A 576716-nucleotide genomic window follows, 5' to 3' on the forward strand; every position below is an offset into this window, starting at 1 on the left:
CTTTCAAAGATACTTCAAGTCATGTCGGCGTTTGGTATCATTACAAAATTGGTACGGCGTTGCTGCGGTATGAATCATGAGCTCAATGACGTTGCCTAAGACAAACATATCAAAATAAAATGATTACGAATGCGAATTAAGAATGGCGCTTCTTCTAGGAGTTTCAATTAATGGCAAACTCTGTATGGGAATAGTACAATTTCGGTGAAGTTGAAGAGCACAATAATGAGGTGCTTGGAAATCTATTTGGACAAGGTTAGTGGAAAAACATTCTGTTATGGTCAACTAAGTAAGGATGTCCCCTTCCACCGTCCACCTCGTAGCTGTGGAAACGAAGGTCAGAAGTAGACTGTTGAGTTCCTTCTTTGTTTCTGTTCTGCTCTAACGGAACCCAAGTTCTTTCGATCCTTCATGTCCTCCTTGAGATAATGGAGTTACATCTGGCTGATCTGTTAAAATCTTAACTCTCTTAAACTGGATATTCCCGCAATTGCTGTACAGCGAAATGGCAGCCATTACACGATTAGTGTAGTTTTCAAAACGAACTTTTAATATACTAATTGAAGCTTTATAAGATTTATAGGCACTAGGTGAACCAACCAAACACGCAAAAGGTGGCCCAACTAAAGGTTTGTTTAGTTTTGGCCCAGAGTCGTATCATAGCGAGAAATATGTGTAGGTGAGAGGGTAAAGAATATGCATAAGTCACCAGATAAGGCCTAGAGACGAGATAGAGAGATTTATGAAGACACCTCCTAGAGACAAAAATGCAAAATTTGCCCCTGAACATTCCATTAAGGAACAGGGGCAAACTTCTCACATATCATTGAGTGCAGTCCGATTCAAGTTTAAGCTCAATGATAAGGGGCCTCCTTTTTATAGCCGAGTCCGATCGACGTGCCACAGTGCGACATCTCTTTGAAGAGAAGTTTTACATTAGGAGGGGAAAATCAACGCTGAAAATTTTTTCTGATGGTCTCGCCAAGATTCGAACCCAGGCGTTCAGCGTCATAGGCGGACATGCTAACCTCTGCGCTACGTTGGCCTCCCTCCTAGAGAGACGTTGGCAATATTACCCAGATCGGAGAAGAAGTTGGAAAGCCTATGCCCCTCTTGACCCGGAAATGAACAAATTATGATGATAGATGTTGGCATATTAATTTTTAGTATCTATTTTTGATGGCCAAATAGGGTCTTTAAAACGTATATGGCACTCAAAATCGATCGTGTAGGTTACATAGACACACATTGAAATAAAATAGACACGGACAGAGATCTCTATGACTTAAAGGGTGATTTCAGATTTCCTAACCTATTCTCGTTCTGACTTACATAACAGGCATATATCGTAATCAGCCATTCTTTTCTATCTGGTGATACCAAACATATCGAGAAGCCGCCTTGTACAATACCAATAAAAGTTAGGCAATTCCAGCTATTCCCATAACCCTGTTAGCTGCAAAGATGGGAATATGCATATGTATTTATGCTATGCCCATACACATATTGCTGTATTTGAGATTTTTATACAGCAACAAATGCGTTCGTTTGTTGGTTATGTAGTTTGTCCTTTTTATTGCATTTAAGCAAGTGTCCTTTAAAACGTTTGCTCATATATAGCAGAAAGGTGTATGCACAGTGTATGTGCCGCCTTATGGCTACAACTTCCGTTTGTTTTAGTCGCCCTCTTTATTCTCCTGACACTGGCACTCGGGCACGTCGTCGGTTTCATTCTCGTGTTGATATGCATTAAGAACAACTTCGTCGTTATGCTCTCCTTGCCATCGCATCGCTAAAGTCACAGCCTTTTGAGGTTCCCAGTTCTATTGTTATTATTTTATTATGTTGCCGTTTTATTATTATTTACGTTGCGTTTTTCTTTTTTGTGCCTTTACATTTTTCACTAAAAGTATATTTTTTTTTTGTTTTTCTTTCTGGTTCGCAGCCTTGAGCATTCAAGTGTCGTTGTGCGACTTATACATTTATATTTGTGAACCACTATCGCATACTTGCGCGCTTAAGGTTTCATTGTATGCAGATTTTCTTATATCATTTAAACTCCTTTTTTCTGCTCTCCGCATTTCAATTGCATTGAGGTGGTGTATGCAAAAGGCTTTGTGCAGTGCATGCGTGTATGCGAATCTTATGCTAACATAAAAAAAAATTTGAATTAAACCAAATAAACATCAAAGCCAAAAAAAAGAACAAATTGCTCGTACTTCGGTCGGTTGGTTGCATTCAATTTTTCTTTGGTTCCGTTTCCAGTTCATCGTCGCATTGCAGCAAAAATTATTTGTTATGGCTGCCAACTAAGAACACAGCCATGTTCGCCAAAGGAACATCAACCGAGCCAACACTAGTTCCACAGTCTTACCACCAGTACTCACTAACAACACCACAAACACTGCCATCAACTCTTAGGATCCTTAAAGACGTACTCATGATTAGGTTGCCTATTTTGATATTCACATCAGTGTTCGTGTTCGTGTTCGAATTTCTCGTTATCACTTGAATAGTGCTTTTCATTTTTCACTGACGATAACTGAACGATTGCAACAAAATATTAGCAGCGTTTACGATTTCAATGTTATCCTAGATATGGGAAGTAGAAGATAGGGCGCTAAGGTGCACCTCATGCATTTGTCAACTATTTGTAAATCTGAACCGATTCTGATGAAATTTAGCAGATCCTTTCAGATGACTTAATATAGGAACCATAACAAATTTCGTTTAAATCGTTTGAAAGTTTTGGTAACTACGTTCTTTCAGTTAAAATCAGGCTTTATATATGGATGGGAGTTGTAAGTAAATCAGAACGGATTTTTCGTACCGTACATAAAGGTTTTGAAAACATGGTACTTTTGTTTTTAACGCCCTGGGAGACAGAGAAGAGATTAACTCATACTCATAATCTCTTCTCTGCTTGGTTCTGTTGAATATCCAGATCCAGGGACTCTGCGACTAAGGTGGGGTGCATACAGAGGGATCTGGGTCCGGCTGGGCTATTAAATAGGTAACGTGTGTCGTGGTCACAAACGGGACACACATTGGCATCAATGTCTGCTTTTTAGTAGTTGAGGCAGTAGCATTTGCCGCATCGTAATTGAGCTGGCTTACCGTGGGCGGTCAATTTTTTCGGGTAAAGTTCATGTCGGTCGTTCTCCAAGCACCACATTTACCCGGTAGCTGTTCACAGCATCTGCTACTGTGTCTACATGAATATATCTAGTCCCGGTTGATAAGCCGCTTGATTGAGAGTTTATTTCATATAGTGCTGAACCTCTCTTTCTAAAGGCTTCTGGGTAGTGAATACCTACCCACAAGATGGTGATTTGGGAGCTAACTGTGATTATAGCCCAGAATAATAGTTATGTCTTGTAATAGTTATGATATCGCATGGTAGGATCTCATGATGGAGGTGGTCCACGTGAGAACTGAGTAGACAGCCCGTCACAGTTCGAAGAGCGGCATTCTGAAAGATCTGAATATTATTTCACTGCGTATCACATGGTTGACGAGACCACACCGGTCAACTTTATCAGCACGCCAAGTGCTGCCGGCAAGTGACTTGAGGTCCTTGTTTGTACAGTTGACCTTATCGCCAATTGTTGTGGCATATGGGAACAATGTGCAAAAGCTGTCAAATATAACAATAAATATTTTGGGACACTTGATGGTCGGAATCGGTCCTCCATCGACTTTCATATTCAGTTCATGATTCACCTCATGCGTATTTGTAGTGAACAATGTGACTGAAGATTTGATGGCAGATATCTTCAATTCTCTTACACCGAAATAAGCGGCAAGATCGTTGAGATAGACGTTTAACCTGTCGCAGATGCCAACAATGTGTGGGGGCCTGATGCCATGATCATACAGTCGTCCGCATATGATACGACCTCAATGCCGTTAAACAGTGTCATAGATATCACCCCGCCTTGGGGAACTCCTTGTTTCACTCTTGGGCGTTTCGACTTTTTATCTCTAATATCCACAAATGACTGGCGACCAAACAGATAATTCGTGACCCAGCACTTTAGACTTAACTGTGGGAATGTCCTCAAATAGTTCAGCATGACTGACCCCGTAAAGGATGATTTTTTGAGAGCTATTGATAAGTTTTTGAAAACAAACCACATAAAATTCAGAAAAATGCATAAAATCTTTTTTTGAATCGATAGTACGGTCCATATAATTTAATCTTTAAAGATTATTTCATGCAAATGTTGACGGTGAATGCGCCTCAAATGGTCCATCCGCTTAGTCCAATTTTGGCAACATTTCGGCCGGTATCTTATGAATAAATGCTTCAATGTACTCTTCCAATGCGTCAATAGAAGCGGACTGTATAGACATGAGCTTTAATATAGCCCCACAAAATATAATCTTAAGACGTTAAATTGCATAGACCGGTCCCGAACGTGAAACAAAATGTTCACCGAACTCGCCTCTCAATAAGTCCATTGTTACGCGTGCTGTGTTGCCACTTGCCGTCTTGTAGAAAACACATGTCATGCAAGTCAAGCTTTCGGATTTAGGTTAAAACAAAGTTGGATATCATCTCACGATAGCGCTTACCATTCACAGTTACGTTACGATTTACATAATCTTTGAAAAAGTACGGTCCAATGATGCCACCAGCCCATAAACCGCACCAAACTGTGACTATTCTGGATGCATTGGTAGTTCTCGCAATGCTTCTGGCTGACCTCCACTCCAAAATTGACAATTTCGTTGATTTACGTATCCATGCAAGTCAAGCTCTTGGATTTAGGGTAAAACAAAGTTGGATATCATCTCACGATAGCGCTCACCATTCACAGTTACGTTACGATTCACATCATATTTGAAAAAGTACGGTCCAATGATGCCACCAGCCCATAAATCGCACAAACTGTGACTTTTTCTCGATCCGTTGGTAACTCTTGCAATGCTTCTGGCTGATCTTCACTCCAAAATCGACAATTTCGCTTATTTACGTACCAATTGGCCAAAGATGGAAATAGCCATAAAATGGAAGAAGCGCGCAATGAACTTTCTTAACAGAGCACGCATTTTGAAAATAAAATTGAATAATTTGCAAACGTCTTACCATCGATTCATGGTTATCGTTTGAAGATGTTTGATAATGAAACAAAAACGAAACGTGAGTGATCAGTTTAAACCAGTGTTGCCATTGGTTTAAAAAATCGCCCTTAGAATGCTTTCGATAAGTACAGTGCCACAAGTACGATCCTTTTATTTGACATGGGCTGCTTGAAGCCACGGCCAATGTGTGCTGTGATGGCATGCAAAGCAGTTGTTGCGCTAAGTAGTCTTCGCAATCCATGCTGATGCTCGGCGAATGGAAATTCTCCAACAAGTGGGAACAGTAGTTCCTCAAGCGTTTTAACTACTGCTAAGTGAAGGGAGAACGGTCTGTACGACCCCCTACTCGGGTAATTTTCAGATTTGAGATGGGTCACTCTGCCCAACTTCCGAAGGAAGTACTTGGAGTGTTTGAGAAACAGATGCTTCTCAAACTTTATGCAGACTTCTGCATTGTCGGAGAATATCTGCACCGTATGAACCACGAGCCATATGACAACTCGCAGTGGCGGGATTTGAGTTTTTGGTCATTGCAAAAATCATATCTTTCAACCGAATGTAAAATCGAATAACTAAAACGTCATATGATAGAAATGTGCTCAGCCTATGAAATGAAATTTGCTAAAGAGTGATATAAAAATGTGTTTGATATATAGACTGATCTCCCGATTTAGGGTTTGGACACATGAAAGAACCATTTTTCGTTCGATTACGTTTTAATTTGAAAGAGTAAGTTGTATAAGGGCATCAACAATCAATATTTGATATGTTCGAGGTGACCAAGTTTCACGCTCCATGCTAGAGAAGTGTCGGACTGCAGTACATCGTTCGGACTCGGCTATCAAACATTAAACCTGAACCGGACAGCTCTCATTAGAATGTGAGAAGGTTGCTCCTGTTCCTTAATGAAATGTTCATGCGCAATTTGCATTATTAAGCAATCAATAAAAAAATGTCAACTTCGTATCTAGCTTTCAAAGTATTAAACTTGAAAAAGAACCAAATTAACTAACAATGAACTCCTGAACACTCACATCTTCCGAACGAAAAATCAGATATTTGTATGGGTAGTATTTTTGAAATCGTTAGAAAGTTTTACATAGGTTAGGCCACATAGTTTTACGCCGTGGCGCACAGGTTAGCATGTCCGTCTATTATTCCGAACGCCCGGGTTCACTTCTCAGGGTGAACATCAGAAAAATGTTTAGTTGTTGTCATCCTCTTACTAATGCTGGCTACATTTGTGCGGCATCTTGCCATATTAAAACTACTCTAACAACTGGTGTCGCTATGCGGCCATTCGGCCTCGGCATATCATTGAGCTTTAAACTTTAACCTGACTGTACACATTGATATGAGAGAAGTATCCCCTGTTTCTTATGAAATGTTCATGTGAAATTTAGTAGTTAGTAGTTTTTTCTAAAATATTGTAGGCGCACTTGAAAAAGTAGAGCTAGACGCAAGAAATTTTCCATAAATACTTCTTATTAATAGAAGTCGGTTGGTATTGTAAACGGCCAAATCGCTTCATATTCAGATATAGCTCCCACATACCAAACTCCAGGTTGTAATTATTGATAATTTAGAGAATGCAATTCTTATCCGATTTGGCTGAAATTTTGCGCAATGACATTTTCTATGACCACCATCAGATGTACCAAGACCGTATCAGTGCATTATCTGATATTACTTTACTTTAATTGGCTATGACAGAATATTTGTTCCACTAGCCGAAAGTAGAATAGCGTTCCAAGCGCCTCGATCTTCTGCGCTCATTCTAAAATCTCTGACACCAAGTTTCGAGGTGTCTCCCACAACTTGATCTTTCCATCGGGCTTTTGGTCTTCCCGGTTTGTGTGTACCACCGTGTTTGCCTTCAAAAGACTTCTTTGCTGGAGCTTCTTCATCCATTTTGACAACATGACCTAGCCAACGCAGCCGTTGCATTTTGATGCGTGTAACTATGCTTCGTCGTCATACAGCTCGTGGTTCATACGTCGTCTATATTCTCCGTTAACGCAAACTGGTCCATATATTTTACGAAGAATCTTTCTCTCAAATACTCCAAGCACTGCCTCATCTGCTTTCACAAGTACCCATGCTTCAGAACCATATAACAGCACGAGTAGTATCAGTGTCTTGTAAAATGTAGTCTTCGTCTGTTGAGAGGTGGCCTCGTTTCTAAACTGCTTACTTAGTCCAAAGTAGCATCTGTTTGCCAGTATTATTCTTCGCTTTATCTCCATCCATTTCGTCTCTCATCTCCATTTACTGCCAGACCCATTTTCACTGACTCTCTTTCGATTCAAAGGCTGCAGTTACTACTTCCGGTGGCCGTCCTATGATATCGATGTCGTCGGCATAGGCGAGAAGCATGTGTTCTCTTGTGATTAGTGTGCCATATCTATTCACATCTGCATCTCGCATAATTTTCTCCCACAGGATATTAAAGAGATCACACGATAGGCTGTCTCCTTATTTGAAACCTCGTTTGGTATTAAATGGTTCGGAGAGATTCTTTCCTATTCTTATTGAGCAGCGCGTATCAGCAAGTGTCATCCTGCAGAGTCTTGTTAATTTTGCAGGGATACCAAACTCAGACAGGGATACCAAACTCGAAGGCGGCTTTGTAGTCAACAACGAGATGGTAGGTGTTAATTTGTCCTTCTTGAGTCTTTTCCAGGATTTGGCGCAGTGTGAATATCTGGTCTAAGGTGGATTTACCTGGTCTAAAGCTGCATTGATAGGTCCCAATTATCTCATTGACTTTAGGTTTTAATCTTCCACACAGTACGCTCGAGAGTAGTACGCTCTGTAGTTAGCACATTCCGTCTTGTCTCCTTTCTTTCTTTCTTGGACATAGTATGCTGAGGTTCCAATCATCGGGTATGCGTTAGCCAGATTGCGCAGATAAGCTGATGCATACGCCTTATCAGCGTGTCGCCTCCGGTCTTAAATAGTTCAGCGGGTAACCAGCGGCTCCTGCTGCCTTGTTGTTCTTTAGTCGAGTTACTGCTACTTGGACCTCATTCTGACTAGGAGGTAAACATTCTATACCATCATCAGGGATTGGTTCTGCGGTATCCTCTTCGCCGCCAACATCGGACACTAGCAGTTGGGTAAAATGTTCTTTCCATATCCTCAGCATGTTATCTGTGTCAGTTATCAGATTTCCTTCTTTGTCTCTGCAAGAGGATGTGCCTGCACCAAAGCCATGGGTTTGATGTTTAATTCTTTGGTAGAATTTCCGGACTTCATTAGTTGGCTCATTGAAATTTGTCTATAACAACATATACTTGCTGTGTAAGGTCAAAGTCGACACTCTGTCGACCTAAACATCATAAGTGGAACACTGCGATCAGAAATGGAAATCTGCATTAAAGTTGACTTAGAAAAGACAAATTAAACTATGTGCTTCTGGACCTGCTGAGCAAATAATGTTTGCTTACGTACGCTAAGTAGGACTAAGGAGACATTTTAAAAGCATAGCTATCCACCGACATCTATGTTTTCATTCATATTTTACAAAATTAAATTTGTACCTATTTGAATATTTATAATCAAAGTTGTCTATATCATAAAACAATAGTACCAGTACTATAGCTAATAGCCGGAGGCATGTCAGCAAGTTCCGTGGAATATTGGCTTGTTGCCTAAATAAAAAAATACACAAATGTGAAATAAAAAACCGAATTAGAAAGCAATACATTATCAAAATATCATAGTTTTTGTGTCTCGTACATGGCCATTCACAATGGATATGCATTTTTTTTTTTGTTAATATTTCACTGAAGATTTATATCCCATATCCGCATGCCATTAAAACAAAGTTACTTAAAACGCTGTCATATAGGAACAGAGCACATAGCGGGGATGGAGGAAAAAAACAGGACATTTGTATGGATCCCTTTTGGCTGGAGCAAACACATGCTATGTATGTGTGTAATTATTTAAAAAGCATACAGAGGCAATAAATGCATTTGAATTAGAATAGCATAAAAAGTATGGAATATTTTATAGCATTTTTGCGCCCTAGCTTCCTTTCATACGCTTTGAGTTGTTGAGCATTTCCATTTTGAGAAACTGGCGCGCATGTACGACTAAAGATGTGAAACTCTAATGCGAGTTGATGGGGCGGAGAACAAGCACTGAATTTAGCATTAAAGTCTCATTTTCTGCATATTGATTGGCCATTATTTACGTATTTCTCTTGTTTGTCGTTTGGTTTCTTTGCTCGATGTTATGTTTGACTTCAAGAGGGTTATTAGAATATCGATAATGATTTCGGATTCTGAACATATCAAGCAGAATTTCTTGAAATTTTGAAGTTTTTGAAAAAATCATATGATTTAAAAGAGCACAGCAGCCAATATAAAAGTGGGTAAATTCCAAGTCAGAGTGATGGGTTGAAAGTTCTTAGGCAAAATTTATTTATGCAAATTTTCAAATTTGCCCATGAACATTCCATTAACGATCAGGGACTAACTTCCCACATATCAATCAGTGCTGTCCGATTCAAGTATAAGCTCAATCATAAGGGACCTCCTTTTCATAGCCCAGTCCGAACGGCGTGCCCCAGTGCGAAGTTTTTTCATGGCTTTCAAGCATGTCATAGTACCTCACAATTGTCGCCGGCGTTACATGCAACAACAAAATTCATTACCAATAAACGAGATTTTCGACAAGTAAACTCCATTTGTATAAAACGTTGTGACTGTGTTTATAAAAAAATTCAAAATCTTTATTCCATGCCAGAATTTGTGTCGAATACATTTTTTTTAGGAGTTTTTATAACGGGCAAACTTATAAACAGCCATTAGGGAATGCTAAGTCTCAAATTTCGTGAGCATCGCTTCAATATTGCTCAAAATTGGACGAACACATGTATACAAATTATCTAAATCTAAAACTAAACCCATTTCGACTTCGTATCTAGGCAAAACAAAAGTGCCTGCGCCAAATTTGAAGGCGATTGGATAAAAATTGCGATCTGTACTTGGTACAGACAAAATGGCTCCTAGACAGACGGGCATAGCTAAATCTTATCAGGAAGAGTCGACAGTCATAGGTATCAATAAGTTTAGAAACCTATACCACAGTAGTGGTACCAAAACCGATTACTGGCTGGACCGACGTTTCAACGTACAGAGACACAAAATATCATCTAAACAAATCATTCCTATTTAGGAGTAACAGGCTATTTTGGCAGCAAAAAAACACATTTTGACTTGAAAGAATTTTTGATATTTCGCTTAATAGAGCCATCCCTCACCACAAAGTGTCGAGAGTTTTTACCATAAACAAAATAACTTTAACATCAACAATTGGCAAATTCGCGACTTACGTTCAACTATTGAGGGAAATTTCACACACATCTCCTGATGTGGACAACTATGGGGAAGATAAAGTTGGTTTGTGGATTTTAATCCGCCCCCTGCCACTATGGACATACACCTAAACCAGTAATCGGCTTGTTGTGCGCTCTAAATACTAAAAAGTAAACTCTAAGTCAGGAATACCGTGCTACTTACAAAATCTCTAATTGTTTTCCATACCACGCCCCTATGTTGGTTCATGGCTGGTATTGTATTCCCATCTAAGTGACGGTGTCTGTTACCCCCGAAAGCCAGACAATGACATAGGAAACTTATTTTAATGCAAATACAGCAGCCGAGTTCCCGTTTTTCCATTGATGAATTGGTTCATTCCAGAAACTTTGTTTTGGATCGTCCATGGCTCCTGAAATAAGGAAATATAAATCTTGCCCTTGGTTATTTTCTTCATTATTTCATGCCATCGTGCCCTTCACCAAATGGGCTTCTTGGGAGTCGGTGATGATTTCATTGTCGATTCCCTGTACGTCAGGCTGTATTGAGTCTCCTGTCACTCCACTGCCTGACGTTCCAATATTAGAATCTCTGCCTATTCTACTCTCTCCAATTTTGTTAATGTCGGTGATGGTCTAATTTTCGGCTCACTGTTCGTCAGACTGTATTGAGCCTTCTGTCATTCCGCTGCCTGATATCCCAAAATTAGGATCTTTTCCTATCCCAGTCTACCCAATCTTGAACGCGAAAAATGCAATGCCTTTAGTACTAGCTAAATTTATTTCGATGACTTGGTCCAGGCTAAAGGACAGTTTCTTCCACCTTCTTCTCCCAGTGGAAGACATCCCATTTCTCCGCGACCAAAGCTTGGTTTTGCTTGCTTACAACTTTCATTATGCGAATTTGCCCACCCCATCCCTTCATGACCACCGTCATCTTTGTCAGCTGAGGAATGTCCATATTTGTCACCGGGTCTGGCTTTGCGCCATCCCAGGGAGTGTGGATACTTCCATCGAGTTATTTGACGATATCGATACATTATGCTAACCCAAAGCACAGCAACAAGAAGTCCCCTCTATCCCCCAAAATCCACTTGTGTACATGTGCTCCACTTGGGACCCATGACTTGGTGGAATCCATCCAGATGCACTTCTGATATCAAGTGCATCGTCTCTGTTGTGCTTCCTGGCCACATGGGCATAAGAAGTATGCTTCTTACCCCTTGTAGCGACCACATTCCCCTTGCGAGATAGCTGTAGCCTTTTGGTAGTCACAGTCCCCCATGAAGACTCAGTGGCCGTGAGCGCTTTCTTAGTACTTGCTTCGACTTTGTATCTCTCCATAGGATACTGTCTGGAGTTTCCATTGCGGGAACCACTTTTACTTTTTCACAATTTTGGCAGTGTTATGCTCTATGAGGGATTTGAATCTCTTTCCAGCTTCCATAGAAGTACTTGAAATGGCAGTTACAACCCTGCCAGCCTTATACACTTTCGCCCGATTGCGCTGCCGGTTCATATTCCTCAGTCTCCTTCGTCGTGCACCGGATTGCTTTCTCGGTCTTCTTAAGAGCTTAGCAAAGCCCTCGCTCACTACTTCCGTCGTACCGCTGTTCACATCTCTCTATTCGGCTGCGATGACTGTTTCATTGGCACTGTCGCTGTCTGAGTTTAAATCGGAAACACCACCTTAATTTAAATGCTGGGGACGCAATGCGCTAATCTGACGACTGGTTGTGCGCTCACACCAAGGCACTCATACCGTGTGAAGGGGCGGATAAAATGCTATGCTCTGATACCACCATCGCAGCTGTTGGGTCTTTGAAGTCCATTCTGAGCCTACTCCTGGGGGTAGGCTCCCAAGGTACAGATGTTGTTTTAGAAGCGAAATATGTGAGTGCACTTCGATTCAAGTTTAAGCTCATTGATAATGGGCCCCTCCTTTTATAGCCGAGTCCGAATGGCGTGCCGCAGTGCGACACCTCTTTGGAGGGAAATTTTAGATGGCATAGTACCTCACAAATGTTGCCAGCATTAGGAGGGGAAACCACCGCTGAAAGTTTTTTCTGATGGTCTCGCCAGGATTCGAACCCAGGCGTTCGGCGTCATAGGCGGACATGCTAACCTCTGCGCTATGGTGGCCTCAACGGTTTCTGGATGCTAAACTGAAAGTTTTTATATTCCATATCAAATTTTATCATTCAGATTTTAGAACCCTGTTTATACGGACAATATGTTTTTTCATTGTTGACAAATTATTTAAAACTTAACATTTTATGGATTCAATTTTTCAGATCATAAATTATCAACTATAGCTGGTATTGGCAGCCGGAGCAACATCGGCTAGGACAACGACGAATGTGGCCATGGATGTTGTAGCAGCAGTGATGGTATCTGATCTATCCTTCATCTCAACCTCGATTTCTCATTCTGTCGCTTTAGCTATGTCCTCTGTTTCTGTTGCGAATATGCTTGTCAACACAAATGTTGCAACTCATTGACACTGGCTCTTTCGCCCTTCAGATTTCTTTTTTTTTTTTTTTTGGTTTCTTTGTTTCGAATCACTTTTTTTTTGTTATTTTTCGTTTTAGTTTGCCACTGCAGTCCTTTTGTTTTCTTCACCGCCTTATTGCCCGCCCAGTGCCCCACAACATCCATCTAAGTTCTTATGTTTCACAATGTCATCATTATTGGATCGCCAATTTCAATGGCACTGCTGATGGCGGCAACGATTCCAATCAAATTCTACCCACTGTCGGCTATGCATTGTGGAGCTTGGCTCATCTATCGTACATCATCATAACCATATTCTAATGGTTTTTTGATTTTCCCCCACCCATTCCCACTCGACCTAGAGCACCTTGTCATCTAGCTCTGCTAGATGGCATGGTTTTGAATCAATTCGTCAGACGGACTTGTAACAAATGTTGCAACTGGAAAATAAATTATCTTAGAGCTGACATACGCCCAATTTTATTGATGAATCTCTCGGAGGACACTGCATCATCGCATGAACGACCACCAGCAGCAGCAGCAGCTTTTATGCAGGCATGTACCTTCGCCTATCCGGACCACTGTGAAAAACTTGTAATGAACATAACAAAATGTAAAGGACAGTGCTACTATCAGTGTAAGTATCCATCCGCCCTGCTGTTATAGTGATTTGTTTTTATTGGTTCGGTGCGACCGGGTGATGGTCCTCAACGACCGTTTTCAATTTCCACTGGTCGGTGGGACTTTCGTCCGTTTGTAACGCCATGTCTCAACGATAAGAAATCTTAAGTATTCTGTTTTCCTCAGCATTCTTGGGTGTTTTTGTTTTTCTTTCGGTGTAAAAAAAAGAGAATTTTCAAGATGACAATGAAAGTGTTCAGTGAAAAGTTTTATAATTGTTCATTCGCAACTTTTTATTGATTTTTAAATATTGTTTCGAATTGGAGTTAATCCAAGTGTGTGTTATAAGTGTGAAATTCAAATTAAAAATAATAGCCCCGTTTTATTGTAAGACTGAATACGGAAGCGTTGAAAAGCAAATCTTAAATATATTCTAAACAAGTAAGCAAAATCATGTCGAGGCTTTTGATTAAAACGTGCATACAGCAAGACATACTTCAAACCGTTTAAGTTGCCAGCACCTGCTGGAGTATTTATGGCATTACAGCAGTAGAAGGCCAACTCCCTGATAAAACACAAATTATGCGGCACCACTGACGTACGAGGTATGTATGTACAAAAATTATGCCGAATTTTGTATATCTGAAGAAAATTTTTATGTATTTCAGTGGTACAAAACATATATTTGTGATATGTTTTGTACCACTGAAATGTTGCATTTGCCCAAGTTGAATTGCAGCTATATTTTTATACCCACCACCGTAGGATAGGGAGTATATTCATTTAGTCATTTCGTTTGCAACACGTCGAAATATCAATTTCCGACCCTACAAAGTATATATATTTCGGATCGTCGTAAAATTCTAAGACTATTTAACGATATCCGTGTGTCTGTTCGTCCGTCTGTTGTAATCACTCTATAGATATTGAGCTGAAATTTGGCACAGTTATGTATTTTTGATGCACGCTGGTTAAGTTCTTGTGTGGGCCAAATCGAACCATATTTGGATATAACTGCTATATAGACCTATTTTCCGATAGAGGGTCTAATGCCCATCCGATTTTGCTGAAGTTTTAAACAGTGAGTAGTTTAAGGCTTCCCGAGAACTGACCCAAATATAGTTCAGATTGGACTTTATTTAGATATAACTACCATATAAACTGATCTCCCCATAAAGGGTCTGAAAACCATAAACACTTTATTTATTACCCGATTTCGCTGAAATTTGCAACAGTGAGTTATTTTAAGCCTCCCGACATCTGACCTAAGTATGGAGTAAATCGGTCTATACTTAGATATAGCTGCCGTATAGACTGATCTTCCGACATAGGCCTGAAGCCCATAAAAGCTTTATTTATTACCCGATTTCGCTGAAATTTAAAACAGTGGGTTATTTTAAGCCTCCAAATATGGTTCAAATCGGACTATATTTAAATATAGTTGCCATATAAATCGATCTCCAGATAAAGGGTCTGAAGCCAATAAAAGCTTTATTTTTTAACCGATTTGGCTGCAATTTAAAACAGTGGGTAGTTTTACGCCTCCCAACATAGGACCCAAATATGGTTCAGATCGGACTATATTCAGATATAGCTGCGATATTGACCGACCTGCCGATAAAGGGTCTGAAGCCCTTTAAAGCTCTATTTATTACCCGATTTTGTTTAAATTTGAAACAGTGGGTAGTTTCAGGTCTCCCGACGTTCGTCCCAAATATGGTTTGTATCGGACAATATTTAGATATAGCTTCCATACCGAGCGATCTGCCGATAAAGGGTTTGAAGCCCATATAAACTTTATTTTTTATCCAATTTCGCTGAAATTTGAAATACAAAATTCAACAGTTTCTTATATTTATAAGACCACTCAATGTCCGTACTTGTTATAATATCTTAGGTTTTTGACAACGCATCGCGAAATGTGAATTTCTTAAGAAAGTGTCTCTTTATTTATGAATATCCTTTATGTACCACCGATAAACGGTGCTTATGTCGAAAGTAGTTTCACCAAAACCCCACAGTTTTAAACAATATCTGAGCATTTAATTTTCATGTTTTGCAATATAAAAAAAAAAAATTAAAACAATCAAAAATTTGTCCACGAATAATTGTTGTCAAAAATTATCTTAAAACCAGTAAGGAAAGGCAAAAGTCCGGCGGTGCCGACTTTATAATACCCTACACCTACCCTATAGATACAAAGTGGGAGCCATATCTAATTCTGAACCAATTTTCCTGGACCTCGGTGGATGTTTTCAGATGGGTTATCAAACAATCCCTATCAAATTTAGGACAAATATGTTAAAAATGTAATAAATACAGTTGACAAATGACAACATAATTGCAAATTACCAAAATCTGCCGAGCATATGTATGGCCGCTATATCTAAATCTGAACTGATTTCTATGAATATTACCAGTATTATCGAAAGTCATAAAAAATCCCTCCTACCATATTAGAAGAGAATCGGTTAACAAATGAGCACTTTATTGCAATATTTCTCAAAATCGAAAGACATATATATGGGATCTTTACCTAAATCTGAACCGATTTGGTGCAAACTTCTCAAATATTGTGGTAGTTGTCGAGGAAAGCGTTGTACAAAATTTTGGCAAGATTGGTCTATAAATGCGTTTGCAGTGTCTCTAGAAGTGAAAATCGGGCGATATACATATATGGCAGCTATATCTAATTCTGAACCGATTTCTATTAATATTAACAGTTTTAAGAAAATCCTTCCTGCCAAATTTCGAGAGAATTTGTTACCAAATTAGCACTTTAGTGCAATATTTCTCAAAATCGGACGAACATTTATATATGGAAGCTATATCTAAATCTTCTCCAAAGAGAAGCAAGAGCCTCTGGTCATTTGTAAAAGAGTTAAGGGAGATTTGTAGGCTATTCCTACTCTTGTTAACCTCCTGGCTGAAATGTTCGCGGGGAATTCTTCTCTGCCAGTTAGTTCTCAACCACACCCTGCAATCGTAAATGTATCGAGTTCGATTCCTCAGATATATAGTCAAAAGCGAGGAGTCAAAAGGGCACCGCGAATAAATCCCCGGGCCCAGAGGATATACCGACACTTGCTCTATGTAAGTGTTCTTCGACGCCTACTCGTCAATTAGGCAATCTTCTCAACCTTGCTTACCGTGCGGGAGTCTTCTCAGCGTGTTGGAAGTTTGTGAACGTTCAGCGAATACCCAAAATGGGGCAGACGAACAACTCTGCGAACTACCAACCAATTATTGTTTTCTCCGCGCTTCCCAAGGTTATGGAAAGCATGATTAACCACCATCTTGTGAATCTTGAATCTTGAGTCCAATGACATTCTATGGATCTATTGTATGAGACTCCGGAAATCGCTTTATTGTTTTTCAAAATATTCCCCATTAAGATCTATACACTTTTGCATGCGTTTGAAACAATTGCCGAAGCACTTTTACCACAGTGATTGAGGTACCTCCAAATCATGCATTCTGAACGCATCAACCGCTTCCTCATGTATCGAAAAACGTTGACTATACTGTACGTCAGAACTATAGGGCGAATGACTCATCAAATCGATGCTTTGAATGCTCGCAAATACAGTTGTTCAGTATTTTTGGATCATTTCTTTCGACCAATCGACACGAGCCTCTTTTTGAGCGATTGACAAGTTGTGTGGAATCCTACGCGAACAAATATTTTTGCCAGTCAAATGTTTATTTAATATTGAATGTATGCTGGTCCCACTAATAATCTCACGATAGGTCACGTGACGATCTTGCAATATCAGTTGGCACACAGCATCAATGGTTTTTGAAACAACAACTGATTTTGGTCGACCTTCACCATACCACCGATAAACACTGGTCCTTGATGGAGCTTCATCACCAAAAATTAAATGTTGAGTTAATTATTGAGTTAATCCACGTCGAAAGTTGTAAAAAATAATCGCACGAAAATGTTTAAGATTTAATTCTTTTTGGGCGAGATGAATCTTTTAAGCTACGGTAAACAACAAAAATAACGCTCGTATGTCAAAACGTTCTGCGTTCGTATAACCTCAAAAATGTCAAGCTTTACGATAGAGCTGTCAGTTGGCAGATTGCAACACAAGTGTTGTCCAATCCCGACATCTAAGAGGCAACCCTCGTACCTACCAAAATCATACTTGGAACTTTCGCTGGTGTTGATTGACGACGGTAGGGTATCTAACTTTATTGGTTCTCTTGAGCATCATCGTAATGTGGGTTGGGTGGCAATATTCTATCGATTATTCCATGACGATATTAGGCTCTGCGGGTTGGTAAATAAAAAGCAGATTATTTAAAAATGAGGAATCTACCAAAAGCTTGGTCATCTCAACCTAAAAAAAAAAAATTCTTCTCGCTGCAAATGGAGTATTCGTATCCTATTTCCAAACTTTTTCTCTTGTTCGAGAAAAACATGATTTTCTAGTGCGAAATTTTTTAAACCTTTCCAATATATTTGACTACAATTTTTTTTTGATTGGAGGCTGGTCTCGTGTTTCATCTTTGGCGAAAGCATTTGTGGATCGATCTAGAATTTTTAATAAATAGAAAAGCTGATAAAATCTCCTATACTTTTATAAATTTTAAGTTTGGGCCAAAGATCATCTAATGTTTCAATATTTGGTTTGTTTCTCTTTCGAGACAAGCTCAATTTTAGGAGATTTCCTTTGCATATGGAAACGGAAAGCCAGAGATAGCAACGCACCTAGAATTACTCATCGCCTATATTAGGTGTGACTGTTTTAAGGGCCGCACATGGTATGTTGTACTTATACCGAATAGTAAATACAGAGCTTGATTGCTTTTGTGAAACCAAAATCATGAAGTCATACAGAAGTAAGTGGTTCCCTAAAGAATTAAACCCACAATTAAAGCACACAAGAAACGGAACCTCTTATGTGATAGAAACCAACCCCATTGATTTAATTTTTATAATAAGGAAGACAAACAAATTTTTTTACCCACTACCACAGTATAGGGAGGTATATTCATTTGGTCTTTCCGTTTGCAACTCATCGAAATATTCAATTCCGACCCCATAAAGTATATATGTATATTTCGGATGGTCGTAAAATTCTTGGGCCCAACCCATATTATTTCAAAATCTAAAAATAGCCAAAATTCTTGTTACTGTGAAATTGGTAAAGACACCTGAAATACTTTATTCAAAATCGGTAGTGAAATTTGGCCATAAAGTCAGAACTTAATTCTGTACTGCTTGCCAAAACACTATTTATAGGCCGATCCTAATCTTTGACCTTCAAAATGTGCTTGTCTTCGCTAATGTCTTAGTTTTATAGTGGTCAGCGAATAAATGTCAGTATTTTGATAAAAATTTTCTTTTGCACTTGTTTTAATTTGCTCTCAAGCCTTATGAATTCAACACCATCATGTCTTTATAAGTCTTCAAGTTTGACAAATTATTGGAAAAGTTGATAGAACTAACAAGGGATAAAAGAACAAGTAAAAGCGTGCTAAATTCGGCCGGGGCGAATCTTACATACCCTCCACCATGGATCGCATTTGCCAAGTTCTTCTCCCGGCATCTCTTCTTAGGCAAAAAAGGATATAAGAAAAGATTTGCTCTGCTATTATTATATTACTACATGTTGGAGACCTGTGTAAAATGTCAGCCAATTCGAATAAGAATTGCGCCCGTTGGGGGCTCAAGAAGTAAAATAGAGAGATCGATTTATATGGGAGCTGTATCGGGCTATAGACCGATTCAGATCATAATAAACACGTAAGTTGGTGGTCATGAGAGGATCCGTAGTACATAATTTCAGGCAAATCGGATAATAATTACGACCTCTAGAGGCTCAAGAAGTCAAGATCCCAGATCGGTTTATATGTCAGCTATATCAGGTTATGGACCGATTTGAACCATACTTGGCACATTTATTGGATATCATAACAAAACACGTCGTGCAAAATTTCATTCCAATCGGATAAGAATTGCGCACTCTAGAGGCTCAAGAAGTCAAGACCCAAGATCGGTTGATATGGCAGCTATATCAGGTTATAGACCGATTTGAACTATACTTGGCACAGTTGTTGGATATCATAACAAAACACGTCGTGCAAAATTTCATTCCAATCGGATAAGAATTGCGCACTCTAGAGGCTCAAGAAGTCAAGACCCAAGATCGGTTTATATGGCAGCTATATCAAAACATGGACCGATATGGCCCATTTACAATACCAACCGACCTACACTAATAAGAAGCATTTGTCGAGTTTTTTCCCGGCATCTCTTCTTAGGCAAAAAAAAGGATAAAAGAAAAGATTTGCTCTGCTATTAGAGCAATATCAAGATATGGTCCGGTTCAGACCACAATTAAATTATATGTTGGAGATCTGTGTAAAATGTCAGCCAATTCGAATAAGAATTGCGCCCTTTGGGGACTAGAGAAGTAAAATAGCGAGATCGATTTATATGGGAGCTGTATCAGGCTATAGACCGATTCAGACCATAATAAACACGTATATTGATGGTCATGAGAGAATCCGTCGTACAAAATTTCAGGCAAATCGGATAATAATTACGAACTCTAGAAGCTCAAGAAGTCAAAACCCAAGATAGATTTATATGGCAGCTATATCAGGTTATGAACCGATTTGAACCATACATCGCACAGTTGTTGGATATCATAACAAAACACGTTGTGCAAAATTTTACTCCAATCGGATAAGAATTGCGCACTCCAGAGGCTCAAGAAGTCAAGATCCCAGATCGGTTTATATGGCAGCTATATCAGGTTATGAACCGATTTGAACCAGACTTGGCACAGTTGTTGGATATCATAACAAAACACGTCGTGCAAAATTTCATTCCAATCGGATAAGAATTGCGGCCTCTAGAGGCTCAATAAATCCAGACCCAAGATTGGTTTACATGGCAGCTTTATCAATACATGAACCGATTTGGCCCATTTACAATGCCAACCGACTTAACCTAAGAAGTATTTGTGCAAAATTTCAAGCGACTAGCTTTAGTCCTTCGAAAGTAAGCATGCTTTCGACAGACAGACGGACGGACGGACATGACTAGATCGACATAAAATGTCACTACGATCAAGATTATACATACTTTATGGCTTCTCAGACGAAAATTTCGAGAAGTTACAAACAGAATGGCGAAATTAGTATACCCCCATCCTATGGTGGATGGTATAAAAATAAGAAATACTAAGAAATTTCTACTCTATTTCAATTGTAAACTTGTTTCTTTCTTTGTAAATTTTATTTGCATTGTATATTTTATTTAATCTATTTTTATATCCCACACCACCACTGTGGTACAGGGTATTATAGATTTGTGCATTTGATTGCAACGCTAAGAAGGAGAAGAGCTAGACCCATCGATAAGCATACGGATCGGCTTAGAATCACTTCCTGATTCGATTTAGCTATGTCCGTCTCTCTGTCTGTCCATGTATTCTTGTAATCAAGGTACAGGTCGCATTTGTTGCCCGATTTTCACAAAATTTTGCACAAGTTTCTTTTTTGGTCCAAGGACGAACGTTATTGATTTTGAAAGAAATCGGTCCAGATTTAGATATAGCTCCCATATATATCTTTCATCCGATGTGCCCTTTTAAAGCTGTAGGAGCCACATTTTTTGTCCGATTCATACAAAATTTGGCACGATGTGTTTCTTTTAACGACCCAAAATGCTTGCAAAATTTTTGAAATCGGTTCAGATTTAAATATAGCTCCCATATATAACTTTCGTCCGATTTGAACTATTGAGGCTGTAGAAGGCGCAATTTTGGTCCGATCTTTACAAGATTTGGCACTAAGTGCTTTTTGTAACGTCCCAATATGTGTGCAAAATTTCATCATAATCGGATCAGATTTATATATAGCTGTCATGTATATCTTTCATCCGATATGCCCTTTTAAGGCTGTAGAAACCACAATTTTGGTCCCATCCATACAAAATTTGGCATGGAGCGTTTTATTCAACGTCCTCATATTTTTCATGGTTTTATCATAATCGGATCAGATTTTTATATAGCTCCCATGTATATCTTTCATCCGATATGCCCTTTTAAAGCTGTAGTAGCCACAATTTTGGTCCCATCCTTGCAAAATTTGGCGTGGAGCATTTTTTTCAACGTCCTCATATGTGTGAAAAGTTTCATAAAAATCGGTCCAGATTTAGATGTACCTACCATACATATTTTTCATCCGATATGGCCTTTTAAGGCTGTACAAGCCACAATTTTGGTCCGATCTCTACAAAATTTTGCAGGAAATGGTTTAATTGACATCCCAATACATGTGCAAAATTTCATCAAAATCGATTTAGATAAAACTCATATATATATCTTTTACACACAATTTTCGTACCACTGTAAGAAAATCGTATAAGATTCTATTCGATATTTCAATAGGTATGCAAAATTAAAGTCTGATTAAATTGGATATAAGTGTTATCTATTAAAAGTGTTACGTATACTCGGTGGTGTAGGGTATTATATAGTCGTCTCCGCCCGACTTTTGCCTTTCTTTACAGGTTATTTTAATATTTTTGTTGACTAATAAAAAATTTACGTCCTCCTCAAAATTTAAATTTTCAAAAAGAAAATAATTTCCTATCTTCTCAAAAATCAATTTCTCTAGAAAGCGTTTTCATTCAACTAGCCAAAGATGCCCACTAAATGATTTTAAATGTTCTAGCGGCAAACCTAAGCGTAATAAATTTTTTCTACAGATAAAATTTCAACTAAAATAATAAAACAAGAATTACGAGAAAATTTTATAGAATTATGTTTTGTGTACATTTCGATTTAATGTATGTCTTTCGTAACAATGGTTATTCAAATACTTAAAAAAAATACATTTTTATACCCTCCACCGTAGGATGGGGGTATTCTAATTTCGTCATTCTGTTTGTGACTCCTCGAAATAATCGTCTAAGACCCCATAAAGTATATATATTCTAGATCGTCATGATATTTCAAGTCGAACTAGCCATGTCCGTCCGTCTGTCTGTCGAAAGCAAGCTAACTTTCGAAGGAGTAAAGCTAGCCGCTTGAAATTTGCACAAATACTTCTTATTAGTGTAGGTCAGTTGGAATTGTAAATGGGCTATATCGGTCCATGTTTTGATATAGCTGCCATATAAACCGATCTGGAATCTTGACATCTTGAGCCGATAGGGGCCACAATTTTTATCCTATTTGGCAAACATTTTGCATGAGGTGTTTTATTATGACTTCCAACAACTGTGCTGAGTGTGGTTGAAATCGGTTCATAACCTGATATAGCTGTCATATAAACCTATCTGAGGTCTTGACTTCTTGAACGTCTAGAGAGCACAATTCTTATCCGATTTGGCTGAAATTTACATAGAAAAATTTTAAATTAGGTCAATGTGTTTGGTTTTTGTTTCTAATTAGAATAGATAAGAAAAAAAGCCCCAAAAAAAAGTTTGGGCTAAATGTATTGTAGCAAAATGCATTGGCAAGCACCAAAAATTTTATTGATATCTTGGCTTTATGGGTAAAGTTTGCGTTTGGAGAATTTTTCACAGAAGAATTTAGAGAATTTTTCACACCATTAAAGCAGGCTTGTCTGTGTAGACATAAGCTTTAACATAGCCCCCTAAATGCCTTAAATCGCACGATTTAGGAGACTGGTCCCGAACGCGAAATAAAATGTTCACTGAACTCGTTTCTCAATAAGTCCATTGTTGCGCGTGCTGTGTGGCATGTGGCACCGTCTTATTGAAACTATATGTCATGCAAGTCAAGATCTTGCCTTTTGGGTAAAAAAAGTTGGATTCGCACCATCTTTGAAGAAGTACGGTCTAATGATGCCACCAGCCTATAAACCTCACCAAACTGCGACTTGCAATGCTTCTGGCTGATCTTCGCTCCAAAATCGACAAACCTGCTTATTGACGTACCCATGGAGCCAAAAATGAGCTTCGTCGATGGAATGGAAAAAGCGCTCGATGAACTTTCTTAACAGAGCACGCATTTTGATAACAAAATTCAATAATTTGCAAGCGTTGTTCGTCTGCATTGTATTGTTTGTGAAGTTACCGTAAGATATTTGTATACTCAGTTAGTCATTCCGTTCTCAACATATCAAAATATCCTTGTCCAACCCTTTAAAGAATGTGTAATATACATACTTTAAAGGAAAATGGAATGGAATGGAAAATGCCTTGCCGTTATTCAGGTTTGTCTGAACTTGTTGAATGACACAAATCGACCTCTGTCCCCTGAAATCACGCTACTGTCATAAAAAGTAGAGATATTGAGGCTAAGTTTGAAGATGGGTTATATCGGACAATATATTGATATAGCCCCCGATCTGCCGATTTAAGTTCTTAAACCCATTTATTTAGACTCATTTATTCTGAAATTTGGGAAAATGAGTTATGTTAGGCCCTTCGACATCCCTATTGTATATGGTCCTGTATTGGACATAGCTGTCATACACACCGATCTCTCAATTTAAGGTCTTGGTCCCATAATTACCGTATGTACTTGTCTGATTTCGATGAAATTTGGGAAAGTGAGTTAAGTACATATTTGGATATAGCTGTTATATAAACCGATCTTCCAAATTAAGCTTGTAGGTCCATAAAAGGTGAATTTATTAACCGATTTCGTTAAATTTAAGCACAAAAAGTTTTGTTAGATCTTGACATTCTAAGTCGATATAATCATGTCCGTCCGTCCGTCTGTCTGCTACAGTCTTAAAAAGTAGAGAGCTTAAGCTTTGCACAGATTTTTTTTTTTCTTTTTTGTTTATTATGAAATTTGTCGAAAGGAGTTGAATACGGTCCAGATTTAAATATAGCTGCCTACATACCGATCTCTCAATTTAAGGTCTTGGACCCATAGTATTTATTGTCCGATTTCGCTGAATTTTAGGACAGTGAGTTAAGTTAGACCCCTCGACATCCCAATTTAATATGATTTAGGTAGGTGCATATTTGGATATAACTGACATATAAACCGATCTCCCAAATTAAGGGTTAAAGTCCATAAAAGATGAATTTATGAAGCGATTCCGATGCATTTCAGTACAAAGAGCTTTGTTAGGCCCCTGACATTCGCGCGGAGTATGCTCAAGATCGGGCTATATTTGGATATAGCTACCATATGAATACACCGATCTCCCGATTAAAGTTATTGGGCCCATAAAATCAGCGTGTATTACCCGATTTGGACGGCGAGTTCGCGGGCGGTCATGGAATGTAAAAATGGATATTAACGCCTTTTCTGATACGCATCGTTTTGGTACTGGACCAACTGGACCGGATAAGGGGAAATTAAAAGTAAGACGAGTTGGCCGTGAAGGCCAGAGGAATGCCATGAGAAAACTGAATCCAGAGTTTTTTCCATTGAAGCTGACTGAAACTTCATCATTTCTATATAGCTACCTAATTAGCGCCACGATATTGTGCGTGCTCTAAAAAGAGCTTCACGAAGCTGTGTCAAAAGCACGCTCGGAGTCGATAAATAAAAGGTAAAGGTGTTTTTATAATTCAATAGTAAAAAGCAACGAGTTAGGTTAAGCTAGGATTAAGAGTCAGTCTACAATCAGACTCACTTAGACGTTTTCGTCCATTGTTACACCACACGAACAGGAGAAGAAAGCTCAACAACTTGCGAATATTCACATCCGCTAAATCAGATAGATTCTCAAAGAAATGAGAACCTAAAGTGGAACTCCTTTTGACTGCCAGTGCAGGACACATACAAAGCAGATGTTCTATAGTCTCCCATTCCTCGACGCCTAAGACGTTTGTTCTAGGCAGTGAGAACGAAGTTGTAGACTTCTTCAATTCTAGATTTGGCCACATAGTTTTGGAATGTTCACAACCCCCCCTTGGTGACTATCTATCATTCGTTGCCCTTCGGGCCTGGTCCTGAAAATTTAGTTTACATATCGCTAGAGGCATACCCACAGATTCCAGTATCCCTGGAATGTATAAGGGAGTTCCTAGTCTCGCAAGCTCGTCCGCTTTACAATTCCCTGGGATATCTATGTGACCCGGCACCCAAAAAAAGGTCAGATATGTCATATGTTATTTCAAAAATAACAACTCCGAAAGTTTTTAAATGGTGTGATACGTACGAAAAATGTAATATTAGTAAATGTAAAAATGTAATATTGGAATAAATATGCAACTTTTCGATTGAATTGAGCTTTTATTTCATCGATTATATATTAAGACATATGTGTATAAAAAAAGTACAATACATATGAGAATACATAGCGATTATAGAGCGCTTTATTCTTATAAGACGTAAATAAGTCTTGTGAATACTGAAATTGACAGATCATATGACGTGTTTGATCGAGTAATGGCAGCTTAACTTTCTCGATATGACCAGTCTAAGTTCTTATCGTCAGATTTGACTGAAACGTGAAGTTTTGGTATCACTTCCAACAACTGTGTTAAGTATTCAAATCGGTTCATAATCTGGTATAGCTGTCATATAAACCGATCTTGAATCTTGACTTCTTGAGACAATAGATCGCGCAATTCTTATCCGATTTGAAATTTTGCATGAGGTTTTTTGTTACAACTTCCAATAACTGTGCAAAGTATGGCGCAAATCGGTACATAACCTGATATAGCCGCCATATAAACCGTTCTGGAATCTTGACTTCTTGAGCCTCAAGAGGGCGCAATTCTCATCCGATTTGGAAGAAATTTTGTACAACGGCTTCTCTTATGACATTCAACATATGTGTCTAATAAGGTTTAAATCGATCTATAGCTCGATACAGCTCCTATATAAACCTATCTCCCGATTTTGCTTCTTGAACCCCTACAAGGCGCAATTCTTGTCCGAATGAACTGATATATTACACAATGACTTCTACAATGTTCAGCATTCATTTATGATCCGAATCGGACTATTACTTAATATAGCTCCACTACCACAACAGTTCTTATTCAATATTCTTTGTTTGCCTGTGTCATTCGTTTCGGTATTAGCGGTGCAGAGATTGGCAAAGAGATCACACGATATGCTGCCTGAAACCTCGTTTGATATTGAATGGTTCCGAGAGTTTCTTTCCTATTCTTAATGAGGAACGTTTATCAGCAAGTATCATCTTTCAGAGTTTTATTAATTTGGATACCAAACTCAGACATGGCTTTAAATAACTTTGAACATATAGGGGTACCGAAAGCTGTTTTGTAGTCAACAAAGAGATGGTAGATGTTGATTTGTCTTTCTCGGGTCTTTTCCAGGATTTGGCGCAGTGTGAATGTCTGGCCTAGGGTGGATTTACCAGGTCTAAAGCCGCATTGATAGGGGCCAACTATTTCATTGACTTAAGGTTTCAATTTTTCACACAGTACACTCGAGAGTATCTTGTATGCGATGAGGAGGAGACTCATTCCTCTGTAGTTGGCAGATTCCGTCTTGTCTCTTTTCTTGTGTACGGGACATAGTATGCATAGGTTCCAATCATCGGGTATACGTTCTTCTATTCAGATTGCACAAACAAGCTAACGCATACGCCATATCATCGTGTCTCCTTCGGTCTTAGATAGTTCAGCGGGTAACCCTTCAGCTCCTGCTGCCTTGTTGTTCTTCAGTCGGGTCATTGCAACTGAGACCTCATTCTGCTTAGGGGGTTAACATTATATACCTTCATCAGGGGTTGATTCTGCGGTATCCTCTTCGCCGCCATCGTCGGACACTATCAGTTGGGTGAAAAGTTCTTTCCATATTCCCAGCACTCTATCTTTGTCAGTTACAAGATATCCTCCTATATCTCTGCCGGAGCATGTGCCTGCACCAAAGCCATCAGTTTGATGTTTAATTCTTTGGCAGCATTTCCGGACTTCAATACATCTCAATTCGCTCACACTCACGTCTTTTCATTTCCTTCCCTATCTTCGCATTAAAATCTCCCAGAACGATTTCATATCATGGGTTGGGCAGCGGTCATATTCTCTCTCTTGGCGCTCGTAAAAAAAATCCTTGGCCGCTGTCTCCGACTAACCGTAAATCCACAGCCAACTTTATGTTTAATGTTATGGCAGCTATAGTATAGTTCTTCACCATTTGGTTGTGACGCCATTCCCGTTTCATCTCACTTACTGTAAGGCGTTAATATATGCCTTGTACTTCTCCAATATATCCGCCAACGTGTATACTGCACCTTCCCTATAGAGAGTGCGGACATTCCAGGTGCAGATCCGCAAATCATGGTCCTTTTTTCGTTTGCTTGGGTCGTCAACGTTAGGGGGGTCCGTTGTTTCTATTCCTTTGTTGCTCATAGTAATTCTTAAAAACAGTTTTCCGGGGGCGGGCTACTGGCCCAGCGCCCCAACCAAATGGGTTTTGTGGCATCGCACATGTGGGATCTCTCGATGACGCGAGCCGCTTGCTCTAAGATTCGACGCTCTCCTCCAGCTGCCCCTAACCTGGGAACAGACACTGATGTTGGCTATTTGAAGGCGCCAATAACTCGCCTTGTCATTTCGACTCAGTATTTAATTAAGAGCCAGTGCTACCTGACCCTTCACTGAGACTGTTCTCACGAAATCACTGACTACCCGCGGCTACGGTAAGCTTTCCACTTTCCGCAACCTGTGGACGCGCCCGATAGCTTTCAGCTAAGCTTCTCGTGATAACGATGGACAACACACATGTTGAAGCTCAAAGTTCCAGCCTATGTGGTTCGCATAGTTATCCCGTGCGGGCAATAAATGCTACCATTGTATATTTATTGACAGCGAGAGAGCCCTTTATGTAGGCGACTAGGTTGTGAAGGGCTGTTTTAGTGGACTTGCCCATACTGTATGAATGTTGACGCCGATCTTCAGGGATCTTTGCCCCAACCTCGCTAGAGTCTAGATGACAGATTAATAGGACGAAAATCGCTCGTCTTCGTGTGAAAAGGTTTTCCTGCTTTTGGAATGAAAATGACCTTTGTATCTTTCCATCCCACAGGTATATGGCACATGATTGATACAAGCAGAGTGTATGTCCCTAAGCCAAGGAGCTAGTCTATCGGGCTCCTGGATTAAGTTAATATGAATCTTGCCCTTGTTGATTTCCTCGATCAAAGCGTATGTCTGTCTGGCTCCGATGGATATTTATCCTGATGACCTCAATCATTAGTCCTTCAGTAATTGGGCTTCTTGGTAATGGGTGATGATGGTCTAATCGTCTGCTCCCTGTTCTTTAGGCTTTATTGAGCTTCCTGTCCTCGCATTGACTAGTGTTTCAACATTAGAATCTTCGCCAGTACTAGTCTTCCCAATCTTGAACAAGACAGTCTTAGAGCAGTAGTACGCTATGCCTTTAGTCTTACCCAAACTTGTCACAGATATTTGATCAATGCCCGCCACAAACAGAGTTCCTTCCTCCACTTACTCCCTGTGGGAGACCTCCCATTTCTCCATGACATAGGCGGACAGGCAAACTCTGCGCAACGGTGACCCCAAATAGCTAAAAATCATTTACCACTACTACGGTTGATAAAAAAAATATATATGTTTCTTAAACCCTACACCACTACTGTGGGTATTATAACTTAGTGCATTTTGATAAGTATACCGATCGACTCAGAATCACTTTCTGGTTCGATTTAGCTATGTCTGTCGGTCTGTCCGTCCGTCTGTCCATGTTGATTTGTATACAAAGCACAGGTCGCAGTTTTCATCCGATCGTCTTCAAATTTGATATAGGCATGTTTTTCGCTCTAGAGATGAAGCCTAGTGAAATTGGAAAAAATCGGTTCCGATTTGGATATAGCTCCCATATATATGTTAGTCCGATTTTCAGTAATATGCAATAAAATTGTCTTTTGTCAACCGATTCTCTCGAAACTTGGTAGGAAGGATTTTCTAACGACTCTCGACATTACTGGTGAATTTCATGGAAATCGGTTCAGATTTAGACATAGCTCTCGTAAATATATCGCCCGATGTTCACTTCTAGAGCCACTGCAAACGCATTTATTGACCAATCTTCGCAAAACTTCGTACAATGATTTCTTCGACGACTTTCACAATTTCTATAAACTATGCTCGAAATCGGTTTTGATTTACATATAGCTCTCATATATTGGGTTGCCCAAAAAGTAATTGCGGATTTTTCATATAGTCGGCATTGACAAATTATTTCACAGCTTGTGACTCTGTAATTGCAGTCTTTCTTCTGTCAGTTATCAGCTGTTACTTTTAGCTTGCTTTAGAAAATAAGTGTAAAAAAAGTATATTTGATTAAAGTTCATTCTAATTCTCTCGAAATTTGGCAGGAAGTATTTTCTAATGACTCTCAACATTACTGGTGGATTTCATGGAAATCGGCTCTGATTTATTGAGTTGCCCAAAAAGTAATTGCGGATTTTTCATATAGTCGGCGTTGACAAATTTTTTCAACGGCTTGTGGCTCTGTAATTGCATTCTTTCTTCTGCCAGTTATCAGCTGTTACTTTTTGCTTGCTTTAGAAAAAAAGTGTAAAAAAAGTATATTTGATTAAAGTTCATTCTAAGTTTTATTAAAAATGCTCATTTTTAACCGATTTTCTTGAAATTTTGCAGAAATGATTTCTTATGACTTTCGATATTACTGGCGAATTTCATAGAAATCGGTTCTGATTTAGATGTAGCTATCATATATCTATATCGCCAGATATTCACCCCAAGAGCCACTGCAAGCGCATTGGAGAAGAAAGCTCAACAACTTGCGAATATTCACATCCGCTAAATCAGATAGATTCTCAAAGAAATGAGAACCTAAAGTGGAACTCCTTTTGACTGCCAGTGCAGGACACATACAAAGCAGATGTTCTATAGTCTCCCATTCCTCGACGCCTAAGACGTTTGTTCTAGGCAGTGAGAACGAAGTTGTAGACTTCTTCAATTCTAGATTTGGCCACATAGTTTTGGAATGTTCACAACCCCCCCTTGGTGACTATCTATCATTCGTTGCCCTTCGGGCCTGGTCCTGAAAATTTAGTTTACATATCGCTAGAGGCATACCCACAGATTCCAGTATCCCTGGAATGTATAAGGGAGTTCCTAGTCTCGCAAGCTCGTCCGCTTTACAATTCCCTGGGATATCTATGTGACCCGGCACCCAAAAAAAGGTCAGATATGTCATATGTTATTTCAAAAATAACAACTCCGAAAGTTTTTAAATGGTGTGATACGTACGAAAAATGTAATATTAGTAAATGTAAAAATGTAATATTGGAATAAATATGCAACTTTTCGATTGAATTGAGCTTTTATTTCATCGATTATATATTAAGACATATGTGTATAAAAAAAGTACAATACATATGAGAATACATAGCGATTATAGAGCGCTTTATTCTTATAAGACGTAAATAAGTCTTGTGAATACTGAAATTGACAGATCATATGACGTGTTTGATCGAGTAATGGCAGCTTAACTTTCTCGATATGACCAGTCTAAGTTCTTATCGTCAGATTTGACTGAAACGTGAAGTTTTGGTATCACTTCCAACAACTGTGTTAAGTATTCAAATCGGTTCATAATCTGGTATAGCTGTCATATAAACCGATCTTGAATCTTGACTTCTTGAGACAATAGATCGCGCAATTCTTATCCGATTTGAAATTTTGCATGAGGTTTTTTGTTACAACTTCCAATAACTGTGCAAAGTATGGCGCAAATCGGTACATAACCTGATATAGCCGCCATATAAACCGTTCTGGAATCTTGACTTCTTGAGCCTCAAGAGGGCGCAATTCTCATCCGATTTGGAAGAAATTTTGTACAACGGCTTCTCTTATGACATTCAACATATGTGTCTAATAAGGTTTAAATCGATCTATAGCTCGATACAGCTCCTATATAAACCTATCTCCCGATTTTGCTTCTTGAACCCCTACAAGGCGCAATTCTTGTCCGAATGAACTGATATATTACACAATGACTTCTACAATGTTCAGCATTCATTTATGATCCGAATCGGACTATTACTTAATATAGCTCCACTACCGTTCTTATTCAATATTCTTTGTTTGCCTGTGTCATTCGTTTCGGTATTAGCGGTGCAGAGATTGGCAAAGAGATCACACGATATGCTGCCTGAAACCTCGTTTGATATTGAATGGTTCCGAGAGTTTCTTTCCTATTCTTAATGAGGAACGTTTATCAGCAAGTATCATCTTTCAGAGTTTTATTAATTTGGATACCAAACTCAGACATGGCTTTAAATAACTTTGAACATATAGGGGTACCGAAAGCTGTTTTGTAGTCAACAAAGAGATGGTAGATGTTGATTTGTCTTTCTCGGGTCTTTTCCAGGATTTGGCGCAGTGTGAATGTCTGGCCTAGGGTGGATTTACCAGGTCTAAAGCCGCATTGATAGGGGCCAACTATTTCATTGACTTAAGGTTTCAATTTTTCACACAGTACACTCGAGAGTATCTTGTATGCGATGAGGAGGAGACTCATTCCTCTGTAGTTGGCAGATTCCGTCTTGTCTCTTTTCTTGTGTACGGGACATAGTATGCATAGGTTCCAATCATCGGGTATACGTTCTTCTATTCAGATTGCACAAACAAGCTAACGCATACGCCATATCATCGTGTCTCCTTCGGTCTTAGATAGTTCAGCGGGTAACCCTTCAGCTCCTGCTGCCTTGTTGTTCTTCAGTCGGGTCATTGCAACTGAGACCTCATTCTGCTTAGGGGGTTAACATTATATACCTTCATCAGGGGTTGATTCTGCGGTATCCTCTTCGCCGCCATCGTCGGACACTATCAGTTGGGTGAAAAGTTCTTTCCATATTCCCAGCACTCTATCTTTGTCAGTTACAAGATATCCTCCTATATCTCTGCCGGAGCATGTGCCTGCACCAAAGCCATCAGTTTGATGTTTAATTCTTTGGCAGCATTTCCGGACTTCAATACATCTCAATTCGCTCACACTCACGTCTTTTCATTTCCTTCCCTATCTTCGCATTAAAATCTCCCAGAACGATTTCATATCATGGGTTGGGCAGCGGTCATATTCTCTCTCTTGGCGCTCGTAAAAAAAATCCTTGGCCGCTGTCTCCGACTAACCGTAAATCCACAGCCAAATTTATGTTTAATGTTATGGCAGCTATAGTATAGTTCTTCACCATTTGGTTGTGACGCCATTCCCGTTTCATCTCACTTACTGTAAGGCGTTAATATATGCCTTGTACTTCTCCAATATATCCGCCAACGTGTATACTGCACCTTCCCTATAGAGAGTGCGGACATTCCAGGTGCAGATCCGCAAATCATGGTCCTTTTTTCGTTTGCTTGGGTCGTCAACGTTAGGGGGGTCCGTTGTTTCTATTCCTTTGTTGCTCATAGTAATTCTTAAAAACAGTTTTCCGGGGGCGGGCTACTGGCCCAGCGCCCCAACCAAATGGGTTTTGTGGCATCGCACATGTGGGATCTCTCGATGACGCGAGCCGCTTGCTCTAAGATTCGACGCTCTCCTCCAGCTGCCCCTAACCTGGGAACAGACACTGATGTTGGCTATTTGAAGGCGCCAATAACTCGCCTTGTCATTTCGACTCAGTATTTAATTAAGAGCCAGTGCTACCTGACCCTTCACTGAGACTGTTCTCACGAAATCACTGACTACCCGCGGCTACGGTAAGCTTTCCACTTTCCGCAACCTGTGGACGCGCCCGATAGCTTTCAGCTAAGCTTCTCGTGATAACGATGGACAACACACATGTTGAAGCTCAAAGTTCCAGCCTATGTGGTTCGCATAGTTATCCCGTGCGGGCAATAAATGCTACCATTGTATATTTATTGACAGCGAGAGAGCCCTTTATGTAGGCGACTAGGTTGTGAAGGGCTGTTTTAGTGGACTTGCCCATACTGTATGAATGTTGACGCCGATCTTCAGGGATCTTTGCCCCAACCTCGCTAGAGTCTAGATGACAGATTAATAGGACGAAAATCGCTCGTCTTCGTGTGAAAAGGTTTTCCTGCTTTTGGAATGAAAATGACCTTTGTATCTTTCCATCCCACAGGTATATGGCACATGATTGATACAAGCAGAGTGTATGTCCCTAAGCCAAGGAGCTAGTCTATCGGGCTCCTGGATTAAGTTAATATGAATCTTGCCCTTGTTGATTTCCTCGATCAAAGCGTATGTCTGTCTGGCTCCGATGGATATTTATCCTGATGACCTCAATCATTAGTCCTTCAGTAATTGGGCTTCTTGGTAATGGGTGATGATGGTCTAATCGTCTGCTCCCTGTTCTTTAGGCTTTATTGAGCTTCCTGTCCTCGCATTGACTAGTGTTTCAACATTAGAATCTTCGCCAGTACTAGTCTTCCCAATCTTGAACAAGACAGTCTTAGAGCAGTAGTACGCTATGCCTTTAGTCTTACCCAAACTTGTCACAGATATTTGATCAATGCCCGCCACAAACAGAGTTCCTTCCTCCACTTACTCCCTGTGGGAGACCTCCCATTTCTCCATGACATAGGCGGACAGGCAAACTCTGCGCAACGGTGACCCCAAATAGCTAAAAATCATTTACCACTACTACGGTTGATAAAAAAAATATATATGTTTCTTAAACCCTACACCACTACTGTGGGTATTATAACTTAGTGCATTTTGATAAGTATACCGATCGACTCAGAATCACTTTCTGGTTCGATTTAGCTATGTCTGTCGGTCTGTCCGTCCGTCTGTCCATGTTGATTTGTATACAAAGCACAGGTCGCAGTTTTCATCCGATCGTCTTCAAATTTGATATAGGCATGTTTTTCGCTCTAGAGATGAAGCCTAGTGAAATTGGAAAAAATCGGTTCCGATTTGGATATAGCTCCCATATATATGTTAGTCCGATTTTCAGTAATATGCAATAAAATTGTCTTTTGTCAACCGATTCTCTCGAAACTTGGTAGGAAGGATTTTCTAACGACTCTCGACATTACTGGTGAATTTCATGGAAATCGGTTCAGATTTAGACATAGCTCTCGTAAATATATCGCCCGATGTTCACTTCTAGAGCCACTGCAAACGCATTTATTGACCAATCTTCGCAAAACTTCGTACAATGATTTCTTCGACGACTTTCACAATTTCTATAAACTATGCTCGAAATCGGTTTTGATTTACATATAGCTCTCATATATTGGGTTGCCCAAAAAGTAATTGCGGATTTTTCATATAGTCGGCATTGACAAATTATTTCACAGCTTGTGACTCTGTAATTGCAGTCTTTCTTCTGTCAGTTATCAGCTGTTACTTTTAGCTTGCTTTAGAAAATAAGTGTAAAAAAAGTATATTTGATTAAAGTTCATTCTAATTCTCTCGAAATTTGGCAGGAAGTATTTTCTAATGACTCTCAACATTACTGGTGGATTTCATGGAAATCGGCTCTGATTTATTGAGTTGCCCAAAAAGTAATTGCGGATTTTTCATATAGTCGGCGTTGACAAATTTTTTCAACGGCTTGTGGCTCTGTAATTGCATTCTTTCTTCTGCCAGTTATCAGCTGTTACTTTTTGCTTGCTTTAGAAAAAAAGTGTAAAAAAAGTATATTTGATTAAAGTTCATTCTAAGTTTTATTAAAAATGCTCATTTTTAACCGATTTTCTTGAAATTTTGCAGAAATGATTTCTTATGACTTTCGATATTACTGGCGAATTTCATAGAAATCGGTTCTGATTTAGATGTAGCTATCATATATCTATATCGCCAGATATTCACCCCAAGAGCCACTGCAAGCGCATTGATTGACCAATCTTGCACAACGCTTTCCTCGACGACTACTACATTATCTGAGAAGTTTGATCGAAATCGGCTCAAAATAAGCTCCCATATATATAGCTCGTCAGATTTGGACTTATTTGCAACAATGTTGGCATTTGTCAACCGTAGTTCTTACAGTTTGAACATACTGGCTCACCGAGATCCATCAAAATTGGTTCAGAATAGAATATAGCGCCCACATTGTACTTACAGGATAGGTATGGGGTACTATACAGTCCGCACCGCCCGACTTTTGCCCTTCCTTACTGATTTTAAATCGTTTTCAAAGTAATTTTTTATTAATTTACAGATTTCTTAATTGAACCCATACACTAGTCAAAATCACCATTCATTTAACAAGGAAGGATATAAGCTCATACATATATACATTAGTATATTGGTACTAAAATAGCACAATAGATTCAGTTTTGTTTTCAATTCATGGTTTTCTGCCAAAGAAACTGTGACTACATGGTAAAGGCCTATCGACTTATCGAAATACCTCGAACAAATGGGTTGTGTCAAGAGACCCCACCACTACATTCCTCAAGTAGCCACTGAGACAAGTCATCCGAGTATGCACTCTACCATTGTCATACGCTTCTTTTAGGTGTGCACATACACACATGTGTCTCTTGTACGTGCGTTTAGCTGATTTTAAGCCTATCATCTGGTAATTGTCGTTAACATTTAACCAGCTAGTCGTCTTCATCTTAACCCACTTTGTTGAATGTCTTAGCACTTTCAAATGATTCCGCCATGCAATTTACACTTGTCGTTCTTAAGTGTTATCGATGAAATGTTGCAGCGTAATGTAAAATTCCGTTGAAATTTATGGTGATTTCGATTGTGAAAAAAAGTGCAGCATTTTTTCGACATGTTGCACTGAGATCGAAATTTTGTGTTCGATTCTCCAAAAAAGTGTAACCCCACCACCGGGTAAATGTTCGTTTGTAATGGTGTTGCCCACTGAAAGTGAAAAAATGCTGCATTTTCTACACCGTGGCTAGGCTAGGATGGAGAATGCCGCACTTTAAATCAGCTGCTATCATCTCATGTGCATGCCACCGTTCAAGCAAATTTTGGTTGAAAAGAAGAAGAAGAAAACAATTTGTAGAATGTTTGGCAAAATATTAAAAAGAAATACATAAAAAGGGAAAAAGTAATCACGTTTTATTTAGCTAACGGCATATTAGATGCATTGCTACATTTTACAGCATTATTTGGTTGAAATTACAATATACGGGCATATTAACATGTTCGATTGAAAATGTAAAAAGTGTAAAACTATGAGAGGGATAAGGCAGCATTCCCAAAATGTTGTCCCGTATAAGTGCAACATTAGTGTAACATTTTTTTTCAGAATCGAAATCACCATTAAATATCAATTGTTTAGAAATGTTGTTGAATCAAAGTCCAAAAATAAGTTGACTCAAACTTGAAGACTTTGTCCTTGATGCCAGAGTTTCGTTAATGAATGCGAGTCAAAAAAGCGAGTTTTAAAAATAAAGATGCTATCTTTAAATTTATGTCGCTATCGGACAGAAACTTCAGATTTGAATTTCGAACGCTGATGACTGTTTCTAATTTTACTTCACAGGGAACTCTAAATTTCTTATTTTTTGTTACATCCAAATAATGAAAAAGGATCTTGGCTTTTTAATTTCAACATTTAAAGACACTCCTATTTGTAAATCATTTCTGTGTCTGTAACTAAGGTACACCGTTATCCTTTTCCCAAAGTCAATTTCTCAAATTCCAAGGATATTTAGACCTTCATTATAAGAGTGTTGCCTTTTATATTAAACTACCATTGAAGATAAAATTTGTATACCCTCCACCATAGGATGGGGGGTATACCAATTTCGTCATTCTGTTTGTAACTACTCGAAATATTCGTCTGAGACCCTATAAAGTATATATATTCTTGATCGTCGCGACATTTTATGTCGATCTAGCCATGTCCGTCCGTCCGTCTGTCTGTCGAAAACACGCTAACTTTCGAAGGAGTAAAGCTAGCCGCTTGAAATTTTGCACAAATACTTATTATAAGTGTAGGTCAGTTGGTTTTGTAAATGGGCCATATCGGTCCATGTTTTGATATAGCTGCCATAGAAACCGATCTTGGGTCTTGATTTATTGAGCCTCAAGAGGCCGCAATTCTTATCCGATTGGAATGAAATTTTGCCCGACGTGTTTTGTTATGATATCCAACAACTGTACCAAGTATGGTTCAAATAGGTTCATAACCTGATATAGCTGCCATATAAACCGATCTTGGGTCTTGATTTCTTGAGCCTCTAGAGGGCGCAATTCTTATCCGATTGAAATGAAATTTTGCACGACGTGTTTTGTTATGATATCCAACAACTGTGCCAAGTATGGTTCAAATCGGTCCATGACCTGATATAGCTGTCATATAAACGGATCTTGGGTCTTGACTTCTTGAGCCTCTAGAGGGCGCAATTCTTATCCGATTTGAATGAATTTTTGCACGAAGTATATTGTTATGATATCCAACAACTGTACCAAGTATGGTTCAAATCGGTTCATAACCTGATATAGCTGTCATATAATCAGATCTGGGGACTTGACTTCTTGAGCTCCTAGAGGGGGCAATTATTATCCGATTTGCCTGAAATTTTGTACGACGAATCCTCTCATGACCATCAACATATGTGTTTATTATGGTCTGAATCGGTATATTGCCCGATACAGCTCCCATATAAATCGATCTCTCTAGTTTACTTCTTGAGCCCCCAAAGGGCGCTCAATTATTATTCGAATTGGCTGACATTTTACACAGGTCTCCGATATATAATTTAATTGTGATCCAAACCGGACCATATCTTGATATCGCTTTAATAGCAGAGCAAATCTTTTCTTATATCCTTTTTTGCGTAAGAAGAGATGCCGGGAAAAGAACTCGACAAATGCGATCCATGGTGGAGGGTATATAAGATTCGGCCCGGCCGAACTTATCACACTTTTACTTGTTTTTAATATCAAATGAAAGATATTTCGCCAAAGAAATTTTATTCTAAAAAATTGGAAAAACAGGAGTCTTTAAAATAAACTTGTCATCTTTGACCCGAATCCTTACAGTTAGGGCAAACATTCATGAAGCAAGTGAAAAAAAACCGATCTGAACCATGCAACATGGATGTCACTGTATCAAATTTCAGTTAAATCGGCGCATTTAGCGCCTTTTTTGGTGCCAAGACTTTAAATCGAGATATCGGTCTATATGGCAGCTATATGCAAATCTTGATCGATCTAGACCAAATTGCAGAAATATGAGGAGGGGCTCAACTTAACTCTCTGTCCCAAATTTCGGCTACATCGATCAATAAGTGCGGCTATTATGGGCCTAAAATATTAAATTTAGAGATCAGTCTATATGACAGCTACATACAAATCTGGACCGATCTGTGCCATATTGCAGAAGTATGTCAAGGGGCTTAACTTAACACACTGTCCCAAAATTCGGCGACATCGGACAATAAATGCGCCTTTAAATTGAGGGATCAATATATATGGCAGCGATATAAAATCAGATCCCATCAGGGCCAAATTGAAGAAAGATGTTGAAGGGCCTAACACAACTCACTGTCCCAAATTTTGGCAAATTCGGACAATAAATGCTCCTTTTATGGGCGCAAGACCTCAAATCGAGAGATCGGTCTAAATGGCAGCTATTTATATACAAATTTGGACCAATCTGGGCCAAATTGAAGGAGGAAGTCGAGTGGCCTAACACAGTTCACTGTGCAAAATTTCAGCAAAATCGGATAATAAATGTGGCTTTTATGCGCCTAAGACCCTCTGTGGCAGCTATATTCAAATCTGGACCGATCTGGGCCAAATTGAAGAAGGATGTTTAAGGGCGTAACACAACTCACTGTCCCAAATATTAGCAAAATCGGATGATAAATGTGGTTTTTATGGGCCTAAGACGCTAAATCGGCGGATCGGTCTATATGGGGGCTATATCAAGATATAGTCCGATATAGCCCATTCTCGAACTTAACTTAACGAACTTAATGGCACAAATATTGGAAGTCGTAACAGAACACCGCATTCAAAATTTCAGCCAAATCGGAAAAAAATTGCGGTTTGTAAGGACTCGAAAGTCAAATCGGAAGATCGCTTTATATGGAAGCTATATCAGGTTAAAAACCGATTTGGACCGTACTTAACGCAGTTGTTCGAAGTCATTACAAAACAACACGTGCAAAATTTCAGCGAAATCGGAAAAATTTGCGGCTTGTAAGAGCTCAAGAAGTCAAATGTGGACCATTTTCCCAATTTCCACAGACGTACACGGGAACACGAGAACGGGCGGACAGAAGGAAATGGCTAGATCAACTTAAATGCCAAGACGATCAGAAATATATATACTTTATAGGGTCTTAGACGAATATTTGAGGTGTTACAAACGGAATGACTAGATAAGTATGATGGGGGTATACTTATCTTGGTGGTGAGTCTAAAAAAATTTAAAAGTTAGGCATCTTTAAATTATGCTTGACCCGAATCCTTACAGTTAGGACTAACATTTTTTTTTCAGCAAAGAAAGAAATTTAATGAAAACAAGTAAAAGCATTAAGTAAGACCGGGCCGAACTTTGGATACCCACCACCTCGGGTATATATGAAAATCCCCTTTCGTCACAATCCGATGAAAATTGGATAACTTATGCACCCAAATTCGACACGGACATTGAGTGGTCTAATATATATGTCACTATTCAATTTTGTAGAAGAAAATATTGCTCTTTTTGGCAGATATATCCAATTATAAACCGATCTGATCCATATTAAGGTCGGATACCGTGAAGCTCAGGAAAACTCACTGTTTAAAATTTCAGCGAAATCGGGTAATAAATAAAGCTTTTATGGGCTTCAGTCCCCTTATCGGCAGATCGGTTTATATGGTAGTTATATCCAAATATAGTCCGATCCACCATATTTGGGTCAGTTGTCGGGAAGCCTCAAACTACTCACTGTTTGAAATTTCAGCAAAATCGGATGAAAAATAAAGATTTTATGGGCATTAGACTCTTTATCGGAAAATCTGTCTATATAGCAGCTATATCCAAATATGGTCCGATTTGGCCCGTTCAAGAACTTAACCAGCGTGCATCAAAAAAACGTATATGTGCCAAATTGAAGCTCAATATCTCAATTTTTGAAGGCTCTAGAGTGATTACAACAGACGGACGGACAGACGGACAGACACATGGTCATTGTTAAATCGTCTTAGAATTTTACGACGATCAAGAATATATATACTTTATAGGTCGAAAATGGATGAACATTCCACTAAGGAACAGGGGCAAACTTCTCACATATCAATGAGTGCAGTCCGATTCAAGTTTAAGATCAATGATAAGGGGCCTCCTTTTTATAGCCGAGTCCGAACGGCGTTCCGCAGTGCGACACCTCTTTGGAGAGAAGTATTACATGGCATAGTACCTCGCAAATGTTGCCAGCATTAGGAGGGGAAAACCACCGCTGAAAATTTTTTTCTGATGGTCACGCCAGGATTCGAACCAGGCTTTCAGCGTCATAGGCGGACATGCTAACCTCTGCGCTACGGTTGCCTCCGACTTCACTTCACTAGAGGTGTGAATTCCCTGTTGTAAAGTTTAACCTTCGTGCCATTCTAGCTCCTCAAGAGTTTATTCCGATGTTTGAACCCCGGAACAGGTTTCGTAAAATCTGTTCATTAATTTCTTACTCATGGTACTGATCATTGGTTGAGTAGTCAATTGAAAAAGATGAATCTCTAATCAACATTGCCCGAATCGAACAGAGCTGTGGGCTGTGTGATCAAAGTTATGAAAGACTTATACAGCTTCTGCCGCAACAAGAACAACCTCCCACTAAAATGCATACTCTCCAATGTCAACATGGATATTTAACCTCCTTGATTGTTTGATGATTTTACATATATGTGGCTCTGACTTGACTGTGAGGAGACGAGGAAGGAAGTAAGAAGGAGGTCAGTATAGCTATTGGTACCATAACGGGACACATAGGACTACGAGCTCACTTATGTAAAATCGGTGTGGCAAGTGATAGCATGTGTGGGGCATGCTGGGAAGATAATGAGACGTTTGTCATTGCCCGGCTTTCGCGTCTAACAAATACCGGCACTTAGGTGGGGACACAAAACCAGACATGAACCAACTTAGGGGGGTGGTATTGAAAACAATTAAGGATTTTGTAAGTACCACCCCCAGAGAAGACGTTAATCTCTTTCTTGCACTCCAAGACTCTTCGTGACCGTAAAGATGCTCACACTCGACATCCTCGTGCGAACACCACACCTCCTCACGCATTCTGTGATCACCCGGATCTCTGCCTGCTGAATGGTATTATGGTCAGGCAGTCGAATACAGATCTGAGTCCCTGGGTTCTCAATGTTGACCCCTAGGTCCACACTATCCTCTAGCTTTGATCCACCTGTATTGAATGATCTCTTATATGACAATACCAGAGTTCCGTCAATCCACTCGATCTAAAGCAACATAGATATTATATAACAATACAATGAAAGGAATACAGTTATCTCTACAACAAACCACAAAAGAAAGATAGAATGCTTTACTACACTCATAGGATCAGTGAAAGATATACTATTCTACAATATTGTAATTGTATGTAATTATACTATTCTACAATATTGAATGTTCCAGACATTCACCACATGCAGAGCCTTCTAAATTGCATTTATCCTTAGGCAAAACAAAGATATGTTCAATATTAAGTGGCAATTCGACAACAAATGCTATTTGTTCCTTGATACGGCCATAACTAAATCAATTGACAAACGAGCAGATAGATTTTGACAGTAATACTTAATATCTCCTATCCTTCATGGCATGATAAACAATTGCACAAAATAACAAGTAAAAGCGTGCTAAGTTCGGCCGGGCCGAATCTTATATACCCTCCACCATGGATCGCATTTGTCAAGTTCTTTTCCCGGCATCTCTTCTTAGGCAAAAAAAGGATAAAAGGAAAGACTTGCTCTGCTATTAGAGCGATATCAAGTTACAGTCTGGTTTGAACTACAATTAAATTATATGTTGGAGATCTGTGTAAAATGTCAGCCAATTCGAATAAGAATTGCGCCCTTTGGGGACTCAAGGAGTAAAATAGAGAGATCGATTTATGGGATCTGAGAGCAATATCAGGCTATAGACCGATTCAGACCATAATAAACAAGTATGTTGATAGTCATGAGAGGATCCGTCATACGAAATTTAAGGCAAATTGGATAATAATTGCGACCTCTAGGGGCTCAAGAAGTCAAGATCCCAGATCGGTTTATATGGCAGCTATATCAGGTTATGAACCGATTTGAACCTTATTACAGCCAAATCGGATAAGAATTGCGCCCCCTAGCAGCTCAAGATGTCAAGTCCCCAGACCAGTTTATATTACAGCTATATCAGGTTATGGACCGATTTGAACCATACTAAGCGCAGTTGTTGGATATCATAAAAATCCTTCGTTCAAAATTTCATTCAAATCAGATAAGAATTGCGCTCAAGAATTCAAGATCGGTTTATATGGCAGCTTATCAGGTTATTGACAGATTTACACCTAATTTAGCACAGTTGTTCGAAGTCATAGCGAAACACGTCGTGTACAATTTCATTCCAATCGGATAAGAATTGCGCCCTCTATAGGCTCAAAAAATTCAGACCCAAGATCGGTTTATATAGCAGCTATATCAGGTTATGGACCGATTTCAACCATACTTGGCACAGTTGTTGGATAGTATAACAAAACACGTCGTGCAAAATTGCATTCCAATCGGATAAGAATTGCGCCCTCTAGAGGGTCAAGAAGTCAAGACCCAAGATCGGTTAATATGGCAACTATATCCAAAGATGGACCGATATGGCCCATTTACAATCCCAACCGACCTACACAAATAAAAAGTATTTCAGCAAAATTTCAAGCGGCTAGCGTTACTCCTTCGAAAGTTAGCGTGCTTTCGACAGACAGACGGACGGATAGACGGACGGACAGACGGACGGATAGACGGACGGACATGGTATATGTACTTTATGGGGTCTCAGACGACGAATAGTAGTCACAAACAGAACGACGAAATTAGTATACCTCCATCCTACGGTGTAGTGTATAAAAATTCCCTATGCCACTGTTATGGTGTAGGATTTATTTAAAATATTGCAATAAACAATCACCCCACAAAATCCGACTCTTTATTGCGAATGTCACAATGGGAAACTTTTGCCTCAGGCCTTTGCATACTTTAAGAAGTTTACAATCGCAGAATCTTAGATCAAATTATGCAACCGCACCTATTTACCACTGCTGGCAATATAAAGTCATTAAATTAAAGTATTTGCAATTAATGTTCCATAAATACTGCGAGTTCTTTTAGGAATGAAACACGCAGGATGGTGCAAGGACTTGACTTTAAAATATCAAATTGCGAATTTGTGAATTTCATGCATTGTTTTAATGTAAAATGGCATTTAATAATGCTATAGGAAAACTTTATAACTTTTGTTTAAGCCATTGAGACGAGCGGAAATCTTTTATATCCTTTGTGCCTGCAAACTCGTATTAAGTACTAATATTACACGGAAAACGGTTGGTGGTCGGCTTCTGTTTGCAATGGAGCGGCAAATCTTAAGCCCGGAAATAGGCTTCTGTTAAAATGGACTTTAAAGACTAAAGATAGCACATTGTCTGATAGTGAAACATTGACCAGTGGAGTGCTTCTGGCAAAGACACCTGGTTCGAGCCTTGGCCTTCTGTCTTCTCTGGCAAAAACATAGCAGGCGCCTCGAAGAGGAGGAAAAATTAAACAGTCTCTTGCTCTCAAATTTATTGAGAAGCTTGGTACGACGGATTCTAAAACTCTCACTTATAAGGAGAGAGACTCTCTTAATTTGGCTGGGGGAATAACAGAAAGGGGAAGCAGGCTGCCTTTGACTGCGGATACCTGGTGAACATCTCATCCCCAAAAGAATTAAGGCAAACAATAGCATTGCAGAGCTAAGAACCTTTACTAATGTCGCTGATTACAGCTTGGTAATGGTCTCTATCAACATGTGGAGACTGACAATTGATAGACCGTCACGGCATACTCCGACGTTCTGACGGAATTGCTAGGACCTCCTCCAGATTGTGACGATGCAGACTGGTAAAGAAAACAGTAAACGCCGAATTTCAGATTGACGAATCTCTTATATGTGTGCGTGTTAGAACTTGAAGTTCAGCTGAGAGCTACAGGGCGCGTCCACAGGTGGCGGATGGTGGAATGCTTCATACAAAGTAGCTGCGTAGCTACTTTGTTTGGAGATAGCACTCGATAGCGGCGGACAATCAGCGGAATAGATAACTTAAATACTGAGTGTCTATGATGCTCGACATGACCAAAGAGCATAAGATCTAATACAAGAGAGGATTTCTGCTTTTTCTTCCCCGTACCGTCAAATAACTCGCGTTAAAGACACAACATTTTTATTGTATTCCAATTGGATTCACATTGAGGTTGCAACATTTTCGGGTTATTCTGTTTTGATTCGGGCATTCGAACATTTTTTCGTATTTTGCTTTGTTTCTTTGCAACCGAAAGTTGCAATAAAGGAAAAACGAAATATCGTAAGCAATTCAAATATGTTGTGTCCTTAAATTTTGTCACTCGTCATCCCGTATTGTCCTCTAACTCCAGCTCTTATTCTTTCTTACGCTTTTGGACATGACAAGGCGAGTGAGTTATTGTTGGCACCTTTAAATAATGAACGGCCATAACGTTCCCGCGATTGTGTTAGGCATTTTACTACTGTAGTGACGTATTTAGATATAGTTCTGATATTTATTTTAGCTGTCCCCAAGAATTCTGCGGTTGAACATATTGCTTTCATAACATAAATATCTTCTTTTGTTCTACCTCTGAACTGTTTCGATATTGATGTTCCTCTATTTGATTATGCTATTGCTGAGTCCATGTTAAGATTCGCTCCACTACGTTGAACTATACTTCTGTTGATGCCTACAAACTGCCCAATCCGATCCACTGTTAACTACATTTTTGATGCTGTAGAATCGTCAAACCCTGAGACTCGCAAACGCCAAACGCGCCAAGTACGGTCCAAATCGGTATATAACCAGATATAGCTCCAGATTTAGCAGAATCCATGGTGGTGGGTTTCCAAGATTCGGCCTGGCCAAACTTATCACGCTTTTTATTCCAAAAAAGAACTGCTTTCCCTTTAAATTTCAATATTTAAAGACGCTCCGTTTTGCAAGACATGCTTGTGACTTTATCTAAGGTACAGCGTTGTCCTTGTCTTAAAGTAAATTTCCTGATTTTCAACGATATTTTGGCCTTCATTAAAAGATTGTTGCCTTTAATGATGAGATGCAAAATTAAGGATATATTATACTACCATTTAAGATACAAATTCTTTAATATCAGAAAAGAAAGGTTTCACAAAAAATTGGAAGTTGGGAAGTTCAATGTAGTATAACAAATTCAAATTTGAATTTTTCAGAATATGTCGCAAAATATTGTATACTTTTGTCTTTGGTGAAGGTTATATAAAAGGCGCCATAGAAAAGTTTAACCTCAGAACTCAAAACGCTTTTGGGATTATATTTTGTTTGATGTTTTACTGAGTTTATACCTTCATGCCCATTTGGAATTTCCCATCATGAAGCCTAGTACTGACTTCTTTCATAGCGAAAATGCCTATTAAACTATTGCGAACTCGGACAGACTCTATTTTTTGCCAGAATACAAAAAAGCAAACAATCACATACAACAAAAACAACAAAATTGTACAAAATTGATAATGGCCCATTTAGTGAGCAAACTAATATTGACGTAGCGACATGTCTCTACTACTCAGTACTGCTTCTACGAAATGTGTTCGCATTTTCTTCGGCATAATTTGTTCCATAGTGTAGTTTGAAATATTGTGCCAAATCTTAGTACTAAATTTTCGGTTTTTAATGTATATTTAAGATATTGTATGAATCACCCATTTGTCTATTTAGCCAGTTCACGAACCTTCTCACATTACACTCCGATAACACAACAATAGTATTAAATTTTCCAACAGAGGGAAAGCTTGAGGCCGGAAATTATGATTTATCTACAATCGCATGATGTTTCACTCATATCGCAGATAATCTACTCTAAAGCTCTTTCGACTTAAATTTCCCAAAACATAAATTCCAACTTAATATCAAAGAGCGCTCTTTGATATTAAATTGGACTACTTGTATTGGGACATTTAACCAATCCAAAAGAGTTTTTGAGTAGACTATCATGGGATTTGAGTGGAACATCATGCGATTGTAGATAAATCAAGTAATCCGACCTCAAGCTACCCTCTGTTCGAAATTTTTATCACTACAGTTGTGTTATCATTATATAATTTATCTATGTTACCCTGTTCTTGACAAAACAACAATTGTGAATTGACCTATTGTGATTAATGGTGAACAATTTAGGTTAATTGTGACATAAGCAACATATTTGTAGTATGCATTTAGGCGCATCGTTACTAAAATGGTACTTTACCAGATTTGGCCATTTTTTTCAATGCAAATCAAAAATAGCCACATTACGGTCTACAATCCGCAAATATTACAATATATTAATCCAATAACGTAATGAAAACCGCACAAAAAACTAAGATTTTTTAAATGTAGCTTCAATTCAAAATGAAACTTGGGATTTTCTTGAGGCACTCAAATGATATCATGGCAGTTTTCAAATTTGTCATAAGTCTTTTTAAAACCGTGTAGAAATGAATGGAAGGAAACTAATTCAAATTCAGTATCATACGTCTGACCCAAAAATATTTCGTAAACTATATATTTCTGTAGGCTAAGCCATTCAGCTCATTTACCCTATATAAGCCGAATGCATCTACAGGGTTTTTTCAGGGACGCTACAAAAGTATACAGATAGGGACACCCAACAATGTCATATTTTTTGCCGCTCTTTTAACATTTCTCTTCAGTAAGGTTTGACATGACGCTGAAGAAGAAAATGAGCTCACCGCTTTCAAGTACTCTGGGAAGATCAAGGCAACCCAGCCAGAACGACTCAACACAGCCTAACGAACAGGGACCCGACGACGGAACCATTAACAACATTCTCGAAATTAGGAAGACTAGGATGCCGCCTAACGCACAGGGAGCAGACAATGAGACCATAACCTACTCCCAAGAAGCCCGCTTACTCATGATTTGAAAAACTAGTATACTCAAAGATCCTAATATTGGAACATCAGGCAGTGTAGGGACGATAGACTGAATAAAGAACCCGATGATAAAAACATTACCGACTCTCTCAAGATTTGGAAGACTAGGATAGGCAAAGATCCTAATATGAAAACATCACGCAATGTAGAGATGGGAAACTCAATGCAGCCTAAAGAACACAGGGACTATGAGACAATCACCCACTCCTAAGAAGCCTTTCTAATGGAGACCAATGATTGAGGTCATCCAGATAAACCTCTACCGGAGCAAGACAGCTACTCACGCTCTGATGGAGAATACCAGCAAGGGCAAGATTCATATTGCCTTAATTCAGGAGCCATGACGACCCGGAACAAAGCTTCTGGACTTAACCACATCAACTACCAATTATTCTATGCTAACACTGGTACTCTCGGGCGAGGACCTGAGGTTTTAGTCATAAAAATTTTAATTATATATTTTCCCCAGGGTTGTCAACGTCGGATGCAACAGTGGTGAGACAGGGAGACGGTTAGCGTACCTGGCATCACTTTGTCTGCCTTTCGACTTTCCGACGCCGCCACCAACGTCGGAGCTGCAACGACTGGTGAGGAAAGCAAAACAGGCAAGAAAGAAGGTGTTAATAGGGTGTGATGCGAACTCTCACCACATTTCGTGGGGTAGCACCAACGCTAATAAGCGGGGCCAAACCTTGGCAGAATTCTTGAATACTAACGACCTATTAAAACTTAATATTGGTAGCACCGCTACCTTTGTTAATAGGATTCGGAAAATCTTATCGATGAGGTTCAGGATTGGAGAGTCTCCATTAAACACTCTTTCTCTGACCATCGCTACATTGGGTTTAGAATAGCACGGCCAGCGCCGAATCCGATAAGCTTCCGGAATAAGTTGAAACCCAACTGGACCAAACACCGGAAGACTACTCAGAAGAAGACTTGGGCAAGATAATTTAGATTCTCCAAGCATAGAAGACATTGACGAAAATGTCAACAGGATTACGACTGCATTGGTGGGGTCTTTTGAAGATAGTTGTCCTCTTCGATCGGGGAGATTCGCAATATTGGGAAAGAGGTCCTCAGACTATTTAACAGAGCACGACGTAAAACGACGGAAGTTTATGGGATGTGTATTACACACGGCTCAAGAATGCAATAAGATAACTAGAGCGGAAAACGGGCCTCCTGGAAGCTTTTCTGCTAACAGGTCGTTTGCGTTAATGACGCCGCCAAGATAAACAAGTAAGGAAAGGCAAAAGTCAGGCGGAGCCGACTATATAATACCCTACACCGCCTGGTGTACGTAGTACTTTTTATACCCTCCACCATAGGAGGGGGGTATACAAATTTCGTCATTCTGTTTGTAATACCTGGAAATATGCGTCTAAGACCCCATAAAGTATATACATTTCTTGATCGTCGTAAAATTTTAAGTCGAACTAGTCTAGTCCGTCTGTCTGTTGAAAGCGCGCTAACTTTCGAAGGAGTAAAGCTAGCCGCATGAAATTTTGCACAAATACTTCTTATTAGTGTAGGTCGGTTGATAATGTAAATGGGCCAAATCGGTAACGTTTTGATATGCTGCCATATAAACCGATCTTGGTTCTGACTTCTTGAGCGTTTTAAAAAGCGCAATTCCTATCCGATTGGGCTGTAATTTGCACGTGGTGTTTTGGTATCACTTCCAACATTTATGCGAAGTATGGTCCAAATCGGTCCATAACCTGATGCAGCTGCCATATAAACCGATCTGGGAGCTAGAGTTCTTGAGCCTCTAGAGAGCGCAATTCTCATCCGGCCTTCAACATTCGTGTGCAATATGGTCTGAATCCGATCTATAGCTTGATACAGCTCCCATATAAACCGATCTCCAACAGATACCGGTACTTAGATGGAGACACAATACCAGACATGAACCAATTTAGTGGAGTGGTAATGAAAACAATTAAGGATTTTGTCAGTAGCACGGAATTCCTAACTAACAATTTTCTTTTTGTTTGTTTCTCTTTCGAGACGAGCTATATGATCGGAGATGCAAATGGATAAGGAAGGCCAAGTATAGCAACACACACCAACCACAATAGGATGCGTTTCGTCTTTGGTTAGAAGACTTTTCAACCATATTAGTTTATTGTGTTCTATCTTTCGTCTGCTTGATTCTGTTGAGTGTCGAGACCCAGGAACTCAGCGACTAAGATGGGGTGCGTCCACAGGGATCTGAGTCTGAGTCGAGTGGGTCTGGCCGGGCAGTTAAACAGGTGACGTGTATCGTACGGTCCCTGGTTACAATCGGAACATACATCTTACACGTCGGCATCAATCCTAGCTCTGTGGGAATTGAGGCGGCTGCATCTGCCGGAACGTAATTGAGCCAGAACTACTCTAGTTTGCCGGGGGAGGTCGATTTCTTCGGGTGCAATGGGTGGCGGACGTTCTCCAAGGACTGCATTCACCCGGTAGCCAATTACCGCATCTGCTTCAGTGTCTGCATGAGTGTTGTTTAGACCCGCTTGATATGCCGCTTGATCTACAGGTTCTCTCTTGTAGCGCTGAACCTCACGATCTAGAGCGTGAGGTTCAGGTCATGTAGACCTACCTTAAGGGTTCTGGGCGGTGGATATCTATCCACAAGATGATGATTTGGATGGTTTCTGCGAAGGTATTGCTTGGAGAGCATATAGTTTTGTCTTCGCACTGGTAGGATCTTTGTCTTCTGATGGAGGTGGTCCACATGAGAACGGAGAAAACAGCCCGTCGCAGCTCGGAGTTGACGAGACCACACTGGCGCTGCATAACTTACCATAGACCGGCCAATTGCTTTGTACGTGGTCAACAAGGTTTCTTTGTCTGCATCCCAAGTGCTGCCAACAAGTGACTTGAGGACCTTGTTTCTACTTTTGGCTTTATCGCAGATTGCTGTGGCATATGGGGAGAATGTGGAAGAGTTGTCAAATGTGACGCCAAGTATTTTGGGCACTTGATGGTCGGAATCATTTCTCCATCGACCATCACAGTCAGCTCTGTATTCACCGCACGCGTATTTGTAGTGAACAATGTGGCTGAAGATTTGGTGGCGGATATCTTCAGATTTCTTGCAGCGAAATATGAGGCAAGCTCGTTGAGGTAGACGTTCAACCTATCGCAGATGTCATCAATGGGTGGGGGCCTGATGCCATGATCGTACAATCGTCCGCAATTGATACGATCTCTATGCCGTCTGGAGGGGGTGGAATGGAGGATAGGTAGAGGTTAAACAGTGCCGGAGATAACACCCCACCTTGGGGAACTCCCTGTTTCACTCTACGGTGTTTCGACTTCTTCTTCCGATATCCCTAAATTCCAAAAATGACTGGCGACCACACAGATAATTCGCCACCCATCGTTTCAAGCCTGGCTGGAGGGACGTGTTGGCGATGTCCTCAAATAATTTGGCATATCTGACCGTGTCGAATGCCTTCGATAGGTCCAGTGCCACGAGGACCGTACTATCACATGGCCTGGGCAGATTGAAGCCACGGCAAATGTGTACGGTGATGGCATGCAAAGCTGTTGTTGTGCTGTGCAGTCTCCGAAATCCATGTGGATGCTCGGCGAGGAGTAATGCCTCAAGCGTCTTTGCCACTGATGAGAGAAGGGAGATCGGTCTGTACGACTCCCCTAAACTCGGGTCTTTTCCAGGCTTCAGTAGCGGGATCACTCTGCCTATTTTCCAGACATCGGGAACTATGTGGTGGTAAGGTACTCAACTCCAGGTGAATCCAGATTCTTCAACATCAATGTAGAGATTTCGTCGGGGCCCAACGACTTAGAAAATTTGGCGCCACAGATGACATTCGTAACTTCGCCCACGGTAAATTGTGCTGGCTGTTCATCGGCTCGGAGACCACGAATACGGCAAATGGCTCTTCTCCTTGGCCAGTCTCTCTCAGGATGCAGAATAAATTGACGGTTGAACAACCTGGCGCATCTCTTCGGATCAGTCACGGTTATCTCGCCAAAAGTGACTGAGGTCCTGTCATCCCGTCTACCGGGGTTCGAGAGTGCCTTAACAGTGGCCCACAGTTTGCCTACACCGGTGCATAAGAAGATGGTATAAAGCGAGTGGCTGCTGCGTTAATGATGGTATAAAGCGAGTGGCTGCTGCGGCCACAAGCACATCTGAGGGGGGTGGCAGTTCACTGAAGCGGCGATTGGTATACTCTCTGAAGCCAGTCCAATCGGCCTTCTTATAATTGATAAACGTACGGCGTTCAGAGGTTATGAAGTCGGGTGGTCGGTCGATGGTGAGAATTATGGGGAGGTGGTCTGACCCCAAAGAGATGATGGCTTGCCAGGATACGTCACTCAGGAGATCAGGGGATGCAATGGAGATGTCTGGCGAGCTGCTGCACCTCCTCGTAATCCTAGTGAGGGCATCCTCATTCACCGTGCAAAACGTGGAGCTTTCAATCTGCTCTGCCAAAGCTATGCCACGCTGGTCGTTACCTACGGGAGAATGTCATGACGTGTGATGCGCATTAAAGTCCCCTAGAACCAGACGATTATGGCCAGATAGCAACCCACTTATGTCGGGGTTGTAAGCCTGGCCATTAATCGGTACACAGCTACCAACCGGCGGTATGTACACGTTGTATAGCTCTATCTCGGCAGTACCAGACCTGACTGCTACCCCCATGCATTCCATGTAGGGGTCACTAGCGTCTTGCGCAGGCGAGATAGGTCTATACTGCACTGAATGATGTATTACGAAGGCCAATCCCCCAACTCCATTCCTTGAGCGATCCTTACGTAGCACATTGTTACCGTGACAAATGTGCAAGCTGCAGGTGTTGGTCAACTTTGTCTCCTGGATCGCTGCGACCAATATGCTCTTCCGACTCATAAAGTCCACAATCTCATCGATCTAGCCACGAAGTCCGTTGCAGTTTAACTGCAAGAACGATACACTTACTGGCCTGGCAATATGTGGGCTAGGATGCTGCCGTTGCGTAAATTGCCGTAGGGGAGAGGTCAGGGGGGTCACATAGTCCGACGATGACGACGCTTGTGACCCACTGCTGGCTATGTTCGCACAGCACCTTGCGACATATCCAGTATGACTACACTCCCGTAGTGAAGTGAGGCCAGAGCAAGATCGGAAATGTATCGGTCTGAAAAGAGGGTGCAGATATTATTCCGCCCCATGCCACTATGGACATACACCTAAGCCAGTAATCGGCTTGTTGTGTGCTCTAAAAACAATAAAGTAACCTGTAAAAAGAAAATTGATGCGTTTTCGCTATTAATATGACTCAAATACAACATACCAACATCGCAATCCCATGGCAGCCGGTTGTATGCACCGGATTGACCCGATGGAATCCTCATCGGCAAGGGCTGCCGCCTCAGTGTAAGTGTTCGTCTTTTTTCGTCATGGGAGAGGCACATCCCGGAGTGCCTTCTCCGCACGGTTCTGGTCCGTGCCGGGATTGAAAAGAACCCCGGGCCCTGGTTCTGTTCGGTTTGCCAGAACCGCCTTCATCATCGGTCGGTGTCGGCGAGGTGTAACCGGTGCATGGAGCCGTATTAATAGCGAAAACGCATCAATTTTCTTTTTACAGGTTACTTTATTGTTTTTAGAGCACACAACAAGCCGATTACTGGCTTAGGTGTATGTCCATAGTGGCATGGGGCGGAATAATATCTGCACCCTCTTTTCAACCTAACCTAACCTACAGATTTTGGGAACCACTGTGGGCGACAGTAAAACCGTAGGTAAGACGACAAGAATGTTATGAGGAGATCCGGAGATCTATTACTTACTTAGGGGCGTGGAATGAAGAACAATTTATTTTAATAGCACGGAATTCCTGACTAAGATTTTTCGAAGTTAGTATTTAGCATTTACAGTGCGCAATGATCATAAGCTTAGGTGTATGTTCATTTCTCTCCTCTTTTCAACCTAACCTACCTTATTATAAGAAGTCAATTTGCTCTTCGTAATTCTTCAATAAATAAAACACACATTGAATATATTTTTTATTATTAATTTATTAAAAAAATTAAAAACAATAGACTTGACAATAAAAACAATTTAATAAAAAATATATATATTTACTTTAATTAACTTTAAACAAAATATTTTTGTTCTCTCGAGACAAACAATGAATGCAAAAAAAAGGAGGCTAAATAGTAAAGTTTGCGTGTAATTGCAATCCGTTTTTCATCTCTGGTTTAAAACCTCAATGTGGTTCGTTCTCCATTATATGATGGAATCTTAATTATTATATATATATATATATATATATATATATATATATATATATATATATGGTAAAAAACACATTAAAAGTAAATTTCTTCTAAACTTGTTCGATGATTAAAAAATATTTCTCTTTGATTTGTTTCGCTTTGCTTTCTTTGTGTGATAACATTTAACGTGGTACGCGTGTATCCCTCCGATGAGTGAGAAGGTCCCAAGGGACCTTTTTGCCTTTTCAAACTGAAATTACTCCTACTTCGGCCACTACAACCCACCCCCAAAGTTACTTTGTATTCCAAGAGTATTTTGTTGCGCATCTTTTGGAAAAAAATCAAGCCAATCGGATTATGAAGTTGAGGATGATGAAGATCGCACATACCAACATGCTGAAGAGTCAGATGCCGAAACTGAAGGCTACGTCGAGCTAAATGAAGATACTGATGATGAAGAGGAAGAAAATGATGGACAGGAAAAGAATGAAAGTTACTATATTGGTAAAGATGGCACCCAATGGAGTAAAAAAGCACCACCAACATCACGCACTCGTTATCATAACGTGGTCGACTTCAGAAGAAAGAAATCCGGACCAACAGGTAATAAACACGACCCCTATACAATAATGCGTTCAATCATGACAGAGGAAATAATACACTTAGTGCTACGTAAAAGAAATCGTAAAGGCAGGGAGGTTACAGCTGCATGGAATTTGGCGAATCCCACGAAGAAAAAGGAGTGGAAGCCAGTGACGGTGAAAGAGTTTGACGCCTTTGTAGCTATTCTTTTGTATGCTGGACTCACAAGATCAAACCATGAACCAGCTATGGAATTATAGGAAGCAATTTTTTCGATTCGACAATGGAAACACTCGACAATAGCGACTCATCAACAGCAAAACTGCGGCTATTGACGATATTTGGGAAATGTTGCAACATAACTTGGGAGCAGCTTACACTCCTCATGAAGCACTAACAGTTGATGAGCAGTTGTTCCCTTACAGAGGCCGCACCCGCTTCACACAATATATTCCGTCAAAGCCAGCTAAGTATGGTGGTTATGCGACTCACAGAGTTATTATCCTGTGAAGGGAATGCTATATTCTGGAAAAATGCCAAACCAACAACGGGAGATAAACCAAGGGCAGAACGTAGTGCTGGATCTTGTGGAAAAATATTTAGATGCTGGCCGTACTATATACGCGGATAATTTCTTTACCACTCTTGACTTGGCGCGTATCTTGTTGAGGAGAAGACCGCATATGTTGATACAGTGCGCTACAACAAAACATTCATTCCACAGGAGTTCAAGAAGAACGCGAAGCGCACCATCAATAGTACATTATTTGGGTTCAACGAGGGGGATATATCGTTATGCTCATACGTGCCGAAAAAAAATAAAGTGGTCAACGTGCTCTCCACAATGCACTACATCTGCCTCGTTAACGAGCAAACCGAGAAGCGGAAGCCCTATGCCTTATTAGATTACAACGCCAACAAATGCGGCGTTGATACCATGGATCAAATGCTAGGCACTTACAGCTGCAAAAGAGCAACACAACGATTGCCGTTGGCCATGTTTTATAATGGCCAACGGCGTCGCTGCTGGCTGCTTTTACGATTTACAACGAAATGAAGCCTATAAAAAGGAGTGACAGACGGCGGTCGTTCTTGTTACTGCTAACGAAACAATTGGCCATACCAAATATCGAAGAACGTGCCCTGAACCACCATATAATCTCCTATCCAAGGATACGCAATGTGATGGAAGCATTCAATGTCAGGGTAAGAAAACATCTTCAAATTCAAGAATAGAATATATATCATTTCAGGTATTACCAAGACCGATGGAAGGCAATTTACCGTCGTTTGCAGCTGTAACCTCCCTGCGGCCATACTGCTTCGGCTGCGGCAACGCTGTTTGCGGAGAACATAGCACACTTTTACATCGCTGCAACACTTGCACACAGGGCAGGGGACAAGAAGTACACAACAACAATAATTTTTAAATTTTTTATAATAGTCTTAAGAAAATTCAAGCAAAAAAAAATTAAAAAAATTAATTTTTTTTTTTGTGTAGAATTTAGTTATAAACAATAAAAATAAAACAAAAAATCAAAAAAAAAAAATTTATATGAAAAAAAAAATTTGATTTACAAAAAAGGTCCGTAGGGACCTTTTCACACGGCCGTGAAGTTCAGAACTGTCACTCATCGGAGGGGTATTTTGAATAGTGCATACAAAGAAATTAAAAACACAGATAGACACATACGTACATACATACATATATAAATAATTTTACTATTGACTAGGGTATTTTGTTTAGAGCTTGATTTGAATGGTATTACCATAGTATTGTAAATGTCTTCCCTTTTTCTTATATTTGATTGGAATTCTCGGAATGTTTTTTCTAACTAGATTTGTGAATGCGTCAGCAATGCTTGCTTTGAGGTAGGAGCGGGGGCATTTTCTAAAAACCCCCCATTCCCCAAATAGCTGTTTTAAGCTCCGACTTCGTACGTCCCAAGCGAACGAAAACTGCTTGTTTGACAAGATGGTTTCCTATATAATTGCACTGTTTTTCCCGGGGGAGGGGGCTTTAAGCGCGCAGTATAACAATGATCGGGATAGGGTTCTCTAAATGACTGATTAACTATTTGAGTAATTATACTAAAATGCTTTTATATTTTTAGTTGTTGCTTTGCTTTGTGATTAACGATAATATCAACAATTTGTCAGAGTTTGAAAGCAAGTTCTTTGATTTGATAGGTTTTTTTTTTGCAACCTCTGATAGGGCGATGTACTGTATTCTGTGGTACATATTGTGTTCATTCGAGATTCATGGAATGCATTTGAATGCGGTACTGGCAGCTCGAAAGGCTTCATCGACTCCCAGTTTGATGTGGCAAGATTGGGAATGGTTTAGTGAGTACTCAAATCTCTGCATGTCTACTTTAAAAAATATCAAATAAATAATTGATGTGAAATGTTTATGGGGTTTGTTCTCTTATGCTTCCGCCTCTGGCCTTGTGAATCTTGATAGCATGGCACCGGCTCCAACTACATTCAGGCAGTATACAGTTCCACACATCGATTGGTGGTCACCACGAGAGGTGGTGCAACGCCATTTGTGGTGGGACCTGAGGTCACTGATGCATTCTTCACTGGCATTTTGGCTATTTTCACACCGGCTTTCAGAGTGTTGCGTTCCACCCCCTGTGAGGTGGTATCGATGGCAAGCAATGGCTGCTGGATTGGCGTTCCCCCTCCTCCTCCTCCTGCTGTGCTTGCTACTACTCCGACAGCATTCATCGTTGGAGCATTTATCATAACAGGAGATTTAGGCATCGTCATTGGAGGCGGTGGCGATCCATAGTGTTGGAAGACATTACCTGTAGTTGGAGTGCGCGGTGTAGGAACTGCTACTGTTGTTGTCGGAGGAGCTGGTGGTGGGTGCAATGCCTTACTATTATGATGATAGTTGGCATTCATATTGGCCACTGCCGTTGGCCCCTGTACTACAGAAGGGTATTGCTTTGGTGGCACTAGAGTCATTGTGGGCGTCTTATTTGGCGATAATATTAGACCAGTAGTATTTGGAGGAATTGCTATGTTTGGTGGACTGAGTGGTGATGGTTGATTAGCGTAATTTGTTGCTGGCACTGCGGGTATATAATCGAGAGAATACTGGAAATACATAAAGTTAAAAAATGCATTAAAAAAGTAAAAAACACGAAAAAGCGTGCCAAGTTCGGCCAGGCCGAATCTTATATACCCTCCACCATGGATCGCATTTGTCGAGTTCTATGCGCGGTATTACTTTTTAGGCAAACAAAGCATAATGAATAATAACTGTTAGTTGTAGTCCGAATCGAACCATAAATGAATTGAATGCTGAACATTGTAGAAGTCATTGTGTAATATTTCACTCCATTCGGAAAAGAATTCCGCTTTGTAGGGGCTCAAGAAGCAAAATCGGAAGATGGGTTTATATGGGAGCTGTATAAAGCTATAGATCGTTTCAGACCATATTTGACACGTATATGGAAGGTCATGGCAGCTCACTTATGTCAAATCGGTGCGGCAAGTGATAGCATGTGTAGGGCATGCGGAGAAGATGATGAGACGTTGGAGCATTTCCTTTGTCATTGCCCGGCTTTCGCGTCTAACAGACACCGGCACTTAGGTGGAGACACAATACCAGACATGAACCAACAATTAAGGATTTTGTAAGTAGCACGGAATTTCTAACTTAAAATTTTTTTTTAGAGGTTACTTTATAGTTTTTAAAGCGCACAACAAGCCGATTACTGGCTTAGCTGTATGTCCATAGTGGCATGGGGCGGATTAATATCTGCACCCTCTTTTCAACCTAACCTAACTTAGCACAGTTGGTGGGAGTCATAACAAAACACCTCGTGCAAAATTTCAGCCAAATCTGATAAGAATTGCGCCCTCTGGCGGCTCAAGAAGTCAAGACCCAATATCGGTTTATATGACAGCTTTATCAGGTTAAGAACCGATTTGAACTATAGTTAACACAGTTGTTGAAAGTAATACTTAAACACCACTTGCAAAATTTCAGTCAAATCGGACGATGATTGCGCCCTCTAGAGGCTCAAGAAGACAAGACAAGACTATTGTTGGCGAACTAAAACACCTCAAAGTGAACAAAACATTTGTTTTTCGCACCATAAATCGTTATAATATTACTGATAGCATTGTTAAACATGAATCGGTTCGACGAGTGAAGGGTCGAATTCAACGAAATCCACGCCGTAGTGACAATCAAATGCCAACATACATATATTGAAAAACGAGCTTAAGGTAAAACCTCAGAAATCCCAAAAGGCAACGGTCTTACACCAAAGCAAAAGAATGTTAGATTCAAAATATCAAAGGAGTTAGTGCGCTCGCACTAACGTGCTAAATTTCCGAACATGTTGTTGTCTGACGAGTAACTTGGGAAACCACCACCATGGATTCTGCTAAAAATTTATACAACGTAGGGATCACAAGACGTGAAATAGGGAGTTCTGTTTCTATGTCAATAGGACGATTTGAACCTCGATTGTTAGAAGTCCTGACAGAACACTACAAAATTTTAGCCAAATCCGACAATAATTATGGCTTTTAGAGACTCAGGATGTCAAAACGGGAGATCGGGTTATATGGGAACTACATCAGGTTATAGACCCTTTTGAACCGTACTTGGCACGGTTGCTGCAAGTAGTAACAGGTTACTCCGTGCAAAATTGCAGAGTAACAATTGCGGTCTTTAGGAACTCAAGAAGTCAAGTCGAAGCACCACTTTAAATGGAAGCTATATCCAAATCTGAGCCGATATGACAGATTTGCAATCTTCGACGGCCCGCATCAATAAGAAGTATCTACCTTTACGCGTTCGACCGCTATGGTGATTTCGACGGACGGTCGGATATGGCTAGATCGAGTCAGAATGTCGAGACGATCAAGAATATATATACTGTATGTCGATCGAGAGCATATATACTGTATGTAGACGATGGATGGGGGTGGTTATCCCTTCCTAATGCTGGCGACATTTGTGAGGTACTTTGCCATGTAAAAACTTCTCCCCAAAGAGGTATCGCTCAGCGGCACGCCGTTCGGACTCGGCTACAAAAGGAGGTCCCTTATCATTGAGGTTAAAAATTGAATCGGACAGCACACATTGATTTGTGAGAAGTTTGTTCCAGTTCCTCAATGGAATGTTCAAGGTCAAGTTTTGTTTTGTTGTTATGTAGACGATCAAGAATATGTATCATCGAGGGGTTAAAAAACGGAATGACTGGATTAGTTTACCCCCCATTCTATGGTGGTGGGTATCAAAAATATGCCAGTATGGATGAGCTGCAGAAATTCATTGGACGGGAAAGGGCCAAAATACCGGCAGATTATACTCGTGCTGTCTGCAACTCGTTCTTTTTATAGACCCAGAGAAATAGCCAAGGCAAAATGTGATGATATAGTGCATTGGATTCTGAAATGTAGATTGCTTCCAGACATTTTAATCGTTTAAATCAATGAAAAACAAGTAAAAAGGCGTTCAGTTCGGACGGGCCGAACTTTGGATACCCACCACCCAGGATATGTATGCAAACCACCTTTCATCAAAATCTGGTGAAAATTGCATATCGTATGTCCCATAGCAGTTATATCGAAATATGTTCCGATTTGGACCAAATACTAATAAGTACAAGTCATTGTTCAATTGTGTATAACAAAATATTGGTATTTTTAGTAGCTATGTATATCTAAAAATAAACCGATCTGAACCATATACGACACGGATGTCGAAATGCGTAATATAAGTCACTTTAAATCGAGATATCGGTGTACATGGCAGCCATATACAAATCTGGACCGATTTGGGACAAGTTGCAGAAAAATTTCGAAGAGCCTAACACAATGCACTGTCCCAAATTTGGGCGACATCGGACAATTAATGCTCCTTTTATGGGCCCAAAACCATAAATCGAGAGATCGGTCTTAAGGGAGCTATATTCAAATCTGGACCGATGTGGATTGAACAAGGACGTCGAAGAGCCTAACACAACATACTATCTCAAATTTCGGCGAAATCGGCGCATTTATTATGCGCTTTTATGGCTCAAAAACCTTAAATCGAGATATCGGTCTATATGGCAGCAGGTCCAAATCTGGACCGATTTTAGGACCAAGATGTCGAAGGGTCTAACGCAACTCACTGTCCCAAATTTCAACAAAATCGGATAATAAATGTGGCTTTTATGGGCCTAAGACCCTAAATTGGAGGATCGGTCTATATGGCAGCTATATCCAAATCTGAACCGATTTGGGCCAAATTGATGAATGATTTCGAAGGGCCTGACGCAATTCACTGACGTCAAAATCGGATAATAAACGTGGTTTAATGGGCCTATGACTCTAAATCAGCGGATCCGTCCATATGGGGGCTATATCAAGATATAGTCCGATATAGCCCATCTTCGAACTTAACCTGCTTATGGACAAACAAAAGAATCTGTGCAAAGTTTCAGCTCAATATCTCTATTTTTAAAGACTGTAGCGTGATTTCAACAGACAAACGGACAGACGGACGGACCTGGTCCGCTGATCAAGAATATATATATACTTTATAGTGTCGGAAATGGATATTTCGATGTTTTGAAAACGGAATGGCAAAATGAATATACCCCATCCTTCGGTGGTGGGTATAATATTTGCCCACACAAAATGTGGTCGTTTGAATTGGTAGCAATCCGTGTCACCTAACCTGTAGAACAGAAGTCCTCCTCATCGTGTCCGTCATGATAGATAGATAGATAGATAGCGACTAACATACAATAAGTGTACACAGTATGGACCATACCCCCATCATCGAAACCGATCTTCCAATTGGTATTCATCATGTGACATTCTACATTCCAACTAAGTAGGTCTCCATGAATTTATATTGAAAAAAAAATCGTTCGGAGAACTTGCCAGAGAGTCTCGGTCTATTTTATAAGTTTCTTGTTCAACATTTAAGAAAACTACTAAAATATCAATATTTACCTACCATTGGTGGCCCGTGATTACCAGGAACATGAGTGGGCGAATGTGTCGGCGGATTAAAGTACGTTGTGGGCGACACCGGTGGACTGGGATATGGCCAATAGACCACAGGATGAGGATAAAATGCGGCAGCATGTGGTGAAGGTGGTGCAGGATGTGTTGGGCCGTGAGGATGAGGACCACGATGAGGTGCGGCCAAAATTGGACCGGGCGCTGCAAACGGACCAAAGTGACTAAAAGGCGGACCAATAACGGAAGCTCCTGAGACAAACAAAAACATCAGAAATAAATATCACAATCAAGTTCATTGTCAGATACAAGATAATACTATTTTATATATATATATAACAAGAATTATGTCATAAATAAAATTAAAAAAAAAAAATTAATTTAAACAAAAAAAAACCAAAAAACAAAACTAAAATATTTCCAAATGTTAATTAAAGAAAATCTAAACAGAAGATGTCAGTAACAATGGAACAGTATTGCCTTCTTTCTCATATCGTCATTGTCTTCTTCAAAATAAGTCGATTAGGAAGATGTTAAGTTAAAATAGAGTGACAAGTAATTAGATAGACTGACAAATCGAATAGTTGAGTAAGAGATGTGTAAGTAAATTTGTATATATAGATATTTGAAATATTATTATGTTTGTATGTAGTATATAAAAAGCACTCACCGTAGCAGATTTTTAGAAAACATTTATTTCAAAAAATAAATTAAATATTTACCAGTGACCACCGACCCACCGACCATGAATAAGAGACTGATTTGATTGCAAATTTGCATTTGATTGCATTTGAGTTTAATTTTTATGCCACCAGCACCATCATAAGAGTAGAGAATACAACTGACACACTCGGGACCAGAATAGTACGAACGATGATGAATTAAATTGAATTATTATTGTTGTTGTATAGTTTAATTGGTGTAATAGTAGCAGTAGTAGTAGTAGTAGTAGTAGTTGTTGTTGTTGTTTTTGGTAATGGTTGGTAGTAGTATTTATGGTAGTAGTAGCTGTCAAAACTATTAAAAATTTAAACTAAAAAGAGATTTGAACAAAACACACCACGTACATGAACGCACACACACGCGCAAGGACACAACGTTATTGTAGTAGTAGTAGTAATAACAGTAGTAGTATCCAATCAACAAACACTTTAATATTTTCATATTTTTCAAATGCATATCTCATACTAAAATCCTCACAATTAAAAGTTCTTCATAATCCAATAAAATCCCTTGCGGAAAATCAATATGCATTTTATAGCAAGAGAATTTAGATAACCAAAGTCCTCGTACTGTAGTTGAAAATAAACAAAAAAAATCTTAAGTTCATCCTAGTCGAAACATGTCAACATTCCACAATCGATTGAAGTTTTTTTTTAAGTTTTTTGAGCGATTTTTTATATGCAAGAACGTTATGAGTTTTAAAATCACAGAAAAAAGAAGTCAGTCACGGTTAATCAAAAACAAGTAAAAGCGTGATAAATTTGGCCGGGCCGAATCTTATGTACCCTCTACCATGGGTCGCATTTGTCGAGTTCTGTTCCCGATTTCTCATTTTGGGCGAACAAAGGATAGAAGAAAAGAATTGCTATGGAATTGGATCAATATCAAGTTGTGGTCCGATTCGGAGCATAATTGAATTGAATGTTGGAGACCACTGTAAAAGTCATTGTGTAAAATTTCAGCGGAAATTCAGATAAGCGGATAAGAATTGCGCCCTTTAGGGACTCAAGAAGTAAAAAAGGAATATTGGTTTATATATGAACTGTATCAGGCTATAGACCGATTCAAACCATATTTGACACGTATGTTAAAGGTCATGGGAGAAGCCGCTGTTCAAAATTTCAGCCAAATCGAATATGTTTGCGCCCTCTAGTGGCTCAAGAAGTCAAGCTTAAAGATCGGTTTATATGGCAGCTATATCGGGTTATGGACCAATTTGTACCATACTTTGCACTGTTGTTGGAACTCATAATCAATAACGTCATGCCGAATTTCAGCCAAATCGGATAGTAATAGCGCCCTCTAGAGGCTCAAGAAGTCAACACCCCAGATTGGTTCATATGGCAGCTATATAGGGTTATGGACCGATTTCAACCATACTTAGCACAGTTGTTGAAAGTCATAACATAACACCTCATGTACAATTTCAGCCAAAACGGATAAGTATTGCTCCCTCTAGTGGCTCAAGAAGTCATGATTTAAGATCGGTTTATATGGCAGCTATATCAGGTCATGGACCGAATTCAACCATACCCAGCACAGTTCTTAGAAGTCAAAACAAACCACGTCGAGCCGAATTTCAGCCAAATCGGATAGGTTTTGTGCCCTGTAGAGGCTCAAGAAGTCAAGACCCCAGATCGGTTTATATGGCAGCTATACCAAGTTATAAACCGATCTGAACCATACATAGCACAGTCGTTGAAAGTCATAACAAAACAAGTCATGCAAAATTTCAGCCAAATCGTATAAGAATTGCGCCCTCTAGTGGCTCAAGAAGTCAAGACCCCATATGGGTTTATATGGCAGCAATATCAAAACGTGAACCGATATGGCCCATTTACAATCCCAACCGACCTACACTAATAACAAGTATTTGTGCAAAATTTCAAGCGTCTAGCTTTACTCTTTCGAAAGTTAGCGTGCTTTCGACAGACAGACGGACGGACGCATGGCTAAATCGAATTAAAAAGTCATGACGATCAATAATATATATTCTTAGACGCATATTTCGAGGTGTTACATACTGAATGACGAAATTAGTATACCCCCATCCTATGGTGAGGGTATAAAAATAACACAGAAACAGAAATTATTGAAGTCAAACATCCTTAAAACCAAAGATGGTATTAGGCATAATTTCATAAAAATGTCTCTAACCGTTCAATAAAAGCAAACTTATTATACCCTCCACCATAGGATAGGGGTATACTAATTTTGTCATTCTGTTTGTAACACATTCAAATATCAATTTCCGACCCTACAAAGTATATATATTTCGGATCGTCGTAAAATTCTAAGACGACTTAACGATGTCCGTGGGTCTGTCCTTCTATCCGTCTGTCTGTCCTTCTGTTCTTGTAATCACTCAAGAGCCTTCAAAAATTGAAATATTGAGCTGACATTTGAAATAGATACGTCTTTTTGATGCACGCTGGTTAAGTTCTTGAACAGTCCAGATCGGACCAAATTTGGATATAGCTGCTATATGGACCGATTTTCCGACAAAAGGGTCTAATGCCCATAAAATCTTTATTTTTCATCCGATTTCGTTGAAATTTGAAACAGTGAGTAGTTTAAGGCTTCACGACAACTGACCCAAATATGGTTCAGATCGGACTATATTTAGATATAGCTGTCATATAGACCGATCTCCCGATAAGGGGTCTGAAGCCAATAAAAGTTTTACTTATTACCCGATTTCGTTGAAATTTGAAACAGTAAGTTCTTCTGAGCCTCACGATATCCGACCTTAATATGGTTCAGATCGGTTTATAATTGGATATATCTGCCAAAGAGACGAATACATTAGACCACCCAATGTCCGTGTCGAATTTGGGTGCTTAAGTTATGCAATTTTCATCGGATTGTGACGAAATGGGGTGGGTATCCAAAGTTCGGCCCGGCCGAACTTAATGCCTTTTTGCTTGTTTTTATTTATTTTAACTCATCCTAGTACGTATTCTGTCAATAAAATTAAAATGGCCCAGGTATTCAAATTAAGGTGGGTTTATTTGTGTTGCCCACAAAAAAAAACACACAATTAGTGTTTTTCGTAATCACAATCTTAGACGATTTCTAAGAAATTTTTTGGTCAAGAAACCAAGCGTTAAAACATTGGCGTAGCTAGACGTTTTCCATTGGGGGCCTCCGACCCAACCAAACCAAACCAAAAAAAATTAATATTTTATAAGAATGAAATAATTTGTATACTTATGTTCTAAAAATTTAATCAATAGGGTCGGTTTTTATCGCATAAACGGTCCCGTTTACCTTGCTCTTTAATTGTGGTCTTAATGCCATGGGCACCAAATACTTCTTTATGACTTCTTTTCAAAAACCGCCAAGTCGATCGCAAAATCACACAAAGTCGATCACATAAGTCGGTTCTAAACGATCATCTAACCGGTGTAGGAATACAAATTAAGATACCTGTTTTAATTTGTATACTCGGCCTGGACTCTTCGCGTCAAAAATCGTTGATAGATTTGCAGATCGTTACGACGGATGGCGTATTTAATACAATTTCCCTGCAGCAAAATTGATTTTTATTTGAACAAAATATACCAAAATCTCATTTTGTATTAGAACAAATATTTCATTGCTGTAAAATCGGATGATTAGCAACGCCAAATCCTATGTACATACCTCCCACTAAGGATAACATTGGTTACTATTAATATATTTTTAAGCTGAAATTAAATGCGCATTCAATCTCATTGCACTTTCACAACAAGCCAAATCTATAGATTAGGTCTTATGGATTGAAAGCCATAACAAAAGTTTTTGCGATTTCAACAGATATACGGACACTTAAATTGTCATGGTGAATGAGAATTCATTAGTCTTCCACCAATATTCGGAGGTGTAACAAATCCACCTCATGCTGGAGCTTTTAAAATTCCTCCTTTCAAGGAAAAATTTAACAAGTGTTGTTATTAAGGCAAATACAACAACCTTGAATTCCAAACTTCCATTCCAAAAAATCGCCAAGAAATGAAAATTTGTTCATGAATATTCCTTTGTATTTCAAAAATGACGCCAGCATTAGAACCGGATAACCACCACTGGAAATTGTTTCTCATGTTCCCGCCAGGACTCGAACGTGGGCGTTCAGCGTCATAGGTGAACATGTTAACCCCTGCGCTATGGTGGCTGCCAAGTACAAGTCTTATATTTACTCCCAATTTTCGAGAAAAATGTCCCTATTTAAAACTTTGCAGCTTCTTAGCTGTCGAAATCTTAAAATTTTACTTGATTTTTGTGATTAAAATGCAATAATTTTTATGGGCCGCATATTCTTAAAAATTTTTGTTCATTCCTGATCACTTTTAGAATGAAAATTTCACATTGGAATATAAATTATTTTTTGTATTGTAGTTAAGCTAAACGAACCTCCATAGATACGCCAATGGTCTAAATACAAAATCAACTGTTTTTCCCAATAAAGTTTTCTAAACACCTTAAATAACTCAATCAACAAACAAAAATACCCTAATGCACATTGACTAGCATAAAGTTAAATATTTTATATATGATGGGCATGCTTTTGAAAAGTTCAGGGCGCGTACTATTGCCTAAGCCAAGTCTGAAATGTTGTCAAATTTAAGCAGATTCTAAAAACCAATAGCGAAATCATTCTAACTTTCTCAACGGTTTGTATGTTGCCTATATTTGCCGGCGAAAATCCCCAAAATCCCAAAACCGCAAAAGATAAACGCGCCCAAGACTTTAGGTCACGAGATAGATTTAATGGCAGCTATATCCAAATACATACCGATCAAGGCCATGGTAAATACGGATTTCAACAAGCTTAACACAGCTAGCTCATTGTGCTTTTATGAGCCCTGGGACTTAAATCGGTAGATTGGTATATATGACAGTTTTATCTAAATATAGCCCTACATTGATCCTAATGCAACATATTTTGCCAAATTTCAGAGAATCGGATTATAAATGCCGTCTTATGGGCCCATCATGTTAAATCGGGAGATCCGTCTATATGGAGACTACACCAAGATTTTATCGCCTCTCCTATAGTTGACCACTGTAAATAGTGAACTACGTTACGTTATAATAGTTCTTAGAGGTACGAGTCCAAATCAGTCATGCAGAAAGGATGAAGGATTCGTGGAAATGGCATATATCAAAGGTCTGAATGTAGATCCAGAGAATACTGATATCTAAGGATGACGAAGATGTGCTTATTTGTGGCACAACTTTTCCTCAACAAAACGATTTTGATATGTGGCAAATATTTGGTAATGATCTTGAATAGTAAATTGAACTGGAAGTGCCATAACCAAGAGCATGCAATAGGCTCATTGATGTTGTGAACTATATAGAAATGTAGCCTTAGTCCAAGGATAGAACATTAGCTATTCAGGACCGTAATTAGACCAATACTTGCTTACGGCTCAGTAGTTTGGTGGAGTACGATGAAGAAAAAGTGCAACGTGAGGACATTACAACAGATTCAGAGAACATGTTATCTTGGCATAGGCGGGCGATAAGAACGTCACCTACCAGTGCACTGGAAACTATTCTGGATATCCGATAAAGTATGACTTAGCCCCTGCGGCTATAAGTCTTAAGGCAATGAGAGAATGGTCAGAGAACAAGAGCAGATCACACCATCCCAGTATAATTGAGGCGTTGATAGGAAACCTGGATGTAATGGAAGAGGTTTCGAGTGATATACCTGAGACGACCTTTGAGGCACTGCTGCCAGCGACACGTTATTTGATTGACGAAACTCAGGTATTTCCATCTAGAAGTCCATGATACACGGATGGATCAAAGTTGGACGACAGAGTGGAAATGAGTTCACATTGATGATCTAGGGACTGAGATCTGTTTTCGACTGTCTGTCCATAATACGTTCCCGCAGGCGGAGATCCGGGAGATCAGGGAATGCATGAAGTGGTATGGTTACAACGCGAGGAGGTTGAGTATGAGCATCTTTACAAATAGTAACTGGCCCATCTGGGCTGTAACAACCAAGACGGTAAGGTCAGGAACAGTCAAGAAATGTAAGAGGGAGATTTCAACCTTCTCTGAGAGCGACACGATCCATATTATTTGGGTCTAGTGACATAGCGGAGTAAGGGGGAACGAAAGCAGGAGGCCCGTATGGCTTTCTATATCATTAAGGACCACATTTATTCAGAATAGGCGCGGCAACTGACAGAATGTGTTAAGCAAGTGGGCAAGATGATGAGACGTTGCAACATTTCCAATGTCAATGATCGGCTTTCGCGGCTAACAGACTTCGTGATAGCGCAGAGGTTAGCATGACCACCTATGACGCTGAACTGAAATACACACTCATGTAATTGACATTTGTTTTCTATGAGTTGGGATATTCATATAGGCCAAAATACATTTGGCTAGCCCACTAGCATAACTCATAGCTCTAAATGTCATCATTCTATTAAGAAAAAATAAAGCCCATTAACCAACAGCAAGTGTAACGATTTTAATGTTTCAACCAATTTACATGAATCCTTCACAAAGCTGAGATTTTGTTAACACCATCAAAGACATTTAAATATCTATATCTATTTTTGTTCTTTTTGTTCTATGCTAAATGGATATCGTAAGCACCACGCCGAGCATTTGAGTGTGGCTGTACAGCACCTGTTCCTTACCGACTGACCGAGATATTTTACAGAGTTAGGCAGCAAGTGTGGGAGGACGCTACAAGACACATAATACACATAAGACCAATTAAATAGCACTATTCATAAAGTACGAGCGTATCAATGTGTTTAGAATACGAGTGTAGACATTTTAAGCGATCATCTACCAATGATTCCTCCGGCAACCACCAGTTTTGTTGTTTTCTTTCTCCTTTGTGTTAATGTTACAAATGTTTTTATTACTGGTTTCCCCATTAAAAGGTAGCACAAAAAGGCATAAAAAGTCTTTTGCATAGCCGCAGCAAAGTGGCAACAGTAGAAGGACACACACACACATATTGTTTAAAATAAAAATGCTAAAATAAAAACCATGATAATGAGGATAATGACACCTTCCCTCCCAACGTTACCAAAACTATGCGAAAAAGTTATAGACAAACAAGACTAAATTTTGAAGACACATTCGATTTTGTTTGTTTTTGAATAATAATGTATGTATATTGTATATATTGGTATAAATGTAAATATTAAAAAAAGAAGAAAAAACACTACGATAAATTAAATATTTAAGAAATATATATGCGTATTAAATTAAAAAAAAATCAAAATTAATATCAAAGTAAAACTTAAATTGTCTAAATGGATTACTTAGGGTCAGCAATAGCATTTCAAATATTTCCCCCTTCCAAATTCCAATACACAATGGAGCTGCGAACCATGGGATATGTTGTAATTGGTTGGTTGCGCTTACATATATTTTAAATTAAACTACCACCCAAGGCAGAATATACACTCAAGCTAAAAATGTGTGCATTTCCATGGTGACATAGTTCAAAAAATAACTTCATAATCACAAACTTGGTTGCAGTAAGAAACACACTCTTGAGAAATGATTCATTCATGGATAGAATTAAAAATACATTGCAGCCAAGATGTGTATGTGCGTTTGAGTTTGTCTTTACCATAAAACTTTAATACCCCAATTCCAGATGTGGTTTCCAACACAAGAAATGTGTACTCAAATTTAAAGGGAGAAATAATTTAAACTATTGCTTGCTTAACTTAAAGGCTATAGAGATAACCAAATTAGCTTTAAACTAAGTTCTAGTGTTAATCACTCTATTGAAAGCATTTCCATAATTATATTTTGTTTAAAACTTTCCTTTGTTTCAGAATCATTAACTAAGACCCACATTAAATTTTCAATGCCTAACATGCAAATTTGTCTAAATTAAGTAGGTAAGACCTTAGATTATTGTGTGCAAATCCACTTTTGGGTGTCAGTCATAAAATCGCCCTCGAACGCATTTAGTTTAGTGATATTTCGAAAACAATTTATCTTAAAACTATGTTTTGTCATTTCCATTCCATAGTTGAATTATTTGCAAACATGTTTTGAAAAACTCCGATATTCTAGGGAATTTGTATATATGTCCGCTACAGCGTCAAACAGTCTAACAATAATAATGAATGTTTGGGTTTATTTATATCAAACGATGTGTGCTGTTCAAAAAACGGTTTGAATTGGTTTCGGATGAAGTTTGACAACATCACTTTGTTTCACAAAGTCTCCTTTTTTTTAGCACGAATGTCAGGCGGAGTCGCATATACAAATCTTCAACCTAATCCACAGAGAGCATTCAGATATAAGAACTCAGCATGTAAGAACTCTTCTCTATACAATTATCCTCCTCCTAGCATTTGTGAACTAAAGGCATGCTAAGTTCGGCCGGGCCTAATCTTGTACACCCTCCACCATGGATCGCATTTGTCTAGTTCTTTTCCCGATATCTCTTTTTAAGCAAACATATGATAAAAGGAAAGAACTGCTTTGATATTGGAGCTAAAATATCAAGTTGTGTCCGATTCGGACCATAATTTAACTGAATGTTGGAGATCATAGTAGAATTCGTGGTGTATTTCAGCCAATTCGAACAAAAATTGCGTCCTCAAGGGGCTCAAGAAGAAAAATTGGGAGATCGGTGTATATGGGAGCTGTATCATGCCATAGACCGATTCAGACCATAATTGATACGTATGTTGAAGTTCATGAGAGAAGTCGGTGTACAAAATTTCGGCCAAATCGGATAATAGTTGCGACCTCTAGATGCTCAAGAAGTTAAGATCCAAGATCGGTTTATATGGCAGCTATATCAGGTAATGAACCAATTAAAACCATATTTGGCACAGTTGTTGGAAGTCCTAACAACACACTCTTTGCAAAATTTCAGCCAAATCGAATAAGAATTGCACTCTCTAGTGGCTCAAGAAGTCAAGATTCAAGATCTGTTTATATAGGGTGATTTTTTTGAGGTTAGGATTTTCATGCATTAGTATTTGACAGATCACGTGGGATTTCAGACATGGTGTCAAAGAGAAAGATGCTCAGTATGCTTTGACATTTCATCATGAATAGACTTACTAACGAGCAACGCTTGCAAATCATTGAATTTTATTACCAAAATCAGTGTTCGGTTCGAAATGTGTTCAAATTTTGACAAATTTTGTTCAGCGATGAGGCTCATTTCTGGTTGAATGGCTACGTAAATAAGCAAAATTGCCGCATTTGGAGTGAAGAGCAACCAGAAGCCGTTCAAGAACTGCCCATGCATCCCGAAAAATGCACTGTTTGGTGTGGTTTGTACGCTGGTGGAATCATTGGACCGTATTTTTTCAAAGATGCTGTTGGACGCAACGTTACGGTGAATGAACACATTTCGAACCGAACACTGATTTTGGTAATAAAATTCAATGATTTGCAAGCGTTGCTCGTTAGTAAGTCTATTCATGATGAAATGTCAAAGCATACTGAGCATCTTTCTCTTTGACACCATGTCTGAAATCCCACGTGATCTGTCAAATACTAATGCATGAAAATCCTAACCTCAAAAAAATCACCCTTTATGACAGCTATATCAGGTTATAGACCGATTTGAACCATACTAAGCATAGTTATTGAAAGTCATAACAAAGCACCTCATATAAAATTTCAGCCAAATCGGATAAGAATTGAGTCCTACAAAGGCTGAAGAAGTGAATACTCCAGATCGGATTATATGACAGCTATATCAAAACAAGGACCGATTTGAACCACACTTAGCACAGTTGTTGGAAATAATGACAAAACACTTCGTGTAAAATGTCAGCCAAATCAGATGAGAATTGCGCTCTCTAATGACTCAAGACACAGACGGATGGACATGGTTAGATCGACTTAAAATGACATGACGATCAAGAATGTATATACTTTATGGGGTCTCAGAGGAATATTTCGAGGAATTACAAACAGAATGACGAAATTAGTACACCCCATCCTATGGTGAAGGGTATCAAAATACTGGCATAAAGCCTTCGATTACTGCGCTTGCGAAAAAAAACCATGCGCGGCTTATTTATACACAAATCTTTGCTAGATTTGAATACTAGCAACAAAAGCGCGTTAAGATCGGCAGGGCCGAATTTTATATACCCTCTACCATGGATCGCATTTAACAAGTTCTTTGAATAACTTTTTCAATTAAATAGGAGCTCAGCAAGTAATGGACCGACATTAAAATCATGGTATAAGACGTCTTAAAAAAATTTCAGCCAAATCGACAAGAACTGCGCCCTCTATAGGCGCAATGACACAATTCGGGCGATCGGTTTATATGAAAGGTGCATTAAGTTAGGAGCCGATGTAGATTATACTTTGTGTGGATCTTGGAAATAGAAACAAAATTTCATTCAAATCGGGAAGCAATTCCTCCCTATGGAGGTTAAAGAAGTCAGATCGAGAGAATGGGTTATATGCGAACTATATCAAGCAATGGATTAATTTGAACCATATTTCGCACGGTTGCTGGAAGTCGTAGCAAAACATTTCAGGCAAATTTTAGTCTAATCGGGTAATAATTACGCCTTCTAGAGGCTCAAGAAGTCAAATCTGAATTATGAACCGATTTGAACCATACTTGAAGTCATAACACAACATGAACCTTCTATAGGCAGAGAAGTCAAACCTGAATATTGGTTTACAAGGGATCTATTTCATGTCTGGACAACATGTCAAAGGATTTTTGTTTTCGTTTGTTTTTACTTTTTGCGCAGTCTATAGTATTGGGTTGCCCAAAAAGTAATTGCGGATTTATCTTATAGTCGGCGTTGACAAATTTTTTCACATCTTGTGACTCTGTAATTGCATTCTTTCTTCTGTCAATTATCAGCTGTTACTTTTAGCTTGATTTAGAAAAAAAGTGTAAACAAAGTATATTTGATTAAAGTTCATTCTAAGTTTTATTAAAAATGCATTTACTTTCTTTTAAAAAATCCGCAATTACTTTTTGGGCAACCCAATATTTGTTTTACCGTTAGTAGTTCACACGAAAGAATGATAATTTTGATTTTTTCTCTTAATTTGTGTTTGGCTGATGATTTTTCAATTGTTAGTAATCGATTGTGTTTTTCTTAAAAAAAATAGATTCTATCATGTTTTTGAAAATGCAGCAACATGTCTTTCTTCAGTCATGAGATCAGGATTTTATAAAAATGATCAGAATTTCATACGAATATTATAAGATTTTATTCAAGAATTCGGACAGAATTCGATACGACACGTCAGAAAATACATCCGATTTCAATAAGAGTTCATTTTAGAATTCAGTTTGAATTTCCCTTCGGAATTTTGCATGATTTATGCCCAGAATTTTGTCAGAATTCGGTTGGAAGTTTAGGCAAAAACAATAGATTTCTATCCAACACTTTCTTCCGAACTCGTATCAACCACTCCATATGTTTTTCGTTAAGAATGGAAAGACTTCGGATCCGAATTCGAATGATTTTACCGACAGGCGATCGAATTCTGAATGTTTGGTTCGCTGGGAATAATGCATATTTTTTCTCGCTAAGCTCTTTCTTTAGAGTCTAAAATCATGCAAATCAACTCAGTAGATCAAAAGTTGGAGCCCCTAGAAGGTGGAAGTGGAAAGTGTTCAATTTTGACGCACAGTAGCTCAAGCTTTGTTAAAAATTACGCCATTTTCCTGAAAGCCAAGTCCTACATCTAGAACATTTTGTACCACTCAGATCAACAGATACAAAATTGTGGAATCATTTCCACTTTTTTCGCTATTTGGACCACTATGCCACGGTTGGCATTAATATCTTCAGACAAATATCCAAAATTATGTGGTCTGGTGTAGACTTGAAGAGGTCTACCACTTTACTGTCACAGGCTAGAGGTCACTGTCTGATCGGAAAACATGCTGACAGACTGAAGGTTGCAAGTAACGAGTTTTGTCGAAGCTGTGAGGACGTCGAGGAAGAAGAGACTATAGTCTCGGATTGGCAAGCAGAGGTTCACATTTCTTTATGAACTTGATTGAATTGGCGAATGTGAGCATTCGCAAATTTTTAAGTTTTTTTTTTAAAGCGATCTGAATGGTTCAACGGTAAAAACTAGAAGATATCTTCTTTTTTCTGCTCGTGTGCGTCTAAGTGAGTCTGAAGCAGACTGTCACTTGACCTTAACCTAGCCCCAGAAAATTCTAAACGTTACTTTTTGTACTGACCTGATTGACTGTACGTGACCTCAGTGTGAAAATTGTCTATTTTCAAATCAATCTGTCCTTTTTAGCAGAAAATATACCCTAAACATGGTGGTACCTGCTTCCTTGGGAGGAAAGACTATTCCATTTACTGAAAGTGTAACATACCTTGATGTTTTACAGGAAAATTAACTTAAATCCTAAAATTTTGGAAAGGGCAGGAAAGTGGAGCTGGCAAAATATCGATGGCACTATCGATATGAATATCGATTTGATATTTTGCCTGTCGACACTATCGGCAAAGTATTTGCAAAATTTAACAAAAATAAGCGATCCGACCCCGAATGTATTCCATAAGACACATTGCGCCTATAGAGAGCGCTATTTTCATCCGATGGGATTACATTTTATAAATTGATTTCTCTCATGACTTCCAACTGACTTTATTAAATTTGGGTTTATTCAGTCTGTGCATTGATATTGCTTCTATAAAAATCGTTCTCTCGATTTTTACTTCTCATTTTCGTTTGAAATATAGGTGATGGGTAATTAACGATAGTGAATTTCCCATCATATTTATTATTAAAAATATCGAATGTTGAGAATATTAATAGTTTGCCAGCTCTACAGGAAAGACAACTCTTGCCCCATACACCTGCAAGAGAGCCATTGGCAAAAGTTGAAGGTTCGAGGTGCTTGTCATGCAGTGGCTGTAAACTGTAGTTGTCAGACCTGACTTATAATTCTATATGATGTTGCTGTCTGGTGGACTGCGCTTCAAAAGTCCACTTTCTGTTCAATACTTAGCCGGATACAACAGCTATGCTATGCGAATGATACTATCTGATTCACCAAATTTAATGCTATAGGGGCTATACAAATTACTGCCACAACTGCTGTGAGGTTAAGGCAGCATCCTCTTTGATCGAGCAGTGACTACCGATAATGTTTTATTGTAGATAGAATACCAGATAACCCAGGCAGTGTATATTAAACATTGCCTGGGCCCGTTTTTGATAACCAGTAGTATACCACAATATCCCTCGTAGTAAAAGATTACAAACGCAAGAACAAAATGCTTATAAACATTTAAATTTGTATAAATTGGATAAGGTCAGTAGAAATCGGGTTCAATTCTTAGATGGTCACAGAAAATAATGACACAACTGAATAAGTTTAATATATTGATCCGAATTTTGTTTTTTGAAATCGAATGATAGTAAGAACTTAACTAATATGATTCATACACCTAACTAAACTCTGTTAAAATATTGAGCACATATAACTGCTGAACCGACAAACCTGTGGGATATGCTGGAATGGCAATCGAATTACTCTGCTTCCAGAGTATAAATTGTTTACAGTTTCGAGTTAAATAATTTAGACCTTAAATGTTTTACAATTACAACTAACAGCCAGTAAAATAAGTTTGCTGATATCAGCAAACTCTGTCGCCTGATTTTATATTGAATTTTACAACCTTTGAAGGAAACCATACCAATTTTTGTTTACTTTTAAACAACAATCGAACCATTTTCCACACGTTAATATTAATTTTTTTGATAAAAAAAATTGGAAGTACTACGCCTATATCCATATTATTAAAATGTGAGATGCAATATCAAGGTTGTGTGGTATTTTTGAAATTTCTTAGCGAATTTCACCTTTTAACCATCATGAAACAGCAGAAAATGTTTGATGTTTTGCTAAAAAATTACTGTTATTCCATTTTCACTAAAATTTCTGTTGTTACAACAAACACTTTTGCTGTTGTTACTAACAAATTTCTCTGAGTGTACGCATAATATGCAATTCGATACACTACGCTGCTTTCAAAACTCCTTTTTAATATCTGAAAATGTGTAAATCTTTTCACTTAAAGCGCTTAATTAATTTAAAAAATCAGAGTGAAAATCATTGCGCGACCATATATCCGATTTATTCAAGTAATGAACCGCTTAGCACTTTGATCCCAGCAATAGAGAGAGAGAGAGAGCACATAAAAAATAGACCAGAAACTGGACACAAGCTATATTACGGCTATAAACTAAAGTGTACATGGATTAGTGATGACGAAACAAACATTTAAAAAATACACAATACCATAAATATTTATAACCAAATTATGTTCCCTCTATAGATAAATTCGTATTAAATTAAGGACGCTTTTGCAACTAACACCACAGTAGATTTGTATAAACGCACAATATTTATTTAAATTAAAAATAAATGCAATCATATACCAAAAATGTATGTATTCTAGTATGTATGCAAGGTATTAATGATACATTGTAAAAGGTTAAGTATTACGAAAAACGATTTAAGTACAATCTGACTGGATGTTTAAGTAACTTGCATTTGCCCAATGTTGCAAAGAAAACTTGCGACGAGATTAAGCTAAGAATGAAGAATGAGTGAAGGATCAACTACTAAACCCATATAATGAAAAAATCAACACACCTATCGATACGAACACCTCCTCTATGTTGGAAAGTTTTGGCTTTGAATCCATCAGCTTCATAATCCAAAATTTCTAACGACATTTCGACTAATGTAGCCAGACACGATGATCACTATCTAAAAAAAACTAAAGGATCCAAACGAACAAAAGACATGTTCTGAGGCACTAAATAGAAATTCGCGAATAATAACTCTAGGCATCATTGGTACAACATATGCTGCGATTAATGTCTTGAGACTAACGGCAAAGATAACGGAAACTATATTATCTTAGATATGGTGCATGATTTTCTAGGGATTAGGTAGTACTGAAACCGTAGAGTTAGGCACTCTACTATCTTAATCCCTACCCTTTTCACACGGTATAGTATCTCGAATGATACTTTTTTCGGCATAATGTAATTAGCTCATTAAAAAAGAAGCAAGAAACCATTAAGCAGCCTGAGAAGGCCGAAACACTTAAATGCTTCTTTTGACACTTCAAGGGAATGATTTGAACAACGGACATCAAATTATAATGGTGTTTTGGCACACCAAGAGCATCTGACTGTTCAATATCGGGACGGTCGATAGATATTGACGATTGCATTCCATGACAGGGGCCTTTATGCAGGAAATACGATCCTGCGGAGGGAGATTCGGGAAATCGCGGAATGTGAGAACGTTGAGTTTACACTTAATTACGAACAGTAAACTGGACATTAGAACAATAACAGCCAGGACGGCAAGGCATAATCCGTATCATTTGGGTGCCGGGTAACAGCGAAGTATGGGGGAACGAAGAAGCAGACGAATTTGCCATATAGACCAGACAACTGCCATCAGTGAACTTGGTGAATGCGAAGCCTTTCGATGCGACGCAGTCCGAGTTAATACCCTGGGGAACAGAGAAACGGTAGGTAGAACGACGAAAATCCAATGCAAAATCCAGATCATGAGAAGACGAGACTGTTCCTAAATGGAAGTAAGAAAGAGATCAGTATAGCTCTCGGTATCTTAACGGTGATAGCATGCATTGGGCAGGTGGGAAAGGTGGTAAGAAGTTACACGGAATTCCTGATTTAGAGGTTCGAGGTTACTTTTTAGTATTTGCGGCCGATCACTGGCTTAGGTTGCTGTTGTTGTAGCAGTTGGTTGTGTTCTATCTTTCGTCTGCTTGATTCTGTTAAGTGTCAAGACCCAGGAACTCTGCGACTAAGATGGGGTCCGTCCACAGGGATCTAGGTCTGAGTCGTGTGGGTCTGACTGGCTCAGGTACATGTCTATAGTGTCATGGGGTGGATTAATATCCGCATCCTCTTTTTAACCTAACCTTACGCAGTATTTTTTTCTGGATTAGTTTGAAGAACTCAATCTGAGATAATGATAGATGACGGCTTTAACATAGTGGCAAAAGCAGAAGAATATGCTCTACGTAGCAGATTTCAAATAATTCGGAAAATTTTTAAGTTTCTACATTCTCAAGGAATTTGACGCCATCTAGAGGCTTAAGAAGTCAAGATCCCAGATCGGTTTATATGACAGCTATTGGAAGTTATTGGATGTCATAACAAAACACCTCATGCAAATTTTCAGTCAAATCGGATGAGAATAGCGCCCTCTAGAGGCTCAAGAAATCAAGATCCCAGATCGGTTTATATGACAGCTATACCAAATTATGAACCGATTTAAATCATATTTAACACAGTTATTGGAAGTGATACCAAACCATCATATCCAAAATTTGAGTCAAATCGGACGAGAATTGCGACCTCTAGAGGCTCAACAAGTCAAGACCCAAGATCGGTTTTTATGGCAACTATATCAAACCATGGGCCGATTTGGCCCATTTAAAATCAAAATCGACCTTCACTATTAAAAAGTATTTGTGCGAAATTTCAACCAGCTAGATTTACTCCCACGAAAGTTAGCGTGCTTTCGACAGACAGACGGGCGGACGGATGGACAGACGGACGGACGGACAGACCGACGGACATACCTAGATCGACTTAAAATGACATGACGATCAAGAATATATATAATTTATGGGGTCTCAGACGCATATTTCGAGGTGTTACAAACAGAATGACGAAGCTAGTATACCCCCATCCTATGGTTGAGGGTATAAAAACTTAGCCTAAGAATTGAATTAAGTAAAGCTTAATATAGCCAGAATCTAAAGGAATTTTCATAACAGTGTTCCACTTCCGAGGCGGGGCATTTTCTAAACCTCAAAACAAGTTCTTCAAGGCAACATTGGGCAGCTATATGAATTTTGAATAAAGTTTTTCTTTTAGAAAAAAAATTAAGAATTGTTAAGTAGATGTCATTTGTAGACGTGCTAGAATCAAAAATAAATTAGAAAATTATGAGGAAAGAAGAGCATAGAATAGACACACACAGGAAAGGTTTTCAATAAAGATTAACCTCAACAAACGATAGATATAAAGCAACAACACACATATGAAGAAATGCTTTGTTTGTTGTTGTTTGCGTAAAGCTAAGGCAAATTGAATTAAACAATTAAAATGATTAAAACTAGTTTTTTGTTTTGTTTTTTAAATAAATGTATAGAAAAAAAAAAATAAAACAAACAATCATGATAAATAAAAAGGAAACCAAACTAAGGTGACATTTTGTGGTTTTGTTTCTTATGAAATTTTTACAATTATTCTTCCCTTTTCTATGGTAAAATTTCAACATAATCTTTTTTGTTTTTAATTTATGAAAGTTTTGCATGATGTAAGGCCAAGAATGTGTTTTTTTTTGTTTTGCTAAATGACCAAAACATTTTCAAATCCAATTTATTTTTTCTATGCACAACCAAATGTTTTGTTTTTGTTTTAAATTTAAGCCAACACCAGACGTTAATCGAACACGGTTTAATTTTCGAAATAAAGATTAAAATCTTTTGTTTAAAGGCAAAGTATTTTTAAAAAACACTTTTGAAATTGCACTTGGAGGTTGGTTTTTTTTTGTATTTTTATAGGTATGTTTAATGGAGGGAAATAGTTGCCAATTTGTTATAAGGTCTTGCCTAAGCAGACCATTTTATTATCATCTTTTTTTGTTATTTGCTTAAGTCATTAAACAGTGTTCGATTAACGTTAGCCTCTTTCGATATATATTTTGAAAACCATTCGAATAACCCCAAAATCACATGTTTCTCTATTTTTCTAAGCTGCCACACAAGTTCGGTTTAGAAACACTCGCATTTAGGGTTAGCTTTCATTCTCACAACATTGCCGGACTTTTTGAAAACAACAAAAAATGATTAATAATAGATTAATTTGTGCAAAATGCATTATGTTTCCATTTGTTTGTTTTCTATTGTAAATTTTTCTTCTCTGAAGAAAATTTCTAATGATTTTGTGTTTTACTTAACTCTAGGGAAAATTCTAAGCTAAATTAATTCAAATGGAAAAAATTTCAAACTTAAATCTAAGCTAAAAATAGTTTTTGTTTCTCAGTAAAAAAACAACAAAAGTTAACCCATGGATTAAATGGTAAAAATGGGTCAAGGGAGCATAATGAATGTTTTTTTTTTTTTTTTTGTTTTTTTGAGGATTCATGATCAAATATAAAAATTGTTTTATAAATAATTTCGAAATATTGCAATCGTAACCGCCCTCTTTGCTGGCTAAGGCAAATGTTTTTGTTTTTTTTTTTCTTAATTGTGTTTTGTTTAGCGTTTTTCTTTCATCCTCAGGCTGAAGACTTAGAAAAACATTCATGGAAGCACTTACGTTATAGGTTGTTAAGATCTAAAGGAATGTCTTGAGCAAAGTTATGGAGTTGAATTGAAATTCTCAAAAAGAAAATTTACTTAAAAAATTACATTTAGATAAACTGCTTGGCAGTTCAAGGTTTAGGGTACATACACTCGAAGTAGTGCAGGGAATATATTCGATAAGGTTGCTAGAAGGTGGGCCTAACCAATGGGTCTTATGAAGAAGTAGATGACATGGCCCATATCTTTTCAACTAGTAGTTGATGCCAAGTTGATCCCAACTTGCATTGGCCCTACTCTTCGACCTGCACTTCTTGCCTCTATACTCCTGAGTTATAGAAGTGATAAATGTTACCCGGTGGTGGTCTGGTCAAAGCTCGTTTTGCAGCACTTGCTGCCGCATTGGCATCATGCTGGAAGGCATTATCGTACGAACGCTTCATGGAATGTGGCAATGTGGCGGCTGCCGCAGCATTGGCTGCCGCTGCTGCTGCTGCAGCTGCATGCATGCCACTGGTGGCTGTGGCTGATGCTGCTTGAGGTGACATCATGCCAGCAAACTGATAGCCTTGTTGGGCTGGCATATAGCCTAGGGGAAAGGTCTGAAAGTAGGGACGTGGCATAAACACAAATTGGGGCTGGCCAGCAGCAACCGCTGCCGCAGCGGCAGCATTGTGAGCGCTAGAGCCTGGGCCACCCATTGCCGCTGCAGCTGCCGCAGCCCCCGGATGCTGCATAAATAGGGGATTCACATTCGTGTACAACTGCTGTTGATGATGGTGTTCGGCCGCTGCTGCTGTAGCGGCAGCAGCCTGCTGACGGGCCATAAGATTGTGTTGAGCAATAAATTGAGCTTGTTGCTGAGCTATCAAGGCGGAATTGTGGGCAGCGGTGGCTGCCGATTGGGGTGGGGGCAAGGACAAGTTAAAGGGAAATGTCATGGCGGCCTGGGGACTAACGGCCGAAGCAGTGGCCGTATGCACGGCCAATTGATTAGAGGGTGAAGGTAAAGGTCCCACTGCGGCTGCTGCATTTTGGGCGGCTGCCGCCGCTGCAGCCGCTGAATGGGCGGCCAAAGATGAGTGATGAACACTTGAGTGGGTAGCTGGACTAGCTGTCGTCATATAGGGCGATATACCACCTCCGGCAGCGGCTACTGCCACCGGCTGAGCGGCCGCCTGCACAGAGACATGAGTGGGTGGTGGTGGTGCTAATGCAGCCACCGCAGCAGCTACTGAGGGCGGTGATTGCAAGGCATGAGCATGGGCATGGGCGTGGGCGTGGGAGTGAGCATGTACATGAGAGTGAGCATGCGTATGGGGACTAATAGCTTGTGCGTTGGCCGGCGGTTGTTGTGCTAACATACCCGGTGAAAGTAGTGATGCTTGTTTGCTTCCCGCCATATGGGGATGTGGATGAGCTGCAGGCACCGGCGATTGTAGGCCACCATTCAGGACCATATTCATGTCATCGCCTGAACACTGGAAGACTTCAATGTAGCGATATTTCTTGCCAAACACCATAAATTGGTGGTGCTTGCGTTGAGCACAAAGGCGAGCTGAGTCTTCAGAGTCCATCTGAATAAAAGCCTCACCGCTGGGCTGGCCCTGTCAAATAAGGAAACAACTTTAAAGTCCAAGCAAATTCATTTGAAATGCAACGCCTATACCTGGGCATTTATCACCATGTGGACGCCTTGGAAGATGATGTGTTTGGCAAAGTCATCAAGGAAATGCAGAATGTGCTCCACCAAAGCTTCGTAAGGTAAACCACGTAAGCGTATGCAATTCTTGGTGGTTCCCGATGTAATGAGATGCTAAAATCATATCAATTTAATATAACTCAATGAAAGGTCCAGTTCCTTTGCCTACCTGTGGCAACAATGACAGTTGCATGGGTGGTAATTGCGCTATCAATGGTGGCTGATGATTTGGCTCATAGGTTTTGGGATCCAAAGAGCGGTTCAGTACCTGCTGCACCTCCGCCGTTGTCGAGCGGAACAATTCGATATAGCGTTGTCCAATTGATTCTCGATGGCGTGACAATGCCTTGGGCGCATCACTCTCATTGGCAAATAAAACAAAGGCATCACCAGTCGCACGGCCATCGGGTTTTTTGACAAACAAAACACCCTCGTTATTGTCCAAGACATTGCAGGGGCTATCGCCAGTGGTAAAAAAGTCCAACTGCAATTGGATACCAACAGTTCAAAAGAAATCCAGAATTAACAACAAGCTGACTCGGTACTTACCACCTGTTTGGCTGTGCAATCATAAGGCAGTCCACGCATGCGTATTATGACCTGCGCTCCTTTGGATAGAAAAGCTTGAGCTTCGTTTGAAGCTCCTCCAGCTACTGATAGAAAATCTTCGCCGGTGGCTCGATACACCTCAATGTAACGATTGCCTATGTGGTGTTTGTGACGTTTCAAAGCCATGTCGCGATGTTCCTGCGAAACGAAGCGTATCAAAGCCTCGCCGTTGCGACGGCCTAGTGGAGATAGGCACAAAGCTACGCCGCCTCTGCAAGAAAAAAAAAGGATTTTAGATACGAGTATATAATGTGAAAAAATTGGATGGGTCGCCCACCAAAGGTGAGTTCACTCGGAGGCCAGTTTGGCCCATTGTGGTACCCTAGAGAGAGAAAGGGAAGAAAAAGGAAAATGTAAGACCTCGTACTTGAGGTTATACACGAATAAAAAGAAAAAGACAAAAGGAGTGGAGAAAACCCAAGCGGGAGGTGAAGAACCGCCCTTCGCTACGCAAGCATGGACCTACCTACACCGGAGCTTGTGTCACACCCTTCGGGGCCATTCTATTCCCTCAACAAATCTCAAGATATATACCCAGAGGTACGTTCGAAAGTTCACCCAGATCACAGAAGAAATGGCTACCCAGAGAAGGAGAGCCTACGTCTCTGCAGACCCGGACAGGAACAAAGCAAGTGCTCAATAGTCTCCTCCTCATCATCATCGCGGCAACTCCTACAGAAGTCATTGTGCAGCCTATGGCACAGTGTCCGGTTATGACCCCTGTCAAAGTACTCTTCGACCTCTTATCTAACGCCAGCAATTCCCTCGTCCTCCTCCGGTCGATGACCGGCCATACCGCCTTCGCAGTCCGGCAACCATCCACCGTGTCCCACCTCGCCACCGACGCCGCACTGGCCATCCCATCTTCTGGGTTCAGTAGCTCGACAAATGGCACGTAGGCAAAACGAACCCCTCCTGGAGCACTCGTCTGCCCTTTCATTCCCCTCATATCATACCCTCATGCCCATGGAGCCATGTAAGCGTCACATCGTGGGTCCAGAGAGTGTATCCAGGGATTCCAAACAGTCCGTCACGTATCTCGACCCCAAGGCCTTGAGCGCCGCCATACTGTCCACATAATTTCTGAGTTTCGAGGGCGGTAGGCTCCTTGCCAGAATTTCTCTTGCGGCTACTGCAATAGCACAGACCTCTGCCTGAAAGACCGTACACTCGTCCGGCAGTCTCAGAGACATACTGATATTGAGTGTATCAGAGTAGACCCCCAATCCAGTCCCTGACACCATCTTGGAACCATCTGTGTAGATCGAGGTCTAATCCTCCTCAAGTACACCATCCGCCCTCCATTCGTCCCTCTTAGGAAAACGAATCGCGAACGCCCTCACACCAGTTGGCACTGGTGCCAGGTAGTCGGAGATCCTCCTCAGTCTACCCTCCGTATCCATAGCACCCAGAATCGAACTGTGGCCGCAACCATACTCCTTCGGCATGCCGAGCGCTCTCAGCCTAAGCGCGAACCTGGCGGCGCAGTTCCAAATATAGGCTCCAATGGGCTACATATCCAGCATTACCTCCAGGCCTGCCTGTCTGCGGTGCGGATTTCAGCGCCCCTGTGATCTCTCTCACGTGGATCTTTTCGAACTCCTTCGCACGCGTCCTCATCCCTACGACGTCCCACCCTACCAGTGCTCCATAGGCCAGTGCTGGTCTTACGATAGCCGTATACATCCAATAAATCATATTGGGAGTGACCACCCACTTCCTACCGAACATCCTCCTGCAGGAGTAAAAAGCGCACAGTACCTTACAGCTTCTTTCCTCGGTGTTCCTCTTCCAGGACAGTTTTGAATCGAGGATTATGCCTGGGTACTTCATCTCCTTCGACAGCCGCAGGGTGACCCTATTTTACTTCTTGAGCCCCTAAAGGGCGCAATTTTTATTCGACTTGGCGGAAATTTTACACAATAATTTCTACTATGGTCTCCAACATTCAATTTAATTATGGTCCGAATCGGATGAAACATCCCCAATAGCATAGCAATTCTTTTCTTTTATCCTTTGTTAGCCTAAAAAGAGATACCGGAAAAAGAACTCGAAAAATGCGTTTACATGGGAGCTATATCATGTTATAGACTGATTTGGACCGTATTTGGCATAGTTGTTGGAAGTCGTAACAGAACACTGCATGCCAAATTGGACAAAAATTGCGGCTTGTAAGGGCTCAAGAAGTCAAATCGGGAGATCAGTTTATATGGGGCTATTATAGACCGATTTGGACCGTAAAAGGCAGGTTTTTGGAAGCCAAAACAGAACACTGTGTGCAAAATTTCAGCCAAATAGGAAAAAAATTGCGGCTTCCAGAAGCTCAAGAAGTCAATATATGGTTCTGAAGCATGGGAAAGTATATGAGGCAGTGCTTGTAGTATTTGAGAGAAAGATTCTTTGTAAAATATATGGACCAGTTTAAGTTAATGGAGAATATAGGCGACGAATGAACCACGAGCTGTATGAGGTGTATGATGACGATAGCATAGTTACACGCATCAAAATACAACGGCTGCGTTAGCTAGGTCATCTTGTCAGAATGGATGAAGAAGCTCGAGCAAAGAAGTCTTTTGAAGCCAAACACGGTGGTTCTCGCAAACCGGGAAGACCAAAAGCCCGATGGAAAGAACAAGTGGTGGGAGACACCTCGAAACTTGGTGTCAGAGATTTTAGAATAAGGGCAGAAGATCGAGGCGCTTGGAACAAATGTTCTGTCAATTTAAGTAAAGTAAAGTATGGGGTCTTAGTCGAATATTTCGAGGTGTTACAAACGGAATAACTACAATAGATTAGATGTATGTCTTTAATAACAGGGCGCAAAATTAAGGATTGATAAACCTATCTTTAAAATAAAAAATCCTTAATATGAAGGAAAATACTTTTCACCAAAAAGAATGTTTCCTTAACAAGGTGGAAAATATATCATATTTAAATTAAGTTTGCTAATCTTTGGCTGCAATCTTAAAAATTGGGACAACACATTTTTCAGTGTCTTTATAAGATCTATATCCAAATATGAAACGATAACGACCATTTTTCCCAAATTTCAAGCAAATAGCTTAATTTCTTCGAACGCTATCGTGATTTCGACACACGGACGTGCTGGCTAGATCGACTTAGGATTTCAGGGACGATTAAAAATATTTACTTTATAAGCTTACATGTGGGTCGAGGTGTTATAAACGAAGTAACTTGACTTGTGTACCGCTGCATGCCATGGCGATGGCTATGCAAAGTGGACTAACAACTAAAAGTTGATTTATACTGTAAAGTTGCATCTTTTGATTTTTTGGCCATAAATGTTTATGATTACGAAAAGAAAACCCTAGAAATATTCTAATCAGTAACAATCAGTGCAGCTGATCACCGTTACGACAACCTTCACAACAATCATCCAGAGACACAGATGATGATGCTGATACTAGCACCAGGCTGAGCGCTGATGCTGATAACGAAACAATATATGGACCAAATACTAAGAGCAAATGCAAACACTTATCGCTTTTGGTACTTCTGTGAGCATGTCCGTCTGCCCGTTTGTTTACAACAAGTACTCTAGCAGATCAATACTAGAATGTAAAATTGATCTGATTTTTGTTATCAGTGCGTACAACAAAACTCACTTCTCAATAGTCACTCAATGGACGATTGAGAGAGAGAGCAGGCCAAGCGCCTGAACGTTAGTCGTCTGGCAGTAGATGTGAGTGAATCACTCAACACTGGCGCAACACATATTATCATGTAGGAAACGTCAAATACACAAGCATTCGAATACCTAGGAGTCAAATAGAAACACAATCAGAAGATACATATCAAAGGCCACTAGGGTGAGTTTATCAGTGGATTGTTGTTTTAATCTCGGGCATTTCCATATCATAGGTGATAGACATTAATTTACGTATACAATGCGGCCTTTATAGTTAATTTGTCGTTATAGTTCAGTTCCATCATCCGAGAAATACTTACTTGGCGACGTTGAGACCACGGAAGAATTTCGCTATGTCCTGGTCACTACTTTGCCAGGGTAAACCTCGGGCTCTCACAATGCAATTGCCGTCGATTTCATCGTCAATAGAGCTGCAAATTATAAAAGAAAACATGCAAAACTTTAATAAAATAAGCAATCAAATTTCATAAAAAAAGAATATTTTCGCTCATTTATATAATAAATAAATCAGTTATTGGTGTTTTTGTTATGCTCATCTGTATGTGGCGATTACACCTGTGTATTATATACATTGAGTTACTATTTCAATCGTTCTCATAGTGCCCTAAAATCACGTTTCCCCTTAACAAAAAATTAATAAAAACTACACCACAATAAAGACGACAACGACAACAAAGAAAAAATGCTTAGCTAAGCTAAATTTTATCATAACTCTTTAATTCCAGAACCTACACTTTGCAGCTAGAGCATTTTGAGGTTGAAATATTCGTGTGCCCTATCCCATATGCCAAAGCATGCAACATGCAAGCAGACGATTGTGACACCGGCATTGTGACATAAATAAAGATGATATAGACATATAGACCGATTTTCTGATTTAAGGTTTTGGGTCCATAAACGCCGCCATTATTACCCAATTTCTTTGTGTGTGGCCACTCGACAGTCATGGCAAGTATGGTATATATCGAACTATATCTGGATATAACTGTCATATAGACCAATCTTCCGATTTAAGGTCTTGGGCCTTAAAATGCGAATTTATTACCCCAAACACTAAGGTGTTAGGCCCTTCGTTGTCGGTGTTGTTTTGATCGGACCATATTTTGATATTGCTCCATATAGACCGTTCTCCCGATTGAAGGTCTTGCGCCCATAACTGTTGATTTTGGGGTAGTGTCCCGATTTTGGTACGATGTCCGGATCTTTAGCCCATATAAGGCCCACCTATTGATTTCGCTAAGACTTCGAACAATGAATGGGATCATAAATGAGTGAAGAAATTTGGTAAATAATTATATACGAAATGGTGAGCATCCAAAGTTTGTCTCAACGGAACTTAATGGGTTTTTTACATGTTGGATCAGGGACTTTGGGGAACTCAGTAAGAATGCGAGAAGGGCTCTCAATACGGCAAGTGGCAGTGGTGACAGGGAAGCTTTTTGGGAAGCTTATAAAGATAAGCTTAGAATTTATAAAAAGACCCTGAGAAATACCAATAGTGAGGACTTTGTCAGGTTGATCGGGGAACTCTCAATATAAAGGATACTTCAAGATTACGAACGCAAATGGCCAAAGATTCTCCATTTACGGAAAACCTGCAGAAGCCGGATCGCGATTGAACCGAATCCTCTCGTGTGACTCCATTGCATTTGCTTGGGACACATTTTTCAGGTGAGCTCCGACAAGAGGCGGAAATCGATTTGATAATCAGGAAGAACCATGATGCGGCTGATATGTTACTTATCATAGTGGCCGACTTTACACTCTTTCAGACCATACAAGTCACCCAGACCGGACGGCATTTGCCCCAAAATGCTACAGGAGGGCTACGAGTGCCTTTCGGGAAGATTTATTGTGCTGTTAAGGGATTGTATAAAATTCGCCTATATACCTCAATCTTGGAGGAGAGTTAAGACGATTTTGATTAGACATTAGAGAAGAACAAGTAAAAGCGTTCTTGGGAATCCACCACCATGGATTCTGCTAAAAATTTAGACAAAATAAATTTAGTTTAGGGACATAGTTTTATTCTACATATCAAACTTCTGTCAAGCCAGCAAAAATTAAAGCTTCTAGGAACCGAACATGAATAATCGAGAGTTCGGTTTATATGGGAGCTATAACAGGTTATACACTGATGTGAACCGTACTTGACACAGTTGTTGGGAGTCGTAACAGAACACTACATGGATGCAATATTGCGGCTTGTAAGGACTCAAGAAGTCAACTCGGCAGATCGGTTCATATGGAAGCTATACCAGGTTATAGACCGATTTGGACTTCACTGAGTACAGTTGTTGAAAATCATAACCGAACACTACATGCAAAATCGGAAAAAATGCGATTTCCAGGGGCTAAAGTTATCAAATTGGGAGATCGGTTTATATGGGAGCTATATCAGGTTATAGACCGATTTGGACCGCACTTGACACAGTTGTTGGAAGTCATACCAGAACACTATGGCTAATAGTAAATTGGACTGGAACTTGAATAGGGCCTCCCGGCTCTATTGCCTTAGCGGCTCTTAACTCTTGTCAGAAGCTTGTAGGAAGTAAGTGGGGTCTACGAACTAGGTTAATGCACAGGCTAAACTCACCGGTGGTAAAGACAGTTCTGACGTATGGCTATCATGTTTTGTGGCGGTTGACGGATAACGAGACACTTATGCGCGAACTAGACAGGGTTAACTCATGACTGGGCTATGAGCACCACTGAGACAAGGTCCCTAGAGGTTATGACCTGCAGACGGATATACAAGTTGGAACAGAAATAGTAAATCGTGAACTATATATATGGATGCCGACTTTGACGGAATAGCTGAATAGGTGTACAGATGTAAATATATTTACAAATGCATCGAAGATGAAGAACGGGGCCAGTTGTAGCATATACTGGGTGATGGACCGACATGGGCCGTACACGATTGTTGGAAGTCATACCAATACAATACGTGCAAATCTTCGGGCAAATCTAAAGTCTCAAGAAATATAATCTGAAGACCGGTTTGCATGGGAGCTACATCTAAACACGGAACGATTTGGTCCATTTACATTTCCATCTGATCTGCACTAGTAGTTGTGCAAAATTTCGAGCTACTTGTTTTTCTAGTGCGAATGTTAGCATGCTTGCGTAAGACGGACGGACAGAACTAGATCGATTTTAAATGTCATGACGATCGAGAATTTGTACTTACTGAGGCCTTAGACCAATATTTGAGGTATTACAAACGGAATGACGAAGTTAGTATACCCCAAACCAAAGTGGAGGTATAAAAAATTAGTCTTAAACAAGTAAAAAGGCATTAAGTTCGGCCTGGCCGAACTTTGGATACCCACCACCTCGGGTATATATGTAAACTAATATGAAAATTTAATAACTTATGCACCCAAATACGGCACGGACATTGAGTGATCTAATAAATATAAGTCACTGTTCAATTTTATAGAACAAAATATGAGTCTTTTTGGCTGCTGTATTGAAATATAAACCGATATCAACCACATAGGACACAGATGTCGAAAAGCCTAACATAAGTCACTGCATCAAATTTCAACGAAATCAGATAATAGATGCGCTTTATTTAGGACCAAGATTTTAAGTCGAGAGATCGTTCCATATGACACCTTTAACCAAATCTGGACTGATCAGGACCAAATTAAACAAGGATATAATAATCATCCTAATTTATTATAACTCAACTACTATATCCATAGTTATATCTTAATAGGCACAGGTCTCGATCATATTTTATTCAGGTTCCGAGAACTTAGATACAAGTAAAATTTTCAGACAATAAATCTGCTTTTTATGGGATAATGACCCTAAATTGGAAGGTCGGTCTATATGAAAGCTATATCTATATATTCCGATCTGACTCATATGTGGGTCGGATGTCGGGAGGCTTAAACCAACTCACTATTTCAAATTTCCACGAAATCGGATATTAAATAAAGCTTTTATGAGCTTCAGACCCTTAATCGGCATATCGAACTATATGACAGCAATATCTAAATATAGGAGGCTCAAAATAACTTACTGTTTCAAATTTCAGCGAAATACGCTAATAAATAAAGCTATTATGGGCTTCAGACCCCTTATCGGCGAATCGGTCTAAAGACAGCTATATCTAAATATAGTCCGATCTGAACCATATTTAGGTCAGATGTCGGTAGACCTAAAGCTACTCAATGTTTCAAATTTCAGAGAAATCGGTTAAAAATAAAGCTTTTAAAGGCTTCAGACCCTTTATCGGGAGATCGGTCTATATGGCAGTTATATCTATATATATTCCGATCTGAACCATATTTAGATCGGATATTGGAAAGCCTAAAACAATTCACTGTTTCAAATTTCAGCGAAATCGGATAAAAAATAAAGCTTCTATGGGCTTCAGACCCTTTATCGAGAGATCCGTCTATATGGCAGCTTATCCAAATATAGTCCTATCTGAACCATATTTAGGTGAGATGTCAGGAGGCTTTAAGTTAACCACTGTTTCAAATTTCGAAGAAATCGGGTATTAAATAAAGCTTTTATGGGCCTCACACCCTTTATCGGCAGATCTGTCTATATAGCAGCTATACCTAAATATAGTCCGATCTTAACGATACTTTGATCGGATGTTGGGATGCTAACAACAACAACAACACTGATTTAAATTTCAGCGAAATCTTAAAAAAAATAAAGCATTTACGGGTATTAGACCCTTTATCGGTAGATCGATCTATAGGGCAGCTATATTCAAATATGTCCCGATTTGCCCCGTTCAAGAACTTAACCAGCGTGCATCAAAAAGAAGTATCTGTGCCAAATTTTAATTAAATATCAAGAACTTAACCAGCGTGCATCAAAAAGAAGTATCTGTGCCAAATTTCAATTAAATATCTCATTTTTTGAAAGTGTAGAGTGATTACAACAGACGGACGGACAGACTGATGTGTTGCTCTATTAGCAAAAGAAATTTTTCTCCTATGGAAAAAATATTCCTCTAAACCAACTCCTAATACCAATTTTTATACTATTTGGATTTGCCCTTACACTCACATCAAGTGTGCCACAGTGGGATAGAATCAAAAAAAAATCCAGCAGTTTGAAGTTTCGACCAGAGGTTAGAATGAAAATCGGACAACAAATGAAGATTTGGCAGGCAGTACAAATTTTCAAAATTCCGAGGCGACCAACATTAGGAGCTTGCTAAGAGACGCCCAGACCACCTAGTGCCTTCAAATCTCGCATATGATATCGCTAACGCCGCAGCTCTGGGGGATATATTAAGTTTATCTTCATATATCCACCACATGAACTTCTTGAAACTCTAAATGTAATAATCACTACTAGAATGACCAACCGGGTCAAAATGACTAGTTAGACCTATTTTGAATTAAAAATGTTTTTAATATTATAAATTATTTTTTTATGGATTTTGTAGGTTTTGAAACAAGAAATTTAAATTTTATAAGTATTCCACCAAAACGTCAAATCAGTCATTTTAAAGGAATTCAAAAACTGAGCTTATTTGTGTAAATTCTGTGCACAATTCATGTAGCTGGATACTCAAGATTCAGACCTTGTGTGTTTTTGGTTTTGAATTAATTGAAATAAATACGTTGACCAGCGTATAAAAAGTTTGGCAAGGCCTACCAGATTATGAAACATTCTACATCAATTCGAGGAAATCACAACTTAACAAATTTCCTTCATATACCTTGCTCTGTTGACAACTGAGTTTGAATTTGAATTTATGGTTTTTATAAACGAAAAACACTTCTTAGAAGAAAAGGGAGACTTGTATTCAAAATAATTTCTTGTAGAGTGTTAATTAATAGACTCCATCAGTTTCTGAATTTTTGATTTGTTTTATTTGTTTTCTAATTCACTCACATTTTGTACTATTTGTGGGTTACTGCATAATCAAAAGTACACATTACTTTGGATTTTTGCTTTATTAGCAATAATTTAGTTACAAATATGTATGTTATCCGCTAGTGCATTTTTCACTTTTAACGCAAACCAAGCAACACAACAATTTTTCTGCTTTAACTTATTGGCACTTTGTCTCAGAAATCCGATAAGAACCAATGCATTTTTGTTATTGTTATTGTTTTTTTTTCGTTTCACTTTATTTATGGTGTGTTTATTGTTATTCGAAGTCGACGCAAAATGACTGATCTTAAGGAAGAATCTTTCTACCAAAAGCCGTCGTCTAGGTTGACTTAAAGGGAGACTGCTACTGGCGTAGGCAATGCTTAAGCGGCGAACACGTTTCAAATCGATAAAGTATCTTAGTCGGCACTCGAACTACGGCAAAGTATCTGCGATGAATTTAAAGAAAACGAGAGAGCTAAAAGAGAGAAAATACTTGACACCAAGGTGTCCACTCAAATACTGTGTCTTCGATTTTCTCACACTCCTCACTCTCCCTCTATCTCTGTGAATGTGAAAGAAACTAAATGAGAAACACAAGAAGACCACTCAAAGTGTTTGGTTCTTGAGTGATCTAAAAAGTGTCAAATTATTGAAAATTTTTGTTTGTAGTATTGTTTACATTCAGAGCTGATAATAATCGGATCACATCGAAGTGACAGTTTAGTGGTTGCTTAGCTTAGTGTGTGCCGGTCTGCGTTGAACAATGTTCGCATAGAGCACACGTGCTCTGTGTAGACTCTTAACATTAAGAAAGTGAATGCACTTTGGATAGTAAAACGATCTCATAATCTTCGAATATAATAGTTTGAACTAAAAAAGCTTATCAGGTGTCACAAGCCTAAGCTAAATGCTCCATATGATGGAAATGATTGGTTGCAGTCTGAGACGATGGGATGATGAAACTATGTTACCCCAAATATAAATGGCAGCCAAACAATTTGAGTAATTCCGCGTCGACAATGTTCTGAATTTCTAATTTTCTTTTTTTCTAGATTCTGAACAATAAGATTGATGAACTTTGATTTATTTTTGAGAATTCGGGTTTGGATGCTATTTGTGTATCGGAGACGTGGCTGAAAGAGACAACTCCTGACTATTTCATTAATCTTGAAGGGTATACGGTTTTCTGGGCTGATAGACTACGCAGCAATATAACGACTCGCATGTGTGCCAGATCGGATGATATCATTGAATATGTGTTCATCGAAATATCTGCTGTGGAAAGGAAGCTGTTACTTGGCCAAAACAACAACTATAGGCCAAATAACAATATTGACATGGGACCATTCATGGAAATAGTGGAACACCTCACTATTACCTACTCGGATGTAAATACAGCAGGTGATTTTAATTCTAACATCCTTTTGGACACAAGTCTCACCGTGGAGATATCTTCGTTGCGCTTATTACCGACCAATACATCCATGCCGACTCATTTTTCGTCCAGTTCCAGCACCCTTCTAGATTTGTTCTTTGCCAGTGAGATTTCAAGTGTTCCTTGTATGCCCAACTATCCGCATCGTGCTTCTCTAACCATGATTTAATTTTTCTGTCCTACAGCTTTGACATTCTTAGAAGGGAGGAGTCTTATTCATATAGAGATTACGGTAGTCGGGACCACGAAGCCCTGCTTTCTTTAATTTCTGATATCGATTGGAGTTAATTGCACCATATGGAATCGGTAGACGATCAGGTGAACATTTTGTCTGGAAATGTGTGTGCTATCCAGGATCTTATGCTCTCGGTCAGAATGAGACGAATTTGGCCAAGGACTAAATCTTGGTTTTCGGCAGATACTCGTGTTGCAATTGAAATCCGAAACACTGCATACTGTAGATGGAAGCGTTTTAGGACGTCGCACCTACGAGAGGAATATCGCTCCTACAGAGCATGAGTCAATAAATTGATAAAATCTGCCAGTCAACTACTACCTCAAACGTTTCACCTCGGCGATCGGTTCGAAGAAGATTTGGAAGGTCATTGGCATCGGTTGCAGATCCCCTGATAACTTCACTCCATCAGTTTCTGAACTTTTAATTTTTTTTATTTGTTTTTTTTTTTTTTAATTCACTCACATTTTGTACTATTTGGGGGTTACTCCGTCATCAAACGTACACATTACTTTGGATTTTTGCTTTATTAGCAATAATTAAGTTGCAAATATGTATTTTTTTGCTAGTGCATTTTTCGCTTTTAACGCAAACAAAGCAACACAACAATGCAGATGATGTACAGGTCTATATAAGTAGTCCTAAGGAATATCTAGAAGACCATGTCACGATGCGGAACCATGACCTGTCTCGGTCATAAGAATAAAATGAATTTGGTATAAAATGTTTTAATACTCATCTGTAGGCCTCTATTAAATATCATCAAAATGGGTTCAGATTTACACATAGCTTCAATAATCGGTTGAGTATGGGAACCGATTTTATCCAAAATTCATAGCGTTTGTAACCACGTAACTGTGACTAACTCGAAAAGATTTTCCAGGTTGTTCAACCATCAATTTTAGAACATCGCGAGAGTGACAAGCCTAAGGGGAAAACCGTTCGTCGAATCCGTGGTGTTCGAGCCGATGGACAACCATCACAGTTTACTGTGGACGAAATTACGAATATCATCCGTAGCGCCAAATCATCCAAGCCTTTAAGACCCGACGGAGTCTTTATACTGATTCTGAATAATCTGAATCTACCTGGTCACTTGCCGGCAGCACTCAAAGAAACCATGTCGCTCACTTACAAACCAATTGGCCGGTCTGTGGTTATGCAGTTATGCAGCGCCAGTGTGGTCTCGTCAGCTATGTGACACACAGTGAAATAATATTCAGATTTGTCTCCTTAGTTCTCCATCAGGAGACAAAGATCCTACCCGTGTGAAGACATAACTACATGCGGTCTAAGCAATACCTTATGGACATCGCAGGGACTATCCAAATCAACATCTTGTGGATAGGTTTCCACCACTCAGAAGCCTTAAAGGGGGATTTACATGATCCAGAGCGAGAGGTTCAGCGCTACAAGAGAGAATCTCTAAATCAAGCGGCATAACATACGGGCATAGACAACATTCATGCAAATACGGTAGCAGATGTGGTAAAAAGCTACCGGGTGAATTTGGTCTTTGGAGAACGACCACTACACACAGCACTTTAATATATTTATCTCCTCCGGCAGTTAACCAGTGGTTCTGGCTAAATTGCGATCCGGCAGATGCAGGTGCCACAACTCCTACAGAACAAGGATTGATACCAACGTGCAGTATTTATTTATTTATTTGTATTTCTAGTACAACCAGATGATATCTTATAAAATATAGTACTAGATAAAGTTAAATATTGCAATGGCAAAACAAACAAGTAAAAAATCGTTAAGTTCGGCCGGACCAAACTTTGGATACCAACCACCTCGGTTATATATGTAAACCACCTTTCGTCAAAATTTGGTAAATAATGCATACCTTATGTCCCATAGCAGCTATATCGAAATATGTTCCGATTTTGATCAAATACTAAAAAATACAAGTCATTGTTCAATTATGTATAACAAAATATTGGTCCATTTAGTAGCTAAATCTAAAAATAAACCGATCTGAACCATATACGACACGGATGTCGAAAAGCCTAACATAAGTCACTGTGTCAAATTTCAATGAACTCGGATTATGAATGCGCCTTTTATGGTGTCAAGACTTTGAATCGAGATATCGCTCCATATGGCAACTATATCCAAATCTAGACCGATTTAGGCCAAGTTTCAGAAAAATTTCGAAGAGCCCAACACAACTCACTGTCCCAAATTTCGTCGACATCGGATAATAAATGCGTCTTTTATGGGCCCAAAACTTTAAATCGAGAGATCGGTCTATATGGCAGCTGAATCCAAATCTGGACCGATCTGAGCCAAATTGACGAAGGATGTCGAGGGGCTTAACTTAACTCACTGTCGGCGACATCGGACAATAAATGCGCCTTTTATGGGCCTAAGACCTTGAATCGAGAGATCGGTCTATATGGCAGCTATATGCAAATCTTGATAGATCTAGGCCAAATTGCAGAAATATGACCTGCTTATGGACAAAAAAAAGAATCTGTGCAAAGTTTCAGCTCAATATCTCTATTTTTGAAGACTGTAGTGTGACTTCAACAGACAGACGGACGGACATGGCTAGATCGTCTTAGATTTTTAAGCTGATCAAGAATATATATACTTTATAGGTTTGGAAATAAATATTTCGATGTGTTGCAGACGAAATTACAAAATGAATATACCGCCATCCTTCGGTGGTGGGTATAAAAAATGTGTGTTCCAATTGTGTTCTTGCACTACACATCAGATGTTTAACTGCCCAGCCGGACCCATTCAACTCTGAAATTTTGCTAGAAACACTTCTTTGTTTTGACTTCCAACAACTTTAACAAGTATGGTTTAAATCGGTTCATTACTAGATATAGTTCCCATATAAACCGATCTCCCGATTTGACTTCTTGACCCTCTACCGGGCGCAATTATTATCTGATTTGGTCAAAATTTTGCGCAAAGACTTCTCCAATATCCAATCCAAGTATGGTCCAAATCGGTCAATAACTTATATAGCCCCAATAGCATAGTAAGTTGTATCCATTATACTAAGTTTGCCTATAAAGAGATACCGAGCAAAGAACTTGACGAATGCGATCCATTGTGGAGGGTATAAAAGATTCGGCCCGGTCGAACTTAGCACGCTTTTAATTAAAATATGCGCCTAAGAATATATAATGTATATATATTCTTTATCGTCATGATATTTTTAGTCGATCTAGCCATGTCTGCCGATCCGTCTGACCGTCGAAATCACGCTAACTTTCGAAGGTGTAGGAAAGACGGGATTATAATTTGGCCAAATCCGTCCATGTATTGATATATTGGGTTGCCCAAAAAGTAATTGCGGATTTTTTAAAAGAAAGTAAATGCATTTTCAATAAAACTTAGAATGAACTTTAATCAAATATACTTTTTTTACACTTTTTTTCTAAAGCAAGCTAAAAGTAACAGCTGATAACTGACAGAAGAAAGAATTACAGAGTCACAAGCTGTGAAAAAATTTGACAACGCCTACTGTATGAAAAATCCGCAATTACTTTTTGGGCAAATAGCTGCCATATAAACCGATATTGGGTCTTGACTTCTTGACCTTCTAGAGGGCGTAATTATAATCAGATTTGGTTGATACTTCGCACATATCATTTTGGTATGACTTTCAACAACTGTGCCAAGTATGGTCTAAATCAGTTCATAACCTGACATAACCACCATATAAACCGATCTCCCGATTTGACTTCTTGACCCTCTACAGGGCGCAATTCTTATCTGATTTGGTTAAAATTTTGCGCAAAGACTTCTCCAATATCCAATCCAAGTATGGTCCAAATCGGTCAATAACCTGATATAGTCCCAATAGCATAGTAAGTTGTACCCATTATACTAAGTTTGCCTATAAAGAGATACCGAGCCAAGAACTTGACGAATGCGATCCATTGTGGAGGGTATAAAAGATTCGGCCCGGCCGAACTTAGCACGCTTTTAATTGAAATACACTTCTAAGACCCCATAATGTATATTTATTATTTATCGTCATGATATTTTTAGTCGATCTAGCCATGTCCGCTTATCCGTCTGTCCGTCGAAAGTACGCTAACTTTCGAAGGAGTAAAGCTAGGCGCTTGAAATTTTGTACAAATACTCCTTAGTGGTGTAGGAAAGACGGGATCATAATTTGTCCAAATCGGTCCATGTTTTGATATAGCTGCCATATAAACCGATAATGGGTCTTGACTTCTTGAGCCTCTAGAGGCGTAATTATAATCAGATTTGGTTGAAATTTCGCACATATCGTTTTGGTATGACTTTCAACAACTGTGCCAAGTATCGTCTAAATCAGTTCATAACCTGACATAACCACCATATAAACCGATCTCCCGATTAAACTTCTTGGTCTTCTGGAAGGCGCAATTCTTATTCAATCCTGTTGAAATTTTGCATATGTCGTTTGGTATGACTTCCAACAACTGTTTTAAGCCGCCATATACCACGATCTCCCAATTTGTCTTTCTTTGAAAAAGTCATTCAAAGATGTTGACAAATTCGATCCAAATGAAGAAAGACTCGAGATGCGGAAAGTTCGTCGTAAGAGACATAAAACCTTGAGAAATCTGCGAAACGAGGAATGCATAAAATGGCCAATGAAAGCAAACATGCCCCACAGAGAATTCCAATTGGAATTTCTAAGGGTTCGGGTAGAAAAAATACTTTTTTACAAAATCATTTCAATCAATCAGTTTGCCGGTATTAATGTCTTTTATTATTCAATAGTTATTGGCTATTTGGTAGATGTTGTATGATAATCAATCAATGACTTACCAAATTCCTGGTTCTAACACTAAACTAACAGTTTCATTTGCATTAAATTTATGACCTGAAATGAAATAAAAACAAGTAATTTTTATTATACTTGAATTCTTGATACCAGTTGAAGTTAATTCCACCTTAGAAAGCGGATAATTAACGACAAATTTACCTGCTTTAAGCAAATGTTGGATTGCTGAGACCATATCACGAGATTCACGGATATAAAAATCCGTATCATCAATGGTAGTGATGTTGAGTTCTGAAAATTCACAAAAATTTAGTTGCCATTAAATGGATCTAGAAATGAGAAGGAGATTTCTTAACTCACCATTGATAATTTCTGTAATGCTTTGAGCGGGTGGTACCATCGGCATTTGTAGCATTTTCTTGACATCTTTGACCGGCACCAGGGCCCGGGACAAGTCTCCCGACTTGAAGATCGAGTACTCTTTCCGAAGATCACTGAATTTATTATAGTAGGGGGGCAGTTCAATATCTTTGACGCAGGCCTCACGATGCAAACACTGACGCAGGGGCATTTGGCCATCGGTGATGATTTTGAAGTCCGTATCGAGTAATGACAAAGATCGTAGGTATTCATCAAACTGTAGGAAAGAAAATAAAACTTCGTTAATATGGTATGTAGGAAAAGTACATAGATTAAGTTGAAATGCAGAATTATGTCAGTTAAATAAGTTCTGCAACTGAAATAGTTATAACTTTCTAATACTGAAATGATTCAACTACGAATTTAACAAAAATGTGATTTTTTACCCTCCACCATAGGATGGGGGTTATTTTGTCATTCCGTTTGTATTACATCGAAATAGTGTTCTGAAACCCAACAAAGTATTTTTATTCCTGATCGTCTTGACATTCAAGTCCGTCCGTCTGTCTATCTTTCTGTCGAAAGCACGCTAACTTTCGCAGGCGTAAAGCTAGACTCTTGAAATTTTGCATAAATAATTCCTATTAACGTAGGTTGGTTGGGATTGTAAATTAGCCCATGTAAACCGATCTCGGATATTGACTTCTTAAATTTCTATAAGTCGCAGTTACTATCCAATTTTGCTGAAATTATAAGCGTGATATTTTTGTTTAACTTCTAACAGCCATGACAAGGAAGATCCATATATATCGATAACTTGAAATAGCTCCTATGCACTTGAAAAAGTCATTCAAAGAACTAGTCACATGAAGCCATGGGTATGGGTATCAAACGAATTTAATTTGAGAATAGAAGATATAACAATTATAATTACTATCCAAATTTATTCTAATACTACTATATCCATATCAATATCCAAATATAGGCCTGCCTTAATCATATTTGGTTCAGGTGCCGAGAAGCTCTATACAAGTAACAATTCGAAATCTCAGCGAAATCTGGTAATAAATACGCCGTTTATGTGATTAAGCCCTAAATCGAATGATCGATCTATATGACAGCTATAAATATTGTCCGATCTAGACCATATTTGGATTGGATTTTGGGAGTCTTAAAGCAGCGCACTGTTTCAAATTTTACCAAAATAAGAGAATAAATGCGCCTTTGTGGTCTTTAGACCCTAAAGCTGAAGATCGTTCTCTATGGCAGATATATCTAGATATAGCCCTATCTGGAGTCTTGATACAATTCACTGTTCCAAATTTCAGCGAAGTCGTGCATAAGACCCAAAATCGGCAGATCAGTCTACATGGCAGCTATATCCAAATATGTTCCGATCTGGGCCATTTTGGGTTCGGATAAAACTCATTATGACAAATTTCAGCGAAATCGAGTAATAAATGCGCTTGTTATAGTCTTAAGACCCTAAATCGTCAGATCGGTCTATATGGCAGCTGTATCCAAATATAGTCCGATGTGGCCCATTCAAGAATTTAACCTGCGTATAAATGAAATACGAGTCTGTGCTAAATTTCAACTCAATATCTCAATTTTTAAAGACTGTAGCGTAATTACAACTGACGGTCACACGGACGGACAGACGCACGGTCATCGTTAAATCGTCTTAGAATTTTACACCGATCCCAAATATATATACTTTGTAGGGTTGGAAACGGGTATTTAGATGTGTTACAAACGGAAAGTGTTAATGAATATACCCGCTATCCTATGATGGTGGGTATACATATTTGACCTAAACGCCAAATGGACATTAAGGCCGATCTAAACGGAGACCATCATGAAATGTAAGCAAATGTTGTTAAATGAGACCCATGATAAGTGAACACATCGACTTCAAGGCAAAATATAGATTTGGAGAGGCAGGAATCATGGGGACAAGAACAGTTACCTGCCCTACAAGATGTAATCCGCCAAAAACTACAGGCTGCTCTAGAGAAACTTACATATTTGAAAGGTCAATAAAAACAAAAGAACTTCAGTACATCAATATCCCATACAGATATCCGCTCGAAATTTTGCACACATACTTTTTATTGATGTACTCGTAGGTCGTTGGAGAACTAAACTGCGCCATATCGGTTCAGATTTGAATATAGCTCTAATATATATTGGTCCTTCGACTTGACTTCTTGAGTCCCTAAAAGTTGCAATTATTATCTGATTGGGGTGAAATTTTGCATTTAGTTTTCCGTTACTTCTCCCAACGCCAAGTATGGTCCAAATCGATGTATAACCTGCTATTGCTCCCATATTACCCGATCTCCCGATTTGACGTCATGAGTTCCTAGATACCGCAGTTGATATCTAATTTGGCTGCACTTTCGCACGTGGTGTTCTGTTATGACTTCCAACAATCGTAACAAGTACGGCCAGAATCGGTGTTTAACCTGATGTAGCCCTAAATAAACCGGTCTCCCGATTTGACAGACTTTAGCAGCCGTAATTTTCATCCGATTTGACTGAAATTCTGCCCGTGATGATCTATTTCGACTTTAAATGGTCGTGCCAACTATGGTTCAAATTGGCGTATAACCTGATACAACTCCCATATAAACCAAATCCTCAATTTGACTTCTTGATCTCCTAAAAGCCGCAGTTGTTGGCCAACAACTCACTGAAACTTGAATCCATATTCAAAGTATGAACTTTACTTTGAATATGGATTCAACTTTCAGAGCATGAATTGACACCCCCTTTCGGGACCAATTTTCTGGGGGTCTACCCCTTTTCCAAATTACCCCACAAACAGCAATTATTTACTGACCATTGCAATATGGAGCTCAAAATAAAGGTATTTGGGAGTAGAATACGAATTTGATATTCAAATGTAGGACCATGTTTTTAGGCCATCATCCCATCCCCAAAACTCCCCCCAAAGTGTAAAAATTTTTCGACCACGTCAATATGTGGTTCAAATGAAATGTATTTGAGATTAGAAAACGAATTTGATAACCAATCTTGGGGCCATGTGTTTGGGGGACGCCTCATATTTTTTCAGGGCTAAGTGTCTGGGGGACCACTTCACCCCCAAAAACACCCCTAAATCAGACATCATTAGAATATCGGGCTGAAATAAAGTATTTTAAGAATGGAATACACCTTACATCCAAACTTAAATTCATTGACCAACAAAGATCATATGGGATTCAAATAAAGACACTTATATTGTTAAACTGTTAGTCAAGCGATATACTATTTTCGTAACATGGTATTTCACTAAAAGCCCTTTGATTGTCGAAAATAAATATTCATAGAAAAAAATTTGCTGCATATAAAGTAAAGGAAGGCGCAGCGGAGCAGGCCCGGTTCAGTTAATTTACTTATATATATATGAACTTATAGGTCCCATAAGTGTATCTTGACTTCAAATATACTCCACATTGTTGGCATACAAAGCCTTCTAATGTCTTTCGGTTGAATGCAGTGCATACTTCAAAAAGTTAAGATTGTGCAGCCGCACTTAGCCCAAAATGTTTTTTACATGTGTACGAAAAAATATTTACCCTACTGCCATATACCCTTCATTTGAATATAAAATTGCCATTATTGTGCTGCATGTCAAGGCGGACTCTCAGATACTTGTTTAATGTTACGATCGTACTCTACTCCTAAAACCCTCTCAGACACTTGTTAAATGTTTAAATGTTACGATCGTACTCTACTACTAAAACCCTTTCATTTGGACCCTTTTTTTTAAACGCTAACATGTCTTTTTGGCCATCTTTGAAGACCCTTGAGATTGTTTGCCCAAAATGTTTATGTCAAATTCCTACAAATTCCTGCATCATATTTTCATAGTAAGGCTTCATGGCCGTTTGTGCCTTTTTGGGGTCCAACTCTCAGAAAGTTGAATCCATATTCAAAGTAAGGTTCATACTTTTGAGTAGGAATTTGACATAAAAATTTGTAAAACCCACGTTGTCATTATAAGTGGTTTAAGGAAAAATTAAGACCCCCAAACACTGGAGTCCTATTAATATGCCAGATTCGTTATGCCTTCCATTCGAGACCCCATATTGCCAGATCGCGCTACATGCCATTTTGGATTGTTCAGTGGCGGGGTAATCCCTCACACAACCCCCTTCTGATATTGAAATATAAAGAGCACTTTTTTCATCACTTGATAATTTGAAACTACCAGAATATGGCAAGTAAGGTCTAAGTCTATACGAACATAGAAATATACAAAAAGATATTGATTTTTTTACTTCAAACATATAGACCCATCGCATGTTGTAAGAAAAAATACTGTTGCCAACATATTAAACCGCAAACGCCAATGCCCATAGCCGCAGCTTAAGCTACTGACTGACCTTCATGCCAAATAACACCAAGTAGGGCCACACGCATTACACTACCCCAACATCCTCACCTACCTAAATAGTGATGCTCTTTCTCTCGCACGATTTGTTTCTCTTACTCTCACCGCTAATACTAATGCTTTAGAAAGAAAACCAACAACAATTTGCTGTGTGTATGCTTCTTCTTCTTTTATTGAAAATAAATTCCTCATTTTCATGGCTTTCCTTTAAGGAAAATTAATTTTCATATTCATTTTTCGTTTCTCTGGAAAAATATCTTTCGATTGATGCCAATTTGATTGAAATCCATTCGTGCGTAATATGTACCGCAAAATCGTCTTGGCCGTTTAATATTAAATATATGATGTCCTTTAACTATGTTCAGTTTCTGTCAATTAAATTTTCGAACTTGAACTTGATTGATCGGGATTCACTGCCACTCATACAAACACAATTTATTATTTTCAACAGTGTTAGCGTGCCCATCACTGGTAGTATGAATACTGTGGAATCACAAACAAATTGTTACCCGGAAACTACTCATCAAACAAATTTTGTAGCGTATAATATTTGAAAGGCAACATCTTCTCTCCCTCTTCTAGAAACGTTAGGAACCGTAGTTGGGAAAATACACTTCCTCTCGTTTTACAGTGAAGATTTTTTTTGCGTGTTTGAAATATAGAAATGCGAGCCAACTTTATAATTATGACATGAGAAGTCAATAGGTGCTTGAGTGCTGGCTCATACTTGATTTCATACTTTAATGACAGTCGAGAGAATTACTTTGCAACCTTGACATCATAATTACATAACATACGATCGGCACAAAGTATAAGTTTTGCAAACAGCAAATGAAGTTATTAAATGCCTTTACAAATTCGTTTGGAAATGCATCCAATGGCGTCAAGAGATTCTATTAATCCTACAACTAGAAATATTATAACAAATTGAAAATCCCCCTGCCAAGTAAATGAGCAAATCGCAAACAGATTAAGAGAAAATATTTATAATTTGCATTGTGGTTACTTTGCTGTTTGTCTGTCTCTGTTTACAATTGGTGTCATAAATTAAAGTGAAGATAGTTACCAACACTCGAAAATAAGCCTAGCACTTGAAACAAATTGAAAATTTGTTTACCATTCACATACAGCTATCTAAGTGCATTAGGCAGCGCAAGCGCATATTTGTGCACTTATTTATCTGGCAGTGTGTATGCTCGTCAGAGAATAGCACACTTTTGCTAAAAAAAAACTAATGTGGCATTAGCTGAATTGTGTCAAAAGGTATGGGACACAAACTGTATATGCCTTTTGGTAAATATTTATATTTTGTTTTCTAATTGCGGTTATCTTCAATCTTTTGGTACCCTAGGGTGCAAAAAGGGTACCAAAAATCTCAACTAAGTGATATGAGGTCACCGAACTACAAAGTTGCTGGCACACTTCGGGAGTTTTTTTTCGATTTTCCTATGCCTATGGGTATATGTGAGTTGGTGCACATATGCAATTGGTGCCCATACAGCTATAATGATGGTCCTATCTTGATCATATTGCTCAGTTTTTTTTTCGGCGGTCTTAAAACAAGTATAAACATGCTAAGTTCGGCCGTGTCGAATCTTATAGACCCTCCACCATGGATCGCATTTGTTAAGTTTTTTGTAAGATTTCTCTCTATAGACAGAAACTAAAAACGGTAATAAGAGCTAAAGCAATAAAAATTTCTTTCTGTAGGTGCTCAAGAAGCCAAATCGGGATATCGATTTATATGGGAGCTATATTAGGTTATGCACAGATTCTTACTATACTTGGTTTGGATGGATATCATAGTAGATGTCTTTGTGCAAAACTTCATTCAAATTGCATAATAATTACGCCCACTAGAGGTTCAAGGAGTCGTATCGTTGGATAGGTTAATAAGAGAGCTATATCCAAATCTGAACCGGTTTGATCCATTTGCAATCGCCAACTACTTACATCAAAATATTGGGTTGCCCAAAAAGTAATTGCGGATTCTTTCAAAGAAAGTAAATGCATTTTTAATAAAACTTAGAATGAACTTTAATCAAATATACTTTTTCTACACTTTTTTCTAAAGCAAGCTAAAAGTAACAGCTGATCACTAACAGAAGAAAGAATGCAATTACAGAGTCACAAGCTGTGAAAAAATTTGTCAACGCCGACTATAAGAAAAATCCGCAATTACTTTTTGGGCAACCCAATATCTGTGCAAAATTTCAAGTGGCTAGCTTCATTTGCCTATATGGTATCTTATCCAAACGTAGTCCGATCTGGATAATACTCCGCAATCATGTCGTCGGATCTACTACGATGTACTATTGAAATTTTAGAGAATTCGGATCGAAAATTCGCATTTTATAGCATAAGAAGTCTAAACGGAAAATCGGTTTGTAAGTGGCTTTATTTAGATATAGTCTGATATAATCTACCTTCGAACTATGCATAAACCAGAGAAAATATTTTGTGTCAAATTTCAATTCAATATTTTAATCTATTTTTAGGGGCATACTGCCGGACGAACTTGGCTGAATGGTCGAAAAATTATACATCGATCAAGAACATATAGGTTAGGTTTTATTGAAACGAGAGTGCAGATATTAATCCGCCCCATGCCATAGTGGCGGATTAATATATATGCCTATAAAGTAGGCTTATTATGGTTGTTATTGCCATAATGGCCATTTGACTGTCCGTAAAGATGTTCACGCTCGACGTCCTAGCGTTCGTACCACACCACCTCACGCATTCCGTTATCGCCCGGAAGTCTGCCTGCAGGACCGTATTATGGTCAGGCAGTCTAATACATATCTCAGTCTCTGGGTTCTCAATGTAGACCCCAGGCCTACTCTGTCCCCTAGCATTGATTCATTATTTTAACATGATATTCCAGACGGCTATACAAGGGTCAGTCAGTCCAAAGCTGTGCCGCTGGTAGCAGTGCCTCGCACTCGTGCCGGCAGTGCCACACTCAAGTGTAGCCTCAGGTATCCGATCGAAATCCCCTTCCCTTCCTTCCAGGTTTCCTATCGTGGCCTCGATTATTCTCATAGCTGCAGTGGCTGCCTCGCATTTAATCTGTATGTCAATGGGTCGGATATGTACTATAGTCTCTACTGCTGTAGTGGGCGTGGTCCCCATCGGTCCGCCTATGTCAAGACAAAATATTCTCTGAACCTGTTGTATGGTCCTTATGTTGCACATTTTCTCCATAGAAGTTCACCAAACTACTGAGCCGTTTGTAAGTATTGGTCTACTTACGCTCCTGTAGAGCCAGTGGACTATTCTCGGATTCAGGCTCCATTTCGAGTCTACGGCCCGTCTACATAGGCCCAACATCTGTGAGCCTTCTCAATACGCTTCTGAATGTGACACTTCCAAATCAGTTTCCTGTCCAAGATCACACCTAAGTATTTGACCTTGTCAGATATCGAAATCGTTTATTGAGGAATCGTGGTGCGTTAAATTGGCCGCGTTAAATTGGTGCGTTAAATTGGCCCACCTTCGTCTTCCGTAAAAAAAAGTGCCAGTATTGTACTCCATATGTCTCCTACGTGGGTTAACAAAAAGGGTCCGAAAGGGTCTTGCATATGGCACATGATTGGGCTAGACCATGCCTGTTCACGCATATTTCAGTCTTCTCTGGGTTAAAATTGAGGCCTCTGGGTCTAGCCCAATCATGTGCCATATGCAAGACCCTTTCGGACCCTTTTTGTTAACCCACGTAGGAGACATATGGAGTACAATACTGGCACTTTTTTTACGAAAAAACTGGAAACCCCCTTCGAGTTCTCACAACGCAAAGCTCAAACCATCAACTTGATAGCATATTTTTGCTTTGCATGTATTTTAGTGGTACCTAAATACATGAAAAAATTTGTTTGCGCCATCTAAGAATTGAGCTCTCTTCGGCAATTTTGCTGAAAAATGCCGATTTTGCAAACATATTTCCCCAGTATGGGCATTTCGGGCAAGAAGTGTGGCCATAATATATACTTATTTTTTTGATGAGATACTCGTCTACAAAATACAGAAAAAATACAGAAATACAGAAAAAATAGAATGATACCTTCATTGGTTTTGGTTTTATGATAATCTCGATTTGAATTTTAGTTTTCAAAGATGGATACGTTAAGCTAATTTTGAATTTTACCTAAATAATCCGGCAACAATTTAATATTTTGATTTAAGCTTGTACACTTTCTTCTTATATATAAAATTCAATTTGTGTTTGTTTGTTTGTATGTTTGTTTGTTTGTATGTTTGTATGTTTGTTTGTTTGTATGTTTGTATGTTTGTGTGTTTGTTTGTTTGTCGGTTTGTTTGTTTGTTCCGTATAGATTAAAAAGGCTTAACCGATTTCCTTGAAATTCTCACAGATTGTGTAGGAAGTATAGGCTGTATAAGTAAGCTCAGGCTATATAATATTTTGATATCGGGAGGGGGCGGACCCTCCCCCTTACGCTAAAAGTACTACCCATAAATAAAATAGGATCGATCGGGATAAAGTGGAATTCAAATGAAAGGTATTCAAGAGTAGAGTATGAATTTCATAATAAAAGTTGGGTCCAAGTACCCGGGGGGCCGCTCCATCACCAAAACCCCTTAAAATAGGTTTATTTAACAATCATGGCAATATGAGTCTAATATGAAAGGTATTCTGGAGTAGATTACGAATATGGTCGGGAAATAGGAATAGGCTTTATAATTTATTGATAATGGATAACCTTCCACCGTTGTCCCAAAAACACCACCCAAAATCAAAAGTGGACCGATAAGGACAATATGGGTGTCAAATGAAAAGTATGCGGGAGTAGATAGCGAATGTGGCATACAAATTCATGTCGAAGTATAGAGGAACGCCCAACCTAAACAAAAACGCCCAAAATTGACACGTTACCCAATCACGGATATATGGGGCTACGTTTGTTTCTTCCATACAGACTGTAAAACGGTAAAACCCATTTTCTCGAAATTTTCGCATATTGTGTAGGTTGGTCTGGAAGTAAACATAGGATATATAATTTTTCGGTATCGGAAGGGGGACGGACCCTCCCCCTTGTGCCAAAAACACAACTCAAAATCAAAAGTGGACCGATCGGGACAATATAGGTATCAAATGAAAGGAGAGTAGAATACGAATATAGTATTAAAATTTGAGTCTAAGTACCCTTCGGGCCTCCTCAATCCCAAAACTCCCCCAAACAGACATATTGGACGTTCATTTCAATATGGGGTTAAATGAAAGGTATTCGGGAGTAGATTTCGAATCTGGCATACAAAATCAGATCGAAGTATAGGGGGTCACACCAACCCTCAAAAACGCCATTAGATCCATTATGACTATATGATTGTACGTTTGTCGGGTGGAGGCGGACCCCTCCCCTTACGCCAAAAACGGCACCCATGTCCGAAAGTGTTCCGATGGGCACAATAAGGGTTTCAAATTAAAGGTATTGGAGACCAGAAAACGAATATGGTATTAAAATTTGGGTCCAAGAATTTGATATCCATATTTGAGTCGAAATCCCATAATGAGAACATTACCCTAAGGAAGAACATTACCACCAGCAACCGAGAAGGGGCAAATTCTCACACATCAATGAGTGCTTTGTGAGAGAGATTCAAGTTTAAACTCAATGTTAAGTGACCTTTTTTTATAGGCGAGCAGTGCGACACCTCTTTGGGTAAACTTTTTTAAATGAATGGCATTGTACCTTGCAAATGTTGCCAACGTTAAGAGGGGATAAACACCGCTGTGTTCGATGTTCTCGCCAGGATTCTAACATGTTCAGCGTCATAGGCTACAATGGCACGAATTCAGTATCCGTACTCAGGCGAAGTGTCCCCACTCTAAAAAGATATTCGAGAGTTTAATAAGGCACAGCGGCCCGGTTCGGCTAGTATTTTATATAAGAAATATTTGAAAATATGGTCAAAATTGTCTATCCAATGTGGAGACCTCGGCACCAATATGGAGACCTCGGCAATGAAATTCAGTCTGGAATGAATTGAGATATCAATTAAAAAATTGAAAATCTGTTAAAAAATGCCTTCACGAACTACAAATTAAGAGACCAGCCTCTGCGAAAATGTAAAAAAATGTTTTTGTAGAAATTCTTTTACTCAAGTTTTTTGAAGATTTGTTGAGCACATTCCAACAAATACCACCTCGGCTATAACCGCATAAAATTTCGTGCATATGTCTTTATCCGTTTAGAAACGACAGACTTATTTCCACAACTATTTTATTTTTTTTTTTTTTCATCCCACTGTGTATCGGTTGTACTCAAACACCATCAAATACTGCCTTTTCAAAACACAGCCACAACTATGGTCAAGATCTAAACTAACAATGTGTTGGAAATAGATAAATGTACACATTTTCGAATGCCAGCCACCTTGCCACAAAGTGCATGTTTGCATTCTTTTCAAAACGTCATTACCTATTCCCGATTCGAATTGAAATTGCATTCGAATTAAAAATCAAAATGACTCCGTGAAGAACGCGTATTACAAACACGCAAACCACACTCTTAGTTAGGCAAGCAGTTTTGCGTGACTACCATGTGGGAGGTAGCAGTGAATGTCAGCGACTTTCGTCGTCAATTTGTCGTCTCTCAAGTCAAATATCAAACCACAGAGAGTTATCAACACAATCGCCATTATGATCATTTACAACCTCATCGATTTCGATTTTAGCACTGTCATCATTATGTCTATATTTGCACTCTGGAAAACGGCGGGCGTAACCCATTCCCTCACACCAGACTATCCATTACAACCCCATGCCGAGACACGACGGACGGAGAACCGGATGGCATTATGTAGTACCAAGGAACAACGACAACAACATCAGCGTGTCAACATTTACACTGCGAAAAAAAACGACACGTTTATTTATCGCCACCTTGCGAAATTGTTTGGCATCCGATTTTCATCAGATTCTGGGGGTTTATTTTCTTTTTTGTTCATTTGAATCTCTTTACGTAAATATTTGTTTAGACCCAAAGGAATTATTTGAAAACCGCCTCGAATGGTCAATACTGTAATTTTAGCAGAATATGAGTGTGTGTGTGTATGTGTGTTTCAAATATATTTGCCATATCAATTAGAAATAAATTTCAATAGAAGATTTTTTGCATCTTAAAATATACACTTGGCTGTATTCATGTTGCGGCATGACAAAACTAAAATGAAAACTCATTCACACTTGAGCTCTTCGGCGATAAGATATTCTTCATAAACTGTACAAGCAGAGAGGAATACGGAATGGAACAACGCCGACTGTTGAAAAACCTTCATCAAGTATTTCGTCATCGTCGTCGTTACCATACATTGATCTTCAATTTGTTTTAAGGCATGAAAACTCGTAGATTTTGTGAAGGCTGACATGTACCGTGAGACTTACATGTACCGTGAGACTTACATGTACCGTGAGACTTACATGTACCGTGAGAAACATTCCCACTGTCAAAATCCCTTAAGAACTTAAAATAAAGCTAAATATTTGAGTTCTATAAAATTGGATTTCCCTTATAAAGGATGTGTTACACGGCATGTAGATGTCTTATGACATGTCAATTTAGCACATGTAGAGTTTTAAGGTGGGGCAGTTCGCGAAACACATGGCTTTTCAATTGGATATCAAATTAGATCTTTTCTCTCAAGCACCTTTCGTTTGAGCTCTATATTGTCGTAATTGGTCTATATACCCATTTGACGGGTTTTGGACGGCCCCGAGGCACCCGACCCCAAGAATAGAAACCATGTTTTGTTTTGACTGTGAGAGTGCAAAAAAACATTTCGAACGAATCGCTTTACCAATCTCCGAGATCTAGTGGTTTTGAAAATTAGGGTAATGAGAAGTACTTTTTAGAGGAGGGATGGCACTCAGACATTTCGACTTAAATATGGATATCAAATCCGTGCTCCACTCCCACTCCATTTAATGTGAGCCCCATATTGTCATGGTCAGTAAATATGAATTGTTTGGAGGGTGATTCGGGGCTGGGGCGGCCACCGGCACTTATTCCTGAAAATAGATATCAAATCTGTTCGTTTCTCCCAAATATCGTTGATTTGAGCTCCATATTGCAATACTCGTAAATGAAGTTCAGTTTAGGGTGCGCTTTAGGGCGTACCCCCAAACACTCGGCTCCAAAATTGGATATCAAATTCGTTTTCTACTCTCAAATATCTTTCATTTGAGTCCCATATTGTCGTAATGGCACAACAAATAACACAAATTTTAATGTCATATTTGTAATCTACTCCAAAATGCTTTTCATTTGAATCCCATATGGTAGGCTAATATGCTAATTTGTGGGTACTTGGGGTGGGGCGACTTCCCTATTGGATTTTGTATGCCAGATTCGTAATCTACACCCGTATACCTTTCATTTGAGGCCCATATTGACATGAACGCCCAATATGTGTGTTTGAGGAATTTTAGGGTTGGGGCGTCCCGATGGGTACTTACACCCAAATTTTTATGCCGTATTCATATTCTATTTTCCAATACCTTTCATTTCATACCCATATTGTCCCGATCGGTTCACTTTTGATTTTGGGTGTTTTGGGTAAAGGGGGAGGTTCCGCCCCCTTCCGAAATCAACAAATTATAAAACCTATATCTCTTTACTGACCATATTCGCAATCTACTCACGAATATCATTCATTTGAGTCCCATATTGTCATCCAAAAAACCTAACTTAAATGGATTTGGACCCAATATTTAATATGAAATTCGTACTCTACTCCTGAATACCTTTCATTTGAGTCCCATATTGTCCCGGTCCACTTTTATTTTTGGGTGGTTCTTTTGGAACAAGGGAGAGGTTCCGCCCCCCCTCCCACATCAAAAAATTAGCCTATGTTTTCTTCCAGACCAACCTACACAATCTGTGAAAATTTTGAAGGTAATCGGAGTAGCCGTTTTTGACAAACAAACCAACAAACACAAAATTCAATTTTATATGTAAAATATGACTTAGTTTAGAGAAAATTTCCATACCTTTATAAGGATGTATAAAACATTTTCCAACTCGGATTCTATCTATTCTAAATTTCATCAAGACTTGACTACACTCAGTGAAAAAATCTTTTTATTTATGAAATGTACCCTTATATTGGAGCTTCATCAACATACATATTAATCGATCCGTCCGTTGGAATAAACTTTTGCCATGCCGAGAAAATATAGCTCGTCAAATCTTAGAAAAATTGGAGTCAAAATGTGGGTTCCAGAGCAAAAATACCAAAAACTTGGCCATATGTTGATAGCTCTAATAAAACTCCCCGTTCCAAATTTAAGTCTAAGATGTTTAATTTTGAGATTGGTCTCATGGGAGATATATCAAAACATGGGCGGATTTGGATCATATATGGCGTGGAAGTTGATGAGTAGACAAGGGATGATTTTTTTAGCTTTTATCTTTTTGGCAAACGAACAACGCTTGCAAATTATTGAATTTTTTTTACCAAAATCCGTGCTCTGTTAAGAAAGTTCATCGCACGTTTCTTCCATTGAGCGACGGAGATCATTTTTGGCTCAATGGGTACGTAAATAAGCAGAATTGTCGATTTTTGAGTGATGACCAGCCAGAAGCATTGCAAGAGCTACCAATACATACAGAAAAAGTCACAGTTTGATGCGGTGTATGGGCTGGTGGCATCATTGGACCGTACTTCTTAAAAGATGATGCGAATTGTAACGTAACTGGGAATAGTGAGCGCTATCGTGACATAATATCCAGTTTTTTTTTTTTGCCCAAAATGCAAGAGCTTGACTTGCATGACATGTGGTTTCAACAAGACGGTGCCACATGCCACACAACACTCGTAACAATGGACTTATTGAGATGCGATTTCGGTGAACATTTCACGTTCGAAACCGATCAATTGGCCGACTAGACGGTGCGATTTAACACCTTTAGAAGTATTTATTCGTAAGATACTGGCCGAAATGTTGGAAAGAGTATGCCAAAATTGGACTAAGCGATTGGACGTTTAAGGCACAGTCAATGTGAACATTTGCATGAAATAATTCTCAAACATTAAAATATATGGGCCGTACTACCAATTCAAATAAGGATTTCATGAGTTGTTCTGAATTTTATGCGTGTTTTTGTTTGAAAAATTTTCCTTTGGCTCTTAATCCAAATTTCAGCAAAATCGGACATTGTCTAAAATTGAAGAAGTTATTGAGAAATAACTGAAATAAACAAGGAAAAATTTTAGTATTTATGAGTGTTTATAGGTATGTTTTCTTTAGATCTCGTCAAGCTCTTTCTCCAGAGCCCCAAATCACACAATCGGTCCGGTAGATCAATAGTTATAGCCTCTTTAATGTAAGACAAGTGGAAAGTGTTCAATTTTGCCACCCTTTAGTAAAGATAAAGACCAACAACGCTATTTTCCTGAAAGCATATGTCGTCCTCTACAAATACCTAAAACATTTTTTAGCGCTCAGAAAAAGTTTTGGACTTATTTCCAATTTTTTACCGTTTGGCCCACAGGGCGTCACTTATGTTTTAGGGCTCCCCAAACAAAGTATCCAATGTATTTTCCGCCCACTTATTAAACAATCTATCATCATCTCATGTCCCTCACACACACGTCAATCACGCAGTGTCTCTGCCACGTCGTTAAAGTATCAGATATTCGATATCGCCTGTACAGTTAAACGGCCCGACCACATCAATACCACTGTCCCGTAATGTTAAAAGTCACGTCCTGCGTATGATATTAGCAAGCGTATAACACAGTGTACTACAGTTCGCTGTCCTAGTCAACCCTAGTCCGTAGGCCATCGTGGCGCATGCTAACCTCTGCTCTATGATGCTGAACGCCTGAGTTCGAATCTTGGCAGGAACATCGGAAAAATGTTCAGCGGTGGTTATCGTTTCTTAATGCTGGCGACATTTGTAAGGTACTTTGTTATGTAAAAACTCTGATCTTTTCACTGATTTTGATCCCACCCAGAGAAATCCATAAACAGATGTCCCCATATTTACAGTTCCCCGGATTTGACTTCTTGAATTCCTAGAATCGACTATTTTTGTATGGTGGGGTTGAAAAATGCTGTGTACAGTATGTTTGTATCCCTCAACAAATGCAAATTTGCCCATGAAAATTCCTTTAGGGGAAAGGGGCAAACTTGTCACATATCAATGAGTGCTGTGCTCAATGATAAGAGGCCTCCTTTTTACAGACGAGTCATATGCCGTGCCGTAGTGCGACACTTCTATGGGGAGAAGTTTTTACATTGCAAAGTACCTCACCACTGTCGCTAATTAGGAGGGGATAACCACCGCTGACATTTTTTCTAATGTTCCTGCCAGGATTCGAACCCAGGGGTTCAGCGTCAAACGCGGACACGCTAACCACTGCGCTGCGGCGGTCTCTACCCCCAACTCATACACTTAATTCCAACCAGTTAGATTCATAAATAGATATTGCCCCCATATATACCGATCCAACGATTCGATTTTTATACCCAGACAATTTTTACCCGTTTAGCTGAAATTTGGTATGAAAACAGCTCCGATTTTATTAAAAAGAAGAAGTCATAAAACGAAACTCTAGAACCCATATTCGTTGAGCTTTGATGTAACTCACTTAACCCAATGAAGGTTGAAAAATCATGTGAGTAGCACTGTTAGTTCTAATTGTAAGATCTCAAGTACTATCTATGTTTAGAAGCTAAGATTGGTATGCAAATATTGTAGAACAATGCCAGCAATAGATATCGCACACGTTTGTAATATTACCTCCAATAAATATCAGTTCATAACACAGTTCCATAGAAAATCCATTTTTAAAGATGTGATTTAGGGCAATAATAATTAATGGACTATCGTAGTACACCTTCTGTAATTTAAACTCCCCTGTTAAGATTTCCTCGGAGGTACTTTTATTGCATTTAACCACATAACAAAGTCCAAGTTTGTATCACAAAACGAATATTAAGTGGTTCGGAGAAGAAACTTCAAACAAATGCTTTATTGGAAAGTCAATAATCGTCGACTAATCTAATCTAATGGTGATAAGACTTTAATTCTCTACTCACTCTGGTGTTGCTGATGAACAGTTGTTGTACAGTAAATTGTTGCTTTTAATTTTAAATATTGCCTCGTTTGGGGGAGGTTAGACTACACCGCTAAACAGTTATCGTTGCCATTGCATTTAGGTACAAAACCCACTATGAAGTGGATGGGTGTTAAGAATTATCTTGAAATAATCCAGATACGAATGTCGTCTGAGTCAATAGGAAATGTTGAAAGTACTACTACCTATGTTACAATCAAAAGCAAGAGCTTATTGCTCACGTAGGCTACATTAAGACCTATTGGTTTTCTAAGGGAGAACTTTGGCAGCAATGTATATTTAGAGAAGTAATGAGGAACTCCTATTTACCTTTTTTTTGCCTTTTCACATTGGCCCGGCGATCTTCTGGAATGGGTATCCCCTCTTTTGGTGAATTGGGTTGATAGGATGCTGAAAGGTCAGAAGTTCTTTCATACAAACTCCTCTTTCATCCTCTGAAGCACGGGTGATAATTCTGATACATTGGTAATGTTTTGATCATTTCATCACATTAAAAGTACCAACTCTTCCACGCGAACTTTAGAACTTTTTCAACAGTTAACATTTTATATGATACAGCTGCGAAGACCCACTGCGGCACGCCGTATGGATTCGGCTATAAAAAGGAGTTCCATTTCGAAATATTAATATACGGCCCTTAAAAAATACTAATTTTTGAACGTCTTCAAATTCTAAGTCGATCGAGGGACGGACATGGGTCCCTCGCAGGAAATCACGATGGCGGTCGAACGCGTAAAGCACAACTATTTTCTATTGACGAAGGTCTTTGTGGATTGCATATGAGTCATATCGGTTCAGAATTGGATATAGCTCCTATATAAAACGGCACTTTGGCTAGATTTCTTGAGCCTCCAAAGCTACAATTATTATCCGATTGTTATACCCTCCACCATAGGATGGGGATATACTAATCTCGTCGTTCTGTATGTAACACCTCGAAATATGCGTCTAAGACCCCATAAAGTATATATATTCTAGATCGTTATGTCATTTTAAGTCCATCTAGCCATGTCCGTCCGTCTGTCTGTCGGAAGAACGCTAACTTTCGAAGGAGTAAAGCTAGCAGCTTAAAATCGTTTTCCCAAAGGAATCTCAGGGCTGGGGGTACATCAGATTTTCCACGATCTTTCGTGTCGGTTTGAGTTGGATTGGGCACAGGGACAGGACTCTTCGTTGAGTTCGCTGGAATAAGGGAAACCTATAGGTTTGGAAGCCACCGTAGCGCAAAGGTTAGTATGTCTGACTATGACGCTGAACGCGTGGGTTGAAATCCTAGAAGGGTGTAGCGTCGTTCAGGCGAAGGTCTTAGCGATTTTAAGGTACTAGATACAATTTCGGATTAGGTGAGATCAGAACTGGAAAGCGTTTCTTTAAACCCTGGGGAAGGCTATTGGGCTATGCTATATCCCATGGTATCAAGCAATGGCCTGGAACAACGCCACCGATGATCTTGCCAGGAATTTACCACTAATGAGCGCAGATTTTGATATATAATCAGTGAACCCTCCCCTGTGTATGTTTAAGGGTAAGGTGGACGCTATTTACGGTGAATGCCAAATGAGGCGTAGGCTCACGCCGAGAGATGCATTGCGCTATGGTCGAGTGTTTCGCGGAACAGGACGTAACTCTCCCTGGTGCTGAGGAAGCATGATCTCGGGTTGGTGAGAGGAGATCTGATGGGTCACTGCACCGTCAGGTTTCTGACGGAGGCGGAGGAGTGTTTTTGGTAACCAGAGAGAGTTGAAGACTGTCGAAAACCTTTTATGTCACTGCCCCGCAATTGCTAGCAGAAGACACAGTATAATTGTCGAACACTTACATGAATTCTCTCCAGTAAACCACTGATTAACGTAGGTCAGCTGATCGATTTCGTTAACAACATATTTGTCCTGTGCGGTTGAAAATAACGATAGTAGAGCAAACGATGGGATTGGACGAAGCAGAGAGTATCCTATCATTTCTGACAAATAACATGAACATTCCTCTAAGGATCAGGGGCAAATTTCTCGTATATCAAAAAACCAAAAGCATTTCTGTCCAAAATTAACTAAATTATTTACAACTTTCCTAATCTTATACCACCATTTTATTAAAATTTTATTAAACCACATCATTGCCAATTTCCATTGAAATTTACTTTAGAAATGACATATATAAGCCGATTTTTAGAAATTCGTAGGCACCAAAAGGCGCATGGTATGTAACTCAACCAAAAGAACGCTTGTGGGCGCATTAGATTGCTCAAGTACGCATGTGTGCAGCGCGTGGTACGTTACTCCAGCTTTTGTGGTGAATGGTATCACAGTTTGGACGATTTTTGTAAATGGACCATAATTAGCTTGTGCTAGGTAAATGATCATAGAAACGCAATTTAATAATAATCTCGAATCCATCTAAAACTCACCTCATCTATAGCTTCTTGAAGTGGCTTGCCAGCAGCCTGTGCAACGGCTATGGGTAATTGTTCGATGAAATCATTTGTCACAGAGTTCGGACCATTTGTGATATTGTTGTTATTGATAATTGTATTGTTGTTGTTGTTGTTTGTGATTGTGGCCGCATTATTGGAATTGTTGTTAGTGGAAGTGTTGATGTTGTTATTGCTACTTGATATGGTACAATTGCTAATGGATGTATTTGGCGATGTTGGCGTTGAGCTGTTATTTGTGATGTTTAGCGAACTGTTGATACTGTTGCTAGTCGAGTTCAGGAGATTGCTGCTGCTACAACTGCTGTTGTTGCCGGAATCCTGAAATGATGTGATGGCCAATGGTGGCGAAGATGCTGTGTGTGATGCATCCGATGATGTTGAGGTGGTGCGATCTTTGACAAAAGTGCCATCGGGACGCACTAATATCTGTTTGGTTCCAATTATCTGTACAAAAATAATGAAGAAAACAAAAGTACAAGTTTCAGTTTAGGTTATGTATGAAAGTAAAATAATTCTTAGGACAACAAAATCTATGATTAAAGCAAACAACCTAAGTTCTAGAGAATCTATCAAAAATGAATTTAATAGCAAAAGTCGTAAAACGTCTCATTTTATTTTGAAGAAATAGTCATCAAATAGGTAAATACTCAAATAATTTACAGCGAAATACAAGTTGTTACGTAATAATTCACTTTGACCATGGGTGCACTAAGAAACAATTTGCCATTTCTCTATAATAAGAAGCAGAATACAAATCCAGCATTTCTTCACATTGGTTTCAGATGTACAATGCTATAAAAAATAAATAACTTTCAGAAGATTTGAAAATTGACTAACGATATGAATGTTAATTGAAAAAAAAAAACAAATTGTTCCTTTAAATTGCAATTCCAGTAAGCGAAGAAATGATAATAAGTTTGGTGAGATAAATTGATGTGGAGTTTTAATGCCAACAAAAAATTTTAGTTTTGCCGCAAATTCTGTTCTCCACTTATGTTACAGTAAGGCTTTCGGGTTTCAATACTTTGATTAAAATATAATCGGACAATCAATTCGCCTTTTATGGACACAAAACCTTAAATCGAGAGATCGGTCTATATGGCAGCTGTATCCAAATCTGATTCGATATGGGCCAAAATAGAGGAAGGATATCGAAGGGCCTAACATAACTCACTGTCCCAAAATTTCAGCAAAATCGGATAATAGATATGGCTTTTATGGCGAATTGGTCTATATGGGGGCTATATGAACGTATAGTCCGATATAGCCCATCTTCAAACTTAACCTGCTTGTGGACAAAAAAACAGAATCTGTGCAAAGTTTCAGCTCAATTTCTCTATTTTAAAAGACTGTAGCGTGATTTCAACAGACAGACGGACGGACATGTCTAGATCGTCTAATATTTTTACGCTGATCAAGAATATATATACTTTATAGGGTAAGAAATGGATATTTCGATGTGTTGCAAACGGAATGACAAAGGTATTATAACCCCATCCTTCGGTGGTGGGTATAATACTACTTGAATAATCATCTATGAAGTTAAATAAGAATCAATCAGCGATAAAAATTTGATAAGGATGGTCATGTCCGTTTGTAAATTGAAAATAAATTTAAAAATAGCTTCTTTTTCTAAGTTTTGGTTCTTTGGCTCATTTTCATTGCTTAATTTCTACAAATAAGGAAAAATCTAAAATTTTGGGCCAACTTTTTTTCCAGTGTATATTATAATCACAATAGGTGGTGAAGTTTTACAGTACATTCAGATCTTCGAGAGGTAAATTTTTTCAACATCTTTGGAAGTACAAATTTGGCTAGGGAATATACTCCCATTCTATGGTGGTGAGTATAAAAAATATGTTGAAACAAAAAATGTGGTCGTTTAAATTTCTCTTCCGCTTGCAGTTTAGTATTACTCTAGATCTAATCTAGTAAGCGCTTCTGCTGAACTTTTATAAATCCTTCAGCATTAATAAACTAGACAAATATGTAACTCCAATTTGTTCCATATTTTAGTGTTAATTGTTGTTATTATAAGCTTAGATTCAAGCATTGACCTGATTTTGTAAATATATGATTTTATCACCTAATTTACGTAATAAATTAGATCGATTATTAACACGTCTTTGACGTCTATTTAAAATTTTAAATTCTATCTAATAAACTGCTATCCTATACGCAAATTCGAATTTTTACGGGATTATTCCCCTCTCTCAAGTAGTCGATAAATTCTTTGACTTTGCGTCACTGCAAGACCCTTTGATGAATAAAAGAGATTCTTGTTCTAAAAAGTTTTTAATGTTCTTTGGCAAAGAATACCCAGCAAAATTAGTTGGACGTTATTCTAAAAGAACATCATTTTATGTACTTCTAATGTGACAAAGTTTGTTCTTTTCTTACATCTTGAGATGTAATGGTGTAAATCATTGATTATGCCAAGTTTAAATGCTTCTGTGAAATAAAAATTGGAAGTTATGAATGAGTTGCACGTTTAGTAGTTTCAAATTGGCATATTCTTGGTTAAGCACTGTACGCCAATCTTGACTATTTGAGCTAGGTGCTTTAAAATGGGGCTCGTCATACCCTTGCAGAATTTTTGGTCGATTTTCGATTGGTCGATGAATATTCTATGGTCATTTTCTTCTATGTCGACTTTACGTTGCGCGTTTTGAATGATTTTTTCAAATCCCATTTTGTAAATTAATTTAAACAAGTAAAAACGTATTAAGTTTAACCGCTCCGAACAGTGGACTCACCACCATGGATATATTAACCATCCTATTTTATTACAACTACACTACAATATCTATAGTTTTATATAAACAGGGGCTTGTCTGGATGATATTATATTCAGGTCCCGCGAACTCTTATAAATGCAAGTCACAGTTTCAGCGAAATCAGGTAGTAAATCCGCTTTTTATGGGATTATGGAATCGGTTTATATGGCAGATTTGGATCCTATTTGAGTCGAATGTTGGGAGGCTTAGAACAATTCACTATTTCAACTTTCAACGAAACCGGGTAATAGATAAAGCAGTTATGGGTTTCAGACCTTAAATCGGCAGATCGATCTATATGGCAGCTATATCCAAATATCGTCCGATCTGAACCATATTTGAGTCAGATATCGGAAGGCTTACAAGAACTGTTTTTAATTTCAGCGAAATCGGAAAAAATCCGGCTTTAACGGGCTTAAGACCCTAAATCGCCAGATCGGTCTATATGGCAGCTATACCCAAATATAGTCCTTTTTTACCCATTCAAGAACTAAATTGCACATAGAAGAAATAAGAGTCTGTGCACAAATTTCAGCTCAATACTTCAATTTTAGAAAGCTGTAGAGTTATTACAACAGACGGAGAGACACACGGACATCGTTAAATCGCCTTAGAAGCTAACGAAGATCCACAATTTATAAACTTTGCAGGACCGAAAATGGATATTTCGATGTGTTGCAAACGCAATGACTAAATGAATACACCCCCTATCCTATGGCGGTGGGTATAAAAACAACATTGAAAATATTGAACCTGCACAGCAGTAAAAGAAGGGAATAATTCGCTGAAAAGGATGTAGACAAATTTTACATTTTTCGGCGACAGCTCCGTATTAAAATCACAACATTTGGTGCAGGTTTCGAGTATATCCAGATCCCCTAAAAATAATTTTTTTCAACATCTTTGGAAGCAAAAATTTTGCTGGGTAAGAAAGACAATCACCACAAAATCGCCATGAATAATGAAATATTTATAAGTTGTTGAGACTCAAAAACAAAACATGATGGTTATAGACCGCTGCTCCTACTACTTCTGTCGAAGTGCCTCTACGGCATATCCGTTTTTTATATTTTATTTGTATATATTTCTTTTTAAATTTTTTTTTTTGCTTTGAGTTCGGGGTTAAAACCTGTACGTGAATTAATTACAGAATAAAACGCAATTCGCCTGATCGACGGTTCATTCAAGTCCACATTTCAGTCTATCGGCAAAGGAGAAGAAACAAAATTGTGGAAAAAGCCCAAATCTAGTCATTACAATACAGAAGGAAATCGCCAATGGAAAATTCGCAACTTAAGTGAATGCACAGGTGAAATTAACATCAGAGCGTATAGAAGCACAACACAGACGCAAGATTTTTGTCAATGTGTTTTAAAAATTCAAGAAATCTTACATCATCACGAGTTGTCGAGTTTGATATATGAGAAGATTACCGAATCGTAGGTTGTCAGAGGACTCAAGCCAACTTAGACAACAAGTAGCCAAAACAACATTCGCAACTTAATCAGATTTCAGTCTTCAGCTTGAATTTGCTTAAGATTAAATACTAAAATTTCACAATCTGCAGAGTGAGAGTTCTATATTTCATTCGTACATTTAACGAAACTTCTGGCAACACGAATGTCGAGTTTTACGCAGATACCTGCCATTACGGCCCAAACCTGCGAGGCCCAAGGCCCAAGGGTGAATACAATGCGTCTACCAACGCCCCCACATGTGGTAATCCACACATGAGTACCAATTTGATCCCACGTATTTGGACGTGTTCACCTCCTTGGTTAGGAGCGGAGCACTACCTAAAACTCCTTCCGATCTATGGGTCACGGCACCCGGTTGAAAACGCAACTCCACGCCGAGCTTATACTCTACCTCACCATTGTCAGGCTGGAACCAAAGTTCCAAGGGCTCCTGACACCCGTGGTACCAGATTAAAGTCTCCGGTCAGACTTCGTAGCCTTAAAAGACTACTACCAGTTGAACCCCAAACAGTTGCGGACTGGTCACCTGAATGGGAGGAAATCACCCTACGCCGACCTCAGCCAGCATACAAAAAGTATGCATCAAACATACAGCCAGACAATATACACAAAAACACAAACAGGACACGGCAGCCCTCACGGGCTACGCCACATAAATCAGCAACAACATGGGACTTTACAATCAACGCGGCCACCCTCACGGGTGACCGATCACAACCACAACAGCTAAGGGAATCAACAATGGGCAAACACCGCTGCATCAACATGGGCAAGGCAGGTGCCAGGCCACGTCAAGCACAGCAACACCTCGTTATGGATAACTAGCGTGCATTCATACCTCCACTAAGTCTAGTCCGCATCCTAAGAAATACTTCCCGGGAAAAAGTGGCCAGCCTTGCAACAGTCGTCTCGTCCTCAAGGGCCCTAGTGAAATCCCACACCGCATCGCTAATCCCCGTCGCGCCTAAATCTCTAATGTCTGCATAGTACGGGCATTCTGTCAGTACATGCCTCCAGTCCTCAGGTCTCCCACAGTCGCACAAATCAGTCGCGGACAGGTTCCTCTGAAGCAAAAATGCATTAAAGGAACCATGTCCCGTCAGTATGAAGCCAGACTTAGGCCGAAGCCAAAGTCCGGGCGGTCTCGTACGAACGTCGCGTCACGAATAAATTCGTAAGTCACCCGACCATTGTCACTGTTCGTCCATCTAGTCCTCCACCTATCATCAAGACGCTCCAAAAGGAGTGTCTTGAGCCGCCTTATATCCCCATCTCCAAGCTTCGAAGCGCACTAATGGAATTCCCTTTTTCACACTATACAGAACGGCCATGTAACTCACGAGTAAGTCAAGCGGTGGCGCGCCAAGCAATACCTGTAGTGCATCTGTCGAAACAGTCCTGCACACAGGCAAGCAAGCCAGCATTGTCATATGATACATTTTTATACCCTACACCACCACTGTGGTATAGGATATTATAACTTTGTGCATTTGTTTGCAACGCCAAGAAGGAGAAGAGCTACACCCATTGATAAGTATGACGATCGACTCAGAATCACTTATTGATTCGATTTATTGTAGCTATGTTCGTCTGTCCGTCTGTCTGTCTGTCCATGTATTCTTGTAATCAAGATACAGATCGCATTTGTTGTGCACAAGTCACTTTTTTCGTCCCAGGACGAACGCTATTAATTTTGAAAAAAATCGGTCCATATTTAAATATAGCTCCCATATATATCTTTCATTCGATAAGCTCTCTTAAAGCTGTAGAAGTCACAATTTTGGTCTGATCTTTATCAAATTTGGCATGACGTCTTTTTTTTTGAAAATTTCATCGGTTCAGATTTGGATATAGCTCCCATATATATCTTTCATCCTATGCGGCGATCGTTAAGTTAGTACGTGTGCAAAATTTCATCCAAATCGGATTAGACTTAGATATATATCTTTCATCCGATATGGCCTTTTAAGGCTGTAGAAGCCACAATTTTGGTCCGATTTTTACAAAATTTTCTACGAGATGTTTTTTCTAACGTTCCAATACGATTGCAAAATTTCTTTAAAATCGGTTAAGATTTAGGTACAGCTTCCATATATATTTTTTATCCCATATGTCCATTTAAGGCCATAGCCGCTACCGGGTAGTCGCCACAATTTTGGTTCTATCTTTATACATTTTAGGGTGAGGTGTTTTAAACTCATTAAAGTCGGTCCAGATTAAGATATATCTCTGATATATTTATCCGATATGACCCTTAACGTCTGTTGTAGCGACCGTTTAAGTCCTATCGAAAAAAATCTTACAAGGTTCCATTCAGTTTTTCAATAGATATGCAAAATTAGTCTGACTAAATTTCAATATAGATTTCATGTATTGAAAGTCATACGTATGTTGACTCTGTGGTGTGGGGGTATTATATAGTCGGCTCTGCCCGACTTTTACCTTTCCTTACTGGTTATACACGAGTTGGAGTTGTCTCATCATTAAGCTTAAACTTGAATTGGACAGCACTCAGTGATATGTGAGAAGTTTGCTCCTGTTCCTTAAAAAATTTGTATTACCATAGATGGGGCTACTAGCCTCATAATTTTTTTAAAAACCGATTTCGAGTATATTCAGTTGACATGGCGGTGGCCACAGAAAAAGAAAATATTGTGTAAGATTTTGTAAAGATTGGTTGATATAGGTATTTGCTTTACTATATAAGACAAAGTCGGGGGATATATAACTAAGGAACGATAACAAAATCTGGACCTATTTTTTTTAAATTTCAATAGGATTCATCTGTAGGTGGATAAATATCTGTGATTCCAGTAATACGAACTACTTTGCGCTCTTACCTACCTGAGTAAAAGATCGCAGCCTGATTGAACAACGATTTAAGATAGCTAAGACAGACTACAAATAGGCTTTTCTGTAGTGCGAATAGACAGAAGGACTGAACGAGTTTTCCAAATTCCTAAGGATGCTCTCAAATGCATCTACCTAAGAACATTCCATTAAGGAACACAGCGAAAACTTCTTACACATCCATGAGTACTGTTTTCTTCATAGCCGAGTTCGAACGCCGTGCCGCAGAGTTCATCTCTTTTCAGAGAAGTTTTTATATGGCTTAATACCTTTTGCCAGGGTTGAAACCCAGGCGTTCAGCATCATATGTCCGTCTAATGTGCTGAACACATGGGTTTAAACCCTGAGAAGAACATCAGCAATAATGTTTAACGTTCATTATTTGTGGGGCATTAAGTCGTATAAAAACCTCTCTGGGAAGAGATGCAACTAACCTTTGCACCATGGAGATCCAGCAACCCTTGGGAGCATTCTGAGACATAACGGAACATGAATAGAATTTAGTTTAGAAACTTTCGATGTAGTGGATGCGACGCACTTTGGAAGCCTTCTCTCCTAACGAAATGCCGACAAATTTGATAGTCAATAGGATGCTCAGCTCCTTTAAGGGAAAGGATAAAGGTTGTTGCCTTAAATCGTTCAGAAGGCATTCGCAAACCTGGCCGGTTAGGCGAAGGCTAACGAAGAAGAGGATACCGCAGAACCAATCCCTAATCATGATATATAATGTTTACTTCCTTACTAGAATGAGGTTCAAGCAGCAGCGACCCGGCTGAATAACAACAATACAGAAGGAGCCGATGGGTTGCCCGCTGATCTATTTAGGACCGGAGGCGACACACTTATAGGGCGTATGCATCAGTTCGTCTACGTGATCTGGCTAGAAGAACGCATACCCGCTTATTGAACCTCAGCACACTATGTCCCGTACATAAAAAAGGAGATTAGATGGAATGTTCCAAATATAAAGAAATAAGTCTCCTCCCCATCGCATACAAGACACTCTCGAGCGTACTCTGTGAAAGATTGAAACCTAAAGTCAATGAGGTAATTGGGCCCTATCAATCCAGCTTTAGACCGGGTAAATCTACCGTAGACCAAATATTCTTGCTGGTTCAAATCCTGAAAAAGATCAGAAACCATTCCTTCGTTAACTACGAAGCCGCTTAAATCGGAGGATCGGTCTATATGACAGTTATATCCAAATCTTGACCGATATAGCCAATTAATCAAAGGATGTCAAAGGGCTTAACACAACTCACTTTCCCAAATTTCAGCAAAATCAGATAATAAATGTGGCTTTTATGGGCCTAAGACCCTAAATCGGAGGATCGGTCTATATGGCAGCTATATCCAAATCTGGACCGATCTGAACCATATACGACACGGATGTCAAAGGGCCTAACACAACTCACTGTCCCAAATTTCAGCAAAATCGGATAATAAATGTGGCTTTTATGGGCCTAAGACCCAAATCGGCTGATCGGTCTATATGGGGGCTATATCAAGATATAGTACGATATAGCCCATCTTCTAACATAACCTGTTTGTGCCAAGTTTCAGCTCAATATCTCTGTTTTTAAAGACTGTAGCGTGATTTCAACAGACAGACGGACGGACATGTCCAGATCATCTTAGATTTTTACGCTGATCAAGAATATATATACTTTATAGGGTCGGAAATGGATATTTCGATGTGTTGCAAACGGAATGATAAAATGAATATACTCCCATCCTTCGGTGGTGGGTATAATAATTATTTCGCGGAAAATAAGTACACAAAGGACACAACAATTTAAACAAATTGCAAAAACCAGATTTAGCTAAAAGCCAGCCAAAGCCAGGGTAACAACAACTCGAAAAGTGTTTTGAAACGTTTCCTTAAGGGGATTTTCCGCCACTTACACTGGTTTACTTTGGCACACCAACATCGATGGGTTGACTTTGTAGTTGTAACCATTCTATTGAGATTTTTTTTTATGTTTGACTTTTATTTTCGTTACTTTTATTTTTGCATTGTAAAATAAGTTTACAACGAGATAATGCAAATAAAAATAATCATGCAAATACATATGAAACGATGAGGCTGCTGTTAGCATTCTTCTGTCATGACAAACAATTTACAATGGCATCTTGATGAAATAACAAAATGACGTTAATCTCTTCTTATGACAACGGACGGACAAACTACTGCGTTAGTAATTTGGGGAAGCGGGCAAGGCTTTGAATGATTGAAGTGCACTTAAAACTTATTTATAGTAAGGTGCGCGATTTGTGAACTGTAAACACGTGACTGACTCACTGACCGCAATACTAAAGATAGGCAAAATAACGAAAACGCCGTGCGTGACGGACAATAAAAAAATTCTCCCATCCTCACTCATCCACGCGGTACGATTCAACCCTTTGAGACAACATCTCCTAACAGCAGTAATGGTCAAACAGGGTTTGGAAGGTTTCTAATTTTAACTGATGCTCTCCATTTCAAATTTAACAAGCAAAAACGTGCCGAATCGTATATACCCTCCAACATAGATCGCATATGACAAGTTCTTTGCCCAATATCTCTTTATAGACAAACAAAGGATAATAAATACAAATTGCTATCCTATAGGAGCTATATCAGATGATGGACCCATTCGAACTATACTCAGTTTGCATGTTGCATCCCATAGCAGAATTCATTAGGTCCCCGATACATCAAATCGGATAAGAACTGCGCCCTAAGGGGCTCAAGAACTAAAATCGAGAGATCGGTTTAGATGAAACCTATATCAGATAATGGATCGATTCAAACCATATTTGGAACCTATGCTGAAGGAGAATAAAAAGTCACTGTGCAAAATTTCGGCCAAATCTGATAAGAATTGCGTCCTCTAGAGGCTCAAGAAGACAAGATCCGAGATCGGTTTATATGGCAGCTATAACAGGTATGGACCAATTTGGACCACACTTAGCACAATTCTTGAAAGTCATAACAAAACATCCTATACAAAAATTTCAGCCAAATCGGATAGGAATTGTGTCCACTAGAGGCTCAAGAAGCCAAGATACGAGATCGGTTTATATGGCAGCTATGCCAAAACATGGACTGATTTGGCCTATTTACAACACCAACCGACCTGCACTAATAAGAAATACCTGAATACAGAAAGACAGATGGACGGAGAGACGGACGATCGAGAATGTATATACTTAATGGGGTCTCAGATCAATATTTCGATATGTTACAAACGAATGACGAAATAAGTATACCCCCATCTTAAAGTGGAGGGCAAAACAGGGTGATTTATTATGGGTAATATTTTTTTGAACCATATCAACAAAAAAACCGTATGAGGCAGTGCTTGGAGTATTTGAGAGAAATATTCTTCGTGAAATATATGGACCTGTTTGCGTTAATGGAGAATATAGGCGATGTATGAACCAGGAGCTGTAGGACGACTTTGGTATGGTTACACGTATCCAAATACAACGGTTGCGTTGGCTAGATAATGTTCTCAGAATGGACGAAGAATCTCCAGCAACGAGGTCTCTCGAAGTCAAACACGGTGGTACACGCAAACCGGGAAGGCCAAAAGCCCGATGGAAAGATCAAGTGGTGGGTGAGACACCTCGAAACTTGGTGTCAAAGATTTTAGAAAGAGCGCAGAAAATCGAGGCGCTTGGAACGCTATTCTACGTTCGGCTAGTGGAACAAATGTTCTTTCATAGCCAATTAAAGAAAAGTAATTAGAGTAAGTATTTTTTTGCAAAATCTAATGAAACACTCAAATTTGAATTATATATTTAAAATTTTTATAGGAATCGATTAATTGGTCTTTTCCAGAAACTTTCTAAAAAAACTTCATATAAATGTTGCTCGGGGAAGTTTCCCAGAACTTCAGGAAGCTCTACGTGCAACAGCGAAGTTAGCTACCAAAAGTGGTCTAGGTATAAATCCGTGCAAGACTGAAGTAGTTCTTTTCAGCAGGAGATAATAGTTGCCTACAGTGGCATCTGGCTCCTTGGGAGAAGAGAATGTTCCATTTAAAGAAAGCGCAAAATACCTGCGTGTTTTGCTGGACAGGAAATTGAACTTCAAATCTAACATGTTAGAAAGGGCAAGAAAGGCAACTGTTGCCGTATACACCTGCAAGAGAGCTATTGGCAAAATTGGGTGGTTTAGACCGTGAGTCATGCATTGGGTATATACAGCACTTCTCAAACCTACAATGCTACATGGTGTTGTGTTCTGGTGGACGGCGCTTCAAAAGTCCACCTACTGCTCAATACTTAACCGGATCCAAAGAATGGCTTGTTTGTGCATCACAGCCGCACTGAGGACGACACCATCTGATTCACTGAATTTAATGCACAAAAACCGTCTTCGACTGTCGCAGATCTGTCAACAAGATGGCTGAACAGTTTAAAATTCACCTGTCTTGGGTGCAGGGAATTGTAAGACGGACGAGCTTGCGAGACTACGAACTACCTTACACGTTCCAGAGAAACTGGATTATGTGGGTATGCCTCTAGCAACATGTAAGCTAATTTTTTCGAATCAGGTCCGAAAGGCAACGAATAATAGATGGTCATAAAAGGGGGCTGTGATCATTCCAAAATTATGTGGAGAAATTTAGACTTGAAGAACAGACGTCTCAGTCATTGTGTCCGTCATGACAGGTAACTGACTAATCGGAAAACATGCTGACAGACTGAAGGTTGCCAGCAACGACTTTTGCAGAAGCTGTGAGGATATCGAAGAAGAAGAGACTATAGAAAACCTTCTGTGTATGTATCCCGCACTAGCAGTAAGAAAGAGTTCCACTTTAGATTCTCATTTCTTTGAGAACCTGTCTGATTTAGGGGATGTGAACATTCGCAAGTTTTTGGGCTTTTTAAACCGATCTGGATGGTTTCTTCTTCTGTTCGTGTGATATCACAATGAACGAAAACGTCTAAGTTAGTCTGATGGCAGACTGTCACTTAAACTTAACCTTACCTCGGGGCCTAGTGCAAATCGGATATCGTTCCCGTTAGGTTAGATTGAAAAGAGGGTGAGGATAATAATCCGCTTATGCAACTATGGACATACACCTAAGCCACCATTCGGCTTTCTGTGTGCTCTAAATGCTAAAAAGTTGCCTTGAAAAAGAAAATCTGTGTCAGGAATTCCACGCTACATACAAAATCCTTAATTGTTTTCCATGCCACGCCCCTAAGTTGGTTCAGGTGTGCTATTATGTCCCCACCTAAGTGCCGGTGTCTGTTACCCGCAAAAGCTGGGCAATGAAACAGGAAATGCTCCAACGACAACTCATCTTCCACACATGCTATCACTTGCCGCACCAATTTTGCACAAGTGAGACTGTAGACCAAGGTATCCTTTATGATACCGAAATCTATACTGACGTCCTTCTTACTTTATTTCAGTAATAGCCTCGTCTTTCCACATTCGTTGCCCACATCCTTAACTAGAACAGCGTCTCCCCGAAAGGCGTGTTAACCAAGTTTGTTGACGGCAGTTCTATGGTCTTCACTGCCAAATCATCTGCTCTTTCATTCTTCCCTTCCCGTTGGCGGTAACGTTTCTTCAATGGACCTATTTAAAAAAAATGGATCGATAATGCCATCGGCCCAATACCAGCCCATCAACAACACCAAGATGTTGTTTTCTCGAGATATATTGTTAACCCTTGTACGGAATTTATCTGTTCTTCACCCTAAATGCAACAGTTTTGCAATTTATGTAACCATTTAGCCAGAAATGAGCCTCATCGATTATGAATACCATAATAAGATCGTTACAAACGATGAACAACGTCGTTGATCTTTTGGGAGTATCTCCACGATGAAATGCCAGAATATACAGAACACTTTTCACTTTCACAGATGACTTTATGGCAACACTACTACTTAAACTACTTAAATTTCCCCTGAACATTCCGTTAACGAAAAAGGGTACTTCTCTCATATCCATGAGTGCAGTCCGATTAAAGTTTAAGCTCAATGATAAGGGGCCTCCTTTTGTATGCCAAGTCCGAACGGCGTGCCGCATAGCTACACGACTTGGTAGAGAAGTTTTAACATGGCAGAGAAGTTTTAACATGGGGGTAACCACCGCCGGTATTTAAACTCAAACGTTCAGCGTCATAGTCGGAAATGCTAACCTCTGCGCCACGGTGGCCTCCATTATTACCTGCAGTTGAACCATCCAGATCGCTTTAAAAATCGCAAACATATGCCTTACGTTTATAGCCCTAATTCTTCTCACCATTGAAAAGTCCAATAAAAATAAAATGAGTTCATTTTAAAACAGACTATTAATCATATATTACATTTTTTTTTTTTCAAAAACAAGGTACTGTACTTATTTTAATCGCTTTTTGGAGTTTACTTAGAGCTCAATGTTGATTTATTGCAATAAAATAACTTTTATTTACATAATAATTTATTTAAACTGCACTTTTCGCTGTTTTATAGATTTTAACAAAATCTGTTCAAATCATTCCAAAATTACTTTTAAAGTCATATAACTTGTCCTAAAAGCCTATTAACAGATTTCGTATTCTACGTAGTTTACACGAACAAGCAACGATGTTGACTTACTTTTAAGTTCTCTGAGCTATAATAAAGATCAATTTAAATCATCATAAATGTCATGAGCACTGAACATGCTAAAAAGTGATGAATACTTGGTCATTTATATTTTATTTTCGACCAAAGTACAAGTATGTATGTATGTATCCTCCAACAAATCTAAAACACGAAGAAGAAGGGTTATTTGCTCTTTGTGTCAAAAATAAATATTGATTTAAATTGAAACTACGAAGCATTTACTCTTTGCATCATTAGAAAGTGTTGTGTGATTCTGCAGATCCTGTATGTACATAGAGAAAAAGAGAGATCCAAGAATCAGACTCCTTTGAGCAACAGTGCAGTGGAAACCCTTTGATTGCAGTAAATAGGCTCGGAGATTCAGGTATAAATGATGAGTCGAACGGAAGTCTCAGCAAAGTGAAGCAGTATCCTCAGTTTGAAAATAGCATAGCATGATTTATGCAATCAAATGCCTTCGAGTGATCCAATAGGACTTGAAATGTAATGTTTCTGGAGTCGATGTTTTCCTGATATTTTCTGATACATCCATTGTTGCTGCGATTAGCTTCGAATCCAGACTGACAGTAAAAACAATAAATGTTGAGCATGAATATGTTAGGTTATCGGCTTGTGAATAATATCAATGAGTACTGTCAGATTCAAGTTTGACCTCTAATTTATAACCGAGTCCGAACGAGAAATTTTAACATAACATAGTACCTCAGAAATACAGCTAGCGTTTGGAGGGGATAAACACCGCTGGGCACATTAGCCAATCACGGATGAATGGGACTCGGTTTCTTTGTTCCGTATATACTAAAAAACGGCAGAACCGATTTTCTCGAAATGTTCACATATTGTGTAGGTTGGTCTGACATATTGGAAGTTCATTTCAATAAAGGGCTCAAATGAAAAGTATTCGGGAGTAGATTTCGATCTGGCATACAAAATCAGATCGAAGTATAGGGGGCTACGCCACCCCTCAAAAGTGTCATTATACCCATTATAACTACAATATAAGATACTTGGCTGAACCGATTTTCTTAAAATTTTCATAGAATGGCTATATAAATTTTAAATCATAGGCTATAAATTTTTTAGATATCGGATGGAGGCAGACCCTTCCATATGCGAAAGCGGTCAGATGGACACAATAAGGGTATCAAATAAAAGGTATTGAAGACCAGAAAACGAATATGGTATTAAAATTTGGGTCCAAGTACCCAGCAATTCTTGTTTTCTCCATAAGCAGGTTAAGTTCGAAGATGGGCTATATCGGACTATATCTTAATATAGCCTCTATATAGACCGATCTGCCGATTTAGGGTCTTAGGCTCATAAAAGCCACATTTACTATCCGATTTTGCTGAAATTTTGGATAGTGAGTTGTGTTAGGCCACCCAACATCATTCTTCAATTTGTCTCAGATCGGTTCAGAATTGGATATAGCTGCCATATAGACCGATCTCTCGATTAAGAGTCTTGGGCCCATAAAAGGCGCATTTATTGTCCGATTTCGCCAAAATTTGGGACGGTGAGTTGTGTTAGGGCCTTCGGAAACCACCTTCAATTTAGCTCAGACCGGTTCAGATTTGGATATAGCTACCATATAGACCGATCGCTCGCTTTAAATTCTTGGCCCCATAAAACACATATTTATATCCGTGTCGAATTTGGTCCGAATAGGACCATATTTCGATATAGCTGCTATGGGGGCATAAATTATGCATTTTTCACCGGATTATGACGAAAGGTGGCTTCCAAAGTTCGGTCCGGTCGAACTTAAAGCCGTTTTACTTGTTTCAAGTAAATTACAAATTTTTCCACTAACATATCAATATAAACTGTAAGTGGTGATACATATTTAAAGCAAGGAATATTTTTCATTTTCTTAACAGAGGGATTTGAACCAAGGCGTCTAGTGCCAACCTTTTCAAAGCGATGTCCCATAATACCAGAATATTTTATTTAATATAACCTAAATATTTAATATAACCAATCACTGCACAGCTTTCAATGCAAATTTAACGTATTTTACAACAGATATTATTTTGTGGATGTCTGCAAGTACGTTAGGGAACAACATTGAATGGGTCTTGTTTTGTACCAACTTTTTTTTTTGCCTGAACTTTGCCAAAAAAATCGTTATCAAGAGATTAGATTGTGTGAGAATTTCAACTTGCGCTTTAGAAACAATTCGTTACAGAGAAGTACTCGTTATAGAGAAGGTTCTTATAGAGAAGTTAAAATAGGTGAAAATTACTGAACTCTAAATGTGGTATGCTTCTAATTGTTTTTGAAAAGAAACTCCTCCTCGAACTTGAGATCTTTTATAACAAAACAATTGAAATCCTAACATTGAATTTTTATTTATTAATGGAAATATTCGAATAAGGTTAAGACTAGTTCTCGCTTAAATTGAATGTGAGTTTATTGTCAGTTTTATGTTTTAAACATTTAACTAAGGCTTTCTGTTATTATACGGAAAATGACCGATAAATTATTCAAAGTTCAATTTGTCAAAGCGTGGTAACTTTCATCTTTCTTAAAAAATAGCCCTAATGAATAAACATTCCTTCTGGTTGCTGTTATGCTTACCTCGTTTGAATTGAAGCATTTGTAGGAAAAAAACTAAGATTCAGACATGTCTATACCATTACTGACTCATATGGGACAGACAATTTTTCTCTCTGATAATTATGTTAACGAAATCAATGTCTCAAAACATAAAAATAAAATTTAATTTACATAATACATAGATATATGTCTGTATACATTGATTTTAAAGAAACATAAGATGTGGCCACAAAAGGTTTTTTTTCCGAAAAAGAAAATATGGTAATGCAGTTCGTTCGTACTTAACTTAAGAAACATACATCCCTAGTTTAATTACCAGGAAACAAAAAAAAAGGAACAGATAAAAAAATGCAACGTATGTTACTTACCTGGATTAGTTTCCAGGAAATGACAATTAAAATAAAAACCAGAACAGTATCCACTAATAAAATAAAGGAAACAAAATCAAATTTCTGATTCGGTAACAACTAGTCACCACAGAAAAGGAATTAATTAAATCTTAAACTCAGAGAAACACGTCTGATGATAATAGCTGTCACTGTCTGCTGACTGTAAGCAATTAGTTTTGCTGCTATTGCAGCAGTAGTTCTGCCGTCATAGCATAACGTTTGCAATTTCAGACCAGCAGGCTGCCTGCTAAAAAGTCTGTTGTTTGCTGAAAATGCCTGCTGTTCCCCATTTATGAAGGAGTTGTTAGGGGGAGAGTAAAATATAAATGAACAAAAATAAACAAGTATGACCGAGCTAATTTCGGCCGGGCCGAATCTTATATACCCTTCACCATGGATCGCCTTTGTCGAGTTGTATGCGCGGTATCTCTTTTTAGATAAACATGGAGTATTGAATAAGAATTGTTATGCTATTGGAGCTATATCCGATTCGGACCATAAATGAATGCAGAACATTGTAGAAGTCATTGTGTAATATTTCAGTTCATTCGGATAAGAATTGCGCCTTGTAGGCGCTCAAGAAGCAAAATCGGGAGATAGGTTTATATGGGAGCTGTATCCAGCTATTGATCGATTCAGACCATATTAGACACGTATGTTGAAAGACACGAGAGAAGCCGTTGTGCAAAATTTCTGCAAATCGGATGAGAATTGCACCCTCTAGGCGCTCAAGAAGTCAAGATCTCAGATCGGTTTATATGGCAGCTATATCAGGTTATGTACATATTTGCGCCATACTTAGCACAGATTCTGGAAGTCGTAACAAAACACCTCATGCTAAATTTCAGCCAAATTGGATGAGAATTGAAATGCTTAGCGTAGTAGTTGGAAGTGATACCAAAACACCGTGCAAAATTTCAGCCAAATAGAGGCTCAAGAAGTCAAGACCCAAGATCGGTTTATATGGCAGCTATATCAGGTTTTATACCGATAGCACAGTTACTGGAAGTCATAACAAAACACCTCGTGCAAAATTTCAGCCAAATCGGACGAGAATTGCGCCCTCTAGAAGCTCAAGAAGTCAAGACCCAAAATCGGCTATATCAAAACATGGACCAATTTGACCCACTTACAATCCCAACCGACCTACACTAACAAAAAGTATTTGTGCAAAATTTCAAGCTTTACTCCTTCTAAAGTTAGCGTGCTTTCGACAGACGGACATGACCAGATCGACTTAAAATGACATGACGATCAAGAATATATATACTATATGGGGTCTTAGATGCATATTTCGAGGTGTTACAAACAGAATGACGAAATTAGTATGCCCCCATCCTATGGTGGAGGGTATAAAAAGTGAAATAAATAATATAATAAAAAAAATTAATAAAGTGCAAAAATAAAATAATATTAAAAAACTAAATTAAATAAAAAGGAGAGTAAAATACTATATGCGAAATTCCATGCAAATAAATACTGTTAATCAAAGCAATGCAATTTATTTCCTATCGAAGCAAAACTTTTTTTCCTGTTCAGTAATACGTGTTCAATATTTTAGCAGAATTGAAAGTAAAAACAGCAAATTTTGTTAGTTGAAATAGAAGACCGAAATTTTAGCTAAAACAGAATACCTGTGTTTGCTACAACAGCAGTCATGTCTGCTTTCCCAATTTCAACAGACAAAAACTGTTGTTTAAGCAAACGTTTTTGTTATATTGAATAACAAATTTCGTTGAGTGTTATTTCCATTTTACTAAGATTGTAAAATGGCATTAATTAGGTTAGAGCAAAGCAATATTCCAATATTACCTTTTTTGGCTTCAATCCTCTCAATATACAAATATTTCTCTTCAGAAGAAGATATAAATTAAACACAGGTACCATTTGTACCCTCTGTTGGACAATATTGATAAGATAAGAAGGAGCTTGGACCGTCGCAAAACTGATGAGAGGACCCAAGTTAAGTGGTTATAAGGAGAATTGAAACGCAGCCTGTTTGGAGGAACGGAACTTGAGGAGAGTTATACAGACTGCAAGGAGGCTCTATAGTAAGGCGAATAAAACCAAGCTGCATACGGACTGGGAACTGTACAGGATGTCCCTAAACAAGTAAAAGAGGGAGTAGAACACGTTCAAGAATACCTCATGGATTTGTTTTTGCCAGTCGATAAAGGAATTGAATGAGTCCTTCAGTTTTCCCACATTGCTATCTAAGGATCCGAAAACAATTGGTAACATTCTAAGAGACGACAGAACCTGGACGAAGTCTAGCTGAGACGTAGGCGGTGGGTCGATAAACCCGGATGCTGTCGATATCCATGTGATACCTCACAGAGCCCAGTCACTTTCGGAGGTTAATGGCATAATAAAGTCTGGACGGTGCATAGGTTTGACCCTACAAGTCAATGGGGCCGGATGGCCTACTGCCTGCTATGTTGCAAAAGGCCAAGAACACATCTCATAGGACTAATTGACAGCATAGTGACATGTATTAGCGACCTTCATGACATTGTTGGTTAAACGGAAGTGAATTTGGATGTGCCGGTAGGTCGATATACCCGAATGCTATCGATGTCAATGTGATACCTCACAGAGCCCAGTCACTTTTGGAGGTTGATGGCATAATAAAGTCTGGACGGTGCATAGGTTTGACCCTACAAGTCAATGGGGCCGGATGGCCTACTGCCTGCTATGTTGCAAAAGGCCAAGAACGCATCTCATAGGACTAATTGACAGCACAGTGACATGTATTAGCGACTTTCATGACATTGTTGGTTAAACGGAAGTGAATTTGGATGTGCCGGTAGGTCGATATACCCGAATGCTATCGATGTCAATGTGATACCTCACAGAGCCCAGTCACTTTTGGAGGTTGATGGCATAATAAAGTCTGGACGGTGCATAGGTTTGACCCTACAAGTCAATGGGGCCGGATGGCCTACTGCCTATGTTGCAAAAGGCCAAGAACGCATCTCATAGGACTAATTTACAGCACAGTGACATGTATTAGCGACCTACATGACATTGTTGGTTAAACGGAAGTGAATTTGGATGTGGGCTAATTCATTTGGACGGCCTTATTGGTCCGAATTGGGTTTTAATAAAGTGATGTTGGAGCTCATACATGACGTTCTGGTGGAAACAAAAGGCCCCGATACAATGCCGAAAGGCTGGATTATCAACGGATCCTTGGCGGAGGAAGATTAGGAAGACGGTGACCAGAGGAACATCGCAAGAACCAGAGATATTCTGCATGACAATTTTTTAGATTATCGACCGTCGAAAAAGCTCTCCGACTCGTTTAGTTTCCACATCATATCATTGTTTTATTTGTTTGTTCGAACCCAGGCGCTGAACGCCTGGGTTCGAATCCAGTCGAGAACATCAGAAAAAGCATTTTTCAGCGGTGGTTATCTCCTCCTAATGCTGGCGGCGTTTGTGAGGTAAAAACTTCTCCCCAAAGAGGTGTTGCATTGCGGCACGCAATTCGGAGTCGGCTATAAAAAGGAGATCCCTTATCATTGAGCTTAAACTTGAATCGGACAGCACTCTTTGTCATATGAGAAGTTTGCCCATGTTCCTAAATGGAATGTTGATGGGCAAAATTTGCATTGAAATAATGCACGGTCCCATATAAACCGATCTCGGTCTTGACTTCTTGAGCCGCTAAAGGGCGCAATTATTATCAGATTTTCCAGATTTGACGATCAACAACTGTGGCTAGTATGAACACAAATCGGTTCGGCCTTTAAAAAGTCTTAGGCCCATTAAAGCTACATTTATTATCCGATTTTGTTGAAATTAGGGGCAGTTAGTTGTGTTAGGCCTCTCAACATCTTCGTTTAATACGTCCCAGTTGGGTTCAATTTCAGATATTGCTGATATATAGACCGATCACTCGATGTAGGGTCATGGGCCCATAAAAGGCACATTTATTGTCCGATTTCGCAGAAATTTGGTATGGCAAGTTGTGTTAGGCTCCTCGACATCCCTGTTCATTACGGTCCAGATTTGGATATAGCTGCCATGTATACCGATCTCCCGATTTAAGCTTTTGAGACCCATAAATGGTTAAATTATTGACCGATTTTGCTGAAATTAAATACAATAAGTTGCGTTTGGACCCTCGACATTCGTACCGAGTATGGTCAAGATCGGGCTATATTTGGATATAGCCGCCATATGAACCGATCTCCCGATTTAGGTTCTTGGTAAAATAAATGTTTATAACTCGATTTTGATGAAATTTGACACAGTGCGCTGTGTTAAGCTCCTAGACATTCGTGTTCTGTATAGTAAAGATCGGTCTATATTCTGATATAGCTGTTATATACATATACCGATCTCCCAATTTAAGTTCCAAGGTCCATAAAATATGCATTTTTAACCGACGAATGTGATACAATGCTTTGTGTTAGACCCTAACATACCCTTCTTGAAAATGGTGGAGATCGGATTATATTTATATATAGCCGCTATGGGATCATAAGTGATTCATTTTTTACTGTATTATGACGAAAGGTTTTTAATATATATATTGGCCCGGCCGAACTTAATGCCTTTTTACTTTTTTACTTATATTTTTCTTTCATTTCTGCTGTCTTTCACAGCGCTTTGGTGTGTGTATCTTTATCTGTGTTTCTCCGTCTTCTTCCTCCTTCCAAGAGGCACAGAAGGGACTTAAGATTTCCGCGTAAAGTGGCTTGTAATGATTGATTGACAAAGTCAAATCGGTGTAAGTCCAAATCGAACGAACATACATCAAACCCGTAAATTGCTTTATGTTGTTAAGTAAAGTTGAAAAGAGAATCCGGATATTAATCCGTCTCATGCCATTATGTGTAGGAGGCCACCGTAGCCCAGAGGTTAGCATGTCCGCCTATGACGCTGAACGCCTGGGTTCGAATTGTAGCGGGACCATCAGAAAAATTTTCAGCGGTGGTTTTCCCCTCCTAATGCTGGAAACATTTGTGAGGTACTATGCCATGTAAAACTTCTTTCCAAAGAGGTGTCGCACTGCGGCACGCCGTTCGGACTCGCCCATAAAAAGGAGGCCCCTTACATTGAGCTTAAACTTGAATCGGACTGCACTCATTGATATGTGAGAAGTTTGCCCCTGTTCCTTAGTGGAATGTGCATGGGCAAAATTTGCATTTGCCATTATGTGCATACACCTAAGCCAGTAATCGGTTAACCGGCTCTTGCTTAAATGCTGAGTGCCTTGAAATAACCTATTGGCCATAACGTTCCCGCGGCGATCGGTCCGATGGACTACGAGGATCGCCACCTCCAAATACAAATGTGGTTACAACAACAACAAATAAATGCTGAAAGAGTCTATCTACGTTATCCTAACCTGTACCACAGTAGTAGTGATTTGCGTACGATGTATAAAAGCGGAAAATTATGGACCTAAGATGAAAAAAACATTCTTGTTACACAACTAACACAGGAATTTATGCGGCTTCCTCTTCAAACGTAATAGCCAGACATTCTGGTCATTAGCAACATTTATGCGATTTTATTAATTGGCAAAATAACTAGAAATAACACATTACAGAAGATTGATGGACATTCAGGCATTCCAAAGTAAACGCTGTTTGCACTGGTATAGCCCCCAAATTCAATTTAGACCTTAGTAACTTCTACCAAATGCGAAGGCGATTAGCAAGCGACAAATTACTTTGAATTTTTACTTTGAATAATCATTTAAAACAAACCAAGAGCAACAGGGCTCTTTCTTCAGTCAAATATTTTCCTCTGCACGTATGGGTATTCTATGCGAAGGCAATCATTAACTTTGATCACCCATCGCCGTGTAGTCTAAAATGATCTTGAAGAATCATTAGGCATGAGACTAATTGCAGGCGCATAGATTAGCCAAGATTGCAATAGCGGCGGCCAGTTAGCTTACTGCGTGCAATTTGGCGTTAACAGCAACAACAACCGTGCAGGTCATATCGTATTTCTGGTTTGTGTGCCATTTTTCGAATTGATATGAAAATGGCCAATAATTGGCAGCTAATTAATATATAGTTATGACTTCAATGGTGGCAATTAAAAGTAATTATCATAAGTGATATTTGTTATAGTTTTATGAAGAAAAACAATAATGATAAAACAAATACTAAGCGACAGACAGACGGACGGGCGGAGGGACGAACGAATTGACATACTGAGAAGTAGACAAATATTAATTTGCACTTTTGAAAAAAACAAATGTGCAATGTGCAAATGTTCGCCATGCTGACCAAAAAAGAAACCCAAATTGGGGGAAACCCACTTAAGGCCAAATCAATAAACCATAGTACGTGGTCTAGTTAGTGGATAATTTGTTAATTTGATTTTGATTTGCCTTTTTTTGTACTGTTCTTCTACTGATGTGCGTTTAGCAGTAAGCTTCAGCAATTTGTATCTCTTCCTTTGTCTGATGCTTTGCTAGAGACACCGATAGGTTTAATTACTTATCATATCTTGCATTGTAGTGTTAGACAAATTGCAATTAGAAGCGTAGCTGATAAAAAAAAAATAAACATACCCAGCTATCATTGAACTATCATAGTTGCATATCGATAAGTTTCTTATTTGAAATCACATAGATTGTGCACTTAAGTTATATTATCGTGATAAATTCCCATGTGGCAAGGTCAGCGGAGACACAACAATATATGATTGTGACAAATTGTGTCAGGTATCACTGCTTCAGCGATTGTTGTCATTTCCAATTGGAATTCGGCCATTTCTATTCATATTAAAAACGAACATAACATTCTTAATTACGATATTACAAAAGGTTAAGCTAACCAGATGGAGCCTACTTTATAATACCCCACACCACAGGATTTACCTACTACCACTTTAAAGAAAATAGAGCAGAGGAAATCACAAATCAGATGGTGAGACTAAATAATACCCTACGCCATTCGAACGTAGTTACAATAGCCTTTGGGTTAGGATAACCAAACTTACTTTCGCCTTACCCATGTACTTCGGGCTATACATTATAGGAGCTTTAGGCAAATCTGAACCGAGAATATATATTGAAATCGGTTGTAAAATAATTCACATCCAATTATAGGGCAGATCGGTAAACCACTAATGGTGATTTCGATTGTGAAAAAAAGTGCAGCATTTTTTCGACATGTTGCACTGAGATCGAAATTTTGTGTTCGATTCTCCAAAAAAGTGTAACCCCACCACCGGGTAAATGTTCGTTTGTAATGGTGTTGCCCACTGAAAGTGAAAAAATGCTGCATTTTCTACACCGTGGCTAGGCTAGGATGGAGAATGCCGCACTTTAAATCAGCTGCTATCATCTCATGTGCATGCCACCGTTCAAGCAAATTTTGGTTGAAAAGAAGAAGAAGAAAACAATTTGTAGAATGTTTGGCAAAATATTAAAAAGAAATACATAAAAAAAGGAAAAAGTAATCGCGTTTTATTTAGCTAACGGCATATTAGATGCATTGCTACATTTTACAGCATTATTTGGTTGAAATTACAATATACGGGCATATTAACATGTTCGATTGAAAATGTAAAAAGTGTAAAACTATGAGAGGGATAAGGCAGCATTCCCAAAATGTTGTCCCGTATAAGTGCAACATTAGTGTAACATTTTTTTTTCAGAATCGAAATCACCATAAGACCAGTAAGTGAATGTCGGACGGCATATATATACACCGATTGAAAATGTATACCATATGGTAACAATGGTAGTGATAGTGAAGTAATACCGTGAATTAATACCAAAACAATACAGCATGGTATTTGTTGTGCTTTACATCATCCATACCTAAGGTATTATTCTGGTATTACTTTACTATCAATACCGTTTGTATCAATTTTTCGTTCGGTGCATTGACGCTATATCAAAACCTAATAATTTTGATGAAATTTTTCATAGCTGTTCTGAAACTGTAGATAACAAAACTAATAAACACATCTTAAAGTCAGACTGGTCCAACTTTCAATCCCCCCAAATGGTTTACAGTCGAAACCACATAACTATCGAACAAGTCCAATTTTGGATCCCCCCAAATGATGTACAGTCGAAAGCACATAACTGTCGACCGCGTCCATCTAGGATACGCCCAAAGTCGACAAATAGCCAAATAGGGTAAATAAGTAAAAGCGTGCTTAGTTTGGCCGGACATAATATTTTTCAGGGTCTCTAGAAAAGTTGACCGATAGGGACAGCAAACGACGCGATATTATTGTATTTCCCACGTTTTTGACATTACTCTTCAGTAAGATTTGCCATTTCATGACGGAAAGTCGACGAGTAGAAATGATCAAAATTTAATACCGAAATTCGGAATCAGTTGCCTCATCGTTTTTCTGGCTGAATGGCTTTGTCAATAAGCAAAATATGCGTTATTGGTCAAACAACAATCCACACGTACTCCATGAGTTATCATTGCATCCCGAAAAAATTACGGTTTGGTACCGTTTGTGGGCCGGCGGCGTCATTGGGTCGTACTTCTTCCGTGATGATCAAGACCGGCACGTTACTATGAACGGAAATCGCTTCTGTTCTATGATAAAATTTTGTGCCCCAATTGGAAGACATGTGGTTCCATCAGGACGACGCCACAAGCTATACAGCGAAAGTCACAATCAATTTATTGGAAAACAAGTTTGGAGAACGTGTTAACTCACGAAATAGTCTAGTCGATTGGCCACCTCGGTCTTGCGGTTTGACGCCGTTAAACTATTTTCTGTTGGATTACGTCAAGTCTATGGTCTAAGCAAACAAGCCAGTGGTGATTGATGAACTTCGTATGAATATCTAACGCGAAATATCAGCATTATCGACCGATTAATGTTTGAAAACCGTCGAAAATTGAGTTCAGCGTTTGGACTTCTTTAAGTTCCATACATAATGGCATCGAACGTACTTTCACAGAAATAAAGAATTTCACCGATATCAACAACCGTTTTTGATTTATTGGGTTGCACAAAAAGTAATTGCGGATTTTTCATATAGTCGGCGTTGACAAATTTTATCACAGCTTGTGACTCTGTAATTGCATTCTTTCTTCCGTCAGTTATCAGCTGTTACTTTTAGCTTGCTTTAGAAAAAAGTGTAAAAAAAGTATATTTGATTAAAGTTCATTCTATGTTTTATTAAAAATGCATTTACTTTCTTATAAAAAATCCGCAATTACTTTTTGGGCAACCCATATAAAAAAAAAAAACTTTTGAAGCGCTCTTACTGAAAAACCCGAGATTTTCTCCACCATAGATGGCATTTATCAAAATGCTTGCACCGTTTATATTTACAGGCTGATAGGCAGTAAAAAGATAAGAATTGCTTCTCGTAGGTTCTCAAGAAGTTATATTAAGAAATTCGGTATATGGAAGCTTTGTCATTCCGACTATATTGGCACGAAAGTTTGAGTTTATAGTTAAAGCCAATGTGCAAAATTCCAAACAAATCCGATAAGAATACGAATATTTAGAGGCTCAGGTTATGAACCGATTTGGGCCATACTTAGCACAGTTGTTGGAAGTAAAAATTAAAAGCTCAAATCGAATAAGAATTGCGCCCTCTAGACGCTCAAATCTGGAGATCGATTTGTATGGCAGCTATATCAAACCATAGACGGCACATTTTCTCAACCTACCTGCACTAATAAAAAGTATTGGTGTGAAATTTCAAGCGCCTAGCTTTATTCCTTCGAAAGTTAGGGTGCTTTTGGTAGACGGACATGGCTAGATAGACTTAAAATGTCATGACGATCAAGAAAACATATATATACCATGTTGGGGCACAGATCAATATTTCGATGTGTTACATGACGAAGTTAGTGTGCTACCATCCAATGGTGGAGGGTATTGCAATCTCGCTAAAGTGAAACTTGATGTACAGAACTATTACTTTCTGATGTTGCTCAATGCAATTGAATTAAATTTTTGAAATTTCTCTTAAGCGAAATATTTCTTAAGTTAAAGTTCCGCTTTACTCAAAACGTTTTTACACGCCACCTACTCGTACATCGATGGACAAGCAAAACAACCTCTGTAGCTCAACCATGACATCTGTCTCTTTTCGACGTTGGAGTACCCACAGTCAGCCTGTTCTTTTTACAAGAGTCTGCAACAAAGTAATTCTTGCAAGAGAAGTAGATGTTCTTTCGTAGCAGAGGTCTCCATAGCCTTAATAGTGGCAGATTCCGCACCATTTCAGGACTTTCTTACCACATTCCCGGCTGATTTTCTTAGAGGTTGCCTCTGCTTTAGGAATTTAAGCCATAGCAAAATATGTTCTACCTCTCCTCCGCTCTTGTTGAAGAATTTCTTATCAGATACTAAATAAGGCGCCACATATCTCAATCCCACCGCTGACTAAGGAGCTGCGACTTCATTGACCCCATTTTTCGACACTGCCAAAAGCGGAGAAATGTCGGCCCTAAATTATCCACAGAAGTGAACCAAGGAGCTTTGATTTTCACTCTCTACTTCAGGGTTAGTACTCTTCTGTCGAACAATCTCGGCTCTCTTGAGTCTGATTGGTCCACTTTACCTCTGTGTGGGGACGGTCTAGATTTTACGTGCAAACCTTCGCAGCACAAGACCTTTTTTAGAGTTTCTTCGCTTTCTTGGCCTTTGCAAATTTACCGATGAACATTCCATTAAGGAACAGGGGCAAACTTCTCACTTATCAATGAGTGCAGTGCGATTCAAGTTTTAAGTTCAATGATAAGAGGCCTCCTTTTTATAGCCGATATGATACCGAAAACTATACTGACCGCCTTCTTACTTCCATTCAGTAATAGCCTCTTTTCACGATCCGAAACTCCCCATAGGATTTTCGTCATACTACCCACCGTTACGCTGTTCCACACTGCAACATAAGCTTTGTTCGCTCAACTCAGATTAACCCAGTTTATTGACGACAGTCCCCTGGCCTTTGCTGCCAAATCGTCTGCTCTCTTATTCCTCCTTACTCCGCTGTGGCCCGGCACCAAAACAATGCGGATCGTGCACTCCTCCAGTTAACCTCTTTCTTACACTCCAGGGCTGTTCGTGACCTTACGGTACAAGATGACAATATCAAAGTCTCGCCAATCCAAGACTGCGCCTCTGGCAGCAATGTCTCGCAGTCGACCTCAACTGTTGTCTAAGGTATACGATCGGAAACCTCTTTTATTCCTTCCAGGATTCCTATCGTTGCCTCCGTTACACCACGATGATATGACCCCTGCTCCGATCCTTTATTCGTTCTCCCATCGACTTAAGTCTAACATCGCAGTGGCTGCCTCCACTTAATCTGTTTGTATATGGGTCGGATATCTAGAATAGTCTCCAGTGCGCCCTAGTGGACGTGGTCCTCATCGCTCCGCCTAGACAGCATGTTCTCTGAAACTGTTCTATTATCCTTTCGTTGCCCTTTTTCATCGCAGTCCACCAAACTGCTGAGGCATAAGTAAGTATTTGTCTAATCATGCTCCTGTGGCTCTACAGGACAGTGGATACTCCTCAGATTCTGGCCCCATCTCGAACCTACGGCCCGTCTATGAAGAGCCCAACATCAGAATGTGACATTTCCAATTCAGTTTCCTGTCCAGGATCAGTCCTAGGTATTTGTATCTTGTAAGATATTGAAATAGTTCTATTGAGGAAACGAGGTGCGTAAAATTGGCCCAACTTCGTCTTCTTCTTGAACAGGCAGATTTCAGTCTTCTCTTGGTTAACATTGAGAACACTAGGTCTAGCCTAGTCGTATGCTATCTGCAAGACCCTTTCAGCCCTTTTGCATAACTGATTCGGTTCTTTGACGAGTTCAAATGCTTCCTCAGTCAGCATCCGTAATAGGTTATTTATGGTGGTCACCCATAAGAGTAGCGATTAAATGCCCCTGTGTTGAGTGGCTAGTGCCACTTTCTCCCTTATATTTATGTCATGGCACACACAGTTTACCCACCTGTTCATTACCATATGGTTTATCCAGTCTCTAAGGACCCGGTCCACCCAGTACTGGTCTAAGGATTGGATCAATGTGTCGACCGGACATTATTAAACGCCCCCTCGATGCCAATGTGTACGTCTTGGCATCGAAGGATTTTTCTATTTTATGCACAACCACGTGCAGGGTAGTCTCCACCATCCTACCCTTGATATAGACATGCTGAATTTCAGCAGTTCGTTGGATGTCTCACTCCTTATCATGGTATCCACGATATTTTCAATGGTTTTGAGTAGAAAGGATGTAAGGCTTGTAGGTTGGCAGGATCTCCATCATGCTGAGAAAGACGTACCTTAGCCTAGGAAAGGGCAGGACTGTTTCCGTGCCGCATACTCAGGAGTTCCAGCCAAAGCAATCATCTTTTCTCCCTCTCCTCCGTTCTTGGGGGGCAATTTCCTGCCAGATACTAAATCAGGTGCCGATTTCACCGCTGATGGAGGAGCTTTAACTTAATGTACGCCTGTCTTTGGCACTACCAAATCACAGAAACATGCATCTTCACAGATGCAAAGGTTACTTCCTTCGCATGATCTGTAGGTCCCGATCCTTCAAAGCAGTGAGCTGGAATCATAGAGATCTGAAAAGTTGTTAGACCACTCTCCTGACTAAGTCCCTAGTATGTCTTATAGTCCTTCATCTTCATTAGACGCTTTTCAAGCTCCCTATACTACGTTACATTCTTCCTGTTCAGCATCTCGAAGTTCTCCAGGATAAATGACTTCGCCCTTAGTGACTCGATTATTGCGAGTTCAAGAGCAGTCGGACTTGTTCTATCATACAGGCGGACCACGGATTGGCTTGTATTGGATAGACTTGACAAATGCTATCCATAATGAAGGGTATATGAGATTCGTTCCAACCAAACGATTTTACTTGTTGATAATAATTACATTAGCACGTAATTCAGTGTTAAGATGTTAGCTGTCATTAGCGCATGTAGCCATCAATGGATATTGACAGCTTAATAAGATAGCACTAATCACCCAATAGATGATTTTGTTGGATTTTTTCCATACCAATTAATCAACATTTTTGTTTCGCTGGGTTCTGTAACCAACACCTTAAAATGGAGGTATATTAATTTTGTCATTACCCTTACAAAATATCGAAATTTCCATATCCGCCCAGATGAAATTCTTGATCGTTGTACTATTTTAACAAGATCTTCATGCCACAGTCTGGAGGTTGACCTAAGCTCAAAGACTTATCTTCCGATTTAGCTTTTAAAGAAACCTAACTAAACTAAATTTGCAAAGAACATTCCATTGAGGAACAGGGGATACTTCTCTCATATCAAAGAGTGCAGTCTGATTAATGTTTAAACTCAAAGATAAGAGACCTCCTTTTTACTGCCAAGTCCGAACGCGTGCCACATAGTGACACCACTTGGTAGAGAAGTTTTAACATGGCAGCATACCTCACAAATATAGCCAGCATTAGTAAGGGGAAAACCAGCGCTGAAAAATTTTCTAATGTTCACGCCGGAATTTGAACCCAGGCTTTCGGCATCATAGGCGGACATGCTAACCTCTGCGCCACAGTGGCCATTAAAGAAACCATCAACAAATAATCTATCTAAATATGTTACTATGACATTGCATGCACCCGTTAAAGCACGTGCATTTTAATGGGAAATTTTTAAAATGTGTGGAACTTGGAATATTTCTCTTAAAATAAAGTCAATGAATTCCTTACGTATCTGCGTAAGCATGAATTAATTCAATCTGTTCTTAAAATATTATGAGACCAAATGTAGAACTGGTTTTCCATAAACTAGCACACAATTTTGTTCTACTGAGAAGTTTGTTTTTTATGGCCTATTCAACAGTTACTAAGACTCAAGCAGTCAAGATAAACCACTACAGAGCTAAATTTCCATTATCATGTGGTAAAATTCAACAACAGTTTTAGTTCATGCAGTTTACTAATTGACCACTATGTTTGAGGCCTAGTCCTATGAACTCCTGTTAAGACATCTTCAAATTGCCATAAGAGCTTTGTATGTCTATGTTGTGGACAAAGAAGATGTGTCCTCATTGGTAAATATAATTTCGAGTAATTACAAACTGATGCATTACACTGTGCTACAAAGTGTAATGTATTAATTAATGAACTCTACAATAATCGTCAAGGGCTATGGCGAAGCTATGTTCGTCAAAAAAAAGTCATGCCTTTTTTCATCGCTTAATCTGGACTAGGTGAAGTGATATATCAGATTTTGAATAAGTATCATGCAGGATTGTTATTTTCATTAATAGCATATCAATGAGCAGTGTCTTATTTAATTTTTGAATCATTTGTAAGGCCCCATGTTTTTGCTAGACAGATCGAATGACGTCACGCCGTTCGATCAGACACAAAGCTGAAATAGTCACAAAAGGGGCCAAAATTAGTGAGAGAATACCGAGATTGAAAATGTTGAACAAAATAGATGGGCAAGCGAACATGCGGAACCCAATGCGCTGTGGGATAGAATCGAAAAAAAAACTAGTAAAAAATCTGCTGCTTGAGAACGGGTACAGATATCTCTTTGAAATGGTTAGACAAGGTGTTAGCGAGATCATCTGCAAAATTTTAAGGTCCTAGGTAGACAGGGAGCCTTTAAGCAGATCCCTTAAATTGGTTGCCTCGGCACTTCAAAAAATGTATCAGGCTGCCAAATCTTCATTTGTTAACCGATTTCCACAATTCCTAAAAAGTCCGTTTGAGGTATACAATATCTATACTGGAAATATTTGACTTTTAATTTTTATTTTTCTAAATTTTGGGCGAAATTGGCATCGTATTTTGCGATTTACAAAAACATTTGTGGTTCGATTTTCATGTTGATGCATGATTTAGATTGGTAAAAAAAATTTAAGAAAAAAAAACGAATAGAGATACCTTAACAATTCTTTTTGAATTTTGCAGATAAGAGTATTAAAAAACGATAAATAAATTCTGCCCAAATTTTTTAACGAAAATCGCAAAAATCGGGCAAAGCAATGTCTAAATCGGCATTTTCAAAAAATTTGCTCTGGAGGCTACAAATATTGTTTAATGCAAAAAATTTAAGGAATCTTGACTTTACATTTTGAGAACTCGAGAGGTTTCCAACTAAAAAAAATCCTATTTGAAGTACCTATTGCACCCATTTGTGTTGACATTTGTTGCTCAAACTTCACTTCAAACGCATTTACAATATGTCTTCCTTACAAAAAAGAAGGAACAAATTAAGTTATTGAAGCAAATTATTTCCAGGGCCGCGGAGTCGAGCAATTTAAACCCGACTCCGGGAAGATTCCTCGACTCTGACTCCAAGCACTTAAATTTTTATTGTTTTTTTTTTTAATTTAAAAAAAAATATTTTTATTGTTTAAGTCACTTTGCTTTTATAACAAAAAAAATCTTAATATTTTATGACCAATTAGGGAAGAAAAGTGGATATTAAAGACATAAAACCACACCTGCTATCAAAAGTAGAAGACCTATCGCAATTAATTTATTTTATTTTTTTAATAGAAGCCATCAAATGCAACATGACTCTTAAACGGTTACCAAAAATCTCACTCCTAAGAATTTTGAGAAAAATTTTTGTTTGATCTTTTGGGCTATAAGAAATTTCCGATTATCGACCAGACCTTATATGACGGAAATTTTTCTTTTATAAATTTCATTCGCCCTCTTTACGCCTATTCAAATTTCATAAGAATACCACTTTTCTTACTTGAGGTAGAATTTTCCAAGTGGATCGTTGGGTTAAGCCCGCCTTCCCATATTCGTCCGTCCGTACAAGAGATAGCCGAAATCCCGATAGCTTTCGAACGAATGAGGCTATCCGCATGAAATTTTTCATAGATACTTCTTGTTGATGTAGGTCGTTGGCTGTTGCAAATGGGTCATTTGGTCAAGACGATTTTAGTTCATAATACTAAAAACAGAATTTAAAATATAACAAGAAGTCAAAATCCCAGATCGGTCTATATGGCAGCTATATCAAGTTATGAACCGATTTAAACCTTATTTGACACAGTTGAAAGTAAAATAAAATACGAGTTGCAAAATTTCAGCCAAATCGGATAGGAATTGCGCCCTCTAGAAGCTCAAGAAGTCAAGTCCCCAGGTCTGTTTATATGACAACTATATCAGGTTATGAACTGATTTGAACCATCCTTGGCACAGGTGTTGGACATTATAACGAAATACTTCGTGCAAAAATTCATTCAAATCGGATAAGAATTGCGCCCTCTAGAGACTGAAGAAGTCAAGACCCAAGATCTGTTTATATGACAGCTACATATATCAGGTTATGAACCGATTTGAACTATACTTGGCACACTTGTTGGACATCATAACAAAACACGTCGTGCGAAATTTCATTCCAATCGGATAAGAATTGCGACCTCTAGAGGCTCAAGAAGTCAAGACCCAAGATCGGTTTATATGGCAGCTATATCAGGTTATGGACCGATTTGTACCATACTTGGCACAGTTGTTGGATATCATAACAAAACACGTCCTGCAAAATTTCATTCCAATCGGATAAGAATTGCGACCTCTAGAGGCTCAAGAAGTCAAGACCTCAAGTTTATATGGCATCTACATCAGGTTATGAAACGATTTAAACCATACTTGGCACTGTTGTTGGATATCATAACAAAACACGTCGTGCAAAATTTCATTCCAATCGGATGAGAACTCCGCACTCTAGAGGCTCAAGAAGTCAAGACCCAATGGCAGGTTATGGACTGATATGGCCCATTTACAATACCAACCGACCTACACTAATAAAAAGTATTTGTGCAAAATTTCAAGCGGCTAGCTTTACTCCTTCGGAAGTTAGCGTGCTTTCGACAGACACACGGACGGACGAACATGGCTAGATCGACATAAAATGTCGCGACGATCAAGAATATATATACTTTATGGGATCTCAGACGAATATTTCGAGTAGTTACAAACAGAATGACGAAATTAGTATACCCCCCATCCTATGGTGGAGGGTATAAAAAATTGTTTCGTACTAAGTTTCTGAGTATGGACTTTCATGTTGTTCGAAAAATTACCTTATTCAAAAAACAAGGGCAAATTTTTAATATTTGTATACCCTACACCACTATTGTGGTACAAGGAAGAGAGATGTACCCAACAAACATCCGATCGATCGACTCACAATAATTTTCTGATTGAATTTAGCTATGTCCATCTGTCTGTCCGTCCGTTTGTTTTTTTTTTTTTTTGTTATGAAATTGGAAGTAATCGGTTCGGATTTGGATAAAGATCCCATTTATGTATACGTTCGTCCAATTTGGACTAATACTGCTATTTCATTGAAATCGGTTTGCAAGAGCATTAATCAACAGATCTTCTCAAAATTTTGCACAACTATTTCTTCTACGACTCCTAAAATATGCACGGATTCTGGTCGAAATTCTACAAAGAGACACGATTTTAATAACATTGTTCCAAAACAAAACTTCAAAGCAATTTTTTTAGACAAAATTTTTAATGATATATGTCTAAAGCATAATATTTTAATGAAATTATTTCAAACCACAAAATTAAAATTTTTTCTATACACAAAATTTCAATGAAGTTTTTTTAAACAAAATTTTAATACAATTTTTTCTAAATAATTTTCCAATGAAATCATTTTTAAAGGCATATTCAAAATAAAAAAAAATGTAAACACAAAGAAATTTTTAAAGACAAAATTTTAGTTTCATTGTTTTTTAAGTCGAGCTTAATGACCAAGCGAATACAACACCCAAAGGAGAGATTGTTAAATGAGTCTTGAAGAAAAGAAATTGCCAGTACCTCAGACAAAGCAGGACACATATCACCCCACTGGTGGACGCGTTTCGATAATTGGGTTACTTTATCTCATCGGCACCATCATGAACTATGTCCGCCCGTCTGACCGGCCTACAGTTCACAGCCTGTTGTTCATAGTACTTATAGTTGATATCATAAGCACAAATCCTATGTGAAATCTCAACTACTATTTACTACCAGACGGTTCGCAGTAAGCTTTTTCACAGGGCAATATCTCTTCAAACAAACTCCAACTCCCCTCTATGGCCTTGCATTCATTTTATTCCTTTGCCAACGTGGCAAGCTCCGCCTGCCGACGTCATTTTTAAATTTTCAAATTTTATTGATATTTTCTTAAAATTTCCAAAAGACAAAATTTCAATGCAATTTTCTCTGAAGACAAAATTATGCACAAATACTTCTTATAGGTGTAAGTCGGTTCATGTTTTGATATAGCTACCCTATAAACCGATCTTGATTTCTTGATCCACTACAGGGCGCAATTTTTATCCGATTTGGCTGAAATTTTGCATGAGGTGTTTTTTATGATTTTCAACAACTGTGCTAAGTATGGTTGAAATTGGTACATAACCTGATATAACTGTCATATAAACTGATCTGATGTCTTGACTTCTTGAGCTTCTAGAGGACGCAATTCTTATCCGATTTGGCTGAAATTTTACATGAGGTGTTTTGTTATGATTTCCAACAACTGTGTCAAGTACGGTTGAAATCGATGCATAACCTGATATAGCGGCCTTATAAACCGATCTGGGGTCTTGTCTTCTTGAGCATTTGATTTGGGTGAAATTTTGTACAACGGCTACGCCATGACCTACCTCCATAGATCGGCCCGGCCGAACTAAACACGCTTTTACTTCTTTTACCAAAAAAACATGCAAAAAAACACTTGATACACATACACAACAAATGATATCGATAATACCTCAGCTCTAACCACTTCAAATTTAAAAGAGTTATCTTTATCCGTTCTCAAATGACATATATTTTAACTAGTTTTTTTTTCGATTCTTTCCCACTGTACAACGTGGAAATAGGTTAGAATGTCCGCATTTGATGCTGAACTTCACTACTGGCGAGAACAATGATATAGCTTCCATATATGTATACATATCTTTAATGAGTATTATAATGTATAGAGTTCAGAATATTTGAAAAATCACACCTTTATAAGCTCGGTCTACATTTGCTGCTATATTCACATACGGTCCGATGTGGATGTTAATTGGATGTCTTGGAAATCAACATTTCGATATGTTAAACTCAAGAGCCAGTCTCATGGAATATCCAACTGCAACACCATGTCAATGTAATTGACGAAATTGACATCAACCATTTAGTATTGCTGTAAATCAGTGTACGCAGATTTCTATCATTTACGCTTGTCAAAATCCACCTGCAATCTCAGCTGATATCCACACTGCTTTCATGGCGTAATGCAGCGCAATCCGAATGATAAATATCTCAATTGGATTTCGTTGTAGCGGCATAAAATTGAAGGAAAATTAAATACAAAAACACAACACAAAACCAAAAGGTAAAATAAATAAAACTAGTTTACCGACGTCGATTTCGTGTATTTTTCAGACTGCTTGGCTAATACATAAATCGTTTTTAATTGCAGTGGCAATTATGTTTTCATAAAAAAATAATAAGCTCGCATCGGATGACAATGATCTCCAATCTCCACTAGTTGTACTCGTAGTAGTAGTAGTTGTAGTACATACTCTCCAGACATTCAGGCCACCGAGGCAATTGAATTGCCCCGGCCCCAGCCGCAGTACCATCCTCCATCGCTTTCAAAATCACACTATCCAACCCTCATTGGCCATTAAAACGTAAAGAGAAACCTTTTGTTTTCCTGTCCAAAATGGTTATCATTATTATTATAATAAAATAATATGTTTATTCGTCTGCCTGCGAGTGGAGTTTTTTTTTTTTTGCTTTTGATGTTGCTGCTGGGTAAAACCGCAAAATAAAATACCAACAGAATTTTGACACAAACGCCTACCTTGGGGGGGTCAGAGAGCTGAGGACTGAGCAAACACACGTATAGGGACACGGGGATAGGGCTTTTCCGTACATGTCAAAACAAAATATCTGTGAATATTTTTAAGCAAAGCCATTATTAACTCATTTAATGAAGCGATTTAAGATAAACATTTTTAATTTGGCGATAGACGTAATTACACACACACACACATGCACACACAGGTAATTACACGCACACCAAGTCATTTGAAAAATATCGCATTCAGCCGATAAATAGGTAAACTACTTGTAACAAATTGACTGAGAAGATTATAATTATTAGGCTCGCACATCGAGCTGTGGCCATCATTGAATGCAATGCAAGGCCCAACTAAAGTTCTCAATGTAGGAAATTTATAAATGTATTCGGCTTCCATGACCATTTCTGACCAAGAAAATGCTCGCTTCTTTAAGTGAGTAGGAGGTGAGTGGGTGGCTCCAATACGAAACGCTCGACTTGGAAGCCATTGTAATAGAAGACTAAAACAGGAAGAAAAAGCAAAGTAACCAAAATGAAATTCATGAAACAATTGAAAAAGTTGAAGGCTGGAAGGCGTCGACAGTATTTCAACTTAAACCTGTCGTGAGCAGCAATGCCACTGTGGAATACATACAAATATTTACCAACAATTAAAAAACATTCTATACAACATAATCAATAAATACATATGTATGTACAATTGCTATTTCGGATTTTTTTTATATTTTAGCGGGGCGAATCCTCCCCCTTATCCTTATTTTCAAGAACGCTAGATCTCGGAGTTTGGTGGACCGGTAGCTTAGAAATAAAAAGTTGATATCCAAATTTGGGGTCAAGTGTGTGGAGGCCGATCCTCGCCGGGGCGAAATGTCTGAAGGGTCGTCCCAGTCCCCAAAACAAACCCAACAAGACTTGCGGTCCGACCATCCCAATAAAGGGCTCAAAGTATTAGGGAGTGAAAAAATGCACAGCGGCTCTGGTCTGGTATAGCTAGTTATACCCTCCGAAGGATAGGGTATGTATATGGGGGAATATACCCCCATCCTTCGGTTATACCACCGAAGGATGCGGGTATACTCATTTTGTCATTCCATTTGCAACACATCGAAATATCACATTCCGACCCTATAAAGTATATATATTCTTGATCAACGTAAAAATCTAAGACGATCTAGCCATGTCCGTCCGTCTGTCTGTTGAAATCACGCTACAGTCTTTAAAAATAGAGATATTGAGTTGAAACTTTGCACAGATTCTTTTTTTGACCATAAGCAGGTTAAGTTCGAAGATGGGCTATATCTTGATATAGCCCCCACATAGACCGATTCGCCGATTTAGGGTCTTAGACCCATAAAAGCCACATTTATTATCCGATTTTGCTGAAATTTGGAACACTAAGTTGTGTCAGACCCTTTGACATCCTTCTTTAATTTGGCCCAGATCGGTCAAGATTTTGATATAGCTGCCATATAGACCGATCCGCCGATTTAGGGTCCTAGGCCCATAAAAGCCACATTTATTATCCGATTTTGCTGAAATTTGGGAGAGTGAGTTGTGTTAGGCCACTCGACATCTTTCTTCAATTTGGCCCAGATTTGGATATAGCTGCCATATAGACAAATCTATCGATTTAAGATCTTGCGCCCATAAAAGGCGCATTTATTGTCCAATTTTGCCAAAATTTGGGACAGTGAGTTGTGTTAAGCCCTTCGACATCCTTTTTCAATTTGGTTCAGATCGGTCCACATTTGGATATAGCTGCCATATAGACCGATCTCTCGATTTAAATCTTTGGGCCCATAAAAGGCGCATTTATTGTCCAATGTGTCCGAAACTTGGGGCAGTGAGTTGAGTTAGGCCCCTCGACATACTTCCTAAATTTGGCCCAGATCGGTTCAGATTTGGATATAGCTGCCATATAAACCGATCTCTCGATTGAAATTTTGGGCCCATAAAAAGCGCATTTATTGCCTGATTTAGCTGATATTTGGTACAGTGAGTTGTGTTAGGCTCTTCGACATTTTTTTGCAACATGGCCCAAATCGGTCCAGATTTGGATATAGCTGCCATATAGACCGATCTCTCGATTTAAGTTCTTGCGCTCCATAAAAAACGTATTTATAATCCGATTTCACTGAAATTTGACACAGTGACTTATGTTAAGCTTATCGTCATCCGTGCCGTATATGCTACAGATCGGTTTATTTTTAAATAAAGCTGTTGTTATACACAATTGAACAATGACTTGTACTTATTAGTATTTGGTCCAAATCGGAACATATTCCGATATAGCTGCTATGGGGCATAAGGTATGCATTTTTCACCGAATTTTGACGAAAGATCGTTTACATATATACCCGAGGTGGTGGGTATCCAAAGTTCGGCCCGGCCGAACTTAAAGCCTTTTTACTTGTTTAAAATAACTTTAATGAGATTTTAGATACAAATATCAGCTCAAAAACAACAAAACGGCTATCCGAAAATCGGTTCGGATTAAAAAATGTTCAAAAAACGATCATTCATATTGAAAAATTTGTGACACACAGGATATATCTTTGATTGTTTTTCTAAATTTTGCAGATAAAAGACATCGCACGATGTTGGGTTGATGATCGCATATCGTAGCAATTCATTTGTTTTCGACAGATGGCATAACAAGAGCATTATGTGACATTTTCAGGCCTTTAATATACATACGACCTGCCACAGTACTGACCTTGAAGCCTCCAAACATAATGTGATTCATAAGTCCCCACACAGAACGAATCGCGTAATTGGCATTCCTCTTCCATTGCACAAAATTTTTGATTACTAAGCTCTTCTTGAAGGAGAAATAAATTAAAAAAACAAGTAAAAAGGCATTAACTACCCTTCGACCGTTAACCACATCTGGACCGATGTGAATCAAATTAAACTATTTTGTTATAACTCCACTGCTATAAACGTAGTTATATCTTAACAGAGGCGGGTCTCGATCATATTTTATTCAGGTCCCGAGAACTCATATACAAGTAACATTTTTAGACCCTAAATCTGCTTTTTAGGGATTAAGATCCTAAATTGGTAAATCGGTCTATAAGACAGCTATATCTATATAGTCTGATCTGACCCATATTTAGGGCGGATGTCGGGAGGCTAAAAACAACTCACTATTTAAAATTTCATCGAAATCGGATAAAAAAATAAAGCTTTTATGGGCTTCAGACCCTTTATCGGCAGATCGGTCTATATCAGCTATATCTAAATATAATCCGATCTGAACCATGTTTGGATCAGATGTCGGAAAGCCTTAAACTACTCACTGTTTCAAATTTCAACAAAATCGGATAAAAAATAAACGACAGATCGGTCAATAAAGCACCTATACCCAAATATGGTCCGATTTGGTCCGTTCAAGAATTTAATATCTCAATTTTTAAAGCTTAAGAGTGATTACAACGGACGGACGGACAGACACACGGACATCGTTAAATCGTCTTAGAATTTTACGACGATCCGAAATATATACACTTTGTAGGGTCGGAAATTGATATTTCGATGTGTTGCAAACGGAATGACTAAATGAATATAACTCCTATCCTACGGTGGTGGGTATAAATATGAAATAAATGATCTTCTCCCTAACAAACTGAAAACTTAAAAATAAATTGTTCATTAAATATTATAAAACCAGTATCAGGGTCATGACTCCTTCTACATTATCAGCATTATACCCAATTTGAATTGCATTGGCAATCCATTGCACACTCCAAGGAAAATGCAACGAAATCCGTACTTAGGTACCAGAAGCCTCTCCCAAGAAACCCATGGAACGACCAATTGTCAAAATGCTACTGAAGTCAAGAATGCGGCATACAGAGCAACCCTGCAATTAATAGCAGTAAGCCGCCATAAAAGAAGGTATCGGGAAAAAAAAGAAAGAGGTGAAACGTCTATTTCGCAGAAAGAAAAAGGAAATGTAAAGATGTGAGTGTGAGTAAATGGAGTAAGAATGAAGTCCAGAAATGTTACCAAAGACTCAAACATCAAACCGAACATTTTGGTGCAAGCACATCCTCCTGCCGAGACAAAGAAGGAAATCTGGTAACTGATACAGATAGTGTGCTTGGGATTTGGAAAGAGGATACGGCCGAACAACCAATCCCTGATGATAAAGCATGTTTACCTCATTGTCAGCTCATCTGCGCGATGTGGCTAGAAGGACGCATGCCCGATGAATGGAACTTCAGCATATTGTATCCCGTACACTGGAAAGAAGACAATATTGAATATGCCTACTACAGAGGAATAAGACTCCTTCCCACAAGAAATTCTCGAGCGTTCGGTGTGCCCAATCAATGCGGCTTTGGACCTGGTAAATCCACCATAAACCAGATATTCACATTATGCCAAATCCTGGAAATGACATGAGAAGGACAGGTCAACCCTTACTTATTCGTTGACTACAAAGTCGCTTTCGACACCCCTATCCTTTCAAAGGTATTTCAAGCCATGTCCGAGTTTGGTATCCCTGCAACATTATTAAGACTCTGCAGAATGACACTTGCTGATACAAGTTCCTCATTAAAAATAGGAGAGAATTTCTCCGAACCATTCAATACCCAACGAGGTTTCAGACAAGGAGAGAGCTTGTCGTGTAATCTCTTAAATATCCTGCTGGAAAAGATTATACCAGATGCAGAAGTGAATGAATGTGGCACATTTCTCACAACATATTCAGCAACTTTATCTACATCGGCTCCGACGTAACAGAAACGAGTGACACCAGTTTTGAAATAAAGCGAAGAATAATACCGCCTGTATGCTACAAGCAAGCAGTTTAGAAACAAGTCCACATCTCGACAGACAAGGATTAAATTATAATACAAGACACTGATACTATCCATGTTGTTATATGGTTTCAAGGCTTGGGTACTTGTGAAAGAAGACGAGACAGAGAGAAATCTACTTCCAAAAATTTATGGACCAGCTTGCATTGACAGAGAGTATCGGCGTTGTATGAACCACGATCTACATGAGCTGTATGGCGACGTTAGCATAGTTAAACGTATTAAAATACAACGGTTGCGTTGGCTAGGTTATGTTGCCAGAATGAATGAAGAAGTCTTTTGAAAGCGATCACCGTGGTACACGCAAACCGGGATGACCAAAAGTCCCAAAGAATGTTAAGTGGTGAAAGACATCTCGAAGCTGATGGGGGAGCTTGGAACGCTATACTAAGTTCAGCTAATAAGACAAATATTCTATCATAGACAATTACAGTAAAAAGATTCATACTCTTCTCTCATAACTCCTGCATTAGAGAGGTTTTGTAGCGGGCACCCAGATTCGTTGTTTTATTTCAGCTCAATATATTTATTTCACCAGACAGACAAAAGGTCATGCTAGATCGTCTGAGATTTTTACGACGCCACAAGAAGATATTGTATATACTTTATAGGGTCGGAAATGGATATATCGATGCTTTGCGAACCGAATGCCAAAATGAGTATACCCCATCCTTCAGTGATGGGTATGAAAACCAATAACTACCACATGCGAGGGAAAGCTGTGGGATATTTTCTGGCCATAAATAATAAACTAACAATAGATTTTGTCATATATGCATATTAATGAACTTCCAGCATTGATGTTTCCATTCTTGTTTTATTTTTAACAACTAATTTAAAGTAATTGTGTTGGAGGCATTAAAGTGTTTTGTTAACCTGTTCAGTGGATTTCTTGGTGTCATAAAATCAAAATAATTTAAATATTTGCTATCAAGTTGAGAAGGCCAAAAAGAGATAAAATATTTAACGACTTTTGTAAACTGACTCATAAAGCACTAATAATTCCAAAAAATAATGTCCAAGATTTGTGAAACTAAAAGCAAGAGCTTGATTGATAAACTGACTAGACTTCAACAGTTTTTATTGTGGGAGACGATTGCGTATATACATAAATACACATGTATGTATCTTAGGGTGATGACTTTTTTACAGCATCAAATCCCTGTATCATATTTGGATGAGCTTTTATTTAAGATAAGATAAAATCTTGCATATAGGGTGATTCAATAAAAATCCTCACGCAAAAAATGATTTTTAAATTTTTATTTCAGCATTTTGGGCAATTTTAGAAGCCACTATAAGCAGTTATATAATTGAATACAAGCTTAAGAGCCACATAAATGTAACATCACATAGGATCCTCAAACACACTAGGAAGTTATATATTCACGTTGCCATTGTAGACCATGAATCTTTGTGGGAGGATGTCCTTGTTGCGGCAGAAGTTGTATAAGTCCTGCATAACTTTGGTCGCACGCTCACAGCACTGGTTGTTTCGAGGAATATTGATTGCAGATTCCTTTTTTTCCAGTGGGTCTTCAAGCATTTGAGAGCTTTTGGTAGCTACAGATAGTTCTTCAATATCCTTAGTGCGAAACAATTGACTACGCAGCCAATGATCAGCTCCTGTATGAGAAATGAATGAACAGATTTTACGCAACTTGATTCGGGCTACAGGAGTCAGAATAAACGCAGGAAGAGTTGGAATGGTACGAGAGTTCCAGCATGTAATGCGGATATTTTGGATGTGCCTCAACTTTACATAAGGGATTTTTGTCCTCTGAGTGATGTGACGGAATAGAAAAACTTCGTGTCATCTCTCCAAACCCCTTTTTCCTTAATCTGAGTTTTCCCATTGCTGAAGGATGCTTTCAATTCATTATAATTGCTCTTCAAATCCTCTCCAAAGAAGAAATCATTTGACACATTCTGGAGTCCTTCTGCGATTTTGCTCCGAGGAGTTTTTTCTTCGTGCCTACCAAGTAATCCTTCACCCTAGTAGCTTGCTTTTAGATAGCCTTTTTTTTGACATGCATGAAAAAAATACATTCGACATTTTCCAAACAAAAAACATGATCCTCAGTAATTTTAAAGGCTATAAATCCTGATGGAGGTAACTTAATGGTTGTAGGGTGCTTTTTCATGGTATTTTGTGGTTCCTAAACGTGAGAATACTCAAAGAATGGATCGCCATTTCCATATCTCTATAGAGAAAGCAATGAAAGCATTTGTGGTTCACAACATGGCAACTTCATTTGCTTTACACAAACACAAACATAAGTTCCCCGAATTTACTGTCCAAGTAAAAATTGGATTAAATATTTCCTTGCCTTTTAATATAACGCAGCAACTTTTTGCCAATATTTTCTTATGTACACATTTTCCTGATCATGTCTTATGGGATTACTAATGAAAAATTATGTTTTTTCATTTAATTTCAATAAAACGATAAAATTTTTCAATATTAAAAACGGTGTTCTTGTTTATATGACCACCACTGTACATTCAAGATACCTTCACTTATTTGTATTACATAAAAACGAGAGATGTGCATCGATTTCTATGATAAATGTCTCATTTTATTCTTTGGTTACGTGACTTTTCGCGAAGGTTATAGCCCATACAGTTTTTAATATATCCAAAAAAAGGAAAAAATTTTAATGTTTTAACAACATATAAGTTTTAAGTCGTTTGTGCGTGACCTTTTTCAATACTTAAAATGGAAGAAACGCCATTTTAGTCATAAATAGGCACGATACAGAAAATTATTTTGAGAAAAGAACTCAAAAAGTCATCACCCTAATGTATATACTTCTATTTATTTCGTGTCATTGTTTGGGGTCATTTGTGGGAGACACTCTTGCCAGAGGCAGAGACTTGGATTGACGGAACTCTAGTATTGCCATCTGGGAGATAATGCTTTACAGATGGGTCAAAGGACAGAGTGGGCCTGAAAACCTAAGCACAGATCTGTTTTCGACTGACTGACCATAATACGATCCAGCAGTCAAAGATCCGGGCAATCACATCGAGTGTGAACATCTTTACTGACAGTAAACTGGCCCTCAGGGCTATAACAACCAGGGTGGTAAGTAAGGTCACTAACAGTCTAGAAATGTAAGAATTGCGGACTAAGGACCAGTAAACTAGTCATAAGGGCAATAACAACTTACGCTCCGTAAGGTCACGAACAGTCTAGGTGTGTAAGAAGGAGATTAACGCCTTCCGCATCGTTTGGGTGATGAAAGATGGAATGAAAGAGCAGGCGATTTGGCAGTGGAGGCCAGAGAACTGCCGTCAAAAAACTTGGGTAACCCGAAGCCTTTCGGGTAGACGCAGTCCGAGTTAAGGATGTGTTCAACGAACGCCCATGCAACACTGTGGAACAGCGAAACAGTCGGTAGGATGGCAAAAATCCTATGGGGTCATTCGAATCGCGTTCGAGGCTATTACTGAAAGGAAGTAAGAAGGAGGTCAGTATAGCTTTCGCTATCATAACGGAACACATAGGACTACGAGCTCACTTATGCAAAATCGGTGCGGCAAGTAATGGCATGTGTAAGGCATGCGGGGAATATGATGAGACGTCGGAGCATTTCCTACGTCATTGCCCGGCTATAGCGGCTAACAGACACCGACACTATTGTGGGGTCACAATACCAGGCATAAACCAAATTAGGGGCATGGTATGGAATAGATTTTATTTTCCGAAGTTCCTTTGCAGTATTTAGAGCGCACAACTAGCCGATTACTGGCTTAGGTGTATGTCCATAGTTGCATAGCATAAACCAACTTACACTCAGAGAAATTTGTTAGTAAAAACAGCAAAAGTGTTTGCTGTAACAGCAGAAAGTCTGCAAAAATTGAACAGCAGTAATTATTTGCTAAAACAGCTACCCTTTTCTGCTGTTTTTAAATAATAAAAAGGTAAAAGAAGCTCTAATATTTCATAAATATTGCAAAAAAAGTTATATTCCATCTTAGCTTTCATTTTTACTAGAATATAACGTATTATTCCACAATTGACAATTTTTTCATTTTGTATGGATTGATTCAAAAGTTAAAAATTTTTAACTTAATATGAGCAGATTGTGTTTGCTGATATCAGCAGACTAATTTCTTTGGCTGTCGGGGCATGATATGGAAAACAAGTAGAGATTTTGTAGGTTACGTTAGGTTAGGTAAGAGTGCCAGTTCTTTACAGACTCACTTAGACAATTTTAAGTCCATAGTGATATCACTGTAGCGACAGACCAAGGCTGCTGGCGGAACCCACGATCACTGGTAATCCAAGCACGCTACCCACTCGGCTACCGGGGCGCCCTTAAGATTTTGTAAGTAGCACGAAATTCTTCACTTATATTTATTTTTTAAGTAACTTTTTAGTGGATAGAGCATACAACTAGCCGATTACTGGCCTAGGTGTGTGTCCATAGTGGCATGGGGAGGATTAACATTAGCATCCTCATTTCAACCTAACTTAACCTAGGCTCATTTTTAAAATATATGGTTAACATGGTCGTACTGTTTTATATAGACTTCCCTATAACTAAATAATCGATGAGTGTTGCTTTGCGTAGCCATTTATAACCTATGAAAAACAACACCCAATTTATTTAAAACTTTTCTTGGTATTTATATTGCGAAACCCCATTTGGGGTCAACCTCCTATTCTACCAAGAGAACAAAACCCTACCATATTTGATAGGTTCTAGCAAACCGCAAAACTAATCCCAACTATGTTTATTGTCATCTTTCTAAGCGCACCTTTCTTAATGTTCAGTTATGTTTTTTTGGAGGAAAAGAAACCCGTAAAACAATAAGACAAATCTTAACCATACATTTTCCTAATGATACGATTAAAGAAAAGGGGACGAGCGTTAACCACCCCATGGCCTTCATTCTCTTACAACCCATCACGATCTGTGACCTAACCGTCGTTGTTATTATCGCCTTAATAGTCGTTTGACAATCTTTGAGTATTTTCACAAATGCAGGTGTTGTGTTAGCACTAAACCAGCATTTGTGATTGTTCGGATATCTACCTGAGGACCGTATTATAATCAGGTAGACAATAGATCTCGATTTCTGGAGATTTCTTTGAAGTAGAGGCCATAACTCTATCTCCCTCTCAGCGTCGAGCCATTCGTGTAGCAACAAGAACCAAGGGGCATTTAGTCACCTTGATTTCCAGCGATAATGCGAAATACTCCTAATCCTTCCATTACATCAATGTTTAACCCGTGACCGTGTGTCATTGGGGACCAGACATCCAAAATTGTCGTAGTTCTTGCAACCCCACTTCTGCCAAGACAACAAGTCTATTGGACCTGTGGAGAAATCCTGAAACTCTGTAACACTTCCTCTACATTGCGATCTACCATAATATCGAAAAGGATCTGAAATATCCTGTTAATATGCTATCCCCTCCGGCTTACATGGATACCCCACCCACTCTAACCTCAATATTCCATTCCCATTAGTGAAATTTGTTTGAGTACACCGCGAAAATGATTAAATTAAGTCAAGACAATTAAGTGTATGCACTGTAACAAATATGACTATAAGTTGGGGATGAGTAAGTCTATTCAAAAATCTTCGTAGGTTTTTCAAAAAACCCCAACATAGTGTAAACTCATACAATACCATTCAAGTCATTTGGATTTTAGTTTTTTGCGACTTTTATTTTATTTTATTTTTTTCTTCTTTTCAGTTGATATTTTTTTCGGCAAACATCATTACACGTTTTGTTACTTTCTTGCCTTAGAGGGGGTCATGCGATGTGTGTACGTTTGTTGGCAGGCAAATGATATTCAAAATTGGTTGGATTTCGCCTTTTTGTAACTGAAAAATAAGGGTCATCTTTAGTTAAATTTGTTTGGTTAATTAATCTTCTTTCACAGACAGAGTTGGCCATTCGTTGTCGAATATTGCCCTGAGTCTGCTATAATTAAGTTTTAAACAAATTAAGTTTCTTTGAAGCGGGAGATGAGTGAATGTAGCTGGGCTCTTTGACTGGTTAGTTGGATGACTATCTAGCTTGTATGTGTTCACACTTATAATAGATATTTAATAAGAAATCATCTTTGCAAAAATTATACATTTGTAAAAACATAAATAAAAAAAAATAAAAACTTTCGAAAGGTAACAACAAAATGGCAAATAGTGGAATAGCACACACACACACACAAACACACTCACTGATATACCATATATCAATAACAATCTTTTAGCAGATTATGTTAATTTGAAATGATCAATGGAACCATTTGTTGTAGGGGAATCACACGGCCAATTCGGGCCAATAGGGGTCACTGCACGCTAGCTGCATGCCAAAGTAGCCTATGGAAAATATCAATAGCGTCCATCGCATAGGGGAAATGAGTCGGTGGTTATCAATCTCAGCATCCCATGGATTTTTGACTTAATGATAGCTCTAACAAAAGTCACATGATTATTTAACAGTGCCCTCGTTTACTTTGGCTTGGATGGGAAAAACATAAATCATTAGTTCGCAAAGGGAAAATTCCCTTTTGACCCCAATGATAATAAAAGTGATAGTAATGTGTAGCTACCGATCAATATGTGATTTATCAACGATTATAGATTCTACTCACATTTAGAAATAGGAAGAAACCATTGAGGCATTTAGTGCAAATCAGATGACCTTACCTAGAATGATAAAGAAAAAGTTAAAGTTAGTTTGTGAAGTGAAACAAAGTAAAAGTGCGTTAAGTTCGGCAGAATCTTATATACCTTCTAACAGGGACATAGCCAGGGGGGCCCTCGAGCCCAAGCCCCCCCTCGAAGTTATATTTTTAAGATAAAATTTTTTCCAAAGACAAAATCTTTAAAAAAAAAATTAATAAAATTTTTTAAAAAAAAATTAATAAAATTTTTAAAAAAAAAATTAATAAAATTTTTTAAAAAAAAAATTAATAAAATTTTTTAAGGACTAAATTTCAGCGAAATACTTTCTAAAGACAACCTAACCACGAGAATATTTTTTAAAACCAAAATTATAATTTTGCATAATCATTTTAAAGTCTTTTTACTGTGCTTTTCTGTCACAAACAATATTTTCCAAACATTTTTTCTATAGGCAAATTTCAATAAATATATTCACAATAAGACACAATTTTAACTCATTACGGCTGACCCTCAATTCCGTTGTCCGATTTTTATGAAATTTTATCTCTATATATAAAAGAGACGCGTGATTGACTGCCTGATATACGCCCAGCCCAAATGGCTAAAGCTAGAGTCATGGAATTTGACACGAAAGTGGGTCTTGGGTCGTAGGCAGCGATAAGATGGGGTTTTGTGATATTCGAAAGTACGAAATTGTGACATTTTACTTAGCAAGAACGGATGGGGCTGGAATTATGATTTGGGGCTCAAATTAAAGAGCGTCTCAAAAAAAAAGAGTTTTGGTGACAAAAATTTCCCAAAATGTTCCTTTAATACCACAGTTGGTACTTTTTGGTACCTTGTTTGTTAGTTGAGCTAGAGATTTGAATTTTGGAATTTAGGTACACTATGGCAACCTAAAAAAGTACCAAAAAAGGTACAAAATAGGTGAACTTTGCATAGGGCGAACGAGTGGAACTAGAACTTCCAAATTTGGCTTAAATGATTGCTGTAGCGAAATAAAGGGAGTAGATAGAAAAATATGAAAAATATTAATGGAAACAGAAGAAACGTACGTTTAGTACCGCATTTGGTACCATTTCATACATTCTTTACGAATTGAACCAGGGCCCTGAAATTAAACATGAAGGTTATACTCAGAAAAGTATATTGGCTGACTAAGTAATTTTTAAAAAGTCATACATTTTGGTACCAAAAAGTACGAAAAAAAATCTTATTTACTTTTATGGTGAACGGCGAAGGGTAAAATTAAAAAATTTGCTAAAAATGATCGATGTCTTGACAAATATACGATAAGTTGTACCAAATATGAAATCGTACCAGGAGTGGAATAAAATGTACTTGAGTGCTGTAATTGGTACTATTTAGTACTTTCTTTATAGATTAAGTTACAGATCTGAAATTTGGGATACAGGCAGTATGTATCGGACGACTAAAAATTTTGTTGATATTCGCACATTTTGGTACTAAAACATAGAATATGACACCTTCTTTACTGATTGAGCTACAGCTTTGAAATTTGGAACACGGTTACATCTAGGCGATCGACTAGAAGATTTATTTGATATTTGTTAATTTTGGTACTATAACGTACAAAGTGGTACTTTATTTACAGACTGAGCTACATCTGTGTAATAAGTGATACAGGTACATTTTGGCAATATGTATCGGATGACTAGAAGATTGTTTTGAAATTTGTACATTTAGGTACTAAAACGTACAAAATGGTACTTTATTTACGGATTGAGCTAAAAATCTTAAAATTGCGATAGAGTTACACCTTGACAGTAATTATCGGCCGACTAGAGTTATTTTCTAATCCGTATATTTAGGCACTAAAACTTTCGAAATGTTCTTTCTTTACGGATGAGGCTAAAGTTGTTAAAATTGCGGTACAGTAACACCTAGATATTGGGTGTACCATCGGGGGCAGCGAAGCTACCGCGCGTATGCTAGTATACTCATAGCATATACTCATAATTTAGAAGTTTATATTGACGTATCAATTTTTTCAAATATTTTGAATTTAAAAAAAAAAATTATTTCCACCAAACGACAAAAAATTATTTTCTTAATATCCTATGACCATTCAGCGAAGGAAGCTGAATTTAATGATTTTGGCATAGTATAGAATCTGCTCTGAAAAAAGAAGGATTATTGCCATAAATTTATTTTTTTATAGCAATTATCAAATGCAACAAGATATTAAAACGGATTCCAGAAATCTCAATTCTAAGAATTTTGAGAAATTATATAAAAAATATAAAAAATTGCGACTTTTGACAAGCCCATTTTCTCCCAAAACATGACGGGAACATTTTTTGTAACTGGTTTAGGTTAGGTTGAAAAGAGGGTGCAGATATTTATCCGCCCCATGTCACTATGCTTATACACTTAAGCCAGTAATCGGCTTTTTGTGCGCTGTAAAAACTATAAAGTAACCCCTAAAAAGAAAATTTTAAGTTAGGAATTCCGTACAACCTTCAAAGTCCTTAATTGTTTTCAATACCACTCCTCTAAGCCGATTCATGTCTGATATTGTGTCTCCACCTAAGTACCGGTAACTGTTGAACGCGAAAGCCGGGCAATGACAAAGGAAATGCTCCAGCGTCTATCACTTGCCGCACCGATTTTACATAAGTGAGCTCGTAGTCCTATCTGTCCCGTTATGATACCAATAGCTATACTCACCTCCATCTTGCTTCTTTTCAGTAATAGCCTCGTCTTTTCACGATCTGGATCCCCCCATAGGATTTTCGCCGGACTACCGACCGTTTCGCTGTTCCACAATGTTGTATGCGCATTCGTCGCCCACTCCCTTAACTCGGACTCCGTCGACCCGAAAGGCTTCGGGTTAATCAAGTTTATTGACGGCAGTCCTCTGGCCTTCACGGACAAATCAGACGATTTGTCCCTTCATGCCCCTTCATTTCCCCTTACTCCGTTATGGCTCGGCAACCAAACGATGCGGATTTTCCCATCCTCAGAGAAGGCGTTAATCTCCTTATTACACTGCAAGACATTTGTGTGGTACTATGCCATGTAAAACTTCTTTCCAAAGAGGTGTCGCACTGCGGCACGCCGTTCAGACTCGGCTATAAAAAGGAGACCTCTTATCATTGAGCTTAAACTTGAATCAGACTGCACTCATTGATATGTGAGAAGTTTGCCCCTGTTCCTTGTGGAATGTTCATGGGTAAAATTTGCAATTTGCATTTGCATGCTTTTTGAAAGATGTTTCAAAGTGTTGTGCAAATTTTTATTGAAAAATTTCAGATTTTGTGAGACCTTTTTGTGTCGATAAAACTAAGCGTTGCCATATGGCAACCCCATTACCGCAATTCTGCAACTTATAACGAACATCGTTTAAAGTCGAATCCCCTTAATTGAATACATTTTAAGTGAAAAAATCGGTTAATTGAAACAAATCACTTAAACTAATCGATTTTAAACTTTTTTACACATTCTACTCCGCTTAATTGCAATACAAATTTATGCCAAAAAGTCACAATGGAAAGATATCAACTCCGCTTAAATGAAAACATTAATTGGAAAGTTTTTGCTTTTGGTCAATGTTACGATTTAATTAATTACACTAGTTTTTAGCTAGCTTCTTTTAATTGCATAGTGCTGGTAATGGAAAGCATTCTTAATTTTACAAACTTCTGTTAATTGAAACGTTTTTCAATCATCCGGACCTCGCATAATTTAAAGCATCGAATAATTGAAACAAATTTATATTGAAGGGGACAAAATAACCTTTGAATGAATTAAGTTAAGCAATATATTTGAAAAATTTTTAAGATTCGACTAAAAAATGATTGAATCAATTAATATTTTAATTGAAAAAAAGTTTAGATTATTGAATCATTAATTTTTTAATTGAAATGACAAAAATTTTAATCACGATCGTAATTGAAAAAAGTTCAGTTGCAATTGAAAAATGATTGAATCAATTAATTTTTTAATTAAAGATTTCCTAAACGTCAATCGCGATCGTAATTGAAAAAAAAATCCGGATTCAATCAAAAAATGATTGATTCAAATAATTTTTTAATTTTTAAAATGTATGAAGTTCCAAAATATATTTATTTGACAATTCCATAAAGGAAATCTGTCAAATAAAACTATTTCAAATCTACATTAAGTTTTGTGAATGCCTCTAACATTGTCTTAAGCAAAATATTCATTTGGATATATTTGAAAATTTGTTGATTGGTAAAGTGTTTCTGGGATCTTCCCATATGTAAATGGACAGCAGCACGTTTATCGCAGAGAATTTTAATTTAATGTAAATTCTTGAAAAACTTTCAATATAAGAGCCTCGTGTAATATGAAATGCCAACTTACATAACAAACACTTTGCATAGCAATTTTCTTACATGGAGCACCTTAGTGCTCTGTGCAAATATATGGGCCTTGGTATACTTTTGTAGAATGCGCCGATTGTTCTTCGTGCTAAAACCTTAGAAATGCGGAGCATTTTAAAAATCACTCAACGCAAGTGGTTGTGGTCTCTTCCATTGGCCCCGGTGGATCGGAATAGAAATTTTTGAATTTCGCAAAATGTATTTCTGTATGTCATTAACCTCACAGGTCAAATATCGCATATATTGAGCGTGCATTGAAACCACGACAACGGGGTTGGCAATTTCAAATTTTATGCAAATTTTCGGTACTGACGACCGATACGCAGACAATCGACCAGTCAACAGCACCCAAGAAGGCAGGCATCTGGCAAATAAATGCTACACAAACATAAACGAGCTGACTTCTATGCATATGCAAAGTTTGAAACGTTGAACATTCTGCAGAGTTTCATAATTTAAGGTAAAAAGCTTTTAGCTCGACAGTCAGACTGACTTTCATTTTAGCATAATTTTTGCACAACATTCGAAAAGGTTTCCTCCTTCTTGACTTCCCATCTCCCTTAGCCAACATGAGAGTGCGACGTTAAACACTTCAGCTAGTTTCGGTGGACAATATCACTGGGATGGCCGACGTTGGTGATGGCGATCTTTATCAAACATCTATCTACAGCGATTATGTATTGGAAATTAATTGTTCGTCTCTGTTTCTTTTGTTTCTCTCTAGCAGAAGTAACATAAATGAGTAGTAGAGACATAATTATTATTATTATTTATTTGTCTGTTTTACTTTTTCCTTAAATAATTTGCATAATTCATATCAAAAAATGTCGAGCAACAAGAAAAGACACCACCAACTTGCAAAAATACCATCAAATCACATAAAATATACAAATTATAATCGCATTTTGTGTGTTGCGCCAAAATGCGGTCACTGAAGACTTTAGTTAGTTGTCTTTTCACCACATTACGGCTTGCGGTTAGGCAGATGATGCATCACAGCCATTTGTCGACTATTCGAATTCGAAATGCAAAAATATTTCACGGCTACATACATATAAAGCGTTGAGCGCAGAAGTAAGCTAAGTCACAAATAATATAAAAGGTTTTTTCTTTTGAAATCTCATTGACAAGGTTTAATTGAACAAAAAAAAAAAAAAACAAATTTGCATATCCCTTCTACATGGATGAAAATGCAAAACTTTAAATGCAACACTTCAATCAAATAACAGTAACAAGTGAATGTTTTAGGGTCACAAGAAGTCGAACAATAGATAACCTCATGCCGAAATTTCCATCTATACTATAAAGGTCACATCAACTGCGGACAAGATGTGATTTATAATACAACTATTGTCATGTATCATTGTGCTTTGAAAGACTGGCAACAAATAAAGAAGCGAATGTTAAAACGAATGTTTTAGTACAGTATAATAGACAACTAGGGGAAGGGAAATTCGTAGTTAGACTGAAGGTATTGGTCAATGGAGCAAACACCTAAAGGAGTCTCGCGTTCTCAGGCCAGCTTTGTATGGACCTTTATATAAAATCCACCGAAACAAAGGATCTGCAATATCTTACACTAGACTTCACAATAGTTACGATGAAATCTTGTAGTTTGACCCTTGGATGAAATTTGGGGCAAAAGTCTTGATTCGTTGGAGCTTTTTGTGTTGCAATATAAGACATTATGGATATCTTACAACTATAGTGCAAGTAATGTTACATTATACAGAATGGAATATGCTTCTGAAATTGGTACTCTAACAAGATAATGACCGGAAACATACTAGTAAATTGGCAAGGGGTGGTTTCAGGTCAATAGGGTTCAGGTTAAGCTGTGACCTGCTCAGTCTCCTGTCGTCAATCCCATTCAACGTTCATGGGAAGACATTGAAATTATCTTACCGAGAACCCAATGCCAAATCCAGAAGAGCTATGGAACTCAGTGTGTAATGCCAAGCACAAAATCCTTTAAAAGCCATCCCAGGATCACACAGTAAGGTGTTGCCAGGATCTTATTGAAACAGGTTATTAATCTAGGCAGAGAAACAATTTAAGTTTTTATAAATAAATTTTCAACTTGTGTATCATTGGCTTTGAAAGTATTGGGTTATGTATCAATACTCCCATTATTTTGAATACATAATTTTGGGGAAATAAATTTTCAATGATATATTTTAAATTATTGTAGCTTTCATTAAATTATTTATAGTTATGTAATTTGGAGAATTGGTTAATAATCATCTTGCCCAAAAAAATTCGAATAAAAAACTTTTTTTATAAAAAAATAAAATTTAGTTTTTTAGAGGAGCACACTCCTATTATTTTGAGCACAACTGTAAGTACCATGCTAGGTCCAGGCAAATAAAGTCTAAACAAGTAAAGGGTGATTTTTTGAGGTTAGGATTTTCATGCATTAGTATTTGACAGATCACGTGGGATTTCAGACATGGTGTCAAAGAGAAAGATGCTCAGTATGCTTTGACATTTCATCATGAATAGACTTACTAACAAGCAACGCTTGCAAATCATTTTCAGTGAATCATTTTCAGTGAAATCATTTTCAGTGAATCGACAAATTTTGTTCAGCGATGAGGCTCATTTCTGGTTGAATGGCTACGTAAATAAGCAAAATTGCCGCATTTGGAGTGAAGAGCAACCAGAAGCCGTTCAAGAACTGCCCATGCATCCCGAAAAATGCACTGTTTGGTGTGGTTTGTACGCTGGTGGAATCATTTCGAACCGAACACTGATTTTGGTAATAAAATTCAATGATTTGCAAGCGTTGCTCGTTAGTAAGTCTATTCATGATGAAATGTCAAAGCATACTGAGCATCTTTCTCTTTGACACCATGTCTGAAATCCCACGTGATCTGTCAAATACTAATGCATGAAAATCCTAACCTCAAAAAAATCACCCTTTAAAAGCGTGCTAAGTTTAGCCGGGCCGCATTTTATATACCCTCCCGGTATATATTCTCCTCCCGGGTGGAGGAGAATAATAATTCATCTTGCCTAAAAAATTAGAATAAAAAATTTTTTTTTAATAAAAAAATAAAATTTTGTTTTATAGCACACTTTTATTATTTTGAGTACAACTGTACACACCATGCTAGGTCCAGGCAAATAAAGTCTAAAAAAGTAAAAGCGTGCTAAGTTCAGCCGGGCCGAATCTTTTTACCCTCCACCATGGATCTCTTTATAGGCAAACATGATAATGGATAAACATTGTCATGCTATTGGAGCTATATCAGGTTATGGACAGAATCGGACCATGGTTAAGTTAGGTTGAAGTGGCAGCCATCAGACTCACTTAAGACAGAAGAAGAAAGATGCCTTCTAGTTCCTACCGAAGAACCATCCAGATCGCTTTAAATAGCCCAATAACTTGCGAATGTTCACATCCGCTAAATCAGACTCGTTCTCAAAGAAATGAGAATCGAATGTGGAACTCCTTCTGACTGCTAGTGCGGGACACACATACAGAAGGTGTTCTATAGCCTCTTCTTCTTCGATGTCCTCAAAGTTTCTACAAAAGTCGTTGCTGGCAACCTTCAGTCTGTCAGCATGTTTTCCGATTAGACAGTGACCTGTCATGACGGACACAATGACTGAGACGTCTGTTCTAACCAATGACAGCAAAGCAGTAGACCTCTTCAAGTCTAGATTAGGTCACATTGTTTTGGAATGCTCTCAGCCCCCTCTTTGTGACCATCTATCATTCGTTGTCCTTCGGGCCTGGTCCTGAAAACTTAGCTTACATGTTGCTAGAGGCATACCCACAGATTCCAGTATCCCTAGAATGTGTAGGGTAGTTCCTAGTCGTACGCTACGTTCGTACGCTTTACAGTTCCCTGGGATATCTTTGTGGCCCGCACCCATAATTGGTTTGGATGTTGGCCACCATAGAAAAGTCATTGCGCAAAATTTCAGCCAAATCGGATAAAAATTGCGCCATATAGGAGCTCAAGAACTAAATTCGGGAGATCGATTTATATGGAAGCTATATCAGGATATAGACCGATTGAAACCATATTTTGCACGTATGTTAAAGGTCATAGAAGATGTCGTTGTACAAAATGTCAGCCAAATCAGGTAAGAATTGCGCTAGAGGCTCAAGAAGTATAATCGGGAAATCGTATATGGGAGCTATATCATGTTATGAACCGATTTAAACCATATTTAGCTACTCGTTGCATATCAGAACGAAACACCTCGCGCAAAATTTTAAGCTCAAGAAGTCCAGATCCTAGATCGGTTTGTATGACAGTTATATCAAGTTATGAACTGATTTGAACCATACTTAACACAGTTGTTGAAAGTCAAAATAAAACAACTCATACAAAATTTCAGCCAAATCAGATAATATGGATAAGATCGGTTTATATGGCAGCTATATGAACCATTTGCAATCAAAACCGACCTACACTAACATCAAATATTTGAGCAAAATGTCAAGCACCTAGCTGTATTCCTTCGAAAGTTAGCGTGCTTTCGCTTGACGGTCTGACGGATAAGGCTATCTTTTTGGGGGAGTTTTGGGGTAGGGGACGACCCTGTGAACTTGGTATCAATCTTTTACATATATTCGTACTCTACTCTCCACTACCTTTCATTTATTACCCATATTGCATATTGGTCCACTTGTGAATTAAGGTGGTGTTGTAGTATTGCATATTGTTAAGGTTTTTTAAGATTTGTTATCTTCTTCAAACCAATATCATATAGATACCACTAGGACACAAAGACCAACAAGTCCTTTCCGAGAGTCCTGCACTGAAAATTTTTCGTTGAATTCCTATTTGGTTATCAACGGCCTACATGTCAGTTTGCTGTTTTTTGTGGTGAGCGGCCCCAATATCGATAGGAATGGCATTTATGATAAATTTGGCTATAAGATTTGAACTCTACTCCAACAGACGTTTGTAATATACTGTTTGAGCACCATATTGTTGTTAAAGGTCTACATATGCAGTTAAAGGGTGTTCCGAATGTGGGCGGCCACCCAAATACTTGGTTGCTAAGGTCAATATTAGAATCGTACTCTACTATCAAAGACCATTCGAGTCCCTACGTATAATGTTGGGGTTTCTTAGGATGGGGTGGACCTTGAGACACTTAGTCCCAAATATTTACAACAAAATTCTGAATCTTCTCCCTAAGATCTTAAATTTAAGACCAAATTTGGTTCGTTGGTCAAAATCTCCGTTTTAGCGTTTTTTGGGGTGAGAGGCCCGCTCTATACATAAACTAAAATTTTTATATTATGGTGTTTTCGATTCTGAAAAAAATGTTACACTTATAAGGGACAACATTTTGCAAATGCATATTGCCCTGATCGAGTTATGTGTCAATATGGAAGGTTTTGTGCGTGGGCCGTTCCCCTAGGTGATTCGATCCCAAATTTTTATAACTTTTCGCATTTTTGGATAACTGTATGGGTGCAAACAAAATTTCACTTGAATTGGCACCCATTTCCAGATATGGCGCTTTTAATTCCGTTTGTTACGCCTAGAAGTATTGATCTCCGACCCTATAAAGAACATACACTATTGATCGTCTTGACATTCAGAGTCAACCTTGCAATGTCCGACCGTCCACCTGTCGTAATCACGATAGCGTTCGAACAAATGAAGCAAGTGGATATCTTCATTTGTTCACACGCTAATTAAAAAATTTTCCTTAAATCGTAAGATCGGTTTATATGGGAGCTATATCACAATCTAAACCGTTATGGCCCATTTGAAATCCCCAGCCACCTACATCAATAAAAAGTATGTGTGCAAAATTTCAAGCGGATATCTCTATACATTCGAACGCTTTGTAATCTCGACATATGGACAGACGAACATGGCTAGATAGACTTTGACTGTCAAGGATATATGTTGCAAATGGCATGACTAGATTAATATATGGTGTTTGAGGTGTTACAGAAAGTCATGAAGTTTGTACGCCCCATCCCATAGTGGAAGGAAAAAGAATGGTATGGTAAAGAATGGTAACCGTTATTCCACCATTATTCTATTTTTAATTATCTACACTAAATCAAAAATTAATACCAACGATACTGAGTAAAGTAATACCAAAACTATACCGTATGGTATGGATGATGTAAAGCATTATATATACCACACAGTATGTTATTATCCCGCAATGGTGCTTTAGGTTAGGTTAGGTTGAAAAGAGGGTGCAGATATTAATCCGCCCCATGCCACAATGGACATACACCTAAGCCAGTATTCGCTCTAAATGCAAAAAAAAAAGTAACCTCGAAAAAGGAAATCTAAGTTAGGAAATCCATGCTACTTTCAAAATCCCTAATTGATCATTCTTCCTTACTCCATTATGGCCCGCACCCAAACGATGCGGATTTTTCCATCCTCATAGAATGCGTTAATCTCCAAGATGCAAGACTGTTCGTGACTTTACCGTCCTGGTAGTTTTTGCCCTTATGGCAATTTTACTGTCGGTAAAGATGTTCACACTCGACGTCCTCGCGTTACCACCACACCGTAAAGGCATTCCGTGTTCGCCCGGATCTCCACCTGCAGGAAGGTATTATGGTCAGGCAGCCTAAAACAGATCTCAGTCCCTGGGTTCTCAATGTAAACCCCCAGGCCCACTCTGTCCTCTAGCTATGATCCATCCGTGTAACATGATCTTCCAGATGGCAATACTAGGATTCCGTCAATCCAAGACTGTGCCGCTGGTAGCAATGCCTCGCACTCGACCTCAAGGTTCATATAAGGTATCCGATCGGAAACCTCTTCCCTTCCTTGCAGGTTTCCTATCATCGCTTCGATTATACCGCGATGGTATGGCCTTCTCCCATTCTCCCATTGCCTTAAGTTTCATGGCCACAGTGGCTGCCTCACATTCTGTACATCTGTATGTCAATGCGACGGATATCCCATCGCTCCGCCTATATCAAGACAACATGTTCTCTGAACCTATTGTATAATCTTAACTTTGCACTTTTTCTGCATCGCAGTCCACCAAATTACTGAGGCGTAAGTAAGTATTGGTCTAATCACGCTTCTGCAGAGCCAGTGGACTTTCCTCGAATTCAGGCCCCATTTCGAGCCTACAGCCCGTCTACATAGTGCCCAACATCTGTGAGCCTTCTCAGTACGCTACTGAATGTAACACTTCCAATTCAGTTTCCTGACCAAGATCACACCTAAGTATTTGACCTTGTCAGATATCGAAATCGTCTTATTAAGGAAACGTGGTGCGTTAAATTGATCCATCTTCGTCTTTCTCGTGAACAGGCATATTTCAGGTTAACATTGAGACCTCTAGGTCTAGCCCAGTCATGTGTCATACGCAAGACATACGCTTACCCCTTAGAAGTATTATAACAACGTCTGCGTAGCAGACGGGTTCAAATCCGTCCTCAGTCTGCATGCGTAATAGGTCATTTATGGTGGTCACCCATAGGAGTGGCGATAAAATGCACCCCCTTTGCGTGCCACTTCTCTAAGGACCGGGACAACCCGGTACTGATCTAAGGATTGGATTAGTGTGTCGGTCCGCACATTGTTAAAAACCCCCTCGATGTCAATGCATATCGCCAGTGTGTCCGTTTTGGCATCGAAGGATTCTTCTATTTTATGCACAACCTCGTGTAGGGCAGTCTCCACTGACCTTCCCTTGACATATGCATGCTGTTTGTATTTAAGCAGTTCACTGTGTGCCCTACTCTATATCATGGTGTCCACAATACGTTCAATGGTTTTGAGTAAAAAAGACGTAAGACTTATAGGTTTATGAGATAGTAGACGGTATCAATTTTTCTTCCGGTGTAGTAAAGAACTCATTGTAGAAAAACTAAGTTAATGGTACCACTCAACCAACAAATATTTTCGAATTGCGACGCAATATTTAGTTACCAAAATATAATTATAAAAAAGTCAGCTGTCGCTGATTTCAAACGAATACATCAATTAGTATACGTTTTAATTATGCGACCGAGAAACGAACGTTCACACTACTTCCAGTCTTAATATAAAATAAAATAAATAAAATAATTTTTCAGGTATAGAGTAAATGTTTTCTTCCACTTCCAATCTACACATTCACAATAAATAATAAATTAGTTGAACTCTTGTTTAAATTAATTTCAAACAAGTCCAATACAAAAAAGATCCTAATATTGAAATGTCTGTGATGAGAAGAGAACAAATGTTAGTAGACTTTTAAAATTGAGCGGTAAACCATACATTTTTAACCGGAATAAAGAATATATGTAACCGTTAAATGACTTCTAGTTCTACGGGAGAAAAATAAATTAGGATTTTTGCATTTGGAATATAATAACGAAAAATACTAATTGACATTAAACCAACCAATTAAAACTGGTCTTTTAAAACTAGTCTCTCATTAGCATATTTCATTCTATTCAGATAATGCAACTTGAAGTGGTCAATTTAAATAAATTGCAATGAACTACTCCGATATATAATACTTTGCTTTACTTTGGACTTGGAGCAAATGTGCCTTCTTAGAGAATAGTTTTGCTCAGTGCATTTTTTTATATCCACGACCATAGGATGGGTGTGTACTAGCCTAGTCATTCCGTTTGTAACACTTCGAAATATTGATCTGCGACCCTATAAAGTGTTTATATTCTGGATCGTCTCTACATTCTGATTCGATCCAGCCATGTCCGTTCGTCCGTCTGTCGAAATCACGATAGAGTTCGAACGCGTAAAGCTAGCAGCTTGAAATTTCGATCAGATATTTCTTGTTGATGTAGGTCATTGGGGATTGCAAATGGCTCATATCGGTACAGATTTAGATATAGCTCCCATACAAAGCGATCTCCCGATTTGACTTTTTTAGCCCCTGGAAGCCGCAATTCTTGTCTGATTTGGCTGAAAATTTGCACATGGTGTTATGACTTCCCAATAACGTGCCAAATACGGTCCAAATCGGTCTATAACCTGATATTGCTCCCATATAAGCAAAATCAGGTCAGAGCCCCTGCAAGCCGCAATTTTTTGTCCAATTACGCTAAAATTTTACATGCGACGTTCTGTTACGACTTCCAACAACTGTGCAAAATACGGTCAAAATCAGTCTTTATCCTGATATACCTCCCATGTAAACCAATCTCTCAATCATCCTTGTTCGGTTCCTAGAAGCTTTCATTTTTGCTGGTTTAAATATCCATAATGGTGGGATATTTAAGCCATAGGGAAATCCAGAAAAAACACTTCATTAACTTTTCATGTCCTCACAATAGTTCCAATAGTAAAATTTGGATCGTCTGCACCTACATATCCGCCTCTGACGCTGGTTCCCTCTCCTTGTGTCGGATACACTTGTGAGGTATTTACCTTCGGTAATCAGCCGTGTAAACTTCTCTATTAAGTGGTGTCACCGTCATGCCGTTCGGACTCGGCAATCACAAGGAGGTCTCTTATGATAGAGCTTAAAATTTATTCGGACAGCACTCATTCATATGAGGGAAGTATCTCCGCTCAGCTTAGACTTTGGGGCATCTAGAATGTGAGAACAGTTAATATCTCCCGGTGCTCAGGGTTTTCAAATCGAAAAGTCTTGGAAAATTCTGGATTTTTGGACGTATATATTGTATATAAACGAAACTTCAAAAAGTCAATGTTGAACTGTTTTTCCATAACTAAGCCAAGTTTAGGGACCATTTTTGGAACTGGAGTATGTAGTATGCTTCTAGCGACATGTAAGTTAAGTCTTCAGGATCAGGCCCGAAAGGGAAAATGATAGATGGTCACAAAGTGGGGCTTGTTAATTTTGAGCCCTAACCTAGACTTGAAGAGGTTTATAGCTTTGCTGTCGCTGGCTAGAACAGACGTATCATGTAATAGTGTCCATCATGACAGGTCACTGTCCCCTTGCGTATGTTAATTTATAAATTGCTTGTCCCAAATAAGCATTAATGTTTTGCCTAATTGTGAAAGCGGAGTAGCAGTATTTTAAGAAGTTTAAAATATGTAATACATTTACTTCATTGCATTATACCAATTATTCAAAAACGAGGGCTCAGTACAACACTGAGAACATGAGATGATCATCTTGCCAGTATGAGAAATTGTCTTTACACTAATCCCAGTAGCTTCAGGAGTATCAATGTTGCATGAAGCTTGATTGTTGGGAATCGCCTGTCTATTCAAAGGTATGAGATTTGTTCCTAGACTTTTTTTTTCTGTCAGACAACACGCAGGGTATGTCCCCTATGAATGCAGTGCATTGCGTTGGCGAGAGGAAATTAGGAATTGGAGGGGGGGAAAAGGATGTAGTGGGTGGGAAAAACATTAGCCGGAAGTCGATTCCACATACGAATAGTTCGGGTAAAATAAGAATTCTCTCTATAATGCATTGTGCGGTCCGCTGGCCAATCAATTACAAACGGGTGTGAGTTCCTGGAATGTCTAGTAACCCTGACATACATCCTTACATCAGGGATAAGAAGACAAATACCAGACGCACACGCCAACCCACATTACGACGATGATGAAGGGAGGCAATAAAGTTGGATACCCCACTGTCCCCAATCAACGCCATCGCTCTACTCTGTACACGGTCCAGTAGCTCCAGGGATGATTTTGAAGGTCCAGCCCATACATGTGAGTTATACTCCATTTTCGGTCTTATGATAGATATAAAGAAGATCAGACGTAGTGAAGTAATTCTTACACCGTTTGAGGAAGCCTAAACATTTGAGTGCTTCTTTCGACACTTCAAATACATGTTTAGCCCAACGGACATCACCTTGTATTCTCATGCCAAGAACATCATGAGCTTCTGATTGCTCAACATCAACAAAGATGATCGTAATGTGTCAGCGAATCGTTTATGTGACAACAAGCAGCACTGATTCATCCGTGCATTAAAATCTGCTCGATTCATTCGACCCCACTCAGAAATGGTCAGCAAATCTTGGCAGAGTGTATCGTCCATAACCCGCCTCTTATCCTCAATCTCTCGAAGACTCGGCCTATGGTCGAATGAGTACGAATGACAGAGATTACTGTCATCCGCAAATGAGTAGATCGGATTCGATGACAACAGATCGTTGATGAAAATTAGAAAAAGAGAAGGAGAAAGAACAGTGCCTTGGGGTACACCTGCGGTCAATTTGTGCTCATTGGAAGAAAACCCACCTATAACGACTCGAATAGTACGATCTCTGAGAAAGCTCAAAATAAATCGAACGGAGCCATTTGTGCCTATGAGTTATGTAGCCCACTTACAGCCATATTCAACGATTTATTATCTTCAGGCTAATTTCCTCATTCATGGATGTGAGATATTTTACTCAGAATTATGGGGGTGTTACGAAATTAAATGCAATCCCAAAGCTGTTTGAAGTGCTGGTTTCTCAAAATATATCCCATCTTATCACACCAACTATTTTACCCTGCACATCTTTGTTAGGGGTGGTCAACTTTGACCAATCTACTGTAACTGACATGCCTACATGCCAAGATGATTTTCCAAATATGTAATTTACATTGATTCTACTAAGACTTTTGATATATTACTGTTTAAACATGACATGATGGCTTTCTCATGAACGTGCACAGAGAGTTTAATTTAATGATATTACTTCCAAGCATATAGCTACTTATTCTGGTGTTCCACAGGCAACCATTTAGGTCCATCGCTGTTCATTATTTACTTGAATGAACTTCCATCAGCTATTCAGTCTTCAAGGACCTTAATGTTTGCATATGATGTGCAATTTGGATAGACTGTTGTAGTGTTAATGTCATGGTGCTTAATCTGAAGAAGTGCAAGAAGTTCTCTCTTTTCAAGGCTAGGCTGGTGTAGTGTTAATGTCATGGCGCTTAATCTGAAGAAGTGCAAGAAGTTATATCTTTTCAGGGCTAGACCTGTTCCAAGTCAATATTATATAGGTTCTTATAAATTGGATAATATGGATGTATTCAATGATCTTGGTTTTATTATGGAGGGTAGATAACGTTTTAATTTCCACATTGAAATTAAAACGTTAAATTTCAATGTGGAAACGTTCAACGTTCGTTTTTTGAAATGGTGGTCCAAGGAATTTGAAGGTCTTTATGTGGCCAAGCGTTTCAGATTAATTCCCAATTCTTAACAAGCCAATTAAATATTATTATATCTCCGAAATACTTGGCATTACATACCTCTTAGACTATCTTTATGTGATGTATATAACAAATTGTGTAATAGTATATCCTTCACCGATCCTATTAATGTGCATGGGCAAATTTGCTTTCCTATGGTAATGCAAATTGTTGCAAATGTTGCTTTGCAATGATGGGGAGTATAAAATCAAGTGACAACGAAATCAAAATCATTTAATTTTATTTAAGCATTGTGATGTTCTTTTCCGTGAAAAAAAGAATAAATATATGCATATAAGAATTCCTTATAATTTTCTGTTGTAAAAATCTAAAACGATCTAGCCATGTCCGTCCGTCTGTTTGTTGAAATCACGCTACAGTCTTTAAAAATAGAGATAATGTGCTGAAACTTTTTACAGATTATTTTTTTGTTCATAGACAGGTTAAGTTCAAAGATGGGCTATATCGAACTATATCTCGATACAGCCCCCATATGGACCGATCTGCGATTTAAGGTCTTAGGCTCATAAAAACCACATTTAATATCCGATTTTACTGAAATTTGGGACAGCGAGTTGTGATAGGCCATTCGCCGTACTTCTTTAATTTGGCTCAGATTGATCTAGATTTGGATAAAGCGGCTATATAGACCGATCCCCGGATTTAATGTCTTGGACCCGTAAAAGGCGTATTAAGTGTCCGATTTCACAGAAAGTTTGATACATTGGGTTGTGTTAGGCCCTTAGACATACTTCTTCAATTTGACACAGATCGGTTCAGATTTGGATATAGCTGCCATATAGACCGATCTCTTGATTTAAGGTTTTGGGCCCCTCGATTTAAGGTTTTGGGCCGATTTTGCCGAAATTTGGGACAGTGAGTTGTGTTAGTCCCTTCGACGTCTTCTTTCAATTTGGTTGAAAAAGGTCCAGATTTTGATATAGCTGCGATCTATACTGATCTGCAGACTTAAGATCTTGGGCCCATGAATGGCGCATTTGACCCAGATCGGTCCAGATTTCGATATAGCTGCCATATAGACCAATCTCTTTATCTAAGGTCTTGGACGTATTTATTGTACGATGTCGCCGAAATTTGGGACAGCGAGTTGTATTAGGCTCTTCGACTTATTTTTTCAATTTGGACCCGATTAATTCAGATTTTGATATGACTGCCATATACACGGATCTCTCGATTTAATGTCTTGGCCCCATAAAAGGCGCATTTATAATCTTATCCAAAAGTACAAAAAAATGCCGATGGTATTCTATTATAATTACCAATTATGGCCTTTTGCTTTCTGCCTATATGAAAAAAAACTTTTAATTCACAACCATGGATACAATGAACGGAAAAGTTTCGATACATATCAACATTTCCTTACGATTTGTGTATGTGCGCAACGACTGTTAGCAAATGACTTACTGATTGAACCTCGCAAATTAATACACATAGTGATTGTTTTGTTGATCATCATTATCCACTAAATATGCAGTCTCCTTTCTATTTCTAAAATAACTTAAAAAAATGAGGTGGTTACAATGATTATCCACGGGTTTTAGGGTCATCATTGAAAAACTCAATTATTGTTACACAGTTATTCTTCCTGCATATGTATTGTCTAAATACACAACCAACTAATTTATAAAGCATCGCACAATGGGACGAAAACCACAAATAGCTAATTTTCAACAAAGGTTTAGCGCTATACACCCATCTGGGGAAAACACACCAAATTTCTATGAAATACAGCTTGTTGAATAAAAGTAATTATTATATATCGACATAAAAGAATGAAATCGTTTCTTTCTTTAAATTCTAATACGATTCATCTGAAATTTTGCCAGAGTAGCCGAGTTAGTACGTTTCACACCAGTGGCCTAATCTGTTTCTTCTTTGATATCACAATCAGTTTAGCCACTCAAGAAAATTATTTCCTACTAAACTTTAAGAAAAATCCTACCAAACCCCACTAAAACCCACCAAACGTTCTACAAGCCAAAAATGCGGTATATGATTCTATACACATCACCGAAGAGTTGGCTTTTTTTTCAATTCGATTTGTAACACATGAAATTATACATTTTCAAACATGCAATGTATAAATACTAGATCGTCGATTGATAAAATCACTCTATTGCCTAAAGTTCCAAGATGGCCTATAGCTTGATTAAGCACCATCTATACCGATCTCCCGATAAGAAATCTTCAGTTCATAAGAGTCGTATATACTTTTTTCGATTCCAATGAACAATTGTACTGAGTTTGGATAAATCAATCTCCCTATTTAAGGGCTTGTTCCCAGAAATACGCTTTTACTATCCATTTCCGCCGTTACACATCTCAATATGCACCAGATCTGAATTTGTATGCAGCTGCCAGATGAGCCTACTTTCCGATTCAAGGTATTTAACAGGTGAATTTTGAACGCACAAAAGCCGCATTTCCAGAATTTACGAAATTTGAAAGAGATCCTTTAACACTTGTTCCAGTTACTGTTAATATCAGAACTTATGCCCTTTTTCTAAAATTTAAGACAGTGGGACGCCTTGTATCAGTATTTAGCCCTTCATAATGCCTGGTTTTATTCTGCACTCTTAACGAATACACACAAAGATAAAAATGATTTTGAAAGACAACAACTTTTGTCGAAAAAACTACGACGAAATTTGTTAATTTTCCTGCAACAATTTATTTTCAATTTCAATGACCCAAAGTACAAGTTTGTAGTTGAAAGGAAAAAAGAAAACAACATTTAACCGACCACCACATGTGCTTTGCTGCACATCTTCGGTGTGATAGTATTGTTATTTTCTTTATTCGGCTCGCGCTGCTTGTCTTGTTTGTTTACTACTTTGCTCGCAGGTTTTTTCTCTGTCACTCTCTCTCTCTCCCTCTCTCTCTCTCTCTCTCTCTCTCTCTTGTACGCATCTTCTATCCTACCGACATCACTTTTTTCAAAAAAATTTAAAAATTGTTTTAGTTTATCCTACTTTATTCAACACCCTCCTAACAACCTCTTCATATATTTGGCGGCAAACATTTTCAGCAAATAAGAGACATTTAAGCAGGGAGCATGCTGGCATCACATTGCAAACATTTTGCTGTGAAAACAGAACTACTGCTGTGTTAGCTGTAAAATAAACTACAAATAGACAGCAGTGTCTGCTTTCATCAGCAGACTTTTTTCTATGAGTGTAAGATTTGGTCCCGCCTAACTAAGCACACTTCTACTAATTTTGAATGATTTTTTGCTTAGTACGTATACAAAATATATACCAAGCTATTCTAAGACAAAAATCTCAATCGTCATCCCTAATCAAAAGGCACAAAGCGCACATTCAATGGCAGTGTAGAAAATAAATTCTTCTCTTATACAAGCTCACATGTGTGTTTGCTTAATTAAAGCTTACGATGCGGGAAAAATGGCGTTTCCTATCACAACGAAAGTAGGCGGTACCTAATGCACACAAGAAGTCTATATACAAAACCGCCATACCCCCCGCCAACGAGCAATAGAAATGCGAAATGTGCAATGCAACACAAAGGCCAGCGATAGACAAATGATATAATTTCAAAACCCACGTGAATTGATTGCAAACCAATAAAGTGTAATTATTTATTGGAAATAAGCGTTGTTTTGTGTTCTGTTGTTGTCTTACCTGTCCTGTTGCCGCTTCCAAAATCACATAGACCAGCAATATGATTTCTTTTTCATCGGAACCCAAACCGGGTCCATTTTGTCCGCAGGTTGCCACATAGAATGACACAACATGTTCGGGAACCTGCATTTTTCCTTAGATTCTCTTCTGTTCGGTTTTCTTCGATTCTTATGCAAATTTCAAAATTTTGAAAAATTGCAATACCAAAACAGGCCAAACCAAGTGTCTAAACTTTAGATACAGCTAAAATTCAATTCAGTTTAAAGTGATGATGATGGCGTCTTGAACGCTGCAGTTATGAGGCTGTTGCTGATGTTGATGTTGTGGTGTAAAGAGACAATGATTGCAAATCATTTGGAGTTTTTTTTTGTTGAGTAGTTGGTCTCAATTGGAATTTAACTTAATTTGTACTAATAATTTGTACCAACTTAGGAATTTGGTACGTTGAGTAATATTGACATTATCTGAAAAAGAAAAACAAAAAAACAAATTAAAAATAAATCATAAGTAATTTTAATAAATGAAACAAGGAAAAGCATGCTAAATTCGGCTTATATGTTTCGGTCGAATCATATAATCTACCAATCTACCATTAATTGCATTAGCAAGTTCTTCAAACTTTAAGATATCGCGTTGAAACTTTTGTACAGACCGGTATTTTAAGTTCCAATATGGGCTAGATCGATCTCCCGATTATCTCTTTAAGGTAATGAAAAATGTTGCTCTAGCCTTAACCAATCAAAGCTGGTTTTAGAAAACCCACAGACCCTTCTAGCCAATTAGCACGTAGACAGACATAGGCATTATTCAGAAACCCTACGTTTATGAAAACGAGGTATAGGATCTAAACAGCAGCGGTTGATTAACAATAAAAGTCAAGGATAAGGGTGAGATCGAAAAGAAAATCACAAAGGCTTTTTGTGTCCCAAATTACTACAGCAGACTTCACAAAAGTAAGCGCGGATTTCATGAAAGGAAAACAATTCTTTATATCTTCTTGCTATATTATTATTATTTAATAATAGATTGAATTCTTTGGACATCAGTTTTTTGCTATTATTTTATACTAAGAATGAATCTAAATCTATATTGGCGTAGCAAGATTTCTGTATGCCATATTGGCAAATTTTAAATTCTAATATTTATTATTATACATTGTTGTTATTCAATAGCAATTATAATTAGTTTTCTGTATTTAGTGCATGATTCTAAATATCTATAAAGGGAATTAAAATTCGTACCATGTAATATAGTGAAAACCTAATTCTCACTAAGTATAGTTTGGCCGAAATATTGTATTCTAAAAAGACGATATATTGGACATACACCGATAAAACATACATAAGGTAAGGTTACATAAGGTACAAATTCCATCAGTATTGTTTTTGAAGCATCTTGCATTAATGTTCAACAGACCACATCTTGCAGTAGCTCGACAAGAAAAAATTGTGGAAAGTGTTGGTGAGAATAAAGATCATGAAATTGAGCACGGGAGGAATCGACACAGAAGTTTTCGTAGTCATTAGACTTCAATGATGTAATTATATCCCTCCCAGTACACACATGTTGGAACTGTAGGATTCAGAACTCCATATCCAACTGACTGACAAATATTCGACCACTCTCTCGCCCCATAAATATTCTATTCAATAACTCTTTTGACCAGAATACGTGGTAGGCGATGTGAGCCAAGCTTCAGTACTCTAACGATATATCTAAAATGAGATTTTAATGTCGATGAATACATGGTATCATACCCCATTTCTAGATATAAAACGTAGTTCGGAGTATTTGGAGGAAGGTATAGCATTCTCATAATAAAAAACCGTAATAACCTTTTTGCATCGTCATATCTCTCATATCCCCAGATCTGGTTAGAATAGCACATAATTGATCGAGAACAAGCGTTAAATATACTCATCTTTTTTTCCTTCGAAATTCCAGGATGATTAAGGTACTTCCTCAAAGATGGCTATAAAATCTTTGAGGCAGAAAGCTTCTTGTGAATATGTTTCATAAAGGAGAGATTGTATGATAGTTCAACCCCAAGTTAGACATAATATTTAACAATTTCTATGACCTCACCACCAAATGTCCATTCTAAATCAGCAGAGAATCTCGAACTCTTGCGCAAGATCACAATCTTAGACTTTGTTAATTTCAGACAGCAAATCAATAACATCTGCATAAAGCGGAACTTTAATATTGGTATCAGCTACTTTCACTCCACATGGAAGGGCACTTGAAAGATCATTAACATACAGAGAGAACAACATAGGACACAGTACACATCCCTGTTTCACTGTAGTTTGCTCAGGGAACGTGTCAGAGAATAAACATCCATCCCATAGTTTGCTCTCACTGTCATCATAGAGATGCATAAAAAGTGGTATTATCTTTGCTGACAGACCAATACAGCAAAGTTTGTAAAAGAGACTGTTCCTTGGTATTAAGTCGAAAGAACAAAGAAAATCTAAAAAAAAGTTTTTCCGTTTATGATCAAATTTCCTAATACTTGTTTTATTGAATATATTATCAATCGTCGAATAATCCTTGCAAAAACTGAAACCCATTCATTATACAATTCTCCGAAATCCATTCAACCATACTGTTCAGCAATAAACTGTTAAAAATCTTACAAACTGAATCTATAAGGGAAAGCCCTCTATAACCACCACCATTTGGATCACCTTTCTTGAAAAGGGATATTAAAATCGACTGCTTGAATGAGTTTGGAACAGAAAAAAAATATTGTTGAAAGCACTTAGAAGCAGTTTTATGAAGCTTGGAGGAGCGTATTTGTAAAATTCGTAGGATATCCCATCCTGCTCAGGAGATTTGTTGGATTTTAGGCTATTAATAACCGCGCTCAATTCGTAATACTCAAATAGAGAATCTAGAAATTCATCTACAAAGCTGGGCATGCACCAACTCATACTCACTGTTTCGTCTCTCTGAAGTAAAATTGTGCCAAAGTGCGGTAAGATATCATCATTGCTTAAGTTGCAATTGATTTTGAAAGAGGTAGATTTAAAAGAATTTGCTAAATCCCTTACTAATGCTGGCAGCATACCTCACAAATGTTGCCAGCATTAGAAAGGGAAAAATTTTTTCTGTTGTTCACGCCGGAATTTGAATCCAGGCGTTCGTCGTCATAGGCGGACATTCTAACATCTGCGTCACGGTGGCCTCCATATACACTGAAGCATATACATCGAAATCTTTAGGAATTAACGTCGAAAATCATGCGGATCTCCTGGCATTGAGATCGAAGATCAACACGTTAAGAATTATGATAGAGGGTAAAATAGAACTTTCTAAGTTTAATCGTCTGGCTATACTTGGATCCCCGAATTATCTAGAGCTTAATCCTCTTCTAACGAACTTCAGAAGGTGTCAGTTGCAACGCCGCTACTAGTCATTTAAACAGACATCTTCCAGTACTATCTCAGACAAGGTGAGACTAGATGGTATAAGACTGAGCGTATTATGTATAAATGAAACACCTGGCCGCATTACAACCTTATGCGCACAACGCTTCTGATCAGCCTGGATTGACGGAACTTTTCAAGACTTATCGCAGTGCTGACTACCATACAGCGACCAATGCCGCAGCTGTAAAGATGTAGAGGAGGGGGAGACTGTTGAGCTCATTCTAAGTTCCTGCCTTGACCCTACGTCGTCCTTCCTGCATGGCCTTATCGAAATAATGGAGTTAAATTTGGGTGATATGGAGAAATGTCTCGACTGTTCGGGCTAGATATGACCGCAATTCTAGTACAACGAGGTTGAAGCCATCACACAGGTATGTTTTTCTTCTCATAAAATTCTAACTCCAATTTGACTTCTTCAGATAATACAAGCCTCAGTAATTAGTGATTGGGGTTTTTTAAATTCATGTAAATGATTTTGTTTGCATACATTTTGATCAGAATCTATTGAAGTGGGTTCCCAAGATTCGGTTCGGCCGAATTCAATTTTGCTCTGTACTCCACCATAGCAAATGACCTCGAATTTCAAGTTGTATGAAAATTAATATCTGTATTTAATTAATCTTATTGATTGATCTTTCCACTCGATACCAGCCATCCAACTTTTCTAATACAGCATACAGCAATGTAATGTTTCAAATAACATTCCATTGAGCGGTGTTTGCAAAAAGGTCAAATGCTGCAAAAATTATAATTATTGTGTAAAATTCTTTACATTGTTGTACATCTATTGTTTGCCGAACGTAATGGCTGGGTGATAAGCAAGGATTTATACGAGCCATTCGCCGTATGCAATGTTTACAAAAAACCCTGTGCCTTATGAACATTTGACAAGGTTATGAAGAACCTAGGTAGGTATTAAGAGTCCCATGAGCTTCTTAGCGATCATGTGTAAGGTTTATTCAGAAATCGCTTTAAAGAATACATAGTGACGCATTGGCTGGGGCATTAGAGCTAGTTGAATGAAGCATGCCCTGCAAGCCTAAAAAAAAAGATTCCATAATCTTTCCTTTATTAATTGCTCACGACATTTTTATATGTAATTTATTGTCAAAAAACTGCGCTAGAAAGGGGTATCACTCTATGAATCAGATGCAGTTAGTTTAATTAAGTTAGTTGCCATGTAAAAATTTCCCCCAAAGAGGTGTCGCAGTTCGGACTCGGCTTTAAAAAAAAAGATTCCTTATCATTGAGCTTAAAATTAAATCGGACAGCTCTCATTGATTTCTGAGAAATTTGCCCAGTTCCTTAATGTAATGTTCATGGGCAAATTTGCATTTGCATTTGCATTTGCAGTTTAAAATATTATGAAATTTGGAGATTGTATTGCCGATCCACCCAAACGAAAAAAAGGACCATGATTTGAGGATCTGCACCTGGAATGTCCGCACCTCTATAGAGAATGTGCAGTATACGCACTGGCGGATGTATTGGAGAAGAACAAGGCAGATACAACCGCCTTATAGGAAGTGCGATGGACCGAGAATAGCGTCACAACAAAACCAATAACACGAGACATGAATTTGCCATAACACGAGGCATGAATTTGGCAGTGGATTTGTGGTTGGTCGGAAACTGAAACACCTTATCTCAAGCTTTACCCCGGTGGATGAGAGGCTAGCCCCCATTCGCATAAAAGTCAAATTCTTCAACATCCTAGAGAGGGAATATGACCGCTGCCCCGCCCAAATATTAAAATCGTTCTGGGAGATTTTAATGCGAAGATAGGGAAGGAAGACATTTTTGTTCCAACAGTCGGAAAGATTAGCTTAAACGTGATAACGTCCGATGATGTGTTGATGCTAATAGATTTCGCCGCTGCAAAAACCATGATAGTTAACAGCACCAGATTTCAACAAAAAAGTATTCACAAATTGATCACTTTGTGATAGATGGAAGGCATTCATCCAGCGTGTTAGATGTACGATAGATTCGGAACATTATCCTGCTGCAGCCAAGTATCGCTGGAGCATGGCGAGAAAAGTACGATCTGACACTGCACGGAAGCTTGACAAACACAACAGATGGCAGCGGCATACTCCACTCGACTGACCCAACTGTTCGATAAAAGCACTCCTGGTTCCGATGATATAATGGTGCAATGATAAACCATTGCCCACTCCATGGAAATGCCGTGAAATCCGTACTTGGGTACCGGAATTCGTACTTGGGTACCGAGAATGCGGCATACAAGACCAACCTTGCAATCAGTAACAACGCGCCAGATGAAGGAGAGGTATCGGGAGAAAAAGAGAGAGGAGAAACGTTTATCCGCAGAAAGAAAAAGGAAATGGATCTTTCCACTGAGATGTAGAGGAGTCAGAATGAAGTCCGGAAACTCTACCAAAGAATTAAACATCAAACCGATGGCTTTGGTGCAGGCACATCCTCCTGCAGAGACAAAGAAGGAAACCTGGTAACTGACACAGATAACATGCTTTTTTTTTTTTTTTTTTTTTTTTTTTTTTTTTTTTTTTAAGCAAATTTATTGAATAGGTATCATGCTTAAAGTAATACTACAACTAGTCTCTAATTACAAAGTGACTAACTAGTAGTTTTGATGCAGACGTACTAAAAAATAATTGGGTAATTAGATTAACCTAATACAAAATATTTGAATTAAGATAATTTATTTCTATTACGTAATATGCTATCTATCTTCTATCCTGTGAAGCGTGTTAACAAATCATGGGGTTTGAATCGTTGCAGTCTTCTGGATTGATTCGAATAATCGAGCAGCTTTAGGGCCTCAGGGTTAGTATGTTGCTGGAGCCGCATTGCGTGTTTCTGAGCATGGTTAGAGATTTCCTCTTTTACAGTTTTCATTTTAAGATCTCGATGTAAGTCACTAATTCGGACAAACCATGGTGCATTGACAGCTGATCTCATTGCTTTATTTTGGAACCTTTGTATTTTTTCTATATTACTGTTTGAAGCACATCCCCAAAGTTGTATGCCATATTGCCACAGAGGTTTTAGCGTCTGTTTGTAGATCAGAAGTTTGTTGTCCGTTGATAAGACTGAGTTTCTTCCAATTAGCCAGCTTAAGTTACGGTATTTTATATCTAGCTCATCCCTCTTTTTATTAATATGATCTTTCCATGTTAACTTTGAATCTAGGGTAAATCCTAAGTACTTTGCGGAGTTTGCTACTGGTATTTGCTCAGAGTTTAAGTATAATGGTGTATTTCTAGTGTGTACCTTGGAAAAATCCACGTGAACTGATTTATTACTATTTAGTTTTAGTCCCCACTCTTTGGTCCAATTAGATATATTGTTTAAGGCAGATTGCAAGCAAGTTATTGATTCTTTTGAGCTTGAACCTGAAGACATCAAGACCGTATCATCAGCAAAAGTTCCTATGAAACAGTTTTCGTTTAGAGGCATATCATAAGTATAGATAAGATATAAAATAGGGCCTAGGATACTGCCCTGTGGGACTCCTGAGAGTATGGGGTGCAGTTCGGAATATTCATTTTCGTACCGTACCCTGTAGTATCGATCTCTCAGATACGATGTGAGGATATCGCTATAATTTTCAGGAAGCAGCATTCTGAGTTTGTTTATAAGTCCATTATGCCAGACGCCGTCAAACGCTTGAGAGATATCTAAAAATACAGCTGAACAAACCTTCTTATTTTCGAATGCCTTTTCAATGGTATCGGTAACTCTGTGAACCTGTTCAATAGTAGAGTGCTTCTTTCGGAATCCAAATTGGTGATTGGGTATTATATGCCTTGTCGAGACAATTGACTCCAGCCTTTTGCAGAAAAGCTTTTCGAAAAGATAACATTTTCGAAAAGATAACATGCTGAGGATATGGAAAGAACATTTAACCCAACTGCTTGTTTCAGTCGATGGCGGCAAAGAGGATACCGCAGAACCAATCCCTGATGATGGTATAGAATGTTGACCTACTAGTCAGACCGAGGTCCAAGCAGCAGTGACCCGACTGAAGAACAACAAGGCAGCAGGAGCCGACTATTTAAGACAAGAGAAGACACGCTGATAAGCCGCATGCATCAGCATGTCTGCGCGATCTGGCTAGAAAGACGCATATCCGATGATTGTAACCTCAGCATTCTACGTTCCGTACACAAGAAAGGAGACAAGTCGGAATGTGCCAACTACAGAGTATACAAGATACTCTCGAGCGTAGTGTTTGATAGATTAAAACCTTAAGTCAATGAGATAATTGGGCCCTATCAATGCGGCTTTAGACCTGGTAAATCCACCCTGAACCAGATATTCACACTGCGCCAAATCCTGGAAAAAACCCGAGAAGGACAAATCAATACCTACCATATCTTTGTTGACTACGAAGCCACCTTCGTTACTCCTTTACGCTCAAAGCTATTTCAAGCCAAGTCTGAGTTTGGTATCCCTGCAAAATTAGTAAGACTCTGCAGTAAGAATAGGAACGAATCTCTCGGAACCATTCAATACCAAATAAGATTTCAGACAAGGAGACAGCCTAACGTTTGATCTCTTCAATATACAGCTGGAGATTATACGAGATGCAGATGTAAATAGATATGGCACACTACTCACAAGAGAACACATGCTACTCGCCTATGCTGACGATATCGATATCATAGGTCGGTCACCGGGAGTAGTAACTGCAGCCTTTAAAAGAATCGAAAGAGAGTCAGTGAAAATGAGTCTGGCAGTAAATGAAGATAAGACGAGATGGATGGTTTCAACTCCCAAAACGCCTTGTACAACCAAGCAGATAAAGAAAATGGAGAAAGTTGGGAACCACAACTTTGAGTTAGTCAGTAACTTTATCTACCTCGGCACCTCCGTAACCGAAACGAATGAATCATTTTTAAAATAAACCGAAGAATAATACTGACAAACAGATGATACTTTGGATTAAGTGGACAGTTTATAAAGAAGGCCACCTCTCGACAGACGATACTACCCATATTATTACATATACTTGTGTAAGCAGACGAGGCATTGCTTGGAGTGTTTGAGAGACAGATTCTTCGTAAAATTGATGGACCAATTAACATTGATGGAGTGTATCGGCGTCGTATTAAACACGCACTCTATAAGCTGTTAAGCATACTTAAACGTATCAAAATACAACGGTTGCGTTGGCTTAGTCATGTTGTCAGAATGGATGAAGATTCTCCAGCAAAGAAGCTTCTTGATGGCAATCACGGTGGCAAACGCTAACCGGGACGACCTAAAACCCTGTGGATAAATCAAGTGGTCGAAAACACCTCGAAACTTGGTGTCAGAAATTTTAGAATGAGCGCAGAAGATCGAGGCGCTTGGAACGCTATTCTACATTCGGCTAATGGGACAAATGTTCTGTCATAGCTAATGAAAGTAAGGTATGTAAGTAAGTAAATCTTATCTGTATTGTGCAATAGAAAAATAAATGTATCTCCGTTCAATTTAAATAACATCGCAAGTGAATTACTCATTGATTAAGATAAGGGTTGAGGAAAAAACTAAATAAGAATGCAAGTCATCGTTACAAAAAAAAATGCAAAATTGTTTGGCATGGAATGAATTGCAAACATCTCTACACGTGAACACCCAATCAGCAAACAAGATGCAACCAATTTCCTCATTTCATTAATAAGAAAGATTCCTGGAAAAAATAGAATATGTGAAACTACGTTGCCTTAGGCATTTTAACATTAAAGAGGTCCCCAACTGAATTCTAGTACACCTTGTATCGTGTTTAACCATTTCGACAATATTTCTGAATTCCTTCGATTGTATAATCACGTCCAGCATTCAACGGGCTTCTATTAAGCTTAAACATATCAATGGCGTAATTATTATTTTTATATTATAGTCTTAGAACTTTCATTAGGCGCCGTCGAATGTATTATAATTAGTGGGAGATTCTAAATAAACTTTGCAATTTATGGTACAAAATCCTATAACCTGAAATACACCTATTTGCAATTTTTCTTATTCGTAGTAGTTTGTCAATCTTATTGATAAGTTCCATTCGAATATGTTTTTGGAACACACAAGGGAACAGAAAGATGGATTGAGTCTTCGGCCATGGGGCGTGCGTTTTTTTTTTATTTGTTTGTTTTATACAAAGAAAAATAGATTGGAAGTTTCAAATTGTATAACGGTTACAAACAGAATTCTTTTATCCAAAGGATGGGCGAACATTTTTTCTACTTTGTTGAGAGCATGTGGTCTCGCCAGGTCACAACTTTAAAAGAGCTATAAAATATTTTCCGTGCACGATGTCAGCCCAAAAGCGGCGCCTTCTAGAGGCTCAAGAAGTCAAATCATGAGATCGGTTTATTTGGGGCTATATCCATATCTTAAACGGTTAGGCCCAAATCTGAACCGAAAAGACAATTCCCAATGACCTACATCAACAAGAAGTGCCTGTGCAAAATTTCAAGCGGATGTCTTTATTCGTTCGACCGCTATCGTGATTTCCACCATCCAATGGTGGTGGGTATAAAAAACATAAATAAATAAAATATTTACTTCAATGAATAAATTTTATATTTTCGCATTAGGTCAACTTTGTTTTTAGCTAAAAATGTTAAATAAATGTTTTAAATTTGTTGACAGTACCACAATTTGCGAAATGTATGCTGTAGTCCAGCCGGACCATGTCCGCTCAAATCCGTAGGTATTAATTTCAAATATATTCAAAATTTTCTTTTTTATTTTCTTTATTTTATTATACTTTAAATTCCCTTTTCATAAAAATGCTTAAATTCATTAAGAATCCGTAAAAGTCAAAATTTGTCTGGCCAGACCAATCTGCGCTTCCTAAGGTTACAAATATTTGTTATAATAAGGAACCTCTGAAAGCGGATCACTGCAAACTGTGGGTAGGATTGTCAGGCACTGGGGATTCATCGGGATCGTTCTGTAATCCTCCGTGACCCGTGCAGGGCCCGAAAGCTGTACTGATCTCCTTCCTACTTTCCGCCTCGTATTGCCCCAGTCTGAAATCCCCCGTAGACTTTTTGCTGTCCTTTAAATAGCAAATTCGTTCTAACGTTTCACATGCCCATATCCCTAGCTCAGATCGCCTATCAAAGAATGGGTTGGTATTTTCTAAGTTTTCTAGTACCAGGAAACCTCGAAACCCTATTTCCAGGTCGTCTGCTCTGGAATTTCTCCTTACCTCATTGTAGCCTGGAACAAACATAATAAGGAATTTGTAGCGTTAGCGTTAATGGATCCTTTGCAATCCAGAACGGTCTTTGACTTTACCGCCATGGTTGTTATTGCCCTAATAGCCATTTGACTATTGTGTGCCACATCGGACCCGCTCTTGCATTACTTCGAGCTGGATTTCTGTATCAATGATGTCCCGCCAAGGTCTCTTTTCTTTGATGTAAGTATTGCTTCGGCAAAACTTGCCACGGCTCTCCAACTATTTTCGCTGCTGCAAATTTTCATTGATATATCTTCTGCACTTATTTCTGGCTGACGCGCCAGCAGTGACAGCAGAAGACAGTGTGCTCTGCGTTATTTACCACCTCTTCTTCATCGTAGCTGCAGAATGCTGATCTGCATTTTCCCATTCTGTGGAGGTATTTGCAGAAGTATCCGTTTCCAGGTATTGCCTAGGTCACATAGAAGTTTAAGTCGACTTTCTTTCTGTCGATCTATTGTTGTATGGCCGGGTTGAGCCTTAAGGTTCTTTTGCTTAGCGTGCCGTTATTTCATCTTGACTGCTTAGGGTGGCGCCGTACCGGCAATGACGAGAAATGCGGGTCCATAAACTGTTCGGTAAGTCATTCATACTTATATCAGTTTCAGTACAAGTGATGAACGTTCAGACACACCAATGTAAAGGCAAACGGTCGGAAATGGAAATTGACATTTTTGCTTGTTGACACCGATGCCCACACTAATTGTCGTTATTCGACGTCCATTTTAACAAGACAAGTGGGATATAATTCTCATTTGGTTGATGTAGCAATTGCTACTTAATGTCACCTTTTTCTAGGGCAGACCATAAGTCGTTGAGCTGACAGAATAGTAAGACCTGTGCATAGCCCGCAGTGAAAAAGCCTCGAACCGCTGGGATTTCATCACCGAATAACGCGATTCGTTCACATCCTCACTGACGCATCCGTTGGTACCATAAATAATGCGACTAGGAAATAAGTTCGCATCCTAAACCAACTAGTTCGCATCCTAACGCAACTAGGAAACTAGTTCGGATCCCAACGCTAATTCGTTCGCATCATAACGTGATTGGTTCGCATCCCGACGCTAACTCGTTTGCATCCTAACGCGACTCGTTCTCATCCATGCTGTATTGCACACCCTTTTACTCTGCAATTATGTTTACAGACTGCAACCAAAGCAACGGTGATACCCGTGGTGCGCGCATAAGCCAACACTTAGCCCTCGAGTAATCCGAATACTATCCGAATCCTAACCACCAGATAACCCAACCGGCTCGAATCGTCCGAATACCGCAGAAGCCGACTGAATACCGAATCTACCCAAACAAGTGTCACAATCTCCTACATTAAGCGCCGCACTGACAGTCACCAACCCACACAAAACAATTTGACCATTCTCTCCCACATCCGTATAACTACGGCTACCAGATGGCATTTTTGATAGGGATCGTCCATCCATTCGTGTAACCTTGGTATTCATATTACACACACGATCTCCATTATAGTCTGAGGTATTCGCTCTGTCAAATATGGTCACATAAATATACCCACCACCGAAGGATGGGGGTATATTCATTTTGTCATTCCGTTTGCAACACATCGAAATATTTATTTCCGACCCTATAAAGTATATATATTCTTGATCAGCGTAAAAATCTAAGACGATCTAGACATGTCCGTCCGTCTGTTGAAATCACGCTTCTTTAAAAATAGAGACATTGAGCTGAAACTTTCAGATTCTTTTTTTGTCCATAAGCAGATTAAGTTCGAAGATGGGCTATATCGGACTATATCTTGATATAGCCCCAATATAGACCGACCCGCCGATTTAGGGTATTAGACGCTATAAAAGCTACATTTATTATCAGATTTTGCTGAAATTTGGGACAGTGGCTGAAATTTGGTTGTGTTAGGCCCTTCGACATCCTTCGTCAATTTGGCCCAGATCGGTCCAGATTCGAATATAGCTGCCATATAGACCGATCTCTCGATTTAGGGTTTTGGCCCCATAAAAGGCGCATTTATTGTCCGATTTCGCCGAGATTTGGGACAGTTCGTTGTGTAGGCTTTTCGACATCCGTGTCGCATATGGATCGATTAATTTTTAGTTATAGCTTCTAAAAAGACCAATATTTTGTTTTACACAATTGAACAATGACTTGTACCGATTAGTATTTGGTCCAAATCGGAACATATTTCGATATAACTGCTATGGGACATAAGGTATGCAATTTACACCGGATTTTGATGAAAGGTGGTTTACATATATACCCGAGGTGGTGGGTATCCAAAGTTCGGCCCGGCCGAACTTAACGCCTTTTTACTTGTTAGATTCTGTTCCCTTTTTAGGCTTATATGTATGTATGTAGCTATTTTGAGGTGCATCTGAATAGAATACTTCCAGTACCGCTTCCTGACCAAGATCGCCAAGATTTCCAACTATTTTCGATGTTTTTGTCAGGGTCTAACCTTTTTTAGCGTGAAAAGTTTCAATGCCTGTGGTGGTTCGAGGGCCTCTTAGCAGGCCCATAAAGTTTTTTGCGCCAAATAATATTTGTAGCCTCCATAGCCAATTTACAAAAAATAGAAACCATCGTTGCCGAAATGGGTTTTTGAGTGTTTTTGTGAAAAAATACGGGCTGTAATCATTTTTTATTTTTAAGGACACTTGTATCTGCAAATTTTAAAATATTAAAATATCTCTATTAGTTTGTCATTTTTTTCTTTTTCAATTTTAGTTTCAGAAAAGTATACAAAAATGTTGGAAATCTGAGCACAAACGAATGTCAAAAAGTTATCTCTAGCCGTTCTCAAACGGCAGATTTTTCTGCTAGATGTTGGTTTTTCAATTTGATGAAACTTGCTTGCTTGTATCTTGCTCAGTAACTTCTATTTTAAACATTCCATCAATATTTAGCAGTTTAGGATGCACACACATTTTTGACATAATTAAATTTCAAAATCTATTGAGAGAATGTTATACATAGAGATTAGAATTCTCTTTTAACTGTAATATCTACGAATCAATTGTTGAAGAGCATTAGACAAGACTTAAGTAAGCATTAATACTAAATCCGACACTGTGCATGCGTATGAATACAATTGAGAGCACAAAAGCGAAACAGAGGTGTGTGACGTACAATTTCCATTAAAGTCTTATACCGGTTGCCATTAAATTTTAATAACATCTTTAAGTGGCCGCTTTAGCAAAATATATGCTTAATTTTTTATTTTTATTATTATCTCACTATAGGACGATTTTCTTGTTTTTGCTTACTTAACTCCGTCTGTTTAATTGACGGCTCTATGGCGCGATCAATGGCCAAGGGTCAAGCTCAGTGGCACTGAGGTTAATCGACCAACCGGGGTTTTATGGAAATTTTAGTACTGATCCGGGCTTTAGAAAAATACATGGGTCTGTAATTACCAAGCCACTCTAGGTGATTGTGTTGACCAGTCAGCAGCCACGACAGCAGCCATAACTCCATCAGTATCGACAGACCAATAAGAAATTTGAAAATTATACTCGTATGGTTACGAATCACAGTAGCAAATGACACAAATACTAACATGGATATGCCATAGCTTGGCTATAATTAAAGCACCTTGCTAACTTTGTTTGAAAATGATTACCGACTTGCTTTGTTGCCACCACTGAACGAGAGTCGATTGAAAAGTATCGCTGAGTACTAACTGCTCCAATTGAATTCGAGTTTTTGACAACTAATTGAATGCATTTTGGTTAGAAAAGAACTCAAGGAACACAGAAAGTCAGTTGGAGTTTTACTATGTCATAAAACACCTTCACACCTGACTTCTTGAGTGAAAGGAAGGCGGAACTTTCTTTCATAAAAAAATTCGTACATTACGACAATTTTTCGCCTACTCAATTCGAAGAATTAAGAATTAGGAAATATTCCCCATGAAAGGAACTTTAAACATTAGATAAAACATCATTTCACTTAGAAAGTAATTCTATTTTGACACTTTAAAATATACGTATTAGCTTACAAACATTTATATACACATCAATTAACACTAATAATTATTTGTTGTTATCTTCTGTATAATTTATTTCGTGGTCAATCATTAATTGCTTGTTTTTTACTTAAACTAGCTGAACCGGGCCCGCTTCGCTGCGTCTTCTTTTACTTTACATGGAACAAATTTATCCTTTAAAAATTTATTTTCGACAATTAAAGGGCTTTTAATGAAATACCATGCTACGAAAATAGTATTTGTATGTATAACGCTTGGCTAACTGTTAAAGGATTTAAATGTCTTTATATGAACCCCATATAATCTTCACTAATTTATGAATTTGCTCAACGGGTTTAGGGTCATTTGAGTTTGGATGTTAGATGTACTCCATTTATTATTTGAGACCGATATTCTCATAAAGTTATGGGAGTAAGAAGGCTCCCAGGGTTGATGGGTTTAGGGGGTGGTGTGGACACCCAGAAATGTGGTCCCAAAAGTGGGTATGAATTTCGCGATCTACTCCCAAATACCTTTCATTTGAGTCCCATATTACCTTGACCCGTAAATATGTATGTCCGATTAATGGATGTTTTCGGGGTGAGTTGGTCTCCAGACACTTGGTTCCAAACTAGACGACCAGGTGTACTCTAAAGATCTAGAACTGGTCATATCGAAAAGTTTACCCGACCTCCGCAGTACGTATCAAGCGGAGATCCTTGCAATTAAGGAAATGGTGGAATGGCTTAGATATAATGTCATAATGACGATTGGCATAACCATCTTCGCAGACAGCCAAGCAGCCATTAAATCCCTGGAGAACGTATTTCTGAACGCAAAAACCGCCCTCGACTGTCGCAGATCTCTCAACGAGATGGCTGAACAGTTCAAAATTCACCTGTTCTGGGTGCTGGGCCACAGAGATATCCCAGGAAATTGTGAGGCGGATGAACTTGCGAGACTATGAACTACCTTACACATTCCAGGAAAACTGGAATCTGTGGGTATACCTCTAGCGACAAGTAAGTTAAGTTTTCAGAACCAGGCCCGAAAGACAACGAATGAAGGGCTGTGAGTATTCCAAAATTAGGTGGCCTAATCTAGACTTGAAGAGGTCTACCGCTTTGCTGTCATTGGTTCGAACAGATGTCTCAGTCATTGTGTCCGTCATGACAGGTCACTGTCTAATCGGGAAACATGCTGACAGACTAAAGGTTGCCAGCAACGAGTTTTGCAGAAGCTGTGGGACTATAGCTTCTGCAAAACTATAGAACACCTTCTGTGTGTGTGTCCCGTACTAACAGTCAGAAGGAGTTTCACTTTAGGTTTCTTTGAGAACCTGTCTGATTTAACGTATGGGAACATTTGCAAATCGTTGAGTATTTATAGCGATCTGGATGGTTCAGTGGTTCTGTTCCTGTGGTATCACAATGGATGAAAACGCCTAACTGAGTCTGATGACAAACTGCCACTTAAACCTAACCTTATTTATTATACCCTCCACCATAGAATGGGGGTATATTAATTTCGTATATATATTCTTGATCGTCAGGACATTCTTAGTCGTTTTAGCCATGTCCGTCCGTCTGTCTGTCGAAAGCATACTAACTTTCGAAGAAATAAGACTAGGCGCTTGAAATTTTGCACAAATACTTTTTATTAGTGTATTTCGGTTGGGATTGTAAATGGGCCAAATCGGTCCACGTTTTGATATAGCTGCCATATACACCGATATTGGGTCCTGACTTCTTGAGACTCTAGAGGGGCGCAATTCTCGTACGATTTGACTGAAATTTTGCATGAGGTCTTTTGTTATGATTTCCAACAACTGCGCTTTGTATGGCGCAAAAAGGTAAATAACATGGTATAGCTCCCATATAAACCGATCTGGGATCTTGATTTCTTGAACCTCAAGAGGGCGCAATTCTCATCCGATTTGAATCAAATTTTGTACAACGACTTTTCTCATGACCTTTAACATACGTGTCTTATATGGTCTGAATCGATCCATAGCTTGATACAGCTCCCATATAAACCGATCTCCCGCTTTTGCTTCTTGATCCCCTACAAAGCGCAATTTTATCCGAATGGACTGAAACATTACACAATGACTTCTGCAATGTTCAGCATTCAATTCATTTATGGTACGAATCAGACTATAACTTGATATAGCTCCACTAACATAACAGTTCTTATTCATTTTTCTTTGTTTGCCTTGAAAGAGATACCGCGCAAAAAACTCGACAAATGCGATCCATGGTGGAGAGTATATAAGATTCGGCCCGGCCGAACTTAGCACGCTTTTACTTGTTTTTATTAAAACAGAAAAAGGGTTGCTTAAAAGAAAAGGCAACTTTGAAATAATTGGTTTAAGGAGTTAATAGCCACTTTAATTTGATTTTTGAGCTTATCATAAATCCAAATTGCAAAAATTGTTAAACAACAATACAAATTCCTTTATAGGACCGATTTCGGCAAATTTTTTGATTGAATGTAGAATTTTCCTATTTGTACCTAGTTTTTAATTATTTCAGTGTGGCTGAAACTTTCCACTGAATTTAAAAGTCGCAACCATTTCTGATTACCAAGTCATCCATCATAAATCAGAAGATCAAGGGCGATTTAGGGAAGCTTTACTATTGGAAGATTATACAACCACAAACTAAAAACAAACAACATCAATTGGAAGTTGTTCTATATCTACGTAGAAAAAGGAAATGCCTTAAACTCTTTGAATTTTACGAGGAACACAATAAACAGAATTGAATTTAAAATTATCTACTTCACCTAAATGTCACAAATGGTTAACCAATTAAATAATATTGAACAAAATACTGTTGCTGCAATATTCACTTAAAAAAATCAATTAAAGAGGCAATGTTGTAAATTATTCATATAAGACTGTGGTGTTACTAGTGGTGGATCACTACTTTGGCCCACGAACATATCTTGGCCCCAAAAAATTACAGTTTTAAAACTTTCTAGATGAGCCATTATATAATTTTGAAATTTTAATGAAGGTATTAACAATTTAAGAAGCTCAATAAAGTCTAAAATTCCAATCAAGTAAAGTTTAATACAAGTGGATTCCAATGAAATAGTCCATAAAACTTGCACCAAATGTTTAATGAACACTTTATGATAAAGAGGAAGTTAATGATTTTTCGTGTTCCTTTATAACTAGCCTGCAATGTACTATGTCGGCTTTCCAACATACATCTATGTTTTATTATTTTAAATTCATGCAATGCAATTAAAGTGAACAGAGTCTATGGTTTTCTTCGAAGCCAAGGTTTAATGGTTCACAAGTTCAAAAAATATGTAAGAAAGTATAAACCTCAAAAAAAAATAAAAATCAACTGTTTGCATGGTTGAATTTAAAAACAAATGGACAAAGACTTTTATGTAGGGGCATATTAACTGTCTTCCTCATACCAGACCCCTGACCATTGAACTGTGATGATACCCGGAAACAGAGCACTGAATGTTGCAACCTTGTGTAACAACTCTGTGACACAGCAATAAGATTGTACTCGAATAAAAATAAAAATCTTTACTCGTACATTAAACATGAGAAAAATAATTTTGATCCATTATACTTCACACTGTTTAGTTACTACAATTTTTTATTATAATATGAAGTTAGCCCAAAACAGATCACAGCAACATACAGCGGTCAAAAAAAGTATTCATCATTAGCAAAATTGATAATAAATTCACTTATTTTGGGTAATTGAAGAAAATTTAAAGTAAACAAATAATGCAGTTTTATGCAATAGTTTATTTTTCGTAATATGTTTTAAAATAAATTGAAAAAATAAATTTAATTAGCGCAAAAAATGCAATTTTATATAATAACACCAAAAACAGAACAAAAAGAGTATTCATCATTGATGTGCTATCATCAAAGTCAAATTCAAATATTATTTGGGAATCCCCCTTTTCTGTTTTATTTAGTAAAGGAGGCTTTGCCCTTGACAGCAAATATTTAATTTCATTGAAAATATAGTTTTTGTCAAAATGGGTCGTAAGCAAAACGAGGTTTCTGATGAGGTAAAAGTTTTGATAATAAAACACCACAGGAATGGTTTAACTCAAAAAACTATCAGTGAAATATTAAATAGACCACGATCTACTATACAATCCATCATCAGAAAGTGGACAGAAACGAAAACTGTTGACAATAAACCAAGATCTGGTCGACCAAAAGCACTTTCAGTTGGAGATGTGCGTTGGCTAGTGCGGCAAGTTCAGAAAACTCCGAAGACAAATGCGACCATTCTTCGTAAAAACACTATGGAATATTTAGGGAAGGAAGTTACTACACAAACAATTCGAAATACACTCAAAAGGCATAGTTACAGAGGAAGAACTGCACGTAAGAAGCCCTCTATAAATAAAATAAACCGAGTGAAAAGGCTAAACTTCGCAAAAATGTATGTAAAACAGCCCGAATCATTTTGGAAAACAGTCATTTTTGCAGACGAGAGCAAGTTTAATCTTTTTGGGTGCGATGGAAAGGTCATAGTGTACAGAAAACCAAATACAGAGCTTGAAGAACGAAACACAGTTGCTACTGTAAAACATGGTGGAGGTGGTTTAATGGTTTGGGGGTGTATGGCGGCTTCAGGAGCGGGAAATCTTGAAATTATTAATGGAGTAATGGATCATAAGTATTACATTGACATTTTAAAGAGGAATTTAAAAGATAGTGCTGTAAAACTTGGGCTTGGTAATAACTTTCAATATTATCAAGATAATGACCCCAAACATTCTGCTTTAAATACCAAGATGTGGATGCTGTATAACTGCCCCAAAGTCATTAAAACTCCTCCTCAAAGTCCCGACTTGAACCCAATTGAACATCTTTGGGAACAACTCGAACGCAAATTGAGAACGCGCAATTTTTCGAGCAAGAGTCAAATGCAACAGGTGATAATGGAGGAATGGACTAATATAGACCAAAATATAACCGCTAAATTAGTCCAATCGATGTCAAACCGTTTAAAAGAAGTTATAAGACGCGGTGGTCGAATAACAAAGTATTAATTTTTTTAAATTATGTTATTTATTTTTTTGTTTTTTTGCAATGATGAATACTTTTTTTGTTTAATTTTTTGTGTTCAGCTGTAAAATGGCCCTTTTTGTTCCAATAAATACTATTTTTATACCCTCCACCATAAGATGGGGGGTATACTAATTTCGTCATTCTGATTGTAACTACTCGAAATATTCGTCTGAGACCCTATAAAGTATATATATTCTTGATCGTCGTGAAATTTTATGTCGATCTAGCCATGTCCGTCCGTCTGTCCGTCCGTCCGTCCGTCTGTCTGTCGAAAGCACGCTTACTTCCGAAGGAGTAAAGCTAGCCGCTTGAAATTTTGCACAAATACTTCTTATTAGTGTAGGTCGGTTGGTATTGTAAATGGGCCATATCGGTCCATGTTTTGATATAGCTGCCATATAAACCGATCTTGGGTCTTGACTTCTTGAGCCTCTAGAGTGCGCAATTCTTATCCGATTGGGATGAAATTTTGCACGACGTGTTTTGTTATGATATCCAACAACTGTGCCAAGTATGGTTTAAATCGGTCCATAACCTGATATAGCTGCCATATAAACCGATCTTGGGTCTTGACTTCTTGAGCCTCTAGAGTGCGCAATTCTTACCCAATTGGGATGAAATTTTGCACGAAGTGTTTTGTTATAATATCCAACAACTGTGCCAAGTATTGTTCACATCGGGCTATAACCTGATATACCTGCCATATAAACCGATCTTGGGTCTTGACTTCTTGAGCCTCTAGAGAGCGCAATTCTTATCCGATTGGAATGAAATTTTGCACGACGTGTTTTGCTACGATATCCAATAACTGTGCCAAGTATGGTTCACATCGGTCCATAACCTGATATAGCTGCAATATAAACCGATCTTGGGTCATGACTTCTTGAGCCTCTAGAGTGCGCAATTCTTATCCGATTGGAATGAAATTTTGCACTTCGTGTTTTGTTATGATATCCAACAACTGCGCCAAGTATTGTTCACATCGGGGTATAACCTGATATACCTGCCATATAAACCGATCTTGGGTCTTGACTTCTTGAGCCTCTAGAGTGCGCAATTCTTATCCGATTTGAATGAAATTTTGCACGAAGGATCCTCTCATGACCATCAACATACGTGTTTATTATGGTCTGAATCGGTCTATAGCCCGATACAGCTCCCATATAAATCGATCTCTCTATTTTACTTTTTGAGCCCCCAAAGAGCGCAATTCTTATTCGAATTGGCTGACATTTTACACAGGTCTCCAACATATAATTTAATTGTGGTGCAAACCGGATCATATCATATCATATCTTGATCTTGATATCGCTCTAATAGCTGATTTTTCTTTCTTTCTTTTCTTATATCATTTTTTGCCTAAGAAGAGATGCCGGGAAAAGAACTGACAAATGCGCTCCATGGTGGAGGGTATATAAGATTCGGCCCGGCCGAACTTAGCACGCTTTTACTTGTTTTCTTTAAAAACAATGAAATTGTGTACATATATATCACACAAGCACTACTGCATCATTAGTTTAATATGTTTTTATTCCAATTGTCTTTTGTAGACTTATTAAAAAAAAAAACATTGAATGATGAATACTTTTTTTGACCGCTGTACTATGCATTATTTTTCAGTTAAAAACGATTTATGTTTACTAAGCCTAAGATGCCAGAGAGAAAGAGCAAATAATTGCATAAAATGTTACTCGTTACATCTTAATGTACTACATAATGCAAACAAGAGATGGAGCTTATGATAGAGAACAAAACTTTTTTGTGTTTAACCATAGTCCCTTGTAACTTTATAGTCCCATTTTGAGTCATGTAATGTGTATATCATGCGATTAGACAATGTGCCTAATATACACGGGAACGGTCAAAATTATATTTTCTCGCTATGCTTCCATCACATGTTACATAATGAATTCCGTTTTTTAATGTATCGTATATATTGGTCATTACATGGATTATAACCTTCCGGCATTTATAAAATTATAAAAACCATGTTGTAATATTCTGTACTACTACTGTGATATAGTATATTGTAACATGGTGTTATTTGTTTGAAATGCCTTCGAGGCAGAATAACTTTAGCAACGCCTCGAAATATCGATCTACAAGCCTTTAGGCCCCATCGATCCCCCGATTTATTTTCTAGAGGACCTTAATTCTTGACATTTCACCCAAACTAACTTACTAAAAGACGCACTTCGACTGACTTGGGATATTTTAAAGGACACGTCAGGTAGTTAGTACAATTGATTAAAATCTCCTGGAAAAATCGTCTAAACGTGGTCTGGTTTGGCCTAAGTTTCACTGCATTATTACAGATATACTTCAAGAAACGAACTACCGAAAGTGATCTAGAAATTGTTCTTTTCAGGATTAGATTCAAAGTACTCATGATGGCACCTGACTCTTTGGGGAAGTGAATGTTTCGTTATTTGAAAGCGCAAATTACCTGGGCATATTGGTCATACGAATCCAAAGGATGGATTTCTTGTGCATTACCACAGCATTGGGGAGAATACCAACCGGTTGCATTGAATTTAATGCTACACCCAATGCCTCTGAACATTGAAGCTAAACAGCTGCTGTGAGGATAATGAGCTTTCTCTTTGGTCAACTAATGGCTGTTTGGTCAACTAATGGCACGTTTCAACCTCGATGCCATTACCGATATCCCAGACAGTGTGGAATACACATTGTTTGAGTCGCTATTTGATAAAAGGTACGGTATCACTATACCTGACAGAAAATGGATAGATGATAGTAGTAAGTCACGACATCGTGGTATAGTTGAGGTGACGACAGGAAACCTGTAAGGAATGGAAGAGGTTTCCCAGTGGATACTTGAGACGACACTTGAAGTCGAGTGCGAAGCACTGCTGCCAGTGAGGCACTGCCGCCAGTCTTAGATTAACAGAACTCTGGTATTGCAATCATGTTCATGCTTCATGAATGTATCAAGGCCACAGGACAGAGTGGGCCTGGGTATCTACATTGAGAACCCAAAAAATGAGATCTGTTTCCGACAGCTTGACCCTAATACGGTCATGCAGGCAGAGATCCCGGCGATCACGCAATCCGTGGAGCGATGTGGTGTTAACGCGAAGACATCGAGTGTGAACATCTTTACGGACATTAAACCGGGCGTAAGGGCAATAACAACCAGGACGGTAAGGCCACGAAAAGTCTTGGAGTGTAAGAAGAAGTAGTGAGAAGGAATGAGAGAGAAGAGGATTTGTCAGTGAAGGCCAGAGGACTGCCGTCAATAAACATGGTTAAACCGAAGCCTTTCAGGTCGACAAGGTCCGAATAAAGAACGTGGACGATGAACGGTAGAACGAGGAAATTCCTATGGACTACGAGCTCACTTATGCAGGTGCAGAAAGTAGTAGCATGTGGAGGACATGTGTGGAAGACGATGAGACGTGGGAGCATTTCCTATGACATTGCCCGACTTCGCGGCTAACAAACACCGGCACTAAGGTGGGGACACAATGCTTGAAAAAAAATTAGGGATTTTGTCAGAATTCCTGTCTTAGATTAGTTTTCGAGATTACTTTTTAGTATTTAGAACGCATAACAAGCCGAAGACAGGCTTAGGTGTATATCCAAAGAGACATGGCATAATATCCGCACCATATTTTCAACCTAAACTTACAATACCTACTAGAGCCGCTTGGATCCACAATATATAAAAGAAGGTAGAAAGGTACTGCTGGATAGAATCGGGTATGCCAACGACAAACTCAAGAGGAAACCGAGTACTAAACATGGCCAAAAGAACTGTTTTACTCGTTATAAACAGTGGTTACGTTACAACCTTTAGGCGACCCGGGAGTAATGGCACTATACCGGATATCAAACTTGCGTCCGAAGAAATCATCGGGAAAATAACAGGGTAGAGAAACTTACACAGCAAGTGACCACCAGTATATTCTGTTCCCTTTAATACTGGAAGTGACCGTGAAACATGAATAAGTTCTAGAAACTCCTCGTGGAAATTGACCGACAAGCCCAGCAGTCAGAGGATGCACTAGCCGTTCTGTCGACAATGGGACGAGTGATATGCATGCCAAGACTAAAACGGCCGAGGGGAAATAGAACCGCAGTACACTGGTGGATTGTTGCAATAGCTGAGATACAAGACAGGTACATGACATCTTGGAGTACGGTTGAGACAGAACAGGTTTTATAAAAGGAGGCAAAACAAGTTACTCGCTGCCGTTATAGAAAGGAGCAAGAAACAACTGTGAAAGAGTGCTAAGTTCGGCGGGGCCGAATCTTATATACCCTCCACCATGCATCGCATTTGTCAAGTTCTTTAGCCGATGTCTCTTTAGAGACAAACAAAGAACAATGGATAAGAATTACTATGATATTTCAGCTATACCAAGTTATGAGTCGATTGCGGCCATACTTGGTTTGGCTAAGGGAGACCAAAGTGGAATTCATAGTGGAATAGCGGCTCAAGATGTCAAGATCCAAAATCGGTTTATATGGGAACTATATCAGGTTATAATGCGATTTAGACTATACTGAAGTCAGTTGTTGATGGTCAAACCAAAACACCTCATGCAAACTTACAGCAAAATCAGAAAATAATTGCGCCCTCTATCGGCTCACAAAGTCAACATCCCATACCGGTTTATATGGGAGCTATATCTGGTTATGAACCGATTTACACCGTACTTGTTAGAAGTCAAAATAAAACACTTGTTGCGAAATTTCAAAATTCGAATAAGAATTGCGCCCCTAGAGGCTCAAGAAGCCAAGATCCCATACCGGTTTATATGGCAGCTACACCAAAACATGGACCGATTTGGCCCATTTACAATTCCAACCGACCTACACTAATAAGAAGTATTTGTTCAAAATTTCAAGCACCTAGCTTTACTCCTTCGAAATTTAGCGTCCTTTCGACAGACAGACGGGCGGATGGACATGACTAAATCGACTAAGAATGTTAAGACGATCAAGAATTTATATACTTGGTTGGGTTTCAGATCAATATTTTGATGTGTTTCGAACGGAATGACGAAATTAGTATACCCCAATCCTATGTTGGAGGGTATAAGTGTGAGGAATTAAGGGATAAGTGTGAGGAATTACGGGAAGACATAAACCGAAACCCTTGAGGCCTTGGATACAAAATTGTGATGGAAAAACTCGACACACGGAACCCAACAGCGGTAATGGACGGAACAATAATGGAGTATATAGACCACACACTCTTCCCCTAAACGATCATAGAGAAGAGCTTACTGGCAACATAAGCCATTTTACAAATGCGGCATGCAGCTTCCAGAGTGAAAAGCACCCGATCTCGACAGAAGAGAGACCGAGATCATCAGGCTGATAGCAGAAAACAGAAATTTCTTCTCAGAATGTTTAACCGGTGCCCATTAGAAAATGTTTTTTCCGGAGGCATGTAAGGGACAAAAGATGGAACTTATAAGAAAGGGTCAAGGTGATCCTACATCCCCATCGTCATACAGGTCACTCTGTGATGCGGCTCATCAAGCTACGGCTCTATAAAGCCATCATTGAAGGAGGTGTTTTCTCAATGAGACAACATGGCTTCCAGAGAGAAATATCCTCGAAAGCAGCTCTTAGAGATGTAGTGGAGATAGTAGAGGAGGCTAGGCGAAGAAACCCCTACATCAGGTCAATTGTCCTCTTGGTCACACTAAATGTGAAGAACGTATTCAATAACCTCATATAATCTGAGGTCCTCTGATTTGACGTCCTCTCAGAATGAGAGAGTCATTTTGGAGATATCACCCCCATCATCACGGCAAGAGACACGAGAGAGCGCAAACTGCGACAGGTGATTCTTAGAGCAAATGACTGCCTGGTCTACCGTCGTGGTAGTCTTGCAACTCTCGATACAGAAGACGGAGTTAATACTCCTTACGAGTAAAAAATATCCCAGTAGAAGTGGATGTGCGAGGACATACTGGTGAAGACAAAGAGATCGGTTAAATCCTTAGGGATCGGATTGTATGCAAAGCAGACCTATACTGACCAAATTCGGCACGCGACCATAAATGGACCTCTCCCAAGCAAGCGCAGACTCTTGATGGTGACATACAATAGCATCTCTCAATTGGACCGAAAAATATGGGGCAGATACTACAGACAGTATGTTGAGCGAAATCCCTGCTCTCGATACAAAGGACGGCGGCTATTAGGGTCATATCATCCTTCTAAATAGCGCAGACACATAATGGTGACATACAATAGCATCCTCCTCTATGGGACCGAAAAATATGGGGCAGATACTACAGACAGCATGTCGGGCGAAATCTCTGGTCTCGATACAAAGGACGGCGGCTATTAGGTTCATATCATCTTTCTAAATAGCAGGGGAACCCGAAGCTCTTGTAGTAGTTGGAACGGTTCCAATTGACCTACAGGCCATGGAACAGCCCAAGCTCTACACAGTCAGGTGCTACGGTTTAAATCCCGGCATGAATATCAGACCAATTTTCAGTGGAGGTTATCCGCTTACTTATGTTTGCGACTTTTTTGTGGGTTAAAACTTCTCTTCCAAGTGTTATCGGTATGCGACATACCGTTCGAAGTTGCGCTAAAACTTTAATCGGGCTGCAATCATTAATATATGAGAAGTAACCGGTTCTTTAATGAAATGTTTGTTGGATATTTAGTAGTATACGAGAGGGGACTATCGAGAGATGGCAACAAAGGTGGATGAATGAGAGTCATGGCAAGTGGACGCGACGACATATCCTCGATGTACAAATGTAGAGTGATACGAATCACAGAAGACGTTGCAGACAAATTCTGCGCAGAAAGAAGATGGAGCTGAACACAGAGGCGCAGACCAAAAAGATGATATGCATCATCACCAAAAATGTGTGTCACAGAGTGATACCAACGGAGCCCGGCTTACTGTAAAAGTACACGACGTACAAATGCGTAAATAAATTTCCTATCCTGAGCTTAAAAAAGACTGATGACTATGTGGGCTTCGAGGTACATTTGAAAATAATGGGTATAACAAGAAGGTTACCCGATTCTTGTAATATTCATCAAGTGGAGATCTTTGCCATAAAATAAGTGTAAATGGCTATGATGTAATGTATTCAAGAGTTGCTAAAAAAATCAACTCAGTCAGCAGCAAGCAAAATATTAAGAGCTTTGCTGTCGGTAGCTACAACCTTAGTCTCACTCGTTGTATCCATCATGACAGGTCACTGTCTGATCCGAAAACATCCTCATAGATTCAAGGTTGTAAGCAACGATTTCTGCAAAAACTGTAAGGACATCAAAGCTTAACCAATTAAACGAGGATGTGGATAGGAAAAAATGTATTCGTGGGAAACTTTAACAAAGCATTGATAACATTGATATCGTACATTCAAAAGATCTATGATCTATAATCGATTACGCTTTCCATTTATATTTTAAATATGACCCTTAGTTGAGTTTTTGTTCTATATTGACTAAAAGCTGCTCATTCTGGTATTTGGAAACTGGTTTAAAAAACAAGTAAGAATCAAGTAATAAGTATTATTTGTATGAAAAGAATACAAACACATACAAAAAAAAGAGAATAGCTTTTTCTAATGAATGCAATAATCAGAGTATTGTTAATACAAAAATACTGTTTCTATTGTCACTAAATTTTATGAAGTTTTTTTTGCAAAAATGGACCGTGTCGAATCTTGAGAACCCACCACCATGGATTCTACTAAAAATGTATACAAATAAACTTAGTTGAAGGACACATGTATACTTAACGTAGAAAATTTCTGCCAAATCAGCCAAAAATTGCAGCTTCTTGGGGCCGTGGAAGACAAATCGGAGGATCGGTTTATACTGGAGTATTCGTTCCACATAAAGGAAATTTTCTCCAAGTAAACTACTTTTGTGAGAAAAATTAGACTTTGTTTACGAGGGATTTTTTCTAGAAATTTTTACAAGAATTTGTGGCAAGTCTAAAGACTACTTAACCTAGCAATACCCTTCATTCTTCATATATAGAACACGTTATTCGGCGATAATGCATATTGAAGGGATGTCAAGTTCAATTAAATGTTGTAACATAATCCAAACTCAATTTTTTACCATTTATAAATAGATCTCAGTTGATAATTCAAACCAGGGATTTGGAGCGGAGCGGAGGAGGCTTATTTTTGCCGGAGCGGGAGTGGATCAGGGCGAAATTTTTTGAACCCAGAGCGTAGTGGTTTCCATTCTCAAAATCGATTCCGCTCCGACAAAATAAAAATCTTTAAACCACCAAAAATTTTTTGCATTACGAACTTGTTATTTTGGTGAATTAAAACAGGAATGACTGAACATGAACATGAATAAACTTTAGAGTTAACTTTCGTTTTATCATTATCGAAAACATATTGGAGATCACATCTGTACCAATTGTAAAAAAGTTTCGTCTTAAAGTCAAAATAAGTGAAAACGAGCTGAGTGTGGTAGGATCGAATATTGTATACCATCCACCATTGATCGCATTTGTCAAGTTCTTTTTATATGCATAAAAAGGATCAAGCAAGATACTCTATGAATATGAAGAAAAGGAGGTATATTCATTTAGTCCTTCCGTTTGCAACACATCGAAATACCCATTTCCGACTCTACAAAGTTAATATAATCGATATAACGATGTCTGTGTGTCTGTCCGTCCGTTGTAATCATGCTACAGCCTTCAGAAATTGAGATATTGTGCCTAAGAATGGCACAAATCCGTATTTTGTCTATACGCAGGTTAAGATCTTAAACGAGATAAATCAGATCATATTTAGATATAGCTGCCATATAAACGGATGTCCCGGTTTAGGGTCTTAAGCCCATAAAAGCCGCATTTATTATCCGATTTCATTGAAGTACTAAACCGTGAGTTGTACTAAGGCCCCCGATATCGGGACCGAAAATGGTCCATATCGGGCTATAATTATATTTAAGATAGCTACCGATTTAAGGGTGCGTTTATCACCCGATTTCATTTAAATTTAGAATAGTGATATCGGCAACCAGTTTGGCCCAGACCTTACTATATTAAAATATAGCTGTCATTGGATCGATACCCCTTTTGTTAACCGATTTCGCTTAAATTTGGTCACTAGGCCTCTCATTATCCGACCTGAACATAGTTCATATTTAGATACATATGTATTATAGACCGATCTGCCGAATTAGCATTGTATTCCCATAAAAGCCCCATTTGTTACCCGATTTCGTTGAAAGTTGATACAGTTAGTTGCACTGGGTCCCTCATTGTCCGAACTGAACATAGTCCAGATCGGAACAGATTTTTAAAATAGCTGCTATATAGACAGACCTACCGATTTAGAGTCTTAAGACCATAAAATGCCGTATTTTCCTATTTCGCTGAAATGCAGTGAGTTGGACTAGAATTCCCGTTATCCGAACCAAATTTAGTCCAAATCGGACCACTGCCACCCGAAATCTGAACCGCGTATGGTCCACATCAGAACGTGTTTGTATATAGCTGCCATATAGACCGATCTGCAGATCTGGGATCTTAAACCATAAAGCCCCTATTTACAGCCTAATTTTCTTTAAGTTTTAACCTGTGTATTATATACACTGCTCGGCACTTGAACCGAATAAGATCCAAGTCGGCCCTTACTTGGATATTGATATAGATATAGTAGATTTTTAATAAAATAGAATAATAAAGGGTGATATTTAAGCTATTATATTTTTCGCAACATTGGTTTAAACAACTCACGCACGCTTCGTGTTTTGTTACACTGTCAACCATCTTCGGTTTGGTCTGTAATTTAACCATGAATCGACTTACAAACGAACAACGCTTGGAAATTATTGAATTTTATTATCAAAATGCGTGCTCTGTTAAGAAAGTTCATCGCGTGCTTCTTCCATTGAGCAACGAAGCTTATTTTTGGCTCAATGGGTACGTAAATAAGCAGAATTTTCGATTTTGGAGTGAAGATCAGCCAGAAGCATTGCAAGGGCTAATGCATCCAGAAGAAGTCACAGTTCAATGCGTTTTATGGGCTGGAGGCATCATTGGACCGTGCTTCTTCAAAGGTGATGCGAATCGTAACGTAACTGTGAATAGTGAGCGCTACTGTGAGATTATATCCAACTTTTTTTTGTAAAAAATGCAAGGGCTTGACTTGCATGACATGTGGTTTCAACAATACGGTGCCATATGCAGCACAGCACGCGTAACAATGGACTTATTGAGAGGCGAGTTCGGTGAACATTTTATTTCATGTAAGACCTATTTGGCATGAGTTTCAAGGATCTTATACCACCTTGTGCACTAAATTTTTGCAGAATCGGCTCAACAAACATATCAAATATGCTCAAATCACTCAGAAATATAATAAGGATATCCAACGAGATACATGGGAGCTATAAATTGTATTTATATCCATTTTAACCTATTGCTTCCGACTGGGATTGTAATTGTACGTTTGTCAAGGGTTTTACAAATTTCAAGTGAATCGGGCATAAATTAGTCCTAAGTGAGCTTAATAAGTTTAATCAGGAGAGCGATCTCTATCACAACTAAACAAGACCCGATTTTGACCGTATTTGACATGGGTGTTGAGGGATCTTGCTGCTAACCAATTAAAATGGCTGCTAACCAAGATATAGCCCAAATGTGGCAACCCTGTTCACTATCAAGATTTGGAATCGTTCCTCTTCTCACTGACGATATCTGTTTTAAATAACTTAATTCTTGTAACCGAACCTGCCACCCTAGCCCGAAAATCATTATACCCTTCATTTGTACAACGTTTATCGATAAGTTTAAATTCCACAAAGTTTAATAAGGTGAGAGAATAAAACAAATGGCCTAGGCTTTGTTTTGGTTTATAATATCAAACGATTTATATTAACTAACATGTTTTTGAAGCAATTAAATATGAATTAGTCAAAATCACTGGCAAAGAGGGCAGACAAAGCAATTATCTAAACCTGAAAGCAATGATAAATTCCGATATAACCAGAATTGAACTAAAATGAAAACAAATCAAATACAATAATTTCAATTTAGAATATATTGTTTGAAATAATTGAAATATTTTCTAAAGAGCGCACTCAACTCCAATCAATTCAATAGATTATTTTAAGAACCAGTATTGGATTTTATTCAACAGATAAAATTCTTTGTGCAGACTGAAATCTTATAACATACTTCTCTTCAAAAAAAAAATACATCATTGCATAAACGAATGAGTGAGTGTCGAACTAAGTTACAGGACAAATGACTATAGCTGGAATTTTTAAATATGGTAGAAATGTTGGTGTTGGGTGGATTAATGCATTTACCATTGTTATTTAGTTGTAACAATCATTTTTCATTGAATTTCAATTACCATGATCGAATTAGGCTATTTTTAAGATACAACCTTGAATTTCTAAACTGAAATGTATTATAAAACCAGTATTATCATCGGCCAGCTGGCAACTCCATTCCCCTTTTTTCTTTCTTTATGCTTTGGACCGAGATGGCTTGTATACTATGGCAGCGACCCTCGATCTCTTTTGCTACAGCCCATCACGCACATCACATCTCGTTATCATCAATAAAACTAATGTAAGTCTGAATTTGAACTCATTTGTTGCCTCTGTTCTTTCGGCATTGCCATAAGTAAGTACTGTCTGGCTGGGTGTGTCCCCTGTGGTGAAGAAAAGGAACCTGAATTCCACTCGGTCATCTCTGAACCTTAGCTCCAGAATTAAAACTTATCCATGAGCTAAGTGTCTGAACAGTTGGTCTAAGTTCATATGTTTGGAACTTCAATTACTGTTGGAGCTAATTATAGTCACACTGAAGTTATTTGCAAACCATTCTAAATGCAGAATATTACAAGGGGGATGGCAGAACTATCAAACTGGGGCGGAGAAACTTGTACGCACTCAAAAAAAAATTTGACCAAAACATAAACATTTTATGCTTGATCTTTGAATTCTGGGAATGATTGCGAGTTAAAGAAGCGAATCTTCAAAATAATGATGCTATATTTGTATCAGTAGCTATATACTAACAGACTGCCCCTAATTATACCCTACACCACTACTGTGGTACAGAATATTATAACTTAGTGCATTTGTTTGTAACACACAGAAGGAAGAGACATCGACATATTGATAAGTATACCGATCGACTTAGTCATTGTTCAATTTTGAAGAAAAAATATTGGTATTTTTGGTAGCCATATCCAAATTTAGACTGATCTGAACCATACATAACACGGATGTCGAAAAGTCTAACATAAGTCACTGTCCCAAATTTCAGCGAAATCTGATTATGAATGTCCTTTTAATGGAGCCCAAGACTTTAAATCGAGAGATCAGTCTATATGGGAGCTATATCCAACTCTGAACCGATATGGGCCAAATTGAAGAGGGCTGTCGAGGGGACTAGCTTAACCCACTGTTCCGGTATCTGCTGCTAAAAAGAACAACTTGTGTCTAAGATGGATTAACGCGCAGACTTTTTCGGCCGCCCACTTCGCCGTCGAACATGAAACTTCCCGAAGTATATTTCTAAGAGTGCTGGACAACTTTCCCCTAACCGCGATAGCCACATCATCTGCATACGGGATCACATTTACAACAGTTTTGCCAGAGAATTAAAGACACCAAAGCTCATTGAGGAGACGACAGACCATCTGCTATCGGTAGACCCCAAGCCTGCCATAATACTTCCCTTAGTAAATTGTAGTAATACCTTTCTTGCAGTTGTAGTAAATTATTGAAGGTACACTCTTTCCAAAGAATACCATCTTTGTATTTTCCTTGACAGCGGGGATATAGGCAACTAGCTCATGAAGTGCTGTTTCTGTAGACTTGCCTTTGCTATAGACGTGAGACGGTGCGAGATGGGCGATCTTTATGAATTTTCGCTCTAAAACATGTATATATAACTAGAGTATGAAGCATTAAGGATGATAGACTAATAGGTTGGCAACCTTTTACTCTCGTGTTTCCGTTTTGGAATGAAAAATACCTTTATGCCCCACCACCCCTTTGGAATGAACGACATACCGGTAAAAGCAGATTTTACCCGCCTTAACTATGGAGATATGTTCTGCTTATATCGTCTGGTGATACATTATCAGTTCGGTAGTCAAGGCCAGACTATTTACAGGAGTTGAAACTTTTGATCGTCCAAAGAATTCTTGACTCAAATACAATTTCTTAAACAAAACCTGACAAACTCATGCCAGTTACAGCATCTACCGGCCCCAAGTTGTGCGTTGGAGTTTCTGCCAGGAAATGTGTATCGACGAGTAATTCTTCTGAATGTATCCTACCGTAATAGTTAAGGAGTATAGAATCTTCTGTAGCCTAGGGGCCTCTGATGTGTCTTCCACGGAACTGCAGAATTGCTGAGCCTTTTTAGCTCGCTTTTGTATCTTGTTAATTCAGACTTATAAATGTCCCAGTCCTGTGAAGCCCATGTGACCTTTGCCTTATTGAAGAGTCTTCTGCAACCCTCGTTTAGATCAACCTGTTTTGTCAACAACCATGGCAGTTCGTTGTTTGCCCTTTGATTCGGTTCTAATACATGCAGATTCAAGCGTGTCGTTCGTTCGTTCGCCTGACCATCATATCAATGCCCTCCACAGTTTTCACTTTCTTCTCAGGTCTACAAGTGAACGTTTTCTAGAATGAGTGCTGCGACTTATCTCAATCCACCATTCTGTTTAGCGGTGGACCGCTTCTGCACTATTTTTTGGCAAGCCTGGAACTTATGTAACGATGATCGGAGAATTTTTTGTCATGCAAAACTTGTCAGTCACATACACTTTCGATACATCCTCCTGCCTGTTTAGTTGTTCAGTCTATTTCCTTTATTACTAATCTAATATGAGTGAATCTGACTGAAGACTGTAAGCTTTAACATAACCTGACTTAATTCTCTCTCAGCCAAATGAAGAATATATCCTTAAAAGAACTTATATCGTCCGGCTTGGCGTCCTCCACTTCATCCCTTTTTGATTAATGTGGGCTACCAAGTTTTCAGTACAAACCCCGCAGGTTTCATAAAATTGTTAGGAAATCGGCATTTGGGGAAAAAGGAAACGAGCAATAAACTGCATATTTGTAGACACTCCATGACACAACGACGGATGCAACAATTATAAGTTTTGTAACAAATGTGACGTTTACATGTTTGCTACCGCTTGTCAGTCAGTCATTTTGTCAGACTCGAGGTTTTGGCGCACGATACCAAGCACTTGGGTCCCATGTGTCTGTCGATCTTAGCAGTTGGCTTTGAATCAGTCTCCCCACCAAGTTGTTGCATGCAACAGTTGTTTGCCGTAACTATTAGGCGGTTGGGAGTAGAGATATTTATCGACTCCACCTGTGTCGCTAAGTCAGTTGTCAGCCATCCATCCATGGATGGCTGTTTCATTCTATCATTCGAAATTATACCGTAAACTAAGCCTCAAATCAAAGTAAACGACAGTAGCAGCGGCAGCAACAACAACAACAAATGAGTTGATAATGTTGCCATACATTCATGATTGGCTTCATGTCTATGTGCGTACATTTGTACTGCAATATTTGGAATGTTTGTATTGCTATTTTTGTTTTGTGTTTTAGTTACTATTGCGATTTGTTGCCATCATTGTAAGCTGCTGGGGAGGTAGTCTCCTACCAATTGTTGACCACCAACAGAAAAATGTGCGCTCAATTTGGCAGCAAACAGCGGTTTAACAAGTTTTGTCTCCTATTGCCTACTTCTGCTCCGCCATCATCATTACTGCTGTTATTGTCGTCGTTTTTCATTTGTTTCTTGCTTTTTAGCAAAACAAGCAAAAAGCCAACAAAAAAAAACGGTCATAACAAAAGAGATTTGAAAATAAACAACAGGCGGTGAAGATGGCTAAGCTAAGAAAAGAAAAAGAAACCAAAGAATAGGAAGACCCCAAAAGTGGTGAAAACCACAAACGCACATGCCAACATATGTTTCGCCATACTTACTACGTACGCACACACTCAGCTCAGTTAGTAAGCTTTGTAATGCTGCTCTGGCGATCTACAACAAAAGAGAAGCTCTCAATAATTCTGGACAGAGAGAGAGAGAGGGAGAGTACGTGAGCGACTTTGTAGAGTAAAAATGACTAAATGAAGAATCATACATTATTAAACCTTCTACCAACATAGGATGAGGGTATACTAACTTCGTCATTCCGTTTGTAAATCATTAAGATATTGATCTTAGACCTAACAAACAAAAAATTATATTTAAATAATTTGTTACTGCCTTTATAAACAGAAATGCAGGATTATTTCTGCAGAAAAAGTATTCGAACATTAAAAGTATCACGTCAAATTTTTTTTTATATTAAAAACGGTTTTTTTTTTAACTTGTGGGTTATTCTTCGCGTGGAGGATCCAGCGAGGTTAGTTTTGGCATTGATTTGAGTAGTATGGAAAGGAATGTGCACGTGGCTCATGAGTTGTCATGTCACGCGTGAGTAACGTGATTCGTGAGTAAGATCCAAATCTGATCACGTGATCGTGATTGAGCGTGAATCACGACCCGCAACGCGAATCACGACTCACGAGGAAATCACGAACCATGAGATATCACGACTCATAAGAAAATCAAGTCTTAGGTTTGTTATTCTATTCTGCTTACGAAAAAGATGCTAAAATTTTTAATTGTTCCGAGAGCGAAATTTGACAGCCATCAAATGTTTTTATTTCCATACCAAAACACTTTTTTATCTGCACTTAATGTTTGCTATATTTATTTTATTTTTTACAGAAATAAATATAAAAACCTAACCTTCGCAAGTGTTTCGTGAGTCGTGCGTGAGTAAAATTTTTGTCTAGTGAGCGTGCGTGGACGTAAGTGGACATAAAAAAGTCGTGCATGAATAATTTGTTTGTCTCGTGAGCGTGAGTGAAAAAGCACATCTCTTATATGGAAGATACGGTACCTACGTTTTAACAGTTTTTAAAATATCCTTCGATGATATTGTATGTGTGCGAACTTTACGCTCCAATAAATCCACATAAATATTCTATGGGGTTCATGTCCAGTTATCGAGGAGGAGATTTTAGTTGATATTTGGTGGTATATAATTACCATAATGGAATAATGAGGTTATTAGAATTTATGGTAAAGTAAGCCTTGAGGAGGAGGCTACTGTAGTGCAGAGGTAAGCATGTCCGCCTATGACGCTGAACGCCTGGGTTCGAATCCTGGCGAGACTAAAGGTAAGCATCCGAATCAGCTACGCGGAATAGCCGAAAGGGTTTTGCAGATGGCATACTGCTTGGGTAGACCCAGGGGTCTCAATGTTAACCCAGAAAAAACTGAATTCTACCTGTTCACGAGGAAGACGAAGGTGGGCCAATTAGATGCACCACGTTTCCTCAAAATAACAATTATTTTTAATTGACAAGGGTTAATACTAAGATCCTCGACAGGAAACTTAATTGAAAGTGACACTTTCGGGAGCGTACTGTGAAGGCTCACAGATGTTGGGCACTATGTAGACGGGCCGTAGGCTCGAAATGGGGCTTGAATCCGACGATAGCCCACTGGCTCTACAGGAGCGTAATAAGACCAATACTTACTTACGCCTCTGTAGTTTGATGGACTGCGGTGGGGAAAAAGCGCAACGTATGGATAACAAGTTCAGATAACATGTTGTCTTGGCATAGGCGGAGCGATGAGGACCACATCCACTGGAGGCTACCCTAGATATCCGACCCATTGACATACAGATTAAGTGTAAGGCAACCACTGCGTCTATAAAACTTAAGGCGATAGGAGCAGCTCATACCAAGCCATATTAATACATTTTTTCTCACGATGAGTTTTGGTTTTTTGTGTGCATTATAGTTAAGAACCATACCACACACAACCAACGATAATTTTTTGTTGTTGGGCAACTGCTCCAAACTGTTAAATTAATCAATGGTCATACCATCGCTGTATAATCGAGGCAACGATAGGAAACCCGGGTAGATTAGAAGAGGTTTCCGATCGGATACCTGAGATGATACCTGAAATCGTGTGCGAGACACTGCGGCCAGAGGCACAGTCTTGGATTAGCGTAACTCTGATATTGCAATCTGGAAGTTCATGCTACATGATGGATGGATGGATCACAGCTAGAGGAAAGTGTGGCCCTACTGATCTACATTAAGAACCCAGGGACTGAAATCTGTTTTCGACTACCCATCCTGCAGGCAGGCATCTGGGCGATTACGGAATGCGTGTTGTGGTGGAGGACGTCGAGTGTGAACATCTTTGCGGACAGTAAACTGGCCATTAGGGCAATAACAATCAGGAGGGTAAGGTCACGAACAGTCCGCATCATTTGGGGCCCGGGTCATAGCAGAGTAAAGGGGAATGTCTTTCATGAAGACGATTTGGCAGTGAAGGCTAGAGGACTGTCGTCAATAAACGACGAGGCTATTACTGAAAGGAAGTAAGAAGGAGGTCAGTATAGCTTCCGGTGTCATAACGGCACACATAGGACAACGAGCTCACTTATGCAAAATCGGTGCGGCAAGTGATAGAATGTATAGGGCATGTGGTGTAGATAATGAGACGTTGGGAAATTTCCTTTGTCATTGCCCGGCTTTCGCGGTTAACAGACACCGATGCTTAGGTGTGGACACAATATCAGTTATAAACCAACTTAGGGGCATGGTATGGGAAACAATTAAGGATTTTGTAAGTTGTACGGAATTCCTAACTTAAATTTTCTTTTTCGAAGTTACTTTTTAGTATTTAGAGCGCACAACAAGCCAATTCCTGGCTTAGGTGTATGTCCATTGGGCATGGGGCGGATTAATATCCGTAACCTCTTTTCAACCTTACCTTACCTATATGAAATGATGATTCTGTTGGTTTATCTTATGTCTCTGCACTCTTGTCAGCCTAACCTAGTAACCACATCTCTCCTTCCTGCTGGAACCAAAAGTCTTCTCCTAGGTTTAGTTGTTGTGCGATTTGATCTACATTTGGATTTAGAATGTTCAGATAGGGATCCATTGTGGATGCTATAAAGAACAATTTCCCAAACCCTTGTGCCGCTAAGCACCCCCATACCATAATAGATCCTCCCCGTGTTTAATCGTATAAACGAGGTTATCTACATTAAGTGGAGTTCCGTTATTTAACAAGACGAGTTTTTTTTATACCAAATTTGCAAAACATGCTTTCGTCAGTACAATGGATCCTCTCCCAAAATTCTGGAGTCATTTTCACGTACTCATTAGCAAATTCCATTTGTTTCTTTCTTGCTCGATGTCTGATATAAACGGCTTCTTATATTGGACTGAAGAGTTGCTGCCTCCGATACTCTTAGCAATTTCATACAATGATTTTCCTTCATTGCGCATTTTTCCTCAATCATAAGTCCCAACTTCTTTGGATTTGAGACTCATCTTGATTTTGTAAAGTGGAAGGACCTATTATTGACCCAAATTAAATCTAATTCAACTAAATTTGTAATTGCTTTAGTAATATTTGGAGAGTTATATGGTTTGATGTTGTAATTGGACTCATGGCATGATTTATGACCAGCACCATTTTTTTCACGTAACCAACACGCAGGGGATGTCCCCTTATACGCAGTGCATTGTGTTGGCAATTAGGAAAGTTAGTAGGAAAGAGGGAGTAGTGTTTATTGATATCCTTAGCAGTCTTAATCTTCTAAACGTCAATGCCGGTGGGAAAGACATTAGCCGGAAGTCTATTCCACATACGAATGGTTCGGTCGACTGGCCAATCAATTACAAACGGGTGTGAGTTCCTGGCATGTCTTGCATTCCTGGTGAACATCCTAACGTCAGGGATAAGAAGACGAATATCCCTGGAACACACGCCATAAAAATAACGATAGAGCAATACAACGCTACCCACATTCCGACGATGTTCAAGAGAAGCAATAGAGTTGTCCGGTCAAGTAGCTCCAAGAATGATTTTGGATCTCCTGCCCATATATGAGAGTTATATTCCATCCTCGGCCTGATGTAGATAGTATAGATATTTAGAAGATCAGAGGAGGTGAAATATTTCTTGCACCGCTTAAGAAAGCCCTAACACTGGAATGCTTCTTTCGACACTTCGAATACGTGTTTTGACCAACGGACATCACATTGTATCTTCAGACCCAGAACATCAAGACCATCTGACTGCTCAATATCTATACCGTCGATAGATATCGACTATTGTAGTGGGTCAGTGAATCGCTTGTGAGACAAGAAACAGCACTGCGTCTTCTGTGCGTTAAAGTCTACTCTGTACCCCACCCGGAAATGGCCAACATATCCTGGGAAAGCGTCTTATCCATAATGCGCTTCCTGTCCACAATTTCTTGAGGACTGGGCCTATGGTCGAATGAATATAAATGACACAGACTACTCTCATCGGCAAATGAGTAGACCGTGGATAAATTTAGTGTTTTTCTGGACTCCACTACCATATCCACAGTCATATCGCAATATTGGCCTATTTGGAACATATTTGCTTTAGATGCTGAGAAAGTTTCATCGGTCAGTATGGCAGCTATATCTGGATATAGTCCACTAGAGCCCATATTTGGCTTGGATGCCAAGGGATCTAATAAAACTCACTGTTCCAAGTTTCAACTTAGATCGGCATATCGGTCTATATGGCAGCTGGATCCATTTTCGATTCGGATTTTGGGAGGACTTGTACAATTCACTGTTCCAAATTTCAACGTAATCAGGTTATAAATGCGTCTGTTTTTACCTTAAAACTCTATACCGGCAAAATGGTCTATATGGCAGCTATACCCAAATATATTCTCATCGGAACCATATTTGGCAAGGCGGTTGAGGGGATTAAAAAAATCACATCACAAAATCAGGCTAGAAGCTTCGATTTTTGAAGCTATTAGCGTGATTACAAATAACAGCCGGACGGACGGACATATCGGTCTATTAAAAAACTTAACCTCTGTATGAAGAAAGACGTGCCTGTGCGAAATTTTAGCTCAATACTTCCATTTTTGAAGCTTCTAGCGTGATTACAAATAACAGACGGACGGAGTTAGATCGTCTTAGAATTTCAAGACAATCAAGAATATATATACTTTTTAGATTCGGAAAAGGATATTTCGATGTGTGGCATCGCACCTATGATGCTGGGTATAAAAAAGTCCATGAAATCCAAATGGGGCATAATATGAAAGTATTTATTGACCCAAAATTTTTGTAATAATGTCAACCTTTTGTAACGAAATGTGGCATATATATTTCTCTAATAACTGTTGATATTTCCGTTACATTTTATAAAAATCGGTTCACGTTGATTTTTAACTTCCATATACGTATATACATGGCCCTATATGCACGTTAGAGCCGTAATTATTACACATTGAACATATTAGCTCGAAAATTAATGCGAATACTATAACCCATCTTAAAACCTCCCCCGAAGTCCATCAAAATAGGTTCAGAATTAGATTTAGCTCCCAATTGGTACTTAAAAGGTAGGTGAAGGATGTTATACAGCGGCACCGCCCGACTATGGTCTTTCCTTACTGGTTTAAGCTTAATTACATGATATTTCACTAACTCAATCTTAAACCCTGTTTACACTGCTCTTTAAATGCGGATTTAATGGCTCGATCATCTGTTTTCCCTTTATAAAATCAGCTGACGAGAGCTTTAAATCCGAATTTAATGAGCAGTATAAACGGGGTTTCACATTCATATTACGCTAGGATTAATTGGCGAAAAAAAGCATTTATTTATTTCACATGTTTTTAGATTATACGTTTTGTTTTTATATAGAGTTTGACAGTTGTTCACGTGAAATGCCGAATAGAGTACCACCCCTAAGTCTCATAGTTGCCACACCAAGCTGAAATAATTTTAAAATTTCAATCAATGTTGGTGTTTGGTGTCCAACTCAATTAACTAGTCGAATAAGGACATCAATCGGAAATTCATTTTATCCCATTTTCACGGAATTTTGAGATTACAAATCATAGGCAATTCGTGGGATGCATAGGTCGATTCTCTGGTATCCATGCGATTTTTATTTTATTTGCATAAAATTTCGTTACATTTCGAGTCAAATTCTTTGCCTTAATACATACGCTGTGCGTAAATTTGTGTCAATTACTTTTTATCCGCTTTAAAAGAAACGTTTAAAATTACAAAATAATTATGCTACATCATCAATATTTGTTCTTATTTGGTTTTGGAATCGTAATATGATGATAAAATGCAAAGCAAAAAACCTATTTTGCCACACCACCGTTTCTTTTTCTGGCAGACACAATTCGGTGCACGCGCATTTTTGGTAGCTGTAAATAATGGCAAGAACACAGTAACAGAACAAAATTTGCTAAATTCAATAGAAAACGCTTTGCAAAGGCCCAAAAGCATTTGTGTGAATAGAAAACAAGCAAAAGCGTGCTAAGTTGGGACGGGCCGAATCTTATATACCCTCCACCATGGACGCATTTGTCGAGTTCCTTCCACGGTATCTTATTAGGCAAACAAAGGATAAAAGAAACGAATTGCTGTGTTATTGGAACAATACCAAGTTATGGTTCATTTCGGGCCATAACTGAATTGAATACTGGAGACATAGTAAAAGTCATTGCGTAAAATTTCAGCCAAATCTAGTAAGAATTGCGCACTTTAGAGGCTGAAGAAGAAAAATAGGGAGATCGGTTTATAGGGGAGCTGTATAGCTCCCATATTCGACATGTATGTTAAAAATCATGGGAGAAGCCCTCAAGTGGCTCAAGAAGTCAAGATCCCATATCGGTTTATATCGCAGCTATATCAGATTATGGACCGATTTGAACTATTCTTAGCACAGTTGATGGGAGTCATAACAAAACACCTTATGCAAAATTTCGGCTAAATCGGATAGGAATTGCTCCCTGTAGAGGCCCAAGAAGTCAAGGCCCCAGATCGGTTTATATCGCAGCTATATCAGATTATGGACCGATTTGAACTATTCTTAGCACAGTTGTTGGAAGTCATAACAAAACACCTCATGCAAAATTTCGGCTATATCGGATAGGAATTGCTCCCTGTAGAGGCCCAAGAAGTCAAGGCCACAGATCGGTTTATATAGCAGCTATACCAGGATAAGAACCGATTTGAACCATACTTAGCACATCTGTTGAAAGTCATAACAAAACACCACATGCAAAATTTCACCAAGATCGGATAATAATTGAGCCCTCTAGCGGCTCAAAAGTCAAATCCCCAGATAGGTTTATATCGCAGCTATATCAGGTTATGGACCGATTTGAACTATTCCCAGCACAGTTGTTGAAAGTCATAACAAAACACCACATGCAATATTTCAGCCAAATCGGATAAGAATTGTGCCCTCTAGAGGCTCAAGAACTCAAGATCCCAGATCGGTTTATATGGCAGCTATATCAAAACATGGAGCGATATAACCCATTTACAATCCCAACCTACCTACTCTAATAAAAAGTATTTGTGCAAAATTTCAAGCGGCTAGCTTTACTCCTTCGAAAGCTAGGGTGCTTTCGACAGACAGACGGACGGTCGAACGGATAGACGGACGGACATGGCTAGATCGACTTAAAATGTCACGACGATCAAGAATATATATACTTTATGGGGTCTTAAACGAATATTTCCAGGTGTCACAAACAGAATGACGAAATTAGTATCCCCCCATCCTATGGTGGAGGGTATAAAAAAGTTAAAATATTTTCTTAATCTATAAGAATCGTTTTAATTTTAACATTTACTGACGTATTTCGCAGGAACATGTTATCAGCTGTTTATCTTCCTGTGTGCTTGCAATGAATTCGCAAAATATACCAGCAGCGGTAAATTTGGAGTGTTGTTATATAAAACAAAATTCTATGTAAAAAATGCATAACCATGGACTATTAAGATGTGATTTAACTCTATAGCAATATGCAGCAATGCACTACATACAAGAATTTGAAAAAATATTTCATATTTATAATGAAAACAGTGCATCTATTGTGAATGCGCAAAGGCAAGTCTGACCGACTTGAAACCGGAACATTTTTGCGATTTTCGATAATCGGAACATAAATTAAAGTTGAATTCGCAAAATGCTTGCGATTGCGTTAATCGGAGCAGGCCTGATGGCCATTCAATTGCTACAAAGCTTCCTATAAAACTTTCAACAGACTTTTGAAGCGCAGTGTGACTACGATTGTTGTGCTGCTGTTGTTGTTCCTCTTCTTCTTCTTTGGGCTTGCTGTTTGTATACGAAGCACAAGACTGGTGTGTTAACAACATTGCCCCAGTCATCGTTACTTTTTTTTAACTGTAAATTTCTTTTCACTTCACAGATCATCAACGACCATAGGAAAAGATAAAAATACAGGGAGAAGAAAAAACTGTAGAAAGCGTTGTTTATTCATGAGAAATGGAGGAATGGGATCTTGGAATTTATTTTCGGGTGTTCAATGTGGTTGACCGCTGTTCTGATGAAATGTTTGGTTAGCGAAAATTTTGCCTTGGCCAGATTTGCAATCGGGTTTCAATAGGTACTTTGGGGTCAAAGCCAGAATAATCGGCTAGTGGTCCGCATGCGCTCATGTGTGTGTCAAGATTGTTCTTTTCCCGCTTGAATAGGGGAGAAAATATTTGTGGCATTTGGTAGGTAGGCGCAAGCACTTAGTAGTTGTAGTTGGACAATACTTACTTACATTTGCACTGCTCACTTGTTGCACGCACTACAGAAGTAGAATGGATGGGTTTGACTGGTCTGCTGATTGAAGCCAAGTAAACAGTCAGTTCAACAGGTGGCTGCTTGAGTGCAGGTAATGTCACGACGATGGTGCAGGAGAAATGTTTTAATTTATGTTTAATGGTTCAGGTCTGGTTATCTTGAGATTGTGTCTTCCATCAATGGGGGGAGGGGGATACACAGGTATCTGTTGTTTTTATTTGGGATTCATTAGTCAGTCCGTCTGTCTAATCAGGTTTAGCTGTGGCACTGTTACTGTTCGTTATTTCGTTGTTTTATTGGTTTATCCAAAGTTTTTCCAGCTTTTTCACAACAAACCATTCAAGATTTCCGTCTTCCCAACAGGTTGGAGATAATTATGGTACGGTTGGCCGATTGAGCTTCGTTACAAACGAAACTAGCGAATGGGAATGGAAACTTTCGATGCAAGTGTCGTTCGTTATCTATTGTCTCACACTATTTGCTCAATGGTCTCCAAGTGTTCCCCTCAATATGAAAAAATTATATACACATCGTATCATTCATATCTAATTGTTGTTATTCTTTGTTTTTGTTTTTTTTTTCTTTTGGTTAATTTTGAGCCTTGTTTATTGCACTTTTTGATCTTTGTTTTCTTTGCGCAGAGAGATCACCTTTTTTTCATCTCAAAGCCAAACCCTGGCTTGTTTTTGAAATATTGTTTTAAAGTTGTTTTTTAATCCATTCGCATGTCCACTGTTGTTCGTTACGGTGCGATTTTTAAGTTTTGTTTTTTTTTTAATTTCTATCACTTTGGGAGGAATTTGTGCATAAATTGGTTTCCAAGCTTTAGTTTTTCGCCCGAGTCCGAGTTTATCCGATTGGTCGCGCTCTCCGTTTGATGGCAAGACAGCAACTGGTGATTTGTGGTTTCCCGTGTGTGTACAAAAACCTGAACAATCAACCAAATATTGACTGTATGAGTTTTGCTTCAATTCTGTTTTACACCTATTTTTCGTGAGTGTTATTGCTTGTTTGCAACCGACTACGCTTTGTTAGCTCCCAATTTCCCATTTTTTGTTAGCTCAGAAATTGTGCTTCTTCTGTTGATTCTGTCATTCATTCAGAAACACGTAACTCTTACCACAACTCAGTTAACCAGGTGGTTGTTCTGTATTGTTGTTGTTACCTGTAACGGTGTGTGTTTTCTAGATCTCTTGCTCTCTCACATTCGCTCTCTCTCTCTTCTATTGCTCTCTTGATGGTCACAATTTTTGAGTTTTATCTCTATATAACTAGAAACTTTCCAACAACAATTTGTTGCTGTGTTGCCAGTAATGGGGAGGCTTCTCCCCAAACTGGGGATTTATTTTCGAAAATGAGATCGACATTTTTGGGGATTCGGAGAATAAATTTGGGGAAGAGTTTTCGGTTCAATGTTTTATATTTTATCTTTACTATTTTTTTCTTTTACAAGCAAATTCATTAACAAGTAGATAGCACAAATAGGTACAATTTATTCCAATTTATACTCGTATTTTATTTTAGTACTATAAGCGCAAATCATGATTAGTCGGTTATTAGTATCTGTTATCGCATGATATCGATAACTATCTAGGAGAACTTTACACTGACATTCTATCAAGAACATCTATCTTGCCCTGGATAGAACTTAAATGAAACACAGCAACTGAACCGATGAGTAATTATATCCCTGTTTATTGAACAGTACAGTGCAAGGCACGTATTATCGGGCTACTTAGAACGTATAATTCTAAAAAGCTGACCCTACATCGCTTTACATTAGTAAGTTCAAAATTTGTATATCCATGCCGTCAAGTGACACACTTGACAAATCCTTAGTGGATTTGACAGTCAATAAAAAATAGTGGTAATATGCATATTTTAGTCTAAGAAATGAGTTTTAATATACCAATAAAAACAAAATTTTGTTGTACTGTTATAAAAAGCCATACAAAATTGATTAGGGATTTTTTGGGGACAAAAGATTCGACATTTGGGGACAAGGGACAGAAAAATACTGGCAACACTGACTGGTTGATATTGTTTTCGGTTATGAGCAATTTACAGTGTTGCGGCTTTGGTCCTCGTATATGAGGACCAAAATTTTGAATAGAGGATTTGAAGCGGAAATTGGGAATTTTTTTAAATGTACATGACATAAAACGGCACCATTTACATTAAAAACCGGACCTAACAGCGTCCCAATGATTATGTTCGTAGTTTTTTGTACATAAAAAGTGCAAAATACGTTTTATCGACTGTTATAGGTCTGTTCGCGAACTTTTCCCGGAAAAATTTGCCAGTAAAAATTTGCAGGAGAATAATAGCCTTACTCTCTTTTGCTATTATATGAATTACACAGCTGGTTTTCATAAAACAGCTGTTCGTTGCCGCAAATTTCTGCTGATAAAAAACCTCCAGTAGAAATTTGCAAGCTCTCAATTAACAAACTCTTTAAATTTAGCTTGCTCTCACGCTGGCAATGACTTCCAGTAAAAAATTGTGCAAATTTGCAAACATTTTTGAGTACACGAACACACTTATTATACCCATTACACTTTGGCACTATAAAATATCTTTAGTGCACCTGACTTAAGTGGATAGACCTATAACAGAGTAAACTCCTTTTGCTCCTTTAGATTGTGCACTTATTCCAATGCAGGCGATATGGTACGAGAGATGTGTAAGAATGATTACGTATTATAATGGAAAATCCTTGCCTACGCCACAAGGTATAAATTTCGAACTTTCTCTCCGTGATAATAACAATAACAAGTGAGGGCATGCTGAGTTCGGCCGGGCCGAATCTTATATATCCTCCACCATGGATAGCATTTGTCGAGTTCTTTGCGCAGTATCACTTTTTAGGCAAACAAAAAATAATAAATAAGAACTGTTATGCTATTGGAGCTATATCAAGTTATAGTCCGATTCGGACCACAAACGAATTGAATGCTGAACATTGTAGAAGTCATTGTGTGATATTTCAGACCATTCGGATAAAAATTGCTCCTTGTAAGGGCACAAGAAGCAAAATCGGGGGATCGGTTTATATGGGAGCTGTATCAAGCTTTTGATCGATTCAAATCGAATGTAAATTGCGCCCTCTAGAGGCTCTAGAAGTCATAATCCCAGATCGGTTTATATGGCAGCTTTATTCGGTTATGTTCCGATTTTCGCCATACTAAGCACAGTTGTTTGGAAATCATAACAAAACACCTCATGCAAAATTTCAGACAAATCGGATGAGATTTGCGCCCTCAAGCTGCTCAAGAAGTCAAGTCCCAAGATCGGTTTATATGCATCTACAATATATTAAGTTATGAAACGATTTGAACCGTACTTAGTACAGTTGTTGGAAGTGATAAAAAACCTCATGCAAAATTTCAGACAAATCGGATGAGAATTGCGCCCTCTAAAAGCTAAAGAAGTCAAGACCAAGACCAGTTTTTATGGCAACTATATCAAAACATAGACCGATTTGGCCCATTCCCAACCGACCTACACTTTACTCCTTCGAAAGTTAGCGTCTTTTCGACAGACAGACGGACGGACATGGCTAGATCGACTTAAGATGTCATGACGATCAAGAACATATATTCTTTAAGGGTCTTAGACTCATATTTCGAGGCGTTACAAACAAAATGACGAAATTAGTATAAACGCATCCTATGGAGGAGGGTATAAAAATGGGGGATACTTATCTCATATCAGTGAGTGCATTCCGATTAAAGTTTTTTATATATATATATATATATATTTTATATTCTGAATTTTGTAATTTTTAAGCCCTATAAGAGCCCATTCAATAAAATTACAGTAAGTACTACTCTCAGGAACAAAATTGTTGATGCTAAGTCCAAATAGAGTGCGCATGGCGACACCACTTGATAGAGAAGTTTTAACATATTAGGATACCTCACAAATGTACCTCTGAACATTTTCTGATGTTCACGCAGGGGTTTGGCGTCTTATGGCCACCGTAGCGCATAGGTTGGCATGTCCGCCCCAGACGCTGAATGCCTGGGTTCGAATCCTGGCGAGAACATCAGAAAAAAAATTTAAGCGGTGATTATCTCCTCCTAATACTGGCAAAACTTGTGAGGAACTATGTCATGTAAAAACTTCTTCCCAGAAAAGTATCGCAATGCGACACGCTGTTCGCAATGCGACACGCTGTTCGCAATCGGATATAAAAAGTAGGCCGCTTATCATTGAGCTTAAACTTGAATCGGACAGCACTCATTAATATGTGAGAAGTTTGCCCTTATTCCTTAATGTTAATGGCCTAATTTGCAATTTTGGTTCGACGTCATAGACGGACATGCTAAGCTCTGCGCCTTCCCTACCGCACATATGGTGTTCTAAAACTATAAATAATGGACTCCATGATCAATACACATACCAATAACAATACAGTGTGGCAAAGAAATAGTAAATACTTGAAGACGAATTTAACCCATTTGTGCATAGTCTTCTTTATATCTGGCGTTTTTATGTCTTGCGGTACGCGTTCATTTATATGGATATTTTGGAAAACGATACAGAAAAGAAATTAGTTTATACCTTCCACTATTAGGGGTTAAATTAACCTATCATTATCATTAGGTTTGTAAAACCTGAAATATTGACCTGAGACCCTTTTAAGTATCTTTTTTCTTGATCGTCTTGAGATTATAAAGTCGAGCAAGCCATATCCGTCTGTCTCGCAAAATAACGATAGCGTTCGAACTAATAAAGATATGCGCTTGAAATTTTGAATAGATATTTCTTACCGATATATGTATATCGTAGGGGATTGCAAATGGGTAATATCGTTTCAGAGTTGGATATAGCCCCCAAATAAACCGACCCTCGGATTTGACTTCTTGAGCCCCTAGGAACCTCAGTTTTAATCCAATTTGGATTAAATATGGCACATGGACTTCTGTTCTGACTTACAACACCAGTCCCGAATTTGACTTCCTGAGCCCCTAGAATCCTCAATTTTCATCTTATTTAGCTGAGATTTGGCACAAAAACTTCTGCCACAACTTCCCACATCCGTGCCAAGTATGATCCGATACGATATATATACTTATATAGGCCCCTAAAATAGGGCTCCCCGATGTAACAACTTGAAACCATAGCAGCTGCCACCAATTCCCGATTTGATTGTACCAACTTAGCTACCAGGGCGACCTTAAATCATAGTGGTATCTGGCTTACAAAAATCTCTTGCAGATCTGGGAAGTTGCATTTTTAACTCAAAATGGTGTATGAACCAAAATAGCATAACAATGACGGTTTATCTGCAGTAGCAAATGCAAATTTGACCATGAACATTTCATTAAGAAACAGGGGGAAACTTCTCACATATCAACGAGTACAGTCCGATTCAATGATAAGATGCCTCCTTTTTATAGCCGAGTCCGAACGGTGTGCCGCAGTGCAACAACTCGTTTCCGTTTTTGTTATGTTTTGCGTTTTCGAAAGCCGGGACAGGCCTGAATATGTTTGATTTGGTTAACGTCAATTAATGATTTTTTTCCTTAAACTCATCTGGCATCTACGTACATATGTATGTCATGAACACAATTCGTTCTCATGAGTGAGCGTACATCAATACTGGCTTAATTTGTTTTGTTTTGCTTGACGGATAACTTTATCTTACCTGAGTGTTGACTCTCTTAATACTCAGCCAGTTGTTTCAACTCTCACATCCGCCAGCACTCTCTTCATTTATAACAGCGATTAACCTCCTATATGAAATTGTTTGCGTGGTAGGTTTAACAACATTCAAAATGCCATCACGCACATTGAAGCCATCGGCATTCCATGAAACTGTTATACTTTGTTCTATCTCAAAAGTCGAAAACTGGATTTGAATTGGGAGATAAACAAACAAAAAAATTGCGGGAGTATTAATCCTCGGTTTCCATTACAGCTTATGTGAGATTATTAGTGCCTTTTTGACTATAGAGCTACATTGTAAGGTTGGAGGCTTATCCCTCAAATTGTGTACACTGATCCACGTGTTAAGCAGTTATTGAAAATAGTGTAGTTAACTTATTTCAAACTCATCGTATTATGGGCCCAAGGATAACCTTGATCTCACAAATTCTCTGACTTAAAGTGACATCATTTTATGCGAAATTTGCAATAAAAAAGGGAAAACGTGCTTAATTAGACCGGGCCAAATCTTGCGTACCCACCATCATGGATTGTACACATATTAACTTGTTTATATCAGGATTCATTTGAAGAAATGAAATCGACTAATAATCGACTTGGGGCCATATGATTGATTTTTATGAAGCCTACATTATTGATAGACCTATAAACCAGCTGTGGAAACCAAATTTACGCCCAGTAGTGTAAAAATTGAGGCGTCTAAGGGCTCAAGAAATCAAACCGGTGTGTCGGTTTATATGGGGACCACAACTATTTATGGACCTTTTTGTGCGAGAGTCAGATATTATGAATATACTTCGCATACCAAGTTTCAGCCAATCAAGTAAACATTGAAAATAAGTCAAATCGAAGCCTTACTTTATATGGGATCATTAGCCACATCTTAACCGATATGGTAGATAGGTAGGTTTAAGTGGCATTCTGCCATCAGACTCACTTAGACGTTTTTGTCCATTGTGATACCACAGGAACAGAGCAAGGAAGATGCCTTCTAGTTCCAACCGTTGAAACATCCAGATCGCTTTAAAAAGCCCTATAACTTGCGAATGTTCACATCCGCTAAATCAGACTGGTTCTCAAAGATGTCCTCACATCTTATGCAAAAGTCGTTGCTGGTGATCTTCAGTCTGTCAGGATGTTTTCCGGTTAGACAGTGACCTGTCATGACGGACACAATGACTAAGACATCTGTTCTAGCCAATGACAGCAAAGCAGTAGACCTCTTCAAGTCTAGAATAGGCTAAATAGTTTCTTGCAGGTATATAGAACAAGGCTCTCTTGCAGGTGTATAGGACAAGAGTTGCCTTTCTTGCCCTTTCGAGACTGGTCAATTTGAACTTCAAGCCAAACACCCAGGAATTTTGCGCTTTCTGTAAATGGAACCTTCTCTCCAACCAAGGAGACAGGTTCCGTCTTGCACGGATTTACGCCTAGAATACTTTCGGTAGCCCACTTCGCTGTTGCACGTAGAGCTTCCTGAAGTATATCTCTTAGAGTGCTGGGAAACTTTCCACTAACCGCAATTGCCACGTCATCAGCATACGCGACCACTTTTACACCTTTTTCTTCCAAAGACAATAATATATATTGTTAATGGCTATATTCCAAAGTAGAGGAGACAATATACCTCCTTGAGGTGTTCCTCTACTTATGCATCTTTTCAGATCCCAAGCCTGACGTAATGCATCTTGTAGAGTTCCAAATCGAATAAGAATTGCGTTCTCTGGTGGCTCAGGAAGTCAAGATTCAAGATCGGTTTATATGGCAGCTATATATACCAGGTTATGAACCGATTGGAACCATACAGCCAAATCGGATAGGAATTGCACCCTGTAGAGGCTTAAGAAGTCAAGACCCCAGATAGGATTTGCATCCTCTAAAGGCTCAAGAAGTCAAAACTCCAGATCGGTTTATATGACAGCTATATCAGGTTATGCATCAGATTATGCCCGTACTTGGCACACTTGTTGGAAATCATAACAAAACACCTCATGCAAAATTTCAGCCAAATCAGATAAGAATTGCGTCCTCTTGTGGCTCAAGAAGTCAAGATCGGTTTATATGGCAGCTATATCAGGTAATGCAATTATGCCGATTGCAAGCATACTTAGCACAGTTGTTGAAAATCATAAAACACAACTCATGCAAAATTTTAGCCAAATCGGATAAAAATTGCGCCCTGTAGTGGCTCAAGAAATCAAGATCCAAGATCGGTTTATATGGCAGCTATATCAAAACATGGCCCGATATGGTCCATTTACAATCCCAAAGGACCTTCACCTATAAGAAGTATTTGTGCAAAATTTCAAGCGGCTAGCTTTACTTCTTCGAAAGTTAGCATGCTTTCGACAGACAGACGGAAGTACGGACGGACATCGCTAGATCGACTGTCATGACGATCAAGAATACATATACTTTATGGGGTCTGAGACGAATATTTCGAGGACTTACAAACAGAATGACGAAATTAGTATACCTCCATCCTATGGTGGATATTAAAAGGGACTTTGTTGGGTTAATCGAGGAACTCTCTAATAAAAGTGGTATTTCAAGATAACGGAAGCTAATAACAATAGATTCTCCATTTACGGGAAAGCTGCAGAAGCCGGATGGAGAATGGACCGAGTCCACTCGTGAGACTCAATTGCACATTTTCCGGGCTGTGAGCTCAGGGAAGAGGATTCGACTCATACTCAACCTGAGAGGAGAGTTATGGTATTTTTTATACCGAAGCAGAGAAGCTGCAATATAGCGTTGCCAAGGATTTTAGGCTGATCAGCCTTTCCTCCTTCCTTTTTATGAAATTGAAGAGAATTTTAAATTTCCACATTAGGAGTGGACTTGGGCGTTCATAGTTCTCCAGATACCCGCATATATTAAGGTCAGATCAGTGGACTCTGCTCTGCTCAGTGTGGATTTTGATCGCGCCTTTAACAATGTGCATGTGTCTGATATTAAGACGGGGTTACGGGGTGCAGATGTGGATGATGGCGTGATAGTTTGGGTAATAAGAATGCTTTAGCATGGAGAAATCATGCCCAGTATTGGCCAAACGACGGCAAGGGCTTATGCCACCAAAGGTACATCGGCGTCGTCATTTTACCTCTGCTATAGGTATTTGTTGTTGATGTGTTTCTGTTCAGATTGATGGCGTAAGGGGTAAGGGTGTGATGCAGACGAATTTCTTATTCTCGGTACGGGTAAATTTCTAAATACTTAATCGGACATTCTTGGTGGTGCTATTGGGTGCACGGCGATTTGAGCTGCCGATTACGAGCTGTACTCGGCGATGGTAAGGCCAGTTCTGAAGTATGGCCGTCATGTTTTGTGGCGGTTGACGGATAAAGAGACACTAGAGCGCGATTTAGACAGGGTTAACTTATGACTGAGGCTATGAGCACCACTGCGACTAGGTCCCTAGAGGTTATGATGTAAATCCAGCCGTTCGATTTTTTTATAAAGGCGTCGGCAAGGAGGATTCTTTTTAGTCTATAACAGCTTGACTTTCTTAGGAGAACTCCAGTTAGACATACCTGTATACTGGACAGCACACTGAAAGACCTGCAGACAGAAATAGTAGACGGCGGTCTATATATTAGAATACCGAACCTGACAGAATGGCTGACGGTTCGGAATAGGTGTACGGATATTAACATATTTACAGATGCATTGAAGATGGAGAACGGGCGGATTGTGCCATATGTTCCGATGAACTTGAAATCAACGCCTCATTGCGTATGCGTAATGGCTGTACCATTTTCAGGCAGAGGTCTTTGGGATAAGTAGGGCAGCAGCGATTGATCTATCGAATGGAATACATAGATCTTACAACTGTATATGCAGCGATAGTCAAGGATCATTGAAGGGCTTAATTGGCACGAATATAAGATCTAAAGTTTTGGGGTCATAATCTGGCTTAATGCTGGGTTGTTGGATATAAGCATATTATAAGAAACGAAAAGGCAGACATTCTTCGATATCGGGTGTTAGTTCTGCTCTTGTGTCAATATTGGACGTCTACCCACCACTATCAAAATTTCCCATGGAGTTAAGATGAGTTATAGGGATACATGGTTAAATATGTCGGCTTCAACAGCCGAATGTGAACAAATAAAGCTTCTGTAGAACGAACGCTCGAAATCGAACATAGATAATCTGTTGTCCATGTAAAAGGCATATCTAAGTATGGTTATCAGAATTATAATAGGACAGAATAAGTTATTTAAACATATGTCACGTATTGGCATTAGAAATGATGACATCTATCGGTGGTATCATGCGATCGACGCCTCGGAGCTTTCACCTTCTTTGTCAATGCCCGTTTGCCTTTTCATCCGGATGAAGTGAATTCATCGGAAGGAGAAATGGGAAGATGAGGAATCACAATGGGCTTCTAGACGACTAAGGTCTAAGTATTATCCGCCGCCAACCTAACCTTTAGATATTGCTCCCATATAAACCGATCTCCCCATTATACTTCGTGAGCCCCTATTGGACGCAATTGTTATCGGATTGGACTGAAATTTACCACTACGACTTCTACTTTGCTCAAATGGTTAGGTACATACAGTTGTGTTCAAAATAATAGGAGTGCGCTCCTCTTAAAAACAAAATTTTGTTTTTTTTTATAAAAATATATTTCTAATTATTAGTCGATGCTCTAAATTGTATAGCAACAAATATTATAATTAAAGCTACAATAATTTAAAATATTTCATTGAATATTTTGCTGTTCGAAATAATAGGAGTATTGAAACATGATCCCATAGTTTTAAAGCAAATGGCACAACGATTGAAAATAAATTAATAAAAACTTAAATTTTTTCTTTCCCAAATGTAACGTCTTTTTTGATTACTTCGGAACATTTACCATGCATGGAGTATCAATCAGATCCCGGCATCTCTTAACAGTGTGATCCTGGGATAGTTTTTAACGGATTTTGTGCCAGGCATTACGCACTGCTTTCTATAGCTCATCCGCATTTGGCAGTCGGTTCTCTGTAACATAATTTCAATGTCTCTCCTTAAATGTTCTATGGTATTGGGGACAAGAGATTGAAGAGGTCACGGCTTAAACTGAACTCCCTCTTGCCAATTTAATAGCTTGTTTTCGGTCATTATCTTGTTAGAATACCAATTTTAGAAGGATATCACAATCAGTATAATCAAGCATTACTTGCTAAAAAGTTGTAATATACCCACGATGTCTCTTACTTCATTATTGACCATATACCGTTGTACAAAAAGCTCCAACGTATCAACACCTTTGCCCCACCATATTTGACTATCTTTTTTATAAATTATGATTTATATTATGATTGGGCAGGCCGGCGGAAATCTTTCTAGTCCCTGTTCCACCAAATAATACATTTATACATTCCTCGGTCCCCAATATGTTCCTCCAGTTTTCAATCGACAAATCGATATGTCCTTTAGCGCAGTTAAAGCGTGCAACTGTATACTTCTTGGTCAGCAGTGGTAATATTCATGTACTTTTTGTGAATAAGTTATTTTCCAACAAACGTTTACAAATAGTGGATCTTTTCTGAAGACGCAGTAGGATTCCCTTTAATATAACAAATCATTCATACTTCTATTTTTTTGGACAAGGACATTCAAAGACCAAACGAGAAAACAATCAATGGCATCAAAATATAATATTTATTATGAGCTTATATTTGTAATTTTACTTCATACATATCCTTAGAATATCACTTAATTTGGATGTTACCAACAAATTTGACTTATGAAAATATAAAGTGTTAGCACTCCTATTATTTTGAACACAGCTGTATGTAGGCTCAGTTCTAATGGAAATTTTATTTATATTCCGTTGGACCAGTAAATCATCCCTCTGTTGATACACAATGTCTTAAATATCTGAAATATTACAATCATCAACACACTATTTAAAAACAAATAATGATTTAATAGCTTCTTCTCTGGTTGTTTTGGATGTTATTTCAGCAATAATTTCATGGTCCCTTTCGGAGAGATACGCTTGCGCTTCGTTTATTATTTCATTTTCGTTCAGGCACAGTAAAATTGATATTCTGGTTCAATTAATTCATTGGAGGCCACCGTAGCGCAGAGGTTAGCACGTCCGCTTGACGCTGAACGTCTGGGTTCCAAACCTGGCGAGACATCAGAAAAAAATTTCAGTGGTGGTTTTCCCCTCCTTATGCTGGCAACATTTGTGAGGTACTATGCCATGTAAAACTTCTTTCCAAAGAGGTGTCGCACTGCGGCATGCCGTTCGAACTCGGCTATAAAAAGGAGGCCCTTATCATTGAGCTTAAACTTGAATCGGACTGCACTCATTGATATGTGAGAAGTTTGCCCCAGTTCCTTAGTGAAATGTTCATGGGCAAAATTTAAAATTTTTGGTTCATTAAACTATTTTAAAAAGAGGTTGTACTCTTCGTCCAATACGTTTTCATGAATATTTGAATTTCTCATAATCAAAATGTTCTTTTAGGAAATTTTCAATTACAAATAATTTTTAATGGTAAAGGACAATCAAAAGAATATTTTAGTCATAAAAATTATACAAAAAAACAAATTTGTTTGGACTACGTTGGAGGCCTCCATGGCACAGAAATTACTTGCCCGCCTATGAATCTCAATCGTTGGGTTCGAATCCTAGCGAAGTAATCGGAAAATTTTTTACTTAACGCTCCAGCCTGTTAAAATTATAAGCTGAAAATTGCTACAGAATATTTTTAGCCATTGTAGGGTCCAGTTCGATTATAGAAGCCTTTTTCGAACATCTTTATACAACCCATTTTACCGTCTTCAGCAGACAAAAGAAATATTTTTTACACTATATAGAATACTTGTTCCACTAGCCGAACGTAGAATAGCGTTCCAAGTGCCTCGATCTTCTGCGCTCATTGTAAAATCTCTGACACCAAGTATCGAGGTGTCTCCCACCACTTGATCTTTCCATCGGGCTTTTGGTCTTCCCGGTTTGCGTGTACCACCGTGTTTGCCTTCAAAAGACTTCTTTGTTGCAGTGTCTTGTATTGTGTAAATGTTTTATATTTGATATCCTTTTATTCGAAAATGGTCTATATTGTATCATAGTTTGATAAAGCTGTCACGTAGATCTATTTCGCCATTTAAGGCTTTGAGCATTTAAAGGCGAATTTTTTTGCCGATTTCGCAAAATTTTGTATGAATGCGTTGTAAAGATAGAGGGGTATGATACGCTTTATATAACATTCTAAATAGATATACGTCTCGATTGAGCTTCATGGCATCATAAATGGCTTAACCGACTTCCCTGAAATTCAAATAGTAATATTGGCCTTTCTACATCCTTTCCTAATACGTTCCATACCAAATCTTAGTTGAATATAGCTTTTATATATATCGATCTCCAGATGAGAAACATGCCTATAGTTGTGGGTATCTAATGTTTGGCTCGAGCGAGCTGGTGATTTTTTTCGGGTTAAGTATGTGAGTTTATAAAATAAATGCATCAGTAGCTTTCTTTAATAATATTTTCTTTACCAAAATACTATATGCCGACTTTAGCAATATGTAATGCCGAACATTGGGAAATGGTGGCGACTACTGGTGAAAAATACTTTTTTTTAATTTAAAACTTCAGAAAGATTAATAAAAGAAATTGTCTGGTTAATACATCTAAAACAAGACAAAATTTCGAATTGCAAAAATCAAATTTAAATTGAATTGAACATTTGTACCCGGAAGGAGGATGGATTGAAAAAGGCAAAATCCTTAAACTGCCGACTTCTGTTACACTTATCCAATGTGAAGTTAATACTATGTGTGACATCCTATGTTATTCATTACTGCTTTGAGCCTGTTTACAGAATTGTTGTAGTTTTTACTTTGATTTCCACTGAGAAAATCGGATTTAGTACTGACATTTAAGTTAAAATAAGTGCATTTATCCATCACCTCAAGAAATATTACTTTAATAGCGCCTATATTTCAATAAGAAAACTTTGCTTTTTATAATCCATTTCGAATGAATGCAAGCTACAATAAAAAGAGACTATTAACTATTCCAGAATTTCACCAGCCTCCCCAAGCAGCCCCTTTAACAATCCAAAATGAGCAGCATACAAGAATAACAACAATTCCATTTAACCAGTGTATTTCAGATATTTGTAACTGCTTGAGAGAGAGTGTATATGGGCTCAAAGCAGAGAACTCAGAGATTGTATCTTTTTTAGTCAAACGTCAAATACCTACAAAACTCGGCAACTCGTGAGAAAATAGTAACGACCTCAAAGACACACACACACACACAACAGTGACTAACTTTGAATTGGTTGTGTTCACTTTTGTTTTTCAGAGAGGGGTTACGCACTCTTTGGCTATCCCAGCAAGAACAAAAAACACTAAAATGTATTTTTACCTGTACAAAAACGCACACAAACACAATCGCACACAGGTGAGTAACTCTCAATACACGTATGCCCACTATCGTAAAGAGCGTACGAATAGATGACATGTAAAAAAAGATCAGAGCTCAACAAAAGAGAGGTAGATGGGATAATAAAACACATATTGTTACGATGAAATGGATAAACATACTTGGTGTACAAATAAACATTTAAGGCTTTTGTGGCTTGAGAACCTGGCAGTAAACCCTCGTGGTGCGCAACACTTGCAGCGAGAATGTTGTCGTTGTACCTTCGCTACGTATCATAGTCATTAACACGCAACCTGATGCATTATTCCCCATATTCTCACTCGGCCGTATTACTGGTGAGCGACCGATGGCTGGCTGACTTGGCTTTCGGCTAGCTCTGCTGGCCACATAAGACAGGTATAGTAGCAACAACAATAAAACAGTTGCCTACGTACATACCTGTTCATTTACACTCCTCCCCTGTCCGGTTCGTTGATGATAATGACGATCAAAAGCTGGGGTTTTTGTTGTTTTGAACACTTGTAGATCCTCTTAATTATGGGTTTCTTTGAAACAACGTTTCTTGTTCTTCTACTAAACACACACGTACATAGCTACGGTTTTCTATAAAAATATTTTCTTCACAATTTCGTTTCTTCTTTATTTATTTTTTATTCCATTAATTTAATACACCCTCTTTCTTCTGTGTTGCTCTTTTTTTTCTTTTTGCACTAACTACACTTGATTTTCACTTTTTGGCCGAAAGACGTACGAATTTACAACGACAACTTTTCACAATTTATTGACCAATTGGTAAATGCGTTTTCGTTTGCTAAAGTTAACTTTTTCCACGCCAAACTTCTCGATTGTAGATAGTATTCTATATATCTAATTGTAGGTAGCTATTAACTCTTGGTTCTACTCTATTGTCGACATGAATTTAACCGTTTTTGTGATTTTGTTTGCGATATTCACAAAAAAGAACGACAACACCTAACCAACCAAATAGCGATTATACTCAACGAACTCTCCAAGAGAACTAAATGACTTCGATGAGACGTAGCAGTCTCTGAACCACATTTAATGCTGAAATTATCTCTACCTGCCTATTCAACTACACATTCATTATATTCAACCAGATACTACTACTATAGACGGACGTTGCCACATGTTTAATAAAAACTAACTTTTTCCGAAACTCTTCATATTAAAAGCAAGTGTCTACCAATTGGAGAATCAAACTCAAGGAATTAACTCTTGACCATAGCGTTAAAATGTTAAATTCCAGTTATTCGTTTTTCTAGGTTAAATGCTGATACTTTATTCGATTTTCACGATTACTTTTTGAAACACTACAAAAATGTCAATGATAATATAATACTTTTATGAAGAAATGTTCACAAGTTATGAGGGAATGCCCTACCGAATGAAATCAGCAAGTTCTTATACCCCCCACCATAGGATGGGACTACACTAATTTCGTCGTTCGTCATTTCGTCATCCTCGAAATATTCGTCTAAGACCCCATATATTCTTCATCGTCATGACATTTTAATTCGATCTAGCCGTGTTCGCCCATCCGTCTGTCTGTCGAAAGCAAGCTAACTTTCGAAGGAATAAGCCTTACCGCTTGAAATTTTGCACAAATACTTCTTATCAGTGTAGGTCGGTAGGGATTGTAACCGGGCCATATCGGTCCAAGTGTTGATATAGGTTAGGTTAGGTTAGGTTGAAAAGAGGGTGCAGATATTAATCCGCCGCATACCACTATGGATATACACCTAAGCCAGTAATCGGATTGTTTTAATATAGCTGTCCTATAAACCGATCTGGGGTCTCGACTTCTTGAGCCTTTAGAGGGCACGATTCCTATCCGATTTACCTGAAATTTTGCATAAAGTGTTTCGTAACGACGTCCAACATTTGTGCTTAGTATGGTTCAAATCTGTTCATAACCTGTTATAGCTGTCATATAAACCGATCTTGAATCTCGACTTTTTGAGCCACTACAGAGCGCAATTCTCATCCGATTTGGTTAAAATTTTGCATAACTTTCAACAACTGCGCAAAATATGGGTCAAATCGGTCCATAACATAATATAGCTGCCATACAACCTGATCTGAGATCTGGACTTCTTGAGCGTCTAGAGGGCCCAATTATTATCCGATTTGGCTGAAATTTTGTACAACGGCTTCTCCCATGAAAAGTTTCAAATATGGTATGAAGCGGTATGTAGCCTGATACAGCTCCCATATAAACCGATCTCCCTATTTCACTTCTTGAGCCCCTAAAGGCGCAATTCTTATTCAAATTGGCCAAAATTTTACACAATGACTTATACTATGGTCTCCAACATTCAATTCAATTATGGTCCGCATCGGACAATAACTTGAAATATCTGCAGTAGCATAGCAATTCTTTTCTTTTATCCTCGACATGGAGGAGGGTATATAAGATACGGCACGGCCGAACTATGTACGTTTTTATACGTTTTATATGATAGCTATACCAGATTATGAACCGATTTGTATCATACTTAACAGAGTTGTTAGAAGTGACACCAAAACACTACGTGCAAAATTTCAGCCAAATCGGATGAGAATTTAGCCCTCCGGATGTCAAATCGGATAAGAAAATCGCCCTCTAGAGGCTCAAGAAGTCAAGACCCAAGATCGGTTTATATGGCAGCTATATCAAACCATGGACCGTTTTGAACCATACTAAGCGCAGTTGTTGGAAGTGATACCAAAACACCACGTGCAAAATTTCAGCCAAATCGGATGAGAATTGAGCCCTCTGGATGATCAAGAAATCAATACCCAAGATCGGTTTATATTGCAGCTATACCAAAACATGGACCGATTTGGCCAATTTACAATCCCAATCGATCTACACTAATAAAAAGTATTTGTGCAAAATTTCAAGCGGCTAGCTTTACTCCTTCGAAAGTTAGCGTACTTTCGACAGCCAAACGGACGGACGGACATGGCTAGATCGACTTAAAATGACATTACGATCAAGAGTATATATACTTTATGGGGTCTGAGATGCATATTTCGATGTGTTACAAACAGAATGATGAAATTAGTATACCGCCATCCTATGGTGGAGGGTATAAAAACTACAATTAACAAGTAAAAAGGCATTAAGTTCGGGTATATATGTAAATCCCATTTTGTCACAATCCGGTGAAAACTGGATAACTTAAGCATCAAAATTCGGCACGGGCATTAGGTGGTCTAATATATATGACACCATGACAAAATATTGTTTTTTTTTTTGCAGATATATCCAATTAGAAACCGATCTGAACCATATTAAGGTCTGATATGGGGAGGCTCAGAAAAACTCACTATTTTAAATATCAGCGAAATCGGGTAACAAATAAAGCTTTTATGGGCTTCAGACCCTTTATCGGGAGATCAGTCTATATGACAGCTATATCTAAACATAGTCCGATCTGAACCGTATTTAGGTCAAATATCGGTTTTCTTCAGTTCTCTGTATCGATCTATATACAGCTAATTCGACTTAAGACTGGTACCATATTCGCTTTTCGCCTTTTTTTTTTTAGATAATAGATATGAAAGCAATTAACCTTGCTGATTTGATTCAGTAGGACATTCCCTCAATACTTATGGTTAAATGTTAATAAAATTGTTATTTTATCATTATTGTTTTCGTAATGTTTCAAAAAAGTTGTCGCATCGCGAAAAAAAAGAGTTTCCAACGGTGAAAAACGAACATTGTACCAGCTATTAGACTAAATCGATTAAAGATTCCGTGGGGGCCAAAAATTGGTTCTAATTACTACTAATCTAACTCTTTGTTGCAGATTTCACTTGTAATGGCCTTAATACCCTAAACCGGTAGATTGGTCTATATGACAGCTATATCTATAACGATACAACATTTCAGCGAAATTGGGTGAAACACGCGAATTTTATGGGCTCAAGACCCGATCGATTTTGATCATACTTACAGCGGATGCTGGAAGTTGTATACATTACGTGCAAATTCAAATCAGCTAATTCGAATAACAATTGCCGCTTCCAGGGGTTCAAGTTGCCAAATCAGGAGATCGGCTTATATGAGAGCTATTTTAGGTTATATACCGATTTTGACCTTACATAGCACGGATATTGGAATTAATGAAAAACATTGCTTGCTAAATATTAAATCGAATAGTAGTTGCGGCTTCAAGGGGCCCGCGAAGTTAACTCAAGCATGCCCTGTTAACCGGCATGCTGTGCTTTTCTCCCTCTATTAACAGTGGTTTACCTCTATTATCCGTGCTTCAAAAATGCTACCACTATTGACAGTGCTTTCCTCTATTATCCGTTCACCACTCACCACTGGGATTCCCCTTTTTATTTTGAGCTAAAGTAGAGTATCAAATTACATTCAGTCTGTAATTGAAAGTTAATCGGTCAAGGTGTTTGTTCGAAAAAGGCTCCAACCACAAAAGAAAGAACGTAACGTTCTTTCAATACAGGAACAATTAGAACTGAATAAAGATCACAGTAAATTCACATCTCCGATGTTTTGCTATCAGAAAAACGTGATGTAGGCAAACAAACTTGACGGGACTGAATACAAGAGACATCGATGTCATAGGTCGGTCACCGGAAGTAGTAATGCAGCCTTTGAAAGAATCGAAAAAGAGTCAGCAAAAATTGATCTGGCAGTAAGTGGAGATAAGACGAAGTGGATGGTTTCAACTCCCAAAAATCCTTGCACAACCGAGCAGATAAAGAAAATGGAGAAAGTTGGGAACCACAACTTTGAGATAGTCAGTAATTTTATCTACCTCGGCACCGCCGTAACCGAAACGAATGACACCAGTTTGAGATTAAGCGAAGAATAATACTGGCAAACAGATGCTACTTTGGACTAAGTAAGCCGTGTATAAACAAGTAAAAGCGTGCTAAGTTCGGCCGGGCCCAATCCTCTATACCTTCCACCATGGATCGCATTTGTCGAGTTCTTTTTCCGGCATCTCTTCTTAGGCAAAACAGGATATAAGAAAAGATTTGCTCTGCTATTAGAGCGATATCAAGATATGGTCCGGTTTGGACCACAATTAAATTATATGTTGGAGACCTGTGTAAAATGTCAGCCAATTCGAATAAGAATTACGCCCTTTGGGGGCTCAAGAAGTAAAATACAGAGATCGATTTATATGGGAGCTGTATCGGGCTATAGACCTATTCAGACCATATTAAACACGTATGTTGATGGTCATGAGAGAATCCGTCGTACACAATTTCAGGCAAATCGGATAATAATTGCGACCTCTAGAGGTTCAAGAAGTCAAGATCCCAGATCGGTTTATATGACAGCTATATCAGGTTATGAACCGATTTGAAACTTATTTGACACAGTTGTTGAAAGTAAGAATAAAATACGTCATGTAAAATTTCAGCCAAATCGGAATGGCGCCCTCTAGAAATTCAAGAAGTCAAGACCCCAAATCTGTTTATATGACTGCCATATCAGGTTATGAACCGATTTGCGCCAACAGTTGTTGGATATCATAACAAAACACGTCGTGCAAAATTTCATTCCAATCGGATAAGAATTGCGCACTCTAGAGGCTCAAGAAGTCAAGACCCAATGGCAGGTTATGGACCGATATGGCCCATTTACAATACCGTATATAATACCCTACACCGATCTACACTAATAAGAAGTATTTGTGCAAAATTTCAAGCGGCTAGCTTTACTCCTTTGGAAGTTAGCGTGCTTTTGGCAGACAGACGGAAGGACGGACATGGCTAGATCGACATAAAATGTCATGACGACCAAGAATATATATACTTTATGGGGTCTCAGACGAATATTTCGAGTAGTTACAAACAGAATGGCGAAATTAGTTTACCCCCCATCCTATGGTGGAGGGTATAACAAGGCCACCTCTCGACAGACGAAGATTACACTATGCAAGACATTGATACTACCCGTGCTGTTCTAAAGCATAGGTACTTGTGAAAGCAGATGAGGCAGTGCTTGGAGTATTTGAGAGAAAGATATGGACCAGTTTGCGTTAATGGAGAATATAGGCGACGTATAAACCACGAGCTGTATGAACTGTATGACGACGATAGCATAGTTACACGCCTCAAAATACAACAACAGCGTTGGCTAGGTCATGTTGTCAGAATGGATGAAGAAGCTCCAGCAAAGAAATCTTTTGAAGACAAACACGGTGGTACACGCTAACTGGGAAGACCAAAAGCCCGATGAAAAGATCAAGTGGTGGGAGACACCACGAAGCTTGGTGTCAGAGATTTTAGAATGAGCGCAAAAGATCGAAGCGCTTGGAACGCTATTCTACCTTCGCCTAGTGGAACAAATGTTCTGTCATAGCCAATTAAAGTTAGTATGAAAAGTATTCAAGCAGACAAATTAAACGTTCGTATGAATATAGGGCTCAAATGAAAACCTCAAATAGGTCATTTGACCCATCATTACAATATGGAACTCGAATGAAAGTTATTTGAGAGTAGAAATGCAATCCCTTTTTGGGGCAAAGTGTTTGTTCGTAAGCCCCAAAGCACATTGCACAAAATTTATATAAACTACAAGGGCTAAGTGTCTGGTTGGCCACCTCACTCCCAAAATACACCCTTAACCGGACATATTTACTCGCTACAATATAAGGGAGTAGAGCAAAAATTTGCCCATGAACATTTCATTGAAGGACAAGGACAAACTTCGCAAATATCAATGAATGATGTCCGATTCAAATTTAAGCTAAATGATAAAGAACATATTTTTTATAGCATGTAAAAACTTTTACAGTTCTTACATGACTTCTATGCATGACATAGGACCTCACAAATGTCGTCATTATTAGGAGGGGATAACAATCACTTAAAATTTTTCCAATGTTCTTGCCAGGGTTGAACCCTCGAGTTTAGCATCATTGGCGGACTTGGTTACCTCTGCTCTTCAATCACGCGAATTCAATATCCACATTCGGAGCAAAGTCTCCCCATCTTAAAACTCTACCAAAACAGGAATTATATATTGACCATTGCAATATGGGGCTCAAATAAGAGCGTTAAAGAAGGCGCTAAGGAGCGGGCCCAGTTCGGCTAGTTATATTATAAAAAAATATAAATCGGAACTACATATATAATTTTTTGTCCGATTTTCGTCTACGTGGCAACAAAAAACACAATTTGCTTCGATTTAAAAGGAATTTTGCATATACTATGCTGTCATTATCTTATTCAAATAAGCTTGATTCAGAACAAATCGGTTCAGATTTAGATGTAGCTCCCATATATACTTTTGTACGATACATATGAGCACAGAATCTACAATTTTATTCCCATTTTAAAAGAAAATTTGCTCAGAATACACTGTTGCCATCTTTTTTAATCGGACATATTTACCGATCATGGCAATATTGGATTTACGAGTAAAATACGAATCTAATATCCAAAAGTGGGACCACTTTCTGGGGGTCCACCCCTTCTAAAAAACACCCCCCAAACGGGACTTATTTACTGACCATGGGAATATGGGGCTTAAATAAAAGGTATTTGAGTGTAAAATTCGAATGTGATATCCAAATATGGGACCAAGTGTTTGGGAGGCCGCCTCTCCCCAAAAACATCCCCAAAGGGGACAAATTTACGACCATAGCAATATGGAGCTCAAATGAAATGTCTGTGGGAGTAAAGCACGAATCTTATATCAATATTCGGGAAAAGTGTCAATGGGGTCACCCCACTCCTACAACACCACCCAAATAGGAAGTATTTGCTGACTATTGCAATATGAAGTTAAAAAAAGAGGGTTTAAAGGAAGTGGAACTAAATATTCATAGTTTTTAGGGCCAATACCCCAAACCGGACATATTTGCTGACTTCTGCAATAAGGAGTTTAAATGAGATTAGAAAACGAATTTGATATCCAATTTTGAGGCCAATGGCAATATGGGGTTCAAATAAATGATATATAGATATATGAGAATAGCGCACGTTGCTGATATATTTTCCGGGCTTAGTGTTTGGGGGACCATCCCAATCCCCAAAACACCCCTAAATCGGGCATATTAACAGACCATGTCAATGTGGAGCTTAAATGAAAGGTATTGGGGGGTAGAGCAAAAGTTGATACCCACTTTCGGGACCAATTTCTGGGGGTCCACCCCTTTCCCAAAATACCCCAAACAGCAATTTTTTACTGACCATCGCAATATGGGGCTCAAATAAAGTAGAATACGAATTTGATATCCGATACCCTTCTCTAAAACAAGCTCTTTAATTGTCGAATATAAATATTCCAACGAAATTTTTGTTCCATATAAAGTAAAAGAAGGCACAGCGGAGCGGGCCCGGGTCAGCTAGTAACCTGATATAACTGCCATATAAACCGAACTTCTATGTTGATTTCTTGAGCCTTGATTTCTTGAGGGGGCGCAATTATTATCCGTTCTGGCTAAAATTTTGCATAAAGTGTGTTGTTTTAACTTGCAAGAACTATTCCAAGTACGGCCTAAATTGGTTTACAACCTGATAAAGAAATCATATAAACCCTCCCGATTATACTGCTTAAACCTGTAGAGGTTATGATTCTTATCCAATTTGGCTGAAATTTTGTACAACAGTTTCCCCCATGACCTTCAACATACGCATCAAATACAGCTCCCACATAAAACAATCTCCCGACTTTAGTTCTTGAGCCCCTAAAGGGCGCAATTTTTATCCGAATTAGCTGAAATTTTACACAATGACTTCTACTATGGTCTTCAACATTCAATTCATTTGGGTCCGATTCGTATAGAAAATCTTATCCATTATCCTTTGTTTGCCAAAAAGAGATACCGGACAAAGAACTCGACAAATACGATCCATGGTGGAGGGTATATGTATAAGATTCGGCCCGGTCGAACTTAGCACGCTTTAACATGTTAGTAGTAATCTTTACATCCCAAGCGAAATTTTAATGTATAGTTGGTCGGAAACTCGCGTATACAATGTATTGAATTTCTACATGCATATCGAGAAATTCAAAATTTGTGTCGACCACATACTCGTGGCATCATTTACACTAAGTCGACAAACTTCTACGGTTTACATTTATTTAGGTGCTTCATTGAGACCTTTACCGATATGTTGATGGAACTCGGGTATATAAGGAAATTTAACCTAAAGAACTTTAACTTTTTGTGTAGCCCATAAAACTACTCAAAATAGTAAACATGGAGGTTGACTAAGTGTAAATAATGCCACCCATTCATCTGCAAGTTTCTGCAGCTGAAATGTTTTTAGCCGAAATTTTGGAGTATAGTTTGTCACTAGACTCGCGTAAACAAAATACTAAAACTCTACATCAATATTGAAAATTCTACATTTATATCAGAAAATTATCGAATCTTAAACGCTAATTTAATGTGGTATTCACACCCGATGCCTGAGTTTTTTTATACCCTCTGCCATAGGATGGGGGTATACTAATTTCGTCATATACCCCATAAAGTACATATATTCTTGATCGTCATGACAGTTAAAGTCGATCTAGCCATGTCCGTCCGTACGTCTGCCTGTCGAAAGCACGCTAACTTTCGAATGAGTACAGCTGGGCGCTAGAAATTTTGCACATTTTTGATATAGTGACATTCTTATCCGATTTGGCTGATCCGATTTTGCGTAAAGTTTTTTGTTTTGGTTTCCATCAACTTTGCTAAGTATGGTTGAAATCGATCCATAACCTGATATAGTTATAATATAAACCGACTTGGGGTCTTGACTGCTTGACGCAATTCCGATCCGATTTGTCCGAAATTTTATACAACGTGTTTCGTTATGATTTCCAACAACTATGCCAAATATGGTTCAAATCGGCCCATAACCTCATATAGCTGCCATATAAACCGATCTGGGATCTTATCTTCTTGAGCCTTTAAAAAGCGCAATTGTTATCCGATTTGACTGAAATTTTGTACAACCTCTTTCTCCTTCAACATACGTGCCAAATATGGTCTGAATCGATCTTTAAAGCGATATCCCTATGTTACATCTTGATCCCCTAAAGGGCTCAATTCTTATTCGATTTGGTTGAAATTTTACACAATGACTTCTACTACGGTCTCCAACATTCAATTTAATCAGTATAGCTATTATTTTACTAATTAAGCTTCAAATAGCTTAAAAGCCATTAAAATCTCATTTACGATATTTTACAAAGGTTCATTCTTCGTCTTCTAATGAAGCTATTATAATATCCCTTTTTATACCAATCAACATTGGGGGTATACTATTTTAGTCATTCTGTTTGCAACACATCGAAATATCCATTTCCGACCCTACAAAGTATATATATATTGTATCGCCGTAAAATTATAAATAGATTGAAAGATGTCCGTGTATCTCTCCGTTCGTCAGTTGTAATCACTCAACAGCCTTTAAAAATTGGGATATTGAGCTGAAATTGGCACAGATAGGTATTCGTGCTGCACGCAGGTTAAATTCAAATAGGACCATATTTGGATATAGCTGCCATGTGGCACGATCTGCCGATTTAGGGTCTGAAAACTATAAAAGCTGCATTAATCACCCGATTTCGCAGAAGTTTGAAACAGTGAGTTGTTGTCTGCATCCCAACATCCGATCCAAATGGGACTATATTTAGATATAGCTGCCGTATAGACCGATCTCTCGATTAAGGGTCTGAAGCCCACAACAACTGCATTTATTATTCGACTTCGTTAAAGTATAATACAGTGAGTTACTTTTAGCCCACCGATATCCGATATAGCTGCCATATAGACCGATATAGCTGCCATATAGACCGATCTGCCGATAAAGGGTCTTAAGCTCATAAAAACTTTATTTATTATCCGATTTCGCTGAAATTTTAAACAGTGAGTTATTTCAAGCCTCCCGACATCCGACCCAAACATGGTTCTGATCGGACTATATTTTTATATAGCTGCGATAAAGACTGACCGGTTAAGGGTCTGAAGCCCATAAAAGCTGCATTTATTATTCGATTTTGCTGAAGTTTGAAATAGTGAGTAGCTTTTAGCCTTCCGATATCCGGCTTAAATTTGGATAAATCGTATCATATTTACATATAGCTGCCATATAGACCGATCTTCCGATTATGGGCCTGAAGCCCATAAAAGCAGCATTTATTATCCAATTTCGCTGAAATTTAAAACAGTGAATTGTTCTAATTCTTCCTACATCCGACCCATATATAATCCAGATCAAACTATTTAGATATAGATGCCATATAGACCGATCTTCCAATTTAGGGCCTTAATCTTGATTTATTGCCAGACTTCGTTGAAACTGTGACTTGTATAAGAGTTCTCGTGACCTGAATAAAATATGATCCAGACTAGCCCCAATTTAGATATAACTATGGATATGGAAAAAGGCGTTAAGTTCGGCCGCCCGAACTTTGGATACCCACCACCTCGGGTATATATGTAAACCAACTTTCGTCAAAATCTGCTGAAAAATGCATACCTTATGCCCCATAGCAACTATAACGAAATATGTTCCGATTTGGACCAAATTCCAATAAGTACAAGTCATTGTTCAAATGTGTATAACAAAATATTGTTCTTTTTAGTAGCTATATCCAAAAATAAACCGATCCGAACCATATACGACACGGATGTCTAAAAGCCTAACATCAGTGAAATCGGATGTTAAATGCGCCTTTTATGAGGCCAAGACTTTAAATCGAGATATCGGTCTATATGGCGGCTATATCCAAAACTAAACCGATTTGTTCCAAATTGCAGAACAATTTCGAAAAGCCTAACACAACTCACTGTCCCAAATTTCGGCGAAATCGGACAATAAATGCGCCTTTTATGGGCCCAAAACCTTAAATCGAGAGAATGGTCTATATGGCAGATATATCCAAATCTAGACCGATTTGAGCCAAATTGACGAAGAATGTCGAAGGGTCCAACACAACTCACTGTCCCAAATTTCGGCGACATCGAGCTATAAATGCGCCTTTCATGGGCCCAAACCCTTAAATCGAGAGATCGGTCTATATGGCAGCTATATGCAAATCTTGATCGATCTATGCCAAATTGAAGAAGGATGTCGAAGAGCCTAACACAACTCATTGTCCCAAAATTTTGGCGACATCGGACAATAAATGCGTCTTTAATGGGCCTAAGACCCTATCGGTCTATATGGCAGGGACAAAAATGCGCCTTTTATATGCCCAAAACCTTAAATCGAGAGATCGGTCTATATGGCAGCTATATCCAAATCTGGACCGATCTGGCCTACATTGAAGAAGGATATCGAAGACCTAACAAAACTCACTGTCCCAATTTTGGCAAAATCGGATGTTAAATGGGCCTAAGACCCTAAATCGGCGGATTCAAATCTGGACCGATCTGAGCCAAATTGAAGAAGGATGTCGGGTGGCTTAACACAACTCACTGTCCCAAATTTCAGCAAATCTGATAATAAATGTAGCTTTTATGGGCCCCAGACCCTAAATCTTGGATCGGTCTATATGGGGGCTATACCAAGATATAGTCCGATATAGCTCATCTTCGAACTTAATCTGCTTATGGACAAAAAAGAATCTGTGCAAAGTTTCAGTTCAATATCTCTATGGAAACACCTTCTTCGGAGGTTGTTTGGGAGTGAAAAATCCTTCGGGCGATAAAAAAAATCATCAGACCCTGACGTTGTATCACCGGTATAATTACAAGCTGTATCCGATAGACTAGCTCCTAGGCAATGGAGATATACACCGGTTGTATCGTCATATCGTATATACGTTTGGTGTATGTGCAGTACCACACGAAAGCGAAAGATTTTCGCTTTTGCCTTTCCAGTAAGGAAAGGCAAAAGTCGGGCGCGGCCGACTATATAATACCCTACAACACCTAGTATACGTGTTACTTTTAATGTATAAAACTTATCTCCAAATCTAGTCAGAATTTAATTTTGCATACCTATTGACTTATTGAATATCGGATAAAAAATATATATGGGAGTAGTAAATTTAAATCGAAACCGAATTTTATAAAAATGCACACGTATTGGGACGTCAAATTAAACACCCCATGCTAAATTTTGTAAAGATCGCACTAAAATTGTGGCTTCTACAGCCTGAAAATTCCATATCGGATGAAAGATATATATTGGAGCTATATCTAAATCTGGACTGATTTTGACGAAATTTTGCACACATATGATAACGTCAAACACAACAGCTCGTACTGAATTTTTTATTATGATCGGACTAAAATTATAGCTTCCACAGGTTTAAAACTCCATATCGGAGGAAAGATATATATGGGGGCTATATCTAAATCTGGATTGATTTTTATGAAATTTTGCGCACGTGTTGGGACGCTAAATAAAACATCTCATGCTAAATTTTGTAAAGATCGGATCAAAATTGTGGCTGCTACAGCCTAAAAATTCCATATTGGATGAAAGATATATATGGGAGCTACATCTAAATCTGTTGCTGTTGTTGTAGCAGTTTATTGTGTTCTATCTTTCGTCTGCTTGAATCTGTTGAGTGTCGAGACCCAAGAACTCTGCGACTAAGATGGGGTGCGTCCACAGGAATCTGGGTCTAAGTCGAGTGGGTCTGGCCGGGCAGTTAAACAGGTGACGTGTATCGTGCGGTCCCTGGTTACAATCGGGACATACATCTTGCACGTCGGCATCAATCCTAGCTCTGTGGGGATTGAGGCGGCTGCATCTGCCGGAACGTAATTGAGCCAGAACCACTCTGGTTTGCCGGGGGAGGTCGATTTCTTCGGGTGCAATAGGTGGCGGTCGTTCTCCAAGGACTACATTCACCCGGTAGCCAATTACCGCATCTGCTACCGTGTCTGCATGAATGTTGTTTAGACCCGCTTGATATGCCCCTTGATCTAGAGGTTCTCTCTTGTAGCGCTGAACCTCACGCTCTAGATCGTGTAGATCTACCTTAAGGCTTCTGGGCGGTGGATATCTATCCACATGATGATGGTTTGGATGGTTTCTGCGATAACAGCCCAAAAGGTATTGCTTCGACAGCATGTAGTTATGTCTTCGCACTTGTAGGATCTTTGTCTCCTGATGGAGGTGGTCCACATGAGAACTGAGGAGACAGCCCGTCGCAGTTCGGAGGGCGGCATTCTGACAGATCTGAACATTATTCCACTGCGTGTCACCAAGTTGACGAGACCACACTGGCGCTGCATAACTTACCACAGACCGGCCAATTGCATTGTACGTGGTCAACAAGGTTTCTTTGTCTGCACCCCAAGTGCTGCCCGCAAGTGACTTGAGGACCTTGTTTCTACTTTTGACATTATCGCAGATTGCTGTGGCATGTGAGGAGAATGTGTAAGAGCTGTCAAATGTGATGCCAAGTATTTTGGGACACTTGATGGTCGGAATCATTTCTCCATCGACCATGACAGTCAGCCCAGTATTCACCTCACGCGTATATGTAGTTTACAGTGTGGCTGAAGATTTGGTGGCGGATATCATCAGATTTCTTGCAGCGAAATATGAGGCAAGCTCGTTGAGGTAGACGTTCAACCTATCGCAGATGTCATCGATGGGTGGGGGGCCTGATGCCATGATCGCACAATTGTCCGCATATGATACGATCTCTATGCCATCTGGAGGGGGTGGAATGGAGAATAGGTAGAGGTTAAACAGTGCCGTAGATATCACCCCACCTTGGGGAACTCCCTGTTTCACTCTACGGTGTTTCGACTTCTTATCCCTGAATTCCACAATTGACTGGCGACCACACAGATAATTCGCGACCCATCGTTTCAGGCCTGGCTGGAGGGAAGTGTTGGCGATATTCTCAAATAATTTGGCATTCGACAGGTCCAGTGCCACGAGGACCGTCCTATCACATGACCTGGGGTGATTGAAGCCACGGCAAATGTGTGCGGTGATGGCATGCAAAGCTGTTGTTGTGCTGTGCAGTCTTCGAAATCCATGTTGATGCTCGGCGAATGGAAATTCTCCTACGAGGCTCGGGAGGAGTAATGCCTCAAGCGTCTTTGACACTGGTGAAAGAAGGGAGATCGGTCTGTACGATTCCCCCAAACTCGGGCCTTTTCCAGGCTTCAGTAGCGGGATCACTCTGCCCATCGGGAACTAAGTTACATTCCTCCAAGTGTTCCAGCCATAAATTCCGCTTATGTTCGTTGACTACCCTGTTTATTTCCAGATTCAGCTCGCTGATTCTGGAATTAGAGGGGTCTATAGCACGAATCCCATCACGCTCGTCTGAGAGTACCACTGCTTGCGCCGGGAAATTCGGCCGCACTTGGGATATTCGACCGGCTGGTAAAAAGCGAGTAGCTGCTGCGTTAATGATGATCTCGGGACACAGTTACCAACCGGCGGTATATACACGTTGTATAGCTCTATCTCGGCAGTACCAGACCTGACTGCTATCCCCATGCATTCCATGTAGGGGTCACTAGCGTCAAGCCCAGGCGAGATGGGTCTATACTGCACGTAATGGTGTATTACGAAGGCCAATCCCCCACCTCCATTCCTTGAGCGATCCTTACGTAGCACATTGTAACCGTGACAACTGTGCAAGCTGCAGGTGTTAGTCAGCTTTGTCTCCTGAATCTCTGGGACCAATATGCTCTTCCGACTCATAAAGTCCACGATCTCATCGATCTTGCCACGAAGTCCGTTGCAGTTTAACTGCAAGAACGATATATTTCCCGGCACTGGCCTGGCAATATTAGGGCTAGGATGCTGCCGTTGCGAAAATTGCCGTACGGGAGAGGTCGCTTGTAACCCACTGCTGGCTATGTTCGCACAGCACCTTGCGACATAGCCAGTATGACTATACTCCCGTAGTGAAGTAGTGAAGATCTTGCTCTGGCAAGATCGGCCACTCCTTGCACCAGTTACACCTCACCGACACCGACCGATGATGAAGGCGGTTCTGACAAACCGAACAGAACCCGGACGGGTTTCTTTTCAATCCCGGCACGTACCAGAAGCGTGCGGAGAAGGCACTCCGGGATGTGCCTCTTCCATGACGAAAAAAGACGAACACGTACACTGAGGCGGCAGCCTTTGCCGATGAGGATTCCATCGGGTCAATCCGGTGCGTACAACCGGCTGCCATGGGATTGATATCTAAATCTGGACCGATATTGGCGTAATTTTGCACACATACGATGTCAAACACAACACCTCCTACTAATTTTTTTTAAGATCGGACCAAAATTTTGGCTTCTACAGGCTTAACACTCCATATCGGAGGAAAGATATATATGGGGACTATATGTAAATCTGGATCAATTTTTATGAAATTTTTCACACACACAAATTTCGTCAAAAAAACACCTCGTGCAAAATCTTTGAAAGATCGGAATAAAATTGTGGCTTCTACATCCTTAAAAACCCATATCCGATGAAAGATATATATGGAAGATATATCTAAATCTGAACCGATTTTTTCAGAATCAATAGAGTTCGTCCTTGGGACAAAGAAGTGACATATGCAAAATTTCATACAATAAATGCGACCTGTACCTTGATCATAAGAATACATGGACAGATTCTAAGCCGATCGGTATCAATGGGTCTAGCTCTTCTCCATTTTAGCGTTGCAAACAAATGCACAAGCTTATAATACCCTGTACCACAGTGGTGGTGTAGGGTATAAAAATTAAAAAAATTACCTAGTTCACTTGTATATTTATAGTAAACATTTATTGGTTGGTGTAAAATATTATAGTAATAAGGTTCAGTAAAACAAATGATTAAAAAGTACCAACACCGACGTACATTTTCATCCTTCAGACACGCAGAGCCACACTTCCTTCTTTCTGTGTCGCAATGCAAATACAATGAAAATTGCAGTTAGTAACATAGGATATCGTTATGTCCTTTCTATAAAATAATCTCATTTTTAAAACTTCTACCCAGCTCTTTGTGCGGCAAGACGATGCTATTCAAAAGTATTTTTTCCGAAGGCACTTGAACAAAACAACCTGAAAAGATAAGGAAAACCATATATACATACATATTTAGATAAGAGAAATGTGGGAATATAATTTTATTTTATTATTGTGTTAGTAAAGAGGCTATAAAATAAATTCATGCTTTTTTTACACTCAACGAAATTTGTTACACAAAATAGCAAAAATGTTTGCTAACACAACAGTTGTTGTCTGCAGAGAATGGGAAAGCTGCTGTTTTTGCAAACATTTTCGTCTGTTCAACTAACAAAATCTGCGGTTTCATATACAACAATTAAAAAGGCGTTAAGTTCGGCCGGGCCGAACTTTGGATACCCACCACCTCGGGTATATTTGTAAACAACCTTTCATCAAAATCCGGTGAAAATTGCGTACCTTATGTCCCATAGCAATTATTGGGTTGCCCAAAAAGTAATTGCGGATTTTTCATATAGTCGGCGTTGACAAATTTTTTTCACAGCTTGTGACTCTGTAATTGCATTCTTTCTTCTGTCAGTTATCAGCTGTTACTTTTAGCTTGCTTTAGAAAAAAAGTGTAAAAAAGTATATTTGATTAAAGTTCATTCTAATTTTTATTAAAAATGCATTTACTTTCTTTTAAAAAATCCGCAATTAATTTTTGGGCAACCCAATATATTGAAATATGATCCGATTTGGACCAAATACTAATAAGTACAAGTCATTGTTGAATTATGTATGTTTAACAAAATATTGGTCTTTTTAGTAGCTATATCTAAAAATAAACCGATCTGAACCATATACAAAATGGATGTTGAAAAGCCTAACATAAGTCAATATGTCAAATTTCAGTTAAATTGGATTATAAATGCGTCTTTTTTGGGGCCAAGACTTTAAATCGAGATATCGGTCTATATGGCAGTCATTTCCAAATCTGGACCGATCAGAGTGAAATTAAAGAAGGATATCGAAGGGCCTAAAACAACTCACTGTCCCAAATTGCGGCGACATCGGACAATAAATGCGCTTTTTATGGCCCCAAAACCTTAAACCAAGAGATCGGTCTATATGGCAACTATATCCATAACTTTACCGATCTGTGCCATATTGCAGAAGTATGTCAAGGGTTTAACTTAACTCACTGTCCTAAATTTCGGCGACATCGGACAATAAATGCGCCTTTTATAGGCCAAAGACCTTAAATCGGAGGATCGGTCTATATGGCAGCTATATCCAAATCTGGACAAAGGATATTGAGGGGCCTAACACAACTTATTGTCCCAAATTTCAGCAAAATCGGATAATAAATGCGCATTTTATGGGCCTAAGACCCTAAATCGGAGGATCGGTCTATATGGCAGCTATATCCAAATCTGGACCGATCTCGGCCAAATTGACAAAGAATGTCGAGGGGCCTAACACAACGCATTGTCCCAAATTTCAGCAAAATCAGATATAAAATGTGGCTTTTATGGGCCTAAGACCCTAAATCGGAGGATCGGTCTATATGGCAGCTATATCCAAATCTTGACCGATCTGGGCCTAATTGACAAAGGATGTCGAGGGGTCTAACCCAACTCACTGTCCCAAATTTCAGCAAAATCAGATAATAAATGTGGCTTTTATGGGCCTAAGGCTACTAATCGGAGGATCGGTCTATATGGCAGCTATATCCAAATCTGGACTGATCTGGGCCAAATTGACAAAGGATGTCGAGGATGTAGATATAACGCAACTCACTGTCCCAAATTTCAGCAAAATCGGATAATAAATGCGCATTTTATGGGCCTAAGACCCTAAATCGGAGAATCGGTCTATATGAGGGCTATATCAAGATATAGTCCGATATAGCCCATCTTCGAACTTAACCTGCTTATGGACAAAAAAAGAATCAATATCTCTATTTTTCAAGACTTTAGCGTGATTTCAACAGACAGATGGACAGACGTACGGACATGTCTAGATCGTCTTAGATTTTTACGCTGATCAAACGGAAATTGATATTTCGATGTGTTGCAAACGGAATGACAAAATGAATATACCCCCATCCTTCGGTGGTGGGTATAAAAATCTACTACAATATTGAAGACGTACTGCTGACAAAGAAATTTATGTTTTTAAATTATTTTATGCTATCTTTTATTGTTTTAGGCATTTTTTCCAAAGGGGGTCGAGCTTAAGACCACACCCAGTGAAATTGGTCTGCTGATATCAGCAAACACTGTCTGCTGATCTTAAATTAAAAATGTTCAACTTTTGAATGAAACCATATAAAAATTTTGAACTTCTAAACAACAATTGAAGTATTTCTTATATATTGATATAAGTTTTTTCCAATTTTAGGCGTACCTTTTTGTTTTAAAGCATAAATAAGATTTTAGTGTTTTTTTGTCTGCTGTTATTTAAAATCTATCAAAAATGATTAAACAAACAAACAAACTAATTTTTTATGTATATATGATATTTTGAGGCTATATTCAACTTATTACCATCTGATAACAGCATAAAATGTTTGCCGTTTCAGCGAAAAACTACTGGTGTCCCATTTTCAGCAGACTTTCTGTTGTTACAGCCAACATTTTTGCTGTTTTTACTTACAAATTTCTCAGAGTGCATGAGAAATTATGTTGGAAGAAAGGATTTTATTTTGTGTAATATTGTTGAAAAGAATTTATCATTGGTACACATTTCGAAAGATGGCAAAACTCTAGTCATTTTATTGCTGTATTAATGTTCATATGACTGTCATGGCTAGCGATTTTGCAGCTAATTTCTGTGGTATTTATATCACAAAATATAAGAAAAAAAGCATATGGAATGTAAGCATCAACTGAGACACACATTTCCACTTGCCTTCTGGTCTCTAAACTCAGTCATTTAAATTCCTCAAATCTATTTTTCGGCTATGTGTGTAACATTGCAACATTCATTACTTGCCTACTGATCAATATCTCATTAATGAAACTTCCTTAAACCTGCCAGTGCCAACATTTCTTTTCTTTAGGGGCTACCAATGTGTGTGCAATGTATTGACTGCAACAACATCATTTGTCCCTTGCTTACTATCCGCTGCAGATAGTAAGCACAACAATAACAGCATCAACTCACTTTTATGCAATGACGTTTTGTCCCTTGCTTTTTATTCCCTACAAGTGGATGTTTTTATTTGAAAAACGTTTTTATTACTATTTTTCACTTGCTTGTATGTTGTGTTTTTTTCAGACCATGCGTGCTGTTCTTAAAGGTTGCCTGTTATGGCCGGTCGTATGTTTTGATTGCTTTAGATATTTTTTCTGGCTGCAATTGGGAAATTTCTTTTTATTTCAATTTAAATCTTCGCTTTTATTTTATTTAGTTTACTCTGCTTCCAACAACCGAATCATAAACTAAGCAGTAGGCATTTTCAACTAACTACAGACTTTGCAACGGCCACCATGCTGTTATGAAAGTGTAAACACTTTGGTATAAAAGCAAAACTACTGCTGCAATGGCATCAAAATTAACTACTAAAAGTCAGCAGACAGTGTTTGCTATTAACAACAGATTTTTGTCTATGCCTCAAGTGCACAATCAGTTATCGGACTAACGAATGAGGAAGAGACGGATGAGCAGTTCGTCCCCAGCCTTTTAGTAAAGGTTGTGTTTCCGATGTAGATGAAGACAGCGTCAGTGTTAATGAAACAGTCATCACACCCGAATCGAGAGAAAAGGTCAGCGGGTTGACTGCTAAGCTCACAAGATGACCGAGAAAGCAACCCGGGGCACAACAGAGGAGACTGAGGAGCATGCATCGGCAGCACCATCGGGCGAAAGTGCAGGATGCTGGAAGGGATATAACTGACATTCCAAGCACTTCTACGGAAGCTGGAAAGAGAATAAAATCTCCCGAAGAGCATGGCGAGGCAGTGTCCTGCGTAGGGAGAAAAAGTCGCAACAGGAACGATGGAAGCGCGCACGGCCTTGAATCTTCATGGTGGTTCGTGACTTCCAAAAGGACGCCATCACGGAAGGGGAAGATGTTCTCTGAAAAAGGTAAGGAGCCTCCCTCTTACGACAGAGTGTCAATGAAGCACAACAGAGATGAGGAGACGTATGCAGTCTTCGATATCGGCAGTGCATCCGATAGGATTTTACCAGATCATCGGTCCCAAGTGAAAGATCTGGTTAACGAGCGGGTTTTCGAACATTCTTTTTCTTACACCTCGAAATATTCGACTAAGACCCCATAAAATATATATTCTTTATTCTTTGGACATTCTGAGTCGATCTTGCCATGTCCGTCCGTCCGTCTGTCAAAATCACGATAGAGGTCGAACGCGTAAAGCTAGCCGCTTGAAATTTTGCACAGATACTTAATATCGATGTAGGTTGTTGGGGATTGCAAATGGGCAATATCGGTTCAGATTTAGATATAGCTCCCATATGAACCGATCTCAATATTTGATTTCTTGGCTGAAATTTTGCATGTAGTGTTCTGTTATGACTTCCAATAACTGTGTCAAGTACGGCCAAATCGGTCTATAACCTGATATAGCTCCCATATAAACCGATCTCCCGATTTGACTTCTTAGGTCCTTACAAGCCGTAATATTTGTCCGATTAGGCTGAAATTTTGCATGTGGAGTTCTGTTACGACTTCCAAAAACTGTGCCAAATACACTCCAAATCGGTCTATAATCTGATATAGCTCCCATATAAACCGGTCTCCGGATCATCCTTATTCGGTTCCTAGAAGCTTTAATTTTTGCTGGTTTGACAGAAGTTTGGTATGTGGAATTAAATAATGCCCTTCAACTAGATTTATTTTGTGTAGATTCGGCCCGGCCGAACTTAGCACGCTTTTACTTGTTCAAGATTGGCAAGACTAAGATAGACAAAGTTATGCGACACCAAAGGCCTACAGACTTATAAGCTTTACGTCCTTTCTACTCAAAACCATGGAATGTATTATGGATACCATGAAAAAGATCAGGACATCCAGCGAACTGCTCAAATACAAACAGCATGCCTTGCCAAGGGAAGGTCGGTGGAGACTGTTCTGCACGAGGTTGTGAATAAGATAGAAGAATCCTTAGATGCCAAGACGTACACATTGGCAGTGTATGTTGACATCAAGGGCGCTTTTAACAATATGCGGAACGACACACTGATCCAATTGTTAGATCAATACCAGGTGGACCGGATCCTTGGAGGCTGGATAAACCATATGCTAAGGAACAGGTAAACAATTTTTGGTTTTCATGACATAAAAATAAGGGAGAAAGTGACACAAGTCACGCTACGGGGGTGCATTTTATCGTCACTCCACCATAAATATTATATTACGGATGGTGACTGAGGAGGGATTTGAACCCGTATGCTATGCAGACGATGTTATAATACTTCTAAGAAATCTACCTGTTCACGAGAAAGGCGAAGGTGGGCCAATTTGCGTAATTGGACGAATACTTAGTTACCCCTCAGTATTTTGGTGGACTGCGATGGAGAAAAACTGCTACCTATGGATAATACAACAGCTTCAGAAAACAAGTTGTCTTGGCATAGGCGGAGCGATGAGGACCACGCCTACTAGGGCACTAGAGACTATTCTAGATATCCGATCCATCGACATACAGATTAAGTGTGAGGCAGTCACTATGACTATGAGACATAAGGCGCTGGATGGATATAGGATAGGAGCGGGTCATACCAACGCGGTATAATCGAGGCGACGATAAGAAACCCGGATGGATTAGGAGAGGTTTCCGATCGGATACCTGAGATGACACTTGAGGCCGAGTGCGAGACACTGCTGCCAGAGACATTGGATTGACGGAACTCTAGTATTGCCATCTGCAAAATCATGCTACACAGATGGACCTATACTAGAGGACGGAGTGGGCCTGGGTTTTACATTGAGAACCCAGGGACTAAGATCTGCATTCGACTGTCTAACCATAATACGATCCTGCAGGCAGAGATCCGGGCGATCACGGAATGAGTGAGGTGATGTGGTGTTCACGCGAGAACGTCGAGTGTGAACATCTTTATGTTACTGTCCATAAAGATGTTCACACTCGCTGGTCATCAGGGCAATAACAACCAGTACGGTAGGGTCACGAACAGTCTTGGAGTGTAAGAAGAAGATTAATGCCTTCTCTGAGAATGGCGGCCCGCATTACTTGGGTGCCGGGCCATAGCGGATTAAAGGGGAATGAAAGAGCAGGCGATTTGACAGTGTAGTAAGAAGGAGATAAATACCTTCTCTGAGAATGGCGATCCGCATTGCTTTGGTGTCGGAAGGAAGGAAGGAATGAAAGAGCAGACGATTTGGTATTAAAGGCCAAAGGACTGCGTGGACCAGAAAAGCTCCGGGTTAACCCGGAGCTTTTCTGGTCGACGCAGTCCGAGTTAAGGGCGTAGTCGAAGAACGTCGTAACACTGTGGAACAGCGAAACGGTCGGTAGGACGACAAAATCATAAGGGGAGATCCAGATCGTGAGAAGACGAGGCTATAACTGAAAGCATGTAAAAAGGAGGTCAGTATAGCTTTTGGCATCATAACGGGACACATAGGAGTACGAGCTTACTTATGCAAAGTATCTGTGGCAAGTGATAGTAGGTGTAGGGTATGTGCGGAAGGGGATGAGACGTATGAGCAATTCTTATGTCATAACTCGGCTTTCGCGTCTAACAGACACCTGCTCTTAAGTCTAAACACAATACCAGACATGAACCAACTTAGCGGCGTGGTAGGGATTACAGTTAGGGATTTTGTAACTAACACGGAATTTCTGACTTATATTTACTTTTTCAAGATTACTTTTTAGTATGTGAGCGCACAAAATTTCGTTATGCATGGATAACAAAAGCGATCTGTACCTTGATAACAAAACACAGACAGACAGACAAGAGCATTCACGGCTTGACGGACACGGCTAAATCGAACTAGGAAGTAATGCTGAATCGATTGGTGCACTATTAACTGCCAAAGTAGTGGTTCTATGTGTAACTTGTGTTTAATTAACAATGAGCGCCATAAAATGTTGCTTTGTGCTCAAATTGAATTCTAAGACGTAAAATAATCCAATGGAACCCGTGGCGCCGTGGCGGTAAATGTTTTTCGATAACCGATTGTCATAATTCTTCATATTTCGCATAAATATTTTTAATAAAATATTAATTGAATTTTTAATTAAATCCGGACTTTTTCCAATAACGAATGTTATTAAATTATTGGCAATTTTCATTTGAAAAAGAAGTTGATTCAATAGTTTTTTTATTGAATCTAGACTTTTTTTCATTTTGGATTGATTTTTTTGACTGATTTTTTCCCCATCTTAATTAAAAAATAAATTGATATAATATAGGAAGGGCGTTTTAAACCCCCATAAGTCCAACATTTCGGAAATTTATATCAACACTCACGACATCCGCAAATTTTTGGGGTTTTTTGTCATAGGACTGATCATGGACCAAACATATACCTGAAATTCGTATTCCAGGAGGTTAACATATGTGTACCAAGTTGCATCAAAATGGAGAGTTTGCACTAATTTAATATAACATTTGTCTATTTTCGATGTCTTTAATTAATTTTTTATTGATCTTAAAAAATTAATTGTTGATTTCGACAATTTCAATCATTTTTTAATCGGCTCAATAAAAAATTAATTGAAATTTTCAATAATTTTTTTAATTGGATCATTTAAAAATTTATTTGAAAATTTCATAATTGTCTAATAATTGTTTTTAATTCAATATCCAATGTTTTTAATTGAAAAAATTTTCAATCACCATTTTTAAAAACTGAGGCCGAATTATCGCATACGTGAATGTATGAAATCGTCTAAAATCTCTTTCTTTTGAATTATATAACTCTAGGTTGAACGGGAATTTTTGAAATTTAAGAACGCGAATGCTTAAATCGAGCATTATTTATAAAAACTTGGACATAAAAATTTGTATACAAGTGGTACAACACCCATTAAACACGAGATGAAATGTCATTCGATACGATAGCGCACTTGGTAATTCGGCCCCGGAGACGGAGATGTGTGTCCCAGTGAAGGTTGCAGTCAATGCAGCATAGTCCAAAAAAAGAATAAATGCGGGCAGAGGTAAAGCTAAGGAGATTTCATGACTGTCATTTTGTGTGCAATGCATTGACTGAAACAACAAAGTTACGTCCTCGCTTGCTATCCTCTGCTGGTGGATGTTGTGGTCGATTATTTGGAACCTGTTTTTATTGCTATTTTCTTTGAAACACAACAGTTACTACCTAAATGTACATTATCTTTGCAGACTACACGTGAGCTGTGGAATTTTCATTCCAAAAACTAAAATCTTCTCTCCCCCTTACCCTAGTTTTCAGAAACACCAGATCTCGGAGATGTGTGGTGCGATTTAAGCGAAATTTTGGGTGCTGACATATAGTACCCTAAAAATAAAAATTTGATATCCAAATTTCGGATGGTGTACCTAGGGGGGCCGCCCCACCCTAAAACCTACCAAACATATATTTTGACAAATCACGACAATATGGGACTCAAATGAAAAGTAATTAAGATTGGAAAACTTATCTGATATCCAATTGCCGGACCAAGTGTTAGGGGGATCACCCCAACCCCCAAAACACCCCTAAATCGGACATATTTACCGACCATGGCAATATGGGACTCAAATGGCAGGTATTTGCGAGTAGAATTCGAATCTAATATCCAAATGTGGGACCACGTTTCTGGGGGTCTACCCCTTCCCCAAAACACCCCCCAAACAGGACTTATTTACTGACCATGGGAATATGGGGCTTAAATAAAAGGTATTTGAGTGTAGAATTCGAATCTGATATCCAAATATGAAAAGTGTCTATGGGGCCACCCCACCCCTACAACACCACCCAAATAGGAAGTATTTGCTGACTATTGCAATATGAGGCTCAAATAAGAGGGTTTTTAGGGTAGAACACGAATCCGATATTCTCACTGAGTGGCCGCCCATCCCCCAAAACACCCCCAAGCAGGTCATGTTTGCCGATTATGGAAATATGGGGCTCAAAGTAAAGGTGTTTGGGAGTAGACCACGTATCTGATATCAACATTAGGGGCCAATTGTCTAGGGGACGTCCCACCACCATAAGAACCCCCAATAGGACGTATTTGCTCACCAAGACAATTTGGGTCTTAAAGAGAATGGAACTAAATATTTATAGTTTTTAGGGCCAATACCCCAAACCAAACATATTTGCTAACTTTTGCAATAAGGAGTTTAAATGAGATTAGAAAACGAATTTTATATCCAATTTTAAGGCCAATGGCAATATGGGGTTTAAATAAATGGTATATAGATATATGAGAATGGAGCACGTTGCTGATTTCCAGGCTTAGTGTTTGGGGGACCACCCCAATCCCCAAAACACCCCTAGATCGGGGGGCATATTTAAAGACCATGTCAATGTGGGGCTTAGGAATTGAGGGGTAGAGCATGAATCGGGACCAATTTTCTGGGTATCTAACCCTTTCCCAAAATACCCCACAAACAGCAACTTTTTACTGACCATCGCAATATGGGGCTCAAATAAAGATATGTGGGAGTAGAATACGAATTTGATATCCAAATGTAGGACCATGTATTTAGGGCATCACCCCTTTCCCAAAACACCACCCAAAGGGTAAAAATTTGTCGACCATGCCAATATGTGTCTCAAATGAACGGTATTTCATATAAGAAAACAAATTTGATAACCTATTTCGGGGTCATCAGTTTGGGGGACGCCTCCTCGTGTAAACTCCCCTAATCCAATGGCAATATGGAGTTTAAATAAATCAAATTTGAGAGAAGAGCATGACGCTGATAGTTTTTCAGAGCCAAGGGTCTGGGGGACCACCTCACCCCCGAAAACACTCCATGCGAATATCGGGCTGAAATAAAGTATTTTAAGAATGGAGTACACCTTACATCCAAACTTAAGTTCCTAGACCAATAAATATCATATGGGATTCAGATAAAGGCACTTATATTGTTAAACTGTTAGTCAAGCGATATACTATTTGCGTAGCATGGTATTTCACTAAAAGCTCTTTGTCGAAATTAAATATTCCAAGGAAAATTTAATATAAATATAAAGTAAAAGAAGGTGCAGCGGAGCGGGCCCGGGTCAGCGAGTTATCGTATATATGTGGCTGTAGGTATTTTAATGGGATTTTCCTCACTTATACGACCATCCCCGCTCTCTCCTGTTACAGATAGTAGCAATACACTACTGAAAAGTGTCTCCCAATATTAGGGTGTTAATGGGTTTGTAATCGGTGGTAACCGACCGTATTCGAACGGAGTCTTGTTGGTACCTGGCGCCTCAGTTATAGATAAATTTCCACCTAGCGCGCAGAAAATGGAGATAAATGAAATGACACTAGAGGTCGAATGCGAGACACTACTGCCAGAGGCACAGTCTTGGATTGACGTTACTGTTATTGCCATCTGAGAGATCGTGCTACACAGATGGATCAAAACTAGAGGACAGAGTGATGCTGGGAGTCTACATCTAGAATTCAGGGACTGCAAACATTTACGAACAGTCAGCAGAGAGTGTTTGCTGTTATCAGCAGATTATTTCTATGAGCATACCATTGTGGTAAAGGATATTATAAATTTGTGCATTTTTGTAACGATATTGGATTTGGTGTCTCAAAAGCTATCGCAAATTGTGTCACCCGAGACAGTGACGTTCTAATTTAATAAGGCAGGCAGTAATGACATACATATAATAATAATGCTTATGGTGTGTCGTTATCATTAGTTATGTTGGTAAAACATCGAAGCAAAGAGTAATTTAAATATAAAAACGCGCATTCGGAAAAGTATGCAGGTTGCGTCCTCAATTGATTATAGAAATAATTAGATAGCTTACAATTGTTAACAGAGTTTTTTCTATAACTATAAAAAATTAACTTAATGCCTTTTAACTTGTTGAATATAAGTAATGATCATTTGAAGTTGCAGTTACCCAAAACCGAAGTACTTAGTAAGACGATCTCGTGGAAGTGATTTCAAACTTACGTGGATCAGGAAAAAAAATGTTCGAAAACGTTCGGCCTAGTTTTTTGTTTTTTATGTCTTAAAAAGTATTTTCTTAAACCTGTAGAAGTATTAGCTACATTTTCCTACCTTAACAAAAGTAATTTATATTTTTAAACCCATTTCCATAGGATGGGATTGGGTAACTACCATATAAATTAGTACTTCTGTTTGAATTCTTGAGCCAGTAGAAGCCTCAGTTTTTGTCCGATTTGGATAAAATTTTGCACTGAGGCAAATATGTATTTTATGGTCCCAAGACCCAAAATCGAAAGATCGGTCTATGTGGTAGCTATATCGAAATATGGTCCAATTTGGATCATATTCGGTATGGGCCTTGAGAGCTGTAATATAACTCAATGACTCAAATTTCAGCACAACTGCCCGAAAAATATGCATTTTATAGACCAAAACCATTAATCGGGAGATCGGTTTATATAGCTGCTATATAGAAAAACTATCCGATTCGGCCCATATTTGGGGGGGAGAAGCTCAAGGAAGTCTTTGTTTCAAATTTGAGGGAAATCGGATAGAAAATGGTCTCGGGAAGTAAAATCGGAAGTTCGGTCGATATGGGACCTATTCCAAAACGTGGTCCACTTTTGGTCCTAATATTCTATAATAACAACAAATATCTGTTCCAACTTTCATCCACCTACGTAAACTTCTTCTACTTTTGGCCAACTTTACTATGAACTCACGACAATGTGCGTCGTCCATCCACCAAGGATAATTTTCTTTCTTCACTCCCTTCCCAGTCCGCGTTTTGTTCGTTATATAATGTGAATCCGACTTCACTTGATCTTGCAATGAGTGAGTCGCAATGAGAGAGGTCACACGTGGTAGAGGACCTTGAGACGCTAAATAGGGAGATAGCTGCGCAATGCTAGATCTAGAAAGGCGTTTTATGGAGATGGCGAATGACAGGTCTTATTTTGGACTTATTTAGGAGAATATTTCTGCAGGTTTGATGGCCCACCTTACTTTGTCTGACACGAATCTATAGGAGACAAGACAAAAGCATTAAACTCTCCGTCAGAACCAACATACGGAGGAGATCTCAATGCGCGAGTGAGTGAGAGACAGCACTCATTGATATATGAGAAGTTTGCCCCTGCTCCTTAATGGAGTGTTCATGGGCAAATTTACATTTGCATACTAAATTCGTCATTCCTTTTTCAAACACATCGAAATATTGATCTGAGACCCAACAAGGTATATATTTCGTATTCTTGATCCTCTTAACATTCCAAATCAATTTAGCCATGTCCATCCGTCTGTGGATAACACGAAGGAGTGAAGCTAGACAAAAACAACAGGTAAAAAACTCATTAAGTTGGATTTATTTATTATCCAATTTTATTATAAACCTACTATATCCCTTATAAATGTCCACGTATAGGCCTATTTTTATCATATTCGTCACAGTTTCAAATTTCAGGGAAGTCAGATTATAAATGAGGACTTTATGGCTAATGATCACAGCTCCTTTTGGCTGCTATGTGCAAATATGGTCTGATATGGACCATATGCGGTTCGGATACCGGATGGCCAAGTTCAATTCCATGTTCCAAGTTTATAGCAAAAAATGGTCTGATCTGGATGAAATTTGGTTCGGACAAATGGGAAATTTAGTCCAACTCAATGTTCTAAATTTCAGCGAAATACGGCTTTTTATGAGATTAAGAGCCTAAATCGGCATATCGGGCTATATGGTAGCTATATGTAAGTGTAATGCGATCTGGACCATGTTCAGCCCGGACATCCGATCGGGCACGATATACTTGGGACAGTCAGGTGGAGCTGAAGACGCTGACCCAGTGGTTAGGAGTAGGCGAGAACTTCTTCGAGCCATATAAAGGGTGATTTTTTTGAGGTTAGGATTTTCATGCATTAGTATTTGACAGATCACGTGGGATTTCAGACATGGTGTCAAAGAGAAAGATGCTCAGTATGCTTTGACATTTCATCATGAATAGACTTACTAACGAGCAACGCTTGCAAATCATTGAATTTTATTACCAAAATCAGTGTTCGGTTCGAAATGTGTTCATTCACCGTAACGTTGCGTCCAACAGCATCTTTGAAAAAATACGGTCCAATGATTCCACCACCGTACAAACCACACCAAACAGTGCATTTTTCGGGATGCATGGGCAGTTCTTGAACGGCTTCTGGTTGCTCTTCACTCCAAATGCGGCAATTTTGCTTATTTACGTAGCCATTCAACCAGAAATGAGCCTCATCGCTGAACAAAATTTGTCAAAATTTGAACACATTTCGAACCGAACACTGATTTTGGTAATAAAATTCAATGATTTGTAAGTCTATTCATGATGAAATGTCAAAGCATACTGAGCATCTTTCTCTTTGACACCATGTCTGAAATCACACGTGATCTGTCAAATACTAATGCATGAAAATCCTAACCTCAAAAAAATCACCCTTTAGAAGGCTATCAAACTCTGCTGCGTGGCGAATAAACTAGACATAGAAACGGAGAAACGACATCGTCAGGAATGCATCGCCCGCGAGCGCTGATCGTGCTACTGAAAAGTAAAACCTCCCGAGTTTGTTGGTGGGGCAAACGCTTTCTACGCTGACTATCCAAAGCATGAAATCAGACTGGAGACAGAAGTCCTAACTGGTCAATGCAACATTTTTGATGTTGCCTAGGTTCTCTACAGCCACATAATATTCTTGTCATTCTGGACTACTGTAGGGACCTGAAATAAATGACAAGAGAAAACTCTCCCAGATGAAGATTCTTTTTACGGCCCGACTGGATTCCATCGTTGTCTTGTTTGAATATAGCTGCCTCATAGATCTATAACCGAATTTGGGGTCTTGAGCCTATAAAAGGAAAATTTTTCGTTCGACTTCGACGACATCTGGAACAGTGATTTGTTCGACACCAAATATAATCTAAATCGGAGAGCGCACTCTCTCTATATTTATCGCTTAAAAATCAATACTAAAATCATTGGTATGCATGCCTTACGAGGACACTGACCCACCAAATTAGGTGGTGCGCAGCCTTGATCGTGAAAATAGCTGAAGGACGCAGCTGATCTTTGGTTGCGATGCGAACACCATATCATTGACGGCATAACTTTGACGAGTCTCGATGAAGCTGTATTGACGAATTGGAGAGTGTTCAAGGTGCCCTTTTTCTCGGATCATAGATAAATCTACTTTAATCTGGTATTGTCCACGAACAAATATCCATCATACAGGAACCCCAGAAGGACTTCATGTGAAGCATCAAACCATAAGCACGACGCACGTTCGACGGGGCCATAGTGAGTAGCTTTGAGGAGAACTGCCCTCTCATAACCCAGGTAAGAGAGCGGAGGCGTACACAGGGCTAAGAGAGCCAATGGGTCGGCTTCTGTTCATCGGTAGAGGGCGTGAACGAGCCCTCTATATCGGAAGTGTTTTGAGAGAACTGCCTACAAAGGACTTCCGGAACGCTCGGATTTCTTCAATAGACCGGTGATATCCAATGTTTAGATGGCCCTTGGATGCAAAGTGCTGTCGCTGTCGTTGGTTGAAGGAGTGATATCTGAGGGAAGGATAGTGTGGGCGGTTAATTCGTTTGAACATTACAAATCGACTGGACAATATGATATATCGCCTGCTATGTATACGAAATATGTGTGGGGATTTTAAGGACCTGTGCTTTGCTTGGCTATGTGCCGACTGCGTGTCAGGAGGTTAGAGTGGTTATTATTCCCAAGCCACTTCCGGTCTATGGACTATAGGCCAATCAGTCTCTCGTTTTGAAGAACGCTGTTGTTGTTGAACGCGCGCATCAGCAATCTTCTTGACCCAGCATGTCTACACCAAGGGTCGTTCGATTAACAGCGCCCTTAACGAAGCGATGGGTCACATAGAGGGAAGCTTGGGTACTTTACATTGGCTGCCTGCTTATATATAAAAGTTGGGGTCCATATGTAATTCTCCGGTTGACCTCATGACCCTAACTCCTCAAAGGCGGTGCTACCTAGATTTTCGGCAGTGCTCATGGATAATGGGTGGGGTCGTTGCCTTCTTAGAGTTTGGGTGTGGGTCGTTAACATAAGATTTTAAAAATAAGTGGCATTATCCCTAAGGTTTGATTCAGAACAGAATAATAAGGAAGAATGGAACTAATATGAGCGGAAATAGAGTATGATGTTGGTTTCCATTTCCTTTATTTTTCCACCGTTACCATTTCTACTCTTTCGAATTGACATACGTAGCGCTAATTAATATTTGCCTCGATTCCAGTTTACTTAATTTGTTAAAACATCGTCTTCATTTTCTTTTGTTTAACGAAATCCAAGAAATTTTAAAATTTCGGATTTTTAGGCTTTCAGCCCTTCTTGGGTCGCTCTGTTTACACAAATGAGTCCAATCTGAGTAGGGCATCTGACGAGGATGTTTGTTGTCTTCCTAGCAGTTAGGGAGTCACATAGATTTCTGAACGGGTGCAGTGTCTGCAGTGCCAGGTTATGATCCTGGGTCAGGATCGGCGGCCCTGTCAAACTGTCACGAAATATGTGCACAGACAGGTTGGGCTGAAGGCCCTGTCTGCGGGTAGAGGCTTTTCGGAAGCCGCAAGGAGAGTTCTGACGTTTCGCAGCTGCTTTCAGATTGTGCAGGGTCCCGGATTACCAAGAGCTGGCGGGGAACGAGATGGCTGATAAACTTACCGGGTTTGGATAACGAATGGATTCTGCGAGTGCAACGGCAATACTCATTCTGAACACCTGTAAGGGACTAGGATGGCTAGCGGGTCGGAAGTTTTTGTGCTCTGAACGCCATCGTTTCGTTTTTCTCTCTTGGTCTTTATATTCATTTGCATGTGCTCTGTCCATTTGTCAAAGTACTCCCTCACTCTAATTTTGTTTCACTCTCTCTTATTACATCTCTTTCTATAACGAACACAATGAACCAAGAGTCTCCGAGTGTCCTCTTCTAACCTAACCTAACCTTATTGGAAGTCCATGGTTAATACATATGTATGTAGCATGTTATAAAGTTTTCACGTACTCTACTCTTCTACGTAAAGTGCGATTATTGAAAAAAAGAAAAATAAAATAAAATATACAAATAAAACATTTTCTTACCCAAAATAGTTATGGAAGGGTTAAGCTTTCCTTCCTTATTGAACAGAGGTGGATTTTCCATTTTTGCAAAAGGTTTGTTTGGGTCAGGATCACTAGGAGTGCCTTCTACGCGAGACCATTGACCAATAGTAGAGCCACGTCCAACTAAAAATGCAAAATCAAGTAATGTTATGAGAAGGCAAATTTGATGCCTACAACTTAGCACCCACCAATTGAATGTAAAATCAAAGTGTGGTCTTTGATTACGGCATTTTCTAAAATGATCGATTCACGTATTCTTACACCTGGTCCTATAGTAACACCAGGTCCAATTGAAACATTTGGCCCCAACTGGAAAATTAAAATTGAATTAAAATTTGTACTAAAAAAATTAAATGTCTTCATTGCTTACCACTGCACTATGATGAACAGTCGCACTGGGATGAATATGTACATCGGAATGAATGGTACATATAAGATTTCCGTCTCCTTCGCTACGTTTTATGCCAGCATTAGCCAAACGCTCAGGATGCGTTTTCTTGTACAACTCTGCAATAAACAATTAACAAAAACATCCTTTGCTAAATGTTTTTATTTTTCAGACGAAAACATAATGGAAAAAAATATCCGATCCGCACTGTAGTACGATCAAAAACTAGGACCCAGGATCATACATGGCCAAGGACTGCTCCCCCGCTGCTAACCTGAGGCTACTATAATATCGAATATTCAACCCCTTGGCTGTCGGTTCTTTTCTCTAATTGACCCGATGGAACCTCTCATAGAGCAGGGGCTGAACCTGTTTTTATTCAAAAATTTCAGCAAAGTTTTTGTTGTTGCACGCTAAGGCAGTCTTTGCCGATGAAGGACTCCATCGGTCAATCCGGTACGTACAATGGGACTGCTCCCTCGGAAAGTCTGCCGAATATGCTAATGACCCGCACCGACATAAAAGAAAATTCATACCCGTGTTCTTCTTTGTTTCTAGGAACCAATCAAATCCATCTTTAGTTGGTAGCACTGCTAAAATTATCATGCTATTTTCTTTTCCAACCCCTTCTTTCGCTATTGAGTTCGTACCATATGTACAATTATAACATAAGATCCCCGCTTTGATGAGATTCACAATTGATTAAATGTCTATTCTACGGCCACCTTGCTGCAAGATACCAAAAGACACAAGAACCAAATCGTTAGCCAGATTATTCACTACAAAAGTATCGTAAGAGTTGAATGTGAGAGTTGATGGCCAAATAAAAAAATGCCTTACTGGCTGCATATGTAAAATACTATCGGTGGGCTCAATCCCATGGCAGCCGGTTGTACGTACCGGATTGACCCGATGGATTTCTTCATCGACAAGGGGTGCCGCCTCAGTGTTTAACACACTGCTACAACAAGAACAACACAATCCCAGCCGGTTGTACGCACCGGATTGACCCGATGGTATCCTCATCGGCAAGGGCTGCCGCCTCAGTGTACGTACGAAAGATAGAACACAATAAACTGCTACAACGACAACTATGGGTGGGCTAGTGGTAAACTTTGTAAACGTCACTGTGAGCGACATACAGTGAAGACCGAGTCGGAAAGCGTTTCGGAGTTGAACCAGGCGTGCTCAAATTCGAACCAAAATCAAATGTTCGACTTCGGCCTCAAAACCTCGACTCCGGTCAACTGCGCTGCCCTAGTTCATGCAAAAATAAATTGTGTTAGGAACTTATACAACGCATTCCTTTAGGATGGGAATGTAGGATTCGATCATAGTGCGGCTTTACTTGCTTGGCATAAAAAATTTTACTAAGAAACAATGTGTTCTTATTTGCGATTGAGGGAATATCCCTAAATTCTGCTAAATTGCCCGGCTATGAAAATTATCGCAAAAGAAAAGCATATCAATTTAACGATGATAATAATATGACTCACCTAAATAATGACGGTTTGCATATATCGCCGAACCAGCTGTTTTCAATTGAGACCACCAATTTGGTACTGGCATTGCATACAACTTATCCGTTCCAGCTAGAGGGGTCAATACTTCCTGTTCCCATTGGATGTGACCTTGATCTTTGCCATTACCATTGCCGGCGCCGTTTCCAACATAGTGTTGGCCATTGTATTCTTGAACTTTCGAGTGGAAGACTTCTGCCAGTTTACCAAAAATATCCATAGAACACACATATACACCGCAATTGATAAATGTTGAGACATATGAACTCGGTTTCTCTACATAATGCGATACTGCCCCAGTATCCCGATCAAACACCAGACAGCCATAATGGACGGCTTGTTGACGTGTAGCTTCGGTGCTCATAATGGTTACTAACGCCGATTCCGGTCGTTGCCTGTGAAAATTGTACAGCTCTTGAAGCGGAAAATCCGCACATACGTCACCATTCAGCACAAAAAAAGCCTTTGGGTTTCCGGCTCTAATCTGATCGCGAAAATGATACATTCCTCCAGCAGTGCCCAAGGATGTAAATTCCTGCAAGTAGCGTATATTAATGCTGTACAAGTTTTGCATATCAGCCACAAAGTTTTCCATTTGCGTCTGCGGGTAATAGCCAACGATAAGAATCTCCTTTAGCTCTGGCAAATGTAGACAAGCCTCAATGTGATGCTGTATAATCGGACGTCCAGCTACTGGAAATAGAGGCTTTGGCGTATCCAACGATAGGGGTCGGAAACGGGTTCCTTTATTTCAGAACAATGTGGAAACATAAACTCTCAAAATGCAAATATAAAGTAATTGTAAAGCCAAACCTTTCTGCGGCCCACCAATTAGAATTACAGCCTTGATCATCTTTATTCTTCCTCTAACGATGTATACCCAATGCTGCTAGTGCTACGTGGTGCTTCCCACCGGTGTTATCTATAATTTTCTTCAAAATTTCCAATATTTATTTTGATTTTCAACTAGTGTTGGAAAAAGTTTTCAAACAGCTGTTACAGTATTAGAGAATGCAGCAAAGATGGCCAAGCCTACCGAATTCAAACCAAATAGTCGCTAAAATCCCAATCGCAAGTGCGTTCGTGTACTCAGAAATTTGTGCAAATTTGCACATATTGTTACTGGCAGTCGTTCATGTACTTTATTTGCCGACAGAAGAGAGGGAGAGAGTGCACTGATAGCCAAGGGTAAACAATTAAAGGTGGTCTAATTTGTACAATCATATGGAGCAATCCGCCACCTTTTCATCAAAATGATCGACGTTTTGCCAACTCACGTGTGCGCACATGAGCGGAGAATATACGAGAAAGAATATAGCAACAAAGAGAATAGAAACAAAAGTCTGAAATCTTAATACTGGTCGGTTGTTAACAGCTGTTCGCGTGACACCACATTTTTAATCCGTCTTGACTGACAGCTTGCAAATTTCTACCAGTTTTCCATCTAACAGATGTTTTATGAAAACCAGCTGTTTAATTCGAATGAATAGCAGAAGATACTAAAGGATAATTTTTACTGGAAAAGTATGCGAACAGGGCTAATATGTTTCGTTCTTCCGTACGTATACACACGCATTACGAATTTCTTTGTGTATGTTGGCAAAACGTCGATCAGCTTGATGACAACATGGCGGATTGCACCATATGATTTGTGGTTGTTGTACTAATGATACCACCTTTAATTGTTTCGCCATGGCTGGAACCGAAAATTTCGCTAGAGGTACATACCCAGCTTAGGCTGGATATTCTATTCTCAAGATATATTCATTTACAGGTAGTGGCAGTTGCCCAACAACAAAATATTGAGTGCACTATCTGTCAAAATCAGTGATTAGTGCAACTCTGATTTTGTGTATGTTACTAGTTCGCGCCATTTTTCAATGTTTGTGTGTTACGATTCTTAACTATAATAATACACACACACACAAAACAAAACTCGTTGACAGATAGTGCACTCGCGAGAAAGAATTGTACTCAGATGTTTACGGTACTCTACCTGGTAATTATGTCATGTCTATTCTGCTTTCGGAATAGTCGCTGAAATGCTTATTTGTTTCGGGAGCGGAATTTGACAGCAACCAAATGTTATTCTTTCCATACCAAAACACTTTTATCTGCACTTATTGTTTTCTCAATTTTATATATTTTTTCTTAAATAAATAAAGAAAAACGAACCAATGGAAGTATTGAATAAAACAATCAAAAATAATCCCGGCAATAGTCTTAAGTGTTGCCACTACAATAGTTTTTTGCCATTTCCCTTACTAAACAGAGTACTACTTTTCCGCCTATTTTCAGCCAACGTTTCGTCTACGTTTTTTTTTTTTATATATGGAGTTTGACAGCATTCCGCTTGAAAAACTGAATAGAATACTCAGCTTTTTGGATAAACAAAAATCCCTTCCCGTTAACTGCTTTTTACTTTAATATTGGCAGTACTGATACACATCGGAAATAATCAAATATCAACAAAATATTGGGTTGCCCAAAAAGTAATTGCGGATTTTTTAAAAGAAAATAAATGTATTTTTAATAAAACTTAGAATGAACTTTAATCAAATATACTTTTTTTACACTTTTTTTCTAAAGCAAGCTAAAAGTAACAGCTGATAACTGACAGAATAAAGAATGCAATTACAGAGTCACAAGCTGTGAACAAATTTCTCAACGCCGACTATATGAAAAATCCACAATTACTTTTTGGGCAACCCAATAAGTAATTTTAATTTAAATTAAATGTTTCTCGGAGTTCATAATTGTGATTTTAATAAAATTTTAAGCAATTTTGCCATTCCAAAACGTTTAATCATTGAATACACATTTCGTTCTAGTTCTAGTTTTGCCATTCTGATTGAATGATGTCACCACATTTTTTACGAAAGGCGATAGTAAGCGGCGATAAGATTAACCGCTTAGTTAATCGGATATAAAATTTTTCTCCATACAAACTAAGCGAGAAAATGAATGGGTAAATAAAACACAGCTGGCGATAATTAGCGGAGATAAATCAAGCCGCTTAGCAAGAATTTTTCTCCATATAAACGCAGTATGCACCTCCGGCTAAATTTTCGTTGCCATAAGAAATGCATGGACACATGCTAAACGAAATTTTCATTACCGGTACCGTTACCGAAAATTTCGCTTGCAATTACGCAACCCAAGTGAAATTTGTTTGCATAACAGGGTGACATAATAGACATTAGTGAATTTTTTCTTGCAACTACGAATGCAGGTTTGATAACGCAGCTGTGATTTTTTCCTAAAATCTTAAAAATATGTTCTATTTGATCCGATATTCCACACATAAGCAACAAAACAGTGTTATAATGATGAAAATACAAATATAAAATAAGTTTGAACCACTTTGATATTTCCATTTACAGTATTTTCCACTCAAGGAATTTCGTTGGGCTCAGATTTTTGTTGTTGTGCTAATGATGATACCTCTTTATTATACCATGCTACGAATGCATGGTACAATTAAGATGTAGGGTCTCTAGCCCAACAACAAAACTCTACCCCAAAGTTATTTGCATATAGAAACGATTAATTACAGCACATGTATACTTTATTAGCCAAAAATGATTAAAATTCGCGCGAACAGCTGTTAACAGCCGGCCAGATTTGATGGTATTAAGATGTCAGATTTTTGTTTACATTCTCTTTATTGTTATTTTCTTTCTCACATATTCTCCGCTCACGTACGCACACGTACACATACAAGCACACAAATTTCTTTGTTTGTGTTTTTGTTAACTGTCGATCTGCTTGATGCTGGTGGCGATTTCACCATATGGTTTTTATATTGTTGTATAAATAAGACAACCTTTAACAGAATACAGCCATGGCTGCAATCATGACATAATGAATTTATCTTAGTTGCAAACGAAAATTTCGCTAGAGGTGCATACTCAGTCAAAATTTGCTATCTCTAAAGTCGCGAACGACTTAAAGTTAAAATTTGTGCAAAAAGTACTTAAATTCGACCAAATTTATAGATCGATGTGTGTCGCCATTTTTTATTCTACGCCACAAATTTTCAGTGGCGACAAGTGTCTTGGCTGCACCCGAAAATTTCGCTAGAGGTGCATATTTAATAGCTGCCCGAATTGTAATAATGATTGGCTACGTACATATGTGCTGAAATTAATCGTTTATATTTGGAAATAACACTATTTAATTTTGCATGGAGTTTTTAAAACGTACATTTTCATTCGTAGTTGCAAGAAAAAAATTCACGAATGCCTATTATGTCACCCTGTTAAGCGAAATGTTCGGTAACTGTACCGGTAACGAAAATTTCGTTTAGGACATGTCTATGCATTTCTTACGGTTATGAAAATTTCGCCAAAGGTGCATACTTCGCTTAATACTGAAAATCTTAAAATTGGAATTTATACTATGCATTCAGACAATCTATCTATTGATAACGCTCGAGCGTTTCTTATTGGGATACATGGTACAATTGTGTATTCACTGAACACACATCATATGACAGTGGCGACTAATCAATTGTCATTGTTTGCCGAAAGAATCTCGCATTGTTAAAAGGGACAATTACACCATATTTTCTTTTATATTTTGTTTAACAAATCGAACCAATATTGCCGAGACAGGTATTAATTTGATGTGTAAAAAATGTAAGTAAATGTTTGGACTGGTGTTTCCTGACATTGCTTTGGAAATATATACGCCTATAGCCACACCTTCAGACAATTGATGCATTTTTTTGTGTTGTCGCCTGACTTGGTTTTTGCAGTACTTGACCATCCATCATAATGGATATGCCGCAAGCAACGCCTGTTTCGGCCGAAGTGATGGTGTGTCAGGCATTACGAGCAGCCACAAATGGTAATCATGAGATCGTTCGCAAGGCTGAGGCACAGCTATTGGAATGGGAGACACAACCGGGGTTTTTTCCCACATTGACACGAATAAGTCTTGCGGTAGTTGGAGGGTTGGACCCGAGCATTGTGCAGCAGCTGGATGTTAATGTCCGATGGATGGCTGTGGTTTACTTGAAGAATGGTATTAACAAGTATTGGCGTAAGGGGGCGAGGCAAGAATTGTCGCCGGAGGAGAAACAGCAAATTCGTGATTTGCTGCTAATGCAGTTTGCTAATGAGCCAATTCCTCAGGTCTCGCTTCAAATTGCCGTTCTCATGGCCCGCATAGCACGCATAGATTGCCCCCACGATTGGCCCCAATTGGTGCCGGAACTATTGAAGCGCCTTCAGACGTTTTCCACAAACGCTCGCTGTGAATCGCTAGAGAGTGGCGAACAACAAAGAGTGCTTCTCACCCTCCATCACGTAATTAAGGCTTTAGCATCTCGAAGGCTATGGGCTGAAAAGCGTGTCTTTGAAGAACTAACAAATAATATCTACGATTTTATATACCAACTTTGGGACACCTACTGTACTCTGTTCTTCCATCAGCTAAAAGAAGCTCAGCAACTGGCGAAACCTACTTTGGAGATATCGGTACTGTGTACGAGAATTCTAAGAAAGCTCACCATTTATGGCTACATGAAAATACAAAGCACTCCTGGTTGTCTTCGCTTCGTGGAAAAACTCTTCGAGAGACTTAAGCAATGTTTGATTGTACGTTATGAGCTGCGCCAACTGAATGCTGATGAACAGCTTGTCGGGTTGTTGGAAAAACTGATACTGAAACAAATGAAAACTTTACTGGAATTCACAGAAAGCCATGCTGTTGCGTTCAAGAATTTCGTGCCAATGGCTCTACAGTTCACATTTGACCATGTCTTCCATGTCAGTGCATACCTGATATTTACGGATAATGTCATTAATTTCCGCCAATTTGCCATCCATTGCATAAATTTAATGAAGGGCCTTATGTCACCTTTCTATTGGCAAAAAATTGACAACTACTTGGACAATGACAACAGCCAGGACTTGGAGATTCGCTCGTCGCTGGAGACGTTTTTCACCGAGGAGCGCCTAAGCTATATGTGCGAAAAAATCATTACCCACTATTTCATTCTTACTCAAATTGAATTAGACTTGTGGCTGGAGGACCCAGAGGAGTTTGCCCAAGACGACAGTGGCGGTGATACGTGGAAATATGCCTTGAGGCCTTGTATTGAGACGCTATTTATGGTGTGCGTCACCAATTACACAGACCAAATGTCGGCGGAGGTTGTTAAATACGTACAGAAGGCCCAGCAGATTCAGCTTACAGCCAATTCGGATCTTAAAGACATTCTACTCAAAGATGCTATTTACAATGCCGCTGGTCAGGCTTCATTGCATCTGTTCAACGAACTGGACTTCGACGCCTGGTTTAGTGGACAACTGTTGAACGAGTTAAAAATTGATTCTATAAATTTCCGCATATTAAAACGACGAATTATTTGCTTGCTCGGCGAATGGGCAGGAGTAAATTTTTCACGTGATCTAAGGCCATTAGCCTATGAGGCTTGTTTACATCTGCTGCGACCCGCCGAAGATATGTCCATTCGTTTAGCTTCTTCCAGCACGCTCTCGATATTGATATCTGATTTCGATTTTGCTCCAGAAGCATTTCTACCGTACTTAGAGCCGTCATTCAATGCGCTCTTCGTATTGCTGCGCGAAGCCAAAGAGTGTGATACAAAAATGAAAGTGCTAGCCATTATGTCATCACTCGTGGAGAAGATGAGCGATAACATAGAGCCATATGCGGACAGTCTAATATCCTATTTGCCGCTACTGTGGAAGGAAAGTGAGGATTATAGCATGTTGCGCTGTGCTATTATTTGTACACTTCAACAAGTGGTCAAAGCGATACGAGACATCCCAGAGAAGATGTTACCATTTCTCTACAGCGTTATAGCTTTAAGTACTGATTTACAGGTGAGTAAGTTTTTGTTAAATGTCCCTTACATCGAATCGAATTTCAAGGTGCAAATTCTAAAGCACGATTTTTTGCAAATGTAGAAATGTCATATACATACCATGTAGTGCGTGTGTAAACATCTATTTGTTGTAATTTATAGGATCAATGTAGACCCAAACTTAATATCTGGACCCAACAAATATACAGTGCATCGCGTACTCGAGTGGAATGTTAGGAATAAAGGGGGGAATTTTTTCTAAATTTCTGGATGTCGTAGTTGATGGGAAAGGCACTAGCCAGAATATTACAAACGGAAGTGAATTCTGAAAAGTCTTGTATTTCTGTTGAAAATCCTTATAAAAGAATAAGGGTATTAATTAACGATTATTATGACTCCTCCGCAAATTGTTTGTATATTATTACCTAGAGAAACATATCATCCGGTGTACTCAACACACGCGATCCATGACAAGTCCCTGAGCCCAGCCATACTGTGCAACTACATCCGGAAGTGTCGTGAAAAGATTTCCCTTCGATCGGGCGGTCGTAATGGTATATACCTCCACCATCAACTCATAAAGTGCCTTGGAATACAGCATCAATACCGTCCCGAGTACATCATGGTGCTCTCCGTGGAGACCGTAGTTTTGCCGTTCTTAAGCGGAATGCGTATCCTGAATATCATACTCGGTGCTTGGCGTATCGAATTTGTCTCAATTTGTATTTTGGTATCAAAATTAAGGATTATCGGTTCTTCCGGTTCTTCATCGGGTAGCCTCAGTGTTGCCGTTTTGGGCTTTTTCTACCAAATTTGGTCGGATGGATTGAAAAATTTTAGGATTTGGTCGGATGGACAGTCGATTTTCGCGAATCAAATCAAAATCACTTCCTTCGTCTAAGTAGCAATTTCCTTAAGAGATATATCTATTATTTACATGTGTACCCGATTTCCACTTACATCAGAATAGCGTGCTTATGTCTTTTTAGTTCCCTGGGTTTTCAATTTTGTCATTCCGTTTGTCCTCGAAAATATTTCTTATGACATTCTATGTCAGTTTAGTCCGTCGGTCGTTATGTCGAAAGCGCGTTAACTTTAGAAGGAGTGACGGTAGCCGCTCGAAGTTGTGTATAAACACTTCTTATTGATGTAGGTGGTAATATACACTGATAAAAAAAACGACGGTACGCCATCAATGCCTCTTGGCATTACTTTACGTCTAACGGTACTAAAGGCTTTACATAACCAATACCTCTTGGTATTTATAAAGTAACGGGTTTAGTTTACTTTCATAATCGCATGGTAGTGATAATAGCACATTCTGTATTAATTTTTCTTTCGGTGTATGCTCGATTTACAGTTACGCGTTCCGGTACTCTTACATGTTACCGGGGATTTGGATGTTAGTGGGGGATTTGGATGTTAGTGGGGGATTTGGATGGTTTTACGAAAAATTTTTGTTGGAAAAAATTGTTATTTAGTTGTAACCCTGGTAAGCCAGTCCCTTAGAAACATAAATCCAAATTTTATTCCATTGCCATGACCGTGAGTTTTAGGGATATTTCTATGTCAGATTTGTTCTACCTTCTATTTGAGACTCATGTGATTATGTTTGCGATACATATCCGGTATAGGGTTTTGGTATAGGGGCGACCTCACGTAAGCATAATAACCTCGAAAGACGCGCTGAGTGCCATACTCGATCTTAGACATATGCACCTGTTTGTTGGATGTGTGGTTGCTTTTAGACTGAGGGATTTAGGAAACTTGCGCTCCTTATACTTTGGGCACTTTTTGTTGTTGTAGCAGTGTGTTGTTCTACCTTTCGTCTGTTTGGTTCTGTTGAATATCCAGATCCAGGAACTCTGCGACTATGGTGGGCGCGTCTAGAGGGATCTAGGTCCGAGTCGAGTGTGTCTGGCTGGTGTCGTGTGGTACTAGGTCACAACCGAGATACACATCCTGCACGTAGTAATCAATCATTGCTCTATAGGAGTTGAGGCGGCTGCAACTGTCATATCGTAATTGAGCCAGACCTACTTTGGTTTGCCGGGGGAGAGCAATTTCTTCAGGTTCAAAGGGAGGCGTGCGTTCTCCAAGGACCACATTCACCCGGTAGCTATTCACCGCATCTGCTGTCGTGTCTTCATTAATGTTGTTTAGACCCGCTTGATCTTGTAGCGCTGAACCTCTCGCTCTGGATCATGTAGATCCACCTTAAGGCTTCTGAGCGTTAGATACCTACCCTCTAGATAATGATTTGAATGGTCCCTACGATAACAGCCCAGAAGGTATTGCTTGAATGTAGTTATGTCTTCACACGGGCTGGATCTTTGTGTTTTGATGCGGATAGTTCATGTGAGAACTGAGGAGACAGACAGTCGCAGTTCGAAGAGCGGCATTTTGACAGATCTAAATATTATTCCACTGCGTGCCACATAGCTGACATAGCTACACTGGCCCGACATAACTTACCACAGATCGGTCACTCTTTTGTTTTACGGGGATAGAGATGCAGTGTGGCAACACGACTGATTAATTATTCACTAAAGGAGTCCTAAGGTGGACGGGGTTTTCACGGATATGGATCATTGGACTGGGGGTACTCCCTACTTTCCGGGACCTTCAGCGCATTCGGATGGGTCTAAATTTGATGGAGGCACCGCAGCAGTATTCTTCATAATTCCTAGGAATTAGGAAATCATACAAGCTTTTAGATAGCTGCAGCGTCTTCAGACGGAGGTCTTCGCGGTATTGAAGTTCTTGGAGACGATATTGATATGGTAGTCCTATCGGACTTCTTGGTGGGTGAACGCTTTCTACGTTGGATCCCCTACAGGCAATTAGTCATTCTATCATAGAGATCTGCTTTGGCTGGCTGGACCATACTCTCAACAATAAGAATTTCTCCTCATTCCTCTACTTTTTTGTCTTGTGCGTTGGTCTTCAGTTTTTCTATCTTTACTGCTGTCTTGCAGCGTCATGGGGTGGATCGTTATCTACGTTTCTCCCTCTTCTCTCACTTTTACCTTATTCTAGCGCGAACACAATGAATCTAAGGTCTCCGAGTAAAGCGGCAAGCAATCGAGACTGCTAGTCGCGTGCCCTATCACCTAATCTATGCTTGGATGTCAGTCTTTTTTTTGTGAAACTACGAATGAAATTTAAAGTTGGCTTTTTTTTCTAGGAACCTTCGCATATTTACCTTATCGAGGAAGGTTTATCCCTTTGGGTTGCAGTTGTGGAGAATTCAACTAGCATGTCGGCGCCACTTATCGATTTATGCCGCAATATTTTGCCAATTATCGAAATGTCATCGGAGAATCTACGCACTGTGCTCGTGCTAATCCAAGCCTATATATTGCTGGATGCCAATGCCTATCTAGAGCGTTATGGACGCCCTTTTGTCGACTTCTGTAATCGCATGTTTGACGACATTCGACCTGAGGGCATAATTCTTATGGTCAAAGTTCTCGAAATCTGTCTTAAGACCGATACTACAAATGGACTTGAGTTGGTCAGGCCGGTGCTACCGTATATTTTCAAACAGGTTTACGCCAACAAGGATTTTCCTATGCTCATGGGAATGTATCTAACCATGGTAGCAAGGGTTCTACTCATAAGTCAACAAGTGTTCATGGAAGTCATACAGGAACTACAACAACCGAATGCCTTGGAAACAATTCTAGATGTGTGGATCACTAAAATGCCTTTGGTCACCGAGTTGGAGAAAATCAAATTATTCTCCTTAGCCTTCCTATCGATATTTTCTAATAATCCAATTCTTTTGGATCGTTTTCCCGCCATTATGCAAAACATCAGCGATGCTCTTTTCGAAGTAATGCGCGAAGATGACGACGGTCAGAATCAGCACTCCGATGATCCCAATGCTGCGATCGAAAACAAGCCCATTAAATATTGCGATTCCTTGGTATTTGCCGATGAATATGATCTGGATACAAGTAGCTATTGTACCATGGACGATTTTGACTACAAAACCTATCACTATGACCGATGTCGACAGCTGTCGCTGAAGGATCCAGTACACAAGATTGCATTGCCGCAGTACATCGAATGGCAGTTGGGTAATCTGCGCACTCAATTAGGCGACGATGCCTATCAGCAACTAATGCGCTCTCTTTACCCAGCCGTCTTGGAAAGATTTGCCCAATTTGTTAACTTGCAAATAACTTTCCCCACAAACTAGCACTGATCAGTTGTATGTCCTGCAACACAAGTACGGCGTACAACAACAATTAAAAACTAAAGGAATCTATTAAGTTTCTATTGTAGGGATATTAATGAGTTGTCACCGATAGTCAGATAGTCAGTCATTGGCAAGTTGATAACAACAACATCTGTTGGTTAATGCATAAGTTACTATTCTAATCAGTTTTTGATACCAATGTAAATTATTAAATATCATTTTTTTTTTTATTTTTATTTTTATGCTATTTTTACTATTATATACTGTATGTATGTATGTATTAACAAGTTTTGTTTAACTTTTTTAAGAATGCGAAGAGAAACTCCCTTACGTACTAAACGCGCTTGTCCCTATGAAACAAAAAATTGATTTTTTAAAATTGTTTTGTTATAATAATAAAAAAAAAAAAAACAATAAAACCATTATTGAAGAATTCAGTCAATTCAGTAATTAAAAAATGTCAACGCAAGATTAAAAGAACGTGAATGTGGCCTAACAATTTGAGAGGAGCTTTCAAAAATGCAACAATAATACATCAATTACGGATACAGTCTTAAGTTGCGTTGCCGAACGACAAAATTACATTTATGGATCGCAATCAACGCCTCAATATAGTACTTGAAGTTACTAGAAAGAGATGCTTTTTCCAAGAAACACGTCGACTGGTAATGTATTCGTTATTGTTTGTAAATTGTCAATATTTTTTGTCTTTTTTTCTTTGTAAAATCACCACAATATAACAACACGAGATGTTAAAGTGTTTCGCCGTCACAAATGGAAGATTGTGAATGTTGTTGGATTGGATTGTTGTTGTTGTTGTGTTCTATATTTCGTCTGCTTGATTCTGTTGAGTGTCAAGACCCAGAAAATCTGCGACTAAGATTAGGTGCGTCCACAGGAATCTGGGTCTGGCCGGGCAGTTGAACAGGTGACGTGTATTGTAAGGTCACTGGTTACAATCTGGATATAGATCTTGCACGTCGGCATCAATCCTTGCTCTGTAGGAGTTGAGGCGGCTGCATCTGTCGGAACGTAATAGAGCCAGAACTACTCTGGTTTGCCGGGGGAGGTCAATTTCTTCAGGTGCAATGGGAGGCGGTCGTTCTCCAAGGACTACATTCACCCGGTAGCCATTTAACGCATCTGCTACCGTGTCTGCATGAATTTTGTTTAGACCCGCTTGATATGCCCCTTGATCTAGAGGTTCTCTCTTGTAGTGCTGAACCTCACGCTCTAGATCGTGTAGATCTACCTTAAGGCTTCTGGGCGGTGGATATCTATCCACATGATGATGGTTTGGATGGTTTCTGCGATAACAGCGCAAAAGGTATTGCTTGGACAGCATATAGTTATGTCTTCGCACTGGTAGGATCTTTGTCTCCTGATGGAGGTGGTCCACATGAGAACTAAGATGAGGTGCGTCCACAGGAATCTGGGTCTGAGTGGAGTGGGTCTGGCCGGGCAGTTGAACAGGTGACGTGTATCGTACGGTCACTGGTTACAATCTGGATATAGATCTTGCACGTCGGCATCAATCCTTGCTCTGTAGGAGTTGAGGCGGCTGCATCTGCCGGAACGTAATTGAGCCAGAACCACTCTGGTTTGCCGGGGGAGGTCAATTTCTTCAGGTGCAATGGGAGGCGGTCCTTCTCCAAGGACTACATTCACCCGGTAGCCATTTACCGCATCTGCTACCGTGTCTGCATGAACGTTGTCTAGACCAGCTTGATATGCCGCTTGATCTGGAGGTTCTCTCTTGAAGTGCTGAACCGCACGCTCTAGATCATGTAGATCTACTTTAAGACTTCTGGGCGGTGGATATCTATCCACAAGAGGATGATTTGGTTGGTCTCTGCGAAAACAGAACAAAAGGTATTGCTTAGACAGCATGTAGTTTTTTTCGCACTCGTAGGATCTATGTCTCCTGGTGTGTTCGTCTTTTTTCGTCATGGGAAAGGCACATCCCGGAGTGTCTTCTCCGCACGCTTTTGGTCCGTGCTGGGATTGAAAAGAACCCCGGACCCTGGTTCTGTTCGGTTTGCCAGAACCGCCTTAATCATCGGTCGGTGTCGATGACGTGTAACAGGTGCATGGAGTGGGTTCATTTCCGATCTTGCTCTGGCCTCACTTCACTACGGGGCTATAGTCATACTGGTTATGTCGCAAGGTGCTGTGCGAACATAGCCAGCAGTGGCTCACAAGCGTCGTCGTCGCCGCTTTCTGCGTCCTCGTCGTCGGGGGTCAGGCCAGTGCCGGGAAGTGTATCGTTTTTGCAGTACAACTGGAACGGACTCCGTGGCAAGATCGATGAGATTGTGGACTTCATGAGTCGGAAGAGCATATTGGTCGCAGTAATCCAGGAGACAAAGCTGACCAACACCTGCAGCTTGATCTGAATATTATTCCACTGCGTGTCACAAAGCTGACGAGACCACACTGGCGCTGCATAACCTACCACAGACCGGCCAATTGCTTTGTACGTGGTCAACAAGGTTTCTTTATCTGCAACCCAAGTGCTGCCAGCAAGTGACTTGAGGACCTTGTTCCTACTTTTGACTTTATCGCAGATTGCTGTGGCATGTGGGGAGATTGTGTAAGAGCTGTCAAATGTGACGCCAAGTATTTTGGGACACTTGATGGTCGGAATCATTTCTCCATCGACCATCACAGTCAGCTCAGTATTCACCTCACGCGTATTTGTAGTGAACAATGTGGCTGAAGATTTGGTGGCGGATATCTTCAGATTTCTTGCAGCGAAATATGAGGCAAGCTCGTTGAGGTAGACGTTCAACCTATCGCAGATGTCATCAATGGGTGGGGGGCCTGATGCCATGATCGTACAATCGTCCGCATTTGATACGATCTCTATGCGGTCTGGAGGGAGTGGAATGGAGGATAGGTAGAGGTTAAACAGTGCCGGAGATATCACCCCACCTTGGGGAACTCCCTGTTTCACTCTACGGTGTTTCGATTTCTTATCCCTGAGTTCCACAAATGACCGGCGACCACACAGATAATTCGCGACCCAGCGTTTCAAGTCTGGCAGGAGGGACGTGTTGGCAATGTCCTCGAATAATTTGTCCAGTGTCACGAGGACCATCCTATCACATGGCCTGGGCTGATTGAAGCCACGGCAAATGTGTGCGGTGATGGAATGCAAAGCTGTTGTTGTGCTGTGCAGTCTTCGAAATCCATGTTGATGCTCGGCGAATGGAAATTCTCCTACGAGGCTCGGGAGGAGTAATGCCTCAAGCGTCTTTGCTACCGTTGAGAGAAGGGAGATCGGTCTGTACGACTCCCCCCGACGACTCGGGTCCTTTCTATGCTTCAGTAGCGGGATCACTCTGCCCATTTTCCAGACATCGGGAACTATAAGAGTGTTCAAAGACAGATTGAGAACAGTAGTAAGGTACTCAACTCCAGGTAAATCCAGATTCTTCAACATCAATGTAGAGATTCCGTCGGGGCTCAACGTCTTGAATGATTTGGCGCCACGGATCACATTCGTAATTTCGCCCACGGTAAATTGTGATGGCTGTCCATCGGCTCGGAGACCACGAATGCGACGAATGGCTCTCCTCCTTGCCCTGTCACCCTCAAGATGCACAATAAATTGACGGTTGAACAATCTGGCACATCTCTTCGAATCAGTCACTGTTACTTCGCCAAAAGTGGCTAAGTTCCTGATATCCCGTCTACCGGGATGACAGTGTAGCAGTGTGTTGGTTTCTACCTTTCGTCTGGTTGATTCTGTTGAGTATCCAGATTGGGGAACTCAGCGACTTAGATTGTCCTTGACTGCAGTAAGAGCTACTTCGTATGGTGGACGCGCTGGGTAGCTCCCGCGATAACGAAGAACACCACACAGATTGGAGCTCAAAGTTCCAGCCTGTAAGGTGCCCATATTTATTCAGTGCCGGCCTGTAAATGAGGAGCAACTACGGAAAATCTTCAAGAGTCATAGTAAACTTTTACACACGTAAAAGTATGGAAAGCAAAAAGATAGTTCAACAGAACTTGAAACCCACCATTCACCGAACGACCATCTGAAGAACTAGGACTGGCGAGATTAGGATCTAGATTATAAATTATAGGTGGACTCGAATCTGTGGGTGTACCCCTAGTGACATAGAAGCAAATTCCTATAAATTTATATAAAAGCGAGCTGGTTCAACGATTGTCCTTTTGGTACCACAATAGACCAAAATGGCTAAATGATTCTGATTACAGACTCACTAAAAGCTAGCTCAACCTAACCTAACATCCGTCAAAAATAAAAAAAATAGTTTATAACATTTTTGCTTATTGGTGTTGATTTATTTAGTTGGTTAACTAATTCTAGTGGAGGCCATTGTAGCGCAGAGGTTATCATGTCCGCCTCTGCCACTGAACTCCTGGGTTCGAATCCTGGCGAGAACGGAGCAAAGGAGACAAAGATCCTACCAGTGCGAAGACATAACTACATGCTGTTTAAGCAATACCTTTTGGGCTGTTATCGCAGAGACCATCCACATTATCATCTTGTGGATAGATATCCACCGCTCAGAAGTCTTAAGGTAGATCTACATGATCTAGTGCGTGATGTTCAGCGCTACAAGAGAGAACCTCTATACAAGCGGCATATCATGCAGGTTTAGACAACATTCATGCAGATACAGAGTGTAGTCCTTGTAGAACGACCGCCTCCCATTGCAACTGAAGAAATTGACCTCTAATTGACCAAACCAGAGTAGTTCTGGCTCAATTACGTTCCGGCAGAGGCAGCCGCCTCAACTCCAACAGAGCAAGGATTGGAGCCGACGTACACGATGTATGTCCCGATTGGAACCAGGGACCGCACGATACACGTCACCTGTTTAACTGCCCAGCCAGACCGACTCGACTCAGACCCAGATATCTGTGGATACACCCCATCTTAGTCTCAGAGTTGCTGGGTCTTGACACTCGACAGAATCAAGCAGACGAAAGATAGAACACAGCAAACTGCTACAACAACAACAACAACAACCAATGGCCATAATGTTCCCGCGGCTATCGATCCTATGGACCGGAACGAGTTTGGTCACCTATGGAGCTTGACGCGGATCGCTACCTCTGCAGATAAATGCTGCTACAATAACAACAATAACCAAGTTGCTCAATTAGTCTTTGTACCAATGTTTGGAAAATGTGCAGACTGTTACCGCTAATAACAGCATTGAACTTATTTCACTATTTCTCCCACGTTTTGTTTGGAGGCGCTAACCCTCCCAATCTTCTTGCCTTCCACGGCAGCATCTGCTGACAGGGTTTTGCAGAGTCTAGTTCGAACAGTGTGCCGGCAGGGCTGAACAGCCATGGGATTTGTGCACCGAAATGATGCAGCTTGGTTTAAGAAGCTGCTCAGGGATCTCTACTACCACTTATGGGTGGCTACAACAATAATACAGCTACCGAGCGAGTTGTCGTTCTTAAAGTTGTCAGTTTAGGCATCGAACGATAGAACCTCCCACCATAAACCAAAGAAGTTTGGAGCGAGTCGACGATAGATGCAAAACTACTATGTATTAACAATTCCATGGCAGCCGGTTGTATGTACCGGATTGACCCAATGAATTCCTTCATCGGTAAGGGCTCCCGCTCAGTGTACAACGCACTACTACAACAACAACAACTATGTATTAAACTAAAATAAATATATCAGACTTCTTTCCTTGAAACATGAAAGTCAAGCTGTTTTACTTTGTGCAGGAACTTCCTCAATGCCATGCATACATACATTTATTTTCCAGTACATAATCTGCGTTGACTTGTTCGAGGCTACGCCACCACAATATGTACTGCATATGTACAAGACAAATGAAATCACTGTAACTTCTTGTTTGGAAAAGGCGCACATACCGTCGAGTATATAGTTCTGCACTACATAACTACTTGTGGCTGAATACGCAAAAATTGTGATGTGTGAATCCTTCTTTCTACCTTATCTAATGGCATGTTGTCCTAGACAAGGCAAATAACACAAAAGTTTATCATATAAATGCATGTTCCATGTGATGGTACCACACACCCCTTTTCCATGGTATTGTACGCGCCAACATGTAGTTGTCGATTGTTATGGCAACGGACATGTTACTTGTTTAGAATGTCTCTTAAGTTAGGAGTTAAAACGAAATACGAAATAAAACACTACCGCCCAACCCCCGTGTGTGACGTTTAGATATTATTTGAAGTTGATATTTTTAACTTGGAAGTATCAAATTTGTCCTAAGTAAAATCTAAAATGACTACAAATACCACAAGGCGCAACGTTATAATTACCGATCTGGACCAATCGGATAATCAACAAACGCCTATGGAGGAAAGTCATCGAAAAGTGGTGCACAAAAAACGTTCGAAGGAAAAACATTTACAAACGCTTTCGGGAAATTTTAGTAGACGCTCTCAAAGCGCAGAATGCAAAACAGAGGACAGGTTGGCAGCAGGAGGTGGTGGTGACAGGGCGACTAAAAATGCGAAGCAGTCCAACTATTTTCATGATTTGGTAAGTTTTATATGCAGAATATGAAGATAAAATTTTATGTACCTACAATTCCATTTCCATAGAAAGCTCACATTAGAGCTTGAACTAAGAGGAAATCTCTGTTTTATAGATTTAAAGAAATGAATGACATAAAAGTCTGGAAGTATTCTATGATATCTGCTTCGTAACTGCAGAGGTGTATATGAGGGTGGGTTATGTTTTAGTCTGCCAAGTAGCTGTTAAAATCGTAATCTATGACAAATTTGAATAAGTTGTACCCAGAAAACCCTGGGTCTAAAAACAAAATCTAGTTCAGTTGTTGTTGTAGCAGTGATGAGGGACTCCATCGGGTTAAACCGGTACGTATAGCCGGCTGCCATGGGATTGAAAAAGAAGTTCAGTGATGAGTGAATGTAAGATAATCAACGTCTAGTCAAAATAAATGAATCTGGGAATATTGGATTCGTGCAAAGGTGTTTGAAAAGGCGGGATTTTTGAAAATACTTCATACTCGAAAAGATACATTACGAAAATGTTTTGAATTAGAAATCTAATTGAAACCAAAACTCGCATTTTAACTGAATTGGAACTTTGTTTCAAGTGCGATCATAATAGTTTTTCCGTATTCAATCAAAAATTGATAGATTCAATATTTGCGTTAGTGTCGTGCTGGAAGTCGTGTGCGAGGCACTGCTGCCATCGGCACAGTCTCGAATTGACGGAACCCTAGTATTGGCATCTGGAAGATCATGTCACACGGATAGATCAAGAGGACAGAGTGGGCCTGGGGGTTTACATTGAGAACCCAGGGACTGTTTTAAACTGTCTGACCATGATATGGTCCTGCAGGCGGAGATCCGGGCGATCATGGAATGCGTTGTTATTGTTGTAGCATTGTGTTGTACACTTTGCCGATGAAAGATTCCATCGGATCAATCCGGTACGTAGAACCGGCTGCCAGGGATTGACTGCCATGGGATTGAACATCTTTACTGACAGTAAAATTGCAATAACAACCAGGACGGTAAGGTCACGAACAGTCTTGCGGTGTAAGAAGGAGATTAACGCCCTCTCCGAGGATGGCAAAATCCGCATCGTTTGGGTGCCGAGACATAACGCAGTAAGGACAGACGATTTGGCGGTGAAGGCTAGTGGACTGCCGTCAATAAACTTATTGGGTTGCCCAAAAAGTAATTGCAGATTTTTTAAAAGAAAGTAAATGCATTTTTAATAAGACTTAGAGTGAACTTTAATCAAATATACTTTTTTTTACACTTTTTTTCTAAAGCAAGCTACATAAAAGTAACAGCTGATAACTGACAGAAGAAAGAATGCAATTACAGAGTCACAAGCTGTGAAAAACAGTTAATCACATAAATTTAACTAATATTACCAAATATAATTTATAGTACATATAATAAAAGACCATTAAAACTTCTCTTAAAAAATAAATAAGGAATTATATACTACTCAAAAATCCGAAATTCGAAGCCTTTCGGGTCGACGCAGTCCGAGTTAAGGGAGTGCAACATTGTGGAACAGCGAAACGGTAGGTAGGACGGCGAAAATCCAATGGGGGGATCCAGATCGTGAGAAGACGACGCTATTACTGAAAAGAAGCAAGAAGGAGGTCAGTATAGCTATTGGTATCATAACAGGACACACAGGACTACGAGCTCACTTATGTAAAATCGGGGCGGCAAGTGATAGCATGTGTAGGGCATGGGGGGAAGATGATGAGACGTTGGAATGTTTCCTTTGCCATTGCCCGGCTTTTGCGTTTAACAGATACCGGCACTTAGGTGGAGACACAATACCAGACATGAACCAACTTAGGGGAGTGGTATTGAAAACAATTAAGGATTTTGTAAGTAGCACGGAATTCCTAACTTAAAAATTTTTTTTTAGAGGTTAATAGTTTTTAGAGCGCACAACAAGCCTTTTACTGGCTTAGGTGTATGTCTATAGTGGCATGGGGCGGATTAATATCTGCACCCTCTTTCCAACCTAACCTAAAACAAATATCATGTTTTAACATGGCAGGATACCTCATAATGTAGCCAGCATTGGTAAAGGGATAACCACCGCTGAACATTTTTTGTGATGTTTTTGCCGGGATTGGAATCCAAGCGTTATGAATATCTTAAAAGTTAAGTACTTGAAAGTGGTCTTGGATAGGAAACTGAACCGCAAGAGTCATATTTAAAAGCGTACTGAGAAAGCTCAGAGATGTTGGGTACTACATAGGCGGGCTGATGGCCCGAAATAATGCCAGACCCCAATGATAGTCCAATGGCTCTACAAGATATGAACAATACTAACTTGCGCCTTGCAAGTTTTGTGGACAGAGCTAGAGAGGATGTTGTATAGGTGGGGTTATGAGATCTGCCGACTGGAGACAATTCTAGATGTACGACCCATAGACATACAGACAGCCCACACTGTTCTCGAGAAAGAACAGCCTTTTTACGTGCCTTATTTTATTCCAGTCAGCAGAGTTGAAAAACGCGTTCAACTTGCTGCCTACAATGAAATAAGGCAAGTCATAAGGTGACGAAACATGTCAGGGTACCTGATCAAAATGATTGATAGCTATCTCGAGAACAGAATCCTATTGTAGACGGACACAGATGTCAAGGAATACGAAGTCATGTCAGGCGTCCCACAAGGGCCCATTTTAGGTCCCTTCCTATAGAACCTGATGTGTGACGATCTACTGAACATGAATTTGCCACATGGCACCCAACTAGTCGGATATGCAGACGACGTAGCCCCCCGACGTCGACTAACCTTCCATACAACTAAATGAGATTGTCGCAAATGATAGTTTGGCTGGCTGCTTACTCAGACAGAAACAACGCCCGCGTCGAGAAGGAGAAAATATTTATACTCAAAACTATCTGTGGATGGACATGAGTTAAAAATAAGTAAGAGCCTGAAATACCTGGGAGAATGGGAAACAAACGAAAAATTCAATACTTTTTTATTTGATTATGAATACTAAAACAAATATCATGTAACTTTCATTCCTAGTTGATCCTCGATCCTCGTAAAGCTCCTGTGGTTAAGCAAGCTCTTTCCGGTTCAAAGGACCGATCGGGAACAGGGTGGCCATTGGTTATTTAAAGGTCTTCATCCATTAATCGTTAGCTGAGTTCCTTTTATCTATGTATGCTGATCTGAAAACTCTGGAACATAAATGAACTACAAATTGCTGATAAATACCATGGAGCCGGTTGTAAATATCGGATTGACCCGATGGAGTCTTCAACGGCAAGGCTACCACCTCGGTGTACGTGTTCGTTCTTTGTTCGTCATGGGAGAGGCACATCCCGGAGTGCCTTCTCCGCAAGCTTCTGGTCCGTGCGGGGATAATAAAGAACCCCAGATCTTGATTCTGTTTAGTTTGTCAGAACCGCCTCCATCTCCAATGAGGTGTAACCAGTGCATGGAGTGGGAGCATTTTCGATTTTGTTCTGGCCTTATGTCACTACGGGAGTATAGTCACACTGTTGCAAGGTGCTGTGCGAACATTGACAGCATTGTTTCACAAACGGAGTCGTCGTCGTCGAACTGTGCCCTCTCGACCTCTCCCGAACGGCAATATACGCAACAGCAGCATCCCTGCCCCAATATTGTCAGGCCAGTGCCGGGAAGTGTATTTTTTTATACCCTCCACCATAGGATGGGAGTATACTAATTTCATCATTCTGTTTGTAACTCCTCGAAATATCCGTCTCAGACCACATAAAGTATATATATTCTTGACCGTCATGACATTCGATCTAGCCATGACCGTCCGTCTGTCTGTTGAAAGCACGCTAGCTTTCGAAGGAGTATAGCTAGCCGCTTGAAAATTTGCACAAATACTTCTTATAGGTGTAGGTCGGTTGGGATTGTAAATGGGTCATATCGGTCCATCGGTCATGCTGCCACATAAACCGATCTTGGATCTTGACTTCTTGAGCCTCTCAGGGCGCAATTTTTATCCGATTTGGCTGAAATTTTGCATGAGATGTTTTGTTGTGATTTCCAACAACTGTGTTAGGGATGGTTGAAATCGGTTCATATCCTGATATAGCTATCATATAAACCGATCTGGGGTCTTGACTTCTTGACGTGTTTCGTCATGAACTGCAACTGTGCCAAAAATGGTTCAAATTGGTCCATAATCTGATATAGCTGCCATATAAACTGATCTCCAGAGTAGAGTTCTTGAGCCCCTAGAGAGGGTACTTCTTATCCGATTTGGCTGACCTCAGGAGCTCAAACACTTTTGGCGACGTAACTGTTATTCACACGTTCATTTTATTCATTGATAAAACGTTCTGAAGTGGCAAAATTGCTTAGAATTTTAATAAAATCACATTTAAGAACTCCGAGGAACATTTATTTAAAATAAAAAATATTTATTTTGTTTGTTTTGTTGATATTTGATTATTTTGGATGTGGTGTCAGTGTTGGCAACGTTAAGCCAGAGAATCAGTTAGACTGGAAACTAAAACACGACATATGCTTCATAACTCTAATCCTAAATCTAAAGTACAGTACTTACAAAACTTTACAAAGTTTATTAATGGGATCCAAGAAATTTAACAGTCACCATATATTTTTTTACTTCTCCATAGCTTCAATCCAAAGACAAGCAAATGGAAAAGTTGCTTCAACGCCTTGCAACAGTCCACAAATTCAATGAACAATTTGCAGATGAAAATCAACGACTGATCTCTGAGGCAAAAGCATTGGAGCAGCGCATATCCGAATTGCAACTACAAATAGCCAATTGTGAAAAATGTCATCGTTTGGAAGGCGAACTGAGGAGAACTGAAGAGGATAATCACCTTCTTACAGCAGATGTTAACATGATGAAAACCTTGGTCTATCGCCTGAACGTACAAATCGAAAGATATCAAGATATTCTAAGACTTAAGCCAACTCCCGAAGAGACATCTAGGACTGCAACCGCTTCCGGCCCATCGAAGTCTTCCATATCGCAATGGCAAGAAGAGCCAATACGAAGCCATACCCTGGCACCACTTCTACAGTCGTACGACGAGATGATACGCGACAAAGAAGATCTAATACAGCAGTATACTCAAGAATTTGAACATTTTACTGGCGAATTGAAGAGTGTTCTTGAGGAGAATAACCGTTTGCAGCAACAGGTGGACACACTCAAACGAGATGGTGGAAATTGGCGAGAAGAAAAAGCACGAATTCAAGCCCAACTAGAGATTTGTCGTCAAAAAGCCGATGCCCAGACTCGGAAAACCGATTTGGCGAAAGAGAAGCTAGTGGAAGTCATGCACTGCTATGAACAGAAAATACAAACATTGGTCTTGGACATGGAACATTTGCAAAATGCCTACACCAGGTGCAAAGCCGAGCTGGTGTCATTAAAAAGCATTGCTGCATTGCCCCAAGATACGATTGCTTCGTCGCTCAAGGAATGCAAGGATTTACTGGAACAATTGCGTCAGCAACATAGCAAAGAAAAAAATTCCCTAGAGCGCACTATTGGGGAACTAACTGAACGGCATACTAGTGTGGATGGCAAAGTAGAGAGGCTAAAGCATGAGAATTTCAAGTTAAAGACTGAATTAGAAAAACACAGCAGCCAGTGTGAAGAATTGCGTAAACGCAATGCCTGCCTACAGCGTTCTACGGAGAAGGTGAAAAGGTCCCGCGATCGTATAAGAGCCCGCCTACGAATAGCTCTACAATGGACCCAAAAACTCGAAGAAAATCAAGCAAATCTTCAAAGCACATGGGATGCTATCAAGCGATTAGAAACAATCGTCAAGCATAAGGAGTCGCAAGTGCGCGGTTTACATGCCAGACATTTGCAGGAAATCGACAAGATGGAAAAAAAGTTGGCTCAAAAAGAAGAAACGATAAAAACAATTTTACGAGACAGACTGAATGTAAATTCTGGACAACAATGACCACAAAAGTATTCTGGGTCGTATTGTACATATTATTATTTATACATTGAATTACTACTCTAGTCAATTGTTACATTTGGTTATAAGTATATTTAGAATAAATTTTTATGCAAAAAGTTAAAAAAAAACAATAAGGAAGGGCAAAAGTCGAGTGGTGCCGACTGATAATACCCTACACCTACCCTGTAAGTACAATGTGGGAGCTATATTCAATACTGAAGCAATTTTGATGGACCTCGGCGAGCAAATATGTTCAAACTGTAATAACTACGGTTCACATATGACAACGTTATTGCAAATTACCCAAAATCGGACGAACATATATATGGGAGCTATATCTAATTCGGTAGAGAGTCGTCGAGGAAATCGTTGTGCAAAATTTTGGCAAGATTGGCCAAACAATGCGCTTGCAGTGGCTCTTGGGGTAAAGATCTGGCAATACCCATATATGACAGCTATATCTAAATCTGGACCGATTGCTATGAAATTCACTAGTAATATCGAGAGTCATAAAAATTCCTTCCTGCAAAATTTCGGGAGAATCGGTTAAAAAATGAGCACTTTCTTGTAATATTTCTCAAAATCGGAAGAACGTATATATGGGAGCTATACCTAAATCTGAACCGATTTCGACCAAACTTCTCATATAATGTGGTAGTCGTCGAGGAAAGCGTTTTGCAGAATTTTGGCAAAATGGGTCATTAAATGCGCTTGCTATGACTCTAGAAGTTAAAATCGGGCCATATATATATGAGAGCTATATCTAAATCTGAACCGATTCCATGAAATTCACCAGTAATGTCGAGAGTCAAGAGAAAATCCTTCCTGCCAAATTTCGAGGAAATCGACTAACAAAAGACCATTTTATTGCAATACTACTGCGAATCGGACGAACATAAATATGAGAGCTATATCTAAATCTGAACCGATTTCGAGCAAATTTTATAGACATTGTGGAAGTCGTCGATGAAGTTGTTGTACAAAGTTTTGGGAAGAGTGGTCAATAAATGCGCTTGCAGTGGCTCTAGGAGTGAAAATCAGGCGATATATATGTATATGAAAGCTATATCTAAATCTGAACCGATTTCCATGAAATTCATCAGTAATGTCGAGAGTCATAAAAAAATACCTCCTGCCAAATTTCGAGAGAATCGGTTAACAAATGACCATTTTATTGCATTATTGCTGAAACTCGGACGAACATACATATATATGGAAGCTATATCCAAATCAGAACCGATTTTTTCCAATTTCAAAAGACTTCGTCTATAGGCCGAAAAACATGCCGGTACCAAATTTGAAGACGACGATGAAAACTGCGACCTGTATTTTGTACACAATCTAACATGGACAGACAGACGGACATAGCTAAATTGAATCAGAAAATGATTCTGAGTCGATCGGTATACTTATCAATGGGTCTATCTCTCTTCCTTCTGGGTGTTATAAACAAATGCACTAAGTTATAATACCCTGTACCACAGTAGTGGTGTAGGGTATAACTACATTTCTTATTCCATTAGTGTCAGTCCGGAGTATTGAACCAACAGTTTTTCCCCATCGATGGTCAGGTTAGAAACAAGCGGTGATATAAATCATGGAAGCTCCTTGCAATATCGCTATAGCATCTAAATGAGGCGCCATGTTTCCATACCTTTTGCAGTATAATGCATTTGTTTATAAAACCTAAAAAATAGAAGAGCCAGACCTATTGATTAATTTCGTTTGTTTTGTGTAAATTAATCAAGGGTTGACCAAATTAGAAGACAAAATTCCAATGAATCAATGGGTTACATGAATATGGTTAGTGTTGAGTACTATGTTATCCAGCAGGCGCGTCCTTAAGACATCAGACGGTGCATGACGATGCTCGATGTCCATACAAATCATTGGCTACATTTCCATACAGTTGTTCGGAAATCATAATTGACATTGTCAATGTCAACATCTAACCTTAATATGGATTACATCGGACTATATTTAGATATAGCTGCCACAAAGGCCGATCTGCGATAAAGGGTCTGAAGCTCATAAAATCTTTATTTATTACCCCATTTCGCTGAAATTTGAAACAGTGAGTTGTTTTGAGCCTCCCGATATACGAGCTCAATATAGTTGAGGTCGGACTATATTTAGATATTGCTGCCATATAGACCGATCTGCCGATAAAGGGTCTAAGCCCTTAAAACCTTAATTTTAAACCGATTTCGCTGAAATTTTAAATAGTGTGTAGTTTTAGGTCTCCCGATGTCCGTCCCAAATATGGTTTGGATCGGTCTGTATTTAGATATATTGGTCTATATGACCAATATGCCGATTAAGGGTCTAAAGCTCATAAAAGCTTTATTTATTACCCGATTTTGTTGAAATTGGAAATACAAAATTTAACAGTGACTTATATTTAGTAGACCACACAATGTTCGTGCCGAATTTGGGTGGATAAGTTATACAATTTTCACCGGATTGGGACGAAAGGGGGTTTGAGCATCCAAAGTTCTGCCCGGCCGAACTTAATGCCTTTTTACTCGTTTTAATTTTTTTGCTATAGTTCGCTTCTTTATATAGGTCTTTACGCATCTCAGACTGACATAGACATTTTCGCCCATTGTGATACCACAGGACCAGAAGAAGGAAGAAGCCTTCTAGTTCCTACCGTTGAACCATCCAGATCGTTTAAAAAGCCCAACAACTTGCAAACGTTCACATCTGCTAAATCAGACAGATTCTCAAAGAAATGAGAACCTAAAGTGGGACTTCTTCTGACTGTTAGTGCGAAACACAAAAACAGAAGGTGTTCTATAGTCTCTTCTTCTTCGATGTTCTCACAGCTTCTGCAAAAGTCGTTACTGGCAACCTTAAGTCTGCCAGCATGTTTTGCGATTAGACAGTGACCTGTCATTACGGACATAATGACTGAGAAGTCTGTTCTAGCCAATGACAGCAAAGCGGTTTTGCTTCAAAATCTACAATCTGAATAAAGTAATCGCGAAAAAATTTCGCTGAAATCGAACATAGTACAACACTTTACCAATTCTTCTTACCGAAACGTATGCTATTAAAGTGCCTATTTATCCAAAGCAAACAATTTATTTATTTATCTGGCAAACAAACTTATTTCAAAGCTGGTTTAAGTTTTGTGAATACCGGCATTAAACCTTTATTTTTTTGTAACGGTTATAAGTAGACGCCATATCTTTTTGTGTAAATAGTGGCATGACGTAACGCAAAACGTGTACGGATTTCAAGGAACCTTTTTACAATATGCATGGCTGAATTTTTTAAAGGTTGTCTCACGCGAGCAGCTGCTAACCGTCCAAATTTGACGGTATTAAATGTGATATTTGTTTGCATTCTATTTGTTATCGATTGGGTTGCCCAAAAAGTAATTGCGGATTTTTCATATAGCCGGCGTTGACAAATTTTTTCACAGCTTGTGACTCTGTAATTGCATTCTTTCTTCTGTCAGTTATCAGCTGTTTCTTTTAGCTTGCTTTAGAAAAAAAGTGTTAAAAAAGTATATTTGATTAAAGTTCATTCTAAGTTTTATTAAAAATGCGTTTACTTTCTTTTAAAAAATCCGTAATTACTTTTTGGGCAACCCAATATTTTCTGGAATATTCTTTGCTCATGTACGCACAATTTCTGTACACGTATTAACACACACACACAAAATTCTTTTTGTGTGTTGGCAAAACGTCGATAAGCTTGATGACAACATGACAATTTAACCATATGGTTTTTATAATAATTCAACAATGAGCGATATGCTGTTTTATTAAATCCCGTTTATACTGCTCATTAAATCCGGATTTAAGGCTCCCGTCAGCTGATTTTATAAAGGAAAAACAGATGATCGAGCCATTAAATCCGGATTTACAAAGTAGTGTAAACGGGGCATTGGGGCTGTTTATTGGTTGGAAAAAAGTCACAAAATGAAAAAAAATTTATAATCCAAACCAAGCATTTGGGTTTCTAGTGGAATTTGTATACAACTCTGGAGTTGTACAATTCCATAAGCTGGGCAAGTGAGCCAACCTTCATCATTAAACGATGGGCTGTTTTATTTTAAGCGTAGTATGCACCTCTGGCGAAATTTTCTTGGCCACGAGAAATGCATTGACACATCCTAAACGAAATTTTACCGGTACCGTTATCGAAAATTTCGAAAAAATTATATCTTCTTTGCATAGCAGGGTGACATAAAAGCCATTGGTGAATATTTTCTTGCAACTACCAATAAAAATTTATGTTTTATTAGCTCCATGTAACATGAAATAAATTTATTTGCAAATTTAAACGATATAGGGGTCAACAATAAAACGCAAACAACTTTGCTACGTTTACATTGCAAAATGAATATCTAGATCTATGTAAAACCACGAACAAATCCAGTCTGTTTGGACTGCGCTTCAGGTGATTTAAATAATTAAAACTCCTTTTCACTATCCCTTAAAACTGGATTTAAGGCTCTCATCAGCTGATTTTATAAAGGGAAAAACGATGATTGAGCCATTAAAACAGCTATAAATGATCAGTGTAAACGTGGTTCAATGTGTTTGTGTACTCAAAAATTTGTGGAAATTTGCATAAATTTTTACGGAAAATCGTTAGTGTACTCTATTGATTTTATTTATCACATATAACCGTAAAACGAATAAGCATTTTTAATTTTTTCAATTTCTCGAAACTTTTTTAATTTGAAAAAACCAGACCTGAATAAGAAAATACAACCAATTCTTAGTATTTCGTTTCCCTTTTTTTGTCGCGTGCACCTTATTGTCCCCAAAAGCGACACCTAGCGGGCAATTGCCGAACAAAATCAGTTGCTTAGGCATGAACCCCGACCCCTGCCTGATTGACAGTAGGACAGTTGGTGTTGTGTTGTCATTTGGCCCATCAGAGGAAGTTCGGTCTGGGAAGAGCGCCATGATGAACAAAATGACAACATAGGCCACTGTCCTAGGAAAGGAAATCTTTCTTTTTGATTTGGACTGTGCAGCAAGCCGGAGGTGAGCCGAGAAGACAACTGGAAGTGAGCTTAACGAGCAAGAAAAAAAAAAGAATTAAAAAAAAAGTGCAGCCGCGGTCGTGTAGTGTTGGTGTTGTTGTGTTGCATTGCTACAAAGACTGCATAGCAAGTGGATGATGACACAAAACCGAACAATCCAAAGAGGGATGAAACCTCTAAAAGCCTAACATTGAAAAAGGCACTTTTATTTTAAATGATGAACAAGAAAATGATCTGAATTCTAAAAGAAAAAAAAAAAACAGACCAAAGCAAAATCATTCGATTCCTTTATTGCAAAAAAAAAAGAAAAGAGAAAAAAAAACAAAAGCTTCTGATAGCTAAACAGAAAAAAAGAAACATCTTACAAACTGAATTAACAAACAACCTTAAAAATTACCTTAAAAACTATCCTTGAAACTACCTTAATACCTAGCTCTAAAGAGTGAAAAAAAAAAAAGAAACTGAATTAAAACCACTTATTGAAAAATAAATTCCAACTAAAAAAAAGAAACTTAATTATAAACTTAATCAAAAAGAAAACAACTTAATCATTACGCTAAAGCTTAAACTAATTAAAAGTAAAACAAAAAAACGCTGCTCACCAACGGCTCATCTCTGCACCAGCGTGGGACTTCCTTCAAAAGCACTCGCAGACCGCAGTGCTCCAGGTGACGGCTTACAAAGACCCTTAACATAATACTTAAAACTAAACCTTCGGACGGACGGACGTACATATTACCTAAAAATAAAAGAAAAAAAAGGAAATTAGTTTTTTTTTGAAAAGGCAGGCATTTTTTTTCTAGGGTACTCATCTTTGATTATACCGTCAACCGTACTACATGGTATTTACCCTTCCCCAATAGATAGAGCTCTTTCTAGGCAGGTAGGAAGTCTCCATAGGGATCCTTGTTCCAAATTAGTACCTAGAAGAGGCCGTCCTTTCGGGCGTGGTAAAGGCCTAAAAAGAAGAAGAAAAGAAATCAGATATGAGATAAAAAAAATCTAATTCCAAATACCCCTTTTATTTTTATATAATACCCCTTTTACTTACCTTTAACCTTACACTATTCGGACGGACATAGACGGACAGACGGAGTAAGCTGCCATTGTGGGCACAGCCTAACTTGCTCAGCGGCAGAAGCCCCGAAGGAAGAGAAGAGATGCCATTAGATCTGTTCGAAGCTAGCATACCCACCTACATATGATTCTTTTATACTGTCTTTAAATTTATTTTTTTTTTTTTTTTTTTGCTAAGCTAATGTAGAAAAGTTGAGATAAGAAGTTAAAGCCATAATGTTTCGAGTTTTTCCTTTTTTTATTATGAATTTTGGATGATGCCTCTTGTTTTTGTTCTGAATTTCTCATGTGGTCATCATAAATTCACCATCTTTTATAAATAAAGAGACTACCTGGAATGTTTGTAACGTTTACGAAGAGACAATGAATTTTATTGAGATCATGTAGATCTTAGGGAGGAGGAGATAGGAAGGGGGTGATAAGATGAAGAGGTAGGTACGGGGCAACTGACTTGAAAGTTGCTATGGTGGAGCTCCGACTCCAGAGGGAGGGCATTATCCTCGCCAGAACACCAGGCGAGAAGGCTTCCAACAGGTAGGTGTGGTGCTTGCCCTTTTTATTTAGCCATATTAGATTAGTACGTTTCTTTTTCGGGTCAAACATACCTTTTTCTTTTACCTTATCAGTCTGGCATGTAAATTTTCTTTTGTTCCTGATACGTTTGATTCGCTTGCGCAAAGAACCACCCCATCCGGCGAGCACTAGCCGCGCATACGCCATCATGCCAGCAGGCGACAAGCGGTCATCGAAAACATTAAAACGATTATTGAACCAGGACAGGACAAAATGGCGCCCAACGTGGGGCCCGAAAAAGAAACATAGGTTTAGTTTAGCAATACGATTTGGATTTTAGGTCACGTAGAGTTAATCTCGAGAGTCCTCTGCGTTTGCCAATACGCTAAATTGTGCCATTAGGGAGGCAAACGAATTCGCATTTAGTCTAGGACCCAATCGGAAGTCGTTAGACAGATTAAGATTGGTAGCCATAGGTTAGATTAGAGTTAGTGTTTGTTACAATTGCAATAGTTTGAATTAATTAGAAATAGTAAGTGTTTGCTAGGAGAATTCCAGGCGAAACATCAGGAATTTTCGGTCCCGGCAAAGGTTCCAAGGAATTGGTCCGCGTAGCCGTCAACTCTCTTGGTATTTGAGCGGGAGGCTCCTAGCTAACATGCCTTTTGTTAGTCTGCCCTAATTTATAGTCTTAGTTTAGTTGGTAGCACACTAGGTAACTAATAGCTTAAATTTAGGGTTAGTTAGCAAAACCATCCATATAGATTTGTTAGCAATAGACCAAGAATAGCTTACCTAGGTCCGACCGAGGGGGTTGTTTGTGATCCTAGTCACCTGTCCCAGACTCCGGCTAGTGTCCACCAGTCATCGCTTCGGTCATGGTCTGCGTGAGATATTCCTTTCCGTTAGTTTAGATTTCATCCGAAGCACCCACAAACCTGTAAGGAATCAAGAAAGTTTTAGTAAGGCTGGCATTTGTCAGTTTTATTGGAATATATACCCTACTTTTCATCTTATCGTCCCCTGAAAACCCTATCTCTAAATAGTTACACATTTCAAGGACGTTTTTATATCACGCTTTATACGATACGTTTGATTCGCTTGCGCAAAGAACCACCCCATCCGGCGAGCACTAGCCGCGCATACGCCATCATGCCAGCAGGCGACAAGCGGTCATCGAAAACATTAAAACGATTATTGAACCAGGACAGGACAAAATGGCGCCCAACGTGACCACACAGGTTAGGGAGTTTGTGCAAGGTTGCGAAATGTGTAAGTCTACAAAACCGGCAAATACTACTCTTCGTCCTCCTATGGGAAAAGAGGCCATAGTTGAGAGACCCTTTCAACGAATATATATAGATTTCTTAGGCCCATACCCTCGCTCGAAGAATGGGAACTCTTTTATTTTTATCGTGTTGGACCATCTAAGCAAATACGTTTTGTTGAAGGCAATGACAAAGGCGAGCTCTAAGAATGTGATAAAGTTCCTGGTTTCTGAGGTCTTCCATAAATTTGGTACGCCCGAGACAATTGTGTCCGATAACGGGCAGCAGTTCGTTAGTAAGGAATTTCAGGAGTTGATGAGGAATTTCGGAATTAACCACCTTAGAACGGCTACGCACTCTCCCCAAGCGAATGCTTCGGAGAGAGTTAATCAGTCCATCTTGGCGGCTATACGGTCGTATTTGAAAGAGAGCCATCAGGATTGGGATAAATATCTGTCCGAAATAGAATGCTCATTGCGTTCCTCTATACATTCGTCCATCGGGGTTACACCTTATTTCGCACTATTTGGAATGAATATGATCAGTCATGGTAGCGTCTACGCCCTAGCCAGGAAGTTGCAGCTCCTGAATGACCCTGAGAGTGAGATAATTCCAAAATCGACTAAACTGGAGATTATACGTAAAGGTATCAAGGAGAGCCTTCATAAAGCCTATTTGGGCAATGAAAAGAAATACAATATGCGCAGTAGAATTGTCAAGTTCATACCAGGACAGGAAGTATACCGTAGAAGCTTCCAACAAAGTGATTTCAAGAATCAGTTTAACGCGAAATTCGGTTTGAAGTTTCACAAATGCCGGATAGTAAGACCGGTTGGTAACTGTCTCTATGAGGTCGAAGACTTAAAAGGCAAGCCTCTGGGTGTTTATCACATGAAGGACTTGAAGCAATGAGATATCTGTGATAACTCCATTCAGTGTATGATATTTTCTTTATTTTTGTCTCTGGGATTGAACCAGACGACTTCTAATGAGGAGTCAATTTTTTCGGCGGCGATTGAGGAGGAGATATAGTTTCGACTATTGTATCATTGATACGGTGTCGTTTTGGCAGCTAGAATATGGCTGGAAATTTTTATTCTTTCACAGTACGTGGAGTTTCTTTTGCAACAGTGGTTTGAATCGAAAGGCTTCAAACTCTGTTTTTTTTTCGGTGGCGTTTAGAGGGAAGTGGAAAGTACCAGCTCTTTGGTGAGGTCCATAGGATCTTTGCAGTTCGAGTGCAATTGGTTTTTTACTTTATGGGTCAGACGATTCCAGACCCAGATTTTTCGGTGGTGATAGAGAGGAGATACTATATACTCAGATAGTACAGGCAAGACGATCGGTGTATTTTCTTTACAAAGGCCTGAAGACCGTACCAGTTTTGGCTATAGGCCTCAGGGCACGACAAACTACTACGGCAACAACCACAACCTGAGCTGTGGTATTTCACTTAATAGTTGTTTCTTATTGGTTTTTGTTCGAACTCCCCCCAGGGTGGAAAGAAATATTGTCCTAGTTCCTACGCTATACCTACTGTATACAGGGATGAGACACTTACCGTTTTTGCTGTCTGGGTAGGCTATTCCTTTTTTGATGAGTAACAGAGGATGATGGCATTTGTTGGTGAATGGACTGTCCAAATGCTTTGGAGTTAGCCTGTAATTAGGAAGAGGAAATGCATTAATGGTTGCAAATAGAAGTAGGTGTGGATATATTTAATACCTTACTTTAGGTGAACTTACAGTCGTCTAAGGTCTGATGCTGAAAATATAAGAGACAATGCAAATAGGATATGGTTTGTTTGGTTAGTGGTGAGATATAGAGCTTTACACAGGCGTTTGAATTGCTTATACACAAATGCAAGAGATGTCGGTATGGCGGTTTTTAATGGTGTTATACTTCTATTGCATTACCACCAGATACAAAGGGCCCAGGCCAGCTGGGACGTCTTCCCTCCACATGTAGCTTACAGACCAAAAGGTCGGCGATGAACCATCTACACCAGGCATCGGAGATGAGCGCTAGAGTTCTCGTAACCAGAGTACCGCTAAAGCTTTCCTCAAGTGGGGATTCCAACGTGAGCTAACGTTTCCGGGCGGCCAACTTGTGACATGTCATAGCCCTCCGGAGCCTACCCCCTGTGCCCCACTGAAACTATGACATTAGGCTGCACATCGTAGTAAGGGAGAAAGACGGTGAGGACTATGAGCTGCCAGAGAACAATTACAGCGGTTGGAGTCCCAGTGTGAGGAAAAGCACGAGGCAAATTCACTCAGGTGAATGGACCGAAACCACAGTATCCGGTGACGGTGACTCTAGTACTCAGCCCCAGGCTAGTGGTCAGGAGCACCACGAATGTCTTTGGACGTGTGAACGGTCTGGAGAGGAAGATGGCCTACCTGGATCGATTGGCACGTGCATGCACATTGATGAGCCAGTGTCCCGTGGCTTTCTTGGTCGACATCCTTGGACACGATGGGACAATATGGTGTCATCAACACATTAGGGTTAGCACTCTATTCTGCTAGCGAACTAGCCGCTAACTTTCTAATTGTTCCGCGAGCGGAATTTGACTGTAATCAAATAGTTTTGTTTCCATACCAAAACACCTTTTTTTTATTATCTGCACTTATTATTTTTCTATTTAATTTATTTTGCACAACTGAATAATGCAAAACGAGTCATTAAGACCGATGAGGCATAGAAGAATGATGCCGGCAAAGTTTTCAAGTGTTGCTGCTTTAGCTTTTTTTTCGCCACTTTCCGCACCATAGACCGAGTACTACTTTTCGGCCAGTTTTCAGTTTACACTTGGTCGATGTTTTTTTATATGGAGCTTGACAGCTTTCCGCTCGAAAAGCTGAGCAGAATACTCAGCGGTACACGGTGCTGCTCGTGTGAGCTTTGCCCTTTATTACAGCTCTTTTTCTATTTCGCTTACATTTCTCAAGTACGCCACACAAACCAGAATCGGAAGAGGAAATGCACTTACCTTGTTGGTCATAAATGGCTGGCGGGAGATTTGTTGTTGGTACCTGGAAAGACAGGAGGTTATTTCTTTGGAGGACAATACCTTTTTTTACCTACCTCACACACTCTCCATCCATGGAAGTTCCCCTCTTTTGGTGGCACCAGTTAGGTGTATCAATCCACTTGGATTTCGTCTCCCATGGAATCTGAAAAGATAGAAAACGAGATTGGGAAATTACATTGTTTGAAATGAAAGGTACGAAGATCAATAAATGTTATATCAGGGTGGATTTTCGAGCCGGTTGGGTTTTTTTATACGATTGTAGTTGATTATATACGCGAGAAGGAAAGAGGAAAAGAAAAGATTTTGTGAGATTTCCCACTTCATTTTAATTTTATTCTACAGTGGGATTCTACACGTAAATTTTTTCACTTGAACTTTGCAATTTTGAATTTTTGTTTTTCTCTTTGATGTTATTCAATTTAGCGTTTTTCTATAGTTTGCGTTTCATAATTTTCCAGATTTTTGTTTTTATTTTTCTTGGAATTTTGCAATTTTTTTTAATCGACTTGCGTTCATTTAATTTTTAAAGTGTGAATTATTTTGATTTATTTTTGGGTTTTTATGTAGAGAGAGTGTTTTGGATTTTTATTTTTTCCGTTTTTAGTGTTTTGGTTATACTTTATTTTTGGGGTTTTTATTAGTTTTTCTTGCCAATTTTCTTTTTAGAACTTCATAATTCTTTTATTTTTTTTCTTTTGCACAATTCTCCAATAACTTTAATTTTTTACATTATTTTCACTTTAACTTTCTAACAACACTTTCACTTTTCAGTTCACTGAACTTTAAATTAATTCACAATAGCACACCTTTTCACATTTCGTTTTGTTTGGTTTGGTCTTTTGGATCACCAGGAAGAAGACGATTTTTTTTTTTTTATTTTGTCAACTTCTTTTATATGCACTTGGTTCTTCATTTACCTTCAAACTCATGAACACGCAGATAATTGGGCAAATCAATTTTTTTTGCTTCTGTCTTCACATCACTTTTCATAAAGTACTGTTTTTCTTTGGACACAGAGTTTGGTTTGAGTACCCCCACCTCCATTCATAGCGTGAGTGGGTAGGAGTACCGCAATAACATACTATTACACTACGCACACTTGTTGACACATAGCTACAGCCGCCTACTCACGTGATAGTAACCGGTCTCCATCAAATGGTTTCTACATTTTGGAACTTTGATTTTTTTCACACACCATTACAGAACATATAAGTATGTATGTATATATATGGTGATACATATATGACACGTTTTTTTTGAACCATCATATCGTTGGTTAAATTTTAAGCTGTCTGCATGTACAGCGTTCGCAAGTCATGTTGCGGAATATATATATATTTTTTTTTTATGGCTATCATTATCCCAAATGGGGTTCACACATACACACAATATGTTTTTTTAATTTTAATCACGCATGTGTTACATTTTTAGGCATTTATTCATATGCCAGAATAATTGAGTGGTCGAAGGCTGTGTTTTTGTGACCGGTTATATGGTACCGGCATTTATTTCAATCGCACGTGAAGACCTTTAATATATTTTTGTATTAATTCAACATGCGTGCTAACCAACAGATTCAATTTTTATCACATAAATATATTTTTTGTTTTTTTTTGCACGCTTTAGAATGGCGATGTTTTTTTTCATTCATTTAATGAATCTTCATTTATGCACACACACACACACACACACGCACGTAATTCTTTTGCGAATGGTTTTTTGTCACGGAATTTTCGCGAGATCACTTTAAAAATCACACGGATCGCGGGAACGACACATACACATAATTTTTAATAGATTTGTTTTTTTTATACTTACCAATTAATAAATTTTCAGCATCATGGCCGGTCCGCAATGCTGCTTCTTTTCTTTAATTAACTATGAATGACAGTGTCGGTTCGTTGATTTGAACGGCGTTAAAGCGCACACATGAGGTGCCGAACCTATTTCAGTTATGAAACATGTACGGCTGTCATTTATAATTACCATCCAATTTATCGTTCTTAAGGGACGTACACATTATGAGATGCGTTATTTTGGCAGGAAGGAAAAAAAAGGAGTATGATTAAATCCATTATTAATTTGGGTTTTACATCCCGTGGAAGTTAAGATAATAAATCGCAAGTCAGTTTGTACACCCTTCGCCAGATAGCGAGGGTCTTATATATAATTCAGATGAACGATATGTCGTGCAGATATGCTATTCTCAATGGTATAATAATGTTAGGTAGTGCTCGAATAATGTAGGGATTGCAGTGCAGATAAATTTTAGGAATTGCCGCTCGGATTTTTTCCGATTATGGAACTAAAGATGTCCGAGGAATTTGCACCTTTTTCCCTCCCATCCTTTGACAGTGATGTTCGAAGGATGGTTGGGTTTGTCGCGTGCACCTTATTGTCCCCAAAAGCGACACCTAGCGGGCAATTGCCGAACAAAATCAGTTGCTTAGGCATGAACCCCGACCCCTGCCTGATTGACAGTAGGACAGTTGGTGTTGTGTTGTCATTTGGCCCATCAGAGGAAGTTCGGTCTGGGAAGAGCGCCATGATGAACAAAATGACAACATAGGCCACTGTCCTAGGAAAGGAAATCTTTCTTTTTGATTTGGACTGTGCAGCAAGCCGGAGGTGAGCCGAGAAGACAACTGGAAGTGAGCTTAACGAGCAAGAAAAAAAAAAGAATTAAAAAAAAAGTGCAGCCGCGGTCGTGTAGTGTTGGTGTTGTTGTGTTGCATTGCTACAAAGACTGCATAGCAAGTGGATGATGACACAAAACCGAACAATCCAAAGAGGGATGAAACCTCTAAAAGCCTAACATTGAAAAAGGCACTTTTATTTTAAATGATGAACAAGAAAATGATCTGAATTCTAAAAGAAAAAAAAAACAGACCAAAGCAAAATCATTCGATTCCTTTATTGCAAAAAAAAAAGAAAAGAGAAAAAAAAACAAAAGCTTCTGATAGCTAAACAGAAAAAAAGAAACATCTTACAAACTGAATTAACAAACAACCTTAAAAATTACCTTAAAAACTATCCTTGAAACTACCTTAATACCTAGCTCTAAAGAGTGAAAAAAAAAAAGAAACTGAATTAAAACCACTTATTGAAAAATAAATTCCAACTAAAAAAAAGAAACTTAATTATAAACTTAATCAAAAAGAAAACAACTTAATCATTACGCTAAAGCTTAAACTAATTAAAAGTAAAACAAAAAAACGCTGCTGACCAACGGCTCATCTCTGCACCAGCGTGGGACTTCCTTCAAAAGCACTCGCAGACCGCAGTGCTCCAGGTGACGGCTTACAAAGACCCTTAACATAATACTTAAAACTAAACCTTCGGACGGACGGACGTACATATTACCTAAAAATAAAAGAAAAAAAAGGAAATTAGTTTTTTTTTGAAAAGGCAGGCATTTTTTTTCTAGGGTACTCATCTTTGATTATACCGTCAACCGTACTACATGGTATTTACCCTTCCCCAATAGATAGAGCTCTTTCTAGGCAGGTAGGAAGTCTCCATAGGGATCCTTGTTCCAAATTAGTACCTAGAAGAGGCCGTCCTTTCGGGCGTGGTAAAGGCCTAAAAAGAAGAAGAAAAGAAATCAGATATGAGATAAAAAAAATCTAATTCCAAATACCCCTTTTATTTTTATATAATACCCCTTTTACTTACCTTTAACCTTACACTATTCGGACGGACATAGACGGACAGACGGAGTAAGCTGCCATTGTGGGCACAGCCTAACTTGCTCAGCGGCAGAAGCCCCGAAGGAAGAGAAGAGATGCCATTAGATCTGTTCGAAGCTAGCATACCCACCTACATATGATTCTTTTATACTGTCTTTAAATTTATTTTTTTTTTTTTTTTTTTGCTAAGCTAATGTAGAAAAGTTGAGATAAGAAGTTAAAGCCATAATGTTTCGAGTTTTTCCTTTTTTTATTATGAATTTTGGATGATGCCTCTTGTTTTTGTTCTGAATTTCTCATGTGGTCATCATAAATTCACCATCTTTTATAAATAAAGAGACTACCTGGAATGTTTGTAACGTTTACGAAGAGACAATGAATTTTATTGAGATCATGTAGATCTTAGGGAGGAGGAGATAGGAAGGGGGTGATAAGATGAAGAGGTAGGTACGGGGCAACTGACTTGAAAGTTGCTATGGTGGAGCTCCGACTCCAGAGGGAGGGCATTATCCTCGCCAGAACACCAGGCGAGAAGGCTTCCAACAGGTAGGTGTGGTGCTTGCCCTTTTTATTTAGCCATATTAGATTAGTACGTTTCTTTTTCGGGTCAAACATACCTTTTTCTTTTACCTTATCAGTCTGGCATGTAAATTTTCTTTTGTTCCTGATACGTTTGATTCGCTTGCGCAAAGAACCACCCCATCCGGCGAGCACTAGCCGCGCATACGCCATCATGCCAGCAGGCGACAAGCGGTCATCGAAAACATTAAAACGATTATTGAACCAGGACAGGACATTTTTTTTGTGTTCATGTAAACAACACACATACACATGAAAGCACACACATCAATGTTTGACATCAGGAAATTTGTCACTGCTCTTTAAATCCGGATTTAATGGCTCGATCTTCTGTTTTCCCTTTAAAAAATCAGCTGACGAGAGGCTTAAATCCGGGTTTAAGGTGCAGTGTAAACGGGGTTTAAACACATAATTGGCATCTTAATACCGTCAAACTGGCCGGCTGTTCGAGTGAGATTACTTTTTTTTATACACCTCGCAATCAAATGTTTTTGCTTCCATACCAAAACCAAGATATATTAAGTTGCAGGTAGTCACAGTTGCCCAACAACAAAATATTGAGTGCACAATCTGTCAAAATCAGTGATTAGTGCAACTCTGATTTTGTGTATGTAACTAGTTCATGCCATTTTTCGTTGTTTGTAAGTGCTATGGTTCTTAACTAAAATACACACACACATAACCAAAACTCATTGATAGAAAGTGCACGTCGCGAAAAAAAATTATACTCAGCTGTTTACGGTACACTACCTGGCAATTATGTCATGACCAAAACACTTTTTTTATCTGCACTTAAATACCGTTTTTACTGCTCATTAAATCCGGATTTAAAGAATGGAATTTTTGTCGACATTTTGTTCTTTTCCGCCCATATTTTTTTTACATGGAGTTTGACACAATTCCGCTCAAAAAGCTGAACAGAATATTCTGCTCAGAAGCAGATTACTAATTTTCCGCCAACGTTTTTTTCTATGGAGTTTGACAGCATTTCGTGCAAAAAGCTGAACAGAATACCCTGCTTAAAGCTGCATTAAGTTTTATGAATACGGCCGTAAAACCCCGTTAAATACGGATTGTATGGATCGATTATCTGCTTTCCCTTTATAAAATCAGCTGACGAGAGCCTTAAAACCGGATGTATTGAGCAGTATCAACGGGATTTAATAATTTAGCGGAGAAGCGTATCCACCTGCTTGTCAAATAAAACACACCATTTTCGTCGCTGGCATTTTTTTTTATTGTATTTGTTTTATTATTGTGTGTTGGCAACCTTTACCATATGCAAGAGGACCTGAAATCAGCTGTAAGTTTTATTAGATTGATTTTTGGATAGTTTTCCAGCAGGATTGGTAAAAGTTGTGTTTTACTATGAATTTGCGATTTCTTTGTTGTTTGTGAAAATATTAAACATATACATGTCGACATGGAAAAGACATACGGAAAATACTTATTTTGTTTATCAATGCTGGTACTTGCATTGGTCCAACTAGTTGTTGGTTTGCTTGGTACGTACCTTCTAGAAAAGATAAGAAATAGTAACATTATTTTCGACTGAGATTATTTTTGTACATTTTAGGCGATTCACACCATCCTCCACTAAATGATATTGTGACAACACAGGATATTATAGCTGGTGATGTTTTCTTCGAGATAACCGAGCCATATGCGTTAGAATACACATATCGTTTGAGACCGTCAAAGGATTTTGGAACTTCCTTTTCCCAGCGTCTAGAAGGGGTCGCTTTGGTACCAACAATTCCATCCGATGGGTGTACCAAAATCGAAAACAAGCGCTCCTTGCGAGGCAATGTTGCACTTATTGACAGAGGGTAAGAATGAGCAATTAAAACACGTTCAAGTAAAAGCGTATTTGTCAAGTTTTCTGAAAAAAAAAAAAACACAAATAGAGTTTTATGTTTGCTGTACCAAGTTTTGACCATGCAAAAAGGGAAAATAACTGCGAGGATTAAATTCATACATACGAGATGCCGTTTCTAGCACTCCATGGCGCCATGTAGTTAAACCAAAAAATCATGCAATAAGATGTGAGAAAAAAACCAACATGGTATACATTGAAAACTCTCTCGTAATGTATATTTTGCATTCATGTGACATTAGTGTACATTGAATAATATAACAGAAATTCCAAAAAATATTTACCTATTATCCTTTGGCTGCAAATGGACTTTTGAAAAAGGTCTTGATCGTCTTCTCTACATCTTCCTCAAGATTGCTTCTACAGTAGATACCGAGCACCGCATTGGATGAAACTTCAAAAGAAAGCCTTTTTTGTGTATTCGTAATCTACTTGACAATACATTTAATTTGATGCCCATATTTCCTAGGTTGGACCACTTTTGTCCCAAAAACGGACTTCAGACCCGTTCCTGTATGCCAAAATTAGCAAAAAATTAAAAAATGGGGAGTGCGCCTTCTAAAGCACATTTCCTCTTTGATCTACATATGTTGTGTTCATCGTTGTTGTTGTTGTTGCTGTAGCAGTTTGTTGCGTTCTTTCTTTCGTCTGCTTGATTCTGTTGAGTGTTCAGATCCAGGAACCCTTCGGCTAAGATGGGGTGCGTTCAGATGGATCTGGGTCTGAGTCGAGTGGGTCTGGCTGGGCAGTTAAACAGGCGACGTGTGTCGTGTGGTCTTGCACGTCTGCATCAATCCTTGCTTTGTAGGAATTGAGGCAGTTGCATCTGCCGGAACGTAATTGAGCCATAACTACTCTGGTTTGGTGGGGTAGGTTCATCGTCATCACGAGAAGCTCAGCCGCAAACTACCGGGCGCTTCCACAGGTTACGGATAGTGGAATGTCCCATCCGGAGTAGCTGCAATTGCAGTTGCGGAGAATCAGGGTGGCATGGGCTCTTGCTTAAATACAAAGTGCCTTTGATAACCGATATGACGATATAAGTTATTGGTGCTTTTATGTGGCCAATACGTTCTCACGGCGATCGGTCTTATGGACCGGAACAATCTTTCAGGAATTGGAAATACAAATGATGGTACTACAACAACAACACTTTATACACCAGCAAGTAAATAGTAGATATCCGGCACGGGACAGCTGTGAGTACCACACAAGCTGGAACATTGAGTTCGGATCTATATGGTGCTCATTTCTGTCACGAGATGCTTAGCTGCGAGCTATCGGGCACGTCCACAGGTTGCGGATAGTGGAATGCTCCATCCGGAGTAGCTGCATTTGGAGTCGCGGACTATCAGCGGTATCGAGGGGAGAGTCTTAGTGAGAGGTCGGTTAGCACCGGCTCTTGAACAAATACTGAGTGCATATGATGCTCGATATGGCAGATCGAGTTATTGGCGCCTTTAAATAACCAATGGCCACATTGTTCCCGCGGCGATTGGTCCTTTGGGCCGGAACGACCTTACTCACCTACAGGAGCTTGACGAGGATCGCCACCTCCACGTGAAAATGTGGTTACAACAACAATTCATGTACAGATCCCCACGGACCATCCTCTCTTCTCCACCGGTTCGCTTTCCACGGAAGGGCCCTTCCCGGTACATTCGTCGGAAAAACGTCGATTCCGGGAACCCAAGTCAACCCTGTCATGAACCTTAAATTTCTTAAAGCACTTTATCCTCACTGTCCCCTAATCTAAGGTCATGAGCGCTGCGGTTGTTTCCGCATAATTTCTGAGTTTCGAAGATGTTAAATCCTTACAGGATTTAAATTGCGGTTATTGCAATCTCTTCCATGCATGGTCATGTAAAACGCCGTTTGGACGCGGCTATAAAAAAGGTTCCTTATCATTGATAAGCTCAACTTGAAAGGGAAAGCACTCATTGATGTGTGTGAAATTTGCCTCTGCTCGGTTCCTTGGCAAATTTTACTCTACTTCCTTTCTTTTGAGTCCTATATTACCGTATTGGTAAACATTTCCATCTTAGAGGGAATTTCGGGGTGGTTACTTGGCCATTAAAGTATATATAAGATTCCTGTTCTACTTTCAAAATCATTTTATATGAAACCCATAATGGCAAGATCGGTAAATAAGTCCTGTTTGAGTGTGGGGTGGACCCCAGAGTCTTTGTTCCGAAAATGAATATCAATTTCCCGAAAATCAATCAACTTCCACCCCAAATTACTTCCATCCATTTGTCGGGTTTTGTACGGCCCCCGCGGCACCCGACACCAACAATCGAAACCACGTTTTGTTTTTATTGACTGTGAGAGTGCCAAAAAAAAAACCAATCTCCGAGATCTGATATTTTTAAAAATTGCGGTAATGAGAAGTGCTTTTTAAGGGAGATATTTCGATTGAAATATGGATATCAAATTCGTGCTCTATTCCCCAATCCCTCTAACTTGAATCCCATATTGCCATGGTCGGTATGAACCGCATGGAGGGTGTTTTGGGGCTGAGGCATCCACCGGCACTTTGTCCTAAAAATAGATTTGAAATTCGTTTTTTAATCCCAAATACCTTTGATTTGAGCTTCATATTGCTAAAGTCGGAAATGAAATTCAGTTTAGGGGCTCCAAAATTGGATATCATGGCTCCAAAATTGGATATCAGATTCGTTTTCTACTCTCAAATATCTTTCATTTTAGTCCCATATTGTCATAATTGGTCAACGAACCTATTTTGCGTATTTTTAAGAGAAAAAGCGCCACCTAGACCTGATTGCAAATTTTGATGTATTCATAATCTACTTCAAATTGGTTTCATTTGAGCCCCATATAGCCATGTTCTGCTTATATGCTCATTTGGGGTGGGGACACCACCCATTACATGGACTTAATTTTTTTGCCATATTCGTAATCTGCTCTCGAATACCTTTCATATGAGTCCCATATTGACATGAACGTCCAATATGTTTGTTTTGGGGAGTTTTGGAGTTGGGGCGGCGCGCTGGGTACTTGGACTCAATTTTTAATACCATATTCGTATTCTACTCTTCAGGGTTCGCCCCCTTCCGATATCAACAAATTATAAAATCTATTCCTTTTTTCTGACTATATTCGTAATTAACTCCCTAATACCTTTCATTTGAGTCCCATATTGTTTTGCTCGTCCAATAGGCCTATTGTAGGGTGTTTTGGGATTGGGGCGGCCCCCTAGTTACTTGGACCTAATTTTTAATATGAAATTCGTAGTCTGCTCCTGAATACCGGTGCTCTTTTATTTTTGGGTATTACTTTTAGGCTAAGGGGGAGGGTCTGCCTGCCGTCCGATATCAAAAACTTATATATCCTATGTTTCCTTCCAGACCAACGTACACAATCTGTGAAAATTTCAAGGTAATCGGTTCAACAGTTTTTGAGTCTATAAGGAAAAGACAAACCAACAAACAAACAAAAAAAAATAAATTGATTTTTATACTCTCCACCATATAATGTGGGGTATCCTAATTTCATCATTCTGTTTGTAACTATTCGAAATATTCGTCTGAGACCCCATAAAGTAGATATATTCTTAATCGTCGCGACATCTTTTGTCGATCTAGCCATGTCCGTCCGTCTGTCTGTCGAAAGCACGCTTACTTCCGAAAGAGTAAAGCTAGCCGCTTGAAATTTTGCACAAATACTTCTTATTAGTGTAGGTCAGTTGGTTTTGAAAATGGGTCATATCGGCCCATGTTATGATATAGCTGCCATATAAACCGATCTTGGGTCTCGACTTCTTGAGCCTCTAGAGTGCGCAATTCTTATCCGATTGGAATGAAATTTTGCACGACCTGTTTTGTTATGATATCCAACAACTGTGCCAAGTATGGTTCAAATCGGTTAATAACCTGATATAGCTGCCATATAAACCGATCTTGGGTCTTGATTTCTTGAGCCTATAGAGTGCGCAATTCTTATCCGATTGGAATGAAATTTTGCACGACGTGTTATGTTATAATATCCAATAACTGTGCCAAGTATGGTTCAAATCGGTCTGTAACCTGATATAGCTGTCATATAAACCGATCTTGGGTCTTGACTTCTTTAGCATCTAGAGGGCGCAATTCTTATCCGATTTGTATGAAATTTTGCACGAAGTATTTTGTTATGATATCCAACAACTGTGCTTTGTGTGGCTCAAATCGGTTAATAACCTGATATAGCTGTCATATAAACAGCTCTGGGAACTTGACTTCTTGAGCTTCTAGAGGGCGCAATTCCTATCTGATTTGGCTGAAATTTTGCATTGCGTATTTTATTCTTACTTTCAACAACTGTGTCAAATAAGGTTCAAATCGGTTCATAACCTGATATAGCTGACATATAAACCGATCTGGGATCTTGACTTCTTGAGCCTCTAGAGGTCGCAATTATTATCCGATTTGCCTGAAATTTTGTACGACGGTCTGAATCGGTCTATAGCCCGATACAGCTCCCATATAAATCGATCTCTCTATGTTACTTCTTGAGCCCCCAAAGGGCCCAATTCTTATTCGAATTGGCTGACATTTTACACAGGTCTCCAACATATAATTTAATTGTGGACCAAACCGGACCATATCTTGATATCGCTCTAGTAGCAGAGCAACTCTTTTCTTATATCCTTTTTTGCCTAAGAAGAGATGCCGGGAAAAGAACTCGACAAATGCGATCCATGGTGGAGGGTTTATAAGATTCGGCCCGGCCGAATTTAGCACGCTTTTACTTGTTATATATAACATGTTTTTTATCTCTACGTTGTCAAATGCCCCCCGATTTTTAGGAAGGCCGCGAATGCGTTTTCCTTCTGTCACATATCGTGAAGGACGGTTTTGCACCATCCTATATAAGGTATGGCTACTATGCCCAAGTGAAGTTTCCCGTTGTCACTCCCCTCTTACTTTTAGCGGAATTTCAAACAGAATCCCCAAAAATTATTTTTTTACTCTACTGCATATGACTTTTGAGTTGTTGTTCCAAAACATTTTCCTAATCTTTTCATCTTTTAATATATTTTTAGAGAATGTTCTTTCCTCACCAAAACTATTAATGCTGAGATGGCGGGCGCAAGTGCTGCAATAATAACCGAATTTAATAGCGAATCCAGCGAATTTGACTACTATATCGAAATGATTCACGATAAGACGGATAGAGATGCCCAAATACCGGCTGGCTACTTGCTTGGAAGAAATGGAGTTGTAATTAAGAACACCCTGCAGCGTTTGAAAAGGTCTTATGCCAGAATAAATTTACCTGTGAACCTGACATTCGTTCCGCCATCGAAAATCAATCATCCACCATGGTTGGGCTGGTAGGCGAGCGATTTCATTAGAAATACTTTAAAGTACAAGGTGTTAAAATTACTTTTCGTTTCCGAAGCGTTACCATAAAACCAAAGTGCATTCTATAATAAGTTTAGGTCTAGACGACTCACGATTTAATGCTATTGTTTGTTTAATATTTTAATTTATGTCAATGGAAGGAATAATGTTGTGATGAAATGCGATTGTGATGAAAAGTTTGGACACCATTTGCAGCTAATAATAACTCATTTATTGTTTTTCTTCTAAATTTTATTTTCAAATAATAATGTTATTTAATTGAATTGACAAAGATCTTAACTTTTTAACATCCATGTATGCCAACAAAAGAGTGCAGTGAAATGTTATTGTTTATTTTTCATAATTTTTTTGTTATTTTATTAATTTAATACTTATTCAAATTTTTAGTTCAAATAATTTAAACTGTAAATAAATTGTAAAACTATTTTCATATATCAAACACGTGACGACTCTTGATAACTTGGTATTTTAAAATTTGACGATTTTAAGGTGGACAAATGGCTTATTTGCCTTATGCCTTTAATCCAGGTGGCTATGATTGTTTTATATATCCACGTTTTGCATTCACTTCGCCCAGAGAGATATGGTTGTTAGTTAAGGTTTACTTTGGGTGGATAGGTAAATTGGGTCGTTTGAGTTAGTGTTATGTTCGAAGAATTGATACACGCATTTAAACATTATAAAATTACATTTATTATCAATATAAAAAAAAAGGAATAAGTAAAAAGAAACAGTGACTTGTGCAATGTATTGTTAAGCGCTGATTGGATATATCATAAAAAAATGGTGGTATATAAAGCTTTTTAAAAAATAGCCATGTTAATAACATAGAAAACATAGAAACATATCTTCGTTAAAACTTAGAACCAGTGTTGTCAATAGAGACATAACAATCTCCCACACTAATAGGGAACGTGGTCTTGGAAACGTGCTGGAAGTCTCCTTACTCTGTTCGCTCGCCTAATACTTAGTGGTGTCTCTGGCAGCTGTGGCTCGGCGGAGGCTGGAGGCTGCGATTCGCTGGGGGGTTGAGGTTGTGTCTGATTCCGCTGGATTATGACTTCTTCAATTTGAGGTTCCTTCTGTGGTGGATTTCCTGTAACTAAAGTGGGTTGATTTTGATCATAAACCATGGACTTATACAATTGATTAATATGTCTTTTAAGAATATAATTATTGTCAAGTTTAATGCTGTAGTGAATATTCCCAAGTTTTTGCAGAACGGTACCGAACTTCCAAGTCGGGACTCCTTTGCTAAACCAACGAACTTGGACCCTCTCTCCAACGCCTAATTTTCGAACTTTTGGGTTGACCACTTCAGATTTCTTCAATTTTGTTGGGCGAATTGAGTCTAATTTTATACGTAAGTCACGTCCTAGATATAAGTTTGCAGGGCTTTTGCCATTTGAAAGCGGAGTTGCTCTATATCTGGTAACTATTTCCTGCACTTTGAGGCGTAATGGTAACTTTTCGTTTTGCATCGCTTTTAGCTTCCTTTTCAAGGTTTGAATATGTCTTTCCGCAAGTCCATTAGTAGCTGGATGCCCCGGTGCAATAAATTTCTGGATAATACCGTTGTTCTCGCAAAAAGTTCTAAATACGGCACTTTGAAAAATTGTAGCGTTGTCAGATACCATAATTTGGGGAAGACCATGTGTTGAAAATATGCTTTGTAATAATGATATCGTGATATCCGAAGTTGGAGCTTGTTTTATTACCTTTATTTCAGGCCATTTCGATTTTGCGTCAACTAACACAAGAAAATAATGATTTTGGAAAGGACCTGCGTAGTCAATATGCACTCTTTGAAAATTTTCGATTGGGTCCTCCCATTTGTGTGTTTCCACCTTTGGGGGGCATCTTCGTATCATAGCACAATCAGGGCACGATTTTACCAATGTTTCAATGTCAGAGTCGATCTCCTTCCAAAAACAATACTTTCTGGCTAGCTGCTTCATTCTTACAACGCCAATATGTGTGTGGTGTAATTCACGTAGCACTGCATCGCGTAATGTAGCAGGAATCATAACACGAGTTCCCTTAAATAAAACGCCATCTTGTATAGAATACTCAGGATCTGTATTTCCGCCATTCAATAGCGATTCCTTTAATTTTTGAATTCATCGTCGTTCTGGGTTTCTTTTGCAATCGATGTTGCCGTTATTGAAATTGATGAAATTTCATTTATAGTTTGATCTTGGATATCTTTTGTTTCTTTATCAAGAAAATGTAAAAACTTTGAAGACGCTGATAAAGGGGCTCTTGATAAACAATCTACATGTGCTATTTGATCGGCTTTGCGATGCTCAAGTTTGTAATTGAATCCTTGTAGAAAAGAAGCATATCGCAATAATCTTTGTGAGGTCATCGCTGGCGTTTTAGCATGCTGGTGAAAAATTCTCGAAAGTGGACGGTTATCAGTCACAAGTGTAAATTCTCGACCATGTAAATACATAAATAATTTGTCAACAGCAAAAATGATTGCCAGAGCTTCTCTGTCGAGTTGACTATAATTTTGTTCAGCTTTTGTTAAAGCTCTGGAAATAAACGCAACTGGTCTTTCACAACCATCTACTATGTGTGACAGTACTGCTGCAACTCCTGTGGGACTTGCATCACATATAAGGATCAATGGCAGTGACTGGTCGTATGGTACTAAAACTCGCTCATGCAAAATTTCTTGCTTCAGCTTAATAAAAGCTTCTTCACTTTGCTTTGACCATACAAATTTGTTTCCTTTTTCCAGTAGACTTCTAAGTGGATGTGTAATGGTAGCCATATTCGGAATAAATCGCGAATAATACGTAACCATTCCCAAAAATCTTCTCACCTCGTCTACATTTTTGGGACGTGGAAGTTTTGCCATGGCTTCTGTTTTTGATGGGCATTTGGATATTGAATTCTGGCTTATTACATATCCTAAGTATTGTATTTGTTCTTTAAAGTACTCACATTTGTCCTTGTTAACGTGTAGATTATATGTCTGCAGGCGTTCCAAGCATTCAATAAGTCGCTGCTCACACAGGGATTTGGTTGGACCGTGCACAATTATGTCATCAAAATAAGATGTGGTACCTTCAAGGCCTCGTAGAATTTGGTCTATTATACGATTAAATTCGCTAGGAGCGGTCTTTATACCAAATGACAAGCGATTCATTCGATACGTACCTCTGTGTGTAGAAATTGTTTGAATTATTTTGCTTTCATCATCCACTGCTACATGTAAATACGCTTTATATAGATCCAGCTTACAAAAATACTTGGAATTTTTCAATGTGTTGAATATTTCATCTATTCGCTTTATTGGATAGTGAGCAGGCTCCAATTGGGGATTGACGCAGAGCTTGTAGTCAACACATAACCGCACATTCCCATCAGGTTTTGGTATGACAACCAGTGGCGAACCCCAATTACTGGTGTTAACTTTTGAAATTATACCCTCGTTTTCTAATGTGTCGAGTTCTTGCTCTACTTTTTCACGAAGAGCGAATGGAACTTGCCTTTCCTTTAAAAAAGCTGGCTTTGCCCCTTCCTGCAATTTTAATGAACATATTAAATTGGGAATACACCCCACTTTCTGCTGGAAAACTTTTGAGAACTTTTGCGTTATTTCACTTATTGAGTTTATACATACGTTGTTGTCTGTATTTACCTTCAAACAGTCTTGGTCTACTTCTCTAAGATCAATTTTAAGATGCCTTATCCATACACGGCCAAGCAACGCAGAGTGTCTAGCGTCCACAACAAACATTTTCTCTCTGGACTTCCTGTTTTTATATTGGACATTAACATCCACTACACCCAGAGGTATAAACACATCCCCCGGATAAGCGCGAAATGCTATCTTGGTTTTTTGAAGCTTTAAATTTAATTTGAGTTTTTCAAAATCGTTCTTTGGTATGAGAGTGTAGCCGGCACCAGAGTCTACTTCGAAAACTTGCTTCCTCCCGTCGATTGAAACCGTTGCGAAAAATTTTTGCAATTCTGGTGGTGGAATTTCTGATTTGTTGTAAATATCGACTATTTGATGGATACCAAAATTATCATCATCCTCACAGTAGTCGTCATCAGATGAACACGATTGTATTGCATTATATGATGAATTTTGTTTAAATTTCGATTTTATGCATACTTGTCTCACATGACCTGTTTTGTTACAAAAAGAACATTTTAGATTGTTTTTGTTTATTTTACATTCATTTGATCGATGATTGTTTCGCCCACATCGTAAGCACATCCCTTCAAGACCTAGTTGTCGATAATTAACTGTTGATGACGATGATGCGTATCGATTACTTTTTTGGTATCGGGTACTTGTTGCGGATTGTTTTTGTTTTATTTTATTTACCTCGCTTGTTGAAGAACTCTGCATAATTTCATTATTATTTATTTTCGCTGCCTCCAACGCCTTCGCCTTTTCACAAATTTGCACAAATGTGTCTTCGGGTTTTTGCAGCAATTTTTCACGAATGCTATTATCTCGGATTCCTCTTATAAACTGCGCTCGACAAAATATATCCGAAACTGATTTGTTACAACTACACACAAAATGACACATCGCCGCCTTTTCCTGTAAAACAGCAATAAAATCAGAAATACTCTGATCTTCATTTTGTATTTCATTTAAAAACTTGTGTTGTTGCACAAGAATATTTTTTTTAGGACAGAAATGTTGTTTCAAATGGAATATAATACTGTCGTAGGATAGTTGGTTGATCGGTGTTGGAGCGACTAATGTTGCTAGTGTTGAATAATTTGATGCACCCACATACTGCAGCAATAATTTTGCACACATCTCTTTGTTTCCGAAAACGCCTTTCAATTGCAGATAATTTTCCAATCGTTCTTTATAAACATCGAATGATTCTGTTTTAGGGTCGAATTGATCAAAATTTGAAATGACATTGACGCTGGTTATGTTTGATTGTTGAAGCTGTTGTTGTTGCTGTTGTTGTTCCTGCAGAGCATTGGTCATGCTGGTAATTGCTTGCAAAAGTTTATCCATATCAGCAGACATTTTACTGTTTTTATGATTGTTGACTTGATGCTTTTCTTTTGATGGTTCTGAATGTTGATTAATCTTTTTTTTATCCTCGTCGCCAATTTGTTATGTTCGAAGAATTGATACACGCATTTAAACATTATAAAATTACATTTATTATCAATATAAAAAAAAGGAATAAGTAAAAAGAAACAGTGACTTGTGCAATGTATTGTTAAGCGCTGATTGGATATATCATAAAAAAATGGTGGTATATAAAGCTTTTTAAAAAAATAGCCATGTTAATAACATAGAAAACATAGAAACATATCTTCGTTAAAACTTAGAACCAGTGTTGTCAATAGAGACATAACAGTTAGTATATGTGAAATAGGAATTGTTTATTGTTGTAGCTTTATATTTTCATGTGGATGTAGCGATCTTTGGCTGAGCTTAGTCACCCTGGTGCAAAGAACTTATCGCTGGAAACGGGTTTACTTCATTCGGTAGTATTGGTCGCCTTTTAGAACAGCATTCATTCATTCATTCATTTTTATTAATCAAACATCGCCCACCCGGGCTTTACATTGATAGATTGGAACACTTTCAGGTTTTTATAATACAAAAATCAATACTAAAACCTAATATAACACTATCACTAAAAGAAATAACTAACAAATTTATTGAATGTAAAAAAAATTGTTAAAAAAAAAAATAGTAACATAGTCTAACGCACAATTATCCGTTCAAACACCAAGAAAAAGCAGCAAATGTGAGATATTATCAGTGACGAAAATTAATTCAATTGAGTTGCCTATAAGAAATGTTGGATTAGCTTAGACTCAAAAGTTTGTTGACATACTGAGATGTTTTTAAGACTAGAAGGAAGAGTATTCCATAGCCTAGACAAGCGAATTACAAATGATCTTTCCAATACAACATGATTGAAACTTTCAATACGAATTTAAGAGTTCCGGGTCGAATGCAAGAATTGAAAGTGAGGAAGAAGGTAACTGGATTCACGGTACTTAAGGATATTGAAGAAAAAGCAGAGGCATCTAATATTGAGAAAGTGCTCAAAAGAACATCCAAGTAATTGTTTCGCAAAGTATTCATAGTCTCATCTACAACGACGACCGTAAACAAACCGTAGTATGCTGTGGAAACACTTCTGAAGCCTAAGCAGATAAGTCCTATTGGATCCGGAATATACCTCAGCACCATACAATATATGAGGCATCAGCAACGAATGAGCCAGCATATATATAATTTGTATGGGTAAAATAACATTCAAATTGTAGAGCTTTTTAAGTATAAATTTTAATTTGGAGCAGATTTGTGCAATGTGCAAGGAGAATACAATATCCGAATCAATTACAAAGCCCAATGAGGTCATAGTATCAGCCGATGTGACAATATTGTTTTGAACAATAATATTTTGAGGAGAGTAGTGATGACGTGAGCTATTGAATACAACGTATTTTGTTTTACCAACGTTAATTGTTAAGTTATTTGACCGAGCCCATTGACAAACTCGTCCAATATCTTCATCAAGTTTCGAGATGCAACTTTCTAATGTACCGGAGTCAGCTGTACTTAACAACTGAAAATCATCGGCATATATTGCTAAGTCTACATGTTGTACACAAGAACGAACGTCATTAACATAGAGCATAAACAAAACAGGTCCCAAGACAGAACCTTGGGGTACACCAGTAGAAATAGAATTAACATTAGAAACACGATCATTGCAGACTATATACTGCGAGCGATTTGACAAAAATGACATAAGAAGTCTACAAGAGGTATGCGACAAATTAAAATTGTTAAAGAGTTTTAAAAAAAGAATGTTATGGTCAACAGCATCGAAAGCTTTGCTGAGGTAAAATGCGGCAAGAATACAGGGATTGCCTTTATCAACAGCACGCCTGATCTCATCAGTAAGTTTGACCATAAGAGATGTGGTACTGTGGTGTTTTCTAAAACCCGATTGACAAGGGTCAATCAATGAAAAACGATTAAGATGATCCACAAGTTGATTCGCTTAGATGCTTCTGATATTGAATCCGCATGAATACTGTTCAGATTTTCTTGAAAGGTTGCTTGTATTTCTGAATCTACTCGGGCGGCGGGTACTTAGGGTATTATATAATCATACCCTAGAACACAGAATCTAAATGAAGGGTACATACATATACATATATGGAAGATATGTCTGAAGCTAGTCAGATTTTAGAACATCTTGCTGTAAGAAGACTGAAACAAAATTGTGACCATCAGAGCCATAAAAAGGCCCACACGCTAAAAAAACATATATGGGAGCTAGATCTAAATCTGGGATGATTTTTATGAAATTGCAAAATTTTGAGAATATTGGACAAAAATTGTGGCTACTACAATTATAAAAGGTCATATCGGATGAAGGAGCAGGGTTGCCATACATGACGATTTTACATCATTTTGCCGATTTTTGGCCGAAAATCCTAAATTGTTCTCCATACCACGTTTTTAAGTCGTAAAAACATGTCTGATATTGTGTTCCAACCTAGGTACCGGTGTATGTTAGCCGCAAAAGCCGGGCAATGAAATAGGATATGCTCCACCGTCTCATCATATTTCCCCCATTTACTACACATGCTATCACTTGCCGTACCTATTCTTCATAAGTGAGTTCGTAATCATATGATATGATTACGTTATGATACCGAAAGCTAAACTGATCTTACTTTCGTATAGGTGGTGATGTAGCCACATTTGTACGATGAGAAGCGATCACCGTTAAGCTCCATTGGCTACTTAAAGACGAGCATCATAGAAAACCATCCCACTATTCGCAACCCATGGACACGCCCGGTAGCTCTCAGCTGAGCTTCTCGTGATCAACGTTATCACGCAACTTTGAGCTAATATTTAGTTCTAACCCGTGCAGTGTACGTAGTCATTCCGGCACTGGACTTATAGTAATAAGTGAAGTAATAGTCTCCTAAGTCGGTAAATTGATCTCTTTGAGAGTGGGACGGCCCTTCAGTCTTTCGCTCCAAATGTGGATATGAAATTCGTGCTCTACTCCTAAACACTCTTCATTTGACTCCATACTGCCATGATCGGAAAATACGCTTGAAGGGTATGTTAGGGATGAGGTCGCCACCTAAACACTTGGCCCTGAAAGGAGAAGCATGATTCGTGATTTACTCCAAAATAATTTCTATTTGAGCCCCATATTGGGCGCCACGAAAATGGGGCCCAAACCATTGCGCCCTTAATTGAAAATGAAATAAGGTCCCTAGTTTGAGGTGCTTTTTCATTATGAAAAATGACCCCAAAACAAAGGCATCATAAAGTATACAAATTCAGTTGGGGTCAAATTGCTATTTAGAATTTGAGGTGTTTTTATACCCTCCACCATAGGAGGGGGGGTATACTAATTTCGTCATTCTGTTTGTAACTACTCGAAATATTCACCTGAGACCCCATAAAGTACATATATTCTTGATCGTTGCGACATTTTATGTCGATCTAGCCATGTCTTATTAGTGTAGGTCGGTTGGTATTGTAAATGGGCCATATCGGTCCATGTTTTGATATAGCTGCCATATAAACCGAACTTGGGTCTTGACTTCTTGAGCCTCTAGAGTGCGCAATTCTTATCCGATTGGAATGACATTTTGCACGACGTGTTTTGTAATGATATTCAACAACTTTGCCAAGTATGGTTCAAATCGGTCCATAACCTGATATAGCTGCCATATAAACCGATCTTGGGTCTTGACTTCTTGAGCCTCTAGAGTGCGCAATTCTTATCCGATTGGAATGAAATTTTGCACGACGTGTTTTGTTATGATATCCAACAACTGTGCCAAGTATGGTTCAAATCGGTCAATAACCTGATATAGCTGCCATCCGATTTTCCTGAAATTATGTACTACAGATCCTCTCATGACCATCAACATACGTGTTTATTATGATCTGAATCGGTCTATAGCCCGATACAGCTCCCATATAAATCGATCTCTCTATTTTACTTCTTGAGCCCCCAAAGGGCGCAATTCTTATTCGAATTGGCTGACAGTTTACACAGGTCTCCAACATGTAATAATATAATAATAGCAGAGCAAATCTTTTCTTATATCCTTTTTTGCCTAAGAAGAGATGCCGGGAGAAGAACTCGGCAAATGCGATCCATGGTGGAGGGTATGTAAGATTCGGCCCAGCCGAACTTAGCACGCTTTTACTTGTTGTGGTCTAAACCGGACCATATCTTGATATCGCTCTAATAGCAGAGCAAATCTTTTCTTATATCCTTTTTTTTTGCTTAAGAGATGCCGGGAAACTACTTGACAAATGCGATCCATGGTGGAGGGTATATAAGATTCGGCCCGCCCGAACTTAGCACGCTTTTACTTGTTCATAATGCAATTTCACCCCAAACACCAACATGCAAAGAGACTCCTAAGTTTGCATAGTCACCCCAAATGTTTTGTTGTTGTTTACAGTGTATATTTGGGGAATAAATTTAGAAAACTAGTTGGCGTGTAAATGGGTAAAACAATTTGTGATTTCATTAATGGTTTTACCCAAATTGGAAGAAGAGTTTGCAAGAGTAAGAAGTTGTAGACAACGAAGCAGGCGAAAAATATTTTCAAAATCGCACGATTTTTCGAAAATCACCCTTATTATGTATGTCGTAGTCGATTTCGATTTTCGACTTCGACTGCTGGAAATTAAAGTTAATATATCATTGGGATTATGTGCAAAATCGAGTTGTTTGGTTTTTGTAATATATGATGCTTGCAAGTAGCTCATCTGTCAAGATGAGCGAATTTTCGGCAGTCGTATTCGAATATTCAAATTCGACAAATATAATAAGGGCCAACATTTAATTTTTTTGGTAATAGAAAAAAACGACTCTGGCGAAAAATACTTTTAAAAAATGCAAAAAAAAAAAATATTTTTAAGAAATCGCGCGATTTATAATAATTTTTTCAACGGCGAAGCTTTTTTGCCTTTTCAAAAAAAGAGATATTTGGCACGGAAAAGCATCCGGTCTGAATGAATAAAGAAATTTTTCATTTTTCAAGTTTTTTATCTGTTAGGGCGAGATCATTAAATTTTAAAATTTTTGTTTGTTTCTCTTTCGAGACGAGCTCAATGATCGGAGATGCAAATGGAAAAGGAAAGCCAAAGACGGCAACACACACCAACCACTATGGGACGCGTTTCGTCTTTGGTTAGAAGACTTGTCAACCATATTAGGTGTGATGGCTTCAAGGGCCGTGCGTTGGTATGTTGTATTTGAATCGTATTAATAGCGGAAACTCATCTATGATACAATTACCACATTACCATTTGTCACAGAGAGAATGTCTGTCATTACACAAAAATACATGCATTAGGAAAAGTACAGCTAATAGACAGACCGTCGACGGCCACCGCATCATGCGGAATGGAAGCTGCTGCCAAGTTAGAATGCAACATTTGCCAAATATCGTCAATAGCTGCAGTTTTGCTGTTGATTAGTCGCTGCTGGAGCGTATTTCCATTGTCGAATCTAAGGCATTGTTTTAAGCACTTCATACAATCTAATGATAATGGAGCTTTATATTAAACAAAGCGTTGGGTCCCATAATAAAAGTGATTGGTTTCCATTTCTTTGTGTTAGTTGGATTTGCCAAATTCCATGCAGCGTTTACTTCCCTGCCTTTCGATTTGATTCGCTTATAATGATGTACGCCAAGTATTCCGAGATGAGCGAGCGGAATATGTTAAAGAATTCATATGTGGTTCCTACTGGTCCCAGAAAACAAGCCAAAAGACAGTGCATTTATTAACCATTTATTCGTACAAGGCTTTGATTTTTTTAAACGACTCTAGATAAAATTTCCTTGGAATACATGTGGGGGTCGAGTATACTTCCCATGGACCATCAAGAAGTAATTTCAGTTTGAAAATGAAAAAGGTACCCAACACTCAACCAATTTTTTTATTCAAAACAGCAAAAAAGAAACAGCAGTTTTTGTCTGCTGAAAATGGGAAAGCAGACTTTACTGTTGTTTGAGCAAACACAGGGCTGCTGTGTTAGCAAACATTTCTTACTGCTTTTTCAACAAGTCTCCTGAAAAAATTGTATGCTACTTTTTATGGTTGCCTGTTACTTGTTTTAATTACTTTAGGTATTTTTTAGAATTTTATTTAGAAATTTTGTTGAAAGAGATGATTTTAATTTATGGAATATAACTGTAAAGAAGCTACCTGATCCATCCATTAGTATATATTTCGAAATGTGGCTAAGCTAGTTTGCATTTTTTGTTATTGCTCTACTAATGTGAAAAAAACTGGCATGCCCTTTTGTATAAAATAAAAAAAAAGCTTTGGAAAGTAACCATTTAGTGGTGGTTACAAACATCCACTGAGACACACGTTTACACATGTGTTCTCTTTTCTTCTAACATCCCCTTCATGATCAAGCAGCAGTCATTTTCAGCAAACAACAGACTTTTCAGCAGTAAGCCTGCTACTCTGAAATTGCAGTACTACTGCTGTAATAGCATAACTATTTTGCTATTTTCAGCAAACATTTTTCTATGAGTCCAGGGACCTTCTCACCCGCCGGTGGGTTAAAATAAATATGCTATCTTTAAATAAAATTTCCTATTTACTAACGGACATGACCATCCGTTTCAAATTTTGATCGGTGATTGATTTTTAATTTACTTCATAGGTGATTGTCCAATTACTATTTTTTGAAATTTTTTTTTAAACTTAGCATCTTAATCTAAAAAAACTAAACATTTAAAGACGCTCCTATTTGTAAGGCTATTTTGCGTCTTTAACTACGGTACACTGTTGTCTTATCCCAAGTCAATTTGCAAACTTTCAACGATATATTGACCTTCATTTTAGTTCTTTGTCTTTAATACCAAGACGCAAAGTTAACGATTAATTTTTTTTTGCAGGGATACCAAGCTCAGACATGGCTTGAAATACCTTTGAACGTTAAGGAGTATCGAAGGCGGCTTTGTAGTCAACAAAGAGATGGTAGGTGTTGATTTGTCCTTCTCGGGTCTTTTCCAGGATTTGGCGCAGTGTGAATATCTGGTCTAGGGTAGATTTACCAGGTCTAAAGCCGCATTGATAAGGCCCAATTATCTCATTGACTTTAGGTTTTAATATTTCACACAATACGCTCGAGAGTATCTTGTATGCGATAGAGAGGATACTTATTCCTCTGTAGTTGGCACATTCCGTCTTGTCTCCTTTCTTGTGTACGGGACATAGTATGCTGATATGGTATGCGTTCTTCTAGCCAGATTGCGCAGATAAGAAGATGCATACGCCTTATCGGCGTGTCGCCTCCGGTCTTAAATAGTTCAGCGGGTAACCCGTCGGCTCCTGCTAACTTGTTGTTCATTAGTCGGGTCACTGCTACTTAGACCTCATTCTGACTAGGAGGTAAACATTCTATACCATCATCAGGAATTGGTTCTGCGGTATCCTCTTCGCCGCCAAAGTCGGACACTAGCAGGTGGGTAATCCTCAGCATGTTATCTGTGTCAGTTACCAGATTTCCTTCCTTGTCTCTGCAGGAGGATGTGTCTGCACCAAAGCCATCGGTTTGATGTTTAATTCTTTGATAGAACTTCCGGACTTCATTTTGACTCCTGTGCATCTCAATTCGCTCACACTCACGTCTTTCCATTTTCCTTTTTTGCGGAATAGACGTTTCTCCTCTCTCTTTTTCTCCCGATACCCCTCCTTCATCTGGCGCGTTGCTACTGATTGCAGGGTTGCTCTATATGCCGCATTCTTGGCTTCAGTAGCATCTCGACACTCTTGGTCGTACCATGGGTTTCTTAGAGGAGGCTTCCGGTACCCAAATACGGATTTCGCGTCATTTTCCATTGAGTGGGCAATAGTTTGCCACTGCGCCATTATATCATCGGAACAAGGAGTGCTTTCATCAAGCAGTTGGCTCAGTCGAGTGGAGTATGCCGCTGCCATTTGTTGTGTTTGCAGCTTTTCAATATCCAGCTTCCGTGCAGTGTCAGATCGTACTTTCCTCGCCTAGTTCAAACGATGCGAACCTTTGCTGCAACAAGGTAATGATCCGAATCGATATTTGCTCCACGGATCGATCGTACATCTAACACGCTGGATGAATGCCTTTCATCTATCACAACGTGATCAATTTGGTTTCTCGTGTTTTGATCGGGGGACAGCCATGTGGCTTTGTGAATATTTTTATGTTGAAATCTGGTGCTACTAACTAACATGTTTTTTGCCGCGGCGAAATCTATCAGCCTCAACCCATTACTGGACGTTATCTCGTGGAGGCCAAACTTTCCGACTGTTGGACCAAAAATGTCTTCCTTTCCTATCTTCGCATTAAAATCTCCCAGAACGATTTTAATATCATGGGCGGGGCAGCGGTCATATTCTCTCTCTAGGCGCTCGTAGAAAATATACTTGGTCTGCTCGTCTTTGTCTTCCGTCGGGGCATGGGCACAAATAAGGCTGATGTTGAAGAATTTGGCTTTTATGCGGATTGTGGCTAGCCTCTCATCCACCGGAGTAAAGCTGGAGACAAGGTGTTTCAGTCTCCGCCGTAGTGACGTCATTCCCAGTCCATCGGACTTCCTGAATGACACCAGTTTTGAGATTAAGCGATGAATGATACTGGCAAACAGATGATACTAAGTAAGCAGTCTAGAAACAAGGCCACCTCTCGACAGACGAAGATTACACTATACAAGACACTGATACTACCCGTGCTGTTATATGGTTCTGAAGCATGGGTACTTGTGAAAGCAGATGAGACAGTGCTTGGAGTATTTGAGAGAAAGATTCTTCGTAAAATATATGGACCAGTTTGCGTTAATGGAGAATATAGGCGGCGTATGAACTACGAGCTGTATGACGACGATAGCATAGTTACACCCATCAAAATAAAGGGTGATTTTTTTGAGGTTAGGATGTTCATGCATTAGTATTTGACAGATCACGTGGGATTTCAGACATGGTGTCAAAGAGAAAGATGCTCAGTATGCTTTGACATTTCATCATGAATAGACTTACTAACGAGCAACGCTTGCAAATCATTGAATTTTATTACCGAAATCAGTGTTCGGTTCGAAATGTGTTCATTCACCGTAACGTTGCGTCCAACAGCATCTTTGAAAAAATACGGTCCAATGATTCCACCAGCGTACAAACCACACCAAACAGTGCATTTTTCGGGATGCATGGGCAGTTCTTGAACGGCTTCTGGTTGCTCTTCACTCCAAATGCGGCAATTTTGCTTATTTACGTAGCCATTCAACCAGAAATGAGCCTCATCGCTGAACAAAATTTGTCAAAATTTGAACACATTTCGAACCGAACACTGATTTTGGTAATAAAATTCAATGATTTGCAAGCGTTGCTCGTTAGTAAGTCTATTCATGATGAAATGTCAAAGCATACTGAGCATCTTTCTCTTTGACACCATGTCTGAAATCCCACGTGATCTGTCAAATACTAATGCATGAAAATCCTAACCTCAAAAAAATCACCCTTTACAACAGCTGCGTTGGCTAGGGCATATTGTCAGAATGGATGAAGAAGCTCCAACAAAGAAGTCTTTTGAAGGCAAACACGGTGGTATACGCAAACCGGGAAGACCGTTGGAAAAATCAAGTGGTGGGAGACTCCTCGAAACTTGGTGTCTGAGATTTTAGAATAAGCGCAGAAGATCGACACAATTTTTTCAGTGCATGAACATTCCATTAAGGAGCGGGGGCACATATCAATGACTAAAATTAAACAATTTTTGTTTGTTTCTCTTTCGAGACGAGCTCAATGATCGCAGATGCAAATGGAAAAGGAAAGCCAACGATAGCAACACACACCAACCACTATGGGACGGGTTTCGTCTTTGGTTAGAAGATTAAAAGTTGTTTAAAATTTAATTTGTTTCACAGAGTGGCTCTAATAAAAAAAGAAGCGGAACACTAATCACGGATTCATTGATATGAAAGTTGTTCTCCTCTATGACATTACTGGCATACTTGCGGGAACAGCAAGTACTGAATGGAAATCGAATTGAACCTTAAAGGAAATTTGATGGAAATTGTACAAAATATTAAAATTTGGCTAAGATTAGCCAAATGGAAGTCAGTTTTTGCTACGGGTAAATTGGCTTTAACACCAAAGCGATTAAATTTCCTTCGTGCGCATACGTCAAAACGGAAATTCGCGGATATTAAAGATGCAAACAAAAAGTATCTAGAATTCGAATTTATTTTGCATTATTTATAACAAATATATTTACAGGCATACGATTATATCACTTTGTTATTTCGATGAGTCTTTTGCTGTAGATAATAGTAATACTTTAGCGTTGTGGCAATGGCACTTGGAAATATGCAGACTGGTGGGTGGTATGTGGGGCGTTGAATCTTTAAAACATCCCCAAAAGAGTTAAGTTGAAACACATGCCCATCGTTATCACAACGATGGATAGCACCAGTATGGCAAAACACAAATAATTCGATTGTATCGGCATGCGAAAGAGTTTCGCCGACATATCCAGCGATGAGGCAAACATAAGCATCGAGTTGAGATCGTCCGTGGAGGTATTGTGGTAAACAAATGGTCGTACGCGTATTTGATGTCCATTCGCTTTGACCGTTTGGCAGACATGGGTTAATGAGGCGGCCATGAAGAAGGGCAGCAAGCCCAATAGCAGCCACAACACGACATTGATGAAGTTTAAAACAACCACTTTCAATGCCGAATAGTGGAAATCGAAGTCTTTGAACATGAAAATAAAGCCCGCAAAGGCATAGGCCAAGTTCATGACGATGAAAAACGAGACAGGTATTGAAACGTGGTTATTCAAACGATCCAGAAGTTTGCGAAATTCCAAAATTTCCTGTATGAAAGACACAAAATTGTAGTGGGCCACTATCATTAACAGTACAAAGAGCTTCAATTACTTACGCGCATCCAATCCCTCGTGTCTATGGAATGCAGGAGCAATTTCTGCGAAAGCGTTAAAAGATGCACCTTTAAAAGATAACACTCAATGCAATAGCTGCTAAGGATAATAACCTCAATAATGTCTTGTACAGCAATGGTCGTCAATAGCAGTATCTGAAAAAAGAAAGTGCATTTTTAATTTAAAGCAAGTCATTGTGTTAATCCCCATAGGGAAGGATGGGGGTATATTCATTTTGTCACTCCGTTTGCAACCCATCGAAATATCCATTTCAGACCCTATAAAGTATATATATTCTTGATCGTCAAAAATCTAATACGATCTAGACATGTCGATCCGTCCGTCTGTCTGTTAAAATCACGCTACAGTCTTTAAAAATGGAGATATTGAGCTGAAACTTTGCACAGATTCTTTTTTTTGTCCATAAGCAGGTTAAGTTCGGAGATGGGCTATATCGGACGGTATTTTATAGGCCCCATATAGACCGATCCGCCGATTTAAGCTCTTAAGCCCTTCGATTTCCTTCTTCAATTTGACCCAGATCAGTCCAGGTTTGGATATAGCTGCCATATTGACCGATATCGGTTCATGGTTGTGGAACCATAAAATTGTCCGATGTCGCCGAAATTTGGGACAGTGAGTTTTTTTTGGGGTCTTCGAAATGCCTCTTCAATTTTGCCCAGATCGTTCCATATTTGGATATTGCTGCCATATAGATCGATGTCTCGATTTAAATTCTTGGCCCCCTAAAAGGCGTATTTATAATTCGATTTCGCTGAAATATGACACAGTGACTTGTGTTAAGATTTTCAACATTCGTGTCGTATATGTTTCAGATCGGTCTATATTTGGATATAGCTAAAAAAAAAACAATATTTTGTTCTACAAAATTGAACAAGGACTTGTACCACTCAATGTCCGTGCCGAATTTGGTCCAAATCGGACCATATTTTGATATAGCTGCTATGGGGGTATATATTATTAATTTTTCACCGGATTATGACGAAAGGTGGTTTGCATATATACCTGAGGTGGTGGGTATCCAAAGTTCGGCCCAGCCGAACTTAACGCCTTTTAAAATTGTTTAACAATCTAATAAAATACTAAAACTTGCATCATATATATATTCAAAAATTTTTATTGGTTTTTTACCAAATTACATTTAAAATTTACATTTCAGTAAGGAAGGGCCAAGAGTCGGGCGGTGCCGACTGTATAATACCCTACACCTACCCTATGAGTATAATGTGGGAGCTATATTCAATTCTGAACCAATTTTGATGAACCGTGGCTGATGTTTTCAGATGGGTTATTAAATAATCCCTATCAAATTTCGAGCAAATATGTTCAAACTGTAATAACTACGGTACACATATACAACGTTATTGCAAATTACCCAAAATCTAACGAACATATATATGGGAGTTATATCTTACTCTGAACCTATTTCGAGCAAACTTCTCAGATAACGTGGTAGTTTTCGAGGAAAGCGTTGTGCAAAATTTTGGCATGATTGGTCAAAAACTGCACTTGCAGTAGCTCTAGAAGCGAAAATCGAGCGATATACATATAGAAGAGCTATAGTTAAATCTTTGCCGATTTCTATGAAATTCGCCAGTAATACTAAGGTAAAAAAATTACCATTTTATTGCATTATTACTGCAAATCGGACGAAAATATACATGGAAGCTATATCCAAATATGAAACGTTGTTTTTCAATTTCAATAGGCTTCGCTTCTGGGTCGAAAAACATGCTTGTACCAAATGTTAAGATGATCGAACGAAAACTGCTAAATGAAATCAGAAAGTGATTCTGAGTCGATCGGAATACTTATCAGTGGGTCTATCTCCCTTCCTTCTGGGTGTTACAAACAAATGCACTAAGTTATAATACCCGGAGCCACAGTAGTGGTGTAGGGTACAAAAATCAGCTAGACATTTTTCTGGGGGTGCTACAGCCCAACCAAAACAACAACAAACAAGTAAAAGCGTGCTAAGTTCGGCCGGGCCGAATTTTGAGAACCCACCACCATGGATTCTGCTAATAACTTATACAAAATAAATTTAGTTGGAGGGCATAATTTTATTCTACATACTTCTAGAAACTGAACAAAGATGACCGAGAGACCGGTCTACATGGATGCTATATCAGGTTATGGGCCGATTTAGAACGTTTTCGGCATAATTGTTGGAAGTCATAACATAACACCACATGCAAAATATCAGCCAGATCGGACACAAATTGTGGCTTGTAAGGGCTCAAGAAGTCAAATCGGGAGAACGGTTTATATGGGAGCTACATCAGGTTATAGACCGATTCGGACCGTACTTGGCACAGTTGTTGGAAGGCATAACAAAACACTATATGCAAAATTTCCGCCACATCGTACAAAAGTTTCGGCTTGTAAGGGCTTAAGAAGTCAAATACGGAGATCGGTTTATATGGGAGCTATATCAGGTTATAGACCGACTTGAACCGTACTTAGCAAAGTTATTGGAAGTCATACTAAAACAACTCATGCAAAATTTCAGACAAATCTGATAAGAATTGTGCCCTCTTGTGGCTCAAGAAGTCAAGATCCAATATCGGTTTATATGGTAGCTATATCAAAACATGGACCGTGTGGCACATTTACAAACCAACCGACCTTCACCAATAAGAAGCATTTGTGCAAAATTTCAAGCGGATAGCTTTACTCCTTCGAAAGTTAGCGTGCTTTCGACAGACAGACGGACGGACATGGCTAGTTTGACTTAAAATGTCATGGCGATCAAGAATGTATATACTTTATGGGGTCTTAGACGCATATTTCGAGTGGTTACAAACACCAACCTAAATCAAAAGTTTACCGATAAAGACAATATGGGTATTAAATGAAAGGTATTACAGAGTAGAATACGAATATGGTATTAAAAATTGGGTCCAAGTACCCAGGAAGTCGCCCTAACCCCAATACTCCTCCAAGTAGACAAGTTGGACGTTCATGTCAATATGGGGCTCAAATGAAAGACATTCGGGAGTAGATTAAGAATATGTCAAAAAAAGGAAGTCCATATAATGGGCCAAGTGTTGGTGGATAAGACCCAAAGCATTCATTTCCCGAACATATCAATATGGGGCTCAAATTAAAGGTTTTTGGGAGTAAAGAATGAATTTGATACCTATTTTTAGGGCAAAGTGGCGGAGTGCCAGCCCCAAGACGCCTTTCAATCAGTAAATATTTTTGTCGACCGGGGCAATTATGGACTTAAATAAAAGATATTTGGGAGTAGAGCACAAGTTTGACAACCATATTTGAGCGAAATGTCTGAGGTATCAGCACTCCCCACTCCCAAAAAGCACTCGCCGTCAAATGTATATATTGACCAATCACGACAATATAGGGCTCAAATGAGACAGGACTTATTTACCGACTATGGTAATATTGGGCTCATATAAAAAATATCTGGGAATATAGCACGAAGCTTATGTATGTTTATATTAAGAGCCAAATGTCTGGGTGGCCACCTCACTTCCAAAATACACTCCAAACCGGACATATTTAACTACTACAATAAAGGAGTGCAAAGAAAGGACAAACCGGACATATTTAACTACTACAATATAAAGGTGCAAGGATAAGGGAGTAGAGCACAAATTTTCCCATAAACACTTCATTAAAGAAAAGGGACAAACATCTCACATGTCAATGAATGCTGTCTGATTCAAGTTAATCTCAATGCTAAAAGACCTCCTTTTTATAGCCGAGTCCCAACGGCTTCCCGACACCTCTATGGGGAGAAGTTTTCACTTGATTTCTATGTATGGCAAAGCACCTCACACATTTTGCCAACGTTAGAAGGGTATAACCATCACTTAACATTTTTGCAATGTTCTCGCCAGGATTTTAATCCAGGCGTTTAGCATTATTGGCGGACTTGCTTACCTCTGCGCTTCAATGACACGAATTCCACAATCCACATTCGTGGCGAAACGTCCCTATCATAAAACTATACCAAACCAGGATTTTTATACCGACCATTGCAATATAAGGCTCAAGTAAAAGGTATAAGAGCGTTATAGAAGGTGCTGCGGAGCGGGCCCTGTCCAGCTAGTCTGTAATAAAATGTGACATTCAAAAAAATTGGCCTCATTGGTCTTAAAATTGTGGGGTGGTTTGATATCGACATCAGACAAATTAGCCTTTAAACTTTTCTTAATACTTTCGCTTTATGATAATGGAAAGAAATGATAATGCTTTGATGGTCGTATTTTACGAAATGTTGAAGGAAATAGGAGTATCTTTTGTGGAAAATTTTGCATATTTTTGACCAAAGAAAGTATTTTTCATTTACGCTATTGTTTCTCTTAAACGGGGGAGAATCGAGCTAATTTGGCTAAGAGTATGGTCAAATTAGAAATTAAGGTTTTTTTTATTGATTACTGAAAAAAATTGCCAGACAACAGATGGATTCGATCACAGGCGACACGCCACTATGACTACTCTTCAGTGCAGTAGTGTTGCTCTCTAACCTCCCCTCTGTAGGGCCTACAGTCTATAGCATGTTACCTAGTAGTCTTAAAATTAAATCCACATCCGAATTGGAATATGGATATTTAATTTTGCTACCACAGTTAATCTCTTCAGCCGTTGAAAAACATCTCTTCATGTGTCAATTTTGCTATTCTATTTCTTAGTGATTTTCCTCAAAGTTGCTGGCTTTTTTCTAGCTTCATTGTGTTACGGTTCATATTCACCAAAAATGTTGATGACTTCGAAACCTATGTTATTATTCTTGTATTTTTCCCCTTTGTACACTTGGAATCTGCCAATGAATAACTCCAACAACTATTAATGTTGTTGTTCCTTGCAGACTTCAATGAACTTGCACTTCGGGTTTTTGTGCAGTGTGCCTCTTTCGGCTGGCCATTGAATTTATTATTATACTCTCCACAATAGGATGGTGGTATGCCAATTTCGTCATTCTGCTTGTAACTCCTCGAAATATTCGTCTCAGACCCCATAAAGTATTAATATTCTTTATCATCATGACATTTTATGTCGATCTAGCCATGTCTGTCCGTCTGTCTGTCGAAAGCACGCTTGCTTTCGAAGAAGTAAAGTTAGTCGCTAGAAATTTTGCACAAATACTTCTTACAGGTGTAGGTTGGTTGGGATTGTATATGGACCATACCGGCCCGACCCGGTTTCAATTGGTTTCAATCGGTTCTTAAACAAATATTACGAAGAGTTATAAACGGAATGAGGAAATTAGTATACCCCCATTCTGTGGTGGAGGGTATACAAATAATTGAAAGTTTTGAGAATTTTCAAATGCCATATAAAAAATTTTGCGAAAGCGCGCTGAACGGGGCACTCTCTTGATTTCGATACAATTTGGTTCTCATGTATAAAGAACCTGAAATACAAACATTTGCGGGGGTGTGTTAATATATAATTTGCCGAAATGTAGGACTTATGGGTCATTAACCTTTTCTACGCGAATTTTTATACCCTTCACCATAGGATGGGGGTACACTAATTTCGTCATTCTGTTTGTAACTACTCGAAATATTCATCTGAGACCCTATAAAGTATATGCATTCTTGATCGTCGCGACATTTTATGTCGATCTAGCCATGTCCGTCCGTCCGTCCGTCCGTCCGCTGTCGAAAGCACGCTAACTTCCGAAGCAGGAAAGCTAGCCGCTTGAAATTTTGCACAAATACTTCTTATTAGTGTAGGTCGGTTGGCATTGCAAATGGGCCATATCGGTCCATGTTTTGATATAGCTGCCATATAAACCGATCTCGGGTCTTAATTTCTTGAGCCTCTAGAGTGCGCAATTCTAGAGTGCGCAATTCTTATCCGATCGGTATGAAATTTTGCACGACGTCTTTTGTTATGATTTTCAACAATTGTTCCAAGTATGGTTTAAATCGGTCCATAACCTATAGCTGCAATATAAACCGATCTTGGATCTTGACTTCTTGAGCCTCTAGAGTGCGCAATTCTTATCCGATTGGAATGAAATTTTGCCCGACGTGTTTTGTTATGATATCCAACAACTGTGTCAAGTATGGTTCAAATCGGTTCATAACCTGATATAGCTGTCATATAAACAGATCTGGGGACTTGATTTCTTAAGCTTCTAGAGGGCGCAATTCCTACCCGATTTGGCTGAAATTTTGCATGACGTATTTTATTCTTACTTTCAACAACTGTGTCCAATAAGGTTCAAATCGGTTCATAACTCGATATAGCTGCCATATAAACCGATCTGGGATCTTGACTTCTTGAGCCTCTAGAGGTCGCAATTATAATCGGATTTGAAATTTTGTACGACGGATCCTCTCATGATCATCAACATACGTGTTTATTATGGTCTGAATCGGTCTATAGCCCGATACAGCTCCCATATAAATCGATCTCTCTATGTTACTTCTTGAGCCCCCAGGGAGCAATTCTTATTCGAATTGGCTGACATTTTACACAGGTCTCCAACATATAATTTAATTGTGGACCAAACCGGACCATATTTTGATATCGCTCTAATAGAAGAGAAGCCGGGAAAAGAATTCGAAAAATGCGATCCATGGTGGAGCATGCTTAAAGCACGCTTTACTTGCTTTAAGCATGTTAAGTTCGACCGGGCCGAATCTTGGGAACCCATGGATTCTGCTAAAAATAAATTTAGTTAAAGGGCATAATTTTATTCTACATACCAAACTTCTGTCATATCAGCAAAAATTAAAGCTTCTTGTTCTTGATCGAGAGACCGGTTTACATGGAAGCTATATCAGGTTATAGACTGATTTTTGCCGTATTTGGCACAGTTGTTGGAAGTTATAACAAAACATTGCATGGAGGGGGTTGGTCCCTCCTCCTTACCCTAATTTTCAGAAACGCCAGATTTCGGAGATGGGTGGTGCGATTTAAGCGAAATTTTGTGTGCTCTCATATAGTATACTAAAAATAAAAATTTGGTATCCAAATTTCGGATGGGGTACTTAGGGGGGCTGCCCCACCCTAAAACCTACCAAACATATATTTAGACCAATCACGACAATATGGGACTCAAATGAAAGGTATTTAGGATAAGAAAACATATCTGATATCCAATTGTCGGACCAGGTGTTAGGGGGACCACCCCAAGCCCGAAAACACCCCTAAATCGGACATATATACCGACCATGGCAATATGGGGCTCAAATGAAAGGTATTTGCGAGTAGAATACGAATCTGATATCCAAATGTGGGACCACGTTTCTGGGGGTCCACCCCTTTCCCAAAACACCCCCAAACAGGATTTATTTACTGACCATGGGAATATGGGCCTTAAATAAAAGGTATTTGAATTCAGAATACGAATCTGATATCCAAATATGGAACCAAGTGTTTGGGGGCCGCGTCTCATCAAAAACATCCCCCAAAGTGGACAAATTTACGACCATAGCAATATGGGGCTCAAATGAAAGGTCTTTGGGAGTAAAGCACGAATTTGATATCAATATTCGGGAAAAGTGTCTACGGGGCCACGCCACCCCCACAACACCACCCAAATAGTAAGTATTTTCTGACTATTCTAATATAAGACTCAAATAAAAGGGTTTTTAAAATGGAACACGAATCCGATATATATTGTCAAGGCCAACTCACTGAGTGGCCGCCCATTCCCCAAAACACCCCTCACGTTTGCCGACTATGGAAATATGGGGCTCAAATTAAAGGTATTTGGGAGTAGACCACGTATCTGATATCAACATTAGGGACCAACTGTCTAGGGGACGTAACATCACTGTAGCAACCCCCAAATAGGAAGTATTTGTATTTGACAATTTAGGTCTTAAAGAGAGTGTAACAAAATATTAATAGTTTTTAGGGCCAGTACCCCAAACCGGACATATTTGCTGACTTTTGCGATAAGAAGTTTAAATAAGATTAGAAAACGAATTTGATATCCAATTTTGGGGGCAATGACAATATAGGTTTCAAATAAATCATATATAGATATATGAGAATAGAGCACGTTGCTGACATATTTTCCGGGCTTAGTGTTTGGGGAACCACCCCAATCCCTAAAACACCCCTAAATCGGTCATATTTACCGACCATGTCAATGTGGAGCTTAAATGAAAGGTATTGGGGTGTAGAGCAAGAATTGATACCCATTTTTTGGACCAATTTTCTGGGGGTCTACCCCTTTCCCAAAATACCCCACAAACAGCAATTTTTTAGTGACCATCGCAATATGGGGCTCAAATAAAGGTATTTGGGAGTAGAAAACGAATTTGATAACCTAATTTGGGGCCATGTGTTTGGGGGACGTTTCATCCTGTAAACTCCTCTTAAACCAATGGCAATATGGGGTTTAAATAAATGGTATTTGAGAGAAGAGCACGATGATGACATTTTTTCAGGGCCAAGTATCTGGGGGACCACCTCACCCCGAAAAAACCCCTAAATCAGACATCATGAGAATATCGGGCTGAAATTAAGTCTTTTAGAAATGGAGTGCACCTTACATCCAAACTTAAATTCGTAGACCAAGATCATATGGGATTCAGATAAAGGCACTTATATTGTTAAACTGTTAGTCAAGCGATATACTATTTTCGTAGCATGGTATTTCACTAAAAGATCTTTAATTGTCGAAAATAAATATTCCAAGGAAACTTTTGTTCCATATAAAGTAAAAGAAGGCGCAGCGCAGCGGAGCGGGCCCAGCTAGTTGTATATAAATAAGCCTCCTAACAATCCCAAAATAAATGCAGCAGCTGATTGCAAACAGTCAGCAGCCTTTTTTCATGAGGGTAGCGGTTTTATTCGAATGTGATCTACCATTCGGCACTGATATCAATGAATTCAAAGCTCTGTTCCTAATTTAACCCTCATCACATTTTCTGGGCTCAAGATCCTTAATTCCGATACCAGCGTTGATAGAATTTTATCCGATATTGTACTATTATCCTATTTTGCGCCTTTATACACCTTAGACCAATAAATCGATAGAAATCGCTCTTAATTGCAGCTATGTCCGTGATCTGTATGTCGAGTGGTTTAAAGAACCCACTGATTCAATTTATTAAGAAAACCGCGGGTACAGTTATCGAAATATAGTACGCTCAAGAAATTAACCTTCGTAGACTAAAAATATGGATCTTTGCCAGATTTCAGCGCAATACCCCCTCTTGTTCAGTTGTACGCTAACAACTGACGGACAGACGGACACACGGATATTGTGGTGTTTTGCAAACGCAATGACAAAATGAATAAACCCCCTTCCTAGAATGTTGGTACAATAAGGGGATATCCACTGATGAATATTTTTCAGATATTCTCAGGATTCGAACGCAGGCGTTCAGAGTCATAAGCAGACATGCTAACCAGGGAAACCTCTAGATTCAGACTGCCTACCGGTTCCTTTCAGAATATAACAAAGTGTTGAATTTTTTCAGTTTTATAATAAAATTTTGCTTCTTCCCACGCCACTGAAGAATTAACCCTTTTTCATCTTATCAATTTTTATTTACATACCTTCACTGATAGGCCCAGACTTGCTTCCAAGTGAACCAGCCACTTGACCTTGATGATGGTTGGCTGCATTACAACCACTGGCAATACGTAGGCATACAAGCAACCGAATATGACAAATGCCAGCACGATATGTAGCCAAAGAAGCCGACACAAGCGTCTCGGTTGCATGGACATGAGAAAGGTTCTTTCGATCAGATTCTGTAGCTGTTCCTGATCAATGAGCTTACAGCAGATAATGGCCGAGGCATAGCCAGCCAAATCCAAAGTGAAGGGTATGACGTAGCCAAACACCAACTCACCAATGGTGTTTGTGGAGCCATTATCCGGAGGCTCGGTCAATGAGGCATTGTCATCGGATGAATGTAAGCCTTTTAGGTTTGTGGAGAAACCGCGGTCGCCGCTGTAGCAAAATTAAAAGAAATTTAAATACCAAAAAATCAATGAATTCGTTGCGGATTTAGAATTATGTTGCAGTGTCCTGTTGCTACTCACCGATATGATGATAAATACTGCAAAAAATACCCAAACACTAGGACAGCGATTAAAGTGAAGCATTGGAAATAACTCAAAAATGATCGACACTTGGTGATGTCCGTTGAGACGGGATTTAGGCCAACCAATGATAAAACCATCATGTATGGACGCAGAAACTGCAAGTGAATGGAGGAGAGGCACCGATGAGATCGAATGAATCAACTGATGAATAACACACCAAGGGATGGTCCACCCACAAACACTCACCGTTCGTTTGCAATAATCCAGTATGGCTGACGTAGGTTCACTCTGATAATCATCATTCTGTGGCAGATTCCAGCGGTTTATGAAACAAAAAGAACTATTAGCATCACTATGATACATTTCCACAATGTTTTGCTTATGGATGGTGTTTAGTTAGTTAGTTGTTATGGTCCTAATCGCTTTCTCACTCATGCGGGAGTGGTTACTTTTGCTGCAGTATAGCACTTGTGTTGTACGGTCACCGTTGTTGTAGACAACATCACGAGAAAAAGTGTTAAGCTATACTAACAGACAACAAACATTTCCATATGATAAGCAAGTCTCAATTGTTTACTCATCGCAAAAGGAGTGTGGATGATAATACAAAAAAGAGCATAGGAGATTGACGATCTCTTGGGAATGGGCAAAAAGATAACACAATAACAAATTAAATGCTCATAGGACAAGGCATGGGCGTATCCAGCATTGGAGTAAGGGTGGGGCTGCTCTTTGCATTTAATGAAATTTAATATATAAATCTGTAGGAATGCCTTTGGCTGCTATCACCCGATACACCCAGAAAAATTAGTCTGCTGAAATCAGCAAACACTGTCTGCTGACATTAAATTTTAAATTTAACACCTCAAAATTATTGAATGCATTTTATTCAATAATTTTGAGCTTCTAAACAACATTGAGGCATTTTCAAAAAATAAAATAAAAATGTATTGGAATTTTAGGCGTTATTAAACCCACCACCGAAGGATGGGGGTATATTTCCGACTCTATAAAGTATATATATTCTTGATCAGCGTAAAAATCTAAGACGATCTAGCCATGTCCATCCGTCTGTCTGTTGAAATCACGCTACATCCTTTAAAAATAGAGATATTAAGCTGAAATTTTGCACAGATTCCTTTTTTTTTGTCCAGAATCAGGTTAAGTTTGATGATGGGCTATATCAGACTATACCTTTATATAGCCTCCCTATATAGACCGATCCGCCGATAAGCCACACTTTTTAACCGACTTTGCTTAAATTTAGGACAGTGAGTTGTGTTAGGTCCTTCGACATTCTTCGTCAATTTGGCTCAGATCGGTCCAGATTTGGATATAACTGTCATATAGACCGATCCACCGATTTAGGGTCTTAGACCCATAAAAGGCGCATTTATTGTCCGATTTTGCCGAAATTTGAGACAGTAAGTTGTGTTAAGCTCTTCGACATTTTTCTGCAACTATGCCAATAACGGTCCAGATTTCGATGTAGCTGCCTTATGGACCGATATCTCGATTTGAAGTCTTGGCCACATAAAAGACGCATTTAAAATCCGATTTCACTGAAATTTGACACAGTGACTTATGTTAAACTTTTTGACATCCGTGTCGTATATGGTTCAGATCGGTTATTTTTTGGATATAGCTACTAAGAAGATCAATACTTGTTATACAAAATGACTTGTACTTATTAGTATCTGCTCCAAATCGGAACATATTTCGATATAGCTGCTATGGGGCATAAGGTATAAATTTTCACCGAATTTTGACGAAAGGTGGTTTACATATATGCTCGAGGTGGTGGGTATCCAAAGTTCGGCCCGGACGACCTTCATCTTTTTACTTGTTTTTTTGTTTAAAAACATAACTATAATAGTTGTACACTCAGAGAAAATTGTTGGTAATAACGTCAAAAATGTTTGCTGTAACAACAGAGCGTCTACTGAAAATTGAACAGCAGTAATTTTTTGCTGAAACAGCAAATATTTTCTGGCAATATGCCTCAATTGTTGTGCAGAAGTTCAAAAGTTATTAATTTGCCTGGGTGGGGGTTTTTTTGTCTGCTGTTATTTAAATTCGTTAAAAAATAGCAAATTGTAGAAAATTGGAAAAACAAGTAAAAGCGTGCTAAATTCGGCCGGGTCGAATCTTATATACCCTCCACCATGGATCGCATTTGTCGAGTTCTTTTTCCGGTATCCCTTTTAAGGCAAACAAAGGATAAAGGAAAAGAATTGCACTGCTATTAGAGCTGTATCAAGTTATGCTCCGATTTGGACCATAATTGCATTGAATGTTGCAGATCATAGTAGAAGTCATTTTGTAAAATTTCAGCCAATTCGAATAAGAATTGTGCCCGTTAGGGTGTGAAGAAGTAAAATAAGCAGATCGGTTTATTTAGGAACTGTATCAGGCTAGAAACCGATTCAGACCATATTTAACACGTATGAAGCCGTTGTACTAAACTTCAGCCAAATTTCATAAGAATTGCGCCCTCTAGAGGCTCAAGAAGCCGAGTCCCCAGATCGGTTTATATGACAGCTATATCAGGTTATGAACCGATTTCAGTTGTTGAAAGTCATAAAAAAATATGTTGTGCAAAATTTTCGTCAAATCAGATAAGAAGAAGAAGTCAAGATCAACATGAATCAATATGGCCCATTTATAATCCCAACCGACCTGCACTAAAAAGTATTTGTGCTAAGTTTCAAGCGGCTTGCTTTACTCCTTCGATAGTAGCGTGCCTTTAACAGACTGATGGACGGACATACGACGGACATGGCTGGATCGACTTAAAATGTCACGACGATCAAGAATATATACTTAATGGGGTTTTAGACGAATATTTCGAGGAGTTACAAACGGAATGACGAAAGTAGTATACCCCATCCTATTGTGGAGGGTATAAAAATAAATGTCATATGTTCGTAAAATTGAAAGATAAGATAAACTATAAAATTGTTTAAATTATGTATGACATTTGTAGGCTTTCTTTAACTTTTTAAATTCTGAAAACAGCTGAAAATGTTTGATGTTTTACCAACAATTTACTGCTGTCCCATTTTCGGCAGACTTCCTGTTGTTTCAACAAACATTTTTGATGTTTTTACAAACAAATTTCTCTGAAAGTATATGCGTTACATTCATATGTGCTGTCATTTTCTGGAATCATAAGACTTTTCTTATTTACGTCAAATACAAATGGAGCAAGCACTAATCGGAGCATGAGGATACATGTACACTCAACGAAATTCGTTAGTCAAAACAGCGAAAATGTTTGCTAAAACAACAGTTTTTGTTTGATGAAAAGGAGAAAGCAGACATAACTGCTATTTCAGCAAACATAGTGCTGCTGTGGGCAAATATTTCCTATTGCTATTTCAACTAGCAATTTTATTTACAAAAATCTGCTAAAATATTGGAAAAATATTGTAAAAACGCTGAAATGAAATATTTTTTTTGCTTTTCGTTTAATGCTATTATTTATTTTGCATTTTACAGTCGGTTATGTATTTTGATTACTTTGGGAATTTTTTACAAGTTCAAACTTTAATAATTGTCAAATCCTCTAGCAATTTTCTTTGAGTGTACAAAAACTGTAGACAATTTTATTGAAAGAATATTTAAAATTTTAAATTTTCAATAAAGTTCAAAGTTCCTGGCTACACTTTTAATACTTTTACTACGCCCATGGATTGTGGTGATGCGATTGGGGGTGTGATACACATTAATCGAAAGCTCAAAACAAACTTCACAACATTTTTTATTTGTATAAGGCAATTAGCCACAATTGTATCATTAAAGTTCAGAGATCATTCGCAATTTGATTTGATACTCGTGCCGCATGTTACGCGTACATATGAATTAATTTTGCCCTACACAAAATTCGGAGATATTAACAAGCCGCTAGTGCTTTTAATCGTAATATCTTTGACCTGCCTTCTTTTTATGCGTATTTTGAGCAAACATTGCTAACAGATAGAAGGGAGGTAGATTAGGGTAAGGATTCAGTGGCAGTCTACATCAAACTGTAAGACGCAATTGTTACACGATTGGGCTGAAATTTGGATGTAGTGTTCTTTTACGACAACTACGGTCTATAACCTAATATGGTTGCCATATAACCCCATCTACCTTAAATAAAGACTCAATGTTTGTCCGATTTTGCTGAAATTTGAAACACTCATACAAAATTCCGCGAATATAGCCCCCATATAAACCGATACCGGGATTTGAATTCTTGAGGCCCTAGAAGAGTCGATTGAATTGATTTCTTCAAAATAATCCCTATATAAGCTGAGTAACATGTGTACACTTTAGCAGATTCCGGCCCGGCCGAACTTAGAAGATTTTTAACTGTTACACTCAACCAAATTTGTTATCCAAACAGCAAAAATGTTTGTTAAAACAGCAGTTTTTGTCTGCCGAAAATGGGAAAGCAGACATTACTGCAGTTTCAGCAAACATGGGGCTGCTGTATTAGCAAACATTTCTTACTGCTAACAAAATCTGCTGTTTATGGTTGCCTGTAACTTGTTTTGATTACTTTAGGCATTTTTTAGAAATTTTGTTGGAGGAGATGATTTTAATTTGTGGAATATAACTGTAAAGAAGCTACCTGATCCATCCATTGGTATACATTTCGTACATTTGTGGCTGAGCTAGCTCGAATTACTTGTTATTGCTCGGCCGGGCCGAATCTTATATACCCTTCACCATGGATCGCATTTGTCGAGTTCTTTTCCCGTCATCTCTTCTTAGGCAAAACAAGTAAAAGCGTGCTAACTTTGGCCGGGCCGAATCTTATATACCCTCCACTATGGATCGCATTTGTCGAGTTCTTTTCCCGGCATCTCTTCTTAGGCAAAACAGGATATAAGAAAAGATTTGCTCTGCTATTAGAGCGATATTAAGATATGGTCCGGTTTGGACCACAATTAAATTATATGTTGGAGACCTGTGTAAAATGTCTGCCAATTCGAATCAGAGTTTCGCCCTTTGGGGACTCAAGAAGTAAAATAGAGAGATCAATTTATATGGGAGCTGTATTGGGCTATAGACTGATTCAGACCATAATAAACACCTATGTTGATGGTCATGAGAGAATCCGTCGTACAAAATTTCAGGCAAATCAAAATAATATTTGCGACCTCTACAGGCTCAAGAAGTCAAGATCCCAGATCGGTTTATATGACAGCTATATCAGGTTATTAACCGATTTGAACCATACTAGGCACAATTGTTGGATATCATAACAAAATATTACGTGCCAAAATTCATTCAAATCGGATAAGAATTGCGCCCTCTAGAGGCTCAAGAAGTCAAGATCTTAATTGGGGTTTATTTCATTTTTGTTGGGGATTATTTCATTAGGTGTGATTTCATTTTCGGGTTTGGGGGTTATTTCGTAATGCCGTATCTCTCATCCTTAAAAACATAACAAACTCAAACTATTACAATTCCCTGTAAGTTACAATACCAATGGCAGTCTCTCTAGTTACAAGTATTTTTGAATGTTTAAAACAAAAAAGTTGATAAGACTCTCTACTTATCTGCTGCCCTTCCATGTAGATATTGACTTTGAATATTGTTGCGATAAAAACTTCTCAACGCATAAGATTCTACATCGTCTCTTGACTCATAATGCCCGATAAGTTAATAACCTCTGTACAATCTTAAGCACACAATTAATTGACATTAAAACTTGTACTAGAAAATGTAAAACGACTATGTTGAGAAAGGTTGTGAGAAGGAAATTCGAACTTCCGATGCAAAATATGTGGTAATGAGTATAGTGAGAGAAAAAGACTAGCTGCTTGTGGGTTTGCCAAGTAATTTCTTTCTATTAGCTTATTGAAACTTTGGAACAATTTTTATCCCATTTGTGATACTATGGATAATAATGGCGTCACGGTTTCTTCAACATCAATCTAATTATAACAGTATATTCCAGATAAACGTTAACTTCCCCAATACATGTTATTCTTAAAAATACTTAAACAACCTTATATTTACTACTTTTATTACCGAAATCGCGTAATAAATAAAGCTTTTATGGGCTTCAGACCCTTTATCGACAGATCGGTATATATGACAGCTATATATAAATATAGTCCAATATGGAGCATATTTGGGTCAGATGTCGGGAGGCCCGTTCAAGAATTTAACCAGAGTGCATCAAAAAGACGTATCTGTGCCAAATTTCGGCTCAATATCTAAATTTTTGAAGGCTCTAGAGTGATTACAACAGACGGACGGACATACCCACGGACATAGTTAAATCTTCTTAGAATTTTACGACGATCCGAAATATATTTACTTTGTAGGGTCGGAAATTGATATTTCGATGTGTTGCAAACGGAATGACTAAATGAGTATATCCCCTATCTTACGGTGGTGGGTATAAAAATTAAAGAAAATCTAAGTCGGCAACTCCATGCTGCTTACAAAATCCATAATTGTTTTCCATACTACGCCCCTAAGTTGGTTCATGTCTGTTAGACGCTAAAGCCGGGAAATGATAAAGGAAATGCTCCAAAGTCTCATCATGTTTCCCATATGCCCTACACATGCTATCGCTTTCCGCACCGATTTTGCATAAGTGAGCTCGTAGTCCTATGTGTCCGGTTATGATACCGAAAGCAATACTGATCGCCTTCTTACTTCCTTTCAGTAATAGCCTCTTCTTTTCTTGATCCGGATCTCCCCATAGGACTTTCGTTTCCCTACCGATCGTTTCGCTGTTTCACAGTGTTACATGTGCGTTCGTAGTCCACGACCTTAACTCGGACTGTGTCGCCCCGAAAAACTTGGAGTTAACCATGTTTATTGACGGTAGTCCTCTGGCCTTCACTGCAAATAGTTAGTTTGTCTAAAAAAATTTTAACCCAATTACCGGGTGTAGTTTTCGTTTGGAATGGCGCAAGTCCACGGTGTAGTATGTCGCACTTTAAATCAGCTGCTACCATTTCATTGGCAGCTACATTAAAATAACGGCGTTTACTACATATTTAGGATATTTGTGAACGCTAATATTTATGCTAACAGTGCGTAGCTACCGTTTAAGCAAATTTTGTTTAAATAGAAGAAGAAAACAAAATTTGTTGAATGTTTGGAAAAAAGCTAAAAAGCGGCAAAATATTAAATGGGAAAAGTGAACGCATTTTATTTAAATAATGGCATATTAGCAGCATTTCTAGAAAGTTCTTCATCTGAAGTAGAGATATTTCTAATAATAAATATCGATTGTATCGATACAATAAAATTTTACAAAATTTGCCCATGAACATTCCACTAAGGATCAGAGCCAAACTTCTCACATATCAATGAGTGCAGTCCGATTCAAGTTTTAAGCTCAATGATAAGAGGCCTCCTTTTTATAGCCGAGTCCGAACGGCATGCCGCAGTGCGACACCTCTTTGGAGAGAAGTTTTACGTGGCATAGTACCCCACAAATGTTGCCAGCATTAGGAGGGAAAAACGACGGCTGAAAATTTTTTCTGATGGTCTCGTCTGGATTCGAACCCAGGAGTTCAGCGTCATAAGCGGACATGCTAACGCTACGGTGTATCGATACTATCGTTAATTTCCATTCGCCTATATTTCAAACGAAAATGAGAAATAACAAGTAAAAAGGCATTAAGATCGGGCCGAACTTTGGATACCCACCACCTTGGATATATGTATTAACCATCTTTCGTCACAATAGGGTGAAAAAGGAATCATTTATAAATCATTAGCAGCTATATCTAAATATAGCCTGGTTTCCACCATATACAGGAAGGCAACGTTATTGTTTGCTGTTTTAGCAACAAATTACTGCTGTGCTGCTGACTTTCTGCTGTTAAAGCAATCACTTTTGCTATTTCTACTAACAAATTTCTCTGAGAGTAGGGTCATAAATCGATATGGTCCCCATATAACCCGATCTCCAGATTTGTTTTCTTGGGTCCTTAGAGCATTAAATTTCTAACATCCACACTAGATCCCACCTAAATAGGTCTATAAATAGATTTGAGTTGTTGATTATCTACACGTCTCAATTATTTTTCGATTTGGTATGTGATCCCCAAATCAAAATTGATTAATTAAAATAGCTTCTTGAGGTCCCAGAATTGTCAATTATTACCAGATTTGATTTCTTCAAACTAATCCATAGATAAAATAAGTTAATAGGTGTTTATATTTTCCGAGATACCGAAGGTGGTATGGGTCCTTACCCGTATGTTTTTATTCTTCTACAGTTTGATCATTTTATAAAAAAAAAACTAAAAGATCAAGAAGTCAAGTTCTCAGATCGGTTTATATGACAGCTATATGAGGTTATGGACCGATTTGAGCCAAACTTGGCACAGTTGTTGGATATCATAACTACAAATACTTCGTGCAAAATTTCATTCAAATCGGATAAGAATTGCGCCCTCTAGTGGCTCAAGAAGTAAAGATTCAAGATCGGTTTATATAGCAGCTATATCAAAACATGGACCGATTTGGCCCATCCCAACCGACCTACACTTATAAGAAGCATTTGTGCAAAATTTCAAGCGGCTAGCTTGACTCCTTTGAAAGATAGCGTGCTTTCGACAGACAGACGGACGGACATGGCTAGATCGAAATAAAATGTCACGACGATGAAGAAAATATACACTTTATGGGGTCTCAGACGAGTATTTCGAGTAGTTACAAACATAATGACGAAATTAGTATACCCCCATCCTATAGTGGAGGGTATAAAAAACAAGTAAAAACGAGCTTAGTTCCGCCGGGCAGAATTTTTTTTTAATCCCTCCACCATGAATCGCAAATCGAGTAATAATTGCGACCTCCAGAGGCTCAGAAAATCGAACTGGGAGATCGGTTTATATGGCAGCTTTATCAGGTTATATACCCATTTAGACCGTACTTGAAACAGTTGTTGAAAGTCATACCAGAACAATATATGCAAAATTTCAACCATATTGCGCCCTCTAGAAGCCCAAGAAGTCTAATCGGGAGATCGGTTTATATGGCGGCTATATCATGATATGGACTGATTTAGACCATACTTTGCACAGTTGTTGGAAGTCAAAATAAAACACATCATGCAAAGTTTCAGCCAAATCGGATAGGAATTGCGCTCTCTAGAGGCTCAAGAAGTCTGATCGGGAGATCGGTTTATATGGCGGCTATATCATGATATGGACTGATTAACACAGTTGTTGGGAGTAATACCAGAACACTTGATGCAAAATTTCAGACAAAACTCTAGCTCTAGAAGTCAAGACCCAATGTCGGTTTATAATGCAGGTATATCAGGTTAACAACCGATTTAGACCACACCTGACACAGTTGTTGGAAGTGATACCAAAACACGACGTCGGGTAAGAATTGCGCCTTCTATAGGCTCAAGAAGTCAAGACCTAAGATCGGTTTAAATGGCAGCTATATCAAAACATAGACCGATGTGGCCCATTTACAAACCAAATTCACCTACAATAATAAGGAGTATTTGTGCAAAATTTCAAGCGCCTAGCTTTACTCCTTCGAAAGTTAGCGTGGATTCAACAGACGGACGGCCATGGCTAGATCGACTTAATGTCATAACGATCAAGAATATATATACTTTATATAGTCTAAGATGTATATTTTGATGTGTTACATACGGAATGACTAAATTAGAATACCCCCATCCTATGTGGAGGGTATAATTAAATAACAGCAAAAAATTTAATAAAATCATAATTCTGCGTATAAATAACTACAATATATCAAGCTTAGAATTGCCTACATTTAGATTCTATTAAAATGTTCTCTGTTCTCGCATTTTTTGCCGCTATGTCTCAGCAAATTTATATGGTGGCATCAAAAAACAAGTACAAACGTGCTAAGTTCCGTCGGGCCGAATGGGAACCCATCAGCATAGATTCTAATCGGAGTCCGGTTTATGTGGGAACTATGTACAATTTAAGACCGAGTTGGACCGTACTAAGCACGATTGTTGGAAGTAGTAACGAAACTCTAAGCGCAAAATATTAGTCAATTGGACCACTTGATTTGGGGGCTATATACAAATTTGAACCGATGTGGCCCATTTGCAATCAACAACAACCTACGTCAATAAAAACAATCAACAAAAATAATGCAAAAATTTCGAGCAGATATCTCCATCGTGATTTCCAAAGATGGACGCAAGGCGGATTTAAAAAGGTGGTCTCACGCGAACAGCTGTTAACAACAGGCCAGGTTTGACGGTATTAAGCTGTCGTATCTTTGTTTGCATCCTCTTTGTTGTCATCTTCATTCTCCCATATTTTCTGCTCATGTACGCACACGTATTTATGTATGTGCTGAAAAAACGTAGATCAGCTTGATGGCAAGATAGCACAAGTTCATATCCATATTCGTAGATCAGCTTGATGGCAAGATAGCGGATTGCACCATATGATTTGTTGTTGTTGTACAAATGACACCACCTTTAATTGTTTCGCCATGAGACGGAAACTACAAACATAATGACTAGATTAATTTGCCTTCATCCTTTGTTGGTGGGCATACAAATAAAGGCGTTCGGCCCGGTCGAACTTAATGTATTCGGCCGGCCGAACTTTGGATACCCTCCACCTCGAATATATATATAAACTCCCTTTCGACGCATTCCGGTGAAAATTGGCTTTTTTATGCACCCAAATTCGGCACGGACATTGAGTGGTCTACTAAATATAAATCGCTGTTGAATTTCGTATTTCAAATTTCCACAAAATCGGGTAATAAATAAAGCTTTTATAAGCTTCAGACCCTTAATCGGCATATTGGTCAATATGACAGTTATATGTAAACACAGTCCGATCTAAACCATATGTTGGGTTGGGATGTTGGGAGACCTACAACTACCCACTGTTTCAAATTCCAGCGAAATCGATTAAAAATTAAGCTTTTATGGGCTTCAGACCCTTTATCGGCGGATCGGTCTATATGGCAGCCATATCTAAATATAGTCCGATCTGAACCTTATTTAGTTGGGAGGCCCAAAATTACTCACTGTTGTAAATTTCAGCGGAATCGGTTAAAAAATAATGTCTTTATGGGCTTCAGACCCTTTATTTGGAGATTGGTCTATATGACATCTATACCTAAAGACAGCCCGATCTTAACCACATTTGGGTCCTATGTTGGGAGGTCTAAAACTACTCACTGTTTCAAATTTCAGCAAAATCGGTTAAAAAATAAAGCTTTTATGGGCTTCAGAACCTTAACCGGGAGATCGGTCTATACGGCAGCTATATCTAAATATAGTCTGATCTGAACCATATTCAGGTCAGATGTCGGGAGGCTTAAACTAACCCACTGTTTTAAATTTCAGAGAAATCGGGTAATAATTAAAGCTTTTTTGGCTTCAGACCCTTTATCCGCAGATCGGTGTATATGGCAGCTACATCTAAATATAGTCCGATCTGAACCATATTTAGGTCAGATATCGGGATGCCTTAAGCTACTCACTGTTTCAAATTTCAGCGAATTCGGATGAAAAATAAGGTTTTTATGGGCATTAGACCCTTTATCGGAAAATCGGTCTATATAGCAGCTATATCCAAATATGGCCCGATTTAGCCCGTTCAAGAACTTAACCAGCGTGCATCAAAAAGACTTATCTATGCCAAATTTTAACTCAATATCTCAATTTTTGAAGGCTGTTGAGCGATTACAACAGACGGACAGACACACGGACATCGTAAATCGCCTTAGAATTTTACGACGATCCGAAATATATACTTTGTAGGGTCGGAAATTGATATTTCGATGTGTTGCAACGGAATGACTAAATGAATATACCCCCTATAATACGGTGTTGGGTATAATAACCGATATTTTATTGCCAAATTCTTTTTGTTGTGCACTTGAACATTTTCGAATGTCACTGCAAGTGCTTTTTGTGCTTAGGCCGCTTTGATCGGTTCGTTTGGTTTGTCTGCTTGCGCTCTTCTATTTTGATATTTAAAATCTTTTCGTGAAGAGTATGGCAATGTTGATGAGTTTGATGTTCTAAGCATTGATAATTCAAAACAAAAGCGTGCTCTATACCGTACTCAATAGCCTTTGTGTATGTAGGGCACCTTAATCAATTTGACAAAAGTGCTGATGAAGTCACATGGCGTAACAGAAATCGTGATCCGCTAACCAGTCAAAGTGTTTTGAACCATAACACGCACTTGCTCAACTTTTATAAGTTCTTTGCTATGCTATTCTTTGAATAGAAAGCATTGAATATGATATCAAGCTGGATGATGTTCGAAAAATCACAAAAATATTTAAAAGATCAAAATAAAAGAGCGCAAACCGACAAATTATAACTAATATCAAACAGAAAGAACAGAATAACTGTGATCATTCATTTCCTTTTTGTTTACATCCACCCACCCGTCTTAATGCAGACCCAATTAGAATTATACGAATTTACACTTACTAGAATTTCAGTCATACTAACTGCTACCATCGAGGAACCTGTTGTCAGCGGTTGATAATATGAGCCAACGCGAGATAATGATGGCCGATTAATAATTTCAGTACTGGTGTTTCTTCCCATAGCAGATGTTATGCCCAGAGCATCTCTTGTTTGGCTGGCCAAAGCCTGAACACTTAAGCTGGCATATTCAGTCCTAGAAGAAGTGGGCTCCTCAATAACATTGCCATTATTTTTGTCATTCGGATCGGCTTCGCTGCTTTTTATGGACATTGATTTAATGCTTTCCTCCGTATCGCTGCTATCGCCGTGTACATTTAATTCTATATATCCTTGGGAATCACTCTGGCTGGTATTGTAAGCTGCTTTCGACTGTCCATTTGGGGAACGAATACTTCCGTTACAGATCGTAGAGATCGCAGGTTGCTCTAGCAGGGCTATTTGACCATCCCAATCTGAGAGCACCGCATCCGCACTCACTATTTCTTTGTTTACATTCGATGACATCATCGCTTTGGTGGTCAATACGTCAAAATAGATATCGTTTCCTTGGAATTTTGACAAGATCACTTCATGGCTGTTTTTCTTGCTTTCACTTAAATGCCAATCTAACCCACTTCAAATATAATTTGTTGCTGTTTTGCACAAGTTCATATCCATATGCGTATATATATGTATATGCACAGACAGAATATCATTTGTTATATGAAAAATTCTTTATGTTTTTTGAAAATGTGTTTTTTTTATTTTTAAATAATTGCGACCGATCGTTCCGTGCGTTGTTTGTCGTCAAATGTTGAATATTTACTGAAGTGCATCTGCTTCTCTGATGAATACGCTCAGCATGGTGGTGATAACCCACCCTACACTGCTCTTATCAGAGCATTTCCAAATTTGAACGAGTCTCTGGTGAAAGCAGGGCGGGGAATATATTTGTCACAATGTGTACTTGGACATTTGGGAGAAAATGACATAAATTGATAAAAATAAAAGAATAACAGCTAAGGGATTAACCAAATGTAACACATTGAATGCTACTTGTTTAAACGCAAAAATCTAACAGTATTGTTCAGACTTGTTCACTCCTCATTAAATCTTAATAAAGTAATATCGCAGTGGAAATATTCCATCTGATAGAAGACTTATTTGATATGAAATATACACTGTTCTCCGCAGCACATCAAATATGAAAATGAAAATTCTGGTCCAAGGAACTTTAAATAATTAAATAGGTGACCAAGGTCACCTATAAAAAAAGAATTAAAAAAATTTTTGGTTTATCATTACGATGTACACTCTATAAAGGACAATTCATTTTTTGCAAAAGGTGCGTATTAAGTTTCTGTTTCACATTGAAACACCTATGTTTATCACTATTACTTGCAAAAAACTGCAAAAAATCTCACTGATAATAAATGAGGGAAGATCGTAATGAATAAAATCAGCAAATTTTTTTAGTTCAAAATCTATTATCTAAAAAAAAGTTATAGCAAAAAATATAAATTTTCATTGTGAAACACAAACTTAATACTCATCTTAATAGAGTAGCGCACATCATAATTTTTTCCTCTTTGTACCTCATAAGCAAAATATTATTGCGATCGGTTAACGATAATCCTTGCCTACACGACGCAGAGTGGAAGAAAATCGAAAAAACTGTTTAAAAAAATTCCTTTTGAGAACGGGTAGAAATATCTCTAGAGCTGAGATTTTAGTGAGAACGTGTGCAAAATTTCAAGGTCCCAGGTGGTCCGGGCTCCTCTTGGCAGTGAAATAACATAGTTGGTCATAACTATGTTATTGCGTTTCATGCCATGAGGTTCTTTGACGTCTGTGCATGTAGTTGTGAGTGTTGTATGAAGTAATGGTGTCTTGTGTTTGTTTTTTTGATTCATTCAATTCGGCTTGTGCAGGCCTTGAGTACGTATTTATCGCAGCATGATACATCTTCAAAACATCATCGTCTTGTTATTGCTGTGGCTCATTGTGATTCTTATTCTACTACATCTCCTCCACTTTCGAACTATCTCCTTCTTTTCTTATACCATTTAGACGCCAACATGTACAATAGTACTTGAGTTAGTCTGGACTTACTCCTCCTACACAGAAACAAAAGTTAACCTTAAATTTAAGATTTTTATACCCACCACCGAAGGATGGGGGTATATTCATTTTGTCATTCCGTTTGCAACACATCGAAATATCCATTTCTGACCCTATAAAGTATATATATTCTTGATCAGCGTAAAAATCTAAGACGATATAGACATGTCCGTCCGTCTGTCTGTTGACATCACGCTACAGTCTTTAAAAATAGAGATATTGAGCTGAAATGCACTGGTTCTTTTTTTTTTTGTCCATAAGCAGGTTAAGTTCGAAGATGGGCTATATGGGACTATATCTTGATATAGCCCCCATATAGACCGATCCTCCGATTTAGGGTCTTAGGCCCATCAAAGCCACATTTATTATCCGATTTTGCTGAAATTTGGAACAGTGAGTTGTGCTAGGCCCTTCGATATCATTCGTCAATTTGGCTCAGATCGGTCCAGATTTGGATATAGCTGCCATATAGACCGATCCTCCGATTTAGGGTCTTAGGCCCATAAAAGCCACATTTATTATCCGATTTTGCTGAAATTTGGGACAGTGAGTTGTGTTAGGCCCTTCGACATCTTGGTCCTATATCCAGATTTGGATATAGCTGCCATAACGAACGATTTAGGGTCTTAGGCCGATATAACCCACATTTATTAACTGATTTGACTGAAATTTGGGACAGTGAGTTGTGTTAGGCCCTGCGACATCCTTCGTCAATTTGGCCCAGATCGGTCCAGATTTGGATATAGCTGCAAAAATAAACCGATCCTCCGATTTGGGGTTTTAGGCCCATAAAAGCGAAATTTATTATCCAATTTTGCTGACATTGGGACATTGAGTTGTTTTAGGCCCTTCGACATATTCCTTCAATTTGACCCTGATCGGTTCAGATTTGGATATAGCAGCCATATAGACCTAACTCTTGATTTAAGGTTTTGGGCCCATGAAAGGCGCTTTTATTGTCCGATGACGCCAAAATTTGGGACGGTGAGCTAAGTTATGCCCCTCCACATATTTCTGCAATATGGTACAGATCGGTCCAGATTTGGATATAGCTGACATGTAGACCGATCTCTCGATTAAAAGTCTTGGCCACATAAAAGGCGCATTTATAATCCGATTTCACTGAAATTTAACACAGTGACTTATGTTAGGCTTTTCGACGTCTGCGTCGTGTATGGTTCAGATCAGTTTATTTTTAGATATAGCTACTAAAAATACCAATATTTTGTTATACACAAATGTAAGTTCCTTTATCTGAATACCACATGATCTTTATTGGTCTACGAATTTAAAATTGGATGTAAGGTGTACTCCATTCTTAAAATACTTCATTTCAGCCCGATATTCTCATGATATCTCTATTCTATTCATTTAAACTCGTTATTGCAAAAGTCAGCAAATCTGTCCGGTTTGGGGTATTGGCCCTAAAAACTATGAATATTTAGTTCCACTCTCTTTAAGACCCAAATTGTCTTGGTGAGCAAATATGTCCTATTTGGGGGTTGTTATGGTGGTGGGACGTCCGCTAGACAGTTAGCCCCTAATGTTGATATCAGATACGCGGTCTACTCCCACATACTTTTAATTTGAGCCCCATATTTCCATTGTCGGCAAACATGACCGGCTTGGGGGGTGTTTTGGGGGATGGGCGGCCACTCAGTAAGTTGGCCTTGAAAATAGATATCAAATTCGTGTTCTACTCTAAAAACCCTCTTATTTAAGCCTCATATTGCAAAAGTCAGCAAATACTTACTATTTGGGTGGTGTTGTGGGGGTGGGGTGGCCCCATAGACAATTTTCCCGAATATTGATATCAAATTCGTGCTTTACTCCCAAAGACCTTTCATTTGAGCCCCATATTGCTATGGTCGTAAATTTGTCCCCTTTGGGGGATGTTTTTGGTGAGAGACGGCCCCCAAACACTTGGTCCCATATTTGGATATCAGATTCGTATTCTACACTCAAATACCTTTTATTTAAGCCCCATATTCCCATGGTCAGTAAATAAGTCCTGTTTGGAGGGTGTTTTGGGAAAGGGGTGGACCCCCAGAAACGTGGTCGCAAATTTGGATATCAGATTCATATTCTACTGGTAAATACCTTTCATTTGAGTCCCATACTGCCATGGTCGGTAAATATGTCCGATTTAGGGGTGTTTTGGAGCTTGGGTTATTCCCCCTAGCACTTGGTCCGACAATTGGATATCAGATACGTTTTCTCATCCTAAATACCTTTCATTTGATTTCCAAATGGTCTCGATTGATTTACATATATGTTTGGTAGTTTTTAGGGTGTGGCAGCCCCCCTAGGTACCCCATCCGAAATTTGGATACCAAATTTTTATTTTTATAGTACTATATGAGTGCACACACAAATCGCACCACCCGTTTCCGAGATCTGGCGTTTCTGAAAATTAGGGTAAGGGGGAGTGTCCGCCCCCCTTCAGATATCAAAAAATGTAGTACCCTATTTTCACCACGGGGTCATTATGCACCATCTGCGAAAATTTTAAGAAAATCGGTTCAGCCGTTTCTGAGTCTATAAGGAACACACAAACATACAAACAAACAAACACAAATTGACTTTTATATATAAGAAGAAGATTGAACAATGACTTTTACTTATTAGTATTTGGTCCAAATCGGAGCACATGTTGATAAAGCTGCTATGGGGCATAAGGTATGAATTTTGCACCGGATTTTGACGAAAGGTGGTTTACATATATACCCGAGGTGGTGGGTATCCAAAGTTCGGCCCGGCTAACTTAACGCCTTTTTACTTGTTCACATTCACTGTTTTGCACCAGATGTCTTTTATGACAAATTTCAAGCTCCATCCATCCGCCCTGTACAAAGTTCGCCTATTTCGTACCTTTATGGTACTTTTTTATCACCTAAGTGTACAAATTTCCAAAAACACTTATAGTTCCCAACTAAGGTTGGCATAGTGTACCAAAGTTCCAAAATTTAGAGCTGTAGTTCAATTTACAAAGAAAGCACCATATAGTACTAATTGCGGTACTATGTTTCCCACTTCCGGTACGATTTTCCGAATTTTTTTACCAAACCTTATTTTTTCGTGACGCTTTTTAATTTGAGTCGTAGAACTTAATTTTCATTCGAATATCACCAAATCCAGTTTTATACCGTGCCTTTGACCCAATACCAACATTCGTGCAAAATTTCATGATTCTAGCTTTAGCCGTTTGGGCTGGGCGATGATCAGGAGGTCAGTCAGTCAGTCACGCAACTCTTTTATATATGTAGATAATCATAAACTGTAGAAATTCTTGTTGTTTAAGGCTGGATCAGATTTGTGCTATGGTTTTTTGGTTGCGGTATTAAACAAATGTGATTTTTTTTTTAAATTTTTCAATTTCCGAGTATACATCCATAAACGATCACGATACAACCGATTCTGACCGCTGGCTGGCTGAACATTACTCAATGGAAAAATCGAAAAATTAAACTTTTTTGAGTGACTTTCTATGTCAGAGGAACACAAGATATTAACAAACCAAACGAATGCTCTTTTCTTGTAAAAAAATCATCTTTTGCTATAAACAAAAGATTTTTGGCTTAAAAGAATTTTGGATTTTTCGCATACAAGAGTCATTATTTCCAACAGATGAAATTCTTTACCGTAAGTTTTACCGTAAACAAAGTGACTTTCATATCAAAATGTGGCAACTCCACGACTTACGACTAAATTGGTGCACAGTTACTACAAAATTTTTACTTCCCCAATAAAACAGATTTTTTTGGTCTCAAAGATATTCAAATGGAAATTTGCCCATGAACATTCAATTCAGGAACAGGGGCAAACTTTTCACATCAATGAGTGCTGTCCGATTCAAACATAAGTTCAATGATATAGGGCCTCCTTTTTATACCCTCCACCATAAGATGGGGGGTATACTAATTTCGTCATTCTGTTTGTAACTACTCGAAATATTCGTCTGAGACCCCATTAAGTATATATATTCTTGATCGTCGTGACATTTTATGTCGATCTATCCATGTCCGTCCGTCTGCCCGTCCGTCCGTCCGTCCGTCTGTTTGTCGAAAGCACGCTAACTTCCGAAGAAGTAAAGCTAGCCGCTTGAAATTTTGCACAAATACTTCTTATTAGTGTAGGTCGGTTGGTATTGTAAATGGGCCATATCGGTCCATGTTTTGATATAGCTGTCATATAAACCGATCTTGGGTCTTGACTTCTTAAGCCTCTAGAGTGCGCAATTCTTATCCGATTGGAATGAAATTTTGCACGACGTGTTTTGCTATGATATCCTACAACTGTGCCAAGTATAGTTCAAATCGGTTCATAACCTGACATAGCTGCCATATAAACCGATCTTGGGTCTTGACTTCTTCAGCCTCTAGCGTGCGCAATTCTTATCAGATTGGAATGAAATTTTGCACGACCTGTTTTGTTATGATATCCAACAACTGTGTCAAGTATGGTTGAAATCGGTCCATAACCTGATATAGCTGTCATACAAACCGATCTTGGGTCTTGACTTCTTGAGCCTCTAGAGTGCGCAATTCTTATCCGATTGGAATGAAATTTTGCACGACGTGTTTTGTTATTATATCCAACAACTGTGTCAAGTATGGTTGAAATCGGTCCATAACCTGATATAGCTGCCATATAAACCGATCTTGGGTCTTGAATTCTTGAGCCTCTAGAGTGCGTAATTCTAATCCGATTGGAATGAAATTTTGCACGACGTGTTTTGTTATAATATCCAACAACTGTGCCAAGAATGGTTCAAATCGGTTCATAACCTGATATAGCTGCCATATAAACCGATTTTGGGTCTTGGCTTCTTCAGCCTCTAGAGGGCGCAATTCTTATCCGATTTGAATGAATTTTTTTACGTTGTATTTTGTTATGATATCCAACAACTGTGACAAGTATGATTCAAATCGGTTAATAACCTGATATAGCTGTCATATATACAGATCTGGGGACTTGACTTCTTGAGCCTCTAGAGGTCGCATCAACATACGTGTTTATTATGGTCTGAGTCGGTCTATAGCCCGATACAGCTCCCATATAAATCGATCTCTCTATTTTACTTCGTGAGCCTCAATGGGCGCAATTCTTATACGAATTGGCTGAAATTTTACACAGGTCTCCAACATATAATTTAATTGTGGTCCGAACCGGATCATATCTTGATATCGTTTTAATAGCAGAGCAATTCTTTTCTTATATCCTTTTTTGCCTCAGAAGAGATGCCGGGAAAAGAACTCGACAAATGCGATCCATGGTGGAGGGTATATAAGATTCGGCCCGGCCGAACTTTGCACGCTTTTACTTGTTAAAGATGAGTCCGAACGGCGTGCCACATTGCGACACATATTTGGGGAGAAGTGTTTACATGACATAGTACCTCACAAATGTTGCCAGCACAAGTAGGGGATACCATCGCAGAAACAATTTTGATTCTGATGTTCTCGCCAAGACCCAGGAGTTCAGCGCCATAGCGGACATGATAACCCCTGTATTACGGTGGTCTCCAAAGACATTCAAAACGTTTAATTATTTTTTTGCGTGTATAATTAAAATTATTTAACATGCAAGTATAGTAAAAGTAAAAGAAAGTGAATTTAGGAAAAAATTGACTAAAACAAAATTGTCGTTAAAGGGTGCTATCCAATGATCCTGGCTTGGTAAGCGAAATTAATTATGTTAGTATGAGGGCGGAAAAAGAGAATGACAGCGTTTTTGGAAGAATATGAAATCAAGCATTTCTTAAATGTGAAGGCATATGATTATTAATCGCTACAGAAATATAGTTGCAGTATCTAAAACACATTCAAAGTATTTTAAAGTTGCAGGCTTGATATTTGCTTTACTTGCTGTTGTTTCGCAATGATAGTATAATTAAATGTTTGTATGGTGACGTATAAATATTTGCTTTGATAAAATATATGTTATAAAATGTTTATATGCACTACCTTGGGATGGGAGGTAAACTTATTTCGTCATTACCTTTGTAAAGCTTCGAAATAAAAGTTCTTATAAAGTTATATATTCAAGGTCGTGTTTAACTTATAAGTCAATCTAGTTATGTCCTTCTGTTGACATCGAGATAGTAGTCGAATGAATAATGAAATTTGAAATTTATGAGATACTTCCTAACGTATTGATGTACATCGCAGGGAATTGTAAATATACCATATCGGTTTAGGGTTTAACAGGCTCCAATCCACATATTTTTCGTGATGAGCCCCTAAAAGTCTAAACTTTTGCCTGATAAGCATGAGATTATCTTGGTATAATAAAGGTTTTTCCTATATCACAACCCTAAATGCCACTTAGATGTGGTCCCTATATTAGCCGAACGAATAAAGATATAAGCTGATCATTTTGTTCAAATACTTTTTGTTGATGTAGGTATTGGGGATGGCAAATGAGCCACATCAGTTCAGATTTGGATATAGCTGGTTTCCCAATTGACATATTTAGCTCCTGTGTACGAGAGAGTTTCTGAGTGAAACTATTTGATGTGATTTAATTTATTTTATTAAAAGTTTATTTACAAAAATACTGCATATATCTTTAAATAAATTGTCTTTTTATTTTGATAACAATAAGAACTTATTTAGATTAGGTTTAAGTGGCAGTCTGCCATCAGACTCAGACGTTTTCGTCCATTGTGATACCACAGGAACAGAAGAATGAAGATGGCTTCTATCTTTAAATAAATTGTCTTTTTATTTTGATAACAATAAGAACTTATTTAGATTAGGTTTAAGTGGCAGTCTGCCATCAGACTCAGACGTTTTCGTCCATTGTGATACCACAGGAACAGAAGAATGAAGATGGCTTCTAGTTCCTACCGTTGAACTATCCAGATCGCTTTAAAAACCCAATATTCACAACCGCTAAATCAGACAATGTTCTCAAAGAAATGAGAACCTAAAGTGGAACTCCTTCTGACTGCTAGTGCGGGACACACACACAGAAGGAGTTCTATAGACTCTTCTTCTTCAATGTCCTCACAGCTTCTGCAAAAGTCGTTGCTGGCAACTTTCAGTCTGTCAGAATGTTTTCCAATTAGACAGTGACATGTCATGACGGACACAATGACTGAGACTTCTGTTGTTCTGTTGTAGCCAATGACAGCAAAGCGGTATACCTATTCAAGCTAGATTAGTGACCATCTATCATTCGTTGTCCTTCGGGCCTTGTCCTGAAAACTTAACTTACATGTTGCTAGAGGCATACCCACAGATTCCAGTATTCCTGGAATGTGTAGGGTAGTTCCTAGTCTTGCAAGCTCATCCGCTTTACAATTCCTTGGGATATCTCTGTGGCCCGGCACCCAGAACAGGTGAATTTTGAATTGTTCAGCCATCTCGTTGAGAGAGCTGCGACAGTCGAGGGCGGTTTTTGTGTTCAGAAATATGTTATCCAGGGATTTAATGGCTGCCTGGCTGTCTGAGAAAATATTTATGCCAATCGTCGTTATGGCATTATATCTTAGCCATTCCAACACTTCCTTAATGGCAAGGATCTACGCTTGATACACTCTGCAGTGGTCGGGTAACCTTTTCGATATGACCAGTTCTAGATATTTAGAGTACTTCCCAAAGCTCACCTGATCGTTTAGTTTTGAATCATCCGTATAGAAGTCTATGTAACTTTTGTTACCAGGGATATCGTGGTCCCAATCGGTTCTATCAGGAATAGAGGTACAGTACTTTTTATCAAAAAGCGGCTCAGGTAGGGTGTAATCCACACTGCTAACACAGTGTTCGTAGCCACCAAATGTCCAATGGGAAATCTCCTTTAATCTCATGGGAGTGGTCGCTGCAATTTGTCTAGCCACAATGTCTAGAGGCATAAGATGTAGCATTAAATTCAGTGCATCAAATGGCGTCGTCCTGTGTGCGGCTGTGATGCACAAACAAGCCATCCTTTGGATCCCGTTGACCATTGAACAGTAGGTGGACTTTTGAAGCCCTGTCCACCGTGCCACAACATTATATAGCATTATAGGTCTGACAACTGCAGTATATACCCCGCGATCTAAACCCCCAACTTTTGCCAATGGCCCTCTTGCAGGTGTAAAGGGCAAGATTAGCCTTTCTTGCCCTTTCAAAAATGTTGGATATTAAATTCAAACACCCAGGTATTTTGCGCTTTCTGTAAATGAAACATTTTCTTCACCCAAGGAGACAGGTTCCACTGTAGGCAACTTCAATCTCCTGCTGAAAACAACTATTTCTGTCTTGCACGAATTTATACCTAGAACACTCTCGATAGCCCACTTTGCTGTTGCAAGTAGAACTTCCTGACGTATATCTCCTAGAGTGCTGGGAAACTTTCCCTTAACCGCAATTGCCACGTCATCTGCATACGCGACCACTTTTACGCATTTTTCTTCCAGAGACAATAATATATTGTAAATGGCTATATTCCGAAGTAAAGGAGACCTCCTTGAGGTGTTCCTCAGCTGACCCATCTTTTTAGATCCACAGATCCCAAGCCTGCCTAAGTTATTAATAAACTTTCTTACGGTAAAGTTGATGCCTAAAAACTCCAACTCCTTCATGATTGATGTCGGTTTTATATTAATGAAAGCACCTTTAATGTCAAGAAATGCTACCGTTTCTTGACAGCGAGAGAACCATCTATGTAGCCAACTAGGTTTTGAAGGGCTGTTTCAGTGGATTTGCCTTTACTAAATGCATTCTGCTGCTCGACAGGCGATCACCAGGGATCTTTGCCTTAAGATATATTTCTATCAACCTCTCAAGAGTCTTCAGCATAAAAGATGACATACTAATAGGACGAAAATCTTTCGCCTTCGTGTGGTAGGGTTTTCCTGCTGGTTTTCGGGATGAAAATAACCTTCGTGTCCCTCCATCCCACAGGTATATGACATTCTGATACAAGCAGAGTATATCTCCCTAAGCCAGGGAACCAGTATCAGACATAGTTTGTAATTCAACCGGTAATACATCATCAGGGCCTGGCGACTTAAAGGAGTCGAAACTTCTTATCGCCCAAAGCATTTTCGTCTCAGACACAATTTCCCTAATAACCTCCGACGAATGCATACCAGTGACAACCTTTTCGGGCGCCACGTTGTCCGTAGGAGAATTTCCCGGAACTAGAACTAGAACGAGTAGTTCTAGTGTTTCCTCACTAGCCATTGTCCACACATTCTCTGGCTTCTGAATATACCCCACCGTATTAGATCTTAGAGTTTAATTTTAGTAATAATTTTAACATTTAACAAGTAAAAGCGTGCTAAGTTCGGCCGGGCCGAATCTTATATACCCTCCACCATGGATCGCATTTGTCGAGTTCTTTTCCGGGCATCTCTTCTTTGGGAAAAAAGGATATAAGAAAAGATTTCCTCTGCTATTAGAGCGATATCAAGATATGGTCCGGTTTGGACCACAATTAAATTATATGTTGGAGGCCTGTGTAAAATGTCAGCCAATTCGAATAAGAATTGCGCCCTTTGGGAGCTCAAGAAGTACAATAGAGAGATCGATTTATATGGGAGCTGTATCGGGCTATAGACCGATTCAGACCATAATAAACACGTATGTTGATGGTCATAAGAGGATCCGTCGTACAAAATTTCAGGCAAATCGGATAATAATTGCGACCTCTAGAGGCTCAAGAAGTCAAGTCCCAGATCGGTTTATATGACAGCTATATCAGGTTATGAACCGATTTGAACCATACTTGGCACAGTTGTTGGATATCATAACAAAACACGTCGTGCCAAAATTCATTCAAATCGGATAAGAATTGCGCCCTCTAGAGGCTCAAGAAGTCAAGACCCAAGATCGGTTTATATGACAGCTATATCAGGTTATAGACCGATTTGAACCATTCTTGGCATAGTTGTTGGATATCATGACAAAACACGTCGTGTGAAATTTCATTCCAATCGGACAAGAATTGCACACTCTAGAGGCTCAAGAAGTCAAGACCCAAGATCGGTTTATATGGCAGCTATATCAAAACATGGACTGATTTGAACCATACTTGGCACAGTTATTGAATATTATAACAAAACACGTAGTGCCAAAATTCATTCAAATCGGATAAGAATTGCGCCCTCTAGAGGCTCAAGAAGTCAAGACCCAAGATCGGTTTATATGACCCAAGATCGGTTTATATGCTATATCAAAACATGGACCGATATGTCCCATTTACAATACCAACCGACCTACACTAATAAGAAGTATGTGTGCTAAATTTCAAGCGGCTAGCTTTACTCCTTCAGAAGTTAGCGTGCTTTCGACAGACAGACGGACGGATTTACGGACAGACGGACGGACATGGCTAGATCGACATAAAATGTCACGACAATCAAGAATATATATACTTTATGGGGTCTCAGACGAATATTTCGAGTAGTTACAAACAGAATGACGAAATTACTATACCCCCCATCTTATGGTGGAGAGTATAAAAAACAAGTGACAAGACAACATTTCATGTTTCGTTGTAGCGATCTGTTTTGCTTGATACTTAGTGAACAATAACTCTCTTGTGTAGGAATGAAAGTTACAGGGTTTAGTTATGTGAGAGCAAACTTAAAGTTAAATTAGAATATTGTAGAAAAGAGTCAATTATATCAAGCTGGGAATCAGTGATGAGATTTAAACGTATAAAAAATGCTAAAATAACTTTAAACAAGTAAGAATGTGCTAAGTTCGGCCGGGCCGAATCTTATATACCCTCCACCATCGATTGCAGTCGTCGATGTCTTTGCGCGGTATCTCTTTGTAAGCAAACAAAGAATATTGAATAAGAACTGTTATGCTATTGGAGCTATATCAAGTTATAGTCCGATTCGGATGATAAATGAATGCTGAACATTGTAGAAGTCATTGTGTAATATTTCAGTTCATTCGGATAAAAATTGCGCCTTGGAGGGGCTCAAGAAGCAAAATCGGGAGATAGGTTTATATGGGAGCTGTATCAAGCTATTCATCGATTCAGACCATATTAGACATGTATGTTGAAGGTCACGAGAGAAACCGTTGTACAAAATTTCAGCCAAATCGGATAAGAATTGCGCCCTCTAGAGGCTCAAGAAGTCAAGATCCCAGATCGGTTTATATGGCAGCTATATCAGGTTATGAACCGATTTGCGTCATACTTAGCATAGTTATTGGAAGTCATAACAAAACACCTCATACAAAATTTCAGCCAAATCGGATGAGAATTGAGCGCTCTATTGGCTCAAGAAGTCAACATCCAAGATCGGTTTATATGACACCAATACCAGATTATGAACCGATTTGAATCATACTTAGCACAGTTGTTGGAAGTGATACCAAAACACCACGTGCAAAATTTCAGTCAAATCGGACGAGAATTGAGCCCTCTAGAGGCTCAAAAATTCAAGACCCAAGATCGGTTTATATGGCAGCTATATCAAAACATGGACCGATTTAGCCCATTTACAATCCCAACCAACCTACACTAATAAAAAGTATTTGTGCAAAATTTCAAGTGGCTAGCTTTGCTCCTTCGAAAGTTAGCGTGCTTTCAACAGACAGACGGACGGACATGGCTAGATCGACTTAAAATGACATGACGATCAAGAATATATATACTTTATAGGGTCTGAGAAGCATATCTCGAGGTGTTACAAACAAAAAGACGAAATAAGTATACCCCCATCCTATGGTGGAGGGTATAATAAAAAAGCCAAACAGTGTTAGCCGCATTTACTATCGGATTGGGATACAATTTTGCTCCGTTACAGCTTTCAATAACCCTGCCAAGTACGATCCAAATCGATCTAGAACCCGATATCCAACAACCGTATCATGTACGATGCAAATCGTTCCTATATTCACCGATTTCCCTATGCCCCTAGCAGCTTCACTATTTAGCTGAATTGACAGAAATTTGGTACATAAATTACAGATGTGACATTCAACTAAGTTCGTTTGCCATGTTTGTGGGTTTTCAAGATTCGTCCCGGCCGAACTTAGCACATTTCTATTGGTTTATAACGTAAAGTTGCTCTAAAATGATAACATAATACTTTGTTATACAAAAAACAAATATTACGTTTATTGTGGCATAGCAAGTCAGTTGTACAAATAATTTAAAAACGTCAAGTGTTGAAATATGTATGTATGCTAATTCCTAATTACTACCGACAAAATTAAGCTATTCTTTACTATTTTTATACCCTCTACCATAGGATGGGGGTATACTAATTTCGTCATTCTGTTTGTAACTCCTCGAAATATTCCTCTAAGATCCCATAATCCCGTCCGTCCGTCTGTCTGTCGAAAGCACGCTAACTTTCGAAGGAGTAAAGCTAGTTGCTTGAAATTTTGCACAAATACTTCTTATTGGTGTAGGTCGGTTGGGATTGTTGAAATCCCAATCGTGTGGTGCCCACACGATTAGGACGTTTGTAAAGCTGTGCTACAAAATAAAAGTACGAGCTGTGAAAGGCTCAGAAATCCTGGGTGGAATTCTGCAGCTCTGCAGGATAAATTTGAGGCCTCTAGGCTAAGGAAGATTCTGTCCTCGAGACCTATTACTGTGGGGTATACATATATATATACTGGTTCCTTGGTTTATGGAGATATTCTCTGCTTGTATCAGAATGTCATATATACCATTGGGATGGAGGGACACGAAGGTCATTTTCATTCCGAAAGCAGGAAAACCCTACGACACGAAGGCGAAAGATTTTCGCCCTATTAGTCTGTCATCCTATATGCTGAAGACTCTGAAGAGGTTTATAGAAACATATCTTAGGGTAGAGATCCCTGGAGATCGCCTGTCGCGGGAGCAGCATACACGTGGTAAAGTAAATCCACTGAAACAGCCCTTCATGACCTAGTCGGCTACATGGAGGGTTCTCTCGCTGCCAAGGAATGTAAGGAATGACATTGAAGGTGCTTTCAATAATGTAAAACTGACATCAATCATGAAGGAGTTGGAGTTTCTATTACAGTTGCTATTACGGTTAGGGAAAAAAATTCCCAGCTGTCTTAGAGTATGATTCAGGAAGCTTTACGTGCAACAGAGAAGTGGTCAAGGCGCAAATCCGTCTAAGACAGAAGTAGTTCTTTTCAGCAGGAGATATTAGTGACCTACAATATGTCTCCTTGGGAGGAGAGAAATTGAGCTTCAATTGAGCAGGAAATTGAATTTCAAATCCAACATTTTGGTAAGAGCAGGAAAGGCAACTCTTGCCCGATACATGTAAAAGAGAGCCATTATACTGCAGTTGTCAGACCTATAATGCTTTATGGTGTTGTGGTCTGGTGGACGGTGCTTCTAAAGCCCACCTACTGTTCAATGGTTATTCGGATCCAAAGAATGGTTTGTTTGTGCATCACAGCCGCACTGAGGACGACACCATCTGAAGCACTGAATTAAATGCTACATCTAATGCCCCTAGACATTGTGGCTAGACAAATTGCTGCGAACACTGCCATGAGGCTAAGGAAGGACATTGTGTTATCCTTTTACAATGTCCGATTTTCGAAGCAGTGTGGATTAAACCCTGTGTGAGCCGCTTTTTGATAAAAATTACTGTACCACTATTCCTGTTAGAACCGATTGGAACTACGATATCCCTGGTAATAGAAGTTATATAGTCTTCTATACGGATGGTTCCAAACTAGACGAGTAGGTCAGCTTTGGGGTGTACTCTTAAGGAACTTGTCATATCGAGAAGGTTACCCGACCCAGTGTGTATCAAGCGGAGATCCTTGCAATTAAGCAACTGGTGGAATGACTAAGATATAATGACATAACGACAAATATCTTCCTAGACAGCCACGCTGCCATTAAATCCCTGGAGGACCTATTTGTGAACACAAAAACTGGCCTCGAATACAAAATTCTCCTGTTGTGCTGGGATACAGAAATACTCCTGGGAATTGTAGAGCTGATGAACTTGCGAGTCTAGTAACCTTACACATTCCAGGGTGACTGGAATCTGTGGGTATGCCTCCAGCGACATGTAAACTAGGTTTTCAGGGTTAGGCCCGAAGGGCAACGAATTATATAGTGCAACAAAGTGGGGTTGTGAATATTTAAAAATTATGTGGTCAAACTAGACTTGAAGAGGTCTACCGTTTTGCTGTCGCTGGCAAAACAGACGTCTCCGACATTGTGTCCGTCATGACATGGCACTGTTTGATCGGATCGTTAAGGAAGAAAAGACTTTATAACATTTGCTGTGTGTGTTCTCATTTCTATGAGAACTTGACTGATTTAGCGAATTTGAAAATTTGCAAATTGTTGGGCAATATGGATGGTTCAACGGTAGGAACTAGAAGTCATATTCCTTCTTCTGTTCCTGTGGTATCACAATGGAAGAAAACGTCTAAATGAGTCTGATTGCAGACTGCCACTTAAACCTAAGCTAACATATGACATGTTTTGTTGTAAAGTCTGCGGACCCCTTTCCCAATGTTGTGAATTTTTTCGGTCATCCAGGGTTTTTCTTGAGATGATTTCCTTTCTCGAAGATGAAAACTATCTTCGAGAGACCCCACTATTGCGGTCGTAATCTTGTTGACATTGTCGTCAATGTCTTCTATGTTGGACAATCTCAATTATCCCTAGTCTTCTTCTGATTAGTCTTCCAGTTGGTTTTCTACTACTGAAGCTTATCGGATTTGGCGCTGGTCCTTTTATTCTAAACCTAATGTAGCGATGGTTAGAGAAGGAATGCACAATTCTGAACCACATCGATAAGACTCTCCGAACATATTGTCACATCTAAAATCTCTTCCCTAATCCTGTTAACAAAGAGTTAAAAAATTTAGCGGTATTACCAATATTAAGTGTTAGTAGGTCGTTAAAATTCAAGAATACTGCCATGGCTTGGCCAGCGTATTTATGTTGGTACTACCCCACGAAATTTGGTGAGAGTTCGCACCGCTCCCTATAGTACCTAATTTCCTATCTGTTTTGCCTTCTTCAACAGCCGTTGCATCTCCGACGTGGATGGCGGTGTTGGAGAGTCGAGAGGCAGATAAAGTGATGCCACCGGCCTTGTCTCATCACTGTTGCTGTTCCACAATGTTGCATGTGCATTTGTCGCCCACTCCCTTTACTCAGACTGCGTTGACCCGAAAGGCTTAGGGTTAACCAAGTTTATTGACGGCAGTCCTCTGGCCTTCGACGCCAAATCGTCTGCCCTTTCATTTCCCCTTACTCCGTTATGGCTCGACACCCAAACGATGCGGATTTTGCCATCGCCAGAGAAGGCGTTAATCTACTTCTTACACTGTAAGACTGTTCGTGACCTTACCGTCCTGGTTGTTATCGCCCTTATGGCAATTTCATAGTCGGTAAAGATGTTCACACTCGACGTCCTCGCGTTTGTATCACACCACTTCACGCATTCCGTGATCGACCGGATCTCCTCTTGCACGACCGTATTATGGTCAGGCAGTCTAAAACAGATCTAGGTGCCTGGGTTCTCAATGAAGACCACCAGCCCCACTCTGTCCTCTAGCTTTGATCCATCCGTGTAACATGATCTTCCAGATTGCAATACTAGGGTTTTGTCTATCCACGACTGTGTCGATGGCAGCAGTGCCTCGCACTCAACTTCAAGGTTCATCTCAGGTATCCAATCAGAAGTCTCTTCCCTATCTTCTAGGTTTCCTACCGTCGCCTCGATTATACCGCAATGGTATGAGCTGCTCCCATCCTCAATCCATTCTCCCATCGCTTTAAGTCTCATAGCCGCAGTGGCTGCCTCACACTTAATCTGTATGCCAATAGGTCCAGAATAGTCTCCAGTGCCCTAGAGGGCGTGGTTCTCGTCGCTCCGCTTATGCCAAGACAACATGCTCTCTGAACCTGTTGTATGGTCCAGTGGATTATCCTAGGATTCAGGCCCCATTTCGAGCCTACGGCCCGTCTACATAGTGCCCAACCTCTGTGAGCCTTCTCAGTACGCTCCAGATTGTGACACTTCCAATTCAGTTTCCTGTCCAAGATCACACCTTCGTATTTAACCTTGTCAGATATCGAAATCGTCTTATTGAGGAAACGTGGTGCGTTAAATTGGCCCACCATCGTCTTCCTCGTAAACAGGCATATTTCAGTCTTCTCTGGGTTAACATTAAGACCTCTGGGTCTAGACCAGTCATATGCCATATTCAAGACCCTTAGGGCTCTTCTGCACAGCTCATTTGATAAGATTTAGCTGAAATTTGAAACAAAAATTTTATTTTTAGATTTAGATCTATATATGGATGCAAACTCATCACTACCACTTTAATGATCCAAGCTCTCAATCATATTTGGGCACTTGTACATTTTCTAATTTTTGAAATAGTTTGTAATCGTTCCGATAGGTTATACCATTACGCGTTTCAAATAAATTTTGGCATAAGATTTTGGTTTTTTATCCTTAATGTGAAAAATGTATGTGTTAGTTAGAAGCTCGAAGTCTAAACACCCTCATCTAGGTTTGATTGTTCTTAACAACTTGTTGCAAGTACAACTTAGTTGTCCTTGCCAATATTTTGTGTCATGAAGATTGTGGCCCATAAGTACAGCCAAGCATTTTTACTTCAACTTCTCAATGGGCAATTCAATCCTAATAAAATACGGACAATTGATTCTAGAAATGATATTGCGTGGAGTTTACTTACTCCATTTCCTTTCAGCTATAAGAATGATAGATAAGAAATTAAATGTACAATCAATGATGACAATGCTTCCGTTGTTGCGGCTGATTGAAGCAAGACGGCCAAGCCATGGCACTTATTTGTCCTGCCCCTTGTCTGCAACATTGAAAATAAAGTTTATCAATAAAATCCAAAAGGAAAAGAGTATTCTCAGCAACAAAAGCAATCGACGATGAAAAGGTCCTAATTGGAATGATTTTCAATTGAGGCAGCCAACGTTTGCCCAATCCAACAAATAACAACATTCGAATCAAGAACAAATGCAATACCCACACAATGCATATTGCAGGAAATATGCAAAACGGTACAATTGACACTTTTATCGAAGAATCACAACATTAAATAACTCGAATCGAATGCGGCATAATTAAAAATTTAATGATTTCAGGAACTCCATTCATATCATCAGGCTTTATTGAGGTAAAATGGGTAAAGCCAAAAACTCTTGGATTTTGACTGAGCGCCAAGGTTGTTGCGAAGGTTAGAAATGAAGCGAAAATCTAACTTAATCGGTAGGAAATGCACTAAAATAAACAAAAATTCAAATAAATTTGATTTATACATATGCGAAGTTTTGCTATATTGTGCTAATTATTAAATTATATTTAATGATTATTGTAAATATGGAAATTCGGAGTGCAGCTTATTTATGTATTAGTTAGAATAAACTTTTTTGTGCTCAAGAACTTAAATAGGAAGCTAGGTTTTGGTAACTTTTATTTATATTCTCGTCATTAACCTCCTCTACTTCTTCAGCGTCATCATGGTTTATTCCCCCGGGATGATAATGAACGGATGTAACCCAGTCCACTTCAGCATGGTTGGTAGAAATCCCGTAATTAGAATTTTTTGTTTTTGAATGATTAACTGTAAAATGTATAAGCCCAAGCTTTAGCAAACAATTATAGGATGGACCAATCACTGTAGATAATTGGTCCACGCCTGATCCATTCTTTTTTTTTTAAGGAGTTTGTTGTAACAACACTTTTTTTTTGATGAGTAACACACAAAATTTTTAAGATCCTCGCTTAAAACCTATAAAGGCTCATTGCCCTTCCACCCTTTTCTTCGATTGTATTTGGGTTTTTCGAACTTGCTTTCATCTATTTCAACAATGTTATCCGGACCTACAAACGGGCCACCTCCCTACAAAGACTCACACAATCAACAAGAGTATGTGGACATTTACCCAACAGTCCAAACGTTTATAACGACATTGTCATCAAAGACTTTTTTAAGACAATATGAATTTTGTCACTGTTATAAAATTTGTTTGTTGAAGAATTCAATAATTTTTATTTGACAAAGTGCTTTTTTAGAGCAACTGCACCAGTATCTATATATAAACCAGTAAGGAAAGGCAAAAGTCGGGCGGAGCTGACTATATAATACCCTACGCACGTAGTACTTTTTATACCCACCCCCGAAGGATGGGGGTATATTCATTTTGTCATTCCGTTTGCAAAATATCGAAATATTCATTCCCGACCCTATAAAGTATATATATTCTTGATCAGCGTGAAAATCTAAGACGATCTAGACATGTCCGTCCGTCTGTCTGTTGAAATCACGCTACAGTCTTCAAAAATAAAGATATTGAGCTGAAACTTTGCACAGGTTAATTTTTTGTCCATAAACAGGTTAAGTTCGAAGATGGGCTATATCGGACTATATCTTCATATAGCCCCCATACAGACCGATCCGCCGCCAATAAAAGCCACATTTATTATCCGATTTTGCTGAAATTTAGGACAGTGAGTTGTGTTAGGCCCTTCGACATCCTTCGTCAATTTGGCTCAGATCGGTCCAGATTTGGATATAGCTGCCATATAGACCGATCCTCCGATTAAGGGTCTTAGGCCCATATAAGCCACATTTATTGTCCGATTTTGCTGAAATTTGGGACAGGGAGTTGTGTTAGGCCCCTTGACATCTTTCTGCAATTTGGCCTGGATCGGTCCAAATTTGGATATAGCTGTCATATAGACCGATCTCTCGGTTTTAGGTTTTGGGGCCATAAAAGGCACATTTATTGTCCGATGTCGCCGCAATTTGGGACAGTGATTTGTGTTAGGCCCATCGACATCCTTCTTCAATTTCACTCAAATCGGTCCAGATTTGGATATAGCTGCCATATAGACCGATCTCCCGATTTAATATTTAGGGCCCATAAAAGGAGCATTTATTGTCCGATGTTGCCGAAATTTGGGACAGAGAGTTAAGTTAACCCCCATATATTTCTGCAATTTGGTCTATTTCGATCAGGATTTGCATATAGCTGCCTTATAGACCGATATCTCGATTTAATGCCTTGGCCCCAAAAAAGGCGCATTTATAATCCGATTTAACTGAAATTTGACACATTGACTTATGTTAGGCTTTTCGACATCCATATTGTATATGATTCAGATCGGTTCACTTTTAGATATAGCTACTAAAAAGACCAATATTTTGTTATACATAATTGAGCAATGACTTGTACTTATTAATATTTGGTCCAAATCGGATCATATTTCGATATACATTGCTATGGGACATAAGGTATGCAATTTTCACTGGATTTTGATTAAAGGTGGTTTATATATATACCCGAGGTGCCTTTTTACTTGTTATATATAGAACTTATCTCGAAACCTAGTCAGACTTTAATTTGGATAACTACTGAAATATCAAATAAAGCCTTGTAAGATTTTCCTACGATAGGACAACATATTAGGATTTCCACATCCTTAAAAGGCTATATTGTATAAAAGATTTTATGGGAGTTATATCGAAACCTGTGCTAATTTTGATGGCACATACTGGGACATTAAGTAGAACACCTCATGCCCTATACTGTAGAGATGTGACTAAAATTGTGGCTTTTACAGCCTTAAAAGTCCATATCGGATAAAATATATACATTGGAGCTATATCTAAATCAGGACCGATTTTAAAGAAATTTTGTGCACGTATTGGAACATCAAATAAAACGTCTCATTCAAAATCGGCCGAAAATTATGGTTTCTACAGGCTAATGTCTATTTCGGATCAAAGATGTATCGGGGACCTATATCTAAATCTAAACCGAATTTTATGAAATTAAGAAAAGATTAAGAAAAGATCAGACTAAAATAGTTGCTTCTACAGCCTTAAAAGTCCATACCGGACAAAAGATATATAAGGGAGCTATGTCCAAATCTATACCGCAAATTGCAAATTTTTTTAGAAATCGGGTCAATAATGTGGCTACTGCAGCCTTTAAGGTCCAAATCGGAAGAAATATATATATGGGAGGTATATCTAAATCAGAACCGATTTTTATGAAATTTTGCACACATATGAAGACGTCAAGTAAAGCACACTGTGCCATATTTGGTAAAGTTCTACCAAAATTGTGGCTGCTACAACCTTAAAACTCCATATAGGATAAAATATATATATGGGTGCTATATCTAAATTTGAACTGGTTTTTATGAAATTTTGCAGTCGTATTGAAACTTTAAAGAAAACACTTCGTGCAAAATTTTGTAAAGTTCCGACCAAAGTTGTGGCTGCTATAGCCACAAAATTCCATATCGATAGCGTTCGTCCTTGGGCCAAAAAAGAGACTTGTGCAAAATTTCATGACAATCGGACAATAAATGCGACCTGTAACTTGATCACAAGAATACATGGACAGACAGACGGACATAGCTATATGGAATCAGGAAGTGATTCTAAGCCGATCGGTATACTTATCAATGGGTCTGGCTTTTCTCCTTCTAAGCGATGCAAACAAATGCTCAAAGTTATAATACCCCGTACCACAGTGGTGGTGTAGGATATAAAAAGAGTTGCGTAACTAATCATCGCCTAGGCCAAATGTCTAAAGCTAGAATCACGAAATTTTCCACAAATGTTGGTCTTGGGTCAAGGCACGGAATAAAGCTGGATTTGGTGATATTCGTACGTTTAAGTACTGAAAAGTACCAAAAAGAACGAAATGGTACATATTTGCCCAGTGCACTAGAATTATGGTCTTGGGCTCAAATGAGAGGTCTTAGAATTATGTTCTAGGGCTCAAATGAGAGGGCTTAAAAAAATTAGGTTTGAAAAAAAAAGTTTGGAAAATCGTACCGGAAGTCGGAGAAATAGTATGTTTACTACCGCAATTGGTACTATTTTGTACTTTCTTTGTAAATTAGAGCTCTGAATTTTGGAATTTAGGTAAACTATGGCAACCTTAATTGGGTGACTTTAAGAGTTTTTGGAAATTTTTACATTTAGGTACTAAAAACAGTACCAAAACTTTACGAAATGGGTGAATTTTGTATAGGGCGGATGGATAGAGGTAGAATTTTAAAATTTGACCTAAAAGACATCACGTGCAAATGGATGAGGGTGAAAAGAAACAAGTAAAATTGTGCTAAGTTCGAATCTTATATACCCTCCACCATAGATCACATCTGTCTAGTTCTTTTCCCAGTATCTCTTTTTAGGCAAAAATATGATAATAGAAAAAATTGCTTTTATATTGGAGCTATACCACATTATGGTCAGAAGGTTCGGACCATAATTAAACTGAATGTTGATGTATTGTAAAATTTCAGCCAATTCGAATAAAAATTGCGCCCTTTAGGGGCTCAAGAAGTCGGTTTATATGGGAGATCGGTTTATATGGGAGCTGTATCAGGCTACAGACCGATTTAGACCATAATTGACACGGATCAGATAAGAAATACGCTCTCTAGTGACTCATGAAGTCAAGATTCAAGATCGGTTTATATGGCAGCTATAACAGGTTATCAACCGATTTAAACCATACTTAGTACAGTTGTTGGAAGTCATAACAAAACACCTCATGCAAAATTTCAGACAAACCGGGTGAGAATTGCCCCCTCTAGAGGCTCAAGAAGTCAAGATTAAAGATGGTTTTATATGACATCTATATCAGGTTATGGACCGATTTTGGATTTATTGGAAATGATAACAAAACACTTCATGCAAAATTTCAGCCAAATCGGGTGAGAATTGCGCCCTCTAGTGACTCAAGAAGTCAAGATCCAAGATCGGTTTATATGGCAGCTATATCAAAATATGAACCGATATGGCTCATTTATAATCCCAACTGACCTACATTAATGAGAAGTATTGGTGCAAAATTTCATGCGGCTAGCTTTACTCCTTCGAAAGTTAGCGTGCTTTCTACAGACAGACGGACGGACAGACGGACATGGCTAGATCGACTTAAAATGTATATACTATAAATATATATACTTTATGGGGTCTCAGAGGAATATTTCGAGGAGTTACAAACAGAATGATGAAATTAGTATACCCCCATCCTATGGTCGAGGGTATACAAATGGAAAAATAGTATTGGTAACGGGAGAAAACATACTTTTAGAACCGCAATTGGTACAATTTGGTACTTTCTTTACAAATTAATCTAGAGGTCTGAAATTTTGCATATAGGTACAACTAGGAAATATGTGATGGGTGACAAAATGATCTATTCAAAATTCGTACACTTTGGTATCAAAATTGGTACAATTTGGTACTTTCCTTACAGATGGAGCTACAGTTCTGAAATTTGGCATGCAGGTTCATCTAGGAAAAATATGAAAAGTGACAGACCCTTTTATAATTCGTACATTTAGGTACCAATATTGGTACCATTTGGTACTTTCTGTGCAGATGGTGCTAGAGGTTTGAAATTTGGCATGTAGGTAAAACTTTGAAATATATGATGGTTGACTACATGATCTAATCAAAATTCATAAATTTTTTGTTTTGTAAAATTGGTACCATTTGGTTCTTGCGTTACAGATGGAACTAGAGGTCTGAAATTTGGCATGCAGGTACAACTACGAAAAATATGATGGGTGAAAGATTTTTTTACAATTCGTACATTTAGGTAGCAATATAGGTACCATTTGGTACTTTCAGTGCAGATGGTGCTATAGGTCTTTGAAATAAATGATGGATGACTAAATGATATATTCAAAATTCTTACATTTTGGTAACAAAATTACAGTTTTGGTACAATTTTGTACATTCCGTTTAATTGGAGTTAGAGATCTGAAATTTAGCATGTAGGCAGGACTAAGAAATATATGGTGGGTGACTTAATGTTCCTAAGTCCATTCTGGTACCTTTTGGTACTATCTGTTCAGATGGAACTAGAGGTCTGTAGGTACAACTCGGCATGTAGGTACAATAAAAAAATATATGATCTATTCACCATTCGCACCTTTTGGTACCAAATTTGATGCTATTTGGTACTTTTTTCATAGATGGAGTTAGAGGTCTGAAATTTGCCATGTAGGTACAACTTAGAAATATGTGATTGGTGACTAGATGATCTTTTAAAAATTCATACATTTTGTTACCAAAATTGCTACCATTTGGTACCTTCTTTATAGCTGAAGCTAGAGGTCTGAAATTTGGCATGCAGGTCAACTAGGAAATTTTGATGAGTGACTAAATAATCTATTCACAACTCGTGCACTTTGGAAACGTTTAGTACTTTCATTACAGATGGAGCTAGAGGTCCGAAATTTGGCATGTAGGTTCAAGAGAAAATATATAATGGGTGACTAAATAATCCATTCAAAATTCATACATTTTGGTATATTTTGGTACACAAACGTACAAAATGGTGCTTTTTTAACGGAGTGAGCTAAAGCTCTCAAAATTGGAATACAAAACACCTTCACTATAAATTTTAGGTGACTAGAAGATTATTGAAAATCGTACACTTAGGTACTATAACTTACAAAATGGTACATTCTTCACCAATTACGCTAAAGCACTCAAAATTAAGATACGGTTACACTTCGACAGTAAATATTAGGTGGTAAGAAGATTTTTTTTTTAATTTGTACATTTAGGTACTAAACATACATAATGGTCCTTTCTTTACAGAGTGATCTAAAGCTGTCAAAATTGGGATACAACTACAAATTGACTTAAAAATTTGGACGACCAGAATATTTTTTTCCAAATCTTACATTAGGGTACTAAAAAGGATCAAATCGGTCCATGCTTAACTATATCTGCCATATAAACTGATCTTGGGTCTTGAGCTTCTAGAAGGCGCAATTCTTATCTGATTTGGCTGAAATTTTGAATGAGTGTTGAGTGTTTTATTTTGACTTCCAAAAACTGTTCCAACAACAGTTCCAAGTATGGTCTAAATCGGTATGTAACTTAATATAGCTGCCATATAAACCGATCTCTCAGTTTGACTTTTTGAGCCTCTGGAGGGTGCAATTATTTCTCGATTTGCCTGAAATTTTGGAGGTTGTGTTTTTCTATTTGAAAAAGTTATTGAAAGAATTTGACTTGATTTAGCACTCTTTTACTTTTCTTCATCGTTTAAAGAATAAGAAAATAAATTATAAATAAAATAGTAAGAATAAAGACGCATTTTATGGTATTATCATATTTACGACCATCTGCATTTAACCTTTGAACCATTTTATGTGTAGTACAACCTTATCACCAGATGGTCAATTCTCTAGTTTGCTGTTTGAGTCTGAATGCAAGAGAAAATTTTTAATGAATTCTCGACCTACATCCACTACTGTTTACGAATTAGTCAAAATTCTCCTTTCGTTCAAATGTTTGGTAAGTAAAGTTGTTAGAGTTAAGTTAAGGCAAACCATCAGGCGATTAATAGTCGATGCTTGGATTGGTTTTAATGTACGAATTGATCTTGAACTTGAGTTAAAAAGTTTTTGTGCTTCTTCCCCATTGTGGATACGTTTGTAAGTTTTTCCATCTTAAGTATACACGCGAAATAAAGCAGCCCACGTTGTGTAAATTTACCTGGTTTTAATTATTTGATTGGAAGTTATTGCAAAAATTTCTTTGGCTTTAAAAGCCATCTGTGGAATTCCTTCTGACTGACAGTGCGGAAACACACGGCAGATGTCAATACTTCCTCGACGTCTTCACAGCTTCTGCAAAAGTCGTTACATGCAACCTTCAATCTCTCAGCATGTTTTCCAATCAGATAGTGACCTGTCATGGCGGACAGAATAACTGAGACGTATTTAGGAATAAGTGAGACGTATTTCGAACTGTACCTTGATTACAAAAATATATGGACAGACTGACGGACATAACTAAATCGAATCAGCAAGTAATTCTAAACGGTTCGGAATGGATAATTAATAATGGGCCCCGTCCCCTTTTTAGTGTTGCAAACAAATGCACAAAGTTATAAGACCCTGTTCCACAGTAGTGGTGTAGAGTATTAATACCCTACACGACATAGTTGTGTAGTCCATAAAAAGCATCATTAGTTGGGGACTTTGCAGCATACAAACAAACTTTACAATAAAGTATTCTAATATATGTTCGTATTTGTGGGACTCGAAGTGTTCATTACTTAAGTATTATGGCCTTGGGTATGGATTGAGTTGCATTACGGGCTCATAATATGTCCATTGTTGTTATGGACAATACAAAGTAATTGGATAAAATCTACTTAAATCATACGTCACACATTTGAATGATTGTGTGTGTGTGTACTATGTATTGTACATTGTCCAAACATTTGAAGAAATCTTGGAGACGCCACAAAGTATGCAACTATTTCTACAGTATTGTTAACTATTCGCATATAGCCAATTGGCATTAACTTCTAGTCTGCCATTAAAATTGATTTATTTCATATCCTCCACCATAGTGTCCATATCAGTTATACTTACTTTATCATACCGTTTGTACCATCTCAAAAAATTTTGGTCTGTGACCCTACAAAGCATTTTAATTATCATAAGGTAAACATTTTTATTGGGAATGATAATTTGCTCTATGCCATTTCTTTTATATCCCCCAACTTCATCAATCATTCCGTGCGTAACTCATCGAAATATTGATCTGAAACCTAACAAAGTATATATTGGGTTGCCCAAAAAGTAATTGCGGATTTTTGATATAGTCGTCGTTGACAAATTTTTTCACAGCTTGTGACTCTGTAATTACATTTTTTCTTCGGTCAGTTATCAGCTGTTACTTTTAGCTTGCTTTAGAAAAAAGTGTAAAAAAAGTATATTTGATTAAAGTTCATTCTAAGCTTTATTAAAAATGCATTTACTTTCTTTTAAAAAATCCGCAATTACTTTTTGGGCAACCCAATATATTTTTAATGGTCTAAGCCGATTTAGCCATGTGATTGGTGACTAGATGATCTTTTAAAAATTCATACATTTTGTTACCAAAATTGCTACCATTTGGTACCTTCTTTATAGCTGAAGCTAGAGGTCTGAAATTTGGCATGCAGGTCAACTAGGAAATTTTGATGAGTGACTAAATAATCTATTCACAACTCGTGCACTTTGGAAACGTTTAGTACTTTCATTACAGATGGAGCTAGAGGTCCGAAATTTGGCATGTAGGTTCAAGAGAAAATATATAATGGGTGACTAAATAATCCATTCAAAATTCATACATTTTGGTATATTTTGGTACACAAACGTACAAAATGGTGCTTTTTTAACGGAGTGAGCTAAAGCTCTCAAAATTGGAATACAAAACACCTTCACTATAAATTTTAGGTGACTAGAAGATTATTGAAAATCGTACACTTAGGTACTATAACTTACAAAATGGTACATTCTTCACCAATTACGCTAAAGCACTCAAAATTAAGATACGGTTACACTTCGACAGTAAATATTAGGTGGTAAGAAGATTTTTTTTTAATTTGTACATTTAGGTACTAAACATACATAATGGTCCTTTCTTTACAGAGTGATCTAAAGCTGTCAAAATTGGGATACAACTACAAATTGACTTAAAAATTTGGACGACCAGAATATTTTTTTCCAAATCTTACATTAGGGTACTAAAAAGGATCAAATCGGTCCATGCTTAACTATATCTGCCATATAAACTGATCTTGGGTCTTGAGCTTCTAGAAGGCGCAATTCTTATCTGATTTGGCTGAAATTTTGAATGAGTGTTGAGTGTTTTATTTTGACTTCCAAAAACTGTTCCAACAACAGTTCCAAGTATGGTCTAAATCGGTATGTAACTTAATATAGCTGCCATATAAACCGATCTCTCAGTTTGACTTTTTGAGCCTCTGGAGGGTGCAATTATTTCTTGATTTGCCTGAAATTTTGGAGGTTGTGTTTTTCTATTTGAAAAAGTTATTGAAAGAATTTGACTTGATTTAGCACTCTTTTACTTTTCTTCATCGTTTAAAGAATAAGAAAATAAATTATAAATAAAATAGTAAGAATAAAGACGCATTTTATGGTATTATCATATTTACGACCATCTGCATTTAACCTTTGAACCATTTTATGTGTAGTACAACCTTATCACCAGATGGTCAATTCTCTAGTTTGCTGTTTGAGTCTGAATGCAAGAGAAAATTTTTAATGAATTCTCGACCTACATCCACTACTGTTTACGAATTAGTCAAAATTCTCCTTTCGTTCAAATGTTTGGTAAGTAAAGTTGTTAGAGTTAAGTTAAGGCAAACCATCAGGCGATTAATAGTCGATGCTTGGATTGGTTTTAATATACGAATTGATCTTGAACTTGAGTTAAAAAGTTTTTGTGCTTCTTCCCCATTGTGGATACGTTTGTAAGTTTTTCCATCTTAAGTATACACGCGAAATAAAGCAGCCCACGTTGTGTAAATTTACCTGGTTTTAATTATTTGATTGGAAGTTATTGCAAAAATTTCTTTGGCTTTAAAAGCCATCTGTGGAATTCCTTTTGACTGACAGTGCGGAAACACACGGCAGATGTCAATACTTCCTCGACGTCTTCACAGCTTCTGCAAAAGTCGTTACTTGCAACCTTCAATCTCTCAGCATGTTTTCCAATCAGATAGTGACCTGTCATGGCGGACAGAATAACTGAGACGTATTTAGGAATAAGTGAGACGTATTTCGAACTGTACCTTGATTACAAAAATATATGGACAGACTGACGGACATAACTAAATCGAATCAGCAAGTAATTCTAAACGGATCGGAATGGATAATTAATAATGGGCCCCGTCCCCTTTTTAGTGTTGCAAACAAATGCACAAAGTTATAAGACCCTGTTCCACAGTAGTGGTGTAGAGTATTAATACCCTACACGACATAGTTGTGTAGTCCATAAAAAGCATCATTAGTTGGGGACTTTGCAGCATACAAACAAACTTTACAATAAAGTATTCTAATATATGTTCGTATTTGTGGGACTCGAAGTGTTCATTACTTAAGTATTATGGCCTTGGGTATGGATTGAGTTGCATTACGGGCTCATAATATGTCCATTGTTGTTATGGACAATACAAAGTAATTGGATAAAATCTACTTAAATCATACGTCACACATTTGAATGATTGTGTGTGTGTGTACTATGTATTGTACATTGTCCAAACATTTGAAGAAATCTTGGAGACGCCACAAAGTATGCAACTATTTCTACAGTATTGTTAACTATTCGCATATAGCCAATTGGCATTAACTTCTAGTCTGCCATTAAAATTGATTTATTTCATATCCTCCACCATAGTGTCCATATCAGTTATACTTACTTTATCATACCGTTTGTACCATCTCAAAAAATTTTGGTCTGTGACCCTACAAAGCATTTTAATTATCATAAGGTAAACATTTTTATTGGGAATGATAATTTGCTCTATGCCATTTCTTTTATATCCCCCAACTTAGGGTAGGGGTATACCTACTTCATCAATCATTCCGTGCGTAACTCATCGAAATATTGATCTGAAACCTAACAAAGTATATATTGGGTTGCCCAAAAAGTAATTGCGGATTTTTGATATAGTCGTCGTTGACAAATTTTTTCACAGCTTGTGACTCTGTAATTACATTTTTTCTTCGGTCAGTTATCAGCTGTTACTTTTAGCTTGCTTTAGAAAAAAAGTGTAAAAAAAGTATATTTGATTAAAGTTGATTCTAAGCTTTATTAAAAATGCATTTACTTTCTTTTAAAAAATCCGCAATTACTTTTTGGGCAACCCAATATATTTTTAATGGTCTAAGCCGATTTAGCCATGTCCGTCCGTCCATCCGGCTCTCTGTCGTAAGCACCCATACTTCGTACGAGAAAAGCTAGGCGCTTGAACATTTTCGGAAATACTTCTTATAAGTGTACGTCCGTTGGGAGTGTAAATGGGCCATATCGGGCCACATTTTGATATAGCTGTGTTATAAACCGATTTCGGATCTTGACATCTTGAGTCACCAGAGGACATAATTCTCATCCGATTTCGCTGAAATGTTGCCTTCTTGAGCCTCTTCAATGTTTTTGACTTTCAAAACACATGCATTGTATGATGTAAATCAGTACATAAATTGATATAGCTCCCATATAAACCGATCGACCGATTGACTTCTTGAGCTTTTTAAGGCCAAAATTACCATCCGATTTGGCTGACAGTTTGAACGTGTTTTTTTTATGACTTCTTACATCCAGGACAGTACGGTGCACTTCCGCTCATATCTTGATAGAACTCGTATATATTTGAAAAAGTCATTCAAATCCATGGTGGAGGGTATATAAGATTCGGTCCAGCCTAACGCAGCCATCGCTGAACTCAATGTTTACGAGAAAACAGTGGATTTAAAATTTTGATAATAAATTTCAACGATTCGCAGTCATTATTCATGTGTAAGTTTCCCCATGATGAAATGGCAGAGTATACTGAATACTTTTCAATTTCAAAGATGATATTTGGACAAAATTATTAGCCAATGCTGCCACTAACTCCTAAAAAATCACCTTTATACTCTTGGTGGAGTTAAGAAGTCACTAGTCCAACAACAACGAACATCTAAACAACCCTGTGGATGTATAGTTTACTCCTTGGAATGTTAGCGTGCTTTCGACAGACAAAACGACAGACAGACGGACGGACATGGCTAAATCGACTCAAAATGTTAAAACGGTCAAAAAAATATATACTTTGTTGGGTCTCAGATCAAAATTTAGATGCGTTTCAAACGATATGACGAAAATAGTATAGCCCTATCCTATGGTGGAGGGCATAAAAAGGAAAAAAGTGACAAACCTTAAAAATCATATAAAGCATTTGACGTTCTAGTGGGAGTTTAATACAATTCTGAATTTGGAAAATTCTATCAGCTGGGCTAGTGACTTTGCAAATGACTTCTCAACATTAAATTCAATTATGGTCTGAATCGGACCATAACTTGATTAAGCTCCAATATCATAGCAACTCTTTTCTTTTATCCTTTGTTTGCCTAATCAGAAACACCAGAAAAGTAACGCATTTGTCGACCTTAGCACGCTTTTACTTGTTTCATATAAAACTCATAAAAAATTAATAATCTTATATCATTATACATGTATTATCAGTAAATAAAAATAAATCAAAAAAAAATTAAAAAATGCGTTTCATATAAAATTCCATATAAAAAGAACTCAACCGTCGGAGGGTTAATCAGCAACTGTTTTCGTGACGCCCACACAACACATGGCTAGTGCTGGGTATAAAAGGGAGACACAAGGGAATGGGATAGTTAGTGCGTAGCAACGAATCAGCCAAAGTCAGACAACGGTTAGTACGAATTATCTTGCCTTATCCTTGGAGAACTTCCCAAGGTCTCCAAAGTACTTCGAATGTGATCCTATCCTTGTTGGAGTGCCTACCACGGTCTCGTAGCTATGCTAACTGGAGTACTTACCACGGTCTCCTGGCAATCTTGTAGTATCCCAGCACATCCTTACTGGAGTACTTGCCACGATCTCCTAGCTATCCTGTAGAACCGTAAAATATCCTTACTGGAGTACTTACCACATCCTGTAGCTATCCTTTAGAACCCTTTAATATCCTTACTGGAGTACTTACCACGGTCTCTTAACTTTTCTGTTGAACCCTAGCATATCCTTACTGGAGTACTGACCAAAGTCTCTTTTCCGTAGAATTTCTCCTCGTCCTTGCTTGAGCACCTCCTTCTATGCTTCGTACATATGGAAGAGAATATCGTAATGAGTGTATCTATATGTGAGTATCTTGTGAAAACATATTTTTAAAGCGCTTTCGAGAAAAAATATAGCACTAGAATATTTTTTTTTGCAAAAACTCAGGAATATCTAAATGCGTTCAACCTAGCTGCATTTCCTAAAGGGTTGTGATGTGCTCAAGGTAAGTTAGCACATACATAGATTTATTTGATAGATACCTGACAGTAAAATGCCTCAGCGTGCTTGTGCAGAAAATTAAACATTCTACAGCCGCCCAAGGGCTCATGGATATTAAGTATGTTGGCCACACCACAATATCTGTTTCACTGCCATCACCGCCAAGACCCCCGGAGAAAATCTTTGGCATTTTCCTGGAGTGAAAAGCAATCAACATTATTTTCGCTTCTTTGCCGCTACATCGTTTTAATTCAACAGGGTGCAATGGGAGATGAATGAAATTAAGGATGCAAGTTCTTGTTTAACCACCACCTACACCAAAGTCCTTCATCTTTGGAAAACTTTCATCGTAAGAAAATTGAAAGCTTCTGCAATTGGCAATACAATAAAGTCTAAGGTACTTTCATTTTGTTCTTTCCTATTCCCGTTCTTAATGGTTTGTTGTTCAGTACATAGTAACAAAGAAATCCACGATCTGTCTAACGATGGATAAAGGTAAACACTTGGCATTAGGTCTGCTATTTGCAGAGAAACACTTAAAAATGCTGAAATTGATAACAATTGTATGAAAATTGTGCTGTGTAAGTGACTGTAATGCATAACTCCTCCAAACGTCCCATCTACCATGAATGAGTGATTTCTGATTTATTTAAAGCTACGGAATCTCATTTTTACATGGCAGAAGATCTCACAAATGTCAGCGCATTAGTGAAGCGACAATCATTTCCGAAATTTTTCCGGGTGTTCCCGCTTGGCTTTGAACCCAGGTGATTATTGTCATAGACAGACCTTCACATCATGTATGCATGTATCTGCATCCATAGTAATCGCTACAGCGGGGGACCCACGCTGGGGGTAGCCCATGTGCAATCCTTATAGAGCGTGTTTTTCTATGAGTTAAGTGTTTCGGGGTGGCAGCACTGATAACCAAACATCATCTTCAAAAGCGAAAAGTGTTCAGTACACTCTGTCATTTCATCATGGAGAAACTCCCAAACAGGCAATGACTGCAAATCGTTGAAAATAATTATCAAAATTCCTACTCTGTGACAACAGCCTGATTAAAATCAAATTTGTTTTAAAATTGTGTTCAACTATGGGGCCATTTCTAGCCAAATGGATACGTAAACTACTAAAACTATCGCAATAGGGGTGAAACACAGCCCCATGCTGTACAATAGTGAGTGACAAACATCGAAAACCGTCAGTTTGTGTGGTTTAAAGGCCGGTGGATCATCGGTTCAAACACGATCGTAGAAGAAACGTTATCGTCAACGGCTGCGGTTCGAAATTGGACGTTACGAATGAACCATTTAAAACTGAGCCACGAGTAACATTTACATAAAGTTATTTTAATTTTTTAATTCAGTAATATTTTCGCCAGACATTTAATGACTGCCTAGATGTTAGAAGATATTTATGGAATTTATTACTGTAGGTAAAAATGTTCAGACTCGACGTCCTCGCGTTAGCTCAACACCACTTCACGCATGCCGTGATCGCCCGGATCTCCGCCTGCAGGACCGTTTTATGGTCAGGGAGACTAAAACAGATGTCAGTCTCTGGGTTGTCAATGTAAACCCCAGGCCCACTCTGTCCTTTAGCTTTGATCCATCCGTGTATTATGAGCTTCCAGATGGCAATACTAGGGTTCGGTCAATCCAAGACTGTGCCGACGGCAGCACTTTAAGGTTCATCTCAGATATCCGATCGGAAACCTCACAACATCTGTGAGCCTTCTCAGTTCGCTCCTGAATGTGACACTTCCAATTCAGTTTCCTGTCCAGGAGATCACACCTAAGTATTTGACCTTGTCAGATATCGAAATCGTCTTATTGAGGAAACGTGGTGCGTTAAATTGGCCCACCTTCGTCTTCCTCGTGAACAGGCATATTTTAGTCTTCTCTGTGTTAACATTGAGACCTCTTCTGCATATTTCGTTCGGATCCTTACCTCTTTGAAGTATTATAACATCGTCTGCGTAGCAGATGGGTTCAAATCCCTCCTCAGTCAGCATCCGTAATAGGTCATTTATGGTGGTCACCCATAGGAGTGGCGATGAAATGCCCCCCTGTGGCGTGCCCTGTGCCATTTTCTCCCTTATATTTATCCCATTAAGCTACATTAAGTTTAGAATAGCCGAATCCGATAAGCTTCCGGAATAAGTTGAAGACCAACTGGACAAAATTCGGAAGGCTACTCAGAAAAAGACTTGGGCAAGATAATTTAGATTGTTCAAACATAGAAGAGATTGACGAGAATGTCAACAGGATTCCGACTGCACTAATGAGGTCCTTCGAAGATAGTTGTCCTCTTCGGGAAAGGAAATCAGCCCAAGAAAAACTCTAAGATGACCGGGGAGATTCGCAAGTTTCTCTCAAAAAACCATGTCCAAACTGAAACTCTAGTAGACGATATGGGAGTGAGAGCAGAGACAACGGAAGACATGTTGAGGCTTTTGATGAAAACCTATTTCCACAGGATACGACGGGTCTCACGGAGACACCGGAATCTTGGAATAATGACGTTGATCGAAGGTTTATAATAACGGAATTTATGGTGAAGGAATCCTCGAGGAGCTTCAAACCATTTCACCGGGACCTGATGGGATATTTCCGGCGTTACTACAGAAAGAGGCAGACTATCTGGCGCCTCGTCTGGCCAAAATTTTCACAGCGTGTACCGGGTGGACCCGGTCCTTAGAGACTGGATAAACCATATGCTAAGGAACTGGAGGATAAATTGTGTGTCCATCCACCAGTTCCTTCGCATATGGTTTATCCAGTCTCTAAGGACCGGGTCCACCCGGTACACGCTGTGAAAATTTTGGCCAGACCAGTTGGTCTTCAATTTATTCCGAAAGCTTATCGGATTCGACGCTTGTCGTGCTATTCTAAACTTAATGTAGCGATGGTCAGAGAAAGAGTGTTCTATGGAGACCCTCCAATCCTGAACCTCATCGATCAGATTTTCGGAACATATCGTCACATCTAATACCTCCTCCCTAATCCTATTAACAAAGGTAGCGGTGTTACCAATATTAAGTGTTATTGGGTCGTTAGTATTCAAGAACCACGAAATGTGGTGAGAGTTCGCATCGCACCCTATTAGCACCTCGCCTCACCAGCCGTTGCAGCTCCGACGTTGGTGGCGGTCGAAAGGCAGATAAAGTGATGCCAGGTATGCTCCACCGTCTCCCTGTCTCACCACTGTTGCATCCGACGTTGACAATTCTGGGGAAAATATATAATTAAAATTTTTATGACAAATAACGCAGGTCCTCGGCCGAGTACCAGTGATAGCATTGAATAATTGGTAGTTGATATGGTTCAGTTCAGAAACTTTGTTTCGGGTCGTCCATGGCTCCTGAATTAAGGCAATATGAATCTTGGCCTTGCTGATTATCTCCATCAGAGCGTGTGTAGTAGTCTCGCTCCGGTGGAGGTTTATCTGGATTGCCTTAATCATTTCTCCTCCAGTAAATGGACATCTTGGGAGTAGGTGATGATCGCATCGTCTGCTCCCTGTTCTCAAGACTGCATTGATTTTCCTGTCACTGCACTGCCTGATGCAACGTTTTAGGCTCTTTGCCTAGTCTAGTCTTCCGCCTTTTTATAAAGTCGGTAATGGTTCAATCGTCGGGTGCCTGTTCGTTAAGCTTTATAGGGTTTCCATTCCCTGTTCTGCCTGGTGTTTCAATACTAGGATCTTTGCTTATCTTAGCCTTCCAAATCTTAAGTAAAGGGCTCCCTATTCGTTGGGTTGCATTGAGACTCCTGTCTCTGCGCTGCCTAATGTTTCAATATTAGGATCTTTACCTATCCCATTCCGAATCTTGAAGTCGGTGATGGGGTTCCTGTTTGTTAGGCTGTGTTGGGTCTCTCGCCACTGCACTGACTGATATTTTAGTGGTGTTGAGTTACCTGCCACTGCACGACCTGGTATCGCAGAATGAAAATTTCTGCCTATCCTAGTCTTCCCAATCTTGAAAAAGACAGCTTTGCTCCCGTAGTGTGCCATGCCTTTAGTCTTAGCCAAGACTTGAACAATGCCAACCATAAAGAGAGTTCCTTCCTCCTTCTCCTCCCTGTGGAAGACCTCCCACTTCTCTGCGACCAAACCTTGGTTTTGCATGCCCTTTCTCACACGGTCGAGCTTTGCGCCCTCCAAGGGAGCCTGAAAACCTCTGACGAGCTGTTTGACGGTATCAATACATTTCGCTGACGCAAAACGCAGCGTAAAGATGTCCCCTCTAAACTCGTAGCTCATCATTTGTATGGGTGGACCCTCTTCAGAGTTCCACACATGTTCAAAAATCCGATCGTTCATCAGATCATCCACTTGGGACCGATGATCTGGTGGAATCCTACCGGATGCACAGCCGATATCGATGACTGCATAAGTCAGCTCATGTCTGTTGTGCTTCCTTGCCACTCTGGCGTAAATATCTTTTTTAAAGATATCGTTAGTGGTTTTATCAGTTGCTTTACATATTGCGCTCATACTTACATACATCTAAATGTAAATATATGACATCTGTTATATGACAAGTAAAAAAGCATTGAGTTCGGCCGGAATGCACTTTGGATACCCACCAACTCGGGTATATATGTTAACCTCCTTTCGTCATAATCAGGAGAAAAATGCATCATTTATGAACCCATGGCAGCTATATTTAAATATGGTTCGATTTCGACCAAACTCGGCACTGACGTCGAGTGGTTTAATGAATACAATTCACTGTTCGTGTTGTTAAAACAGAATATTGGTCAATATGGCAGCTATATCAAAATATAGACCGATCTGAACCATATAACGGAAGTATGTCGAAAAGCCTTACATAGGTCATTATGCCAAATATTGGCGAAATCGGATAATAAGTGCTTTTTTTATCGGCCTAAGTCCTTAAAACGGGAAATCTCTCTATATGGCAGCTATATCCAAATATTGACTGATTAGGGTAATATTGAATGCGGATGTCGTAGGGCCTAACACAGCTCTCTGTGTCACATTTCAGCGAAATCGGGTAATAAACGCTTCTTTTTATGGGTCTAAGGACTAAGATCAGGATATCGGTATATATGGCAGCTATATCCAACTATAAACCGATCTGAACAGCTATATCCAACTATAAACCATATAAGGAACAGATGTCAGAAAGCCCTACATACCAAATTTCAGTGAAATCGTCTAATAAATGAGACTTTTATGATCCCAAGTCCCTAAATCGGATACCCATATAGGGCACTGGTTCGAAAAGGTTTCAAGACCTTAGATCTGGAGTTCAGTCTATATGGCAGCTATGTCGAAATATAGGCCGATGGGGTCCATATTGAACGCGGATGTTGAAGGGTCTAACCTACTAAGCACAATTTCGGCAAAATCCAGTAATAAATTCTCCTTTTATGGGCCCAAGTCCTTAAATCAGGAGATCGGAATATAGAGCAGCTATATCCAAGTAATGACCTATCTGAACCATATAGGAAACGGATGTCGGAAAGCCTAACAGCGAAAGGGTTTAACAAAGCCTACTGTGCAAAATTTCAGTAAAATCGGGTAGTAAATGTGTCTTTTATGGTTTTAAGATCCTAAATCGGGAGATCAGACTGTATGGCAGCTATATCCAAAGATAGCCCGTTCTTGACCATACTCAGTACGAATGTCGAAGAGCCTGACGCAAAACATTGTGCTAAATTTCAGCGAAACGGACTATAACTTGATTTAGCTCCAATAGCATAACAGTTCTTATTCACTAAATCGGATAACATATGTGGCTCTAAAGGACCTAAAATCTTAAATCGGAAGATCGATCTATATAGTCCGATATAACTTCGAACTTACCCAGCCTTTGGACAAAAAAGAAGACAAAAAGTGAAAATTTTTAGCTAGTTTTCTTAAATTTTAAGGCCTGTAGCGTGATTTCAACAGACAGACGGTCGGACGGACGTGGCTAGATCGTCTTAGATTTTTACGACGATACTTCATAGAGTCGGAAATAGATATTTCGATGTGTTGCTAACGGAATGACGAAATTAATATACTCCCACCCTTCGGTGGTGGGTATAAAAACCAGAAAGTAAGGCAAAATTCGTGCGTAGCCGATTATATAATACCCTACAACACCAAGTTTACGGACTAATTTTAAAATGTAGAGCTCATCTCCAAATCTAGTCAGACTCCAATTTTGCATACCTATTGAAATGTGGAAAGGTTGTAGCAGCCGAAGTTGTGGCTGCTACAACATTAAAATTCCATATCGAATGAAAGATATATATGGGAGCTATATCTAAATCCAGTCCGATTTCTAACACATATGAAGACATAAAATAAAACACCACATGCTAAAGATCGGACCAAAATTGTGGCTTCTATAGCATTTAAAGGCCATATCGGATGAAAATTATATATGGGAACTGTATCTAAATCTGAACCGATTTTGTTCAAAATCAATAGCGTTCGTCCCTGCGCCAAAGAACCAAAATGTGTAAAATTTCAGGACAATCGGGCAATAATTGCGACCTGTACCTTGATCACAAGAATACATGGACAGACAGACGGACATAACTAAATCGAATCAGGAAGAAATTCTTACCACAATTTTAAAAAAAACATCAGGTCTCGGAGATGTATGCACCGTTTTAAGCGAAATATTGTATGCCCCCTTATGTTAACCAAAAAACATAAAATTGGTATAAAACTTTGGGTCAAATGATCTGGGAGATGTCCCACCCCAAAACCAACCCAAAAATCCACCCAAATAGACATGTTGGCTCATTGGGACAATACGGGTATCAAATGAAAGGTTTTTGGGAGTAGAATATGAATCTTAACATGAGGAGGACTCAAATAAATGGTCTTTGGCAGTGGAGTAAACAGTTGAAATTATTATTTGTGTCCAAGTGTGTGGAGACCGATCCCCTCCCCTCAATAAAATCAACACCAAAAAGGCTGAGCAACTCACCAAAAAAAAAAAAAAAACAAGTTAGAGCGTGCTAAGTTTGGCCGGACCGAATCTTATATACACTCCACCATGGATCGCATTTGTCGAGTTCTACGCGCAGTATCTCTTTTTAGGCAAACAAAGAATATTGAATAAGAACTGTTATGCTATTGGATCTATATCAAGTTATAGTTCGATTCGGATCATAAATGAATTGAATGCTGAACATTGTATTGTAGAAGTCATTGTGTAATATCATTCGGATAAGAATTGCGCATTGTAGCGGCTCAAGAAGCAAAATCGGGTGATAGGTTTATAAAGGAGCTGTATCAAGCTATTGATCGATTCAGACCATAATAGACTCGTATGTTGAAAGTCATGAGAGAAGCCGTTGTACAAAATTTCTGCCAAATCGGATGAGAATTGCGCCCTCTAGAGGCTCAAGAAGTCAAAGATCCCAGATCGATTTAGATGGCAGCTACATCAGGTTATATACATTTGGGTTGACACAGGAAGGACTAGCGGAGCTTTGAAAATGCTGTACCTATTGTAGTTTGCTTGTAATATGTATTTGTAAGTAGTTTACATATGCCTTTAATAAAATTAATTAGTGTGGATATGAAATGGCATAGGCTTAAAAATGAATTTTAGAGTAGAGCGAATCGAACCGGTCCAACTTGTATTTTATAAAAAACATTAAATTCATAATTTTTATCCCAACTCCCTTCCACTTGTTTGTGGAATTTTTTCCCAAATTTTATCAACCTATTCTCATTTTTATCAGGATTCACTGAATAAGGTTAGGCCAAGCAATCAGCCGACATACAATTTTTTGAATTTTTGACAGTAGTCGGCATTGAGGATGTCAACTTGCTCTTTGCTTACATTCTCACATTCGTTGATGGTTTGCATATGTCATTTATTTAAATTTGAATTTTGAAATTTTGAAAGCTAAATATCCCAATTTTCAAGACTTTAGCGTTATTGCAACTAAGGATTGTCAGAAGGACGGACATAATTAAATCATCGACGATCAAGAATATATATGTATATATGTACTTGTAGTGACAATAAGTGTCTTAAAACTAAAACATGTCATACTTTTGATTTTAATACTAAATAAAATTTATTAAATTAAAATTTATTGAATACAAAAACGAATAAAAATAGTGTGGTGCACAGTATGCTAACAATAGCTGACATTCTTCTACATAAAGCAATAGGTATACATGAGATCTTCAATAGCTCGGCCAAATTGTGTTTCAGGTGTTTATTTATTCAATTGATTAGATGGGAAGGTATGCATCGACAGGTTTATCTCAAAAGGAAGACTCATGGGGACATCGACGATTGTGACACAAATCCATCTTGGAAGGGAAAAGAGGGGGAAGTTTACGCCAACAAAAGAAAACGTGTAGTTTCCAGAACTGTAAAAATATGAATATATATATATATATATATATATATATGTAAGATTCATATTACTTAAATCTGAAAGTAATTCTTATTATTGTAGACCGATCGAGCTATATTGCGAAATGGTGAAAGAGAGGAAGACACATAAACAAATAATTTCAAAACTTGAATCACAAATAAAAGACATAAAAATCGAGTTGCAAAAGGCCAATAAAATAGTTTCTTGTATGCGCACGGTCTTCACCGAAGGCCAAATCAAGAAGATTATTTCTCCCGGAGCAGTGCAATGGACCTGGGACGACATCTCACATGCAATTTGTTTGCATGCAGCCGGCCCAAGAGCATACAACCATCTCTACAAAAATGGCTTTCCATTGCCTTCCATTTCAACACTGCAACGCTGGAGCCGAAAAATAAATATAAGTGAGGGTATTATAAAGCCGGTCTTGGATTTTTTAAGATATAACACCGATATGAGCAATGAAGACAAGCTATGCGTTATTTTATTTGATGAAATGAAGGTTATGGAAACCTATGAGTACGACGCTAGAGATGATTGCGTAAGAAAACCTGCCAATTATGTGCAAGTTGTCATGATCCGACGGATTTGGAAATCATGGAAACAGCCACTGTACTTTGATTATGATAAGCCAATGGATAAAACTATAATTTTTTCCATAATAACACAGCTAAATCAATGCGGTTATAAAGTTGTAGCAATTACCTCTGACATGGGGGCAACCAATCGCGCATTGTGGAAAAATTTGGGGGTGACATATGGTATACATTATTAGGTTCCCATATACTACAATAACTAAATTAATATCTTTACAACTATGTTCATATCAATGCAGATCGACCATGGTTTTCACACCCTTCGGCTACTGGTGACAAAATTTTCGTTTTCGCCGATGCTCCTCATCTTTTGAAGTTAATAAGGTTCATAGGACTCGCTTTGTCATATCGAGTATCACAGGCACTTAGTATTTAAACAAGAGTCGGCCACCCAACCCCTCACTGAGACACGATGATTGTTCGCGACTGCAGTTACAACTGTCCTGTAAATATATGGTGCATCCCCCTATCCACAACCTGTGGACGCGCCTGGTAGCTCCCATCTGTGTATATGGCAGCTATATCCACACACATTATGCCAAATTTCAGCAAATTCGTATAATAACTGTGGCTTTAATGGACTCAAGGCCTTAAATCGGCAGATCGGTCTATATGGTCGATTTGGCCTCTCCAAGAACTTTTTTCCTGCGTATGGAAAAGTTAAATCTGTGCAAAATTTCCGTACGATAATTTGATAACACTGACATCGTTAAATTGTCTTCGAGTTTCATGAGAAACACAAAGTATTTCGATGTATTAAAAACAGAATGACAAAATGTACCCCCTAACCTTTGGTGGTGGGTATAAAAATGTCCAATTGCGATGAACACTCTCCCAGGGAATTTATAATAAACGTTATATGAAAGAAATTGCCTAGTACATGAGCACTTCATAAAAATAAATATAAAAAATTTTTGTTGTTTGTGTCTCTTTCGAGACTATCTCAATGATGAGATTTTTGCAATGGAAAAGGAATTACCGAGATCGAAACACAAACCAACCATCAATATAACTTCCAAAAAGATTCACATGTGGCAATTTCAACAGCATTGAAGGCAGTAACAAAACCAATTCTGGTACGGGATGACCATGAGCAGCACACGGGTTGGAACTCTAATCTACGATTGTGTGGTGCTCATCGTCATTACGAGAAGCTCAACTGGGCGCTTCCACAGGTTGCAGTCTCGCGCAATCAGTGATATCGAATGGAGAGTCTCAGTGAGATGCCGGGCGGCCTATTCTTGTTTAAATACTGAGTGCCTGTGATACTCGATATGACAAAGCGAGTTATTGGCGCCTTTAAATAACCAATTGCTTACATGGAGCTTGACGAAGATCGCCACTTCAGCAAATAACAAAACAGATAGTTTTTTTCAGAGAAAGAAGGAGAGAATAAAAGAAAACAAAAATCTACTGACATTTGATGACATTTCCAATCGGCACATTTGACATCCTCAATGATGTTATGGGGCCTATTCACTTTATGTTTTCGAATGTGACCTAACCTTCTATTGCATTTTTATTTCAATTCAAAATACATAGCTTTTTCCCTGGGAAATAATTCCCATTTTCGAAGTTTGTTTAAAATAAGAGAAAAGGGAATAAGGTAAAAACTCCCTAGAAATTGTTATTCAGAATAATAGAAGAGGGGGTAAGCAAAGAACTCCCAGGGAATTGTTGCTCAGAATGGGGCTGTACACGTACTTCATGGCGGGTCGATTTGTTTCGTCCAACAAAAAACAGGGAAATAAGTATACAACTTTTCAATAATTAGGCAGAGTCATAAAAACGGTGATAAAAACATTAATATAGAGATTTTATGCTCTAAGTTTTCGAAAACACGGTAGTCATGAGACGACCCTTTTTGAAAATTTGGGCAATTTTTTACAAGAAATATGCTTGCTTTTAAATTCTGCTATTTCCACCTCGTTGCACATGAACTCTTAAACAAACACTCAAACTAAGTTAAAGTTTGCAAATCGAAATTAAGTTTAAACTTGCTAAAAAGACGAACCAAAGACGAAACGCGTCCCATAGTGGTTGGTGTTCCTTTTCCATTTGCATCTCCGATTATTGAGCTCGTATCGAAAGAGAAACAGACAAAAATTTTAGAATTTAATGATCTTCGTCTTAACAGGCACAAAACTTGAAAATAAAAAAAGTTCGGCAGAGCCCGACCGGGATTCGAACCTGGGCACACGGAACAACAGTGAGAGCCGTTGCCGTTGTCTAGCGTTCGAAGTCATCAATGAAACTTCCAATAGATGCACAAGATCATGTGTAGAACGGAAGAAGTGTAATTTGCCACAGACAGAATGTCTGTCATTACACAAAAATACATGCATTGGGAAAAAGTACAGCTAATAGACAGGGTTGTCGAGCGTGGTTAATGTGGTAATTGTATCATAGATGCGTTTTCGCTATTGATATGGTTCAAATACAACATGCAAACGCATGGCCCTTGAAGCCATCACACCTAATATGGTTGAAAAGTCTTCTAACCAAAAACAAAACGAGTCTCATAGTGGTTGGAGTGTGTTGCTATCTTTGGCTTTCCTTTTCCATTTGCATCTCCGATCATTGAGCTCGTCTCGAAAGAGAAACAGACAGAAAACTTGTTAAAAATGTATAAAAAGCTAGCGACATTTTTTTTCTCAAAAGCGTTTTTTAACGCTTTTGTTTATCAAGTTATCAATCAATTTATTATCGACTTGGACGTGATAAAAGGTCTACGATATTTTTGTTGAATATTGGAACTTTTTTTTCAGTTGACTATACAAAATATTTTTAGTAAAACAAAGTTTTAGACATTGAATATTTGAAAAGTTTATCGCAGGATTGTTCAAAGAAACCCAATAAGGAAAGGCAATAGTCGGGCGGTACCGACTTTATAATAGCCTACACCTACCCTATAGGTACAAAGTGGGAGCTATGTCTAATTTTGAAACAATTTTGATGGACTTCGCCGGATGTTTTCAGATGGGTTGTTAAACAATCTGTATTACATTTCGAGCAAATATGTTCAAACTATAATAACTACGGTTCACAAATCAACAATTGGCAAAATACCCAAATTTTGACGAACATATTTATGGGAGCTATATCTAATTCTAAACCGATTTCGAGCAAACTTCTCAGATATTATGGTACTCCTCGAGAAAAGCGTTGTGCAATATTTTGGCAAGAAAAAATGCGATTGCAGTGGCTCTAGGAGTGCAAATCGGGCGAAATGTATATACGAGAGCTATATCTAAATCTGAACCGATTTCCATGAAATTTACCTGTAACGTCGGGAGTCATAAGAATATTCTTCCTGCCAAATTTCGGGGAAATCGGTTAACTATCAGGTTATAAGACCGATTTCGACAATACTTAACAAAGTTGTTGGAAGTCATTATAGAAGACTTTGTGCAAAATTTCAGCCAAATCGGACAAAATTGCGGTTCCAGTGGTTTAAGAAGTCAAATCGGAAGTTCGGTTTATATGGGAGCTATAACCAAATCTGAACCGATATAGCCCATTTGTAATCCCCAACGATCTACATCAATATAAGGTACCTGTGCAAAATTTCAACCGTCTAGTTTTACGCGTTCGACCGCTATCGTGATTTCAACAGACGAACGGACGGACGATCCAGAATATATATACTTTATAGGGTCCAAGATCAATATTTTGGGGTATTACAAACGGAATGACTAGATTAGTATACCCCCATCCTATGGTGGAGGGTATAAAACTATCTTAACAATTTTTTTTTTTAATTTTTCAGATAAAAGTGTTTCTGCCGGGCCGAATCTTGGGAACCCACCACCATGGATTCTGCTAAAATATGGGAGCTATATTGGCTTATATGGATGCTATATGAGGTTATAGCCCGATTTGAATCGTACTTGACACAGTTGTTGGAAGTCGTCACAGAACACTGCATGCAAAATTTCAGCCAAATCGGACAAAAATTGCAGCTCAAGAAGACAAATCGGGAGATCGGATTAAATGGGAGTTATATCAGGTTATAGACAGAGTTAAACCGTACTTGGCACAGTTGTTGAAAGTCATAACAAACACTATGTGCAAAATTGTAGCTTAATTGGACAAAAATGGCGGGTTGTAAGGGCTCAAGAAGTCAAATCGGGAGATCGGTTTATATGGGAGCACTATCAGGTTATGTGTCGAATTGGACCTGCATCAATATTAAGTAACTGGGCAAAATTTCAAGCGGATAGCTTTCGCGTTCTACCGCTATCGTGATTTCGACAGATGGACGGACATGGCTAGATCGAATCAGAATGTCGAGACGATCCAGAATATATATACCTTACGGGGTCACAGATCAATATTTCGAGGTGATACAAACGGAATGACTAGGTAAGTATACCCCCACCCTATGGTGGTGGGTATTACAACCACTGTCTAGCCTTATTTATCGATTTTAGTAAGGCATTCGATACCTTGGTTCAAAAAGTAACCTTAATTGTAGAAACTACAGAGTAAAAATAGACAGCCAAAGCGACCTGCTGTAATAGTTATGCACAAAAATGTAAAAAAAACTGAAAAATTAATGCGAAATGTGTTCACAGAATTATGTAAATTGTTTGAAAGACTTTTACAAATATGCGGTCAAGCTATTGATCGATGTGGACCGTACTTGTCATGGCTGTTAGTAGTCATAGAAAAATACCACCAATAAAATTTCAGGCAAATTGAGGTGTAATTGCGCCCACCAGAGGATCAGAAAGTCAAATTGGGAGAACGGTTTCTACCAAAAAAAAAAAAAAAACCCACACATAGGCGCTTGCATTAAATATTCTTGGTCTGCTCGGCCTTGCCTTCCGTCGGGGTATGGGCACAAATAAGGCTGATGTTGAAGAATTTGTCTTATTTGCAGATTGTAGGTAGCCTCCCATCCATCAGAATAAAGCTTGAGACAAGGAGTTTCAGTCTCTGACTAACCACAAATTTACAGCCAAATTCATGCCTGAATCATGACAGCTATTGTATAGTTCATTAGGGATATCCGTTTTTATACCCTTCCTGTTTGTAACTACTCTTGATCGTCGTCTGTCCGTCCGTCCGTCTGCCTGTCGAAAGCACGCTAACTTTCGGAGGAGTAAAGCTAGCAGCTTGAAATTTTACACAAATACTTCCTTTTAGTGCAGGTCGGTTGGAATTGTAAATGGGTCATATCGGTTCATGTTTTGATATAGCTGCCATATAAGCCGATCTAGGGTCTTGATTTCTTGAGCCTCTAGAGGGCGCAATTCTTATCCGATTGGAATGAAATTTTGCACGACGTGTTCCAACAACTGTGTCATGTATGGTTCAAATCGGTCTATAACCTGATATAGCTGCCATATAAACCGATCTGGGGACTTGACTTCATGAGCTTCTAGAGGGCGCAATTCCTATCAGATTTGGCTGAAATTTTGCATGACATATTTTATTACGACTTTCAACAACTGTGCCAAATAAGGTTCAAATCGGTTCATAACCTGATATAGCTGTCATATAAACCGATCTGGGATCTTGACTTCTTGAGCCTCTAGAGGTTGCAATTATTATCTGATTTGCCTGAAATTTTGTACGACGGATCCAAAATTGTGGGAATTGCAGCCTTAAAAGGCTATATCGCATAAAAGATATATATGGAACCTATATTTTAATCTGAACCTATTTTCATAAAATTTTGCAAGATGTCAAATAATACATCTCTTGCAGAATTTTGTAAAGATCGGACCAAAATTGTAGTTTCTACAGCCGTAAAAGCCATATCAGCCGAAAGATATATATGGATGCTATATCTATATCTAAGCCGATTTTAATGAAATTTTGCACAGGTATTGAGACGTAAAATTAAACATCTCGGGTAAATTTTTGTAACGATCGGACCAAAATTGTGGATACTAAAGACTTAAATGGCCACATCGGATGAAAGATATATATGAGAGCTATATCTGAAACTGATCCAACTGTGATGAAATATTGCACACATATTAAAACCAAATTTGGTTTCTACTGCTTTAAAAGGTCAAATCGGATGAAAGATATATGTGGGAGCTATATCTAAATCTGGATCGATTTTTTTCAATATTAAAAGCGTCCTTGAACCAATAAAGTGACTTGCGCAAAATTTTATGTAAATCGGACAACAAATTCGACCTGTACCTTGATTACAAATATACATGGACAGACAGATGGACGGACAAAGCTAAATCGAATCAAGAAGTGATGCTAAGCCGATCGGTATACTTATCAATGGGTTTAGCTCTTCTCCATCTTAGCGTTGCAAACAAATGCACAAACTTATAACATCCTGTACCACAGTAGTGGTGTAGGGTATAAAAAATCAATTAATTCTGACGGTAGTTGGTATAGAAATAAAGTCCTATACAATGTTTGATCTAAATCAGGAAAAAGGTATGCCCTTCGAAGGGTGCAGTAGTCACATTCAAAGTTTCAGCCTTGTGTCTAGTAAGGCTAAATAAGGCTAAATGGGGTATGAAGTAGGTTTGCAATGTCGAATTTTAAAATTTCTTTAGATTTAAATTTTGTATGATTTGGCCGTAGAGTACTATACCATAGTGCATTGTGAGTGGTCTGTGCTACTCCAGTGAAAGTATAGGTGGCTTGAATGTTTCAAGCTTGTAGACATGTTAATCATACGTTCATTAGTTCTCCTTATTCGTTTGGTTGCAGGCTCCTACGTTTACTCTTTCGTGGATTTGTTTGTTTTCTTTTATGGCGAGCGAGTAGCGAAGTAGATGTATGATAGTGTCTGCATGCGTATGGGCCTGTGAGTGTATAAGGTCATCCGCATGGCACTTGGATAAGTAATCAAATGTAAAGCATAATTGCCACTTTACTCAGCTGTGTCCTTTAATTAAAATGAATATCGATCATAATGTGGATTGGCCTACCAATGTTCCAGTAGTGGCCATGATGAATGAATTATAGAGGAGGTTGTAAAATTTTTAATTATTATTCTCACCAATGTTTATTTGCGACTGAGTTTCCATAGCGAATGTAACTTAAAACGGATAAAATTAAATCTTAAGAGATATTCTTATACCACAATAACGTAAATTGCTTCAAATATCATCGATACCCTGTTAATTGTAAGAACAGTTTTATTCCCGGACTTGCATTGTTTTTATACCCTCCACCATAGTTTGTAACTATTCGAAATATTCGTCTAAGACCCCATAAAGTATATATATTCTTGATCGTTGCGACGTTTTATGTCGATCTAGCCATGTCCGTCCGTCTGTCCGTCCGTCCGTCTGTCTGTCGAAAGCACGGTAACTTCCAAAGCATTAAAGCTAGCCGCTTGAAATTTTGCACAAATACTTCTTATTAGTGTAGGTCGGTTAGTATTGTAAATGGGCCATATCGGTCCATGTTTGACTTCTCTTGCCTCTAGAGGCTTCTTGAGCCTCTAGAGGCCGCAATTCTTATCCGATTGGAATGAAATTTCGCAAGACGGCTCAAGAAGTCAAATCGGGAGATCGGTTTATATGGGAGCAATATCAGGTAATGGATCGAATTGGACCTGCATCAATATTAAGTAACTGTGCAAAATTTCAAGCGGATAGCTTTCGCGTTCTACCGCTATCGTGATTTCGACAGACGGACGGACATGGCTAGATCGAATCAGAATATCGAGACGATCCAGAATATATATACCTAATGGGGTCACAGATCAATATTTCGAGGTGATACAAACGGAATGACTAGGTAAGTATAAACCCACCCTATGGTGGTGGGTATTACAACCACTGTCTAGCCTTATTTATCGATTTTAGTAAGGCATTCGATACCTTGGTTCAAAAAGTTACCTTAATTGTAGAAACTACAGAGTAAAAATAGACAGCTAGTTAAGCAGCCAAAGCGACCTGCTGTTAGTTACGCACAAAAATATAAAAAAACTGAAAAATTTATGCGAAATGAGTTCACAGAATTATGTAAATTGTTTGAAAGACTTTTTCAAATATGTGGTCAAGTTATTGACCGATGTGGGCCGTACTTGTCATGGCTGCTAGTAGTCATAGAAAAACACCACCAATAAAATTTCAGGCAAATTGAGGAATAATTGTGCCCACCAGAAGATCAGAAATTCAAATTGGGAGACTGTGTAAACCGATCTTGGGTCTTGACTTCTTGAGCCTCTAAAGTGCGCAATTCTTATCCGATTGGAATGAAATTTAGCAAGACGTGTTTTGTTATGATAGCCAACAAATGTGCCAAGTATGGTTCAAATCGGTCCATAACCTGATATAGCTGTCTTATAAACCGATCTTGGGTCTTGACTTCTTGAGCCTCTAGAGGGCGCAATTCTTATCCGATTTGAATGAATTCTTGAACCAAGTATTTTGTTATGATATCCAACAACTGTGCCTAGTATGGTTGAAATCGGTTCATAACCTGATATAGCTGTCATATAAACAGATCTGGGGACTTGATTTCTTGAGCTTCTAGAGGGCACAATTCCTATCCGATTTGGCTGAAATTTTACATGACGTGTTTTATTCTTACTTTCAACAACTGTGTCAATTAAGGTTAAAATCGGTTCATAACCTGATATAGCTGTCATATAAACCGATCTGGGATCTTGACTTCTTGAGCCTCTCATTTCCCCTTACTCCGTTATGGCCCGTCACCCAAACGATGCGGATTTTCCCATCCTCGGAGAAAGCGTTAATCTCCTTCTTACACTGCATGACAGTTGGTGACCTTACAGTCCTGGATGTTATTGCCCTTATAACAATTATATGTCCATAAAGATGTAAAAACTTGACCTCCTCGCTCTAACACAATACCACCTCACGCCCGGATCTCCGCCTGTAGGACCGTATTATGGTCAGGCAGTCTAAAACAGATCTCAGTCCCAGGGTTGTCAATGCAGACCCCCAGGCCCATTCTGTCCTCTTGCTTTGATCCATCCGTGTAACATGATCTTCCAGATGGCTGGCAGCAGTGCCTCGCACTCGAATTCGAGGTTCATCTCAGGTATCCGATCGGAAACCTCTTCCCTTCCTTCTAGGCTTCCTATCGTCGCCTCGATTATACCGCGATGGTATGAGCCTGCACTTTTACGAGTAAGTCCACAAAATTTCAAACAACTATCTCTACCTCTTATCAAAGTTTTTTAGCATTTTTATAACCACCACCGAATAATGGGGGTTTATTCATTTTGTCATTCCGTTTGCAACACATCGAAATATCCATTTCCGACCTTGTAAGGTATATATATTCTTGATCAGCGTAAAAATCTAAGACGATCTAGCCATGTCCGTCCGTCTGTCTGTTGAAATCACGCTACAGTCTTTAAAAATAGAGATATTGAGCTGAAACTTGGCACAGACAACCTTTTAAGCTGGTTAAGTTCGAAAATGGGCTATATCGGACTGTATCTTGATATGGCCTCCATATAGACCGATCCGCCGATTTAGGGTCTAAGGTAGATACAAGCCACATTTTTCTTTAGCACAGTGTAGAGATTCCACCGTGGTCCAACGCCTTGGGTGACTTGGTATAACTGATGACATTCAAAACTTCGTCCACGGTCAATTGTGATGGCTGTCCATCGGCTCGGAGACCAGGGATATGACGAATGGATCTCCTCCTAGCCTTGTCACTTTCAGGATACTCAATACCTTGACGGTTGAACAACCTGGCATATATCTTCGGATCAGTCACAGTTACGTAAGCAAAAGTGACTGAGATCCTGTCACCCCTTCTAACGGGGTTCGAAAGTGATTTAACAGTAGACCATAGTTTGGCTAAACTGGTACCTAATTTAGATTGCTTCAAATGTTCCAGTCAAATAATCCGCTTATGTTAGTTGACTTCCCTGTTTACTTTCAGACTCAGCTTTCTGATTCTGGGGTTAGTGGGGTCCGTGCAAAAAGTCCCATCACGCTCGTCTACGAGTACCATTGTCTGCGACGGGAAATTGGGCCGCAGTGGCAGTTGTTTTAATAATGTCTCGGATTTTCCCCTCGACAATTAACACATTTGAGGGCTTTCAACTCAGTATTGGTGTACTCTCTGAAGCCGAGCCAACCGGTCTTCTTCTGATTGTAAACGTCCGGCACTCAGAGGTTATGAAGGTAGGTGGTCGGTCGATGGTGACTATTATGGGGAGTTAATCTGATCCCAAAGAAAGTACGGCTTGCCGCTCAGGACATCAGAGGAAGCAAGGGAAATATTTGGCGAGCTGCTGCACTTCCTTGTAATCCTCGTGGAGCCTTCAATCTGCTCTGCCAAGCTATGCAGCGCTGATCGTTACCTATGGAAGAATGCCATGAAACCTGGTGCGTATTTACGTCTCCCAGAACCAGGCGATTATGGCCAGACAGTAGGTCATTAAAGTAGGGCTTGTTAACTTGGCCATTAAATGGCCATTAATTTGGATACAACAACCATCCAGCGGTATGTACACGTTGTATAGCTCTCTATCGGCAGTACCGGACTTGACTGCTATCCCCATATACTGCCATGCGATCCAAATTGTATCCGTGACAACTGTGCAGGCTGCAGGTGTTGTCCTAATTCTGTTCTGACTAATAAAATCCACTTTCTCATCGATCTTGCCTCGGAGACTATTGCAATTCAATTGTAAGAATGATGCACTTCCCGGCGCTAACCCGGCAGTATTGGGGCTGGGGTGTTACTGTTGTGTATATTGTCGCACGGGAGAGGTCGGAGGGGGTCACATATTCCGACGACGAGGACGATCAGTGGGATAGAGCAAAAAAAAAACTAGTAAAAATGTGCAGTGGGAGAATCTCTCTTCAAATCTCTTTGAAATTTAAAATGCAAAATATTTGCTTCCAAAGATATAGCAAAAAAATTTAGTTTTTGGGGATCTGGATGTACTCTAAACTGCACCAAATATTGAGATTTTATCTTATGGTTGACGCCAAAAATACAACATTTTTCCTACATTCTATTTAGTGAATTTTATTTGCTTTTTATACCCACCACCGAAGGATGGGGGTATATCCATTCAGCCATTCCATGCAACACATCGAAATATCCATGTACGTCCCTACAAAGTATATCTTGATCAGTGTAAAAATTTAAGACGATCTAGCCACGTCCGTCCGTCTGCTACACTCTTTAAAAGTAGAGATATTGAGCTGAAACTGTGCACAGATTCTTTTTTGTCCATAAATAGGTTAGGTTCGAAGATTGGCTTTATCGGACTATATCTTGATATAGCCTCATATAGATCGATCCACCGATTTAGGGTCTTAGGCCCATAAAAGCCACATTTATCATCCGATTTTGCTGAAATTTGGGACAGTGAGTTGTGTTAGGCCCCTCGACACTCCTCTTAAATATCGTCTAGATCGGTCCAGATTTGGATATAGCTGCCCTATAGACCGAACTTTCGATTTAAGGTCTTGGGCCCATAAAAGGCGCATTTATTGTCCCTTTTGCCAAAAACTGGGACAGTGAGTTGCGGTAGGCCTCTTGACATCTTTCTGCAATTTGGCCCAGATCGGTTCAGATTTGGATATAGCTGCCATATAGACCGATCTGCCGATTTAAGGGTTTAGACCCATAAAAGGCGCATTTATTGTCCGATTTCGCCGAAATTCGGGACAGTGAGTTACGTTAGGCTCTTCAACAACTTTTTGCAATTTGGGCCCTATAGACCGAACTTTCGATTTAAGGTCTTGGGCCCATAAAAGGCGCATTTATTGTCCGATTTCGACAAAATTTGTGACATTGAGTTGCGTAAGGCTCTTCAACAACTTTCTGCATTATGGCACAGATCTGTCCAGATTTGAATACAGCTGCCATATAGATCCATCTCTCGATTTTAGATTTTGGGGCCATAAAGAGCGCATTAATTGTCTGATATTGCCGCAATTTGGACAGTCAGTTGTGTTAGACCCTTCGACGTCCTTCTTCAATTTCACTCAGATCGATCAAGATTTGCATATAGCTGCCATATAGACCGATATCTCGATTTAAAGTCTGGACCCCATAAAATGCGCTTTTATAAACCGATTTCGCTGAAATTTGAAACAGTGACAACAACACCCGTGTTGTATATGGTTCATATCGGTGTTTTGTTCTAAAAAATTGAACAATTACACTTCTCAATATCCGTGTCGAATTTGTTCCAAATCGGACCATTTTTCGATAAAGCTGCTATGGGGGCATAAATAATACATTTTTTACCGGATTATGACGAGAGGTGGTTTACATATATACCCGAGGTGTTTAGCCCGGCGAACTTAACGCATTTTTACTTGTTTATTGTCATGTTGGTTAAAATCATCGTTTTTTAAATCGATGAAATTTAAATGAGAATTTCGGAACTGGTACGTAAAACGCAAAATTTGACCATAGAAATTATAAGAGGAAGCGTATGGCGAAATGCCTTTTTTAAGCACCTAACTCAAAAAGTCAAAAAGGCGTATGGAATATACCAAGAATATGTCAATTTTAATCTACAAATAATGCAATTCATTCATAACTCCCCCAGTTTACTTCCATGGAAGCGTTAAAACTTGGCATTAGCAATGTTATTCTACATTGCTTCCCAAGATGTAGGAATAGAACAAACTTTGTCACTTTGGGAGTACATAAAATGCTCTTCTTTTAGAGTAACTTCCATTTTTTTGCTGGGTACTTAATATAGTTCTATGTCGTATTTTGTATTTGCTTAGTCGAGTCATATTTTAATAAAGCCCCCTTTATACGAAGATATTCTGATTTAACTTCTTGAACACCTGGAGTGGAATTTGCTTAGAATTGTGCATGTGATGTTTTGTTTCTATCATCCATATGTGGTCCTGGTATACCTCACACATAAACCACATCCAAAAACACCATGACCATATTATCCAAATTCAATGAAATTACGAATATTTTGTTTATGTCTCTAAATGTGGTTAGGAGAAATTTCATTTACTATTGATTGTTGGTATTAGCTTAAAATAGCTCATTTAATATAAAGTTAGATTTCTCAGGCTGAAATCTACCCCACTGTTTAAAGATCTGATTATACGCAAAAAGGAAAAGTGCAATGGTTGTTAATACAATGACCATTATAAACTTGGCTAACACTAGCCGGTTGATGGTTCATGGTCTGGGCGCTTCGTTGAACTCAGATGGTGTCACGTAGCGTTAAATGTGAGTTTTACAAATTAAAATCTTTATTATGACAACTTGAAAACAACGCCAGCAATGGTGGCATCCCACAGTAGCAAATACCCCGTTCACGAAGGGACGAGCACAATCAACTTTATGTTAACTTCCAACAACAAAAGCAGCCTGAAGGGGCTTGACATTAACGCTGACATTAAGTGACCACAGGCTGTTTCTACACTCTTTGTGTGTGCCAAGAAATTTCCCATAGCACTTGCCAGGCGAAGGACTTTCGTTGCAATTTCCTTTCATTCATTTCATTCGCACACATATACACAATGCCTACACCCTCTCGCAAACCCATATAAGGAATTCACGCATTCATGCACTTGACAACTATTGTTTAAGGGACGGTAAGTGAGGGTCTTGCACCATTTATGCCATTAGTGGGAGTGGGTATATCTGCAGTAATAGGGCCATTTGAATGCTGCCGCAAGACTTTGAAACTTTCTTAACCAACATTAATTACTGGCTGTGGGTGTTGCCTTGGAGGCGAAATTAATCAATTAATTGGCAACATTTGTGTGGAGGTCAACAAATCAATGAGTTGGAAGTTACTGAACCGGCCATTACAAAATGCAGTTATTGCTGGTGTTTCGCTATGTATTGCTTTCTTACTTTTAATTTGCTGCCATAACAACGTTAGCGCAGCACTTTGAAGCTATGTTCTCCAGGGATGGTGATTTGAGCAATATATAACAGGCGAAATTTTAAACACGGCACATTCCCGAGCATTCCTTGCACATGAACAGGAGCAAACTTCTCATATATCAATGAGTGCAGTCTTATTCATGCTTTAGCTGAATGATATGGGCCTCCTTTTTATACCCACCACCATAGGATGGGGGTATTCTAATGTAGTCATTTCGTTTGTAACACGTCGAAATATTGATCTAGGACCCCATAAAGTATATTCTTGTTCATCTCGCCATTCTGAGTCCAACGAGCCATGTCCGCCCGTTCGTCTGTTGAAATCACGATAGCGGTCGAACGCGTAAAGCTAGCCGCTTAAAATTTTCCACAGGTATTTAATATTGATGTAGGTAATTGGGGATTGCAAAAGGCCTATATCGGCTCATATGTAGGTATAGCTCCCATATAAACCGATCTCACGATTTAAATTCTTGAGTCCTTAAAAGCCGCAATTTTTGTCCGAGTTGGCTGAAATTGCACGTGGTGTTCTTTTATGTCTTCTAACAACTGTGTCAAGTACGGTCCGAATCGGTATCGGAATCGATATAGCTGAAATTTTACACAATGACTTCTACTATGGTCTCCAACATTTATTTCATTATGGTCCGTGCTCATTCTGTGACCCTCTATCATGCGATGCCCTTCGGACCTGACCCTAAAGACCTTGCTTACATGTCGCTAGAGGCTTACCCACAGATTACAGTTTCAATGGAATGTGAAGGGTAGTTCTTAGTCAAAAAAGCTCTTTCGCCTTACATTTCCCTGGGATATCACTGTGGCCCGGCACCCAGAACAGGTGAATTATGAACGGTACAGCCATTTTGCTGAGAGATCTCCGACTGTCGAGTGCGGTGTTTGTGTTCAGAAATACGTTCTCCAGGGATTAAATGGCGAAGAAGATATTTATGCCAATCGTCGTAATGACATTATATCTTAGCCTTTCCACCACTGCCTTTATTGCAAGGATCTCAGGTTGATACACACTGCAGTGGTCCGGTAACCTTTTCGATATGACCAGTTCTAGATATTTAGAGTACACCCCAAAGCCCACCTAATCGTTTAGTTAGAACCATCCCTATAGAAATCTATGTAACTTCTGTTACCAGGGATATCGTAGTTTCAAACGGTTCTATCAAGAATAGTGTTATAGTACTTAATATAAGAAAGCGGCTAACGCAATGTGTAATCCACACTGCCTGAAACGTCGTATATTGTATCAGGGGTAACACAGAGTCCGTAGACGCCTCATGACCAATGAGAAAGCTCCCTTAGCCTCATGGCGGGGGTGCAGCAATTTGTCTAGCCACAACGTCCAGAGGCATAAGATGTAGGATTAGATTCAGTGAGTCAGATGGTGTCGTTCTCAGTGCGGCTGTAACGCACAAACAAACCATCCTTTGGATCCGGTTGAGTAGTGAATAGAAGGTGGACTTTTAAAGCGCCGTCCACCAGACCACATTATAGGTTTGACAACTGCAGTATATACACTGTGCATGACGCGCGGTCGGTCTAGTCCCTCAACCTCTGCCAATGGTTCTCTTCTTGCCTTGCCGTTTCTTGCGCTCTCTAAAATGTTGGATTAAATTTTCTGTCCAACATAACACTCAGGTATTTTGCCCTCTCTGTAAATGGAACATTCTCTCCACCCAAGGAGACAGGTGTAACTCTAGGCAACTTGTATCTCCTGCGGAAAAGAACTACTTCTGTCTTGCACGGATTTATATCTAGACCACTTTCGGTAGTCCACTTTGCTATGACACGTAGAGCTACTTCAAGTATCTCCCTAAGAGTGATGGGAAACTTTCCCCTAACCGCAATTACCACGTTATCCACATACGTAAAAGTGGTCTTACACATGTTTCTTCCAAAGACAGTAATATATTGTTAATGGCTATAATCTAAAGTAGAAGAGATATTACATCTATTTCAAGAGTTCCACTGGCGACCCATCTTTTTAGATCCACAGATCTCAAGCTTGCAGTAATGCATTACGGTAGAGTTGATGCCTAGAAACACCAACTCCTTCATGATTGACGTCGCACAGTGGGCCAAATGGCAAAAAAATTGGAAATAAGTCTACAACTTTTTATCTGTTGATTTTAGCCATACAAAATGTTCTAGACATTTGTAGAGGAGGACATAGGCTTTCAGAAAAGTGCTGTTGTTGGTCCATATCTTTAATACAGGGTGAGCTACAGGGTGTCAAAGTTGACCACTTTTGACTTCTCCAAGCTTCTGGGGGCCATAACTTTTGATCTACTCAACCGATTTACATGATTTAGGACTCTAGAGAAAGAGCTTGACAAGATCTAAAAAACTTATGCATAAAGTACCATGCCATCGTGTACTGTTAAGGAGTTATGAATTGTTTAATTTTAAAATATGAAAATTTGGCCTTGGTTTTTTTCAGTGTTTTTTTAATAACTCCGTCAATTTTAAAGCTATAAACTTCATACTTCACACAAATTATGCCAGCATATGTGTGCATAAAATACAAAAGGAATCACGTGAATATCTTTGGCGGTTTAAAAATGGCATCGTTTTCAATATGAAAAATATTTTTTTTGTCAAAAAATTGCAAAATTTTTCAAAAAAGATACTCCCATTTCCTTTAAGTTTTCGCAAACTTTGGCCGTCAAAGCATTATCATTTCTTTCCATTTTCACAAAGTCGAGGTATTAAGAAAAGTTTTAAGTGCTAATTTGGCTAATTTCGATATCAAACAACACCGTTATCTTAAGACCAAAATGGCCAATTTTTTTACTAAACTTCAAAAGTTTCTCACTGGAAAAAAAGTTCCACGGGGATTTTTTCGCTTTTTTTGAACTTAAATGAAAGCTTAAAATGTTCCCAACATTTTAAGGTATGTCTCGCCATATCCTAGCCATAAATGAGATCGTAGCGATCAAAATACTGAAAAAAGTCAATTTTCAAGTAGTGCTATATTCATTGCTAAAAAACAAGTATTACGTCACATTTTATTGCAAAGATGTTAAATAAACTTTTATTTGGTAACACTTCTTCTACAAAACACAAAAAGAATCATGGAAATATCTCTATTCTATTCCATTTTATGGAACCGGCAATAAAAAAGTCAATTTTTCAAAAAAGTCGAATTTCCCAAATTTTGTTTTTGTTGTCCTAATTGCACATGACACACTATAGCCATATTTACGCAACATACCTTATCGTAAAGGAAATTTTCATACCTTTCCAACGATGTATAAAACATTTCTCAACTCGGATTCTATCTACTCTAAAATTCATTTACACTTCATTAAACTCTATATAAAAATGTCTATTTGTGAAATGGAACCTTATATGGGGCCTACACTAAAACATTGATAGATTTGCCCAGGGTTTACAATACAAATGTGTTAGAATAAAAAAAGGTCTCCTGCCAAAGTTTAAAAAAATTGGAATAAAAATATGTGTTTTAGAGCGAAAACACTTCGCATCGGCGTGCGTTTGTATAGTACCTACATCTATTTTTAATGTAAGCTGATGATTTTTGAATAAAAAGTAACCTAGAAATATACCTGCATATATATATATATTTGTGTTAAGATTTGATGCAGACAAATGTTACCTGTTTCGCTATGTCGAATTCCCAGGAAATCCACCGTATCAATGAATGTGAAAAAACCTACCCATAAAAAATTCATTGTCATTTTTTTTAACCAAATTCGAGTCCAGGTAAATAATTATAGAAGAGTAAGTAAAAAGAGGCACTTTGGACCCCTTTTTACGATTGCGTCTGATACCTGAAATGGGTCATTAATTGTGAATATATTGCATAAATATTTGAACAAAATCCAAATTTTCTTCATTATATTTTGTAGAGGCGTAAAGGACATTTATAAGTTATGGAAGTCATACTGAAGTATTCCACTCTTTCGAAAATTGTATGGGACATCAAAAATGATTCCAAATCATACACGGAGTCATTTAAGGAACTTGTTTACACTTTGGACCACATATATGGAATAAGGCTAAATAAAGACGCTTTAGACAAACTTGAAAAATTCTACAAATCATTTGAGAGAAGGTTGCCAGAATGTTCATTCGCAAAAATCAAGTTTTTCAAAATGTATGAGAAGTGGCTGAAATCGGATCTACTTATTGAAATTAAACCGCTGATTCCCGGCCGGCCTAGCAAAGCATACGACGAAGTTACGGAGAAAACCAAAAAGAAAAAACAAGAGGAACTATTGGCGGCACATCCGCCAAATTTAATAAAAGATACGTTCAAAACAGCATTGTTAAAAACACAACCAAAAAATGTTGGACGAATTGTCGATGTTTTACCATTAGCATCTCCGAAAAGGGTAAAGAGAATGGTAGAAAGTATTCCAACTCCAAAATCGACTACAGAATTCACGGAGGAAGATGCACTGGCCCTGATTTTGAACCTAGGCCTCTCAAGAAACAAATACTCAACAATGAGGAAGGCTCTTCGTGAAAAAGGATGGGGTTGTTTACCCTCAAAACATAAATTGTACAACACCAGGACGAAAATGGTGCCATCAAATATATACGTGGACGAATTAAAAGCAAGAGTGAAACTTGCTGATCTTGTTGAAAATACAGCTGTTAGAATTATTTCTAATTTTACTGAAGAACAGTTGAACACATGTAATAATTCCGAAGTGGTTTTGATCAGCAAATGGGGTTGTGATGGATCATCTGGATTTTCCGAATATAAGCAACAAACAGAAATAGATACCAACTTCGCATCAATTTTCATGGCATCATTAGTACCATTGAGAATGAGATTGTACAAGGACCAATCTTCATCATCGAAAGAAAATGCATTTCAAGATATATGGATAAATAGAACACCTGGGTCAAAATATTTATGTCGCCCAATTCGGTTTGAGTATACAAAGGAAGACCGGAACACAACACGATCTTTGGTGAACGAAATAAAGGAAGAAATTGCTGCATTACCCATGATTGTTATAAACCAATTGGGAAGAAATATAAAAGTTTCGTTTCAACTACAACTCACTATGATCGATGGAAAGGTGGCAAACGCATTAACTGGCGTTATGTCCAATTGGAGATGCAATATTTGTGGCAAGAAGAATGGGCAATTCGAGGACAAGTCTGATGAAAATTTAGTAAACGAAAATGCGCTCAATTTCGGTATTTCGCCCCTGCACTGTAGAATTCGATTCATGGAGTATTGTTTGCATTTATCGTATGACCTTAAATATCGGACTAGCCCTGGAAACCGCGATGTCTCTGCTAGAAACAACCAAGATCTTCACAAAATGAGGCAGGAAGAGAAGAATCGAATCCAGTTGGAGTTTAAACAAAAGGGACTTATAATAGATAAACCTCTTTACGGATACGGAAGCACAAATGATGGCAACTCGGCAAGGCGGTTTTTTGAGGACCCCGTATCGACATCTAAAATAACCGGTCTTGATGAACACTTGCTAAGACGATTCAAAGTGATTTTGGCTGTAATCAATAGCAAAAAGATGATAAATTCAACCAAATTTGAAGCTTATAGTAATGACACAAAAAACATTTTATCTGATTTATATTCGTGGAAAGCTTTAACACCGACAGTACATAAAGTCTTACATCATGGCAAGGAAATTGTGGAATACAACATACTTCCGTTAGGAGAACTTACAGAAGAAGCTCAGGAATCCCGTAATAGAGATGTTAAACAGTTCCGGCTTTTCAATACCCGAAAGAGCACCAAATTTAACCAAAATTATGATTTACTTCAATATTTATTGTTATCGTCTGATCCGGTACTATACAGCATCAGAACTAAATGGCTACCAAAAATATGTGACGATATAGATAAGGACGATCCCGATGCCATTCAAATTAAAGAGCTTTTAAATTTTGATACCTTAGATTATTTGGTAGAGAATAAAATCAAATAATACAAAACTAAAATGCTTTTTTATTTTGGGAGTAGCTAATATACATATAAACGCACGCCGATGCGAAGTGTTTTCGCTCTAAAACACATATTTTTATTCCAATTTTTTTAAACTTTGGCAGGAGACCTTTTTTTATTCTAACACATTTGTATTGTAAACCCTGGGCAAATCTATCAATGTTTTAGTGTAGGCCCCATATAAGGTTCCATTTCACAAATAGACATTTTTATATAGAGTTTAATGAAGTGTAAATGAATTTTAGAGTAGATAGAATCCGAGTTGAGAAATGTTTTATACATCGTTGGAAAGGTATGAAAATTTCCTTTACGATAAGGTATGTTGCGTAAATATGGCTATAGTGTGTCATGTGCAATTAGGACAACAAAAACAAAATTTGGGAAATTCGACTTTTTTGAAAAATTGACTTTTTTATTGCCGGTTCCATAAAATGGAATAGAATAGAGATATTTCCATGATTCTTTTTGTGTTTTGTAGAAGAAGTGTTACCAAATAAAAGTTTATTTAACATCTTTGCAATAAAATGTGACGTAATACTTGTTTTTTAGCAATGAATATAGCACTACTTGAAAATTGACTTTTTTCAGTATTTTGATCGCTACGATCTCATTTATGGCTAGGATATGGCGAGACATACCTTAAAATGTTGGGAACATTTTAAGCTTTCATTTAAGTTCAAAAAAAGCGAAAAAATCCCCGTGGAACTTTTTTTCCAGTGAGAAACTTTTGAAGTTTAGTAAAAAAATTGGCCATTTTGGTCTTAAGATAACGGTGTTGTTTGATATCGAAATTAGCCAAATTAGCACTTAAAACTTTTCTTAATACCTCGACTTTGTGAAAATGGAAAGAAATGATAATGCTTTGACGGCCAAAGTTTGCGAAAACTTAAAGGAAATGGGAGTATCTTTTTTGAAAAATTTTGCAATTTTTTGACAAAAAAAATATTTTTCATATTGAAAACGATGCCATTTTTAAACCGCCAAAGATATTCACGTGATTCCTTTTGTATTTTATGCACACATATGCTGGCATAATTTGTGTGAAGTATGAAGTTTATAGCTTTAAAATTGACGGAGTTATTAAAAAAACACTGAAAAAAACCAAGGCCAAATTTTCATATTTTAAAATTAAACAATTCATAACTCCTTAACAGTACACGATGGCATGGTACTTTATGCATAAGTTTTTTAGATCTTGTCAAGCTCTTTCTCTAGAGTCCTAAATCATGTAAATCGGTTGAGTAGATCAAAAGTTATGGCCCCCAGAAGCTTGGAGAAGTCAAAAGTGGTCAACTTTGACACCCTGTAGCTCACCCTGTATTAAAGATATGGACCAACAACAGCACTTTTCTGAAAGCCTATGTCCTCCTCTACAAATGTCTAGAACATTTTGTATGGCTAAAATCAACAGATAAAAAGTTGTAGACTTATTTCCAATTTTTTTGCCATTTGGCCCACTGTGCGTCGGCTTGACATTATTGAAATCACCTTCAATGTCAAGGAGTGCTACCATTGTATATTCCTTGACATCGAAGAACCCCTTATGTAGCCGACTAGGTCGTGAAGGGCTCTTCCAGTGGATTTCCCTTTACTATATGCATGCTGCTGCCGAGAAATGCGATCTCCAGGGATCTCTACCCTATGATATGATTCTATCAACCTTTCAAGGGTCTTCGCCTTCGTGTGGTACGGTTTTCCTGCTTTCGGAATGAAAATTACCTTTGTGGCCGTCCATCCATGACATGCTGATGCAAACAAAGTATATCTCCCTAAGCCAGGGGACCGGTCTATCAGACACAGTTTGTAATTTGAACTGTGATACATCATCAGGGCCTGGCGACTTAATGGAGTCATAGATTCTCTGACTTCTGAACATATCCCACCATAATAGGTCTTTGTCTAAGGCTAATATTTTCTTAGCTCAGCCTTATTGATCTCCCAATCGTGTGGTGCCCCTGTGGCCTTCGCCTAGTTGAATAGTTTTCTGCAGCTTTTCCTGAGACCAACAAGTTCTGAGGTCCACCATGGCGGTCGCTGTTTGGCCCTTGGCGTGGCACTAGGACATGCTGACACTAGCGAGTCATTCAGGGTCTTCGTGATCCGCTTTACCATTATGTCTACATCCTCCGCAGTTTCCACTTCCTTTTCTGATCTAAAAGGGATAGACGTGTAGAATTGGTGCCGAAATTTATCCCAATCCGCCTTTCTTCTGCTTAGACGAGGAACCACTTCTGCAGTATTTTCTCCAAAGCTGAAGTAAATATAACGATGATCAGAGAAGCTGAAGTCATCCAACACCTCCTAGTCGCATGTATTTACTTACTTTAATTGGCTATGACAGAACATTTGTTACACCAGCCGAACGTTGAAAAGCGTTCCAAGCGCCTCGATCTTCTGCCCTCATTCTAAAATCTCTGAAACCAAGTTTCGAATTGTCTCCCACCACTTGATCTTTCCATCGGACTTTCGGTCGTCCCGGCTTGCGTGTACCACCGTGTTTGCCTTCAAAATACTTCTTTGCTGGAGCTTCTTTATCCATTCTGACAACATGACCTAGCCAACACAGACATTGTATTTTGATGCGTGTAACAATTCTATCATCGTCATACAGCTCGTGGTTCATACGTCGCCTATATTCTCCATTAACGCAAACTGGTCCATATATGCCACGAAAAATCTTTCTCTCAAATCAGTGTCTTGTATAGTGTAATCTTCTTCTGTCGAGAGGTGGCCTTGTTTCTAAATTGCTTACTTAGTCTAAAGTAGCATAGTCTTATTAATTTTGCAGGGATACCAAATTCAGACATGGCTTAAAATACCTTTGAACGTAAAACAGTATAGAAAGCGGCTTTGTAGTCAACAAAGAGATGGTAGGTGTTGATTTGTCCTTCTCGGGTCTTTTTCAGGATTTGGCGCGGTGTGAATATCTGGTCCAGGGTGGATTTACCAGGTCTAAAGCCGAATTGATAGGGCCCAATTTTCTCATTGACATTAGGTTTTAACCTTTCACACAGTACGCTCGAGAGTATCTTGTATGCGATGGGGAGGAGACTTATTCCTCTGTAGTTGCACATTCCGTCTTGTCTCCTTTTTTGTGGACGGGACATAGTATGTTGAGGTTCCAATCATTGGGTATGCGTTCTTCTAGCCAGAATGCGCAGATACGCTGATGCATACGCCTTATCAGCGTGTCGCCTCGGGTTTTAAATAGTTCAGCGGGTAACCCGTAGGCTCCTTTTGCCTTGTTGTTCTGTAGTCGGGTCACTGCTATCTAGACCTTATTCTGACTAGGAGGTAAACATTTTATACCATCCCAGGCGCATATTCTTGCGTTTATATCTTCTGATACAAAAGTAATATCTAGTGCCTCCTGCTTGTTCCTGGTAATAAAAGTCGGCTTATCCCCTTTATTACAAATCGCCAGATTTCAACTTATAATATATTCGGTAAGCAGCTCACCCCTTTCGTTGACATCCGAACTTCCCCATATCAGGTGATGCAATGGTAATATCAGTACATCCTGCCTGTTCCTGGTAATAAAGGTCGGTTTATCCGCTTTATTACAAATCGCTGGATTGCAACTTATAATAAGCAGCTCACCCCTTTCGGTGACATCCGAACTTCCCAATATCTGGATATGTGTACTGGCATCACTTCCTACAATTAGGCTCTTTTTCACAACAGAAGCGGCTTCAACAAGCAATTTAAGGTTTGAGACTTATTTATTTCAAGGCTGGCTACTACTGAATCATCAATGCTTAGCGACAGAACAATAAAAACATTTAGACTGCTTTTTGCAAGAATACAGGATTTGTGTCTCCCATTCCGCGTACCCTTGAGTAGTTTAAATCCAGGAATTTTTAGTCCACAAACCATTCCTCCACACACCCATGGGTCCTGGATAAAAACCACGTCAATTCCCTCTGCTATCAGCAGGACCTTTAGAGCCGCCGAAGTGGCCTTACAATGGTGGAGATTTATATGCGGAAACCGAACCATAGTCAGGATTCCGAACTTCCACCATGTTGCATTAGCCTCGTCTTCTAATTCCGCCAGGAGTTCATCCTCACAAAATTCGTTAGATCTTGTCATGATGAGTTTCCCTACGCATCCAGGAGAAGGTGAGTAAGCAGTGGAACCTCTTTTCCTCAGGACACTGGACACTTCGGTGTGGACGATTCCGCAGCTTTGACCCACCCACTGGATGACCCACCCACACAGTTCTCGTCGAGTCCTGTTTCGATGCCTTCATCGCCTGTTTCGATCGTGGGGGGATTTTCCGTCTCCTGGAATCCACGAAACCTTAGTGAAGTGGTCGTTAGTTCCTCAGGCAAGTGTTCAGCAACAATTGCTGAGTCATCTCCTTCAGTTTCAAGTTGTTGAATTTGTAGGATACAACTTCTTCCGACTTGTTGAGGTCTGTGAGGCAGCCGGTACGAATTACGAATACTGCATGTCTTAAGTGCGAATACTGCATGTCTCCGATTACCATCAGACTCATCCAATCTATCAATCTTACAGTCGATGGTTGAAAGATTGGGATTACATTCCCTTGGAAAAAGTTGGGAACCACAACTTTGAGACAGTCAGTAACTGTATCTACCTCGGCACCGCCGTAAACGAAACGAATGACACCAGTTATGAGATTAAGCGAAGAATAATACTGTCAAACAGATGCTACTTTGTACTAAGTAAGCAGTTTAGAAACAAGGCCACCTCTCGACAGACAAAGATTACACTATACAAGACACTGATACTACCCGTGCTGTCATATGGTTCTGAAGCATGGATACTTGTGAAAGCAGATAAGGCAGTGCTTGGAGTATTTAGGAGAAAGATTCTTCGTAAAATATATGGACCAGTTTGCGTTAATGGAGAATATAGGCGACGTATGAACCACGAGCTGTATGACAACGATAGCATAGTTACACGCAACAAAATACAACGGCTGCGTTGGCTAGGTCATGTCAGATGAAGAAGCTCCAGCAAAGAAGTCTTTTGAAGGCAAACACTGTGGTACACGTAAACCGGGGAGACCAAAAGCCCGTTGGAAAGATCAAGTGGTGGGAGACACCTCGAAACTTGGTGTCAGAGATTTTAGAATCAGCGCAGAAGATCGAGGCGCATGGAACGCTACATTCGGCTAGTGTAACAAATATTCTGTCAAAGCCAATTAAAGTAAAGCAAGTCTTCAGGGTCTGAAGGAGTTCTGGGTATTCAAGGTGCGCTATTGGTCGTGAGGGACTAAATCCAGTGCTGCGTTTGGCCAGATCTCACCAATCTTTTTTTTAAGGGCACAATGTACCACCACTACAGCTGTTGGGTCTTTGGAATTTATTCTAAGCCTACTCCAGGGTTCTAGATCTGCCGCTCCACTGGAAACAGACGCAGATCATCAACCACCTAACGGAAACCTTTATCGTAGCTATCCTTGAGTGACTTCAATTTTTCTTCCAAAAATAATGACTTATTTCGAGTTACAGAAAAATTCTCAACGGTTCAAACAAGAATCCTGTATCCGGGTTTTATGGTGAAGTTTTTATACCATAAGTCATGATTAAAGTAGCATTCCGCCCATACAATGAAATAGCAAGGATTGTTTTTGATTAAAACCCGCTAGGACAACGAAGAAGAGGTTGAACGAGAATCAGATGGTTCTGCCATACAAATAGAGAGTTCGTAACAACTCTTATTATGTATCGGGGAAACGAGCAATTGCTTTGGCCAGCAATCGAGTTAGATGGTGAGGGCTTCTTGATGTCTTATGTCCATGATTGGTTTTCTATGAAAATTTTTCTATTGTATAATTTCCTTCATTTTGGATTTTTAGTTGCATCAAGCTAATTATTTTCTTCTTGCAGTTCACTCTCGTAGACATTTTGATGGTGGTGTCACAAATTAGCCAAAACATTTCATTAGTTTAATGGATATTAGCAATTTTTCTGATTACGGTTTAAATATTAAAGCGACCACAAAATTCCGCCAACATTTTAGTTGAGTGTTCTTTGTGGGGCACTGAGAATTTATGCAGAACTTTGTATAAAATATTACTTTTAATCTATTCTTTGCAAAGTTTGTTAAACAGAAACTCATTAACTATATCACAGAGCTGTTTATCATCCGTTTGCGCTTCAATTTTGGTTTCCTCGCTTTGCTTGGCTCCGGTTTGGTATGTTCTCAGAAACCGCATATTTTTGTGGGGTAACTTTTCTCCCTTTTTGATGCTTTGTTTTTCTCCTTCGGTAAATATCGGAGTTTTTGCTGATTTTTGCTTTGCTATTTCTTGCTTCTTCTCAAAGATTTTATTTATTTATGTTGGTGTTACAAAATTCCATAATAAAAGCTTGCTGCGGTCACTCGGTGAGGAGGGGACTAAATGAAAGATGCATTTTTGTATTCGCGTTCAAAGGTATTGCAAAAGAATGAATGGAGAAATAAACGCTGTTAATTCATAGCTAGAGTTGAGTGTATCCTTTTTTTCATAGCCTCAACAATTTGTATTTGTCCTCCGTAGTGTAGCCTACAATTGGTTCTTCTGTTGGCAATTTTTTTTCGTACGATCTGACCATGTTCTTGGGAAAAAATGGAAATAAATAATATTCGTGCATCTGCTCAAACAAGACAGCGCATAAAAAGAATCTTTGCAGAATAAGCCAAACCTTCAGTAACCAATGTGGCAGAAGGTTGTAAATCAAACAAATAGAAACGTGCCGAAACTACCAGCATGGATTCTGCTTAAAAGTAACACGAATGGGTCCCACGGCGTAAATATTTATAAGGGAGAAGGTGGGACTGGGTACACCCCCGTGGGGCATTTTATCGCCACTCTATGGGTGACCACCATAAATAACCTATTATGGATGCTAACTGAGGAGGGATGTAAGTCCGTCTGCTTTACAGACAAGGTTACAATACATCTAAAGGATATCTGATTATTATCCTTTAGATGTATTGTAACCTTGTCGCTATATAGAAGTACCGAAAGGATCTTGGTATTGGCATACGACTGGACTAGACCTAGGGGTCTCAATGTTAACCCTGAGATGACTGAATTCTAGTGAGAATATGAAAAAAACTTTCAGCGGTGGTTATCCTAATGGCAGCGATATTTGCGAGGTAATATGGTATGTAAAAACTTCTCCCCAAAAAGGTGTCGCACTGCCGTATGCCGTTCAGACTCGGCTACAAAAAGGAGGTACCATATCATTCAGCTTAAACTTGAATCCGACAGCACTCATTGATATGCGAGAAGTTTGCCTCTGGTCCTTAATGGAATATTCATGGGCATATTTGCTTTTATGTAAATCGATCCCTCGGTTTAACTTCCTGAGCCTTTAGTAGCTTAAAACGTTGACAGATTTAGCTGAAACTTGGTAAGAAAGTATGCTTATTATGGTGTATAGTTCCACATTTAAGTAAAATGGGCTTAATAATGTGACTGTAATGAGATTTAGACCCTAAATCGACAGATCAGTTTACATGGCAGTTATATCTATATATGGTCTGATGAGGATCATTCTCAGTTTGGATATCTTAAATGCTATTGCAATTTACTGTTTAAAATTTTAGCCAAATCGGCCAATAAATGTGGTTTTTACCCCGAAATCGTCCGATTGGTCTATATAACAGTTTTCTTCTTATATATAAAAATCAATTTGTGTTTGTATGTAGGTTTTTTTGTTTGTTTGTGTGTTCCTTATAGACTCAGAAACGGCTGAACTGATTTTCATAAAATTTTCACTGATGGTGCATAATAATCCCGTGGTGAAAATAGGGTACTACATTTTTTTTCTCGGGATGGGTGGTGCGATTTAAGCGAAATTTTGTGTGTTCTTTTATAGTAACCAACAAACAAAAATTTGGTATCCAAATTTCGAGTGGCATACCAGAGTGGGCGCCCCACCCCAAAACCTACCAAATATAGGTATATACATCAATCACGACAATATAGGACTCAAATGAACGGTATTTAAGTTTAGAAAACGTACCTGATATCGAATTGTCGGACCAAGTATTTGGGGGACCAGCCCAACCCCTAAATCGGACATATTTACCGACCATGGAAATATGAGACTCAAATGACTTGTATTTGCGAATAAAATATTAATTTCATATACAAAACACTTAAACACCAAAATACCCCCCAAACATGACTTATTTACTGATCATGGCAATATGGGGCCGCCTATATTGCCATGAGGGTCCGCCCATCCCCGAGAACATCTCCCAAAGAAGACAAATTTACGACCAAAGCAATATGGGGCTGAAATGAAAGGGGTATTTTAGAGTAGAACACGAATCTGATATAAATTTTCAAAAGCCAAGTCACTGAGTGGCCGTCCCATCCCCCAAAACACCCCCAAACCGGTCATGTTTGACCATGAATCTGACATCACCATTCGGGACCAACGACCAACAACCCCCTAGTAGGACGTATTTGCTCGCCAAGCCAATTTGGGTCTTCAAGACTGTGGAGCTCTATATTCATAGTTTTTAGGGCCCATATCCCAAACCGGACATATTTGCTGGCCTTTTCAATAAGGGACTTAAGTGAATGGTATTTAAGATTAGAAAACGAATTTGATACACAATTTTGAGGCCAATGGCAATATGGGATTCAAATATATGAGAATAGAGCACGTTGCTGATATATTTTCAGGGCTTAGTGGTTGGGGGACCACCCCACTCCCCAAAACACCCCTAAATCGGGCATATTTACCGACGATGTCAATGTGGGGCTTAAATGAAAGGTATTGGGGGCAGAGCAAGAATTGATATCCACGTTCGGGACCAATTTTCAGGGGTCTACCCCTTCCCCAAAATACCCCACAAACTGCTATTTTTTACTGACCATCGCAATATGGGGCTCAAATAAAGGTATTTGGGAGTAGAATACGAATTTGATATCCAAATGTAGGATCATGTATTTAGGGCATCACCCTTTCCCCAAAACACCCCGCAAAGGGTAAACATTTTTCGACCATACCAATATGTGGCTCAAATAAAGGTATTTGAGATTAGAAAACGAATTTGATAACCAATTTTGGAACCATGTGTTTGGATGCGCCTCATCCTGTAAACTCCTCCTCCTGTAAATTCCCCTCATGGTATTTGAGAGAAGAGTACGATTCTGATATTTTTCAGGGCCAAGTGTCTGGGGGACCGCCTCATCCCCGACAACACTTCTAAATCAGACATCATGAGAATATCGGGCTGAACTAAAGCTTTTTAAGAATGGAGTACACCTTACATCCAAACTTTAATTCGCAGACCAAAAAAGATCATATGGGATTCAGATGAAGGCACTTATATTGGTAAACTTTTTGTCAAGCGATATACTGAATATTTTCGTAGCATGGTATTTCACTAAAAGCTCTTTAATTGTTGAAAATAAATATTCCAAGGAACATTTTGTTCCATATCAAGTAAAGGAAGGCCCAGCGGAGCGGGCCCGGTCCAGATAGTATCTTAATATAGTCCGATGTGAAGTATATTTGGTTTGAATTCGGAAGTCTAACGATAGTTCGAAATTTCAGCCGAAATCGGTAAATAAATGCGCCTGGCATGGGCTTAAGATCTTGAATTGGTAGTTCGGTCTATAAGGCAGCTATTTCTATATATGGTCTGATGAGGACCAAACTCGGTTAGGATATCCTGAGACCTATTGCAACTTACTGTTCCAAATATTAGCGAAATCGGTCATAAATGCGGCTGTTGTGGACTTAAAACCATAAATCGGATTATCGGTCTATATAACAGCTTGGTCCAAATATGGTCCGACTTAAAATCATATTTGACATTGTTGTCGAAGGGATAAGTAGCAGAGACTGTTTAAAATTTCAGCCAAATATAGCAATAAATGAGCCTGCTATGGGGAGATATATCTTAATGCGATCCGACCGGGACTGTTATTAAGTGGAGTGATCCCACACAACTCACTGATGAAATCGATTAATAAATGCCACTGTTATGGGCTTAAGAGTATTTATCGGTAGATCGCTGTATATGGCAGCTATATCCAAATATGGCATGATATAGACCATATTCGGTGCGAACATCAGGGGCCCAGTCTACCCCCCAGAAAGCAGGCTGGTTTCGCTAATGATATCAGCTATATCTCAACATGGTTCAATATGGTGTATATTTGGTTTGGATTTCAAAAGAAGACGGCTGTTAAAAATTTCAGCATAGTAAGGAAATAAATGCGCTTGCTATGGGCTTAATACCTTTAATAGGTAGATCTGCCTATATGGCACCTATATTTAAATATGGGCCGATATGGATCATATTTGGTTCGAATATCGGACAATAAAAGTGGCTGTGATGGTCTTAAATCACTAAATCGGCAGCTCGCTCTATATGGCAGCTATATCTCAATAAAGTTCGATTTGGCGCATTCAAGAACTGCCCATACACAGTGAAAAATTTTGGCTCAATATCGCAATTTTTTGAAAGACGTGCTTAAAACAGACGGACATCGTTAAATTGCATTGAATTTTATGAAGATCAGGAATATCCATATCGATGGCTTAATATAAAAAGAGAGTAAAACAATTTGCTGCCAAAGTGGGTCTTTTTTCTGGAAAACAAATGTCAGATGCACCTTACCCGAAGATTTCAGGTGGATACAATTGTAAAAAAGGCATTTATAACGGTTTTTAAAAATGCCGCAATCATGTTTTTCCCTTCTCCTGTACAGTAACAAAATTTCGACATAGGCCCTTTTTATTTTAAGCGATCGATATGTACCGCATGGGGTCGTAAATTGATATTTTGATGGGTTGCAAACGAAATGACAAAATGAATACACTATGGTAGTGGGTATAAAAATTTTTTAAATTTGATGAGATCTATATTTTCGATCAAATCAATGGGTTCCCCTTTAATCTCCCGAGTGGTCCATTATACCAATATTTGTCCAGATTTGTACCAAAAGAAAGATATTTTGGAGTAGATTAGGATAATCCTAATATTTTTGTTTAACGACCTTTAAACCAAATTTTTTCGGGAAAATCACTTACAATTTAGGAAGTTTTGACACAAAGGTTTCGAAACTTGGTTAGGTTAAGTTACCTAACCTATATTTTATAAAGGACAGCGAGTAAAAGCGTGCTATGTTCGGCCGGGCCGAATCTTATATACCCTCCACCATAGATCTAATTTGTCGAGTTCTTTTATCGATATCTCTTTTTAGCCAATCAAAGGATAAAAAAAAAATTGCTATAATATTGGAGCTATATCAAGTTATGGTCGAATTCGGACCATAATTGAATTAAATATTGAAGACCATAGTAGAAGTCATTGTGTAAAAAGTTCCAATTCGAGTAAGAATTGCGCCCTTTAGGGGCTTAAGAAGTAAAATAGAGAAATTATTGAGTTGTCCAAAAAGTAATTGCGGATTTTTCATATAGTCGGCGTTGACAATTTTTTTCACAGCTTGTGACTCTGTAATTGCATTCTTTCTTCGGTCAGTTATCAGCTGTTACTTTTAGCTTGCTTTAGAAAAAAAGTTTAAAAAAAATATATTTGATTTAAGTTCATTCTAAGTTTTATTAAAAATGCATTTACTTTCTTTTAAAAAATCCGCAATTACTTTTTGGGCAACCCAATATATGGGAGCTGTATCAGGCTTTAGACCGATTCGGACCATATTCGACACGTATGTTGATGGTCATGGGAGAGCCGTTGTACAATAGTTCAACCAAATCGGAAAATAATTACGCCCTCTGGAGGCTCAAGAAGTCAAGATCCCAGATCGGTTTAAATGGCAGCTATATCAGGTTATGGAGCGATTTTAAACATATTTGAAACAATTGTTAGAAGTCATAACAAAACACCGCAAGCAAAATTTCAGCCAAATCGGATAAGAATTGTGCCTTCTAGTGGCTCAAGAAGTCAAGATCCAAGATCGGTTTATATGGCAGCTATATCAAAACGTGGACTGATAAAGCCCATTTACAATCTCAACCGACCTACACTAATAAGAAGTATTTGTGCAAAATTTCAAGCGGCTAGCTTTACTCCTTCGAAAGTTAGCGTGCTTTTGACAGACAGACGGACTAACAGACGGACGGATAAACAGACAGACGGACATATGGGGTCTTAGACGAATATTTCGAGGAGTTAGAAATATACCCCCATCCTATGGTGGAGGGTATAAAAATAAATTAACAAAATATATTTCATTGGGAAAAGTATTGTAAAATTCCAACTTTCCAAAAGAAATCGTACAGAACCTACAATTCGACTTGGTACAGAATTGTTTCGTAGGAATAGTGTCAAATTCCACATACATATATAAGTATGAGCAGCAGAAAAAGAAAACTGTTTTCTCATTGTTCCTAAAGAATTGAATTGGTCGTACAAAGGAGTAAGTTTAACTATCGTCCTTGTGCTAGAATCAAACAACAACAAAAAAGTAGCTTGAAACAATTCTTTGTTGGGTTTGTTTCAAATCTTAATTTCATTGTAATTCGAAATAGTTTATCCGCATTTCACCACCATCAGCAACAACACTACAATGCAAGGAGTAGCAGAGCACATTCTGACAGGGGAAGACGCATTGTTCCTATAGAAGGCGCCAAAGTTTACTTTATTTTTTATTTAATTACGATTTCATTTGTAATCCAGTGACCTTAAGTATTTTTTCTAGTTGAGTGAGTTTTTCTTTGTTTTATCGTGAAAATATAAAAGCGCTTTAATTGCAAGTGAGATTGTCTAATTATCTTATTTGAAGATATGTAAAGGTATTGAAGTATATAATCGGATAGAGGATGGGAGCAGGTCATACCATCGCGGTATAATCGTGGCGACGATAGAAAACCTGGAGGGAATAGAAGAGGTTTCCGATAGGACTCAGGTATCCTTGACACTTGAAGTCTAGTGCGAAGCACTGCTGCACTGGTATTGCCATCTGGAAGTTCATACTACACAGATGGATCAAAGCTTGAGTACAGAGTGGGCCTGGTGGTATTCATTGAGGACTGAGACATGTTTTCGAATATTTGACCATAAAAAAGAGATCCAGGCGTTTATGGAATTCGTGAGGTGTGTTGTTAACGCGAGTGTAACGCCTTTACGGACAGTAAAATGATCATCAGGACAATAACAACCAGGAAGGTCACAAACAGTTTGAAATTGCAGGAAGGAGATTAACACTTTCTCTAAGGATGGCACGACTCGAATCGTTTGGGTGCCGGGTCATAGCGGAGGAAGGGGGAATAAAAGAGCAGATGATTTGGTAGTGAAGGCCAGAGTACTGCTCACAATTTACTTGATTAACCCGAAGCATTTCGGGTGGAAGCGGTCCGATTTAAGTTCGTGGGTGACGAACGCGCATGTTACGCTGTGGAACAGGGAAATGATCGGTAGGACGACGAAAATCAGAAAGGAGATAAGAAGAAGGTCAGTATAGCTTTCGGTGTCATAACGGGATACATATCCATGAACAATTCTATTAAGGAGAAATTGCTCATGACAATGAGTGCTATCCGATACAAGTTTAGGCTCAATGACAAGGGACCTGCTTGCAGAGTCATAACTGTTATCACTAAGTAGAGCGCCTATGATGTTGTAGCCAGGTTTTTAACCCAGGCGTTCAGCGTCAGAGGTGGACATCCTAGGCTCTGAGCTACGGTGGCCCCAAGGACTACGAGCTCAGTAATACAATTTTGGCGCGGCAAGTGATTGCATGTGTAGGGTATGTGGGGAAGATGATGATAAGTTGGAGCATGTCATTGCTTTCGCTGCTAACCGACACTGGTATTTAAGTACGGACACAATACCAGACATTAACTAACATAGAGACGTGGGTAAGTTGGAGCATGTCATTGCTTTCGCTGCTAACCGGCACTGGTATTTAAGTACGGACACAATACCAGACCTAACTTAGAGACGTGGGATAGAAAAATTTGTGATTGTGTAAGTAGCATGGAATTCCTGACTTTTTTTTTTCTTTTCTGTTTCGAGGTTACTTTTTAGTATTAGAGCGCACAACAAGCCGATTATGTATGTCCATGATGGCATGGGGCGGATCATTAACATCACCTTCTTTTCAACCTAACCTAACCTAACCTTAACTAATCAGAAATCGTTGTTAATAACTTTCAAGTTTTAATGAAAAAGAAAAAACTTGTAGTTTTTATGAAGCCTTAAATATATGTGAAGAGTTGCTAAGCCCCCCACCCAGGATCTACCTAGCTACGCCAATGGTGACAAATCTTTTCCTTTGGCCATTATCTCGAAGAATGAGCATACATGTTGTTGGGTGGGTCAATGGACCCGAAAAAGCACAAATAGCACTTTACAAAATCGAAATCTTCGACGAATTCTACAATACGAATATTTGCCTAATAAACAATGGGTCTAAAATCAACTTTCTGTATTTGATTTTATGATCTTTAGGTGAAAGTGAATGTTGATGCGTACTTAAATATAAAAAAAAATCTCGTCCCTCTGGTTTTAAAATTTGGTTGTTTCCATAAAAATTTAATGTGGGAAAATGAGTTGTGTTAAGCTCTTCGACATACTTCTGCAATTCGACCCAGATCAGTCCAGATTTAGATAAAGTTGTCATATAGACCGATCTTTCGATTTATGGTTTTGGGCCCATAAACGGCGCTTTTATTGTCCGATGTCGACGAAATTTGGGACAGTGAGTTGTGTTAAGCTTTTCGACATCGTTCTGAAATTTGGCTCAGATCGGTCCAGATTTGGATATAGTTGCCATATGGACCGACCTCTGGATTTAAAGTCTTGGCCCCCTAAAAGGCGCATTTATAATTCGAGTTTGTTGAAATTTGACTTAGTGGCTTATGTTAGGCTTTTCGACATCCGTGTCGTTTATGGTTCAAATAGGTCTATATTTGGATATAGCTACCAAAAAAAACAATATTTTGTTCTACAAAATTGAACAATAACTCGTATTTTGTCGTTAAAAACCAGAAGTTCGATATTGATTTAAGACCAGGGATGGAGATTCACAGTTAAAATAATAAATTGCGTTCGTATGAGGTGAAAAACAAGTAAAAGCGTACTATGTTCGGCCGGGCCGAATCTTATATACCCTCCACCATGGATCGCATTTGTCGAGTTCTTTCCCGGCATCTCTTCTTAGGCAAAAAAGGATAAAAGAAAAGATTTGCTCTGCTATTAGAGCGATATCAAGATATGGTCCGGTTTGGACCACAATTTAATTATAGGTTGGAGACCTGTATAAAATGTCAGCTAATTCGAATAAGAATTGCGCCCTTTGGGGGCTCAAGAAGTAAAAAAGAGAGATCGATTTAAATGGGAACTGTATCAGGCTATAGACCGATTCAGACCATAATAAACATGTATGTTGTTTATTTCAGGCAAATCGGAAAATAATTGCGACCTCTAAAAGCTCAAGAGTCAAGATCCCAGATCGGTTTATTTGGCAGCTGTATCAGGTTATTGACCGATTTGAACCTAATTTAGCACAGTTGTTGGAAGTCATAGCGCAATACGTCGTACAAAATTTCGTTCCAATCGGATAAGAATTGCGCCCTCTAGAGGCTCAAGAAGTCAAGACCCAAGATTGGTTTATATGACAGCTATATCAGGATATAGACCGATTTAAACCATACTTATCATAGTTGTTGGAAGTCATAACGAAACACGTCGTGCAAAATTTCATTCCAATCGGATAAGAATTGCGCCCTCTAGAGGCTCAAAAAGTCAAGACCCAAGATCAGTTTATATGGCAGCTATATTAAGTTATTGACCGATTTGAACCTAATTTAGCACAGTTATTGGAAGTCATAGCAAAACACGTTGTGCTAAATTTCATTCCAATCGGATAGGAATTGCGCCCTCTAGAGGCTCAAGAAATCAAGACCCAAGATCGGTTTATATGGCAGCTATATCAAAACATGGACCGATATGACCCATTTACAATCCCAACCGACCTACACTAATAAGAAGAGTTTGAGCAAAATTTCAAGCAGCTAGCTTTACTCCTTCGAAAGTTAGCGTGCTTTCGACAGACAGACGGACGGACAGACGGTGGGACACGGCTAGATCGACATAAAATGTCACGACGATAAAGAATATATATACTTTATGGGGTCTCAAACGAATATTTCGAGTAGTTACAAACAGAATGATGAAATTAGTATACCCCCATCCTATGGTGCAGGGTATAATAACAACAATGCTATGTAAAATTGCGTGGCACAGATCATGTTCTCTTATGACACCGAACGCCTGGTTTTTAATCCTGGCGAGAATACCAGAAAAAAAATTCAGCAGTTGTTATCCCCTCCTATTGCTAACGAAATTTTTGAGGTAATGGAATGTTCATGGGCCAATTTCTCTAACACACTCTAATACACGGTTGGACCCTGAGGTTCAACAACCGGTAGGCGAGACACACCCCAATACTCGGTTGGGCACTGATGGATGGCTAGGAGACACACTCTAATACACGTCACAATTCGGTTAAGCACGGCGTTCACGGTGAACGCCGTTACAACGCCAGATATTCGGGTACGGTAAACGGGGGAAATCATATAGTAATAGGCGGTACAATACGGGGTTTGGTGTCACGGGGCCCATCGTAATACACGGCACTGTTTGGGTCCACATGCGAATGGCACTGCGAGGCGAAAGAGGCCACTCCTTTGATAAAAGTGGGGTTTCGGACGCTGTGGCAAGCGAGTGGCAAGGAGGCACACCTTATTACGTGGGTTGGTGGCTAGGAGGCACACCATAGTACACGGCACTGATCGGGTTCACTAGCTGACGGGACGAGGAGGCAAGAGAGGGCACTTCGTTGATAAAAGGGGTTTCGGGGTGGCAAGGAGGCACATCCTAAGGTACGACACTGTTCACACGCGAACACAAAACAAAGAGACAAGAAAACACCCTGTTAACACTAGGCACTGGGCAACGAATGAGAACACCCTAATATGTTGAGGCAGTAAGGCACACTTAGTTTGCTCTATTCACCACATCTACATGGCTTCTCGCTCACCCTTTGACTATCACGAGTAGTCGTTGCGACTTACTTTTATATGCGCACATCCTGGGCTTCGACACGTGCTTGTTTCGAAAATCAACATATTTTGATAACAAGATGATTTTTCTAAACTCGAAAACAAGTTGTTTACCACTTTTAAGTAGTCACCCCACCCCGTGTTTCTGTTTGTTTCTCATTCGAGACTAGCTCAACGATCGAAGATTTTTCTTTGCAAATGGAAAAGGAAAGCCAGAGATCGCAACACACACCAATCAACATGGGTGGCGTTTCGTAGTTTGGTTGAGAATTACTCATCAGCCATATTAGGTGTGAAGGCTTCAAGGGCCGTATGTTGCTATGTTATACTTGTACCGAATTTATTACGAAAACGCCTCTACGATATAAATACCAAATTAACCACCCTCGACTATCCTGTCTATTAGCTGATCTTTTCCCAATGCATGTGTTTTTGTATTATGGCAGATTTTTTGTCTATACAAATTACACTACTCCGATGTTATACACATCATTCTCTGCATCTGTTGGAAGTTGTATTTATGGCTTCGAACGCTAGACAACGGCAACGGTTCTCACTGTTGCTCCGTGTGCGCAGGTTCGAATACCGGCCAGGATCTGTCGAATATTTATACCCTTCACCATAAGATGGGGGTGTACTAATTATGTCATTTGGTTAGTAACACCTCGAAATATGCGTCTAAGACCCCATAAACTATATATATTCTTGATCGTCATGACATTTTGAACTAGCCATGTCCGTCCGTCTGTCTGTCGAAAGCATGCAAACTTTCGAAGGAGTAAAGCTAGCTGCTTGAAATGCAGAAATGCTGTTTATTAGTATAGGTCGGTTGGGATATCGGTCCATGTTTTGATATAGCTGCCATATAAACCGATCTTGGGTCTTGATTTATTGAGTCTCTAGATGGAGCAATCATCGTCCGATTTGGCTGAAATTTTGCACGGGGTGTTTTGGTATCACTTCCAACGACTGTGCTAAGTATGGCCGCAGGTTTACAACCTGGTATAGTTGCCATATAAACCGATCTTGAATCTTGACTTCTTGAGCCGATAGAGGGCGCAATTCTGATTTGGCAGAAATTTTGTCGCGGTGTTTTGTAATGACCTGCAATAACTATGCCTATATAACTGCCATATAAATCGATCTGGGATCTCGACTTCTTGAGCCTCTGGAGGGCGCAATTCTCATCCGAATTGGCATATATTGTGTACCACGGCTTCTCCCATGACCTTCTGTATACGTGTCCAGTATGGTCTGAATCAATCTATAGCTTGATACGGCTCCCATATAAACCGATGTCCCGATTTTTTTTCTTGAGCCCCTACAAGGCTCATTTTTTATCCGAATGGGCTGGAATATTACACAACGACTTCTTCTATGCCTTTCAACATTCAATTCACTTATGGTCCGAATCGGACTATAACTTGACAAATCTCCAATAGCATATCCTTATCCTTTATTCTTTTGTTTGCCTAAAAAGAGATACCGCGCAAAGAACTCGACAAATGCGATCCATGATGGAGGGTATATAAGATTCGGCCCGGCCGAACTGAACACGCTCTTACTTGTTTCATTTTCAAGTTTTTTTCCTTTTAGGGCGAAGATTATTAAATTTTATAATTTTTGCTCATTTCTCTTTTGAAACGAGCTCAATGGTCTGGTATTTTTTCTTTGCAAATTAAAAAGGAAAGCCAGAGATACCGATTGACTCAGATTCGATTTAGCTATGACCGTCTGTCTGTCCATGTTAATTTGTGTACAAAGTAAAGGTCATCGTTTTTGTCCGATCATCTTAAAATTTGGTACAGGCATATTTTTCGGCCTAGAGACGAAGCCTATTGAAATTGGAAAAAAGCGGTTCAGATTTGGATATTGCTCCCATGTACAATATATGTTCGTCCGATTTCCAGTAATACGGCAATAATGTGGTCATTTGTTAACCGATTCTGTCGAAATTTGTCAGGATAGATTTTCTCTGAACTCCTGAGATTACTGGTGAATTTCATAGAAATCAGTTTAGATTTAGATATAACTGTCAAATATATATATCGCTCGATTTTTACTACTAGAGCCACTGCAATCGCATTTATTGACCAATCTTCCCAAAGTTTTGTACAACGCTTTTCGGAATCGAAATCGGCTCAGATTTAGATCTAGCTCCCATATATATTTTTGTCCGATTTTGAGGAATATTGCAATAAAGTGTTCATTTGCAAACGGATTCTCTCGAAACTTGATAGGCAGGATTTGATACGGGGTGTTTAATAACAAAATCAGAATTAGATATAGCTCCCTCTTTGTGCTTATAGGGTAGGTGTAGGGTATTATAAAGTCGCAGCCCCAGACTTTTGCCTTTCCTTACTGGTCCTGTGGGTTTTTGTTGTTGGACACCGATCGGTGGCTGTTTGCTTTGTTATTTCGCAGATTGCTCTATTACTTGATGGAATACGGTTCGTTAGAGAGCAATGGAAGAAACTGTGGCTAGATGAACACAAAAATAAAACAAGAAATTACACTTTTGTTAAAATTGTGACTGTATAACCAGTTTAAGATGTAGAATGGAAAGGAATACATCGTTTTAGCAGTCTGCTTTGATTTTGAAAGGTAAATAATTCTAAAAGAAATCTCGCTGAATTACAAATTATGTGAATATAAACATATTTTTCCTTTAAGATGCATCGAATACAATTAAAAGCTGAACGCGTGGAGGAAAAAAAAAACAAGTAAAAAGGCATTAAGTTGCGGCAGGGCCGAACTTTGGATACCCACCACCTCGGATATATAAGTAAACCACCTTTCGTCAAAATCCAGTGAAAATTTATACCTTATGCCCCATAGCAGCTACATTGAAATATATTCCGATTTGGACCAAATACTTATAAGTACAAGTCATTGTTTAATTGTGTATAACAAAATATTGTCTTTTAAGTAGCTATATCTATCAAGTAAAAGCGTGCTAAGTTCGGCCGGGCCGAATCTTATACACCCTCCACCATGGATCGGATTTGTCGAGCTCTTGCCACGGTATCTCTTTTTAGGCAAACAAAGGATAAAAGAAAAGAATTGCTATGTTATTGGAACAATTTCAAGTAATGGTTCATTTCGGACCATAATTGAACTGAATATTGGAGACCATAGTAGAAGTCATTGTGTAAAATTTCCGCCAAATCTAGTAAAATTTGCGCACCTTAGGGGCTGAAGAAGTAAAATAGGGAGATCGGTTTGTAGGGGAGCTGTATTAGGCTATGAATCGATTAATGCCATATTCGACACGTATGTTAAAGGTCATGAGAGAAGCCGTTGTACAAAATTTCAGCCAAATCGGGTAATACTTGCGCCCTTGGTTTATATGGCAGCTATATCTGGTTATGGACACATCATGCAAAATTTCAGCTAAGAAGGCAGAAGAAGTCAAGACCCCAGATCGGTTTATATGGCAGCTTTATCAGGTTATGGACCGATTTGAACCATTCTTAATATAGTTGTTGGAAGTCATAACAAAACACATCATGCTATATTTCAGCCAAATCAGATAATAATTGCGTCCTCTCGTGGCTCAAGAAGTCAATGCCCCAGATCGGTTTATATGGCAGCTATATCAGGTTATAGATCGATTTAAACTATTCTTCACACAATTGTTGGAAGTCATATCAAAACATGTCGTACAAAATTTCAGCCAAATCGGATTGGAATCGGATAGATCCCAGATAGGTTTATATGACAGCGATATCAGGTTATGAACCGATTAAAACCATACTCAGCACAGTTGTTAGAAGTCATAATAAAACACCTCATGCAGAATTTCAGCCAAATCCGATAAGAATTGTGCCCTCTAGCGGCTCAAGAAGTTAAGATCCCAGATCGGTTTATATGGCGGCTATATCAGAACATGGACCGATATAGCCCATTTACAATCCCATCTGACCTACGCTAATAAAATTTATTTGGTGCAAAATTTCAAGCGACTAGCTCTACCCTTCGAAAGTTAGCGTGCTTTCGACAGACGGACGGGCATGGCAAGTTCGACTTAAAATGTCATGACGATCAAGAATATATATACACGAATATTTCGAAGAGTTACAAACAGAATGAGGAAATTAGAATACCCCCATCCTATGGTGGAGGTTATGAAAACAAAGCGAACTGAAGCATATACGATACGGATTTCGAAAAGCCTAATATAAGTCACTGTTTCAAATTTCAGTGAAATCGGATTATAAATGCGCCTTTTATGGGGCCAAAACTTTAAAACGATATATCGGTCTATATGGCTGGACCGATTTGGACCAAGTTTCAAAAAAATGTCGAAGGGCCTAGCACAACTCACTGTCCCAAATTTCGGTGAATCGGATAATAAATGCGCCATTTATGGCCCCAAATCCTTATATCGCAAGATTGGTCCATATGGCGTATTTTCAAATCTGGACTGATATGGGCCATATTGCAGAAGGAAGTCGAAGGGCTTAACCTAACTCACTGTCCCGAATTTCGGCGACATCGGCCAATAAATGCGCCTTGTACGGGCCCAAAACTTTAATCCAGAGAGATCGGTCTATATGGCAGCTATATCCAAATCTAGACCGATCTGGGGCAAATTGAAGAAGGATGTCGAAGGGCCTAACATAACTCTCTATTCCAAATATCAGCAAAATGGGATAATACATGTGGCTTTTATGGGCCTAACACCCTAAATCGGTGGATCGGTGTATATTGGGGGTTACATCAAGATATAGTCCGATATTACCCATATTCGAACTTAACCTGCTTATGGATTGGAAATTTCAGCTCAAAATCTCTATTTTCAAAGACTGTAGCGTGATTTGAACAGACAGACGGACGGACATTGCTGGTTTTTACGCTGATCAAGAATGTATATACTTTATGGGGTCGCAAATGGATATTTCGATGTGTTGCAAACGGAATGACAAATTGGATATACTCCAATCCTTTGGTGGTGGGTATAAAAATGACAAGCAGCAAATCATGGTAAATTTGACTACCTGTAATAAAATTTTCATCCATTTGGGGTTTACTTTTTTTTAGTGTAGAACAAAAATCGTTTGGTCTTGTGTGACATAGATTTCCTTGTTTAGAAATGAAAATTTCCTTTGTATCCCTCCATTCCACAGGTATTTATGCCGATACAAGGAGAGTCAGGGAGCTGGTCTATTTTATAAAGCTTGTAGTTTGGCCGTGCATGTATTACCAGGTACTGCCGAAGAGTCGAATCTTTCGACATAATTGTTGACATAATACACAACCTATTCCGGATCACAGAGTTTGTTGGTGGTATTCCCATGTGTATCTACGAGTTGTTTTAGCAATAAAAAAAATATATCGGTCTTAAATATCGAAAATAATTGAGTCAATTAATTTTTTAATTGTAATGGCTTCAGTTGCGAAAATAATAATATCAATCACAGTTTTTGAATGAAAAAGGTAATTTAAACATTTTCAGTTCAAAAAAATTTTAATTCAATTTAATTTGCCCAATAATAAACATAATTGAAAGTTTTTCGAATTTGAATTACATTAAAAAATCAAAAAATATATATTTTTTAATTTTTAGAATTAAAAAAAAGTGTTTTAGAAAAGTTTTTGGATTCACTTGCAGTTTAAAGCAATGTGTTTCTTTATTTTGTTTCTATTTCGAACAGAAAAGCAAAACAACAAAACCCTTAAAGAAGTCAACGACAAACTGTGGTTTGCATATGCTATGGCTATGCTATCATTTCGGCCTTACCAGGGGCTTCCTCGGATGGATAGTGCAATGGTAAAAGCATGCCTTTCGAAAGAAACATTGGGTCTTATTATTGGGTTGCCCAAAAAGTAATTGCGGATTTTTCATATAGTCGGTGTTGACAAATTTTTTCAACGGCTTGTGACTCTGTAATTGCATTCTTTCTTCTGTCAGTTATCAGCTGTTACTTTTAGCTTGCTTTAGAAAAAAAGTGCGCGAAATTTTGTTTACTTTTGTTTGTTTGGCGTCAATTTTAATATGGAGCCCACAAAGGAGCATTTTCGTCATATTTAACTTTATTATTTCCGTAAAGGAAAAAACGCGGAGCAGGTTGCTAAAAAGTTACGAGATGTGTATGGTGATAAAGCCTTAAAAGGAAGACAGTGTCAAAATTGGTTTCGCAAATTCCGTTCTAACTGGAGATGAAAAATGGATTGTTTACAACAACGTTAGTCGAAAACGATCATGGTCCAAGCATGGTGAACCAGCTCAAACCACTTCAAAGGCTGATATCCTCCAAAAGGAGGTTATGCTGTCTGTTTGGTGGGATTGGAAGGGTGTGGTATATTTTAAGCTGCTTCCAAGGAACCAAACGATTATTTCGGATGTTTACTGTCAACAATTGGACAAATTGAATACAGCCATCAAGGAGAAGCGACCAGAATTGGTCAATCGTAAAGGTGTCATATTCCACCAGGACAACGCTAGACCGCACACATCTTTGGTCACTCGCCAAAAACTGAGTGAGCTTGGCTGGGAACTTTTGATGCATCCACCATATAGCCCTGACCTCGCACCATCAGACTACCATTTATATCGATCTTTGCAGAACTCCTTAAATGGTAAAACTTTCGGCAATGATGAGGCTATAAAATCGCACTTGGTTCAGTTTTTTGCAGATAAAGGCCAGAAGTTCTATGAGGGTGGAATACTAAATTTGCCAGGAAGATGGCAAAAGGTTATCGAACAAAATGGCAATTATATATTTGATTAAAGTTCATTCTAAGTTTTATTAAAAATGCATTTTCTTTCTTTTAAAAAATCCGCAATTACTTTTTGAGCAACCCAATAATTAACTCTTTTTTTAAAACGCAGTAAGAACAAATCAATAACCAACAGCCAGCATCATCCCAATAAGAGATCCATCATAAGCAACGCACCTACAGCCACCACTTCATCGTCTATATCCGACAGGAATTCTTTCGCACAGGACTCGTTTGATATTAAAATAATGACCCTCCTTAAGCATTCAGGTACCATTTAAGAAATCACCGGCACCACCTTTCATCAGGGCGCTGGACACGGGCCGATCGCTCTTCAGCTTTTTACTTAGCTGCCGCTGTCGAATTACCATCTGAATTTCCTGCTTAACCGTTAGCGCATGGTTAGATCAAACGAATGACCCATTCACATAGGACATATCAGTGCTGTCGCGAAGCCGTCCCCTCTCTTTTAATCAAGATAGGTGGATTTCCCGTTTCAACCAATCCTTCAAACTTTAGCTATGTGGGCTATAATTTCTCAGATGAGTCATCAGCGAAAATTGTTGAGTCTGAGTCCCTAAGCATACCACCCCTATTCACCTTTAGCCACACCATATTGAATCCGTAGAACATAGCTAGAAGCTATGATTTCGCGCATCAAAACGCTGAATATATAATTAATCCTTCGCCTGTAGTTTTGGAATCTCTTCCCCCTGGGTATATATGAGAAGTCACATCATGTCATTATTTGAACTTAAAGCTCTTGAGGCACTTCATAAAACTGCAGAATCCCTAAAGAAACGTGTTTGCTGCTGTTCCAGCATTAAGTGATAATAAAACAAAAATCGTTCGCTCAAGCAAAGAAAAAATTGAAAAAGGCTAACTTCCTCCTCATTCATTATGGTTACAAAATTTTCGCCATCGTACAATATTGCCGATGTGAGAATTTTTCTTAATTGTTTGCTGTGTTCGCCACACAAGTCTCATTGAATTCAATTTTAATTGAATTAATTGCAACTCCTGCGACTTCGGCAGTACCTTCAGCAGATTTAACGGGCACAGGCCCAACAATGATCGTTTCAACTAAACTGTCGATGTAGGCAACGTCCTGGCAAAATGCATAACCAATGATACGAATCCAGGAGCAGTGAAACGTATCATCATGGCAACAACAGGATTCTCACACTCCCTCCCACACTTTTGCACATGCAAGTTCTCGCACGTACAAATATCACTTATCCACAATGAATATGGGCTATTTAGCAGAACGACACACGCACACTTATGTATCGATTTGACAGTCCACGTAACGCCCTTGCATACATTATAACGGCACAGAGAATTGTGCATCATGCACTAAATTGGCTGCTTGTTGTCCGTACAGTATCATAGCAAGTTATTATAGCCAGTAAGACAAAATTTGTATTTTTTAATTGGCAAGTTACCTGAATCCGTTACTGCTTATCGCTGAGCAATATTGAGGGACTGGAATATAGCCTATAAACTGATTCGATCAAATGCCATGGAAAGCGGATGAAACAAAATTGAATTTTCTGTGTCCTCAAGAAGTCACATTGATTGACATTGGTGATTCATGACAACCATACATGTCAAGTGGTTTTAAACCACTTACTTATCCTAGAAGGGAGAAAATTTGTTTTGCTAATAGCACCAGTAAGGAAAGCAAAAGTCGGGCGCCGACTATATAATACCCTACACCACCGAATCTGCGTACCAATTTTAATGCGTGGAACCTATGTTGAAATATAGTCAGATGTTAATTTTGCATACCTATTGATATATTGAATGAAATCTTGTAAGATTTTCTTACCTAGGACCTGGCTCCTAGAGCCTTAAAGGCCATATCATATGAAATATATATATGGAAGCTACATATGTATAACTAATTCTGGACGGGCTTTGATAAATTTTAGCACACGTACTAAGACGTCAAATAAAACACCTCACGTTAAATTTTATTAATAACAAACCAAAATTGTGGAAGATATTTATGGGAACTACATCTAAATTCCATATGCATTGGAACGTCAAATAATATATCTCATACAAAATTTTGTGAAGATCGGGCCAAAATTGTGCCTTCTTCATCCTTAAAGGGCCATAACGGGTGAAGGATATATATGGGAACTATATCTAAATCTGAACCGATTTTTATAGATTTGTAAAGATCGGACGAAAATTGTGGCTTCTATAGACTTCAAAGGCCATATCGGACGGAAATTGAAATTTTGCACACAAATTGGAACGTCAAATAAAACATCTCATACGAAATTTTGTAAAGATCGGGCCAAAATTGTGGCTTCTACATATCGGATGAAAGATATATATGGGAACTATATCTAAATCTGGGCCGTTTTTTTTTCAAAACCAATAGCGTTTATCCTTGGACTAAAAACAACAACAAATGCGACCTGTACCTTGATTACAAGAATACATGGACAGACAGGCAGACGGACCTACGGACAGACGGACATAGACATAAATCGAATCAGGAAGTGATTCTAAGCCGATCGGTATACTTATCAATGGGCCTAGCTCTTCTCCTTCTTAGCGTATCAAAAAATGCATAATAATACCCTGTACCACAGTGGTGACATCCCCTCCACACTATCCTTCTTTGATCTCAATAAGCGAAATACTAAATATTGGGTTGCCCAAAAAGTAATTGCGGATTTTTCATATAGTTGGCGTTGACAAATTTTTTCACAGCTTGTGACTCTGTAATTGCATTCTTTCTTCTGTCAGTTATCAGCTGCTACTTTTAGCTTGCTTTAGAAAAAAACGTGTAAAAAAGTATAATTGATTAAAGTTCATTCTAAGTTTTATTAAAAATTCATTTACTTTCTTTTAAAAAATCCGCAATTACTTTTTGGGCAACCCAATATTATGACGATGGGCTAACGATAACATGCAAAATTGAAAAATTTGAATTTTTTGGGATCCTTTAGAGTTTTTTTTTTTGTCTTAGCATTCAATTTAAGCCCAAAGTAAACATTTATATGTTACTTATTACCTGTGTTTTATTTTAGTACTACATAGTACAGTGCAATGAAATTTGTATGAAAATGACATCTATCTAGGACAACGAAGTTCTGTATAAATTACCAGTGCAGGATTATGTGGAACATCGATTGTAAGGATTGCAATCATTTTATTCAAAAACAAGTAAAAGCGTGCTAAGTTCAGCCGGACCGAATCTTATATACCCTTCACCATGGATTGCATTTGTCGAGATCTTTCCCGGTATCTCTTCTAATACAAACAAAGGAATAAAGAAAAGAAATGCTAGTTAATTGAATTGAATGTTTGAGACCACAGTAGAAGAAGTACGTGTAAACTTTCAGTCAAATCAAATAAGAATTGGGCCTTTTAGGGCCTCAAGAAGTAAAGTAGGGAGATCGGTTTATAAGGGAGTTGTATCAGGCTAAAGACCGATTCAGAGTATATTTGACACGTATGTTGGAGATAATGGGAGAAGTTGTTATACAAAATTCCAGCCAAATCGGATAATAATTGGGCTCTCTTGAGGCTCAAGAAGCCGAGATCCCAGATCGGTTTATATGCCAGCTATATCAGGTTTTAGACCGATTTGACAGTTTGGTACAGTTGTTGGAAGTCATTACAGAACACCTCATGCAAAATTTCAGCCAAATCGGATAGGAATTGCGTCCTTTAGTAGGTCAAGAAGTCAAGGCTCCAAATCGGTTTATACGGCAGCCATATCAGGTTAGGAACCGATTTGAACTTAGTCGGCACAGATGTTGGAAGTCATAACAAAACAACTCATTAAAAATTTCAGCCAAATCGGATAATAATTGCGTCCTCTAGTGGCTCACGAAGTCAAGATCCCAGATCAGTTTATATGGCAGCTATATCGAAACATGGACCGATAAGGCCCATTTACAATCCCAACCGACCTACACTACTAAGAAGTATTTGAGCAAAGTTTTACTCCTGCAAAAGTTAGCGTGCTTTTGACAGACAAGCGCACGGACGGACATGGCAAGATCGAATTAAAGTATTATGACGTTCAAGAATATATATATTTTATGGGGTCTTAAATGAATATTTCGAGGAGTTACGAACAGAATGACGAAATTAGTATACCCCCATCCTATGGTGGAGGGTACAATACAGCAATTGTTAATTAAACACAAGTTTTATCTTGAACCATTACTTTGGCAGTTAACAGTGTACCGATCGACACAGGATTACTTCATAGTTCGATCTAGCCATATCCGTCTGTCCGCGAATCCGCCCGTCTGTTTCTCCGTGGTTTTTTGTCACTGTGCAGGTCCCATTTGTTATCCAATCATCACGAATTTTGCACATATAACTTTTTTGCCCATTAAGATGTATCTCCCGATTTACACTTATAAGGCCATAGTGGGTACAACTTTCGACCCTCACAAAACAATCGTTAGTTGCATTAAATTTATTCACACCTCTGCTCAACTTTATCATAATCGTTTAAGATGCGCATATAGTTCCCATATGTATGTATCACCCATATAGGTGCTACTTACTTTAATTGGCTATGACATAACACTGTTCCACTAGCCTACCGTAGAATAGCGTTCCAAGCGCCTTGATCTTCTGCGCTCATTTTATAATCTGTGACACCAAGTTTCGAGGTGTCTCCCACCACTTGATATTTCCATCGGGCTTTTGGTCGTCCCGGCTTGCGTATACCACCGTGTTTGCCTTCAAAAGACTTTGCTGGATCTTCTTCATCCATTCTGACAACATGGCCTAGCCAACGGAGCTGTTGTAGTATGATGAGTGTAACTATGTTATCGTCGTCATACAGCTCGTGGATCATGCGTTGCCTGTATTCTCTATTTAGGCAAACTGGTCCATATATTTTATGAAGAATCTTTCTCTCAAACACTCTAAGCACTGCCTAGTCTGCTTTCACAAGTACTCATGCTTCAGACCCTTATAACAACACGGGTAGTAATAGTGTCTTGTATAGTGTAATTTTCATCTTTCGAGAGGTGGCCTTATTTCTAAACTGCATACTTAACCTAAAGTAGCATCTGTTTGGCAGTAATATTATTCGCTTTATCTCAAAACTAGTGCCATTTGTTTCGGTTACGGCGGAGCCGAGGTAGGTAAAGTTGCTGACTATCTCAAAGTTGTGGTCCCCAACTTTCTCCATTTTCTTTATCTGCTCGGTTGTGCAAGCGTTTTTGGGAGTTGAAACCATCCATTTCGTCATATCTCCATTTACTGCCAGACCTATTTTCACTGACTCTCTTTCGATTCTTTCAAAGGCTGCTGTTACTACTTCCAGTGACCGACCTATGATATCGATATCGTCGGCATAGGCGAGTAGTATGTGTTCTCTTGTGTGTAGTGTGTCATATCTATTCACAACTACATCTCGTATAATCTTCTCCAGTAGGATGTTAAAGAGATCACACGATAGACTGTCTCATTGTCTGAAACCTCGTTTGCTATTGAATGGTTCGGAGAGATTCTTTCCTATTCTTAGTGAGGAACGTGTTTCAGCAAGTGTCGTCCTGCAGAGTTTTATTAATTTTGTAGGGGTATCAAGCTCAGACATGGCTTGAAATACCTTTGAACGTATAAGTGTATCGAAAGCAGCTTTGTAGTCAACAAAGAGATGGTAGGTGTTGATTTGTCCTTCTCGGGTCTTTTTCAGGATTTGGCGCAGTGTGAATATCTGGTCTAGGTTGGATTTACCAGGTCTAAAGCCGTATTGACAGAGCCCAATTATCTTATTGACTTTAGGTTTTTATTTTTCACACAATACGCTCGAGAGAATCTTGTATGCGATAGGGAGGTGACTTATTTCTCTGTCGTTGATCCATTCCGCTTTGTCTCCTTCCTTGTGCACGGGACATAGTATGCTGAGGTTCCAATCATCAGGTATGCGTTCTTCTAGCCAGATTGCGCAGATAAGCTGATGCATATGCCTTATCAGAGTGTTGCCTCCGGTCTTAAATAGTTCAGCGCGTAACCCGTCGGCTCCTTTTGCCTTGTTGTTCTTTAGTCGGGTCACTGCTACCTGGACCTCATTCTGACTAGGAGGTGAACATTCTATACCATCATCAGGGATTGGTTCTGCGGTATCCTCTTCGTGCCAACGTCGGATACTAGCTGTTGGGCAAAATGTTCTTTCAATATCCTCAGCATGTTATCTGTATCAGTTACCAGATTTCCCCCTTTGTCTCTGCAAGAGGATGTGTCTGCACCAAAGCCATCGGTTTGATGTTTAATTCTTTGGTAGAATTTCCGGGCTGCATTCCTTTTCCATTCATCCTCCTGTACATCTCAATTCACTCACACTTATGTCTGTCCCATTTCCTTTTTCTTTTGCGGAATAGACGTTTCTCCTCTCTCCTTTTCTCCCAATATCTTGGCGTTGCTACTGATTGCAGGGTTGCTCTTTATGTCGCATTCTTGGGTTCAGTAGCATTCCGACACTCTTGTCATACCCTGGGTTTCTTGGAGGAGGCTTCCGGTACCCAAGTACGGATTTCACGGCATTTTCCATGGAGTAGGCAATATATCATCGGAACAAGGAGTGCTTTCATTAAGCAGTTGGATCAGTCGAGTGGAGTATGCCGCTGCCATCTGTTGTGTTTGCAGCTTTTCAATGTCCAGCTTCCGTGCAGTGTCAGATCGTACTTTCCTCGCCTTGTTCAAACGATGCGAACCTTTGCTACAACAAGGTAATGATCCGAATCGATATTCGCTCCACGGATCGATCGTACATCTAACACGCTGGATGAATGCCTTCCATCTATCACAACGTGATCAATTTGGTTTCTCGTGTTTTGATCGGGGGACAGCCATGTGGTTTTGTGAATATTTTTATGTTGAAATCTGGTGCTACTAACTACCATGTTTTTTGCCGCGGCGAAATCTATCAGCCTCAACCCATTACTGGACGTTATCTCGTGGAGGCTAAACTTTCCTACTGTTGGACCAAAAATGTCTTCCTTCCCTATCTTCGCATTAAAATCTCCCAGAACGATTTTACTATCATGGGCGGGGCAGAGGTCATATTCTCTCTCTAGGAGCTCGTAGAAAATGTCCTTGGTCTGCTCGCCTTTGTCTTCCTTCGGGGCATGGGCACAAATAAGGCTGATGTTGAAGAATTTGGCTTTTTTGCGGATTGTGGCTAGCCTCTCATCCACCGGAGTAAAGCTGGAGACAAGGTGTTTCAGTCTCCGACTAACCACAAATCCACAGCTAAATTCATGCCTCATACTATGGCGGCTATAGTATAGTTCGTCACGTTTGGTGTTGTTGTGACGCCATTCTCAGTCCATCGGAATTCCTGTAAGGCGGAAATATCTGCCTTGTACTTTTCCAATACATCTGCCAGCGCGTATACTGCATATTCTCTATAGAGAGTGCGGACATTTCAGGTGCAGATCCACAAATCATGATCCTTTTCTTTCGTTTGCGAGGGTCGTTTACGTTAGGGGGCCTGTTTTCCTTTGTTTCTCATAGTGATTCTATAGTTTTCCACGGGGTGGTTACTGGACCAGCTCCCCAACCGCATGGGTTTTGTGGGATTGCACATGTATCGCTCGTTATCGCGAGTCGAATGCTCGCTCCAAAATCCGACGCTTGCCTCCAGCCTCCCCTAACCTGGGAACAGAAGGTGATGTTGGCCATTGGTTATTTGAAGGTGCCAATAACTCGCCTTGTAATCTGGAGTATCATTGAAGATCTCTGTATTTAATTAAGAGTCACTGCCACCCGACTCCTCACTGAGACTCTCCACTCGGAAATCGCTGACTGCCCGCGGCTGCATTTGTAGGTACTCCACATAAAAACAGAGCTTGCCTCTAAGCTTCCCGTGATAACGATGGACACCACACAAGCCGGAGCTCAAGGTTCCAGCCTGTGTGGTGCTCATAGTTATCTCGTGTCGGCCCGGACCCATATATGTGCATGCATATGTTTATGTATGATATTTTGTTAAACAATTGAGATTTTTCGATATATATATATAGAGGGAGCCTGTTAGACCTGGTCGCTTATCTTGGTTGGACATGGAGTTGGCCTAACATAAACATAATGTCCAACTTAGAAGTATAAAGGAGGAACAGCACCTTGCTAAATATGTTCCATACATAACTCCTTCGACACCATCATATGAACCACGGCAAGAAACTCTGTCTTCTGAGTCTGCGATCATGGATAAAGAAGAATATTTTTTAATTCCAACTCAAAGAGTTCGAAAAATGCCTGGGCAGAGAAATATCATCACTCATCACAATATTGGTATCAGCATCAGATATGTGCCAGTTAAGTATGAGAAACGCAAAAATTATGGGTGCCATGACAGAAAATGGCACAAGGCACGCCACAGGCGTGGCACAGACTACCATAAATAACCTTTTATGGATACTGAGTGAGGAGGGATTTGAACCCGTTATAATACTTCTAAGGGGTAAGGATCCAAACCAACTACGCAGGAGCACCGAAAGGGTCTTGGATATGGCATACGACTAGGCTAGACCTAGGGATCTCAACGTTAACCCAGAAAAGACCGAACTCTGCTTGTTCACGAGGAAGACAAAGGTGGGTCAATTTATCGCACCACGTTTTCTCAATAGGACAATGTCGATATCTGGCAAGGTCGAATATTTAGGAGTGATCTCTGAAAGGAAACTGAATTTGAAATGTCACATTCAGGAGTGTACTGAGAAGGCCCCCAGATCCTGGGCAATGTGTTGACAGGCCGTAGGGTCGAAACGGGGCCTGAATGCGAGGATAGTACACTTGGTCTACAAGAGGGTCATTACACCAATACTTACTTAAGCCTCAGTAGTTTGGTGATCTGCGATGGAGAAAAAGTGCACCGTAAGGATAATACAATAGGTTTAGAAAACATGTTGTCTTGGCATGGGCACAGCGAAGAGGAACACGCCCTCTAGGGCGCTGGAGACTATTCTAGATGTCGGATCCATAGACATGCAGATTAAATGTGAGGCAGCCACTGCCGCTATGAGACATAAGGCGTTGGGAGAATGGATAGAGGATAGGAGCAGTTCATACCATCGCGGTATAATAGACGCGACGATAGGAAACCTGGAAGGAATGGAATAGGTTTCCGATTCCGATACCTAAGATGACATGACATGAGACACTGCTGCCAGATGCATAGGCTTGGATTGACGGAACCCTGGTATTGGCATCTGGGAGGTCATGTTACACAGATCGATCGAAGCTAGAGGACGGAATGGGCCTGGAGGTTTATATTGAGAACCCAGGGACTGAAATCCGTTTTCGACTGTGTGGTGTTAACGCAAGGACGTCGAGTGTGAACAGTTCTACTGACAGTAAACTGGCCATTAGGATAATAAAAAGCAAGACGGTATGGTCACGAACAGTCTTGGAGTGTAAGAAGGAGATCAAAGCCTTCTCCGAGCATGTCAAGACCCGCATTGTTTTGGTGGCGGGCCACAGCGGTGTAAGGAGGAATGTAAAAACAGACAATTTTCCGGTGAAGGCCAGAGGACTGACGTCAATAAACTTGGTTAGCCCGAAGCTTTTCGGGGCGACGCAGTCCGAGTTAGGGCATGGGCTACGATCGCGGAAAATCGAAACAGTCGGTAGGGCGACGAAAATCGTATAGGAAGATCAGGATTGTGAGAAAACGAGGCTATTTCTGAAACGAACTAAGCAGAAGGTCAGTATAGCTTTCGGTATCGTTACGGGACACATACGAGCGCACTTAAGCAAAATCGGTGCGGCAAATGATGGCATGTGTAGGGCATGCGGGGAAGATGATGGGACTTTGGAGAATTTCCTATGTCATTGCCCCGCTTTCGCGTCTAATAGATACTGGTACTTAGATAAGGACACAATACCAGACATGAACCAACTTAGGGGCGTGGTATAAAAAAAATTAGGGATTTTGTAAGTAGCACGGAATTCCTGACTTAGATTTTCTTTTTCGGGGTTACTTTCTAGTATTAATAGTGCACAACAGACCGATTACTGGCTCAGATGTATGTGCTTAGTGGAATGGGGCGGATTAATATCCGTACACTCTTTTCAACCTTACCTTAGCTATTAATGAAGTAATCATCGTGGCCCTTGGACATAACGTTGATGGTTTTGCGATTAGCAAATCAAACATTCAGATTTCGGAAGCGTATGCGAAGGGAGCGTGCAAGCAGTTTTCCAAAATAAGGCGCTACACTCTTTAACGGTGCACTGAGATGGCGATGAAAGCCGGCATCCGATGACAGCAAATTGAAAGAAAAATGTCTGCCAATAGTTTCTTCCAGATCGTGAGCCAGCCCAAGCGATTTGAATAGCGATTGGTGCTTGGAATTTTGACGACAAGGTGCAAATTCTCTGTTGCAATACAACTACATGCAATACTAGTCATATTAGTGACGCTTGAGTCCTTCTTGAACAGAAACCAAGTCACCACGTTTTTGAATTGGGTTTAAAAGGAGTATTTAAGGCAAATGACATGGAAATAGTGTTAGGTGCAGGATCACCAACATATATATCATATACATCATGGTTGTAACATTAATGATTTAGTAAAAATTGTTCGGTCGAATATTGTTGTTACGACCTTATAAATGTAGGCGATAAGTGTATATGGGAGCTAGATGCACATCTGAACTGATTTCGATAAAATAAAGGAGAGGTGTGAGGATATTTAAAAAATCGTTACCAAATTTCGTGGTGATCTAAAGATGTAGCTACTACGGCCTCATAAATGTTAATCGGGCGATACATACAATATATTTGAGCTTCATCTAAATCTGAACCCATTTAGATAAAATTTAACTGAGGTATGCCAGATGGGTATAATAAATTTTAAGTTTCTTTCAAATTGGTTAAAAATGGAGCAACTAGGACCATTTAAGTGAAAATGGGTGACATATATATATATGTGAAGGCTATATCCTAATCTGAACCGATGTTCACCGAAAGTCATAATGTTTGTCGCTAAGCCAAAAAAAGTGATATGTATAAAATTTCGTGACGATTGGATAACAAATGCGAATTCTACCTAGATTACAAAGCAGGGATAGACAGTCAGGCGGGTTCGCGGCCAGACGAAAATTGTTAGATCGAACTACGAAGTAATTCAGTGCCGATTGACACACTTTTAACGGCCAAAGTAATGGTTCTATGTGTATCTTGTGTTTAATTATCAATAAAGGCCATACAAATTTTTACTTTGTGCTCAAATTCAATTCAAAAACATAAATCCTCCAATGGATCTCAATAGATACACATTCTCCCAATTTTGGACCCAGTTGCGGCAAGTGCTATAGTTATTCGATCGTCAAAATATTTCTTATTTCATATAATTGTCCTTCATTGGCTCAAAAATGTGATCAGAAGATCAGTCTGTATCGCAACTCCACCCAGAAAAATTAGTTTGCTGATATCAGCAAACACTGTCTGCTGCTCATTAAGTAACATTTTTCAACTTTTGATTGGAACCATACGACATTTTTATACCATCCACCGAAGGATGGGGGTATATTCATTTTGTCATTCCGTTTGCAACACATCGAAATATCCATTTCCGACCCTATAAAGTATATATATTGGACTATATCTTGATATAGCCCCCATATAGACCGATCCGCCGATTTTGGGTCTTAGGCCAATAAAAGCCACATTTATTATCCGATTTTGCTGAAATTTGGGAGAGTGAGTTGTGTTAGGCCCATGGGCATCCTTCGTCAATTTGGTCTAGATCGGTCCAGATTTGGATATAGCTGCCATTTAGGGTCTTGGGCCCATAAAAGCCACATTTATTATCAGATTTTGCTGAAATTTGGGACAGTGAGTTGTGTTAGGCCCATGGGCATCCTTCGTCAATTTGGTCTAGATCAGTCCAGATTTGGATATAGCAGCCATATAGGCCGATCCTCCGATTTAGGGTCTTGGGCCCATAAAAGCCACATTTATTATTCGATTTTGCTGATATTTGGGACAGTGAGTTGTATTAGGCCATTTAACATCCTTTGCCAGTTTGGCTTAGATCAGTCCAGATTTGGATATAGCTGCCATATAGACCGATTCGCCGATTTAGGGTCTGAGGGCCATAAAAGGCGCATTTATGGTCCGATGTCGCCGAAATTTGGGACAGTGAATTAAGTTAAACCCCTTGATATACTTCTGCATATGGCATAGATCGGTCCAGATTTTGATATAGCTGCCATATAGACCGATCTCTCGATTTTAGGGCCATAAAAAGCGCATTTATTATCCGATAATCGCCCTTTGAGATCCTTCTTCAATTTCACTCAGATCGGTCAAGATTTGGATATAGCTGCCAAATAGACCGATCTTTCGATTTAATGTTTTGGGTCCATAAAAGGCGCATTTATTGTCCGATGTTGTCGAAATTTGGGACAGAGAGTTAAGTTAAGCCCCTCCACATATTTCTGGCCTAGATCGTTCAAGATTTGCATACAGCTGGCATATAGACCGATATCTCGATTTAAATTCTTATGTTAGGCTTTCGACATCCATGTCGTATATGTTTCAGATCGGTATATTTTTAGATACAGCTAATAAAAAGACCAATATTTTGTTATACATAATTGAACAATGACTTGCACTTATTAGTATTTGATCCAAATCGGAACATATTTCGGTATAACTGCTATGGGACATAAGGTACGCAATTATCACCGGATTTTGATGAAAGGTGGTTTACATATATTCCCGAGGTGGTGGGTATTCAAAGTTCGGCCCGGCCGAACTTTTTACTTGTTTAACTTCTAAACAACAATTGACGCATTTTCTATATATTAATATAATTTTTTCCCAATTTTAGGCGTACATTTTTAGTTTCAAAGCATAAGTATGATTTTTGCAGTTTTTTTGTCTTATGTAACTTAAAATAGTAAAAGAATTGTTAATTTGTATAAAATTCGAAAAAAAAATTACGCTATATGCTCCTAAAAGTAAGAGATATTTATAGTATTTTGAGGCTATATTCAACTCATTGCCATTTGAAGCAGCAGCAAATGTTTGCTGTTTTAACGAAAAATTACTGCTGTCCCGTTTTCATAAGACTTTCTATGGAACAGCAAACATGTTTCGCTGTCTTTTTAACATCTAAACTATATTAAAGGCATTTCCTATATATCCTATATATGAATATACATTTTTGGCTATTTCGGGCGTTATATTTTTGTCTAATGGCATACATTCCATTTTAGTAGATATTCTGTCCGCTGTTATTTGAAATCATTACAAAATTATTAAGTTGTAGAAAGTTGGGTAAATTGTATTGTGAAACACTTAAGCCCGAAAAGACAAAATGCTATGTTCAAGTTTTTTGCGAATTTTTGACATTATGACACTAAAATCAACATTTTTCTGTTTGAGAGCAGCCGAAAATGTTTGCTGTTTTAGCAGAACATTACTTCTGTCCCCTTTTCAATAGACATTTTGTTCTTTCAACAAAGTATTTTGCTATTTTTTTTTTAATTATCTGAGATTATAGTAGAAGTCATGTAAAAACATCCTTTAATATTTTGAAGCAATCAGTTGATACATTGGAATAGATTTAAATCTGAATAAATTTCAACACAATACCGTAGTGATAGTTGTCGTTATAGAAGCAAATATTGCGCAACATTTTATGAAAGTCAGTTGAGAAATGTTTTCCCAAAGGCTGTAAAAGTGATTCCAATTAGGTGAGGTGAGGATATTAATCCGCCCCATGCCAACAAACAAACACCTATGTCAGTAATCGGCTTGTTGTGCGCTCTACAAACTAAAAAGTATCCTCGAAAAGGAAAATTTTATTTAGGAATTCCGTGCTACTTACAAAATCCATAATTATTCATACCAAGTCCCTATGTGGGTTCATATCTGGTATTGTGTCCCCACCAAAGTGTCGGTGTCTGTTAGGCGCGAAAGCCGGGCAATGACATAGGAAATGCTCTCATCATCTTCCCCACATGTCCTACACATGCTTATCACTTGCCGCACTGATTTTGTATGAGTGAGTTCGTAGGCCCATGTGTCCTGGTATGATACCGAAAGCTATACTGACCTCCTGCTAACTATCTTTCAGCAATTGCCTAGTCTTCTCACAATCTGGATTTCTCCATAGGATCGTCGTTTTATTGACCGTTTCACTGTTCCACTGTGTTAAATGCGTGTTCGTATCCCATGCCCTTAACTCGGACTGTGTCGATCTAAATGGCTTGGGGTTAACCAAGTTTATTGACTGTAGTCACTGCCAAATCGTCTGCTGTTTCATTCCCCCTTACTCCGCTATGGCCTGGTACACAAACGATGCGGATTGTACCACTCTTAGAGAAGGCGTTAATTTCCTTCTTATAATCGAAGATTGTTTGTGACCTAACCGTCCTGATTGTAATTGCCCTTTTGGCCAGTTTACTGTCCATAAAGATGTTTACACTCGACGTCCTCCTGTGAACACCACACCACCTCACATATTCCGTGATCGCCCGGATCTCAGCCTGCAAGACCCTATTATTGTCAGGCAGTCTAAAACAGATCTTAGTCCTTCCAGCATGATCTTCCAGATGTCAATACCAGAGTTCCGTCAATATAAGTATGTGCCGCTGCAGCAGTGCCTCGCACTTGACCACAAGTGTCATCGTCAGGTATCCGGTCGGAAACTTTTTTCATTACTTCATGGCTGTTAGAAGTCATAGAAAAACACCACTTCCAAAATTTTAGACAAATCGAGAAAAATTGCGCCCTTTACTGGCTTAAAGTGTCAGATTGAAGATCGGAGATTTAGACCATGCTTCTTGGAAGTCATACCAAAACGGCCTATGCAAAATTTCAACAAAATTGGATTAGAATTGTGATCTCTAAAAGCTTAAGAAGTCTAATCGGGAGATTCGGCTGATTTAGACCATACTTAAGACAGTTGTTAGAAGTCATTCCTCAACGATATGTGCAAAATTTCAGGCAAATCGGATACGAATTGTGCTCTCTAGAAGCTCAAGAGATATAATTAAGAGATCGGTTTATATGACAGCTATATCAGGTTATGAACCGATTTGAACCGTACTTGGAACAGTTGTTGAAAGTGATTCCAGAACACCATGTTCAGCCTAATCGGATAATAATTGCGCCACTAGACGCTCACGAAGTCAATACACTAGATCGGTTTATATGGCGCCTATATCAGGTTATGGACTGATTTGGACCATACTTGGCACAGTTGTTAGAAGACATTCCTCAACGCCATGTGCAAAATTTCAGCTAAATCGGATAAGAATTGCGCTCTCTAGAAGCGCAAGAAGTCCAATCGGAAGATCGGTTTACATGGCAGCTATATCAGGTAATAAACCGATTTGAACCATTCTTAGCACAGTTGTTGGAAGAGATACCAAAACAGCCATATCGGATAATAATTGCGCCCTGTAGAGGCACAAGAAGTTAAGACCCAAGATCGGTTTATATGGCAGCTATATCAAAACATGGACCTATTTGGCCCAGTTACCATCCCAACCGACCTAGACTAATAAGAAGTAGTCGTGCAAAATTTCAAGCGCCTAGCTTAACTTCTTTAAAAGTTAACGTGCTTTCGACGGATGAAAGGACGGACGGACATGGCTAGATTGACTTACAATGTCATGACGATCAAGATATTTCACACTTTATGGGGTCTTAAACGCATATTTCGAGGTGTTACAAACGGAATGGCGAAATTAGTATATCCCCGTCCTATGGGGATATGTTGCTATGTTCGTAGCGTGATCTGGTAATATGGGGTCTCGAATGGAAGGTAGAACGAATCTGACAATATGATGTCAAGTGTTTAGGAGTTAACCCTTTTCCTTGAACCACCTATCATGACAATGAGGGGTTTACAAGTAGAGTACGAACATTACTTTGAAATATGTATTCAACTTTCATAATATGGATTCAACCCAAATGGCACCAACGGCAACGGAGTAGGAATATGACATCGAAATTTTGGGTCAACAATCTCAAGGGTCTCTAAACCTGCTCGAAAAGACATGTTGCCGATTAAAAAAAAAATCTGAGACTAAATGAAAGGGTTTCAGGAGTATAGTATGAATGTAACATTCATGCATATGGGTGAGAGTCCGCCTTAAACCCTAGTTGACATGTAGCCCAATAATGGCAATATGATTCTCAAATGAAGGGTACATGACAGTAGGGTAAACATTTGTCCCGTCCCGGAAAGCACCTGAAATGACTATAAAGTCAAGTTTCTAGCGTTCGTCCCGGCATAAATTAAAGAAGAGGGCTACGAATCCTACAAATAATAAACGAAAATAAACAACTAAGAGCGTGTAAAGTTCGGCCGGGCCGAATCTTATATACCCTCCTAGTGGATCGCATTTGTCGAGTTCTATGCGCGGTATATATGGGAGCTGTATCAAGCTATTGATTGATTCACACAATGTTAGACACGTAAGGTCATGAGAGAAGCCGTTGTACAAAATTTCTGCCAAATCGGACGAGAATTGCGCCCTCTAGAGGCTCAAGAAGTCAAGACCCAAGATCGGTTCATATGGCAGCTATAACAAAACATGGACCGATTTGCCCATTTACAACCCCAATCAACCTACACCAATAAAAAGTATTTGTGCAAAATTTCAGGCGGCTAGCTTAACTCCTTCGAAAGTTAGCATGTTTTCGACACACAGACGGACGGACATGGCTAGATGGACTTAAAATGACATGACGATCAAGAATATATATACTTTATAGGGTCTCAGACGTATATTTTGAGGTGTTATAAACAGAATGACAAAATTAGTATATCCCCATCCTATGGTGGAGGGTATAAAAAACGTTTTGAGCCTAGTGCTTGTGCAGCTGCAGAAACTTAACTTGTTGAAATATGCACTGCATTCAATCGAAAGTTATTGGCAAGTTGTGGAAGCTAACAATGTGGATAATATTTGAAGTCAAGGTACACCCATGAGACCATGAGAAGTTTAGATTAAAAATATAAGTAAATTTTTATTCTATGTATTGTAGGAGCCACAGCGGAGCGTGCTTGGATGGGCTAGTCATAATTAATGATGAGAATTGATACCTCCTTGCATTAAGTGCCAGCCACTGTACACTTTTGTTTTTCTATGGGTGTGAATATATTGACTCGAATAAGTGCGAAAAAGAATGTCAGGAACAAGGATGTAAATAGCTGATGTGTCGGTGGTAGTTGGATGCGTGCATATGAACATCAGTTTGTGTGGGGGGGATTTTTCGGTTTCGGGGGAACAAATTTCTCGCCGTGTGTTCGTAACGACAATGCAGTTGAGTCAAATATTAATTACTTGACTTAATATGAACCACACACACTGTGCACAGTAAGTGGACATATTGTTGCCAAATCAAATGCTGCTGTCGGTATAGGTCTCTGTGTGTTATATTGGCTGGCATTTATAAGGACAGGGCTCTAAACGGCCAGGCCAAGGTTTTTTTGTTCCTAGTGAATATTAACAAGTAAAAAGTATATTAACCGCAATGATCCGATCTAGACCAAATCTAGTGGCCGAGGGTCTTACGAAAGAACGTAAATCGGGAGATCTCTGTATATGGCGGCTATTTGCAAGAAGATGGTCCAATCTGAACCATCCTCTGCACAGATGACGAAAGGCCGTTGCGTAAGGCCTTTTCAGCGAAAATGTCAGCGAAAAAAACACACAAAAAACTAGTAAAAAGGATACCCACCACCTCGGGTATATATGTAAACCACATTTCGTCAAAATCCGGTGAAAAATGCATACCGTATGCCCCATAGTAGCTATATCGAAATATGTTCCGATTTGGACCAAATGCTAATAAGTACAAGTCATTGTTCAATTGTGTATGACAATATATTGGCCTGTTTAGTAGCTACATCTAAAAATAAACCGATCTGAAGCATATACGACATGGATGTCGAATAGCCTAACATAAGTCACTATGTCAAATTTCAGTGAAATCCGCCTTTTATGGGGCCAAAACCTTAAATCGAGATATTGGTCTATATGACAGCTATATCCAAATCTGGACCGATTTGGGCCAAGTTATATAAACATATCGAAGAGCCTATCGCAACCCACTGTCCCAAATTTCGTCGATATCGGATTATAAATGCGCTTTTTATGGTGATCGATCTGTGCCATATTGCGGAGATATGTCGAGCGGCTTAACTTAACTCACTGTCCCAAATTTCGGCGACATCGGACAATAAATGCGCCTTTTATGGACCCAAATCCTTAAATCGAGAGATCGGTCTATATGGCAGTTATATCCAAATCTGGACCGATCTGGGCCAAATTAAAGAAGGAAGTCGAAGGCCTAACATAACTCACTCTCCCAAACTTCAGCAAAATCGGATAATAAATGTGGCTTTTATGGAACTAAGACCCTAAATCGGCTGATCGGTCTATATGGGAGCTATATCAAGATATAGTCCGATATAGCCCATCTTCGAACTTAACCTGCTTATGAACAAAAAATAGTCTATGCAAAGTTTCAGCTCATTATCTCTATTTTTAAAGACTGTAGCGTGGTTTCAATGGACAGGCGGACGTACATGGCAAGATCGTCTTAGATTTTTACTCTGATCAATAATATATATACTTTATAAGGTCGGAAATGTATATTTCGATGTGTTGCAAACGGAATGACAAAATGAATATACCCCATCCTTTGGTGGTGGGCCATATCGGTCCATGTATTGATATAGCTGCCATATAAACCTATCTTGAGTCTTGACTTTTGGGTCTCTAGAGGGCGCAATTCCTATCCGATTTAACTGAAATTTTGCACGTGATGTATTGATATAACTTCCAACAACTGCACTGTGTATGCTTTAAATCGGTCAATGTTTTGATATAGCTGTCATATAAACCGATCTTGGGTCTTGAATTCTTGAGCCTATAGTGTGCGCAATTCTTTTCCGATTGGAATGAAATTTTGCACGACGTGTTTTGTTATGATATCCAACAACTGTGCCAAGTATGGTTCAAATCGGTCCATAACCTCATATAGAGGGCGCAATTCTAATCCGATTTGAATGAATTTTTGCACAAAGTATTACTGTTTTGATATCCAACAACTGTGCGAAGTATGGTTCAAATAGGATCATAACCTGATATAGTTGTCATATAAACAGATCTGGGGACTTGACTTCTTGAGCTTCTAGAGGGCGCAATTCATATCCGATTTAGCTGAAATTTTTATTTTTATTCTTTTTATTCTTACTTTCAACAACTGTGTCATATAAGGTTCACATCGGTTCATAACCTAATATAGCTGCCTTATAAACCGATCTGGGATTTTGACTTCTTGAGCTTCTAGAGGTCGCAATTATTTTCCGATTTGCCTGAAATAAACAACATACATGTTTATTATGGTCTGAATCGGTCTATAGCCTGATACAGTTCCCACTTAAATCGATCTCTCTATTTTACTTCTTGAGCCCCCAAAGGGCGCAATTCTTATTCGAATAAGCTGACATTTTATACAGGTCTCCAACCTATAATTAAATTGTAATCCAAACCGGACCATATCTTGATATCGCTCTAAAAGCAGAGCAAATCTTTTCTTATATCCTTCTTTGCCTAAGAAGAGATGCCGGTCCGGATTTGGATATAGCTGCCATATAGACCGATCTCTCAATTGAAGGTTTTAGGCCCATAAAGGAGGCATTTATCGTCTGATGTTGCCGAAATTTGGGACAGAGAGTTCAGTTAAGCCTCTCCACATATTTTTGCAATTTGGTAAAGATCGATCAAGATTTGCATATAGCTGCCATATAGGCCGATATCTCGATTTAAAGTCTTGGCCCCAAAACGGCTCATTTATAATCCGATTTAACTGAAATTTTACATATAGACTTATGGTAGGCTTTTCGACATCCATGATGTATACGGTTCAGATCGGTTTATTTTTAGATATAGCTACTTAAAAGGCCAATATTTTTTTATACACAATTGTACAATGACTTGTATTTGGTCCAAATCGGATCATATATCGATATAACTGCTATGGGACATAAGGTATGCAATTTTCACCGGATTTTGATGAAAAGTGGTTTACATATATACCCGGGGTGGTGGGTATCCAAAGTTCGGCCCGGCCGAACTTAACGTCTTTTTACTTGTTTTCTAGAATTTTTTTGTTTTAAAAGAATTTAATTAAAATGTTATTTAAAAAACAATTAAAAGCGTGCTAAGTTCGGCCGAGCCGAATCTTATAAACCCTCCTCCATAGATCGCATTTGTCGAGTTCTTTTCCCGGCATCTCTTCTTAGGCAAAAAAGGATATAAAGAAAAGATTTGCTCTGCTATTAGAGCGATATCAAGATATGGTCAGGTTTGGACCACAATTAAATTATGTGTTGGAGACCTGTGTAAAATGTCAGCCAATTCGAATAAGAATTGCGTCCTTTGGGGCTCAAGATCGGGCTATAGACCGATTTAGACCATAATAAACACGTATGTTGATGGTCAAGAGAGGATCCGTCGTGCCAAATTTCATTCCAATCGGATAAGAATTGCGCACTCTAGAGGCTCAAGAAGTCAAGACCCAAGTTCGGTAATTATGGCAGCTATATCAAAACATGGACCGATATGGCCCATTTACAATACCAACCGACCTACACTAATAGGAAGTATTTGTGCAAAATTTTAAGCGGCTAGCTTTACTCCTTCGGAAGTTAGCGTGCTTTCGACAGACAGTCGGACGGACGGACGGACATGGCTAGATCGACATAAAATGTCGCGACGATCAAGAATATATATACTTTATGGGGTCTCAGACGAATATTTCGTGTAGTTACAAACAGAATGACGAAATTAGTATCTCTCATCCTATGGTGGAGGGTATAAAAGGTGAAAACCATTGTCTGTGAAAATTAATTTTGAAGGGCGTCCGGCTCATGCTAAAGTTTTGTCATTAGAAAATGTTACGCTGTAATTTTATCTTCAGAAAAATTTCTTTAAAATTGGTTTGGAAAAATTTCATTAAAAATTTGTTTTACCAAGAATTTCATTACAATTTTGTTCTTAAGAAAAAAAATATTAAGGCGGCCTTGGCTTCAGAAAAATGTCGTCTTAGCAGAATATTATAAATATGAAATTTGTTCCAATTTTAATATTTTTGTTTGTTTCTCTTTTGAGACGTGCTTAATGGTCGAAGATTTTCTTTGCAAGTGGAAAAGGAAAGCCAGAGCGCAACACAAACCAACCACTATGGGACGCGTTTCGTAATTTGGTTACAATTACTCATCAGCCATATTAGATGTGATACGTTGGTATGTTGTACTTGTACCTAATTTATTGCGAAAACGCCTCTGGGATACAAATATCACATTATCCACGCTCGACAACCCTGTCTATTAGATGTACTTTTTCCAATGCATTTTTTTTTGTGTAATGGCAAATTTTCTGTCTGCACATGTTACACTATTTCCATGGTACGTACAAGATTCTGTGCATCTGTTGGAAGTTGTATTGATGTCTTCGAACGTTATACGACGGCAACGGCTCTCGCTGTTGCTCCGAGTGCTTAGATTCGATTCCCGGCCGGGCTCTGCCGAATTTTTTCATTTTCAAGTCCTTTGCCTGTCAGGGCAAAGATCATTAAATTCTAAAATTTTTGTTTGTTTCTCTTTCGAGACGAGCTCAATGATCGGAGATTTTCTTAGCAAGTGGAAAGGGAAAGCCAGAGACGCAACACACACCAACTACTATGGGACGAGTTTCGTAATTTGGTTACCATTACTCATCACTGTTTAATATTTTTCATTCCTGGGCCATAAAAAACAATGTTGATAATTGTCATCAAGATTGGATGCTTCCTTGAATTGATATTCATTTTGAATGCCAAATACCCCACAGTGCGATATCCTGACCTTAGCTCTTGAGCTGATAAAGGGCCAATTAAATATCCGATTTCGCAGAAATTTAACACAATTAATTGCGTTACGCCTCTAAATATTCGTACTGAGTAGATTAGTTTAAGCTGAAAAGAAGGTGATGCCACTAAGGACATTCACCTAAGCCAGTAATCGGCTTGTTGTGTGCTCCAAATACTAAAAAGTAACCTCGAAAAAGAAAATCTAAATTAGGAATTCCGTGCTACTAACAAAATCCTTAATTGTTTTCCATAACACGCCCCTGGTGTGTGTTGGCCGCGAAAGCCGGGCAATGACATAGAAAATGCTCTAACGTCTCATCATCTTCCCTACATGCTTTCACTTACCGCATCGATTTTATATAAGTTCGATCGTAGTCCTATATGTCCTGTTATGATACCAAAAGCTATACCGACCTCCTGCTTACTTCCTTTCTGTAATAGCCTAGTCTTCTAACGATCCGAATCTTCCCATAGGATTGTCGCCGTCCTACCGACCATTTCGATATCCACATTGTTCGTAGCCCACGCCCCTAACTCGGACTGCGTCGACCAGAAAGGTTTCGGGTTAACCAAGTTTACTTACGTCTGTTTTTTCATTCCCCTTTACACCGCTATGGCCCGGCACTCAAACAATGCGGATTGTGCCATTCTCAGAGAAGGTAATATCCTTCTTACACTCCATGACTGTTCGTGATCTTACCGTCCTGGTTGTTATTGATTACCTTGATGGCTAGTTTGATATCCGTAAAGGCCCCATACCGAGCCAACGGTCTATCTACATAGTGCCCAAAATCTGTGAGCCTTCTCGTTACGCTCCTTAATGTGACACTTCCAATTCAGTTTCCTGTCCAAGAAAACTCCTAAGTATTTGACCTTGTCAGATATTGAAATCGTCCTATTGAGGATACTGCGCTAAATTGGCCCGCCTTTGTCTTCCTTGTGAATATGCAGATTTCGGTAAATTCTGGGATAACATTGAGACTCCTAGGTCTAGTCAAGTAGTTCGTATGCCATCTGCAAGACTTTTGCGGAACTTTTGCATAGCTGGTTCGGATCCTTACCCCTTAGAAGCATTAAAATATCGTCTTCGTAGCAGACGGTTTCAAATCAGCCCACAGTCAGCATCTATAATAGGTTATTTATGGTGGTCATCCATAGGAGTGGCGATAGAATGCCCCCCTGTGGCGTGCGCTGTGCCACTTTTCCCCCTATATTTATGTCATATGACGCACAATTTATCCACCTGCATATTTTTATCCATCTGCATATGTTTTATCCATTCAACATATGTTTTATTCGTTCTCCGTACCGAGTATTATAACGATTGGACTGTATGTGTATATAGCTGTCAAATATACCGATCTCCCGATTTAAGGTCGTGGGCCCACAAAACCGATTTTGCTGAAATTTGTTGCAATGAGTTGTGTTAGACTTCTCGACATTCGTGCAGTGTGTGGACAAGATCCGGCCACACTTGAATATGACTGATACAGATTTCCCGATTAAAGGATTAGGGACTATAAAAGGTGCAAATATTATTCGATTTTGTATTAGACCCTTACACATCCTGAATATGGTGTAGATCGGATTATATTTGATACTAGCCGAACCTATTTTTTCGAAATTTTCGCATATTGTGTAGGTTGGTCTGGAAGGAAACATAGGCTATATAGTTTTTCGATATCGGAAGGGCTAAAATCAAAAGTGGATCGCACGGGACAATATATTGTAGGTATCATTAAAGGTACTGGAGAGTAGAAAACGAATATGGTATTAAAATTTGAGTCTTAGTACCCTTCGGGCCGCTCTAACTACAAAACTCCCACAAACAGACATATTGGACGTTCATTTCAATATGGGGCTCAAGTGAAAGGTGTTTAAGAGTAGATTTCGAATCAGGCACAAAAAGTCAGATCGAAGTATAGGGGGTCACGCCACCCGTCAAAAGTGCCATTAGAACCATTATGACTATATGATACATGGCTGAACCGATTTGTGGTCCGATGTGGTCCAGAAAATGAATATGGTATTAAAATTTGAGTCCAAGTACCCAGTAGACCCCCCAACCTCAAAACTCCTCTAAACAGATATATTCGAAGTTCATGTCAATATGGGACACAAATGAAAAGTATTAGGCAGTAGATTACAAATATGGCATAAAACATTAGGTCCAAGTAATGGGAGGTCGCCCACCCCCAAATGGGCATATTAACCCACCATGGCTATATGGGACTCAAATGAAAGGTATTTGGGAGTATATTACGAATATTACATTAAAATTGTATTGTAATTGGTATTATTGTAAAATTTGAGGCCAAGTACCGATATAAACCGATCTTGCGTATTGACTTCTTGAGTCTCTTGAGGGCGTAATTCTCGTCCGATTTGACTGACATTTTGCACGTAGTGTTTTGGTGTCACTACCAACAACTGCGTTAAGTATGATTCAAATTGGTTCATAATCTGATATAGATGTCATATAAACCGATCTTGGATTTTGACTTCTTGAGCCCATAGAGCGCCCAATGCTCATCCGATTTTGCTGAAATTTTGCATGAGGTGTTTTGTTATGACTTCCAACAACTGTGCTGAGTACATAAGCTGATATAGCTGTCATATAAACCGATCTGTGATCTTGACTTCTTGAGCCTCTGGAGGGCGCAAGTCTCACCCGATTTGGAAGACCTTCAACACAATTGTCTAATATGATCTGAATCGATCAATAGCTTGATACAGCTCCCATATAAACCTATCTCTCGATTTCTTGAGCCCCTTCAAGGCGCAATTCTTATCCGAATGAACTGAAATATTACACAATGACTTCTACATTATTCAGCATTCATTTATGATGCGAATCGGACTATATCTCGATATAGCTCCACTAACATAACAGTCCTTTTTCATTATTCTTTGTTTGCCTTAAAATAGATGCCGCGCAAAGAATGAAGAACAAAAGGCATATAAGATTCGGCCCGGCCGAACTTAGCACGCTCTTACTTGTTTCGATTAGAAACGAATCCTATTGGAATTAGAAGAATTCGGTTTAGTTATGTGCCTAAAGAAACCCGATATATCCAAATTCAATTTAAGTCGATTTTCTTTTTGATTGGACGAATTCTTAATTGTTCTCAATTTGTATGCCTCATAGCGCATTGTAGAGGCCACGCAAAGGCCCATCGACACACATATTGCAGCAGGAATCGAATGTCAAACAATGCAAATTGAATTTTAATTAATTTAAGCAGTCCCACGATGCGAGGGAGTAAAGTGCGTTAATTAGGATGCTAAATGCTGATTACAGGCAAAAAAGGGAAAGGTCACATCAGCGAGCAGCTTATCTTGGCCGTTAGTCGCCGAACAGAAGTCCAGACAATGAACTAACAGACTTGTTAATAAATAATGAACAGGGCTTGAATGTGACAAGACTTGCCTGGTTACATCTACAGTTGGCTTCTTTTTGTCGAACCTTGCATTTGGGGACATAAAGGCTTGTAGGCAAATCTGCATTGTTTTTCAATATAACGCAACCAAAATTGGCTACAATATTCCCGAATCTGGGTAGCTTTAAAGTAATTTTGTGGTAACAATTGTGCTTTCCAATGCCAGTTCGAAAACCATTTTCGTCAGACCTGTCTGTCCATTGGCCGGCTGTACAAATGTTGTCTCCATAATTTATCGCAGAGCATTCCGTTTGGAAAAATATCGGTCCACTGTGTGGTCGGATGCATTTAATGATTTCATTTGCAATTCATGGAAAATGTCAAATTGTATTTGCGGCCATGTTGCCACAATGATTTATCAACCCCGTAATACAATTAATTTTTAATAGAGGTGCTCACTTCCACTTTAATGCAAAAATATTGAGCATAAAATTGCAAACGGCAGCACTGAGGCCGATACTGTAATTTACGCTTTACGTTTGTAATTTGAACTAATTATTTCTGTAAAATAATTACGTACAAGGCTCCTCCACCCACCGACCAATCATTATGCTAGAGAAAAAAATATATTTAACAGTTATTTTCAGTGAAAGGACATCATATTATCAAGAGATAATGACTGAAGAATATTTTTACAGCAAATCCGTATACGAGTATCTTGGAACTGAAAAAATTTTTGTTTGAAAGTTCGATTTGTCGGTTACTTGTATAGCAAACAATTTATTTTGTAAGAAGACAAATAAAAGCGACTGTTTCGCTCCCAAGTTTGTAAACATGCTTGATGCGACCAATGCTGTGTCGCTCATCAATATTGTCGGTAAGTGTTATATATTGTCGGTTAGTGTTATATCAGCCTTTTACCAATCATCCAAAAAAAGGCGCACAAAGATCAGAATAAAAATCCATTCGCCAAAAGTCTATGACATTAGTTATTGGATAAAAACATATTAAAAAACAGAAGCTCTTGAATAAATGTTTTAAAGAATAATTTTTTAAAGTTTTGTTTACTCATTTTAAAATATTTTAGCCTTAAAACAGGAGAAAAAAGTCTAAAATTGAAAGAAAATGTTTTAAAAATTGTAACTATGATGAGCCATAACTAGAGTCCGGATTTCTAAGCAAAATTGATACTTTTCCATCAATTATGTGACAAATGAATTGGTAATTTGCATATTTACTAGCGGAATTGAAGTTTTTAAGCTTATATGAGTTTACATCTTATTGGAAAATACCACCGCATTTGCCAGTTAATAGCTATACAAATTTTGATTTTGCATAAAAATCCCGACTCTAGCCAAGCACCTAAAAGGCGTACCATCCTTTGCAAACATTCATTTCATATGCTGAACACTTACTTACTTTAATTGGCGTTGACAGAATATTTGTTCCACTAGCCGAGCGTAGAATAGCGTTCCAAGCGTCTCGATCTTCTGCGCTCATTCTAAAATCTCTGACACCAAGTTTCGAGGTCTCTCCCACCACTTGATCTTTCCATCGGGCTTTTGGTCTTCCCGGTTTGCATGTACCATCGTGTTTGCCTTCAAAAGACTTCTTTGCTAGAGCTTGTTCATCCATTCTGACAACATGACCTAGCCAACGGAGCCGTTGTATTTTGATGCGTGTAACTATGCTATCGTCGTCATACAGCCCGTGGTTCATACGTCGCCTATATTTTCCATTAACGCAAACTGGTCCATATATTGTATTTTACGAAGAATCTTTTTCTCAAATACTTTAAGCACTGCCTCATTTGCTTTCACAAGTACCCATGCTTCAGAACCATATAACAGCACGGGTAGTATCAGTGTCTTGTATAGTGTAATATTCGTCTGTTGAGAGGTGGCCTTGTTTCTAAACTGCTTACATAGTCCAAAGTAGCATCTGTTTGCCAGTATTATTCTTACGGCGTTGCCGAGGTAGATAAAGTTACTGACTATCTCAAAGTTGTGGTTCCCAACTTTCTCCATTTTCTTTATTTGTTCGGTTGTGCAAGGCTTTTTGGGTGTCGAAACCATCCATTTCGTCTTATCTCCATTTACTGCCAGACCCATTTTCACTAACTCTTCGATTCTTTCAAAGGCTGCAGTTACTACTTCCGGTGACCGACCTATGATGTCGATGTCGTCGGCATGACTATTGTGCCATATCTATTCACATCTGCTCACACGATAGACTGTCTCCTTGTCTGAAACCTCGTTTGGTATTAAATGGTTCGGAGAGCAAGTGTCATCCTGCAAGGTCTTATTAATTTTGCAGGGAAACCAAACTCGGACATGGCTTGGAATACCTTTGAACGTAAAGGAGTATCGAAAGTGGATTTGAAGTCAGCAAAGAGATGGTAGGTGTTGATTTGTCCTTCTCGGGTCTTTTCCAGGATTTGGCGCAGTGTGAATATCTGGTCTAGGGTGGATTTACCAGGTCTAAAGCCGCATTGATAGGGTCCTATTATTTCATTGACTTTAGGTTTAAACCTTTCACACAGTACGCTCGAGAGTATCTTGTATGCGATGGGGAGTAGACTTATTCCTCTGTAGTTGGCACATTCCGTCTTGTCTCCTTTCTTGTGTACGGGATATAGTATGCTGAGGTTCCAATCATCGGGTATGCGTTCTTCTAGCCAGATTGCGCAGATAAGCAGATGCGTACGCCTTATCAGCGTGTCGCCTCCGGTCTTAAATAGTTCAGCGGTTAACCCGTCGGCTCCTTTTGCCTTGTTGTTCTTTAGTCGGGTCACTGCTACTTGGACCTCATACTGACTAGGAGGTAAACATTCTTTACCATCATCAATGATTGGTTCTGCGGTATCCTCTTCGCCGCCAACGTCGGACACTAGCAGTGGGGTAAAATATTCTTTCGATATCCTCAGTATGTTATCTGTGTCAGTTACCAGATTTCCTCCTTTGTCTCTGCAAGAGGATGTTCCTGTATCAAAGCCATCAGTTTGATGTTTGATTCTTTGGTAGAATTTCCGGACTTCATTCTGACTCATGTACATCTCAATTCACTCACACTCACGTCTTTCAATTTCCCTTTTCTTTCTGCGGAATAGACGTTTCTCCTCTCTCCTTTTCTCCCGATAACTCTCCTTCATTTGGTGCGTTGCTACTGATTGCAGGGTTGCTCTATATGCCGCATTTTTGGCTTCAGTAGCATCTCGACACTCTTGGTCGTACCATGGGTTTCTTGGAGGAGGCTTCCGGTACCCAAATGCGGATTTCGACGCATTTTCCATGGTGTGGGCAATAGTTTGTCACTGCGCCAATATATCATCGGAACAAGGAGAGCTTTCATCAAGCAGTTGGGTCAGTCGAGTAGAGTATGCCGCAGACATCTGTTGTGTTTGCAGCTTTTCAATGTCCAGCTTCCGTGCAGTGACAAATCGTACTTTCCTCGCCATGTTCAAACGGGTGCGAACCTTTGCTACAACAAGGTAATGATCCGAATCTATATTCACTCCACGGATCGATCGTACATCTAACACGCTGGATGAATGCCTTCCATCTATCACAACGTGTTCAATTTGGTTTCTCGTGTTTTGATCGGGTGACAGCCATGTGGCTTTGTGAATATTTTTATGTTGAAATCTGGTGCTACTAACTACCATGGTTTTTGCAGCGGCGAAATCAATCAGCATAAATCCATTACTGGACGTTATCTCGTGGAGGCTTAACTTTCAGACTTTTGGACCAAAAATGCCTTCCTTCCCTATCTTCGCATTGAAATCTCCCAGGACGATTTCAATATCATGGGCAGGGCAGCGGTCATATTCTCTCTCTAGGCGCTCGTAGAAAATATCCTTGGTCTGCTCGTCTTTGAGCTCAGTCGGGGCATGGGCACAAATAAGGCTGATGTTGAAGAATTTGGCCTTTATGCGGATTGTGGCTAGCCTCTCATCCGCCGGAGTAAAGCTGAAGATAAGGTGTTTCAGTCTCCGACTAACCACAAATCCACAGCCAAATTCATGTCTCGTTTTATGGCCTTTTTTTCGTTGGCGTGGGTTGTCAACGTTGGGGTCCCTTTTTACTATTCATTTGTTTCTCATAGTAGTTCTCATAGTTTTCCGGGGGCGGGTTACTGGCCCAGCGCCCCAACCGCATGGGTTTTGTGGGATTTCACATGTATCCCTCGTTGTGGCGAGCAGCTTGCTCCAAGATCCAACGCTCGCCTCCAGGCGCCCCTAACCTGGGAACAGACGCTGGTGTTGGCCATTGGTTATTTGAAGGCGCCAATAACTCGCCTTGTCTTCTCGAGTATCATTGACACTCAGTATTTATTTAAAAGCCAGTGTCACCTGACTCCTCGCTGAGACTCTCCTCTCGAAAATGGGCCGCATTTGCAGCTACTCCGCATTAAAACAGAGCTTTCCATCATCCTCAACCTGTGGATGCGTCGTGTAGCTTCCCGTGATAACGATGGACCCCACACAAGTCGGAGTTCAAAGTTCAAGCCTGTGTGGTGCTCATAGTTATCCCGTATCGGCCGGGATGTTGAACACTTAAATAATTTAATTATCTTATGCGGTTCAAAAGATATAATTTTTCCAACGAAAAAATTCAAACTGCGACACCGTGCGTCGTATGTTGACACCTCTGGAGTATAATGTGAATAGTAATGGTAAACTTTACCCTTTCCGCAACAGCCCATTCATCAGCACATGCGACAAATTTTACACCATTTTCTTCCAGAGACAATAATATATTGTAAATGGCTATCTACCAAAGCAGAAGTGACAAACAACTCCTTAACGAGATGCTCTGCTCACCCATCTTTTTAGATCTTTTAGTAAGTTATAAATAAACATCATCATTCTTCTGTAAGAGGTGCCTAGAAACCAGCTTAATGTCAAGAAATGCTACCATTGTATATTCCTTGACAGCGACGGAATCCTCTATATAGCCAACTAGGCCGTGAAGGGCTGTTTCAGTGGATTTGCCTTTACTATATGCATGCTTAGCCCTATGTTATGTTTCTATCAACCTCTCAAGGGCGTTCATCTTGAAGGATGATAGACTAATAGGGCGAAAATCTTCCGCTTTCGTATGGTACGGTTTTCCTGCTTTTGGAATGAAAATTACCTTTGTGTCCCTCCATCCTACAGGTATATATTACATGCTGATACAAGCAGATTATATCCTTCTAAGCCAAGGAGTCAGTCTGTCGGACACAGCGTGCTATTCAACCGGTGATACATCTTCAGAACCTGGCGACGTAAAGTAGCCGTAACTTATTCTAACCAAAGACGAAACGCAACCCATAGTGGTTGGATTGCGTTGCGATCTCTGGTTTTCCTTTTCCATTTGCAAAGAAATTCTCCGATTCTTGAGCTCTTCTCGAAAGAGAAATAAATAAAAATTTTACAATTTAATGATCTGCGTCTTAATAGGCAAAAAACTTGAAAATGAAAAAATTCGGCAGAGGATATATTCCCGGTTGTCCCACATGACAGTTTGGTGTTGTTTTTATTGGGAGGAGAGGGTTAGTCCCCCCGACGATAAGACACAAAGGACAATTTATTTGAGTCCTTTATTGTCGCGTTCTACATGTCCCGCTGTATGGCAGGACGTGGCCCAGATTCTTGTATCATTATATCAACATTAGATTCAAACTTTACTGGCATACACTTTTCTTTTAACTCACATATTATTCCGCTAGAACTACACGTCCTTTGAAGGGTATTTAGTGGCTGGGCCGGTCACAGACTCTGTCCGAAATGTGTATACCAGATTCGTAGTCAACTCCAAAAGATCTTTCATTTGATACCCATTTTGTAACGTTGGATATTCATGCCCGTGTTGGGGATTTTTGGGCTTGGGGAGGCCCAATGGACACCTTTGACCAAATTCTTATAACAGATGTGTACTCACTTCCAAACACCTTTCATTTGATATCCATGTTGTCCCAATCGGTAAATATGCCTTTTGACGAGTTTTGGAGGTTGGGGTCGCTTCAGACACCAAGGAATATTTTTTATATCAGTATTTTAATCTACTTTTAAATACCTATCATTTGATATCCACATTGTCATTAATTGGTAAATATGTCCTGCTGGAGGGTTTTGGGGGTGAGGAAGCCCCTCAGATACCAAGGAATATATTTTAATGTCAGATTTGTACTCTTATTTTAAATACCTTTCATTTGATACCCATATTGCCCAAAGCGGTAAAAGTGTCTAGTTGGGAGGTGTTTTTGGGGGTGGAAATCCCACCCTCGACACTTCAAGTGACATTTTAAAGCCAAATTCGTACTCTACTCATAGGTACCATTCATTTGATACCCATATTGTCCCAATCGGTAAACATATCCGTTCGGGCGGGTTTTGGGATGGGGCGTCCCCCCATATTATTTGACCCCAAAATTTTATAAAAATTTCATATTTTTGGGGCATGCATTTTGGTGGCATGCAAAATTTCGGTGCACACATCTGCGAGATCGGACGTTTTTGAAAATTGGGATATGGGGGAGGATCCGCCTCCCCTTCGGATATCAAAATATGTAGTACGCTATTTTCAACGGGGGCTCAAACCCTACCAACTGTGAAAATGTTATGAAAATCGGCTCAGGCGTTTTTGAGTCTGTACGGAACAGACAAACAAACTAACAAACAAATAAACAAACACACAAATCGCAACAATTTAGTTTTTATATAGTAGACAAAGACATTTCTTTGTTCGGCTGGCGCTGCTTGTTCTCGTTCGTTTTCCACTACTCTCAAGTGTTTCTCTGCCAATCTCTCTACTATTAAACTTAAAAGCAATTTTAATAATTTCACCGCCACGACGGAGTTTGCAACTCAAGATCTCATGTTTGGTAGTCTTGCACGCATCCTCTACCCTTCCCACATCGTCTTCCTTATGATGAAATAAATAACTCAGCAGGTATTACTGGACAGTAATAAGTGTTTCAATTAAATTCAATTTCAAACAAGTAAAGATGTGCTAAGTTCGGCCAGATCGAATCTTATATACCCTCTTCTTTGAATAAAATTTTCAAATATACATTAAACTATATCAAGTTATTGACCAATATGAACCGTATATGTCATGGCTATTAGAAGTCATAGAAAATACTACCTCAAAAATTCAGGCAAATAGAATAATAATTGCGCCCTCCAGAGGCTCAGAAAGTCATATAGGGAGATCGGTTTATATGACAGCTATACCATGTTTTGAATCGATTTACACTACATTTGGCACTGTTGTTGGAAGTCATACAAAAACGACATATACAAAATTTCAACCAAATTGGATACGAATTGCACCCTCTAGAAGATCAAGAACTCTAATAGCTGCCATATAAACGTTATGGGCGTTATATCAGTTATGGACTGATTAAGACCATACTTGGTACAGTTGTTGAAAGTTATTCCTCAAGGATATGTGCAAAATTTCAGCCACGTCTGTCTGTCGCAAGCACGCTAACCTTCGAAGGTCTAAAGCTATGTGCTTGAGATTTTGCACAAATACTTCTTATTAGTGAAGGTCGGTTAGAATAGTAAATGGGCCAAATCGGTTCATGTTTTGAGGTGCTATATAACCTGATATTGGATCTTGATTCTTGAGCCACAAGAAGGCGCAATTCTCATCCGATTTGGCTGATGAATTCTGCACGATGTGTTTTGGTATCACTTCCAACAATTGTGCAGTATATTTAATCGGTTCATAATCTGATATAGTTGCCATTTACACCGATCTGGGATCTTGAATTATTTAGTCTCTAGGGGGCGCAATTAATATTCGATTTGGCTGACATTTTGCATAAAGTGTTTTCTTTTGTGTCACAACAACTATGACAAGTATGGCCTCAATCGGTGCATATCCTGATATAGCTCCCATAACAACGGATCTCTCGATTATAGGTCTTAAGCTGGTAGAGGGCGCAATTTATGTACCATTTGGCTGAAATTTTGTACAACGGCTTCTCCCGGCACCTTCAACATACGTCTCAAATATGGTCTGGATCAGTCTATAGCCTGATACATCTCCCATATAAACCAATCTCCCGATTAATATTCTTGAGCCCCTAAAGGGCGCAATTCTTATTCGAATTGGCTGAAATTTTACACAATGACTTCTACTATGGTCCTCAACATTTAATTAATTTATGGTCCGAATAGGACCATATCTGGATAAAGCTTAAATAGCATAGCATTTTTTATCCATTATGCTTTGTATGCTTAGAAGGTGATGCCGGGCAAAGAACTCGACAAGTGCGATCAATGGTGGAGGGTGTATAAGAGTTATTTTATTATTTTATACCCTCCACCATAGGATGGGGGTATACTAATTTCGTTATTCACTTCGTTACTACTCGAAATATTCGTCTGAGACTCCATAAAATATATATATTCTTGATCGTCGTGACATTTTATATCGATCTAGCCATGTCCGTCCGTATGTCCCTCTGTCCGTCCGTCCGTTGTTGTCGAAAGCACGCTAACTTTCGAAGGAGTAAAGCTAGCCGCTTGAAATTTTGCGCAAATACTTCTTATTAGTGTTGGTCGGTTGGGATTGTAAATGGACCATATCGGTCCATGTTTTGATATAGCTGCCATATAAACCGATCTTGGGTCTCTAGAGGGCGCAATTCTGTTCCGATTTGACCGAAATTTTGCACGTGGTGTTTTGATATCACTTCCACTAAGTATGGTTTGAATCGGTCCATGTTTTGATATAGCTGCCATATAAACCGATCTTGGGTCTTGATTCTTTAGCCTCTAGAGGGCGCAAATCTTATCCGATTTGAATAAATTTTTACACGAAGTATTTTGTTATGATATCCAACAACTGTACCAAGTATGGTTCAAATCGGATCATAACCTCATATAGCTGCCATACAAACCGATCTGGGATCTTGACTTCTTGAGCCTCTAGAGGTCGCAATTGTTATCCGATTTGCCTGAAATTTTGTACGACGGATCCTCTCATGATCATCAACATAAATGTTTATTATGTTCTGAATCAGTCCATAGCCTGATACAGCTCCCATATAAATCGTTCTCTCTATTTTACTTCTTGAGCCCCCAAATGGCGCAATTCTTATTCGAATTGGCTGACATTTTACACAGGTCTCCAACATATAATTTAATTGTGGTTCAAACCGGACCATATCTTGATATCGCTCTTATAGCAGAGCAAGTCTTTTCTCTTTCCTGTTTTTTGCCTAAGAAGAGATGCCGGGAAAAGAACTCGACAAATGCGATCCATGGTGGAGGGTATATAAGATTCGGCCCGGGAGAACTTAGCACGCTCTTACTTGTTTCTGTGCAATTTGTTCATTAAGAACTCGACAAGTGCGATCAATAGTGGAGGATGTATAAGAGTTATTTTATTATTTTATACCCTCCACCATAGGATGGGGGTATACTAATTTCGTTATTCACTTCGTAACTACTCGAAATATTCGTCTGAGACTCCATAAAATATATATATTCTTGATCGTCGTGACATTTTATATCGATCTAGCCATGTCCGTCCGTCTGTCCCTCTGTCCGTCCGTCCGTTGTTGTCGAAAGCACGCTAACTTTCGAAGGAGTAAAGCTAGCCGCTTGAAATTTTGCGCAAATACTTCTTATTAGTGTTGGTCGGTTGGGATTGTAAATGGACCATATCGGTCCATGTTTTAATATAGCTGCCATATAAACCGATCTTGGGTCTCTAGAGGGCGCAATTATGGTCCGATTTGACCGAAATTTTGCACGTGGTGTTTTGATATCACTTCCACTAAGTATGGTTTGAATCGGTCCATGTTTTGATATAGCTGCCATATAAACCGATCTTGGGTCTTGACTTCTTTAGCCTCTAGAGGGCGGAAATCTGATCCGATTTGAATAAATTTTTACACGAAGTATTTTGTTACGATATCCAACAACTGTACCAAGTATGGTTCAAATCGGATCATAACCTCATATAGCTGCCATACAAACCGATCTGGGATCTTGACTTCTTGAGCCTCTAGAGGTCGCAATTATTATCCTATTTGCCTGAAATTTTGTACGACGGATCCTCTCATGAGCATCAACATAAATGTTTATTATGTTCTGAATCAGTCCATATCCTGATACAGCTCCCATATAAATCGTTCTCTCTATTTTACTTCTTGAGCCCCCAAATGGCGCAATTCTTATTCGAATTGGCTGACATTTTACACAGGTCTCCAACATATAATATAATTGTGGTTCAAACCGGACCATATCTTGATATCGCTCTTATAGCAGAGCAAGTCTTTTCTCTTTCCTGTTTTTTGCCTAAGAAGAGATGCGGGGAAAAGAAATCGACAAATGCGATCCATGGTGGAGGGTATATAAGATTCGGCCCGGGAGAACTTAGCACGCTCTTACTTGTTTCTGTGCAATTTCTTCACTACAAACACGCAAGAGGTAAATAATTCACATTTGACACATTTGATATTTGATTCACATTTGACAGCTCTTACACATTCTCTGTACAAGTCATAACAATTTGCAATAAAGTCTGAAGTAGCAACAAGGTTCTGAAGTCACTTGCCAGCGGCATTTGGTGTACAAACAGAAAAACCTTGTTGACCACGTATAAAGTAATTTTGGTAAGTTTTAAAGCGCCAACTATGTATGTGACACGCTGTGGAATAACATCCAGATCTGTTGAATGGTGCTATTTGAAATGCGACGGGATGTTTCTTCAGTTCTCATGTAGACCAACTCCATTACGAAACATATATCCTACCCGTGCGACGACATAACAATATGCCGGCTGAATGATGCCAAAGTGCGAGATGTGTGTTCCGATTGGGACCTGGGACCACACAACACACGTCACCTATTTTACTGCTCAGACCCAGTTCCCTCTGGACGCATTCCACCTTTCTTCCAGAGTTCCTGGATCTGGATATTCAGCAGAACCAAGCAGACGACAGATAGAACTCACTGCTACAACAATAACAACATTAACCACACTTCGTCATTAGTTTCGTACGGACTCGGCAATAAAAAGTAGGACAATACTTTTTAATTATCTTAAGATAAAATGTTCATGGATAAATTTGCAAACCTATTTATTAATCTATCAAAATGGTATTTGAAGTAAGTTTTGGATCGAAATGATACAACAATAACCTCAAGAAGTCAAAGCAGTGGACTTTTATCGAATTGACGGACGGTGTCATTTTATTGATAATAAAAACCTTTAAGTTTTGCCTTAAAGGAAAATGAAAAGCATGCCATTCTTGCTCCACAAAATTTACTTATTTATTTGAATATTTATCAAAATTTAAATATGAGTTTACCAAGGACAAATTCGGATTCAATGCCAGTGTGATGCAGCACGGAATAAATCCTGGTGTCGTTTAATATTTTCATATGCAAAAATAAACTTTTACTACATTTACCAGTACTTTTCATTTGTTTGCCAGTTTCGCTTTTGATGTCAGACTATTGCTGCCGGGTCTAAAGTATTGGTCTTGAATAATTAATGAATGTGTCAGCATGTAATGTTCATATATATACAAATGTATGTTTATCAATGTTTGTGCCGAATTTAGTCAGCCAGTCGTGTAGTTTTCGAGCAGGTGACTTAATCACCCCCTTAACTGCACTTGCGAAAAGCAAACATCTGCAGATGAGAACCTGCATAGAGTATATCGCTTAGAAACATGTACAGAATTTGCATTATTTTAATGACGCCTTGGGCCATCTAGGCTGAAAATTGTTTCCAAAGTCACCTAAGAGGACGGCATAAGTAGAAAGAAGCTTTTGTTCAAACAGAGAGACATAAAATAGAGACACACGAGTTGTCCCATATGGGCTATTCCATGTAATAACTAATGTTAAGCAAAGCTCTACGGGCCAGCTAATTATGTACAAGTATAACAATAAAAAAACACATTAACTTTGGATATCTACCACCTAAAAGATATAGATTAACCACATTTCGTTAAAATCCGGTTAAAAAATGTATATGTAAACCCGAAACATTGTCAGATCTTGACCAAACTCGGACATCGAAGGAATGGGGGAATAAATGAGCCTTATATGGGTTTAAGATTGTCAATCGGCGAACCCGATCGCCCGATATAGCGGCGGTGAGGTTTTGTAAGAGGCTAAAAGAGCTCAATATACTAAGTTTCACCAAAATTGGTTAATAAGTACATCATAACAACTGGATTCATTCGTCCCAGTCAAATGATTTAACACCCGTGATACCAAATGGCATTTCTAATGAATGCATCGGCATATTGTTAAGTTTTGGTATTTTTCAAATTAATTACATAAACAATTCATTTTCTAAATTACTCGATCTTGTTGTCGTTAATCTACCATCTGAGTTATGTTTAAGTTCTAAAGATCCGGTTGTAAGTCCTGAGGATAGATATCATCCGACACTCAAATTACTTATACCCTATCCCACTCTTAAAGTTAACAGAGATGTAGCAATTGAAAAAGTGTTTGTGTCTGTTTGCTGAAACTGATTACATCAAACTGAACTCACTACTCTCATCTGTTCATTGGAATGAAATTTTCAGATCTAAAGATACCAATGAAATGATTTCTTAATCTGTCCCTAAAACTACTTTTTGCAACGTATCTGGTCCTCCATGGAATACAACCAATCTTTCTAGGCTGAAGAACAAGAAGAATAAATTATATAAAAGGTTTAAACACTCAGGATCAACGTCTGACTTTTCGATGTATTAATTAACAAGATGCGAATATAATAAAGAAAACAAATTGGCGTATGGTAGTTATTTGAATAAAATTAGAAATCAATTGAAATCAAATCCTAAATCCTTCTACAAATTTTGTGAATTCAAAGCGCCGTTGTAATAGTTTACCGAACTTTCTTAGATATAAAGCTAAAGTAGCTGATAACGATTCAGGCACTGCCGACATCTTTGCTGACTTCTTTAGCACTACCTAATCAGATAATTATTATGATTTATGTGGAACATATCCACACACAATCAACAATTCAGTTTTATAGACGCGTCTGGGATTGGTGAAAACGCAGTGCTTGAAAATTTAAGGTCACTGAAGATAACTTTTAATCCCGGTCCAGATGGAATTCCATCAAACATTTTAAAGCATTGCGCTCTCGAACTTTCGTATCCCCTTTGTACACTTTTCAACAGTTCATTAAAGCATGGATATCTGCCGGAATTGTGGAAGCAATCTTATATAAGCCCGTATTTAAAGCCGGAAATTGCAATGAGGTTTCTAATTACAGGGGCATTTAAATTTTGAATGCTATTCCAAAGCTATTAGAGAAAATTCTGACTGACACTATTTCACATCAAGTCTCTTCTATATTGTCTCTCTACCAACATGGGTTCCGGAAATCGATATCGACGATAACAATTATTTTAGAATTTACTTGTTTTGTCAATAATGGCTTTAGGGAACGCTACCAAACGGATACTATATATACCGATTTTAGTAAAGCATTTGATAAGGTCAACCACAACCTTCTGTTAAGAAAAATAGATCTTATTGGTTTCAGTCCATCTTTACTAAAGTGGATCAGATCATATCTGACTGGACGTACTCAAAGAGTTAAATTTGGTACTGCAGTTTCCAAATCAATTGTTGTCTCTTCAGGTGTTCCACAGGGTAGTCACCTTGGCTCTGTGCAGTTTTGTTTGTTCATGAACGATCTCCCTTTTACTTTAAAGCACTCGAATATTTTGATGTATGCAGATGATGTAAAGATCTTCAGATCAACGAGAGACTCTGATGAACAGTGTTATCTCCAGTATGACCTTGATACTCTTTACGAATTGTGCAACCAGAACTTTATGGAACTTAATATTTCCAAATGCAAACTCATATCACTTTTAAGAATAACCTCTCTTAAAACTAGCTATTTTTTGGGTTCCAATCAACTTGAAGTAGTCTATAGCTTTAAAGACCTTGAATTTCTAAACCAACGCTTAAACTTCCGTCAATACATCTCAATGGTTGTAAACAAAGCACGTAGTTCTCTTGGCTTCATGAAACGCTGGAGTAAAAAACTAAATGATTTCTCTGTGACGAAAAACTTATATACGTCGTTAGTTAGAAGTAATATCGAGTATGGTTCAGTGGTATGGGATCCGTACTACAATATTCATTCTGATATGATAGAATCGGTTCAAAAACAATTTCTATTATCTTGTCTCCGTTGAAATGGGTGGGACAGAAGTTCATTACCTTCGTATGAGTACCGATTAAATTTTATAAAGCTTCCTACATTAAAAAGTCGTAGAACCATTAAGTTTTTGACTAAATAAATTCATGGTCAAATAGATTCCTGCTTTCTTTTGAGCTGAATTTTCTTTAACGTTCCTATCAGACCTACCAGATATTTTGATCTTTTGAAATTTTTTTATTACAGAACCAACTATGCCAATAATGATCCTTTTCGGCACGTATGTTATTAATTTAATCAACTGAAAGATATAATAGATCTATGTAAGAATCGAGAAAGTTTAAAAAGAAAATTATATTATTTTTAAATTCTTATTTGTAAATACATTATTATTAGTCTGTAAGGGTATTTATTATATATAGATCTAGATCCAAATTTAATCCAAACTGAATAATACTCTGCAAAAGCTGTGAGAACGTCGAGGAAGAAGAGACTATAGAACATTTGCTGTGAGTGTGTCCCGCACTGGCAGTCATAAGAAGTTCTTCTTTAGGTTCTCATTTCTTTGAAAACTTGTCTAATTTAGTGGATGAGAACATTCGCAAGTTGTTGGGCTTTTTAAAGCGATCTGGATAGTTCAGCGGTTGGAATTAGACGGCATATTCCTCCACCTGTTCCTGTGGTAGACATGAACATGGCTAGATCGTATTTATCAGGGCTGCGGAGTCGAGCAATTTTGCCAGCAGTCGGAGTCGAGAAACATATCTCGACTCCAACTCCGGATTTCTATTGCACTTTCAAGACGAGCTCAATGTTGGAAGAATTTTCCATAGAATGGAAAAGTAAAGCCAGAACATACAACAACACCAACCAAAGTGTAAATGCGTTACACTCCTCTTGCTTAAGGACGGTCATCCTCAGACATTTTTAGGTGTGAAGGCTTTAAGCGCCGAATGTTGGTAGGTTGTACTTATATCGAGTTTTTATGTAGAAAATTCTTCGATCATTGCGCTCGTCTCGAAAGAGAAACTGAAATGAAAACAAGTAGAAAGGCGACAAGTTCGGCCGGGCCGAACTTTGGAAACCCACCAACTCGGGTATATATGTAAACCACCTTTCGTCATAATCCGGTGAAAAATTCATAATTTATGCCCCCATAGCAGCTTTATCGAAATATGGTCCAAATTAGACCACATTTGACACGAATATTGAGAGATCTAATAAGTACAAGTCATTGTCCAATTTTGTATAACAAAATATTGGTCTTTTTGGTAGCCATATCCAAATATAGACCGATTTGAACCGATCACTGTATCAAATTTCAACGAAATCGGATGATAAATGTGCCTTTTATGGGACCAAGACTTTAAATCAAGAGATCGGTCTATATGGCAGCTATATCCAAATCTGGACCGATCTGAGCCAAATTGACGAATAATGTTGAAGGGCCTAACACAACTCACTGTCCCACATTTCGGAAAAATAGGACAATACAAGCGCCTTTTATGGGCCCAAGACCTTAAATCGAGAGATCGGACTATTGTATATGGCAGCTTTTTCTAAATCTGTATCGAACTGGGCCATTTGGCAGAAAGTAGTTGAAGAGCCTAACACAACTCACTGTCCTAAATTTCGGAAAAATAGGACAATAAAAGCGCCTTTTATGGGCGCAAAACTTAAATTGAGAGATCGATCTATGTGTCAGCTATATCCAAATCTGGACCGATCTGGGCCATATTGCAGAAAGTTGTTGAAGAGCCTAACGCAACTCACTGTCCCAAATTTCGGCGAAATCAGACAATAAATGCGCCTTTTATATGCCCAAGATCTCAAATCGAGAGATCGGTCTATATGGCAGCTATATCCAAATCTGAACCGATCTAAGCCAAATTGAAGAAGAACATTGAAGGGCCTAACACAGCTTACTGTCCAAAATTTTGGCGAAATCCGAAAATAAATGCGCCTTTTATGGGCCCAAGACCTAAAATCGAGAGATCGGTCTATATGGCAGGTATATCGAAATTGGGGTATACTAATTTAGTCATTCTGTTTGTAACACCTCGAAATATGCGTATGAGACCCCGTAAGGTATATATATATATATACATATATATATATATATATATATATATATATATATATATATATATATATATATATATATATATATATATATATATATATATATATATATATATATATATATATATATATATATATATATATAAATATATAATATAAACCGATCTGGAATTTTGACTTCTTGAGCCTATAGAGGGCGCAATTCTCATCCGAAATAGCAGAAATTTTGTACAACGGCTCCTCTCATGACCATCAGCATACGTGTTTATTATGGTCTGAATGGATCAATAGCATAATACAGCTTCCATATAAACCTATCTCCCGATTTTGCTTCTTGAGCCTCTAGAGGGTGGAATTCTCACCCTTGGCAGATATTTTGTACAACGGCTTCTCTCCTAACTTTCAATATCTAATATGGTCGGAATCGATCAATAACTTGATACAGCTCCCATATAAACCTATCTCCCGATTTTGCTTCTTGAGCCCCTACAAGGCGCAATTCTTATCCGAATGAACTGCAATATTACACAATGACTTCTACAATGTTCAGCATTTATGGTCCGAATCGGACTATAACTTGATTTAGCTCCAATACCATAGCAGTTCTTATTCAATATTCTTTATTTGCCTAAAAAGAGATGCCGCGCAAAGAACTCGACAAATGCGATCCACGGTGGAGGGTATATAAGATTCTAGCCATGTCCGTTCGTCTGTCCGTCCGTCTGTTTGTCGAAGGCACGCAAACTTTCCAAGCAGTAAATGAAATTGAAATTTTTTACAAATACTTTTTATTAGTGTAGGTCGGTTGGGGTTGTAAATCGGCTATATCGGTCGATGTTTTGATATAGCTGCCATATAAACCGATCTTTAATCTTGACTTCTTGAGCCACTAGACTACGTAATTCTTAACCGATTAGGCTTATATTTGGCGTGAGATGTTTTTTTATGATTTTCAACAACTGTGCCAAGTATGGGCGAAATCGGTCCTGATATAGCTGCCATATAAACCGATGTGGGGTCTTGACTTCTTGAGCCTTTAGAGGGCGCAAATTCCACCGCTTTTCGTTGGAATTTTGCATGACGTGTCTCGCTATGACTTTCAACAACTGTGCAAAGTATGGTTTAAATTTGTCCATACCCTGAATAAAGCTGCCATATAAACCGATCTGGGATCTTTTGTTCTTGAGCCTCTATAAGGCGCAATTATTATCTGATTTGGGTGAAATTTTGTACAAAGGCTTCTCCCATTACCTTCAACATACATGTCAAATATGGTCTGAATCGGTCTATAGCCTAATACAGCTCCCCTATAAAACGATCTCCCTATTTTACTTTTTGAGCCCTTAAAGGGCCCAATTCTTATTCGATTTGGCTGAAATTTTAGACAGTGTCTTCTACTATGGTCTCCAACATTCATTCCATTATAGAATATCAATTATTTTCTTTTATCCTTTCCTTTCCTCTGTTTGCCTAAAAAGAGACACCGGGAAAACAACTCGAAAAATGCGATCCATGGTGGAGGATATATAAGTTTCGGCCCGGCCGAACTTAGCACGCTTTTAGTTGTTCAAAATTATTTTATCTGTATATAGACCGATCTCTTTATTTTTTGGCCCCATAAAAGCCACATTTATTGTCCGATGACTAAAGGTGATTTACATATATACCCGAGGTGATGGGTATCCAAAGTTCGGCGCTACCAAACGAAACGCTTTTTTACCTGTTTTTGTGTTCATTTAACCACATTTTTTTCCATTACTCGCCAACGAACCGTATTGTATCAAGAGACATAGCAAACAGACGCACACAATTTGCCTGCCTTTTTATACCCTACACCATCACTGTGGTACAGAGTATTATAACTTTGTGCATTTGTTTGCAACGCTAAGAAAGAGAAGAGCTAGACCCATCAATAAGTATACCGAACGGCTTAGAATCACTTTCTGATTAGATTTAGCTATATCCGTCTTGCTGTCTGCCCATGTATTCTTGTGATCAAGGTATAGGTCGCATTTGTTGTCCGACGATTTCCGTTCACATATATATACTTTTCATCCGATTTTACCTATTAAGACTGTAGAAGCAACAATTTTGGTCCGATCTTTACACAATTTTTTGTAAGGTGTTTTATTTGATGTTTAAATATGTTTCCAAAATGTCTTCAAAATCAGGCCAAATTTAGATATAGCACCCTTATATATCTTTCATCCGATATGATCTTTTATGGTTATAGAAGCCACAATTTGGTCAGATCCTTACGAAATTTACCCAAGGAGTGTTATTTGACGTCCTCATATGTGTGCAAAATTTCATAAGAATCGGTCCAGATTAAAATATAGCTCCTATATATATTGTATATCATTCATTCAGGTGTTTTATTGAACGCCCCAAGAAGTGTGCAGAATTTCGATAATATCAGTTCATATTTAGATATAGCTCCCATAAATATCTTTCATCCGATATAGTCATTTGAGGCTGTAGAAGCCACAACTTTAGTCCGATCTTTACATAATTTTTCGTAAGGTGTTTTATATGACGTCCAAGTATGTGTGCGAAATTTCGTCAAAATTAGTACAGATTTCAACATAGCTCCCATATATATCTTTCATCCGGTATAACCTTTTATGGTTGCAGAAGTCAAAATTTTGGTCCTATTGTAGAAAATCTTACAAGGTTAAATACGATATTTCAATAAGTAGCCAAAATAATGCATGCTAGATTTTGACGTAGATAATATGTAATAAAAGTAGAACATAGACTCGGTGGTGTAGGGTATAATATAGTCGGCTCCGCCCGACTTTTGCCTTTTCTAACTGGTTTTAATTCCAAAAGAAAACCACAATTAAAAAACCCAAACTACGTATGTATATAAAGGGTGATTTTTAGTTATTGGGTTTTTGGCAACACTGGTTTATAAAGCACGTTTCGTGTTTTGTTTCAGTATCAAAAATCTTCAGTTTGGTCTATAATTTAATCATGAATCATCTTACAAACAAACAACGTTTGCAAATTATTGCACTTTATTATCAAAATGCGTGTTCTATTAAGAAAATTCATTGCGCGCTTTTTCTTCATCAACGACAAAGCTTATTTTTCGCTCAATGGATACGTAAATAAGCATCATTGTCGATTTTGGAGTGAAGATCAGCAAGAAGCATTGCTAGAGCTACCAATGCATCCAGAAAAAGTCACAGTTTGTTGCGGTTTATGGGCTGGTGGTATCATTGGACCGTACTTCTTCAAAGATGATGCGAATCGTAACGTAACTGTTAATAGTGAGTGCTATCATGAGATGATATCCAACTTTTTTTTCCCAAATACAAGAGCTTAACTTACATGACATGTGGCTTCAACAAGACGGTGCCACATGCCACACAGCACGCGTAACAATGGACTTATTGAGAGGCGAGTTTGGTGAACATTTTATTTTACGTTCGGAACAACGAAATTGGAAAATAACGGTTATTTTATGTCCGTCTATCTGTTCATATATTCTTGTATCAAGGTACAGGTGGTATTTGATGTGCGATTATCATAAAATTTTGCCTATTTTTGTAATTTAGTTTCTTTGTAAGGATGAACGCTATTGATTTTCAAAAATATCGGTCCATATTTAGATATAGCTCCCATATACATATTTCATCCGATATGCACTATTATGATTGCTGTAACCACAATTTTTATCCGATCCTAACAAACCTTTGCATGAGATGTTTGTTTTGATGTCTTAATTTCTGCGAACAGTTTAATCAAAATCGGTCCAGATTTAGATATAACTCCCTATATATAATTTTTATTTGATATGAACTATTACGGATGCAGTTACTGTATTAATGAACCTATCTTTACAAAATCGGTTCAGTTTTAGATAAACTTCCACCAGGATGGGTCTAATTTCGGGGCGGACACAAATCACTGTGGTTCCACATAGAAAAAAAAAAAAAACAAGTAAAAAGGCGTTAAGTTCGGCAGGGCCGAAATTTGGATACCCACCACCTCGGGTGTATATGTTAATCAACTTTCGACAAAATCCGGTGAAAAAGCATACCTTATGCCCCATAGCAGCTATATCGAAATATGTTCCGATTTGGACCAAATACTAATAAGTACAAGTCATTGTTCAATTGTGTATTACAAAATATTGGTCTTTTTAGTAGCTATGTCTAAAAATAAACCGTTCTGAAACATAAACGACACGGATGTCGAAAAGCCTAACATAAATTACTGTGTCCAATTTCAGTAAAATCGGATTATAATTGCGCCATTTATGGGCGCAAGACCTTAAATCGAGAAATCGGTCTATATTGCAGATATTTCCAAGGATACGTCGTACAAATTTCAGGCAAATCGGATAATAATTGCGACCTCTAGAGGCTCAAGAAGTCAAGATCCCAGATCGGTTTATATGACAGCTATATCAGGTTATAAACCGATTTGAACCTTATTTGACACAGTTGTTGAAAGTAAGAATAAAATACGTCATGCAAAATTTCAGCCAAATCGGATAGGAATTGCGCCCTCTAGAAGCTCAAGAAGTCAAGTCCCCAGATCTGTTTATATGACAGCTATATCAGGTTATGAACCGATTTGCACCATACTTGGCACAGTTGTTGAATATCATAACAAAATACTACGTGCAAAAATTCATTCAAATTGGAGAAGAATTGCGCCCTCTAGAGGCTCCAGTAGTCAAGACCCCAGATCGGTTTATATGACAGCTATATCAGGTTATAGACCGATTTGAATCATACTTAGCACAGTTGTTGGATATGATAACAAAACACGTCGTGCAAAATTTCATTCCAAACGTATAAGAATTGCGACCTAAAGAGGCTCAAGAAGTCAAGACCCAAGATCGGTTTATATGGCAGCTATATCAAAATATGGACCGATATGGCCCATTTACAATACCAACTGACCTACACTAATAAGAAGTATTTGTGCAAAATTTCAAGCGGCTAGCTTTACTCCTTCGGAAGTTAACGTGCTTTCGACAGACAGACGGACGGACTGACAGACGGACGCACATGGCTAGATCGACATAAAATGTCACGACGATCGAGAATATATAGTAAATGGGGTCTCAGACGAATATTTCGAGTAGTTACAAACAGAATGACGAAATTAGTATACCCCATCCTATGGTGGAGGGTATAAAAAAGTATTGACATTTTGCCATACAAATTATTTCGTTATGATTTCCAATACGCAATCTATTTTAATATGGCCATTAACTGATTTAGCTTCCATATGGCGTTTGACTGAAATTTACTTGGGAAGTTTTAATACCAATTCTTGTCAGAAAAAATCTTTCGGAAATTTGAAAAATGGGGTTATAAGATCATACTCGGCTGAACTTGACATTCATAAACGAGTATTTGTGCTGTAATTAACCACTTGAACAACGCTGGGTATTATTCAATAAATCAATGCTTTTAAAATATTTTCTGGCCTAAGAGTTGTGTCAATATATTCCGTCTCAATTTTCCTAAAGCTAGCAATCATGTGTGCGCTGTGCTATGAACATTCATTCTCCCATGAGCTATTTTGATTTGTATAATCCCCTGGTCATTACCAAAGAAAGGTCTGAGATTACTTTTCGGCACTCGTGCTCAGGGATTTATGTAAATCTCTTCAAGCTCTTTTGTCATGTTCGGTCATAATCCATTGCATTTAATCATCTCGAGCAATTAACGCAATTACATCTTAACGGAGGCATGCTATTCAGGTCGTGTAATTACAGGACTACAAAGACTCTACGAACTATCAATTACAAAATCAATAGAGCCAATACCAGTGGGCGCCCAAGACGCTGGAGGGGTGGATTGCATCCCGAACAGACTCCGCCTCACCTAAATACGTAATGCTCTTATGTGATATCAGCATGATTTAATCCTTTATACGAAAACTGCGAAAACGAAGAAATACAATAAAGATAATACACGTAAGACGACCTACAACGACACACACGCACAAACATCCTTGTGCGTCGTAAGATGTTTAATATGCTCCTCGCTGGATACAATAAAAATCTGAGTAGTGAGATATGAGTGTTTGTGTGTGCGAGTTCCAAAAAAGATATATGCCGTGTATTAAAAATTCTGATATGTGTATTTATCCATTCACCCTACTCAGTGCGCCACCAGGAGTGTATGAACAATAATGCAAAGATTTATGAAAATGCAACCACAGCACTTTATCTACTAGCATGTATGCCTTTTTTTTTGATGTTTTCAAGGAGCAAACACACAAGTGCGATGTAGTAGTATATGGGACATTTCATTTAGCTGCAAAATTTTCTACTGGAATTTTTTTTCCCAGCAGCAAGTTTAAGCCTTTATGAAAACCACATTATTTACGCACATAGAAAAAGTCTGCTGATAATAGCATACACTCTCTGCTTACTGTTAGTACTTAATATTGCTGCTCTTTTAGCAATAGTTTTGCTGTTTTAACAAAATGAGTGCAGTTGGAGAATAGTAAACTGACTGTTGAAATGCTTTAAAAACACTTAACAAGTAAAAAGGCATTAAGTTTGGCCGGGCCGAACTTTGGATACCCACCACCACGGGTATATATGTAAACCCCCTTTCGTCACAGTCCGGTGAAATTTGGATAACCTATGCACACAAATTCGGCTCGGACATTGAGTGGTCTTATAAATATAAGTCACTGTTGAATTTTATATTCCAAATTTCAACAAAATCGGGTAATAAATAAAGATTTTATAATCTTCAGACCCGTAACCCGCATATCGGTATATATGACAGTTATATCTAAACACAGTTCTATTTTTGGCATATTTGGGTCGGGTGGCCAGTGAAATTGGATAAAAAATAATGATTTTATGGGCTTCAGACCCTTAATTGGATCTATATCGCAATATAGTGCGATCTAAACCATATTTAGACAGAATGTCGGAAGACCTAAAACTACACATAGTTTCAAACTTCAGCGAAATCGGGCAATAAATAGAGCTTTTATGGACTTCAGACCCTTTGTCGGAAGATTGGTCTATATGGCAGCTGTATTTAAATATACTCCAATCTTAACTGTATTTGGGTCAGATATTGGCAGGCCTGACACTACTCACCGTTTTAAATTTCAGCGAAATCGGATAAAAAATAATGCTTTTATGGGCTTCAGACCCTATATCGGGAGATCGGTCTATATGGCAGCTATATCTAAATATAGTCCGATCTTATCTATATTAAGGTTAGATGTCTGGAGGGTTAAAATATTTCACTGTTTTAAATTTCAGCGAAATCGGGCAATAAATAAAGCTTTTATTGGCTTCACACCCTTTATCGACAGATCGGTCTATATGACAGCTATATCTGAACCATATTTCGGTTCGAAGTTGAGAGGGCTGATTCAAATTTCAGCGACATTGGGTAATAAATAAAGCTTTTATGGGCTTTAGACCGTTTATCGGCAGATCGGTTTATATGGCAGCTGTAACTAAATATAGTCCGATCTGAACCATATTTGGACCACATATAGGGAGACCAAAACTACTCGTTGTTTAAAAAAATTTTCATCCAAATCGGATGAAAAATAAAGTATTTATGGGCATTAGACCCTTTATCGGAAAATCGGTCTATATATCAGCTATATCCAAATATGGTCCGATTTTGCTCGTACAAGAACTTAACCAGCGTGCAACAAAAAGACGTATCTGTGCTGAATTTCAGCTCAATATCCCAATGCTTAAAGCCTGTAGAGTGATTCCAACAGACGGACGGTGTGACGGACAGAGGAAAAGACACACGGACATCGTTAAATCGTTTTAGAATTTTACGACGATCCGAAATATATGTACTTTGTAGGGTCGGAAGTTGTTATCTCGATATGTTGCAAACGGAATGACTAAATGAATATACCACCTATCCTACGGTGGTGGGTATAAAAATGCTATATGTTATACCCACCCTAGGCAATATGGGTATAAAAAGAAAGGTATTAGCGAGTAGATTACGAATATGTAGAAACACAAAATAAAAAGTTGGATCTGGGAGCGTCAACGACAAAGGGGCATTTTGGGTAGTTAGGGGATCTATGAGCCTTTGCCCCAGAAACGGACTTCATAGTCTCGGACTATAAAGGTTGAAAGAAACATGTAAAAGCGTGCTAAGTTTGGCCGTACCGAATCTTGCAAACCAACCACCAAAGATTCTGCTAAAATTTCATACAAAATAAATTTAGTTGAAGGTCATAATTTATTATACATACCAAACTTCTGTCAAACTAGCGAAAATTTATATTTCTAGGAACCGAACAAGGATGATCGAGAGACCGGTTTACATAGAGCTATATCAGGTTATAGGTTAAAAATGAGTTCGTAATTTTATATGTCCCGTGTTGATACTAAAAGGTATACCGACCCCCTACTTACATCCTTTCAGTAATAGCCTCGTCTTCTTACGATCCAGACTTAACTCAGACTGCGTCTACCCGAAAGGCTTCGGGTTAATCAAGAATACATAATCAATTTTGAGATGTTTTCCAATAGGTTAGGTTAGGTTGAAAATAGGGTGCAGATATTAATCCGCCCCATGCCACTATGGACATACACCTAAGCCAGTAATCGGCTTGTTGTGCGCTCTAAAAACTTTAAAGTAACCTCTAAACTGTTTTCCAATAAGTATGCGAAATTTGGGGCGCTAGTGGGTTCAGAGTGTGATCCATGGGGCTTGAAAGTTGGTCACCTAGAGTGTGTTGCCAAACAGTCATTTATGGACCGATCAGTTTGATTTGATCGGTTTGTTAAAAACGTTGGAATAGGTGCTGTGCAATTTGAGAAATTTGTGAAAAATTTAAAGAAACCAAGGACTGAGATCTGTTTTAGACTGCCTGAAAATAATACGGTTCTGCAGGCGGAGATCCGGCGATCACGGAATGCGTGAATTGGTGTGGTGTTAACGCGAGAACGTCGAGTGTGAACATCTTTACCGACAGTAAAGAGACCATAAGAGCAATAACAACCAGGAGGGCAAGATCACGAACAGTGTTGGAATGTAAGAAGGAGATTAGAGAAGGCCTCTGAGGATGACACGGTCCGTATCGTTTGGGCGATTTGGCAGTAAAGGCCAGAGAACTGCCGATAATAAACTTGGTTAACTCGAATTCGGAATTCCTAACTTAGATTTTCTTCTCCGAGATTACTTTTTTTGAGCGCACAACATGCCGTTGTTGCAGCCGTATTTGCATGTGATGGGTGAGCAAGCTCGTTCCGGTCTACAGGGCCGATTGGCGGGAACATGATGACCATTGGTTATTTATAAGCGCCAATAACAAGCTTGTCATAAGGTGCATCATAGCCACTCAATACTTAAGCAGGAGTCAGTATCGGTCGGCCTCCCAATGAGATTCTCCACTCGATGCAGTTGATTGTCTGCGACTGCAATTACAGCTACTCCGTATGGATCATTCCGGTAGATCCCTGCTAAGCTTCTTGTTATGATGATGAAGAATACACATATCGGAGATCAAAGCTCCATCCAGTGCTCATGGTTATCCCGTGCCGTAAACATGGAAATTGGAAAGTTCGTCTGCTTTGAGAGCAAACATAGTTTGTTAAAATTTCTACATGCTGAAAATGGGATTGCAATAAGTTTTTGCTTAAACAACAAATAACGTTTCTTCTATGAAATTAAGCAGCAGATATGTTAAGAAAACTACAGGCTTTTCGGCAGTCAAGCCGCTGTTCTACAATTGCAAACATTTCGTTATGATAGCGGATCTACCGCTGCAATAGCAGAAAAATAACCAACTAGCAATCAGCAGATAGTATTTGCTTTCATCAGCGGACTTTTTTCTTTTATTTATGGCAATTTTAGGCTTATTTCAATATGTTTTCATTTTTTTACGGATAAATTACAGCTGTCCTATTTTCGGCCCTGCCGAACTTTGGATACCCACCACCTCGGGTATATATGTAAACCACCTTTCATCAAAATCCGGTGAAAATTGCTACCTTATGTCCCATAGCAGTTATATCGAAATATGGTCCGATTTGGACCAAATACTAATAATTAGTACAAGTCATTGTAGAATTATGTATAACAAAATATTGGTCGTTTTAGTAGCTATATCTAAAAATAAAACGATCTGAACCATATACAAAATGGATGTGGAAAAGCCTAAAATAAGTCAATGTGTCAAATTTCAGTTAAATCGGATTATAAATGCGTCTTTTTTGGGGCCAAGACTTTAAATCTAGATATCGGTCTATATGGCAGCTATTTCCAAATCTGGACCGATCTGAGTGAAATTAAAGGAAGATATCGAAGGGCCTAACACAACTCATTGTCCCAAATTTCGGCGACATCGGACAATAAATGCGTTTTTTATGGCCCCAAATTCTTAAACCGAGAGATCGGCCTATATGGCAGCTATATCCAAATCTGAACCGATCTGTGCCTTATTGCAGAAGTATGTCAAGGGGTTTAACTTAACTTACTGTCCCAAATTTCGGCGACATCGGACCACAAATGCGCCTTTTATAGGCCTAAGACCCTAAATCGGAGGATCGGTCTATATGGCAGCTATATCCAAATCTGAACCGATCTGAGCTAAATTGACGAAGGATGTTGAAGGGCCTAAAGCAACTCTCTGTCCCAAATTTCAGCAAAATCGGATAATAAATGTGGCTTTTATGGGCCTAAGACCCTAAATCGGAGGATCGGTCTATATGAGGGCTATATCAAGATATAGTCCGATATAGCCCATCTTCGAACTTAACCTGCTTATGGAAAAAAAAAAGAATCTGTGCAAAGTTTCAGCCCAATATCTCTATTTTTGAAGAGTGTAGTGTGATTTCAACAGACAGGCGGACAGACGGACGGACATATTTAGATCATCTTAGATCTTTATAGGGTCGGAAATGGATATTTCGATGTGTTGCAAACGGAATGACAAAATAAACATACCCCCATCCTTCGGTGGTGGGTATAAAAATAGCCCTCAAATAAAACGATCCTCTGTTTGGACTCCTGAGCCTCGTATTTGGTACATAAAGCATATGTTTGTATGCCATATCATTTCTTCCTGATAAATAATTATTTCTCCATAAATACTAAAGTGTAGCCTCGGTTCTAATTTTTTTTTATTTTCCCCTACGTGTCCTTCTCCTCCGTTATTACCTCTTTTTCATTTGGCCATTACATAAAACAATTTCAGTAATGGACAAATAATTGTTTGGCATTAACTGCAATACATTTCTGATATTTAGGCCGATAGTAACTGTCTTCTACAGTCTTTGGATATTGCTGCACAGCTGAATAACAAATAGGTGAAATGGTGCGCATATAAAGCCGTTTGACATGTACTTGGCGATATTTGCGAATACATACCATTTCTATTGGAATTGCTGCATGTATGTGTCTTGTTGGTTTGTTTATGTTATCTGTCTGCTGGTCCCGCCTTCCAAGCAAAGGATTTGAGTAGCTCACGTGCCTCATAAGAGCTGAAAAGCTCAAAAGTACTTTAAGTTCGTATTATTGCCAAAATGCCGACGTAAATATCAAATACAAAAACTTTCATAATCTTTCTATTTCGAACATTTAGCTGTTGTTGAGTCGTTATTTTTTTTCACCCACAGTCATAGAGACTGCATGTGTGTATGTGTGTGTATGCCTCAACGAATATCATCTACGTAATGATACCGGCAATTGTACGTATGTTGATGGTAAAAGTTAAATGCACACAAACACATTATCGTACATTTTCATACAAATATCCATGAATATGTATATAAAGATGCTCACTTATGAATCAGCAGGATGTGTCTGCTACACCTACATGGAAAATAAATAAATAAAATTCATAGGACAATAAATTTACATAGAAAGGGGAAAAAACTACAAGAGTTCATGTAGATCTATCGCCTCGTTTGAAAGGATTCTATGTTCACATTGCATATATTTCAAAGATACTTAAGAACAAATAAAACAATCGGCAATGTGGTTGCTTCGCCAAGAGTATTTGAATGAACATTTAATTGTTTCATGGGATCAATCCATGTGCCCCGACAACGAGCCACATTTTATATGGGTTTAAGGGTAAGACGCAAACATGTTTCCAGAATCCTATCTCTTTCAGCTATCCTTCTCTGTTGGGACTGTATTTAGTACCTTTAGTACTTTTCGTACATCTACCGTACTACCTTTCTAAAGCCAAGTTAAGAGATAGGACTTAACTTAACACCACTTGACCCACGCACAAAGTTCAAGCAGTCGAGATAATATTCTCGAATTCGACTCAGGACAAAGTAGTAAATATGTAAAAAAAATAAATAAATTCATAAATTTTTTCAGAATAAAACATAACATATTGTTATTTTTAAAGTAGACCTTTGTATTCTAATTTACTGTTTTTATACCCTCCACCATAGGATGGGGGGTATACTAATTTCGTCACTCTGTTTGTAACTACTCGAAATATTCGTCTGAGACCCCATAAAGTATATATATTCTTGATCGTCGCGACATTTTATGTCGATCTAGCCATGTCCGTCCGTCTGTCCGTCCGAAGGAGAAAAGCTAGCCTCTTGAAATTTTCCACAAATACTTCTTATTAGTGTAGGTCAGTTGGTATTGTAAATGGGCCATATCGGTCCATGTTTTGATATAGCTGCCATATAAACCGATCTTGGGTCTTGACTTCGTGAGCCTCTAGAGTGCGCAATTCTTATCTGATTGGAATGAAATTTTGCACGACGTATTTTGTTATGATATCCAACAATTGTGCCAAGTATTCTTGAAATCGGTTCATAACCGGATATAGCTGTCATATAAACAGATTTGGGGACTTTACTTCTTGAACTTCTGGAGGGCGTAATTCCTATGTGGTCCAAACCGGACCATATCTTGATATCGTTCTAATAGCACAGCAAATCTTTTCTTATACCCTGGTTTGCCTAAGAAGAGATGCCGGGCAAAAAACTCGGCAAATGCGATCCTTGGTGGAGGGTATATAATATATGTTGTTCAGTCGTAAAACTAAAAATTCATTGAAAGTGAATTGAAAAAAAATTTAATACAAGTAAAAGCGTGCTAAGTTCGGTCGGGCCGAATCTTATATACCCTCCACCATGGATCGCATTTGTCGAGCTCTTGCTCCGGTATCTCTTTTTAGGCAAACAAATGATAAAAGGAAAGAATTGCTATGTTATTGGAACAATATCAAGTTATGGTTCATTTCGGACCGTAATTGAACTGAATATTGGAGACTATAGAAGAAGTCATTGTGTCAGCCAAATCTAGTAAGAATTGCGCACCATAGGGGCTGAAGAAGTAAAATAGGGAGATAGGTTTATAGGGGAGCTGTATTAGGCTACAAATCAATTCATGCCATATTCGACACGTATGTTAAAGGTCATGAGAGAAGCTGTTGTTCAAAATTTCAGCCACATTGGGTAATACTTGCTCCCTGTAGAGGATCAAGACCCCAGATCGGTTTATATGGCAGCTATATTAGGTTATGGACCGATTTGAACTCTTCTTAGGACAGTTGTTGAAAGTCATAACAAAACACCTCATGCAAAATTTCAGCCAAATCGGATAATAATTGCGTCCTCTAGTGGCTCAAAAAATCAAGACCCCAGATCGGTTTATATGGCAGCTATATCAGGTTATGGACCGATTTGAACTATTCTTAATACAGTTGTTGGAAGTCATTACAAAACACGTCGTGCAAAATTTCAGTCAAATCGGACGAGAATTCCGCCGTCTACAGGCTTAAGAAGTCAAGACCCCTGATAGGTTTATATGACAGCTATATCAGGTTATTTACCGATTTCTACCATACTCAGCACAGTTGTTGGAAGTCATATTAGAACATCTCATGCAAAATTTTAGCCAAATCGGATAAGAATTGTGCCCTCTAGCGGCTCAAGAAGTCAAGATCCCTGATCGGTTTATATGGCAGCTATATCAAAACGTAGACCAATATAGCCCATTTACAATCAAAACCGACCTATACTAATAAGAAGTATTTGTGCAAAATTTCAAGTGGCTAGCTTTACTCCTTCGAAAGTTAGCGTGCTTTCGACAGACAGTCGGACGGACATGGCTAGTTCGACTTAAAATGTCATGACGATCAAGAATATATATACCTTATGGGGTCTTCGACGAATATTACGAGAAGTTACAAACACAATGACGAAATTAGTATACCCCCATCCTATGGTGGAGGGTATAAAAATGTTTTGAACCTTTTTCTCTTTGACCCCTTTCAAAAATTCTCAACGGTAACCCTGCACCAAACCACCTTAAAATAATTTTATTGTTAAATTTATTGACTCTGGTTGCGTATGAGCATTAATCTCTAATTTTTCATACGGCACCCTGATCATGTATCCACCTATCAAAATATTTGGGAAATAATAATTTGCAAATTATTGTAAATCACTGGACTATGGACCATAACTGCAGGCAAACCACGTATTTCCTACATTAAATATGGGGAACCAATGGCTTGTAGTTTTAAAGTTAATCTATTTTAAAGTACTGCTGATATGAAGCTCAGACAGAACGCTGGCTAAAACGTGTGTTCTAGTCAGCAACAGTAAAGCAGTAGACCTCTTCAAGTCTATATTGGGTCACATTATTTTAGGTATTTAGATAGTTACTATTCTCGCAAGCTAGCCTGCTCTACTATTCCTTGGAATATCTCTATTGCCCTCCTTGAGATATCTGCGACTGTTGAGGGCGGTTTTTGAATTGAAAAATATGTTATCCAGAAATTTGCACAGGAATTGTATCAAGGATAACACAGTGTCCGCAGACACTGCATAAACAAAGAGAAAGCTCCCTTAGCGTCATAGCAGTGGTCACAGCAATTTGTCTGGCCACAATGTCCAGAGGCAGTAGATGTAGCGTTAAATTCAGTGCATCAGATGATGTTATGATAAATGCGGCTGTGATGCTCAAACAAGCCATCCTTTGAATTCGGCTAAGTATTTAGACAGTAAGTGGGTTTTTTAAGTGCCGTTCACCAGACCACAAACTATGTTGCTAATATCAGCTAACACTGTCCGCTGATATTTCAATAACAAATTTTAAACTTTTGAATAAATTCAGACAACATTTTTTACCTTCAAATCAAGAATTGAGGTATTTGCTAAGTATAAAAAAAAACAAAAACTTCAAAATTTTACGCGTTAATTTTTTTTTCACATAAATATAATAGGGTTAGTTATTTTTTCAACCGTTATTTTAATTCGTTTAAAAATTTGGAAATTGTAAAAAAGTTTACGTTATCTTCTTATATATAAAAACAATTTGTGTTTGTTTGTTCCGTATAGACTCAAAAACGGCTGAACCGATGACCTTGAAGGAAACATAGATAAATAAATTTTTTTTTTAATTTCGTAAATATACTTAAAATTGGTTAATTGACCCGTTATGACAATATAGGACTCAAATCAAAGGTATTTGAGAGTAGAAAATAAATTTGATATCCAATTTTGGAGCCAAGTGGTTGGGGTGTACCGTAAAGCAAACTGAACTTATGGCAACATGGAGCTCGACTATGGCAATATGGAGCTCAAATCAACGGTATTTCATATCTATTTTCAGGGCAAAGTGCTGGTGCCCGCCCAGCCCGAAAACACCCTTCCGAAAACATCCAAAGGTTCATACTTACCGACCATGGCAATATGGGGCTCAAATAAAAGGGATTTGGGAGTGGAGCACGAGTTTGATAACCATACTTAAATCGAAATGTCTGAGATGCCATCCCTCCCCTAAAAAGCACTTTTCTTTACCCTAATTTTCAAAAACACCAGATCTCGGAGATTGCTATTGTGATTCGTTCGAAATCTTTATGCACTCTCACAGACACTAAAAACAAAACATGGTTTCTATTGTTGGGGTCGGGTGCCTAGGGGCCGCTCAAAACCCGCCAAATGGATATATAAACCAATGGATATATAGACCAATGTTCTTGGTCGTCGTAAAATTCTAAGACGATCTAACGATGCCGTCTGTCCATAAATTGATATAGATCCCATATAAATCGATCTCCCGTTATTACTATTTGAGCCTCTAGAGGGCTTCATTCTTATCCGATTTGGCTGAACTGTTAGACAGTGGCTGTTGCTATGACCTTTAATATATATGAACTAAATCGGTCTATAACTTGATGTATGTCCCATATAAACCGATCTTCCGATTTTACTTCTTGAGCCCCTATTTGGGGCAATTATTATCCGATTTGGTTGAAATTTTTAACAGTGACATCTACATCTACATCTCCAACATCCAAGTCAAGTATGGCTCGAATCGGTTTATAATCTATTATCTATGTATTATCCCCTGTTCGCCTATAAAGGGATACTGGGCAAAGATCTTGACAAATGCGGTCCGTGGTGGATGGTATATAAGATTCGCCCTGGCTGAACTTAGCACGCTCTTACTTGTTAGGGTTGGCTTCTTTGACACGCAATCGTTACCAAATTCGTTGGGTCAAGGACAACATCTTTATGTTTGAGTCAAATTGTTTTCAGTGTATGCAATAAATTATGGAATATCATACGACAAATTAGTTTTAAATTTTTATAAAAATGCATGGTAATATTTCTAGTAATTATTTTCTATAATGTGTTGAAAATATGTTCAGATTTTCCAACTTCTTAATGATTTCAATTAAATTTTAGTTCACTCGCATATACCTAAAACAAGGATGTACACAATTCAGGGACAAACAAATCGTAAGCCATATCATGTTCAATTGTAATACCATTTAGTTCAATTTTCATTCCATTGCGGTTCACTTTTTTGAGTGTATATTTCGAGGTTCTATAAACGGAATGGCATACTTTGTATACCTCCGTCCAATTTTTAAAAGGGCCACACAAATCGATCCAACGATTTAGGTTATTTGGTCCCAATTGCAAACCGGTTATAAAATTTTGTACGTTTAGTTCGGGCAATCTACACGTTTATAATACCAGATATAAAAGATTAATAATGATTGTCTGCTCGCTCCTTCAATCTGAGGAAGCCAAAGAATTGGCTTGAGTTTTTTCTCTTGAATTTTCATTTCCGAAATAAAAAAGTGTGAATGTTCAACGATTAAAGATTCTTCCTTTCAGCTTTGTTTTTGTGACCATTTACAATACTCACAGAGGCATTGTATTTAAAATTATGGTGCTGCAAATTCTATACCATGCGATGAAAAACTGGGCACAAAATAAAGCAACATAAATAAATGATTTGCAAAAAGTAAACAAACCCCAATCTTTTTGTTAAGATTTATGCAAAAACAGTGAAAAGGATGCACCCAAAGTCGTCTATCTTTTCTGTCAGTTTACATTCCACATAGATGAACAACTGCGATAAACGCGAGTGTACGCTTGTTTTTAGGGTTTCCATTGTTGTTACTTATCCCTCATACGTAGTTATAATAAATGATAAAATTTGTTAACAACTTGGTGGTCTATGAGAGATCTCCTCCTATTTTATTAACAAAATTGCAGAGTGTTAGTTATGTAATGTGATTATGAAAACAAGTAAAAGCGTGCTAAGTTCGGCCGGCCCGAATCTTATATATCCTCCACCATGGATCGCATTTGTCGAGCTCTTGCCACGGTATCTCTTTTTAGGCAGACAAATGATAAAAGAAAAGAATTGCTATGTCATTGGAACAATATCAAGTTATGGTTCCTTTCGTACCATAATTGAACTGAATATTGGAGACCATAATAATAGTCATTGTGTAAACTTTCAGCCAAATCTAGTAAGAATTGCGTACTTTAGGGGCTAAAAGAGTAAAATAGGGAGATCGGCTTATAGGGAGCTGCATTAGGCTATAATCTGATTCATGCCATATTCGACACGTATTTTAAAGGTTATAAAAGAAGCCCTTGTACAAAATTTCAGCTAAATCGGATAATAATTGCGCCCTCTAGGGGCTCAAGAAGGCAAGACCCCAGATCGGTTTATATGGCAGCTATATCAAGGTATGGACCGATTTGAACTATTCTTAGCACAGTTGTTGAAAGTCATAACAAAACCCCTCATGCTAAATTTCAGCCAAATCGGATAATAATTGCGTCCTCTAGAGGCTCAAGAAGTCAAGACCCCAGATCGGTTTATATGGCAGCTATATCAGGTTATGCATAGATTTGAACTCTACTCAGCACAGTTGTTGGATGTCATAATAAAACACCTCATGCAAAATTTTAGCCAAATCGGATAAGAATTGTGCCCTATAGCGGCTCAAGAAGTCAAGATCCCAGATCGGTTTATATGGCAGCTATATCAAAACGTGGACAGATTTACAATTCCAACCGACCTACAATAATAAGAAGTATTTGTGCAAAATTTTAAGCGGCTAGCTTTACTCCTTCGAAAGTTACCGTGCTTTGGACAGACAGACGGACGGACAGGCAGACGGACGGACATGGTTATTTCGACTTAAAATGTCATGACGATCAAGAATGTGCATACTTTATGGGGTATTAGACGAATATTTCGAGGAGTTACAAACAGATTGACGAAATTAGTATACCCCCATCCTATGGTGGAGGGAATAACAAAGACATTCTTGTCATTGAAGGCGCTTTCAATAAAGTTATAGCTGGAGTTTCTAGGCATCAATACTACCGTAATAAAATTTCTTAATAACATATTTATGTATTACTGCTGGCTTGGGAGATGAAGATCTACCGAGATGAGCTAGCAAACATTAACAACATATTATAGCCACTGGAAGAAAAAGACGAAAAAGTGGTCGCGTATTCAGATGACGCGGCTTTTGCGGTTAAGTGAAAAATTCCCGGAACTCTAGGAGATATACTCTATGTAGCCCTACGTACGACGCCGAAGTGGGCTACCGAAAGTGGTCTAGGCTTAAATCCGTCTAAGACGGAAGTCTAGACGGAAGTTGTTCCTTTCAGCAGGAGATACAAGTTACCCACATCGAATGAAATGCAAATGTAATAAAAAGCAAAATAACTGTGTGTTTTGCTGCACAGAAAATTGAACATCAAATCAAACGTCTTGGAAAGGGCAAGAATGGTTAAAGTTGGGGCGTCGCGTGTCGTGCACTGGTGGTGGTCTGATGGACGGCAAATTATTTAATTCTTATCCCGATTCAAAGGATGGCTTGTTTATCAATCACAGCTACATTCAGGATTGCATCAACTTATGCACTAATGCTTCTGGACATTGTGATTGGACAATTTGCTGTGAGACTAAGGGAGCTTTCTCTTTAGGCCTGCGGCGACCATGGAAACTGTGTTTTTCTCGACGTAATGCCCGATGTTCCTAAACCGCTTTTTGATAAAAATTGCTGTACCACTTTTTCTGATATAACCGATTGGAATTACAGGTAATAGAAGTTTAATAGACTTATATATGGATGGATTCAAACTGGAAATCTTGCAAATCTAGTCATAACGACTACTGTAGTGTTTATCAAGCGAAGATCCTTGCAATTAAAAATTGAGTAGGATGGCTAAGATGTAGCGCCACAACGAAGATTGGCATAAATATCTTTTTTGCAGTAATTGCTAAGGAACACAGTACTCTATTTAGTATTAAAACTCAGGTGACTCAACACCGCCCAACAAACAGGGGGCCAACAAAGAGACAATCACGACATCTCTCAATATTGAAAAGACTAGGAGAAGCAAAGATCATAATACTAAAATATCAGGCAGTGCAGTGGCGAGAGACCCAACACAGCCTAATAAACAGGAACCCGATGACGGACCTATCAACGACTTAAGGATTTGGAATACTGGGATGGGTAAAGATCCTAATATTGAAACATTAGGCAGCGCAGCGACAGGAGACTCAATGCAACCCAACGCACAGGGAGCCGATGATGGTACCATCACCTACTCCCAAGAAGCCCTTTTACTTAAGACTTGGAAGGCTAAGAGAGACAAAGATCCTAGTATTGGAACATCAGGCAATACAGGGAGTGCAGCTTAACGAACAGGGACCCGACGATGGACCCATTACCTACTTTATAAAAAGTCGGAAGACTAGACTGGGCAAAGAACCTAACCGATGACATCAGGCAGTGTATTGACAGGAAAGTCAATGCAGTCTAAAGAACAGGGAGCAGACGATGAGATCATCACCTACTCCCAAAGTGCCCATTTACTGAAGGACCAATGATTGAGGTAATTCAGATAAACGTCCACCGGAGCGAGACTGTAATACACGCTCTCATGGAGAAAATCAGCAGGGGAATGATTCATATTGCCTTAATTCAGGAGCCATGGACGACCCGGAACAAATCTTCTGGACTGAACCATATCAACTACCAATTATTCTATGCTAACACTGGTACTCGGCCGAGGACCTGCGTTATTTGTCATAGAAATTTGAATTATATTTTTTCCCCAGAGTTGTCAACGTCGATGCAACAGTGGTGAGACAGGGAGACGGTGGAGCATACCAGGCATCACTTTATCTGCCTTTCGACTTTCCGAGACCGCCACTCACGTCGGAGCTGCAACGGCTGGTGAGGAAAGCAAAACAGACAGGAAACGAGGTACTAATAGGGTGGGATGCCAAATCTCACCACATTTCGTAGGGTAGTACCGACACTAATAAGCGGGCCAAGCCCTGGCAGAATTCTTGAATACTAACGACCTAGTAACACATAATATTGGTAACACCGTTACCTTTGTTAATAGGATTAGGGAGGAGGTATTAGATGTGACGATATATTCGGAAAATCTAATCGATGACGTTCAGGATTGGATGATTTCTCTGGAACTCTTTCTCTGATCATTGATACATTAGGCTTAGAACGGCTTCCGGAATAAGTTGAAAATCAACTGGACAAAATTCGGATGGCTACTCAGAAGAAGACTTGGGCAAGATAATTTAGATTGTCCAAGCTTAGAAGGCATTGACGAAAATATCAACATTATTACGACTGGATTGGTGGGGTCCTTCGAAGATAGTTGTCCTCTCCAGGAAAGGTAATCAACCCAACTCAGGACTCACGGAGACACCGGAATATTGGAAAAATGACGTTGATCGAATGTTTATAATAACGGAATTTATGGTGAAGGAATCCTAGAGGAGCTTCAAACTATTTGAGTCACCCGGATCTGATGGAATATTTCAGGCGTTACTACAAAAAGAGGCAAACGATCTGGTGCCTCGTCTGGCCAATATTTTCACAGAGTGTCTAGGACTTGCATATACTTCGAAAGCCTGGCAGGAGGCAAGGGCGGTGTTTATACCCAAGCCCGGAAAGGCAAGTTATGCGACACCAAAGGCCTACAGACCCATAAGCCTTACGTCCTTTCTACTCAAACCATGGAATGTATTGTGGACACCATGATAAAGACAAGGACATCCAGCGAACTGCTCAAATGCAAACAGCATGCCTTTGTCAACGGAAGTTCGGTGGAGATTGCCCTGCACGAGGTTGTGCATAAAATAGAAGAATCCGTCGATGGTAAAACGTACACACTGGTGGAATGCACTGACATAGAGGGGGCTTTAAACAATGTGCGGACAGACACATTGATCCAATCCTTAGACCAGTAACGGGTGGACCCGGTCCTTAGAGATTGGATAAACCATATGCTAAGGAACAGGTGGATAAATGGTGTGTCCCATGGCATATCTTTAAGGGAGAAAGTGGCACAGGGCACGCCACAGGGGGGCATTTTATAGCTACTCCTATGGGTGATCACCATAAATGACCTATTACGGATGATGATTGAGGAGGGATTTGAACCCGTCTGCTACGCAGACGATGTTGTAATACTTCTAAGCTCATTCAGATGAGCTATGCAGAAGAGCCGAAAGGGTCTTGCATATGGCATATGACTGGGCTAGACCCAGAGGTCTCAATGTTAACCCAGAGAAGACTGAAATTTGCACCACGCAATCCTCAATAAGACAATTTCGATATCTGACAAGGTCAAATACTTAGGTTTGATCTTGGACAGAAAACTGAATTGGAAGTGTCACATTCAGGAACGTACTAAGAAGGCTTACAGATGTTGGACACTATGGAGACGGGCCGTGGGCTCGAAATGGGGTCTGAATCCGAGGATAGTCCACTGGCTTTACAGAAGCGTGATTGGACCGGTGCTTACTTACGCCTCAGTGGTTTGGTGAACTGCTATGGAGAGAAAGTGCAACATAGGGACCATACAACAGTTTCAGAGAACATGTTGTCTTGGCATAGGCGCAGCGATGAGGACCACGTCCACTAAGGCACGGTCCTGCAGGCGGAGATCTGGGCGATCACGGAATGCGTGAGGTGGTGCGATGCTAACCCGAGGACGTCGAGTGTGAACATCTTTACCGACAATAAAATTGCCATAAGTCTTGCAGTGTAAGAAAGAGATTAACGCCCTGAGGATGGCAAAATCCGCATCGTTTGGGTGCCGGGCCATAAGGGAGTAAGGGGAAATGAAAGGGCAGACGATTTGGCGGTGAAGGCCAGAGGACTGCCGTCAATAAACTTGGTTAGCCCGAAGCCTTTCGGGTCGACGCAGTCCGAGTTAAGGAAGTGGGCGACGAATGCGCATGCAACATTGTGGAACAGCGAAACGGTCGGAAGGACGGCGAAAATCCTATGGGGAGATCCAGATTGTGAGAAGACGAAGCTATTACTGAAAGAAAGCAAGAAGGAGGTCAGTATAGCTATTGGTATCATAACGGGACAGCATGTGTAGGGCATGCGGGGAAGATGATGAGACGTTGGAGCATTTCCTTTGTCATTGCTCGGCTTTCGCGCCTAACAGATACCGGCACTAAGGTGGAGACACAATACCAGACATAATCCAACTTAGGGGAGTGGTATTGAAAACAATTAAGGATTTTGTAAGTATCATGGAATTCCAAACTTAAAATTTTCTTTTTAGAGGTTACTTTATAGCTTTTAGAGTGCACAGCAAGCCGATTACTGACTTAGGTATATGTCCAAAGTGGCATGGGGCGGATTAATATCTGCACCCCCTTTTCAACCTAACCTAGTATTAAGACACCTAATGTTTTGATAAAGAATGGGAAGACGTTACTAAGATTTTTGGAGCCGGCGAGATTCACACAATCGAATTAGTGGAATGTTCTCTAAAAGCAAACTCCCTTACCAAGATCCCATTGGGGCAAATGATCTATAATTATAGTGTCCAACAACCTGTTCGTAACTGTATTCTTAAAAGAAAAGAAAGACACGTTTGCGGCCTTTTCAATAATGGGTTTATGTGAATGGTATTTGAGATTTGAAACGAATTTGACATCCCAATATGGGGTTCAAATAAATGAGAACACGTTGCTGATATATTTCAGGGCTTAGCGATTGGGGGAGCAATCCACTGCCTAAATTGGCAATATTTACCGACCATGTCAATGTGGGGCTTAAATGAAAGGAATTGGGGGATAGAGCATGAATTGATACCCACTTTCGGGACCAATTTTCTGGGGGTCTACCCCTTTCCCAAAATACCCCACAACGAGCAATTTTGTACTGACCATCGCAATATGGGGTTCAAATTAATGTATTTCGGAGTAGTATACGAATTTGATATCCAAATGTAGGACCATGTATTTAAAGCATCAGCCCTTCCCCAAAACACCTCCCAAAGGGTAAACATTTTTCGACCATGCCAATATGTGGCTCAAATGAAAGGTATTTGAGATTAAACAAGTAATAAGACGTAAGTTCGGCCGGGCCGAACTTTGGATACCCACCACCTCGGGTATATATATAAACCAACTTTGATCCAAATCCGGTGTAAATTGCATAACGTCCCATAGCAGTTATATCGAAGTATTTTCCGATGTGGACCAAATACTAATCGGTACAAGTCATAAAATCAAATCAAAATATTGGTCTTTTTAGCAGCTTTAACTAAAAATAAACCGATCTGGACCATAGGCGTCACGGATGTCGAAAAGCCTAACACAACGAACTGTCCCAAATCTCGGCGAAATCGGACAATAAATGCGCCTTTTATGGCCCCAAAACCTAAAACCGAGATATCGGTCTATATTGCAGCTATATCCAAATCTCATCCGATCAGGGCCAATTTAAAGAAGGATGTTGAAGAGCCTAACACAACTCACTGTCCCAAATTTCAGCAAAATCGGATAATAAATGTGGCTTTTATAGGCCTAAGACCTTAAATCGGAGGATCGGTCTATATGGCAGCTATATCCAAATCTTGACCGATATGGGCCAAATTGAAGTAGGATGAAGAAAAGCCTATCACAACTCACTGTCTAAAATTTCACCAAAATCGGAAAATAAATGTGGCTTTTATGGGCCTAGGACCCTATATCGGCGGATCAGTCTATATGGGGGCTATATCAAGATATAGTCCGATATAGCTCATCTTCGAACTTAACCTGCTTATGGACAAAAAGGAATTAAATTTAAAGACTTTTATGCCATTATCGGGTAAATCAACAATCTAAGATCTCACATAACTCCGGATGTTGTCAGTTGAAGACTAAATTCGGAAGAAGCTATTCCTTAACATTATTGTTAACGATGTTAAGTTTTTCGGTATTGAAATTCAATTTACTACAATAATTTGTCCGAGGGCGGAGAGAAAAGTAGCCGACCTAACAAATATTACACTTTTTACAAGGATTTTCAATAGCTTTGATACTCTGCTTGTCGAGCTGTAATTTCAACTGTCTGGCTTGCATTATTGGCAAATCTTTTTCCGCCGAGCCATTTATCTAAGCTTGGCCAAAGAAATTAATCCAAGGCAGCAATATCTTACAAATTAAGTGAGAGCTCCAGCAATTAAAACATTAATTTTTGTTTGGTTCAACGATAAGAACTAGAAGAAGCAGACCGAATAAATTCGTTACGTCGAATTATTATGGCATTTATTCGCAAAAGAATGAAGAGTATCCAGTTTTTGAACGATTTTACTTAATAACAGTTGCGTTAATTGGCGAATAGTTTTATTGGCATGCAGCAAATGGACTGATAGGCGAATTACTTAATCGACTCGAAATTAATGAGTCTTTTTTATCTTCAGGCAACTGCTACAAAACTTTACGCAATTTTGAAACTATAAATTCTGCAATTTTCCTTATGAACAGCAGTTGTTTGTTCCTTTGACAGCAATGATTCTAGTCTTTATGCTATGCAATACAACACAATTGGTACAAATGAAAAATCGTCTTCTCTCTCAATATGAAACGTACCAGTTTTATGGCTATTACGATGTTAAGCATATCATAATTTGCTTTTAAGCTATTAATCTGGAATTGCAAAACTGAAACCCATTCGCATTGATGTAGATGCATTAAAAAAGCTTCTTATACTGCCGGTAAGTTTGGGCAATAAACATTTTGTGGAAATAGTATCTCAAAAAGGCTTGTTTTTACATGAGAGTTAATGGACATGTTGCTATGTGAAATCAATTTCAGCATCAAAACCAAAGTATTGACATTCAATATAAACTTGAACGAGCATTTGAACATTAGAGTGGGTTATGCAAATAATAACGATAGATTTGAGAAACACACACACTCGGGCATTTAAAATTGTACATCCTTACCATAATAAGGATAAATGCTGCCAAAAGACATCGTCACTTAGTTGGGGTCACATGACCAGAGATGAACCAACTAAGGAGCTTGGTATGAAAAACAATAAGTAATCGTGTAAGAGCAAGATATTCCTGACTTGGATTTTCTTTCTCGAGGTTACTTTTTAGTATTTAGAGCGCACAACAAGCCGATTACTGGCTTAGATTAAGCTCTCTTCAACTTAACCTAACCTATCATAATATCTACATTTAATTTTAATTTTAACAAAAAGCTCCAGATTTGATTTGAATCTTAACAAGAAGCTCCTCATGAGTTACATTAGACTTCCAGGCAGAAAAATATTCTTTAATGCGAATCGGGGTTCAGATCTTACTTAAGGCCCGCAAACTGCATTTTAGTTGAAAAACGTAAAAGCGTGCTAAGTTCGGCCGGGCCATGGCTCGCATTTGTCGAGTTCTTTTCCCGGCATCTCTTTTTAGGCAAAAAAGGATAAAAGAAAAGATTTGCTCTGCTATTAGAGCGATATCAAGATATGGTCCGGTTTGGACCGCAATTAAATTATATGTTGGAGACCTGTGTAAAATGTCGGCAAATTCGAATAAGAATTGCGCCCTTTGTGGGCTCAAGAAGTAAAATAGAGAGATCGATTTATATGAGAGCTGTATCGGGCTATATACCGATTCAGACCATAATAAACACATATGTTGAGGATCATGAGAGGATCCGTCGTACAAAATTTCAGGCAAATCGGATAATAATTGCGCCCTCTAGAGGCTCAAGATGTCAAGATTCCAGATCGGTTTATATGGCAGCTATATCAGGTTATAAACCGATTTCAACCTTATTCGGCACAGTTGTTGGATATCAGTTCAAAATATTTCGTGCAAAATGTCATTCAAATCGGAAAAGAATTGCGCCCTCTAGAGGCTCAAGACGTCAAGACACAAGATCGGTTTTTATGGCAGTTGTATCAAAACATGTACCGATATGGCCCATTTCCAATCTCAACCGACCTACACTAATAAGAAGTATTTGTGCAAAATTTCAAGCGGCTACCTTTACTCCTTCGGAAATTAGTGTGCTTTCGACAGACAGACGGACGGATGAACGGACAGACGGACGGACATGGCTAGATCGACATAAAATATCACGACGATCAAGAATATATATACTTTATGGGGTTTCAGGCGAATATTTCGAGTAGTTACAAACACAATGACGAAATTAGTATACCTCCCATCCTATGGTGGGGGGTATAAAAACATATTGAGTTCGGCCGTGCCGAACTTTGGATGCAAACCACAATGGATATATTCATTATCTTATTTTTATTAAAACTCCACTACCATATCCATAGTTATATCCAAATATGGGCTGGTCTGGATCATTTATGTTTCAGGCACCGTGAACTCTTATATACGTTACAGTTTCAACTAAATCTGGCAATATATTAGATTTGTATTGGATTTAGATCCTAAATTAGAAGATTGGTTTATATGGCAGCTCTACCAAAATCCGATCCGATCTGGACCATAGTTTGTTCGGAAGGCTTAAAAAACTCTCTGTTTCGAATTTCAGCGAAATCGAGTAACAAATAAGGCTTTTATCTGTTTAAGGCTCTACACCGGCAGATCGGTCTTTATGGCAGCTGGTGCGATCTGGACCATTTTCAGCTAGGATGTCGAGAAGCTTAATTCAACTCCCAATTAGAGCGAAATCGGTTAATAAATAAAGCAGTTATGGGCTAAAGACCTTAACCGGCAGATCGGTCTCCATATATGGCATCTATAGTCCGATCTGGACCAATAGCGGCTCGAAGCAACGGGAGGACTAGTTCAACTGACTGTTCTCAATTTCAGCGAAATCAGGTAATAAATAAGGCTTTTAAAGGCTTAAAATCATAAATCAGCAAAACGGTCTATATTGACAGCTATATCAAAATATGGCCCGAACTGGACAGATTTCAATTTAGATGTCGGGAGTCTTAATACATCTCACTGATTCCGATTTCAGCGAAATCGGTTCATAACTGCAGCAGTTATGGGCTTAAGACCCTAAATCGGTATATTTGAAAGCTATATAAAAATATGGTCCGGTGTGTACCACATTCTTATCTGATGACGGGAGTCTTAAAATTTCGAATTTCATCGCAATTGGGGAATCAATGCGGCTCTGTGGGCTTAAGTCCCTAAATTGGCAGATCGATCCATATGGCAGGCATATCTAAATTTAGTTCGATCTGGTCCATATTTATGTCGGATGAAGAAAAGCTTTAAAACAACTCACTATTTGAAAATTCAGCGAAACCAACTAATAACTGCGCCTTTTATGGGATTAAGACACTAAATCGGCGGATCGGTCTATATGAGAGCTATTTCTATGGTCCGATCTAGCACGTTCAGGAGCTTAATTCGTTCAGGAGCTTCGATGTCAGCTTTTTATAGCTAAGTCGAAAGTTCGGACTCCGAACAGAGAGCCGCAGTGCGAGGTTATATGGCATAACCTTATAAATGTCACCAGGAGGGGATAGCCACCTCTGAAAAAATTCTCTGATGTTCTCGCCAGGATTCGAGCCCAGGCATTAAGAGTCATAGGCGGATATGCTAACCTTTGCGCTACGGTGGCTTTCAATTTCGTTATACGATTATAATTTTATACCGTTTCTGCCCACATTAACGTCTATGAATTTTGGTGGAAGATAATATGCAAAGAATATGACAGCTCTTGTGCTTTGTATAAAAAGGAACATTAGTGTGTACCAGTGCGCAAGGTATAGTCCAAAGTCCCACCAAAGGCCCACCATCTACTTATCACATTTCTGAATAACGATCTGCGATATTATATGTATCTTATTGCCTTGAAATATGATGCCAATTTAGCCGTTATGTCCGTATCTGACGCAATGCTAACTGTTAGTATGTAATTAAATTAAACTTTGTTACATTATTTAGGTTCCTTCAATCTATTAAAAAGCTTCCACGTTTAATTTTGTTGAAAAAGCTCCGTCCCATACCAATGCTCGCTCGATATTGTGAGTTGTGTATTTTCAAAACTAATGAATTACCTCCCGGGCATATTGAGCAGATAGTGCAATTCCAGGCGTATGCAACCGCACTCACACACTGATCTGAACGTGCTGCAAAACAAACATATTTTCGAATCCTGAATATTTGCATGCATCCTTGCATAGTTTGTGCATGCAATACGGGTGGGTGTGCATTAAAAGCATTACGTCCGGTAAATACTTCTCCATTATTCAAATCGTGTAACTGCCAAGGCATAAATGTTGCTTTCAATTTATGCTCAAAATATGAACGAATATTATTGGTACGTGTAAAAGCAATTGAGTACAGTATTAAGCCATGAAATAGAAAATTTGGTATATTTCCGTTATTGTATTACACATGTACTGATTTTGTAGCTGTTTTTCATTTTTCTTTTCATTCTAAAGGGCGGTATGCATATAATGAAATTTTCGTTTACGAAAGAAATGAGTTGATGAATCAGAAGCGATATTTTTGGTTTGGTTGGTGTAGCAGGGTGACATTGAAAGACCTCCTTTTTTTGGTCTCATTGCAAGAAATTGCTTTTATCATTTTTTGCACCACGTTATGAATTGGATTGCAGCTTTATTACAACAAAAATGTTTAGTAAGTGAACTCTCATACTAATCATATTATCTGTCCTTTCAGCCCTCCGATCCCCAAATGTATTACAAATCTATTACAGACTAGCATCAAGGTGGTCCACTTTGCTACCCCCGTTTTTGATACCACCTCTTTAGTGTAGGTCTTCCGAAAACCTAAGTAGTCACTTGGTTTATAAGATTATGAAGTTTTTTTTAACAACTGCGTGTAAATGCAAATTTGTCCATGAACATTCCATTAAGGAACAGGGGCAAACTTCTCACATATCAATGAGTGCTGTCCGATTCTAGTTTTAAGCTCAATGATAAGGGGCCTGCTTTTTATAGCAGAGTTCGAACGGCATGCCGCAATACGACACCTCTTTGGGAAGAAGTTTTTACATGGTTGCCAAACAATTTTTATACCCTCCACCATAGTATGGGGGTATACTAATGTCTTCATTCTGTTTGTAACTACTCGAAATATTCGTCTGAGACCCCATAAAGTATATATATTCTTGATCGTCGTGACATTTTATGTCGATCTAGCCCTGTCCGTCCGTCTGTCCGTCCGTCTCTCTGTCGAAAGCACGCAAACTTCCGAAGGAGTAAAGCTAGCCGCTTGAAATTTTGCACAAATGGTTCTTATTAGTATAGGTCGGTTGGGATTGTAAATGGGCTATATCGCTCCACGTTTTGATATAGCTTCCATATAAACCGATCTGGGATCTTGACTTCTTGAGCCGCTAAAGGGCACAATTCTTATCCGATTTGCGTGAGGTGTTTTATCATGACTTCCAACAACTGTGCTGAGTATGATTGAAATCGGTCCATAACCTGATATAGCTGCCATATAAATCAATCTGGGATCTTGACTTCTTGAGCCTCTAGAGGGCACAATCCCTATCCGATTTGGATGAAATATTGCATGACGTGTCTTGTTATGACTTCACACAACTGTATTAAGAATGGTTCAAATCGGCCATAACCTAATATAGCTGCCATATAAATCGATCTCAGGTCTTGACTTCTTGAGCCACTAAAGGGCGCAATTATTATCCCATTTATCTGAAATTTTGAATGAGGTGTTTTGTAATAACTTTCAACAACTGTGCTAAGAATAGTTAAAAACGGTCAATAACCTGATGTAGCTGCCATATAAACCGATATGGGATCTTGACTTCTTGAGCTTGTAAAGGGCGCAAGTATTATCTGATTCGGCTGAAATTTTGTACAATGCCTTCTCTCATGACCTTTGTTTGCCTAAAAAGAGATACTGTGGCAAGAGCTCGACGAATGCGATCCATGGTGTAGGGTATATAAGATTCGGCCCGGCCGAACTTAGCACGCTTTTACTTGTTTCAAATGGCATAGTTCCTCACAAATATTGCAAGCAATAGGAAGGGATAACCACCGCATGTTCTCGCCAGTATTCGAAACCAGGCCTTCAGCGTCATAGGCGGACATGTTAACCTCTGCGCTACGGTGGCGTACAATAACTGCGTGTACAATTTCAGATATCGTTGCCCTATTGCTAAGAATGTACAAAATAGTACCAATAAGAACAATATTTCGGAAAAATTATTAAGTCGCCCAATATACAATGTCAGATATAAATGATTCCAAATTGTGAGCGCTTTATCTCAATTTGTAAATGTACAATTTTGGAAAACAATTTTGTGGTCGCCTTAAAATATATCGCCAAGGTGAAGCTGTATCCCAATTTTGAGAGCTTTCGCTCAATCCGTAAAGAAAGTACAATTTTGTACGTTTGAATACCTATGTATGTACGAATAAACAAAATCTTCCAGCCGCCCAATATTTACATTCATATTCATTACATAACAATTAGTACGTTTTTTCCACTACTGATACGAGTTGTTACGACACATTATATGTCTGTCAAGACTGCGATAATGTTTGTCAAATTGCTTAATTCTAGCTATCTCTGTTCGCTGCAGGCTAAGATAAGCTATTTCGTACTATTGGAATATATCAGTTAGTCACCCAGCATAGATTTCTTTCCTCTACCTATGTGCCAAGTTTCAGACCTTTAGCTCCATCTTTAAAGAAAGTACCAAATGGTACCAATGTTGGTAATAAAATGTACGATTTAGGAATAGATAATTTAGTCACCCACCATATATTTCTTAGTTGAACCTACATGCCAAATTTCAGACCTCTAGCTCCATTTGTAGAGAAAGTACCAAATGGTATCAATTTTGGTACCAAATGGTGCAATTTTGGTACCAAATGTACGAATTTTGAATAGATCATTTAGTTACCCATCATCTAATTCTTAGTTGTACCCACCAGGGATATTTTAGTTCCAATGGGTTCTATCAGGAATAGTGGTACAGTACTTTTTATCAAAAAGCTGTTTAGTCAATGTGTTATCCACACTGCCTGGAACATCCAGCATTGTATCAATAATAATGCAATATTCGTACCCGCTGCATAATCAAAGAGAAAGCTGCTTTAGTGGCACAGCAGTGGTCGCAGCAATTTGTCTAGCCCCAGTGTTCAGAGTCATTGGGTATAGCATTATATTCAGTGCATCCGATGGTGTCGTCCTTAGTATGATGTACAAACAAGCCATCTTTTGGACCCGGCTGAGTATGAAGAGTAGGTGGACTTATGAGGTGCCGGTAACTAGACTACAACACCGTATAAAAAACCGTTATTTTCAAATTTCGTGAGTAACGTATGTATGATTTTCACATTTTTATACCCACCATCATAGGATAGGGGTATACTAGTCTAGTCATTCCGTTTGTAAAACCTCGAAATATTGATCCGGAACCCCATAAAGTATATATATTCTGGATCGTCTCGACATTCTGATTCGATCTAGCCGTCCGTCCGTCTGTCGATATCACGATAGCGATCGAACGCGTGAAGCTAGCCGCTTAAAATTTTGCACAGATACTTAATATTAATGAAGGTCATCGGGGCCATATCGGTACAGATTTAGATATAGCTCCATATATAAACCGATCTCCCTATTTGACATCTTGAGCCCCTGGAAGCCGCAACTTTTGTCAGATTTGGCTGAAATTTTGCACGTAGCTCTCTGTTATGACTTCCAACAACTGTGCCAAGTATGGTTCGAATTGATTTATAACCTGATATAGCTCCCATATAATCCCATCTCCCGATTTGACTTCTTGAGCCCTTACAAGCCGCAATTTGTGTCCGAATTTACATGTGGTGTTGTGTTATGACCTCCAACAACTGCGCCAAGTTCGGTCTAAATCGGTTCATAACCTGATATAGCTTCCATGTAAACCGGTCTCTCGATCATTCTTGTTCGGTTCCTAGAGGTATGTAGTATGAAATAAAATAATGTCTTTCAACAAAATTTATTTTGTATAAATTTTAAGCAGAATCCATGGTGGTGAGTTCTCAAGATTCGACCCGGCCGAAGTTATCACGCTTTTACTTGTTTCTGTTATGCTGGCACACATGTGTGTTATATATGTTGGTAAGGTTAGGTTTAAGTGGCAGTCTGCCATCAGACTCACTTAGACGTTTCGTCCATTGTGATGCCATAGGAACAAAAGAAGGAAGATGCCTTCTACAATAGTTCCTACCGTTGAACAAACCAGATCGCTTTAAAAAGACCAATAACTTGTGAATGTTTACATCCGCTAAATCAGACAGGTTCTAAAAGAAATGAAAACCAATATTGGAACTCTTCTAACTGTCAGTGTAGGACATACACACAGAAGGTTCTATAGCCTCTTCTTCTTCGATGTTCTTACAGCCTCTGCAAAAGTCGCTGCTGGCAACCTTCAGTCTGTCAGCATGTTTTCCGATTAGACAGTGACCTCACATCAAAGCAGTAGACCTCTTCAAGTCTAGATTAGACCACATAATTTTGGAATGCTCACACCGCCCTCTTTGTGACCATCTATCATTCGTTGTCCTTCGGACCTAATCTTGAAAACTTAGCTTACATGTCGCTGGAGGCATACCCACAGATTCCAGTATCCCTGGAATGTGTAGGGTAGTTCCCAATCTCGCAAGCTCATCCACTTTACAATTCCCTGGGATATCTCTGGGGCCGGCACCCACAACTGGTGAATTTTGAACTGTTCAGCCATCTCGTTGAGATACAGTCGAGGGCGGTTTTTGTGTTCAGAAGTACGTCCTCCAGGGATTTAATGGCTGTCTGGCTGTCTGAGAAGATATTTATGCCAAACGTCGGATATTGTATCAAGGATATCACCGTGTTCGTAGCCGCCACATGACTAATGAGAAAGCTTCCTTAACCTCACTTCAGTGGTCGCTGCAATTTGTCTAGCCATAATGCTCAGAGGCATAAGATGTAGCATTAAATTCAGTGCATCCGATGGTGTCGTCTTCAGTGCGGCTGTGATGCACAAAAAGCCATCCTTTGGATCCAATTAATTATTGAGCAGTAGGTGGATTTTTGAAGCGCCGTTCACCAGACCACAACACCATATATAGGTCTGACCACTGCAGTATATACCCAATGCATGACACGCGGTCTAAATCCACAACTTTTGCCAATGACTCTCTTGCAGGTGTATAGGGCAAGAGTGGGCTTTCTTGCCCTTTCCAAAATGTTAGATTTGTAGTCCAATTTCCTGTCCAGCAAAACAGCCAAGTATTTTGCGCTTTCTGTAAATGGAACATTTTCTCCTCCCAAGGAGACAGGTTCCACTGTAGGTAACTTGTATCTCCTGCTGAAAAGAACTACTTATGTCTTGCACGGATTTATACCTATACCACTTTCGGTAGCCCACTTTGCTGTTGCACGTAGAGCTTCCTGAAGTATATCTCTTAGAGTGCTGGGAAACTTTCCCCTAACCGCAATTGCCACGCCATCAGCATACGAGACAATTGCCCAGAGACAATAATATATTGCTAATGGCTATATTCCAAAGTAGAGGAGACAGTACAACTTCTTGAGGTGTTCCTCTGCTAACCCATCTTTTTAGATCCACAGATCCCAAGCCTGCCGCAATGCATCTTTTAGTAAGTAAGTTATTAATAAGCTTTCTTACAGTACAGTTGATGCCTAGAAACACCAACTCCTTCATGATTGACGTCGGTGTTACATTATTGAAAGCACCTTCAATGTCAAGAAATGCTACCATTGCATATTCCTTGACAGCGAGAGAGCCCTCTATATAGCCGACTAGGTCGTGAAGGGCTGTTTTATTGGATTTGCCTTTACTATATGCATGCTGCCGCCGCGACAGGCGATCTCCAGGGATCTTTGCTAAGATATGTTTCTTTCAACCTCTGAAGAGTCTCCAGCATAAAGGATGACTAACCACTCGAGGACGGATATCTTTCGCCTTCGTGTGTTAGGGTTTTCTTGTTTTCGGAATGAAAATGACCTTCGTGTCCCTCGATCCCATTGGTATATATGACATTCTGATATAAGCAGAGTAAATCTCCCTAAGCCAAGAAACCAGTCTATCAGACACAGCTTGTAATTCAACCGGTGATACATCATCAGGGCCTGGCGACTTAATGGAGTCAAAACTTCTTATCGCCCAAAGCATTTTCGTCTCAGACACAATATCCCTAATAACCTCCGATGAATGCATACCAGTGACAACCTTGTCCGTTGGAGAATTTCCCGGGAAATGTGTATCAACGAGTAGTTCTAGTGTTTCCTCACTAGACATTGTCCATACATTCTCTGAATTCTGAATATACCTCATCGTAATAGGTCTCAAGGACAGAATCTTCCTTAGCCTAGAGCCTCAGATGTATCCTCCACGGAGCTGCAGAATTTCACTCAGGATTTGTTGTGAGCCTTTTTAAGCTCGTCCTTATATTTTCTTAGCTCAGCCTTATATGTAGATGTCCCAATCGTGCGGTGGTCTTGTGGCTTTTTCTCTGTTGAAAAGTTTTCTGCAGTCCTTCCTTTGACCAACCAGCTCTGGGGTCCACCATGGGGGTCGCTGTTTGCCCCTTGGCTTGGCACTAGGGCATGTTGACACAACCGAGTCATTCAGGGCCTTCGATATATGTATATAAATATGTTGGTAATATCAGCCATTTTGGATTGTCAGTTTGTTTTTGACAGATAAAAAAGTTGGTCTTGTTTTGGTGTGCTCTTTGATTTTTGATACTATTCAAGAAAATGGATCGATTCGAAACTGTATTAAGTTTTATGAACCCAATAAGCCCGTTTCAGCAGTGTTTCGGGGGTTGGAAAAAAATATCTGAGGGGGATTACTTTGAAGGGGACAAGATAGTTACTGATCATACTTTTGAATTGAGACTTTTTGAAAAGATTTTAATAAACAGTTGATTTTTGACCAGCCCCGTCTAGGGCAAGAGTTGCCCTTTTTGTTTCTTCCAAAATGTTTGATATAAAGTTTAATTTCCTGTCCAGCAAAACAATCATGTATTTTTCACTTTTAGTATATGGTACATTCTGTCCTCCAAAGGAGACAGGTGACACTTTGGGTAACTTATATCGTCTTATGAAAATAACTACTTCTGCCTAAGAAGCATTTACTTCTAGATAACTCTCAATAGCCCACTTTTAAACTGTGACTTATAGAAACGTCTAGGTATATGAAGCGAATATGATCCAAATCGGTTCATACTTGGACCGTACTAGGTTTCAGTCAAATCGGGCAAAAATATATTTTGTAAGGGCTCAAGAAGTCAAATCGGGAGATCGGCTTAAGTGAGAGCTTTATCCCCAACTACTTACATTAAGAAGTAGTATCTGTGCAAAATTTCAAGCAGCTATACTTACACGTTCGACCGATATAGTGATTTTGACATACGGACGGACAGAAGGACGAACATGGCTAGAATGACAATCAAGAATAATTATACTTTATGGAGTCGCAGATCAATATTTCGAGAAGTTACAAATGAAATGGCTAGAATGGTATAACCGCCATCCTATGATGGTGGGTATAAGCTCACCTGAGGAAGAAACGATCTAAAAGACAGGAAAAAGTGTCTTATAGAACTCTTTGCCAAGTTTTACACTTTGTTTACATCGAATAGAATACGATGAAACCATACTAGTTACGTGTTACTAAAAGTCGTCCAAATCTTTGTCGATGTGGCCCATCTGCAATCCCCAACGACCTATATCAATAAAAAGGTTCTGTGCTAAATTTCAAGATGATATCTTGCGGATTGTGATTTCCTTAGACGGACGGGCAAACATTGCTAGATCTGCTCTGCTCCCACTTCTGGAAAAATAGGCCTGCTCCGATTAGAATTCCGATTACAACGTAACCTAGTTTGAGTATTTGGTTTTATTATACCCTCCACCATAGGATGGGGGTATACTAATTTCGTCATTCTGTTTTTAACTACTCGATATATTCGTCTGAGACCCATAAAGTATATACAATATATTCTCGATCGTCGTGACATTTTATATCGATCTAGCTATGTCCGTCCGTCCGACTGTCTGTTGAAAGCACGCTAATTTTCGAAGGAGTAAAGCTAGCCGCTTGAAATTTTGCACAAATACTTCTTATTAGTGTAGGTCGGTTGGGATTGTAAATGGGCCATATCGGTCCATGTTTTGATATAGATGCCATATAAACCGATCTTGGGTCTTGACTTCTTGAGCCTCTAGAGGACGCAATTATAATCCGATTGGAATGAAATTTTGCACGATGTGTTTTGTTAGGATTTCCAACAACTGTACAAAGTATGGTTCAAATCGGTCCATAGTCTGATATAGCTGCCATATAAACCGATCTTGGGTTTTGACTTCTTGAGCTTCTGTAGGGCGCAATTCTTATCCGATTGGAATGAAATTTTGCACGCCGTGTTTTGCTATGACTTCCAACAAATGTACTAAATAAAGTTCAAATCGGTCAATATATAGCTGCCATATATACCGATCTTGAATCTTGACTTCTTGAACCACTAGAGGGCGCAATTCTCATCCGATTTGAATGAAATTGTGCACCAAGTATTTTGTTATGATATCCAACAATTGTGCCAATTATGGTTCAAATCGGTCCATAGCCTGATATAGCTGCCGTATAAACCGATCTGGCGACTTGACTTCTTGAGCTTCTAGAGGGGGCAAATCCTATCCGATTTGGCTGAAATTTTGCATGACGTATTTTATTATCACTTTCAACAACTGTGCCAAATAAGGTTCAAATCGGTTTATAACCTGATATAGCTGTTATATAAACCGATCTGGGATCTTGTTTTATTGTATTTTAGCCCAAATCTTAATTCAATAAGACAATAAATTTGTAAAAGATAAGTCTCTTGAACTACTTTTAAATCCCACCATAAAAACATTAATCGTATAATTAAATATTTAAAGAAGTCGAAAATATATACTTATGACAAGAATGCGTATAAAATAGCACACTTTTTTTAGCCGTCACTAATTAAACCTATGATTAAGGCCATAGTTGTCATAGCTGTAATAATTAAGGTGCAATTTTTAATTGTAGTGATAATTTTATAAAAACTAGGAACTAGGCATTGAAGGAATCTGGGGATTAATTTATATGAGTCTTTATCTATTTGTGGACCTATTCGTACTGTTAAAGTGAATCTCACCAAGCAAATATCAAATAAATTGTTTAAGAACGGCGACCATATCTATTTCTGTCCCCTTTAGAGGTTTTTATGGGTTTTATTTCCGTAAAGATTTCTTATAAACTATGAAAACTAATTCTGCACATTTTTTTTACTGCTTTTACTACACTTTTGAATTGCAAGTTTGTGATAGACTGGTCGCTATGGACCCCAATGTAGTGGCATTGTACTGTCGCAAAATTGAGATGTTCAAAGGCGGCGCGTACTATGTGTGTGCTGCTATAACAACCAAATATTAGGGGGTATTGGTACGTGCATTTGGACTAGGGCACACGTTTGGGAATGTGGCTGTGGTTGTGCATCCACATTTGGACAAGGGACCACTCATACATTTTGATGTCCTGCTATAGGAATAAACCAAGAAATGATAATAAATTGGACAAGATGTTGGCATAAACCACACGCCAAATGCAAATGCATGATAAGTGTACACCCAGTAATAATATCCCAGACTGAACCACAACATTCCTGTTCAATTCCCAAAATTTCTTATGGATGTTTAATGTTTGTATGCGTTTGTGCGCGACTTTGCGTAAGGATGTAGAAATATGATCTCGTTTTAAAAAGGGATGTCCCATGTATTCTAGTGGAAAAGCTATGTGTCTAGCTCTCATATCAATTTGAATTGTTTTAAGTTTGACCATGGCACCAGTTGACATATGCACGCATAAATTTTCCTTGTGGCGGAACGTTGTGATGGTGCTACCGATGCGAGCACTAAAAGCCAATGAAAGAAATTTTTAAATTCGAAAAGCATTTGCAATAGCGAATCCTAGGTTTGTGGAAATGCGTCCATGTGTGAATGCATTAAAAGGATCTCGTTATTTACAAAGCGGTAGTTTCCTCCTATTATATCGACGCATTTGGAAGTCTCCTTAAATTTGTTCTTTTCCAAAATGTGGCAAACAATTCAATTCTTTGGTGCTTCTCATTATTTTTAAATGAATGTCCCTATTACAAGTAAACATTTTTCAAAACGGATGTGCATAACCAGATGGATTAAATTAACATTTTTGAAACAAATCGGAGAATTGGTTTGAGACCGACTGAAGATCGTGCCGAAATTTTTGGTCATAGAAAATTTTGGTATGCCAAGGGACGCATTTGTTTAAAAGAACGGTTTATTTAGGGATTGAACCATACGATTGCCTAATAAAGACTAAACTAGTAAAAAGGCATTAAGTTCGGCCGGGCCGAACTTTGGTTACCCACCACCTCGGGTATATATGTAAAAACCCTTTCGGCACAATCCGATGAAAAATGGATAACTTATGCACCCAAATTCGGTACGGACATTGAGTGGTCTTATAAATATAAGTCACTGTTGAATTTTGTATTTCAAATTTCAACAAAATCGGGTAATAAAAAATGCTTTTATGAGCATCAGACCCTTAACCGGCATATCGGTCTATATGACAGCTATATCTATATACAGTCCTATTTTTACCATATTTGGATCGAATGGCGGGTGGCCTAAAATTGCTCACTGTTTCAAATTTCAGTGAAATTGGATAAAAAATAATGCTTTTATGGGCTTTAGACCCTTTATCGGGAGATCGGTCTATATGGCAGCTATATCTAAATATAGTTCGATCCAAACCATGTTTGGGGTGGATGTCGGGAGACCAAGAATACCCACTGTTTCAAATTTCAGCGAAATCGGGTAATATATAATGCTTTTATGGGCTTCAGACCCTTTATGGGACATATGGGACTCAAATGAAAGGTATTAAGGATGAGAAAACGTATCTGATATCCAATTGTCGGACCAAGTGCTATGGGGACCTCCCCAAACCCCAAAATACCCCTAAATGGGACATATTTACCGACCATGGCAATATGGGACTAAAATGAAAGGTATTTGCGAGTAGAATACGAATCTGGTATCCAAATATGGGACCAAGTGTTTGGGGTGCCGCCTCCCACCAAAAACATCCCCCAAAGGGGACAAATTTACGACCATAGCAATATGGGGCTCAAATGAAAGGTTTTTGGGAGTAAAGCACAAATATGATATCAATAGTCGGAAAAACTGTCTATGGGGCCACTCCACACCCACAACACTACCCAAATTGGAAGTTTTTGCTGATTATTGCAATATGAGGCTCAAATAAGAGGGTTTTTAAGGTGGAACACGAATCCGATATATATTTTCAAGGCCAACTCACTGAGTGGCCGCCCATCCCCCAAAACACTCCCCAAGCCGGTCATGTTTGGCGACTATGGAAATATGGGGCTCAAATTAAAGGTATTTGGCAGTAGACCACGTATCTGATATCAACATTAGGGACCAACTGTCTAGGGGACGTCCCACCACCATAACAACCCCCAATTAGGATGTATTTGCTCACCAAGACAATTTGGGTCTTAAAGAGAGTGGAACTAAATATTCATAGTTTTTAGGGCCAATACCCCAAACCGGACATATTTGCTGACTTTTGCAATAAGGAGATTAAATGAGATTAGAAAACGAATTTGATATCCAATTTTGAGGCCAATGGCTAGATGGGGTTCAAATTAATCTCATATATACATACATAGAGCACGTTGCTGATATATTTTCCGGGCTTAGTGTTTGGGGGACCACCCCAATCCCCAAAACACCCTTAAATCGGGCATATTTGACGACCATGTCAATGTGGAGCTTAAATGAAAGGTATTGGGGGGTAGAGATAGAATTGATACCAACTTTCGGTGCCAATTTTCTGGGGGTCGACCCCTTTCCCAAAATACCCCACAAACAGCAATTTTTTACTGTCCATCGCAATATGGGGCTCAAACAGAGGTATTTGGGAGTAGAATACGAATTTGGTATCCAAATATAGAACCCTGTATTTAGGGCATCACCCCTTCCCCAAACACCCCAAAGGGTAAAAATGTTTCGACCATGCCAATATGTGGCTCAAATGATAGGTATATGAGATTAGAAAACGAATTTGATAACCTGTTTTGGAGCCATGTGTTTGGGGGACGTCTCCCTGTAAATTCCCCTAAACCATTGGCAATATGCGGTTTAAATAAATGGCATTTGAAAGAAGAGCTCAATGCTGATATTTTTTCAGGGCTAAGTGTCTGGGGGACCACCTCACCCCCGAAAACACCCCTAAATCCGATATCATGAGAATATCGGGCTGAAATAAAGTATATTAAGAATGGAGTACACCTTACACCCTAACTCAAATTCGTTGACCAATAAAGATCATATGGGATTCAGATCAAGGCACATATATTGTTAAACTCTTAGTCAAGCGATATGCTATTTTCGTAGCATGGTATTTCACTAAAAGCTCTTAAATTGTCGAAAATAAATATTCCAAGGAAACTTTTGCTCCATATAAAGTAAAAGAAGGCGCAGCTGAGCGGGCCCGGGTCAGCTAGTATCTAAATAAAGTCCGATCTGAACCATACTTAGATAAGATGTCGGCAGGCTTAAAGTAACCTATTTTTTCAAATTTCAACGAAATTGGGCAATAAACAAAACTTTTATGAGCTTCAGACCCTTTATCAGCAGATCGGTCTATATGGCAGCTATATCTAAATATAGTCCGATCCGAACTATATTTGGTAGACCTAAAACTACACACTGTTTCAAATTTCAGCGAAATCGTTTAAAAAATAAAGCTTTTATGGCTTTATATGGCAGCTATATCTAAATATAGTCCGATCTGATCCAAATTTGGGTCAGATTTCGGGAGGCCTAAAACTACTCATTGTTTAAAATTTCAGCAAAATCGGATGAAAAAATAAGTTTTTAAATGCCTTTGTCGGAAAATCGGTCTATATAGCAGCTCGATCCAAATATGGTCCGATGTGGCTCGTTCAAGAACTTAACCAGTGTGCATCAAAAAGACGTATCTGTGCCAAATTTCAGCTCAATATCTCAATTTTTGAAGCCTGTAGAGTGAGTACAACAGACGGAGGGACAGGCGGACACACGGACATCGTTAAATCGTCTTAGAATTTTACGACGATCCGAAATATATATACTTGAATGCTCAGAAATTGATATTTCGATGTGTTGCAATCGAAATGACTAAATGAATATACCCCCTATCCTGCGGTGGTGGGTATAAAAATGAGGTGTTAAAAATCGCATACCAATTTATCAGAAATCAGTGTATACACAACGCACACAAATCGAAAAATCTTGGAAACAGGACACTCAAACTTTATAGAAGTTTTACCAGATATTATTAGTATATGACTTAACATCCGTAAAATATTTGCACTATTTGAGACAAATGTAGAACCTTTTATTACCCCCATCAAAGAATGAAGGTATACTAGCCTAGTCATTCCGTTTGTAACACCTCGAAATGTTGATCTGCTACCCATAGAGTATATACAGTGTCGTGCAAAATAAAAGCGACGCTTTTTCGTATTGATGAAAATAATCCTAAAATTTGATTAAAGCATTATGCGCATGCAAAGCAAGATGGAAATGTTTTGCAAATTTTGCCCATGAACATTCCACTAAGGAACAAGGGCAAACTTCTCACATATCAATGAGTGCAGTCCGATTCAAGATAAAGCTCAAAGATAAGGGGCCTCCTTTTTATAGCCGAGTCCGAACGGCGTGCCGCAGTGTGACATCTCTTTGGAGAGAAGTTTTACATGACATAGTACCTCATGAATGTTGCCAGCATTAGGAGGGGAAAAACACTGCCGAAAAACTTTTCTGATGGTCTCGCCAGGATTCGAACGCAGGCGTTCAGTGCTATGGTGGCCTCCTGCGCATGCAAAGTTTTAGAACCATTTTACTTGATGTACTATAAGCTTTAAAAGCCATATATCAAATCGTGGTTTAAGACTAATATATTTATATAAATGTTATATGAGGGTTTGTTCAATAATGGTACATTTTCTCGCGTGCAAAACAAAAGTAACTTATTGTTGGTTAAATTAGAAAAATTGGGCAGCCCGGCCAGGATTCGAACCTGGGAACACGGAGCAACAGCGAGAGCCATTGCCGTTGTCTGAGCGTTCGAAGCCATCAATACAACTTCCAACAGATGCACAAAATCATGTGTATTACGGAAGAAGTGTAATTTTTCACAGAAAGATTGTCTGCCATTACACAAAAATACATGCACTGGGAAAAGTACAACTAATAGACAGGGTTGTCGAGTGTGGTTAATCTGGTAATTGTATCATAGATGCGTTTTCGCTATTAATACGTTTCAAATACAACATACCAACGCACGGTCCTTAAAGCCATCACACCTAATATGGTTGACAAGTCTTCTAACCAAAGACGAAACGCGTCCCATAGTGGTTGGTGTGTGTTGATACCTTTGGCTTTCCTTTTCCGTTTGTATCTCCAATCTTTGAGCTCGTCTCGAAAGAGAAACATACAAAAATTGTAAAATTTCGTTTTACTAATAAATATCCCAATATCTCCAGTTATACCCTACACAACCATTGTGGTACAGGGTATTATAACTTTGTGCAATTCTTTGCAACGCTAAGAATGAGAAGGGCTTGACACATCGATAGGTATACCGATCGGCCTAGAATCACTACCTGATTCGATTTAGCTATGTCTGTCAGTCTGTCCATGTATTCTTGAAATCAAGATACAGGTCGCATTTGTTGTCCGACGGCCATAAAAATTTGCACGAATAAGAACTGTTATGCTATTGGAGATATATCAAGTAATAGTCCGATTTGGACCATAAGTGAATTGAATGTTGAAAAACATAGTAGTAGTCATTGGGTAATATATCAGTCCATTCGGATAAGAATTGCGCATTGTAGGGCTCAAGAAGCATAATCGGGAGATCGGTTCATATGGGAGCTGTATCAGGTTATAGATCGATTAAGACATGGTAGACAACAAAATGGTAGCTATATCGGGTTGTGGACCGATTTTAACCATACTTGGCACAGTTGTTGGAAATTATAACAAAGAAGTTCATGCAAACTTTCAGCAAAATTCGGATGAGAATTGCGTCCTCTAGTGGCTCAAGAAATCAAGATCCAAGATCGGTTTATATGTCAGCTTTATCAAGTTATGAACCGATTTAAAGCATACTTAGCATAGTTGTTGGAAGTGATACGAAAACACCACTTGCAAATTTTAAGCCAACTTGGATAAGAATTGCGCACTCTAGATGCTCAAGAAATCAAGACCCCAGATCGGTTTATATGGCAGCTATATCAAAATATGGACCAATTTGGCCCATTTACAATCCCAGCTGACCTAGACGCATATTTCGCGGTGTTACGAACGGAATGACGAGAGTATTACACCCCCATCCTATGGTGGAGGGTATAAGAATGAATATATGGCAATAATCCTACTTCTTTTGACAGCAGGTTCACTAAAATTTAGTCTTTAGAAAAAATGTTGTTGACATTTTTTTTATAAAAGTTTTGTCTTTAGAAAAATATTAATTCAAATGTTATTTAAAAAAAAAAATTAAAGAAATTTTGTTTATAGAAAAATAAATTCAAGGGGGATCTGGCCCTGGACTCAGCAAAAAGCGGTTTTTGTAAAATATTATAAATATGAAATTTTGTCATTTTTAAAAAATATTACTGAAAATTTTTGTTTAGAATAAATATAATTTAATTTTTTTTAGACAAAATCATTTTATGGGCACTTGGGCCCTAGCTACGTGCCTGGCTACCATATATATCTTTCTTCCCATATGCCCTTCGAAAGCTGTAGAAGCCACAATTTTAGTACTCATTTTACAAAATTTGATATGAAGTGCTTATTTTGAGGTCCCAATAGTTGTGCAAAATTTCATCAGGTTCAGGTTTTGATATAGCTCCCATAAATATCTCTCATCCAATTTGGCCATTTAGGTCTATAGTATCCACAATTTTGGTCCGATCTTTACAAAATTTCGTTCGACATCTTAATACTTGTGCAAAATTTCATCAAAATCGGGTCAGATTTAGATATAGCTACCATATAAGTCTTTCGTCCGATGTGTCCTATAAAGTTTTTAGCACGATCTTTAGGAAGCTTTACATGAGGTATTCTATTTGTTTGTAAAATTTCATATAAATCGGACCAGGCTGTAAAAACTACAATTTTGATCCGATCTATATTAAATGCACGAAGTGTTTTGTTTCATCCCATAAAACTTGTACAAATTTTCATCAAAATCGGATCAGATTTAGTTATAGCTCCCATATATATATTTCATCCGATATGGCCTTTAAAGGCTGTAGAAGCCACAATTTTGGTCCGACCTTCATAAAATAGTTGGTTTTTCTGTTCGATTTGAATGCTTGGAGCAAATAAGAGCAACACAAAATCAAATTTTAATAAAAAAGGTCAACATGATATCGATCTCAAAAAAATTCATACATTTTGTTTTGTTTTTTTATACTCATCACCGAAGGGTGGGGCTATATTCATTTTGTTGTTTCGTTTGCAAAACATCGATCAGCGAAAAAATCTAAGACGATCTAGCCATGTCCGTCCGTCTGTCTGTTGAAATCACGCTAAGTCTTTAAAAATAGAGATATTGAGCTGAAACTTTGCACAGCATCTTTTTTTGTCCATACGAAGATGGGCTATATCGGACTATATCTTGATATAGCCCCCATATACACCGATCCGCTGATTAAGGGTCTTAGACCCATAAAAGCCACATTTATTATGGGATTTTGCACAAATTCGGGACAGTGAGTTGAGTTAGACGCTTCGACATTCTTCTTCAATTTGGATGAGATCGGTCCAGATTTGAATATAGCTGCCATTTAGACCGATCTCTCGATTTAAGATTTTGGGACCATAAAAGGGGCATTTATTGTCCGATTTTTTCAAAAATTGGGACATGGAGTTGCGTTAGGCCCCCTTGACATCTTTCTGCAATATGGCACAGATGGATCCAGATTTGGATATAGGTGCCATATAGACCGAACTTTCGATTTAAGGTTTTGGGCCCATAAAAGGCGTATTTATTGTCCGATGTCGCTAAAATTTGGGACAATGAGTTACGTTAGGCCCTTCGACATTCTTTTATAATTTGGCTCAAATCGGTCCAGGTTTGAATATAACTGTCATATAGACCGATCTCTCGATTTGAGGTTTTGGACCAATAAAATCGCATTTATTGTGCGATGTCGCCGAAATTTAGGACAGTGTGTTATGTTAAGCCCTTCGAAATATTTCTGCAATTTGGCCTAAATCCATCAAGATTTGAATATAGCTGCCATATAAATCGATCTCTCGATTTAAGGTTTTGGGTCCATAAAAGTCAGAGTTATTGTCCGATGTCGCCGAAATTTGGGAGAGTGAGTTGTTTTAGGCCCTTCGATATTCTTCTTCAATTTTTCTCAGATCGGTCCAGATTTGGATATAGCTGCCATATAGACCGATAACTCGATTTAAAGTCTTGGCCCCATAAAAGGCGCATTTGTAATCCGATTTCACTGATATTTGACACAGTGACTTATGTTAGGCTTTTCGAAATCCATGTCGTTCAGATCGGTTTATTTTTAGATATAACTTCTAAACAGGCCATAATTTTGTTATACGCTATTGAGCAATGACTTGTACTTATTAGTAGTTGGTCCATATCGGAACATATTTCGATATAGCTGCTATATATACATATTTCCCCGGATTTTGACGAAACGTGGTTTACATATATATCCGAGGTGGTGGATATCCAAAGTTCGGGTCAGCCGAACTTAATGCCTCTTTACATGTTTTTTCCTTATAATATGTTTGTTGTATGGCGTATACCTTTCATAATTTTTGCCCCTGTAGAGCGTAGTTTTACAATTACCTAACACAAGCACGTTTTCCACTTATTTTTATATTACACTAGGACATTTTTGTGAATGTACAATTACTTCTCCTCGGACGCATTGTTATGTAGTCTGTGTCTCCTACTTGAATATACGTTCATAATGTTTTATATTTGCCTTACTTTTGCCTTAAACTCACACATTTCACTATAATTATCGTGAAATATAGTAATACTACAATATTTCGTAAACGAATTTAAATTTTTGGTCTGTAAGATTGAATTTAGTCTAACTTAAATCTGAATTAAAACTTTTGATTGCGGCTTTCAAACCATTATGTTTTGCTTCACCTATACTAAAAGTATATCTAAAGGCCAACATAGTTACTAGCCGGGAAAAATTTTATAATGATCCAATCTCTCATTAGTGCAGTAATTTTCATTGACCTGAGTTAAGTACACGTTTAACAATACGTTCAGTCTTATAATGATCCAATCTTTCATTAGTGCAGCAATCCTCTAGTGATTTTCATAGATCAGTGTTAAGCACACGTTTCATAAGTATCTTTATTTCAGATATTAAAAGCGATGATACTGTATATTCTGGATTGTCTTGACTTTTAAAGTCGATTTAGCCATGTCCATCCGTCCGTCCGTCATGATATCGGTCGAAAGAACTAAAATATCCACTTGAAATTTTGAACAGATTCTTCCTATTGATGTAGGTCATTGGGCATTGCAAATGGCTCGTGTCGGTTGAGATTTGGATATAGTTCCCTTATAATACGATCTCCTGCTTTGACTTCTTAAGCACCTCAAAACCGTAATTTTTAGCAGATTTGGCTGAAATTTTGCATGTACTGATCTGTTATGAATTCCAACAACTGCGCTTAGTACGGTCCACATCGGTCTATCTCCCGATTTGGTTTCTTCAGCCCCTGGAAGTCGTAATTTTTGTCCGATTTGGCGGAAATTTTGAATGTAGTGTTTTGTTATGACTTTTAACAACTGTGTCAAGTACAGTCCAAATCGGTCTATAACCTGATATAGCTCCCATCAGAGACGTAGCCAGGGGGCGGCCCTCGGGCCCGAGCTCCCTCCAAAATGATTTTGTCTAAAGAAAAATATTAATTAATTTTATTTTGTTCATTAACACTTTTTATAATGACAAAATTTTATAATTTTGTAATATTCTACAGAGACAACATTTTGCTGAGGCCAAGGAAGACTTAAAATTATTTTTCTTAAGGACAAAATGTTAGTGAAATTCTAGTAAAAACAAAATTTTAATATCATTTTTTCTAGAGACAAAATTTCAGCGTAATATTCTCTTATGACAAAACTTCAGCACGGGCCGGGGCCCTTTCGAAATTATTTTTTTTAAGACGAAAGTTCTTTAAAAAAACAACATTTTCCTAACATTTTTTTTTAACAGACAAATTTCAATAAAAATTGGGTTGCCCAAAAAGTAATTGCGGATTTTTTAAAATAAAGTAAATGCATTTTTACTAAAACAGAATGAACTTTAATCAAATATACTTTTTTACATTTTTTTTCTAAAGCAAGCTAAAAGTTACAGCTGATAACTGACAGAAGAAAGCATGCAATTACAGAGTCACAAGCTATGAACAAATTTGTGAACGCCGACTATATGAAAAATCCGCAATTACTTTTTGGGCAACCATAGTTTTAAAGATAAAATTTAAACCCATTTCGCCTGATTCCGTCCGATCCTCGATTGCGTTGTCCGATTTTAATGAAATTTTATCTCTATATATAAAAGGCTCAGCCCAAAATGTTAAATCTAGAGTCATACAATTTGGCACAAATGTGGGTCTTGGGTCGGAGGCGCGCGATAAGACTGGGTTTTGTGATATTCGTACGTAAGGTACTAAAAAGTACGAAATGGTGACTTTTACCCAGCGCGAACGGATGGGGCTAGAATTATGATATTTGGCTCATATTAAAGAGCGTCTCAAACAAATAAGATGTGGTGAAAAGATTTCCCAAAATAGTAATGGAAGTGGGAAAAATGGTTTAGTACCGCAAGTAGTACTTTTTGGTACCTTGTTTGTTAATTGAGCTAGAACTTTGAATTGCGATACAGTTACACCTTTACAGTGATTATCGGCCGACTAGAGTTTTTTTTTGTAATTCGTACATTTAAGCAATAAAATTTTCAAAAAAAATTTTAGGGATAAGGTTAAATCTATTAAAATTGCGATGCAGTTACATCTTGATATTGGGTGTACAATCGGAGGCAGCGAAGCGACCGGGCATATGCTAGTACATTCATTATTTAGAGAATTTATATTGATGTAGCAATTTTTTCAAATACGTTGAATTTTAAAAAATTTTGAGTAAATAAATAATTTATTTCCTAATTTATTTCCTAAAAACATTTTCTTAATATTTTATGACTATTTAGCGAAGAAAGCTCGATTTAATGATTTTGGCATAAAATATAACCTGCTGTCAAAAGAAGTAGGATTATTGCCATAAATTTATTTTTTTAATAGAAACCATCATATGCAACAAGACATTAAAAAGGATTCCAGAAATCTCACTCCAAAGGATTTTGAGAATTTTTGTCGTTTGATTTTTGGTATATAAAAAATTGCAGACTTTTAACAAGCCAATTTTCCTCCAAAACATGGCGGAAAAATTTCTTGTAACTTGTTTCAGTCGTCTACTTTAAGCCAATCCAAATTTCGTTACGATACCTCTTTTCTAACTCGAGCTAGAATTTTTCTAAAGCAGCTCTATTCTTGGGTATTTTTCGTAGTTAATGCTAACCTGGGCACATGGAGCAGCAGCAAGTGCCGTTGCCGTTATATATCGTTCGAAGCCATTAATACAACTTCCAAAAGATATTTGCACTGTGTTGGCAATCAGAGTAAAATTTAGCTCTGCCAAATGTCACCGCCGGTGCGTGAGTTCCTGCACCCAATAGCTACTACAATTTAAAAAAAATAAATGAAGTATCTTTACCAATTTCACAGTAACATGAAATTTGGCAATTTTCAATTTTAAAAAAAATGTGGGGTGGACCCCCCAATAAAATCCTGGCTACGTCCCTGGCTCCCATATAAACCGATCGCCCGATTTGACTTCTTGAGCCCTTAGAATTCCCAAGATTCGGCCTGGCCGAATTTAGCATGCTTTTACTTGTTCTTTTGTAACATTATCAGATTTGAACCAACATAAGCATAAAACTGCTTAATATAACGGTTCACAATTTCATTCTTCTGCTAATACAAGCAATCAAAAAAAAGGTTAGGGTCATTTTTACGACAAACGAAATACTTTTATTGCGAAGTTTTTCTTTTATTGCAACTGTATAACGTTTTGTCTCAATATATCAAACGTTTGCCTTTAACGTAGCATTATCGAACAGCTTTGCCTCGAGTTAAAGGATTTTTCATTTGTTGTTGTAAAAGACTCTTTAATGGCAAAATTGTTTCGAAAGCCGCAAAAGATTATTCGTTTATCGGTGGAGGCAATACAATGACAATACTTTGCGCCGTCATCAAATATCCCTACTTTAACTTGTCGAAAAGTTCAGTTGTGGCTTATGATATATATTTTTGCGTACAGTAAAACTTTGAATAATTTAAATTTAATATCATGTATACCTTGGCTTTTATGAAATGTTGAACAACCATAGCTATTTTTTATTCGTAAGCGTGTTTTACTTAACTTGTTGTTAATAACCTCGTATGTGTAAACAAAATTTTGCTCTTAATTTGAAGTTTGAAAAAGAAGAAAAAAAAAATGAGAAGGAAATACTTGGAACCATTGCAAATGTTTGGTTACAAAGTTTTCGCCACATTTTAAATGAAAAATGTTTAATTTCCCCAAAGATATTACATATCACAAGTGTATGTTTGTGTGGGTGTTTTCCTTTGACTGCCTTCAGAGTCCAAGAGGCAACAGACTTGTCATCAGCGTGTGTCATCCACATCACTGCCACACGTAAATCTGTTGCATCAAAAATTCTGTACAACTTCACACGAAACTTGTCCTTTTACTACTCTGCAGTTGGTCCTAGTTGAGCGTAATAGCAATACAGGAATAAGAAGGAGTGCAAGGATTCTTCGAATAGTGAAGGAGTGTTGCAATATTTCAAAAGACAAACTGAAACTTATACATTCGGAAAAGTGGTTCATGCATCAGAGGTACACCATTTGGCCTTTGTTGGGGGAATTTCGTTACCGCAGCTTCAGTTTTCCTCAAAAGTTATTCACTCAATGTAGTGGAAATGTTTTTGTTTACTTTCATTTACCTCATTATAGCGCTACATTAAACATTCAAATGTTATCAAGAGTTAAATATTTACATAAGTTTACTGTAAACATGACCTGCAGTCGATGCTGTAAGCATTGCAAAAGCTTCTAAATTTCTCAATTAAAATCAATTTACAGGGTATCAAGGCAAATGTAGATTCTAGGCAATTAAAGTGTAAGGAGATATTTCAATAATTATAAGTACTTGAATAAACAAGGAGGCCACCGTAGCGCACATGTCCGCCTATAACGCTGAACGCCGGGTTCGAATCCTGGCGAGATCATCAAAAATGTTCAGATCATGTTCAGCGGTGGTTTCCCCTCCAAATTCTGGCAACATTTGTTAGGTACTATGACATGTAAAACTTTTCTCCAAAGAGGTGTCGCACTGCGGCACTGCGGCGCGGCCTTCGGACTCTGTTATAAAAAGGAGACCCCTTATCATTGAGCTTAAACTTGAATGGGACCTCACTCATTGATATGTGAGAAGTTTTGCCCCTGTTCCTTAGTGGAATGTTCATGGGCAAAATTTGCAATTTGCACTTGAATATACAAGCAAATATCCGCCGCATTTAATCAATAGAGCAACATACAGAAGTTGTTAAACATCCTCTGAAAGCGCATTTCTCAACAGATTTTCTCAAAATTTTCCACAATACCTTCTTCTTTTACTTTTACTATGTGTCACGTTATAGTCGCAATCGTTTAAGATTTAGATATAATCTCCATTTATAAGTTCGCCCGATTTTGAGTTAAACTGTAATAATGTGGACATTTTTTTCAACGACCCTAACCACTTTTTTATGACTTTTGACATTTCTAGTAAATTTTATCAAAATCGGTTCAGATTATGATATTGCTTTCATGTAAGTTATAACAATTTTGAAGGGATTTGGCCGGATGGTTTTACTACCTATCTTGGCACCTTTATCGAAGTCAAACAAAATGGTTCAGAATAAGAAACAGCGTCCACATAGTGATGTTGCCCAAGTTACACGTATTGGGTGGGTTAGGTTAGGTTAAGTTGAGAAGAGGGTGCAGATATTAATCCGCCCCTAATAGACATACACCTAAGCCAGTAATCGGCTTGTTGTGCGCTCTAAAAACTATAAAGTAGCCTCTAAAAAAGAAAATTTAAGTTTCGGAATTCCGTGCGACTTACAAAATCCTTAAATGTTTTCAATACCACTCCCCTAAGTTGGTTCATGTCTGGTATTGTGCCTCCACCTATGTGCCGGTTTCTGTTAGACGGCACACTTATTGGGTAAGTGTAGGGTATTAAATTTTCGTCACCGCTCGAATTTTTACTTGCCTGACACGTTTTTTATACCTATCATAATGGGATGGGCGTATACCTATCCAGTCATTCCGTTTGTAACACCTCATAAAGTATATATATTTCTGATCGTCTCGTCATTCTGAGTTGATCTAGCCATGTCTGTCGTTCCGTCTGTAGAAATCACGACAGAGGTTGAACGCGTAAAGCTAGCCACTTAATGATTTATTTTGACATAGATCGTTGAATATTGCAAATGGGCCGTATCGGTTGGGATTTAGATATAGCTCCCATATAAACCGATCTCCCGTTTTGACTTCTTGAGTCCCTGGAAGCCGCAATTTTTATCTGATTTGGCTGAAATTTTGCATATTGTGTTCTGATATGACTTCCAATAACTGTGCCAATTACGGTCAAAATTAGTCTATAACCTGATATTAGTCCAATGTAAACCGATCTCTCGATCATCCTTGTTCGGTCTTAGAAGCTTTAATTCTTATTTGTTTGACAGAAGTTTGGTATGTATGTAGAAAGAATTAGGCCCTTCAACTAAATTTATTTTGTATAAATTTTTAGCAGGATCTACGGTGGTGGGTTCCCAAGATTCGGTCCAGCCGAACTTAGCACGCTTTTACTTGTTTATATATAGTTTTCAGTATAGACATAGTTGTGCTGGGAACCAAAATACCAATTTTTATACCCACCACCGTGTGATAGGGGATCATTCCGTTTGCAACACATGGAAATATCAATTTCCGACCCTACAAAGTTTTGAATCGTCGTAAAATTGTAAGACGATTTAACGATGTCCGTGTGTCTGTCCGTCTGTCTGTTGTCTTCTTCTCATTCTACAGGCTTCAAAAATTGAGATATTGAAATTTGGCACAGATACGTATTTTGGATGCACGCTGGTTAAGTTCTTCAACGGCCCAAATCGGACCATATTTGGATATAGCTGCTATATAGACCAATCTGCCGATAAAGGGTCTAAAGCCCATATAGCTTTATTTTTTAACCGATTTCGCTGAAATTTTAAACAGTGAGTAGTTTTAGGCCTTCCCACGGTCCTATGTTGAAAATATGATTTTGATAGGACTATATTTAGATATAGCTGTTATATAGACCGATCTGACGATAAGGTGTCTGAAGCCCACAAAAGCTTTATTTGCTATCCGATATCGCTGAAATTTGAAACAGTAAATTGTTTTGAGCCTCCCGATATTCGTTCTTAATATGGTTCAGATCGGAGTATATTTAGATATAGCTGTCATATAGACCAATCTGCTGATAAAGGGTCTTTACTTTTCTTCTTATTCGATTTTGCTGAAAATTTAAACAGTGAATTGTTTTAAGCCTCCCGACATCCGTACAAAATATGTTTCAGATCGAACTACAATATATTTAGATACAGCTGCTATATAGACCGATCTGCCGATTAAGGGTCTGAAGCTTATAAAAGCTTTATTTATTACCCGATTTCATCGAAATTTGTAAAAGTGAGTTTGTTTAAGCCTCCCTCCATCCAACCCACATATGGATCAGATCAGACTATATAGATATAGCTGTCATATAGACCGATCTTTTAATTTAAGGTCTTAATCCCATAAAAAGAAGATTTATTGTACAAATATGTTACTTATGTATGAGTTCTCGGAACCTGATTAAAATATGATCGAGACCAGCCACTATTAAGATATAACTACGGATATAGTAGTGGGGTTTTAATAAATTATTATTATTGTATATTATATCCTTATTTAATTTGTTCCAGAGCGGTCCAGATTTGGTTATAGGTGCCATATGGAACGATCTCTCGATTTAAAGTTTTGGCCCTGTAAAAAGCGCAGTTATTATCCGATATCATTGAATTTGAAGCTGTGACTTATGTTAAGCTCTTCGACATCCGTGTTCTATATGGTTCAAATCGGTTTATATTTGGATATAGCTACCAAAAAGACCAGTATTTTGTTCTACAAAATTTAACAGTGACTTATATTTAATAGACCACTCCACGTCCGTGCCAAATTTGAGTGCTTATGTTATCCAATTTTCATGGGATTTTGACGAAAAGTGGTTTACATATACACCCGAGGTGGTGGGTATCCAAAGTTCAGCCTGGCCAACATAATGTCTTTTTGTTTGTTTTGTCTTTTCTAACCTATTCTATACCACTGTATTTGGCAGAGGTTGAATAAATATTTGTTCCATTACTTTTTTTGTTAAAGAGTTTCAAACGAATCTTGAAAACAACCGCTATTCGTACTGCAATTTTCATATGCATTCCAATTGTTATTTGGGATTAAAGGATTTCAAATGTGATTGACAGCTGGGCATTTATGGTGGCATATTGAAAAATATGTTTGTGAATAATTAATATTTCTTTTCATACGGAAGTGTTTGTGACGGAATGAATGAGAATGAATGCACATAATAGATTGTATAGCATTAAAGGTTCATTCAATTTTATAAGAGTATGACCCGACATTATAGTGCACCGGCTCGCGGCTCGAGCTGGCAGACTATCGATGGAACTATCGATAGCTTAAATTTTGCGTCAATATCTATACAATCGGTAAATTTTTATTTTTGTTGAAATTTATCGTTTTTGTAAAAATTATTTTAACCAACAAGCCAAAACATTACTTTTAATAGAATGCATTCAATATTAAAACAAAACAAGTAAAAGCGTGCTTATTGCGGCCGGGCCGAATCTTGAGTACCCACCGCCATGGATTCTACTAAAATATGGGAGCTATATCTAGTTATAGACCGAATTGAACCGAACTTGACGCAGTTATTGAGAGTCATAACAGAACACATTATGCAAAATTTCAGCCAAATCAGATAAAAGTTGCGGCTTGTAAGAGCTATATCATGTTCTTGATCGATTTAAACAGCTGTTGGAAATTTTAGCAGAACACTTCATGCCAAATTTCAGCCAAATCCAAAAATGGTGGCTTCCAGGGGCTCAAGAAGACAAATCGGGAGATCGGTTTATATGAGAGCTATATCAGGTTATAGACCAATTTGGACCGTACTTGGCGCAGCTGTTGGAAGTCATAACTGAAAATTTCGGCGAAATCGGACAAAAATTGCGACTTCGAGGGGCCTAGGAAGTCAAATCTGGAGATCAGTTTATATGGAAGCTATATCAGGTTACAGATCCATTTGGACCGTACTTGACACAGCTGTTGGATGTCATAGCGGAACACTATGTGCAAAATTAAGCAAATCGGATGAAAATTGCGGGCTCCAGGGGCTCAAGAATTCAAATCGGTAGATCGGTTTATACGGGACTAGATTAGTACAGCCCCTCCTATGGTGGTGGGTTTAAAAACCGTGATATGTGGTATGGGTTCTTAAAAATAAATTTAAGACCTTAAGCCCCAAAAAAACTTTAATTACTAGCCAATCACTCCGCAATTATTTGCGTGAATCCCCCAGTCCCACCGTTCCACTTCTTGAACACCTAAAAACTGTAATCATTTTTTGATTTATTTTCTTAATAATAATTACCGTGTAAACTAAGTTAATAGTTGCTGTTTTATTGTAGTACTATATACTATTTATCGCTTCTTCTTTTTATCTGGCATTGCATGTTATTCATAACTTACCAATACAACTGTGCACTGATATTAAATCTAGATAGGTTTAAAATTAAACACAGCAAATACTGTGGAGAAGTCTGTGGGTTATAGTCTTAGGTGTGGAAATTCGAACTTTGGGTGATATTTTTAAGTCAGTCAGGTTAAAGCAAAACATTTGTAAAACGCTATTAAAATAACTTTATTCGAAGGCGGGACTACCAATCCCTCAAATATATCTCAAACATATGCGATTGGCTGTTTTGCAAGTGTTCAAAGCTCGTCCCTGCCGAATTTATTCGTTTTTTATATGCCCTCTTTGAAAATACGGAAATTTGGCTGAAATTTTGCTTGAGGTGTTTTGTTATAATTTCCAACAACTGTGTTAAGTGAGTGTCAAATCGGTCCCTAACCTGATATAGCTTCTATATAAAACGATCTTGGATCTTGACTTTTGAGCCACTAGAGAGCGCAATTCTTATCGGATTTGGCTGAAATTTTGCAAGAAATGTTATGACCAAATATGGTTTTAATTGTTCCATAACCTGATACAGCTGCCATATAAACCGATCTGGGATCATGACTTCTTGAGCATCTAGAGGTCGCAATTATTATCCGATTTGGTTGTAATTTGAGCAAAAACTTCTCTCATGAACTTCAACATACTTATCAATTATGGTCTGAATCGGTCTATAGCCTGATACAGTGCCTATATAAACCGGTCTCCCTATTTTATTTCTTAAGTCTCTTAAGGGCGCAATTTTTGTTCGAACTGGCTGAAATTTTGCACAATGATTTCTACTATATTCTCCAACTTTCAGTTCCATTATGGTCCGAATCGGACGATAACTTGATATTATAGCTTCAATATCATAGCAATTTCTTCCTTTTATCATATGTTTGCCTAAAAAGAGATACCGGGAAAAAAACTCGACAAATGCGATCCATGGTGGAGGGTATATAAGATTCGGCCCGGCCGAACTTTACACTCGTTTGCTTGTTTATATTCATATTTATCTGTCAAATAACTCTTATTAGAATCCCATATTGTCCCGTTTGGTATATATGTATGTCCATTCGGAGCATAATTTTGGGCTGCGCGACTCCCGAGAATAAACCCAGGTTTTTATATGAATTTCGAATTGTACTATCAAATACCTTTCGGTTGAGTCCCATCTTGTCTAGTTCGGTGTCCATGTCCATATGATGCATAATTTCGGGGTGGGGCGACCCCCTTGGGACTTGACCATACATTTTTATGCAAGTTTCGTATTTGATCGGCCTACATGACCGATCGGCCTACATGACCGATCGGCCTACATATCCGTTTGGGGGTAATTTTTGGGTTAGGGCGGTCCCCCTGGGACTTGGGCCAGAATTTTTAAATAAGTCTCGTGTTCTACTTCCAACTATTCTCAGCTGACATTGCCCATATTGCCCTAACCGATAAACATGTAATTTTTGGGCCCGCCAATACGTCGAAATGTAATATTATTTGATACCCATATTGTCCCAATCGGTAAATATAACCGTTTGGGTGTATCTTGGGTCGTTCTCCACTGCGCGACTCCCGAGAATAAACCCAGGTTTTTATAAAATTTTCCTATTCTACTCTCAAATACCTTTCGGGTGAGTCCCAACTTGTCTCGTTCGGTGTCCATGTCCACATGATGCATAATTTCGGGGTGGGGCGACCCTCAAGGGACTTGTCCACAAACTTGTATACAAGTTTCGTATTCTACTCTCAAGTACCTTTCGTTTGAATCCCATTTTGTCCTGATCGGCCTACATGTCCGTTTGGGGGTGATTTTTTGGGGTGTGGCGGCCCCCCCCTGGGATATGGCCCAGCATTTTTAAATAAGTCTCTTATTGTACTTCCAAATACCTCTCAGCTAATACCCAATTGCCCCAACCAATAAACATAAAATTTTTGAGCTTGGGGCGGGCCCGCCGACACGTGAGGTCGAATTGTTATATCAAGGTCGCACTCTTCTCTTAAATACCATATTGCGCCAATCGGTAAATATATCCGTTTGGGTGGGTTTTGGGGCATCCCCCACAGTTATTTGACCCCAAAGTTATAATACAATTTTGTGTTTTTGGGTTACCATAAGGTGGCATTCGATATTTCATATAATTCGATGCGCCCATCTTCGAAATCTGGCCTTTTTACAAAATTATTCATGTATATCCAAAAACAGTTTCCTCACCATTTTAAAATAAAATGCATGCAAAAAATTGTTCGGTAACTTACACAAACTTTTAGACAAGTAAACTTCTTTTATGAAAGACATTGGGACTTTGTTTACAATAAAATTGCAAAAAAATTGTGACAAATACAAAGGATGGATATCTCTTAATTGCGCAATATATTGTCTAACAGATTGTTAGACAATATATGTCTCAGACTCCATAAAGCTTAAATATTCTTGATGGTCTCAATGTTCTGAGTCGATGTAGCCATGTCTTTCCGTTTGTCCGTCTGTCGAAATCACGATAGTGGTCGAACGCGTAAGGTTAGCCGCTTGAAATTTTGAACAGGAGTGGGCGACGAATGCGCATGCAACATTGTGGAACAGCGATACGGTCGGTAGGACGCGAAAGTCCTATGGGGGGATCCAGATCGTGAGAAGACGAGGTTATTACAAAAAGAAAGCAAGAAGGAGGTCAGTATAGCTATTGGTATCATACCGGGACACATAGGACTATGAGTTCGCTTATGTAAAATCGGTGCGGCAAGTGGTAGCAAGTGTAGGGCATGCGAAGAAGATGGTGAGATGTTGGAGCGTTTCCTTTGCCATTGGCCGGAGGTCAGTATAGCTATTGGTATCATACCGGGACACATAGGACTACGAGCTTTATAGTTTTTAAAGCACACAACAAACCAATTACTGGCTTAGGTATATGTCCATAGTGGCAAGGGGCGGATTAATATCTGCGCCCTCTTTTTAACATAATCTAACCTAACCTAATATTGACGTAGGTCATTGGGGATTAGAAATGTGCCATATTGGTTTAGATTTAGATATAGCACCCATATAAACTGATCTCGCGATTTGACTTCTAAATCCGCAATTTTTGTCGGATTTGGCTGAAATGTATGTGGTGTTTTGTTATGACTTCAAGCAACTGAGTCAAGTACGGTCCAAATCAATCTATAACCTGATATAGCTCCCATATAAGCTGATCTCCCGATTTGACCCTTACAAACTGCAATTTTTGATTGAAATGGCTCAATTTTTGCATGTCGTGTTCTGTTATGTCTTCCAACAACTGTGTCAAGTACGGTCCGAATAGGTCTATAACCTGAGATATCTCCCGATTTGACTTCTTCAGCCGTTACAAGGTGCAGTTTTTATCCGCTTTGGCTGAAATTTATGTATTGTTTTGTTAAGCCATTGTGTTAAATACGGTCCAAATCGGTCCATAACCTAATATAGCTCCCATGTAAACCGATCTCCCGATTTGACTTTTTGAGCCATTAGAAGGCGCAATTTTTTTCGGATTTGGATGAAATTGTGCCAAGTATGGTCTAAATCGGTCTTTAAATTGATATAGCTCCCATAAAAACCGGTCTCTCAATTATCCTTGTTCGATTCGCAAAAGCTTCAATTTTGCCCTTCAATTAAATATATTTTGGATAAATCTTAAACAGAATCCATGGTGGTGGGTTCCCAAGATTCGTCCCGCTCCAACTTGTTTCAAATTTGCAGTGTCTTTACTTTAAAAAAACAACGTTTAGAGATGCTCCTATTTGTAAAGCTTTTTTGTGTCTTTAACTAATAAAATAAAACATCTTTTTCACAAAGTAAGTTTTCTAATCTTCAACAGCATTTTGACCTTCCTCAAATGATTTGTGTCACTAATAACAAGGCGCAAAGTAAATGATATATTAAACTACCATTTAAGATAAAACATGTAAAAACCTGGGCCAAGTCTTGGGTACCACTCACCATGGATTCCGTTAAAAATTTGACTTTATTAACTCAGTTCGTTTTGAATTATTTATTATATATACCATAATTTATTATGGTATGGTGTCAAGTAGTCATATCGGGGAATCAGTATTAAAGGGGTCTGTAGCAGTATATTGACCGATTCGGACAAAACCGTGCCAAGTATGCAAAAGTCTTTGTGTCCATTTTCAGCTGAATCAGAAGAAAATTGAGGCCTCTACGAGCTCAAGAAGTCTAATCCGGGAATCGGTTTTGTGGGGGCTATATTAGTATATAGACCGACTCGGGTTATACTTGGTAAGATTCGTGCTCTACTTTCAGAAACATTTCGTATGAGTCCCATAATGGCATGATAAATAAATAAATTGTGGGACGGCTCCCCAAACACATGTCTCTGTATTGTCGTGATTGGTATATATATCCATTTGGCGGGTTTTGGTTTGCTTTTTAGGGAGACATTTCGACTCAATTATGGATATCAAATTCATGTCCACTCCCAAATCCCTTTACTTTGAACACCATTTTGTCATGGTGGGTAAGTATGAACCGTTTATAGAGTGTTTTGGGGCTGGGGAGGCCACCGTCACCTGAAAATAGATATCAAATTCGTTCTTTACTCCCAAATACCGTTGATTTGAGCTCCATATTGCTATAGTCGGAAATGAGGTTAAGTTTAAGGGGTGATTTAGGGCGTACCCTCAAAAATGGATATTTGCTTCGTTTTCTACTCTCAAATACATTGCATTTGAGTCCCACATTGCCATATGGGTCAATTAATCTATTCGACGTATTTTTAGGAGGAAAAGAGCCACCTTGACTTGAACGCAATTTTAATGTCATATTTTTAATCTACTCTCAAATATCTTTCATTTGAATCCTATATAGCCATGGTCGGCTGATATGCCCATTTGGGTGTATTTGACGGTGAGGTGATCTCCCATTACTTGGACCTAATTTGTTATGCCATATTTGTAATCTACTGCCAGATAATTTTCATTTGTGTCTTATATTGATAGAAACGTCGAATATTTCTGTTTAGAGGAGATTTTCGGTTGGGGCGGCCCGCTGGGTACTTGGACTTAAAATTTAATATGATATTCATTTTCTAGTCTCCAATACCTTTCATTTCATACCCATTAGTTCTCTTTTGGTTTTAGGTGGCGTTTTTGGTGTAAAGTGAAGGGTCAGCCACCATCCGATTTCTAAAAATTATATAACCTATGTTTCCTTTTTTTTTGATTCTACGGAACAAACAAACAAACCGAGTCTTCTATAGTCATGATGGGTCATATGCCCATTTGGGGAGTTTTTAGGGGGTGGAGTGACCCGTACACATCGATCTAATTTTGTATGCCAGATTCGTAATCTACTCCCGAATACCTCTCATTTAAGCCCCATATTGATATGGACGACCAATTTTTCTGTTTTTAGATATTTTGGGGTAAGGGCGACTTCCTGCGTACTTCGACCCAATTTTTAATACCATATTCGTATTCTACTCTTCAATACCTTTCATTTGATATCCACTTGTGATTTTGGGTGGTATTTTTGGGGTAACGGGGAGGGTCCGCCCTCTTCCGTATCAACAAATTATAAAGCATATTTCTTCTTCATGACCATATTTGTAATCTACTCCGGAATACCTTTCATTTAAGTCCCATATTGTCATTATCGGCAAATAACCCTATTTTAAGGGGTTTTGGAGCTGGGGCGGCCCCCCAGAAACTTAGACCAAACTTTTATTATGAAATTCGTACTCTACTCTTGAATACCTTTCATTTGAATCCCATATTGTCCCGATCGGTCCACTTTTATTTTTGGGTAGTACTTTTGGGGTAAGGGCGACCCCCCCTCTCTCTACAAATTATATAGCCTATGTCTCCTTCGAGACCAACCTACACAATCTGCGAAAATTTCAAGGTAATCGGTTCAGCCGTTTTCGAGTCTATACGAAAAAAACAAACAAACCGCTGATATTACGAATGAATTGAGTAGATTTATATACCTCCATCCTACGGTGGTGGGTATAAATATCTTTAATATGAGGTAAAAATCTTTCACCAAAGTAAATGTTTCCTTAAAGAGTTTGAAAATTGGTCATCTTTAAAAAAAACCTTGATCTTTAATTAGGACAAAAAATGGTTCATTATATACTCAAATTCATATAATATGAGTTCCATAGCAAATACAGTATTTTTAAAGACCCAAATGTTCTCCAGTTCCTTAGTGGAATGTTCATGGGCAAAATTTGCATTTTGCAAATGTTCTCCTCATATCTCCTTTTTTGAGTTACACGTTGTCCCGGTCCCCAACATGTGCATTTGGGGGAATATTACAGGACCAGTCACTTGTCTCAAAGTTTGTATCAGATTGGTAAAATCACTCCTAAAGTTCCTTTATTTCATGTGCATGTTGACTTGGGAGATTTTTAAAGTGAGAAATTTTCGCTGGACCTCAAATATAAGTCGTGCTTTACGACAAAATTCTTTTTTCTTAATTGGTCTACATGGACATCTGCGTGTATTTTAGGGTGATTCGTTTACCAGCATTGCTCGACCCCAAAGTTCAATTTACTAGATTTTTGTTTTTGGCTTTCAAGAATGATGCAAACTCATTTTCGTTTAAATCAGCATACCCATCTCCTGATGTTTTTTTTTTTTTTTTTTTTTTTAATTTTGTGGTAAAGAATATTGAAGCTAAATACAACCATGTATTTTCAATTTAGCAGCACAGAGAATAGCCTTACTATTTCATTCAGTTTTGTAATTTGCAATATAATAGAATTGGTACAAGTTTATGCATGTGTAATTTAGATGATTTATATCTGTGCTTTATTATATTTCAAAATAAATTCCAAAACTAAATGTAATAGTGTTCTTTGTGCAACTAAAAAGCTACACAGACCGTTTTTGGCTTTGAAGTTGAGTTCTAATGGCGAAATGTATCGTTAGCTAAAATCCATACATGTATTTCAATAGTTTCCCATTCAATGTTGCTGATGATAGATTTACGCCTTTGCTTAATATTTTATGAGGTGAGATTAAAATTTGAAATTTCAATCTTTATAAAGGAGAGCGCAACTAGGGGTTGCTTTATTCCATTCAAATGTCATTGAAATCTCTAATTGCAGAAAGGTTTTGGAGCTTTTTCATGATGCCTTTAAACATTTTTGTCAATAGACTACTTTTTGGGAAGCGGTTAAGAAAAAGTGGTTCACCAACCATCTTCTCTAAGTTAATGTTTTATCTTGCTTGCAGTTGAAGCCACCAATATATTTAGGATAGGTAATGTAAGTTTGAAAAGAGGGTGCAGATATTAATCTGCTCCATGTCACTTAGGTGTATGTCTCCTGAGCCTGTAATCGCATTGTTGTGCGCTCTAAAAACTAACAAATAAAAGCGGGCCGAATCTTATATACCCTCCACCATGGATCGCATTTGTCAAGTTCTTTTCCCGGCATCTCTTAGGCAAAAAAAGGATAAAAGAAAAGATTTGCTCCGCTATTAGAGTGATATCAAGATATGGTCCGGTTTGGACCACAATTAAATTATATGTTGGAGACCTTTGTGAAATGTCAGCCAATTAGAATAAGAATTGCGCCCTTTGGGGGCTCCAGAAGTAAAATAGAGAGATCGCTTTATATGGGAACTGTATCAGGCTATAAACTAATTCAGACCATAATAAACGCGTATGTTGATGATCATGAGAGGATCCGTCGTACAAAATTTCATGCAAATCGGATAATAATTGCGACCTCTAGAGGCTCAAGATGTCAAGATCCCAGATCGGTTTTTATGGCAGCTGTATCAGGTTATGAACCGATTTCAACCTTATTCGGCACAGTTGTTGGATATTAGTTCAAAATACTTTGTGCAAAATGTCATTCAAATCGGAAAAGAATTGCGCCCTCAAGAGGCTCAAGAAGTCAAGACACAAGATCGGTTTTTATGGCAGCTGTATCAAGAGATACGATATGGCCCATTTCCAATCCCAACCGACCTACACTAATAAGAAGTATTTGTGCAAAATTTCAAGCGGCTAGCTTTACTCCTTCGAAAGTTAGCGCGCTTTCGACAGACAGACAGACGGACGGACGGACAGACATGGCTAGATCGACATAAAATGTCGCGACGATCAATAATATATATACTTTATGGGGTCTCAGACGAATATTTCGAGTAGTTACAAACAGGATGACGAGATTAGTACAACCCCATCCTATGGTGGAGGGTATAAAAAATATCCTCGAAACACCACGTTTCCTCAATAAGACGATTTCGGTAACTGACAAGGTCAAATACTTAGGTGTGATCTTGGGTAGGAAACTGAATCGGAAGTGTCACATTCAGGAGTGTACTGAGAAGTCACACAGATGTTGGCCAATATGCTGACGGGCCGTAGACTCGAAATGGGGCCTGAATCCGAGGATAGTCCACTGGCTCTACAGGAGCGTGATAAGACCAATACTTACTTATGGCGCAGTAGTTTGGTGGACTGCTATGAAGAAAAAGTGCAACATAAGGACCATACAACAGGTTCAGATAACATGTTGTCTTGCCATAGGCGGAGCTATAAGGACCACGCCTACTAGGGCACTGAAAACTATTCTAGATATCCAACAGATACAGATTAAGTGTGAGGCAGCCACTGTGGCTATGAGACTTAAGGCGATGGAAGAATAGATTGAGGATGGGAGTAGCTCATACCATCGCGGTATAATCGAGGCGACGATAGGAAACCCTGGAAGGAAGGGAAGAGGTTTCCGATCGGATAGAGGATTAGAGGACTGCCGTCAATAAACTTGGTTAATCCGAAAACTTTTGGGTCGATGCAGTCCAAGTTAAGGGAATGGGCAACGAATGTCCATGCAACATTGTGGAACCGCGAAACGGTCGGTAGGAAGGAGAAAATCCTATGAGAGGATCTAGATCGTGAGAAGACGAGGTTATTACTGAAAGAAAGTAAGAAGGATGTCAGTATAGATATTGGTATAATGACGGGACACATAGGACTATGAGCTCACATATGTAAAATCGGTGCGGCAAGTGATAGCATGTATAGGGCATGCGGGGATGTTGATGAGACGTTGGATTATATCCTTTCTCATCGGCCGGCTATCCAGTCTAACATATAACACAATACCAAACAAGAACCAACTTAGGGGAGTGGTATTGAAAACAATTAAGGATTTTGCACGGAATTCCTTACTTAAAATTCCGAGGGACACTGTCGGGAGTCTGCATTGCGGGAGCGCTGGCTTGGCCGTCGCAGTTCTTTCCCTTTCTTTCACTTTTCTTTTCTTCATTTTAGCAGTGTTATGCTTTTTGGGAGATCTGATTTTCTTCTCAGCTTCCGTAGAAGTAAACGAAATGTCAGTTCCATCCTTTTCAACATACTGCTTTTCCGCCCGATTGCAGTGCCAGTCCATACTTTCTGTCTCTTTCGCCGTGCAACGGATTGCTTTTTCGATCTTCTTGTAAGCTTAGCAAAGCTCTTGCTCACTTCTACCGTCATCCTGCCGTCTTCATCTTTCGATTTGGCTGCGATGACTGTTTCATTGACACTGTCTATGTCTGATTCTGAATCAGAAACACCACTTTACTTAAAGGCTGGGACAGAACTATGCATCCCCCTGGTTGTGCGCTTGAAGCATTACTCTCGACTACAGGTGCCAAGGCACACACACCCATAGGAGGGGCGGACAACATGCTACGGTCTGATGGCATCACGGCAGTTGTTGGGTCTTTGGAGTCCATTTTGAGCCTACTCCTGAAAGGCTTTAAAATTTTTCGTAATAGGTACCAGATTACTTTTAGGCTCTAGAGACGAAGCTAATTGGAATACTCCATATACCAGGTGCAATCTGACATTTCCATTGGAAAGTTTGACATTTTCAATCCTAATCGTGATTAAAACGACCATCATTTGTGTTGTTTACAGTGGCGGTTCGGAATGAACCGACATTCATAATTAGGAACAGGCAAGAGGTACTGGATGCTACCTTTGTATCGGAGGATATTAGCGGTAGGATATGCAATTCATCGTTATATTAGTTTCAGTCTTGGAGAAAATACTTAGTCCCTCGGCTAAACAGAAGAAAGGCGAATTGGGATAGATTGTGGCACAAATTAACTTATGTTGGTTTGTGACTATACTTATGAAACTGCAATATTTTTATACCCACCACCAAAAGATGGGGGTATATTCATTTTGTCATTCCGTTTGAAATACATCGAAATATCTATTTCCGATCCTATAAAGTAAATATATATTCTTGGTCAGACATATTCTTGATAAGACATGTCCGTCCGTATGTCTGTCTGTTGAAATCACGCTACAGTCCTTAAAAATAGCGATATTTAGCTGAAGTTTTGCACAGATTCTTTTTTTGTCCATAAGCAGGTTATGTTCGATGATGGGATATATCGGACTATATCTTGATATAGCCAGATATAGCCCATAACAGCTACATTTATTATCCGATTTTGGTGAAGTTTGGGTCAGTGAGTTGTGTTAGGTCTTTCGACATCCTTCGTTAATTTGGGTCAGATCGGTCCAGATTTGGATATAGCTACCATATAGACCGATCCGCCGATTTAGGGTCTAAGGCCCATAAAAGGCGCATTTATTGTCCGATTTTGCCAAAATTTGGGATGGTGAGTTGTGTAAGGACCTTCGATATTCTTCGTTAATTTGGCCCAGATCGGTCTAGATTTGGTTATAGCTGCCATATAGACCGATCCTACGATTTATGGTCTTAGGCCAATAAAAGCCACATTTATTTACTTATTAATATTTGGTCTAAATCAGAAAATATTTCGATGTAACTGCTATGGAACATAAGGTATACAATAATCTTGACATAATATTGAAGTGGATCACGAAGTCCCTGAATGACTCGCTTGTGTCATGACAAGCACTTTTATGGACGCTGGAAAAATAATCAGATATCCCGAAGAGCATAACACTGCTATAATGCTGAAGAAAAAAAAAGAGCTCCCCGCTTTCAAGTACTCTGGGAAAACCAAGCCAGTCATCCCGCAATGGAGACTCCAGACTGTGTCCTGCGGAGGTACGTAAAGTCGGAACAAGAACGAAGAAAGCGCGCACGACCCTGAGTCTTCATGGAAGACTGTGACTTCCAAAAGGAGGCCACATACATCCCAGAAGGAGAAGATGGTCACTGGAAGACAATGGATAAACAGCAATCGCCGTGGTGGACCCCAGAACTAGTGGGTCTTAGGAAGGGCTGCAGAAAATCCAATACATTTCCATATTTCGTTTTCAAAATGTATGAATAGACAGACAGAATTAGTGCGCGGAGATCTGTTAATGATAACCACCTGCTCAAGCACATTGATGCCAACTTATTGCCTTTCGCACTAGATTTTGTGCTTTCTGATTACGTTAAAGATGACATAGTGTCTTAGGACACAAATAACCAATTGGATGGTAGGGTAGGGATCATAAATAGGTGCAATTGGCTAATGATAAGATAAAACTCATATATATATAGCAATCTCCTATCGACTGATGTAGTATTTAGGCTTCGGGGATCAACCAACCATTATTGATGTAGCAAGCAGAAAAGGAGAACAAACTAAACCTCCTTTATATTTGTGCTGGTTACAAAAAAAAAACTGTCGGAACCTACTCATATACACACAAACTTAAATGTCCCGAGTTGCTTGAAATCTTTCCATTAGCCGGTTGAATGCTGGACATAGTTCAAACTTCTACAAAATTCATGAATCGCATTTGCTCCAATATTCTCCGACATTGTTAACCAGTACAATAAATTGTACATTTGTCTCAGCAGATGCAGTAGCATCGTGTTTCCCTTGGTTGGACAATGTCAAGTGTCAAATGTCACTGTCAGAATGGATGATAGTCTCTTTGTCAGCTAGTGAATAATTTATGAGGAGTGCAATTGTGTCGACACTTAGCATTGATGATGGTCGCTGGTTCACTATGGCAAGTAACCGACCAGCTCAAGTACGTGCTAGCGACCAAAGTTGGAATAAGAAGTGCAATTTATTTGTTTATTTTTGGTGTGTTCGATACTTGTTACAATGTCTCAATTGTTAAAATCGTCTTAATGAGAAAAATGATGTGCTCAAAGAGAAAAATAAATCTGTGCCTAATAAGTCACATCGGTCAATAGGTACCTTTACTAACGTTATGTTTATTTTTGATAGAGTTAAAATTTTAACTGTTATACACAGATAAAAATAATTTTGAAAAATAACAACTTTTGTCGCAAAACCGACGACGAAATTTGTTAATTTTCCTGCAATAATTTTTTTGAATCTCAGCGACCGAACGTACAAATTTGTTGTTGAAATGCACTCTTTACAAGCCAACGTATAACAGCAACAACAATATATCCATAAGCACGAAAAATAACCATTTAACCAGCCACCACATGTGCTTTGCTGTACCGCTTCGTGTGTGTGGTGGTGTTTTTATTTTGTTTTCTTTGTTCGGCTCGCGCTGCTTGGTTCTCGTTCGTTAACTGCTGCTGCTCACGAGATTTTCTTTGTCACTCTCTCTGCTAATACTCTTACGCCGCGGAGGATTAAACTCATGATCTCATGTTTGGTAGTTTTCACACATTCTCTACTCTGCCGACATCATTTTCCTTATGATGTAATAACTCAGAAAGTATTACTGCACAGTAATAATTGTCTATGCTTATTCTTATAGCCATTGAGTGGAGCGGAAATGATTTTATTTCGCTCCTCAAATAAAATTTTTTTTGGAGTAAGCTAGAAATGGACTCCAATGACCCAACAGCTGCGGTGGTGGCAGTCAGACCGTAGCATGTTGTTCTCCACTCCTATAGGTGTGGGTGCCTTGGCATCTGCAGTCGAGAGTAATGCTTCAAGCGCACAACTAGTCTTCAGATAAATGAATGAGGAAGAGACCGATAAACCAAATGGTGTGGTGGTGTTTCCGACTCGGATGCAGACAGCGATGGTGTCAATGAAACAGTCATCGCAACCTAATCGAGAGATGGAGCAGCGGAATGACGGCAGAAGTGAGCGATGGCTTTGCTAAACTCACAAACAGACCGAGAAAGCGATCCGGGGCACTATGGAGGAGACAGATGAGTCTGTACCGGTTGCGCAATCGGGCAAAAGTGCAGGATTCTGGAAGGAATAGAACTGACATGACAAGCACTTTTACGGACGCTGGAAAAAGAATTAGATCTCCCGAGCAGCATAACACTGCTATAATGCTGAAGAAAAAAAAAGAGCTCCCCGCTTTCAAGTGCTCTGGGAAAACCAAGCCAGTCATCCCCCAATGGAGACTCCAGACAATTTCCTGCGGAGGTAGACAAAGTCAGATTAGGAACGAAGGAAGCGCGCAAGGCCACTGAGTGTTCATGGAGGACTGTGACTTCCAATAGGAGGCCACAGCCGCCCTCTTACGCCAGAGTGGCAAGGAAGCCCAACAGAGATGAGCTGACGTATGCAATCGACAATATCGGCAGTGCATCCGATAGGATTTCACCAAATTATCGGTCCCAAGCGGAGGATCTGGTTAACGATCGGTTTTTCGAACATGTGTGAAACTCTGTAGAGGGTCCACCCATACAAATGATAAGCTGCGAGTATAGAGGGGACATCTTTACGTTGCGTTTTGCGTCGGCGGAATGTATTGATACCATCAAACAGCTCGTCAGAGGTATCCTCGCTCCCTGGGAGGGCGCAAAGCTCGATCTGGTAAGAAATATGGACATCCCCCAGTTCACAAAGGCGACGGTCATCATCAAGGGATGGGGCAGAAAATTTGCGATGGAACGCATGTTGGGATTCTTGGGCAAGCAAAACCAAGGTTGGTCGTAGAGAAGTGGGATGTTTTCAAAAGGGACGAGAAAGAGGAAGGAACTCTCTTTGTGGTTGGCATTGATCAAGTCTCCGTGACGAGTTTGGCTAAGACTAAAGGCATGGCGCACTACAGGAGCAAGGGCGTCTTTTTCAAGATTAGGAAGACTACGATAGGCAGATATCCTCATATTCAGACATCAGGCCGTGCAGTGGCAGGTGACTCAATACCGCTCAAAGAATAGGGGGCTGACTACGAGACAATCACCGCCTCCCTCAATATTGGAAAGATTAGGATAAGCAAAGATCCTAACACAAAAAATCAGGCAGTGTAATGGCGAGATACCCAACACAGCCTAACGAACAGGGAGGCGATGGTACCATCACCTATTCCCAAGAAGCCTATTTACTTAAGATTTGGAAGACTAAAAAAGGCAAAGATCACAGTATTGAAACATCAGGCAGAACAGCGAATGGGAACCCAAAACAGCCTAACGAACGGGGACCCGACGATGGAACCATTACCGACGTTATAATGATTCAGATGACTAGGATAGGCAAAAAAACGCACCTCAGGACCCATGGACGACCCGGAACAAAGTTTCTGGTCTAAACCGTATCAACTATCGATTATTCTATGCTAACACTGGTACTTGGCCGAGGACTTGCATTATTTGTCATAAGAATTTGAATTACATATTTTCCTGAGTTGTCAACAGCGGATGCAACAGTGGTGAGACAAGGAGACATGGAGCATACATGGCATCACTTTATCTGCCGTTCGCCTCTGCGACACCTCCACCCACGTCGGAGGAACGTCCACGAGGAACTAATAGGGTGCAATGCGAACTCTCACCACATTTCGTGGGGAAGTACCAACACTAATAAGCGGGTCCAAGCCCTAGCAGAGTTCTTGAATACTAATGACCTAATAACATTTAATATTGGTAACACCGCTACCTTTGTTAATAGGAATAGGGAGGAGATATTAGATGTGACGATATGTTCGGAAAATCTAATCGATGAGGTTCAGGATTGGATGGTTTCCATGCAACACATGAACATGACCATCGCTACATAAGGTTTAGAATAACACGGCCAGCGCCGAATCCAATAAGCTCCGGAATTAACTGGACAAAACCAACTGGACAAAATTTGGAAGGCTACTCAGAAGAAGACTTGAGCAAGATAATTTAGATTCTCCAAGCATAGAAGATATTGACGAAAATGTCAACAGGATTACGACTGCACTGGTGGGGTCCTTCAATGTTAGTTGTACTCTTCGGAAGAGGAAATCAACTCAAGTTAAACCCTGGATGACCGGGGAGATTCGCAATATTGGGAAAGAGGTCCTCAGACTTTTTAACAGAGCACGTCGTAAAAAAGCGGAAGTTTATTGGGATGTGTATTAAACACAGCTCAAGGAATATAATACGATTACCAGAGCGGCAAAACGTGCCTCCTGGAAGCTTTTCTGCGAACAGGTCGATAGCGTTAAAAGTTTCTCTCAAAAACCCATGTCCTAACTGAAACTTATAGTAGACGACATGGAAGTGGGAGCAGAGACAACGGAGGACATGTTGAGGCTTTTGATGAAAACCTATTTTCCGCAGTATACGACGGGACTCACGAGGTTACCGGAATCTTGGAATAATGACGTTGATCGAAGGTTTATAATAAAGGAATTTATGGTGAAGAATTCCTCGAGGAGCTTCAAACCATTTAAGTCACCCAGACCTTACGGAATATTTCCGGCGTTACTGCAGAAAGAGGCAGACTATCTGGCGCCTCATCTGGCCAACTTTTCACAGAGTGCCTAGGACTTGCATATACTCCGAAAGCCTGGCAGGAGGCAAGGGTGGTGTTTATACCCAAGCCCGGCAAGGCACCAAAGGCCTACAGACCCATAACCTATACATCCTTTCTACTCAAAACCATGGAAGGTATTGTGGACACCATGATAAAGAGTAGGACATCCGGCGAACTGCTCAAATACAAACAGCATGCCTATGTCGTTGGACGAGGTTGTGCGTAAAATAGAAGAATCTTTAGATGCCAAAACGTACGCTCTGGCGGTATGCATTGACATTGAGGGGGCTTTTAACAATTTGCGGACCGACACACTGATACAATCCTTAGACCAGTACCGGGTAGACCCGGTCCTTAAAGACTGGATAAACCATATGCTTAGGAACATGTGTGGACGATTTCTCCTTAGATTCTTCACTAACTGCTGCTGTCGAAGTACTTTCTGAGTTCCGTGCTTCTTCGCTGGCGCACACTTTTTCTACATTGTTTAGCATTCATTTATGGTCCGAAGCGGATTATAACTTGATATAGCTCCAATGGTTTTTATTAAATTTTCTTTGTTTGCCTAAAAAGAGATACCGCGCATAGAACTCAACAAATGCAATCCATGGTGGAGGGTATAAGATTCGGTATAAGATTAGCACGCTCTAACTTGTTAAGACTAGTACCAGCTTTGGGTTTGAATATGCCAAATGCTATAGAACAGGTCCCTGGCTCTACAGGAGCGTAATTAAAGAGATACAAACATTTGATTTGGTGGACCGCGATGGAAAAAAATCGCAACTTAGGGCCATTGTAATAGGTACAGAGAACCAATACTAAATTGGCATAAGGCACTAAAGACAACTCTAGATGTCTGTCACATAGACATACGGGTTAACCAGGCTGTTTGTCTCAAGGCTATACGAGAGTGGATAGATTATTGGAACAGGTTATTCCATCGCAGAATGATTAAGGCGACAGTAGGAAACCTGGATGGATTGAAAGACGCTACCGATTGGATAGCTAAGACGACACTTGAGGTAGAGTGCGAGATACTGTTGCCAGTGGTACAGTACGTGGAGAGTTTCGTGGAGTAGGGCATATGTGGCTACTGAAAAATAAGAGGGAAAAAATCCAAACTAAGAATTCTGTGTTCCTCACTTTATTGCTGCAGTGGATGCTACCCTATTTTTAAAGTTGTATCCATTGCTACACTTATGGTAAGACACTCTTTCCTACAAACCTTAAATGTAAACGTTTTTGTTGTACAATGCGACTAAATTCTAAAGAACATCTTTACATAAGAACTTTGATTTATTCATCTATGTATTTATATTCATTATTCGTGGAGACCGTCATTTAAAATTTAACTTTATTTGGTTTTATTTTAGTATCCTCCAATTTGGCAATGAAATTGTCTTAAGAATGTCCATTTCTAGGGAAAAGCTGACGCCCCTGCCATTGTTGTTTTCTTCTATACTCTTGGGATGATAACAATTGTTCATTCCTACGGCTAGGCACGCAATACAATTTAGTTTCTCTTTTTGTTTTTTGCATAAGTAAAGATGAAATGTCAACATTACAAGGCAGTGTTGAGGATAGCATGTGAATAACTTAAACCAAATTATCGAAGGCAAAACAAAAAAGTGGAAGGAGACTCGAAAATGGCTGTTACGTTAATAGGCAAAACATCAGATGATCCGCTTAGAATTTATAATAAAGTTTTGAAATACTTAAATAATTGATGAACTGCCAATAGCCAATAGTAACAGTCTGCATGACATGTTGAATGTGACATGAAATGTATCAACATCATTACTAATTTAAGAATCTAAGAAGTATCGCAACAAAAAAATCCATGAAACAAAATTTTCTATTATCGGCTTTTATTTTAATAAAAAATATATTGTAACGCTAACTTTTAAGTGTGGTAGACAGTTGTTAGTTGATACATAATAACTTTTAATAAGTTGTCGAGAACTTCATTCATTTAAATGAAGTTTAAATTATGTTTAAAAGATAGATATATGCAAATATCGATTTTAACTAATCGAACGCTGGGTTTTTTTATACCCCTTACCATAGGTATCAAGTCATTCCGCTTTAATACAATACCTCGAAATATTGATAAAAGTCTCATATCAATATATTGAAGTATATACGGGTATATTCTTGATCTTCTTGACAAAAAATGTAAATTCTTGATCGTTTTGACTTTCTGTCGATCAAGCCATGTCCGTCCATATGTTTGTCGAAATCGCGATGGCGTTTGAAAAAATATTGACAATAGCTTCAAATTTTGAACTCATACTTTTTATCGATGTAGGTGGTTGGTAATTGAAAATGGGCCTAATCGGTTCAGATTTGGATATATCTCCCCTATAAAGTGGTTCTCCGACTTGACTACTTGAGCCCATACTAATCGCAATTTTTAAACGATTGGGCTGAAGTTTCTCACTTAGTGTTCTGTTATGATTGGTTCAAATCGGTCTCGAACATGATATAGCTCGCATATAAACCGATCTCCCGATTTGAAATCTTGAGCCCCTGGAATCCATAATTTTTGTTTGTATTTGCTAAAACTTTGCACGTAATGTTCTATTACGACTTCCAACAACAGTGTCAAGTTCCTTTCAAATCGGTCTATAACCTGATATAGCTCCCGTATAAACTGATTTCTCGATCTCGGCTACTAGAAGCTTTATTATACCCTCCACCATAGGATGGGGGTATACCTATTTCGTCATTGTTTGTTACTACTCGAAATAATCGTCTGAGACCCCATAAAGTATATATATTCTTGATCGTTGTGACATTTTGAGTCGATCTAGCCATGTCCGTCCGTCCGTCTGTCTGTCGAAAGCACGCTTACCTTCGAAGGAGTAAAGCAAGACGCTTGAAACTTTGCACAAATACTTATTATTAGTGTAGGTCGGTTGGAATTGTTAATGGGCCAAATCGGTCCATGTTTTGATATGGTAGCAATATAAACCGATCTTGGGTCTTGACTTCTTGAGCCTCTAGGGGTCGCAATTGTTCTCCGATTTTACTGAAGTATTGCACTTAATGTTTTGGTATCACTTGCAACAACTACGCTAAGTATGCTTTAAATCGTTCCATGTTTTGTTATAGCTGCCATATAAACCGATCTTGGGTCGTGACTTATTGAGCCTCTAGAGGGCGCAATTCTCGTCTGATTTAACTGAAATTGTGCATGTAGTGTTTTGGTATCACTTCCAACAACTGTGCTAAGTATTATTCAAATCGGTTCATAATCTGGTATAGCTGTCATATTAACCGATCTTGGATCTTGACTTCTTGAGCCCATAGAGCGTGCAATTCTCACCGGATTTGTCTGAAATTTTGCATTATGTGTTTTATTATGACTTCCAATAGCTGCGGTAAGTATGGCGTAACTTGGTATAGAACCTGATATAGCTGCCATATAAACCGATCGGGGATCTCGACTTCTTGAACCTCTAGAGGGCGCAATTCTCATCCGATTTGACTGAAATTTAGTCATACGATTTGGCTGAATACGATCAATATAAACCGATCTCCCGATTAGACTTCTTAAGCCTCTAGAGAGAGTTATTTCTATACGATTTGGCTGAAACTTTGTGCAACGACTTATTTTATGATCTTAAACATACTTTCTAAATATAGCCTTAATCGGTCTATAATCTGATATAGCTCAAATATAAACTGATCTACCATTTATTATCTGATTTGTCTGAAATTTTGCACAATGAATGCCAAGTATTTCCCCAATCGGTTCATAACTTGGTATAGCTGAAATAGTATAGCAATTCTTATCCATTATTCTTTGTTTGTCTATGAAGAGTTATTGGCCAAAGAATTTCATAAATGCAATTCGTGGTGGAAGGTAAATAAGATTCGGCTCGGCCGAACTTAGCACGCCGTTTCTTGTGTTCAGTTTATTGTTCAAAGAAACAGTATAGTACCTGTTTTTTGTACACCCTTGCTCAGAAGTATGTCCTTCTATGACGCTGAACGCCAGGGTTCAAATGCTAGCGAGAACGATGAGAAACGTTTTTCAACGATGGTTATTATACCCACCACCATGGGATGCCGGTATACTAATCTAGTCGTTCCGTTTGTTACACCTCGAAATATTGATCTGCGACGCCATAAAGAATATATATTCTGCATCGCCTCGATATTCTGAGTCGCTCTAGCCATGTCTGTCCGTCCATCCGTTGAAATGACAATAGCAATCGAAAGCGTAAAGCTAGCAACTTGAAATTTTGCACAGATATATGCTATTGATGTAGGCCATTGGTTCAGATTTGGATATAGCTACTATATAAACCGATCTCCCGATTTGACTTCTAGAGCCACTAGAAGCTAAAAGCTAAAATTTTGCGCATAGTGTTTTGTTATGATTTCCAACGACTGTGTCAAATACGGTCCAAATCGGTCTATAACCTGATATTGTTCCCATATAAAACGTTCTCTCGATTATCCTTGTTCATCTCTTAGAAGCTTTAATTTTGCTGGTTTGACAGAAATTTGGAATGCAGAATAAAATTATGCCCTTCAACTAAATTTAGTTTGTATAAATTTATAGTAGAAACCTTGGTGGTGAGTTCCCAAGATTCGGCTCGGATGAACATAGCACGCTTTTACTTGTCATACCCTCCATCATAGGATGGGAGTATATTAATTTTGTCATTCTGCTTGTAACACCTCGAAATGTGCGTCTAAGACCCCATAAAGTATATATTCTTGATCGTCATGACATTTTAAGTCGATCTAGCCATGTCCGTCCGTCTTTCCGCCCGTCCGTCCGTTTGTCTGTCGAAAGCACCCTAATTTTCGAGAGAGTATAGCTAGGTGTTTGAAATTTTGTACAAATTCTTCTTATTAGTGTAGATCGGTTGGGATTGTAAAAGGGTCAAATCGGTCCATGCTTTGATATAGCTGCCACTTAAACCGATCTTGGGTCTTGACTTCTTGAGCCCCGAGGGGGCGCAATTCTTGTCCGATTTGACTGAAATTTTGCACGCGGTGTTTTGGTATCACTTCCAGCAACTGTGCTAAGTATGGTTTAAATCAGTTCATTACCTGATATAGCTGCCATATAAACCGATCTTGGATCTTGACTTCTAGAGCTGCTGAGGGACGCAATTCTCATCCGATTTGACTGTAATTTTGCATGAGGTGTTTTGTTATGACTTCCAATAACTGTGCTTAGTATAGCGTAAATCGGCACAGAACCTGATATAGCTGCCATATAAACCGATCTTGACATCTTAAGCCTCTAGAGGGCGCAATTCTCATCCGATTTGGCAGACATTTTGTTCAACGGCTTCTCTCATAACATTCAATATACTTGTTCAATATGGTCTGAATCGATCAATAGCTTGATACAGCTCCCATATAATCCGATCTCTCGATTTTGCCTCTTGAGCCCCTACAAGGCGTAATTCTTATCCGAATGAATTGACATATTACACAATGTCTTCTACAATGTTCAGCATTCATTTTTGGTGCGGATAGGACTATAACTTGATATAGCTCCCATGGGCTAGGTTTGGAATTGAATTCTTTTATTATTTAGCGAAAGGCTGACTTGATTTAAAAACGAAGTGATATTCATTTACTACAAGCCAAGATAAGTAACTGAAATTTGGTACCAAATTCAATTGTTCCTTACTCATTTTCATTTGCCCATTCAAACACTGCTAATGAGTGATTCTTCACAGGTTGTGTTTAATGCCTGCCATAAACTAATAAACTAGGAAACATTGAAATTACTCAACACAAGGAATGAAAAAAGTGTCACTTGGTGACATGCGGGACAGAAAAAAAGTTACAAACTTCATTGTAGATAGAATAACAAACTGAACTGAATGGACCCTTCAATGCTTATGTATCCCATACAAAGACGTTTGGGACTATTTCCCACTTTCAAAATACGAATACAATCTTATGAATGCTAAATCAGCTTTACAAGTTTGGCGATTCGTGCTTCGCTTTTTAATGGCGGACTTTGACTATATTTCTGCAAGCAAGGGGGTGTCAAATGCATAAAGGCAACGACCAAAAAGTGGAAGCACAACACAGAAGTGAAAAAGTTTGAAAATTGAATTTAACTTTGTGTTGATGAAAGCAAAGATAATGCCACATATGAGCTGCTGGACAGACAGACGACCGACGGTCACTCATTTGGCCTTTGGAACATTTGTTCTTTGCTTCCAACTTGAAATCACTTTGGCTAAAATTGCTTACAAAGGATGACTTTAAATCTATAAAAACTACACAAAACATATTAAAAAGGATGTGATGGACTGAAAGAACATTTAAAGTTATATTTGTAAACACATTTTTCTCCCATCTTATTTATTTTCTGACATTGAAAAAATAAAAAAAATGAGTAGATACCAGGCTAGGGCTTATACTCGTATCTTTCAAATTCGGGAGATACGTAGCGTTAACACCATCATACAAAAAGTTACAGCGCGCCCGATCATCCAATGCACCTTCACCATAGGATGGGGAAATTTTATATTTTTGATCGTACCGACATTCTAAGTCGATCCAGCCATGTCTGTACGTTCGTCCGTCTGTCTGTCGAAAGCTCGCTAACTTTCGAAGGAGTAAAGCTAGTCGCTTGAAATTTTGCACAAATACTTCTTAATAGTGTACGTCGCTTGGGATTGCAAATGGGCCAAATCGGTTCACGTTCTGATATATTATCCGATTTGGCTGAAATTTTGTACGTAGCGACTTCCAATGACTGTGCTAAGTATGGTTTAAATCATTTCATAACTTGATATTCCTGACATACAAACCGATCTTCCGATTATACTTCTTGAGACTGTAAAGGGCGCAATTCTTATCCAATTTGGTTGAAATTTTGCGTATTTCGTTTTGGTATTACTTTCGAAAACTGTGCCAAGTATGGTCCAAAGCTGTCCATAATCTTTTATAGCCGCCATATAAATCGATCTCCAAATTTGCCTCTCTGAGCCTCTCGAGGGCGCAATTCTGATCCAATTTGGCCGAAATTTTGCACATGTCGTTTTGGTATGGCCTCTAACATCTGCGCCAAGTATGGTCCAAATCAGTCAATAACCTGATAAAAATACCATATGAATCGATCTCCCATTAGACTTTTTGAGCGTCTAGAGGGCGCAATACTTATCCAATTTCGCTTAAATTTTACACATATCGTTTTGATTCTACTTCCAACAAGCGCGCTAAGTGTTAGATAAATCGGTTCATAACTTGATATAGATGCCATATAAACAGATTTCCATATTTGACTTTCTTAGCCTCTGGAGGGCACAAGTATTATTCGATTTGCCTGCAATTTCGGAGATGGTATTTTTTGACGAAAGTCGAGTGTGAACATCTTTACCGACAGTTAAATTGCCATAAGGGTAACAACAACCTGGACGGCAAGGTCACGAACAGTCTTGCAGTGTAAGAAGTAGATTTACGCCTTCTCTGAGGTGGCATGGGGCGGATAAATATCTGCACCCTCTTTTCAACCTAACCTGACCTAACCTATTAGAAAACAAAGGAGACTACGGGCGCATATAAAGTTTTTTTCCAATAGGGACTTGACATCTTTAAATTTAATTTCTGAACGCATTCTTACACTAATCATCGAATTGTCGCTGTCAATTTATTCTGTTAACTCAACATGTTCATCATGGCAAAGTACACAAACGACAACGTCTGTAAATCATAAAACTTTACTACTGAAATTCGGAGTCGATGACCGCTACTAAAAGCGTCATTGTCACAAAATCATCTACAGGGACGAAACTCATTTTTGGCTTAATGGGTTCGTCAATATGCAAAATATGCGTTATTGATCAGTCGAAATCCACAAGTGCTTCACGAATCAATACTTCATCCACAAAAAATAACAGTTTGGAGCGGTTTGCATGCCGGCGGTGTCATTGGCCCATACTTCTTAGTCGACAATGCCAATCGTCGCGTTATTGTGAATGGATAACGCCGCCGCACCATGCTCACTGATTAGAATATGAATTGGATATATGGAATATATGGATATATGGAGTATTGGAATATATATGGATCTGGACGACATGTAGTTTCACATGGACGGTGACACAAGCCACACAGCACACGTTGCAATCAAACGCGAGAACGGATAGAAAAAACACTTTGGAATTTAAATGGTTAAAGCTGAGATGTTATCAAGATCATGTGCAAAGTCTCAAGGCTTTAGGTGGTCGGGCAGCTCTTGCCAAGGCCTATAAATTTGTCACCTAGGCATGTCGAAAAATTGTTGGGTTACCAAATCTTTATTCACTGGAAGTATAAATATGTCCACTGGTTTCGGGAATATTCGACTTTGAAATTTTGACCGAGATTGGGTTAGTAGTTTGCGATTTACGGAGGCATTTGGGGTTCGATTTTCATTTTGATGCTTGATTTGGATTGGTGATGAAATTTACAACAACTTTGCTTTGTTGTTAAGGCCAACATCCGATAATTCAATGAAAATTTATTCAGTTTAGAAATCAAAAGATTTAAAAAATGGATTATTTTGTCTTTTGCATTTTGTGACAAAAAAATTTCATTGGTAAGTCTTGATTAAAAAGTTGCTTAAATACCTTAACTTTTTTTCTTATTCTTTTTTAAAGACATTGAAGATGCGTTTTAAATGAAGTTTGGACAAGAAATGTCAACTTAAACGGGTGTAATATGTACTTCAAAGACCTTTTTTTTTTGGAAAATCCGCAAAACCCCTCAAATTCTCAAAATGCTAAGCCGAGATCTTTCATGCGGACTTATTTTTTACTTCATATGTCCGTTAAACATTTGCAAAAAAAGTATTCCACCAATTAATATTAACAGGCTCCGCAGCAAATTTAGTTAAAAATGCTGATTTTGAAATCATCTTTGCCCCAAAAGAGGTATTTTGAGAATAAAGAAAAAAAATCAGGTAGAATTTATATTTTGACACTTTTTGTAAAGATTGGAAATCAAACCACAAATGGATATTTGGCTGTTCGAACAATTTTTCGAAAAATTGTTTTTGAAATATCTCAACTAATTTGCGTTTTATTTAAAAAAAAAAATTGCCAAGTCCTTATTGGAAAACTCGATACATATGCATGGAAAATAGGTTCGCCAAGCGGTAGCGTGTGTAAGGCATGTGGGAAAAACGATGAGACGTTTAACCATTTTCTGCGACATTTTCCAGCTTTTGCGGCCAACAGATGCCGACACTTCGGTGTTGATATAATACCAAATTTAAACTGACTTGGAAAACAATAAAATATTTCGTGAGTAGCGCGGTGCTCCTGAAATCGGGGTTTTGAGGTAACTTTTCTTAACATAGAGCTCTCAACAAGGTAATTACTGTCTTAAGTATATGTATGTAATGGCATGGGACAGTTTAAGTGGTTTTATCCGATTTGTCTGTTTTTTTGTAAATTATTTTCTGCTGCGACTTTCATAGCATACGATTTTTTACTTTTCAGTGGCTAACATTTTCTGATCTTTTATCGCTAAAATTCTGGACATGATGTTCTGTTAAGAATTCCCAATTATTCCGCGAGGGACTAAGTCTTCAGGAGACATTTCAAGGCTTATGGTCCAAATTGGTTCCTATCCTGATATTCTCTGATCTTATGCAAGTTAAGAACTAAATATACACCCCAAGTATGACCCCAATCGGTCCACTACGATTTGAGGCCAAAATAAAAAAAGAACACAAACCAATTCTTTATTTTATTGTAGTTGACTTTACTCAACATTTGTTCCTCTAATCGAACATAGAAATAATTTCCCAGCGCCTCGATCTCTCGCGCTTCTTTCCCAATCTCTAACATTCATCGGAGTTTTGGTCTTCCTCTTTTGCTTATCCTATAAAGGTCGCCTTTAAAAGACTTCCTCGCTGGAGCTTTTTCTTTCATTTTGACAACATAACCTTACCAACACAACTGTTGTATTTTGCATACGACGCCTATATTCTCCGTTAACACAAAACTGGTCCATATATTTTACGAAGGATTTTTCTCTCAAGCACTCAAAGTACTGACATATCTGCTTCCGCAAGTACCCTTGCTTCGGAGCCATACAAGAGAGCGGGTAGTATCAGTGTCTTGTATAGTGTAATTTTCGTCTGTTAAGAGGTGGCTTTGCTCCTGAACCGTTATAAAAGTTTTTATTCATATTTTATTCATCATATTCGCCATGTATTAAGGGGCGTAATGCAACTCAAGTACCGAGTTTCAGCAAAATCGCCTTCTATGGGCTCAAAACCTGAAATCAGCATATCGGTTCTTTTAGTCCAATATTGACCATCTTTGGTCCGAATATTGCAGCACATTGTTCCAAATTTCAGCGAAATCGGATACTAGCAGGTGTTATGGGCTTCAGACTCTAAAGATCGCACAACGGGACGAAAATCGGTCCACAAATATGCCGAGGTGATTAAGGTCCTGTCAAGCTGAGCCCGAACCACCTAGAACCTCCAAGTTATGCACATCATCTTGACAACACCTCAGCTTTAACCCTTTTAAATTTCAAAGAGTTATTCTTATCCGTTCTCAAATGGCATATTTCTTACTAGTTTTTGTTGGTTCTATCCCACTGTCTATTGGTCTATATGGCAGCTATATTCAAGTATAGTCCGATTTGACTCATTCACAAACTTAAGCTGCGAAAGGTAAGTAAAAAATATGGGCTTGCCTCAAATTTCAGCTCAAAATCTCAAATTTTGAAGGCTGCAGCGTGATTACAACAGATGGAGTTAAATTGTCTTTGAATTTTTACGACGATAAAGCATATTTTTTCTCAGGGTCGGAAGTGGATATTTCGACGTGTTTCAAACGGAATAACTAAATGAATATTCTATGGTGGTGGGTATGAAAATACCATTTCGCTAAATATCAATAAAAATCGAAATGGGCCGTCCATCCAAACCAAACCTTTAAAGTTGAAAATAAATCCTACCAAATTTGGTAGAAAAGCCCAAAACGGTAACGCACGTCATTAGAATGTCCCATTTGTTGTTATACCCTGCACCATACAATACTAATTTCGTCATTTTGTTTGTAACACCTCGAGATATACGTCTAGGATCCCATAAAGTATATATATTCATGTTCGTCATGACATTTTAAGTCGATCTAGCCATGTCCGTGCGTCTGTCCGTCCGTCCGTCTGTCTGTCGAAAGCACGCTAACTTCAAAACGAGTAAAGCTAGGTGCTTGAAATTTTGCACAAATTCTTTTCAGTGGTGTAGATCGGTTGGGATTGTAAATGGGCAAATCGGTCTATGTCTTGATATAGCTGCCATATAAACTGATCTTGGGTCTTGACTTCTTGAGCCTCTAGAGGGCGCAATTCTCATTCAATTTGACTGAAATTTTGCAAGTGGTGTTTTAGTATCAATTCCAATACTTGCGCTAAGTATGGTTCAAATCGAATCATATCCTGATATAGCTGCCATATAAACCGATCATGGGTCTTGACTTCTTGAGCCTCTAGAGGGCGCAATTCTCATCCGATTTAGCAGAAATTTTGTACAACGGCTTCTCCCATGACCTTCAACATATATGTCCAATATGGTCTGAATCCATCTATAGCTTGATACAGCTCCCATATAAACCTATCTCCCGATTATGCTTCTTGATACCCTACAAGGCGCAATTCTTATCCGGACAATGACTTCAACAATGTTCAGCATTCAATTCATTATGATATAGCTTGATGTAGCTCCAATAGCATAACAGGTCTTATTCATTATTCTTTGTTTGCCTAAAAAGAGATGCAGCGCAAAGAACTAGACAAATCCGATCCATGGTGGAGGGTACATAAGATTCGGCCCGGCCGAACTTAGCACGCTCCTATTTTTTTTTTTTACTTTCTACAAATGCAATCTTAATTCGATAAATGTTTGATATACTTTTTTAATAGTTGGTATGTCAGTGTCGATAAGAAAATATTTTTTTTTTGAGAAGATACAACTTTTGCTGTATCACAGTGTCAATTCTCCACCCACTGATACGGAGCCACCTCCTCATGCCTAAGCTTAAATGTCACCGCTTGAATCTCTAGAGTAAAACTGACATTCTTATACAAGTCCCATTTCATGCACAATCCTTGCTCAACAACATGTGTTAGGTTTTGCCTTTGAAGCGAAATTATTTTTCAGGAAATAAATCTGTGAAATGAATGTTTATCGCTCCACTGCACCCAACGGAACTGGAAGTGGAAATGGTATCCAACACATGGGAGCAAAAAGTGACCGTCTAACATCCGCAATTAGTTTTGTTCGCTAATTTACAGTTTCATTCATTTCTATTTCTGTCTTTCCAGTTTCTCCCTTTTTTCCTACAACATTGTTGATATCTTTTTGGCAGCCTTATACTTCTCATGAAGTCCATTTGGTACTTAAGATTAAACCTGTATACAAGAATTGAATGTGGAGTCATAATTGTGTTGGCGTTAAAGCAATTATACATATTTGTAATATTCTACCGTAATTGAATGTGGACATTTAATTGTTATAATATGAAATGATTGACTTAAGTTAAGTTCAGATTAGTCAAATATTTTACCCGACTAATTTTATCACATTTGTCCAAAATATGTCAAATTCATGCAATGTTGATTTTGTATTCATACTAGACACATGTATTTGACACATTTTGTTTGTGAAAAAAAATAATCAATTTGAGTTAACCATTAGATCAAATTAGAAAACCGTGCTTAGTTCGGTCGGGCCGAATCTTATATACCATTCACCGTGAATCGCATTTATCAAGTTGGAAGCCGAAACAAAAGACTTCATGCAATATTTCATCCAAATCAGATAATAAATGCGCAATCTAGAGGTTCAAGATCGATTTATACGACACAGTCATAACAAAACACTTCACACAAAATTTCAGCCAAAATCTGTTAGGAACTGCGCCATCTAGAGGCTCAGGAAGTCAAGATCCAAGATCAGTGTATATGGCATCTATATCAAAACATGGACCGATAAGGCCGATTTGCAATCTAAACTGACCTACACTAATAGCAATTATTTGTGCAAAATTCTAAGAACCTAGTTTTATTCCTTCGAAAGTTAGCGTGCTTTCGACAGACGTCAAAAGTACAGACGGGCATGGCTAAATCGACATAGAATGTCAAAACAATCAAGAATATAATCGATACAAAAATATGGCATACGTAAGAAATTTATTTGAGAGACTGGTGCACGCAAAAAAACTAAAAGTTTGGAAAATGTTTACTACAAACAAAATTCTTTTGTCACGCATTTTTTCTTGCATTGTAATCGTGTAACCTTTCGCTTCAACATATCAAACGATAGTCATAAACGTACTATCATTAAACTAATCTAATTTTGTTTATTGTAAACCCTTTAGCAGCACCATCTACCGCAAGAGCACCTTCCTTTTGTTGTAAAACCAAAAACTCTTTAATTGCAAAATTGCTTTGATAGCCGCAAACAATTTTCGTGTATTTGACCAATAATTGTTCTCTTGTATCTCTCCTACTAAAGAGAAAGATTGAGTATTAAGCGTATAGACCAGTGGGTGCCCAAAATACTCACTAATTTGCTCGTTGCTTTGAACGTACACAAGACAATAATCCCAACAAACCCATAGGCTTGCAAATAATTGCAATTGTGTGCTCGTCACTGGTATAGACACACATTCTGACACACAACATTTGTCCTTTATTGTTTTGACTGAGCAAAGAGCAGTCCGTATATTGAGCAGCTCGGACGAGTGCGGGTAGTAAACTCGGAAATTGAAAGGAGCAAAATTGAAAAATTAAGCTGTCAAATTTGGATGAAAATTTTTCCGGGGGAAACGTTTATTGATGTTTTGTTTTTAATGAAACTTTCAATAATTTTTTCACAAAAATGTTATTGAAATTAAAAAAAAATAATAATAGGGCTTATTAAAATTTTGTCTTAAAAAAATAACTTTTTCTTAAAAAAAATCTCATTCAAATTTTTTTTAAGAAAAAGTGCATTGTAAATTTTTCCTTACAAAAATTTAAGAAAAATATCAATAAAATTTTGTCATTAAACATTTCTTAGAAGTATTTCTTAAAATATTTTCTTGAATTGTAAGTGATTAGATTTTTTTTATTAAGTTCAATACCAATACCGTGAATCATTTGTGCCCCTTTTCGTGCGAATCGGTTAACAAATGGCCAAATTATTAAAATTTTAGTCCAAATCGGACAAACATATATATGGGAGCTATATCTCAATCTGAACTGACTTCTATTGAATTCACTAGTGATCGTGCCTAGTTTCATAAGGATCGGTTGACAAATGATGGTAGTATTGCAATCTTGGTCAAAATCGGACGAACATATATATGGGAGCTATATCCAAATCTAAACCGATTTCTTTTAATTTCAATAGGCTTCGTCTCTGGGTCAAGAAAGATGCGGCAAAGAAATTGGTACACAAATTAACATGGACAGAAACTAAAATCAATCTGGATCAAATGACCCATTTGCAACGGCCACCGACCCACATTAATAAGAAGTATCTATCACAAATTTAATGCGGATAGCCTAATTTGTTCCAACGCGATCGTGATTTCTGCTATCTGTTGAACGGATGGAGGAATATGGAAAGACTAACTTTATCCATTAACGACGAATGGGTAGAAAAATAGCCAAAAATAAAACTGTCTTTGAAAAATTCTAGCTTGAGTAAAGAACGTGGTAATAAATATAATAAAACATGAATTGGCGTAAAGTAGACGTGTGAAACTAGTTAAAAATAAGTAAAAGCGTGCTAAATTCGGCCGAGCCGAATCTTATATACTCTCCGCCATGGATCCCATTTGTCGAGTTCTTCGCGCAGTATCTCTTTTTAGGCAAACAAAGAATAATGAATAAGGACTGTTATGCTATTGGAGCTGTATCAAGTTATAGTCTGATTCGGGCCATAAATGAATGCTGAACATTGCAGAAGTCGTTGTGTAATATTTCAGTTCATTCGGATAGTAATTGCTCCTTGTAGGGGCTCAAGAAGCAAAATCGAGAGATCGGTAAATATGAGAGCTGTATCAAGCTTTAGATCGATTCAAACCATATTGCACACGTTTGTTGAAGGCCATGGGAGAAGCTGTTGTACAAACTTTGTGCTAAATCGGATGAGAATTACGCCCTCTAGAGGCTCAAGAAGTCAAGGTCCCAGATCGGTTTATATGGCAGCTATACCAGGTTATATACCGATTTGCGCCGTATTCATCACAGTTTGGAAGTCATATCAAAACACCTCATGCAAAATTTTAGCCAAATCGGATGAGAATTGCTCCCTCTATAGGCTCAAGAAGTCAAGATCCAAGATCGGTTTATATGGCACCTATACCCGGTTATGGACCAATTTAAATCATAATTGGCACAGTTGTTGGATATCATAACACGTCGTGCAAAATTTCATTCCAATCAGACAAGAATTGCGCCCTCTAGAGACCAAAGAAGTCAAGACTCAAGATCGGTTTATATGGCAGCTATATCAAAACATGAACCGATTTAAACCATACTTAGCGAATTTGTTGGAAGAGATAGCGAAACACCACGTGCAAAATTTCAGTCAAATCGGTTAATATGGCAGCTATATCAAAACATGGACCGATATGGCCCGTTTACAAACCCAACCTACCTACGCTAATAAGAAGTATTTGTGCAAAATTTCAAGCGGCTAGCTTTACTCCTTCGAAAGATAGCGTGCTTTCGACAGACAGACGAATATACGGACAGACGGACAGTCGGACGGATATGGCTAGATCGACATAAAATGTCACGACGATCAAGAATATATATACTTTATGGGG

The 576716-nt window shown here is 38.8% G+C and overlaps 7 protein-coding genes and 4 long non-coding RNA genes across 22 annotated transcripts; 4 read left to right on the forward strand and 7 right to left on the reverse strand.

Moving 5' to 3' along the window:
* Positions 1-2291: 2291 nt before the first annotated feature.
* LOC131997656 (uncharacterized) lies at positions 2292-314811 on the reverse strand. 4 transcript variants are annotated; one of them, XR_009398325.1, is made up of 8 exons: positions 314729-314811; positions 312964-313052; positions 312869-312911; positions 311599-311637; positions 311435-311532; positions 309401-309543; positions 307618-307973; positions 2292-2302 (listed from the first exon to the last, which is right to left on the reverse strand). It is a non-coding gene; the product is annotated as an uncharacterized LOC131997656 (long non-coding RNA). The 4 variants fall into 4 exon arrangements; XR_009398324.1 differs by lacking the exon at positions 2292-2302 and adding an exon at positions 306895-307353; XR_009398323.1 differs by lacking the exon at positions 2292-2302 and having other exon boundaries at positions 307290-307973.
* Positions 56002-244488, reverse strand: LOC106091244 (RNA-binding protein fusilli). 5 transcript variants are annotated; one of them, XM_059368857.1, is made up of 14 exons: positions 243937-244478; positions 229389-230343; positions 186027-186490; positions 117941-118411; positions 99030-99306; positions 98871-98960; positions 98714-98768; positions 86687-86797; positions 82658-82928; positions 82278-82592; positions 82076-82222; positions 81773-82013; positions 61347-61603; positions 56002-57472 (listed from the first exon to the last, which is right to left on the reverse strand). In XM_059368857.1, the coding sequence occupies exons 3-14, from the start codon at positions 186153-186155 to the stop codon at positions 56852-56854; spliced, it is 2985 nt and encodes a 994-aa protein (XP_059224840.1). In that variant the 5' UTR covers positions 186156-186490; positions 229389-230343; positions 243937-244478; the 3' UTR covers positions 56002-56851. The 5 variants fall into 5 exon arrangements, with proteins under 5 accessions (XP_059224840.1, XP_059224837.1, XP_059224839.1 ...); XM_059368854.1 differs by lacking the exons at positions 56002-57472; positions 61347-61603 and having other exon boundaries at positions 76140-82013; positions 243937-244488; XM_059368856.1 differs by lacking the exons at positions 56002-57472; positions 61347-61603; positions 229389-230343 and having other exon boundaries at positions 76140-82013; positions 243937-244488.
* LOC106091245 (uncharacterized) lies at positions 92600-95946 on the forward strand. The gene is made up of 2 exons (XR_001221973.2): positions 92600-93065; positions 93305-95946. It is a non-coding gene; the product is annotated as an uncharacterized LOC106091245 (long non-coding RNA).
* LOC106091320 (mannose-1-phosphate guanyltransferase alpha) lies at positions 260164-279471 on the reverse strand. Its single transcript, XM_013257804.2, has 6 exons — positions 279329-279471; positions 278492-279259; positions 276978-277114; positions 276796-276916; positions 276587-276730; positions 260164-260471 (listed from the first exon to the last, which is right to left on the reverse strand). Exons 1-6 carry the CDS (start codon positions 279366-279368, stop codon positions 260371-260373), a joined length of 1311 nt encoding a protein of 436 aa, XP_013113258.1. The 5' UTR covers positions 279369-279471; the 3' UTR covers positions 260164-260370.
* Positions 283014-290002, forward strand: LOC106091321 (importin-11). The gene is made up of 3 exons (XM_013257805.2): positions 283014-283155; positions 283275-285372; positions 288541-290002. The coding sequence occupies exons 2-3, from the start codon at positions 283294-283296 to the stop codon at positions 289558-289560; spliced, it is 3099 nt and encodes a 1032-aa protein (XP_013113259.2). The 5' UTR covers positions 283014-283155; positions 283275-283293; the 3' UTR covers positions 289561-290002.
* Positions 290099-302082, forward strand: LOC106091322 (protein Cep89 homolog). 2 transcript variants are annotated; one of them, XM_013257807.2, is made up of 2 exons: positions 290099-290225; positions 300691-302051. In XM_013257807.2, exons 1-2 carry the CDS (start codon positions 290148-290150, stop codon positions 302005-302007), a joined length of 1395 nt encoding a protein of 464 aa, XP_013113261.2. In that variant the 5' UTR covers positions 290099-290147; the 3' UTR covers positions 302008-302051. The 2 variants fall into 2 exon arrangements, with proteins under 2 accessions (XP_013113261.2, XP_013113260.2); XM_013257806.2 differs by lacking the exon at positions 290099-290225 and adding an exon at positions 295750-296083 and having other exon boundaries at positions 300691-302082.
* A 605-nt stretch (positions 314812-315416) lies between the features above and the next one.
* LOC131997657 (uncharacterized) lies at positions 315417-316886 on the reverse strand. Its single transcript, XR_009398327.1, has 2 exons — positions 316137-316886; positions 315417-315873 (listed from the first exon to the last, which is right to left on the reverse strand). It is a non-coding gene; the product is annotated as an uncharacterized LOC131997657 (long non-coding RNA).
* A 1566-nt stretch (positions 316887-318452) lies between these two features.
* On the forward strand, positions 318453-324859 carry LOC106091319 (PRADC1-like protein). Its single transcript, XM_013257802.2, has 3 exons — positions 318453-318683; positions 318755-319007; positions 324099-324859. The coding sequence occupies exons 1-3, from the start codon at positions 318602-318604 to the stop codon at positions 324391-324393; spliced, it is 630 nt and encodes a 209-aa protein (XP_013113256.1). The 5' UTR covers positions 318453-318601; the 3' UTR covers positions 324394-324859.
* A 217-nt stretch (positions 324860-325076) lies between these two features.
* LOC131997845 (uncharacterized protein K02A2.6-like) lies at positions 325077-329770 on the reverse strand. Of its 3 annotated transcripts, none has more exons than XM_059369643.1 (2): positions 327373-329770; positions 325077-325522 (listed from the first exon to the last, which is right to left on the reverse strand). In XM_059369643.1, the coding sequence occupies exons 1-2, from the start codon at positions 329435-329437 to the stop codon at positions 325323-325325; spliced, it is 2265 nt and encodes a 754-aa protein (XP_059225626.1). In that variant the 5' UTR covers positions 329438-329770; the 3' UTR covers positions 325077-325322. The 3 variants fall into 3 exon arrangements, with proteins under 3 accessions (XP_059225626.1, XP_059225625.1, XP_059225624.1); XM_059369642.1 differs by having other exon boundaries at positions 325430-327952; positions 328073-329770; XM_059369641.1 differs by having other exon boundaries at positions 325430-327519; positions 327589-329770.
* Positions 329771-339678: 9908 nt separating this feature from the next.
* Positions 339679-363609, reverse strand: LOC106091318 (uncharacterized). 2 transcript variants are annotated; one of them, XM_013257801.2, is made up of 6 exons: positions 362830-363609; positions 350637-350693; positions 350388-350545; positions 349896-350295; positions 340379-340531; positions 339679-340310 (listed from the first exon to the last, which is right to left on the reverse strand). In XM_013257801.2, exons 1-6 carry the CDS (start codon positions 363334-363336, stop codon positions 339837-339839), a joined length of 1749 nt encoding a protein of 582 aa, XP_013113255.2. In that variant the 5' UTR covers positions 363337-363609; the 3' UTR covers positions 339679-339836. The 2 variants fall into 2 exon arrangements, with proteins under 2 accessions (XP_013113255.2, XP_059226399.1); XM_059370416.1 differs by lacking the exon at positions 362830-363609 and having other exon boundaries at positions 350637-350898.
* Positions 363610-403764: 40155 nt separating this feature from the next.
* Positions 403765-404940, reverse strand: LOC106082053 (uncharacterized). The gene is made up of 2 exons (XR_001220445.2): positions 404804-404940; positions 403765-404090 (listed from the first exon to the last, which is right to left on the reverse strand). It is a non-coding gene; the product is annotated as an uncharacterized LOC106082053 (long non-coding RNA).
* Between the last annotated feature and the right edge of the window lie 171776 nt (positions 404941-576716).

This window comes from Stomoxys calcitrans, chromosome 5 (genome assembly GCF_963082655.1).
Source record: "Stomoxys calcitrans chromosome 5, idStoCalc2.1, whole genome shotgun sequence".
Taxonomy (NCBI): Eukaryota; Metazoa; Arthropoda; class Insecta; order Diptera; family Muscidae; genus Stomoxys; species Stomoxys calcitrans.

Bases quoted from the DNA above. Each gene is read 5' to 3' on its own strand.
- LOC106091319 (XM_013257802.2), top strand. From the start codon at position 318,602: ATGGAAAAGACATACGGAAAATACTTATTTTGTTTATCAATGCTGGTA. The intron at 318,684-318,754 runs GTACGTACCTTC...TGTACATTTTAG, and splicing joins ACTAGTTGTTGGTTTGCTTG to GCGATTCACACCATCCTCCA. The intron at 319,008-324,098 runs GTAAGAATGAGC...ATATATTTTTAG, and splicing joins GTTGCACTTATTGACAGAGG to AGAATGTTCTTTCCTCACCA.
- LOC106091244 (XM_059368856.1), bottom strand. From the start codon at position 186,155: ATGCAGGTTCCCGAACATGTTGTGTCATTCTATGTGGCAACCTGCGGA. The intron at 82,929-86,686 runs GTAAGTATTTCT...TTTTTCTTGCAG, and splicing joins CGTGGTCTCAACGTCGCCAA to AGGCGGCGTAGCTTTGTGCC. The intron at 82,223-82,277 runs GTAGGCAAAGGA...ATATGATTTTAG, and splicing joins AACTGTCATTGTTGCCACAG to CATCTCATTACATCGGGAAC.
- LOC131997845 (XM_059369641.1), bottom strand. From the start codon at position 329,437: ATGTCTGCTGATATGGATAAACTTTTGCAAGCAATTACCAGCATGACC. The intron at 327,520-327,588 runs GTACGTATCGAA...ATCGTATAATAG, and splicing joins AACAATTTCTACACACAGAG to ACCAAATTCTACGAGGCCTT.
- LOC106091321 (XM_013257805.2), top strand. From the start codon at position 283,294: ATGGATATGCCGCAAGCAACGCCTGTTTCGGCCGAAGTGATGGTGTGT. The intron at 285,373-288,540 runs GTGAGTAAGTTT...TTTTTTTTCTAG, and splicing joins CTTTAAGTACTGATTTACAG to GAACCTTCGCATATTTACCT.
- LOC106091322 (XM_013257806.2), top strand. From the start codon at position 295,823: ATGACTACAAATACCACAAGGCGCAACGTTATAATTACCGATCTGGAC. The intron at 296,084-300,690 runs GTAAGTTTTATA...ACTTCTCCATAG, and splicing joins CCAACTATTTTCATGATTTG to CTTCAATCCAAAGACAAGCA.
- LOC106091320 (XM_013257804.2), bottom strand. From the start codon at position 279,368: ATGATCAAGGCTGTAATTCTAATTGGTGGGCCGCAGAAAG. The intron at 279,260-279,328 runs GTTTGGCTTTAC...TCTGAAATAAAG, and splicing joins AATTGGTGGGCCGCAGAAAG to GAACCCGTTTCCGACCCCTA. The intron at 260,472-276,586 runs GTAAGAAAATGT...TTATCTTTTCAG, and splicing joins CCCTTCCATAACTATTTTGG to GTTGTTTTGTTCAAGTGCCT.
- LOC106091318 (XM_013257801.2), bottom strand. From the start codon at position 363,336: ATGATGTCATCGAATGTAAACAAAGAAATAGTGAGTGCGGATGCGGTG. The intron at 350,296-350,387 runs GTGAGTAGCAAC...ATTTTGCTACAG, and splicing joins CAGTATTTATCATCATATCG to CGGCGACCGCGGTTTCTCCA. The intron at 340,532-349,895 runs GTATGTAAATAA...TTCTTTTTTCAG, and splicing joins GTCTGGGCCTATCAGTGAAG to ATACTGCTATTGACGACCAT.